This window comes from Salvelinus alpinus, chromosome 28 (assembly GCF_045679555.1).
Source record: "Salvelinus alpinus chromosome 28, SLU_Salpinus.1, whole genome shotgun sequence".
Taxonomy (NCBI): Eukaryota; Metazoa; Chordata; class Actinopteri; order Salmoniformes; family Salmonidae; genus Salvelinus; species Salvelinus alpinus.
Genome location: NC_092113.1, coordinates 7,774,449 through 8,351,164, shown reverse-complemented (window position 1 = coordinate 8,351,164; position 576,716 = coordinate 7,774,449). Strand labels below are relative to the sequence as shown.

At 43.0% G+C, this 576,716-nt stretch overlaps 23 protein-coding genes, 1 long non-coding RNA gene and 3 pseudogenes across 55 annotated transcripts; 15 read left to right on the top strand and 12 right to left on the bottom strand.

Moving 5' to 3' along the window:
* Window positions 1–6,123: 6,123 nt before the first annotated feature.
* Window positions 6,124–9,889, top strand: LOC139557085 (vesicular inhibitory amino acid transporter-like). The gene is made up of 2 exons (XM_071371441.1): window positions 6,124–6,985; window positions 7,854–9,889. The coding sequence occupies exons 1-2, from the start codon at window positions 6,590–6,592 to the stop codon at window positions 9,039–9,041; spliced, it is 1,584 nt and encodes a 527-aa protein (XP_071227542.1). The 5' UTR covers window positions 6,124–6,589; the 3' UTR covers window positions 9,042–9,889.
* A 5,817-nt stretch (window positions 9,890–15,706) lies between these two features.
* On the bottom strand, window positions 15,707–23,436 carry LOC139557084 (PRELI domain containing protein 3B-like). The gene is made up of 6 exons (XM_071371440.1): window positions 23,279–23,436; window positions 20,457–20,625; window positions 19,821–19,910; window positions 18,212–18,282; window positions 17,988–18,090; window positions 15,707–17,855 (listed from the first exon to the last, which is right to left on the bottom strand). The coding sequence occupies exons 1-6, from the start codon at window positions 23,308–23,310 to the stop codon at window positions 17,739–17,741; spliced, it is 582 nt and encodes a 193-aa protein (XP_071227541.1). The 5' UTR covers window positions 23,311–23,436; the 3' UTR covers window positions 15,707–17,738.
* Window positions 23,437–30,108: 6,672 nt separating this feature from the next.
* On the top strand, window positions 30,109–31,318 carry atp5f1e (ATP synthase F1 subunit epsilon). Of its 2 annotated transcripts, XM_071371449.1 has the most exons (4): window positions 30,109–30,273; window positions 30,612–30,736; window positions 30,895–30,914; window positions 31,121–31,318. In XM_071371449.1, the coding sequence occupies exons 1-3, from the start codon at window positions 30,242–30,244 to the stop codon at window positions 30,903–30,905; spliced, it is 168 nt and encodes a 55-aa protein (XP_071227550.1). In that variant the 5' UTR covers window positions 30,109–30,241; the 3' UTR covers window positions 30,906–30,914; window positions 31,121–31,318. The 2 variants fall into 2 exon arrangements, with proteins under 2 accessions (XP_071227550.1, XP_071227551.1); XM_071371450.1 differs by lacking the exon at window positions 30,895–30,914.
* On the bottom strand, window positions 31,150–62,685 carry LOC139557985 (piezo-type mechanosensitive ion channel component 2-like). The gene is made up of 55 exons (XM_071373356.1): window positions 62,622–62,685; window positions 61,548–61,643; window positions 56,397–56,498; window positions 56,107–56,152; window positions 55,850–56,009; window positions 55,346–55,559; window positions 54,941–55,154; window positions 54,238–54,406; window positions 53,895–53,987; window positions 53,736–53,789; window positions 53,463–53,604; window positions 52,846–53,168; window positions 52,585–52,749; window positions 52,002–52,380; window positions 51,607–51,788; window positions 50,567–50,715; window positions 49,885–50,052; window positions 49,412–49,453; window positions 49,063–49,095; window positions 48,801–48,925; window positions 48,449–48,621; window positions 48,090–48,266; window positions 47,735–47,881; window positions 47,267–47,467; window positions 46,863–47,067; window positions 44,189–44,290; window positions 43,792–43,957; window positions 43,374–43,617; window positions 43,027–43,123; window positions 42,758–42,917; window positions 42,512–42,601; window positions 42,323–42,405; window positions 42,013–42,078; window positions 41,599–41,711; window positions 41,381–41,501; window positions 41,215–41,286; window positions 40,942–41,108; window positions 40,582–40,781; window positions 40,197–40,358; window positions 36,914–37,186; window positions 36,486–36,744; window positions 36,195–36,383; window positions 35,906–36,107; window positions 35,618–35,750; window positions 35,264–35,411; window positions 34,951–35,165; window positions 34,695–34,853; window positions 34,426–34,573; window positions 33,996–34,184; window positions 33,800–33,892; window positions 33,510–33,679; window positions 33,143–33,259; window positions 32,845–32,924; window positions 32,417–32,645; window positions 31,150–32,223 (listed from the first exon to the last, which is right to left on the bottom strand). The coding sequence occupies exons 1-55, from the start codon at window positions 62,683–62,685 to the stop codon at window positions 31,971–31,973; spliced, it is 8,523 nt and encodes a 2,840-aa protein (XP_071229457.1). The 3' UTR covers window positions 31,150–31,970.
* Window positions 62,686–79,565: 16,880 nt separating this feature from the next.
* Window positions 79,566–80,322, bottom strand: LOC139557114 (uncharacterized). The gene is made up of 3 exons (XR_011671337.1): window positions 80,186–80,322; window positions 79,873–79,920; window positions 79,566–79,702 (listed from the first exon to the last, which is right to left on the bottom strand). It is a non-coding gene; the product is annotated as an uncharacterized lncRNA (long non-coding RNA).
* LOC139557113 (guanine nucleotide-binding protein G(s) subunit alpha) lies at window positions 79,697–107,323 on the top strand. 3 transcript variants are annotated; one of them, XM_071371484.1, is made up of 12 exons: window positions 79,697–81,018; window positions 82,730–82,802; window positions 85,629–85,683; window positions 85,985–86,104; window positions 90,564–90,661; window positions 96,479–96,533; window positions 99,494–99,567; window positions 99,748–99,806; window positions 100,079–100,199; window positions 105,545–105,675; window positions 105,839–105,924; window positions 106,176–107,323. In XM_071371484.1, exons 1-12 carry the CDS (start codon window positions 80,880–80,882, stop codon window positions 106,320–106,322), a joined length of 1,158 nt encoding a protein of 385 aa, XP_071227585.1. In that variant the 5' UTR covers window positions 79,697–80,879; the 3' UTR covers window positions 106,323–107,323. The 3 variants fall into 3 exon arrangements, with proteins under 3 accessions (XP_071227585.1, XP_071227586.1, XP_071227587.1); XM_071371485.1 differs by having other exon boundaries at window positions 105,857–105,924; window positions 106,176–106,460; XM_071371486.1 differs by having other exon boundaries at window positions 80,797–80,930.
* Window positions 107,324–111,173: 3,850 nt separating this feature from the next.
* On the bottom strand, window positions 111,174–116,123 carry LOC139557082 (vesicle-associated membrane protein-associated protein B-like). Of its 2 annotated transcripts, none has more exons than XM_071371437.1 (6): window positions 115,614–116,123; window positions 114,237–114,389; window positions 113,979–114,082; window positions 113,581–113,661; window positions 113,136–113,312; window positions 111,174–112,879 (listed from the first exon to the last, which is right to left on the bottom strand). In XM_071371437.1, the coding sequence occupies exons 1-6, from the start codon at window positions 115,669–115,671 to the stop codon at window positions 112,715–112,717; spliced, it is 738 nt and encodes a 245-aa protein (XP_071227538.1). In that variant the 5' UTR covers window positions 115,672–116,123; the 3' UTR covers window positions 111,174–112,714. The 2 variants fall into 2 exon arrangements, with proteins under 2 accessions (XP_071227538.1, XP_071227539.1); XM_071371438.1 differs by having other exon boundaries at window positions 113,136–113,267; window positions 115,614–115,887.
* A 1,119-nt stretch (window positions 116,124–117,242) lies between these two features.
* Window positions 117,243–124,272, top strand: LOC139557083 (charged multivesicular body protein 4b-like). Its single transcript, XM_071371439.1, has 5 exons — window positions 117,243–117,577; window positions 122,348–122,525; window positions 122,628–122,742; window positions 122,857–122,983; window positions 123,175–124,272. Exons 1-5 carry the CDS (start codon window positions 117,394–117,396, stop codon window positions 123,237–123,239), a joined length of 669 nt encoding a protein of 222 aa, XP_071227540.1. The 5' UTR covers window positions 117,243–117,393; the 3' UTR covers window positions 123,240–124,272.
* Window positions 124,273–141,547: 17,275 nt separating this feature from the next.
* On the top strand, window positions 141,548–149,661 carry LOC139557081 (eukaryotic translation initiation factor 2 subunit 2-like). The gene is made up of 9 exons (XM_071371436.1): window positions 141,548–141,717; window positions 142,191–142,371; window positions 142,619–142,719; window positions 147,105–147,237; window positions 147,462–147,562; window positions 147,730–147,878; window positions 148,054–148,110; window positions 148,227–148,312; window positions 148,476–149,661. Exons 1-9 carry the CDS (start codon window positions 141,703–141,705, stop codon window positions 148,649–148,651), a joined length of 999 nt encoding a protein of 332 aa, XP_071227537.1. The 5' UTR covers window positions 141,548–141,702; the 3' UTR covers window positions 148,652–149,661.
* A 221-nt stretch (window positions 149,662–149,882) lies between these two features.
* On the top strand, window positions 149,883–154,418 carry LOC139557080 (mRNA export factor). Of its 7 annotated transcripts, none has more exons than XM_071371432.1 (13): window positions 149,883–150,019; window positions 150,319–150,432; window positions 150,552–150,656; window positions 150,772–150,864; window positions 150,950–151,036; window positions 151,203–151,289; window positions 151,687–151,758; window positions 151,966–152,073; window positions 152,319–152,425; window positions 152,525–152,600; window positions 152,719–152,913; window positions 153,036–153,121; window positions 153,298–154,418. In XM_071371432.1, coding segments are annotated over exons 2-13 (1,098 nt in total). In that variant the 5' UTR covers window positions 149,883–150,019; window positions 150,319–150,351; the 3' UTR covers window positions 153,299–154,418. The 7 variants fall into 7 exon arrangements, with proteins under 7 accessions (XP_071227533.1, XP_071227529.1, XP_071227532.1 ...); XM_071371428.1 differs by having other exon boundaries at window positions 151,966–152,094; XM_071371429.1 differs by having other exon boundaries at window positions 149,978–150,074; window positions 151,966–152,094.
* Window positions 154,419–155,788: 1,370 nt separating this feature from the next.
* LOC139557079 (putative nuclease HARBI1) lies at window positions 155,789–159,510 on the top strand. 4 transcript variants are annotated; one of them, XR_011671334.1, is made up of 9 exons: window positions 155,789–156,547; window positions 156,635–156,811; window positions 156,902–156,963; window positions 157,046–157,132; window positions 157,220–157,503; window positions 157,583–157,618; window positions 157,717–158,456; window positions 158,553–158,664; window positions 158,759–159,510. XR_011671334.1 is itself a non-coding variant. In XM_071371426.1 (9 exons), exons 7-9 carry the CDS (start codon window positions 158,203–158,205, stop codon window positions 159,127–159,129), a joined length of 552 nt encoding a protein of 183 aa, XP_071227527.1. In that variant the 5' UTR covers window positions 155,789–156,547; window positions 156,635–156,811; window positions 156,902–156,963; window positions 157,046–157,132; window positions 157,220–157,503; window positions 157,583–157,618; window positions 157,717–158,202; the 3' UTR covers window positions 159,130–159,510. The 4 variants fall into 4 exon arrangements, 2 of the variants coding, with proteins under 2 accessions (XP_071227527.1, XP_071227528.1); XM_071371426.1 differs by having other exon boundaries at window positions 157,717–158,271; XM_071371427.1 differs by having other exon boundaries at window positions 157,046–157,503; window positions 157,717–158,271.
* Window positions 159,511–162,571: 3,061 nt separating this feature from the next.
* On the top strand, window positions 162,572–166,562 carry LOC139557078 (serine/arginine-rich splicing factor 6-like). Its single transcript, XM_071371425.1, has 6 exons — window positions 162,572–162,836; window positions 163,448–163,602; window positions 164,854–164,978; window positions 165,121–165,323; window positions 165,447–165,509; window positions 165,598–166,562. The coding sequence occupies exons 1-6, from the start codon at window positions 162,730–162,732 to the stop codon at window positions 165,950–165,952; spliced, it is 1,008 nt and encodes a 335-aa protein (XP_071227526.1). The 5' UTR covers window positions 162,572–162,729; the 3' UTR covers window positions 165,953–166,562.
* Window positions 166,563–166,777: 215 nt separating this feature from the next.
* On the top strand, window positions 166,778–175,625 carry LOC139557077 (lethal(3)malignant brain tumor-like protein 1). 4 transcript variants are annotated; one of them, XM_071371421.1, is made up of 23 exons: window positions 166,893–166,972; window positions 167,249–167,301; window positions 167,752–167,911; window positions 168,132–168,319; window positions 168,430–168,553; window positions 168,723–168,888; window positions 169,150–169,285; window positions 169,480–169,516; window positions 169,626–169,717; window positions 170,142–170,246; window positions 170,477–170,612; window positions 170,829–170,920; window positions 171,029–171,180; window positions 171,305–171,381; window positions 171,499–171,584; window positions 171,804–171,914; window positions 172,290–172,404; window positions 172,529–172,628; window positions 172,762–172,962; window positions 173,087–173,136; window positions 173,318–173,475; window positions 173,572–173,634; window positions 174,774–175,625. In XM_071371421.1, the coding sequence occupies exons 3-23, from the start codon at window positions 167,773–167,775 to the stop codon at window positions 174,906–174,908; spliced, it is 2,463 nt and encodes an 820-aa protein (XP_071227522.1). In that variant the 5' UTR covers window positions 166,893–166,972; window positions 167,249–167,301; window positions 167,752–167,772; the 3' UTR covers window positions 174,909–175,625. The 4 variants fall into 4 exon arrangements, with proteins under 4 accessions (XP_071227523.1, XP_071227521.1, XP_071227522.1 ...); XM_071371422.1 differs by lacking the exons at window positions 166,893–166,972; window positions 167,249–167,301 and adding an exon at window positions 166,778–166,857; XM_071371420.1 differs by lacking the exon at window positions 167,249–167,301 and having other exon boundaries at window positions 166,862–166,972.
* Window positions 175,626–187,626: 12,001 nt separating this feature from the next.
* LOC139557075 (serine/threonine-protein kinase Sgk2-like) lies at window positions 187,627–201,416 on the top strand. 3 transcript variants are annotated; one of them, XM_071371417.1, is made up of 13 exons: window positions 187,631–187,825; window positions 192,762–192,832; window positions 192,955–193,013; window positions 193,531–193,588; window positions 193,972–194,055; window positions 194,678–194,809; window positions 196,745–196,857; window positions 196,960–196,996; window positions 197,171–197,257; window positions 197,427–197,522; window positions 198,889–199,044; window positions 199,217–199,306; window positions 199,836–201,416. In XM_071371417.1, exons 2-13 carry the CDS (start codon window positions 192,815–192,817, stop codon window positions 199,992–199,994), a joined length of 1,089 nt encoding a protein of 362 aa, XP_071227518.1. In that variant the 5' UTR covers window positions 187,631–187,825; window positions 192,762–192,814; the 3' UTR covers window positions 199,995–201,416. The 3 variants fall into 3 exon arrangements, with proteins under 3 accessions (XP_071227520.1, XP_071227518.1, XP_071227519.1); XM_071371418.1 differs by lacking the exon at window positions 187,631–187,825 and adding an exon at window positions 188,383–188,780; XM_071371419.1 differs by lacking the exon at window positions 194,678–194,809 and having other exon boundaries at window positions 187,627–187,825.
* A 592-nt stretch (window positions 201,417–202,008) lies between these two features.
* LOC139557984 (uncharacterized) lies at window positions 202,009–213,320 on the bottom strand (annotated as a pseudogene).
* Window positions 213,321–216,087: 2,767 nt separating this feature from the next.
* On the top strand, window positions 216,088–225,736 carry mybl2a (v-myb avian myeloblastosis viral oncogene homolog-like 2a). 4 transcript variants are annotated; one of them, XM_071371415.1, is made up of 8 exons: window positions 216,088–217,426; window positions 217,902–218,007; window positions 218,214–218,285; window positions 218,430–218,522; window positions 218,640–218,860; window positions 221,519–221,639; window positions 221,881–221,934; window positions 222,149–225,736. In XM_071371415.1, exons 2-8 carry the CDS (start codon window positions 217,903–217,905, stop codon window positions 224,036–224,038), a joined length of 2,556 nt encoding a protein of 851 aa, XP_071227516.1. In that variant the 5' UTR covers window positions 216,088–217,426; window position 217,902; the 3' UTR covers window positions 224,039–225,736. The 4 variants fall into 4 exon arrangements, with proteins under 4 accessions (XP_071227516.1, XP_071227514.1, XP_071227517.1 ...); XM_071371413.1 differs by having other exon boundaries at window positions 216,092–216,393; XM_071371416.1 differs by having other exon boundaries at window positions 216,092–216,747.
* Window positions 225,737–234,494: 8,758 nt separating this feature from the next.
* On the top strand, window positions 234,495–237,428 carry LOC139557983 (uncharacterized; annotated as a pseudogene).
* A 3,222-nt stretch (window positions 237,429–240,650) lies between these two features.
* On the bottom strand, window positions 240,651–262,980 carry LOC139557073 (transketolase-like). Of its 2 annotated transcripts, none has more exons than XM_071371412.1 (14): window positions 262,604–262,976; window positions 260,475–260,592; window positions 259,347–259,460; window positions 258,498–258,595; window positions 250,583–250,774; window positions 250,347–250,465; window positions 249,397–249,593; window positions 249,094–249,258; window positions 247,945–248,101; window positions 247,217–247,347; window positions 246,908–246,991; window positions 246,675–246,768; window positions 242,541–242,663; window positions 240,651–241,198 (listed from the first exon to the last, which is right to left on the bottom strand). In XM_071371412.1, the coding sequence occupies exons 1-14, from the start codon at window positions 262,708–262,710 to the stop codon at window positions 241,011–241,013; spliced, it is 1,887 nt and encodes a 628-aa protein (XP_071227513.1). In that variant the 5' UTR covers window positions 262,711–262,976; the 3' UTR covers window positions 240,651–241,010. The 2 variants fall into 2 exon arrangements, 1 of the variants encoding a protein (XP_071227513.1); XR_011671332.1 differs by lacking the exon at window positions 240,651–241,198 and adding an exon at window positions 247,493–247,587 and having other exon boundaries at window positions 242,542–242,663; window positions 262,604–262,980.
* A 6,538-nt stretch (window positions 262,981–269,518) lies between these two features.
* On the bottom strand, window positions 269,519–282,698 carry dcp1a (decapping mRNA 1A). 2 transcript variants are annotated; one of them, XM_071371409.1, is made up of 10 exons: window positions 282,384–282,698; window positions 278,820–278,860; window positions 278,378–278,505; window positions 274,296–274,362; window positions 273,969–274,110; window positions 272,758–272,874; window positions 272,018–272,593; window positions 271,865–271,924; window positions 271,525–271,761; window positions 269,519–271,231 (listed from the first exon to the last, which is right to left on the bottom strand). In XM_071371409.1, the coding sequence occupies exons 1-10, from the start codon at window positions 282,504–282,506 to the stop codon at window positions 271,151–271,153; spliced, it is 1,572 nt and encodes a 523-aa protein (XP_071227510.1). In that variant the 5' UTR covers window positions 282,507–282,698; the 3' UTR covers window positions 269,519–271,150. The 2 variants fall into 2 exon arrangements, with proteins under 2 accessions (XP_071227510.1, XP_071227511.1); XM_071371410.1 differs by lacking the exon at window positions 271,865–271,924 and having other exon boundaries at window positions 282,384–282,590.
* Window positions 282,699–286,466: 3,768 nt separating this feature from the next.
* On the top strand, window positions 286,467–379,130 carry LOC139557110 (voltage-dependent L-type calcium channel subunit alpha-1D-like). The gene is made up of 51 exons (XM_071371482.1): window positions 286,467–286,805; window positions 288,002–288,362; window positions 289,154–289,259; window positions 323,901–324,040; window positions 324,461–324,600; window positions 324,901–325,053; window positions 326,956–327,152; window positions 341,580–341,683; window positions 342,274–342,446; window positions 345,864–345,944; window positions 346,826–346,913; window positions 347,040–347,066; window positions 347,433–347,593; window positions 347,913–348,138; window positions 348,387–348,594; window positions 348,828–348,948; window positions 349,265–349,379; window positions 349,500–349,557; window positions 349,784–349,844; window positions 349,927–350,077; window positions 352,312–352,441; window positions 353,196–353,255; window positions 354,588–354,694; window positions 354,771–354,858; window positions 355,068–355,175; window positions 356,916–356,968; window positions 357,131–357,277; window positions 357,433–357,634; window positions 357,816–357,974; window positions 359,541–359,651; window positions 359,869–359,952; window positions 360,960–361,043; window positions 362,420–362,455; window positions 363,273–363,401; window positions 363,544–363,609; window positions 363,708–363,799; window positions 363,952–364,111; window positions 364,385–364,512; window positions 365,424–365,520; window positions 365,664–365,766; window positions 366,236–366,337; window positions 368,485–368,621; window positions 370,828–370,944; window positions 372,097–372,473; window positions 373,765–373,791; window positions 375,488–375,628; window positions 375,711–375,871; window positions 375,976–376,100; window positions 376,270–376,404; window positions 376,644–376,829; window positions 376,901–379,130. The coding sequence occupies exons 1-51, from the start codon at window positions 286,778–286,780 to the stop codon at window positions 377,186–377,188; spliced, it is 6,639 nt and encodes a 2,212-aa protein (XP_071227583.1). The 5' UTR covers window positions 286,467–286,777; the 3' UTR covers window positions 377,189–379,130.
* Window positions 378,818–389,603, bottom strand: chdh (choline dehydrogenase). The gene is made up of 8 exons (XM_071371483.1): window positions 389,448–389,603; window positions 388,022–388,794; window positions 386,075–386,226; window positions 385,874–386,003; window positions 382,803–382,937; window positions 382,496–382,638; window positions 381,805–381,907; window positions 378,818–381,583 (listed from the first exon to the last, which is right to left on the bottom strand). Exons 2-8 carry the CDS (start codon window positions 388,770–388,772, stop codon window positions 381,165–381,167), a joined length of 1,833 nt encoding a protein of 610 aa, XP_071227584.1. The 5' UTR covers window positions 388,773–388,794; window positions 389,448–389,603; the 3' UTR covers window positions 378,818–381,164.
* Window positions 389,604–394,823: 5,220 nt separating this feature from the next.
* LOC139557067 (gastrula zinc finger protein XlCGF57.1-like) lies at window positions 394,824–410,088 on the top strand (annotated as a pseudogene).
* Window positions 410,089–415,880: 5,792 nt separating this feature from the next.
* LOC139557069 (zinc finger protein 8-like) lies at window positions 415,881–430,305 on the top strand. The gene is made up of 2 exons (XM_071371404.1): window positions 415,881–416,195; window positions 426,788–430,305. The coding sequence occupies exons 1-2, from the start codon at window positions 416,030–416,032 to the stop codon at window positions 427,777–427,779; spliced, it is 1,158 nt and encodes a 385-aa protein (XP_071227505.1). The 5' UTR covers window positions 415,881–416,029; the 3' UTR covers window positions 427,780–430,305.
* Window positions 430,306–433,441: 3,136 nt separating this feature from the next.
* LOC139557068 (butyrophilin subfamily 1 member A1-like) lies at window positions 433,442–458,126 on the bottom strand. 6 transcript variants are annotated; one of them, XM_071371400.1, is made up of 8 exons: window positions 457,848–458,126; window positions 457,223–457,300; window positions 445,898–446,077; window positions 436,283–436,624; window positions 435,994–436,053; window positions 435,508–435,792; window positions 435,083–435,253; window positions 433,442–434,623 (listed from the first exon to the last, which is right to left on the bottom strand). In XM_071371400.1, the coding sequence occupies exons 3-8, from the start codon at window positions 446,004–446,006 to the stop codon at window positions 434,499–434,501; spliced, it is 1,092 nt and encodes a 363-aa protein (XP_071227501.1). In that variant the 5' UTR covers window positions 446,007–446,077; window positions 457,223–457,300; window positions 457,848–458,126; the 3' UTR covers window positions 433,442–434,498. The 6 variants fall into 6 exon arrangements, with proteins under 6 accessions (XP_071227501.1, XP_071227502.1, XP_071227500.1 ...); XM_071371401.1 differs by lacking the exon at window positions 457,223–457,300 and adding an exon at window positions 437,638–437,723; XM_071371399.1 differs by lacking the exon at window positions 457,223–457,300.
* Window positions 458,127–462,385: 4,259 nt separating this feature from the next.
* Window positions 462,386–512,246, bottom strand: LOC139557070 (butyrophilin subfamily 1 member A1-like). 4 transcript variants are annotated; one of them, XM_071371405.1, is made up of 7 exons: window positions 505,781–506,061; window positions 500,409–500,594; window positions 479,412–479,753; window positions 479,088–479,159; window positions 478,598–478,882; window positions 478,226–478,348; window positions 462,386–463,705 (listed from the first exon to the last, which is right to left on the bottom strand). In XM_071371405.1, the coding sequence occupies exons 2-7, from the start codon at window positions 500,551–500,553 to the stop codon at window positions 463,581–463,583; spliced, it is 1,092 nt and encodes a 363-aa protein (XP_071227506.1). In that variant the 5' UTR covers window positions 500,554–500,594; window positions 505,781–506,061; the 3' UTR covers window positions 462,386–463,580. The 4 variants fall into 4 exon arrangements, with proteins under 4 accessions (XP_071227506.1, XP_071227508.1, XP_071227509.1 ...); XM_071371406.1 differs by lacking the exon at window positions 462,386–463,705 and adding an exon at window positions 476,922–477,759 and having other exon boundaries at window positions 505,781–506,063; XM_071371407.1 differs by lacking the exon at window positions 479,088–479,159 and having other exon boundaries at window positions 505,781–506,059.
* A 10,843-nt stretch (window positions 512,247–523,089) lies between these two features.
* On the bottom strand, window positions 523,090–541,831 carry LOC139557066 (high affinity immunoglobulin gamma Fc receptor I-like). The gene is made up of 9 exons (XM_071371395.1): window positions 541,541–541,831; window positions 532,920–532,964; window positions 531,340–531,615; window positions 530,329–530,571; window positions 529,554–529,811; window positions 528,994–529,251; window positions 528,697–528,816; window positions 525,379–525,420; window positions 523,090–524,765 (listed from the first exon to the last, which is right to left on the bottom strand). The coding sequence occupies exons 1-9, from the start codon at window positions 541,563–541,565 to the stop codon at window positions 524,746–524,748; spliced, it is 1,287 nt and encodes a 428-aa protein (XP_071227496.1). The 5' UTR covers window positions 541,566–541,831; the 3' UTR covers window positions 523,090–524,745.
* Window positions 541,832–553,716: 11,885 nt separating this feature from the next.
* On the bottom strand, window positions 553,717–562,819 carry selenok (selenoprotein K). The gene is made up of 5 exons (XM_071371394.1): window positions 562,683–562,819; window positions 562,088–562,178; window positions 561,868–561,948; window positions 558,215–558,310; window positions 553,717–554,016 (listed from the first exon to the last, which is right to left on the bottom strand). The coding sequence occupies exons 1-5, from the start codon at window positions 562,699–562,701 to the stop codon at window positions 554,013–554,015; spliced, it is 291 nt and encodes a 96-aa protein (XP_071227495.1). The 5' UTR covers window positions 562,702–562,819; the 3' UTR covers window positions 553,717–554,012.
* Window positions 562,820–576,716: the final 13,897 nt, after the last annotated feature.

The following is a 576,716-nucleotide window of genomic DNA, read 5'->3' as shown; positions in this document are numbered from 1 at the left end:
AAATGGTCGGTAATCTGTTTGTTAACTTGGCTTTCGAAGATTTTAGAAAGGCAGGGTAGGGTAGATATAGGTCTGTAGCAGTTTGGGTCTAGAGTGTCTCCCCCTTCGAAGAGGGGGATGACCGCGGCAGCTTTCCAATTTTTGGGGATCTCAGACGATACGAAAGAGAGGTTGAACAGGCTAGTAATAGGGGTTGCACCAATTTCAGCAGATAATTTTAGAAAGAGAGGGTCCAGATTGTCTAGCCCAGCTGATTTGTAGGGATCCAGATTTTGCAGCTCTTTAAGAACATCAGCTCTCTGGATTTGGGTGAAGGAGAAAAGGGGGAGGCTTGGGCGAGTTGCTGTGGGGGGTGCAGGGCAGTTGACCGGGGTAGGGGTAGCTAGGTGGAAAGCATGGCCAGCCGTAGAAAAATGCTTATTGAAATTCTCAATTATCGTGGATTTATCTGTGGTGACAGTGTTTCCTAGCCTCAGTGCAGTGGGCAGCTGGGAGGAGGTGCTCTTATTCTCCATGGACTTTACAGTGCCCCAGAACTTTTTTGAGTTTGTGCTACAGGATGCAAATTTCTGCTTGAAAAAGCTAGCCTTAGCTTTCCTAACTGCTGGTGTATATTGGTTCCTAACTTCCCTGAAAAGTTGCATATCACAGGGGCTATTTGATGCTAATGCAGTACGCCACAGGGTGTTTTTGTGCTGGTCAAGTGCAATCAGGTCTGGAGTGAACCAAGGGCTATATCTGTTCCTGGTTCTACATTTTTTGAATTGGGCATGCATATTTAAGATGGTGAGGAAGGCATTTTTAAAGAATAACCAGGCATCCTCTACTGACAGGATGAGGTCAATATCCTTCCAGGATACCCGGGCCAGGTCGATTAGAAAGGCCTGCTCGCTGAAGTGTTTTAGGGAGCGTTTGACAGTGATGAGGGGTGGTCGTTTGACCGCAGACCCATAGCGGATACAGGAAATGAGGCAGTGATTGCTGAGATCTTGGTTGAAGACAGCAAAGGTGTATTTGGAGGGCAAGTTGGTTAGGATGATATCTATGAGGGTGCCCGTGTTTACGGATTTGGGGTTGTACCTGGTAGGTTCATTGATAATTTGTGTGAGATTGAGGGCATCAAGCTTAGATTGTAGGATGGCCGAGGTGTTAAGCATGTCCCAGTTTAGGTCACCTAGCAGCACAAGCTCTGAAGATAGATGGGGCAATCAATTCACATATGGTGTCCAGGGCACAGCTGGGGGCAGAGGGTGGTCTATAGCAAGCGGCAGCGGTGAGCGACTTGTTTCTGGAAAGGTAGATTTTTAGAAGTAGAAGCTCGAATTGTTTGGGCACAGACCCGGATAGTATGACAGAACTCTGCAGGCTATCTCTGCAGTAGATTGCCACTCCGCCCCCTTTGGCAGTTCTATCTTGTCAGAAAATGTTATAGTTAGGGATGGAAATATCTGGGGTTTTGGTGGTCCTCCTAAACCAGGATTCAGACATGGCTAGGACATCCGGGTTGGAAGAGTGTTTTAAGGCAGTGAATAAAACAAACTTGGGGGAGTGCCAAGATGGAGGCAGGGTTCAACACAGTGCTTCCTACCAGTCATCTAGTGTTTACAAATCATTGGTGATAATCTACTGTATGACCCATAACATTTCATTTTTACAGTAGGCCTTCTGCAGTAAGGACTCCGTGAATGAGTGTCTACCACCAGAGGGGGCAATGAAAGCTGGTCTGCTGCATTAGAGTGTCTGAATGAATAAGCATCAAACAAAGCATGAATTTGTCTTTTGGACATTCAGAATTAAGTCCAAGTAGACTTGAGCTCCTCCTATAAATCTATTCTTAGGTTGATATGATATGCTATCCCTATCAACCCCATTTCTGAAAAGGCCTTGATTTAGTCTGGTCTGGCACTGGCAGTATTACTGTCAATTGACTAGACAAAGTGGAGCCTCAGCTGGTGATATAGGGCACCCTTGGCACTGAAAGTAGACACTCCACCACCAAAGGCTCTGGCCCCTATCACTCCAATGGTAAGGGGTCACATGAAGATCCTCTATCGTTCTACCCTTCTGAATCAGCATCAGCCCATATACTATGCTGCATCCTTTCAGCAATACCGTACCATGAGCTAGTCAATAAGAGGAGTACTTCACATTGACCTATGCATTTTTCATGCCACCTTTGTTCTAAAACCACAGAATTATGCTGAAGGGTCTTCCCTATCAGATCATGCATGCGCCCTAATATCATTTAATTTAGAGACAAAAGGCATATTCTCTGTGTAATCAAACAAATGGTGGATACATTTTATATTTATTTCAGTGCAGGGACTTGATTGGTGGGATACCACAGATTTGGGAGGAGGGAAGGCTGTAGCTTGATGTTGTGCCACTGAATCAGAGGCACAGTTCACTGCTCAGGCACAAAGCTCTAAGACAGGCAGTATCCTCTGATGCTACTGAGCAGATCTAGGTCATCTCCCACACAGGCTCCCAGAAGGCAAGACGTGACATTGTACCGCTGTCCCTAACACGGCGAGCTCTTGCTTGTTGTGCATGTCATACTGTGATGAACAGCAGAGGAATTAATATGCTACATCCGCTTTGGGACTGCCATGATGCAGCTCCTCCATTTTGTCGGAGCAGAAGACTCGTTTTCAGTGGCAGCACAGGGTAGAGAGATCCTAATTAGCTTGTCATCGGCTGTCATATTCAAGTGTTCCAGCAAGACTCATTAATGACATTTATTGGGTTATTGTCATGTTACTACAATGTTAATAATATTACCACTATTATAATATAGTTGTGGTAGTAGAATAGCTATAGCAGCAATAGCTAAAAGTCTTGTTTTCTGCTGCAACTCTTTTTGCTCAGATCATGAGATGAAATGGTGAAATGTCATTTTGAATCTTTGTGCACGCAGGACTGGTCAAATAAAACGAGAAAACCTCCAACTATCTGTGACATTAATGAATGAGGTGGAAGGGAACACAGTTTACATAATAGGGTGAGGCTTGCATGGAGATTCCAACTGCTGCCTCTGATATCAGAGCCACAGCAGCAAACCTAAACACTCCTCCATCCCCGCTCCCCCGCACACACAGAGACTGTCACTACCTCTCTTCTCAGTCTGAAGCCCTGTAAGCATAACAGATATTTTTAGGCCATAGAGTGATTAATGTGTTTATGCACATGTCACTTTGCATGCATCCCTGGCTGTGTAGAGTCTGTGTGTATACGTGTAAATCGTGTTCATGTTTCACAGTGGATCCAAGTAAAGAATTTAAAATTCTATGTGTGTGTGTCTGTGTGTTTATTTATTCCTATGTGAATTGCATGTCATTGTCAACCATTTTGTATAAGCAGCAGATTGCAGTTTTCAATTCTAAACAAAAATGCTCAGTTTTTTTCTCAATCCAGGACACTATATTTTTTCCTTAGATCCCTCCCTCCCTGTTGTTAGGGCTCTAGATTGGTTCGAGTTGCTACCCTCTTCATCCAGTGGGATTTCCAGACAGACAACCTGAGTTCCTTTTGAGTCTTGCCACCCAATTATTGTGGCCATGGCAACTATCTGAGACTTTTGCCCCCAGTTGGCTGTTAGCAGGCTATATGCCTACAGTATCTTTCCCCCTTCAGACATCCCTCTCTCATCTTTGCTGAATTAATCCTCGCCTCTGTAACCCGAAGCTAAATTGGTCATCACAACAACCAATTTGATGCCATCTCAGTAATAATATGTCTGAAGATCAATTTCTTCTGAAGTTCCAAATATGCAAATACAGAACAAAATGTTTTTGTGTCCAGATTTGTTTGCACATTTCACTGAATTCAAACCCGTTTTCCATTATGAAGGTGCAGTTGCTGTTAATGTGAATCCAGTTGGTGGTGTGTGTGTGTGTGTGTGTGTGTGTGTGTGTGTGTGTGTGTGTGTGTGTGTGTGTGTGTGTGTGTGTGTGTGTGTGTGTGTGTGTGTGTGTGTGTGTGACATTTGCAGCCTATACTCTGTCCCAGTATTAGCCCAGGGTTTTGCACATGATGGGGGAGGGAGGCTTAGTCACTGAGATGCCCCAAGGACTCTCCCGGGAATATTCTTTCCTCACTATCCTCCACTAAACACACACACACACACACGTGTGCCTCCACACACAGATAGAGATTAGCCCTATCTCACAAGGATGGTTGAGCCACATGCACACACACACACACACACACACACACTGTGCATGCCTGAACACAAATGGCAGCATGGCAAAGCAGCCTATGCCAAGCATGAAAATATGTGGAACTTTCTCTGTCCTCTGGGTTGATGCTAAATGTAGAGCTTTCATTGTCTTTCACGTTGTTGTCTCTTTTTGTCTTTTACCAATGCACAATTCAACACGACCAAAAATGGCAGTTCCGTCTTTCCTTCATTTTCATAATATATTCCAGCAGAAGGAAATATTAGAAATGCTTTGAAGTCCTCTTCTTCAACCCTGTGCTAGAGCACATTTTGCAAACGCAGGCACCAAAACCTGACGACAGTAATACTGCAATGCGTTGTGACATGTCGGAACCGATTACGAGGGAAAAATATGAGGTGCCTCTTATCATCTGAGGGATTACTGTTGGAGGCATCAAATGCTTCAGAGGTTTAGCCTATTCTTCTTAATTTTCTTAGATGTTTCTGCATTTTCATGTCATTTCGTAATTTGGGAGTTACAAAGCAAAGCATACGCACATGACATGAGTGTTGAATCCAACTAAAATGCCATGCGTATTCAAGACACCCGACATACTATATTAGCTATTTGGTTTCCAGGCCACCTAACCATGAGGAATTTAGTCATTCTGAGTAGGCTACATTGGAAATATAACGTAAGACTACAGGGTCATTTAAAATGTACTAGGCTATTACAGACAGTTTATAGCAAACATGCGCAAATGCAAAGCGCTAGTCTGGGTAGGCCTACCAGTCTTTTTAGCTGACATTCCACTCCTTGTAGCCTACTCTTTGGCATATGACACCGAAGGAGTCAGTGAAACGTTACCTAAAAAGAATGGTACTAGCAAGGCCTGTCCAATGTTCTGCAATGCGGAAACGAGTTGAATTTTCCGATGCACGCGGGTCATTCTCTCTAATTTAGCAGCTGAAAAAACATGGAATTTGTTACATTTTAAGTATCTGACTCCATGAACAAAACTGTACTTAGGCTACGCAGGTGTAGCAGGTAGTAAGTAGCCTATTATCAATTAAAATGCTCGGGCAACAAATAAGAGACCATATTAAAAACAAGTTTTGTTTTGCTATAAATTAGGCTACAATAAATATATATTTTGTAAGTGCATTGGCTACTTGGGTCAAAGGGGCATGAAACACAACTTTGGATCCAAATTCGTATAGCGAATAAACTAAAACACAAAAATAAATAATCTAACGAATATACGAGGCCTTGATATTTAAATATTGTATATTTACTCCATAAACATTAAAGTGATTTTACACCTCTGATATTTGTTTTTGCATTAGGAATAAAAAGACTAAGACAGTATGTGTGTGAGATATAGGCCTATGAATGCTGCGCAGTGTAACTCCTTAATGTCTGATTTTGAAACGAACATAAGTGTCTGCAATTATAAACTAGACTTATATGAAACGTATATTACCTCTGCCGGATCAATACAATCATAACGAAAAATATTGGAACAAATTATGAATAAAAAATGATTCATAAAAAAAATTATAAGCCTAATCAAATATGCAAAATTAGCTTAATCGAATAAGTAAAATATTTGGTATAAATGAAGCGTAAGAGCTAGCATCCATGCCTCTGGTAACAAACACCCTTTTCTCCTTCCAAAATCTCAAAGTAATCTCTCTCCCTCCCTCCCTCACTCACTCACTCACTCATTCTCTCTCTCTCTCTCTCTTTCTTTCTTTCTTTCTTTCTTTCTTTCTTTCTTTCTTTCTTTCTTTCTCTCTCTCTCTCTCTCTCTCTCTCTCTCTCTCTCTCTCTCTCTCTCTCTCTCTCTCTCTCTCTCTCTCTCTCTCTCTCTCTCTCTCATTCACTCATTCACTCTCTCACATACACACACACCGCTTCAGAACCATGAGGGGTTTGTGCATGCTGAGCAAGTCATTGCATTGGCAGTCTATGAGGACACGTGCCTAGTCCCCCTCTAAAATTCTACCGCTTGTGGTTTGCACTTGTCACGGCTATAGCAATACTGAGCGCAACATCAAGACCCACACCGACAACTGCATGGAGAGGTCACAAACAGGGACATTCGATCACATTGAGCAACATGATCAATTTGAATTAGGAGGAATTGATTTACTTCGTTTCTTCTGACGCCAAGAAAGTGACAGGAGGGATTTGAGAGTGACATGGATAATCAAGACCAACAGACGGGATTTTAAACGACAGCCTGTGTGGATGTAACGGTTGGGCAGCCGTTAAGAACAACGTCGATACGTCTTGGCAACAGGCATGATTATCTTTCTCTCACAGCAGCAGCCAAAATAGCTCATAACCACACTGCATGTATTTCTTCAACACTTTTCAAATTTGATCCAATTGATATCTGAAGATTCACATTTTATCTCACAACAATGGCTCACTTAATTCGACACAAGATCGGCAACAAGCTGACCAATGCAGCCAACACAGTGTCCAATAAATCGCAGGCCAAGGTCAGCGGAGTGTTCGCCAGATTGGGCTTCCAGGCCGCTACAGATGAAGAGGGTCTGGGGTTCGTGGACTGTGATGACTTGGACTATGATTACAGGCAGGGGATGCAGATGGACATCATGCAGGGCGACGAGGAAGGGGGAGAGATGGACGGAGGAGACGAGTTGACGGAGGGAGACAGCCACTACCAGAGAGATGGCACCGGCCCAGCATCCTCCTCCATCAAGAACACTGGGGCGTGTAACGAGTTGGCATCAGAGGTCAAACCCAAAATTACGTCTTGGGAAGCGGGGTGGAACGTCACCAATGCCATTCAGGTAGAAATGATTTGAAGAATGACATGAACATATTGTCACTATGTCAATGTAGGCCTTTTGTCAACAATAGCCTTGGAATATACGCCATACATATCATTTCAGAGCACAATGCATTACGCTATATCATTCAGAAGACCCCAATTTCCATTCTACAAAAAACCGAAACAGACCTTTAAAACGACTATAATTTTTCACATTCACATGTAAAAATAGACTTTCATTTATTTCTTCCAGATAAATGAATTGGCCTATTTTATGGCTTCTTATTTCAAAATCCCTCATTTAAAACAAGTGATTCCTAAATATATATATATATTAAACATAAACAATGGCAGTTGCCTTCATTTCATCAGACGAGGATGTCAATTAAATACGAAGCATTTTGAGATTTTAAAGGAAAATAGGGATCTATTCTAGATAGCCTATTTCCTATCAGTAAAAAACAGACCCAACTCCATCTGCAATGAATACAATTATTTGGATTAGCCTCAGGCACAATAAGGACCATTTCATTATTCTTGATAACATTTCACAGTGGATTATGTAAAATAAATCCAGTCTTGGTGAGGAAATATCTTAGTTATTACATTTTAAATTAAATCAACAAAAAATAAGCATCGTTTCAAATCAAATTCCAATTCTGAGCCTGCACGCTTAGTGGCCTGACAGATATATACTTTTTTCTCTCAACTCAAATCGTTAAATGTAGGTTTCCACACATGTAGCCATATGATTATGCAAATAAATGATGTTTGTTATAATTATGCAACTTTGAATGTCATTCATTTCTTGTATATGTGGGGCGGGGAGCCTGTCACTTCGATAAGACCGTGACCATTACGACTCAACTGTGCTTGTGTATCCGCAGGGGATGTTCGTCCTTGGGTTACCCTACGCCATTCTTCACGGAGGATACCTCGGACTCTTTCTAATCATATTTGCGGCTGTTGTATGTTGTTACACCGGAAAGATTCTTATTGCGTGTCTGTATGAAGAGAACGAGGATGGGATTCTGGTGCGCGTGAGGGACTCCTACGTGGACATCGCCAACGCGTGCTGCCAGCCACGGTTCCCGTCTCTGGGCGGGCATATTGTTAACGTTGCTCAGATCATTGAGTTGGTCATGACCTGTATCCTGTACGTGGTGGTCAGTGGCAACCTGATGGTCAACAGTTTCCCCAACCTGCCGGTCTCGCAGAAGGCCTGGTCTGTAGTCGCCACGGCCGCCCTCTTGCCTTGCGCGTTCCTCAAGAGCCTCAAGGCTGTGTCCAAGTTCAGCTTGCTTTGCACTATCGCGCACTTCGTCATCAACATCCTGGTAATAGCCTACTGCCTCTCCAGAGCCCGGGATTGGGCCTGGGACAAAGTCAAATTCTATATTGATGTCAAGAAGTTCCCCATCTCCATTGGCATCATCGTCTTCAGCTACACGTCCCAGATCTTCCTGCCCTCGCTGGAGGGGAACATGCAGAGGCCAAGCGAGTTCCAATGCATGATGGACTGGACCCACATTGGAGCCTGCGTCCTGAAGGGCCTGTTCGCTCTGGTGGCATACTTGACTTGGGCAGATGCCACCAAAGAGGTCATCACGGACAACCTGCCGTCCACCATCAGAGCAGTGGTCAACCTATTCCTTGTGGCTAAGGCCTTGCTGTCATATCCCCTGCCATTCTTCGCTGCTGTAGAGGTCTTGGAGAAGTCTTTTTTCCAGGATGGAGGGCGCGCCATATTCCCTGACTGTTATGGGCCGGGAGGAAGGATTAAGTCCTGGGGACTGGGCCTCCGGTGCCTCCTGGTGGTGTTCACGTTGATCATGGCCATCTTTGTACCTCACTTCGCACTCCTCATGGGCCTCACCGGGAGTCTTACCGGCGCCGGGTTGTGCTTCCTTCTCCCAGCTCTCTTTCATCTAAAGCTGATGTGGAGGAAACTTTTATGGCACCACGTGTTCTTTGACGTCGCCATATTTGTCATAGGGGGCATATGCAGCATTTCTGGTGGTATTCACTCAGTAGAAGGGCTCATTGAGGCATTCAAATATGGAGTCGAAGAATAAGAACGTTCTACCTCTGTAGCCCATACCTTAAATTTGGTCAATCATAGGCGCGTAATGACAGACTGATTGACAGCGCATAAGGGATACTGTGTAATTGTTTTACTTCGTTTTTTTTGTTTTGCCTTCTTGACGACAATGTGCAATAATAAACTTTATAATCATAGTGTAGAGTATTCAGTACTGAAATGTTGTGTTAACTAGGAAGGGGGTAATGCAGTGTCCTTGGAGAATGGATCATCTCTGAAGCAGTGAATATCATGCAAGGTTTGATCAGGCAAGGTTAGCACAACCTATGTGAAAATGAGCTGTGCATAGGCCTCACTTGTGTGTGGATGTGTTGATATCTGCATTGACAATGAGTTTATTAGCGTTTTATTATCGGTTTCTAGCTGCTAAAGAATTAGATAACAATCTCATACCAGATTCTGTCGACTTAAAGATAAAATACGCTCGGAGCACCCACGTGGGATGGGGCTATATGATAAATGTAGTTGGTTAATCAAAACATTTCGATTAGTTTTCAACTGTACTTGGTTTTTGGTGTTTCAAGTGTCATTATGGATGAAGTGAATTATTGCAGTGCAAACCAGTGGCTCTAAATGTTTATATGAAACCATCTGTCTTCTGTAGTCTACCTATCTGTTGAACGTGAATTGTACTTTCATTGAATTAATCATGACGTGTAAGAAAAGAGTATGTGTTGAATTAGTAGAGAAATTAATCGAATATTTGATGCGTTATGCTCATATCTTTGGATTCATTATATGTCTATAATTTGTGCACGCTCATGTTTGTGCGAAAAAATAATATATGGGTGAATAAAATCTATGTTTTTATGGATGAATATAGACAGTTTTGAGGGCTTTCTGTAAAACGGTCAAATGGAAGCAGAGTCTGTGGATTAGGAAGGCAGTATGTTGTGTGGAGGAGGATTCTGCTAATTATCATAGGCTCACTCACCTCACATGCACATGTGCATTGTCTGCCTGTATGCTTAGACTCAACATGCATTCAAATTTTCAAAATTTACTTGAATAATTTTGTAGCCGTAACACACAATATATTTTATTTAACCTTTTTTTAACTAGGCAAGTCTCACAAATTCTTATTTACAATGAAGGGCTACCCCGGTCAAATCCTAACCCGGACGACGCTGGGCCAATTGTGCGCCGCCCTATGGGACTCCCAATCACGGCCGGTTGTGATATAGCCTAGAATCGAACTAGGGTCTGTAGTGACGCCTAAAGCACTGAGATGCAGGGCCTTAAACCGCTGCGCCACTCGGGAGCCCATATATTAAGCATAACAAATATGATTTGAAATGACATTATTCTGCACAGTAAAAAGCACCACATCTTTCATTTCCTGATTTGCAAGTTACAATAGTAACAATTCTACTCAGAATGAGGATGTTCTGATATGGGTCCCACATGATGCTTGTGAAAGTTCTGATGCTCTTATAACTAGGGGCCAGCATTGGATACTTTGGGGACCTCAGTGGACCCCAAGGAGTCATCAGCATACATTTTAAAAATACAAAAATTAAAAGACATGCCCCCAGATAGCATATGATAGCAAAATGTGTAGATTTGCAGGAATTTAGCTTTAAAACTGCAACATTTTCTTTCAGCCTCACTGTACCTGACCACTCACTAAAGGGGATAGGTGTTCAACAGTTCAACAGTCACTTTACAATGAAAAAGGAAGCTATGATCCCTTATTGATGTCACCTGTTAAATCCACTTCAATCAGTGTAGATGAAGGGGATTAGACAGGTTAAACAGGGATTTTTAAGCCTTGAGACAATGGAAACATGAATTGTGGGAGAGGGTGAATGGGCAAAACAAAATATTTAAATGCCTTTGAACGGGGTATGGTAGTAGGTGCCAGGTATTAGTGTGTCAAGAACTGCACCGCTGATGGGTTATTCATGCTCAAAAGTTTCCCGTGTGTATCATGAATGGTATACCCCCCAAAGGACATCCAGCCAACTTAACACAAGTGTGGGAAGCATTGGAGTCAACATGGGCCAACATCCCTGTGGAACACTTTCAACACCTTGTAGAGTCCATGCCCTGACGAATCGAGGCTGTTCTGTGTGCAAAAAGGTGTGCAACTCAATATAAGGAAGGTGTTCATTGTATAAATATCACATGATTTGATCGCAATTGAGTGCCAAATCAGAACTACAACCATCTAGACTAGAGCTAGGGATCAACTTAGGTAAATTCTTCATTGCATTTGACATGCCTTCAAAAAGTATTCACACAACTTGACTTTTGCCACATTTTATTGTGTTACAGCCTGAATTTAACATGGAATAAATCGTTTTTTGGGCACTGGCTTACACACAATACCCCATAATGTCAAAGTGGAATTATGTTTTTCAACTAATTTTTTTACAAATTAATAAAACATTTAAAGTTGAAATGTCTTGAGTCAATAAGTATTCAACCCTTTTGTTGAGACATGCCACAATAAATTCAGGAGTAAACATGTGCTTAACAAGTCACATAATAAGTTGCATGGACTCACTCTGTGTGCAATAATAGTGTTTAACATGATTTTTGAATGACTACCTCATCTCTGTATCCCACACATGCAATTATCTGTAAGGTCCCTCAGTCGAGCAGTGAATTTCAAACACAGATTCAACCACAAAGACCAGGGAGGTTTTCCAATGCCTCGCAAAGAAGGGCACCTATTGCAAGATCGGTAAAAAATAAAACATTGCATATCCCTTTGAGCATGGTGAAGTTATTAATTACACATTGGATGGTGTATTAATACACCCAGTCACAACAACGATAAAGGTGTCTTCCTAACTCAGTTGCCGGAGAGGAAGGATACCGCTCAGGGATTTCACCATTAGGGCCAATGTTGACTTCAAACTGAGGATGGATCAACAAAATTATAATTACTCCACAATACTATAAAGAAGGAAGCCTGTACAGAATAAAAATATTCCAAAACATGCATCCTGTTTGCAACAAGACACAAAAGTAATACTGTAAAAAACGGGGCAAAGCAATTACATTCTTCTCCAGATGTGGAAAGCTTTGAGACTTACCCAGAAAGACTCACAGCTGTAATTGCTGCCAAAGTTGCTTCTATAAAGTATTGACTCTTATGTAAATGAGATATTTTCAATACATTTGCTAAAATTAAAAAAAACATGTTTTCACTTTGTCATTATGGGATATCGTGTGTAGATGGGTGGGCTTTTTCTAAATGTAATTTTATTTATTTAATTCAGGCTGTAACACAACAAAATGTGAAATAAGTCAAGGGGTATGCATACTTTCTGAATGCCCTGTATACAGCATATCTCTTATGCAAAGCACTGATAACAAAATAATTTTTTATTTGCGATCTGCTGAATATAGTTTTATTGTAACTAAAATATGTTCATGGCATTATAGGAAAGCAGTGCTATTTCAGAGGGACAACCCAGCTGGCACATAACGTTCGGAGAACCATATGTTTCTTAGAGCTTGGTGAGAATGTGGTTGTCCAATGATTATTTTTGCATACAACCTTCCCACAACTTTCTGGGAATGGTGCAGGATAGTTGTTTGGCTTTGAAACATTTTCAGCACATTTAAGGAACTTAATTAACAAAAATACATTATTTTCTTGGCATTTCATTACTTTAACAGAATGTTTCCTAAAAGTTCAAACATGGTTACATTTCATAAAATTTTTGGCAATGCTCTAAGAACGTTCTAGAACTGGTTTGACATTAGGAATGCTCTAAAATAGTTCAGAGAAGGTTAAGTAACAACATTCTTCTGTGGGAATTTCAGTACTTCAGCATAACGTGGTTCTATTTAGAGTCATGTTCTGAAATTGTTCCAAAAACGTTAAGAAACAATATTCTTCTGTGGAAATTTCAGTTGTTCAGCATTACATTTCCTGCAGGCTTCCTCATGGTTCTATTTAAAGGATCATTCTGACACTTTATAATCAGTTATTATGCTTTTAGTATATATCCAGTACCGTAAGATTTGATACATTTTGATGTTTTATGGTTTTTGTTAGTCATACTGCACAATTCCTTGTTTTTGTTATTTTGAAGCTTCTTTATTGCCCTTGTCTACAGCATATTACGATTCCCAGGGTGCATTTCTTCACCCATTATGCAATGCTCTGCCTCGTTAGCCTGCAATTAGCTTAGCTAGCTGGCTATCAAGCCCAAATGAAGCTTAGCCCAAATGAAGCTTATGTCATAAGTTATGAGTGCATTTCACATTACTTATGGGTTGTAAATATATTATAAATCTTGCATGAATGTCATGCTAAATACATGTTAATGTCATTGTCACCAATTAACTGCAATACACTCGAAAATAATTTGAAGATAGATACTAAGTAGGTAGTTACACTAACCATAACACAGAGTTACTGTATCTAGCCAGTTAGCATGCTAGTTATCCTGACTGCTACATCCGAAATAATAGTATTTGCAACAATAACAGCCAAGTTTCATTTTAGCGACTGTCTTATAAACAACAGTCCAAACAACATGAAACATTAGGCCTATCTAAATAGCTAAACCTGCTGCTTCTGAAATAAAGTGTTTTCAAATATGACAGTGACTTTCCAAACATCCATCCAACAACACTTAGATGCCTATTGGATATGGACGAAGCCATCGGTGACATCACCCTGTTGTTTTCTATGAAAATGCTCAGTGGCGCGTTTGATGATTAGGAAATGTCATTTCAGCGTGTCGCCATCTTGCTACATGGAGGAGTTTTTGGAAACATTGCATGCGCAGTTTGAGCGACTCTAGGAAGTGATGTTGCATGCTAGCTCAGTGCTGCCCCCTCTCAAGGAGTATCTCAAGTTGAAGGCCGACCAAAGTACTGCAGGCTGCCATTAGCAACTAAATTGTCCTTATAACTTTGTATGTGTGTGATTTTAAAGTAATCGGTTCAAGGACATACACTACATGACCAAAAATATGTGAACACCTGCTCGTCAAACATTTCATTCTCATTCCAAAATCATGGTCATTAATATGTAGTTGGTCCACCTTTGCTGCTATAACACTTTCTTGGGAAGGCTTTCCACCAAATGTTGGAACATTGCTGCGGGGATTTGCTTCCATTCAGTCAAAAGAGAATTAGTGAGGTCCGGCACTGATGTTGGGCAATTAGGCTTGGTTTGAAGTCGGCGTTCCAATTCATCCCAAAGGTGTTCGATGGGGTTGAGGTCAGGGCTCTGTGCAGCCCAGTCAAGTTCTTCCACACCGATCTCGACAAACCATTTCTGTATGTATCTAGCTTTGTGCATGGGGGCATTGTCATGCTGAAACAGGAAAGGGCCTTCCCCAAACTGTCGCCACATTGTTGGAAGCACCGAATTGTCTAGAATGTCATTTTATGCTGTAATGTTAAGATTTCCCTTCACTGGAACTAAGGGGCCTAGCCCAAACCATGAAAAACAGTCCCAGACCATTATTACTCCTCCACCAAACTTTCCAGTTGGCACTATGCATTGGGGCAGCTAGCGTTCTCCTGGCATCCGCAAACCCAGATTTGTCCGTCGGACTGCCAGATAGTGAAGCGTGATTCATCACTCCAGAGAACGCGTTTCCACTGCTCCAGAATCCAATGGCTTTCCACCACTCCAGCCGACGCTTGGCATTGCGCATTGTGATCTTAGGCTTCTGTCCGGCTGCTCGGCCATGGAAATCTATTTCATGAAGCTACCGACGAACAGTTCTTGTGATTGAGGGTGACTGTTGTCGACGTGTGCAGAGGGTCCCTGATTCGAGCCCAGGTAGGGGCGAGAAGGACGGAAGCTACACTGTTACATACAGTCAATGGTTGTTAGTCCAGGACTAGGCTTAATCTGTATCTGGGAAACCGGCCCTGCATGGATAAATAAAGAGATGCTAAATGTTGACATCACTCTTTTGCAGACCTGGAAAATGTTGTGAAGATGTCAGTGTTATCTAGACTGAGTGGGAAGTTCTGTAATGTATGCATAAATTAAAGCACAACCCTAGTCCACTATAGTAGGCCTATTCATGTTCATATTGAACATATACTGTACATCGTCAAATCACGTCATCATGAAATTACTTTACCCTACAAAACCATTGTGTAAGCCTAGGCCTAATGACTGGTCTGTTGAAATAGTTACCCTGAACCACAGGCGTTCGTTTGTGGCAGCCAAACTGGAGGGCATTGCTTTACCCACCATGCATTACATGGTTAACCCTATGCTGAAGGTCCAGCAGGTCTGTATATATATCTATTAGTGTACATTTTAAACCATTATTCTATATTTGATAGTAGTTTCATAGACCGTAGGCTGGGAAATGTGTAATTATGTTTAAAGTACCTGTCCAGTGTTTCCAGATTTCTATGAAATATGACCTAACCTACAATATGAGTGAAATAGTATTCCTTAAAAAAAATTACAAGTATGTTAAAAGAAGATTTTGTGTTGGAATGGTGTGGGCGTACCCCTACAACAGAATGGTATGGGGGTATACGACCATAAAAAAAAAATTCATGTCAGTAGACCACTGATGGGCCTAAGAAATTCCAGCCTTTAGCTATGGCCATGTAAGAGTAAAAAGTAACATTTTATCTATAAATACAGTTTAAACTTTTAGTACATGCCCACATGATCACATCTAAGACAACCTGTTCATGAAACAATAACATTTTATTGAGATCATTTCAGTGTTAATTAAGTACTTCTGTTTGACATTCTCGGAATGTGTACTCATATATAGCCATTGTTTTCAAATGTTCCGCGCATGACACTTCATTCCTGAAACAAGTGACTGATATCTGGAGTGCCACTCAGACTTCACCCAACATCAATGCAACCCTGACACAAGTGGGACAACAGTAACAAGTTTTTAAAAGGGAGTTTGGGAAGTTAAAGGGGAGTGTATCTGAATAGGCATATGTAGAACTGATTCTATGGCGTAATAATGCTGCATTCATAACCAAGTGGGAAGGTGGTATTTACCAGATACGACTGGGAAAAAATCCACTTAAAACCCCCACAACTGGTAATTACTAGTGGGGAACTGTCATCCTCGAGCACCTTCTCCCACATGCTGACATCACCTACTAAGGAAATTCCCTCGATAACAGCATTTTCTTCATTAAATGCAACATAAAATCAGTTTTTTTTTTAACACCAATTTGTTTATATGACAGATTTTGGTTTATGGTTGACGCAGCTTGTTGGCCAATAGCCAATCTGCGTTTCTCAAAGCATGTGAATGCATCCAACATGACTTTACAATGGGTAATTACTACCGAACACAGCAAATGTCACTGCTGGCGGGAGGAGACTGGTGAGATGAACCACTGCAGTAGGTTACACCACTAAGAGCTTATAAAACACAAATACTGTCAGATGACACCAAATGAGGGGGCAGAAACAATCCTGGTAGGTTCAGGATCACAAATGTGATTTGTTTGTTTTACTCATACTTTGATGACATTTTACAGATGGGTTGTTCAAGACTGCACAGAGTTAAAAACCAACAGTCACTCCTGTCTAATGATCCTGAACATACCCCATCGTAGTGGCCACCGTTAACGTTCACTGACTGTGCACCCAACACTACAGGGGCACTATTCATAAGGTTGTGGAAATCACATACTGTTGTTAACTGTTGAGAACCATTTGGGAGAATTGAACAAACGTATCCACACTTCTGAACATAGCGAATACAATGGTGGTACTCTTGTTACTTGGTAATACGTGCAATAACAATGAGTTAAAGTAATTAAAATTCACATGTTCATTACTGAATATATAACAGTAACTTTAGAACACCACACAAAACAGACCCACAAACGTAATATTAGTTTCTCTTCTCAGTAAGTTAATTGTTCCCTGAAAATGACTGCTAGCCTATTTAATGGTTGTAAGTGCATGGCTGGCATAGGCAACATAGAATGATGTTCAATTGAAACTTCAAGTGCCAGAGAGGAAACCAGCTCGCTGCAGAATAACAATAAGAGGGCAGGAGGAGAATAAATAAACCTGATGACCTGTAGGCACGGTGTGATACAAAATGTTAGAAGACCAGAAATCCCATGAGCCTCGAATGCAACCCGGTTCAACCCTGTTTACTGCTGCGTTCATAACCAAGTGGGAAGTCGGAATATGCCACATACGACTTGGAAAAAGCCACCTGAAAGGCCCTCCGACTGGTAATTACTAGTGGGAAACAATCCAGAGTTCCCACATGGAGACTTCTGACGTCACCTACTAAGGAAATTACCTTGATAACGACAATTAAATGCAACATTTATAAAAATGAATCTATTAATATGGTTTTTGAATACTATAATTTGTTTGCAAACATGATAGCTGTACTTTACGCAGCTTGTTTACGCAGCTTGTTTGCCATTTGCCAATAGGCTTTTCTCAACAAGTTCAAAGCATGTGAATGCATCCAACTAGTATTTAAGACCTCACAACTGGTAAATTCCCACCTCCCATTTGGTTACGAACGCAGCATGCCGTCATCAGCTTCACTCTGTGTACCCAACAGTGTGTACCCTGCTTGTATGGGCAGTCCGCTGAGGGAAGGATGCGTTCTTGTGACAGAAAATGAGTGGGCCAATACAGGAGGTGGCTGTGCTGGCAGATTAGGGGGAGGTCTCCCTTTCAGGGGAAATGTCTGAGTTCCATTGAGATGGCGGCTGATCATTTCTCTGCGACTGCGGCTGCCATGGGGATGCGGATTGTGGCCTGTGCCGTTGCTGCCAGCTCCTCGATCTCTGTGTTTAACCGCCTGATGACCCACTCCATCGCCTCTCGTCCCTGAACAAAATACCAAACACACATGGGGAAGTTATGGGCTGAACATGGCCATACATGGATGAGATTGTTTTCTCATACTATTTCCATTCAAATATTCCATCCAGGCTGCAGGTGTAAAGTGAGAGGACTTACTTTGCCTGCGTTTGCCGAGATGGTTTTGGCCATGAGCCCCTCCAGGTAACTGCTCAGACTAATTCCTTTCACAGAGATAAGTGCCTCTTGTGTCAGTATGGTCCTAAACATAAAGATAAACAGAAGAAAAAGTTTAGCTGTGAAACTCAAACCCATTTATACATTTTGCTGTATTTAACCTTTAAAATCAACCCATAAAAAAAAGGTGTGTGTGTACATCTTACTTTTCGGGATCCTGCGGATGCGGCCTGTATGTTAACTTCTCGTCCACAGATACTATGTTAGTACATGAAATCTGAAAGCAGAGGAAAGTGCATCAATGTCAGTTTACAGGGCTAAAGATAGAGTTAGCTACACTATCCACAAATGTACACTGAACAAACAGTGTACATTTGTAACAGGTAAAGTGCTGGTCCCATTTTTCCTGTGCTGAAATAAAAGATCCCAGAAATGTTCCACAAGCACAAAAAGACTCTCTCTCTCAAATGTGGTGAGCAAATTTGTTTACATCCCTGTTAGTATTTCTCATTTGCCAAAATCATCCATCCACCTGACAGGTGTGGCATATCATGAAGCTGTTTAAACGGCATTATCATTACACAGGTGCACCTTGTGCTGGGGACAGAATGCCACAGACGTTTCAAGTTGAGGGGGTGTGCAATTGACATGCTGGCTGCAGGAATGTCCACCAGAGCTATCGCCAGACAATTTAATGTTAATTTATCTAACATAGGCCGCCTCCAACGTCATTTTAGAGAATTTGGCAGTACGTCCAACTAGCCTCAACTGCAAACCATGTGTAACCACGTCAGCCCAGGACCTCCACATCCGGCTTCTTCAACTGCGGGATCATCTTGAGACCAGTCACCCGGACAGCTGATGAAACTGGGTTGGCACAACCAAAGAATTTCAGCACAAACTGTCAGAAACCGTCTCAAGGAATCTCATCTGTGTGATCGTCGTCCTCACCAGGGTCTTGACCTGACTGCAGTTCGGCATCGTAACCGACCTCAGTGGGCAAATGCTCACCTTCGATGGCCACTGGTATGCTGGAGAAGTGTGCTCCTCACCTCTTGAATCCCGATTTCAACTGTACCGGGCAGAGGGCGTGTATGGCGTTATGTGGCCGAGTGGTTTGCTGATATCAACATTGTGAATAGAGTGCCCCATGGTGGCGGTGGGGTTATGGTATGGGCAGGCATAAGCCATGCAAACAATTGCCTTTTATCGATGGCAATTTGAATGCACAGAGATACCGTGACGAGATCCTGAGGCCCACTGTCGTTGCATTCATCCACCGCCTCATGTTTTAGCCTGAATGCACAGCCCCATATCGCAAGGATCTGTACACAATTCCTCGAAGTTGTAAATGTCCCAGTTCTTCCATGGCCTGCATACTCACCAGACATGTCACTCATTGAGCATATTTGGGATGCTCTGGATCGACATGTACAACAGCGTGTTCAAGTTCCTGCCAATATCCAGCAACTTGTTCCTGCCAATATCCAGCAACTTGGCACAACCATTGAAGAGCGGGACAAGATTACACTGGCCACAATCAACAGTCTAATCAACTTTATTCAAAGGAGATGTGTTGCGCTGCATGAGGTAAATGGGTCACACCAGATACGGACTGGTTTTCTGATCCACGCCACTACCTTTAAGATGTGTGACCAACAGATGCATATGTGAAATCCATAGATTAGGGCCTAATCATTTAATTTCAATTGACTGATTTCCTTATATGAACTGTAACTCCGTAAAATCTTTGAAATTGTTGCATGTTGTGTTTATTTTTGTTCAGTATACATCCGACAATAGGTTTGAACTCACATTTGTAGATTGCAGCTCAAAAGTCTTTTCCTTGGGGTCCACCACCGAATGTTCCTGGATGTATGTGTTGGTTCGTGTTATACCAATGAGCTGGGATAAAAAAACAAAAAAACAATGACGTCACTGTCAGTGACATGTTTGACATCAATGACAAAACATCCTCAGATCTGTTGATTCACAAGTTAAGGTTTAAGAAACATTTACCCAACAACTTCATGCGGTCTTGATTACACAACACCAGTCTGAACCGTCTAGCTGAGACAACCTTCAGTAGAAGGTCTAGCAGAGCTGAGGTCATGGCAGTGCGCAATCATGTAACTACCACAGAGCTGTACAGACAGCCAACTGTTCTGAGCATTACCCACTTCCCCAGTTCACTGGAATGAGCATCATTCAATATTTTGCCTAGTCTAACAGAAAGCCTACACATACTGACTTAAACCTAACTGCTCCGATTGAATTTGTCAACATTAGTACACTCAACTTCTGATAAACGCAATGGATTTGGATTGTTGCGTGTGCAGAAAAGTATATCAATATCTACAGCAGTGAGACTGGTGACCTGCAATGCACTTATCAGGATAATCATATCAGCGGCAATACTGGAGACAGGCATCCAGTGTGCTGAGGACTTACAGTCTTGGCCAAGGAGGGCAGTCCCCATTCTGTGCTGAGCAGTCTGTTGCTGTATAGCCGGCCCTGTGTGTCCACATGTCTGTTCAACACATCCACCCCTACCACGCCAGGGTTCATTGGGTTGGGATACTTCTGCATTGCTGCCTTGGTCACAGTCTCCCACGGGTGGCTGTGGGGGGGGGACAAGACAGGAAATCAATATGACTGTAGTACTATCATCACGTGGACATCATGGCGTGCGCCAAAATGAATTCATTTGAAAACCTGTCCCGACATTTATCTGACTAAACTTCACGGTGAAGGAAGTTTCTGATGAACTCCAACAACTGAGTGGAGCAGAGACCAGGCTTTGGGGAATTCAGCTCTGACTAGTGATTAACCAAGGTCAATACTTATATATTAAAAATATATTATGAAACATTTACCTTGTACCCATGTTTGTCCTCTGTAGTTGCGTGCCTTTGTTAGCTGCAATTCATACTTATCAATAAACATTAATCAAATTCAACCATCGACTGTTTCCTTGTTGAGATTCAAGTGACATGTGCATTTGCGCTGAGTAGTCAAATGGGAGCAACAGCAATGAGCAAACCGTCAATGGTTGTATTTGTTTAATGTTTATTTAAAAAGTATGGATTTCAGCAATCAAACCGACACGGAACTACAGAGGACAAACATACGTACGTAGAAGGTAAGCGTTTCAGAATTAACTTTTTTTTTTTTTTTAAAGTATTGACCTTGGGCGAATCGATGTAGTTGGAGCTGAATTGCACAAAGCCTGGTGTCTGCTCCACTCCATTGGTGGAATTAATCAGAAACTTCCTTCAACATGGAGTGGTTTAGCCAGCTAGACATTGTACTGTGGGACGTGTATTATGAAATATTCATTATGGGTTCAGTAATAGAAGTAAATGTACTTGGTTTGACCTTGACCATGTATCCTTTTTAATGTACAAATGCAGCTTTGTTTACAATCGCATGCTAGGTTTCCATCCAATTGGCGACATGATTTATGCAAATATTCTAAAATGTGCATTTTCCCACCAAAGATGAGTTTCATTCAAATTGACTTGATGCAGATAAAAAGCTGTGTGTGATGACGTAGTGCAAATACACATACTTTTTGCAGTTAAATTCCCATGTACTAAATAAAAAAATACAAGTTAAATGGGCTTTACATTTTCAACTCTATTGATGGTTCTCACAACAAAATAATGGTGTTATATAGCAAGTGTTGGTATTAGCAGGTGCACTCTAGCCAACAGGTTGCAGATGTAGGCTGGCCTACCCGCACTCTATTATGAGATTATAATGGACAAAAGAGCAAGATTATTTGTATTTGTCAAACAGGCAGCCAAGCATCGATGATCATGTCACCAGAATAAGACCAACAATATTTATTGGAAAGGAATATCAATTGAGCGCAACATCTGGCACTTTCTCAAACCTGTGAAGTTCTTCCTAACTTATTTTAACTGCATGCTTTCCCGACTAGTCGTTGTGGGAGGACCACACATTGTCGCGTGACTCCCAAGTTCTTCGATATTATATCAATATTTCTCACAATTAATTTTAAAGATACGGTAGACAAGGTGGGATCTTTTTGTATTTTGTCAACGTTTGGAAAGCTTACAGACAAAATGTTCCAATCAGTCCAGTATTTTTTATTTTTTTATTTTTATTTTTTTAAAGACATGTACTTGACTCGCATAAAATGGTAGGATGGAAACCTGGTTAGAGGCATAAATTCCCCAGAGTATTAAGCCCTGGTTATTGGGACATAAGAAACATGATCCCACCATTGTGCCTCCAGTACAGTAGGTAGGTAGCTAGCTAGCTGGCATAGAACGCACTTTATTCGAGTCTCAGAGAGTGAATGCCTGTTTTTTGCATTTAACAGGGGCAGCCAATGTGAAATGTTGTGGCCTTTAACTGACCCCCTACGATGAAATCGGAGAAGCGACAGTGGATCCGTCTATTATGCACGCGTTCTCAGACAGCACTGGGACGATTGAGGAAACTTGGGTGAACAAAATTACACCGATTGGCCCAAGGTGGGAGTAAATAATTAACTTAAATGTGTTAGTCACACTATCTCAATTGGCCCAAGGTGTTACGACATGTTTACTGTTGCCATGTTTTAGCTTGGACTTGGACTGTTGCCGTTCTTATTATACCTCAGTGACCGTTACGTAATGAGAAAAACACCTTTAACGCAATTTCAATACAGCTACGTCCGGAAGTTACTTTTTCTATTGCAGGTTACGAAAACATAATGAATTCGCATGACCTTACAAGTATAGGCCAACCACCCGAATCCCGTGACATTTTGACAATTAACAAGTTCGACCACTGCTGGATACTTCGACTGGAATGCATTGACATAATTAATTAGTTACGTGTAATGTGGCTAACTAGCAGCGTTAGCTAACTAGCTAGTATTATTTGGTAGGTTAAAAATCCTGTTTAGTGACGTTAATATAATTATGGCTGGCTGTTTTCTCGATATCGATGGCTTCTACGAATGGCTTTCAACAATAGCTAGCTACAACAATAGACAGAGTTTGATGTGTTGGCTAGCCAAATAGCTTGTTAGCTAGCTAGCTCCAACGTTAGCTGCTCTAACTAACACTCATCAACTTGTAATGGCAGCAGGCTAGCGCTAGCTGGCTAAAGTCAAAGAGCTAACGTTGGCCGGTTGGGAACCTAGCTACCACTACCAGCGCTAGCATACTACAAACTTAAATAAGCTAGCAAGATAACGTAATATCAAGCGTATTTAAAATAAGCACTTTATAAATCCTTATTAATAAATTACTCACTTGAATATGTGTTCGGAGGTCCAGATCTTCATGTTTTAGACCGTTTTGTCAGGGCGTGCGAGTCGGCCACTTATGACAGCTTGACCTCAGCTGTGAAGGAAACGACGTTGCCCACAAGTGGCAAAATTATGGTCCGTCCCCCTCCACCCACTTCTATAAAAAAATTATCAACCAATCAGAGAAAAACATGACCGAGTTAACTGCATTAAAATCTCTGGAATTTTTCTGACAAGTATTTTTGAGTAAGAATTTATTTCGTACATATCTCCTTACATAACGTGAAAGGCTGTGCCTACCAAATTTAACGGGCTGTCAATCGCAAAGCACAGACAAAGACCCGCCCCCAGGAAGCGAGTCAACGCTAGGTTACAAGAGAAGATTGCGGAGAGAAGGCACATATAGAACAGTGGGCTAGTTATACAAATCTTTGGAGAATGTTAAGACACAGATAGAAAAATGAGCTAGAAAAATGGGTTAGTTATGAAAAAAATAAATTTGGTTAAGAGATATTAAAGAAAGGAGGAGATAGGGATCCCATTGGTCAATGAATTCTGAGAGTTCTGAGTTCTGTCCTACTATCCAGGTCTGTACCCAAACAATTTGAACTTCTACTTTTAAAAATCCACCTCTCTAAAAACAAGTCTCTCACCGTTGCCGCCTGCTATAGACCACCCTCTGCCCCCAGCTGTGCTCTGGACACCATATGTGAACAGATTGCCCCCCATCTATCTTCAGAGCTCGTGCTGCTAGGTGACCTAAACTGGGACATGCTTAACAACCCAGCCATCCTACAACCTAAGCTTGATGCCCTCAATCTCACACAAATTATCAATGAACCTACCAGGTACCACCCCAAAGCCGTAAACACGGGCACCCTCATAGATATCATCCTAACCAACTTGCCCTCTAAATACACCTATGCTGTTTTCAACCAAGATCTCAGCGATCACTGCCTCATTGCCTGCATCCGTAATGGGTCAGCAGTCAAACGACCTCCACTCATCACTGTCAAACGCTCCCTGAAACACTTCAGCGAGCAGGCCTTTCTAATCGACCTGGCCCAGGTATCCTGGAAGGATATTGACCTCATCCCGTCAGTAGAGGATGCCTGTTTTTTTTTTTCCTCACCATCTTAAATAAGCATGCCCCATTCAAGAAATGTAGAACCAGGAACAGATATAGCCCATGGTTCTCTCCAGACCTGACTGCCCTTAACCAACACAAAAACATCCTATGGTGTTCTGCATTAGCATTGAACAGCCCCCGTGATATGCAACTTTTCAGTGAAGTTAGAAACCAATATACACAGGCAGTTAGAAAAGCCAAGGCTAGCTTTTTCAAGCAGAAATTTGCTTCCTGCAACACAAACTCAAAAAAGTTCTGGGACACTGTAAAGTCCATGGAGAATAAGACCACCTCCTCCCAGCTGCACACTGCACTGAGGATAGGAAACTCTGTCACCACCGATAAATCCACTATAATTGAGAATTTCAATAAGCATTTTTCTACGGCTGGCCATGCTTTCCACCTGGCTACCCCTACCCCGGTCAACAGCCCTGCACTCCCCACAGCAACTCGCCCAAGCCTTCCCCATTTCTCCTTCTCCCAAATCCAGTCAGCTGATGTTCTGAAAGAGCTGCAAAATCTGGACCCCTACAAATCAGCCGGGCTAGACAATCTGGACCCTTTCTTTCTAAAACTATCTGCCGAAATTGTTGCAACCCCTATTACTAGCCTGTTCAACCTCTCGTGTCGTCTGAGATTCCCAAAGATTGGAAAGCAGCTGCAGTCATCCCCCTCTTCAAAGGGGGGGAAACTCTTGACCCAAACTGCTACAGACCAATATCTATCCTACCCTGCCTTTCTAAGGTCTTCGAAAGCCAAGTCAACAAATAGATTACCGACCATTTCGAATCCAACCGCACATTCTCCGCTATGCAATCTGGTTTCAGAGCTGGTCATGGGTGCACCTCAGCCACGCTCAAGGTCCTAAACGATATCTTAACCGCCATCGATAAGAAACAATACTGTGCAGCCGTATTCATTGACCTGGCCAAGGCTTTCGACTCTGTCAATCACCACATCCTCATCGGCAGACTCAACAGCCTTGGTTTCTCAAATGATTGCCTCGCCTGGTTCACCAACTACTTCTCAGACAGAGTTCAGTGTGTCAAATCGGAGGGCCTGTTGTCTGGGCCTCTGGCAGTCTCTAAGGGGGTGCCACAGGGTTCAATTCTTGGGCCGACTCTCTTCTCTGTATACATCAATGATGTCGCTCATGCTGCTGGTGATTCTCTGATCCACCTCTATGCAGATGACACCATTCTGTATACTTCTGGCCCTTCTTTGGACACTGTGTTAACAACCCTCCAGACGAGCTTCAATGCCATACAACTCTCCTTCCGTGGCCTCCAACTGCTCTTAAATGCAAGTAAAACAAAATGCATGCTCTTCAACCGATCGCTGCCTGCACCTGGCCGCCCGTCCAGCATCACTACTCTGGACGGTTCTGACTTAGAATATGTGGACAACTACAAATACCTAGGTGTCTGGTTAAACTGTAAACTCTCCTTCCAGACTCACATCAAACATCTCCAACCCAACGTTAAATCTAGAATTGGCTTCCTATTTCGCAACAAAGCATCCTTCACTCATGCTGCCAAACATACCCTCGTAAAACTGACCATCCTACCGATCCTCGACTTCGGCAATGTCATTTACAAAATAGCCTCCAATACCCTACTCAATAAATTGGATGCAGTCTATCACAGTGCCATCCGTTTTGTCACCAAAGCCCCATATACTACCCACCACTGCGACCTGTACGCTCTCGTTGGCTGGCCCTCGCTTCATACTCGTCGCCAAACCCACTGGCTCCAGGTCATCTACAAGACCCTGCTCGGTAAAGTCCCCCCTTATCTCAGCTCGCTGGTCACCATAGCAGCACCCACCTGTAGCACTCGCTCCAGCATGTATATCTCTCTGGTCACCCCCAAAACCAATTCCTCCTTTGGGTGCCTCTCCTTCCAGTTCTCTGCTGCCAATGACTGGAACGAACTACAAAAATCTCTGAAACTGGAAACACTTATCTCCCTCACTAGCTTTAAGCACCAGCTGTCAGAGCAGCTCACAGATTACTGCACCTGTACATAGCCCATCTATAATTTAGCCCAAACAACTACCTCTTCCACTACTGTATTTATTTATTTATTTTGCTCCTTTGCACCCCATTATTTATATTTCTACTTTGCACATTCTTCCACTGCAAATCTACCATTCCAGTGTTTTACTTGGTATATTGTATTTACTTCGCCACCATGGCCTTTTTTTGCCTTTACCTCCCTTATCTCACCTCATTTGCTCACATTGTATATAGACTTATTTTTCTACTGTATTATTGACTGTATGTTTGTTTTACTCCATGTGTAACTCTGTGTTGTTGTATGTGTCGAACTGCTTTGCTTTATCTTGGCCAGGTCGCAATTGTAAATGAGAACTTGTTCTCAACTTGCCTACCTGGTTAAATAAAGGTGAAATAAAATAAAATAAAAAAGCATTGAATACATTGCAAGTTGAGGGGTTTTCACAACAGTAGCCGGGCTATAAAAAGTATATTGTCCTGCTAATAGGAAACATTTGCATGATGGGCTACATTCTTTATTGTAACCACAATGTCACACATCATTTGTATCTACCTTTCCAATTACTTTTAGAGTTTGGGATTTACAATTGTGCGCTTTTAATTATTAGTTACATTGTTTTAGTTCGAACGTGCAGACTTTTTTCTTTTTATTATTGTTTAATGTAGGATGCTAAATATTTGACCAGTTGCAATTGTAAGTAGGCCTAATAAAATAAATCCTACTTCTATTAAGCTGTTAAGCCTCATAGCCTTCCTCAGCCAGTTAAGTTATTTTATATAGGTCTAGGCTCCATCTCCATCTGTTGGTGTGCAACACTCGCATAACAAGTTAGCTATATTTTCAGCACCAGCCACTGTTCACCTCCTGATTACGCTGCGGTTGCCACCAGTTGTTTTTTAAATGTAACCTTTATTTAACTAGGCAAATCAGGTAAGAACAAATTCTTATTTACAATGAAGGCCTACCCCAACCAAACCCGGATGACGCTGGGCCAATTGTGAGCCGCCCTATGGCACTCCCAATCATGGTAGGATGCAGCCTGAATTCGAACTAGGGACTGTAGTAAAGCCTCTTGCACTGAGAAGCAGTGCCTTAGACCGCTGCGCCACTAGGGAGCCATGACCAAAATATACAGTTGAGGTCGGAAGTTTACATACACCTTAGCCAAATACATTTAAACTGAGTTTCACAATTCCTGACATTCAATCCAAGTAAAAATTCCGTGTCTTAGGTCAGTTAGGATCACCACTTTATTTTAAGAATGTGAAATGTCAGAATAATAGGGAGAATGATTTATTTCAGCTTTTATTTATTTCATCACATTCCCAGTGGGTCAGAAGTTTACATACACTCAATTAGTATTTGGTAGCATCACCTTTAAATTGTTTAACTTGGGTTAAACGTGTCGGGTAGCCTTCCACAAGCTTCCCACAATAAGTTGGGTGCATTTTGGCCTATTCCTCCTAACAGAGCTGGTGTAACTGAGTCAGGTTTGTAGGCCTCCTTGCACGCACACACTTTCAGTTCTGCCCAGAAATGTTCTATAGGATTGAGGTCAGGGCTTTGTGATGACCACTCCAATACCTTGACCTTGTTGTCCTTAAGCCATTTTTCCAAAACTTTGGAAGTATGCTTGGGGTCATTGTCCATTTGAAAGACCCATTTGCGACCAAGCTTTAACTTCCTGACTGATGTATTGAGATGTTGCTTCAATATATCCACATAAATTTCCTACCTCATTTTGCCATATATTTTGTGAAGTGCACCAGTCCCTCCTGCAGCAATGCACCCCCACAACATCATGCTACCTCCCCGGTGCTTCACGGTTGGGATGGTGTTCTTCGACTTGCAAGCCTCCCACTTTTTCCTCCAAACATAACTATGGTCATTATGGCCAAACAGTTCAATTTTTGTTTCATCAAACCAGAGGACATTTCTCCAAAAATTATGATCTTTCTCCCCATGTTCAGTTGCAAACCGTAGTCTGGCTTTTTAATGGCGGTTTTGGAGTAGTGGCTTCTTCCTTGCTGAGCAGCCTTTCAGTTTATGTCGATATAGGACTCGTTTTACTGTGGATATAGATACTTTTGTACCTGTTTCCTCCAGCATCTTCACAAGGTCCTTTGCTGTTGTTCTGGGATTGATTTGCACTTTTCGCACCAAAGTACATTCATCTCTAGGAGACAGAACGCGTCTCCTTCCTGAGCGGTATGGCGGCTGCGTGGTCCCATGGTGTTTATACTTGCGTATTATTGTTTGTACAGATGAACGTGGTACCTTCAGGTGATTGGAAATTCCTCCCAAGGATAAACAAGACTTGTGGAGGTCTACAATTTTTTTCTGAGGTCTTGGCTGATTTCTTTTGATTTTCCCATGATGTCAAGCAAAGAGGCACTGAGTTTGAAGGTAGGCCTTGAAATATATCCACAGGTACACCTCCAATTGACTAAAATTATGTCAATTAGCCTATCAGAAGCTTCTAAAGCCATGACATAATTTGCTGGAATTTTCCAAGCTGTTTCAAGGCACAGTCAACTTAGTGTATGTAAACTTCTGACCCACTGGAATTGTGATACAGTGAAATAATCTGTCTGTAAACAATTGTTGGAAAAATGACTTGTGTCATGCACAAAGTAGATGTCGTAACCGACTTGCCAAAACTATAGTTTGTTAACAAGAAATTTGTGGAGTGGTTGAAAAACGACTTTTAATGACTGCAACCTAAGTGTATGTAAACTTCCGACTTCAACTGTATATATATATTTTTTTTCTCTCAGAACATTAACCGTGTGTAGGTAGATAAGTGTGTAGGTAGATGTGGAAAGATAGATACAAATGATTTGTTGCAAGTTGGGGAGGGGGGGGTTCACACCTAGCTCAATTTGGGGAGGGGTGGTTCACACCTAGCTCAGCTATTAGACATTTCTTTAGTAAAGGCTGAATAGTCTATAGTTCAGCTAATAGCCCATCCTGCTAAAACTAATAATCATACCTCTTTCCCTTTCCACATGTTAAAGATTCCAGTTGATGAAGTGTTTTTAGCCACAATCGGCCCCAACCATAATTGGGTCACATTTGGGCACAGTCAATAGCATGCTGGACTTCGGGCTAGAAAACTGCTCGCTTCGTTACATTATTATGCCTGTCTCAGAGCAAATAGCCTGGATTGTTACACCCATCTCGTTCCTCACTCTCTTCCACACATCATTCAGTACACGTGTGGGATATGCTGGCAGGATGTACTGTTTTTTATTCTGTATATATGAATTACAAATCAGCCTTTACTTAAATCATGTTTCTAGTCTATTGCATAGTTACAATGTGTAATCTTTTTTTTTTTTTTAACTAGGCAAGTCAGTTAAGAACAAATTCTTATTTTCAATAACAGCCTAGGAACAGTGGGTTAACTGCCTTGTTCAGGGGTCGAACGACAGCTTTTTACCTTGTCAACTCAGGGATTCTATTTTGTAACCTTTCAGTTACATGTCTAACACTAGGCTACTTGCCACCATTGATAGGGCAGTAGTGGTAAACACTGTTGAAGTGTATAATTTTAATACATACAGTTGAAGTCGGAAGTTTGTAGGAAGTTTGTTTTTAACTGACTTGCCTAGTTAAATAAAGTTTAAATAAAAAATACAATAATTTAATGTAGGTAGGCCGTGAATGGCATCACACACCAGTACAGTAGGTGGCGGTGTACGCACTTACAATTTGGATGCGATCCGCCAACCAAATTCCAAGGAAGAATACGGGTCAACGCTAATGACGTCATCACGCACATTTCCGAGTTGTCCTTGAACGAAACATCGCTGGAAAAATGGTTGCATACTGGAGACAAGCTGGCCTTAGGTAATATTACATTTTTTTACAATATTACATTTTGCTTGTATTCTGATTGTACGGTGATGCACTTAAATTATGTAGTTACTAAATTGCATATTTGCTTGAGAGCTCTGGTGTGATGGATATGACTATCCAGCTAGCCGGAATGCTAACACGTTCAATGAACTTGACAAGCTTCCTAACGTGTTTCCCGTGAGTTATATCAATTGTCTTAATTAGTGTGGTACCACTCTTTTTGTTATATGTATCGTCGTGGTTTAAGAACACATGACAATGAATTAAGTATAATTCAGATGCTAGCCTCGGCCTGTTGGCTAAAGTGTGATTATCTGTGTCCTCTGCAGCTACATTCGCTTCTCTGCGATCTGCGCAAGTGCAGTCCGTGCGGCACTGAAACCCCAGTTCAAAGTCGAGGCACTGAAGGTTGCCGAGTCGAGCGTCAAAGTCTACGTACCAAAGGCTGTAGCATGTAAGTGTTGAAAACACAAATCAGAAATCACTACAGTATGTGGGATAAGAGCTGGAGATGCTGGACTTCAATTCATCTACCACCCACTAACCATCACACTATATTGCCTCATCTGCTCTTGCTATCACACCTGATACATTTTTTTGTACTTACTGCAGCTGCCAAGTAAGCATGTCAGGTATTTGTCATTACCATAGACATAGAACACTACAGAACTGCAGATTATCAACACACCTTAACGCCCATAGTGGGACAATATCAGCTCTATATCAGATTGTCTATGGTCATTACTCTGATAATCTGCGGTTCTCAACAAATAGCTAGCTACCATCACTAGTTCATAGTTTCTAAGATCAGTTTAACTTGACACGCTTTATCTTGCAGGATCTGAGTACGTCATCATGTAATGGATGTTCTTCGTGGCCAAGACGATCTGTCACTGTCCCGGCCAACATATCTTTGTGATGGATGACAACGCACGGGTTACATCTAGATTTGTCGAGAGACGGGAAGACTTAACAGAATGGATTTTTCCCCTTTAATTTGTAATTAAGAAAATGAAATAAAACTCCCATCTAAAAATAATTGTCTGCTAGATTGATAAACTCATGCCTTACCTGGCAACATTAACTGTGAGTGGCTCATAAAAAGGTGAACACATGTAAAAGTAGGCTAAAAGCTCTGAACTTGGTCTTGTAGTTCAAATATTTTATTTATTGAATTAAATGCTGTACATGAACTACAGTGTGAAATGAGAATGAATACTTTTAGATTAGCTTTTCAGTGGAGCGAAACAGGGTCGTGTTCAGTGTGTAAAGTTACAGAATGTTGAGAGAGAAGCAGGTCTGTTCTACATAATGTATTTCTATCAGCTTTATACAAGACATTTGTATCTATGATGTTGCAACTAAACTTAAATTAAATTGTTTAACATTAGGAACACTTCTGATTGGCCTATGGTCTAACGTTGTAAAATCATAAGTCACTGAAAAATGCATGCATTTTACAATCAAAAGTGCAACTCCAGGGGTGTATTCATTACATCTTGCAATGGAAGCTGTTTGGTTCTTAAACGAAACAGGGAGGGACCTACCTGAATTTGTCACAAAACTTTCTGTTTTGAGTGAACGGTTTCTGTTGCAAACATTTTGCAACAGAATCGGCGTGATGAATACACCCCAGATAAGAACCAAAAGCCAAATCGTCCTCTTCATAACAAATGTCATCATGCTCTCTAGTCGCTCTTCTCTCTGGTAATCTTGATCATGGTCTCCGGTGAGCGATACAGGAAGATGAGCTTCTCAAACAGTGTTTCCTCCAGCTCCATCTCGCCAGTCTCTCGCACAACAAAGATGTCCGTGCAGAGCTTCAACACTCGATCCACACACGGCAGCTCCTCAAACATAATGGAGCGGGATATCCCGTTGAAGAATTCCCTGACAAACTTCCCGACGACCAGCACCACAGACATGTACAGGCCCACGATTCTGCCATAGCAAGGTAGAATCAGGTTGAAGGTCGAGGCCAGACAAGCAACATTAGCATATAGGATTCCATGGAAAAGGGCAGAAAGAGACTTTATTTAGCAGTGAGAACAAATCAACAAGTTAAAAGGATAGTCCTATCAAAATGTAAATAGCTCTGGGGGCAGCATTGCGAGGGTTTTGTTTTTTAACCTACCCCTGTCCTGCAAGAGCATCCAGGCTGGGGGGACTGACTTTGTCGTTGAACACCACTATCTCAAGCTTGTGGCAGCTGCTCTGGACGTGCCCCTGTCCAGGAGTGCATTGCTCCACAATCCACCACTGACCCCCCTCTGCACTTCCATTGTCTTCTGCGCGCTGTAGTTTGATGGACAGGGGCCAGAAGAAAGCAAAAGTCTGCAGGTCCTCAGGCCGATCCGAGTGTTCTGTGGTGTTACAGATGGAACAGGGAAGATTTGAATAAAACGAGAAGCAGAGACCATGACATTTTTAAGATCCCATAGTAATATAAGCATCTGCATTTGTTATGTTGATGTTCTATACCAGTGGTATTGAACTCTTACCATAAGAGGTCCAAAGTTGAGTGTTCTATACAGTATGATGGTTGGATAGAGGGTCACTAACCTACTTTCAGACGGGTGGCCATCTTGGACACAGGTCCTCCGGAACCCTTGAGGAACTTGGGCAGGAGAGACTCAATGATCCTATCAGAGAGATTGAATTGAGCATATCAACACCAATATATAATAACCGTTGTGATCAACTCTTTTATAGTTGGGGTTATTCTGAATGTAATAAGTTCCTTTACATCTAGCTTTCAGAGTTAAGGTTATGTTATTGATGTTATGTAATGTTGACTGTGGTTGTGAACTCCAATAACATTTGATGATATAGTGAGAGTGCTGTGACGATTGAGACTCACACAGAGTCACTGCGTGTCCCTTTAAGCATCTGAACTATCTGATCCCTCAGGGCCCGGTCCTCATACTTCACAGTGTGTTCCCCCACGGTCTCCACGTTCATCGACAGAGACGCATTCCTTGGGAGCAGGGGCACATGTACACTCACAGAGTGAAATCACAACCACTATCACTCACTGGTTACGTCTAGTTGTTTATGGCTGTATCATTTGGCGTATGTTTATGGCACTAATCATACGGTCTTGGCAGTTACACAAAGTCAAAAATCCGGTCCTTGAGCCTCAACGGTGTTGCACCCTGTTCACGTATAACCAACCCAGAGCCCTATCCAACCCTTGTTAGTAGCTGGTCCTGCTACACTACATGTACCTGAGTAGTACCCATCGCAAGGTGATGTAGATATGGGTGGAGTTGCTGAGTTCATGGATCATAGCGTCACGGCTGGCAGGGCTGATGCTCCACAGCAGACTGGCATCACTCTTGATCTTTGCAATGACAATGTCCTCGGCCATGTAGTTCCCAAGGAACTGCATAGCTGACTGAGAGAATGAGACAGAGGTAAAAAGAGAGAGAGAGAGGAGTACGTCAGAGGTCCTTATCCTTAGGGTCTATTCCACAGCACCTCAAACTTGCAACTTGTAGATGGAGAACACTCTTACTGGGTGAGTGGCATAGAGGTTGTTGAGCCGGTTGAGGCCTGCAACTGAGTATGGCACCAGGTTCTGCTCCTGGGCACTCATTGTGAACAGTGGCTGTGAGAAACACACACAGAAAACACCAGCACTAACAGTTTCACAGAAGAAGAAAAAACGTTACATAAAACAGCGATTGTGAGCTGATGGGGCCATCGCAAACCTCATATCCTGCTATGCTGAGCTGAATAGAGACATCTAGAGGCTGATTGGTCACTCCAGCCACTGACTTGACCAATGACATGAAGAGGAGGGGGAACCAGATGACGCTGATGAGGAAGAATATGATGAAGCCACCCATTCCATACTTCACCACCATTTTCTTCTTCTGCCCTGGGATGTGTGGGTATTTCTGTACAAATTCATAGTTCAACACAATTTGAAATCAGTTCAAGTTTAACACAATTGTTCTTGACACAAGAATACTTAGTATACTCTAGTGTTCATAGACATCAAACAAACACGAAGACAGACAAACCCCTTCAATTCTACAGTGATTCACCATCGACTATCAATCCGATATACTCTCTACAGAGATGAGTTGGGAACTGTCAACTCCTACCAGCCTATTGGCAGTTCGGCATCCCAGTTACCTTCTCCGACTCCCTCCAGCACTTGAGTATGAAGATGTTGGCATAAATGTCCTCGACACAGATCCAGCTGCCCAGGCTGAGGGTGGTGTCGGTCCAGACCCAGTCCATCACGGCACGCAGCTCTATGAGGAACGGAACTAGGCGGAACCTGAGGAGGAGACATGAACAACCCAATGCACTGGTATTATGGGATTATCTAAAACCCTTACAAGGAAGTGGATGGCTTTTCATCTCGCCTTTGCTTATCTATCATAGAGCATCGACTGTACCCTTGAAAAAGGAATAGGTTGAGGTAGTTGTAGTTCTTGGTCAGGAAGTTTCCCAGCACACCATTTGGGTAGCCACACTTGATCTGGTAGGCCGAGAGGCCAAAGTAGATGCACTTCACAAAGTACCACAACTGTGCCACCTGGTTCATGTTGAACCTCCTAGAACACAAGAGAATGACCGTGAAAAAGGTAAATAAGCAGCTCCTTTTTTATAATTACATGTTTTATTTACACTATAGTAAACGTAAACTCTGACCTCTCAGTCACCCCAGGGAGTATGAAAAACATCCAAAAGTGGATACCAAACACCAGCACCACTTGGAAGACACATTTTCCCATTAGGGTTTTGCGGAGGTACAGAGCGCGGTCCACTATCATGGTGCCAAACTGGATGAGCAGCATGACCAGGAAGGCCGATGGGACCTGGTCCTCCCCAAGAGCATCTGTGATGTCAACACCAGCACTGTGTTTCTGTTCCGACACAAAAAGAAAACAGTGAAACAGATCCACTAGAAACAAATAGGCCTAATAGCTTTCCAAATACAATTTTGACTCAAACAGGCACTTACCCCAAACGCCCAGTATCCAAATATGATGACAATGAAGTTGACCACGTCAATCAGAAACATGAGAGCGTAGACGTCACACACTGGGCTGCACTCTGGGTGAATTATGTCATAGAAGAACTGCCTGATGGGTAGGTATATATGCAGGGCACTGCGAAGACAAAAGACAACCATGGCTGAAAATATTTGTTCATTTTTAAACCAAAAATCAGTACTTAAAGATGCATTCATGTCCAGTCAAAAGTGCTGTCTCCTGGACTTGTTTTTAAACTGCCATTTTCACTGGAGATGTGTAATTAAAGTAACAGAACACACCTACAATACATATCAGTACATGATAGTGCACTAAATGCTCACACTTCAATGATAGCAGCTTTAGCCTCCAGCATCCTTTCTCTAATCAGCTTTTTGATGCTCTCCTTCCTGGTCAGGGGAACTTTATTGTGGTGCCTCTTCTTCTTGGAGTGGCGCTTTGTGAGCCGCATATCACCTGCAACAATATCCCATCCACATCAAGAGACGTTCGTATATTCAGGTTGGGTAACGTTTCACATCTGTCCAGGCAACACCCCATTTCAACTTCAATACGCTTTCAAACAAATGAGATGTTTTCAGCACTATGCTTATGCTGCTGAATGTATGTACCGTTTGTCTCAGTGGAGTTGGCTTTTCCACATCTGCAAAATAAGGACGCAGTCGAGGCCGGGAGAGGGAGGCAGGGCAGTCTTTGCTTCGGCTCGTCCCCTTTTTTTTCTCCTCCACTCGTCTTAATCTTCTCCGTCTTCTTCTTTAACTTCTTGAAGAAGTCCGGCATCTCCACCTCTTTGTTATCCCAAAGACCGTGGCACTACGGGGAGAAGAAGAAAGTATTGAGAAGTTGTGCTTTCGTATATTCTATATGATGTAACACAGAAACCACCATTCCCGTCAGTACCTTCAGAATGGAGCGATGGAAGAACAGAGCCAGCATTTGTATCAAGTCAAAGAGAACATAGCCATATTTCTTCTCTACCCCAATGATGTTGGGCAGAGCAAAGGGCCGGTCTGCATTGATGCCTCGGTAGACCGAGGTAGTCCAGGGGAAAAAGCCAAACTGGAAAAAATACTTGACCACCACAATCAGCTGGAAGAGATAGGAATCATCAATCAACCCTCCATCTAACCAATCAACCAAATAACCAGCCAATCAACATATCACTCCGTTGGGGGTGCCTGCTGTGCGTACCTCTGTGTAGATGATGGCAGTCATCCAGAAGCGCTTGGTTGGGCGTGGCACAGACAGCATGGCCCAGAGGAAGATAAGGATGGGCAGGATCAGGCTGAGCAGGGAGGCAGACACCATGTGGTTCAGGATGATCACAAAGTAGCACAGCATCTCTGACTTCGACACCATGGTGTTGTACAGGGCAAACACCAGTCTCAGGTGCCTCGGGAGAGACTGGAAAAACTTATCAGACTCTTCAATTTCCTCGTTATCAAACATGCTGCAACAGAGGGCAAAAGCAGTATGTGAGTATCCTGAAGTGTAAATTAAATGTGTGATACTCAACTTTAATTTACTACGAGGTAATGTGACACAACTGAATGGGTCCACTTGACTATACCACAATTGTAACCAGAAAAACCACAAAGTCCCAATCTCCCATGACTGACTTGTTGAGCAGCAGCTCACTAGCCGTGAGGTTCCTGGTCTCACTCAGAGGCCGGGGGGAGTCTGGGAAATCTTCACACTTCTCATCACACTCCAGATAGTCCAGGGAGATAAATCCTGAAAACATCACAGCTTGTTCCCTCTCTTCCTCTTCTTCCTCCCTCCATTCCTCCTCCTCCATTCTATACTCCTCCTCCGCTGTATACTCCCCCTCCTTTCTGCGTGCATCCTCTCCTTCACTGTCCTCCTTATCAGGAGCAGTATCATCGTGGCTGCTGAAAAAAGTGTAATTATATGAAGTAATAAGATGGAGTCAAAGACATTATTAAGATAGAAGAGTTTATAAAGGTGTATAGAGAGTGAGTAGATATGAAACAATATATACAGTAAGTCTGGTATACAGAGTAGAGAAAACCATAAGTGAAGTCACCACTTAGATAATTCATTTGATGACACAGTAGTAGCAATACAAGGATATAACATCTATAGAAAGACAGGAGTACTTATGGGGGAGTTGTTGCTGTATATATTCAGAACCATATCCCTGTCATGCTTAGAGAAGATCTTATGTCAAGTGTTATTAAGGTATTGTGGTTGCAGGTTCACTTGGCACATCTAAAGCCTTTTCTTTTGGGGTGTTGCTATAGGCCACCAAGTGCTAACAGTCAGTATCTAAATAATATGTGTGAAATGCTTGATAGTGTATGTGATGTAAACAGAGAGGTCTACTTTCTTGGGAACCTGAATATTGACTGGTTTTCATCAAGCTGTCTGCTCAAGAGGAAGCTTATCACTGTAACCAGAGTCTGTAATCTGGTTTAGGTTATTAATCAACTACCAGGGTGTTTACAAACACTACAGGAACAATATCATCCACATGTATTGATAACAGTTTGCTAATACTGTAGAACTTTGTTCTAAAGCTGTGTCTGTACCCATTGGATGCAGTGATCACAATATAGTGGCTATATCCTGTTAGAACTGTTAAGGCTCCATGGGTTGATGAGGAATTTAAAAACTGTATGGTTGAAAGAGATGGCAAAAGGAGTGGCTAATAAGTCTGGCAGCACATCTGACTGGCTGACTTATAGCAAGTTGAGTAATTATGTTACTAAACTCAACAAAAAGAAGAAGAAACTGTATTATGAAGCCAAGATCAATGCTAAAGAATGATGGGAAAAAAACTTTGCAGTACTTTAAATGAAATGATGGGCAGAAAGATGGCTTATTCATCACAAAACCATTCGATGTTGCCAATTACTTTAATGATTATTTAACTGGCACCTAAGTGGCACAGCGGTCTAAGGCACTTAGATGCACTTAGAAATGCATACAACGAACAGTCAGCCATCGTTCTCATGTATAAAAAAACGAATAATGAAAAAAAAGCATTGCAAGTTGAAAATTGTTTGTCTGGGAGAGGTGAAAAAAGTATTATTATCGATCAATAATGACTAACCTCCTGGCATTGACAACTTAGATAGAAAGTTATTGAAGATGGCAGCTGACTCTATAGCCACTCCTATATGTTATATCTTTAATCTGAGCCTAGAGGAAAGTCTTTGTCCTCAGGCCTGGAGGGAAGCCAAAGTAATTCCGTTACCCATGAGTGGTAAAGCAGCCTTTACTGGTTCTAACAGCAGACCTATAAGCTTGCTGCCAGCTCTTAGTAAACTATTGGAAAAAATTGTGTATGACCAAATACAATACTATTTCTCTGTAAACAAATTAACAACATACTTTCACCATGCTTATAAAGAAGGGCACTCAACATGTACTGCACTGACACAAATGACTGACAATTGGTTGAAAGAAATTGATAATAAGAAGATTGTGGGAGCTGTACTGTTAAATTTCAGCGCAGCCTTTGATATTATTGACCATAACCTGTTGTTGAGAAAACGTATGTGTTATGGCTATTCAACCGCTGCCATATCGTGGATTCGGACCTATCTAATAGAACTCCGAGGGTTTTCTTTAATGGAAGCTTCTCTAATGTCAAACATTTAAAGTGTGGTGTACCACAGGGCAGCTCTCTAGGCCCTTTACTCTTTTCTATTTTTACAAATGACCTGCCTCTGGCATTAAACAAAGCATGTGTGTCCATGTATGCTGATGATTCAACCACATACGCATCAGCAACCACAGCTAATTGCAACGTGTACACTGGGAGTCAGGAAGCAAGTACAGGGACTCCAGGTGAGTGTCATGAGGCGCAGGTGTGCGTAATGATTCGACAACTGGCGACAACGAGCGCTAGAGAGTAGGAGTGGGAGTAGACATGACACTAATGAAGTCACTGAAACCCTTAAAGAGTTGCAGTCTGTTTTTGGAATAGATGGCCAGTAATAAACAGGTCCTGAACATCTCTAAAACTTGGGGGAAGATTTGTACCAAATACAATGCTCTAAGTTCTAGACCTCAGCTGAATCTGGTAATGAATGGTGTGGCTGTTGAATAAGTTGAGGAGACTAAATTACTTGGTGTTACCTTAGATTGTAAACTGTCATGGTCAAAACATATAGATTCAATGGTTGTAAAGATGGGGAGAGGTCTGTCCATAATAAAGAGATGCTCTGCTTTTTTGGCACCACACTCCACAAATCAAGTCCTGCAGGCTCTAGTTTTATCTTATCTTGATTATTGTCGAGTCATATGGTCAAGTGCTGTAAAGAAAGATCTAGTAAAGCTGCAGTTGGCCCAGAACAGAGTGGCACCTTTTACTCTTCATTGTATTAAAACTATGCATGCCAGTCTCTCTTGGCTAAGAGTTGAGGAAAGACTAACTATGTCACTTCTTGTTTTTATAAGAAACATTCATGTGTTGGAAATTGCTAGTTGTTTGCATAGTTAACTTACACACAGCACTGACACACACACTTACCCCACCAGACATGCCACCAGGGGTCTTTTCACAGTCCCCGGGTCCAGAACAAATTCAAGGAAACGTAGAGTATTATACAGAGCCATGAGTGCATGAAACTCCCTTACATCTTATATAGCGCAAGAGAACAGCAAACCAGGTTTAAAAAAACAAATAAAGCAACACCTCACGGCACAACGCCTCTTCCCCATGTGACCTACTTGTTGTGTGTGTACTGACATGTATGTGTAACTGATAGATGCACACACACACGACATGTTAATGCTTTTAAATGTAGATAAATTGTCAATTATTTTGTCTGTAATGGTTTTTTCTTTGTGTTGGACCACAGTTAGACTAGCTGTCGCCATTGGCGTTGGCTAATGGGGTTCTTAATAAATAAACAACAACAAAAACATCACCTTGGTGGAGGGACTTCGCTGTCAAATGAGCCAAGGTCCAGGTTGGCAGTTTTCAGTAGTTTCCGTCTGAGTTGCTCGGCAGTTGGCTGGAGTAGAGGAGGATCATCCAGCTCATCCAGAGTGGGCTGTCGAGACCCCAGCAGGGTCTCATCCGTCACGCAGCTAAGACATGACGACAGGGAAACATGGTGACCATCCTGGTCTTACGAGGCCATTTATAAATCCTCCATATAGAGGTTATGATGCGGAATAACATAATAATAGAAAATACTACTTCATAATTAATTCAAAAGTAATCCGTTCTGTATAACACATGCAGTCTACGTACGTACGGAATAGAAATGAATTCACTAATCATGACTATAGGTGTTACATCAATGCAGACCTGGACAAGCTGCTACCCCAGGAGATTTTGGAATGGGCGTGTTTTAGCTTTGAGTAACCTCGCGGTGATGAGGGTACAGGTGGTGGGGAGGAGATGGGGAGAACTATGTCATCTTGGTCTTCCAGCGAGGCCAGAGTGTTCTGCCTAGACATCCAGTTTTCATAGAAGCGCGTCACGCTCTCCTGTGACACTTCTTTCCCCTGTAGAAGGAACAGGGGAAAAGATTGTCTTTTATTTGTATCATCACTGCAGGCAGGACATCATTAAAACAGAGTTCAATTGAGTGAAGTCAAATGAAGTATCCCCTGCAATACACAAAAAGCATCTTGGAGACTTAGAGTGGATGAATGTTTCATACACCTTTTTCTGTTGCTGGCCTAGAAGAGCCCTCTCAAAGCGCAGCACTTTGGTGATGTCCTGGTTATCTTTGCAGAAAGAGTTAAGGCCCTCAGTGACGTCATCCAAAAGGGACAGGATAAACACCCATAAAAACTTGAGTGAGTAGATGATCCTCTGAAATATATTTTCTGTGAGAGGAGAGAGTCGTTAGAAACCTATCAAGTTAGAAGCAGTGCAAGGACTTAGTTAGTCTACTGTATATCCATGAAGGGTCTGTGGAGGTGGAATGTTTACCTTTCTCCTCCTCTTCATCGCTCTCTTCCACCTCCAACTCGTCCAACTCCTGAGACTCGGCTCTCTCAATGCCTTGGATCAGACAACGACACAAAATAATACATGACTTATTCTGTCTCTATGACAACATTATGCAAACAGCCCCATACAAACGAGCCCCTCTTACCTTGCTGTCTTTGCAGCTCTCTCTTTGCCATCCTCTTCTCTTCATTTTTCATCTTGTTCTCTTCTTTTTTGTGCAAATCCAGGGCTGCTTTGGAGCTTGTGGCCCATGCCTCATAGGCTATCTGTGGAGAAAGGAGGCACACAGTTTGACATCACATTCAACAACATCCACAAATACTATTTTACTTGTCTTTATAGTTTGTCTTTTATGGCCCTCGCCTGAAAAGCAGATTTCTTCTTTAGTGGAGCCTCTTCCTCTTTCTTTTCCTGGACTTCCTCCTCTTCCTCTTCACTGTCACTCTCAAAAAGATGGTAGCCACAGTTGTTCTCAACTGAGGGGAAACGACAGAAGTGTCAGACAACAAAGACAAACTCCTACTTATGCATCCTACTTTATACTGTTGCAGTATATAAATGGTTTTGATTACTTGAATCAAAAAGTGAGTATTTATAATGAGATGAAATTAAACCATATCCCATTATGTACACGAGGATTCAGCACCCGATCGAATAAGGTGGAATCAAGCACATTGTTAATCTTTTCAAGCCATATCCATCCCATTTCACCATTCAAGGTTCTTTCTGTAACTGACCAAATCGGAATCATGTTAGTTAGATTTATGGAACACTTACCGCCAGGCCGTGAGACCCATGGTTTCCACCATTTCCCCTGATCGTTCACAGCCTTCTCACTCTCACCTGGAAAACATATTCACCCATTCATCCCGACATCATAAATGTATCCGTTCATTCAGTGAGAATGACAAGAATAATGATCATGATGAGTTGAGTCTCCCACCACCTTAAAATGATGTAAAGCAATTTGAGCACCAACTCTAGTAGGGGGAAAATACAAAGATCCGGTCAAAGAGTATACGTTTAAGAACTGACCCTCCGTCAGTGGTTAAGGACAACTTCCACTAGCTAGCCCCATGAGGCTCACCCTTTGGCACGATATCAGCAGGGGGTGTTGCTGCGTCTCCCTGGCCAGGCTTACTCTTATGTTTGGATTTGATCTTCTCCATCCTAGAGGAAGGAATCAACACAGTGAATTCAAACAATGCGACAATAGCAAACCCATTAGACTGAAAACTAAATGAGAACAAACAAACTGCTGTGGCATAAGTCTTACTGCTTCTTCAGCGTCGCCACAGACTTCCTCTCCATCTCCAGTCTGGCAGCAACCAGTTTCTTCACCTTGGCTTCAAAGAGCTCAGCACCCCTTGAAATATGAGGGGACAAACAACCTATGAAGTCCTACTTTCAGTGGGTACCATTCCATAGATAAACATGACTTTTTCCAATAGTACCAAAGTATTCTAAAATCATTGATAGGGAAGTGGTCAGACACTAAATGATGATGATTGTTATTATTAACCTGGAGGCCAGGATCTTGGAGGCCCTGAGGTCAGACACCACATACAGGAAGTAGTAGCTGAGGAAAACCCTTCTCTGAGCCAAGAGCACGGTGAAGCAGATCGCATCCCACACAATGCCCGCCTCCCCCTCCGGCAGCTCACACTCATCATCAGGAGCAGCTGGGAACACACACACACATATATACACACAACTGAGATGACGCACACACACACACACACACACACACACACACACAGTGTGTTAATCGGTATTATCAGTCACACTTACAGACATCATAGCCTTTGACTGTACAGACCATGCTGAAGGCCTGAATGAGCCAGCAGCCATTCTTCAACAGGCTGTCCAGATAAGCACACGAGCCAAGCTGTGGACACACATACAGCAAGTCAGATAGCACAGAGGGGAGAGAAGACTGGACTTGAGACAGTGAGTTTGGGAAGTTAGTGAAGCACTAACACAGAACAGGCAGTTAGCATTGACGAGTGATTAAAATCGACTGGGTTATTAGCATAATCTGTCGTACGCTATGCATAATACAGTATATGAATGAAAAAACACTTTCAGCAACGAGGATAGGCTAGCCTAGGCAATTAGTAATTAGTTAGCTAACATACAGATAGCAGGTTCTTCATGCCAATGACGAAGCAAGTGTATCCGATGAGGCAGTCCCAGAGCCTGAGGATGTTTCGTACGGGCTTCATTAGCAGGCTTCCCCCAAACAGCATGAAGTAGAAGCAGGCTACCAGGTAGCCGAGGCAGAATATGTTGATGCGGGTGGTGCCCGTGATGAAGATGAGGCACAGCACTAGCCAGAAGAAGTAGCTGAACACAAAAACCTTGGCGATGTCCAGGTAGGACCTGAGGTAAGGAGAGACACAGACATATCCATATAACTATATGAGTAGGTCCAGACCTGACTGGAAAAAAAACCCTAGTTGAAAATTCAAAGTTTTCCTAATCAGGCCACGTTTCACGAAAACGACAAAGCAGTTGTCTAAAGCCCACGCTTTTTAGGGAAGGGAGTCCTCTGACCTGCATTGGAGGAAGTTGTTGACGGGAATGTACTGGTTGAAGGAACGCGGGTCCAGGCTGCGGCTGATCTCTACGTTCTCCCCTGCCATGAGGCGCACGGCGGCCCGGTTCTCCTCCTCAAACACCTGCCACTGCAGCGTGGAGCACAGCAGCAGGAGGTGGTCGTCTGGACACACAGCAAAACAAAATGGCTGCCTTGTTCACTTATGTAGGAGTTACAGATTGATGGTGTATGAAGGGATTTACAGTACACACTATATATAGTAGACAATGGCCTGAATCCTTGAGATATGCATGTAATTCATACTTTCACGTAAATCAAGAATGAATGCCAATGCGATATTTCCCCACAATTTGGGAATTTGTAAATGGCTGGGATGAACACAAAGAGACTCACAGAGGATGAAGGAAGGGGCGGGACGCATGGCAAAGTCAGGCAGGTAAAGCCACTTGATGAGGTTGGAGGTCAAAGCCTGACTGGAGGTCCTCCATGGATAATCTGACAGAGAGAAGAGAATATTGAGAAGTTACGCTGGACAAAAATATAAACGCAACATGTAAAGTGTTGGTCCAATGTTTCATGAGATGAAATAAAAGATCACAGAAATGTTCCATAAGCACAAAAAGCTTATTTCTCTAAAATGTTGGGCACACATTTATTTGCATCCCTGTTAGTGAGCATTTCTCTTTTGCCAAGATAATCCATCCACCTGACATGTGTGGCATATCAAGATGCTGATTAAACGGCAGGATCATTACACAGGTGCACCTTGTACTTGGGGAAATAAAAGGCCACTAAAATGTGCAGTTTTCTCATACGACACAACGCCACAAATGTCTCAAGCTTTGAGGGTGCGGGCAATTGGCGTGCTGACTGCAGGAATGTCCACCAGAGCTGTTGCCAGATAATTTCATGTTAATTTATCTACCATTAGCCGCCTCCAATGTCGTTTTAGAGAATTTGGTAGTACATCCAACCGGCCTCACAACCACAGACCAGTATGGCGTTGTGTGGGCGAGCAGTTTGTTGATGTCAACTTTGTGAACAGAGTGCCCCATGGTGGCGGTGGGATTATGATATGGGCAGGCATAAACTACGGACAACAAACACAGTTGCATTTTATCGATGGCAATTTGAATGCCCCATGGTGACGAGTTCCTGAGGCCCATTGTTGTGCCATTCATCCACCGCCATCACCTCATGTTTCAACATGATAATTCATGGCCCCATGTGACCCATACACAATTCCTGGAAGCTGAAAATGTCCCAGTTCTATCATGGCCTGCATACTCACCTGACATGTCACCCATTGATTATGTTTGGGATGCTCTGGATCGATGTGTACGACAGCATGTTTCAGTTCAAGCCAATATCCAGCAACTTCGCACAGCCAGTGAAGAGGAGTGGGACAACATTCCACAGGCCACAATCAACAGCCTGATCAACTCAATGTGAAGGAGATGAGGCAAATGGTGGTCACACCAGATACTGACTGGTTTTCTGATTCACACCCCTACCTTTTTTTGAAGGTATCTGTAACCAACAGATGCATGTATGTATTCCCAGTCATGTGAAATCCATAGAGTAGGGCCTAATGAATTTATTTAAATTGACTGATTTCGTTATATGAACTATTACTCTTTAAAATCTTCGAAATTGTTGCGTGTTGCGTTTATATTTTTGTTCCATAAGGAGTTTCAGAGTAGGAATGCTGATCTAGGATAAGTTTAGTCTTTTAGATCATAATGAATAAGATTGTATGAACAGATCCTAGATCAACACTCCTACCCTAAGTCACGTTTTAGATACTGGCCCTTGAAAGTTATTCTGGTGTAAGGCCTATGTAATTGCAAGATTATGTTATAATACTTTCATTGCATCAAATGGTTGTTTTATGCAACAGAATAGAGGGTTCTTATTACTCTATTGTGACTGTGTGAACTGAAAGTGGGCCTCCGCGAGATAACACTGACAGGAGATTTACGATGTCTTTGGGGATACCACATTCCAGAGCATGAGTTAATGTTTCTGTTCTATATGGTACCAGAGAGAGATGACCCCTGGGCCAGACCTTGGTCTCTACACAATGAGATACTGTCTGCTGTGAATTATTAGTATCTTTCACACAAATCTTAACCTTGTGACCCATTCCATACATCTGTTGTTTGTCATGAACATCCAGGAGGATGGACTTTGCTATAAAATGCTGTGGCTCAAATCCGCTCGTTGAGTTCTCAGTAATCACCTCCAGGGGTGATGTTAAAACTTGTGAAATATAGCCAAGACGTCTATGATTCATTCAGAATAGGATCTGCTCTGCACTGACCAAATTTGTACTTGTTTGGGGGCAGTGGTCATTAGAATAATACTCAGCATGCTTTGCAAGTGTTTGTCTTTACATTTACATGTTGGTCATTCAGTAGATGCTGTTATACAGAGTGACTGGCAGTCAGTGCATTCAACTAAGGTAGTTAAACAACAACAACAACTCACAGTCATAGCAAGTAAATAAAATAATCTGTAACCGTTCCTAGAATGTTACTGTAGATGAAGTGGTGTGTTGGTTTATTCTGTTAATTAGACTAATTTCAACATCCACGCTGCCAGTTTTAAAGCTTTTTTAAAAGCTAACATATGTACATGTGACAGATGGGAGCAATAATCAATATTCTGTTGCGTTCTTCAGTTGGTTCCTCTTTCCTATATAATTGTGATATAATGCTTACGTCATTGAGAATGTATGTGCAGGTGAAATTTGTCCATAGAATCAATGACCGGAAATACAGATTTTCAACGTCTGTAATTTATACTTTCAACCTCCCCATAAGATGTCTCTTTGACGTCCGGAAAATACTTATTTTCGATGTCCTGAAAAGACACCTGAAAAGACATCTTGTCAACATCCATTTGCGACTTATTTTCGACGTCCGGAAAATACGTATTTTCGAAGTCTGGAAAATACATGTTCTAACCTTCCTTCAGCACCTGAAATACATGTGATGTCAGCATCATTTTGTCAGCGTCATTTAGCATTTTGCTTACTGGGTTATCTCCAGATATCTCTACTTACCGACACAGAGAGCGGGAGGGATGCCGATACAGAGCAGGTACTGCAGCACCATGAGGCTTGCAGTGAAGCAGCAGTACTTAGGCCACACTTCCCCCATGGCCTTCCTGCGTCGTCGTGACAGAACGGCCATCAGAGCACAGGAGTGCAGCAGCGAGTAGAAATCCATCCGCTGGCCAATCACATTCACCGCCACCACAAAGCACACCTGAGGGACAGGAGGACCATCTCAAAGAGCTATACAACCACCGTGACATGATGATACTACAAAAATGAAAACATACAGATTAACAGCAAAGACAACTATAGATAACTTCAGAAACTGTATTTCAAATTACAAATCTGAAATTGAAGTCAACAGTAAAAGAGGCTATTGCAGCCCCAAGAATCGGTTGGAGCTACTGTACCTCCAGGCCAAATTTGTAGAAGAAGTAGTTGATGAAGTATTTGATGCAGGGCAGGATGCCATGGTCCAGGTGCTGGCGTGTGATGCCCTGGAAGATAATGCTGAAGGTGGGGACCTTGAGGTTGTTGTGAAGGCGGTAGTAGAGCTGGTGTCTAGAGACCGTCACCTCAAACACCAGCAGCCCCAGCACCATCAGGTGGTTCTGACGTCAAAGACAAACACAACCAAAGAACACTCAGACTACTGAACTATAGAACCACAGATCAATGAAGCTACCACGCTAATAATAGAGAGGATATTCATTTATATGTGCCGTATTTACCAATATGCATTAATCTGCTATTAATATGCATATATCTCAAAATCTCTCTTTCAATTAATTTCATGGTTGTACAGTGCATGGCAGGATTGACAAATGACGTCGATATTACTAAATAACCACGGACACTGAGTAAGAAGCTTGTCTTACGCTGAGACAGGGCAGGATCCTGTCTTCACACTTGCGCAGTGCTCCACACCATATGGCTGGGTCAACAGGCTTCACATACAGCACAGACCTCCTCAGCAGCTCTGCCATGTTCCCCTCCAGCCCTGTCCCATTAGCTGACACAAGGCTCTGACACACAGAGACACATACTACTGTAAACATAGATAGTCACACATACGCAAGCATAAAAATACCAGTTGACACACAGTCCATTGTATCTAAACAATGACATAATCCCCTTGGGAGCCAACCATTACTGAGTATATATTGCTATGCCTGTGGAATAATTAGTGAATATTTGGTCAGTGTTTCGCATGCCAGTGGTAAGTGAACTCACAGCAGTGCAGTTGGAGGAGTACTCCAAAGGTTTGATGACCTTGAGCTGGTACAGCATCTTACACACCACCATGACACAGGCCCAGACCGAGGACACACTGGAGGCGATGGGGCGGAGCCGGGGGAAGGGCAGGGCGAAGGTCCACAGAACCAGGAACATGAAGTTCATCAGGGACACCTGGGGCACAAAGAAAAAAGAAAGAAAACAAATGTTTTGTGCAGACATCCTACACTGCATAACATATTAGGTGGTAAAATCAGGGCAGTGTAAATGCAGTAAATACAATATAGAAGGTACTATAAATGGGGTCAAGGTACAATGAGAATGTGGAGTTCAAGGGTCACATAAAGACATCTGACCTCTTGTAGGGACACCCAGATGATGCCAGTGGAAACAATCTTGAGGCTGTGAACCTCCAGCAGCCTCCAGCCCATCTCCTGAGCCCGCTGGAAGATAGCCAGAGCCTGGAACAGCAGCAGGCTGGCCCGGTCCACTATCAACCCCCACTGGGTCAGACGCTCCTCTGGGGGAACTGACGGACACAAAAAGGACATCAGACTCAAGGTCAGATGTAAGATCTGAAATGCTGTGCTAGATTTGACAGACTTTTGTTTAAGTGGCATATTTGCTTGTACTGTCTTTGTGCTGTTAAAATTGTACTTTTCGTACAGTAAATTAGAATCTGAATCTCAGAGTCTCAGTGGCACACACCTGTTCCTTCCTGCTCCTCCTCAGGTTTCTCTGATGAGGCAGACAGTCCATCATTCTCCAACGTGTCCTGACTCCCCACACGTTCTGACTCCCCACTCGTCTGCTCACTCTGCTCCTTCGCCATCCTAGCAGAACGAGGGTAGGCAAGTCCATCATGGATTTAGTCATTTTAATACATTATACTGTATAATAACATTATATATGATGCCATACATTGTCTTTTTTCATCCATGTACAGGAAGAAAGTGTATTAAGAGTGTACCGTTTCTGTAACTTTTCAATGTTTTCTTTAATTCTGAGGAAGAATAAACATCAGTTAAACCTTGCACTTACAGTGGTAAAAAATGTATTACATGAAATTATCTGAAAAATATTTATTTTAAATTACTCAGAATTAATGACGGACTGATGGATTTAAATTATATATCTGCACTCTCAAATGGTGCTGCTTTCTCTGTATAATAACGCCAACATGTTATAACATGAGATTAACATATTTGTACACTCCTTACTTTGATTTTGCCCAACTAAGGTTGTTTAAGATGACTCAAACTCTGAGCAATCCACGGTGTGAAGCATGCCATTCAAGGAGACAGAAATACAACTCTTACATGTCAGCTATCACATTGACTGAGTTCCTCAGCTCCTCCTCTCTGGGTGAAGAGATGGACAGAATGGATGAGACACAACAACATAGAGATGGGTGGAGAATGACAGACAGCTTATTTTCCCCCCCAAAATAGGAAAGAACACCCCAGCAAGTATTAAACCATTGATTTGGGGGACCAATCAGATCAAAATGTTCAATATCTCTCTGCAGCACAGGAGGTTGGTGGTGACTTAATTGGGGAGGACGGTCTCATGCTAATGGCTGGAGCGGTTTGATACCGTTCCAGACATTACTATGAGCAGTCCTCCCCTCAGCAGCCTCCACCGCCATTGTACATATTTTTTTTATTAAGAAAATATATGTCTCTAAAAATACCAGTTGACATGAAAGAAACACTTCAATGGACTAATATTTCCCTCCTCCCTGATATAAAGCACATTATCCCAGTGGTTGCGATCAGGTAAGCTGTCCCACCTGGTTGGTCCATGGTGGACAGGTACGTTGTCCAGGTTGGTGAGATCCAGGAAGTCCTGGTTGAAGTAGTGAAGCTGCAGGATGCAGGCCAATAGGAAGGTTGCAGGGAGGAGGATCCGAGCAAACAGCTCCACAGTATCATATTGCTCCAACCCGAGATCACGCAGACTAGAGGACAGAGCGGGACAGGGACAGCACTGAGCGAACAGATATAGGATCTTAATTTGAGCCAGTTTGCTATAGCAGCAAATGTGAATTATTATGTGGATTATGTGGACACTTTCTGTAGGGGTTGATACATTTTTCTTTCAATTTCAAGTCTGACAAACTTAAAAGAAGCCTTTTTAAAACTAAAATACACTACAAGTTTGCAGTTCCTGCAGTGCAGGAAAAATCGCAGCAACAAAATAGTGATAAAATTAAGATCCTACTACATCTGTATAAGAATAACTCAGTAACAGTATGCAAAGACACTGTGAATCACAAATGTTCCTTAGCCATGGACCATCAGGGAGACTTCTAGACACAGGGTACAAGATGAGTAATTTTGCGCCAATGAATGAATCAATGAATCAATTAACAATGTAGTACATCAAAGTCTTGGGATGACTACAACAATATGGAGGCATAAGCAGCGTTGTGAATGTACAGGGTTGGCCACAGTGCCACCATTACCACTCACCCTTCCTCAGACATGCCCATGATCTGTCTGAACAGGCCAGAAATGGTCTTGAACTGGTACATGTAGATGGCAATCAGGACCACCATGGAGTAGCCCACCACCACCGCCCAGAAGTACTTCAGCACTCGCCTCCACACGTCACAACGGATCTGAGGAACGGTAACATAGATGCCATGATGCTAATCAGGTCAAATCATTATGAAATTTGTCTAGTAACCGAGGGAAATCAGAAGGTTAGTTGATCTTTATAAAACAACATATTTTACTGTTAATATTGCTCCCCAGGATTTTTGGTATAGCAATAATCATAGGTATACCAATGATCATAGCGAGCAATATTAACAGTAAAATACCTTATTTTATAAAGATCAACCGTACCCTCTGATTTCCCTCGGTTACTAGACAAATTTCATATGACAACAGGCGACCACAAAACAAGTTGCCTTTTCACACCCATCTATTTTTATTTAACCTTTATTTAGCTAGGCAAGTCAGGTCAGAACAAATTCTGATTTACAATGACAGCCTACACCGGCCGAACCCGGACGACACTGGGCCAATTGTGCGCCGCCCTATGGGACTCCCAATCACAGCCGGTTGTGATACAGCCTGGATTCGAACCAGGGTGTCTGTAGTGACGCCTCAAGCACTGAGATGCAGTGCCTTAGACCGCTGCGCCACTCGGGAGCCCATCTATCATCAGTGTCTTGAAATATTACATTTTACATTTTAGCGCACACTTTTATCCAGAGCGACGTACAGGAGCAACTGGGGTTAACTTCCTTGCTCAAGGGCACATCGGCGGATTTATCACCTGTCGGCTCAGGGATTCGACCTTTCGGTTACGGGCCCAATGCTCTTAACTGCTAGCCTACCGGCCACCCTGAGTTGTGTGCAATCTGGAGGAGTTAAGTAATATCCATTGTTCCCTGGAACATGGACAGTAAAGTTGTATTGTACATTGTATATCATGTGCAGCATACACACCACCACTGACATACACTACAACACTATCCAGGAGTCATATATATGAGGCCCACCTGGTAGAGGACGACACAGAAGAGGAACAGCATGATGTAGAGGATCTTGTAGACCATCACCTTCCCAGAGAAGCTGACCACAAAGAACATGTAGCAGCAGAACAGGATCCAGTACTTCACCAGGGTTCCTTTGACCGCTGAACCCAGCACCTCCATTATGGGAGAGGTTTCCCCTTCATCCGCTGAGGGAGAGGAGGAGCACAATGTAGAACATGTCACCGTACCTGGGTCAAGGTTCAAACACCTATGAGTTAGAGAGCACTGTTAAGTGAAGCTTGTTATAAACACCTAGGAACAATATCATATCCATTTATAATGCATCGTAACTGAATTAGAGAACGTGACTTTATCAATGTAAAGCTATAAAGGGTGCATATAAAGAGAGGAGTCCATACGTGGGAGTACTTTCACTTCCTCCAGAGACTCGTCAGACTCCTTGAGATCCTGCTCTTCCTGTTTCTCCTTCTGTTGTTGGCGGAACAGCAGCCAAAAGCTGAAGGTGTACAACACCTTGCCTCCCAGGTGGATGCAGGGTGCTGGGTAGATGGCCATGTCAAAGTCCACCAGCACGGCATTTGGCAGGCCAGGGTACAGCTCATCTCGCCGCAGCCTCAGGCCACTCAGGAAGGCGAGCAGCAACAGCAAGGTGCCGTACACCGCCAGGAAGGGAGCGCTCATCATGGCGTAGCGCCGACGGTCACGCATCATCCAGATCACACACGACCACACCAGCAGGGCGAACGTCAGCCAGCTGTTATAGGTGATGCTCCACACCTGAGTGGTTGAAGGAACACGGGAGGCATGCCACACATCTTATAGTCATACCCATGTTCACGTTCAAAGATTGCAAGGTAATGTGAAGGTAACGTAGCTCTATTCAGTTAGACTTTTAAAGGAATTGTTTTCAGAGAGTTAATTGTTGAATGACTAATGTCTACACCAAAACCTTAATAGTGTCGTGGAAAGGAAGTGGTTTACCATCATGATGATGAGTGCGCTGATGTAGCTGTGCTTCATGATGAACAGGCCAAACACAGCCAGTCCACTGGGGCCATTCTCTTCCTCGCTCATAGACACCTCACTCCTCCCCTCCCTCATAGACACCTCACTCCTCCTCTCCCTCATAGACACCTCACTCCTCCCCTCCCTCATAGACACCTCACTCCTCCCCTCCCTCATAGACACCTCACTCCTCCCCTCCCTCATAGACACCTCACTCCTCCCCTCCCTCATAGACACCTCACTCCGTCCCTCCCTCAAAGACACCTCACTCCTCCCCTCCCTCATAGACACCTCACTCCTCCCCTCCCTCATAGACACCTCACTCCGTCCCTCCCTCAAAGACACCTCCCTCCTCCCCTCCCTCATAGACACCTCACTCCGTCCCTCCCTCAAAGACACCTCACTCCATCCCTCCCTCATAGACACCTCACTCCTCCCCTCCCTCATAGACACCTCACTCCGTCCCTCCCTCAAAGACACCTCACTCCATCCCTCCCTCATAGACACCTCACTCCTCCTCTCCTTCTCTTCCTCACTACTCTCTTCAACCTCCTCCGACTCTGAGAGAGGAAAACAGCAGAAGATGGAGTTTAGGAAAGTTTTTATACCATATAATTGTCATATTTTAAGGCTATGACGTATCAGTTTCTACACTAGTGATGAACATTTATTCAATATTCAATTCCTATAATTTATTTATGACTGGGTAAGATCAAAATATCCAGGTGGATATAAAAAATGACTTCCCATAAGTCAAACCTTTCGTTTATTTCCGAACATTGTGGTAATTCTACCAAATAATGGACCTTGGAGTAGATTTGACTTGGACATTGACAAGGCTGGCAGGTACATACCTTGTGAGGGTGACAAGTCTATTCCTTCGTATTGTGGTGGAGGGTAGCAGTTTGCACACCCTGCCCCTGGCCCACCCAGCAGTAACCCCATCTCCTGTCCTCTCAGATCATGCCATGAGCTGCTCATCAGTAAGACCATTGGCTGCAGAGGAAAAACAGTGTAGAATTTTGGCTTTGAAGAAAAGTGATGCGCACCGGATGTACGGTGTCTGCCCAGACATGTAACGTCCCGTTAAGGTAGTTATGACAACACATTGGGAGAGCAGAATGTACCTCCTGCACCTCCTCATCTGGCATGTAAGTTTCCTCATCCGTACTGGTCAGTAGCTGCAAAAGACAAAATATAATTGTTCCAGAAATCTGTAGAAAATCATGATGGTAAAACTACAGGAGAATGTAGAAGAAAAATAGAACTGTAGTAGATTTCAACACCTCCAGTCGGTCTCCTGAGATGAATAAGACCTTGGAGAAGCTGGGGGGATCCTCAGGGATTTCTACTGGACTCTCAGACTTCACCAGAGTATCCTAGCAGAAATACACAGACAGCACCATGAAATGACTGACACACAATTAACACCTCCAACAAAGGATAAACCAGCAGAGTTTTATTTAATCTACAAGACATTGACAGCGTCTGACATGGCACCCTATTCACTATATAGAGCCCTACCACATTTACAGTAGTGCACTATATAGGGAATAGGGTTCAATTTCAGACGCAGCTATTCACTATGAAGGTCTTAGTTGCATTAGAGTCTCAGTCTAGGTAAAGTACCTCTTCTTCAGTGATGTAGACCCACTTGTGCAGCAAAGACACCATTGTGTAATAGAGGAGCAGCAGCACCATGGGGTTGATGAAGACAGGCCAGCTGACATCTGCCTGCAGACCCAGACTGTATGGCTCAGTCTCATTGGTCCGGATGAACGCTGTCATACCAAACAGCCTGAACAAAACCAGAGGGCGATTAATCTCTTGGGACAGACCACGTAAACAAAAATGGTACCGTAGATCTCTCATGATACAACGGAAAGCGTGTGATAACGAGCAGTAGTAGTTCCGGTGCTTCGGACAAATCACGATTTTCTTTCAAATTTCGGGAAGGGGAGGGGACATTTGGCCCATAGACTTGTTTGCTCTTTGTTCCGGTTCCAATCTCTTCTCTTAACACATATGGACTCAGAACTTAATCGAGCATCTGACTAATTACAAACAACATTCACAGTAGATAGATCAACTATATCCTGAAATTGGAAGACGAGCATGTATCAGTTTATGACATTTAACAATGATTTGTATATGCCTGTGTCCAGTGTAATAGAGTGTGTAATTATTTGGTATTTCGACAAGTATGAATAAATACAATCTGTTTTTCAGTGGCTGTTTTTCAGCCAGCAAACCAATATGGTTAAAATGACTGTGTGTATCTGCACAGTCAGCATCCAGCCAGCGTTGCTACATCCTGGTCCTGTGACCCTACCTGGCGTAGATGTCCTGTGGGGGTACGATCTGTTGGGCCAGGGGCAGCTGGTACAGGTAGAGGCTCAGCAGGTGACCAGCGCTGAATATAGCCATCATCACACAGAGGGTACTGAAAAACAGCAGGCTGAGGGAGCGGAGAAACACCCACCACCACACCAGGCCTAGGAACGTCCCGAAATACACTGCCGAAGTCAGGGAGGGTAGGGCGATGCCTGGTACAGGGGGAAGAGGACCAGTCAAGGGGAGAAAGGAGAAGATTATAGTCCCGTTCGGGAGCAGATAGTAAATGTGTCTTATTTTGGCTGAGCTGGACAGCAGAGAATGCTGAGCCAATGCAAGACTTTAAGTCTGGCGTGCAAGACAAGTACGTGAGAGTCCAAAGTGGCAGCCTTTTGAGATGTACCTGCCAGCCCCAGTAGTACGGTGACCACTACTTTCCCTGCTGTGTTCATGATGGCGGACAGCAAGAGGCGCAGTCCAAGGGCAAATGCAATGAACTTCTGGACAAACTGAGGGGTTACCGGCGCCGCTGTGATTTCGTCTGAGCTGTCACAGGACAAGCCATCTGTGACATCACTTTCCACTTCAGACTCTGAGTCGGACATCTCCACATCCTGCTTTGTCAAAAGAGCACAAGTTCGGTGGACAAGAAGTTGGCGTTGTTTCGTAACACTGTTTTCCTTTCTAACAGATTCAAGCTGAAGGAGGACCATGCTCAAACCACTAGAGTAGAGGTGCTGACATACTGCGTGAGAAGGTGAGGCACCCTACCTTCGCATTCTTGAAATCCTTTACAACATATCACCATGTATGATGTACTTTTCTCAAGCTCTCAGGTAAAACAACAATGGTAAAACTATACTGTGAATTGAACAAAAGTGGCAGATGAAATTGGCCATGTGGATACCTCAGGGTCAGAGGGTTTGATGCAGTTCTCGTGGACATTAAGTTGTGGCGCGGAGCACAGCAGCTTCCTGACCAGGCAGAGTATGATGAGCCCAGACAGGAAGAGCCCCAGATCAGGGGCTAAGAGACGCAAAGTGTTCCCTGCATCCACCAAACTGAACCTGGGGACAGAACACAAGACAAATCTGATGAACAACACCTGCATTAGAAACACCACCAAAGTCTGCTTTAAAAAAAGTCAAGAAAATGTGGCCCTACCGTACAATGCCCAAATGGTAGAGAACATTTTCCCAATATTCGTTCTCTGTTGAACAACACAAATATTTCAGATAGAAATCAAGTTTAGTCATATCCGCAAAATGCCAAAGCAACATCCACCCTCATCAAATGTTCATTGAATGAGTAAGTAATACGTTCATCATACTCTCCATGTATTGAAATGCTTAAACAAACTTCTTCTGCCTCTATTTTGGGTGGTGTTCAGCAGCAACTCTGAGTAGTCTGTTGTTAGTGGCTCAGTGAGCTGATAGAGGCTGGTGTTATCTTACCGTTCTGAGGTACGTAGGCAAAAGTGATCTGCATGAAACACTGGAGAGCCAGAAACGTCACGCTGGTGGAACAGATGAGCTGCAGGAACTTCCCTGTTTTTCCTTTAGAAATACAAGACCAGAGACGCAGATTAACAGAGGTCGAAAATAATATATTTTCCATTTTCTTGAGAAACAAAACATATTTCTTCCTTCCAACACGTCAAAGACACATACAAGGCATTCAGATCAGACTGTCTGTGTTCTGTTATAATCCATATGGGGACCACTACATGTAATTAGGCTGTTACTTTTTATGGCCTTTTTCTACTCTATTTTCCACTATCTTAATGGCTGAGGATAGTGGTGGAGTCTACTGCGGCAATGCAGATCCCATTTGTCTCTATACTCACAGATAGTGAGCTGTGCATGCCTTCAATGTAAATATATATTGGAAATATATATTATAGTTTGGTTTTTAATCAAATGAAATGGGAAACAAGCAAATGTTACAGGAAAAGAACATAAATGTTTCTAAATATGACTCTGGCTCGCACAAGCCAAGGCTCGTGCAAGGCTTCTTACTTTTGCTTCTAAATATGAGGGTCATCGGCATCATTTCATCCCTCTTTTCATGATGGGCATATGGACAAATGGAGTTGGTTTTACGCACGTCCAAAAAAATAATGATTAAAAAGGGAGAAGTCCACTCACTGTTTTTCTGCTCCCAAACTTGATATTTTAATAAAGCTTTGGGGATTAATATTTATTTCAAAGCAGTCTCATGAGACAATCCATTTATTGATAGGCTGCTATTTGGCGAATGCATTGGGCAGGTAAAAAAAAAAGAAGCCTTAATTGAGGGGAGAGGCTATGCTTGGTTTTTAATCAAATGAAACGAAAAACAAGAAATATGTTTTTAGAACAACAGCAATATCTATATATAGAATGCAGCGTGATATCATAAATTGCATCTATTGTTCCATGGCAGTGTGTGCACACGCATGTCTATACAAAATACTAGGCTCCTGTCAATTGTATCATTCATTGCCTACGTGCGAGGCACATTCAAAAAAAAGAAAATCCGCTGTTGATATGGCATTATAGGAGGACTGAGTAGTTTGGAGGCGCGTGTCTTTGATAATCGGACGAGTGGTGCTTTTTGAAAATGGGGATGGATTGTCTAATTGAACCAGCGAAATTAAGTATGCAGTTATGTGAATTGTGAAGCATAAAAAGCATGAGGACAAGGCACCCGCAGTAGACCATTTAAAACCCCTTTATTTATAGGCTACTTGACTAATGCATGGCCAGGATTAAAAGACGCCCCTATGCCAAGTTGTTAACCAGCTTTGATTAAGGGGAGGGTAGGCTATACTTAGTTTTTATATCTAATTAAATTAAATGGGGGAGTGCAAATGCTTTTTTTATGTTGCTAAATACCAGATTCACGGTGCAAAAGGCACACCTCTCATTCCAAGTGCACTGTGCATCACGGCTGCGCTTCTACTCTCAAAATCCATGCCATTAGCAACTGCGTTACTGTTAAGACCTGCTTTGGTGGGTTTTAAAACGTCCCTTTAGCTCTGCAGGAAAATGCCACGTTTGCGGTTGTTTTTATTAAGGACACACCTCAAATATTGCCACCCCTCCCAAGGATTCAGACCCTTTGATTTTTTTCACATTTTGTTACATTACAGCCTTATTCTAAAATGTATTAAAAAGTTTTTTCCTCATCAATCTACACACAATACCCCATAATGACAAAACAAAAACAGGGTTGTAGAAATGTTTGCAGTTTAAAAATTAAAAAAAACTGAAATGCATTTACGTAAGTATTCAGTATTTGGGGAGTTTCTCCCAGTCTTCTCTGCAGATTCTCTCAAGCTCTGTCAGGTTGGATGGGGAGCGTTGCTGCACAGTTAATTTCAGGTTTATCCAGAGATCCAGTTCCATCGGGTTCAAGTCCGGGCTCTGGCTGTGCCACTCATGGACATTCAGAGACTTGTTCCAAAGCCACTCCTGCGTTTTCTTGGTTGTGTGCTTAGGGTCGTTGTCCTGTTGGAAGGTGAACCTTCGCCCCAGTCTGAGGTCCTGAGCGCTCTGAAGCATGTTTTCATCAAGGATCTCTCTGTACTTTGCTCCGTTCATCTTTCCCTTGATCTTGACTAGTCTCCCAGTCCCTGCCACTGAAAAACATCTCCACAGCATGATGCTGCCACCACCATGCTTCACCATAGGGATGGTTCCAGGTTTCCTCCAAACGTGACGCTTGGCATTCAGGCCAAAGAGTTCAATCTTGGTTTCATCAGACCAGAGAATCTTTTTCTCATGGTCTGACAGTCCTTTATGTTCCTTTTACTGAGGAGTAGCTTCCGTCTGGCCACTCTACCATAAAGGCCTAATTGATGGAGTGCTGCAGAGATGTTTGTGCTTCTTGAAGGTTCTCCCATCTCCACAGAGGAACTCTGGAGCTCTGTCAGAGTGACCATCGGGTTCTTGGTCACCTCCCTGACGAAGGTCCTTCTCTGATTGGTCAGTTTTGCTGATTAGACTCAGCCAGCTCTAGGAAGAGTGTTGGTGGTTCCAAACTTATTCCATTTAAGAATGATGGATGCCACTGTGTTCTTGGGGACCTTCAATGCTTGAACGTGCCGTCCTTGGCCAGCTCTCCCGCTATCTCTCTCAGAATGACCTTCTTGATCCAAATCAGTCAGGTTTCAAGACTAGTCATTCAACTGAGACTGCTCTTCTCTGTATCACGGAGGCGCTCCGCACTGCTAAAGCTAACTCTCTCTCCTCTGCTCTCATCCTTCTAGACCTATCGGCTGCCTTCGATACTGTGAACCATCAGATCCTCCTCTCCACCCTCTCCGAGTTGGGCATCTCCGGCGCGGCCCACGCTTGGATTGCGTCCTACCTGACAGGTCGCTCCTACCAGGTGGCGTGGCGAGAATCTGTCTCCTCACCACGTGCTCTCACCACTGGTGTCCCCCAGGGCTCTGTTCTAGGCCCTCTCCTATTCTCGCTATACACCAAGTCACTTGGCTCTGTCATAACCTCACATGGTCTCTCCTATCATTGCTATGCAGACGACACACAACTAATCTTCTCCTTTCCCCCTTCTGATGACCAGGTGGCGAATCGCATCTCTGCATGTCTGGCAGACATATCAGTGTGGATGACGGATCACCACCTCAAGCTGAACCTCGGCAAGACGGAGCTGCTCTTCCTCCCGGGGAAGGACTGCCCGTTCCATGATCTCGCCATCACGGTTGACAACTCCATTGTGTCCTCCTCCCAGAGCGCTAAGAACCTTGGCGTGATCCTGGACAACACCCTGTCGTTCTCAACCAACATCAAGGCGGTGGCCCGTTCCTGTAGGTTCATGCTCTACAACATCCGCAGAGTACGACCCTGCCTCACACAGGAAGCGGCGCAGGTCCTAATCCAGGCACTTGTCATCTCCCGTCTGGATTACTGCAACTCGCTGTTGGCTGGGCTCCCTGCCTGTGCCATTAAACCCCTACAACTCATCCAGAACGCCGCAGCCCGTCTGGTGTTCAACCTTCCCAAGTTCTCTCACGTCACCCCGCTCCTCCGCTCTCTCCACTGGCTTCCAGTTGAAGCTCGCATCCGCTACAAGACCATGGTGCTTGCCTACGGAGCTGTGAGGGGAACGGCACCTCAGTACCTCCAGGCTCTGATCAGGCCCTACACCCAAACAAGGGCACTGCGTTCATCCACCTCTGGCCTGCTCGCCTCCCTACCACTGAGGAAGTACAGTTCCCGCTCAGCCCAGTCAAAACTGTTCGCTGCTCTGGCCCCCCAATGGTGGAACAAACTCCCTCACGACGCCAGGACAGCGGAGTCAATCACCACCTTCCGGAGACACCTGAAACCCCACCTCTTTAAGGAATACCTAGGATAGGATAAAGTAATCCTTCTCACTCCCCCCCCCTTAAAAGATTTAGATGCACTATTGTAAAGTGGCCGTTCCACTGGATGTCATAAGGTGAATGCACCAATTTGTAAGTCGCTCTGGATAAGAGCGTCTGCTAAATGACTTAAATGAAATGAAATGAATGCTGCAGACATTTTTTGGTACCCTTACCAAGATCTGTGCCTCGACACAATCCTGTCTTGGAGCGCTACGGACAATTCCTTCGTCCTCATGGCTTGGTTTTTGCTCTGACATGCACTGTCAACTGTGGGACACTATATAGGCAGGTGTGTGCCTTTCCAAATATATGTCCAATTAATAGAATTTACCCCAGGTGGACTTCAATCAAGTTGTAGAAACATCTCAAGGATGATCAATGGAAACAGGATGCACCTGAGCTCAATTTCGAGTCTCATAGCAAAGGGTCTGAATACTTCTGTAAATAAGGTATTTCTGTTTTTTACTTATAATACATTTGCAAAAATGTCTTAAATCCTGTTAATGCTTCGTAATTATGGGGTATTGTGTGTAGATTGATGAGGGCATTTTTTTATTTAATCAATTTTAAAACAAGGCTGTAACGTAACAAAATGTGGAAAATGGAAGGGGTCTGAATTCTTTCTGATGCCATGTTTTTACTAAAAAGCTTTTCTTCATTTCTGCCCTCCCAAGTAAAGGCCGGTCAATTCTGCTTCAGTATGATGTGTTTAATCTCTGCACCATCCCCCGGCCACTCAAGCCAGGGGTGATATCATATTAGCGAGACGAAGAGATGGATAAGGTTCTACGAGGAATCGAAGAGAAAAGTCCAGCATGCAAGAAAACCATTTTACAAAAGCTGACACCACAACTTTTAATTTGACTATATAATTACTAGGTTATACATAATAGATAAGACCATACCGGCCACATCCCTTTACAAAGTACATGACCAATCCTTTAATTCAGCAACTTTATTGATCAATCTAAAATAGAATGGACATGTTGTATGTTGATCAAAATGAGTTGATGAATCACACACACACACACACACAATGTGACAGGGGCCGAAACTGACAGGGGCCAACTCACAGGGGCCGTGTTTATTAGCAAACATTCAAACAGTGAGGGCCCTGTAGCTTAGAATAAAATACCTTGCAACTTGGAATAAAATCCACCCTATTCTTTATTGTCTACTACTGTACTTGGGGTGCCATTTCCAAGCCAGTGGTGGTCTTCTGAAGTCTTACCTTGCATGGAGATGAGAGAGGGGTTTGGCAGCAGTGGAAGGGTGAGAAAGAAAAGGAAATACACCACAGACAGACCATTGTACCGGAATGATGACGCTACGGAGAGAAAACAATGATTTTACATTGATGTTAATCTGAATATAATATCGAGGTATGATTTTAATTTCTTGTCCTTGATGCTGTATTTTATGAGATTTTTCATTACGCTGTGTCTGTCCTACTGAAAATCTATATAAATACAGATGAAGAAGAGCTGCTAGAAACAAATAGCATACAGTATTATCCATCAAAGAGAAAAGGCATTGGTAATAAAATACTATGATCCATTGCACCTGCTAATTCAAAATGCATTAGTGTTGGACTGAACAAAACTCCATCACACAGTAAACAAGTTAGCAGCTTAAAAAAAACAGTGCGGCTTCTTGGACCAACAATGGCAATGAAACTGACAAGAAAATCACGGGTCATGGATTTAACTTTCTTAATCTTTTACCAATACAAAACACTCAGATGAAGGAAAGTATAATTTAACGATTAATGTATTTTTTTTCTTATTGAAATTATAGAAATCGTGATTTTCTTTACTTAATTCTGAACTAGAAAATTAGAATACTTACTGAATGTAATGACACCTTAACTTGTAAAATATGTCTTACATTTTACAATACAATAAACATACTATTCAACAACTTAAACATTGAATTCCCCATTACAGTTTTACAGCACAAGTTACTCAATTACTGCATGATCACAATATACCATGTTTCTGTGTCCATTCAAATAATTACCATCAGGGGAAACAAGACATAATTGATTAATCTGCATATTCCCCCAAACAACATGTTCAAGTAAATTTTCTGCGTTTTCCAGAAAACATCCAAAATGGTGCTTGTAGCAATATTATTAGATCACTTTATAAAGGCAGAATCTTTCAATGTAACTGTAAAAGTCACTACTATGACCTCAAGAACTAACACGTCCACAGTCCTTCTGCATTGGTGACCGACACTTGAATTGTTACTGTACATTCTTCCAGCCCCATAAGAATAAAATGTAAAAGAAAGGTCAACTTACCTGCAAGCAGAAGAAGAGGTAACACTAAGTTATAGAGAATCCCCACCACAATATCCCCCGCCATGTCTCCTTAGCGTGTGAGAGACACCCAGCACTCTGAAGACAGTCTACTCTCTGGGCTGCTTGTGGTTGCAGGTAACTCCCATCCGCTCATACATCTGTCTCCCTAGACCAGGCACAGTGATACACTAAAATAATGATCCTGAATGGTCCTGAATTAGAGGTTAAGTCAAAATGAAAGAGTTCCAAGACAAGAAGAGCGAAAACCAAATGGTGTTCATTGGTTTTGGATGCAGATGTGTGTGACTCCCCCTCTATCTAATTTATCTTTCACTCTCTTATCCCCACCCCCCCTTCTCCCCCCTTCTCCCCACCCCGCTTTAGTAATGGCCTGTGTCCCAGCTGCAGAATTATTACCCCGATAAGGAGGGAGGCTCCCATAGGAATCTCAATAGATGACTTACGATGAAGTTGTCCAAGAGCCCTGGAGTCCGCAGTGTCATTAGGCAGAGCAAAAACACACTTAGTCACGTAGGTGGCTAGACAATTTTTTCACTTTGTGGCCATTTGTTTGTATTGTCAATTACTAATACAGAGACCAAGCTCAACAATATGGACCCTCAAAATATAGGACATTGATGTGTTTTTCATAGGTTGTTTTTTCAGCACTTGGCCGGCCTGTGTTTTTTATCACAGCTCATCATCATTTTCTGCTGGCGAGGGAAAGTTTATCTAATATTCATGGCTGTGAGGCCATTAAGAGCCAGTAACTGCAGCAGAAGCGTATGGTGAACACAGCACATTGTCTGTCGGGCAGGAGTGGGAGGGAACACAGGGAACTAGGCTACACATCCAGTAAAACATACTTTTTTAAAGGGAGACATTTAATCAAGTCATTCAATTCAATTAACTTCCACCTTCAAATAATCAGATACATTTGGTGCCATTGTCTGGAGTTCAGGGATAAAGAAAATCACCATGAAACAGTACCATCTAGTGGTCAGAACCTTAATATCAGGACTGAGGATGGGACGTAAACCTAACAACTTCAATGAATAATTTCTCTAAACTGATGAAAAAAAACATCACCAAATTCATTTTTACAGAATACATTACATATGACGAAGAAACAATTCTCTGAGCCTCTTCGTAATACTTGTCATACATAGAGAACTTATACGTAAAAAAATTATACTTAACTAGGCAAGTCAGTTAAGAACACATTCTTATTTAAAATGACAGCCTGGAAACAGTGCCTCCACTGCCTTGTTCAGGAGCAGAACGACAGATTTTTACCTTGTCAGCTCGGGGATTTGATCTAGCAACCTTTCGGTTACTGACCTAACATTCTACCCACTAGGCTACATGCCGCCCCTCTATATACTATATACTCATTGTTGGTGTGGGACTTGCGTGGTGTGTGGGTGTGGTTTTTGACAATGTTTTTCGATTCCTCATGTCTAACTCATTGTTAGAAAATAGTTTGGTCCAAATCGGATGTTAGGTACTATATTTATTGAATATTACAGTGGCAAGAAAAAGTATGTGAACCCTTTGGAATTACCTGGATTTCTGTATAAATGGGTCATCACATTTGATCTGTTCTTCAGATCACAACAATAGACAAACATAGTGTGCTTAAACTAATAACACACAAATTATTGTATTTTTCTTGTCTATATTGAATACATAGTTTAAACATTCACAGTGTAGGTTGGAAAAAGTATGTGAACCCCTAGGTTAATGACTTCTCCAAAAGCTAATTGGAGTCAGGAGTCTGCTAACCTGGAGTTCAATCAATGAAACGAGTTTGGAGATGTTGGTTTGAGCCGCCTTGCCCTATAAAAAACACTCACAAAATTTGAGTTTGCTATTCACAAGAAGCATTGCCCGATGTGAACCATGCCTCGAACAAAAGAGATCTCAGAAGACCTAAGATTAAGAATTGTAGACTTGCATAAAGCTGGAAAGGGTTACACAAGTATATCTAAAAGCCTTGATGTTCATCAGTCCATGGTAAGACAAATTATCTATAAATGGAGAAAGTTCAGAACTGTTGCTACTCTCCATAGAAGTGGCCGTCCTGCAAAGATGACTGCAAGAGCACAGCGCAGAATGCTCAATGAGGTTAAGACGAATCCTAGAGTGTCAGCTAAAGACTTACAGAAATCTCTGGAACATGCTAACATCTCTGTTGACGAGTCTACGATATGTAAAACACTAAACAAGAATGGTGCTCATGGGAGGACACCACGGATGTTCCACAGAGCTACTGGCAAAATATTCTGTGGACAGATGAAACTACAGTTGAGTTGTTTGGAGGGAACACACAACACTATGTGTGGATAAAAAAAGCCACAGCACACCAACACCAAAACTTCATCCCAACTGTAAAGTATGGTGGAGGGAGCATCATGGTTTGGGGCTGCTTTGCTGCCTCAGGGCCCGGACAGCTTTGCTATCATCGACGGAAAAATTAATTCCCAAGTTTATTAAGACATTTTGCAGGAGAATGTTAGGCTATCTGTCTGCCAATTGAAGCTCAACAGAAGTTGGGTGATGCAACAGGACAGCGACCCAAAACACAGAAGCAAAATCAACAACAGACTGGCTTCAACAGAAGAAAATACGCCTTCTGGAGTGGCCCAGTCAGAGTCCTGACCTCCACCCGATTGAGATGCTGTGGCATGACCTCAAGAGAGCAGTTCACACCAGACATCCCAAGAATGTTGCTGAACTGAAACAGTTTTGTAAAGAGGAATGGTCCAAAATTCCTCCTGACTGTTGTGCAGGTCTGATCTGCAACTATAGAAAACGTTTGGTTGAGGTTATTGCTGCCAAAGGAGGGTCAACCTGTTATTAAATTCAAGGGTTCACATACTTTTCCCACCCTGCACTGTGAATGTTTACAGAGTGTGTTCAATGAAGACATGAAAACGTATAATTGTCTGTGTGTTATTAGTTTAAGTAGACTGTGTTTGTCTATTGTTGTGACCTAGATGAAGATCAGATCAAATGTTATGACCAGTTTATGCAGAAATCCAGGTATTTCCAAAGGGTTCACATACTTTTTCTTGCCACTGTATATGAACCCTATGAATAAAATGTGGGTACAATCAATTTGCTTAATTTCTCAGAGATTAAATTATATTTCAACAAAATGATGTTGCAGGAATGCTAATCCTATATTTTTCTAACAACAGAAACAATTATAGAACAATCTGAGATGGTGGGTGTCATACCTCTTTCTTGTGTTTTTCCAGGTGGAACAACCCTGGTCCGTCTTCAACTCAGTGGGCTTGTCTTATTTTTTATTTGTTTTAAATTATCATTATTTAGCTAATAATCGGGGAACTTAAAAGAAAAATGGGCGAGTGGCGTTAGAAACACCAGGGCCAATTTCTGGTCCAAGTCTGACCCTGACTCTCTAGTAGAGGAGGTCTAGAGGCCCTTCAGAGTAAACCGATCATGGTGTTCGTACTGTAAGCACTTGTGAAGCTCTAAGGGGAAACTAATTGAACTGTATATCCTTCAGAAGGAGATTCATTTCACTGTTAGTCAATGATCGATAATTGCAGTTATTGCAGGGACAGGGCATAGGAACAAGACCCAGTGCTTACTGTAAAGCTGCATGCAAGAGTGGGTCTGCCTTTAACATGTCTGCAGCACCATGTCCTGCATGTATCAGCACCAGTGTTACCATACCACATAGACAGCGCTCATCTCCCATAGAATCCTACTATTAAACGTAGTATCTCCCATGTAAAGTAAGGTTTTAATTTATCACACACCTGCGTTGTGCTATAGGATAAGGAAACTGTAGCATCTTTCAGTCAAGAGATAGCTTATCAAGAGCCGTTAACTGAGATACCTTATCAAGAGTTAGTTATTCACTTACCGTGAACTTAACTACCTTGCTGAAACAGAAATCGTGTAATAAACCAAACTACAGAGTAACATAATCAACAGTATTTGAGTGGCCGCTCCGGATCAGAATAACGCCCGGAGGTAAAGTCTTCAACCCAGGAGAATCCCACTAAATTACTTTCAGAAGAAGATTTAAATTGATTATGTCAATAAATGCTGAGCACGCAGCTAATATTTCATTGACAGTGCAGTTAAATGTGCAGTGAGTAGACTGAGAGAGACATTAGTGCATGTGGAAGGAAGCAGGAGGCCAAAGGGCCATACAGATGCCTTGGTTGCTATAGTACTGCTGGGAACTGTCCCCTGGACACAGGAGTCATTCTTAGACAAAGTAAAACATTTAAAAAAAGAGTAAGTAGCATTGACTCTTAGACATAATGGCACCATTAAACAATTATTTTAAGGGAAAGGGAAATTAACAAAACATTATTTAAACATGACTTACATCAAGGTTCTAATGCATTAAATACAGTTGAAGTCAGAAGTTTACATACACTTAGGTTGGAGTCATTCAAACTCGTTTTTCAACCACTCCACAAATTTCTTGTTAACAAACTAAAGTTTTGGCAAGTCGGTTAGGACATCTACTTTGTGCATGACACAAGTAATTTTCCCAACAACTGTTTACAGACAGATTATTTCACTTATAATTCACTGTATCACAATTCCAGTGGGTCAGAAGTTTACATACACTAAGTTGACTGTGCCTTTAAACAGCTTGGAAAATTCCAGAAATTGATGTCATGGCTTTAGAAGCTTCTGATAGGCTAAATTACATTATTTGAGTCAATTGGAGGTGTACCTGTGGATGTATTTCAAGGCCTACCTTCAAACTCAATGCCTCCTTGCTTGACATCATGGGAAAATCAAAAGAAATCAGCCAAGACCTCAGAAAAAAAAGTTTAGACCTCCACAAGTCTGGTTCATCCTTGGGAGCAATTTCCAAACGCCTGAAGATACCTCGTTCATCTGTACAAACAATAATACGCAAGTATAAACACCATGGGACCACACAGCCGCCATACCGCTCAGGAAGGAGACGCGTTCTGTCTCCTAGAGATGAACGTTCTTTGGTGCGAAAAGTGCAAATCAATCCCAGAACAACAGCAAAGGACCTTGTGAAGATGCTGGAGGAAACAGGTACAAAAGTATCTATATCCACAGTAAAACGAGTCCTATATCGACATAACCTGAAAGGCCGCTCAGCAAGGAAGAAGCCACTGCTCCAAAACTGCCATAAAAAAGCCAGACTACAGTTTGCAACTGCACATGGGGACAAAGATCGTACTTTTTGGAGAAATGTCCTCTGGACTGATGAAATAAAAATAGAACTAATGACCATCGTTATGTTCGTTATGTTTGGAGGAAAAAGGGAGGCTTGCAAGCCGAAGAACACCATCCCAACCGTGAAGCACGGGGGTGTCAGCATCATGTTGTGGGGGTGCTTTGCTGCAGGAGGGACTGGTGCACTTCACAAAATATATGGCATCATGAGGAAGGAAAATTATGTGGATATATTGAAGCAACATCTCAAGACATCAGTCAGGAAGTTAAAGCTTGGTTGCAAATGGGACTTCCAAATGGACAATGACCTCAAGCATACTTCCAAAGTTGTGGCAAAATGGCTTAAGGACAACAAAGTCAAGGTATTGGAGAGGCCATCACAAAGCCCTGACCTCAATCCTATAGAACATTTGTGGGCAGAACTGAAACGGCATATGGAGCAAGGAGGCCTACAAACCTGACTCAGTTACACCAGCTCTGTCAGGAGGAATGGGCCAAAATTCACCCAACTTATTGTGGGGAGCTTGTGGAAGGCTACCTGAAATGTTTGACCCAAGTTAAACAATTTAAAGGCAATGCTACCAAATACTAACTGAGTGTATGTAAACTTCTGACCCACTAGGAATGCGATGAAAGAAATATAAGCTGAAATAAATCATTCTCCCTACTATTATTCTGACATTTCACATTCTTAAAATAAAGTGGTGATCCTAACTGACCTAAGACAGGGAATTTTTACTAGGATTAAATGTCAGGAATTGTGAAAAAAACTGAGTTTAAATGTATTTGGCTAAGGTGTATGTAAACTTCCAACTTCAACTGTATATACACCTGTTCTGAAAGGCCCCAGAATCTACAACACCACTAAGCAAGGGCACCTCCAAACAGGTCAGGGACAAAGTTGTGGAGAAGTAAATATCAGGGTTGGGTTATAGAAAAATATCAGAAACTTTGAACATCCCACGGAGCACCATTAAATCCATTATTAAAAAACGGAAAGAATATGGCACCACAACAAACCTGCCAAGAGAGGGCCGCCCACCAAAACTCACGGACCAGGCAAGGAGAGCATTAATCAGAGAGGCAACAAAGAGACCAAAGATAACCCTGAAGGAGCTGCAAAGTTCCACAGCGAGATTGGAGTATCTGTCCATAGGACCACTTTAAGCCGTACACGCCACAGAGCTAGGCTTTACGGAAGAGTGTTCAGAAAAAAAGCCACTGCTTAAAGAAAGAAAAAGGAAAACACGTTTGGTGTTCGCTAAAGGGCATGTGGGAGACTCCCCAAACATATGGAAGAAGGTACTCTGGTCAGATGAGACTAAAATGTAGCTTTCTGGCCATCAAGGAAAATGCTATGTCTGGTGCAAACCCAACACCTCTCATCACACCCGAGAACATCTTCCCCACAGTGAAGCATGGTGTTTGCAGCATCATGCTAAGGGGATGTTTTCATCGGCAGGGACTGGGAAACTGGTCAGAATTGAAGGAATGATGGATGGCGCTAAATACAGGGAAATTCTTGAGGGAAACCTGTTTCAGTCTTCCAGAGATTTGAGACTGGGACGGAGGTTCACCTTCCAGCAGGACAATGACCCTAAGAATACTGCTAAAGCAACACTCAAGTGGTTTAAGGGAAAACATTTAAATGTCTTGGAATGGCCTAGTCAAAGCCCAGACCTCAATTCAATTGAGAATCTGTGGTATGACTTAAAGATTGCTGTACACCAGCGGAACCCATCCAACTTGAAGAAGCTGTGTGGCTTCAAAAACCCAGTGGCTAGATGTGCCAAGCTTATAGAGACATACCCCAAGAGACTTGCAGCTGTAATTGCTGAAAAAGGTGGCTCTACAAAGTATTGACTTTGGGGGTGTGAATAGTTACGCACGCTCAAGTTTTCAGTTTTTTTGTCTTATTTCTTAAATATATTGCATCTTCAAAGTGGTAGGCATGTTGTGTAAATCAAATGATATAAACCCCCAAAAAATCTATTTTAATTCCAGGTTGTAAGGCAATAAAATATGAAAAATGCCAAGAGGGGTGAATATTTTCGTAAGCCACTGTACATCAATGTTGTTGTCTGAGGCTATCCGGAACATATCCCAGTCCATGTGATCAAAGAAGTCTTGAAGCGTGGAATCCGATTGGTCAGACCAGCGTTGGAAAGACCTGAGCACGGGCGTTTCCTGTTTTAGTTTCTGACTATAGGCTGGGAGCAACAAAATGGAGTCATGGTCAGATTTGCCGAAGGCAGGGCGGGGGAGGGCTTTGTATGCATTGCGGAAGTTAGAGTAGCAATGATCCAGAATGCAACCAGCTCGTGTTGCGCATTCGATATTCTGATAGAATTTAGGAAGTGTTGTTCTCAGGTTAGCTTTGTTAAAATCCCCAGCTACAATAAATGCAGCCTCAGGATGTATGGTTTCCAGTTTGCAAAGAGTCCAGTGAAGTTCTTTCAGGGCCGCCGAGGTATCTGCTTGGGGGGGATATACACGGCTGTGACTATAATCGAAGAGAATTCTCTTGGAAGATAATGTGGTCGGCATTTGATTGAGTTCCTGTATGTTGTTGTGATTACACCATGAGTCGTTAATCATAAGGCATACACCCCCACCCGTATTCTTACTAGAGAGATGTTTGTTTCTGTCGGCGCGATGCATGAAGAAACCGGGTGGCTGTACTGACTCTGACAACATATCCAGAGTGAGCCATGTTTCCGTGATACAGAGAATGTTACAATCTCTGATGTCTCTCTGGAACTCATGCTCTAATTTCGTCCACCTTGTTATCTAGAGATTGGACATTGGCGAGTAATATGCTCAGAAGCGGTGGATGGTGTGCTCGCCTTCTGAGTCTTACCAGTAGGCCGCTCCGTCTGCCTCTCCTGCGACGACCGCGTTGTTTTGGGTCGGCCTCTGGGATAAGATCCCATGTCCAGGGTGGAGGTCCGAACAAAGACTTATTCCTGGTCGTAATGATGGTAAGTTGACATCACTTTTATATCCAAAAGTTCTTCTCGGCTGTATGTAATAACACTTGAGATTTTCTGGGCTAACAATGTAAGAAATAATACATAAAAAAACAAATAACTGCATAGTTTCCTAAGTACCTGAAGCGAGGCGACCATCTCTGTCGGCGTCAATTGAGATGGTTTGGGATGAGTTGGACCACAGAGTGAAGGAAAATCAGCCAACAAGTGCTCAGCATATGTGGGAACTCCTTCAAGATGTTGGAAAAGCCTTCTAGGTGAAGCTGGTTGAGAGAATGCCAAGAGTGTGCAAAGCTGTCATCAAGGCAAAGGGTGGCTATTTGAAGAATCTCAAATATAATATATATTTTGATTTGTTAAACACTTTTTTGGTTACTACATGATTCCATATTTGTTATTTCATAGTTGTGATGTCTTCACTATTATTCTACAACGTAGAAAATAGTAAAAATTAAGAAAAACTTTTGAATGAGTAGGTGTTCTAAAACTTTTGACCAGTAGTGTATATTTTTACAAAAGTGGTACACTGGGCCTTTAATACTTTATTATTCTTGTATTAGTGGACCGATATAGCCGTCTACAGAGCCAGGATGGGAAAAAAGATTTGTCCAGCCCCCCCTATCCAGCGAGGAAAAAAGAAAACACAGCACCCCCACCCCCAAACTACTTCCCGCAGCTATGGAAAATAAGTTCACAGGACACAGTGTGATTTAGGTCATTACTAATCGTTGCATGTGATACAGGCTTTGGTTATTCTAATTTATATCTTGAGGTAGGACGTTAGCAAGTTAGGAACATCGATTGGTCAATCTATCAATGAAATTTATTTATGAAGCCCTTTTTACATCAGCAGATGTCACAAAGTGCTACGCAAAAACCCAGCCCAAAACCCCAAACAGCAAGCAATGCAGATGTAGAAGCATGGTGTCACCTCGTTAGTATGTCTTACACCTGTGCATGCTTGTCTTCTTCTTCTTTGGGATTGGGTTGGCGGATCGCATCCAATGTTCAAGGTGCATACACCGCCACCTACTGTACTGGAGTGTGAGGCCAGTCACAGCCTAACTACATAAAATTATTTTCATTAGTCCTGTTGCTCTAAGAAAGTGAAATACAGCCCAAGACACCACTTCCCTCCCTTTTCCTCCCGCCACTACACCACCCAAACCCCAACCTTGTCCAGCCTATCTCTCCCTATCTATATCATAGAATTGACTAAATATCAACACATGCTCCATTGTTTTCTCCACTAAACACTCATCACACAGACCTGTTTCATGTCGCCCTATCATCCACAACATGGCATTCAAACCTGTATGCCCTAACCGTAGCGTACTCCACACAACTTCATCTCTCCTACATTCAGTGGTGTAAAGTACTGAGGTAAAATTACTTGAAAGTACAACTTAAGTAGTTTTTTGGGGTATCTGTACTTTACTTTACTATTTATATTTCTGACAACTATTACTTCACTACATTCCTATAGAAAAGTATGTACTTTTTAACTGACACCCAAAAGTACTCGTTACATTTTTAATGCTTAGCAGGACAGGAAAATTGTGTAATTTACACACTTATCAAGAGAACATCCCTGGTCATCCATACTGATGGTCTTGCGGACTCACCAAACACAATGCTTCGTTTGTAAATTATGTCTGAGTTTTGGAGCGTACCCCTGGCTATCCGTAAATTTAAAAAGCAAGAAAATGGTGCCGTCTGGTTTGCTTAATATAAGAAATTTGAAATGATTTATACTTTTACTTTTGATACTTAAGTATATTTTGGCAATAACATTCACTTTTGATACTTACGTATATTTAAAACCAAATACTTTTAGACTTTTACTCAAGTAGGATTTTACTGGGTGACTTTTCAAATGTTCTATTAAGGTATCTTTATATTTACTCAAGTACGACAATTGGGTACTTTTTCCACCACTGCCTACATCCCATACTCCCACCTCTACCTTTACTGACTGATGCACACAATAAAATTGCCTCGCCTTCAGTGGCGATTTTAGCATGTAAATATTGGTGGGGAAAAAATTTAAATAAGTGGGATGCATGCCAGCAAAGCCACTACACAACACAACCTTAAACAATACATTAATTGCACTAAAACGGTGATAAACGGTGCCCACAAACTGTTAGGGCCTACATAAAGCTGTTCCAACAGCGGCCCCAACATCTTACCACTTCTACACCTGGCTATCAGCGGAGCCTTGTCTGGCAGGGAAACAGTTCATTCAGCCTCATTTACTGCCTTTTAAAAAAACATAGCTGATATGGCTGACTTGCTTAAACAAATATGGTTTCTATTGACAATTGAGATGTACAAACTATGGCATAAGGGGACGACAAGCGGATAAGAGGCAATCCGTAATTTTGATTAAGACATTAATGAGCGAGCTAGGACGGACATAACGTTAGTCAATATAACTATCTGTTTAGCACTTTTGAAATGTACAGCGACAGAATTCAGAACATGGGTAGTTCTTACAGTGCTCTCCCTGTACACCAAGTCAGAACCGTAGGATAAATAAAGGGGACATATAAGCAGACAATGAAAGCTCCTACTGTCACGACTTCCGCCGAAGTCGGTCCCTCTCCTTGTTCGGGCGGCGTTCGGCGGACGGAGTCGCTGGTCTTCTAGCCATCGCCGCTCCACCTTTCATTTTCCATTTGTTTTGTCTTGTTTTCCCGCACACCTGGTTCACATTCCCTCATCAGACTAAATGTATATTACCCTCTGTTTCCCCCATGTCTGTGTGTGGAATTGTTCTTTGTGTAGGGTGTTACGCTACAGGCTGGCTTGCGCTAGATTTGTTTCAAACCTAGGTTTGTTTGTTTTGTTTAATCCGGTTCATGTTACCGTGGTTGTGCTTTGTGGTGCCTCGCCTTTGCCTTTGGGCCAGGGTGTATATTAAAGTTCTCCTGTTATCACCCATCTCTGCTCTCCTGCGCCTGACTTCCCGGCAACCAGTCACTCACCCCATTACACCTACAGTATTCAATGACTACATTTCTCTAAAACAGGTTATAGGTTACAGTAGAACAGTCAGAACAGTAGGCAAAATTCTCCCTGGCATATTACATCATTTATGCAGCAGCATACAATACATTTTTGGACTCACTTTGTTGTGTTGTGCTCACTTAAACAGGAATGTGGCGCGGCGGTCCTTCGTGGGCAAATCTTGTCATCAAAGTCTGGCATTCTCTGTATTTATGGTGCTTTCAAAACAACTGGAGGCAGATTTACAATTACAAGTTGGATGAACGTTCAAAACGTATTTTCCCAGTCGGAACTTGTTTACTCCCGACTTCCCAGTTGTCTTGAACTCACTGAAGTGAAGTCAAGATTTCACATTTCCGAGTTAACAGTTGTTTTGAGTGCGACACAAATCATGCTTCATTTACAGCATGGCCAATGTTGAATGTTTATCATTTTAAATTTGGAAAAATCCCAGATTTGGGACCACACAGCCACTGTCACTGATTCCTTCCAAACCACTCGTTGAATTTGCGATTTCCAACTTGTTGTGTAATGTTTATATGTCCAATGGCCGATGAGATACGTTTTATCTATAATTTCTCTTCATTATTTTTCTTCATATGACAAGGTTGAAAAGGATTTGCCAGTAGATTGTTAACTTGATTCATGATGATGAGTGCTAGCTAAGATTGTGAAAGTATGATGTTGACACGATCAGTCCAATCAAAGCTACTGTACGTATAACGTGATTTGACGTAATTTTATTTGTGGCCAATGACCTTGAGCCTTCTTGCATGGGCACTTCTAAAGTAACACCCGAAGGGCTAGAATTTTCGAGGTCTCCTCTTACACTTGGCAGTGACGTAAAGTCCCCATGAGTGACAGAACACTGAGCCAATCACAGCGCAACGCTCCGTATTTTCTGCTGGCTTGCCCCACCGCCACAGAAAGCACAGAAAGCACTGAGCTAGGCTGAAACACCTGCATTTTGGAGCTGCCTCACTCAAGAAAACAAAATAGTATGTATGCGGCTTTATTAACTCAATTATATATATTAGTTTTACATTGTTTGCAAACTGATATGTGACACATATTAATGCCAAAATAACATGCAAAACAGGCATGGGGCTCACAACATCTGGGGTAGGTGTCCTGAATGATGGGTCGCCACTGCTCCCTATACTTCTAGCATCACACTACCTTTGCAAAAGATTGAGCCCTTTTGCCCGGATCAATGACTTCTCTGCGGCACAGTGGGATCTGAATATTTACCCTGCTGTCTTGTCATCTTGTTAGTCAGAATGTGATATTTAACAGTCGCTGGCCCAGTGTTCCAGTTAGCTGGGGAGATGTGGAGGGTTAACACCTTTAGTTGGCTCTCCCTATTTTATTTCCAAAAAACAATTATTTATTCCATATTTCCTGTTTTCATTTTGCTCCACTTTTTGGTTTGCTACCTGTCTAAGTTTGATGTGAGTTTTAATTTTGTTCGCAACTCTTGGGCAAATTTAGTGGGCGCTCATGGTGGGTATCTTTTAGGTTCCAGTTGTTGTTGCTAGGCAACTTTCAGTGCACACCCACATGAGTGTTTTTCAGAACCCCTCCTAGAACCCCACCTGTTTCGTTTTGGTTTTCAATGACTCTTTGTTAGTTCCCCCTTCAGTTTGAGCGACAATTTCTTGTTTCTTGCTGGGGAATGTAACACATGTGACATAAACTGGATCATTCACTTACATGCCTGTTCATAAATCCTATACAGTGGGGAGAACAAGTATTTGATACACTGCCGATTTTGCAGGTTTTCCTACTTACAAAGCATGTAGAGGTCTGTAATTTTTATCATAGGTACACTTCAACTGTGAGAGACGGAATCTAAAACAAAAATCCAGAAAATCACATTGTATGATTTTTAAGTAATTAATTTGCATTTTATTGCATGACATAAGTATTTGATCACCTACCAACCAGTAAGAATTCCGGCTCTCACAGACCTGTTAGTTTTTCTTTAAGAAGCCCTCCTGTTCTCCACTCATTACCTGTATTAACTGCACCTGTTTGAACTCGTTACCTGTATAAAAGACACCTGTCCACACACTCAATCAAACAGACTCCAACCTCTCCACAATGGCCAAGACCAGAGAGCTGTGTAAGGACATCAGGGATAAATTGTAGACCTGTACAAGGCTGGGATGGGCTACAGGACAATAGCCAAGCAGCTTGGTGAGAAGGCAACAACTGTTGGCACAATTATTAGAAAATGGAAGAAGTTCAAGATGACGGTCAATCACCCTCGGTCTGGGGCTCCATGCAAGATCTCACCTCGTGGGGCATCAATGATCATGAGGAATGTGAGGGATCAGCCCAGAACTACACGGAAGGACCTGGTCAATGACCTGAAGAGAGCTGGGACCACAGTCTCAAAGAAAACCATTAGTAACACACTACGCCGTCATGGATTAAAATCCTGCAGCGCACGCAAGGTCCCCCTGCTCAAGCCAGCGCATGTCCAGGCCCGTCTGAAGTTTGCCAATGACCATCTGGATGATCCAGAGGAGGAATGGGAGAAGGTCATGTGGTCTGATGAGACAAAAATAGAGCTTTTTGGTCTAAACTCCACTCGCCGTGTTTGGAAGAAGAAGAAGGATGAGTACAACCCCAAGAACACCATCCCAACCGTGAAGCATGGAGGTGGAAACATCATTCTTTGGGGATGCTTTTCTGCAAAGGGGACAGGACGACTGCACCGTATTGAGGGGAGGATGGATGGGGCCATGTATCGCGAGATCTTGGCCAACAACCTCCTTCCCTCAGTAAGAGCATTGAAGATGGGTCGTAGCTGGGTCTTCCAGCATGACAACGACCCGAAACACACAGCCAGGGCAACTAAGGAGTGGCTCCGTAAGAAGCATCTCAAGGTCCTGGAGTGGCCTAGCCAGTCTCCAGATCTGAACCCAATAGAAAATCTTTGGAGGGAGCTGAAAGTCCGTATTGCCCAGCGACAGCCCCGAAACCTGAAGGATCTGGAGAAGGTCTGTATGGAGGAGTGGGCCAAAATCCCTGCTGCAGTGTGTGCAAACCTGGTCAAGAACTACAGGAAATGTATGATCTCTGTAATTGCAAACAAAGGTTTCTGTACCAAATATTAAGTTCTGCTTTTCTGATGTATCAAATACTTATGTCATGCAATAAAATGCAAATCAATTACTTAAAAATCATACAATGTGATTTTCTGGATTTTTGTTTTAGACTCCGTCTCTCACAGTTGAAGTGTACCTATGATCAAAATTACAGACCTCTACATGCTTTGTAAGTAGGAAAACCTGCAAAATCGGCAGTGTATCAAATACTTGTTCTCCCCACTGTATGTTATCCATATGGAGCATAACACAGCATTATTAATGGTTGCGGTAAAATGTTACAGAAAGGGACTCCAATCTGTTCTGCCGATGGACCACAGTTAGTATGAAAGTTTCTCTAATTGACCCCAAAGCCCAACAGAAGAACAGGTCAGCAGCACCAATACACCCCCAGAGCCCACCTCAATGCCTAGAGGATGGGGGATACATATAAGATCTCACTAGGGCTTTTAGGGCCTTTCAGTGAGTGTCCACTCTGGAGCTTATCATGCACTCACCACCAGAGAAGTCCATCCACCCATGCTCATGATAGTATCAATAGGCATGTAGTGGCTAACCTTCCTGATAGCCACTCTAGCACGGGTGCGATTGCAAATGTTCATAAACGTGTGCAGCACAAACCGCTTTACAAACCTAGATCTTTGGTTGGGTCTTTTACCCATTTATTAGGAGCAAAATACAGCAATTGTTCCATACTAGTTACCGTAGCGCATATCATAGTTCCAAAGATGTTAAAAAAATTATTATGAAACAAAATGATCGTCACATATATAGGTGCAGTGAAATGTGTCAGCCATAGTATTATGGTACCCCTGGAGCATATTAGGATAAAGTGCATTGCTCAAGGGCGCATCGACAAATGTTTCACCTTGGTAACCTTTCGCTTACTGGTCCAACGCTCTAACCGCCCTAAAAAAAAAGTATATTGTCACATGCTCTTATGTAAGCATTTATAAAGACTTCAGAACTGGCAGTGGACATGCTAAGTGAACTGTGCATCTTTACTATCTGGTTAATTAACGTGTCCAGTGACCCTTTACCCAACATAGTGTGCCCTCTAGTGTACAAATTAAGTGGAACATTCAAACACAGACAAACTATAGACAACACATCAATCAAATAAGTAAGCCCAAATCTCTCCTACAAGGCATACACTTTTGAGGGATAAAATTCATTTACAAATAATGCAAAATGTGGTGAATTTAATATAAACAAGTGTACAATATTAAACGATAAACAGTCTTTCTCAACCCAATTCAAGATATCTAGTCAAGTCTTCCATAAACTCTCTGACAAATGAATTTGCACATTACATCATGAATCACTGGAGTAAGGATAGAATAGGGTGTGTTTATGGACTTTTACCATATACTGAAACTGTACTTGTACAATAAAGCGTGAAAGCTAGTAAGGATGTGAATGGTAGTACCTTGTTTACAACCAAGTTATTGCTGCCATCTAGTGCCGAGAAGATGTGACAGCAACAGAGGCTAAAGCCATCACAGATCTCTAGGCAACACATTATCACAACGCAAGGTCCCCATGGCATAGAAGTCATGAGATGTTGATGAATGTGAACACCATTACATCAAGAACATACTACTAGAGCATCTCTGATTCAAATAACTTTCAAACCACTGGGGATGATGAAACTATTTATACTGAGATTCTGAGTCAATACGGAGGGAACTATTTGATGACAGTCTATATACAGAGAACTGCCCAAATGGAATTCCAGGAAGACATTGAATAAAGCAATTCAAACAATGACAGTGACACACCCAAGAGACTATTTGGATCTCCAAATACAGCCCAGTAAATTAGTTCATAATAGAAAGCATGAGTCATACTCAGATTTGGAGATCTGACATGATCAAGTTTTAGAATGTGACCAGGGGGTGTCAGTGAAAGGCTTTGTCATGCGGGTAAGAATGTCCCCCAAATTGGACACATGTTCAATCCCAAATGTAGCCTACGCCATACTCAATCAGAGTATACAGTTGGGATTAGAATAAAATTGGGATTAGAATTCAGAATACTAATTCGATAGTTGGCCTTTCTAGGGAGTTTTTCCTAGCCACCGTGCTTCTACACCTGCATTGCTTGCTGTTTGGGGTTTTAGGCTGGGTGTCTGTACAGCACTTCGAGATATTAGCTGATGTACGAAGGGCTATATAAAATAAACTTGATTTGATTGAAACTTGATAGTTCCATCCTGAAGTGGCAGAACTCCATCCATCTGGTCAGCCTATATGTAACCCCTGGGTGTACAGATGAAGACAAGTAAGTTATCAGGTTTCAGGGCATTCCATTTCATTTCCAGCCCAGTAATATAGAATAAATTAGGATTATAATCTGCAATTGAAAAAACACCCCTGTCTACTCAGTGCAAAAATGACAAGGCCTACCAACCTCATACAGTCCTAGGTTTTAGGAGCATAAACAAACCTGCTTTCGTGGTCAAGTGGGAGTAATAATAAACTACTGGAAACATGTATTTTATAATCAATGGGTTAGCCTAATATAGTGCGCGTTCAAACATCCAAAAATAGAAAGAGAGTGACTCCAGTTGCCCCGTGTTAAGGATCTTGGGTCACAATCTGTTCTTTCTTTGAAGAGGGCGCCGTTTTCTCTGCAGAATTTCGCCATGCTGACGTTCTGTGGAGTCATGTGATGAAGCGCTGGTCCTTCCCAGGGTTCACTGAGCGCTGTTTGCCCCACCCCATCTCTTCAGCGCTGTCTATCTCATATACTGTTCCCGAAGAGAAAGGGAAAAATTATACCTTCAAGAATTGCTTATACCCGTGTTTAATCTTCCACGACCAGTCCAGGAGGGAACTGTCTTCATAGTGGAATGTGTTAGTACAACACGCGTTATATTTATGAATGTATATGCACATGTAAACTCTACCGAGTACCTACCATTCGAGTTCAGAAGGATATAAAACGGAGACTGACAGCGGGCTATACCTGCAAGAAACGGGACAATTCGAAGGATTTTCGTGTTTTCGTCATGTTTAGAAGATTCAGAACCCATTTAAGAATGTATTGGGGGCTATCAGAGCGCTATTAGGAGCCTTGCTGATGTGAGGAGGGATACAAATTTCAGCAACAAAAGAAAAGACAGCGAAGGGCCTTTGGATTGAGAAAAACCAGCAAGGAACAGCCATCACAGAAACGGGGGAAAATCACGAAAATTGAATTATTTTGGGGATCTAAACTGAACCGGACTCACCGTTTAGATCGAGGATCATATTATGGATATAAAAATGAGTTAAATGAAGACGGAAGCAAGGAAAATATTACACATGTAGTTCGTTAAGTGTAAATATATTTTTTTCTCCAGTCTCTAGTCTCTGCGCGTAGAAAGGCCGCAGGAAATACGCCTTTTCCCAAAGAGATGTTTATTCTAACCCGTGTTAAAAAGATCCGGGTCAAATTTTACAGTCGAGTTTTTGTGCTATGCCGATATTCGGTCTCTGTCACAGGCAACAGTGAGACGTGAGACCCGTGCCGTTCGTGAGATGAAAATAGGCTATTTATCCTCTCTTCAATTGAATGTGAAAGAGGCAAAACCCTCAGTCAACCTTTAAACCTGTGGATGGTCATCTATATCGGCATATAAAAGCTGTATGTGAAGAAGGAAAAGCCTAATAGAATTGACCAAACTGAGAGGACGGCCTGGGTGTCGTCATCAACAGTATCCTGCCCTCTTTGACAGCAATATCAATTGAAAATACGCATTATATACACATACTTACAAACGCAATAGGACAACGTTTTAAAACAGACGTTAGTTCGACGTAACATTAAACAACAGACTGTATACATGTCGTTAATATTGTTCTCAATTCCGTCGGTCAACCGAGAGATCTAGAGTAGTTATTTTTCTTCTTCACCTTCCCCTGGACCCACTTTCTTGCGGGAAGATGGGTTGTTTGGGCAACAATAAGACTGAAGATCAGCGAAATGAGGACAAGGTACAAAGAGAAGCCAACAAAAAGATAGAGAAACAGCTTCAGAAGGACAAACAGCTATATAGAGCAACTCACAGGCTACTACTTTTAGGTAAATGTGAATGGAATCTGATGTGTTGCAGGCAAGGCCTCAATGGCGACATTGTTTCTAATCTTATATTTTATGTGATATAGGATTTTGTTTTCTCTGTAGGCCTTCCTGCTACACAACATAGTAATTGTACTTTTTCAATGTGACATGGTTGCTGGCATGATGTTTCAAGCTGACGTGGTGTATCAAAAGATGCAGTTAGACTTGATCCTCTAACCATAATTGAAGCCTACTTATTGCAACATTTGTTTCTTTCACATTTGATACATTGTGTCGTAGGCCTGTGTGATTGTAACAGCTCCTGCCTAATCTATATGAAACATGGGTGTCGAGCCTCTACATGTGGGTTGTGGGTGTGCTCTCAGAACTACTAGCTGCTTGAAAACTTTCAAATCCACAGGCCTGTGTATTTCGAGGTGGGCCTATGTGTGAAATAATGCACGGTGAACTCAGTCTTTGAGCACTTCTGACACTTCTCTACTCACGGTACTGTTATCACGTGAAAACAGTCAAAATGTCCTCTCTAAAGGATATTTGATTAGAAAATGCCTGAGACCGAGTGTATTGAATGCTATACCAGTATTTCCGTTGGAGAGGAAGTTGTGGCAACTAAAGTAAGCAGAACAGAACTCTCATTTAACCATGACTTCTACAATGCTGCTTTATATAGCACTGTGCTCTGCACTTTTCTATGATATGACAATGTTTTGTTGTACCATGATCAAGTTTTCAGATGTTGGCCTATTTGTGAGTTTGAATTTTGTCAGACAGTGGCGATAGACATCCGACCCTTAACCAATCATGATAAAGCTCTTACCATTTGATATCACTGCTATGGGGGATAAAAATATTAGTCATAAATCTATTTGAAATTTAGAGTATGGTCGGCACCTTTTATGCTTGATTCACACTATAGGGTCAAGTCGAGCTGTAATGGACTAGATGGTTATGCAACTACCACTGGAACCGTGCTGGTAAGGACAGTGTTAACAGACAATATCAGAGCCAGTCCAGTTCAGGTCAGCCCCATAGGCATTAGAGAGGATCTGTGATAAAGAACTTCTTTAGTTATTCTCACGTGGGGAAAGTTCACTAACCTAGACTAGCCAATCTAAAATAATCTATCAGACTTGATAGAGGTTTTACGCCTTACTTTGTGTTAGCGGTACACCCCTGGTTATAAGTGAAGCTGTTAATACTATTGTATTATTAGATTTCAACAGGTTAATATTTCACACATTTATTGCTATTTATACTGCATGTGTGGATTCACCTAACATCCCACTAATTTCAAGTTGTTTGCCTCAGACACAGGTGGAATCACGCTCAAAGGTAGAAGTTGACCCTAACCACATTAGTTTATCCAACTTAAATCCCGACCTTAACCAACTGGAGAATACGGCAACTTTTTCCAGCTCCTGGCCTCTGTTGCTGCTGTGTGAGACCTCAGTCAAGTGGCATAATAACCCATTTCAATTAGAACTTTTCTGATCATGTTTATTCCACAGATTTTAAAATGCTGAACTATCACTTTCAACATGTCTCTCTTTACAATTTTTTTTGTTGCGTGACATTCCAAATTGGCCATCCTCGGTTGGCTGTCAGGGTAGGGCAATGTACTGTACTTTCTGAAATGTGTCTAACCACCTCTCTCGTTCTCTCTCTCGTTCCCCATCTCTTGTTCGCTCTTTCACTGTATACCTCTACACAGGGGCTGGTGAGTCAGGGAAAAGCACCATAGTGAAGCAGATGCGAATCCTACATGTGAATGGCTTCAACGCGGAGTAAGTATCGTTTTCTTCACCAGACTACGTTCCTCAACTGCGAATAAAGGTCAGGGTTTGAGACGGCCAGGGGGATTGGGGGAAAATCACAGAGGAACCCAGAATGAAAACAAACATTCAAAACACCAACTTGACCCTTATGCATCTTTCATGTATTGGTCTTTCAATACCTGAATTGTATAATACACACACTAGATGCACCTGTGCAAGAGCACATGAAGGGAGGGTAGTTACAGTTCCCTCAGTTTGAAGATTAGTGCTTCAATTGCCACTATTACTTACTGTCTAGGTGTCTCGTCCTTATGCTATTTTTAAAAGTGTTGACGGAAATATTAGATTGCGGTTCAAGAATGATCAGTCCGATTGCATGGACTTCCAAAAATGAAAAGCTAATGGAGAGACGAGAAGTCAACCTTCCTTTGGAACAAACTCTGCGGGGTTCAAGCCCTGGTTGGTGACTGGTGCTTTAAGGCCCTAGTGCATTGGTTGGTAGAGGTTTAAGCCCAGGTGAGTAGGTTGGTTGGGGGTTTAGGCCTAAATGTGGAGATGGGTGAGGGTCTATGCCTCCGCAGAAGTCCCATGTAAGTGCCCAATCAGAATACGATGGTCGCATTGAAAAGACAAAAGTCGCATTTTTGTCTGATTGTGTTCAGGTCCGTCTGACCACCTCGTTATCATTGTGTGTATATTTCTCCTCAGTCTGGATGCAATCAGGCTACCAAAAGTGCAAACAATGGGTGACATCATCAGCACTCCGCCCACAAGTCTCAAGAAAACTTGTTTTGTTAGCGAGAGGCACCTAGCGTGTGAGGAATGTGTTTGCTGGCTTCATGAATGCTAGCCAAATAGCTAATATTAGTTACACTAACCCCTTTGCAATCCCTTTAGCTTTGCTAGCTGTCTTGCTGGTTAGCTAAAGATGTTAGCTTGCTAGTTAGCTACTGTAGTTAGCTACAGTAGTTAACTACTGCCATCAAGTAGTTGTGTTATATTTAGCCTTTTCCACTGTTTGCAGAATGCATACTGGCATTTGAATATAACGCTGGAAAATTAAATCCGGGCACAATGTGGACACATTTAAATGTAGGTGAAGACACACGACGTGTTGGGAATTCTATGATCAGAACTCCATGATCAGAATACAAAAACGTCATTAACTGTCAAGTCTAGACACAGCCTCTGTGCGTTGGTGGTTTGGGTTTTAGTTGCCAGTTTGTGGGGTTAGGTTTGACGGTTCAGACTCTGGTGTGGTGAGTGGCTTGGGTTAAATGAGCAAATCAGCACCTAAGTCACCCAGCATCGTGTGACCCATCTCGTGACTCCATAACACTTACAACTGCTGTGGTGTGTGTGTGTGTCTGTGTGTGTGTGTGTGTGTGTGTGTGCTCAGATCATCGCTTGGTCACATCCTAGATCAAGGGTGTCAAACATACGGCCCGGGGTAGTTTGACTAAAACATTTTAATAATGATAAAACCAAATCAATATACTGTTAAATGACTAAAACCAAATCGAAACTGTGTAGAAATGATAATGGACCTACATTATTTCCGTTTCTTGACTGTCCAGCTGCTAATAATCACCGAAACTAAAGCTCACCGAAACTAAACTAATTTTCAGTGTGGCCCTCTGGACCTCGTTGAAGACTGAATGCGGCCCCACCCCAGGCAAAATAGGTTTGACACCCCTGTCCTAGACATTTCAAACATGTATTGATTAGTTGGTTGTGTCTGTGTTAAGTTAGCTGTACTGTATATAACTTAAACGTATGGATTGTATTTCTATGGTATTTGCAATGGATAAAATGCAGGGCGGTGTGTCTGACTTCTTGAGCAATGTTTCCTCGTCAGTCCTGGAGGAAAAGATGCTCTACAAGGAATTCCTGGATGTGTTTGGTAGATTCCTGGATTATGACGTTTTTGCATTCAGTGACTTTCATTGATACGGTTCTAGGCCTAATAGCATGATGGCTCATCCATTTGTGAAACACTGGACCAAATATATTTTGTTTATTTTGTCTTCTTTAGTACATTCTTTGATAAAGATAGACACGGATGTATACACTAACACATGCTTTCTACTTCAAGTTATTGCCTATTCTCTCTCCACACGCACATATAAGCGAGCACATGCTACTTTGTAATAGCATGTGATTTTGAATGACCATCATGTTGAAAATGTAAACAAGGCCTTCTCAATTTAACACTCTTGTTTATTGGGTTAGGGGGATGTCTGTGTGGAATACAGGCCCTCCTGCTGGCTGTTACCTATTCTCTCGACTTTTCTCTCCCTTCTCTCGCTCCCTTTCTATCCCTCTCTATCTGTCGGTGTACCTCTTTCACATTCCCTCTCTTACTCCTTGAATGCTGTTTTGTGTTTTTGATGTAAACTACATATCAGTGGTAGTGCACAGTCTGCGATGGGTGCTGCTCAGCAAAGCGGTTGTTTTACAATTTAGTCGTACATTGAAGCAGTCTAGTAATGGGCTGTTGTTGCAGCTCAGATACCACTCTTACAGTTTGGGTCATGTTTGACATCGGATCATTTATAGCTATCGTGGCAGGTCGAGTATTTTCATTGGAGTGCAATGTAGACACTGGGAGACTGTCCTGTTTTTAAGGATATGAGTTTCACATAGTTGAAGATGTGTGTGTCAGTCATGAGTAATGGCAGGTTCAGAAGGGATGATAGTGAGGTGTAGTGCATGCGTCAAATGTTTCTTGACTATTATCTACATACGTTTTTGGTTTTGCTGTATCAACATTGTATGACAAAATGATGTTGTAATTTAAAACATGGAAGAATGAGCTTTGGGGTTTTTTCGCAGGGAGAAGAAGCAGAAGATTCACGACATCAAGAATAATATTAAAGAAGCTATTGAGGTAAGTTTTTGGTTTGAAGCTTTCATGTCACTGTGGGTAGGTAGAATAAATACAAATCTAAACAGCTAAGCATGAATCATCAATATTTTATCAATGATTATTGAATATAAGATACCCCAAGACAATCCTGTGTTGTCACTCGATCTGTATTGATTGTGTGTGTGTGTGTGTGTGTGTGTGTGTGTGTGTGTGTGTGTGTGTGTGTGTGTGTGTGTGTGTGTGTGTGTGTGTGTGTGTGTGTGTGTGTGTGTGTGTGTGTGTGTGTGTGTGTGTGTGTGTGTGTGTGTGTGTCGCTCTTTAGACCATTGTAGCGGCTATGAGTACACTGACGCCTCCCGTTCAGCTCGCCAGTCCACACAACCAATACCGGATCGAATATGTCCTCAATTTAGTCAGTCAGAAGGACTATGAATTCACATCTGTGAGTATGACAATGTTTCTACCACCCACACACAGAACATTATAGATTGTCATTGTCTTTTCATGAATGTACAGTGTATACACGTCTGTGAGTAAGCACATTATTTTCTTGTGTGTGTACCGTGCATGTGCACATACAGTACCAGTCAAAAGTTTGGACACACCTACTCATTCCAGGGTTTTTCTTTATTTTTACTATTTTCTACATTGTAGAATAATAGTCAAGACATCAAAACTATGAAATAACACATATGGAATCATGTAGTAACCAAAAAAGTGTTAAATATATTTGAGATTTGAGATTCTTCAAAGTAGCCACACCCTTTGCCTTGATGACAGCTTTGCACACTCTTGGCATTCTCTCAAGAGCTTCCCACACCTGGATTGTGGAACATTTGCCCGTTTATTATTTAAATCATTCTTCAAGCTCTGTCAAATTGGTTGTTGATCATTGCTAGACAACCATTTTCAGGTCTTGCCATAGATCTTCAAGTATATTTAAAAACTAACTCGGCCACTCAGGAACGTTCACTGTCTTCTTGGTAAGCAACTCCAGTGTAGATTTGTCATTGTGTTTTAGGTTACTGTCCTGCTGACAGGTAAATTAATCTCCCATTGTCTGGTGGAAGGCAGACTGAACCAGGTTTTCCTCTAGGATTTTGCCTGTGCTTGACTCCATTCCGTTTCTTTTTTTATTTCCCGAAAAAGTCCAGAATCCTTAATGATTACAAGCATACCCATAACATGATGCGGCCACCACTATGCTTGAAAATTGGGAGAGTGGTACTCGGTAATTAATTGGATTTTCCCCAAACATAACTGTATTCAGGTCAAAAAGTGCATTTGCTTTGCCACGTTTAGCAGTATTACTTTAGTGCCTTGTTGCAAACAGGATGCATGTTTTTATTTTTATTCTGTACAGGCTTCCTTCTTTTCACTCTGTCAATTAGGTTACTATTGTGGAGTAACTATGTTCTTGATCCATCCTTAGTTTTCTCCAACACAACCACTCTGTAACTGTTTTAAAGTCACCATTGGCCTCATGGTGAAATCCCTGAACAATTTCCTTCCTCTCCGGCAACATTGTTAGGAAGGACGACTGTATCTTTGTAGTGACTGGGTGTAATGATACACCATCCAAAGTGTAATTAGTGACTTCATGCTTAAAGGGATATACAATGTCTGCTTTTTTAATTTTTTACCCATCTACCAATAGGCGCTTGTCTTTGTGAGGCATTGGAAAACCTCCCTGGTCTTTGTGGTTGAATCTGTGTTTGAAATTCACTGCTCGACTGAGGTTGCCGTACAGATAATTGGATTTGTGTAAACATTTCGAAAAGCGTAACTCCACTTTGACATTATGGAGTATTGTGTGGAGGCCAGTAACCAAAAATCAAAATGTAATACATTTTTAAATTCAGGCTGTAACACAACAAAATGGGTGGGGGGGGGGGGGGGGGGGGGGGATGTGAATACATTCTAAAGGCACTGTACATGCTGTTCATGTTCTCTTAGGAAGGCCCATCCAGCAGTCCCTGTTGCAGGTGCCAGCCTCATGGTACTGGTAGCTCTGTGGGATGTGGTACAGTACAGTAGTAATTAGCAGGTAGGGCCTCTATGGGATGCCTGTTAACTAATGGACTGCCCTGAGGGAAGGCCTGGAGGTCTCTGAGTACCACTGCTTGACACTGATTGTGCCTTTTAACGCCCCTAAATATCTCTCTGGGACCCATGTGTCAGAGGCACACTGGGACCCACACCTGAACAACAGAGTGCTTTCTGGTAGGACTTCGCTGGAAGCAGGTAGCAGGTTTCTGGATAAGTCAAACACATAGTCCATTGAATTGCATTTCTAATGGGTTTATCGATGCTTTGGGAACTTTGTTACACATTGATCACAGGAACCTTGTTAATGTTTTTGATTGAATAGTGTGCACCACAGTGAGTTTTACTTACTCCTAGGACAGACGACAACATGTTGTCACTCATCAAAATGAAAACAACCGATAGGTTAATGCTTTGCATATATTTTGTTGTTGTTACGTGTTAATTTAGGTCCACTTGAGAGTCTTCGGCTGATACAAAGTGATCTGTTACAGTTGAATGGTTGCATCCCTACCATTGCACCACAGACAGTCATTGAAGATTGCTTTGTCTTTCTTCTGAGCCTAGCACACCTGCCATAACATCTCTGAGTTTGGGTGTGTAGGGCCACATGTGAAGGCGGTGTGATTGTCTGCTGCCTTGATCTGATGTTTGGATCTCTGTGATTTAGAGTCCCCCAACTCCCCTCCATCAGGAGCTAAGGTCAGACAGTGTAACTCTCTCCCTCCCTCCTCTCTGGCACCCTCCAGGGCGGAGAGGAAACCGGTTCTACTGGTCACCTGATCTCAGAGTACATGTAGAAAAAAAGAAAGGATGAGGAAAAGGAGAAGACCTTTAGATGTGGGCGTTTCTAGGGGTAGAAGCGGGGGTAGTTTGTACAGTTATCTACTGTCTGGGCTATTCACTTCAAGTTAATTTTGTGTTTTAAGATGTCGTCTTTGTTGTGGTATGGGATTTATTTTCGGACTGCTGATTTCTCGACTGATAATGGGAGAAGTCTTATAGGTTGTCTAAACGCCAATAAAATGTCAGTTTTCTAAAATGCAAAGCTACCAGGGAACTTCCTTTCCCATGTCTCTCGCTACATGAAGATACTGTAGAAGTGTTGACCATAGAGTTGGAACGCTAGTGAGATTCCCATTTAGCCACAAATTGTGCAAGGTTTTTGCATAGCACGTGCGATGTTATAGATTGTCGTTTTAGAAACCAGGTAAAAGCAACCAGCTATGGAAACGGAGCCATGGCCTTCTGATAAACCTCAACTTGACAATTGTCCCTTTGCTTCAAAAACAGAGTTAAAGGAAGATCAAGCTCCCTGTGATATTTGTTTTGTTGCAAAAACAACATTTGTGTATTTGAGAAAGGCCATCCCAAAGGATGAAATGGAAATGATAAAATAAAGGAAATCTAGGTGTAGTTGGCAAATATTTCCTTTCTTTTTTGCCATTAGACCTGCCTAATTCTCACTTAAAACATACATTTTCTGTGTAATAAGCTAAATCACATCTTCTGACTCCAGAGTGATCTATTCTTGCAATTTGTAGTCTATGACATTTGGATATAATAAGTAGTTTGAATGTAGTGGACTACTTTTTCAAAGGAACTTTAGTTAATTAAACTGTTTTTTAAGGGTATCCTTAGTGTAGCTTCACTTCTTCCAGAGTAAAGTAATTGGCAACTTGGTAAACTGTATTTTCAGAGTAGCTTCCCGAACACTGCAAGCCGGTGGGCGGAGGCAAACAATATAGCACTGAGTCGTAGCCCCAAAGGATTCTGGTTTGGCTGCTGTAATGCAATAAGGAGTTACCAGAGGAGTTATTTTTCTCTTCAGCGCATGACTGATGATAAAGGAGGACTCTGTTACTACGACACATAATGAGTGCTCTTTTTATGGAGTGGATGCAGGGATTTCAGGTAACCCAAGCCAGACAACAAGTGGGACAAATATATTGGGCAGCGAAACTTAAATGTTATGTGTGTGTGTGTGTGTGTGTGTGTGGCCCAATTGTTCCACAAAAGTCCAGTTGTCCAGAAGCATTTATTTTATACATGACACTGTTTCCTGTTTACCTTCATGGTCCAAATGGAGGAGGATGAAGGGAGATTTGAGACTATCTAACTTTCCATGTGCTTTTTGGCCCTCTGAATGTTGTTTAATGGGCGGGTCACTCTGGTCCTTGATAAGCTATGTGGACATTCCCACTTTATGCAAAAGATATCAAACAAGGATGTAACAGATTAGCCATTAGATATGAGTTGACTCCCCTGTTTACACCTGCGCCACTTTTGTTTGCCGAGTCAAAGTAATGAAAAGGGTTTCATTTCAATATTATATGGGATTTTGACTTGATTATTTAGGGTTAAGTCTGTGATACCTGCCAAAGATGAGTTAAGTGACCCTCCCAAGCCTGTCGACCATACGCGATCTTACTTTCTCCTCGTTGAAGGAAATGTTGAAAAACATGCCTTGTTTTTACTTTAAGGCACAATCTGTAATTTCAACGGCCTGACTAATGTCACTTGGTTTTTCCTATATTGAAGCTCCCCTTGGCCGTTACCCTCACTGGCCACAGAACCTGTTCTCCTGTCAATAAATGCCAGATTCCTAATAGGTGTGCTGCCCCATTGGAATGTAATTCTTCCCACCCCTATTTACCTTTTCTACATGTACACACGCTCTAGCCAAGCACAAAGCACACAGCATGTGGTGTCAACAAAAGATGCCGCACATCGCAGTGCCCTCAAACACAGCATGGATGGACAGGGTCCTCTTTTTCGACCTGCTTCAATTCAATTGATCCCGTCTCTCTCTTCCTCTCACATACTCTTTCTCCCTTTTTATATCTCTCTTTCAGGAGTTTTATGAAAATGCGAAGACTCTCTGGCAGGACGAGGGCGTGAGGGTGTGTTTTGAGAGATCCAATGAGTACCAGCTGATCGACTGTGCGCAGTAGTAAGTATGCACTGCACCACACGCCAAGAGAGGATCAGCAGTCTTTAGTAGCTCCAGTGCCCTTATACAGGCCTGTGTTGTTGAACATAAACAGTCTAGGCCAAAGATTAGGGGCACGTATAGCGCACTACCCAATCTTTGAAACGTATTCAATTTCATCTAAACTTTATTGTACAAAGCAATTTCCTTGAGAGACTGTTCTGATTTTCTGTGACACCTGGCAACATAATGGGCAAAGGGTTCTGCCTGAAAAATGGCCCCTAATGTTCTTTGTGTTCCTATTGCTGTGGCTGAGGGTCTGTGTAAAAGGACCCAGGAAGTGCTGTGTGATAGTGGAGCTCTGTCATGGAAGTTACTCTGCAGCTCCTCATTGCGTCTCAGTGCACACACACCACAGTATGACATCCCCAGAGCTGTCTGCATCAACAATGCCACCACTCTCTGGCTATGTGTCTCTCTCTGCCGCTCTCCCTGGTACTCTCTCGCTCCACGCGCTCCCTCGTACTCGCTCGCACGCTCTCACACACGTTCTCTTCTTCTCTTTCATTTCCTCTCCTTCACGCTTTCTCTCTCAACTGTTGTGTGGCTCCATCTCCGCATCTGTGATGTAGGATATTTGCAGCAACAGGGACCAAAAAATGGCAGGTTCTGAGTCATAAGAAGGGGTAAGCGAGATTTCACCAGCCCACCACCAGGTGTGTGGGGGGGGGGGGGGAGTACACCACTTAACCACAGTGACTGGAGCCTCAGAGTTAAATTTGTTATGGTGGTGTTTAGGGATGCACGGTATATCTTTAAGTATATCGGAACCACCCAATATTAGCTGATAATGCTAACATCGGCATCGGCCCGATGTCTAGTTTAACGCCGATGTGCAAAACCGATGTCAAAGCTGCCGTGCATACCTATATAACGTAGGTAGATGACGTAATGACGCCACGAAAAAAATACAGAGCTACACGTGCAACACAATTCCTAACCTAGTCCACAACGTCTGCTGTGTGGATCTATTTTGAAGTTTCAAAGGAAGATAACAAAAAGGCCATATGCAACATTTGTGCTGCTATTATTTCCAGAGGGGAGAAAGTGAAATCTTTCGATACCACAAACCTAATTTGAAAGTGCATCACCCCCAGACGTTCAGTGGCTACTTGGAACAATAGCAGAAAAAAACGAAGCGCACACCAACAACTAAACAAGTTAAAGTCGAGCAGTAATTTTGAAAGAGTTTAACATTTCAGCGGGACAACTCAAAGGCGAAATCTATCAACGCCAAAATAATGGTATTCATTGCCCTTGACAATCAACCGTTCTCTGTCGTGGATGATGTTGGCTTTCGCCGACTGGTCGAGCACCTCAAGCCCCAGTACACACTACCAAGTAGGAGCTATTTTTCAGATGTTGCTCTACCGGAGTTACACAGTATTGTTGAAATGCACATCCATTAACTACTTGCTATGGGCGTCACTGCTATTAGCTTCACGGCTGACATTTGGACCAGCGATGTCAGCCCCATGAGCATGCTGAGTCTGACAGCACAGTGGGTCGACGAGGATTTCGTACTGAGGAAAGCCGTATTGCATGCTCAATAATGTGCTGGTTCTCATACCGCTGCTGCCATCTCAATGGCATTTGAGAACATGTTTCAAACATGATCACACTCCTAAGCTCCATTCGAACAACTGACTCGAGAAATAAGCTCATCAACTGTGTCTGCAGCAGACGTGATACCCTCTGTCATGGCAATGAAACACCTGCTCTACAAAACCATTGAAACAGACCGTGGGTTTAAAACTTGCAGAAGTACTCTGCTAGAGGCTGTGAACATGTGATTCGGTGGCATTCTCTCTGAGCCTCTTTACTGTGTCGCCACCATGCTCGATGCTAGGTACAAGGACCGCTACTTCGATGCAGACAAGAAACAGGGTTTACGTGAAATGTTAGACACAGCTAAACAAGATGGAAATGGACACAGTGCGCACCGATGAAGAGGACCCACAACAGAAGAGGCCACAGACAGAACTGAAACTTCACTGCTTGACATGTACGATGAAATCCTCTTTGAGAATGAAACGACTGAACAAATGAACAGCGAAACAGCACAGCAAGTAAGTGAAAGAAATAGGTTTTGATTATGTTTTACTGGTAATGGGGACATACGTAAATGCACACACACTGACCAAAAATAACTATTTGGTGTGTGTGTGTTTCAACTATTTAACTGTACTAGAACGTATATGAAAGGCCGCTCAAATTTTTTATATTGTTATTGGGTTTTTTGGCAAGGAAAATATCGGTATCGGCCAAAAATGTAATCAGTGCATCCCTAGTGGTGTTTGATTTTGAGCTGATTGTATAAAATATACATGTGCCAATGCTTGAAGAAACCGTGATGGGTATTTGATTGTGTTACTTAACAGTCTAGGACAACCCCTTCAGGTGGTTCAGATGGTCCAGTCCAGTTTTGGTCCCTCCCTCTCTCCCGCTCACTCTCTCACTACCTCACTCTCCTGCTCTCTCTATCTTTCACTCATTCACTCTCCTCCTCTCTCTCCTGCTCTTTCTTTCACTCACTCTCCCGCTTCCTCTCTCCCAGTCCCTCTTTCTCTCACTCACTCTTTTTTTCCCCTCTCTCGTTCTCTTCCCTTTTCTTTCTCTCCCTGGCTACTCTAGTCACACAAGATTTTGAGCTGATAGTCTATTTATAGAGCCTGTGGTTCTGTCTCTATGGCAACCATGCTGGAGGCCAGGGAGCTATTTTAGAATCTGCTCTGTAATGTCAGACTACTTTCTCTCTGTGTTTGTCTTTTGGGTTCAGGCCGGTGGGCTAGGTCAGGTTTGTGAGTGTGAACCTTTGTGGAAGGAGAGCTTACAGCTTTTACAATATTATTCTATAACGAGCAGGAAAGGAAAAAGATTAAGAGTTAATCTTCTGGAGTCTGCATAGTTATCTCTCGCCATCTTTGTGGCCATAACAAAGAATGGTAAATGTGCACGTACACACACTCACACAATCTCTCTGTGTGTTTGTCCTAGTTAGAGCTAGGTGATATGGCCTAAAAATCATTTATTTTTATTTTTTACATTTATGGGTGATCCACAATATATACAGTATCTAGATTTAAAATGTTTTCTCTAAATAAGCATTGTTGTACAATTTTAAAGGTAAAATACACGACATTTCAAACAGTCAGCAATAATCTATTGAATTCAGGGTTTGAAGTTATAAGCCTTCCACAACTACAAGACCCACTAATGTAATTAGTTTATCGAAATAATATAACATGTTTTTTTTGTGCAATAATCACTGATCTGGCTTTCAAGTCTGTATATGAAGATGCAATTTTTTTAAAATACATTTAACTAGAACCATGCACATTCACTAGTAATGATTCACTTTTTGTAGCAGGCATTAGGCTATAGAAAATTAAAACAAGTCTCATCAACAATCTCTCAAGCCCCCGAGCTAGTGATTAGCCAGCTAATCTTTATATTTCAAGTTTAGCCAATTCGGCTATATGTTCTAGCGAACAAGGTTGAATTATGAACACACAATTATTATGAACGTTAGCCTGTCCACTTTGTTCAGATGTTGAAATCAATTGGCCTACCTTATTTCTCAGAATGAGAACGAGTTGTCAATTCCTTATATAATTGTGTTTTATGCTTATTGCATATTTATAAAACAGACTAGACCGCTAGTATACCAGTATTTGGCTAAAATACTTCTAGCAGTACACCAATGCCGCGCGCTACAAACTGAGCATTAATTTTCCAGAATCAATGTTCATTGATACTCTCGTTTTAGTAGTGTCTGCTCTGTGCAATTTGAGTAGTTGAGACTTTAAAAGGGTGTAGTTTGAAAAGTTAACTTATCCTCTATTACGGTAAAATAATGTCTCAATGTGTTTTGGTGTCTATAACCGATTCTGTTGGACCAAACCTGAAATACAAATAGCCCGTTGAAACCAGAAAACGCTTGTCAGAGAGGAATATGTGATCTCTTCAATTTGATGGCGTGAGAGGCAAAGGAAGGGAGGGAGGGACTTGGTTTGGTGTGTGTGTAAACCATAGAGGAAGAGGGGAAGCGAGAGGTTTCACTCTCGCAAAAAGTCTTAAATAAGGCGAATTATTTTGTATGAGCTTATTTTGGACATAAGTTTGTCGCCTCTGCCTTTCGGACTCCCATTGTTAGGGTGGAGACGTGCATCTCGTCATATTAAGATCGCTGGTGTAAATGGGAAGGTGCACAGAGGAGCGAAGGGGACGAGACCAAAAAATACCACATGAGTACAAGCGGACATAAATGCTATTAAAAACGAAAAAAGAACAAAATCTCGATTCTTGCGATACAGGCATTTGGATTGTCGCGCCAAAACGTACATTAAAATGAATTTGATATATCGCCTAGTTCTAGCCCTCTAGGTTCTAGGTCTCTCCCAGTGAGTGCCGACTCATTCCTGCCATGTCTCACCTGTAGTTAGGCCTGCCCCATTCCACCCCACCATGTCACATTCCTGGTTATCCAGAGGCTCGGCATTCCTCTGTGTTAAGTAGGCTTGTGAGACCAGGCCAGCATTCGTCTGTCACACACTGTTTGTGACGTTCAGTTGTATTAGCCACTCTATAGGTACTGTTTAAACCCAAGTGAAATATCAGTTGTTAACGTATGTATTGGAATAGGATATTCGTTTCAAAGTCAGTATGACTACAGGACTGGAAACATTGTCAACAATATAATCTGTAAGTGTCTCTACAAATGTATGCTAGTGTTTCTCTCCACCCCCTGGTTCCTGACCTGGACCAACACTGGTCCCTAGGATGTTAACTGGCTGCTCATTTAGCCGACACTGATATAATCAGCTTTCAAGTTAACTAACGGACAACAATATTTAATGTACATGTAGTTAAATCATTCTACATATTCCTAATTTACTCTTTCTGCAAGTGCTGGATTTTCACCCACAGCGGCGAAATCCACCATTCACTGTGATCTTACCTCCAACACAGATGTCCACAGATTAACCCGTTTTTCTCAGTATAGTGCCATTTTGCTATTTCCTTTTACAATACATCCCTCCATTTTACTGTGATGTGTTACGAGTGTCCTGAGCCTCCCTATTTGTAACATTTATACTGATATTGCCCTAAAATAAATACTTTATCCAAGAGTATAATAATGATATTTCCCATTGACTGGTCACGGTTTTTCAGATCCCCTAACAGTACAGTTTTCACATCCATCTGAATCCTGGTATTATGACATAACAACCATTCCTGGACCTGACTCCAAAAGCGAGCCACCGATGGACAGTACCAGAAAAGATGCTCTATTGATTGTTTCCTCGTGGCACAAGGCTGACTTTTCATTGCCCCATATATTGAGCATTCTTTTTGTAGCAAGTATTTTATATAATAGCTTCAATTAAAATGAATGGATTGATGGGTCAATTGTTTTATTGATCAGATAATAGACCAGATACCAAGGTATTGGGACATCAAAAACCTGTTCCCAAGCAACTTGAATTTTATATACAGCATTGCTGTCTCAAGTCCTACTTCTCAAGTCCTAGTTTGTATCTCAATTGGCCTCCAAAGAGGAAGGAGTGATGGCTTACTGCAGGTTAGTCTCTCCCTAGCACGAAGATAGTTGGAGAAACACAGGTCTATACAATGCTATTGAGCTCAGTGGTTTCTACCTGTCCCCACACAGAACAGCTTCCCATAAGGCTCACTCACTGCCCCTGCTAACTGTTGATGAGAATTACGCCATTTTGTCCTGTTCATCCTTCTGAATCTCTGTTTCTTTCTTCTCAGCTTTCTAGACAAGATTGATATTGTGAAGCAGAGTGACTACACTCCCACTGATCAGGTGAGTTTCCGTGGTCTCAATGCCGCCTTTACCAGAGACCCAGGGATACATCTCAAATCTAATTTTATTTGTCAAATGTGCCGAATACAACCGGTGTAGACCTTACCGTGAAATGCTTCCTTACAAACCTTTAACCAATAATGCAGTTCAAGAAATAGTTAAGAAAATATTTACTAAATAAACGAAAGTTAAAAAAATAAAAAGTAACACAATAAAAAAAAAATTACGAGGCTATATACAGGGAGTACCGGTACCGAGTCAATGTGCGGGGGTACAGGTTATTTGAGGCAATTTGTACATGAAGGTAGGGGTAAAGTGACTGTGTGGCCGATGTCAAATGGCTAGCTAGTTAGCGGTGGTGCGCGCTAATAGTGTTTCAATCGGTGATGTCACTCGCTCTGAGACCTAGAAGTAGTTGTTCCCCTTGCTCTGCAAGAGCCGTGGCCTTTGTGGAGAGATGGGTAACGATGCTTCGTGAGTGACTGTGGTTGATGTGTGCAGAGGGTCCCTGGTTCGAGCCCAGGTTGGGGTGAGGAGAGGGACGGAAGCTATACTGTTACATATGCATAGATAATAAACAGCGCGTAGCAGCAGTGTAAAAACAAAGGGAGGGGGTGTCAATGTAAATAGTCTGGGTGGCCATTTGATTAATTGTTTAGCAGTCTTATGGCTTGGGGGTAGAAGCTGTTAAGGAGCCTTTTGGACCTAGACTTGGCACTCCGGTACAGCTTGCCATGCGGTAGCAGAGAGAACAGTATGACTTGGGTTACTGGAGTCTTCGACAAAAAAATTTCGCCTTCCTCTGACACCGTCTAGTATATAGGTCCTGGATGGCAGGAAGCTTGGCCCCAGTGATGCACTGGGCCTTATGCACTGCCCTCTGTAGCGCCTTACGGTCGGATGCCGAGCAGTTGCCATACCGGTCAGGATGCTCTCGATGGTGCAGCTGTAGAACTTTTTGAGGATCTGGGGACCCATGCCAAATCTTCTCAGTCTCCTGAAGGGGAAAAGGTGTTGTCCTGCCCTCTTCATGACTGTCTTGGCGTGTTTGGACCATGATAGTTTGTTGGTGGACACCAAGGAATTTGAAACTCTCAAACTGTTTGGCCCACCTTTTCCTGTAGTCCACGAACAGCTCCTTTATCTTGCTCACATCAAGGGAGAGGTTGTTCTAGCACAACACTGCCAGGTCTCTGACCACCTCCCTATCGAATTTCTCATCGTTGTCATGGTGATCAGGCCTACCACTGTTGTGTCGTCATCAAACTTAATGATGGTGTTAGTTGTGCTTGGCCACGCAGTCGTGGGTGAACAGGGAGTACAGGAGGGGACTAAGCACCCACCTCTGAAGGGCCCCAGTGTTGAGGATCAGCATGGCAGATGTGTTGTTGCCTTCCCTTACCAACTGGGGGTGGCCCGTCAGGAAGTCCAGGATCCAGTTGCAGAGGGAGTTGTTTAGTCCCAGGGTCCTTAGCTTAGTGATGAGCTTTGTGGGCACTATGGTGTTAAACGCTGAGCTGTAGTCAATGAACAGCATTCTCACATAGGTGTTCCTTTTGTCCAGGTGGGAAAGGGCAGTGTGGAGTGTGGTTTGAGATTGCGCAATCTGTTGGTGAATTGGAGTGAGTCTAGGGTTTCCGGGAGGATGGTGTTAATGTGAGCCATGACCAGCCTTTCAAAGCACTCCATGTCTACCGACGTAAGTGCTATGGGGCGGTAGTCTTTTAGACAGGTTACCTTCACTTTCTTGGGCACAGGCACTAAGGTATTCTGCCGGTATTACAGACTCGGTCAGGGAGAGGTTGAAAATGTCAGTGAAGACACTTGCCAATTGGTCCGTGCATGCTTTGAGTACACGTCCTGGTAATCCGTCTGGCCTTGTGAATGTTGACCTGTTTTAAAGGTCTTGCTCACATCAGCTACAGAGAGCGTGATCACACAGTTGTCCGAAACAGCTGGTGCTCTCATGCATGCTTCAGTGTTGCTTGCCTAGAAGCGAGCAGAAAAGGCAGTTAGCTCGTCTGGTAGGCTCGCGTCACTGGGCAGCTCGCGGCTGGGTTTGCAACCCCTGCCACATCTGACGAGCGTCATAGCCGGAGTAGTAGGATCAAATTTTTGTCCTGTGTTGACACTTTGCCTGTTTGATGGTTCATCTGAGGCTATAGCGAGATTTCTTATAAGCGTCCAGATTAGTGTCCCACAGATGTTGCCTGTAATCCATGGCTTCTGGTTGGAATATGTATATACGGTCACTGTGGGGACGATGTCGCTGATGCAAGTGACTGACGTGGTATACTCCTGAATGCCATTGGATGAATCCCGGAACATAGTCCAGTCTGTGCTAGCAAAACAGTCCTGTAGCATAGCATCCGTGTCATCTGACCACTTCCGGTATTGAGCGAGTCACTACCGTTGGTAGGATAGTCTTGATTGTAGATCAAGGATTGATTGCATGTTGGCCAAATAGGATGCATGGTAGTGGCAGTTTACCCACTCGCCGACGAATTCTCACAAGTCACCGCGACCTACGACCCCTGTATTTCCGTATTTTCTTCATGGGAATGACGGGAACCTTGGCCTGGTTTCGGGAAAGCAGTAATGTCCTTAACGTATGACTCATTAAATAAAACAATTACGTCCAGTTTTGAGGTGAGTAATCGCCGTTCTGTCCAGAATCAATTTTCTGTCATAAGAGACGGTAGCAGCAACATTATATACAAAATAAGTAAAAAAAAAAAAAAAAATAGCAGTTGGTTAAGAGCCTGTAAAAATGGCAGCCATCCCCTCTGGCGCCATTATAAGTACACCCTATTCCCTGTATAGTGCACTACTTTTGGCCAGAGACCTCAATTGGAGAGACATGCCTACTGTACTCGATCATCAACATTTCATAATATTGATTGATATTGATAAATATAAAGCAGATGAATGACTCCAGTCTTTCTTTTGTCTTCTCTCAGGACCTACTGAGATGCCGAGTGCTCACCTCTGGGATCTTCGAAACCAGATTTCAGGTGGACAAAGTAAATTTCCAGTGAGTATAACCCCGGGTTATCGTCCCATTCGGTTATTAGTACAACACTCGGAAGAGAAATCTCCAACTCGGCCCTGCAGACGTTTACGAGTCCATACAGTGCAGCTAACATGTGATTCATCACTACGCCACAAGGTGGTAGTGTTTGGTGTTAGTCTCACTTTGCCATTTCTTCAACAGCATGTTTGATGTTGGCGGTCAAAGGGATGAACGTCGGAAATGGATCCAGTGCTTTAATGGTAACATTTGTTTTTCCATTTGATCTGGCCAACCCAATAGAGAATAACTCGCAATTCAGATCTCATTTATAGATCATTTTTAGTCTTAGAAGGGTCTTGGTCTGTAGCCTCGTTCCTCTAAAGGTTTCCTGTATTTTCCTACCATCGCTTTTCTGCTATGACTGTGTGTTTCGAGCTTAGGCTTAAAGCTTAAGTGCCTTTTGACTGTGTCATTGATTGTAGTTTACAAAAGCAGTTTGTCTGTGTCCTTCCTCCCTCTGTCTTCCCCACAGATGTAACAGCCATTATTTTCGTGGTGGCCAGTAGCAGCTACAACATGGTGATCCGGGAGGATAATCAGACCAACCGTTTACAGGAGGCTCTCAATCTATTCAAGAACATTTGGAACAACAGGTGACACACAAATGCACGCACGCACACACACCAGTGGCGGTCGTTGCCGTTCGGAGCGCTTCTTTTTTCCCCTATTAAAGCATATTGGATGACTGTCATTCATATTCCATTCACGCAGCTCAGGTTTAGGCTACTACATGATACTCACATTTTCCCTATACCAATCATGAGGTTGCTACAACCTAGCCTACAAATGAAAGTTTATAACGTAGGTGCACAGGTCAAGAGACAAATTGGAGTAATCAAGGTGACAGACAGTGAGTGACACATTCAGTAAAGCCTCGCATATTGTTGCCTGCGTCTAACTAATTTGGGGGTTAATCATTAGTCCACTTAAACAAGAGTTTCTGTTGGACAAATTCAGGTAGGTCCCTCCTAGGACTGTGGCGGTCATGAGATTTTGAACGCCGGTTATTGTCATGCAAAAGAATGCCAGTCTCACGGTAATTGACTGTTAGTGAACGTAAACACGTTTTGGTTTGTGGACTTCATGTATTTCTATTTCAGCATTACAATAATTTTAATGATCTTCTGGTTTCATCTCTTCAGTTTGTATTGGAAAGAGAAGGGTTAGTAGTGAAGAGTGGCGCAGCGGTCCTAAGGCACTGCACCTCAGTGCGTCACTACAGTCCTTGGTTTGAATCTAGTCTGTATCACATCCAGCTGTGATTGGGAGTCCCATAGGGCGGCGTACAATTGGTCTAGCATCGTCCGGGTTTGGCCGGGGTAGGCCGTCCTTGTAAATAAGAATTTGTTCTTAACTGACTTGCCTAGTTAAATAAAGGTTAAATTTAAAATAATAAATACAATAAAAAATATATATCTAATCAGGATTTTCTTTGGTAGTCTCTAGGTAGAAAAATCTAGCTCGCTCAGCCAGCCATTGGCTAGGACAGAAGGCCTGTGCCGTTCAACTGTATTGGAGCAGAATTTTGTAGTGACAGTGGAATTAAACAATCATATTTTGACTTGCAATGGGTGGGCCCGTAAAAAGATAGAACAAGTAGACAGATATTTCTTTTTTTTTAATTTTTTTTTTATAAATTTTATCCCATTTTCTCCCCAATTTTCGTGGTATCCAATCGCTAGTAATTACTATCTTGTCTCATCGCTACAACTCCCGTACGGGCTCGGGAGAGACGAAGGTCGAAAGCCATGCGTCCTCCGAAGCACAACCCAACCAAGCCGCACTGCTTCTTAACACAGCACGCCTCCAACCCGGAAGCCAGCCGCACCAATGTGTCGGAGGAAACACCGTGCACCCGCCCCCCTCGGTTAGCGCGCACTGCGCCCGGCCCGCCACAGGAGTCGCTGGAGCGCGATGAGACAAGGATATCCCTACCGGCCAAACCCTCCCTAACCCGGACGACGCTAGGCCAATTGTGCGTCGCCCCACGGACCTCCCGGTCGCGGCCGGCTGCGACAGAGCCTGGGCGCGAACCCAGAGACTCTGGTGACGCAGCTAGCACTGCGATGCAGTGCTCTAGACCACTGCGCCACCCGGGAGGCCCCAAGTAGACAGATATTTCACCGGCATCCGCTTGGCGTTTCCACTCACTACCAAATATGGTAGTGGGAGAAGATGGAACGAGATGGATTTTGGCCAACATTCTGCACATTGTCATCGATTTTAAAATAATAATAATAATAAAAAAATATTTTTTTTTATCTCAATACGGTTTTCTGTTCCCAATTCAATTTTCAATTCAATTTTATTTTATATAGCCCTTCGTACATCAGCTAATATCTCGAAGTGCTGTACAGACACCCAGCCTAAAACCCCAAACAGCTAGTAATGCAGGTGTAGAAGCACGGTGGCTAGGAAAAACTCCCTAGAAAGGCCAAAACCTAGGAAGAAACCTAGAGAGGAACCAGGCTATGAGGGGTGGCCAGTCCTCTTCTGGCTGTGCCGGGTGGAGATTATAACAGAACTATGCCAAGATGTTCAAAAATGTTCATAAGTGACAAGCATGGTCAAATAATAATCATGAATAATTTTCAGTTGGCTTTTCATAGCCGATCATCAAGAGTTGAAAAACAACAGGTCTGGGACAGGTGGCGGTTCCATAACCGCAGGCAGAACAGCTGAAACTGGAATAGCAGCAAGGCCAGGCGGACTGGGGACAGCAAGGAGTCACCACGGGCGGCAGTCCCGACGCATGGTCCTAGGGCCCAGGTCCTCCGAGAGAAAGAAAGAGAGAAGGAGAAAATTAGAGAGAGCCAAGATTTTCAAAATGTTCATAAATGACAAGCATGGTCAAATAATAATCAGGAATAAATCTCAGTTGGCTTTTCATAGCCGATCATTAAGAGTTGAAAACAGCAGGTCTGGGACAGGTAGGGGTTCCATAACCGCAGGCAGAACAGTTGAAACTGGAATAGCAGCAAGGCCAGGCGGACTGGGGACAGCAAGGAGTCACCACGGCCGGTAGTCCCGACGTATGGTCCTAGGGCTCAGGTCCTCCGAGAGAAAGAAAGAGAGAAGGAGAAAATTAGAGAGCGCCAAGATTTTCAAAATGTTCATAAATGACAAGCATGGTCAAATAATAATCAGGAATAAATCTCATTTGGCTTTTCATAGCCGATCATTAAGAGTTGAAAACAGCAGGTCTGGGACAGGTAGGGGTTCCGTAACCGCAGGCAGAACAGTTGAAACTGGAATAGCAGCAAGGCCAGGCGGACTGGGGACAGCAAGGTGTCATCATGCCCGGTAGTCCTGACATATGGTCCTAGGGCTCAGGTTCTCAGAGAGAAAGAGAGAACGAAAGAATTAGAGAGAGCATACTTAAATTCACACAGGACACTGGATAAGACAGGAGAAGTACTCCAGGTAACCAACTGACCCTAGCCCCCCGACACATAAACTACTGCAGCATAAATACTGGAGGCTGAGACAGGAGCGGTCAGGAGACACTGTGGCCCCATCCGAAGAAACCCCCGGACAGGGCCAAACAGGAAGGATATAACCCCACCCACTTTGCCAAAGCACAGCCCCCGCACCACTAGAGGGAAATCCTCAACCACCAACATTACAATCCGGAGACAAGGCCGAGTATAACCCACAAAGGTCTCCACCACAGCACAAACCAAGGGGGGGCGCCAACCCAGACAGGAAGATCACGTCAGTAACTCAACCCACTCAAGTGACGCACCCCTCCTAGGGACGGCATGAAAGAGCACCAGCAAGCCAGTGACTCAGCCCCTGTAACAGGGTTAGAGGCAGAGAATCCCAGTGGAGAGAGGGGAACCGGCCTGGCAGAGACAGCAAGGGCGGTTCGTTGCTCCAGAGCCTTTCCGTTCACCTTCACACTCCTGGGCCAGACTACACTCAACCATATGACCTACTGAAGAGATAAGTCTTCAGTAAAGACTTAAAGGTTGAGACCGAGTCTGCGTCTCTCACATGGGTAGGCAGACTGTTCCATAAAAATGGAGATCTATAGGAGAAAGCCCTGCCTCCCGCTGTTTGCTTAGAAATAGAATCTGTTATGAACAGATTGCGAAAGGTTTTAAAAAATGGTGTTTAGGAGTGCAAATGTGAATTGAGTTATTGCACATTTGCACGTCACATAATAGGCGTTCCCTGACGGAAATATGCAAATACATACTAGAACGCGCCAAAATGATCTCGCTAGCTCCCGCTTGGCTTGGTTTTTCCCACTTTGACTCATTTGTTCCAATCGGAAACGACAGGCTGTGGTCTGTCTTGGTTTAGTTATAACATCTTTGACGTCACTACTGAGAGCACAGTATAAAGTAATCAGTGGCGCAAGCAGTAGTGTCCCCACGCTAAAAGCCAATTTAGGCTTGATCCGAAAATGTGGTTGGAGGCTTCGTATGGAGGGTGTGATGCAGTTGTGGAGCCTCCGGCGGCACGTAGAGGCAAGATTAAGCTCCATACCGCATCGCCATCGTACACATTTTGTACCAATGTGGAGTGCTCCGCATTGACATGATTGGTTGACAGTAGGTGGGGGCGGTACGTTCTGTATAAACACAAAGCCCTGACGTCTGTGGAGACTGCATGATCACAGTAAATGCCACTTCAGATGTCGGATTGACCATGCAGAGCCTTTTACACTAGTAACATTAGCTAGCTTGTGTTGTAGTAGTGAGACGATAGTGGCTGCAGCAGCTGTTTTCAACTTTAAGGTGGATGTTGTTGCTAATTTGTTAGCAACACCCTTTTCAAGATACACTGAAAAGTTTGAAAGTTAATGTGTTTATTTTTGTTTGATGCAACGTATTGGAAGATTTTTGGTCCCTGTGAAGGCCTAGGTCCTATAGTCACGGTTCGCCACTGTATTAATGTTATAGTCAACAAACTAGAACTAAGGCGTTAGTATACCCAAAATCCAATCCATGTGTACAATCACACAGTACAGTGTACAGCAAGCAGTTTAGTAGTTACACCGGGGGCCCCAGTGGCAATAAGTTAGTAAAAACGAACGCTTACCTTGACTTGAAGGAGTTGCAGTGTTGGATAGTCTTAGCCAGCCAGCTAACATAAATAGCATTCCTCTCTGTTTGTCAGGTTGTTGACTAGGCCAAATTAGATGCATTTTCTAACTAAAAGAAAGGTAAACTAAGAAGAAAAGAACATACAAAGCAGTATAGCTAGCTAGCTCTCTTTGCTGCTTCTCCTTAATATGACAAAATTAATTTTTTAAACTGTACAACTGTCTTTCTGAGTCAACTACTCACCGCACTTTATGCACTGCAGTCTTAGCTAGCTGCAGCTTATGCTTTCAGTAGTAGATTCATTTCTGATCCTTTGATTGGATGAACAACATGTCAGTTCATACTGCAGCTGATAGAGCTCATAGGTTGAAGTACGTCCCCCAAAGTCATCATAATTACTGTGTAAGTCTATGGAAGGGGGTGAGAACCATGAACCTCCTAGGTTTTGTATTGAAGTTAATGTACCCAGAGGAGGACAGAAAATAGCTGTCCTCTGGCTACACCAGCACCTAGAGGGTGCTGTTGAGGATAATGTAGACGTTCATTGCAAAACAGTGTTTTAATCATTTATTTGGCGACGTGAATATATTTAGTAAAGTTTTATCTAAAAAGGATAACTTTTTAAAAAACTTTTCCCTTTTTACTTATGAAATTTACTGAGTAGGATGGTCCTCCCCTTCCTCCTCTGAGGAGCCTCCACTGACACACACAGAGAAACGCACACAACCCATGACACCCACTATCCACGAACAATGAAGATTCATTCTATTCCTCTGTTCTATTAAAATGCTCTCATCATAAATCTAATTTGCTAGCCCTAATGGACCACTGATTGCTTTCTGCCAGTGTATTTACCCAGCATCTCTGTGTGTTTGTCTCTTTAGGTGGCTACGGACCATTTCTGTCATCCTATTCCTCAACAAACAGGACCTGCTAGCGGAGAAGGTGTTGGCTGGGAAATCAAAAATCGAAGAGTATTTCCCAGAGTTTGCACGCTACACCACACCGGATGATGGTGAGACACACACACACACACACACAGACTGCTTCTGATTTTAGCCACAGTAGGTGGCTCCTGAATGTTCTTTCCTGTGGCTGATAAGTAGTCGCCATAGCGAACTGTGGCACTGACAATGTGTGATGGTGTACTAGAATCCAATCATAACACTCATCATCAGTCTCTCACGCTTCTATAGCGACACCGGAAGCAGGGGAGGACCCGCGCGTCACGAGGGCAAAGTACTTCATACGAGATGAGTTCCTGGTAAGTGCAGACATTCCGATGTCTCCCCTGCTAATGTTACGTAGAATCTTATGGTATTGATTACAAAATAGTATCTAATCGCAACAAAAGATGACAAATGAGATGACTTTCTCTTACTCGTATTGAATAAGTTAGCAGGAAGGCTAACGTGCAGTAAGTGTTAGATTTGTTATTGAGTCAAATGGATGATGTCCTGATGGTGGTAGTGCACGTTTGTCTCATTGTGCTTCACTACGTCATTTTTTTTTCAGAGGATCAGCACAGCCAGCGGAGACGGCAGGCACTATTGTTACCCCCATTTTACCTGCGCCGTGGACACGGAAAACATCCGCCGGGTCTTCAACGACTGTCGGGACATCATTCAGCGGATGCACCTTCGGCAGTACGAGCTCTTGTGATGGGAGGGGACTGCAACAGACTCTGAACCCCGACCTCCGGTCCCACCCTGACCCCCACTCCCCCTTCCCTGGAACCCACCCCTGTCGCCCTGACTCTGTGTGCTCTTGGGGACTCCTGAAGTCAAACTAGACATGAGAGCTACAGCGCAACCTGGAAATTGGTATTGAAATACTGCAAAACACAGAATACATCCAAGTCAGATCAGCTGAACTCCACTGCATTTTAGCACTGTGCTCAAGACTTGAACCCATTTCACCACACACACACACACACACGCGTGAGTACGCACACTGACATGGCACCGGACCGTCTTTCTTTCACAACCTCAGTTCATATTTTGACACACACACAGACACACTCTTAGGCACACTTAATCTCAATTTACCCATAACTGCTTGCATACAGAAAAATAACCCCACACGCTTTTACTCGACTGCATGGTCACTGGTCCTGAACTGAGCAAGTCCCGAGTCTTAGCTGCTTACTGGCTGCAGCCACAGATTGACTGGCTCAGTGTTTTCAATGAATCACAGCCAAGATACCTACCAGGAGCAATTTCAATGACGGACAATGAACCAGAGAAGCATCATGGTGAGCGGTGCTTGGGGGAAGGGAATATTTATGTGAATTTGGTGGAGCTTGGACACCATGACGCCCACAGGATTGTCACATGACTTTGCCTTGTTGGTACAGCAGCGGAAGGAAAAATGCCAACGTTCACAGAACTCAACGGAGTGCAAAGCCCATATACAGTACAGCACCATATAAGTTAAGAGAAGTCTGATCAGCCCTGTTTCTGTCTCCACGGTTTGTCTGTGTAGACTGTTGTGCCATTGTGCCCTGTGCGCGCTCTCACACACTCTCTCTCGCCTCTTTCACTCCCTGTCCTCTCTCTTAACTTCACCACATACCATGCACTGTTACTTTACTGGCAATGCTCTTTGTTATGTTTTTAAAGAAAAAAATCCTGAAATTAAAAAAAGAGGAAGATAACGATAAATGGGACACTAATCTTTACTCATGTGGTCACTCTCCCGTCACCCCCTCCCTCCTACCCTACACCTCCTTCCTACCCCTCCTTCCTCCTTCCCAGGCTCTCTATCTCTTTACTTTACTGCTGAACTATTATTCTTGTACAGACTGTAAAATGTATTATTTTGTACAACTTTATTGAAAATTTACCTTAAGAAGATCCCTGTGCCTTGATCACGACTGTACGTGTATAACGAGCTAAAGTGGGTGTTATACTGCGCTGTATAGATTGGCCAGTTTCCCCTCCTCTCTCTCCAGGGAAGGGGAACAACCATTCGTAGCTTTGGATTTTTAATTTCCCTCCCCCATCTCCCCTTTATGATTTAAATGTCTATTTTTGGATCCATATACCCAAAAAATATAAATATATGAAATGTCTATGGATTTAAAAAAGTATTTTATTAGAATCAAAGAACCTTGCCACATTGTACACTTTATAGTGTGCCTATTGCTGTAACTTAAATTCTTTTCGATTAGGTTTTGTTCAGGTTTTGTTTCATTAGCGAACAACATGAAGGGTGAGAGTTTATTTACCATTTTTTTTTAATTTCATTTATAGCTTAAAGGTAAAAGGTAATAACAAATATCCAAATGCAAAACATTGCTTGTTTCTACATTTTTTTTCTTTTTCTTTTGCTAAAGAAAACAAACAATTGTATTGTTTTGGGGTCCTTCCTAGTGTTGCACAACAGACGGACTGTACAGTATTACACTTTCACTTCAGTGCCCTAGTTTTCATTTACTGTGTACATCAAAAATGGGTCTCTACTTTCAGGAGAGGAGCTCTGCGAAATAAAGGTTTTTGGTGCAGACAGCCACAGGCCCGTCCTTACACACAATCACAAGGACAAACCTACACCAGATACACCCATGGCATTTCATTCATCCATCTTTAGCCATGTCTCGTTATGTCCACTGTAATTACTTAGACAGCTCTTTAACTCCTCACTGTTACTTCACTGCTTTTCACAGATAACCATTTTACCCTCAGTTCTATTTGACATTATACTGCATCTATCACATGCATCACGACTCTATTCAATTCTGTCTTTGTTCCCCATCCAAGGCGATAGAACGGTCATTCCCAGTGTAACCCAGACACGGGCATTCACCACATAGCTTCTTTGCACAAATACACAGTTACAGTTTATGAAAATATTAACATGGGTATTTGCCTAAACCTACACCATGACAATGGTTGATGAATGTATTTCCCGTCAGGAGTGTAGCTTAGGGAATTACAAGGTAATTAACTGCAGTAATTTTATGTAGGTGAGGGAACGCAATATGTTTCAATTGCATCTATTGACGAGTTAGTCATTGGTTCAAGGTCAAAGGAAGTGTAGAGGGAAGAGGCAGGATTGTGATGAAAGGGGAAGAGTGCTGGTGTATAAAGAGTTTCAGGTTAACATGAATGTCCCTTGATCTGACCACCGTTCAGTGCCATGCTCCTGAACATGAGAACACTGCCAATGACACAACAGAGAGCAGAAGGTAGGTGTCCTATGTAGCATGATGGACAAGTCTTCTCAATGATACTGAGCAAGATTTACAGGGTGGTTGGCCCATGAACTACACTGAGCATACCAAACATTATGAACACCTTCCTAATATTGAGTGGATTAAACAAGTGACATCAATAAGGGATCATAGCTTTCACCTGGTTAGTCTATGTCATGGAAAAAGCAATGTTTTGTATTCTCGGTGCATACTTTGTTTTTATCTATGGCCTGAATGATTGACGTAGCTTGCTATTCCTGGTGACTGGGTGAGGGCTGGGTTCATGGTCTGTGATGCTCTGTGACACAACCATATCAGAATAGCTTATCCTGTCTCGTAGTGTGGGTATTGAACACAGAGACCTCCATACTTTAAGGTTTGATATATGATATACTATGCATTCAGATCGTATTCAGACAACTTCACTATTTCCACATTTTGTTACGTTACAGCCTTATTCTAAAATTGATGAGGAAAACATGTATTCAATCCATCTACACACAATACCCCATAATGGCGAAGCGAAAACAGGTTTTTAGACATTTTTGCTAAATTGTAAAAAATGTAAAACATATTCCTTATTTACGTAAGTATTCAGACCCTTTGCTATGAAACTCGAAATTGACCTCAGGTGCATCCTGTTTCCATTGATCATCCTTGATGTTTCTACAACTTGATTGGAGTCCACCTGTGGAAAATTCAATTGATTGGACAATTTGGAAAGGCACACATCTGTCTATATAAGGTCCCACAGTTGACAGTGCATGTCAAAGATAAAACCAAGCCATGAGGTCGAAAGAATTGTCCATAGAGCTCCAAGACAGGATTGTGTTGAGGCACAGATCTGGGGAAGGGTACCAAAAAGAATTCTCCAGCATTGAAGATCCAAGAACACAGTGGCCTCCATCATTCTTAAATGGAAGAAGTTTGTAACCAACAAGACTCTTCCTAGAGCTGGCCGCCTGGCCAAACTGACCAATCTGGACAGAAGGGCCTTGGTCAGGTAGGTGGCCAAGATCCCGATGGTCACTCTGACAGAGCTCCAGAGTTCCTCTGTGGAGATGGGAGAACCTTCCAGAAGGACAACCATCTCTGCAGCACTCCACCAATCAGGCCTTTATGGCAGAGTGACCAGACTGAAGCCACTCCTCAGTAAAAGGCACAGGACAGCCCACTTGGAGTTTGCTTAAAGGCACCTAAAGGATTCTGACCATGAGAAACCAGATTCTCTGGTCTGATGAAACTAAGATCGAACTCTTTGGCCTGAATGCCAAGCGTCATGTCTGGAGGAAACCTGGCACCATCCCTACGGGAAGCATGGTGGTGGCAGCATCATGCTGTGGGGATGTTTTTCAGAGGCAGGGACTGGGAGACTAGTCAGGATCAAGGGAAAGATGAACGGAGCAAAGTACAGAGAGATCCTTGACGAAAACCTGATCCAGAGCACTCAGGACCTCAGACTGGGGTGAAGGTTCACCTTCCAACAGGACAATGACCCTAAGCACACAGCTAAGACAACGCAGTAGTGACTTTGGACAAGTCTCTGAATGTCCTTGAGTGTTCCAGCCAGAGCCCGGACTTGAACCCGATCAAACATCTCTGGCGCGTCCTGAAAATAGCTGTGCAGTGACGCTCCCCATCCAACCTGACAGAGCTTGAGTGGATCTGCAGAGAAGAACAAGAGAAACTCCCCAAATACAGGTGTGCCAAGCTTGTAGCATCATACCCAAGAAGACTCGAGGCTTTAATTGCTGCTGAAGGTGCTTCAACAAAGTACTGAGTAAAGCGTCTGAATACTTATGTAAATGTGATATTTCAGTTGGTGGTATGGTGAAAGTTTGGGAACCACTGCTCTAGTCTACCACTTTCCACCACTAGATGGTGACAAATCCATGTATGTCAGAATCTCACAGCCCTATCTCCATAAGAATGATAATTTAGTTGTTCCAAGCAATCATTCATGGTTGAACGAGATGAAATCTGTCTGAAGGTGGAAGGATTATTATCAACAGGTTTTAGAGGGAAGTTCCAACGTTCAGTAAATGCAGGGGCTTTGTGAAACCTTGGTCCTGTAGAATACAGCTGTGTTAGCAAGCGAATAAGGTATTACTAAAGGATTAAATACAATCTTTAGATCAACTAAATAGGGCATGCATGAAAGACTGTGTGGACACAGGCACGCTACACTCGAACACAAAATCTGTCCCAATAATAATGCAAAATACTGACTGGGGCAGTATTTTTTACTCACACTCCCAAAGGCTGTGCTTTACTTCTCAGCTTGGTTGTCCTTGCAGCATGAATAAGACTGAAGCAAATCAACTTTCCACCAAAAAACATGTTGTTTGGGGTTTATGCATTTAATTCATTATTATGATGCTACACAATCCATTATATTTAGTTTATTTAATGTACATACAAAACTGTATCCAATTATTGTGGTTACATGTGATGGTCTGAAGCGCCAATGCAGTTAATGTAGTGTTCACAGCTCAATTTTCCATCCAGCCGTCCACAATCCAAGCCCCCCAGGCTACACAAAAAAAAGTGGTTTTAAATACAAACAGGACGGTTGGTTCTTTAGACAGCTAAGACAGTAGAAACCAAGCCAAGAGAGAAAACACCCCAACCGATACCTAGTTCCGAGATGGTCCCTTTTGAGAAGACAGTCATATTTGCTGCTGTGTTTGAGACACGGGAAGAAAGAAAACTATTGAGGTCATTTCCATGCTATTTGTAGACACTATATGACAACTTGATTTGAATACAGTGCGTACAAATATCATTACAAAACAATTATGCCTTACGTGATACTCAAAAAAAGAAAACTTAAGCAAAGCACAAGAATATAAAGTACTATCAAACTATATACAGCGTTATGAGTCCAACCCCATCGTTATATGTTAGTGTACTGTATGTCAAAAATGAATGTTGCATATTTCTCTTACTCATTTACATATACATTTAAGTCATTTAGCAGACGCTTATCCAGAGCGACTTACAAGTTGGACTCAGCTGCAATCAGCTGATACGGGACTTGGATCACTTCCAGGCTTCACTTAAGGTAAAGCCATTTGCTGTCATCTGGAAAAGCTGCATCCCTGTTGTTCTCTCGGAAGATGACAGCCATTTCATACTGACCCTGAGGATATCACTCACATCCCAGGCCTTCGACCAAAACGACAAGTCGCTCATTCTGCACTTTCACCTCAGACACCGTCACTAAACGAGTGTGTGTAGAACTAATTCACTGCAGCACGGTGAGACGGTACATCTTCTGTGATATATTGAAAACCAATTACAAGTTTGATTATTGGAAATAAAAAGCAACCTACTGTATTGGAAAGGGGTCTCTTTGGGACAAAACAATGGTTAACATTTTATTTTCAGTTACCTCCTAAATCCATTTTCTGTTTTATAAAGGAATAATTTTGTATGACTGGATTTACATAATTACCCATTCATGCTAAAACTCAAAAGCAGCCTCTCGACTCACAACATACGGTGTCCTTCCCTTAAAAAAGCAATGATTAAAACATTCACACAACATCAGAACTGTCACGTTAATCCTGCAGTAGGAAAAGCCTTGGCCTTACTGGAACACATTGCTACTTATAGATCACAAAGTTGCCACTTCCCCACACAATAATTGGTACTGTATCTGTGCGAGTAGGAGTGGAAGGACTGAGAATAGAGTGATTTTAAAAAGGCAAGACGACTCTTGATTACCTTCTTCGCTTTATGTTAAAAAATGTCACTACTCAAATAAACGTGTGATGTTGCATTATGCAACAACAACAAAAAGTATACATCCCGTTGTTGTTTTGTTCGGTCCTCCGAGCACGCTGCCACTGGCTGTTTACAGGACCAATTTCCCGATGATGACTCCGATGACGAAGAACAGCACGCAGAGCGCCAGAACACGGGTACTTAGGCCCTCCTCCTTCGTCATGGCCTGGGAGGAAGAGGGGTGGGGGGAGGACACCATGGAGGTGACTTTCCTCTTCCGCAGACCATCGTCCTCCTTGGTAAAGGGGGAGGAGTCACAGGTCAAATGCCAGTCAAACCATGTTGAATATAGAACCGTTTATTTTATTATTATTTTTAATTTTTTTGCAATAACAGTGAAACAGCAGTTACTGATCTCAAATCAGTCAATTACCCATCTCAAATAAGAAACGAAAGGCGAATCCTGTTAAGTAAGTCTGCATTGTTGCAGATAAATGTATTGTGTGGAACAGATCTGAGTGTTGTGGGTCCTAGAGCCATTAGAGACTCACCCTGATCTGTTTGTTCTCGTCCCGTAACCTCTGGACCTCCATCTGCAGCCTCTTGCACTCCTCCGTGATCTTCTTCACCTCCCCGTCATCCAGGGAGGAGCTGGCCGACTTAGGGAGTGAGGAGAGCTCTGGCTTTACGGGGGCGGAGGACACATTTGTGTTGCTTTCACTGTCATGCTGTGGGGAGGAGTGGAGGAGACAGAACTATGCAGATGAATAACAGAATGGGGATGAGAAACACAACATACAAAAAAAAAGGGCAACGGCTGCTTCAGAGATGCAATGGAGATGACAATCATTCAGGATCTGTTTGTGAATGGAATGAAGGTGCTCTTTGTGAACGCATCTTACACTAAAATGAAATATATGAGGGAAGGAATATTAAGAAAAATACATGCAGTTGGATGTAGTGATATGATAAGATATAGTGACGTAGAGTACTTACAATTTTGTCATTCTCTAGCGGCAGCTCAAATGCACATCTCAACTTGGAGTCCATTAGCTCCTCTGGCTTTGCCTCTTTCCACTGCCGGTGGGGAGGATAGAATGAGAGAAAGAATGATAGAGAAAGAGAGCGAAAAAGAAGAGGGGAGGGCAGACGGAAAACTGAATCACAAGGCAACACCAAGATGACCACATCCAGCTTGGGACTCTATGACACTCATAAAACAAGCATATCTTGACAGCACATTTGTCCCACTTGCAACAACCTAAATAAGTAGAGGATTGAGACAGTAAGTACCAGTCCATCTGAACTAAAATTGCAGCTTGAATGGACTTACTGTGATCATCAGATCATAATTAGTGACATTCAGATTGATCACATTCCATTTGGACACTTACCACCCCTTCCATGTCAGTCATGTCATACGGAGCAAGCACGGACTGCACCATGAATTTGTGTTTGCTCTTTTCATTGGGATCATAGTCGAAAGGCTGTAGCATAACTGTAAAACAAAGCAGACAGATAAATGCCACTGAGCAACCGCTTAGCAACAGCACAACGTGTTACCTTACTTTGACTAGCTCAACATACTTTTAGTTCCTCTTTTTGAGATTTGTCAGCTACAATAATGTACAATCAAACAAAAAGACACCAACCAGATACATTGACGGAGGTGCCTGCGTCAATGATGCCACTGTTTGGACGGACACAGTATCGACGGGGCGCGGTCGTCTTGACTTTGAAACAGACATTTCTATCTGTTGGGTTGCCTAGCTTCAGGGTGGCCGTGACAACATCTGTAAATGGACCTTGAAAAGATGGAGAGAGAACAGACAATAGATATCAATACTAGCTAGCTGACTCCTCTATTATTATAGCGATCTTGGTTTTTTCCCAAAAAGTTGGGGAGAACCATTTTATTTAGATGACCCCACCTATTTTTTGTTATCGTTAGACTTATATCATTAGTTATAATCTATTTGGTTATGACTAATGATATAATTCTCAAAACCAATAATCAATGATAGTCCCTGTTCAATAATTCCATTAGAAGCGGTAAAACGGTCCACCTCCGGATGTTACCATTCTGCTTGGACTCACTGATCCTGTGCCTAACAATTGTCAACAGTCACCTTTTTCTACGGCAGTATTTCTCAATCAATTCCTGGGGCTTCCCTAAGGGGTGCACATTTGTGTTTCAGCCCATCCATAACATATCTGATTCAACTCGAGATTCCCCAAAAAACACGACACTTTGAAAGAGCTACGACTGGAAGTGACTTTTTCGTAACCGGTTAGGGGAATGTACGCAGCAGGTTAGGATAATTAACGTAACAAGTTAGGATTATTAAGGTTAGGAAAAGGGTTAGGCTCAGCGAAAATGCGCCCAAACCTGCTACGAAGTGTCACTTCCGGGTCCTAGCTGTATCGAAGTGACGTGTTCTTAGGGAGTCCCGATTCAATTTATCGAGGCTGAGGGATTGTTGTGTGCTGGGCTGGAACAAAAATGCGCACGCTCAGGGTTAGCCCCAGGAATGGATTGAAAAACACTATTCTCTGTATCCATTCGGGTAGTTTTTTAATGGAAATGTCCCTAGTGTAGTCCTGACCTTATAGAAAGTATCTAGTTTGCTACCAACGTTAGACCTTTTTTCATTAGTAGCTATTGAAATAAGTATTTATTTATGCTGGCAACTGCTGACTCGCAAACCAGAGAGGTCGTGATTATGATAGTAACTGAATAGCATGCAACTGATATTGATTGAGGAAATGACCCGGGCCTGCTTTTTCGTTACAGGCTAAACTAGTAAATGACAGCTAGGCATTAGCCTGTTAGCATTGGTAGGTAGAAGACGTCGATATGCAATGTCGCTTCACTTGTCACCACTCTAGAAATCAAATAGGAAATATGATACACCGTGTGCAGACCAATCTTTTCACAATGAAGTTAACAACACTATTGTTAATACATTATCTAGGAACGATGGTCAAATATTTGCAGACCAAACTATCAGGCCCTGCCCTAGTCTTACCTCTAAATGTCAGTTCGTGTGGTGGCTCAAGCTGGAGGACTTGTTCTTGTCTGGCCATGTCCCAGACGTTCGTAAGCCTTTCTGATATAAATTACCTGGACTATATGTCGCCGCTGTTGTTATTATGGCTATTGTAAATGCTCCTGGATACGACCTGACTTCGGTAAGGTATAGCTGAGGATAAAAAAAACTTGAACTGCCAACAACAGCTGAAGCTAAGCTAGCAAGCAGAGAGCAGGAAGGAAGGGCTCCGTGTGACGTCATGGGATGGGGCAGGTCTGTGGAATCTCAGCGAAGATCTTTTCTATGAAGTTGTTACATTTTTGCAGGGTTATTTTTAAATGACCTGGACAAATGAAAGAGCAAACCGAACAGCCTCTGCTCTGATATGGCAACTATTTGAGAATGTAAAGTCAATTTCATTTAGAACAGGGGTGTCAAACTGATTTTGCCCCAAGGGCCGCACAGAAAATAGGAGGATGCTACACTTCTGGTAGTGAACGATCCAGCCTACCTACAAAGGAGGAGCTGTGAACATCTAGTACGACGAGGTGCCCGATGAAGAGCTCCAACACAGGAGGTTGGTGGCACCTTAATTGGGGAGGACATTCTCGTGGTAATGGCTGGAGAGGAGTGATGCCATTCCATTTACTCCGTTCCATCCATTATTATGAGCCGTCCTCCCCTCAGCAGCCTCCTGTGACTGCTCCAGGGCCTATCTATCAGATGCACCATCAGTGCTCCCTCCGCTCAACATACCACTTTTCCGAACTGCCTATCACCTGAAGTTATGGAAGAACAACACACAAGCGACTTGGAGAGATTCTACTTGTAATGAAAAGCCAGTGGTGGAAAAAGTACCCAATTTTCATACTTGAGTAAAAGTAAAGATTCCCTAAAAAAAAAAAAGTAAGCCAGTAAAATACTACTTGAGTAAAAAAAATTAAGTATTTGGTTTTAAATGTGCTTAATAAGTATCAAAAGTAAAAGTATAAATCATTTAAAATGTCTTATTAAGCAAACCAGAGGACACGATTTACTTGGTTTTTTTATTTACTGATAAAAAAAGGGGCACAGTTCAACACAGACATACTTTACAAATGATGCATTTTTGTTTAGTCAGTCCACCAGATCAGAGGCAGTAGGGATGACCAGGGATGTTCTCTTGATAAGTGTGTGAATTACACAAATTTTTCTGTCCTGCTAAGCATTCAAAATGTAACGAGTACTTTTGGCTGTCATGGAAAATGTAAGGAGTAATTAGTACATTATTTTCTTTAGGAATACAGTGGAGTAAACGTTGTCACAAATATAATTAGTAAAGTACAGATACCCCAAAAAACTACTTAAGTAGAACTTAATAGTATTTTTAGTTAACTACTTTACACAACTGTGAAAAGCCCAATATAAAATCTATATATTATTATTATAAGGGCGGCCGGTAGCCTAAAGGTTAAGAGCGTGGGGCCAGTAACCAAATGGTTGCAGGTTTGAATCCTTGAGCCGACTAGGTGAAAAATCTTCATCAGTGCACTTAACCCTACTTCTGTAAATTGCTCTGGATAAGAGCGTCTGTTAATTGACAAAAATTATTATTATTACATTTCTTATCCAGCAGGTGGAGCCCCATGGAATACCACCCACTAGGGAATAATACTACGTCATACAGCCTTAACCAGGAAGTGGGAAAAACAATCGGCGAGAAGAGTGACACCATAGCCAGTAGTTAGTCTGAAACGTTTTAAAAGGACATTATTTTCCATATAGTTTAGATCCCAGAATGTCGGTGTTTGGGAAGCTGTTCGGCGGTGGGGGGAAAGGAGGGAAAGGGCCGAGTCCACAAGATGCGATGCAGAAACTCCGAGACACAGAGGAGATGTTAGCGAAGAAACAGGACTTTCTAGAGAAAAAGATTGACCAGGAACTCATAACTGCAAAGAAAAACGGCACAAAAAACAAACGAGGTGAGTCGCCAACTAACATCACATATACATCTTCACGATTGTTGTCTAACTTGGCTAGCTAATGAAGCTAGCTACTTAAAGTTCGCCTGTATGTTAACGATAGCAACTAGCTGGCTAACTAGTCAAAGCAGCTAACTTAGTAACTTTCCGAGTGGCCACGGCTGTCACTGAATGTCAGGGCGAGCCTGGCAACCTATCTCGTTGCCACAACTGTGTTAGAACAGCTAAATTTCATTATCCCCGTGTATAGGTGCGTTCTGTGTTAGTGACTGCTATCAAGCTACACCATCAACAAGTTAGGGGATTTTGTGTGAGTCATGAATTTGCCTGTTTGTCAAGAGAAGGGAAGGGGCCACCCTTCCATTGACACAGTATCTACTTAAAAATATGTATTACATTTGTAAAGCGCTTTTCATGATACAGAATAATCTCAAAGTGCATAAAATGTAAATACAAACCAAATATTAGAAGAAAAAAAATAGACACGGCTACTTCGCAGTTAAAATTGAGACACTAGAATCATAGGGACTAAGTTAGTGCTTATTAATTAATTTTTTCACCTTTATTTTATGACTAAGCTAAACAAAGTTACACGGCCTGTAGTGATTTTATTTAACCAGGTAGGCCAGTTGAGAACAAGTTCTCATTTACAACTGCGACCTGGCCAAGATAAAGCAAAGCAGTGCGACAAAAAACAACACAGAGTTACAAGTGGGATAAACAAAAGTACAGTCAATAACACAATAGAAAAATCTATATACAGTGTGTGCAAATGGAGTAAGGAGGTAAGGCCATAAATAGGCCATAGTAGTGAAGTAATTACAATTTAGCAAATTAACACTGGAGTGATAGATGTGCAAGTAGAAATACTTGTGTGCAAAAAAAGTAAATAAAAACAATATGAGGGTGAGGTAGGTAGTTATATGTACAGCGATCGGTAAGCTGCTCAGAAAGCTGATGCTTAAAGTTAGTGAGGGAGATAAGTCTCTAACTTCAGCGATTTTCTTTATTTTTTTATTTTTATTTTTATTTTTATTTTTTTTTGTAATTCGTTCCAGTCATTGGCAGCAGAGAACTGGAAGGAAAGGTGGCCAAATGAGGTGTTGGCTTTGGGGATGACCAGTGAGCGTGTGCTACGGGTGGGTGTTGCTATGGTGACCAGTGAACTGAGATAAGGCGGAGCTTTACCTAGCAAAGACTTATAGATGACCTGGAGCCAGTGTGTTTGGTGACGAATATGTAGCGAGGGCCAGCCGACGAGAGCATACAGGTCGCAGTGGTGGGTAGTATATAGGGCTTTGTTGACAAAATGGATGGCACGGTGATAGACTGCATCCAGTTTGCTGAGTAGAGTGTTGGAGGCTATTTTGTAAATGACATCGTCGCGGATCGGTAGGATAGTCAGTTTTACGAGGGTATGTTTGGCAGCGTGAGTGAAGGAGGCTTTGTTGTGAAATAGGAAGCCGATTCTATATTTAAGTTGCTTAATGAGTTTCTTAATATGAGTCTGGAAGGAGAGTTTACAGTCTAGCCAGACACCTAGGTATTTGTAGTTGTCCACATATTCTAAGTCAGAACCGTCCAGAGTAGTGATGCTAGTCGGGTGGTCGGGTGCTGGCAGCGATCGGTTGAAGAGCATGCATTTAGTTTTACTAGCATTTAAGAGCAGTTGGAGGCCACAGAAGGAGTGTTGTATGGCATTGAAGCTCGTTTGGAGGTTTGTTAACACAGTGTACAAAGAAGGGCCAGATGTATACAGAATGGTGTCATCTGCATAGAGGTGGATCAAGGAATCACCCGCAGCAAGAGCAACATTGTGTGTGTATATATATTTATATTTTACACTCACACACAGAGAAAAGTTGGCCCAAGAATCTGCCAGAGGTCCGGACAACAGGCCCTCCGATTTGACACACTGAACTCTATCTGGGAAGTAGTTGGTGAACCAGGCGAGGCAGTCATTTGAGAAACTAAGGCTGTTGAGTCTGCCGATAAGAATACGGTGATTGACAGAGTCGAAAGCCTTGGCCAGGTCAATGAAGACGGCTGCACAGTACTGTCTTTTATTGATGGTGGTTATGATATTGTTTAGTACCTTTAGCGTGGCTGAGGTACACCCGTGACCAGCTCGGAAACCAGAACGCACAGCAGAGAATGTACAGTGAGATTCGAAATGGTCAGTGATGTTTGTTAACTTGGCTTTCGAAGACTTTAGAAAGGCAGGGCAGGATGGATATAGGTCTGTAACAGTTTGGGTCTAGAGTGTCACCCCCTTTGAAGAGGGGGATGACCGCGGCAGCTTTCCAATCTTTAGAAATCTCGGACGATACGAAAGAGAGGTTAAACAGACTAGTAATAGGGGTTGCAACAATGGCAGCGGATAATTTTAGAAAGAGGGTCCAGATTGTCTAGCCCAGCTGATTTGTACGGGTCCAGGTTTTGTAGCTCTTTAAGAACATCAGCTCTCTGGATTTGGGTGAAGGAGAAGCTGGGGAGGCTTGGTCAAGTAGCTGCGGGGGGTGCGGAGCTGTTGGCCGGGGTTGGGGTAGCCAGGAGGAAAGCATGGCCAGCCGTAGAGAAATGCTTATTGAAATTCTCGATTATCGTGGATTTATCGGTGGTGACGGTGTTTCCTAGCCTCAGTGCAGTGAGCAGCTGGGAGGAGATGCTCTTATTCTCCATGGACTTTAGTGTCCCAAAACTTTTTGGAGTTAGAGCTACAGAATGCAAATTTCTGTTTGAAAAAGCTAGCCTTTGCTTTCCTAACTGACTGTATTGGTTCCTGACTTCACTGAAAAGTTGCATATCGCAGGGACTATTCGATGCTAGTGCAGTACTTCACAGGATGTTTTTGTGCTAGTCGAGGGCAGTCAGGTCTGGAGTGAACCATGGGCTGTATCTGTTCTTAGTTCTACATTTTTTGAAAGGGGAATGCTTATTTAAGATGGTGAGGAAATTACTTTTAAAGAACAACCAGGCATCCTCTACTGACGGGATGAGGTCAATATCCTTCCAGGATAGTAACCTAATACTGAGTGCCAACAGAGAGGCTCCAAGGGACTCCTGTCATTGGTCGCGTTCCCCTGTTCAGACGTTGCATGCCTTAACCAGTGGCTGCGTGCGACGTCATTGAGTGTGTTATCGACTGACAGAGTGCTATAACATAGGATGGGGTTAGCTGAAACATAAAATACCTATCCAGGTGTTGTAACATCTGGCAGGCGTCAGCAACGCCTGAGCAGAGCAATATGCCCAATGTCTTCAGTAGTGTTCATGACAGACTAGCGTAGCCCAATAACGGACTAAAGGAGCCTGACGTTAGTCCTTTTAGTCCAAGGACCTTACATGTTCTGTTTAGAGGCGAATTTAACCGGTTTTAACACAGTTGCGGTTTACAGTATTTTTACTTGTTTCCAAAACCGTACCGCAAGCGATGCGTTTTAACGTTCCCCCGGCCAGAATATACTATCTTTAATAGGCGCTAAATGCAGTTAGCGTCTAATAACGAGTTAAACATAGATATGACATAATATAATGGTCAAATATATAAACGCAACATATCAATTTCAAAGATTTTAACTGTGTTACAGTTCATAAGGAAATCAGTCTAAATTTATTAATTAGGCACTAATCTATGGATTTCATGTGACTATGCAGCTGTTGGTCACAGATACCATAAAAAGAAGTAGGGGCATGGATCAGAAGACCAGTCAGTATCTGGCATGTGACCACCATTTGCCTCATGTAGCGAGACGCATCTCCTTTGCATAGAGTTGATCAGGCTGTTGATTGTCGCCTGTTGAATGTTGTTCCACTCGTCTTCAAAGGCTGTGCGAAGTTGCTGGATACTGGTGGGAACTTAAACACGCTGTCATACACATCAACCCAGAGCATCCCAAACATGCTCAATGGGTGACATGTCTGCTGAGTATGCAGGCCATGGAAGAACTGGGACATTTTCAACAGATCCTTGCGACATGGGGGCATGCATTATCATGCTGAAACATGAGGTGATGGCGGCGGATGAATGGCACGACAGTGGGCCTCAGGATCTTGTCACAGTATCTCTGTGCATTAAATTGCCATCGATAAAATGCAATTGTATTTGTTGTACATAGCTTAAGCCTGCCCATACCATAACCCCACCGCCACCATGGGGCACTCTGTTCACAACATTGACATCATCAAACCGCTTGCTGCCACAACGCCATACACGTGGCCTGCGGTTGTGAGGCCGGTTGGACGTAGAAGGTGGCTTATGGTAGCGAAATTAACATTAAATTCTCTGGCAACAGCTCTGGTGGACATTCCTGCGGTCAGCATGCCAATTGCACACTCCCTCAACTTGAGACATCTGTGTCATTGTTGTGACTAAACTGCACATTTTAGTGGCCTTTTGTCCCCAACACAAGGTGCACCTGTGTAAGGATCATTTTAATCAGCTTCTTTATATGCCATACCTGTCAGGTGGATGGATTATCTTGTCAAATGAGAAATGCTCACTAAGAGGGATGTAAACAAATTGGTGCACAAAATTTGAGAGAAATAAGCAGTTTTTGCATTTTGAACATTTCTGGGATCTTTTATTTCAGCTCAGAGAACATGGGACCAACACTTTACATGTTGCGTTTTATATTTTTGTTCAGTGTAGTTAGCGGTTATGTATTTACTCGCATGATAGTCCTGGGGGTTCAGAAACGCTGTGACCATGTCCATGGTTCCGGGAATCGAACCCACTAATCACTTCAAATCCCCTTTCACTACGCACAGCGGCCCTGCAGGCCTTGAAAAGGAAGAAGCGGTACGAGAACCAGCTTACCCAGATCGATGGCACATTGTCCACCATCGAGTTCCAGAGGGAGGCGCTGGAAAATGCCAACACCAACACTGAAGTGCTCAAAAACATGGGCTTTGCCGCCAAGGCAATGAAGGCTGCCCATGAAAACATGTAAGCAAGGGCACACTACTTGTTTATTAGCTTTGGTCAGGTGCAGTCATACAGCTCTTGTATTTATTCAAATCTCTCTGTTCCCCTGTCCGGTTGTGTTAGGGACATAGACAAAGTAGATGACTTGATGCAAGACATCACTGAGCAGCAGGAGCTGGCGCAAGAGATCTCAGATGCCATCTCAAAACCTGTAGGCTTTGGAGAGGAGTTTGATGAGGTAGGTGACAATGTTCGTTGCACATTGTTCTTTATTTGTCTTATCAGTGCTGTTAGTTCAATAGTTGACCAGATATCACAGAGACTGGGATGTTCTGATTGTCTTGCACCATAGGATGAACTCCTGGCAGAGTTGGATGAGCTAGAACAAGAGGAATTGGACAAAAACTTGCTGGAGATCGGCGGGACAGAAGATGCCCATCTACCCAATGTGCCTTCTACTTCATTACCCTCCAGACCTGGTGAGTCCTTTGGAATATACAATAATACAAGCAAATCCTCCATGGGAACATTGTATGCCACGATTACTGTCCCAACAGAACATGAAATAACTAATTGATCTATTGTTATTTACCACTTTATTGCTATAAAACATTTATATTTACCACATTTACTCAAGTAATTCACTGTCTGCATATTTTTTTTATTTTAGCCAAGGAGGATGAAGATGAGGATGGCATGTATGACTTACAACGCTGGGCGATGGAGGCCATATAGTTGCATTACTGACACCACCTGCTGTAGAAAGGACTTATTGAATATGGTTGTTTTGTATCCGAGGAGAACCAAACACCTTCTAAAACTAGCACTACGAAGGCCAATGCTGTAGGTTCTGTTTTCCTGCCCAAAACTATAGAAAGGGTACCATGGCCTTGCATGAAAAGATGAAGTATAAAACCTGTATAAAAGCTATAAACAGGATGTTTGAATCAGAATTTAAAAAATAAAATAATAATAATCTCAATAAGTTTAGCATAATCAATACCCGCTCTTGCATTTGGGCAGTTATTGTAATATCACTTAACTGTTCTGTTGCCTTTGTCTGTGGGATGTTATGAACATCACTGACAGACAAATTTACATTTTAATACATGGGAGTTGCAATGTCTATTTTTCCGACTTAAACATATTTATCGTGTGGCGTAGTGGGTGTGGTCTGGATGTTTTTATTAGTACTTTTTGTTTAATTTCTACCATAATAGGATGAAATATGAGCATGCGCTCATGGTAACGTTTAGAATGGTCTATTTTCGGCATTGTTACTCTGAAACTTTTGTTTTACAACATTTTGACTATTCCAACTCCAAAGCATCCTCACCATGTGACACTTGTGATTTGAAGGAAATATCTAAATCGTTTATATTGTTGCTGGCACAGGTTTTCTTCATGTGCTAAGCATGCAATGAGGGAACATCTTAATACACCGCACAGCTTTAGAGAAAGACGAACTCCACCCTGTTCTGTTGTCTGTCTTTTCTGAAAAAGTTTCTTTTTAATTGTATGTTGAAAAAAATGTCAACATTAACTGCAGCAAAAAAAATAAGATAATGGTTTGTAATGACTAGATTAGTAGATAGATATAGTATCAACATTTTGGATTTGAGGATTACTTAATTTTTAAGCAATGTATTAAAACAGAAATACATAGGAAAAAGACAATTAACAAGGATAAGCATGTTTGCATTTCTATGGTTCATTTATCCAGATATAAACATTATTTGGAAAATCATTAAAGTTTTGGATTATTTTATTGTGGGTGAGGTTTTTCTTGCTTAGGGATCCGTGAATTCAAAGTAGAAAAGCATTTTTAGGTGTTTGTTTAGTTTAATGTGTCTGATGTTGCTGTAATTTCAGGTAGGGAATTTTGAGTCCAATCATTTTTTATTTGTCACATGCTTTGCAAACAACAGGTGTAGTCTGAAATGCTTATGGGCCCTTCACAACAATGCAGATTTTAAAATAGAAAAATAATAGAGAGGAATAAATACACAATGAGTAACGATGTCTTCACTATATACACAGGGAACCAGTACCGAGTCGACATGCAGGGGTACGAGGTTATTGTGGTAGAAATGTACAGTGCATTCGGAAAGTATTCAGACCCCTTGACTTTTTCCACATTTTCTTACGTTACAGCTTTATAAAATGTATGAAACAAATCTGTCTACTCACAATACCCCATAATGAAATAGTGAAAGCAGGTTTTTAGAATTGTTTTAAAGGTATTTTTTTAAAACAATACCTTACTTAAATAAGTATTCAGACTCTTTGCTATGAGACTTGAAATTGAGCTCCGGTGCATCCTGTTTCCATTGATCATCCTTGAGATGTTTCTACATTTTGATTGGAGTCCTCCTGTAGTAAATTAAATTGATTGGACATGATTTAAAAAGGCACACATCTCTCTATATAAAAGGTCCCACAGTTGACACTGCATGTCAGAGCAAAAACTAAGCCATGAGGTTGAAGAAATTGTCCCTAGAGCTCCGAGACTGGATTCTCTGGTCTGATGAAACCAAGATTGAACTCCTTGGCCTGAATGCCAAGTGTCGTGTCTGGAGGAAACCTGGAACCATCCCTACGGTGCAGCATCATGCTGTGGAGATGTTTTTCAGCGGCAGGGACTGGGAGACTAGTCAGGATCGAGGGAAAGATGAGTGGAGCAAAGTACAGAGAGATCCTTGATGAAAACCTGCTCAGGACCTCAGACTGGGACTAAGGTTCACCTTCCAACAGGACAACGCAGGAGTGGCTTTGGGACAAGACTCGGAATGTCCTTGAGTGGCCCAGCCAGAGCCCGGACTTGAAACCGATCAAACATCTCGGGAGAGACCTGAAAATAGCTGTACAGCTGTACCCCATCCAACCTGACAGAGCTTAAGAGGATCTGCAGAAAAGAATGGGAGAAACTCCCCAAATACAGGTGTGCCAAGCTTGTTGTGTCATATCCTGGAAGACTTCAACAAAGTATGGAATACTTACAGTACCAGTCAAAAGTTTGGACACCTACGTTTAAGGGTTTTTCTTTATTTGTACTATTTTCTACATTATAGAATAATAGAAGACAAACTATAAAATAACACCATATGGAATCATGTAGTAACCAAGTGTTAAACAAATCAAAATACATTTATACTTGAGATTCTTCAAAGTAGCCACCCTTTGCCTTGAAGACAGCTTTGCTCACTCTTGACATTCTCTCAACCCGCTTCATGAGGTAGTCACCTGGAATGCATTTCAATTAACAAGTGTGCCTTGTTAAAAGTTAATTTGTGGAATTTCTTTCCTTAATGTGTTTCAGACAATCAGTTATTTTGTGACAAGGTAGGGGTGGTATACAGAAGATAGCCCTATTTGAAAAATCCTGGAACAAGTAGGTACTTTAGACTGGTACTGTATGTAATTTCAGTTTTTTGTTTTGTGCTAAAATGTCTAAACCTGTTATTGCTTTATCATTATGGGGTATTGTGTGTAGATTGAGGAACAAAACTATTTAATACATTTTTGAATAAAGATATTACATAATAAAATGTGGAAAAGGTCAAGGGGTTTGAATACTTTCCGAATGCTTTGTAGGTATGGGGTAAAGTGACTTAGGCAACAGGATAGATGAGCAGTAGCAGCCTCTTGATAGTGGATACCACTGATGCATGTACACATAAGGGATGCGTTTACACAGGCAGCCCAATTCTGATATTTTTTTGACAATTATTTGCATATCTGATACCTATCTGATCTTTTTCCTAATGTGTGAACAGCAACAACGAAAAAACACAAGCTTATCTCTTGACTTCTGAGTTATACCACCTCCATATGTGAATCTGAATCCTGATCATAGAGAATGATAGAGGACTCTAGTGCCCGAAAGCCTGTTATAGCATGGGCATCGCTATTGACTTCCTCCATTTTGAAGTAGTCAACTGGGTGGGATTTCCTGTCGGTTAAGGAAGGATCACATAATTCCATCCAGGTCATCAGGATGGACCAGCCAATGAATTATACTTGTGAACAAACATCCCAGTACTACAGGTGGCAGTAAATCACCAACCTTGGCTTTATACCGGTTCAAACAACACACTCCTGGTGGCTGTATGCACACTTTCAGTTTGTTTACCAACTCATAGTAGACAAAGAAAACGGAGATGGCCTCAATGGTGGTGCCCATGCGCTCACAAAAGCATGTGTGTCCAATAGGCCAAGTTTCCCCTAAAGTAAATTGAAATAAATTTGCCAAAATTATATAATTATTTCTGTCTATACAGAAAGAAAATCATTCTAAATACTTCACCAGAGAGCATGAGAGTCAGAGGAATTGAGGATAATTAGCTTCTTTAAAAAAAATAAAAAAAAGTGTGGCAATAGGCCTAGCTGATTAGCTGTCAGTGAAAATCATTAAAATATATGTTTAGATCATTTGTCTTGAGTATAATTTAAAATGTTGAGACAAGAAGGGGAGGGGTATGTGGCAAAGAATAGGTGGGTCTCTCTCCAGAATGCATGCTCTCAGCTCTCCAGAATTCTCTCAGCCGTCTCCCGACAATTCTTGCACATTTGTTGTTTAATTGTGTTAACTGTTAGCCCTTTATTTTTTCTAAAATCCCTATTACATATGTCCCCAGTAGTAAATGTACCATTAATCCCTGTATTTTGGTTACATTCATTTCTGTTAAATATGCACTCTGGGATCTTAAGCACAAGAAATGTGTAACATATCGCACAAATTGGATTCGTAACATATCACATGTATTTTCAAAATGAATATGATATCACACAAAAAGGATAACATAGTACACAATTGGATGAGTAGTACACAAAAAACTAGGAACCGTTTTGGCTAGTGAGCACCACCTTCAAACTACTGGCTGAAATGATACAAAAGTTGGAGAGTGCATCTTTAATGCATGTATTAATTAGTCATTTAATGTTCTCATTCTAGGAGTGGATTCCCCCCCAGAGTTCACAACCTGCTACACTTGTGAGAAACAAGTTTCAGTTCATTTCATAACGATAATTTACTAGTTTTGTAAATGTTTTCATTGTCTTTTATTTGGAGTGCTCCATGTGAGCAGTGAGCATATGTCTGGTTTCGCTGTCCTGTTAATGTTGAGGCAACATGCGCCCGAGCACACAGAAGTACCTGGACGTTTTGTTAACCAAGTAAATCTCTAGGACAAGGTGACATTTATCAATATATTCAGCTCTATTTACTCTCAGATTAGAAAACGCTGATTAGCACCACAGTAGACCTGTAAAATTACAAATCTCTGCAACCTCCCGCACGTCATCTCCAGCTGACACCTTTGCAAACAGATATTGTGTCAATTTAAAACTTGCACAAGACAGTTCACAGAATTGTCAATTTAAAGGCATGTAGCCAATTTATTCATTACTACATTTAGCTAACATTAGATAGTTAATCCAGAGATTCTTACCTTTGCCTCCATTCGGCAGACTCATCCAGATCATCATGGCATTTGTAGTTCTTTATGATAGCCACATTACCAGCTGATTAACATTTAATTTTGGGGGGGTAAATACAGGCAAATATCTTGACCTTATCCGAGACAGATTGACATGGTTTTCAAATGTCACACCATGGTAAGCCTACACGAAACACAGCCCTTATTTGAAGTGTTTCTAAAATCCCCTATGGGATAAATGAATACTGGAAAAACGATTGGAACCATTTCCTGTTTGACGGTTAGGTTGTATGGGTATTATGACTACTGTGGTATTCTTTCGAGAGGATTTGAAGCCACCTGTCGGCCATATTGGCATTTGGCACTCCCCAGCAGGAGCAGTCCTCCATAGGAATGAATGGAATTCTATAGTATTTCAATTAAATGTTTCAAGGATAAAATTACTTAAGTATGTTTTTGTTTTAGTGGGGACAGTAACATTAGTAATCTCTAAAAATACTACTTTAAGGAAAATGTTTTTAGATAATTCATCACATGATATCATTTTAAAGTATGCATTAAGGTGTCTGTAATATACTAAATGTAGACATTAATAAATGCATAGCTATAGCTTCCTAAAAATAAATTACAAAGTGGGGGAGTGCCAAAATGGAGGCACGGTGGCATCAACACAAGGCCCCCTATTACTAAATCTAGTGTTAATATAAACCATTGATGCAGACCCGCAAGCCACTGCTGCCCATGATGAGTTCTGATTTTTTGTGACGCCGCCACCATCAAAGTTGCCCACCATTGCCTTATATGAACATGTATTTCTAGATGAAACTGATTAAGTTTGGTGAAAAAGTGATAGTAGTAATTAGGCTACTTTGAAAACGATGTCTCAGATAAAAATGTATAAGTCGCAGGTTGATGGTTTTTGGGAGACTTCTAAGTTGCACCACGGCCACCATGGCATTTTTCTTAAAAATATATATACAGTATTTAGCTGTGACCTTCTGCTATCAGGCAGGTGTGAGGCAGGCTGTTGCTGAGTGAGTGAGTGGTGAGGAGGGCCTGAGTGGTGTGTATGGGGAGTGATTCAGGCCAGAATTCAGCCTAGTGAAGCTTCTGATACCTCTCACCAAGTCACCTAACCTATTCCTAGCGCCATAAGATACCACCATGAATAACATGGGCTGTCAACGGAGACAAGTTTTTTTCTAACGCGTTCACGTCACGTTCATATCACGTACACGTCATATAGATGTTCACGTCAGTACACGTGACACCGACACGTCACGTGTCAGTTTGCGTGTAAGTTTATTATGAAAGCTATCACCTTGAACGCCTTAAAAACATCTACGTGTACATCATGCGTTCACGTCATGTACACGCCACACTTACGCGTCATATGTTAGTTTGAGTGTCAATTTAGTTTATTATTAAATATCTTACCATAAACACCTTACAAACGTCTACATGTACATTATTTTTTTATAAATTTTTCATTGCCAGAGTATTCTAATCAATTTCATTTGTCGATTTAGCTCAAATATGGATTTCACCTCTAAAAAAAGATGTCTAGTTGATTTGCAGCCAGCCATGCCTATTTCTCAAATCAATATGGACAAGAGGGCTTCTTTGTTGGAGGGAGCCCTATTCAGAAACAAGATGTAGCCTAGGTCTCTACTGTCGCGTTTAAAACAACTCTGAACTCGGCAATTACGGAATTCACACTTCAGTGCGCTCAAGACAACTGGGAACTCAGAAAAAAAATTGCTTCCGCCATCTGGGAAAATAGTTTTGAATGGTCATCCAACTTAGAATTCCAATTTGGAAACTCAGGCATCTTTCTTAAACTTTTCGACCTGAAAATCACTGATGTCATGGTTTTACCTCGTGTCCCCCCCCCCTACCAACAACCCTCGTGTCCCCCCGTTTAACAGAGACAATCACTGTCACCATGCAATCCTTAGGCTATACATTTCTGTGGAGATGTCTTATGGTTAAAGGCAGGGCATGAATTGAGGGGGTATGTGAGGATATAGGCCTAACTCATTTTATAGAGAAGGGCAAAAAGCTTATGCTAACCCTTGTTTAATTAGCCTTAGAAAAAACAACGGTCCAGATAATAAATCGATCTAGGCTATAACAATGATTAACTCCTTGATTATGTCTGCATAGTCTACTACCCTATCGAAGGTCTTCCTAAGCATCAACATGGGTTGTTGGTAGGCCTATAGGCTTATGAAAACATTCACTTTTAAATGTAAAGCAAGTGTCATTATCCCACGTAAAATATGGTTGTTTTAAATGCTCCGCAATTATAGAATATTAGTGGTAGACTATGCCTATAGCAAAATAGCAACAAGACAGAAGCGGTATGGGTCTGTTCATAGACCAAACATCTTAACAGATAAACACATTAGCTGTGTTCGAATACCCATACTAACATACTGTATACTACATTCATGCTATTAGTTAATTTTAGTATACTGTAAACCATCGGTATCATTTTAGTTGAGCGTACTAGCGCTTCGCCTGTCTCCCGGAAGTTGATGCTGTTGCTATGCAACCTCTTGCTAGCATAACAAATGACTAGCTAGACATTTTACGATTTCGGGTGTGTTCGTGAATTCAAAACGTTGTCAGATTGTACGTTAGTAAATTCTGAGTGTAAACTCTCGGATCGCACACTGGACGCTCTGACCGAGGAGTAGATTTTGATCTGAGCGTTCTGACCTCACAACGGCAGTCAATCACCCCCAGCTAACTGGCTAACATTGGCTAGCTACTTCCAGACACAAATGAAAGTCTGACCATTTTACTCACCCTGGCAGAGCTGGTTAGGCTGTTTTCGTGTTATCTAGAGCTTTGGTGACTGTAACTGTGCTGCTGGCAACAATTTAATTACGCTTTTTTTTGCTGACGTTTACTGACACCGGCCATATTCAACGGGTGTGGATCATTCGCAAATTCATCAGTTATTTTGCACTCTGGCACACTCAGACGAGAGTGCTCTGAAATCGAAGTAGATAGACAAAATTAACAATGTCCATTGGGAACGCACAACGACTATACCACTTAGCTAAGAATGACGTGAATAATCAAGTCAATAAACGTTGTGTAACGTTAGTTAGATAGCATACAGTTAACACACTGCCTGGCAAGTTCGATGTATTGGTAGGTAACGTTAACTAGCTAACATACACTACATACTGCTGTAACGCTATGCGGTTCGTAAAGATAGGGTAGCTAACAAATTGTCAGCCAACATTACTTTATTACATTGTTAAACATTTTCTTAACATTTGTTATAATTATTTAAAGCAATGCATTTTTATCCGCTCTCGTCGAACTTCGGCTGCATATTTTCCGCAATTTTCTTCAAATCTGAAAACTTTTGAAACCACGTTCATTTTCTGAAGAATTGCATTATGGGCCCTAAAAGCACGGAAATAGTTTCCAGTGCGTGTATACTTCGTACCTTGGAGAATTTAGTATGACTTCCGGGAACTTTTGGCATAATAAATATAGCCATACTATGACCAATAAGTACAATACATACTCAATTTACGTCACAAATAGTAGGTATGAGTATTCGAACACATTCTTTTTTAGGAGAATCGCATTGAATCAGGCTATTCATTTGAGTACAGTTGCGTTCTTACGCATAACCTTAGTTTAAACGGAACCAAAAACATCCCAGACTATTTTGATCACAGATCATGATAAAGCCTGAATATTTCAGCTATATTTTTGTCATTCATTTAGCCCACTATCGCCTACAGATTTGATACACATGAAGGCCTATATTTAATCCGGATTTGACTAACGATAGCCTGACTAGGATCCTTTGACTTCTCCCCTCAGCCATGTTCCCAATTAGGCTAAATGTAGTCCTATTAATAAGGTTAGAATGTTTTCCGATTAGTGTGCATAGGCTAACCATTGTGATTAATGATATGTACTATCTTCTGTTTTTGTGATTAAACAGGCATCGGTAAAAAATAATAATTGTTTTCGATGCTCCTGCATGGGCCATTTGATGTTTCATTTGTTTTCCACAAATGACTATTGCTTTATACCTCACAACGTTTTTTAAGGTTAGGCCTAGGCCTATTCCTTGTAAATATTAGGCCATATCTATTGAGTGTAATTAAAAAAATGGGAGGGAATTTGTGTGTGGTGAAGACGCACCAAAGGCATGTTTCTGTCTCCCGACAAATGTGCGCATTTATTGTGTCATCGTGTGAATTGTTTAGGCTACCCTTTCTTTGTTCATGTTGATCAATTCCTCCTTATCTATATCACCACCAGTAAACGTTCAAAGTTAACTCCAGTCTTTTATAATCTACAATGTTGATTTACAGTCATTTCTGTTCATGCAATTCAAGCTGCTACACTTGATCAACAAGTTTTGTTTTATTTTATAACATTTACGAATGTTGTCAATTTCTTCGTTGTTTTGTCAATTTCTTTATCGCCTTTTGTTTGCATGTGAGCATGTCTTTTTTTGGTGGTCCTGTCAACGTTGAGTGATCTTTCATGCCTCAGCATAAAAGTAGTCTACTTTGCCTGCTTGCAAATGTGTGCTAAAAGTGGGGATGTTTCATAGTATTTCTGATTATTTTAACTCACCACCCCAATTAACCATTTTATTATTATTTTAGTTTTTTACAGAAAACTGAACCACCACTCTTAGAAAAAAAAGGTGGTATCTAGAATCTAAAATGATTATTCTGCTGTCCCCATATGAGAACACTTTAAATAACCCTTTTTTGTTTCAGGTAGAACCCCTTCAGTGCCAAGGTTCCATTACACAGAGGGTTCTACATGGAACCCAAAGGGTGACAGCCAAAGAACCCTGTTGGAACCCCTTTTTTGAAGTGTGCTCAACAAGTTCAACCTGTTGAGTTTACACCATTTCATTCTGTACCCCAACACCTGCCTGGTGTTCAAGATATCACCCAACATCACACCAATACCTTGAAAGTTTTCGTCAACCTCTGCTGACTTAAATAACCATGTTCCAAGAACCTCCACCAGGGGTGACTGTAGCATCCTCAAACGGACAAAAAGGAGACACAAGAGGGCACTCCACCCTCATTTTAGATCCCAAGGGGTCTTTATTTTCATACGCATTTATGGCATTTCAACATTGACACAGAGGGGCACATCACACTCATTTATTTTCTTGGAACTCCACACACGCACACACTACATTTCTCACATTTTAGGCATCCAGCTGAGGCCTTGGATGGATCATGTTGCACTGAGATGAGCACAGACAGAGTACAGTCCTTTTCAGTGTGGCGGCAAATTAGTTGAACAGGAGAAGAGGATGTGGTTGCTTGTGGAGGGAGAGCAGTGGGGGTGGTAGGTTGAGCAGCTGCAGTGAAGCTGATTAGTTGCTCTGGTTCATCACATCTTGACTAAAATAAAGATAGATTTAGCAATTAGTTCGACATTGCCATAGTTCAACAGCTGAAAAGCCAAAGACATTCAGTATTCACTAAATTAAGTAACCTACTCATCCCCATTTACAATTTAATTCATCAATGAAATAAATAATACTGTAGCACATTCAATGACGTTATTATTGTAGACTATGGGCTACTCCTGTATCAACACTATATTAGGATACCGTTATGATTTCATTGGTCTTGTCAGACATGATTTTAGGTCTTCAATGAAGTGTGTTGTACCTCGTTTCGCTCCTTCAGGGAAAAGTAGTTAATCATCCCCCATTAAATTCAGTTTGGGTGTGAATGTGTAGACCTACTGACAGTGTATTACAATGTAAAATATGTATATATCCGATAGCACCACGTGTGTATATTTTCATTTAGAATTCATCCACATCAAATGACGTTATTATTGTACACTAGCCTACTCCCCTATCGACACAGTAAATATTATTGCCTATGTGCCGTCAACAATACCTTATCAACTCAGCAAAAAGTAATTATTTTCAAATAAACCAAAATTTCCTTATCAACACAGTAGGCCTAAATATTTCCTAACGATAACACAATTTAAATATAATTAATCCTCAATCAGATTAAGGACATCTTGGTCATTCTAGAAAATCGCTTCTAACGCTTGTAAAAAAACAAACAAATTCATGTCTGCCAAGCTCTCAAATACCATGCCCCTCTCGCACTCTTATGAATGCTCACTACTATCTGGATTCCTTTGGACGTCCCTACCCTAAACCCTAAACCATAACCTCACACTAAACTTAACCCTTTTACATGTTTACTTGATTGAGGTAGAGACATCCCAAGGATTCTGAATAACATGGGAAATCCTATGAACTTGTCTATTCCACTGAAAGTCACAGAAACAACTACTATTAGTTGCTTGAAGTAGGCTACTGGGAACTGGTAACAACACAGTCTGTGATTGGCTAACAATGTTTAGATCTGTATACAGCGAGATAAGATACCATCCCCATGAGGTGTTGAGGGAAAGCCAGATTGCCTACAGATTGGACATCATCTTTTTTAAACTTTTTTTTAACCTTTATTTAACTAGGCAAGTCAGTTAAGAACAAATTCTTATTTACAATGACGCCTACACCGGCCAAACCCGGATGACGCTGGGCCAATTGTGCGCCGCCCTATGGGACTCCAAATCACAGCCGGTTGTGATACAGCCTGGATTCAAACCAGGGTGTCTGTAGTGACGCCTCTAGCACTGAGATGCAGTGCTTTAGACCGCTGCGCCACTCAGAAGCCTTTTTTAGGTTGTGATAACAGGAAATACGCATAGCTCAATGTGGCTACATCAGAACGTTGGCTTTCACGGGAAACACTGTATGTTTCCAACATTTATGGTTGAGATTTAATTAATATAAATATAAACTATGCACCTTATGACCTGTTAGACATGTTAGTTTCACGTTCAATGGTAGGAGACAGCATCCGTTTATTAACACTGCAGGCGTCCCTCAGACGTTAGTGTAACAGTATAGCCATTTCACATCCGTTACATTAGCAAGGCATTGGTATCACGTCATGTCAGTCAGACGTTCAATGGTAGGCAACCGCCACATGGTGGTATTGTTGCCTAGGCTGAATTTTGGCCTGGATCACTCCCCATAGGTGTGTGTGTGTTGCGATAACACTGCAGCAGGCGGCATAAGTCCACTATTGGCTGAGTCACTTGAGTGAGAGGAGCAGTGGCGATGTGTCATTCAGCTCTGCCCCACCTGTTTTGAGCCCCACATTTTTAGCTAAAAAGTTTGGCATGTTATTTTGGCATTAATATGTGTCATATATTCGTTTGCAAAACAATGTAAAAATAAATAATTGATTTAATAAGGCCGCATACAAACATGGTCTATTTTTTGCTTTCTTGAGTAAGGCTGCTCCAAAATGCAAGGGTTTCAGCCTAGCTTAGTGCTTTCTGTGATGGTGAGGGAGCCAGCGGAAAACACAGAGCGTAGGGGTTGGTAATGTTCTCTAGTTGTGCCGTGATTGGCTCAGTGTTCTGTCACTCATGGGGACACTACATCACCACCAAATCTAATGGTAGAGCAAAAAAAATCAAGCCCCTTGTTTGCTGCCATATAGTTACATTAGAAATTCCCATCCAAGAAGGCTCAAGGTCACTGGCCACAGATACAATTATGTCAAATCACGTTATATGTACAGTAGCTTTGATTGGACTGATCATGTCAACATCATACTTTCAAAATCTTAGCTAGAAGTCATCATCATGAATCAAATCGACAATCTACTGGCAAATCCTTTTTAATCCTTGTCAAATGAAGATAAATTATAGATAAAATGTATGGACATAAACATTACACAACAAGTTGGAAATCGCAAATTCAACAATGAGTGGTTTGGAAGGAATCAGTGGCTAACTGCAAGCATTGCAAAGCAATCACTAACCTGCTATTCAGTGGAGTGGCTGTGTGGTCCCAAGTCTGTGTTTAAGGGTCTCTTTTCCAAGCTTAAAATGATAAACATTCAACATTGGCCATGCTGTCAATCCAGCATGATTTCTGCCACGCTCAAAACAACTGTTAATTAGGAACTGGGAAATCTGACTTCAGTTAGTTTAATTAAGACAACTGGGAAGTTCAGGAAAAAACTAGCTCCGACTGTGAAAATATGTTTTGAATGGTCATCCAACTCGGAATAGTAAGTCGGGAACTGAAGATAATGAAGATCACTGACGTCATCATGATTCGGCCTTGTTTTTTCAGAGTTCCCAGTTGTCTTGAAAGCACCTTAAATCCAGAGAATGCCAGACTTTGATGACAAATTTTGATGACATCTTCCTGTTCAAGTGAGTACAACACAACACAACAAGGTGAGTCCAAAAATGTATTGTATGCTGCTGCATAAATTATGTAATATGCCAGGGAGATGTCACGTTCTGACCATAGTTCTTGTGTGTTTTACTTGTTTTAGTGTTGGTCAGGACGTGAGCTGGGTGGGCATTCTATGTTGTGTGTCTAGTTTGTCTATTTCTATGTATGCCTGATATGGTTCTCAATCAGAGGCAGGTGTTTGTCATTGTCTCTGATTGGGAACCATATTTAGGTGGCTTGTTTTGTGTTGGGGTTTGTGGGTGGTTGTTTCCTGTCTTTGTGTTCTTTTTCAGCAGAGAGGACTGTTTCGGTTTGCCACGTTTATTATTTTTGTATTGTTGTAAGTGTTCACAGTTTCGTTGATTAAACATGTTGAGCACTGGCTACGCTGCGTGTTGGTCCGATCCCTGCTACACCTTCTCTTCTCGTGAAGAGGAGGAAGGCTGCCGTTACAGAACCACCCACCAAACTCGGACCAAGCAGCGTAGTAACGGGCAGCAGCGACAGCAGCAGCAGCGGCCCATTACACAGGATTCTTGGAATTGGGAGGACGAGTTGGATGGAAAAGGACCCTGGGCAGAGCCAGGGGAATATCGCCGCCCCAAAGCTGAGCTGGAGGCAGCGAAAGTGGAGAGGCGGCGTTTTGAGGAGCTAGCTCGGCAGCGTGAGCAGGATCTGGGTTATACCACTTGGGAGGAAATAGACAGGTGGTCGGTCGACCCAGGGAGAGTGCCGGAGCCCGCCTGGGATTCTATGGAGCAATGTGCGGAGGGATACCGGCGAATGAGGTTAGCACGACGGCACGGTAGGAAGCCAGAGAAGAAACCCCAAAAATGTCTTGGGGGGGGGGGGGGGGGCTAAAGGGGATGTGTGGCGAAGTCAGGTAGGAGACCTGCGCCAACTTCCCGGGCTTACCGTGGAGAGCGAGAGTACGGGCAGACACCGTGTTATGCGGAAGAGCGCACGGTGTCTCCTGTACATGTGCATAGCCCGGTGCGGTACATCCCAGCTCCACGTATCGGCCGGGCTAGAGTGGGCATCGAGCCAGGTGCCATGAAGCCGGCTCAACTCATCTGGTCTCCAGTGCGTCTCCTCGGGCCGGTGTACATGGCACCAGCCTTACGCATGGTGTCCCCGGTTCGCCAGCACAGCCCAGTGCGGGTTATTCCACCTCCCCGCATTGGCCTGGCTAAGGGGAGCATTCAACCAGGTAAGGTTGGGCAGGCTCGGTGCTTAAGGGAGCCAGTACGCCTTCACGTTCCGGTATATTCGGTGCCACCTCCTCACTCCAGTCCAGTACCACCAGTGCCAACACCACGCACCAGGCTTCCTGTGCGTCTCCAGAACTCTGTTCCTCCTCCATGCACTCTCCCTGTGGTGCGTGTCTCCAGCCCGGTACCACCAGTTCCGGCACCACGCACCAAGCCTACTGTGCGTATCCAGAGCCCTGTACGCACTGTTGTTTCTCCCCGCACTAGCCTTGAGGTGCGTAGCTACAGCCCGGTACCACCAGTTCCGGCACCACGCACCAGGCCTATAGTGCGCCTTGAGAGTCCAGTGTGCCCTGTTCCTGCTCCCCGCACTCGCCTAGTGGTGCGTGTCTCCAATCCGGTACCACCAGTTCTGGCACCACGCACCAGGCCTACTGTGCACCTCAGCAGGTCAGAGTCGGCCGTCTGCCCAGCGCCGCCTGCGCTGCCCGTCTGTCCAGCGCCGCCTGCACTGCCCGTCTGCCCAGCGCCGCTTGCGCTGCCCACCTGCCCAGCGCCGTCTGAGCTGCCTGCCTGCCCAGCGCCATCTGAGCTGCCTGCCTGCCCAGCGCCGTCTGAGCTGCCTGTCTGCCCAGCGCCGTCTGAGCTGCCTGTCTGCCCAGCGCCGTCTGAGCTGCCCGCCTGCCCAGCGCCATCTGAGCTGCCCTCCAGTCATGAGCTGCCCTCCAGTAATGAGCTGCCCTCCAGTCATGAGCTGCCCTCCAGTCATGAGCTACCTCTCTGTCATGAGCTGTCCCTCAGTCCGGATGAGTTTCCTCAGTCTAGTGGGGACCTTGGTGAAGGTTCCTAGGCCAAGGTCGGCGGCGAGGGTCGCCACTCAAAGGACGCTAAGGAGGGGTACAAAGACAATGGTGGAGTGGGATCCTCGTCCAGCGCCGGAGCTGCCACCGCGGACAGATGCCCACCCAGACCCTCCCCTAGAGTTTTAGGTGGTGCGTTCAGAGTCCGCACCTCAGGAGGGGGGTACTGTCACGTTCTGACCATAGTTCTTGTGTGTTTTACTTGTTTTAGTGTTGGTCAGGACGTGAGCTGGGTGGGCATTCTATGTTGTGTGTCTAGTTTGTCTATTTCTATGTATGCCTGATATGGTTCTCAATCAGAGGCAGGTGTTTGTCATTGTCTCTGATTGGGAACCATATTTAGGTGGCTTGTTTTGTGTTTGGGTTTGTGGGTGGTTGTTTCCTGTCTTTGTGTTCATTTTCACCAGAGAGGACTGTTTCGGTTTGTTATTTTTGTATTGTTGTAAGTGTTCACAGTTTCGTTGATTAAACATGTTGAGCACTGGCTACGCTGCGTGTTGGTCCGATCCCTGCTACACCTTCTCTTCTCGTGAAGAGGAGGAAGGCTGCCGTTACAGGAGATATGTATACTGTAGCTGAGATACTATGTGTATGTTATGTAGTAAGCTTTTAGTAGCCCATGTGCCTCAGCCTAATAATTTTTTATATTTTCCCCTCTTAATTTTGCTTACTGTTCTGACTTGCTGGTGCACATGTAGCCTATAACCTGTTTTAGAGAAATGTAATCATTGAATATTGTAAGAGCTTTCATTGTCTGCTTATACAGTATGCCCCCTTTTTTCATCCCACAGTTCTGACTTGGTGTACAGGGATAATACTGTTCTGAATTCTGTCGCTGTACATTTCTAAAGTGCTGAACAAATAGCTATATTGACTATGGCCGTCCTAGCTCGCTCATTAATGTCCTAATCGATATTACGGATTGCCTCTTATCTGCTTGTCGTCCCCTTATGCCATAGTTTGTACATCTCAATTGTTGGTAGAAACCACATTTGTTTAAGCAAGTCAGCCATATCAGTTATGTTTTTTTTTAAAGGCAGTAAATTAAGCTGAATTAACTGTTTCGCTGTCAGACAAGGCTCCGCTGATAGCCAGGTGTAGCAGTGGTAAGGTGTTGGGACCGCTGTTAGGTCCTAACAGTTTGTGGGCACCGTTTGTCACTGTTATAGTGAAATTAATGTATTGTTTAGTGTTGTGTAGTGGCTTTGCTGGCATGCATCCCAGATTTTTGGGGGGGTTTGTCTCACCAAGATTTACATGCTAAAATTGCCACTGGAGAGGAGACAGAGTAGCAAGTGCACAGTTGTAGGTAGGCTATTTGTCATTATGGAGACAACTATGTTATTCTCCAAGCCTTTTTCCATAAAGCATATTAGCATGCTAGAAGTAGCCTATTAATTTATATGCCATTTCAGGCTACTATAGTCATTGCAAATCAATTTGTGCCGCTTGTGTAGCCTACCTGGAGCTGGCAAACTGATTTAATAAATCGTGTATAATTTCAGTTTATTGTTGTTATAGCCTTGTGTTATTATGAAATTATTAATGGCCGTGTTTAGTTAATTAAATTGGAAGTTAATTAACAAAGCTCTATCGTAATTGCCGATCATTTGTTAGTGTCACGATTGTGTGGAGAGACGGACCAAGGCGCGCATGCTCTGAGTTCCACATATTTTATTAAGTGAAACTTTGAACAAAAACAAATAAAGAAACAACAAACCGTGACAACAGAGGTGCAACATGCACTAATTCAAAACAAGATCCCACAAAACACAGTGGGGAAATGGCTGCCTAAATATGATCCCCAATCAGAGACAACGATAAACAGCTGCCTCTGATTGGGAACCATACCAGGCCAACATAAAAATAAAACAACCTAGATTACCCACCCTAGTCACACCCCGACCTAACCAACATAGAGAATAAAAGGCTCTCTATGGTCAGGGCGTGACAGTTAGAACACATTAGATTGATGGTAACAATCAGTCAGATTAGGCTACAGGTAAAAAAAATACACTGGCTGTTGTTGACTATTGTTGTAGAATATTAAGTTCATATAGCCAACACATTATTAATATTTAATTCAGTGATGGAAATTACGACCCCATCCTCAGTAGCCTAGTTCAGCAGGCTATTGGAAACACAAGCACTCCTTGCTATTCATGTTGAATAAATAAGTCTGTCAATTTGAACTAATCAAGTTGCTAAATCGTTCAGTTTACATCTTGCCTACATCTTGCCTAGGCTACTGTAAACTATCTGAAATTAGACGTAGGCCTATCAGGGGCTATAGGCTACCTCCATCTAGCTAAGCAAACCACGGCAAAGTCGAATTGCAATCATAAACCCAGCTTTTAGTCTGTAGCCTATGCCTATTGAAATGACAAGTCAATCTCTCGCAAATGGGCCATTATAACTGTTTGTAGTCTTAACATCTGGCACATAAAAAGTCACAATTGCCAGAAAATAGCCCAACATTCGTTTTTTTAAGTTCATCCAAGTGTTTCTTGCTCAGAGATTTCGAGATCCTCTGTCCAACTTTTATCGCTCAAACTCTCCTGTCGGATGTATCTATCAAAAGGGATTTCTTTACAATTATAAACTAGGTGGTTCAAGCCCTGAATGTTAATTGGCTGAAAGCCGTGGTATATCAGACGTTTGTGGTATATCAGACTGCATACCACGGGTATGACAAAACATTTATTGTTACTGTTCTAATGATGTTGGTAACCAGTTTATAATAGCAATAAGGCACCCCAAGGGTTTTTGGTATTTGCCAAAATACCACGGCTAATAGCTGTATCCCTTTGCCTCGTGCTTAAGAACAGCCATTAGCTGTGGTATATTGGCTATATACCATACCCCCTTGTGCCATATTGCTTAATCATTATTAATCATAGCAGTCACACGAGTTAAATCGACATCAATTGATGGAAAATGATCTGGCGAGTTTAATAAGGGTGAATTATCTTTTATCTTAAGACATATTCAAATTCCTTTATAATCATAGCTCTAATTATTATTTTGATGAAACCCGAATTTTGATTCTAGCATTGTTACAAGTTATGTTGATATTCCTTCTTAATTGGCTCGATAACGTTATGGGAAAGAGTTTATTGTATAAATGTGGCAAATCAGCACTTGCTGTGTAAAAAAAATTGTTGGGCTGGTATTCAGGCGTTTTGTGTAGGTTATTTGTATGAACATTCAGCTAGAAATCTAAACTGGACCTGGCAACCCTGAATATCGACCTCATTACGTTAGTCCACGATTGCGCATTGGTAATCTACCGCTGATGCAAGAAGTGTCGGCAGGTTGAAGTGAGACTGATCGGGGGATAAAAAAAACTTCCTAGATCGTTCTTGTTCTTTCGCAAACATGTCAGGAGACGAAGTAAGCTATCACTTTTTTATCATGGTGTATATACTATTATCAGTATTGGTCGGGTAGAAGAAGATAAGCCAGTAACGTTAACGTTAGTGGCGATCGTTGTTGAATGACTTTGGCCTCAGCCTACAGTACAAGCCTTTCCCACCAGTATATCAGACAGCAGACCACTCACACATGTTGAACGCTTGGCTAGTGGGCTAACTAACTAATAAAAAAATGAATCACATACTAAATTTAGTGACCAAATGTCAGCTATGCTAGGTAGCTAGCTGCAAGTCTATTCCTGTAGTTATTAAAGCTAATCATTATTTAGAATTGGGAAACTTATGTTAGCTGTGTGTGTATGTCAATGTTTGTACACATTGTACCAGAACTAGTCTTAAACTGGAAATATAATGTAACGTATCAACATACAGCCATTTTTCTTCAATCACACTGGGTCTAAGCTAATGATCATGGTCTAATTCTCCCATCAGATGATATTCGACCCCAACATGACCAAGAAGAAGAAGAAGAAAAAGAGGCCTTTCATGCTGGAAGAAGAAAGTGGAGACGGAGTGGCAGAGGACACACAGCAGGTAGAGGCCAAGGAGGTGGAACCTGACGGTGAGGAGGACAGAGGGTTCGACCTGGACGAGGACGAGGGAAGGAAGAAAGGTAGGAAGGCTCACACCAGACAAAGATCTCCAAGGTCTTTCCTCAAATTCTTTGGTCCTCTCCTTCCATCCTTCACTCACTTCCTACTCAAAATGTCCGATGGAAGTGAGGAGAGGAAACAAGGAACAGAGGAAATGTAATGTCCCAGTAGTGAATTCCTGCTCTTCTAGACCACTAATCTGTCATGACTGGAACGGAAGAGTAATGCACTAAGACCAATATCAGAAGTGTTTGTTCAAATCTTTAGAGCAATCCGACGATCTTGATGACCTGAACTTTTTCAACCAGAAGAAAAAGAAGAAGAAGCCCAAGAAAGTGTTTGATAATGACATTGAGGAGGGGATAAAGGTATGATATATACTGTGCATTCGGAAAGGATTCAGACCCCATTCTTTTTTCCACATTTTGTTTACGTTACAGCCTTACTATAAAATTGATTAAATATTATTTTTCCCTCATCAATCTACAAACAATACCCCATAATGACAAAGTGGAAACAGGTTTTAAGAAATGTTTGAATATGTATAAAATAAAATAGAAATACCTTATTTACATAAGTATTCAGACCCTTTGGTATGAGACTCGATATTGAGCTTAGGTGCATCCTGTTTCCATTGATCAACCTTGAGATGTTTCTATAACTTGGAGTCCACCTGTGGTAAATTCAATTGATTGGACATGATTTGGAAAGGCACACACCTGTCTATATAAGGTCCCACAGTTGACAGAGCATGTCAGAGCGAAAACCAAGCCATGAGGTCAAAGGAATTGTCTGGAGAGCTCCGAGACAGGATTGTGTCGAGGCACAGATCAGGGGTAGTGTACCAAAACATTTCTGCAGCATTGAAGGTCCCCAAGAACACAGTGGCCTCCATAATTCTTAAATGGAAGAAGTTTGGAACCATCAAGACTCTTCCTAGAGTTGGCCGCCCAACTAAACTTGGGCAATCGTGGGAGAAGGCCCTTGGTCAGGGAGGTGACCAAGAACCCGATGGTCACTCTGACGGAGCTCCAGAGTTCCTCTGTGGAGATGGGAGAACATTCCAGAAGAACAACCATCTCTGCAGCACTCCACCAATCAGGCTTTTATGGTAGTGGCCAGACGGAAGCCACTCCTCACAGCCCGCTTGGAGTTTGCCAAAAGGACCTAAAGGACTCAGACCATGAGAAACAAGATTTTCTGGTCTGATGAAACCAAGATTGAACTTTTTGGCCTGAATGCCAAGTGTCACGTCTGGAGGAAACCTGGCACCATCCCTACGGTGAAGCATGGAGGTGGCAGCATCATGCTGTGGGAATGTTTTTCTGCGGCAGGGACTGGGAGACTAGTCAGGATTGAGGGAAAGATTAACAGAGCAAAGTACTGAGAGATCCTTGATGAAAACCTGCTCCAGAGCGCACAGGACCTCAGACTGAGGCGAAGGTTCACCTTCCAACAAGAAAACAACCCTAAGCACACAGCCAAGACAACACAGGAGTGGATTTAGGACAAGTCTCTAAATGTCCTTGAGTGGCCCAGCCAGAGCCCGGACTTGAACCCAACGAACATCTCTGGAGAGACCTGAAAATAGCTGTGCAGCAACGCTCCCCATCCAACCTGACAGAGCTTGAGAGGATTTGCAGAGAAGAATGGGAGAAACTCCCCAAATACAGGTGTGCCAAGCTTGTAGCGTCATACGAGCCTGTAATCGCTGCCAAAGGTGCTTCAACAAACTACTGAGTAAAGGGTCTGAATACTTATGTAAATCTGATATTATTATTTAATTTTTTATACATTCCCCCCAAAAATGTAAAAAAATATTATTTTTCATTATGGGGTATTGTGTGTAGATTGATGAGGGGGGAAAAACAATTTAATCAATTTTAGAATAAGGCTGTAATGTAACAAAATGTGGAAAAAGTCAAGGGGTCTGAATACTTTCCGAATGCACTGTAATTTACGCTGTGTGTGTACCTGGAGTGGAGCCATGTCTATGGGAGCCATATTGACGTGATATTGAAGTTAACTGCCTTGTGTTTATTTCCAAAGCTTTGTTGCGCCACATTTATTTCTGAATCTCTACTTTGAGCTGAGTCTTGTCTAGGGTTGCACATTTTGGGGAATATTCAGAGGTGGAAACTTAACGGGAATATATAGGAATTAAGGGAAATATATGCAAATTAATATTAATACCATTTAAATGTAGATGTTTTTTGCATTGGATATATTTACCATATCATATGGAGACAGAAACCTAAACATTTTAACTTATCATAAGTATAAATAATTGCAAATGATTAAATCCTTCCAATAGAAAAAAATAATAATAATTTAGTTACTATTTTAACTTTAATTAAATGAGTTGACTCTTCACATGGGATGATTTCACTGAACAACAAAAGAAAGGGAATATTGAATGATCCCATCGGAATATTGAATGACCATATTGAATGGTTCCATCGCATCACCCAAAAACGTTTTCAACAAACATCTGTAAAATGATAGTCTAGAAACTAAAGATTTGGTTGTCTTCCTCTCAGGCTTCCATGTCTTCTCCCTGGACCTCCTCAATGTCCACCTCTTGAACATCAGACTCTGAGGCCTCATCTTCACTGTCACTTTCCAACCTTGTTGAGGATGGCTCGTTGTCAGGCTCAAAAAGCCTCAAATTTGCCTGGGTGGCCATCAATTTTTCAACCCTTGTATTGGTCAGCCTGTTGTGTGCTTTGGTGTGTGTGTTCTCAAACAAGGACCAGTTGCGCTCTGAGGCGGCTGATGTTGGTGGGATTTGGAGGATGATGAAGGCAACAGGGGAAAGAGCCTCAGATCCACAAAGTCCCTTCCACCAGGTGGCTGATGAGATACAGTGGCTTGCGAAAGTATTCATCCCCCTTGGCATTTTTCCTATTTTGTTGCCTTACAACCTGGAATTAAAATAGATTTTTTGGGGGGGGTTTGTATCATTTGATTTACACAACATGCCTACCACTTTGAAGATGCAAAATATTTTTTCTTGTGAAACAAACAAGAAATAAGACAAAAAAACAGAAAACTTGAGCATGCATAACTATTCACCCTCCCAAAGTCAATACTTTGTAGAGCCACCTTTTGCAGCAATTACAGCTGCAAGTCTCTTGGGGTATGTTTCTATAAACTTGGCACATCTAGCCACTGGGATTTTTGCCCATTCTTCAAGGCAAAACTGCTCCAGCTCCTTCAAGTTGGATGGGTTCTGCTGGTGTACAGCAATATTTAAGTCATACCACGGATTCTCAATTGGATTGAGGTCTGGGCTTTGACTAGGCCATTCCAAGACATTTAAATGTTTCCCCTTAAACCACTCAAGTGTTGCTTTAGCAGTCATTGTCCTACTGGAAGGTGAACCTCCATCCCAGTCTCAAATCTCTGGAAGACTGAAACAGGTTTCCCTCAAGAATTTCCCTGTATTTAGCGCCACCCATCATTCCTTCAATTCTGACCAGTTTCCCAGTTCCTGCCAATGAAAAACATCCCCACAGCATGATGCTGCCACCACCATGCTTCAATGTGGGGATGGTGTTCTCGGGGTGATGTGAGGTGTTGGGTTTGCGCCAGACATAGCGTTTTCCTTGATGGCAAAAAAGCAACATTTTGGTCTCATCTGACTAGAGTACCTTCTTCCATATGTTTGGGGAGTCTCCCACATGCCTTTTGGCGAACACCAAGCGTGTTTGCTTATTTTTTTCTTTAAGCAATAGCTTTTTTTCTGGCCACTCTTCCGTGAAGCCCCGCTCTGTGGAGTTTATAGCTTAGATTGGTCCTATGGACATATACTCTAATCTCCGCAGTGGAGCTTTGCAACTCCTTCAGGGTTATCTTTGGTCTCTTTGTTGCCTCTCTGATTTATGCCCTCCTTGCCTGGTCCGTGAGTTTTGGAGGGCGGCCCTCTCTTGGCAGGTTTGTTGTGGTGCCATATTCATTCCATTTTTTAATAATGCATTTTTTAAATTTTATTACAATTCCATTTACAGATAAATAGTTAAGCAGTAAGATAAAAAAAACTCCTTTGTAAGATAAATGTTTTAAAATGAAACATGTATGGAAACAGGTGAATTAACACTCAGTTAGCAGGCTCAAGCAAGCTAAAACCAACATGGTAGAAAAAACAAACTAGCAGAAATTGTTAACAAGTTAGAAATGATTTAAACACACTTTGCTGTAGGCTACTATTTACTAGTTAACAAAAAATAATGTATGTCATATAAAATATATTCACCCCACCCAGTATTGTAATCAAAACTTACCAGAAAGCATGTAGTCCTTGGCTCAGATAGTGTAGTAGTGTGGGCTCAATAGCATCTCATTAGTGTGCAAGATCTTGAGAATCAGCTGTACATGTGAGGGCTCAATAGCATCTCATTAGTGTGCAAGATCTTGAGAATCAGCTATACATGTGATAGAAGAGTGCACTGCACATGTGATGGAAGAATGCACTGTGCATGCAGAGGGTTGCAATTTCATTGAATTGGGGATAGTTTAACCAAAATATGCCACAAGACCTACAATTGCCTTATGTGTATCCCACAAAAAAGGTTCACTGTTATCAGCTAACTTTTTTGATGAATTTAAGCTAAATTCCCTGGCTTAACTTCCCATGGCAAATTTCCGGGAAAATTCCAGAAATTTACCTGAAAGTTTCCGACCCTTTGCAACCCTAGTCTTGTCACATCTAATTAAGTTTTGCTGACAGGTTCTCCCAATCTATTAAAAACAGGAGGTGAAAATTGAAGGAGAGCAGAGCGAGGCAGCGGAAGAGGACGACCTGGATCTTCAGTTGCCAGCAAAGAAAAAAAAGTCCAAGAAGGTTGACTTCCAGGAGGAAGGAGAGATACTTGAGAAGGACGATAGTATGGGATGGCATTTGACCTTGTAGTAATTATTCACTTAAGTGACTGACATTGTCTTGAGCGTTGTTGAGATTCTTGGGTAATGAAATGCGCTATACATATTAAATCTATTATTAATATTATTATTATTATTATTATTGAATGCTGATATCTGTCTTATACTTTCCTTTCAATGAGTGTAACTGTATCCGTTAAAACGTGATCATGTGGTGTTTTTGCTTGAGCTCCCGAGGACGATGAGGGGAAAAACAATGATGGCATCTCATTCAGCTCCCAGTCTGGTCCGGCGTGGTTAGGGACAGACAGAGACTACACATATGACGAGGTAGGCCTACTTACTTCAATTCAGTTCAGATTATTTTAAATAATATTGCAAAGGGCATTTGGTTATATTGATTCAAGGCATGCGCCAGCCTCAGGCTCTTGGTTCCTTCAATTCTAGTTGCGCCAGTTTGAGAGAGTCTGATGATCATATTGTGATGTCCTCCTCAGCTGCTGAACCGTGTCTTCAACATCATGCGGGAGAAGAACCCTGACATGGTGGCCGGAGAGAAGAGAAAGTTTGTTATGAAGCCTCCTCAGGTGGTCCGAGTGGGCACCAAGAAGACCTCGTTTGTCAACTTCACTGATATCTGTAAACTGTGAGTCAAACATGTCTACTTCATACATTCTACAGACTTTAGGGACTTGAGTTTCTACATCCTACAGGAGAGCTACAGTATATGATGATTGAAGTGTGGTAGTGTTTCTTAGTTACGGTAGTGTTGCTTAGTAGTACATTTGACTGTGCATTTAACTGTCATTTATTCTCTGTAGGTTGCATCGTCAGCCAAAACATCTTCTGGCATTTTTGTTGGCTGAGCTGGGGACAAGGTAAAGTGGCCTAGTATTATTGTTATTGCAGATTTCGCAGTAGAATTCTTAATATCCAGACATCTGTTATTAAGTCCTGTTTTTATGAATGACTATTACATTTATTTTCTTTGCAGTGGCTCCATAGATGGAAATAATCAGCTTGTGATCAAAGGAAGATTTCAACAGAAACAGATTGAAAATGTCTTGAGAAGATATATTAGTAAGTAGGAATATACAGGAGTCCATATTACATTGGTATATTGGTGACCTAGAGCAAAATATGTAAAGAATAGTTGTAGAGGCATATAATTTAGTTATCCTTCACTTGTAGCTACTATAGACATATTTGCGTGCCTCATCTTGGCTTTGTGTTTGACTTGCAGAAGAATATGTGACGTGTCACACGTGTCGCTCCCCTGACACCATCCTACAAAAGGACACCCGTCTCTACTTCCTCCAGTGTGAGACCTGCCACTCACGCTGCTCCGTGGCCAGCATCAAGACTGGCTTCCAGGCTGTCACGGGCAAGAGGGCACAGCTTCGTGCCAAAGCCAACTAAGGCCAACCCAACCCTGGCTTCTCCCTCTCTGACCCCCCGAGCTTTGGATGCCCTTGATAACTGGACTTTTGTTTGGAGTCTAAGAGGGTTTGTTGTTGTCGCTGCATTATATGCCCAGGGTGTGAGAGAAAAAAGCTACAAGCTCTGAGGCTCGAAGGTCTTGCATAGGTTTTGCAGGCAAACCCCCAGTTTTCTGTTTTCTCAGCTGTGGCAGATTCTTTTAGAGCTTCTCTATTCCCTCCAAGTGAGTCTTCTTCCCACATTTCTTCAATCGTATGTAGCCCACATATCGGATCATAAAGACAAAGCTGTTATGACAAAGTAATTGATATTGGCTTTCCTTTGGTTGAAGCATAGTGGTGTGTAAACAAACATTTTAAAGATGCATTCCAAGAGCTAGGTTTCAGTATCATGTATGTACCCTTTTGCACTGCCGAGCCATACTGTACGGGCCTGGTTACGCATCCACCATAGCTGCATGAACTGTGCTTGCTTCAAGCCAGTAGAGTTTCAGCAGGATATTGTGAAAGGGTTATGGAGAGTCCGTTTTTCAGCTTGTATACCCTCCTCTACTACTTTTACAGGCTTATCTGAGATCTGAATGCTGTCATAGCAGACTGTCAGTGGGTGGAAATAGCTGGGTGTCCTCTAGTAAGAGTACATTAATTACTTTCAAACTGAGACTACAGAATATGTGGGACAAACGACAATGACATCTATTTATTGTGTGTGTGTGTGTGTGTGTGTGTGTGTGTGTGTGTGTGTGTGTGCGCTTTTATGGCAATTACAAGATTTTAACTTTGACTTCCGTTCCTCTACACTTAGGAAACACATTCTTCTGCGTGGTCACCTGGTATTAAGAAGGTTGTTGATTTCAAATAGCCAACAAGAATCTTACAAGGTATTCACATGGTATCAAAGATACTCCGGATTTGTTCAGAAAGCATATACAAAGTCTCTTTCAAATTGTTTTAAACTTGATTTTTACGAAAATAAAATATTTAACATTCTCCCATCACTTTTATTTAAGACAGTTTGTTGTCGGTTGCCTTATTGATTTCTTGACACCCAGAGAAATGTTTATACTGCAACTTATCATTGAAAGGGAGCAAAACTTGTTTTTATATGAAAACGGGTGGAATTAGAACAAATTCATTCTAGGTAATCATAGGATTTAGATCAAAATACGTTTTACATGTAAAAAAAAAAATTCATTGTGAGATGTGATTATCTGAACAGCGCGACTGCAATGAAGACTACCTGGAACGCAACCTAAATTGCCGACGCATGTGCAGTGAATGCACTTCCTATTCTGCTCACCGCGCTGCGTTTTCTTTAACCAAGCTTATTTTCAACGTAAAAAAAAAGGTGAACAAACTCGATATGTACACATTTGAAACTACTGCATTTCCCTGCGATAAAAGTAAGCTGTTTAGTATCACAGTGGCGCTTGATATGAGGCTTAGGTGCAGATGTATTGCTAGCTAAGTGAACAACATGATGGTTTGTGAGCAACCTCCATTCATTTAGCTAGCCACTGAAGTCCAATAGCTAACTGTCCTCTTTCATTATTATAATTTATGCATACTATCACTAATGCATGTAAAGGTTAATCGAATAACTTCAGATTATTGTAATGCTGTTTATTGTGTACCATTTCATATTAGTAACCGCGTGTTGGCTCAAGACAATCCGACGTCATGAGCTTGTTTGGGGCCAGCACTGGGTTTGGCGCAGGGGGATTCGGGGCGGCAACCACGGACACACACAACCCAATGAAGGTAACTAGTTAAGAAATAGCATTCCCTTTCAGTAACCTGCTTAATGATCAATCTATTTGACTATTAGAAATTGTTCTGAGAGGTATAACTCAATTTGAATGATGTGTGATCTCATATAGGATGTGGAAGTAACATCACCCCCAGATGACAGCATCAGTTGCTTGGCGTTTAGTCCCCCTGCCATGCCAGGGAACTTCTTGATAGGGGGGTCCTGGGCCAATGACGTGAGTCAAGTCATTAAGTTCCCCTTGAAGTGTTCACTTCAGACTTATGCCTTTTTGTTATGAGTCTAAAACCATTCACTTCGTAACACATGACTGTTTTCTTAAATGTTTCCAGGTGAGGTGTTGGGAGGTACAGGACAATGGGCAGACAGTCCCCAAAGCCCAGCAGATGCACACAGGTCCAGTCCTTGATGTCTGCTGGAGCGAAGTAGGCCCTATCACATCACATATCTTTACGAACCATATGAGGTCTTTGAATGAAACTTTACTTATTCGTTCCCATGCTCTCTCAGGATGGAAGCAAGGTTTTCACTGCATCTTGTGATAAGACTGCCAAAATGTGGGATCTCAACAGCAACCAGGCAATACAGATCGCACAGGTAAATATTTCAGGCTATGAACACTGTTTTAAGTGTTATTTTTCAATTGGTTGTTTCATCACCTCTTTGTGCAACTGAGGGGAATTGCTTCCCCTGACTACATTATGAGAAGTTATGTTGAACCTAGATCAGATTAGAAGTGGTATTGATTTGTGTTTCCTCTTAGCATGATGCTCCTATCAGAACAGTCCACTGGATCAAAGCCCCCAACTACAACTGCATCATGACAGGCAGCTGGGACAAAACTCTGAAGGTAAGAAAATGTATTGTGATTTGAAACAATCCTTGTTCCAAAATGACTATCTATTTTATATCATAGTTATTATGTAGTGATACAGGGCCTAAAATTAACAGTCCTTTATCCCAGTGGCAGTAAGGCTCCTGAATGACGGTAAGGCCTACAGTTGACATTGATGTTGACGTTGTACTGATGTGTATATTGTGTACAGTTCAATCATTATGAAACATGAATTGCACTTTTTCTATTCACATTGTACTTATTGTCTGTATTTATGTCCATTGTATGCTTTATGATATGTTTTAAAGTACACAGTGCCACAAACAAAATGTCCCTGTGGGGATAATAATGTAATTATCTTACTCACTATAATGGTTAATTTGCTCACCTGTGTTTTGATTTGCTCTTGTAGTTCTGGGACACCCGTTCGCCCAACCCAATGATGTCCCTGCAGCTGCCGGAGAGGTGCTACTGTGCAGATGTGGTGAGGACCTTGTGCTAAAGCTCCAGTGATTTAATATTCTTTAAGTGGTTTTCCATAATAACTCTGAATAGCGAGGACCGACTAGTGATTTTGAATTGTGTTCAGCAGTTAAATGTTCAAAACATTTTAGATAAAATTCTGCTGTGTCCTGGTTTTATACGCCATGTGTTGTCTGCTGATTGGTGAGCTGGCTGCTGTTGTTTCCAGGTGTATCCCATGGCAGTGGTAGCATCGGCAGAGCGAGGCTTGATTGTATATCAGCTTGAGAACCAGCCGTCCGAGTTCAGGAGGATAGACTCACCACTCAAACACCAGGTGACTGGTTTCACATACCAGGTGACTTACAGGTCTCCCTAAAATAAGTCTTCCTGGATAAATCAAGGTTAAATAAAAAAAGACCAATACATTTACAGGACTGTCTACTATACACTTTTTCTGCCTCGCACATATTACACTCACCTTTTCACAGTGTGCAGTTTCCATTGATTATCAGTTATTATTGAGTAGTTAATGCCTGTGATGTACACCCTAACACCACCTCTTCTGTCGCCCTGTATCAGCACCGCTGCATAGCCATCTTTAAGGACAAACAGAACAAGCCTGCTGGATTTGCTCTTGGGAGCATTGAAGGGCGGGTCGCCATTCACTACATCAACCCTCCTAACCCGTGAGTGCCACAAAACGTGCTTTTCCTTACAAACTGTGAGAAAGACCTTAGCTATCACCCAGGGCACCGTACTCGCCACACTGTGTTTTTGTGTTGTAGAGCCAAGGATAACTTCACCTTCAAGTGCCACAGGTCGAATGGAACCAACACAGCCACACCACAAGATATCTATGCTGTGAGTGCAGCTTGTGCTCTCCACCCTGCTTTCATATTAGTTTGGCTACAGTCAGTAGGAAGCGAAAGATGTTGGGGTGTTTTTTAATGCAAAAAGCTTGCTGTTTCTGATCAAACAGGTGAATGCCATCTCCTTCCACCCTGTCCACGGTACACTTGCGACTGTTGGGTCTGACGGTCGCTTTAGCTTCTGGGATAAAGACGCCCGTACCAAGCTGAAGACCTCGGAGCAGCTGGACCAGCCAATCACAGCTTGCTCGTTCAACAACAACGGCAACATCTTTGCCTACGCCTCTAGCTATGACTGGTCAAAGGTAACATTTCGTCTCGTACCTCATGTTATGATTGGTTGATTTTAAGACTCATTCTATTCCTTTAAAATGGCCAGGCATTATTTTGAATAAGTTCAATTGATACATTTTGTGTTAAACCTCAGGGGCATGAGTACTACAACCCTCAGAAAAAGAACTACATCTTTCTGCGTAATGCTACTGAGGAGCTGAAACCTCGGAATAAGAAATGGTGAGTCAGACTGCCTGTGATTTTCAACACATCAATCGCCTTTGGGCACCTCTATGGTGACCTTTACAAGACATTCTATGCTTAAGAAATCTAGAACCACATGTGTATTGGCGGACAAGGAAAGACTTGAAAGCAACAGACTTAATGACTTTTTGTACATTTCCTCATGTCTCTAGATCTGTCCTGTCTATCCTGTTGTTTGCAAAATGGAGGTTTGTCAAAGGCACACGTCATGCCTGCACGACTCTGTTCCTATCCTGTGCCAACACCAGTGGTGGAGCTGCTGCTTGCAAAAAGACCAATCACTGGAGGTCTTTCATCTACTTGGCATTGGCCTGGCTCTCTGTCCCAGCCACATGCATCCAAATAGGGGTTGGAGAGTGAGGAGATGATATTGTTTTGTAATATCTGATATTTTATTTTCTATTGTCAGTAGCTAGGTTTCCATCGAATTGGTGACAGATTTTTCATGTGAATATTCTTAAATCTGCTAAAACAAAATCTGAAAACAATATGTGCATTTTTCCACCAGAGATGTTTCCATCCAATTGATTGGTTGTGGGTAGAAAGAAGGCTGTGATGACATAGTGCACATACAAATAACTTTTGTCGTTAAATTCCCATGTACTAAATAAAAATTACAAATTAAATGGGTTTCCATCAAATTTTCAACTCTTTATGGTTTTGTCACAAAAATGTTTGTTATATAGCGAATGTGGCCCTAGGCACGTGCGCTCCAGCTAACAGCTCACAGATACAGTGTGGGTTTAGCCTACTACATAATAAGATTATTATGGTCAAAAGAGCAAGATTATTTGTATTTATCAAACGGCAGCCAAGCATAGATCATGTCACCTCATAAGACCCTCAACATTTATTGGAAAGTAGCATCAAAGCTCATCACCGTGCACAGCCCCGCCCTGTGAAGTTTATCATAACTTATTTCATCGCATGACTCCAAGTTTACTTAGATATGATGGTTATTATATCAAAATTTGCGCATAAAGCATTTCCACCGCCATTACTCGCATAATTACGTTTACAAACAAAATATTCCACGTCTAGCATATTGTTTTGTTGACATTTTAAAAGTTTACCGACAAAGTTGCTTTTCCATCAGGCCTGTCATTAAATGTTTTATCCAACGTACTTTACTCACATATCAAGGTTGGATGGAAACCTGGTAACTGATACCATGATTGCATGGTAATGTTTTTTTCTGCTCTGTTACATTGTTGTACAATTTAATGACATTGAAGAATTAAATAAATTAGTAAATAAAGAAAAGTTAAACTGTTCTGTCCGACTGGTTTTTGCAACACATTTTTTCATGCTCATCTATTTTACACTTGCACATACCCAGTGCAATGGGGCACAATGTTTAGAACACTAAGCAGGAATGCATAGAACCAGGGTTGGGTAAGTTACTTTTTAAATGTAATCTGTTGTCGTTACTACTTACCTGTCCAAAATTGTAATCAGTAACTTAACTTGTGGATTACCCAAATTTAGTAACAATCTGGTTACTTTTAGATTACTTTCCCCTTAAGAGGTATTAGAAGAAGACAAAAATGTATGTTACCAATTGAACGACATCTACTGCAGGATAAATCAATGTTAAAGTTTACATAGCTGGCAATATATGGATGTTACATTTTACTTTATGGGTTGGTTATGTAGGCCTCTAACCAATCACCTTCTACTACATACAATAATACAATTAAGTTATAAATTATATCTTTACATTAAAAACCAGTCTATCAGAATTCCAGTCATTCCAATAAATGTTACACCCCTTGATCTTCAAGAATAGGACTTGGAAATATGGAAGTATAGATTAGACAAATTGTTTTACCTGAGCATTACCCAAAAACGAAGGACTTATTAGCCAGCCCTACTCTGTTGTCTAGGATTTTGTAGTCATGGAGGACTGATTGGGCTCATTGATTCGAGTTGAAAAATAAATGCTGCGCTCTTGGAATGGCATGCTTTGAGCACTACTGATAATTGCTATTTACTACTGAAAAATGAATGCCATATGCTGCATTTGCTATAGGCCTATTGTTTACTTTTTGTTGGTGACACTGATATCTTGATAATATGCAGCTGTTTAAAGGGCAAATCCACAGATGAAACAGTAACAAAACGGACACCCCGCCTCTGTTTTGGTAAAAAGCTGAGGGATGGGCCTGGAGAAATGCAACCACTTTCAGATGAATAGACAGAGCTGTGGATGCCAGGACTGACCCTCCATGATATAAAAATTATTGATTTAAACATGTTATGAGGCTATACAGTGTCGTTTACATTTACAATGTTTACAAACATTGGACAAAAACAAGCTTATATTTTGAGTTCTTATGGAGTCTGACAGTTGTACTAAGCTCATGAGGCATTTATAAGTTATATTATTTAAGAAACAATGGATACAGTGGCAAGAAAACTTTGGAATTACCTGAATTTCTGCATAAATTTTGATAATAAAATTTGATCTGATCTTGATCTAAGTCACAACAATGGACAAACGCAGTGTGCTTGAACTAATAACACACACATTATTGTATCTTTCTTGTCTATATTGAATACATCATTTAAACACAGTGTAAGTTGGAAAAAGTATGTGAACCCCTAGGCTGACTTCTCCAAAAGCTAATTGGAGTCAGGAGTCAGCTAACCTGGGGCCTGTTGCACAAAAGTAGAATTAAGACATCCGGGATAAATGACTCAGCTGAGCTCAATGAAGCCAAAACATGTGCGTCCAGGCTTAATTGGTTGCACAAAGACCAAGCCAGGATGAGCAGACACGGATTCATTAAGCCAGGTGAAACCAATCCTGGATAGGTGCGCGCTCACGGCTCACTCAAATAGACCCCGCCACAGATCACAGATTAACTGATTTACCATGGCAACTAGAGCCGCGTACTTTTCCCCGTCGGAAGCACAAATCCTCATGGAGGCATACGAGGAGGTAAAAGATATAATTAAGAAGAAAGGCAACACCGCCACAGTGATAAAGCAAAGAGAAAAAGCGTGGCAAAGTATTGCAGACCGCCTGAATGCGTAAGTAGTGCACAATTACACACTCACCGCTCCGCTGAAACATCACAATTACAATTCAAATATTTAATTCACATCTCCAAAAATGCAGTTGTACTGTAATTATGAAACGGTTAAATTTTTAATTGAAATGCACTGCAGATATGAGTGAAATTGTGTAAAGTAACTCCATCACACTGTATAAAGCTATGATAAATCTTTTGATATTTTTACTGAAAACAAGACAAAAATACCAAGTAATTTTTTGCAGTGTGACTCCATTAAATGTGTGTGTGTGTGTGTGTGTGTGTGTGTGTAGATTAAACATGAACGGGCCAAAACGGACATGGCAGCAGGTCAAAATCAAATACAAGAACATTCTGCAGAATGGTATGGTCCCTGACTAATATTTAACAAAGCACAAGCATATATTGTACCCAGAAGGTGCCTGCTCACACATTGTCTGTACTGTTTTAGCAGTGAAAAAGAATACCCACAGACAAGGCACGGGTGGTGGGTCACCAAAGGCTGACCTTACCCCAGCAGAGGACATGGCCTTGGAGCTAAATAAAGGCAGGCCCGTCTTAGAGGGGATCCCTGGGGGGAAAGAGACGAGCATAGGTTCCTCCCAAGATGCCACCCGCTTCATTCAAGGTATGTCCTTCCATCTCTACATGGGATACAACCACATTCATATTGAATCAATTTGGACTGTCTGACTTTGGTTTACCTATTGCCTTGCAGTGTCTGGCAGCACTGTGTTCCTGTTAGAGCCACCAGCACAAGCACCAGACGATGCTGATCCAGTGAGTACTCCATCAAAGGCATACTGTAGGCCTGGCATGTCTTGTCTACTAGCTTCAATATGAATCCGATTAAATGTGATAGGGTGAAGGCCCCAGTGCAGCAGCAACAGCACATGATGGAGACGATGATGAGGAGGAGACCATCTCTCTGGATTCCAGAAGGCATGAGGTATCATGTTAAGACTGTGAAAGTACTATTTACTCTACAATGGTGAGGAGTCCTCATCAAAATCAAAAAATCTAATTTCTTTTACAGGACCCAGATGCTATACAGTGGGAAAACCAGCCTGGCAACATAGTGCGTATTAATAAAAGGACACCACATCCTGCCAAATTCCAGCTGCGCTAATTGTATTGTGTTCACAGAGCTCACAAGCTATCAGAAAGTTGTATGGCAACCACCTCCGGCGCCAAATAGAACTGGCAGACATAGACATTCAGTACAAGAAGAAAAAGATGGAAAATCTTGCACTGGAGTCCGAAATAAAAAAGAGGACAATTAGGAAACTGGACCTTGAAATAAAAAAACTTGAGAGGGAGGTGAGATATGCCTTCAATGTACACTGTATGCTAACTGTAACACAAATGTATTAATCATTATTTTTCTTTCCTCCCCCAGCTCCAAGAAGATGACACAGCTCAAAATAAAAATTAGGTATATTCTCGTAAAGTCAAGTGAGCCATGACATATGAGCTCTTATTGTGAGCACACAGGACGGTGGCATCTTTCTAAGGTTTTTTTTATTTTCCCAGCAATCAGTACAACCAAGTCATCGTTATAAGGCATCGCCCTCTTTTGCCCACCCCCCCAGCACCAGGTGTGGCCACTAGCCTATATGAAGGCCCAAAATTGTGTGTTCCTTTCTGCTCTGACAATGGCATGCCGATTCGTGCAAGATGTGGTGGATGAAGAAGCACTTGTGCTGAGGAGAGCCTTCAGGCGAGAAAGGGTCTTCAGGGACCGGTTGGACCCACTGGCCTTCCCTGATGACCATCTATATGAAAGATACAGGTTTTCTGCAGATGGCATCAGGTATCTATGCAGACTACTGGGTCCCAGGATTAAGCACCGCACTGCACGGAGCCATGCACTGAGTGTGGAGCAAATGGTTTGTGTGGCCTTGCGCTTTTTTGCTAGTGGAGCCTTCCTGTACTCAGTGGGGGATGCAGAACAGCTGAACAAGGCCACAATTTGCCGCACAATAAGGAGTGTGTGTCTGGCTATCAAAGCATTAGCAGATGTCTTCATCTCCTTCCCTGGCCACAGAAGACTCTGTGACATCAAAGAGGAGTTCTATAGGATTGCAGGTAAGAGGATCTACAAATTACAGGACAACTGTTAACACATAGTAGGATACTCATTACTTTGTGTGACAGGTTTCCCCAATGTCATTGGTGCAGTGGACTGCACACACATAAGGATAAAAGCCCCCTCAGGTGCCCATGAGGCCGATTTTGTGAATAGGAAATCCTTTCACAGCATTAATGTTCAGGTGAACATAACTTTTTGATATTGTCCATTGACGAACACTCTGCATTGCCAGTGATGTGCATTGATTGGTGTAATATTCCTCATCTTATGATTTCAGATGGTCTGCAATGCTGACTGTGTGATCAGCAATGTTGTGGCAAAATGGCCTGGCTCAGTCCATGACTCCAGAATCTTTCGGGCCTCTGAAATCTATCAGTGCCTATCACAAGGTAAGCCACACAACCCCTATTTATAACCATCATGGCTGTGTCAAGAATATCACTGTGTTTATGAGGTAGTAATGATGAGATTTTGTGTTGACAGGTGAATTCTCTGGTGTGTTGCTGGGAGACAGGGGGTATGGCTGCCAGCCTTTTCTCCTGACACCTTTCACAGACCCCCAGGAAGCACAGCAGGCCTACAACCATGCCCATGCCAGGACCAGGGCCAGAGTTGAAATGACCTTTGGCCTCCTGAAGGCACGCTTTCACTGCCTTCACAAATTAAGGGTCAGCCCTGTTAGGGCATGTGATATTACTGTGGCTTGTGCTGTCCTCCACAATGTGGCCTGCCTGAGGAAGGAGAGGGCCCCCAGAGTGCCACCAGCCATGGACTGGGACAATCCGGCAATCTTCCCTGATGACGACAGTGGTCGGCTGCTGAGGGACCAATATGTGTTGAATTATTTTAGTTAGTATGTGTGCTTTCAATTTTGGTTAAATATGTCCTGCGGTGGCAGAGGAATTTGGGTTTTTTTGGGTTCGTTTTTTGACGAATTTGGCCTCTTATGATGTTTGTGCGGTATACTGTGTGTAATACAAGGCTGCAGGGAGGCTACTGCATCCATTCATTTGTCTGTTCAGTTGATGTGTATGGATTTGTCCTGCATTTATTTTAGTGTGCAGACATGCAGGGTGTGTTATATACAGACCTTTGAATGTGTATGTATCATTTTGTATAATATGCTTGGATTCTGTGCTTTCCATCTTGTAGAGTCACTGTGACTTCAGTTTTGAAAGGAGCTGATGGTTTACCTGCTTTGTTTTGTCCTTATTCAATAAAGGAACATAATGTTACACATTGTTTTTATATTCATATGGAATGTGTATTTGTTTATATGACAGAGTACTAGGGCCACACTGAAGAAAAAGGATAAAGTCATAAATTTATGAGGCTGGTTCTTTCTGCAGAAAAGCTACATTGTTTTTACAGTTTTGATACTTATGACAATGTGATACTTAATATTCTGGCACATCAGCATGTCTTTGTTTATGAAACCATACTGAAGTACAATTTCACGAAATGCCCCACATCTGTCATTTTAACAACTGTCCTCCTTTAAAACAACTGGTTACAATATTATGACTTGTGTTTTTTCCCCCTCTGTGGCGCTAATATTCTATCATTTTATATATAGCCTTATAGTCTATGGGAAACTGTAAATTATCTAATGATAGCAACATCATCTAAAAATCATTTTTTATCCAAAATCATTGAAATTAATGATCACAAACGTTTAAATAATAACAGTGGGTCTAGTTATATGTGATAACAATGTATAGTGAGCAGTGAAATAACTATTGGTTTCCATTTGTGGTGACTGCTGACTGACATTAGGGATGAGATTAAATAGATCCTGGAATTTAGCCTGGTCTGGAGCAGGCTAGCTCCACAGAATAAATCTCCATGGTAATTTATACCATAACATATCCTCCTGCCCCCTATCCATCTTTAGTGCAACCGGATTACGGATCAATTGAGCCAGGATCACCAAGATATCCTGGCTTAATCCCTTATCCTAGTTTTGTGCAACAGGCCCCTGGAGTCCAATCAATGAGATGAGATTGGAGATGTTTGTTAGAGATGCCCTGCCTTATAGAAAACACTCACACATTTTGAGTTTGCTATTCACAAGAAGCATTGCCTGATGTGAACCATGCCTCGAACAAAAGAGATCTCAGAAGACCTAAGATTAAGAATTGTTGACTTGCATAAAGGTGGAAAATATCTCTAAAAGCCTTGATGTTCATCAGTCCACGGTAAGACAAATTGTCTATTAATGGAGAAAGTCCAGCAATGTTGCTACTCTCCCTATGAGTGGCCGTCCTGCAAAGATGACTGCAAGAGCACAGCGCAGAATGCTCAATGAGGTTAAGAAGAATCCTAGAAAGAATGCTAACATCTGTTAACGAGTCTACGATACGTAAAACACTAAACAAGAATGGTGTTCATGGGAGGACACCACGGAATAACCCATTGCTGTCCAAAAAAAACATTGCTGCACGTCTGAAGTTCGCAAAAGAGCACCTGGATGTTCCACAGCGCTACTGGCAAAATATTATATGGACAGATGAAACTACAGTTGAGTTGTTTGGAAGGAACACACAAAACTATGTGTGGAGAAAAAAAAGGCACAGCACACCAATATTAAAACCTCATCCCAACTGTAAAGTATGGTGGAGGGAGAGTCATGGTTTGGGACTGATTTGCTGCCTCAGGGCCTGGACAGCTTGCTATCATAAACTTGGGAATTCATTTTTCTGTTGATCATGACATTTTGCAGGAGAATGTAAGGCTGTCTGTGTATTGAAGCTCAACAGAAGTTGAGTTATGCAACAGGACAACAACCCAAAACACCAACATAAATCAACAACAGAATGGCTTCAACAGAAGAAAATACGCCTTCTGGAGTGGCCCAGTTAGAGTCCTGACCTCAAAGCCGAATGAGATGCTGTGGCATGACCTCAAGAGCGGTTCACACCAGACATCCCAAGAATATTGCTGAACTGAAACAGTTTTGTAAAGATGAATGGTCCAAAATTCCTCCTGACCGTTGTGCAGGTCTGATCCACAACTACAGAAAACCTTGGTTGAGTTTATTGCTGTCAAAGGAGGGTCAATCAATTATTAAATCCAAGGGTTCACATACTTTTTCCAACCTACACTGTGAATGTTTATACGGTGTGTTCAATAAAGACAAACTATAATTGTTTCGGTGTTATTAGTATAAGCAGACTGTGTTTGTCTATTGTTGTGACTTAGATGAAGATCAGATCAAGTTTTTATGACCAATTTATGCAGAAATCCAAGTAATTCTAAAGGGTTCACATTTTTCTTGCCACTGTCTATATGTAATTAATTTATAAGTCCAAAAATTCACATCAATGCGCTTTGTAGATATCAATAATACGTGATATCCGTAGACTACACCACTGCTGTCGTCCTGACCTCCAAGCGTTTATTCAAGTTGGATACTCTTTGGATGCCGACAGCAGTCGCACCATCGGAAGACATAGCTTGGACTGTAGCCAAACCTATTCCTGCTCTTTACCCGTGATCCATCAAACACATTTGGTGTGTCATCATAGTGGTCTGACTTGTGGTCAGACATGCTCAGATGGAACAAATTGAATCTTGTGTCTTTTTTCAATGTTGATTTGAATATCATTGAGAAAACAGTGTCACATCCTTTCTGAATTTAAAAGTAATCCTCGAAATAATCATCCAGTTTAAAAAAAAGTATCTAATCTGATTACAATATGTTTTGCTGGTAACGTATATGTACATGGTATACTGGGCTCCTGTAACTAATCTAAAGATATTCATTATTGTTGAACATGTTGCATTTTTACCCTGTTTTACCCATTCTATTAAAGGGATTTCTATTAAAGGTTCACGTATTTGGCATCAATGTGTGCAAGTCCCAATATCTCAATTCTCCTTGTCTTTAGTAGGCTACTAGAATACAGAACTAAACTGCTCTGTACGATAGATTGAAAAATACTGGTGGAAATTCAGTTTAGTTCTATGTTCTAGTAGCCTACTACTACAGACTACTAGGGATCCTGAGAGTTTGGCCGGGGTAGGCCGTCATTGTAAATAAGAATTTGTTCTTAACTAACTTGCCTAGTTAAATAAAGGTTTTTAAAAAACAAGTATAATTTAGAGATACTGGGACATGCAGACCTACTGACAGGTTTAGATGATACCATTTTCAGTCTATTGCAGCGTTGAGATGTTGGTACTAGGAAACTCGGAAATTTGCGACGTGCTAAATGGTTATTGTTATACACATGCCACATTCAACGAATCGCCAACTCGGACATTTCCGAGTTTCCTAGTTCCGACTAGCATTTGAACGCGGCATATGACAGACTCTGGAGTGTGAATTCGTGTATTCTCGCGACGATGATTCTTGACGTCAAGGTCTACATAAAACAACCGAAGTCAGCGACTTCTCTTTTGTTAACGGTATTTTGTTATCAGTTGGAGAAGCCATCCGAGGATAAATAGTCATGCCCCGCGTCTATGTTGGAAAACTAAGTTATCATGCTCGAGAAAAAGACATTCAGCGGTTTTTCAATGGCTACGGAAAGCTCATGGAAATTGATCTGAAAAATGGGTAAGTTCAAGTTGAGCATATGAGAGTCAGTTGAACAACACAGGGCTGAAAAAGCGAACGTTAGCCAGCGAACGTTAGCTTCATAAGTACTTGATTTCGGTTAGCTAGTTCTCCCAAAAATATACGTGAAATAACTAGCTACATTCACATTTGACTTTCAATTATGTTGCTATTCGTGCATGTAATAGCAACTAGGTAACGTTAGTGGTTATTAGATTCACATTGGCTTTACTAAAGCGTTTAATGTTTTGTAAAGAACTTGCCTAGTTAGGTAGTTAACGTTAGCGTTTTCAAAATGGCTGCTTGTTTGGCTTCACTGCAGACCGTTCTTTTTTTTTGTGCGCCATGTAACTGTTAGCTACCCAAAAGTTAGATAGTTAGCCAATTAGCTTGTTGCCTGAAAGACCCTTTCATACACAGGCAACGAGCCCACTAATTTATTTATTTTACCAGGTTTGTGGTATAACGCTATTTTTAAATGAGTAGGGGTTAACACATACCACATACCACGTCTTCTGTCTGAAACTAGTATCACCGTCTTCATACTCATTAGTTTTGCAGTCATTGCTACCCGAAGACAAGCTTATTAACTTTAAAAATATATATTTTAGATATGGCTTTGTAGAGTTTGAGGACAATCGCGATGCGGATGACGCTGTGTATGAACTGAATGGCAAGGAGTTGTGCGGGGAGCGTGTGACCGTGGAACATGCAAGAGGACCGCGGCGCGACCAAGATGGATATAGTGGTGGCGGGGGTGGTCGCAGTAAGTACAATCTATTTCAATGTTCCTTCTGCCCTTTCCCAGTGGATCAAGGAAATGTGAATGTGGACCCTATACACGCAGACCTGTGATCCTAAAGTGGAGTTTGACCTAGCTCGCCAATACTCAATGGTTTCACCATTGTCATATAGTATGTCATGTTAGTATAAGAGTGTCACCATTGAGTATGGTCCAAGTTTGACCCAACTTGGCGCAGACAACTACTGTTTTGTTTAGCTGTAATGAAACCATGTTTCTAGTGTTTTCTTTCCTGGTGGAATTGTAAACACATATAAACAACTGTATTTATCTAATATGAAGTCACGGCTTTGTCACCATGTAGCCTAGCTGTATCATTAAATACCATTACATGTGAATTGTATTTTACGTTTGATTTCAGTATTAACAAAGTCCTTGATGTTTCAATTTGAAAGAGTCCAGCTGCGGGCTGAGGCTGAGTCCGAGTCCATAGAGGCTAAGATGACTGGCTAAGATGAGACTGCCTGTCCCGTTTGGCCTTGGCTTTCACCTTACAATGTGTGTGTGACCTATGCCCCTTGACCCTTGGCTGACCTAACCGGAAGCCATGATGACAGCATCCTTTTGCCAATAGACCAGGGGTGATGGTGAGGATTCCCATTGGTTTCTATGTTGCAAGAATAAGTGGGGCGGCTAAGTCAAAAACATGTTACCGCTCGCTGTAAGTGGGCAAACCAAATGAATTGCCCCCAGTTTGACAACCGGTTAGGCAAAGTCACGGGGAAAACTTATGTAGCGTTATGTCAGTTGGCACTCACTAAATGTGATGCCATTTTTTGACAGTGACTTTGTGGGAGCCTCTATTTGTCTTTCAGGATTCAAGGGTTTGTAAGAAGAAGAACATCAATGTCGATTTGTTTGTACGGCTAAAGAATTGCACTTATTAAACATTTGTCAGACTGGCTGTATGTTGCTGGTAACAGATGCAGTGGTGGTCTTTGCAACAGCAGTGAACTACTTCAGAGGCGGTACAATGAGGAGAATATAAACTGACATCCATTAAGACCACAAATGCCACGGCTTTAAGACCTCAGTCACTTATTAAGAGGTTTGTCTTGAATGGGTCCAGATGGACATCTTACAGGACCTAGGTTAAACCTTACCACACCGTTTATCCTGGTAGCTGCATTCTCTGTTTATGGTCTGATCCACTGAGTGAAATGCCTATATGCCACTCTGTTTTGCTGACTATTTGTATAACCTGTCATTTTAAAGGTAGTAGTGGTTACAGCAGCAGCAGAAGCCGCACTGGCAGGGATAAGTACGGGCCACCTGTCCGTACGGAGTACCGGCTGATCGTTGAGAATCTGTCCAGCCGCTGCAGCTGGCAGGATCTGAAGGTGAGTTGTTGAAAAGGTTTTATATTTGTAGGTGAGGGGCAGGCACTAAAGATAAACTGCCAGTTGCTATCCATGGCAGGCCATTTGTTTCTGAAAAATGTGGGAAATATTCTGCGGGGTGACACTGCATCGGCCTCTACAGGATTTCATGCGCCAGGCTGGAGAGGTCACGTACGCTGATGCCCACAAGGAGCGTACCAACGAGGGTGTCATCGAGTTCGGCTCGCGTTCGGACATGAGGAGGGCCCTGGACAAGCTGGACGGCACGGACATCAACGGGAGGAAGATCCGCCTGGTGGAGGAAAAGTCTCGCCGCCGCCGCTCCTACTCTGGCAGCCGCTCCAGGTGAGGCTCTACACACCGCCCTGCTCTTTATGAGTAGGTTAATTTCTCATTCAACCTGCTGCTTCCCATGTGTTTTCACTTTCAAGGGATGAGTGACATTTGTATTCTTGTTCCCCTCTGCAGGTCTCGCAGCAGACGTCGCTCTCGTAGCAGGAGCAGCCGCTCCAGGAGTAACTCCAGGTCCCGGTAAGAATGCCCACCTGTCTACAGTGACAGTTTAGATTGGTCAATATGAGTACAACAACGATTGTAAACAATTTTCCACTCCCTGTAGATCCCATTCTCGCAGCAAGAGACGTCGCTCTAGATCTGGAAGGAAGTCCCGTTCCCGCAAGTCTCGTTCCCGCTCTCGCACCAGCAAATCCAGATCCCGCTCCGACAAAAGCAAGTCCCGTTCCAAGAGCCGTTCCAAGGTGAAATCCGAGCGGGATTCCAGCAGCCCCTCCAAGGAGAAGTTGGCCAGCAAGAAGTCCCGTAGCCGCTCGGCGTCCCCCATGGGGAATGGGAAGAAGGAGCCGTCCTCTCCCTCCCCGTCCCCAGCAGCTGACCGTCGCTCCAAGTCTCCGGACAAGCGATCTGTCTCCCGCTCCCCATCTCGCTCCAGGTCTAGATCAGCTTCCCGAGATTAAAGGCATTGCCCAGTTTGTTTCATCCACATGTTCCCCATTAGAGCCATCTGGATGTATAGGAGCAGCTTCTATTTGATTTAGCAGATCTATCGCAGCACCAGGTTAATCAAGGCTTGCTCAGTTAATTGGTGCTATCTTTGGCACTTAGAAATCTAAACCATGATCTTGACGTTGTATTATACATGGCTTGAGAATGATTTAGTCATTATTGTGTGGGGGGGGTGGCACATCGTAGATTATAGCTGCTATGTTTTGTACATGGAGGAGCTTGTCTGAATGGCTTTGTATTTAAAATAAGGCAGGACTTTTTTTCTTTTATTTCCTTAATTCTTATTTGTATTCCTCCCTCCGGTCTGCTTTTGCTTACCTCGGGGTTGTGTTTGACATTATTTTTCATGATTTGATTCATTTCACCTATTGAGCCCAAGGTTTGTTTTTGACACCCCACAATGTATGTGCTGTACATCTTGTGGACTTACACTTTTTTGGCGTTGAGATTTAACCAAGGGATCGTGGTACAGATTCCAGCCTCCCACACGAGAAGCCGGTCTGATTACTTGTAACCATGTCAATTTTTTTATTGTACATTTAATAAAAGTTGTTATGGAAATTGCTGGGTTGTGATTTATATTGCTGCCATGACACAAAGCGCTGCTTTTATCGTATTGGGGCCTAAAACGACAAACTGAGTTCTATATGAAAATTGAGTCTTCCTTACGTTGAAATGGTGTACAGTGTTCATATAATAAATTGTATTAATGTGAAAAGCGGTGGGGGGAAAATTGTGACCAAGTAATTCCCGAAACATTTTGGTGCTGTCATTGAGTTGGCGCTATACATTCTTCTGATTAAATGAACATGTGTCTGCGCATGCGTACAATTCTGATCCGCAAGAGAAACCTCTGGTAAGCGAAATTGAGTCATTTCAATTTTCAAATTGATCAGCTGATAAACATTTATAATGCGTTGACATGCATGCAATAGGGCGCTCCAGAATCTTGAAGTTATAACTTGCAGATGGTAAGATGCCAATTGTCATATTATTGTGGTTGGTATCCAGCATGCATATAATTAGCCATAAAGCTATTTCTTATCGCAAATTTTAATCAATATATTCTGTCATATTTGATAGTTCTCAGCAAACCTCTAATGGGCTAACGGTCCGCAACATAAACGGGATTGTATTATTGTTGTCGCTGCATGTCATGAAGCGATGCCGTTCATTAGACATTTTGCCAGGATTGGTTGCTTTGTACATTTTCACAAATTGTGAGTTACTATTTTTTTCTCTCATAGCTTCAAGGATTTATGATCTTCCGCCATTTTACAGAGGAATTGCTGTGTTTTTGGTAAATTAATAATATAAATCGATTTTGCTTTGTCTACTTTCTCTTGCTATTCTAAGAACAGCGTTGTCAAAAAGCATCGACAGAAATGTCCTAAAAACAAATTGTTTTTAAATAAACCTTAATCCGAATGTACTTTATCTCCAATGCTGTGAAGTGATACTAAAAGTGATTCATAAAATTGGGAAGGTTTCTTAAAAAATCCCCACAGTATTTTTTTGTCTAAAATTAGAAAAATGGCAGCATATCTGTATAGGGAATTGTCCCCTATATTCTGATGTTTAATAGTAATAGAGAACATAATACTGTGGGTGCAGGGGATGGATAATATGGGGAATACATCTGAAGCCTGTAAACCCTCTGACATTCAGGCCCCTTACCACTGAATTCCAATGTTACCTCACCCTGTCACTATAATCCTAAGAAATATGTGAAATTCTGATCTTTTTTCAGAGGCAGTAAGTGAGGTCTGCGATGAGTGCCAAAGTTGAGCTGGATTTTTCAGCCAAAAAAGCAGATCCCACTCCCCTCACTGACTCCAGTGATTCCCTCTCCAATGACAGCCTGTCGAAGAAGACACGCCCACAGACCACCACAGCACTCATCCTGCCAGGTGAGATTTGGCCACAATGACACTTCTGGAATTATGACACTCAATGGCGTACTGTTATGAATTACACCCTGAACATGTTTAAACTCAGAGTTATGCTGCACAATGTCCTAAATGTTGACAAACCAGAAGGGGCACATACTACCCTCCAACTAGTCTCATGTAGCTACATCATATCTTCACATTCGCTCAGAACTCAGAAGCCTGCATTTTCTCTCCCAAGCCCCAGCCTCTGCTCCTAGTACCCAGAAGGTGGAGGTCTCTCTGGGTGTTGCTGAGAGAGGTAATGGAGCCATAGCTGGACAGGTGGAGACCCCCACTCTAGCCCCCCAGGTTGGGGGGACCTGTAGTATCGTCCATGTGCTGGAGTGGAAAGAAGGGATGGCCATCTTACCCAGCAGCAACCTAAAGGTGAACGACCATCGTATTTTATTATAAGCATAGGGTTCTCTAATAGTAAGCATTGTTGGAGTAAAGACGTACCATGTGGGCACGTTGTTGAAATATGTTTCTTTTTTCAGTTCTGTGTGAGTGACTGTGGAACACTGGAGATGATCAGCCAAGGGAATATCACCAGCGCTGAACCAATAGTAGTGGTGTCTGGAAAAATACCTGACTCTGAAAACAGGCCATTGAACAAAACAGGTAGGCTACTGAAAGTTAGTCATACTGTGTGTTGTCTGCAGCTTAACAGTCTCTTAACTAAATTGTAATGGAAATGAACTAGCATGCTCAAACATATCGTCAAAAACAATTTGCAACCCCGTATGCAGTCCTTTCCTAATCCTAACCTGACATAATGCCTCCATTGTAGATGTGGCGCGTCCTCTCAGCACTGTGGGTGGTGTAGCTGTGGATCAGGAGAGGCCCATCAAGACTGTGCCTAAGACCCAGGGAGGGCCAGGCCAACAGGAGAGCTGTTATCCAGTGGCACAGAGAACCTACCCAGAGCAACTACGCAGGGAACCCATGACTGACAAGTAAATACTGAAGCGTGAAGCCTATCCACATCAAATTCATGTATGAAAACATCCTTTTACCATAAAAAGCATTTTATCATAGCCTTTTATGCTAAATGAAAATCAAGGATGTATCATACGCATACAGTGGATGCTCAGACACAAAACAAACAAACCACAAGAAGATATTTACCACCATGCAGAAGATGTCACGTAGGTCATAGGTAGCCTAAGGCGAAGCTTTGTGTAGTGGACTCAACTGTTCTCTTATCTGTTCCTTAGTAGGGTGGGAGGTGCCGAGAAGATTCCCGGTGGCAGGGTAGCGTCTCTGGACCCTGAGCTGCTAAAACCCATGAAGAAGAGGAAGAGGAAGGACTACCTGAGTCCATCGGAGGAAGAGTCTGAGCTGGATGGCATGGTGGGAAAGGCTCGAGTGTCACTCTATCCCACATAAAGCATTCACAATTTAGTCGTATTTTTTGTAATAAGTAAATGACGTCACGTGCATGTGATGGCCATATGCATCAATCAATTATTTTGTTCAATACTATTCATGGTGTAGGTACTATTTCTTTGTTGCAGTAAATCCATGTGTTGTATTTGTGGTTCTAGGATTATTTGAAGACAGAAAGCGGACACAACAGAGCGGGTGAGAATCAGCAAAAATGTAAACCCATTTGAACCATATATTCAAGTCAAGTTTCTGTCGTATCAGATTTCCAATATGCTTTGTGTTGTTTTCTGTCTGTGTACAACAGGTACTGGTGAAGTTAAGATGGAGCTGTGGACATGGGGACAGTATCTGGAGGAGACCAAATCAGTGGCAGCTCCAGCCAAACTCTTTCAAAAGGTGGGTTTTATTAACTTTCGATACATACTAAATGATAGGGCCGGGACAATACCAGTATCGCTATACCCATTAGTATGGTGGCAAGGAAACAAAACACGAAGCGGACTAAACTTCTTTAGGAAAATTAGCGCTAATGTTGGAAACAAACATCATTATGTTGTCATCCAGAGTCACATTTATTTATTTTCCAGTCTATAGCACACAATATGTTACATACTGCAGGTTTATAAAGGGCTAAAGAGTTTGGTCTGCTTTGTGTTTTCATTTTTGCCATGGAAAAACAATTGCGATACTGGTATTGTCACAGCCCTAGTAAATTAGAGAACAAAAGTTAATATTCTTTGCAAATTAAACTGTGAGTGTGCATGTGTGCGTGGATGAATGTGTCTATGGCTTTTCTCACTATAACCCCCTGTATTTTCAGTCTCAGAGGGTCCCACAGTGCAAAAGCAGCTTCCGCCAGGGCATGAAGTTAGAGGGCATCGACCCGCAGCACCCCTCCATGTACTTTGTTCTGACTGTGGCTGAGGTACTGTGTGCAGCGCTGCTCAACCTACAGTCGCATGCTCTTTGAGGTTTGCTTCTACCTCTCTCCCTGTCCTGACTGTTTTGTTTTCCGTACACACTATACACACCCTGACTGTACACACTGATTAATCCTCAGAGAGAGAGACGGATCCACATAACTGAGGGAAAGACACGGAGAGAGAGATTTGGGGAGACACAGTTTGACTTCTGTCTGTCTTGTCCTGTTTGTAGATTTGTGGCTACAGGCTGCGTCTCCATTTTGACGGCTACTCAGACTGTCATGACTTCTGGGTAAACGCCAATTGCCCCGACATCCACCCGGCGGGATGGTGTGAGGGCACTGGACACAAACTGTACACCCCCAAAGGTCAGAATATACTAGGCTTTGGTTTGTGGTTGGGCTGCAATTTGGATTCGGGATTTGTTTCCTGTTCGCATTTGGATTATGGCGCAGATCATTTGCCCAAGCACCTAAGGATCTGAGTCATAAAGTCATTAATGAGATTTCCTTTATTAGAGTAGTGGTCCAGGGACATGTCCATATCACATGTTTGTGTCTGTGTGCAACTTGTGTCTGCCACAGGCTGCAAAGAGGAGGAGTTCTCCTGGGCCAGCTACCTGAGAATGAGTAAAGCCCAAGTTGCCCCCAAAGAGGTGTTTTCCAGCCCTGGAAGAGTAAGTCTAAGCACGACTCTTATCCTCAATCAGTGGCATGCATCTACCTGAAGTAATTAACTGTAAGCAGCTAATGTGGTGTGTTTGTGTTGGTGGCCCACTGGTCAGACTGATACGGAGGGTGATTTCGAGGTGGGCATGAAGCTGGAGGCTGTCGACCGCATGAACCCCTCTCTCATCTGCGTGGCGACCGTGACCGACGTGGTGGACGACCGCTTCCTGGTTCACTTTGATAATTGGGATGACACGTATGACTACTGGTGAGGCCGTTTTCCATGGGTTTTTTTTCACGACTTCTCTAAATCATAAACTGGGCTGTTTTAGTAGCCGTTAGGCCATGACTTAAGTTCCAGTCTGATTAGTCGATGTTGAATCCCCATCCAGGTGTGACGCCAGCAGTCCATACATCCATCCTATTGGCTGGTGCCAAGAGAGGAGCCTCCCCCTCACGCCACCTCAAGGTGACTGACAAAGTTGTAAGAAATGAATATAGTTCGAAGAAGTAAACGATAGGGAATACGGTGGCATTTCACACACACCTTTGAACTGGATCCCATGTGCCCTGTCTGTCCTGCCAGGTTACCCAGACCCGGGCAGGTTCTCCTGGCCAAGATACCTGGACGAGACTGGCTCTACCGCGGTGTCTGCTGAGGCCTTTAAAGTAGTGAGTACATCACTGAGGATTTGTTGCAATGAAAACCACCATACAACTGCTGTCATTTTAGACATTGATGAATACGATTGACTTGACTTGAATCCTTTTGTGGTGGGGTAAAGTGGACTTGTGAACATAATGACTGTTTTGAGATTAACTATAGGGACTGATTTGAGGTCAGGTGTTAAGTGCCGTTGTGTGATGACGATGTGACCCTCCTCTCCGCAGCGTCCTGCTCATGGCTTCCAGGCTCAGATGAAGCTGGAGGCAGTGGACAAAAGGAGCCCCGGCCTGATTCGGGTGGCCACAGTGGAGGAGGTCGACACACACCGCATTAAGGTCAACCAGCAGTGTGCATGTCTCATGGTTGTATGTGCCAGTACCTATTACTACACTCCCATAACTATGCCATATTATACACTGGGTGGTTTGAACCCTGAATGCTGATTGGCTGACTGCCGTGGTATATCAGACCGTATACCACGGGTATGACAAAACATTTGTTTTTCCTGCTCTAATTACGTTGGTAACCAGTTTATAATAGTAATAAGGCACCTCGGGGGTTTGTGGTATATGGCCAATATACCACGGCTAAGGGCTGTGTACAGGCACTCCGCTTTGCGTCTTCCCTAAGAACAGCCCTTAGCCATGGTATATTGGCCATATACCTCACCCCCTCGGGCCTTAATGCCTAAATATACCATACTCCCACAGGTCCATTTTGATGGCTGGAGTCATATGTATGATGATTGGATGGACTCGGACCACCCTGACATCCACCCGGTCGGCTGGTGTGAGAGTACCGGTCACCCGCTAAAAGTGCCCCCCGGTGAGTCAAACAAAACCCAACACCTTGGTAACAGCAACCATATTTCACTTCACCTTGATATGAGTGCTTACATGTTCTGTTTGGCTTGTGTGTGCTTGGGTGCGTGTGTGTGTTTTCTTATAAGGCCCCAGGAAACCTGCAACCACAGGCCAGTCCAGTTTCTCCTCCATGCCTTGCAAAGGAATCAGCCACTCCAGATCCACCAAGTACAGCTTCCATCACAGGTCAGTAACCCCCAGAAATAGGTATTTGAATCGCCTATGAAGCAGTAAATGGAAGTGGATATGTGTTCCACACCAATGCTATGATTATGTTATAATGATGTTATAATGGAGTCAACCCTACTGTTTGAAACAGGAAGTGTCCGACACCCGGATGTGATGGCTCGGGTCATGTGACTGGGCGGTTCACCGCACATCACTGTCTGTCAGGCTGCCCACTGGCTGAGCGAAACCAGGGCAGACTCAAGACCGACCTATCAGATACAGAGGGGAGCGGAGCAAAGCGGAGCATCTTAGTCTTTGGCCAAAGGACCAAAAAGTCCCGGTACCATGGCAGGTAAGCCTCATGTCAACAGTGGCTAAGGCTGTTGTATGACGTCAGACTCAGGAGTCATAGTGGTGTATTGATCGGCCGCTGTAGCTCCCCCGTCTCACCAGTGTCTCTCGTTCTCTATTGTCAGGATTGGCCGTCCCCCTAAGTACAGAAAAATCCAGCAGAGAACATACCAGAGTGAGTCTCACAGCTTTAAGCTTTGTAGTACACAGTACAGATATCTATTTATGTCTATGGCCGCACTCTGATTCTCTATGGCAGCTACGAGTTTACGGCATCCATACAGTATTCTGTGTGTATGTGTAGGTACCATATGTTTACATGCATTAATATGGGCGTGTGTTTTCCTGTGTTACAGCGATGGCCACAGAGGGTATGTGCCCGTCTCTGTTCATGTCTGCTTTGTCAGCCCACCCGGACCGAACCCTGTCTCTGTGCTGGGAGCAACACTGCAAACTGCTGCCTGGCGTCCAGGGCATCAGCGCTACACAGGTGGCAGCGTGGACCGTGGAGGAGGTGAGAGCTGTACTACTCAGCCCTATTTATCTTTGGCTGCGACAAACGGTGGAGCAGAGTACTATCAGTCACTCTTCTTCATGTTTTGTGCAACAGGTCTTTGGATTTGTCCAGAATCTAACCGGTTGTGAAGAGCAAGCTTGTGTCTTCAAAGAGGAAGTGAGTACAATGTTAATTGATCAAACCGTTAAAAGTCCAATGCAGCTGTTTTTATCTCAATATCAAATCGTATCTGGATAAGAATGAAGTACCTTACTGTGCATGTTTTCAATTAAAATGGTCAAAAAGAAACAAAAATAGCTTCTTTAGACAAATACAATTTCTCAAGCAAGAATATTGCTTGGACTGTCAGAGGGGCCTAATTGGAGGAGCCTAATGGGAGGGATGTGTAACCAGAAAACTAGCTGTTATTGGCGGAGAGGAGGGCAAACTCTCTTTGTTATTGGTCTATCAACTTATATCGCATGGTGATGTCACTAGGCGGTCCAAAAACCCCACTCTGCCAAACAAGTGCTTTATCATCATTTTCACAATTTCAAAGTATTATTCCAACCTCATAGTGTGGAAATGTATATAAAACACAGGAAATTACTTTTTTTGACAACACTACCCTTTTAAGTTTGAAGTATTGAAACAAACTGGAGCACATTGAAAACAACTAAGTTAAGTAATTTAAGCAGGGCCGATTCCAGGCATAAGCGGCAAGCTTTTTCTTTTTTTTAGGAACTCTGTCTGGGTCCCAATTTACTATTGAGAGTAAGAATAGTAGAATACACCAGGTGCATTGTTTGGTTGTGCAACAGCAGTTTTTCTCTTATGTCAGTCACTCAATTAGCCATGTCAGCTAACAATTTTTAGATTGGTAGTTAGTCTAGCCAGCTATCTAAACTTGTAATAATCATGGCCGAATACCGACCGGCACATTCCCAGGAGCCCTGACCTCCAGGGGGCAGCCATTGATTTTGTGAGTCATTTTCACTCAGATATCATATTAATATGGCATAAGTCATTGCAGGAATTTAGCTTTAAAACTGCAACATTTTCTCTACGCCCCATGGCAGAATGTGTAGAATTGCAGGAAATTAACTTTTAAACTTTTACATTTTCTCTCCACCATCAAGAGGGGGGCCACACAAAAAATGTACGAGGTGGGGGGGGCCCCCAACCAAATATCGCTTAGGGCCCCCAAACGGCTAGAGCCGGTCTTGCATTTAAGTTGTATTCTGTTGTCCTCTATTGTTTTTTTGTTTGTATGATAAAAATGTTTATATACCTGGTTCTTGTATATTTCTTCTCAGATGATTGACGGGGAGGCCTTTCTATTACTGAAACAGACTGACATCGTCAAAATCATGAGCATCAAGCTCGGTCCCGCCCTCAAGATCTCCAACGCCATTTTAATGTTCAAGAGTACTGACGAAGGCCTCAAGTGATCCCGCCCCCACTCGGCCAGAGATTCAGTGACCAGTCATCATGTGCCAAATTCATCCAGAATCCTACCCGTTATGTGTTTGGTGTTCAGTACCCATCAGAGAGAGAGAGAACAGTAGTGGGGGAAAGAGATGAAGAAAACAGGGAAAAGGTATAATTGAAGTTTTCTGTACGGTTGCTTCACTGCTCATGCAATAACAGGAGTCAAATCAGATTCTTACCTGAAAGTGTAAGGAGCGTCGAAAGATATACTTATTTTGATTTATGCAAAATATATGGAATTATTTATGTGGGATTTAGTTAGATAAAAATGTGGATATTTTACTGCCATTATTTTTCCCAGATTTGAAATCCAGGGTGATTTTATGCTGCTGTTCTTATAGTTGGTCACTAGATAGAGCAAATGGTCCGTTTTGAATACCAGAAACGGTTTCAAGTTTCTCAAGCACTTACAAATCTTATGTGACATAGTCAAAATAATGTTTCAAAATATGAACTTTGTTTGGAACATTTCAAAAAGGAAATATCAAGATATCTGGGGATTTATTGTTTTATATCGGTTTTATTTTTTATGTCGGCTTATACACTGTATTTAAATAGAATGTTACAAGGGCTTCAGGATTCTTAGAACTATATTTCTCTCTGGTGGGCAAACTGTGTCAAGATATTCTTGGGTCAAAATCATTCATTCCATATGAACAAATAAATGTCCAGTTCAATCTCTTGTCTTAACTTCAGTTGACTGGTAATGAAGTAAATTGAATTCAAAATACTGATCATTATAAAATCTATTGTGCTTGTGAAAAGAAAGGTATAAACCATTGGTATCAATGTGCTGGTATCATTTTACCTATGGATGGCCCCAGGAATCAAACCCACAACCCTGGCAGTGCAAGCGCCATGCTCTACCAACTGAGCCATACACCGACTTAATGTTGCATGGTATACCAGGTAATATCATGGTATCAAAATGTCATGATAGGCTACTTATGATACAAACATTTTTGAATAATGTACAGTTTCATATGATACAATGACATTTTTTCCACCCTGCAGATCTAAAGAATCTGCTAGCGCCTGCTATAAAATGTTTATAAAGTCAGTTGTGTTCTTGACCCTCTAAAAGGCTAAGCCTTGGTGGTATAAAACACATTGAATAACACATTCACAAATGGCAAAAAAGACAGTCAAAAAATGTATCATAAGGACAAAGGTTTTGAAGTGTCTGTCCTACATCTACATAGGAGATATAAGAAAGTCTGTGAACTTTTTTTGGACACATATTTAAGGCCTTGTTTGTTGGCACAAAACGACTTCCATACTTCCATTCATTTGTATGTGTTACCGTCAGACGAGTCCCGTGACAAGGAGAACACCATCTTGTTCGTGAGAGTCCCCCCTTTCCATGGTGGGGTCATATTAGTTTGTAGCCCAAACGGTTAGGACTAGTGATGAGCGGTTTGAATCAGAACCACACAGTATCTGCGGTCATATCTACGGTACAGTTGGGTTTTGGGTCATTAATATTGTGTGGATGAAGGGGGGACGGGTTGAATAATATGGAAGAGTATTAGGGCCAAGTGAAGAGAGAAACGAGATAAACAGCGATGAGTGGTGTTACTTGGATTTATTTTAATTTTTTCATGATAGTACTTTAAGAAAGTGGCAATATTTCTAGAATAAAGTGGCAATATTTTGAAAATAAATTAGAAATCCTTTTGAGAATGAAGTCTCAGTTATATTTTTAGATTAATGTAGGGGATTTGGTTAACTGCATATCTCCCTGGCTCTCTGTTGCTGTTCGCGCCACAGTTGAAATGCCTGCAGTTAGATGACCTGGTGAAAATATACTTTAGAATTAGCTTTAGTAACAAGTAAATCCTTTCTCTTTTAGCACATAATGACTATATTATTATAAGAAGGCCTATTGGGAAGAGGATTATGCCACATTCTTTTTAGGATTTACCACACGGACTCGGATGAGATATTTCATCCAAGTACGTATTGCTATACAGTCGTGGCCAAAAGTTTTGAGAATGACACAAATATACATTTTCACAAAGTCTGCTGCCTCAGTTTGTATGATTGCAATTTGCATATACTCCAGAATGTTATGAAGAGTGATCAGATTAATTGCAAAGTCCCTCTTTGCCATGCAAATGAAATGAATCCCCCAAAAACATTTCCACTGCATTTCAGCCCTGCCACAAAAGGACCAGCTGACATCGTGTCAGTGATTCTCTCGTTAACACAGGTGTGAGTGTTGACTAGGACAAGGCTGGAGATCACTCTGTCATGCTGATTGAGTTCGAATAACAGACTGGAAGCTTCAAAAGGAGGGTGGTGCTTGGAATCATTGTTCTTCCTCTGTCAAACATGGTTACCTGCAAGGAAACACGTGCCGTCATCATTGCTTTGCACAAAAAGGGCTTCACGGGCAAGGATATTGCTGCCAGTAAGATTGCACCTAAATCAACCATTTATCGGATCATCAAGAACTTCAAGGAGAGCGGTTAAATTGTTGTGAAGAAGGCTTCAGGGCGCCCAAGAAAGTACAGCAAGCGCCAGGACCGTCTCCTAAAGTTGATTCAGCTGCGGGATCGGGGCACCACCAGTACAGAGCTTGCTCAGGAATGGCAGCAGGCAGGTGTGAGTGCATCTGCACGCACAGTGAGGCAAAGACTTTTGGAGGATGGCCTGGAGTCAAGAAGGGCAGCAAAGAAGCCACTTCTCTCCAGGAAAAACATCAAGGACAGACTGATATTCTGCAAAAGGTACAGGGATCGGACTGCTGAGGACTGGGGTAAAGTCATTTTCTCTGATGAATCCCCTTTCCGATTGTTTGGGGCATCTGGAAAAAAGCTTGTCCGGAGAAGACAAGGTGAGCACTACCATCAGTCCTGTGTCATGCCAACAGTAAAGCATCCTGAGACCATTCATGTCTGGGGTTGCTTCTCAGCCAAGGGAGTGGGCTCACTCACAATTTTGCCTAAGAACACAGCCATGAATATAGAATGGTACCAACACATCCTCCGAGAGCAACTTCTCCCAACCATCCAGGAACAGTTTGGTGATGAACAATGCCTTTTCCAGCATGATGGCGCACCTTGCCAGAAGGCAAAAGTGATAACTAAGTGGCTCGGGGAACAAAACATAGATATTTTGGGTCCATGGCCAGGAAACTCCCCAGACCTTAATCCCATTGAGAACTTGTGGTCAATCCTCAAGAGGTGGATGGACAAACAAAAACCCATCAATTCTGACAAACTCCAAGCATTGATTATGCAAGAATGGGCTGCCATCAGTCAGGATGTGGCCCAGAAGTTAATTGACAGCATGCCAGGGCGGATTGCAGAGGTCTTGAAAAAGAAGTGTCAACACTGCAAATATTGACTCTTTCATGTAATTGTCAATAAAAGCCTTTGACACTTATGAAATGCTTGTAATTATACTTCAGTATTCCATAGTAACATCTGACAAAAATATCTAAAGACACTGAAGCAGCAAACTTTGTGGAAATTAATATTTGTGTCATTCTCAAAACTTTTGGCCACGACTATACATAGTAGAGATAGGTGGGTTGTCTGTGTATGCAGGTGTGTGTGTTTGGGTGGGGGGGTATAACACACTCGTTCAAACAAGCGTCACACACACACATGTTATCTCCAAAGCAATACCATTCTGCCATGGTGCGTTGTCAGACTGCTAAGAGACATGGAGTTGTGTGTATCAGTCCCCATCACGGTGTTCCTCGAATTCGCTACAATCCCCTGCTTATGCCAACACCACGCACAGTATATTTTAGAGAGTAACAGCTAGGCCAGCAGCCTATATGTAGAAACAAAAGGTTAAATGACAAATTAGTGCGTAATGGCATGGTGTTTTATCTAGGCCACACTACCAATGAAGTGGCCTCATAAGCCTATGCTTGTTATCTTGTGAATGTAAGTCACGGATTGCGTGGAGTAGTATTGCGAGTCCCTGTCGGGCCCCCAAACCCCTGTCACGGACCTTGTATAGCCACGGGGCAGGGGTTTGGGTAAAGCCTCGTCTGAGACAGTAATTTTACGTTCCATTATAACCTAACAGCCAACAGGTCTAGCCACTTGCCTCTAAGGTGAGCAAGTGGTAGTCTATGTTAGCGGTACAGCGGAGACAAATAGCCTATAATGGAGACAATACCCGTTTTGGGATAAGCTATGCATCCTTCATTCCTCCCATCCTTGAAGACATCACCGATAGATGGATAGTAAAGGAGATATTATGCCAGGCTACCAACCAAGTAATGTCAGATCAGTGATTATTTCTTTATTGCCTATCATCATTTATTTAATAGGCCTATATTTGGATCAATGATTATTTCAAGAAATCAAATCAAAGTTTATTTGTCACGTGCGCCGAATACAACAGGTGTAGACCTCACAGTGAAATGGCTTACTTACAGGCTCTAACCAACAGTGTAAAAAAGGTATTAGGTGAACAATAGGTAAGTAAAGAAATAAAAAAAACAGTAGCGAGGCTATAACAGTAGTGAGGCTACATACATCCACCGGTTAGTCGTGCTGATTGAGGTAGTATGTACATGTAGATATGGTTAAAGTGACTATGTATATATGATGAACAGAGAGTAGCAGTAGCGTAAAAGAGGGGTTGGGGGGGACACACAATGCAAATAGTCCGGGTAGCTATTTGATTGCCTGTTCAGGAGTCTTATGGCTTGGGGGTAAAAACTGTTGAGAAGCCTTTTTGTCCTAGACTTGGCACTCCGGTACCGCTTGCCATGCGGTAGTAGAGAGAACAGAATATGACTGGGGTGGCTGGGGTCTTTGACAATTTTTAGGGCCTTCCTCTGACACCGCCTGGTGTAGAGGTCCTGGATGGCAGGCAGCTTAGCCTCAGTGATGTACTGGGCCGTACGCACTACCCTCTGTAATGCCTTGCGGTCGGAGGCTGAGCAATTGCCGTACCAGTCAGGATGCTCTCGATGTTGCAGCTGTAGAACCTTTTGAGGATTTCAGGACCCATGCCAAATCTTTTTTGTTTCCTGAGGGGGAATTGGCTTTGTCGTGCCATCTTCACGACTGTCTTGGTGTGTTTGGACCATTCTAGTTTGTTGATGATGTGGACACCAAGGAACTTAAAGCTCTCAACATGCTCCACTACAGCCCTGTCGATGAGAATGGGGGCATGCTCAGTCCTCCTTTTCCTGTAGTCCACAATCATCTCCTTAGTCTTGGTTACGTTGAGGGATAGGTTGTTATTCTGGCACCACCCGGCCAGGTCTCTGACCTCCTCCCTATAGGCTGTCTCGTCGTTTTCGGTGATCAGGCCTACCACTGTTGTCATCTGCAAACTTAATGATGGTGTTGGAGTTGTTCCTGGCCATGCAGTCGTGGGTGAACAGGGAGTACAGGAGGGGACTGAGCACGCACCCCTGGGGGGTTCCAGTGTTGAGGATCAGCTTAGCAGATGTGTTGCTACCTACCCTCACCACCTGGGGGCGGCCCGTCAGGAAGTCCAGGAAAGGGAGAATCCATCCATGACCATGAATATATTCAAACAGCGCCTCAGATTAGCTGGTTTGCGCATGCAGGCGTGGTCCTTGAGTTGCATCTACTCCCACAGTCACTTGCGTAAAACCCCATGCTTCATTGTTAATTCCTCCCCGCCATTGCATAGGCCTATAATTTACTTTCACTTGCCTGCTGTAATGTAGGATTAGCCTAGGTTAGGGTACTCAATCTAGTGGGACCCTATAGGTTTATATGGGCTGGAAAATAGTGGTGTTTTAGCGAACTTGGAAGCAGCTTGACATGGGACACATACACTGAGTGTACAAAACATTAAGGACACCTTCCTAATATTGAGTTCCACCTCCCACTCAGGACACCCTCAATTCGTCGGGGCATGGACTCTACAAGGTGTCGAATAGTTCCAAAGGGATGCTGGCCCATGTTGACTCCAATGCTTCCTGCAGTTGTGTCAAGTTGGCTGGATGTCCTTTGGGTGGTGGGTAGGGATGCACCAATATGACATTTTTGACCAATACCGATATCCGATATTTTCCTTGCCAAAAAGAAACGACACCGGCTCTTCTTACTATCCAATCTTGACTGTATGGAGAAACGTAAAAATGCATGGAAAGAATTATTGGTTTAAACTAAAATGCAGTTAATCATTTTAGCTTTAATCGCTTGAAAAAATGACTGTCTCTAGGCTGTCATGAACTGCTATTAATGGTACAACTTAAACTTTTCAAATGTGCTCAACTGACTTGACTAGTAAAATGCGAGCAAATTTACAACACATCATCTCATCTGTCATTTAGGAAATGTAAAAAAAATAAACAAAAGAACACAGCTGCTTTGTTTTAAATTAAATGAAAATCTTGACCTATACAATCCATGAATAAACAACAGAAAAGCCATAGGGATTAGTAAAACAAAATCCAGTCTCTATATGTCTGGGTTACAATATGACTGCCCATTTACAATTTAAACATTTGGGGGAGGTTTTTCTTCACAAAGAGGACCTGCTCGGCTTTGTCAAGAGAGAGCCTGTTTCTTTTTTCGTCTAAAATGTGTGAAGCTGCACTGAAAATACGCTCACTATCCACACTAGTACAGGGAGCACCAAGATACTTGCTCAGAGCTTTAGCTAGGATGGGGAAACCGTGCTTGTTACTTCTCCAGTATCCAAATGCATCTTCATTCCTGGGAATGGTAGGTTCTGTCAGGTATCCAAGTATCTGCAAATAATGGGAAAGGGGGGTTAGTACATTTAATACAACATATTGCATTATTCCTGCATTCCATAGGATCATTAGGCATAGATCAACATTGGCAAATGTTGGCCGATGTAGTAACAGAAAATGAAAATACAACGCATCTCTCTCACAGATACACACACACACACACTGACCCAAAAGTTATTTTGTTAGCATTTACATATGTCCCCATTACCAGTAAAACATAATCGAAACCTATTTCTTTCACTTACTTGCTGTGCTGTTTCGTTGTTCATTTGTTCAGTCGTTTCATTCTCAAAGAGGATTTAATCGTACATGTCAAGCAGTGAAGTTTCAGCTCTGTCTGTCCTTGGCCTCTTCTGTCGTGGGTCCTCTTCTTCGGTGCACACTGTCACTGTGTCAGTTTCCATCTTGTCCAGCTGTGTCTGTAACATTTTACGTAAACCCTGTTTCTTGTCTGCATCGAAGTAGCGGTCCTTGTACCTAGCATCGAGCATGGTGGCGACACAGTAAAGAGGCTCAGAGAAAATGGCACCGAATCACTTGTTCACAGCCTCTAGTAGAGTACTTCTGCAAGTTTTAACCCCACGGTCTGTTTTGGAAGTTTTGTTGAGCAGGTGTTTCAATGCCATGACAGAGGTATCACGTCTGCTGCAGACGCAGTTGAAGAGCTTATTTCTCGAGTCAGTTGTTTGAATGGAGCTAGGAGTGTGTTCATGTTTTCAATGAGAGTCCACTGGTTTGTACTGATTGTTGCAGGTAACTCATAGTTGGCTGCGTACACGCCAAGCGCTCGTTTTTGTTCCAGCAGGATCTCCATCATGTAAAAAGTGCTGTTCCATCTGGTGGAAACGTCTTGCTTAAGCCTTTTCGTTTTCACTCCAAGCTGCTCCTGTAATGCTTGCAGGCGGCTGTATGCTAGCTGTGAGTGTTTAAAATGATCCACTATGACTCACTTCCTACCTGTTGCCACTGTGTCAGATATACTGCGTTGGGCTAAACACCTTCGTTCACAGCCAGTTGCAGTGTGTGTGCCATGCATGGCAAACTGGCGACTCTGCATTCTTCCAAAGCCTTTGTCATGTTACGTACAATATGTTTATTAATAACTTTTCATGTTCAAAATTATGCACTCTCCTCAAACAATAGCATGGTATTCTTTCACTGTAATAGCTACTGTAATTTGGACAGTACAGTTAGACTAACAAGAATTTAAGCTTTCTGATAATATCAGATATGTCTATGTCCTGGAAAATGTTCTTGTTACTGACTACCTCATGCTAATCGCATTAGCCTAAGTTAGCTCAACCGTCCTGTGGAAGGGACACCGATCCCGAAGAAGTTTTAAGAGGTTTTAATGGATTTTTGGTTCGTCATGTAAGTTGAGAGGGGTGTATCTTGGCTATAAAAGATCTTTGTATTTTTCTGTAGTCACTCTCAAAATTCATTATAGGTAGTGAATTGTTGAAAGTCAAAGGCTAAAGCTTAAAGCTCATTAAAGATGTAGTTTAAGTATAACTCTGACTGTGTGTGAAGTTTGTCTCTCTCTCTCTTCATTTGGTAATACAGAAAAATGCCACAACTCTCTCCAATGGGATTCTCTGCCTCAAACCCTACTACAGGGGCTGAGTCACTGGCTTACTGGTGCTGTTCCATGCCGTCCCTAGGAGGGGTGCACCACTTGAATGGGTTGAGTCACTGACGTGATCTTCCTGTCCGGGTTGGCGCCACCCTTGGGTTCGTGCCGTGGGAGAGATCTTTGTGGGGTATACTCGGCCTTGTCTCAGGATAGTAAGTTGGTGGTTGAAGATATCCCTCTAGTGGTGTGGGGGCTGTGCTTTGGCAAAGTGGGTGGGGTTATATTCTGCCTGTTTGGCCCTGTCCGGGGGTATTGTCGGACGGGGCCACAGTGTCTCCCGACCCCTCCTGTCTTAGCCTCCAGTATTTATGCTGCAATAGTTTATGTGTCGGGGGGCTAGGGTCAGTTTGTTATATCTGGAATATTTATCCTGTCTTATCCGGTGTCCTGTGTGAATTTAAGTATGCTTGCTGTGACACCGGGTGTTGTAGATGTCCTGGAGGGCAGGCAATGTGGCCCCAGTGATGCGTTTGGCAGAGCGCACCAACCTCTGGAGAGCCCTGTGGTTGCGGACGGTGCAGTTACTGTACCAGACGGTGATACAGCCCAACCGGATGCTCTCAATGGTGCATATGTAGTTTGTGAGGATCTTGGTAGCCAAATCTCTTCAGCCTCCTGAGGTTGAAGAGGCGCTGTTGGGCCTCCTTCACCACACTGTCTGTGTGGATGGACCACTTCAGGTTGTCAGTGATGTGTACGCCGAGGAACTTGAAGCTTTTCACATTCTCCATTGTGGTCCCGTCGATGTGGATGGGGGCGTTCTCCCTCCGCTGTCTCCTGAAGTCCACAATCAGCTCTTTAGTTTTGTTTCAGTTGAGGTTATTTTCCTGGCACCACTCCACCAGGGCCACCACTCCCTCTGCTCTTCCTGGGCATCTATTCCTCCATCAGTTTTTTAAACATAATTTAGCCTTGATGGCGAGCGGGGATGTAGACCTTGATCAGTCTTCTTTTGTTGCATTTGTACATTTGATACATTGGAGCAGTGTGCAGAGCGAGCGAAGTTGATACATTGTATCAATTCATCCCTGGTTTAACCAAGAGCACAGGCCAGTCTTAATGCCAATTTACGCTTAATCCGAAAATGTGTTCACAGGCTTCATATGGAGGGTGTGACGCAATTGCGGAGCATCAGGAGGCATGCAGAGGCCAAATGAAGCTGTGTCCCATGTCGCTGTGCACCTCTCAAATTTTGTAACAATGCGGAGGGATCCCTATCAGAGTATGTAAGCGGAGCGGAGCTGGAGCAGAGTAAGGAGTGGAGCGTGCCCAATTGAACTGGAGCCTGGAGCAAGATTCCCAAAGGTTGGAGCATTGGCCTAAAACACACAGGTGCAAAATCAAGGTGACTTACAGAGATGTAGACCAAGAGCAAGAGAGGGAGTGGGGTGATGTAGTGTCCACAACTAAATAATCATTGTGGAAGGCATGATGGTGTACTTACTTCGTGCATATGCTAAATAAAGAAAGGAACAAGGTGGGTAGCTGTGTCATTGTAGCAAAGTATTTATAAACAAAAAATCTGATCTCTTGAAAGTTTCCTTCATTATTGTTCTATTATCTATACAATAGGCCATAATTGGCCCAATAGGCCTGGCATATTAGGCCATAATTGGCCCAATAGGCCTGGCATATTCCAACTTTCATGGAGCTTTCCGTTTTGATTGCATTATTTTGCCTAAGCACCTTTAGGCCTACCTATATATACAGTGGTGCAAAAAAGTATTTAGTCAGCCACCAATTGTGCAAGTTCTCCCACTTAAAAAGATGAGAGAGGCCTGTAATTTTCATCATAGGTACACTTCAACTATGACAGACAAAATGAGAAAAAGAAATCCAGAAAATCACATTGTAGGTTTTTTTATGAATTTATTTGCAAATTATGGTGGAAAATAAGTATTTGGTCACCTACAAACAAGCAAGATTTCTGGCTCTCACAGACCTGTAACTTCTTCTTTAAGAGGCTCCTCTGTCCTCCACTCGTTACCTGTATTAATGGCACCTGTTTGAACTTGTTATCAGTATAAAAGACACCTGTCCACAACCTCAAACAGTCACACTCCAAACTCCACTATGGCCAAGACCAAAGAGCTGTCAAAGAAACAAAATTGTAGACCTGCACCAGGCTGGGAAGACTGAATCTGCAATAGGTAAGCAGCTTGGTTTGAAGAAATCAACTGTGGGAGCAATTATTAGGAAATGGAAGACATACAAGATCACTGATAATCTACCTCGATCTGGGGCTCCACGCAAGATCTCACCCCGTGGGGTCAAAATGATCACAAGAACAGTGAGCAAAAATCCCAGAACCACACGGGGGGACCTAGTGAATGACCTGCAGAGAGCTGGGACCAAAGTAACAAAGCCTACCATCAGTAACACACTACGCCGTTCATGGATACTTTTGTAACCATGAACGTTTTCTTGCCCCACTGCCACACAGACACATTTGGCTACTGGACATTTAAATACAGCAAGAAAACAAATTAAACGCGCATTATCTAGCTAACTAGTAATTAACAATATATAACAATATTCTAGAAGTGTTAAATAGCTAGCTTTAGCTCGTCAATTTGCTAAAAAGAACTTGGCTAACTTAGCTAACGTTAACGTTAACGTCGTTACACGGAACCCAAACAGGCTGAGCGCGTGCGCCATCGTGCGCTATCGTGCATAAATGTATTTTGTCCCCCTACACCAAACGCGATCACGACACGCAGGTTAAAATATCAAAACAAACTCTGAACCAATTACATTAATTTGGGGACAGGTCGAAAAGCATTAAACATGTATGGCAATTTAGCTAGTTAGCTTGCACTTGCTAGCTAAATTGTCCTATTTAGCTAGCTTGCTGTTGCTAGCTAATATGTACTGGGATATAAACATTGAGTTGTTATTTTACCTGAAATGCACAAGGTCCTCTACTCCCACAATTAATCCACACATAAAACGGTCAACCGAATCGTTTCTAGTCATCTCTCCTCCTTCCAGGATTTTTAATCTTTGAATTTATATGGTGATTGGCATGAATGGTCGATACCCCCCGCCCTCCCCAGCTGGTCCACATGAATGGACGATACTCCCCCCCCCCCCCCCAAGTCTTCTTCTACTCCCTGCTTCTCTCAGCTTCCTTCTTAGCAGTCAACTTTATTTTTCTAACGGCATCACTGTCCCTTGCCATACCCTGGACGGCAGAGTCTCTTTTTGGTCTCTGCAGTCACCCCGCAGTTATTGAGTCTCCCCAACAGCATCCTTTTCCTCCAACATCACTTCAAGCTCTTGTTTGCTGAAGTATTATTGCGCTTTCCTTGGTTATCCATTTTTGTTTTTGATATAGCTAGTCTGATGGCTATTATGTGAGAAAAATTACTTTTATTTTTGTGTACAAAGGGTTCGCGATGTAGAAAATAGTAAAAATAAAGAAAAACCCTCGAAAAAAACCCTTGAATGAAAAAACTGCATCCCTGCCCAGCGAGGCAAGAGTGGTCAAAAGGGTGTTCAGCATCCCCAGTTGCTCTGCGAGCACAGGGAGGATATTTATTCTCCGCTGCTGGCCTGCTCCCCAGTCACCATCACATGAGGCTGAAGCCACAGACTTTTCTAAACATTAATTCAAAGGCACTGTAGACTGAGCCTAATAAGCCATTTTTCATTTAATTTGGATTTAATTCTAAGTAAGTCACATCCAAAATGCACAATTTATAGACTATGATGATTTAATACAACTAAATGTTGCTTAAATTCCGAGTGCTTAATGTCCCTGACTCCATACAAGCCTAGTGTGTCACACTCACAAATGATTCACAATGTATTTATTTGTAGGCTATAGCCTTTAAATAATTGAAATAATAAAGCCTAAATAATTATGCTATGTTCCTTCTTAGGCTCCCTGTCTGACTCCTGACCTATTTAGAGTGTTTATATGCTGTTTAATATGACATGTATCCTATTTGAAATGATAAGAACTTCTTACATTCACTTTTTCATGTTTATTAAAATATTTTTCACTCAAATCATATGGTTTGATTTCAATACCTCAAAACCAAATGGTAGGTCCAAGTAGTCACAAAAATAGATGGATGTTGTTTCAATTGGGATTTTAAGGAATTTGGAAAGGCAGTTTTTTTTTCTTCTGTGAGTGCTGAGGGGTTTTTAGTGGAGCACTTGGAAAGGACGTGAGGCCTGGAGCAGTGAGCAAGCACCGCTCTATGAGAGATGAGCGGGATATGCGACCGCTCAACTCTGCTCAAATACTCTGCTCCCCATAGCTCCGAATTTACATGATTGGTTGACGGTAGGTGGGGGGCGGTAGCGGTAGCCGACGTCCTGTATAAATACAAACTCACTTCCTTAACAAGTTCCTTCGCTATAGCTCTGGTCTTCTCCTTTTGGCGCAAGAAGTATGAAAGCTCTGAAGTCTGCGGAGGCTGTAAATGCTGTACGGCCAATTCAGACGGCGGATTGACCAAGCAGAGCCTATAACTAGGCTTTGCACGTTCGCTGTCACGCAGCAGCGTCAGAGAGGAAAAAAGGTTCGTGACAGGCATGCTTGCAGATTTGCAGAAAATAAAACGGCTTCTCTAGCTCAAACGGTTAAAATATTATCCATAGGAACAGAGCTACCTTTTTATCTTCCTGCGCAATTTCACATGCATTTGATAGAATTTCACAATGTCGCGGGCCGTTTTAAACTAATCCCGGGCGCTAAAATTCAGCCCTGGCATTTCACACCCCCCCCCCCCCCCTGTCAGGGTAAAATTTCAGCTGAACTTTGAGAGGACTGTTGCCTAACTACTTTAAAAAAGCGTGTTTCTCTCGAAGACCTACAAAACTAAAGTAATTACCCGTATTAGACTGAAATATATAAATACATTTTGTCAAACCTGAGAGGCTCTCCATGCTCATTAGTTGCTTATTCAACCTGAAATGTTCCCTTGGCGAAATATTCCCAGATTGTCATAAAACAGCCATACACGTGGTCTCGTTTCTGCATCTCCAAATGTTGCAAGAGGTAAAAGAGTATGCGCTTAAATTAGCTCATTCGGTGCAGCGGGAGTAGGGGTGTAGCGCTGCTGGAGCTCACCTAAGCGTTGCTCACAAGTGCTCCGCTACTTCTTACAACGGTGGTAGGTGCTCGTTTAGTAAAGTTAGAGCAAAGCTGAATTAATGTCTTAGAAGATCAGATAAGGATTCATTAGTATTCTACAAAACACATTCCAATATAATAGCATAGTATAACGTTATTATTACACCAAAAACACCAATTTATTTATTTCTTATGAGATTTTTGGATGGTTAGTTGAGCAATCAAGCCCCGACGATAGTGGATATCCATAAGGCTAGTTCATTATGTGACCCCCAACTAGCCCTAAAATGCAGGACAACAATAGCGCTGTGCTCTGAGCTTCGACACTTGACTCGAGCCAAGGGACTTCGGTCAGTCAGTCGATTAGACAGCATTCCACCGACCGCACGCACCTGCGACAGGTAGGCTTGAACTCAGTTTTAACATTTACTGCAGGTAGGTTGAGAATGTAGACAATGTACGGTAGAATGTAGCCTTTTATCTGTTTCTGGTTAGTGGTGACTGCAGGTCTGGTCCTTGCCATTCTGCCGCCATAGGGGAGACCAAAAAATGTCGTCCCCACAAAATTAGAATAGTCCCAGTCCAAATGAGGTTGAAAAGACATCTAAAATACTATTTTCCAGATAAATTAGGTTCAATTTAAAATCTGAATGAAAGGTGAAAATGTATTTTCCATATGTTTAAAATGTTTCATATGTTCCATGTTTTCCATATATTTTCCATATGTTCCAGATGTACCTATTTTCCAGGACATTGAAAAATAAGTCTTTTCGGGACATTGAAATCAGGTTCATTTTTGGTTCTGAATGAAAGTTTAAAATACTTATTTTCCTGATGTTGAAAATATGTATTTTACAGATGTTGGAAATATGTATTTTGCGAATATTGAAATCAGGATCATTTTTGGTTCTGAATGAAAGTTGAAAATAAGTAATTTATAGACGTCTATGTTTGGGCCAAATCAAGGCTGGTCTAGACTGGATAAAGTATGAACAAAAAATAGAAGTCTATGATTGGTTCAGATTTGGTCCGGACCAAACCAAAAATCTATCTCCATGGATGTTGAAATCAAGGCCGGTCTGGACCGCACAAAATCTGAACCAAACATAGAAGTCTATGATTGGTTCAGATTTGGTCTGAACCCGATCAAAATCCAATGTCCGTGGATGTGGAAATCAAGGCCGGTTCGGAACTGCACCAAAAAAAGACACCCAAAAGGCTTTTATGTCGGTCCATGCTTACTGAGGAGTAGCCTACAGTGTTGTCTGAAATTACATTTTATGAATGCCCATCTGTGGTAAGCCTACTGTTTGTAAAACACAAAAAGATGACGGGTCGTGCTTACTGGGGTGTAGCCTACCATGTCAGCCCACAATGGAATTTTATGAATGCCCATCCTTGTGGTAGGCGCACCATTTGTAAAACAGGCCATTGCATTGGCTTTATTAGTCCTGATTCTTGTGACTAATCAACTTGGCTATTTAAGCTCTGAATATCAGCTACCAAACTTTATCAGGAGTTATCGTGAGCCTATTTGCAATGTGTTTACACAGCGGGAAATGCAGAAGTATTTTCTTTTTCGCTATGATCAGCTTGTCAATAATTGATGGATACAAACTTGAAACCACTGATCATGACAATTGAGGTGAAACTCCTGGACAACAGTTGTGAATGCACGTTCCATATTGTCCATTTTACTTTGACCTGTCCTATTTTTAGGATATGTTGTTTGTTATCATGACATCTCATTTTTATTTGATTGAGTGCCATTTAGGCTAGGCCATTTGACCAGAGAAACCTGCACAATGTAAAAAGGTCATTACATTGTCATACATTTTATCTCCAGCCTGTAGGCTACAGAAAAGGCCACATACTATTTCTACCATATCCTATATCTGCTACATTCTACCATATCCTATATCTGCTGCATCTCTTCAAACAGCACCCTGGAGAGGCGCGCTGGGAATGGACAAGCAAAATATTTTGCGCCTTTGACAATGTGGCCACTGCTTATCAAAGGGGCGTCATCAGCGCACACCTAAAAAAGCGATATGCCACTGGTTGAGAGAAATTGTCATTGTTTCTTGGCGCAGAATTAAGTGAGGTTTTATGTGTTGTTGTTTGGAGGTGCGTCTTGGTGAGTTTATCTCAGAAAATGCCGCCCTCGTCAACCTTCCGCCATAGGTGGCCGCCTAATCCTGCCTAATGAGCGGGCCAGCCGTGGGTGAATGTTTGAAATATGGCTTTATCAAGTTGGAAAATGTTCTCCAAATACTCGAAATAGCCTTGTAATCACTCGAGGAATACAATGGTGAACCGTAATAGGCTAGTAGTCTATTTAAGACCTTTGATACAGTGCATTTTGGAAGTATTCAGACCCCTTGACTTTTTCCACATTTTGTTACGTTACAGCCTTAATCTAAAATGGATTAAATAAAACAATTTCCTCATCAATCTACACCAAATATCCGATAATGACAAAGCGAAAACCGTTTTTTAGATTTTTTTTGCAAAAAAACTTAATAAATATCAGAACCAGAATATCAGACCCTTTACTGTGAGACTCAAAATTGAGCTCAGGTGCATCCTGTTTCCATTGATCATTCTTGATATTTCTACAATTTGATTGGAGTCCACCTGTGGTAAATTCAATTGATTGGACATGATTTGGAAAGGCACACACCTGTCTATATAAGGTCCCACAGTAGACAGCGCATGTCAGAGTCAAAACCAAGCCATGATGTCGAAGGAATTGTCCATAGAGCTATGAAACAGGATTGTGTCGAGGCACAGATCTGGGGAAGAGTACCAAAACATTTCTGCAGCTTTGAAGGTCCCCAAGAACACAATGGCCTCCATCATTCTTAAATGGAAGAAGTTTGGAACCACCAAGACTCTTCCTAGAGCTGGCCGCCCTGCAATACGGAACAATTGTGGGAGAAGGGCCTTGGTCAGGTAGGTGACCAATAACCCGATGGTCACTCTGACAGAGCTCCAAAGTTCCTCTGTGGAGATGGGAGAACATTCCAGAAGAACAACCATCTCTGCAGGACTCCACCAATCAGTTCTTTATGGTAGAGTGGCCAGACCGAAGCCACTCCTCAGTAAAAGGCACACGACAGCCTGCTTGGAGTTTGCCAAAAGGCACCTGAAGGACTCTCAGACCCTGAGAAACAAGATTCTCTGGTCTGATGAAACCAAGATTGAACATTTTGGCCTGAATGCCAAGCGTCACGTCTGTAGGAAACTTGGCACCATCCCTACGGTGAAGCATGGTGGTGGCAGCAGCATGCTGTGGGAATGTTTTTCAGTGGCAGGGACTGGGAGATTAGTCAGGATCAAGGGAAAGATGAATGGAGTAAAATACAGATCCTTGATGAAAACCTGCTCCAGAACGCTCAAGACCTCAGACTGGGGCGAAGGTTCGCCTTCCAACAGGACAACGACCCTAAGCACACAGCCAAGACAACGCAGGAGTGGCTTCGGGACAAGTCTTTAAATGTCATTGAGTGGCCCAGCCAGAGCCCAGACTTGAACCCGATCTAAAATCTCTGGAGAGACCTGAAAATAGCTGTGCAGCGACGCTCCCCATCCAACCTGACAGAGCTTGAGAGGATGCTAATTTCTAAGAACATGTTTTTGCTTTGTCATTATTGGGTATTGTGTGTAGATTGATGGGGGAAAAATAATGTAATCCATTTTAGAATAAGGCTGTAACGTAACAAAATGTCTAAAAAGTCAAGGGGTCTGAATACTTCCCAAATGCACTGTATATGTGTATTTTTTATGCTGACAGAATAGGTCTGCTGAATGTTTTCATAGTTTGTGAACACCCTATTTGTAATTTGTGCTTGTATTTACACAATGGTATAATTTGAGAATATAAAGCCTATAATAATCCCAAAGCCCTAATTAGAGGGTAATACACATGACTGTAGAAATAGATATTAACCTTCAAATGGGTTTCTAACTTTCCACACTGTAGCACATTACAATCTACTCTTGAGGACATATGGCTGTTTATTCAGTAGGCCTAAAGGTTAAACATTTCTTAAGACCATGGAAGGAACATTTCAAAACATTCAGACATTCTTGGCAAGTGACCGTGTGTGGGGGAGATTGAAATTGGTTTGAATAATGACCGAAGCAGTCCCGCACACATTTGTGGAAATGGGAAAGTAATATTTGCCATGTAAAACTGTCCACTGATATGAACTCTCCAAAACAACTAATATCCTTTGTTGTGTCTGCCTGTGTTGGGTTTCAAACCAGAACTACCAGTTTGTCAGGGTCAAGCTGGCATAGGGGGACCAGCAGCAGAGTCACACTGTGGGGTGCTATCATGTCATTATGTTCCTATTGTGTCCTCTTTGTAATGACAGGTCTGTGAAGCACTGATGTAGGCTCCCCGGTGGGCAAGGAATGGACCAAGGCCATGGCGAATTGTAATCCAGTGAGTGTTTCAGTCTGTAGTGTGCTGTGCTATAGTCAATCAAGGATGTAATCCTATTTTTGCTACTGGTTGTTTACACTGCTTTGCTCTATCATTCATCATTTTTTCTACTTGTCTTCTAGCTTAGATCACCGTCCTCCACCCTCAGTGAGGTCAACCTGGGACCCTCGGCAAACCCACAGTATGTACAGTATTAAGAGTAATGGGTTTCAGTGATTTGTAATGCCTCGTAGAACTGACATCTGGTAACCCTTTACCAACAGAATTGTGATCCTGATGCATTCATTAACAAAACTATTTTCTCCTCGATATGATGCCATACATCCGCTGCAACCACTAACGTACACTGCTGTACTTTGCTATTGAGATTTGGGTCTCTTTTCAGTCCACATGGTGGAAATTCAGCTTTACCGCGTGATTGAAATTTAAAGGCATTGTTCCCGCTTTAGCGGAGACTGTATTCGCGATAAACACTGCATGCGTCGGCTCAATCTGAAATGACCTTTACATTTCTATTGCGGAATCTGTAACGCTTCAGCTTCACCTATTGAATAGAGCCCTTGATCGAACATGCTATTTCATGCATCATACCAGAGTCATGTTGCGAGACGGTTGTCTCTGCCATAACCTGTCATGATACGTGTAATGTCAATCCGTATGACACAGATATCTGTATCATTATTCCTGTCTTGTTTCAGTGCCAAGCCCACTGACTTTGACTTCTTGGCTGTTATTGGAAAAGGGACCTATGGGAAGGTAAGACAGACTACACTGCTGTCTGTCTGATAAAAGGCTGCATGCCTTCATCAATGATTAACTCTGTCTATGCAGGACTGTTAAGGTTACCTTGATGAAAAGTTCAAAAACAAACCAATGAAGGAGGATAAGGTTGTTGACAAATTGTACTTCGGATGAGTAGCCATTTTTAATTTGTCCAGTTAATTTGCAGTCCCTTTTCATTGTGTCTATGACTACTTTCTTTCTATGTTTTGTGTGACTGTTAATCAAATATGTTATTTGTGTGTATTTCATTGACCTTCTAGATTGATTTAAGATATGTTTATGATAAGAGTGTCATATTAGTAGGTGAAGTTTTGAGTAAACAACCAGAGATTTATTGGCAACCACCCTGCATCCAGGTCCTGCTCGCCAAGCTCAAAGCTGACAACAAATTCTATGCGGTCAAAGTTTTACAGAAGAAAGTCATCCTGAAGAAAAAGGAGGTTGGTCTATAAACGTTTTATTTAGTTATTCATTCTCCCAACCAACTCACATATAGGTTATTTATTTTCTGTGGTAAAGGTCCATTAAATTACACCAATAAAACCCTTTATGTCAGTATATATTCAACGTGTGTATTAATTTTACTGTGTAGCAGAACTGGTTGAGCCCAAGTCTGTTTCTAAGAAAGATAATATCTAATCTAATCTGAAGTGTGTTCTGTCCTTTGTACTCTGACAGACTGATTATACAGCCCCCAGTCTCTGTTTTTCTTACAAACTGTACATTCCCATAATCAGAACTGTTTCTTCCCCTTGGTTTTGTATCACTTGATACTTATAAGCAAGTCTTGGACTTTATGAGCTACTTACAGACACACGTCATAGCTGTCTGACAGACCTAGTCAGATGTGTGTAGACGGCTGCACTTGTGACTTAAAGCAGCAGAAATAACACTGTGGACCTTTTAGGAGAGAGGTGTCTCGCTCTCTCCCCACTCTTTCTGTGTATTGTCTCTTGTCTCGCGCTTGGGGCTGAAGCAGTGGTGCTGACAGGGGCCTGTATTCGGCTGTGTCCTGCCCTCTGCCTCGTGTCCGCTGGTTCAATGCTGCTTTGTGTCCTCTAGCAAAAGAACATCATGGCAGAGAGAAACGTGCTGCTGAAGAGCCTGAAGCACCCTTTCCTGGTGGGCCTCCACTACTCCTTCCAGACCCCAGAGAAGCTCTACTTTGTCCTGGACTATGTCAACGGGGGAGAGGTAGCTGGCTAATGGCCCTGGGTTTCCTGAAAGGTTGCATATGATATGCAAATGACAAAAGGAATGGACTCTAGCAATGTTCCTAATAAGCCATCCTTTATTTACAGTACCAGTCAACAGTTTTGACACACCTACTCATTCAAGGGTTCTTCATTATTTTTACTATGTTCTACATTGTAGAATAATAGTGAAGACATCAAAACTATGAAATAGCACATATGGAATCGTGTAGTAACCAAAAAAGTGTTAAACAAATCAAAATATAGTTTAGATCCTTCAAAGTAGCTACCCTTTGCCTTGATGACAGCTTTGCACATGCTTGGCATTCTCTCAACCAGCTTCACCTGGAATGCTTTTCCAACATTCTTGAAGGAGTTCGCATATATGCTGAGCACTTGTTGGCTGCTTTTCCCACACTCTGCGTTCCAACTCATCCCAAACCATCTCAATTGGGTTGAGGTCGGGTTATTGTGGAGGCCAGGTCATCTGATGCAGCACTCCATCACTCTCCTTCTTGGTCAAATATCCCTTTAACAGCCTGGAAATGTGTGTTGGGTCATTGTCCTGTTGAAAAACAATTGATAGTCCCACTAAGCTCAATCCAAATGGGATGGCGTATCGCTGCAGAAAGCTGTGGTAGCCAGGCTGGTTAAGTGTGCCTTGAATTCTAAATAAATCACAGACAGTGTCACCAGCAAAGCACCCCCACACCATCACCTCCTCTTCCATGCTTCACGGTGGGAACCACACATGCGGAGATCCTCTGTTCACCTAATCTGCGTCTCACAAAGACACAGCGGTTGGAACCAAAAATCTCAAATTTGGACTCATCAGGCCAAAGGACAGATTGCCACCGGTCTAATGTCCATTGCTCATGTTTCTTGGCCCAAGCAAGCCTTCAGTAGTGGTTTCTTTGCAGCAATTCGACCATGAAGGCCTGATTCACGCAGTCTCCTCTGAACTGTTGATGTTTTGATGTGTCTGTTACTTAAACACTGTGAAGCATTTATTTGGTTTGCAATCTCTGGTGCAGTTAACTCTAATGAACGTATCCTCTGCAGCAGAGGTAACTGTGACGGTCCTGATGAGAGCCAGTTTCATCATAGCGCTTGATGGTTTTTACAACTGCACTTGAAGAAACTTTCAAAGTCCTTGACATTTTACAGATTGACTGACCTTCATGTCTTAAAGTAATAATGGACTGTCATTTATCTTTGCTTATTTGAGCTGTTCTTGCCATAAGATGGACTTGGTCTTTCACCAAATAGGGCTATCTTCGGTATCACCCCTACCTTGTCACAACACAACTGATTGGCTCAAACGTATTAAGAAGGAAATAAATTCCACAAATTAACTTTTAACAAGGCACACATGTTAATTGAAATGCATTCCAGGTGACTACCTCATGAAGCTGGTTGAGAGAATGCCAAGAGTGTGCAAAGCTGTAATCAAGGCAAAGGGTGGTTACTTTGAAGAATCTCAAATATAAAATATATTTTGATTTGTTTAACACTTTTTTGCTTACTACATGATTCCATATGTGTTATTTCATAGTTTTGATGTATTCTCTATTATTCTACAATGTAGAAAATAGTAAAAATAAAGAACAACCCTTGAATGAGTAGGTGTGTCAACTTTTAACTGGTACTGTATATTAAACCTGCCAATCTATTGACAGCACAGAAACAGCAGAGCAGTGTGTCATAGCCCTGGGCTTAGTCACACTTTACTCCCATTTAATCATCGGCTCAGTCCAAAGTCTCTGTGTCACAGTATTATGATGAGTTAATAATGTAGTGGTAGTAATATGACATGCTTTGTCAGAGCCCAGGAGACTGACAGTTAAAACAACAAGACAGAACTGTTTTCTTTCTCCCTCTTATCGCTAACCTCTTCTTCTCCCTCTCATTCTCTCTCTCTCTCTCTGTCTTGAAGATCTTCTTCCACCTGCAGAGGGAGCGGTGCTTCTTGGAGCCGAGGGCTCGGTTCTATGCTGCTGAGGTTGCCAGTGCCATCGGCTACCTTCACTCCCTCAACATCGTTTACAGGTCAGACAGTTTTGCAAAGGCGCATTCACGTAGAAGCGACACGTTATTATGTACACTATTGAGGGTCAGTGAAATCAAATGTCTTTGTTTGTTCTTTTGTAGAGATCTGAAGCCAGAGAATATTCTCTTAGACTCTCAGGTAAGTGTTGACTCATAAGTGGATGTAACTTTATTGGATTGTTTTCAATATCTCAACTCACTTCCTTCTCATCTTAGAGAAGATGGTTCAAGATTTCGCAAAACAGTATCATACGCAGTCCGTAAGTTCTTGTAAGATTGATTGGGAAGGTGCTTAAAACGATGTGTGTTCCAGGGCCACGTGGTGCTTACGGACTTTGGGCTGTGTAAAGAGGGAGTGGAGCCGGAGACCACCACGTCCACTTTCTGTGGAACCCCTGAGGTGAGGAATAGCCCTGAGATTGTGTCTGTGCTCAATGATATGTTAATGATAACATATGTCTCATAGTCACTTATAGCTCTATATATCCATCTGTGTATTTATCTCTCTTTCTCTCTTTCTCTCTTTCTCTCTTTCTCTCTTCTCTCTCTCTCTCTCTCTCTCTCTGTAGTATTTGGCCCCTGAGATTCTGCGTAAGGAGCCCTATGACCGCACTGTGGACTGGTGGTGTCTGGGAGCTGTGCTCTATGAGATGATCTATAGTCTTGTACGTTTTTGAATCTCAGCCACCCAATGCGTTTACTTGCGGCGTATAGTTAAATGTACTAAAGAAGAACAATGGGTGAAGAGGAACAATGGAGATGCGCATGTTAATACACAGAATCTTTTCATGTGTTTATTTTCAAAGGATAAAGCTAAGAACGTTAACAACTTTAAAGTTAAGAACACTAATAACAACATGGAATAAAATGAAATGTGTTCTACAAGATCAAATATCACTCCCTAAAAACACAATCGTTGGATAGCTTTTTAAGAATTCACTGATACATTGGTGCACATGGGAAACTAAAGGCATATAAATCATAAATGACTTGGTAATAGGAAATACATTTATTTCCAGGGCAGGATTAAAAAGCAATTTTGGATTGACCAATGTAGATATTTTCAAATACATGCAACTTAAAAGTTTTATATCACAAAATTTTGATTAGGAATCAAAGCAATCTTGAGGGAATCCTATTTGAGTCAGAAAACGATATTCATATGGTAGGTAAGCTATACAAAACCTTGCAGAGAGCATATTAACTGACAATATCTTAGAAAAAATATAAACTATTGGAACCAAGACTTAACTGATATTGGCACAAGATGGAGGAAATGTTGGAACATAACTAATGAAATTACAGTTAAACGAAAAAATACGCTTAATCCAATATAAACTAATGTATAGAATTTATTATACAAAATTCACATTCTACAGCACAACGGCAGTCATGTCTTAAGTGTAAAACTAACAAAGACTCAATAATCCAGGCCTTCTGGGAAGTCCAAAAGTTATGGGCAGAGTTAGAAAGTTGGCTGTCAGAAGTATTAGAATATAAATGTACTTTTAATCCGTCTGTCTACATATTACAAGATGTGGCATATGAGGGTGCAGTGAGGTACCTGACGGGTCGGACGATACTTTTCTCGTCAATCATCTTGAAAAAACGTATACTTAAAAACTGGAAATCAACACAATGGAAAGGTCAAATGCTTTATTATCTTAATTTTTAACGTGCGTGGGCGACGGAGAGAATCAAAATGGCGCAGTTTGAGGCCATGTGGCAGCGAGTGATGCGGATGCTAGAGATGGAGGTGTGAGCTTGAGGGTCAGGGCAGGTGTGATGTAGTTGTTTGTGTGATGTATAGTCGTTTGTATGTGTATGTTTAGTATTTTTAAAGAAAAGTAGTACTAAAATAAAATTGTTTTTGAATCTTATATAGCTACTGTACTTAGTGCAATCTAAGGCCAATCCAAATATTATTTCCTTGTGCAGCAAATGTCCAAGACAATTGTTACCAACTTCAGGAAATGTTTCTGGAGTAGCTGGTGGCTACAGTGTCTCTTCTCCGTTCTACTTCGTTTCTAGCCTCCTTTTTACAGCCGGGACATGTCTGAGCTGTATGATGGTATCCTGCACAAGCCTCTGCCTCTGCCCCCAGGGAAGTCAGACGCTGTCTGTAGTCTGCTCCAGAGCCTCCTGCAGAAGGACCAGCACTGCAGGCTGGGAGCCATCGACGACTTTGTGAGTGGACCAATGGTTGCATCTGAAATGGCACCCTATACCCAATATAGTGCACTACTTTTGTGCCATTTCGGAAGCAACCCCATGCCTTTGCCGGTTACTGTGTTTCACGAATGTTCACTCCGTTATACATCGCTTATATCTTGTATATGATTCTTGTTTTACTTTGCAGTTAGAAATCAAGAACCATGTGTTCTTCTCCCCGATTAACTGGGATGACCTGTACCACAAGCGGATCACTCCTCCATACTACCCCAATGTGGTGAGTTGTTGGCACAGTCTATAACATTGGTAGGCAATTAGATCCAGCCGCGGGCCAATTTTTGTTGGAGTGGATGGTCGGGGGGGAGGGGCAGAACATAATCATTTGTACACTGCAAATTGACCACAATTGACCCCCAAAAAAGATTGTATTTGAAAAGAACACTCATTTCATACCTTGATTACATTGAGACACGATCGCATATCTTTTTTATTTTTTTGGTGGGAATACTTGAACAGATTTCCAACATAATTCTTTTTTGGGGCTGATTTGCTGGAGATTTTACTGTCTTTTTTGACCAAAAACTACCCCCCCACACACACACTTTTGGGGGCCAAAATAAATTGCCTGTTGCCGACCCCTGGCCTATAACATGCCGGTTGTTTCTTACCATATTCTCTAACCTTAACAGCTCTTTCTCTAAAACTTTCTCTCACTACCTTTCTTTCCTCATTTTAGCCTTCACACTGTCGGTCTCTTTTCTCTATCACTTTGCTCAATTCCCTAACATGTCTCCTCTCTCCTCCAGAAAGGGCCAGCGGACACCCAGCACATAGACCCAGAGTTCACCAGAGAGATGGTGCCTAACTCGGTGGGCCGCACCCCTGAGCTGAACGCCAGCACCAGCAGCAACAACGCCTTCAATGGCTTCTCCTATGTCTGCGGTGAAGAAGACAGCTTCCTCTAAGACAGGGAAGAAGGGCCCTCACAGCACCGCCACTGCCTGAGCTCGAGGTTGAAGTTACCCCTAACCACATATCTAGGATTCAATTCCTCAACCCCAAATCCTAACCTTAACCTCTAAGTCAGGAGGTGAAAAAGATATTTGGCCCATGATCAGTTAGTGGCAACCTCTATCAACTTCATTGGCCACAGCCATAGAAATGGAGCACATTGAACAGAATGCACTTTTTGTGTAGGCTATGCACAGTGGCTGCCACGTCTGTTCATCTAGACGTCATTAGAACAGGCAGATGCAGCAGGCTCTAATGATATGTGTGAAAATCTAGTCCAAACCATATTTCTGCTCTTTTATTGCTGTTTTTAATACAAACACGGTGGACCTTCCAAACATTTGTTATTTTAAATGAAATGTGATGATTGTCCAACAATATATTATTGATTTGAAAACATGCTGTTTCTGTTATCACTGATTTTTTTGTAGATTAGATTAGAGGCTCGACTCTATTTGTTGCATCTAGGCATGCTTAAAGGGATAGCTCACCCAAATTACAAATGTACTTATTGGTTTCCTAAGACTGTCAGCAGTCTATAGAAAAGGTTTGACGGCAATTATAGAAGATTTGAACATGCGTGGAAAATGTGTGTATCAGTACCATGACTTAAATGGGATTTGTGCCACAAATGCCACAAAGTCGTGGTACCGATATAAGCAATCTATGGACAGGGTATGACAGCAATCGATGCTTCCCTGGCACTGTTTCTAAATGTACAAAAGCTGAAGAACATTCGCACATACAGGTACTTTTTTTGCCGTGCTGGAGATATTGGGAAACTCATGAAAAATGTAAACACTGCACACTGCTGTTCATGCTCCCAGGTGATTTTATTGAAACAAAGTCTAGACCCTTAGGTCTTCATCAGGCATCCAACGTTTAGCATTTGTGGAACAAATCCTGGTACCGATATTAGCACTTTTTCGCACACAGGTTCAAGTCATGTATAAGTGACTTTGTTGAGCTTCACAATCAATTTGAGATACTTTCTCGTGATTTGAACATGTCGAAAAATGCTAATATTGGTACAAGGACTTGGCTGGATTTGTTGGAAACATTTCGAGGGGAAATAAAACCAAAGCACAGATTGCTGTTATACCATAGACTTCTTACAGGGTAAGGAAACCAACGTGTTATTTTGTAATGTGGGTGAGCTATGCCTTTAACAGCAACATAAACCTACGCCATCTTCTTACAACTGTAAAGGTGCGTGCCATGGTGTTTTTAACCTTGTGAAACAAGCCATATGATTGTGTCAACACGACGGGTGACATTAAAGACTGACTTATGCCAGCACCGTGTTAAAGGTGACTGATGCGCAATGACGTATGTGTACATAAACACGTCAAAATAAATAACTATCCATATGTTTACCGTGTCTTGCGTTGACAGAGCTTCCATCTGATTGAAGTGTGAAACGAAAACCACCGTTTTGAAGAAATAATTACTATATGCTCTTTATTTCTCGAAGCATTTTATTTTCTTCAAGCAAAACATACAAAGGTAGCACTAAAAGGGCTTTATGCAAATGTGTTACTTCCAATATCAACAGATTTCAGATCAACTAAATGTGTTCCTAAAACTGAAAACAGTTTCTAAATCAATCAAAAACAAGACAAAAAGGCAAGACGGGGATCAGTTACTGACAGAGTACATGCTGAACAGCTCATCACATTTATTTCACGCTGCTCAGAGGACATGCGTGTTTTTTTTCTGTTTTGGGATGTGTTGTGCGTGTGTTTGACAAAAAACATCTGAATGTGTTGCGCTTTGTGTGTAAAGTGTGTGTCCATCCAATTGTTTTGGTGAGCGCGCTGGCTGAGGAGAAAGCCGATGAGCAGCAGGACCACAAAGATGGCCGGGAAGATGCCCAGTGCCACACCAGATGGCAGAGGGCGAGGAAGGAATGCCCTGTGCACACTGAATGTAGTGGTCAGCATATAGTAGCTGCAGAAACACAGAGACAGCAAATATCATCATAAATATTACAATATCAATGACAATCCAGCTTTAATGTTTACTATAGAATATGGCATATAAATAGTATACTAACTATGAACATTTCTTATGTCTTACTCCACTTGATATGAAAATATTCCACTAGCGTATTCAACCTTCAGTTGATGTATTACAGAGTACAGCCTGGTAACTAAGTGCGCTCATAAAATAAAGGCCAGGTACAAAGCAAGCAGAGGGATGAATGTATGAGATATTAATGAGGACAAGGACGATGTATCTGCATTTTATAAGTTGAATACGTTGGATGAATATCCAATTCAAATGTGGGAAATTAGGAAAGATCCTCCCTCAGGATGCAGGCTATATGACTCTGCTTACAGTGCATGGGGGCCTCTAGTCTACAGTGCTGTGTCAACAAATTCCTATCGACCATTATTGATTGGTGATAAAGTATGAATTCAATTGAGTTGCTATAGAATGTGTACATATATTCCTGGTCCGGGCTGTGTTGGGGTTTGGTTTATTTTGCTGCTGGCTCAGCAGAGAGGTCCAGTTCTTGGGCTGGGAGACACACTTGGCCTCCTGGCCCGACTGATGGTACTGGTTGTTATGCATGCCGTTCGCCTCAAACATCACAAAGTCGCCATTCGCCTGCTCCACAAGCTCATTACCGTTCCAGCTGCAATGGAACAGCGCGGGTTTGATGTTGGCTCAGGATCAAAACCAAGCAGCCATGTTTACCTGCTCTAGAAAAGGCTGTGTGGTGGGTTGGCTCTGGCACTGTTGCTCTGTGACGGAGTGGCATGCTTGTTCCAATGGTCTTTGTGTGTGTGCCAAGTAGTTTTATCAAGGGTCTGTCTGAACTCCACTTCACACAGAGATGACAGGTTTTCTTACACTGAACGATGTACAGTGAGTCTATTTTGAGGTCAGAGAAAAGGGTTGCCAGGGTTACTCACAGCTCCATGGAGGGTATCCAGGGGGTATCGTGGTAGACCAGCTGGGGGCAGAAGTAGTCTGCGATGCTGTAGTAGTAGATATGCAGGTCACTGGAGGCAGAGCTAGGCCGGATCAGGTGCAGAGGGTCATACATACTTCTTAGTGGAGGAGGGGAAGGTGGTGGAAGAGGAGGATAATGGATGAAATACTAGTGGTTATAACTGCACATGACATGACAAAAATATATATTTACGGCAATAACTTTCTTATAACTCTGTAATACCTTTCTTTGTGGAAGCCTTATGTTCTGCGAATGAAAAAGTTAAAAACCCCACTTTGGCATCACAAGCATTTATTTTTTGTATATTGCATTTCTATCAAGCGTGACAGTCTAGAATCTAGTTCCATCAGTGCTCTGTAACAACCTCACTGCACAAGCTACTTGAGGATGACATAAGAAAAGTTGTCCTGAAGCTGCTCTTGAGTGAACGTGCCCTTAGTGCAAGTGGTTATGTTCCTGTGGCAAAAAAAACTAAAAACGACAGAAAGAACGCTCAGAACGCTTAGCTCTTACAGTAGTATCGTTCAGAAAACGTTTTGAATGTTTTGAAAATAAGAAATACAGAATGAGGATTTATCCCTCACCTCAAAATTCCGGTATGCTTTCCAGGAGGGCATCCAGTGAGAATGTGAGCTTTCTAAAACGGGAAAAAGTGAATACAATAGTATGTAACTCCACACTGGAGGGCGATAGCCTTTTCTGTATACACCGTGGGGACAAGCTAACACGTCCCCACGGTTAACTCATACATATTATCGTGACTGTTAGAGGGCTGGGTTTCTGACAAGGGGGTTGAGGTCTTTGGAGGACACGTCTCTTCCCATCAGGTCTACTATGATGGTGGAGAAGCTTCCTTTACGTGGACAGGAACAGACCCAGAGAAAACACTACACTGTCCTTTTCAACAGCTAGAACTCCTATTGCCAATTTGCAGTCTTACCTCGGCTTGAGGGTTCAATCTGCTGCCTCCATAAACGCCAGCTGCTTCAATTCAATTTACTGCCATTCAGACATACATTGAGTGTACAAACCATTAAGAACACCTGCTCTTCTCTTTCTGAACAACACCTGCTCTTTCTGAACAACACCTGCTCTTTCTGAACAACACCTGCTCTTTCTGAACAACACCTGCTCTAGCTCGATGGCGCCGACAGACTGGCGCCAACTTTGCAGTATATTGTTTTTTTATGTATTACTTCTTACATTGTTAGCCCAGAAAACCTTAAGTGTTATTACATACAGCAGGGAAGAACTATTGGATATCAGAGAGATGTCAACTTACCAGCACAAGCAGCATTACAACCAGGAATACGACTTTACCAAAGCGGATTCTTTGTCTGCACCTCCGTGGGCATTTGACACAAAACAACGCCGCCGGAGGAGAGGGTGCCGGAGCGATCTTCTAGTGAGGCTTCGGATACGCGCACATCACGAATCGCTTCCGAGTATATTACTCGCTAATGTCCAGTCCCTAGTTAACAAAGTCGATGAAATCAGGGCAAGAGTTTCTTTCCAAAGAGATGTCCGGGATTGTAACATACTCTGTTTCAAGGAAACATGGCTAGCTTGGGACATGCTGTCGGAGTCAGTACAGCCAACGGGATTTTCAGTGCATCGCGCCGACAGGAATAAACATCTCTCCGGTAAGAAGAAGGGCGGGGGTGTATGTTTCATGACTAACGACTCATGGTGTAATTGTAACAACATACAGGAACTCAAGTCCTTTTGTTCACCTGACCTAGAATTAATCACAATCAAATGCAGACCGTATTATCTCCCAAGAGAACTCTCCTCGGTTATTGTCACAGCTGTGTATATCCCCCCCCGCAAGCGGATACCAAGACGGCCATCAAAGAACATCTTTATGCAAACGACTTTATGCAAACTGGAAACCATATATCCTGAGGCTGCATTTATTTTAGTTGGGGATTTTAACAAAGCTAATTTGAGTAACAAGCTCGACCATTGCTACTCTAACTTCCGCGATGCCCCCGCCCTCCTTTTGGCAAATCTGACCATGACTCCATCTTGTTGCTCCCCTCCTATAGGCAGAAACTAAAACAGGAAGCGCCCGTGCTTAGGTCTATCCAATGCTGGTCTGACCAATCGGATCCCACGCTTCAAGATTGCTTCGATCACGTGGACTGGGATATGTTCCGGGTAGCCTCAGAGAACAACATTGACGCATACACTGACTCGGTGAGCGAGTTTATAAGGAAGTGTATAGGAGATGTTGTACCCACTGTGACTATTAAAACCTTCCCTAACCAGAAACCGTAGATTGATGGCAGCATTCGCGCAAAACTGAAAACACGTACCACTGCATTTAATCATGGCAAGAAAACTGGGAATATGGCCGAATACAAACAGTGTAGTTATTCCCTCTGTAAGGCAATCAAACAAGCAAGTGTCAGTACAGAGACAAAGCGGAGTCGCAATTCAACTGCTCAAACACGAGATGTATGTGGCAGGATCTACAGACAATCACGGATTACAAAAAGAAAACCAGCCCCGTCCCGGACTTCGACGTCTTGCTTCCAGATAAATTAAACAACTTTGCGTGCTTTGAGGACAATACAGTGCCACCAAAGCGGCTCGCTACCAAAGACTGTGGGCTCTCCTTCTCCATGGCCGATGTGAGTAAAACATTTAAACGTGTTAACCCTCGCAAGGCTGCCGGCCCAGACGGCATACCTAGCCGCGTCCTCAGAGCATGCGCAGACCAGCTGGCTGGTGTGTTTACGGACATATTCAATCAATCCCTATCCCCGTCTGCTGTCCCCACATGCTTCAAGATGGCCACTATTGTTCCTGTTCCCAAGAAAGCCAAGGTAACTGAATGCCTATCTAAATGACTATCGTCCCGTAGAACTCACTTCTGTCATCATGAAGTGCTTTGAGAAACTAGTCAAGGATCATGTCACCATCCTACCTGTCACCCTAGACCAGTGGTTCCCAAACTTTTTATAGTCCCATACCCCTTCAAACATTCAACCTCCAGCTGCATACCCCCTCTAGCACCAGGGTCAGCGCACTCTCAAATGTTGTTTTTTGCCATCATTGTAAGCCTGCCACACACACACTAGACGATACATTTATTAAACATAAGAATGAGTGTGAGTTTTTGTCTCAACCCGGTTGGTGGGAAGTGACAAAGAGCTCTTATAGGACCAGGGCACAAATAATAATAATCAATAATTTTGCTCTTTATTTAGCCATCTTACATTTAAAACTTTATTTGTTTATCGAAAATTGTGAATAACTCACCACAGGTTAATGAGAAGGGTGTGCTTGAAAGGATGCACATCACTCTGCAATGTTGAGTTGTATTGGAGAGAGTCTCAGTCTTAAATCGTTTTTCACACACAGTCGGTGCCTGTATTTTGTTTTCATGCTAGTGAGGGCCGAGAATCCACTCTCACATAGGTACGTAGTTGCAAAGGGCATCAGTGTCTTAACAGCACGATTTGCCAAGGCAGGATACTCTGAGCGCAGCCTAATCCAGAAATCTGGCAGTGGCTTCTGATTAAATAAAATTTTCACAGAACCACATGTTGCAATTTCAATGAGGCTCTCTTGGTCAGATATCGGTAAGTGGACTGGAGGCAGGGCATGAAAGGGATGACGAATCCAGTTGTTTGTGTCCTTCGTTTCAGGAAAGTACCTGCGTAATTGCGCACCCAGCTCACTCAGGTGCTTCGCTATATCACATTTGACATTGTCCGTAAGCATTTGCACACAAAAAATCATACAATAATGGAAAGACCTGTGTGTTGTACTTGTTAATGCAGACAGATAATAGCTTCTTAATCATAGCCTCAATTTTGTCCCGCACATTGAATGTAGTTGCGGAGAGTCCCTGTAATCCTAGATTCAGATCATTCAGGTGAGAAAAAACATCACCCAGATAAGCCAGTCGTGTGAGAAACTCATCATCATGCAAGCAGTCAGACAAGTGAAAACTATGGTCAGTAAAGAAAACTTTAAGCTTGTATCTCAATTCAAAAAAACGTGTCAACACTTTGCTTGATAACCAGCGCACTTCAGTATGTTGTAAAAGCCTTACATGGTCGCTGCCCATATCATTGCATAGTGCAGAAAATACACGAGAGTTCAGGGGCCTTGCTTTAACAAGTTAACCATTTTCACTGTAGTGTCCAAAACGTCTTTCAAGCTGTCAGGCATTCCTTTGGCAGCAAGAGCCTCTCGGTGGATGCTGCAGTGTACCCAGGTGCTGTCGGGAGCAACTGCTTGCACACGCGTTACCACTCTACTATGTCTCCCTGTCATGGCTTTGGCACCATCAGTACAGATACCAACACATCTTGACCACCAAAGTCCATTTGATGTCACAAAGCTGTCCAGTACTTAAAAAATATCCTCTCCTGTTGTCCTGGTTTCCAGTGGTTTGCAGAAGAGGATGTCTTCCTTAATTGACCCCCTATAAACGTAATGGACATATACCAGGAGCTGTGCCACTCCCGCCACGTCTGTTGACTCCAGCTGTAACGCATAGAATTCACTGGCTTGTATGCAAAGCAGTAATTGTTTCAAAACATCTCCTCCCATGTCACTGATGCGTCGTGAAATAGTGTTGTTTGATGAAGTCATTGTCTGTACAGTTTTTTGTCCTTTTCCCCCAGCATTGTCCCAGCCATATCCGCGGAAGCAGGAATAATTAAGTCCTCCACAATAGTATGGGGCTTGCCTTTCCCAGCTACTCTGTAGCTGACCATATAAGACGCTTCTAGCCCCTTCTTATTAATGGTATCTGTTGCTTTTATACATGTCTTACTACTCGAAAGTCATCTTAATTCTCGCTCAAAAAACTCCCGTGGCTTATTTTTCAAATTGGCATGTTTTGTTTCTAAATGTCTGCGCAAGAGTGAAGGTTTCATCGAGTTGTGAGATAGTACTTTTGCACATATAACACACTGTGGCTGAGGAAAGGCACTACTCCCAATGTAAGTGAACCCCAAATCAATGTAGTTCTCATCATTTTTGCGTCTCTTCGATGGTCCAACGTCCCTGTCTGTTGTTCGGTGCTTTCCCGAGTAAGGGGGCAGTAGCTCTTCGGCTGCATCAGATTCACAACTGTCAGTGTCCATGCTGGCCTGGCTAACAACAAATGTAGAATTACTGATGCTAGCATTGAATGTGTTCGTGGAAGCAGAACAACTTGTGTCATCGACAGGTGCAGGTGTAGTACTGCTGGTAGTAGCAGTACTACTAGTAGAGCTGGTATGTGTCTTTATGGGCCTTACTTTTTTAAACAATTTATCCATTTTTGAGCAAACGGAATGAGCAGCAGCTACGTTTGGCTACATACGGACCGTTAGTGTAATTCAAACGAGAGCGTAACGGGTTAATGTGATTGAATGTTAATTATTTGACGAGGCTACCTGTATTTGACATTGTGTTGCTATTTCTCTGAACATTAGATGGTTTCATTTTATTTTTGGCAGTGAAACGATGCTACTCAGGTGAGAAAAAAACCTCACCCAAATGTATATCCCCGTTGGAAAATATAAAGGGACTGTTTGAAAATGTGAAGATTTTTAAATATTATTTTTATGTGAATCACATTTTTATTTGGCGTACCCCCAACGGCATTGCGCGTACCCCTGGGTGTACCCCAGTTTGGGAATACCTGCCCTAGACCCACTTCAATTTGCTTACCGCCCCAATAGGTCAACAGATGATGCAATCGCCATCACACTGCACACTGCCCAATCCCATCTGGACAAGAGGAATACCTATGTAAGAATGCTGTTCATTGACTACAGCTCAGCATTCAACACCATAGTACCCTCCAAACTCATCATTAAGCTTGAGTCCCTAGGTCTTGACCCCGCCCTGTGCAACTGGGTCCTGGACTTCCTGACCGGCCTCCCCCAGGTGGTGAAGGTAGGAAACAACATCTCCACTCCGCTGATCATCAACACTGGGGCCCCACAAGGGTGCGTTCTCAGCCCCCTCCTGTGCTCCCTGTTTACCCACGACTGCGTAGCCATGCACGCCTCCAACTCAATCATCAAGTTTGCAGACGACACAACAGTGGTAGGCTTGATTACCAACAACGACGAGACAGTCTGCAGGGAGGAGGTGAGGGCCCTCGGAGTGTGGTGTCAGGAAAATAACCTCTCACTCAATGTCAGCAAAACAAAAGAGATGATAGTGGACTTCCGGAAACAGCAGAGAGCACCCCCCTATCCACATCGATGGGACAGCAGTGGAGAAGGTGGAACATTTTAAGTTCCTCTGTGTACATATCACCGACAAACTGAAATGGTCCACGCACACAGACAGTGTGGTGAAGAAGGCGCAACAGCGCCTCTTCAACCTCAGGAGGCTGAAAAAATGTGGCTCACTAATTTTTACAGGTGCACAATTGAGAGCATCCTGTCGGGCTGTATCACTGCCTGGTACGGCAACCGCACCGCCCACAACCACAGGGCTCTCCAGAGGGTGGTGCGGTCTGCACAACGCATCACCGGGGGAAAACTACCTGCCCTCCAGGATGCCTACAACACCCGATGTCACAGGAAGGCAAAAAAGATCATCAAGGACAATAACCTCCCGAGCCACTGCCTGTTCACCCCGCTTCCATCCAGAAGGCGAGGTCAGTATAGGTGCATCAAAGCTGGGACAGTGAGATTGAAAAACAACTTCTATCTCAAAGCCATCAGATTGTTAAACAGCCATCTCAGAGAGGCAGCTGTATACCTTCAGACTTGATATCACTGACCACTTTAATAAATGGAACACTAGTCACTTTAATAATGCCACTTCAAGAATGTTTACATATCTCGCATTACTTATCTCATATGTATATACTGTATACTGTATCCTACACTATCTTTTCTATACTATCTATTGCATCTCAGCCGCTCATCTGTCACGCCCTGACCATAGATTGCTTTGTATGTTTCTATGTTTTGTTTGGTCAGGGTGTGATATGGGTGGGCATTCTATGTTGTATGTCTAGGTTGTCTATTTCTGTGTTTGGCCTGGTGTGGTTCCCAATCAGAGGCAGCTGTCTATCGTTGTCTCTGATTGGGAGCTATACTTAGGTAGCCTATTTTCCATTGTGTGTTGTGGGTGGTTGTTTTCGGTTTAGTGTATGTTCACCTGGCAGAACTGTTCGTTTATCGTTTTTGTTGTTTTGTTAGTACTCATTAAAAGTAATTATGAGTACTTACCACGCTGTACCTTGGTCTTCTCCTTCTCCTCGATACGACGATCGTTACATCATCCATATATCTTATATTTATATATTCTTATCCCATTCCTTTACTAGATGGTGTGTATTAGGTTTTGTTGTGGAATTTGTTAGATATTACCTGTTCGATACTGCTGCACGTTATGAATCTTCACAGGGGGAAGAATGTGCAGAGAGGTGGACGTTGCTGGCCATGCCGATGTAGGAAAACTCCCCTGCAAACATGCTGTGGAACTGCTCCACCTGGTGCGGGAAGAGAAGCATGGCTATATCTCAAATGACACCTTATTCTCTGTTTACTGTTGGGGAATGGGATGTCATTATAAGATTTTAGACTTAGAGAATGTGATGCGTCACCTTCACTTACTGGACAGGACTGGACAGGTGGTGTGGTACGTGTTAGCCTTATGGTCAAAGTCCACCCCTCTGAGCAGCAGGTCCTCCCGGGCTTGGATCAGCATCAGTTTCTCCTTGGACGTGTCAATGACAGACGCAAACTGAAACAGGCAGGCAGACACAAGACAGTACAAAACATTATAATACAGGACAGCTCTGTTACTGACAGTACATTTATTTAAGTACATTTATTTACCCAGTCAGGTCCCTAGACATCATTCTGTATAATAATACATGTGTAACATACAGGTCTACAGTGTATATTTATGACAACACTGGCCAGGGCTGAGGACATCTCATTATCACTGAAGGGATTTCAGAACGGGCAGTTGAAGCAGTTGCAATTGAGCTGCACAATATGAAAGCAGTTGCACAATATTTCTGAGGGCGGCAGCTTGCCTAACGGTTAGAAAAGCAGGCCAGCAACCAGAGGGTTACAAGTTCAAATCTCAGATGGGTAAATCCTCCTAGATAACATTACTTGCCATTGTGCCCTTGAGCAAGGCACTGAATCCCCTTCAATTGCTCCACCTGCACTGTGGCTGACCCATTGCTTCCAGCCCCTTGGTGTGTGTGTGTGTGTGTGTGTGTGTGTGTGTGTGTGTGTGTGTGTGTGTGTGTGTGTGTGTGTGTCTTGGGGGGTTGGGTTGAGAGCAGAAATACACATTTCCATACTCTGCAAGCTTGGAGAAACAGGATAAAGTCTTCTCACACTTCCAGTCAGATGCAAATTTATTTTAATTATAGCTGAGCTTTCTGAGTCTTTTCCTGTTTCTCCAGTTTTGCCTTTTGCCTCAGGCACCTTCACAAATCAGCTTTGGGGGTGCAGTAGATTCTGCCTTTTACATACTCTGCAAGTTAAAAAAAAGTTAATCTTATTATAATATGAAAATGACATGTTAATGACATACTGTATGTTTAGTATGTAAACTCATCAAAAAAAGAAACGTCCTCTCACTGTCTCTCAGCCTATTACGGACAGTCTGAGCACTGATGGAGGGATTGTGCATTCCTGGTGTAACTCGGGCAGTTGTTGTTTCCATCCTGTACCTGTCCCGCAGGTGTGATGTTCGGATTTACCGATCCTGTGCAGGTGTTGTTACAGGTGGTCTGCCACTGCGAGGACGATCCGCTGTCCGTCCTATCTCCCTGTAGCGCTGTCTTAGGCCCCTCAAATTGCAATTTATTGCCCTGGCCACATCTGCAGTCCTCACACTTTCTTGCAGCATGCCTAAGGCACGTTCACGCAGATGAGCAGGGACCCTGGGCATCTTTCTTTTGGTGTTTTTCCGAGTCAGTAAAAAGGCCTCTTTAGTGTCCTAAGTTTTCATAACTGTGGCCTTGATTGCCTACCGTCTGTAAGCTGTTAGTGTCTTCCGTTCCACGACCGTTCCACAGGTGCATGTTCATTAATTGTTTATGGTTCATTGAACAAGCATGGGAAACAGTTTTTAAACCCTTTACAATGAAGATATGTGAAGTTATTTGGATTTTTACGAATTATCTTTGAAAGACAGGGTCCTGAAAAAGGGCCGTTTCTTTTTTTACTGAGTTTATATATGCATATACATCCTGAATGCTTCCCCTTACTGTATTTGCCTCCAGGCCAGCCCTGCCATAATACAGCACCCCATCGTCACCCGCTGTTATTCTTTAAATAGACTAATATCACGAAGAGAATCCAGCATCCGGCTGAGCCGCCTCATGCATGGGGAGCCTTTAGTTGCTGATTGTGTAGTACCATGGTTGGGTGAGTAGAGCAGCATGTGTGGAGGACAGATTAGATGGCCTCTCGTGCCTGCTAGCTAGATCACATGGATGCTGGACGGCGAGTCTCGCGTGGGTTGCTCGTCTTTCCGCAGCGAGTGACTTGCGGAAATGTTCCAGGAACAAAACTGCATGCCTGTGACTGTTTGGTGACTTCAGGCAGGACCATGGTCAATCTCTCACCTTCGGCTGTTCATTATGATAGCCACAATGCTTGACACAGTGGGCAGGTTGAATAACCCTCTGATAAATTCCTGTGAAATGAGAGTGAGAGTTGGCTATAGGGTGCTGATTACTTTTTTAAAGCTTAGACCTGAGGACCTATGTACAATGACCTTGAATGCTTTTGCAAAAGTTTGATTGCTACTGTTAACTTCAAAGAAGAACTTTGAGGTGACATTGACTGACAGAATATCAAAGCTCATCCTTGCCTTGGGGGCCATGTGGAACTGCTGGTCCTCAAGAGCATGGTTCCCAAACTCGGTCCTGGGGTCCGCCCTGGGTGCACGTTTTGGTTTATGCAGGACCGAGTTTGGAAAACCCTGCTCAAGAGGACTCCCCAGATTGTACAGCAGAACACAAGAGCTCACTTCCTGTTGACAAAAAAAAACTATGCACAACACATCACATCACATAGCCATTTCCAGCAGTCTGGAAACATCTAGGAGCAGCAACGGCTCAGCTGCGAAGTGGTAGGCCACACAAGCTCACAGAACGGGACCACAGAGTTCTGAAGAGCGTAAAAATCGCCTGTCCTCGGTTGCAACACTCACTACCGAGTTCCAAACTGCCTCTGGAAGCAACGTCAGCACAAGAACTGTTCGTCAGGAGCGTCATGAAATGGGTTTCCATGGCCGGGCAGCCGCACAGAAGCCTAAGATTACCATGCGCAAATCCAAGCGCCGGCTGGAGTGGTGTAAAGCTCGCCGCCATTGGACTCTGGAGCAGTGGAAATGCGTTCTCTGGAGTGATGAATCACGCTTCACCATCTGGCAGTCTGACGGACTAATCTGGGTTTGGCGGATGCCAGGAGAACACTACCTGTCCAAATGCATAGTGCCAGCTGTAATATTTGGTGGAGGAGGAATAATGGTCTGGGGCTATTTTTCAGGTTTCAGGCTAGGCCCCTTAGTTCCAGTGAAGGGAAATCTTAACACTACAGCATACAATGAAATTCTAGACGTTTCTGTGCTTCCAACTTTGTGGCAACAGTTTGGGGAAGGCCCATTCTTGTTTCAGCATGACAATGCCCCCATGCACAAAGCCAGGTCCATACAGAAATTGTTTGTCAAGATCAGTGTGGAAGAACTTGACTAGCCTGCACAGAGCCCTGACCTCAACGCCATCAAACACCTTTGGGATGAATTGGAACGCTGACTGCGAGCCAGGCCTAATCACCCAACATCAGTGCCCGACCTCACTAATGCTCTTGTGGCAGAAGGGAAGCAAGTCCCCGAAGCAATGTTTCAACGTCTAATGGAAAGCCTTCCCAGAAGAGTGGAGGCTGTTATAGCAGCAAAGGGTGGACCTACTTCATATTAATGCCCATGATTTTGGAATGATATGTTCAACGACTTTTGGTCATCTAGTGTATGTGTTTGATGAGAGCAGAGATTTAGCTGTGTAGTTTAACATGTCTGTCTTTGCTAAAGCAGCACTGTGGATATAGTAGACACAGTGGATTTTACTCCTGAAACAAGAGATATGTGATGATCACTGCTGGACAATGGCTTTGGTGAGCAGAAAGTAAATGATAGGAAGGCATTAGGAAAACATAGCAATTTATTTGCTTCATAAAAAAAACGACAACTTGGTATTTGAGTTGCATGAACATGGTTATATGCTCCAAATCTTGAGCAGGAGTCCATGTCCCTTCACTTTTTATTTTATTTTATTTAACCTTTATTTAACTAGGCAAATCAGTTAAGAACAAATTCTTATTTACAATGACACTTAGAGAGTGTAAGTACAACTTCCGGTCAATCACAATTGCAAAGTTGTCCAACACAAAAGCTGCAGAACTTACTGAAGTTCCTACAAACATGAGAATTGGTTATGAATTTCAATACACATTAATACGGCATGACAATGTCATTAATAGGCCATCTGGAGTACAGTCAAATACAAGTTATATATTTCATATCAATCCCACTTGTCATTATTCTTCAAAGGATGTGCTAGCCTACATTTCATTTGTTGGAGGTAGCTAAAGATGCTATTGGAAAGTGGGAGTGGAATCTTGCTGTATAATCCTGACTTGAACAAATTATAGAGATGAATTACAGATTTTGGGTTGAGGGGAATTCTGCAGATTTTATGTAAATCTGTGTACAGCAGGCTTCACAACATCGGTTTTGTCTAGGTGGTATACAATTATGTTACTTTTTATCAGCAGGTTAGGAGAACTTATGCAGCAGGTTAAGATAATTAACGTGGCAGGTTAGGAGAATTAGGTTAAGGTTAGGAAAGGGGTTAGGGTTGGCTAATATGCTGCTACGAAAAGTCACTTCCGGTCATAGCTGTGCTTCCTCTAGTAAAACTCACATCAGCCACTTCGTAGTGGAATGGTTGATTCCTCAAAGAATGTTCTGGTAATGAGGATCCACTTCCTGTCATTAGAAATAATCAAATGAGGCGGAAACATTCTCAAGAGAGTGCCACTGCAAGATTGGTAGAAGTTGCTAAATGTTTCACCCCACGTACAAGTGTCACAGTGGTTATTTATTTAACTAGGCAAGTCAGTTGAGAACAAATTCTTATTTACAATGATACCCCAGCCAATGCTAGGCCAATTGTGCACTGCCCAATCACAGCCAGATGTGACGCAGCCTGGATTTGAACCAGGTACTGCAGTGATGCCTCGTGCACGGAAATGCAGTGCCTTAGACCGCTGCGCCACTCAGAAGCCTCAGAAAACATCACTGCCTCTGGTTGTTTCTCCTCATTATACAAGAATGTCTGATGAGAAACATTGTTTTGTATTTATTTTATTTTTTTATGGATAGGGGCAAGCTCACCATGTTCAAAACGGAAAGAGATAGTTTATTCAAATTACAAAATGACACATTGGTTTCCTTACCTGCAAGCAGTCTATGTACAAGATATGACAGTAATCCACGCTTTGGTTTAGTTGCCTTGGCAGTGGCTGACACTGTTTCCAAATCAAAATGTTTTAGCATTTGTGGCACAAATCCCATTCAAGTCACACAACAATATTAGCGTTTTTTGCACATCATGTTACATTTGTTATAAGTGACTTTGGCCAGCTTCACAATCAATTTGAGATACTTCGGGTGATTTGGACATGATGCGCGAAAAATGCTAATATTGTTCCCACAACTTGAATGGAATTTGTGCCACAAATTCTAAAATGTTAGCATTTGGAAACAGTGCCAGGGAAACTAAACTAAACGATGGATTGGTGTCATACCTTGTCCATAGACTGCTTACAGGGTAAGGAAACCAATATGCCATTTTGTAATTTGGGTGAACTATCCCTTTAAGCATGTTTAATAATGATCTCTTACCTAGCTTGATGAGTGTCTGGTGACATTTTTGCCGTTCTAAAAAGACCTAGTTAAAAGGGCCTGTGTCATGTTAAAACTGCGTAGAAATTCAGGAAATTAGCTTTAGGTGGGGGAAAAAAGTTGCGCCTCTGCTTTTCGGTATTATATAACGTTACGAGTCCAACAAATGCGTTGTTTCCGGAGAGCGTTGATGGTCTTGAACATACCCTTCCTCCTTACCCCTGTTCCCGGGAAAAAATCTGCTACTAAAAAACCCTAGGCGCGAGATAGAAATTGAAACGCATGAGTCTGGTTGATTCGTTTTCTACAGTTTAGCTACTTTACTTGCAAAAGTATTGTAACTTAAAGTTGTTTGTTACGGTTAGAGTTCCGTGTCGGTTGAACAGACGGTACTGTGAGGCAAGGCCGCGACAGTTGGGTTTTGGGAGGTTTGCTGGACCCTCCTAGGAGCTGGGGGAAATGTCCGGTTGGTCGCGCGGGTAAGCCAATGCAATGGGTTATACGGTTTATCTTATTCAGTAGTGAAAAGGAGCCACGTGCATCAACTTATTCCACGAGAACCTGGAACTGTGACTGTAGCACAGAGAGCGAAAATGCCGTGTTAAATTGTGACGTTATACTTCCAGTGGTCTTCGTGTTCATTTTGGTTGTGATCCGGAAGCTAGCTCGCTAGCTAACTGTTCAGTAACAGTCCATTGCCCGTTTAGAAGCCGTTGTTGTTATCGTGGCCAGCAGTCGGCTAGTAGTTGTTTGCTAGCAGACTGGACACGGTAGCTAACGTTACCGGCATCTTCACCACCAGTTTCAGTCAAGAATACGTTTTTTTCTGTCATGTAAGAATGCAACAATTTGCTAATCACAGTTTTAGTTATCCACTTTTAAGTAGCACGGTGCATATTGTGGCATTGATTGGTGAAGATATTACTAAATGTATTTGCCTAAATTAAAGGTTGTATCGCTCGCAGCAGTAACATGTAGTTTGTTGATTAGCTAGCTAACTGACGTTACATTGTTTCCAAGACTGGTGGAGTGGGCCTCATGAATTTGTTACATTCATTGTATGTGAAAACCAACTTGTTACAATGTTGCGCAGTTTGAAGCACATGTATTGGAATTGTATATTTCACGTTGCCACTTTTTGTTGCAATCCACAGACGCGCATGAGGTACTAGGGCTGCAGTGCTGTAGTTTGTTCGACTTTTTTTGTTGTCGAAATAGCTTTGTTAAAGGGTGCACTTTTAACGATAGGGACCGGGTTACTTTTCACTTTTTGCCGAAGGACTTGGAGCATTGTAATAAGTAGGACAATTTATGTCATAATCAGCTGGCCTGCATTTGTTGGCGGAAAACCAGGCGTTACAACCATGTGTGGTGATAATTTTGTCCCGACCGACTGAGAGATACCACAAGTGGAAGGCTCGTTTCGTTGACAGGCTCAGGCTGAATTTCGGCGCTGTACCAACCGTCATTGGGTACAGCACCGTATGGGACATCACCACGTGTAAGAGACAGGTAATATTAGCGTTCTAAATGGCCAAACTGGCTTATCAACCTTGTGGTAGAGAGGATACTGTCATAAGTCAAGACTTCTCTAACAGCTCAAGTGAACAGTGCTCACATGTAATAGGTTCAGGTCAATAAAGCAGCTGGTATGAGTAGACTAAATGATGGCAGCTGTGTAGGAACTTTGTAATTGAGGGGGCACATCCATGCCTCACACAAACATCAAATTCCATAAAATCCAGGTGTGCCAGGATTTTATGCCTGCCTCTGTTCTCTTCTTGGCCGCGTTCCCCTGCTCAGCCGTTCTAATGCATCAACTAATGGTTGGTTGCCACGTTATCGACTGCTGTCAGGCACCAGATTGCTATAACATAGATAAGTAAAAAACCTACCTATCCAGGTGTTGTAAGATCTGGCATGCGTCAGCAACGCCTGGGCAGAGGAACGCGCCCCTTCTCATAGTTTTCTACCTGTTTATTTGCAGCATGCAGAGTGAAGATGGAGATGAAATGCTGTGTGTTGACACAGACTCTGATGTGGCGGAACAGCGGGAGAGTTATAAAGTTAAAGTGAAATGGACGCATGAGGAGGTGAGTGATTGATCTGGACTGAACTCTGAGCCTTGTGTCAACTCTAAGATGGCCTTTTTTACTTGTATACTGTCCTCTGTAACCTTAACACTAACCGGAAGCTCTCAGCCCTGACCTAAAAGTGCTATGAAGGAAGAAGAGAATAATTGCTGCTCTAAGTAGTGTAGTGGTATGTTCTCTAAGTTGTTTCTCTCTTGTACTTGCAGGATGAGAATCTAAAGATCCTGGTGCACAACTTTGGAAATAGTGACTGGACAACTATCGCCAGCTTCCTACCAGTGAGTGTTGGGGATAGATATAGCACAGGCTATATGGCAGAATTGTAGAAGAGAATTCTAGTCCTATTTTTTTCTATTAGGATTGATACTATTAATAAGAGCCTGCTTATCTGTGAAAACCTTACAAAAGTAGATTTCTTATAGGGACGCACAGAGTATCAATGTATGCACCGCTATATGAAGGCTCTAGATCCAGATTTAATCAAGGGGACTTGGACCAAGGAGGAGGACGACAAGGTGAGCAATGAAAAACATATTCCATTATACAGACATGTATAGATATATTATTTATCCTTCCCTTTCTAAGGACAATAATCTCTCATCCCCTTCTCTCATCATTGTTCCTCTCTTTAGGTCATTGAGCTGGTGAGTAAATATGGGACCAAGCAGTGGGCGATGGTGGCCAGGCACCTGAAGGGTCGCCAGGGGAAGCAGTGCAGGGAGCGATGGCACAACCACCTCAACCCGGACGTGAAGAAGTCCTCGTGGACCCCAGAGGAGGACCTGATCATCTACAAAGCCCACTGTGTCCTTGGGAACCGCTGGGCGGAGATCGCCAAGCTTCTACCTGGAAGGTAACTGACCACAGCAAAGGTTCCACATTAACTTTTTTTCCTCACTGGCCTGGCCTGACCAGTTGACCCAGAATCTCCTGTCCCAAACTAAATTTATACTGGCCTAGACCTGGGGTAGTTTAAATACATTAGAGTCATACAGGGCCCAAAGGTTATCGTGCTGTCTCTCTGTTATTCAACTACAAATAGGCAACATTTTAATATGATATGTATTAAAAGCTGCGTAATATAAATTGTTAATGCAAATCATTGCTTTATTCCTTGAAGCTGAGATCTACTGTGCCATCGGAAAGTATTCAGACCCCTTGACTTTTTCCACATTTTGTTACGTTACAGGCTTATTCTAAAATGGATTAAATAAATAAAAATCCTCAGCAATCTACACAGAATTTCCCATATTGACAAAGCAAACGTTTTTGGGACATTTTTGCCAATGTATTAAAATTGAAAAACAGATAACTTGTTTAAATAAGTATTCAGACCCTTTGCTATGAGACTCGAAATTGAGCTCAGGTGGATCCTGTTTCCGGTGATCATCCTTGAGATGTTTCTACAACTTATTTTGAGTCCACCTGTGGTAAATTCAATTGATTGGACATGATTTGGAAAGGCACACACCTGTCTATATCAGGTCCCACAGTTGACAGTGCATGTCAGAGCAAAAACCAAGCCATGAGGTCGAAGGAATTATCCGTAGAACTCCGAGACAGGATTGTGTTGAGGAACAGATCTGGGGAAAGGTACCAAAAAATGTCTGCAGCATTGAAGGTCCCCAAGAACGCAGTGGCCTCCATCATTCTTAAATGGAATAAGTTTGGAACCACCAACTCTTCCTAGAGCTGGCTGCCTGACCAAACTGAGCAATCAGGGGAGATGACCAAGAACCAGATGGTCTCTCTGACAGAGCTCCAGAGTTCCTTTGTGGAGATGAGAGAACCTTCCAGAAGGATAACCATCTCTGCAGCACTCCACCAATCAGGCCTTTATGGTAGAGTGGCCAGGCAGAAGCCACTCTTCAGTAAAAGGCACATGACAGCTCGCTTGGAGTTTGCCAAAAGACACCTAAAGGACTCTGACCATGAGAATCAAGATTCTCTGGTCTGATGAAACCAAGATTGAACTCTTTGGCCTGAATGCCAAGTGCCACGTCTGGAGGAAACCTGGCACCATCCCTACGGTGAAGCATGGTGATGGCAGCATAATGCTTTTGGGATGTTTTTCAGTGGCATGGACTGGAAGACTAGTCAGTATTGAGGCAAAGATGAACGGGGCAAAGTACAGAGAGATCCTTGATGAAAACCTGCTCCAGAGCGCTCAGGACCTCAGACTGGGGCGAAGGTTCACCTTCTAACAGGACAACGACCCTAAGCACACAGTGAAGACAACGCAGGAGTGGCTTCTGGGACAAGTCTCTGAATGTCCTTGAGTGGCCCAGCCAGAGTCCGGACTTGAACCCGATCGAACATCTCTGGAGAGACATGAAAATAGCTGTGCAGCAACGCTCCCCATCCAACCTGACAGAGCTTAAGAGGATCTGCAGAGAAGAATGGGAGAAACCCTCCAAATACAGATGTGCCAGGCTTGTAGCATCATACCCAAGAAGACTTGATGCTGTAATCGCTGCCAAAGGTGCTTCAAAAAAGTACTGAGTAAAGGGTCTGAATACTTATGTAAATATGATATTTTTATTTTATTTTAATAAATTAGCAAAACATTTTTTTTTTGCTTTGTCATTATGGGGTATTGTGTGTAGATTGAGGGGGGGAATCAATTTTAGACCTAATACTTTCCCGAAGGCACTGTACATTAGGGAAAAGGTGCCACTGTCTTCCTATGTTTGTAAACAATATAAGTATAAACAAACACTGCATAGCCTCAAAATATGTTTAAAACTATAATTTTGATATCATGGATGGTCAGTCCTTGCATCCATACCTCTGTCTTGAGTGGTTACATTTCTCCAGGCCCATTCCTCCGCTTTTTACCAACTTAGAGGCGGGGTGTCCGCTTTGTCATTGTTTCAATTAAGGATTCTCGCTTTAAGATGCCGTTGCCCCTTTAAGAACTGTTTTTTGCTCTGCACAGCTAGTGTTTGAACACATCAACTCACTTCGCTAGAAAATAACCCGCAAGTTGTTTCTGAATGTAAGTCACTCTTATTATTATTATTATAACCCAAATCTACCAACATGTAGTTAATCATTTTAGCTACAAGTCTAGTAATATTTAACTAGTTATTCGTGCTCTGATTTCAAGAAGTTGTTGTTGCTCTTGGTGGTGCTCGGATGAACGGCTAATCATATTGCTCCAATCGTGCCGTGCTGAATGTGATGTGGCCATATTAGTTTTCAATGGAAGACCACAGCAGCGCACGGAAATCTCGAACTGAAACACGCTGAAAAGTTTTGGGCCCGATTGAGCCAGTGATTGTGAGAGATCTACTGGCCCAGACGTGTTTTTACTGGCCTGGGTGACATTGTTAATCATAATTTATGTGGAACCCTGCCAAATGCTATGAAACACAGGTCGCATTCAGATCCTAACAGGATTTGATTATTCAAACAGTGACATCTCCAATTTACTAGTCAATTTCAATAGAAAGTCATAGTGTAGTTTTGCTCACCAGGAATGACACACCGCTTTTCTACCTCTTCATAGGACGGACAATGCTGTGAAAAACCACTGGAACTCAACCATCAAACGTAAAGCCGAGATGGGAGCATATGTTATGGATGATGACGGGAGTCCGCCACCACCCACTTCTCTGGAGCAGGGCGAGGTCGGCCCTTTGTATTCTTCACATACTAACAAGCACTATGTTTCACCTAACCCACCACCTACTAATCTGTTACAGGGCGAGGTCCGCCCTTTGTATTCCTCAAATACAAACAGTCACCCTGTCACTTCCAACACTTTTAGCTAATTTAATTTACTTGAACAACAACAAAAGAGGTAGTTGCTGTTAGTGTAAACAAGGTAAATTGCGGTTGTTTGCTAACTTAGGTTATCTTGGCTTACAGGTAGATTTTCGTTGTGACGTTGTTTTGGACACGGAGCCTGAACCTCCAGAGGTGGTAAGAATGCCATATCCTCTCTATTTGCGCATACTCACCTATGTCTGTGTGAGACCAAACAGCAGTGAGGTGTAATGTGTTCTGTTATCCTCCAATCAGGCATAATGTATTACTGTCACTAACCAAATGAAGCCTGTTGAGCGTTTTATTTTCTCCCCACAGTATAATCTTGAAACGTTCAACCCTTTTCACCCATTCTCTTGGTTCTCTATAGATGAGGCAATATAGAGAGGCTATATCTCCCATGCAAAAAATTAGGCCAAAAAAGGACTCTCACCCAGTCAGGTCAAAGACGGTGGTGTTCCCGGCTGTCTTAGCCAAGAGGGACTCCAACAGCCCCTACTCTAGCTCCGGTCCTAGCAGCGTCCCCACTCTCCACCAGTCTCGCCAGAAGAGCATCACAGAGGCCGTGTTGCGGATGATAGCGGAGGACATGCTGCCCCTCAGCTTCGTGGAGGGCTCAGGCTTCAGGAGCTTCATGTCTGTGATCGGCCCCCAATATCAGAGGCTGTCCCAGCGTGCCGTGGGCCTCCGGTTGTACGACGATGTGGAGAAGGCAATCAAGCCCCATCTGATCCGCGACCTGAAGACCTGCTTGGCTGCCAGCGCGGGCGATGCCGTTGTCCACGCCACCCTGGATCTCTGGGTCAGCCCCTACGCCGACCCTGTTGTCGCCGTGCAGCTGCACTTCCTGGATGACGACTGGCACATCCACCGGCCCACCGTGGCCTTCCGCCACATCGGCCACAAGAACATGAACGTGGCCATGGCCCGGGAGCTGGAAGCCGTGCTGCTGAGCTACGGCCTGTTCCCCAACAACCTGGGTTACATCATCACCAACGAGGCCAAGCACACCATCGCTGCCTACGACCTCTTCTGCGACTATAGGATCATGTGCTCGTCTCAGAGGGGCGACCCGGACGAGGAGGAGATGCTAGCCTTCCTGGGCGACCAGATGCCCACGGAGGACTTCTCAGAGATCCAGTTTGGCACGCGCTTGGGCTGCGTCGCCAACATGCTGCAGCTGGTGATCAAAGAGGCTCTGAAGAACTCTCGCGTGGTGGAGAACCTGCTGTCCCAGGTGCACAACGTGGTGGCCTTCTTCCGCCGCAGTGCCTACTGGAATGAGGTGCTCCTGAAGGAGTGTGGCCTGTCACTGGCCCCCTCACCCGGCAGCTGCCGCTGGAATTCCACCTTTGTGTCGATGCGGCGGATGGTACAGGAGGCGGTGTGGGGCTCAGTCATGACCCTGCTTGCCCAGGCCCGCATTGAGGCCAAGGACTCGTCCAGCTCCCCGCCCATGGTGAGGGCCAAGCGGGAACAGGTGGTGGACATCATCGGCCTGCTGGAGCCGTTTGAGGAGGCCATCCAGGTGCTTCAGAGCGATGCCGTCACCTTCTCCCTCATCATCCCCTCCCTGATCGGCCTGGACAAGACCCTGGAGACCCGCTCCACCAATTACAGCCACTTCTCCAAGGGGCTCCGCTCCGGCCTGCACACACACTTCCAGCCCCTCATCCTGCAGAGGGACCTGATCCTGGTCACGGTGCTGGACCCCCGCATTAAGCTCCAGCCCTTCGATGACACGAAGCAGGAGGGGGACACCGCCTCCCTGGCCGCCCCCTCCAAGTTCCAGGTCCAAATGCTGGTCAAGTCGTTGGTCAGTGACATGGATTCCTGGAACCCGGTGAAGCAGGAGGAGAGTGAAGAGATCCAGGAGAACTCTGAGGCCTCCAGCTCTAACAGTGGCAACCTCAAGCGCAAGTCCATCTTCAGTTTCCTCCAGTCTGCGGCCAAGAGCATGAAGCTGTCTGAGCTGGACCAGTACTTGTCAGAGCCTGTGCTGGATGGGGACGGCTCCACCCAGGTTTTCTGGAGAGACGCCTCACGGTTTCCCCAGCTGCAGAGGGCGGCCAGGAAGCTGCTGGCTGTGCCTGCCACCTCAGGCGGGTTTGACCGACTCTTCCCCATGGCGTCCTGCATCGTCAGGGCCAAGAGGAGCCGGCTGCCCCCTCACACCACCGAGAGGCTGCTGATCTACAGGGAGTTCCTGAGGGGGAAAGACGGGAGGTCCAATTCCAATGGCGCCACTAAACCGTCATAGACATGCTGAACACAGTGCCTGCTACTGCCCTACATATCTCATTATCAGTCCTGTGTGTGCAGGGTTCTCTTACCCTAATCTGTTACTCGATTGTCATCCAAGTTTACATGATTGAACAATGAGCCGGGACAAAAACCTGCACACCAAGGATTGAGCTTTGAGGGCTGAGTGATGTCATGTCAACAAATGTAACACAACAGACATAATACCTCTAAATAATATTTTTGTAATTATGAAGTTAATACATTTTAGTTATCATGTAAAAAAATTGGAAAGAACATGCTTCTATGAGTGTATCCTGGAAACTTTTCTTTACTTTTTGTGTTTGGAGTTTGAATCTGCAAACAGATATCGGAAATGTAATTTTCTACATAAGCATTTTTTTTCATTACCTGCTGTAGTTTTTTCTTTAAAGGGGCAATCCGCAGTTGCTACAGCCATTTTTGGACTTCATTAATTTATATGTACCCATTGATTCATGAAGAATATAACTTATAAATGCCTCATGAGCTTAACTCAACTGCCATACCCTATCAGAACCCAAAATATAAGTTTGTTTTACTCTAAAACTATAATTTTGATATCATGGATGGTCAGTCCTGGCATCCAATGGCTCTGTCTATGAATTTGAGAGTGGTTACTTTTCTCTAGCCCCATCCCTCAGTTTTTTACTGAAACGGGGATGGGGAGGAAGCTTTGTTATTGTTTCTACTGCCGATTGCTGCTTTAAGGATCAAGTAGCATACAGGGAACCTGTGTTATACAGTGACAATTGAGGTCATTGAATTGTGAGTGTTTTTTCTGATTTGTTTGGTCATACACAACTTTCAATCAATGGACATTGTTTGTATATAATTACTGTAAACAGGTCTTCATCTTGTTGACATATTTCACCAATAGAAAGTGCACTTTTCTCTCTACCTCTTCATATCTCTACAACTTTGAGGCTTCAGTTGCTTTTCACTGTGGACTCTTGTTTGGGGACTAATCGCATAGCAAGTAGTGTTGGAATAGTAGATTGATATACTGCTTTTCTTTTGAAGCTGCACAAATGTTCATTTGAATCGGCTTGGAATGAGTGATCATTTCTAAGTGTACTTATTTAAATAAAACAATTCCTTAAGAAATTCATTTGAATGTACAGAATTTGAATGTACAGATAGCTTGTAGGGGAAGTTTTTGTTAACTAATGATGAATAATGACAGAGTAAGATGCCTTTATACTGTATGCAACTGGGTCGAGCAGTTAAGTGTTTTCCTTGCCCAAGCCTATAGTATTGGCAGTATTTTTCCTCCCTGAGATTGTCTGGAAATGTCACTTTTACATTCTTTATTCTTATTAATTTTGTGAATAAATAATTTTCTCATTTTCTAAGACTAAAATGTATCAGGATATCCAAACAACTGTAATTTCTCCATGTATTTATTCTATTCGCTTGAAACTAACAATGCCTTGAATGTATGCAATTTTCTCCGATCATGTAATTTGATGGATTTCGATTTTTTTTTTTTTAATTGGTCTTATTTTGGGGGAGATTTGTGTTAAACAAATGCAACCCCCTCAATATTTCATGAACTACTGGTAATGCTTTCTGAACCTTCATATAGTACTGTGTCCAATTGCCCTTTCTCTCACGAAACAACTATCTTTAGTTGGGCTGAAATCTATGGAAAATAAAGACATTACATTTTATTGTATTTTTTTTCAGTTTCAGGTTCTCATTTTTGTTTTGTCTGCATAATAATTATGTACAAATGCCTACTGAAGAATACACATCTAAAGGTTGTATCCACATATTAGAGTACGCTATTATTGACAGCAGGTTACTATAAACCTCTAGAGGGCAGTCAATCGCGCGCGCTCTGAACGTTCCTGGGGGTAGTAGCCAGAGAGGAAGAGGCGAAGCGAGAGGTTTCACTCGGCAAAACCTGTCCAAAATAAGCCATTGCGTTTATATGGCCTTATTTTGGACCTAAACTCAAGTATTATGTTTTTGAGTTGAAACATTAACATCATATACCGTTTACAATAAGCTGAAAAAGCTTGAATCCAGGTAATGAGAAACTGGTAAAATGCCTGCCCGTTTGTTGTTTTTCCAGTTACACAGGCTCGGTTTCGCATATCATGGGTGTTGTGTGATGACGTTTTCATCTGATTGTCAAACAAATCACTTAAGGGCAGGCTATACCTGGGCTGTTCAATCCACCATAATAATTCCATAATTTATTTTGCTGATAGCCTACTGGTTAGGCTGCTTTGACTCCTAATTTATATAGATACATTTCTGCTTATAATTTCCGACATTTGGTAGGCCATTTGTTTGTCATTTATAGCTAGATTACATGTAGCTTCTCTTCTGTCATAACGTGTTGCCCCAGAAGACTAAGTAAAGTAGTGCTCACCAGAATAATGTTTTACATCGATAGAATGAATGCATTACTAATCTAGTTAACACCGGTAAAGTTGTCATTTTTGTTTAGAGACCCGGTAGAAAACGCAATAACTCCAAAACAGTGGAAAGATTGTTCGCATGCAAAATGGCATCAGTTTGACCGGTTTCAAGGAATTTAAAAGCTGAGAAAACGATTAAACACGTTTCTGATAAGACTTCGGTTTGTCTTTGGTCCATATTTTATGTGGTTGAAATACTGTCTACTTGCACAACAGTGTCAAAGATAAGTTACATTTGCATTTTTTCAAGAGATTCTGAAACATATATATATATTTCTCCACTTCAGTTCCCGAGGCAAAATACAAAATTTGTTGTATAATTCTAGGCCAACTGCAAGAAATGTCAAATTCTGCAGGAGGTAATATTATATTACGCTACATGTGAAAGGTTATAGGCCTGCAGTCAGTCCATATTTCAATTAATATTCCATTTAACCCATATTAACCTAAATTAGGAATATTCCGTTTATTCGTGGATACAGGGATACTCGTCAGCGGGATATCAAATGTGCATGTAAACAGTTTATCCCGAATTAGAGTTTACTATCCGGACTGTGCGCATGTAAACGTGGTACTTGTCGCCTGCCTTCGCGCAATTGGGACAACGACTCCCATTGTTAGGGCGGAGACATTGGCATCTCGTCATTATATTCATATCTCTGTTGAAGACAACCATCAGTCTTGCGTAAACTGCGCAAAATGTTTTGTAAAGTTTTATTTATTACAGTTAGTGGTAGCAAAGATTTAGCACACGGACTACACATGAATGAGTTCGAAAAGAAACGTACATGACACGTAGAGTCCAAAATGTTGCATATACCTGTTATAAAAAAACAGAAATACCTTATTTACGTAAGTATTCAGACCCTTTGCTATGAGACTCGAAAATGAGGTCAGGTGCATCCTGTTTTCATTGATCATCCTTGAGATGTTTTTACAACTTGATTGGAGTCCACCTGGGGTAAATTCAATTGATTGGACATGATTTTTTAAAGACACATACCTGTCTATATATAAGGTCCCACAGTTGACAGTGCATGTCAGAGCAAAAACCAAGCCATGAGGTCGAAGGAATTGTCTGTAGAGCTCCAAGACAGCATTGTGTCGAGGCACAGATCTGGGGGAGCGTACCAAAAAATGTCTGCATCATTAAAGGTTCCCAAGAACACAGTGGCCTCCATCATTCTTAAATGGAAGAAGTTTGGAACCACCAAGACTCTTCCTAGAGCTGGCCCGCCCAGCCAAACTGAAGAAATCGGGGGAGAAGGGCCTTGGTCAGAGAGGTGACCAAGAAGCTGATGGTCATTCTAACAGAGCTCCAGAGTTCCTCTGTGGAGATGGGAGAACCTTCCAGAAGGACAACCATCTCTGCAGCACTCCACCAATCAGGCCTTTATAGTAGAGTGGCCAGACAGAAGCCAATCCTCAGTAAAAGGCACATGACAGCCCGCTTGGAGTTTGCTGAAATGCACCTAAAGAACTCTCAGACCATGAGAAACAAGATTCTCTGGCCTGAATGCCAAACGTCACGTCTGAAGGAAACCTTGAACCATCCCTACGGTGAAGCATGGTGGTGGCAGCATCAAATAAAGGTTAAATTTAAAAAAGAAAATGCTGTGGGAATGTTTTCCAGCGGCAGGGACTGGGAGACTAGTCAGGATCGAGGGAAAGATGAACGGAGCTAAGTACACAGAGATCCTTGATGAAAACCTGATCCAGAGTGCTCAGGACCTCAGACTGGGGTGAAAGTTCACCTTCCAACAGGACAACAACCCTAAGCACACAACCAAGACAACGCAGGAGTGGCTTCTGGACAGGTCTCTGAATGTCCTTGAGTGGCCCAGCCAGAGCTCGGACTTGAACCCGATTGAACATCTCTGGAAACACCTGAAATAGCTGTGCAGCGACGCTCCCCATCCAACCTGACAGAGCTTGAGAGGATCTGCAGAGAAGAATGGGAGAAACTCCCCAAATACAGGTGTGCCGAGCTTGTAGCGTAATACCCAAGAAGACTCGAGGCTGTAATCGCTGCCAAAGGTGCTTCAACAAAGTACTGAGTAAAGGGTCTGAATACTTATGTAAATGTGATATTTATGTAAACTTCTGACGTCAACTGTATATATATATATATATACAGTTGAAGTCGGAAGTTTACATACACTTAGGTTGGAGTAATTAAAAGTTGTTTTTCAACCACTCCACAAATTTCTTGTTAACAAACTATAGTTATGGCAAGTCGGTTAGGCCATCTACTTTGTGCATGACACAAGTAATTTTTCCACTTATAATTCACTGTATCACAATTCCAGTGGGTCAGAAGTTTACATACACTAAGTTGACTGTGCCTTTAAACAGCGTGGAAAATTCCAGAAAATTATGTCATGGCTTTAGAAGCTTCTGATAGGCTAATTGACATCATTTGAGTCAATTGGAGGTGTACCCGTGGATGTATTTCAAGGCCTACCTTCAAACTCAGTGCCTCTTTGCTTGACATCATGGGAAAATCAAAAGAAATCAGCCAAGACCTCAGAAAAAAATTGTAGACCTCCACAAGTCTGGTTCATCCTTGGGAGAAATTTCCAAACGCCTGAAGGTACCACATTCATCTATACAAACAATAGTACACAAGTATTAACACCATGGGACCACGCAGCTGTCATACCGCTCAGGAAGGAGATGCGTTCTGTCTCCTAGAGATGAACGTACTTTGGTGTGAAAAGTGCAACTCAATCCCAGAACAACAGCAAAGGACCTTGTGAAGATGCTGGAGGAAACCGGTACAAAAGTATCTGTATCCACAGTAAAACAAGTCCTATATCGACATAACCTGAAAGGTCGCTCAGCAAGGAAGAAGCCAGTGCTCAGAAACCGCCATAAAAAAGCCAGACTACGGTTTGCAACTGCACACAGGGACAAAGATCATACTTTTTGGAGAAATGTCCACTGGTCTGATGAAACAAAAATAGAACTGTTTGGCCATAATGACCATTGTTATGTTTGGAGGAAAAAGGGGGAGGCTTGCAAGCCGAAGAACACCATCCCAACCGTGAAGCGCAGGGGGTGGCAGCATGATATTGTGGGGGTGCTTTGCTGCAGGAGGGACTGGTGCACTTCACAAAATATATGGCATCATGAGGCAGGAAAATTCTGTGGATATATTGAAGCAACATCTCAAGACATCAATCAGGAAATTAAAGCTTGGTCGCAAATGGGTCTTCCAAATGGACAATGACCCCAAGCATACTTCCAAAGTTGTGGCAAAATGGCTTAAGGACAACAAAGTCAAGGTATTGGAGTGGCCATCACAAAGCCCTGACCTCAATACTATAGAAAATTTGTGGGCAGAACTGAAAAAGCGTGTGCGAGCAAGGAGGACTACAAACCCAACTCAGTTACACCAGCTCTGTCAGGAGGAATGGGCCAAAATTCACCCAACTTATTGTGTGAAGCTTGTGGAAGGCTACCCGAAACGTTTTACCCTAGTTAAACAATTTAAAGGCGATGCTACCAAATACTAATTGAGTGTTTGTAAACTTCTGACCCACTGGGAATGTAATGAAAGAAATAAAAGCTGAAATAAATCATTCTCTCTACTATTATTCTGACATTTTACATTCTTAAAATAAAGTGGTGATCCTAACTGACCTAAGACAGGGCATTTTTACTAGGATTAAATGTAAGGAATTGTGAAAAACTGAGTTTAAATGTATTTGGCTAAGGTGTATTGAAACTTCTGACTTCAACTGTAAAAACATACAGTACCAGTCAAAATTTTGGACAAACCCACTCATTCAAGGGCTTTTCTTTATTTTTGCTATTTTCTACATTGTTGATTAATAGTGAAGACATCAAAACTATGAAATGACACATATGGAATCATTTAGTAACCAAAAAAGTGTTATATTTTATTTTATTTTATATTTAGATTCTTTAAAGTAGCCACCCTTTGCCTTGATGACAGCTTTGCACACTCTTGGCATTCTCTCAACCAGCTTCATGAGGAATGCTTTTCCAACAGTCTTGAAGGAGTTCCCACATATGCTGAGCACTTGTTGGCTGCTTTTCGATCACTCTGCGGTCCAAACCATTTCAATTGGGTTGAGGTCGGGTGATTGTGAAGGCCAGGTCATCTGATGTAGCACTCCATCACTCTCCATCTTTGTCAAATAGCCCTTACACAGCCTGGAGGTGTGTTTTGGGTCATTGTCCTGTTGAAAAACAAACGATTGTCCCACTAAGCGCAAACCAGATGGGATGGCGTATCGCTGCAGAATGCTGTGGTAGCCATGCTGGTTAAGTGTGCATTGAGTTCTAAATAAATCACAGACAGTGTCACCAGCAAAGCACCCCCACACCATCACACCTCCTCCTCCATGCTTCATGGTGGGAACCACACATGTGGTGAACATCCGTTCACCTACTCTGCATCTCACAAAGACACGGCGGTTGGAACCAAAAATCTCAAATTTGGACTTATCAGACAAATGGACAGATTTCCACCAGTCTAATATCCATTGCTCATGTTTCTTGGCCCAAGCACGTCTTTTCTTCTTATTGGTGTCCTTTAGTAGTGTTTTCTTTGCAGCAATTCGACCATGAAGGCCTGATTCACGCAGTCTCCTCTGAACAGTAGATGTTGAGATGTGTCTGTTACTTGAACTCTGTGAAGCATTTATTTGGGTTCCAATTTCTGAGGCTGGTAACTCTAATGAACTTATCCCCTGCAGCAGAGGAAACTCTGGGTCTTCCTTTCCTGTGGCGGTCCTCATGAGAGCCAGTTTCATCATAGCGCCTGATGGTTTTTGCGACTGCACTTGAAGAAACTTTCAAAGTTTTAGAAATGTTCCGTTTTGACTGACATTCATGTCTTGAAGTAATGATGGACTGTCGTTTCTCTTTGCTTATTTGAGCTGTTCTTGACATAATACGGACTTGGTCTTTTACCAAATAGGCCTGTATACCACCCCTACCTTGTCACAACACAACTGATTGGCTCAAACGCACTAAGAAGGAAAGAAATTCAAAAAATGAACTTTTAACAAGGCACACCTGTTCATTGAAATGCATTCCAGGTGACTACCTCATGAAGCTGGTTGTGAGAATGCCAAGAGTGAGCAAAGCTGTCATCAAGGCAGAGGGTGAATCCATTGAAAAATCTCAAATATAAAATATACTTTGATTTTCTAAACACTTTTTTTGGTTACTACATGGTTCGATATGTGTTATTTCATAGTTCTGATATCTTAACTATTATTCTACAATGTAGAAAATAGTAAAAAATTAAGAAAAACCCTTGAATGAGTAGGTGTGTACAAACTTTTGACTGGTACTGTATTCATCACAAAAATATATTTTTTTAGTTGATGCTGCCTAATTATTTGCCTTATTTTACTCTATTTGTTTTTCTGGAGTAGTTCTTATCAAAAACCCTTTTCCTATTTCAGTGCAGGCGACGCAAGCCTATGTTTATGCTGGCCTGACAACATTTGACATGGCAGATCTCTATGGACCAGCAGAGGAGATTTTTGGACACTTCAACCGCCAGGTATGAGTTAGAATCATTGTTATTGTAAGCCGACACCACATAAACTCCAGGTTATGAACCTATTGGATTGAAAGTGAATGTGAAGTAAAAAAAAAAAAAACATCTTATGAACATTGATCATAGATCTGTGTGCAAGGGGAGCAGCACCCCTGAATGGGCACAGGAGGGAGCTAATGTAGCACAGTTGGTATTGAGTGGTGGGGCCGCTCAGTCTCGCTCTCAAGTCAGTGGAGAGATGGCGTATGGAAAATCTGTAAATTCTCTCTCACTCATAGACACACATGAATAAGCCCACACACATGAATAAGCCCTTACACACGGAGCCGTAGTCATACACACATGGACCGATACACAACTACCATTGGTTTCAATACTATATTTTCTTTTGCATTGCCCAGGCAGGCTGCATCTTGCACAGTTTTGACAGCCTAATGGCATAGACAGACCCCTGAGTCAATCATCTAGAATAATGTCCCCTGAGGACGCTTCCCAACAAAACCTCTCTCTGAGGAATCACCTTCATTATCACGCTGTATAACTGGACAGATGGTTCCTAACGTCTGACTGAAAAGTGTCTGAGATCTTTGAGGGGATTATGTGGATTGAGGATGTTATTCTACATAGCGTTGTACACCCAGACAACAAGTAAATGTAGTGAATACCGGAGGGTATGAATTTAGTGAATACATTTCAAAGTGTCTAGTCACAGATGGCACAGATTCTAATTGTAGCATTCTGTTTTCTAGGTGAAATCGAACCCCAGTGGTGTAACCCTTCATGGTTTGACTAAATGGGTGCCTCGATCTGGACCAATGGACCGCAAGGTGAGTCTTAAATAGACACTAGTGTGGGCAAAATCATGCTACAAGTTCCCCACCATCCAGTAAAATCTGAACGCTACATACTCATAGGTGCCTGAGTAATGGAGCAAATGGAGCAGCTGCATCCCCACTTTCAAAATAGGGGTGCAAACTAATGTTTTTGCACCCCCACTTTTTTACCAGTAAAGTATCATGATCCATTGGGTAATTTGTCATTTTCAAGGATTAGTAATAATTTGAGCTAGTCCGTATTAAAATTGATATGGCCATTTTATATATTATATACTGAGCAAAAATATAAACGCAACATGTAAAGTGTTGGTCCCATTTTTCATGTGCTGAAATGAAAGATCTCAGAAATGTTCCATATGGACAAAAAGCTTATTTCTCTCAAATGTTGTGCATCCCTGTGAGTGAGCATTTCTCCTTTGCCTAGATAATCTATCCTCTTGACAGGTGTGGCATATCAAGAAGCTGATTAAACAGCATGATCATTACACAGGTGCACATTGTGCTGGGGACAATAAAAGGCCACTCAAAAATGTGCAGTTTTGTCACACAACACAATGCCACAGATGTCTCAAGTTTTGAGAGAGCATGCAATTGGCATGTTGACTGCAGGAATGTCCAACAGAGATGTTGCCAGAGAATCTAATGTTCATTTCTCTACCATAAACTGCCTCCAGCGTCTATTTAGAGAATTTGTCAGTACGTCCAACCAACCTCACACCCGCAGACCCCGTGTAACCACGTCAGCTCAGGACCTCCACATCCAGCTTGTTCACCTGCAGGATCATTTAAACATTCAAGAATGATCCTCCATCCATCGCACCATCTGGCGTAGGCATGCCTTCGTTAGGTCTGTGAGGGGAGAAGCTATTGCGGCAAAGTTGGGTACAAATCGACTGTAGAAGACTGCTAACCCCAGGAACTACTTTACCTGCCTCTTGGTTCGGAGGACCGGCCATTCCCTAATGGCTGCGATTTTTCTTGGGGCTTCACATTTCCCCACCTGATTTGATAGCCCAGGTACTCCACCTCGGCGTAGCCCAGCTTGCAATTGTAGGGGTTCGCGGTCAGCCCTGCTTCCCTTAGCGCATCCATCACTGCCTGTAACCCACAGAGATGGGACTCCCAACTGTCACTGTGCACGATTATGTCATCCAAATAAGCAGCAGTGTACTCACAGTGCGGGCGCAGGACGCGGTCCATGAGTCGCTGAAAGGTCGCTGGGGCCCCTTGGAGCCCGAAAGGAAGAACCTGGTAGTGGTATAGCCCCCCCAGGCTGGAAAAGGCCGTCTTCTCCCGGGAGGCCGCTGCCAGGTCCAGGGTAACCCTTCGTCGGGTCCAGGGTCCTGTCGTATCTTGCCTTCCCCAAGCGGTCGATCAGTTCATCCACCCGAGGCATGGGTAGGCGTTGAATTTACTGACCTCGTTCAGGTCCCAGAAGTCATTGCAGAAGCGGACGGTTCCGTCCGGTTTCGGTACCAGCACTATAGGGCTAGACCACTCATTGTGGGACTCCTCCAGTGCCTCCATCTCTAGCATTGTCGTCACTTCCCGCTGGACCGCAGCCCTCCGGGCTTCTGGTATCTGGTAGGGCCGTTTATACACTTTTTCTCCTGGACGTGTGTTGATATGAAGTTCCACGAGATCCGTATTCTGCTGGACCAACTCTCTGAGCGCTTGTCATTGGGTCCGGCTGAGGTCTTCCCCCATGGCAACTTCGACAGAGGGTGGGGTCTGCTATCGTCGGGTCCACGTTATGCACAGCGCCTCTTGTCCATGCCACCTCTTCAGTAAGTTCACATGGTAAAGTTGGAGGGGTTTCTCCACCACGACTGGCGGACCTTATGATTGACGTCGCCTACCAGCTCAACGATGTCGTTGGGCCCATGCCATGTAGCCAGGAATCTGTTCTCCATTGTGGGGATCAGCACCAAGACCTTCTCACCCGGGTGGAACTCTCGTGGTTGGGCCCCCCAGTTGTATACACGCTCCTGGGTGCGTTGCGCCTGGGCCATGTGCTTCCTCACCACTGGCCAAATCGCCATCATCCTCTCCCTCATCTCTTCCACGTGTTCCACCACGCTGCGCAGGCGGGTCGGTTGCTTCTCCCAGACCTCCTTGGCTACATTTGAAGTCGGAACTTTACATACACTTTAGCCAAATACATTTAAACTCAGTTTTTCACAATTCCTGACATTTAATCCTAGTAAAAATCCCTGTCTTAGGTCAGTTAGGATCACCACTTTATTTTAATAATATGAAATGTAATTAAGTGTATGTAAACTTACTTCAACTGCATATATTTTGATTTGTTTAACACTTTTTTGGTTACTACATGATTCCATATGTGTTATTTCATAGTTTTGATGTCTTCACTATTCTTCTACAATGTTGAAAATAGTAAAAAATAAAGAAAAACCCTTGAATTTGTAGGTGTGTCCAAACTTTTTACTGGTACTGTATATATATTTTTCTATTCTAAATTATTTTATGTGTTCTTTCTCCCCCACTTTCATACAAAGTCAGGCGCCCATGTACATACTGTATTATCACACCCACCAATTAAAAAAATCAGGACAACTCACAGCTCTGTGAGAAACACCCAATACAACTGGGAACTACATTTAAAAAAATGTATTGGTGACATGCACATATTTAGCAGATGTTATCGCGAAATGCTTATGTTCCTACTGTAGCTCCAACAGTGCAGTAGTATCTAACAATTCACAACAATACACACATCTAAAAGTTAAAGAATGGAATTTAGAAATATGTAAATATTTGGACGAGCAATACAGTAGAATAAAGTATTTACATATGAAATGATTAAAGCAGTATTAAACATTATTAAAGTAACTAGTGTTCCATTATTAAAGTGACCATTGATTCGACCAGTGAACGAGATCCGACTGGGAAAAACTCTGGCATCTTTCTAGAGCTCCGACTTTCCGACCTAAAGTTCACTGACGTCATGATTTGACCTCGTTTTTTCAGTTCCCAGTTGTCATGAAAGCACCATGACCATCAGATGCAGGTACCATCAGTCCAGTAAAATAAAAAAGCGAATTATTTGCAAATTATTTCAATTTATGCTCAGATGTGCCTCGCAAGTGCTACACCAACTGATCTCTTTTGTTATCAAAGCTCGAGTCTGAGAAGAACAATATTGGCAGGCCTTGCATATAGCCAATATGCTGTGATAATGTATTAGGCCTACTAACTGCACAAACCTCATTCCTACATAACTGTTTTTATTAGGTTAATGTTTGTTTTTTTAAGTCAAGTTGCTAAAAAAAATCTGAGCGGTAGACGTCTGCTTGCTTTTTGACAGCGAAAGTGATATTGACTCCGAAAAAGTTGGTGACCACTGGTCTACATCGACGTCCAGTAATGTTTTCTTCCAGGTGCAGTACTCCCTGATCGACCAGCGGCCCGCTGCTAAGATGGAGGCTGTCAGCCTGTCTCACGGCATCCAGCTACTGACCTACGGAACTCTGGGTGAGGACAGGTCAGAGGTCATGGGGGATTAGGTCATCACAGCCACTCCTACTGGAGCTACTTGGTTGCTCTAGATCATCAGGGTTGAGCCACTGCACTGAGAGAGTCAGTGGTGAAGGGTTGGGTTAGGTCCCAGTTAGCCTGGTCCAGGTCTGTATGGGGTTTAGCCAACCCTTCTGATCTATAGACCAGGCTAGGTCACAGTTACTGTTGCAACCTCATTGACCGGTTACTGTCAGTTTCTTAGTGTTAGCGATTTGAGAAATACTTTCCATATTGACTCTCTTGCCATATGGGGTGTAGTGATATAAAATGGTGGAGTTCTAAGATGGAGACCAGAGTTCTAAGAGGGAGACTCTGCCCCCCCGTTCACCCTATTCTATGTATTTCCCGCTGTTCCTCTTTCCTGATCTTTACAATTTTTCTCTTTCTGTATCCAGCCCCTCCCCCTCCATCTTTTTAAACCTCCATCTCTCTGTCCCCCCTCTATCTCTCAGCCGGGGGTCTACTCTCAGAGCGCTATCTAGGGAAGGCAGAGCCTACAAGCAGGGCAGAGCTCAACACCGCCTCCCTCAGTAAGTACAAGAACGTGATTGACAGCTGTGGAGGATGGGGGCTGTTCCAGGAGCTGCTGGTTGCCTTGGAGACGGTCGCCAGGGGCCACGGCTGCTCCATCGCCAACGTGGCTACCCACTACGTCCTGGACCGACCTGCTGTGGGTGGAGTCATCGTGGGCTGTCGTCTCGGTGTTGCTGGGGCAGAACACATCGAGGACAGCCTGCAGCACATAATTGGAACTCACGGCGCAAGACCTGCGCACCATCGATGATGTGGTGCAGCACTCGCGTGACCTCATGAGCCTCATCGGAGACGAGTACAGGAATCAGAGGAGAATGGAGAGGATGGACCAGATCTCGCCCATCTACACACAATACCCCATAATGACAAATTGAAAACATGTTTTTAGAAATGTTAGCAAATTTATTGAAAATGAAATACAAATATCCAATTTACATAAGTATTCACACCCCTGAGTCAATAAATGGTAGAATTTTTTTACCTTTATTTAACCAGGCAAGTCGGTTAAGAACAAATTCTTATTTACAATGACGCCGCCTTTGGCAGCGATTACAGCTGTGATTCTTCTGGGTAAGTCTCTAAGACATTTGCACACCTGGATTGTACAATATTTGCACAATATTCTTTGTAAAATTCGTCAAGCTCTGTCAAGTTGGTTGTTGACATTCCAAGACAGCCATTTAAGTCTTGCCATAGATTTCCAAGGCCATTTTAAGTCAAAACTGTACCTAGGCTTCTCAGGAAAATTCAATGTAATCTTGTTAAGTGTATATTTGGCATTGTGTTTTAGGCTATTGTCCAGATGAAAGTACATTTTTTTTTTTTTTTTGGATAGAAAGAAATGGAATAAAACTCCCTAGTCCTTGTCGATGACAGGCATACCCATAACATGATGCAGCCAGCATGCGTGAAAATATGAAGAATGGTACTCAGTGATTTGCCCCAAACATATAACTTTAGTGCCTTATTGCAAACAGGATGCATGTTTTGGAATATTTGTATTCTGTACGGGCTTCCTTCTTTTCACTGTCATTTAGGTTAGTATTGTGGAGTAACTACAATGTTGTTGATCCATCCTCAGTTTCTCATATCACAGCCATTAAAATCTGAAACTGTATTAAAGTCACCATTTGCCTCCAGGTGAAATCCCTGAGCAGTTTCCTTCCTCTCCGGCAACTGAGTTAGGAAGGACACCTGTATCTTTGTAGTGACTGGGTGTATTGATACACCATCCAAAGTGTAATTAATAACTTCACCATGCTCAAAGGGATATTCAATGTCTGCTTATTTAATTACATTCTTTACCAATAGTTACCTCTCTTTGCGAGGCATTGGAAAACCTCCCTGGTCTTTGTGGTTGAATCTGTGTTTGAAATTCACTGCTCGACTGAGGGACCTTAAATATAATTGTATGTGTGGGATACAGAGATGAGGTAGTCATTCAAAAATCATGTTAAACACTATTATTGCAACTTATTATGTGACTTGTTAAGCACATATTTATTCCTGAACTTATTTAGGCTTGCCATAAAATGGTTGACTACTTATTGACTCAAGACATTTCAGCTTTTCTTTTTTTATTAATTTCTAAAAACATCATTCCACTTTGACATAATGGGGCATTGTGTGTAGGCCAGTGACACAAAATCTCAATTGAATCCATTTTAAATTCAGGCAGTAACACAACAAAATGTGGAAAAAGTCAAGGGGTGTGAATACTTTCTGAAGCTCTATTTGTGATATTTTACCTTTCCTCGCTGGCTTGCTAGGTAAACAATACTCTTCTGCGATGTTGTAATGTAGACGATAACCATCCGATTATGTGTTTAACTTACACAAGCTGCATTTTAAGTTGCATGTGATTTTATCCACTGCTATGTAAGTAAGCAGAGGTTTCTGATGACAAACTGCGCATGCAACTTTTCGTGATGCAGAAGGAAAGTTGGTCTATAGATGATGGTGGGAAGAGGATGGCAGGAGTAGAGGGAAATGTGGCGGAAACAGAAGGCGTGAAGGGCAGGAGCTGGAACTGGAAATGGCAGATATGAGAGGGAGTGACAGCATGAACTATAACAGGCCACATCACATATACAGTCTTTTACATTTATTTTGTTAAAATCTAAATGTTATCTAGTACTCGTACAATAAAGAGTAATGTATATTAGGGCTTTTAATTAAATATAAGATAACGGGGGTGGTGGATGGTCCAATTAAAAAAAGATACTGACCTAAAGCAGCTTGTTTAATTTACAATACGCATAAAGTTATAGATTTATTTTTTTGGTAAAATTGTTCCTCTTCGTGTATTCTATTCATGACATCCCTTCAAAAAAATAGGTATTCATTGTACACTACTCAAAAGATGGAAATGTCTCTGTGTTTGAGGTGGTCTGTGGTGGACATTTGAGTGCAGTAGGCTGGTTTTGTGTGTGTGTTTGAGGGTTACTAAGGGTGGAAGATGTGGGCAGACCTGTCTGGGGAACAGTTACAGTAGGGAAGGAGGCCTTGGTAGAGTGCTCTGATGTTCCTTGACAGCTAGCGGACTAGCTGTTCACTCAAGGGTGTGGATATACATGAACAGGGAGGGTCAGAGGCATATTTGGGGTAGGGGTAGCACTGAGGGGCAATTAGATGGCAGGCTGGAAGATTGGGGGTGGGTGTCAGCTGGTGGGTAGGAGTGGGGGTATTTCAGAGCGGGTCTGTCTCCATCTCTAGCAGCCGTGTTTTGGACTGGGAGGCGTTGATAATGTACGGCAGACAGACGGTCTGACTACCAGGAACCCCCCCCCCAGACTGCCACTATCACAGCTGCTCCGACTCACAGAGGTCAAAGGTCAGTTACAGCAGGGGTTCACAAACTTTTTCACAGACCCCTCTTCCAGCATTTGGGAACATCTTGCGCCCCCCCCCCCCCTGCGCACCACGTCTATTTCTATGGGCTAAAAAACCTAGTTAAAAAACGTTAGCTGACGTGGGCTAGTTGATCTGGACATTTCTGACCATGCAATGACTGACACGAGAGGATTCTACTAGTGCATTCTATTATTACAACTTTAAATTGAAAGCCGGACTGAGTAAAAAAAATTAATCTAAATATCTTTGGGAACCACTGAGTTACGGTATCACATGCACTAACCTATGGGGGAAACCCACCCTAGGCTTGAATACAGTGAGTACCATGGAATATGACCCCCTGTAAAACTACACTGTCTCTCACCAAGGGACAGAGATTAGCCTGCTTCAGCGTCTCAAAATGCTTTAGCCTATATTCTCCCGCTCAGATGTCTTCAGGCTAGAGGGAAAGCAGTTGTATATGCAGTTTGTATCATATTTCTGTGGTGGGTTTCTGTGCATCATTAGTCTACCGTCTCTCATCTTGATGGATGACCCCGATGTTTAAAGAGCATCTCTGTCAGCACACAATGCAGTGGTCTTGAATCTTTCAATAGGCTTTTTAATTATTAAACACACATGAAATATGCACAGCACATGGTGGTTATGTGCTTGTATGTTCAGCTCTCAATGCAGCATGCAGACAGGGCCCCATGGTCCAAACTCTTAGCAGTCACACTGCACCAGAATTAATCAGGTGTGGCTCAAGTCAACGTGTGTGTTGCTCTGTAGGTGTGTGTGTGAATGTGCATGACGGTATTTGATTATGGACATGACATCCTGCAAGAACAAGACATGAAAAAAACAGACAAGGGATGTGAAGAAACCATTCCTTTATTGGTGTGAAGTCCCAGTCAGGAGGGGCTAAAAACAGTGCTCTACACCAGACCCATGTCCACACACACACGTGTGTCGAATGTGGAATTTTTGGGGGGGACAAAAATTACTCAAAAAAACATTCACTGCTTACTTAAACTACAGCAGTACTCATTACTTTCTCTGGGATGGGGTGGAGTGGGGGTACTGAACTTAAAAGGGGTCAAGGTTCAAAACCACATTGACAGTTATAATTATTTGATTCATACTTCTTATTCTCAGAGAGGGAGAGCGGGTGTGGCCAGAAGTGCTTCCCTGTTGATGTTTCCATGACAATGGTGCCGTGGCACCGGTAGTGGTCTACTTGGCGTTGGCGGAGCTGCTGAGCATCTTGCGGACGGCCTGCACGATGGCGTCGCGGTCGATGCCGAAGATCTTGAGGAGCTCGGTGGGTTTGCCGCTGCGGGGAACGTGGGCCACGGCCATACGGTGCACATTGAAGCCCGTCTCATTTACCACAGCTGAACACACGGCCTCTCCCAGGCCCCCTAAATAATTACAACCACATGTCAGTCAATCACATTTATATGGTAGCCCTTTTTATAACATTTGTCACAAAGTGTAAGACTAGGGAGCACTATTTTCTGGGTCTTCATAGGACAAATGTGTTAAGTGCTAAGACTACATCTCCCATCCTTCTCTAACTCCTTCGTGTCCATCTTGCTGAGTGGTCTGTCTTTGTGCAGTGAAACCCTGCTTTGCTGTACAGCATGTACAGTAGCTGGCCAGTCAGTCCAAACTATGCATCGATTTTGTCTTCTAATCAACTGACCCTGTATCACTGACACCTCAACGGCCCACTGAGCACCACTGGGACCTGAGCCTCCCTGACAGGCCTGCCACCACCCACTCATTGACTGACAATCAGGCCGGGGTGGTGAAGGGGGGCCGGGGCCAAGAGAGGGTGTTCCACCACTTTACTGTAGTAGCCATTTGCACTATGGGGGTTCTTGAGGCCTGGGTCTCTCCATACAGCCCCTCTAACACCCCAACCACAGCCTCCCCTTCCTGTCCCTCACACATGGTCCTCCCACCCCCTGTGGCTCTGAGTGGACGCCCACCCCTGTCCCCCCACCTCGCCCTTGCACGCTCACCTGTCATAATACACTATTCATGCTCATGTATAGATGGGGGTGGGGATTGGGGGTTGTCACAGCATGGATTCTCTCATAAAAAATAAAAAGTGAATTTAACTAGGCAAGTCAGTTAAGAACTGACTTGCCTAGTTAGGGTTTGTAGGGTTTGGCCTACATCGGCCAAACCCGGAGGACGCTGGGCCTTCCAATCACGGCCAGTTGTGATACAGCCTGGAATCGAACCAGGGTGTCTGTAGTGGCTGTGATGCAGTGCTTTAGACCGCTGCACCACTCGGGAGGTTAGGAGGTTAGTTAATGTTAAGATGCTGACTGTGGCATGGCTGTGCTCATTCCTTTCTTTGTTTAGTTCCATCAACGGACTGTATACATCCCAAGGGACAAATAAGGCAACTGTGCCAAAATAAAACCACACACACTTTTGGACTTGTGTTTTTCCCCCCCTTCCTGTTTTCTAGGTCAGTGGAAGCCCAAAGGCCAGAGCAGAGCTGAAGTGGAAAAACACTGAGGGACGCTAGTCTCTTCTCCTCCTCCTCCTCCTCCTGCACATTCACAAATACTGCAGCCATGCCACTTCTCAATTTGAGAGAGTGTTAACCACAAATCATAGGAATGCCTGGCAACTCCATAATGTTATATCTATTACTACATACCTCAGAGGCACTCCACCACATACGCCACTGGAATAAGATAACCTGAGTTCAGAAGGCAGCCTGTGTGCGCGCAGAGTACCCACCCTCGTAGTAGTGGTCCTCCACTGTGATGATGCGTCCCCTGGTGGCCTTGGCGTGCTCGACGATGGTCTTGGAGTCCAGAGGCTTGATGGTGAAAGGGTCAATCACTCGAATGTTGATCCTCTCTGATAAACACAAGATCATACAATGAGCCACAGGAAAGGACTAATTCCTCTTAACCAATACAAGAGAGAGAGTAGAGAGATATCCAGATATTTGTCAATTCCGGAGCACTCTGACTCTGATGTTGGGGTGTAAATGCTTATTAAAAGAGTGCCACTATCAGCCACTACAGTTGGCATATACACCAGATCAGGGATGGACAACTTTCATGGGGGTGGCGGACATAGAAAAATCTGAACTCATCATGAGGGGCAACAGTTGCTTGCAGGTCTGCATACCCACATCCATATACCCCCCCCCCCCCCCCATTGAAAGCAAAACATTTTATGGACACCGCTCTTGACAGTGGAGAGAACTTTAAAAAAAGTTTTAGAGTTAATTTCGTGCAAATCTACACATTTTGCCATGGGGTGTATAGAAAATGTTGCAGTTTTAATGCAAGTTTGCTGTAATTCTACACATTTTGCCATGGGGTGGAGAAGAAAATGTTGCAGTTTTACAGCTAATTTCCTGCAATTCTACACATTTTGCCATAGGGTGGAGAGAAATATTAGCAATTTTTAATATTATATCTGAGTGAGTCTAACAAAATCAAATGGGGGGCTCCCAGCAGGTAAATTGACCATGATAACAAGTTTAGATGGCTTAAAAAGTATTCAGACCACTTGACTTATTCCACATTTTGTTACGTTACAGCCGTATTCTAAAATGGATTAAATAAATAAAAAATCCTCATCAATCTACCACGCAATACCCCATAATGACAAAGCGAAAACAGGTTTAGAAATGTTTGCAAATGTATAAAAAAAAAAAAAAAAATCATATTTTCACAAATATTCAGACCCCTTGCTATGATACTCGAAATTGAGCTCAGGTGCACCCTGTTTCCATTGATCATCATGCATGTCAGAGCAAAAACCAAGCCATGAGGTCGAAGGAATTGTCCGTAGAGCTCTGAAACAGCATTGTGTCGAGGCACAGATCTGGGGAAGGGTACCAACAAATGCCTGCAGCATTGAAGGTCCCCAAGAACACAGTGGCCTCCATTGTTTTTAAATGGAAGGAGTTTGGAACCACCAAGACTCCTTAGAGCTTGCCGCCCAGCCAAACTGAGCAATCGGGGGAGAAGGGCCTTGGTCAGACCAAGAACCCAGTGGTCACTCTAAGAGAGATCCAGGGTTCCTCTGTGGAGATGGAGAACCTTCCAGAAGGACAACCATCTCTGTAGCACTCCACCAATCAGGCCTTTATGGTAGAGTGGCCAGACGGAAGCCACTCCTCAGTAAAAGGCACATGACAGCCTGCTTGGAGTTTGCCAAAAGGTACCTAAAGACTCTCAGACCATGAGAAACCAAGATTTAAATATTTTGGCCTGAATGCCAAGCGTTACATCTGGAGGAAACCTGGCACCATCTCTACTGTGAAGCATGGTGGTGGCAGCATCATGCTGTGGGGCTGTTTTTCAGCGGCAGGGACTGGGAGACTAGTCAGTATCAAAGGAAAGATGAACGGAGCAAAGTACAGAGAGATCCTTGACGAAAACCTGCTCTAGAGAGCTCAGGACCTCAGACTGGGGCAAAGGTTCACCTTCCAACAGGACAAAGACCCTAAGCACACAGCCAAGACAACGCAGGAGTGGCTTCGGGACAAGTCTCTGAATGTCCTTGAGTGGCCCAGCCAGAGCCCGGGCTTGAACCTGATCAAACAAGCATTTTCGCTACACCCGCAATAACATCTGCTAAACACGAGTATGTGACGATAACATTTGATTTGAATTTGACATCTCTGGAGAGACCTGAAAATAGTTATGCAGCAACGCTCCCCCTCCAACCTGACAGAGCTTGAGAGGATCTGCAGAAAAGAATGGGAGAATCTCCCCAAATACAGGTGTGCCAAGCTTGTAGCGTCCTACCCAAGAAGACTCGAGGCTGTAATCGCTGCCAAAGGTGCTTCCACAAAGTACTGAGTAAAGGGTCTGAATACTTACGTAAATGTGATATTTCAGTTTTAAAATGTGCAAAAAATTCTAAAAACCTGTTTTTGCTTTGTCATTATGGGGTATTGTGTGTAGAATAAGGCTCTAACGTAACACAATGTGGAAAAAGTCAAGGGGTCTGAATACTTTCTGAATGCACTGTATTTATACAGTATATACAGTGGGGAGAACAAGTATTTGATACACTGCCGATTTTGCAGGTTTTCCTACTTACAAAGCATGTAGAGGTCTGTAATTTTTATCATAGGTACACTTCAACTGTGAGAGACGGAATCTAAAACAAAAATCCTGAAAATCACATTGTATGATTTTTAAGTAATTAATTAGCATTTTATTGCATGACATAAGTATTTGATACATCAGAAAAGCAGAACTTAATATTTGGTACAGAAACCTTTGTTTGCAATTACAGAGATCAGACGTTTCCTGTAGTTCTTGACCAGGTTTGCACACACTGCAGCAGGGATTTTGGCCCACTCCTCCATACAGACCTTCTCCAGATCCTTCAGGTTTCGGGGCTGTCGCTGGGCAATACGGACTTTCAGCTCCCTCCAAAGATTTTCTATTGGGTTCAGGTCTGGAGACTGGCTAGGCCACTCCAGGACCTTGAGATGCTTCTTACGGAGCCACTCCTTAGTTGCCCTGGCTGTGTGTTTTGGGTCGTTGTCATTCTGGAAGACCCAGCCACGACCCATCTTCAATGCTCTTACTGAGGGAAGGAGGTTGTTGGCCAAGATCTCGCGATACATGGCCCCATCCATCCTCCCCTCAATACGGTGCAGTTGTCCTGTCCCCTTTGCAGAAAAGCATCCCCAAAGAATGATGTTTCCACCTCCATGCTTCACAGTTGGGATGGTGTTGTTGGGGTTGTACTCATCCTTCTTCTTCCTCCAAACACAGCGAGTGGAGTTTAGACCAAAAAGCTCTATTTTTGTCTCATCAGACCACATGACCTTCTCCCATTCCTCCTCTGGATCATCCAGATGGTCATTGGCAAACTTCAGACGGGCCTGGACATGCGCTGGCTTGAGCAGGGGGACCTTGCGTGCGCTGCAGGATTTTAATCCATGACGGCGTAGTGTGTTACTAATGGTTTTCTTTGAGACTGTGGTCCCAGCTCTCTTCAGGTCATTGACCAGGTCCTGCCGTGTAGTTCTGGGCTGATCCCTCACCTTCCTCATGATCATTGATGCCCCACGAGGTGAGATCTTGCATGGAGCCCCAGACCGAGGGTGATTGACCGTCATCTTGAACTTCTTCCATTTTCTAATAATTGCGCCAACAGTTGTTGCCTTCTCACTAAGCTGCTTGCCTATTGTCCTGTAGCCCATCCCAGCCTTGTGCAGGTCTACAATTTCATCCCTGATGTCCTTACACAGCTCTCTGGTCTTGGCCATTGTGGAGAGGTTGGAGTCTGTTTGATTGAGTGTGTGGAAAGGTGTCTTTTATACAGGTAACGAGTTCAAACAGGTGCAGTTAATACAGGTAATGAGAGGAGAACAAAGAAAAACTAACAGGTCTGTGAGAGCCGGAAATCTTACTGGTTGGTAGGTGATCAAATACTTATGTCATGCAATAAAATGCAAATTAATTACTTAAAAATCATACAATGTGATTTTCTGGATTTTTGTTTTAGATTCCGTCTCTCACAGTTGAAGTGTACCTATGATAAAAATTACAGACCTCTAAATGCTTTGTAAGTAGGAAAACCTGCAAAATCGGCAGTGTATCAAATACTTGTTCTCCCCACTGTATCTCCATCCGAGGGCCTTCAAAAGGGGGGGGGGGGGGGGGCGCCAGTTGCCCATCCCTGCTCCAGATCATGATGAACGGTCCAATGCCTTAATGGGACAAATCTCACAACAAAGGGTCAGTATGTTTGTGTGTGTGCGTGCATATGTCACTCAGAAGACGTTGATGCCATCAGTGCCTGGGTAATTCACTGACAGCAAATGTAGAATATAGACCGAGTTACTGTGACGGATCTATGTAACTTTCCAAAATAACGGTTCTGTACCCTTCTTTAGCATTTCAGCAGCTGCCAGTGCCTCGTGAAGGGTCACGCCCGCTCCGATCACCGTCACATGATCATCGTTGGTCTTGTACACAACCTGGTGGACAAGAGATGGAGGTTTCTATTATCTAGGCATATTTCAACTAAAATAATGTAGCAAGCATGTAAGTACTTTAAGACAGTTGTAAGTCTTTAAAGGGGCAGTGCAGTAAAAAAAACATCATTGGTCTCCATACCTTCGCCTGTCCCACATGAAAGTCCTCGTTGCTGTTGTAGAGAACAGTGTTCTCTGGGCGACTGGTTCTGATGAAACACACACCCTGAAGCACAGATGGAACATGTCAAATCAGCCTCTGGACTTTCATTACCTTGTCATTTATCAGACCGGTTTATTAAAACAGTCATACTCAGCAGCTGTGTGAACACAATATATTTTGTTTTTTTTAACCTTTATTTAACTAGGCAGTTTACAATGACGGCCTACCACCATATTGCAGAGTGAGCGCAAAGCAAGAGGCAGATGTGATAGAGAGGGTTCTGAGTACCTTTGTGTTGGCGGCCAGCTCCACAGCTTTCTCAGTGGACACGCCGTCGCTAGGGTAGAAAACGGTTGCCGTGGGAATGGCTCTGAACATGGCAATGTCTTCGAGGCCCATCTGAGAAGGACCATCCTCTCCTAGAACACACACACGCACACACGCACGTACACACACGCACAAGTCAGACAGAACAACACTTGGAGTGTTTGGGGCTGCTGAAAGTGAAAGCTACAGGGCAGGCATGCGTTCAGTGGGGCGAGTCGGCGTGGGCATGCAATGTACCTGAGGAACCAAAAGGAAGCCTGGCCGCCACCACCACTTCCGTGACACAGAGAGAGAGAGGGGGAGGGAGGGAACGAGTGCTGGCCGGTGCCACACTGATACATTAATAGATGGAAGGAAGATGTGAAGAAACAAAAGCAAAGTTCAGGATTCAGGAAATAATACAGGAGTATACGACGCGAGGTCAACAACGAGGGAAGGATTCAACCCACTGCAGGAGTGTTACCAAAATGTTAGATCAAAACCAACTGAAGCCAAAGGCCCTCTCCACCTAAACAGTTTTAGGGGAAGCACTGTGTTAGCACTGTGTAAGCCAAGTCTTCTGCCGTGGGCTGAATCATTCCCAGAGGAACAAGTGCTGAGAGCTACGTCAGGGTCACAGTGAGGAAGTCACAGGGGTCACTACACAGACAGTTCACTAGGCTGGGTCAAAGGTCAGTGGGCGGACTGACCGATGGACACGCCGCAGTGGGAGCCACACAGGTTGATGTTGCTCTCGGAGATGGCGGCCATGCGAAGCTGGTCGTAGGCACGCGTGAAGAAGGTGGCGAAGGTGCTGGCGAACACCACGTTGCGGTCCCGCGTGGCACAGCCCACCGCAATGCTCACCTGACAGAGGAGGAGAGGGAGGAAAGCGGTGTTCGTGATTACAAAGACCAGATAGAAGCCTGAGCAACTTGTGTTCTCACAGTCTGCCCAACGTGCCTCACGTCAATCCTTAGATACATACGGAGGGAGCCAGCATCTTTCAATTCATACGGGGGAAATGTTCTGTTTGTCCCATTTCCTTTCCCGTTAGCCCTGAGAAATCCCATTCCCCTGTTCCCCATGAGGCCTTGCTAAGGGAATGGGGCCTGTGTGAGACATTGTCAGTGAGATCTTTTACTCACGAAAACACAGTGCATTGGTGGTTTAAACAAATGCCATGTACATTAGGTACAGCAAAGCAAAGTGTCATTAGCTAGCATAGAGTATTATCGTTGTCAGGGACAAACAACAAGATACATAGAAATCCAACAAAGCATTCAAATGTTCCAATCCCTTAATAATATTTGATGTGACAGCACGGCGAGGGTAAATCATTCATCGAAATAACATCTGATCTATATTTTACTTCTCTATTGTGTGTGGGAGTCACAACGAGTCACAGGCCACAACACAGATCCACTAAACCTGCTAATGACGCCTCTGAAGGAACTGCCACTGAAATCATGCCGAGACATTACGAATGAATAGGTCTCTTAGCCAACCAGGTAGAAGGATCCAGGCCCTGGGAGTGGGGGTGTGGCCCTCCGTATGTCAGAGGTGACTAATTCACATATGAGGGGGGAAAGAAGCAGAAGAGGCCGGGTTTCTACAGCCGTTCAAATACAAAGACATGCAGGCCTACAGTACGAATGGTCTGGATGGAACTTTGATGGTCATTTTGGGTTGACGTCACATAGTGCTTACAGCTTATCATTGTTAGTTAAAAAAAAAAACGTTCTTGGGAGAGACGTTACCTATCTCTTATGAAGATTTTGTTAGCAGTACACTTCAGTTCAGCCTACTAGACCTCGACTCAGGTCAGATATGTGGCATTGGGTGTCAGCTAAGCTTACCATGTTCTGCTCGGCAATGTAGCACTCGACGTAGCGTTCGGGGTGCTCGTTCTTAAAGAGCTCAGAGAAGGTGGAGTTCTTGGTGTCTCCATCCAGAGCCACCACATGCTCGTTGTAGCGGCCTAGCTTAGCCAGAGCCATGCCATAGGCCTTCCGCGTGGCAATCTGGAGCCAAACACAACCAATGGGTTAATACATTAAACCATTCGTGTAAGTCAAGATAGTACCTGTGCCTGGTTCCAGGACTTAAAGCGTCTCTCTCTCAAACGCCCTTGCTCCCTCTCTCTACTCAAGTACACGCACCTTCTCTCCGAGTTTGTAGCTGGGTGCGCTGGGCATGCGAACGTTGCGCAGGCTGACGGGCGGGGCGTCCTCAGTGGGCGTAGCGGGGTACAGGCGCTTATTACTGTTCATGATGCGCGCCTGGATGTCCTTCAGCACCCCCTCAGCCATCTCCTTGGGCAGGGGCTTTCCATGCCAGCCCATCTTGTCCTCCACAGCTATAACACACACAGAGAACATGAAATACACACACACACGCACAGCAAATACGGCTTTAGTATGTATATAAGCAGTGCATCGATTGGTGGGCAATCTGCTTATTTTATATATCCGTTTGATGATATCAGCATCGAATGGTCGTAAATGACATATTCCTCAACGCCCCCCCCCTCTCTCTCATCACAAAGTCTTACACATGAGTGGCCATCAAAAGACAATTCCATAGGTCAGGGCTCCACATCAAAAGCCCTATTCTCATGACAACAGCCATACAAAGGCCAGTGATCTGAGTATGTCCTACACATGCGGAGGGATTAACAGGCTGCTGCAGCTAAATCTCTAAAGCACTGCCCAGATTACCACAGGTTTAGGTGCCCCTCAGAGAAGACAGGGAGGGCTGATTCAGGTCCATCGGACATAACTTTGTCTTTTATGGGACAGGCACAGATTATACCTTTTTGATTTTAGGATTAGTGGGGTTTGATAGTAGGTATTGATTACAAAGCAGCAGCTGAGCACCACGGATATTTTGGAATGTGAATGGGTAGAGGGGAGTCGGTCAGTATCCCAATCAAGCAGTGTTAGTATATGTCAGGAAAAAGGTAGTGCTGCTAGCAGGGTTTCCATCTCATCCCCCCTGGTATAGTATTAGGGTTTGGTTAGTCTCTGGGTGAACCTGTCTGTACTAGTACCTATACGGACGCATGGGATTCGGTTTCTGGTGAGCTGTATTACTGTTGGGGAGTGTGTACCTGGGATTCCCTTGCCCTTGATGGTTTTGGCTACGATGGCGGTGGGCTGGTGACGGGGTTGGCTCAGAACCTTAGTCAGCTCGTCCACACTGTGCCCGTCCACAATGATGGCATTCCACCTACAAACACAAACGCACACCAGGGAAAAATTGGTGGGAGTCATTTACATTCTCAGGCCCACTTTCACGGTCTCTAGGCCACACATTTTCGAGGACAGACTTCCTCCCAGCACTCACCCGAAGGCTTCGCAGCGCTTCTGGTACTTCTCCACGTGGTGCTGCAGTGGAGCCGGGTCACTCTGGCCCAGACGGTTGATGTCCAGGATGGCGACCAGGTTGTCCAGCTGGTAGTAAGAGGCGAAGGCCATGGCCTCCCACACCGAGCCCTCAGACATCTCCCCGTCACCCAGCAGGCAGTACACATTGTAGCTACGGAGAGACAGACACAGACAGACAGAATTAGACGCAAGATCACAGCAGTAAAGCTTTTGTAATAAACAAGATCACAGCAGTAAAGCTTTTGTAATAAACAAGATCACAGCAGTAAAGCTTTTGTAATAAACAAGATCACAGCAGTAAAGCTTTTGTAATAAACAAGATCACAGCAGTAAAGCTTTTGTAATAAATAAACACGTAGAGTTATATGACTAATCCACAATTTTCAATTGATTACCACTTGATTGACTAAGGGATGACATGCATCACAAAAGGTGCAGAACTATAACACTCTCCCTCAACATCTCCTCCCCTTCTGGCATACATTTTTTCCACGCAACCCCCACCCTTCATCTTCGAAATGAGGCCCCCCCTCAACCGCCCTCCCCGATACAGAGCGAACAGGAACAGTTGAAACCCTCTCAGATCTCCCATCACCCTGCATGGTTAACAGGGCCTGACAGCTTTCCAGTCAAATAGACACATTCTCATTAAAGCGAGAAGATAGGCTGAGACACAACGCATTAGGCACGCATTCCGAACCGGACAACATTCCGGAGCCCAGAGAGGGAGCCACAGACACCTGGACCAGTTACCGTTTAACATCCTCCCTCCCGGTTACTCTCAGTTAGTCTCGCCTCAGGGGAGCTGCAGCACCTCTCACTGACAGACAGAAAGCCCTTCCCTGCACCAACACACTGGTTAAACCTAAGAGCTGCAATGCAATTTAAATCAAATCAACACAATCTAATAGGCTTACATCATGGTACACTACATGACCAAAAGTATGTGGACACTTGCTCGTCGAACATCTATTTCCAAAATCATGGGCATTAATACGGAGTTGGTCCCCTCATTTGCTACTATAAACAACCTCCACTCTTCAGGGAAGGAACTGATGTTGGGCAACTAGGCCTGGCTCGTAGTCGGCATTCCAATTCATCCCAAAGGTGTTCGATGGGGTTGAGGTCAGGACTCAGTGCAGGCCAGTCAAGTTCTTCCACAGCAATCTCGACAAACCATTGTATGGACCTCGCTTTGTGCATGGGTGCATCGTCAGGCTGAAACAGGAAAGGGACTTCCCCAAACAGTTGCCACAAATTTGGAAGCACAGAATGGTCTAGTGTATGCTGTAGCGTTAAGATTTCCCTTCACTGGAACGAAGGGGCCTAGCCTGAACCATGAAAAACAGCCCCAGACCATTTTTTATTTTAATTTTTTATTTATTTCACCTTTATTTAACCAGGTAGGCTAGTTGAGAACAAGTTCTCATTTGCAACTGCGACCTGGCCAAGATAAAGCATAGCAGTGTGAACAGACAACAACACAGAGTTACACATGGAGTAAACAATAAACAAGTCAATAACATGGTAGAAAAAAAGAGAATCTATATACAATGTGTGCAAAAGGCATGAGGAGGTAGGCAATAAATCGAATAATTACAATTTAGCAGATTAACACTGGAGTGATAAATCATCAGATGATCATGTGCAAGTAGAGATACTGGTGTGCAAAAGAGCAGAAAAGTAAATAAATAAAAGCAGTATGGGGGGGTGAGGTAGGTAAATTGGGTGGGCTATATACCGATGGACTATGTACAGCTGCAGCGATCGGTTAGCTGCTCGGATAGCAGATTTTTAAAGTTGTTGAGGGAGATAAAAGTCTCCAACTTCAGAGATTTTTGCAATTCGTTCCAGTCGCAGGCAGCAGAGAACTGGAAGGAAAGGCGTCCAAATGAGGTTTTGGCTTTAGGGATGATCAGTGAGATACACCTGCTGGAGCGCGTGCTACGGGTGGGTGTAGCCATCGTGACCAGTGAACTGAGATAAGGCGGCACTTTACCTAGCATAGCCTTGTAGATGACCTGGAGCCAGTGGGTCTGACGACGAACATGTAGCGAGGGCCAGCCGACTAGGGCATACAGGTCGCAGTGGTGGGTCGTATAAGGTGCTTTAGTAACAAAACGGATGGCACTGTGATAAACTGCATCCAGTTTGCTGAATAGAGTATTGGAAGCTATTTTGTAGATGACATCGCCGAAGTCGAGGATCGGTAGGATAGTCAGTTTTACTAGGGTAAGTTTGGCGGCGTGAGTGAAGGAGGCTTTGTTGCGAAATAGAAAGCCGACTCTAGATTTGATTTTGGATTATTATTCCACCTCCACCAAACTTTACAGATGACACTACGCATTCGGGCAGGTAGCGTTCCCCTGATGTCTGCCAAACCCAGATTTATCAGTTGGACTGCCAGGTGGTGAAGCATGATTCATCACTCCAGAGAACACGTTTCCACTGCTCCAGAGTCCAATGGCGGCGAGCTTTACACCACTCAAGCCAACGCTTGGATTTGCGCATGGTGATTTTAGGCTTGTGTGCAGCTGCTCAGCCATGGAAACCCATTTCATGAAGCTCCTGTCGGTTCTTGTGCCAACATTGCTTCCAGGGGCAGTTGGGAACTCGGAAGTGAGTGTTGCAACTGAGGACAGACGATTCTTACGAGCTACGCGCTTCAATACTCGAGGTTCCCGTTCTGTGAGCTTGTGTGACCTACCACTTTGCGGCTGCAAGACGTTTTCACTTCACAATAACATCACTTACAGTTGACTGGGGCAGCTCTAGCACTGCAGAAATTTGAGGAACGGGTGTGGCTGAAATAGCCGAATCACTCATTTGAAGGGGTGTCCACATACTTTTGTAAATATAGTGTATATGATACATTAGCAGTGTGTTGACTGATTGGTTGTTATAACATATGAGTTGATGATAATGGTGATTATGTAGCTCGTTAATTACATGGACAAAAGTAGATATCCGAATATGAATGGATAAATGACTATTCTATTGTTTTGGAGGAATGACACTGTTTGAAGAGAGCTATTTACACAAAGTCAAAAGCTTTTCACAGATTAACGTTTTGCCATCCCTAATAAATCGCTGGCTGTCAAAGGCTATGCCAACAGGGCATTAGGTCGTGGCAAAAGCCATACTCTTAAGACAACCGTCACACACACACACACAATGGTAACCCAACTGAGGTAACCCTTCAAATGTGCATAACGGCGTGTGTGTGTGTGTGTAAGTATGCGCTTAAGACAACACACACACATACACACAGGAGAGTTTATCCTACACATTCTGAGGGATTACTGGGCTTCTGCAGCTCTAAACTCTAAAGCACTGGCTGGATTAGTTAGGAGTTTGGGTGCCCCTCGTAGCACAGAGATCGAGACCTTGTTCAAACACACAAAGCCTTTGAAAGACAATATGTAATAATCACATTTAAAATACACCTCCATGCGTGTAACAGGATAACTACGCAGTCTAACCTTTAATTTAACCTTCTATTTAGACAGGTAATGGATCAACCAATATTGTATTTTACCATAATGCATTGGGGTGAGTAGTCTAGTCTAAAGCTGATCTCTTCAGACAGAGATGCTCTCCCTCTCTCATATAATGCCGCAGCATTGCCCCAGGTAGAGTACAAGGTGAGAGTATTAGAGGGGTGAGAACAGAACACCTCAAACTGACAGCTCACAGTCCAAACCTGTACTGAGAGCCCTCAGGGTGTTCTGTCAAACATAGACCCAACGACAGGGAAACGATAGACCCAACGACAGGGAAACGTCGTCTCCACGCACACCCTTGTGAACCTGCGCCAAATTGTTTTACGGTGCACTTTGATCAGCTAAGCATGGATAATCATATTCAAACTCCATTTGCTGAATTAATTAAACAGTCAGTGAGGTTTTAAAGCTGTAATGTGACATTTTGACTCACTAATCCTCACCCTCCTGCTAAGTGTATTTGACACATTCAGTCATTTGATTCATAGATCACTCTCTTTATCCGTGACACTGGCCTAGGCATGTAGGGCTGTATGTTTTGGGGTCACAGACTATAAGACAGTCACACAAAATCTTCTTACAGTCACAGACTATAAGGAGATTTTGTAACAAAAGCAGTCATACATTACAGACAAGTCAGAGTTGAGGCTGGATGCTGCAGTAGCTCCCGAGAAAGAGAGAGCGAGCGAGAGGCGAGGGAAAAAGCACGCTCTTTTGTTGTTGTTGATTTCATTAGGATCCCCATTAACCGATGCCAATGGCCACAGCTAGTCTTACTGGGGTCCGACACATAATAACAAATACATTACAGACCAAATACTTTACAATTTACATACATTAACATGTAGTGTGTGTTTGCATCTATCAGTTACACATGGTCACATGGGGGAGAGGCGTTGTGCCGAGAGGTGTTGCTTTATTAGTTTTTTTAAACCAGGTTTGCTGTTCTCTTGTGCTATATAAGATGTAAGGGAGTTCCATGCACTCATGGCTCTGTATAATACTGTATGTTTCCTTGAATTTGTTCTGGACCCGGGGACTGTGAAAAGACCCCTGGTGGCATGTCTGGTAAGTGTGTGTGTCAGTGCTGTGTGTAAGTTAACTATGCAAACAATTCTCTTAGCCAAGAGACTGGCATGCATAGTATTGATATTAGCCCTTTGATTACAATGAAGAGCAAAACGTGCAGCTCTGTTTTGGGCCAGCTGCAGCTTAACTAGGTCATTATTTGCAGCACATGACCAGCTGACTGGACAGTAATCAAGACTTGCCTTGTGGAGTGTGGTGCAGAGCATCACGGACAGATCTCTCCCAATCTTTACAACCATTGAGTCAATATGTTTTGAACATGACCGTTTACAACCTAAGATAACGCCAAGTAATTTAGTCACCTCAATTTGCTCAACAGCCACAGGTCTAGAACTTAGGGAATGATTTGTATCAGATACAATGCAATTAGTTTTAGAGATGTTCTGGACCGGTTTATTACTGGCCACCCATTCTAAAACTGACTGCAACTCTTTGTTTAGGGTTGCAGGGACTTCACTAGCTGTAGTTGCTGACGCATGCGTATAGGGTTGAATCATCAGCATACATGGACAAACAGGCTTTGTTAATTGCCAGTGGCAGGTCATTGATAAAAATAGAAAAGAGTAGAGGGCCAAGAGAGCTGCCCTGCGATACACCACACTTCATATGTTTAACATCAGAGATGCTTCCAATAAAGAAAAGTCTGTGTTCTATCAGATAGATAGCTCTGATTCCACAATATGGGAGAGGTTTTCCAGCAGGTTATGGTCAATAATATCAAAGACGTTACTGAAATCTAACAGCACAGCTCCCACAACATTTATTTCAACCAATCAGTCATTTGTGTCAGTGCAGTACATGTTGTGTGCCCTTCTCTATAAGCATGCTGAAAGTCTTATTCATTTGTTTACAGAAAAATAGCATTGTATTTGGTCAAACACTATTTTTTCCAACAGTTTGCTCAGAGCTGGCAGCAAGCTGATAGGTTGGCTGTTTGAAACAATAAAGGCCGCTTTACCATTCTTGACTTTGGCTTCCCTCCAGAACTGAGGACAACCCTTTCCTCTAGGCTCAGAGGAAAGATATGACATATAGGAGTGGCTATAGAGTCAGCTACCATTCTCAGTAGTTTTCCATCTAATTTGTCAATGCCAGGAGGTTTGGCATTATTGATCGATAACAATAAATATTTCCACCTCTCCCACACTAACTTAACAAGATTCAAACGTACAATGTTTTTTTCATTATTTGTTTAATGCATGAGAACGATGGCTCACTGCTTGTTGTTGGCATTTCCAGCCTAAGTTTGCCCACTTTGGCAATGAAATAATCATTAAAATAATTGACAATATCAAATGGATTTGTGATGAATAAGTCATCTGATTTGATGAAAAATGTAGTTGAATTTGTCTTGTTTTTCCATAATTCTTTAAATCATTGATCTTGGCTTCATAATACAGTTTCTTCTTTTTGTTAAGTTTAGTCACAAAATGTCTCAATTTGCAGTAAGACAGACTTATTAGCCACTCCTTTTGCCCCATCTCTTATAACCATACAGTTTTTCAATTCCTCATCAATCCATGGAGCCTTAACAGTTCTAACAGTCAGTTTCTTAACAGGGGCATGTGTATAAATAATTGGAAGAAGCAATGTCATAAATTCGTCAAGTGCAGCGTCTGGATGCTCCTCATTGTTTACATCAAATATTGTTTACATCATCCACATAAGAGTCACAGCAAAATCTTTTGTATGATTTCTTATACCCTATTTTAGGCCCAGCTGTTGGAACTTTGGCTTTCCTGGATATAGTCACTATATTGTGATCACTGCATCCAATGGGTACGGATACAGCTTCAGAACAAAGTTCTACAGTATTAGTAAAAATGTGATCAATACATGATATAGTTGATAGTTCCTGTCGTGTTTGTAAACACCCTGGTAGGTTGATTAATAACCTAAACCAGATTACAGGCACTGGTTACAGTGAGAAGCTTCCTCTTGAGCGGACAGCTTGATGAAAACCAGACAATATGCAGGTCCCCAAGAAAATAGACCTCTCTGTTTACATCAAATACACCATCTAGCATTTAACACACATTATCTAGATACAATAAGAGGTTTTAGAGGAGGCAGGTGAACCTGCAACCACAACACATCAATAACACTTGACATGAGATCTTCTATAAGCATTACAGTGATATGGCCCTGAGTATATACAGCAACACCTCGCCATAGGCATTCCCGTCTCTAAAGTAGATGTTATATGCTTGTATTGCAACTGATGTATGAAAGGAATCATCTAAGTGAGTCTCGAAAATGCCTAATATATGAATGTTATCTGATGTTAGCAAGTTATTGAATTCATGACCCTTATTTTTAAGGCTATTATATTAATATGGGCTATTTTCAGGTCTTTCTTGGGTAGCTTATCAGAGATAGACATAATACGGACAACAACTAACAAAGGGAGGGTTAGTAGTGAGAGAGCTAAGGGAGTGAGAAGAGCACAAGAAGGAGAAGAGGGAGGCTCTCTCGCAGCCCTGATTATTAGAGCAGAAGAATTGACTGAACAAAATGCAGAGAAAGCGCATCCAACCCATCCCGCGTATACATTCTACAGCAGACTGCTCTGTTATACGGTTCCGAAAATGAAACCAGAAAATAGCAACAAAAATATCCTATTTCAAAGTCTATCCCTAACCCCAAAGTACAGCTCAGCTGTCCTCTACTGTTCTAGTTTTTTATATGGATTCAGATATAAAAGGGGAATCTGCTTTTGTCATATACAGACAGTGGAGCCTGGAACGCTGTCTATGGCTGTCTGCCAGTGTTCATATGGCCGTTCTAGAACTCGTCTCGCACAATAAAGAAGCTGGCTCCCAAACCATGTTCAGCAGTGAAACGGCCAGCCTCTCTCCACGCCCCTACATACAAGACCAGCTATGGCTGTCTGCTTGCATCTACTCTCCGTAGCGGTGGTGAAATGTCAGAGAGTGCGCACCATGACTGTAGGTGTGTTTGTTGTGTCCATGCATGCCTTTGTCTATGAACGGGCCGGCTCTATGCCTATGTGTGGGGGAGTATCATCGTATACGTTCATCGTGGGCGCATCTGATTGATTTAATTGCACATATTTCCTTGCGCTCACTTCCCTTTCTCTATGCTACGTATCTGATTATTTGTGTGTTGGTCTGTCTGTCTCTGTGGGTTCTTGTATAGCCAGACAACGTATGACCGCGCATCTAAAGAATGACCTTAGAGGGGTGTCGAGCATGTCACTGAGTCCTATGCAGAAGTCCATATTATGTGCAGAGGTGTGTATGTGGGAGAATGGTCTCTCACCTGGCCTTGTCAAAGTATTTCCCAGTGTAGGCCATCCCGCAGGCAGCCCCCAGACCCTGTCCAAGAGAGCCGGTGGCCACATCCACAAACTGCTGCTTCTGTTAACACACACACACACACAAGCACAGCACATAATAAACATGCATTACACCAACAAAACACACACTACACAGTAAACAAAGTCATCAAACAATACATCAATTACGCCGTTAAATTGCACCGACACAAACTAATCCCACACAAAGACTACCTACTCAGTCATAACACACCCACATTCAGGTCTCATTACCATCAAAATCACATACTGTCCACAAAACACACACTTCCTCTCAAACACACTTCCTAAAGATACACATTCATTCAGTGGTCATAGTAACAGCTCACCAGGGTAAATCAATGTGTAAGCATTAGATGAAGAGACACCCAATCTTAATTGAGGGAATCAGTGGCTTACTCACGCATGTGTGAACAGGGCATGGCATTACTAGGAAGTTACTGTGCGTGCACACAAAAGGGGCCTTGGACAGCCTGTCTGTCACACAAGCACATACAGTCTACACGACAGTATATAGTGTATGTTGTGGGCTCAGACTTCCTCTCTTCAACAAGGGAATACCAGTGCTCTGAAAAAAGGGACAAGTAAGGCTTCGGAGGATAAATTTGACTGTTTAACAAACAGGTAAAAAACAGTCATGGGTGAACGGGTCTGTGAGCGAGAAAAGGCAAAAGGTAAGCCAGGCTTTTAAAAAGGCAAACTCTCACTGTGTTAGTGGAGCGCAGAGGTTATTTGTGGGCCAAACAAGGTCGTGTCGTGTGAATCGACAGGTCACTTCCTGTTCCTATTCTCACCGGCACAGGGTGTCCCTCCAGGATGGAGTCGACCTTACGGAGGTTGAGCAGTTCGCTCTCCTTCAGGTAGCCTGTCTCGGCCCACACCGCGTAAAGCACCGGGGCTGCATGGCCCTGGAGGAGACAGAGAAAGAGAGGGAGGGACAGAATTAGAGAGAGAGAGAGAGAGAGAGAACAGTCTCGCAGATACAAGTTACGACTTTGATACCATCGCACACAGACATGACCTCATGCAGACAGAACACGCACAACGGACCCTAGTTAATGTATATACAAACTTCAACTATTCACTACAGCCATCTTTTACAGCCGAGCTGTTATTCCCCTATGTTAGACTCTCACATACACTATCATACTCGGTGCCTGGACCACTTGCATTTCTTGGATTGAGAAACTCATCCCAAACGTTCTTCCTTCCACACCTCCTAAATTAATGATATTCCAGTTGTCCCAATAGGATTACATTCCCGCCTCCCGGTCGGTCTCCTAAAGGGCCCAGGTCCCTGCACCAGATTACATGCTTACTCTACAAATTGGGCCTTTAAAAACTCTCAAATCATATGGCTGGCTCTTCCCAGCACAGACTGGCCAATGCAATCTGACTGGTTAAAAATCCTATGAACATACAGCTTTCCATCAATTCATCAGGTCGATTTTTGGAAATGGAATGAGTTTGATACAGAGCCCTTGAGCTGGCTAAGGGTTCTAACCACTCCGCCAATCTACTCTGACAAACTTGATTAAACGGAGTCTGATGCCCAGGCGGGTGACTGAAAGACAGATCAAGTGTCCCACATCTGTCCAATGAGGCTAATGGGGTCATTACAGAAGAGGAGGAGCTTAGCTACTACAGTAGGCCTTACCTTAGAGGTGAACATGGAGGCACTGCTTTAGAATGGACTTGGCAGACGTCATACCTTATCACAGACTCAATAACATCGAATTTAGACAGGTTGAGCACAGAGGCATTAAGGTTAAATCACTTCAAATGAATAAGGGAAAGTGTACCTTTGGAAGCCTTCACACTGTGCATGTAAACGTTTCACCACTATCTGGGCCTGGGATGCCTGTATTTCCCCGGAGGGAGGTTAAGGGGTTAGGGATGTCTAGACGGGGTGAGAGTGGTACCTTGGAGAGGACGAAGCGGTCGCTGTTGATGTTCCGGGGTTCCTCAGGGCGGTACTTCATGGTATGGAAGAAGAGCACAGACATGATCTCTGCCACACTGCAGCATGATGTGGGGTGACTGGAGGCCAGAGAGGACAGTACAAGGGGTCAGACCAGGGCTCCGACTGACACATGCACACACAAATAAAACACACACACCTCCACGTGCTCAGCTCACACTGAAGTGTATAGCTGGAAAGTGTCTCACACACACACACACACTAAATGACCTACAATCAGTATAGACTACTACATCGCCCTCCAATGTTTCCACTAGACACACACATGCAGACACATTGACAGTCAGAGCCAAGACTTCACAACAGGCACACACTGTTGGAGGATCAAAGGAAACAAAGGCCTCTTCAGCTGCATTTGTTCACCTAGGCTTAAACTCTGGTATTCATTCTTCATTGAGTGCTGGGGTAAGCCTATATTAGTCTGTGTACCAACTGCAACCGTCATCTTGTAATAAAGCGTTAACACTCATTCGAAACAATCAATCCACTATTTGCCTGTAACATAAGGCAGACCCTCTTCAATACATTCAGTCAGGGTTAGACAGTTACCCAACACTTCAAACTGTTTTATTACAGCTGACCACAAAAACACTTATTTTGTTTGTTGCCAAAACTCCATGCTTGAAGCAAAATGCAAAAGACATCAATATAAAAACGTTATTTGAAAGTATCTATAACATACGAGATTCCAAACAGAGCATGGCCATTTATAATACTTCACCATAGCACAGGTGCCTGGTAGCCACCAGATTTTTTTTTTTTTTAAATCAACCTGAAACGGAAAGGTGGTCGAAACAGACAAACAATGAATAAAATAAATATGTATTGAAGTAAATCATCAGTGAAAAGACAAATAAATGAACCCCCAAAAAAGAAGTATAATTCTGCCTTGGCCTTATTTGTCGAAGTGGAATTAGAAATATTTACTAAAAGGTTGTGTCCCTGGTTATAATGCCTCTAATAGTATATTTTATGTGAGGTGTTTACTATACTGTAATAAGTAGGCCTAGGGAAATAAGAACATCGAATGAATGAATGTCTCAAAATATAAATAACACGTGTTCTAACAACATTCACCGCTTCAACATTGGCTTAACCCCAATATTGTGTGCCCCCAAAAATATACAAAAGGACAAGCCTGAAAAATAATTATAGAAAGCGAGGGCATTGGTTGGAGATTGCCCAGGTCGCGGTTGTCCGACGAGCATCAAAATCAGCCCGTCACCAATCGTTTCGTTTCGTGAGAGGATGGGAGGTGAAGGGCTGAATTTACGCAGGCGCGTTGGAGCGCCAGGCACGAACGCGGTTCCTTTAGTTGCGGCGGACGAACCCAACGTCGCCACCACGTGTAACGACCCATTCATTGTTGAATCACATTGAATGGGTTTTCGCTCACATTTTACATAACCAGAAAAAATAAGAATTTAAAGTTAAACATTATTTTCGAATGTGCAGTAGCGTGTCAATGCACCTGCAAAGAGTAGTCTATTATAGTAGTCTATTGATGTTCCGGGGTTCCTCAGGGCGGTACTTCATTCATATACTAAAAATAAATGTAACCTTTATTTAACTAGGCAAGTCAGTTAAGAAAAAATTCTTATTTACAATGACTGCGGCCAAACACGGACGACGCTGGGCCAATTGTGCGCAGCCCTATGTGATACAGGTTGGATTCGAACCAGGGACGTGCAGGGGCGCATCTTGCAGGGGCGCCTCTTGCAGGGATGCGCCAGGGACGCCTCTTGCACTGAGATGCAGTGACTTACACCGCTGCGCCACCTGGGATCGCTATTACAACATAATAAGACATAACACAATTGCTGCATATTTTATCTACATCTATATGTATTAGCACGGTTTAAAAACCCAATTTCATCCATGTCAAATGTTAATGCCAAATGGACAACTAAAATTAAGAACAGTACCCTTTTCTGGAGCGATGCGTAATATACGCACACAATGTCCGAGCCATGGCCATTACGCATGTAAACCTATCACATAGCCTGCATGGACACCTCATATTGCACATTTATTTTTCTGTTGAATCATTAATTAAAACATGGTGCTTACCCACTGCCTGCAGCAGTTGTAGCCTTGATAGAATTGATCCTGAGCCGGTTGGCGATGTTCCTAAGCGTCTGCAGGGTCTGCTGGTCGGGTTTGTGATAGTCCTCCATCTGTGCGCACTTCTGTCAAAAATACACTTTAACTAAGTAAAATACTGTCCGGGATAAAAAACACTAACAACGTCAGGATAAAGACTAGGAAAATCGCCTTGAACTTGTGCGGGGGATAGAGTCAGAGAGAATTACAGAGAGAGGGGTGTTGGTAAACCTATGAAAATGGCTAATCTAGAGCTAAAAGGAGAGATAGACCGCACACTGGCTCAACGACCACAGAGTGCGTGTGTGTGGCAGTGCACAAAGTAGGCTACACATGGGCGAAGTGGTGGAGGCGGAGTTGCCAAGGCCAAGTGTAATGGACTTACTGTCACGCCCCCCGTCCCCACACCGCGTCAACACTGTCGCTCGTACTGCAGGGCCAAACAACAGGGGTGGCGTCGGCATGATGAGCTGTCGTAGGCTACTCTCTGCAACTTCTGTCAAAGATCAGGGAAAAGTGCAAGATTGCAATTGCATAAACTGTAGGTAGTTAGCTATATGAGCCATTTCGTCTCCATTGGTACATTAGTACAGGGTTCCCAAACTTTTTCACTCGTTCCCCCCTTCCACCATTGGGGAACATCCCGCGCCTGCGCTGTGGGATGTTGAGGATGGATGGGGGAAGAGTTCAGAAATGGCACTGAACTAACTAACCTAGGCTAATGATAATCTATGCTCCCAATGTTGACCTGACTCACTCAAACACACTACACTGCACAATTGCACCCACCATAACAAAATCTGCCAACTCTCATCACATATGTCCATGCTGCTCACTACAGTCGTGTCGCTATGTAAAAATGGGGCAGAATATGTGAACAAAAGCGGCACCATGATTTGATTGAAAAGATGGCCACTGGTGCGCAGCATCCAAGGCACTGCATCACAGTGCTTGAGGCGACACTGCAGACCCGGGTTCGATCCCAGGCTGTGTCACAACCGTCCGTGACCGGGAGTCCCATAGCGCGGCGCACAATTGGCCTAGCATCGTCCGGGTTAGGGGAGGGTTTGGCCAGGGTTTAATTATTATACATTTTTTAAGGGGTGGATCGGCTTAATATTGCGGAAAGAATGTTGCTTCCATCAATGTAATTGTCTGCATAATTTCCAATCCCCCATATTTTTGGGGTAAATATATATATATCCATACACGCATGCATACATATACACATATATACATACACATACCTATATAGACATACATACTTTTTTTAAAGAATATAACTTTATTATTATTCCCCGCAAATCCTACCACCGATCCCCCAATTGGAGTAAACTAATAAACACTTCTGCTTTTACCTTCAATTTATAAATCTTATACACATTTTACAGACACAGTCTACTTTACAATAGTTCTCTCTTGTTTGTTCTTAGTCCTTCCTCTATTTCTGATGTCCATTCAGTTTGATTTCTATTTGTAACTGTGCTATTTCACAAACGTTCCGAACCTATATACATTTTACAGATCCCGTATGTTTTACATTGTTTATCTTGTTATTAGTCCCACCCTTCAGCTCCATTCAACCAATCCCATCTATCGCTCAACATCATCCATTTCGGATTTCTATTTGCCATATATTTTTCAACTGTGCTGTGATGCTTCACAAAATAATTGAACCTTCCTTTTCTCATAGCTTCTACAGATTGTAAATTAAAAATAAACATTTTTGCTAAAATAATAATTATATTATTGATTGATTGACTATGGCTTTTCAAATCACCCAGTATAGCGTTAGTTCTAGGCAAATGTTGCAATTCTTCAGCCATTCCTGGACCTGTGACCAAAAACGAGCTACATATGGACAATACCAAAATAAATGATCTAATGACTCTGCCTCCTCACAGCAAAATCTGCAGAGCTGGGAAGATTGTATCCCCCATATATATAACATTCTATTAGTTGCAAGAATTTTGTATAGTAATTTAAATTGAAAATTCGAAGTTTTGAATCCGGCGTTGTTTTGCGTATCAATTCATAAACCATGTGCCATGGAATGGGTACATCGAAAATCTCTTCCCAACTATTTTGCAATTTATATGGCACAGCTGTCAGTTTTTTGGTCCTTAAATGAAATTGGTATATGTTTTTATTTATCACACTTTTCTTTAACCATTTATGTTCTTTAATACAGGGCCGACATACAAGTTCCTTACTTTTTTCCCCTTCTACTTGCCTCTTCCATTTTTGTGGTAATGCTGCAATTAATTGGTTGTAATTTTGGGTAGAGCAGACATTTCCATATGTCTGTGTTAGCTGCATGTGGGACATAACTCCACCAGTCCTATTTATGATATCATTTACTAAAATGATACTTTTTTTTTTTTTTTTAATTCTTCGATAAATACAGTTTTTTAAATCAATTAGTATATTTGAATTTAACCACAATATTTGTTGTACTATTTGTTCAGTCCTTTCAGGTGGATTAAACTAAAAAATTGCAACCAACTTTCTAAGGCTTGTTTAAAAAAGAAATATATTTTGGAGATGATTTCCTTTTCAAACAACTGAAAGTGAGCAGGTGTAATCTGAATAAAGGCCCTTCTTGAACATAGGATGAGACATTCGTACCAATTTACTAGAGAACCAGTTTGGATTTAAGTATAACTTTTGTATGACTGATGCCTTTAGTGAGAGGTCTAATGCTTTAACATTTAATAATTTCTGCCCTCCAAATTCATATTCGTTATATAAATAGGCCCTTTTAATTTTATCTGGCTTGCCGTTCCAAATAAAATTGAATATTTTTTGTTCATATAATTTAAAAAGCAGGTCACTAGGTGTAGGCAAAAGCATAAGCAAATAGGTAAACTGTGATATGACTAAAGAGTTAATCAGGGTGATTTTTCCACAAATAGACAGGTATTTTCCTTTCCATGGTAGCAAGATCTTATCTATGTTTGCTAACTTTCTATAAAAACTTATTGGAGTTAGATAATTTCTTTCTTTTGGGATTTGTATATATCAGACCATTTAATTGGTAAACTACATGGTAATGTAAAATGTGCATTTTTTAGTGATCCAATACGTAATATGGTACATTTATCAGAATTTGGTTTATATCCAGAGAGGATAGCAAAAGTATCTAGATCCTCTATGAGGCCGTGGATAGACTCTAATTGTGGTTTTAAAAGAAAACATGAATCATCAGCGTACAATGACACCTTAGTTTTTAAGCCACGGATTTCTAATCCCTTAATATTATTGTTTGATCTAATCTTAACAGCTAACATTTCAATGGCAATAATAAATAGATATGCCGATAGTGGACAACCTTGTTTTACTCCTCTAGATAGTTTAAAACTTTCTGAGATGTAGCCATTATTTACTATTTTACACCTAGGCTTACTATACATAACTTTAACCCATTTTATAAGAGATTCCCCAAAATTGAAATATTCTAGGCATTTATATATAAACTCCAGTCGTACTTTATCAAAAGCCTTTTCAAAATCAGCTATGAAAACCAGGCCTGGTTTCACAGAGTGTTCTATTGTTTCCAGTACTTGTCTTATATTATCTCCAATGTATCGTCTATGTAAAAAACCTGTCTGATTAGGATGAATAATATCTGACAATACTTTTTTAATTCTATGCGCCAAGCATTTTGCTAGGATTTTTGCATCACAACACTGAAGTGTAAGAGGTCTCCAATTTTTTAAATGGACTGGATCTTTATATATACCACTTGGGTCCTGTTTCAGTAATAATGATATCAGACCTTCTTGTTGCGTGTCTGATAATCTACCATTTATATAGGAGTGGTTAAAACAAGGTAATAATGGTCCTGAGTATATCAAAAAAAGTTTTGTATACTTCCACTGGTATGCCATCCAGCTCTGGAGTTTCCCCATCCTTAAAAGCCCCAATTGCATCAAGCAGTTCCTCCTCTCCTCATCAAGCAGTTCCTCATCAAGGAGTTCCTCCTCTGTAAAATTTTAATTTTACATTATTATTAGGGAAAAAATCCATACAATTAGTTTCAGTTAGTGGAGATGGAGGAGCCTGAAACGAAAACATATACTTAAAGTACTTTACTTCCTCTTTCAAAATATCATTTGGTGAATCATGCATGACTCCATCATTTGTAACAAGTTTTAATACATTTCTTTGGTAGCATTTCTATATTGAAGATTGAAAAAGAATTTGGTGCATTTTCCCCCTTATTCCATCCAGTTCGCTTTGTTTTTATAATATATTACACTGGATCTTTCTTGAATAAGTTCCATTTCTTTTTGTTTTTCCTCTAACTTATTCTGTGCCTCTATGGTACCGTTTTTATTGCTATCTAACTGTACTGTTAGTCCTTCAATTTCCTTTGTTATTATGGAGTCTTTTGATCTAAATTGCTTTTGTTTTATAGATGAGTACTGAATTGCATGGCCTCTAAAGGCACACTTAAAAGTGTCCCATACATTACGGGGATCTGCTGTACCTATGTTATGTCTGAAAAAGTCAGTTATAAATTCTTCTGTTCTGGTTCTAAACAATTTATCATCTAGTAGGCTTTGATTAAATTTCCAATATCCTCGCCCACGTGGAAATTCTGTAAGAGTAATATATATGCCAATTATGTGATGATCCGACTGTATTCTGTCCCCTATCAACACTTTTTAAACTTTTGGTGCCAGAGAGAATGGTATAAGAAAGTAGTCAAGACGACTAGCTTGATTAAGCCTCCGCCATGTATATCTCACTAGGTCAGGGTATTTAAGTCTCCATATATCCACTAATTCCAATATATCCATGACATTCATGATTTCCTTAAGTGCCTGAGGGTGATAGTTTGTAGTGTGATTTCCTTTCCGGTCCATAGAGGTATTTAAGACCGTATTAAAATCTCCCACCATAATAATAGAGACTTGTGTTGCTTGTAGAGTTGATAAATTCTTATATATATTTTCAAAGAAGCTTGGATCATCATTATTCGGACCGTATAGGTTAATAAGCCATATCTGTTTATTGTCCAATAACATATTTAAAATAATCCATCTACCTTGAGGATCTGTTTGGACAATTTGCACATTTGGATAAAAATTGTGAATTAAAACCATCACCCCTTTCGAATTTCTTTGCCCATGGGAGAAATATATTTCGCCCCCCAGTTCTTTTTCCACAAAACTTCATCTAAAACTGTTTAATGGGTTTCCTGTAAACAATAGATATATTTCTTCTCTTTTAGCCAGGTAAATACTGATCGTCTTTTCTTATTATCTGCTAGGCCATTACAATTGTAACTGGCTATACTTACTTCACCACTTACCATAATGAGACAGAACTTTCAATTATTTTTATCAAAATATATGTTTGTAAATGTACCATTAAAAAGTAACATGATGATTGAGTGTCTATATAGCTGTACCATGATATTTTCATTTCTACTAAGTAAACCTCAAATTGGTCCCTACTATTCCACGCGCTAAAAGCCATCCTCATCCCGAGTTGGGTTGTCATCCCAATGCCCGGCAGACCACCCTCGACCCCCTGTATCCCATAGCCCTGAACCGACTGGGATCCATCCTTTGAAAAGAGCACAGTGCCATTTACCGAATTAAAGTAGATCAACTGCTAAATGCATTTCCATCGCCCTCACCTCGATTTGTATTATATATAGCTGTGGATCATCCTCTATTGTCCCGAACATCTTTTACTCCTTCGCAACAGTTGTGGGATACACACATACACCCACCCACCCACACACACTCAACCCTTACCCCCACACAACCATAAGCTCACTTTCTCAACAATTTCACCACCCCAGAGCCCAACACAAGATCGGTCTTGATTTACAAATGCACTTAGTTGCAGCTGCATGAGGCCTGCAAGACCTCGCAAAAAATGGGCAAAAATTGAGAGATTTTATTTACCCTTGTCACATCCTAGATGATGGAGGTCAAATGTACACCTTTTCCCTGAAACACCCACAATACGGTCACCCGTATTGACCATATTCCCAAGCATCTCCATGCAGTCCGACTTTGATTTTGTGCCACCAGGGTCACAATAATATACCCCCTCTCTGAATGTCCGAGTGTGACCCCCTCCCCATGGGTTACTGCAGCTAGTGTTGCCAGCACTGCCACTGCCTGGGTGGGGGCACCCCACCGGAATCCCCCCCGGCTAGGTACAAGGTCGTCAAGGTTCTCATTAGCAGCTTTGAGAATTTCCTTGTGTAGTATGCTCTCCCTTTAGGGGGCCATGTGGGGCTTTACTTGGCTCATTGAGCTCTAGCGACTCCTTGTGGGGGGCCGGGCACCTGCAGGCTGACTTTGGAAGTCAGTTGAGCGGTGTTTCCTCCGACACCTTGGTGCGGCTGGCTTCTGGGTTAAGCGGGCGGGTGTTAAGAAGCGTGGTTTGGAGGGTTATGTTTCAGAGTACGCATTACTTGATCTTCACCTCCCGAGCCCGTTGGGGAGTTGCAGTGATGAGACAAGATCAAAAAGGGGGTAATATATATATATTTTTAAAGATAGCCACTACTATACAGTATAAAGCAAAGGCTATGGATGAATGGGGCATAGTGCAGTAAAGAACACTGGCATTTGGCGACTGGTCATTGCATTGGAAATGTAATATTTGGTCAAACACTGAACCCTGTTGCCCTCTAGTGGCTTTATCCAGATATGAATCATCTATGCCATTACTTGAGCTGCATCGCAATCATCCATCCAACTACATTGGACTACTGAGATGCACCACTGGTGTCAGCTTTTGCCTCCCTGTTTGACATTGCTGGATGTAATGACCGCAATGGTCAAAACAGGGAAATATTTATGTTTTACCGACCAAGAAAAGTAATTTCTTTGAGCAAGAAATGTAAATAGCTTGAGAGAAAACTTCACTTTAATATCACAAAATGGTCATAAACAGAAGTACACAGTGACAGATTAAAACAAATGTAAAAACGGATGCTGTTCTTAAGACACCAAATAACAAGTTAACTCATCATTACACTGGCACTGACCAATCTTAAAAATCATACTTGTTTAAAAAAGAATGTTTTCTATAATCTCTGGGCCTCACCTCTTTTCTCCACCACTATTGAGCCTGTGACTAAATAATACGTACACAGGGAAGTACACTTTGATATCCTGTCTGAAAACACACCAATCAACATGTATTAAGTACTATTTTATATATAAAAAATATAAAAAATAAAACGTATTGAGGGACCAAAGGAGTCACAAACTGCTCATGAAATGCTTTTTACTGACATGTTTTTTTGACGTGAAAACAAAGTGCATCAAGTAAGAGGTTCTCTTCTTACCTCCCAGAGAAACTTACATATACTTACTGGCAGAAAGAAAACCAGAGACAAGGTCAAAAACAAATATTCCTTAGACAACGTAATGTGTTGATCAGTTATTTGTTTTGAGGATGTTCTCAATTGCTTCCCATGTCTATAGCGTAGCGCCACCATTCATTCATTCCGTCAATCGGAATCAAATGTGTGATCGATTGCAGCCAAACAGAAATACATGCTGCGTGTGATCAAATAAGGTGAACATAGATTGGCAGTATGGCGCAAGGTCAGATATGTGTACAGGGGTGACATTATCAAACACACTCAAAACTGCCTGACCTACAAAATCAAATACATACACACTGACACAACCGGTTATGTCACGCTAGTCCCTTTGAGCTGTTGGTTGCAGAGTGACAACATATCTGTGTTAAACAAGACGATCCTGTTGAATGCAGTTAAGCTCAGATTCAGTGCTGCAGTAGACTTTACTGCAAAACCCACAGAATAGGGCCTAAATTAATACAACAATTCTCTGTTTAAACACTTGGGGGGAAAAAACAAACACTTAAGAATCGGTAAACAGCATTCTCCCAGAAGGCATTGCATTCTATTGCACACGTCCCGTTAACAGGCGTAGTGACAGAGGCTGGTGGTGAATGGGGTGAGAGCAAAGGACAGAAAAAAAAAAAGAGGGGAAAAGAAAGAACAGAGATTTTAAAAAAGGAGAGAGGGGGAGAACAAAACGTGTGTGTGAGGAGAATCACAGCTATACCGAGGGCAGAACAAGGAAGTGGAGTTGAATAAAGCTTGGCTTGCACAGCAAGTCCTAACCCCTGACCCAAACAGAGATGAGGGTTTACCCTCCCTAGGGGTTTGGTCTAGCTCTCATCCACAGAAGAGAGGAACAATATTTCCTTCTAGAGTGCGTACATGATTTGACATTACTGTCAAGCGTAACATCTCCCTTTAACCTTCTCTACATAGGGTAGCAGAGCCATACGAGTGAGACTCCTGGGTTCGAGTCCTCCTCCTGCAGTCCCATAGCCGCTCCACAGAGGAACAGAGCCATTGCCTGTGTTTCTATACATAGCCGGTGGCAGCAGAAGAGGTCCCAGGTCCTACCCAGTGGTTCAGTACCTGTAGCTTAGGTTGGCTGGTGGCTGTGCCTCTGTCCTGACATGTCCAGGCCCAGTCCCATGTCTGGACTGAAGCTATAGCTTGACGTTGCTGAGGTCCTTGGAGAGAATCTGGAGGTAGGTCTCGTGGATGGCACTGAGAAACGCTGGGTCATTCTGCACAGGGCACAAACACAGGAGAGAGAGAGGACTTATCTTCCAGTCATTTAATATAACAGTAGCAAACACGTTCCCAGACTTCAACTGCTTCAGTTCACTCTCTCAAGTATTTGATTTAGGTACACACACAGAAGGAATTCATAACATAATTCATAACCCATGCATAACACATTCATAAGCCGTTCATGAGCATTTCATAAAATGTCAACAACAGCGAGATGAAATCTACAGTAGAAAACCCCTGAACCTGACGAAAGGGTCAGGGGAAAAGGCTTCAGCTCTCTCTGTACCTTGATGAGGTGGATGAGTGTGTCCTGCAGCTGGGTCCTGTTGCAGGGGGATTGGGGGGGCTCCACGGCCCCGGTGGCTGCGGCTGGAGGGGAGGGAGGAGCAGCTTGCCTCTGCAGTTCCGTTGTCTTGGCAACAGAATGCTGAAAGGCGCTCGGGGAGAGCAGCACCGAGCGCTCCGCCCCCGTCAGTGAAGCACCCGCCCTCGGTATCACAAGCCCTGCCTTCATAGGAACAGCCTTGGACGGGCGAGAGAAAGAGGTAAGATTTCATTTCAACTATTGTAAAGAACTACCTGTACAATCAAAGCCATCTACATCATGATAGCAAAATCATACTAACTGGCATGGTTTTCGACAGTTTCTGAGACTGAGCGAACACATCCATTTCTTTACTCTGTGTCTGAGGAAGACAAGAAAGGGAGCCCTTCAGAAATGACAGATTACACAAAGTCCGCATCACTAAAAAAGATAACGGGCAAAGGCAGTTACCTACCTGCACAGGGCCGGTGGGAATGCTGCAGATGGCAGCAGGATTGGGGATTTGCTCTCTGAAGCTCTGGGGCGTGGCCAATGGGCTGGGCAGGAAGTTGGGTGCGAGGACGGGCTTGTGGAGATCAGAGGGGCTGGGTTTCAGCGAGCCCAGGAGATCCTGCCCCAGGTAAGTCAACGGAGGGCCAGGGGGGGGACCGCGAGCCTCAGCCCCAGGTGGAGCCACCAACAGCGGGGACATAGAGTGTTGGAGTTCCCCTGGAGGTCCACCGGGAAACACAGGGCTGGGGTGGAGGGTGTAGCCTGGGCTGGGGCCACCTCTGGCCTCCATCAGGGGGATCAGACCAGAGGCCAGGTGCCGGTTGTTGCCCACTGGGGCTGCTGTGAGGCGGGGTGCCAGTAAGGGCTGGAAGGGTATGGATGGGGTGTAGTGCTGGGCCTGGAGGAAGTTGGCGGGGCTCGGGGCAGCAGGGTCTGTGGAACTCTGGGTAGGCATGGCTGGCAGCAGGCCGGTCTCCTTGGGTAGAGGACTGCCAAACAGCTCCTCCACGGTGATCTGCCTCTGGCCAGAGTGAGAGTTCTGCAAATACAGTAATAACAGTCAATATGAAACAAACGTATACAGGAACCATCCAATTATGACTGACAAGTAAAAGTCATTTCAGTCATAAGAGAGAACACTTGTTACAGGTAGCGTGTTGTCAGACATAGTGCAGTCATTTCAGGCAGAATGTGGTACTGTACCTTTTCTGGCGGTGGGGCGCTGGGAGCGCGCTCTGTAGGACCGCTGGCTGTTTTCAGCGTCTCTGTGTTCACCCCCTGCTCAGCAGTAACGGACATCTCCGTTTCACCCGTCTGAATCTAGTTAACGCACCAAACAAAATCACACAGACACATGCATCATTTTGACATTCCAACTAGTGTTTTCAGTCTAATGCAGAATTAGACCCCCCCCCCCCCAAAGGGGTGTACGTTTTGGTTTTTGCCCTAGTACTTCACAGCAGATTCAAATAATCAACTGATCATCAAACCAAAACGTGCACCTCTCGGGGTCCAGAGGACAGCGTTTGGGAACCGCTGGACTAATGTAAATTGGGAGGGCTGTGAGCAATCGCAGCATTTAAAACAATGAAAAACACTTGAGGCAGCAGGACTAAGATCTACGGAAAGAGAGTGATACCAATAAAGAGTAAGTAAACAGACAGGCAGTGAGTGAGTTCTTAACTGACTACGAGCGAGAGAGAGAGAGAAACAGAAGGGGGGGACATTGCTACCCCATCCACAGCTGGCTGCACACAATAATCAGGATTTTAAATCGCACTCTAATTCGTGATGTATGTGTAGGGGTAAAGTCCGTCAAACAATACTATTTTCTGGACTGTGTTCGCGTGTGTTTGTGGAAGTGTTGGGATTAGTAACTTGAAAAAGTGATATTAACTTGTCACGTTTAACAAAAGTAACGCGTTACTTTACAATATTACTTTGGGTGGAAAGGGATAAGTTATATTACTTTGTGTTACTTTCATGGGAAAAAATCTCAATCTTCCTGTTTGACTGTGGGAGGGAGCAAGGCGAACCGTGCGCGCTCTACCAAAGATAGGCTACTTACTAACTCAGGGTTGATCGCTGGTTTCTCCTTTCATCGGTGGCGCTGCTTTCCTGTACTAGTCTACAAGTACTGCGCTATCATATGGGCTGCTTAGTTAGCCATATATACTGTAAGACAAACATCTGTACAGATTTCATATCTTATCATTCAAAACCTTTCCCAAGCCGCCAGTTCTGGTCACGCGTTGCTTGACAAATTAACTTTAAAAATACTACCCAATTTGAAAAAGTAACCCGTTACTTTACTTTGTTACTCCTAAACGTAATCCGATTACTTTTGTGACGCATTACCCCACAATAGAGTCCTGGGCGATGACTTGGCGATAAAGACAGCGCCTGTCTCTCACCCTGTGGTATTCATCCTTGGCCTTGCTGAGGAGCTCCAGGATGTCGATGGGGCGTGGTTCTGCGCAGCCATTGGTCGTCCCAGGGATGTTGGCCCTCTCTGGGGTGCCCCGGTGGGCCTGCATGGATTCCTGCTTCACGATCCTGGGGGACGGACACAATAAAGATACAAACACCCTCGCAAATCAGTGGGGAAAAAAACACAAAAACACACAATCCAATCTCATATCTGTAATGTGCTAAATAACTTCCCCCGCAGCGGTGTGGGTGACGGTAGTCTTCATATCAGTGGGTTAGGGGGGTGGCGTGTTTCACCGGGCCATACTCACTTCACCATGAGCTGAGCGATGCGCTGGCAGTCCTTCTTATCGTAGAACCAGATGCTGTATATACCCACTGTAGGAAGAACACAGCGAAAAGAGGGAAATATAAAAAAAATGGCAGGCGGAAGTTTCACTGGCGCTAGGACGTATCCCTTAGGCGGAGGGAGGTTGTATGAAATGGATGTTTCAGCAACTTTGAGGCAACAGCGTGTGACAGGAGTGTCACGTTGCATACGTGTGTGTGAGAGCAGAGATTCTTGTCAGGTTTCCCCTCCGAGGCTGGTAACCTAGCAACGGTAGTGTTTTTACAGCTACCTGGGGAACCCTGGGACGTGTAAACAGGTGTGTCTAAACAGGCCACATTTTCTAACATGAAGCACTGACACAACCCCTCCACTAACAGATGTGTGCAACAAGAGCAACGGCAGGACACAAACAGTCGAAATCAGGCGGAACAAAATGGCAAGTCACGATCCCTTCACAAGTCACAAGGACAGCCAAGAACCCCCTCCCTCCCAAACACACTTGTTCATGATATTCTTGCATCCCCTCCCCAGTGGCCTGCAGGCACTAGACTACTGGGGAGGAGTCACAGGGTTCCAGTCAGATAAAACTGCTGCCCCTCTGGATGACTGGATCAGACGCCTACAGAACTACCACTGAGATCAGACGTACTGTATCCATCCCATCCATGAGGTGGTTTCCAGGCAGCTCCGAAACATAGAGGCCCTGGGGCCAGAGGGACACGTTTTCCCCCCTCAGACTGAGCTCCTGGGTTGGGTGGACCCGTGTTAGCGCAAGGCCATGGGTGGAGGAGACCCGTCAGAGGAGATGCTCCTGCTCGACGCGCCCGATCAGCCTCAGCGTGACCTCCGGCACAAGGGGAAGGTCATCTTCCAGAGGACCCTGCGAGGTGGTCTGCTGAGTGCTTTTAGAGGCAAGTCTAACTGGAAGGCTAGTGTGTTTAGCATGTGGTCAACGTCCATCTGATTCATTTGTGTGCATGTATACCTATACAGGGGTCAGCATTGAAGAATATTAAAGAGGTGGCATTATGTCAGAGGGGGCACGTGTAAATTAGACATATTTCCCTGTATGTCTGTACGTGTGTGTCTGCTGCACAGACAGGGTCATTTCATTTTCCATAGGACTAAACAGGAAGATGAAAAAGTTGATTTTATGATGGGATAGCAGTGGAAGACGTCATACCTTCGTCATCAAAGAGTCTGGAAGGGTTCAAGTTCTCCTTGAATGCAACACAGTTTGACAGATCTTTAATGACTGTGTGCAAGCAGTGCTCTGCAACTTCATCCCCCCCCAAAAAATGTGTTTATAAAACATTGATGGTCTTCATTATTTATCTGGGGGCGAATTACATAAACAGCACATTCAATGCTAAATTTAGCCTAGTAATACAAAAGATGTACACCAGCAGCTCTTTTAATAGATATATAGGGTGATTCCGTGCCAGCGGGACAGGAACATATATTTGGTATCTCCGATTTTTCTGGCATTTCTCACATTTGGAGAAAGAATGTTTGAAATGCTTTATACATTTGTATCCTTTTTTTGTTGTTGAAAATCATGATGAAAGTGGCCATTTTGGGCCATTTTTAGACCTCCTGAAAGACCCTATGATCTGTGAACCGTACATGATACAGACAACATCTTGGTGTCATTAGAATTCTTATAGTGTTCTCTAAAATATGGAGCACGTCTTGATTCTGATATACAACGTTTCACATTCATTTATTCATCTCAAAATGAAACTGCTTGATTTTGTTAGGAACATTTTACTCTACAAGCACATCAAATTTCCCAGAGTGGGCTCTCTGCTAATTCTGAAGGCATGATGCATTTTATGAGCACCACCAACACAGTGAATGAGAAAATAGATTCAAAGGGAACTCGAACTGTGCAATCCTAAAGGAGGGCTGTGATTGGTTAATGACCTATAATGTCAATTTCTATGTATAAAATGAGTGATATCATTCAAATGTACCAGAGAGCCCACTCTGGAAATGTGACGTGTTTGAAGAGTATATTGTCACAAACATATATAAAAAATAAATTTAAAAAAGTAGATATAAATATTTTTTTACATTGAATAAATTAATATGAAAATGGTGTACTTCAGAATCTACACATACTCCATATTTTTTAGAACACACTATAAGGAGTATAATGACACCAATATGTTCTCTGTATCATGTACGGTTCACAGATCATAGGGTCTTACAGGAGGCATGTATAGGTCTATAAAAGGGCCTAAAATTGCCAATTTCATCATGCTAAAAAAAATGGTTTATGATACAAACGTAAAAAGAACACTAAACATCCCTCCTCCCAATGAAGTTCCCATGTGAGAAGTTCCCAGAACAATCTGTTCACGCTGGTGTGGAATCGCCCTATAGTTAGGTTTACCTAAACAACATGTTAACATGACCCTTCTCATCCCCACACTCTCTCAGAATCTTTCGTGTGGACCACGTGTCAAACAAGGCCCGTGGGCCGAATCCGGCCCGTGAAACATTTCTATCCGGCCCGCGCAATGGTTTGGGTTGTCAATTCCTTTTGGCCCGCTTCCATAACGACCGCGATGCGCTGCACTCCAAGTCATAGCAAGCACTGCCGACGTGTAGCATGCCAAACGGCATCGCATTGCCACACACAACCCTTTCCCACCCTCACAGTTGGATTAACACTCCAAACAGCCTACCCAACCGCTCGGAGGCGTCCGCATGGTCCTAAAGCACACCGTTGCCTCGTTTTGTATCACATTCCAATGATAAAACTGGGGGGGACAAAAATGACATTTCTGAATGTGGGGAGGGACATGCAAAAACATCTACCGGACCCGAAAGTTTAAACGGGTTGTAGGCCAAGTGTGCCAAGTTTCGGTTCCAACGGGTCATTGCTGTAGACTACAGAAAATGTAATCTTGGTTGTCAAAAATGTATAAGATAAAGGATTCACACACGGGTATAAATTACTACTAAAAGACAATAGGTCACAGAAGCAAGTGTAAATTAGTCAACAGTTGAGTCATCTACTTATGACATTACAGCCTGATGCACTGGCATCGGTGAATTCAATGTCAATTGTGTTGCTTTCGGGTGTACCCTTTACAGCACTCAGCAGAGGAAAAGTGTACAGACACATGCCACAGTCCTAGCTAGGCTACTAAATGTTGCAGTCTGGCTTTAGTTTTTAAAGCTTGACAAAGAATAACCAAAACATTTAACCTGCAACAAAACACCATGCAAAGGAGAAACATTACAGCAATATTTGAGCAGTAGTCTAGGCTGGCTACTCAACTATTATTCTTATTTTTAATTGTATTTACTGAACCTTTATTTAACTAGGCAAGTCAGTTAAAAACAAATTCTTATCTACAATGACGGCCTACCGGGGAACAGTGGGTTAACTGTCTTTTTCAGGGGCAGAACGACAGATTTTTACCTTGCCAGCTCGGGGTTTCGTTCCAGCAACCTTTTCGGTTACTGGCCAAATGCTCTAACCACTAGGCTACCTGCTGCCCCAAACTACAACACACTTTGATGGCACCATGCAGTGATGCTGCATTCAACCGCACTGGTGATCCATGCAGTGCAAAACACGTTTTAAAATGTAAACTTAACCTAGCTAAGTTTTTGTCATTTGGAGTTATGAACGGCTTTTTGGATTAGGGTCGCAGCATATTATGCACATCTGAAAGCGTAGCATCAGTGATTTGTTCTTTTGTTTTAATTTGTTCAAACGCTATATATAGCATCCTAAGTATGTTTTCTAATAAAACTATAGCCATTTCGGCCCAGGTGTATGCACGTTTTTCTTTGTGAAAACAAACCTAATAGGCTGTGTCTGGTCCGCAAATCCGGTGTTTTTCTTTCAATATGGCCCGTGCGCTGCTTGAGTTTGACACCCCTGATGTGGACTAAAGGCTATATAATTAAATATTCTAGATGTGCAGGCTACATGGTATGGACAGTAACATTAGCTATTTCTGTAGATCATTGCAAAGCAGACAATGGGGGAGGGGGGGGTCCCAGACTGACAAGTGGACTATTATGGAATATCCTACTCACAGTTAGCGTTTCTGTACAGCAGGAAGGGGTCTTGGAGCTGAAACTCAAGGTCTTTGTTGATGGGCTCCACTAGATTCTCTGTGCTCAGCCGATTCATGATTGTGAAGCCATGATGAGGGGAAGCAGACCTGTGGACAGGTTATTGAGAGCAATGGAGACAGACTATTAGGCTACATGTTTTCATGACTCAAAAAAAGAAAAGGGAAAAGCAAAGAGAATGATTAAGATAAAGAGAGTAAGAGGGAGGGGTGGGGGTTAGGGGAGAGAGGAAGAGATCAATGACGGAGGCATAGACATATGGACAATATAAAGGCAACTATATCAAGGAGAGAGGACAGGCGGTGAGACAACAACCACATATAAAAAGGGGTTAGTTTAACATATTTGCAACAGTGGCCCCTTTAAAAAAAAGGTCACCACATTATTGATACAAATAAATTACCTTGCGTAAACAAATAAGGTGCCCTCGATTTCAGTCTTTTCCTGAAATGGAAATTGCGCAGAAAAATGACAAGTTTAACTTGATGAACATGAATCAATCATCAAGTACAAGAAGAATAACCAAAACATGCAAAAAGTCTGATATTTGGTCTGGGTTGCTTTCAATTCATTAAACCTTTTATTACGTTGCGTTACGGTTGTACTGGATGACAAGTTTCCCCCAAACGGTTCTTCAACCGTCTTTAAGCTTTGGCTAATCTCTCGTGGACACACTACTTAAACGGTAGCGTAGATATGTCATGATACAACGGGACGCATGAGACGACAAGCAGCATTAGTTCCTGTGCTTTGGACAAATCACGATTTCCCAGGTTTTAGCATCTTTCGAATTTCGGAAGTGGGTAGAACATTTGGCCTATTGACATGCAAAGAGAGAGGGTGGAGGTATTAGTTCTGGTTCCGATCCTCGTTCTCAATCTTCTCTTATGGACCCAGACCTTTATCGAGCATCTGACCAATTACGCAAGACTTTAGTTCTGGGTTAACTGAGATTAATGCTGTGTTCACGTCTTTTCGGAAACTGAGTTAAAAATGAATGCAAATTATTTGCATCGAGCTTCCCATTGGTTGATTCTGATACATCCCAATTGGGAAACTCAGGTATCATCTTCCTACAACGAGTAAGCAAGTCGAAAATCTCGGAATTTCTGACATGACGTGAACGCAGCATACGGTATGGTTTGACCCCGTTAGGTAGGTGTGGCCTGGTCAATATGGCTGTGAAATGTTGTGTGTGAAACCACATAAAAAACTGCAGCTGCGTGAAGTGATCATTCAGAACAGCACCGTTACCATTAAATCAAACATTGCACACCGCTGTGTCCTGCTGGAACGGGGCCCTGATTGCTAGCTAGCAGCTAGTTTACAGCGTTGGTACTTAGCTAATGTTTGCAAACTAGATCATATTTATCTACAAACTAGCTAGCTAACTGGTTTTAAGTTAGCTAACTTAGAACAGCTGCTAACATGGCAGCCGTTCTAAAACCTGGCCAAACTCTCTTAACCATATGGGGAACTTTGAGCAGTTCTGAACTGGCTCCGACTGACATTTGTGTACAAGGCGCTCTGTGAATACCAAAAAGCCCCATGTGTCTGCTCTCAGTTGCCACTCCCCAAGCAGAGCTGACTTGAAGTGTCAGCTTTCAGACCCCACATTTGCATAGGGAGTGACTTGTCATTTTCTGGCCTAACCACACAAAGAATCGATTATCAAATTGACAGTGACAGTATAGCAAGTCCAGCCATTGTGGTTTCATCTCACTGTGATATTCTCAGTCAGATTTAGAGCTCTCAACATGAACAAATACAAAATATTTTCATAGAATTTAAAGAACAGCACTTCCTCTTGGTCACAGTCAGGACAAAATCACTTTGTGCTTAAAGTTGAAGTTGTGACAAGTCTGCGCACATTTGAATGGTTTATCTCCGCCGCTCAGTGGACGTGTAGGAGAAAATTCTGTCGACAGTTATAAGAAATAGTGAAGATATTGTACTGTCATTAAGCGTGATATTTATTTGAAAGTTATGAGAGATCGTATAGTAAGTTATTTACAATTTGATTGTTACTATATCTAGAGAGCATTTCAGTCATTTCAAGCCCTCTAGCCACACTTTTGAACAGGGAAAGAAATCATGGATAAGATTTTTCATATTTGTACTATGTACTTGAGATTGTGCCCTCAAAAGTGAGTACACCTCAGCAATAAAAATAATAATATATTTTTATTCTTCCAAAAAGCTGAATTCCAGACATCATTTTTTTTTGTTGCAACATTACCTGTTAATGTTTATGGCAATCTCATGAACAATTATTCAGTTTGGGTATGTCTATTTATGCGGAAATCTAAATGTTGCCCCATCATTAATAGATGGCTCTGCCAACAACCAAAGACTCTTAAAATCTATTTTCTACACAACCCAGCAGGAACACGCTTGTTGGCTTGATATAGCTAAAGGTGTGTGGTTATCTACAATATCAGTCAAAAGTTTGTACACACCAATGCATTCAAGGGTTTCTTTATCTTTTTACTATTTTCTAGATTGTAGAATAATAGTGAAGACATCAAAACTATGAAATAACACATATGGAATCATGTAGTAACCAAAAAAGTGTTAAACAAATCAAAATATATTTTATATTTGAGATTCTTCAAAGCAACCACCCTTTGCCTTGATTACAGCTTTGCACACTCTTGGCATTCTCTCAACCAACTTCATGATGTAGTCACCTGGAATGCATTTACATTTTGGATTTGGATTTGTTTAACACTTTTTGGGTTAATACATTATTCCATGTGTTATTTCATATTTGACGTCTTCACTATTATTATACAATGTAGAAAATAGTAAAAATAAAGAAAAACCCTGGAATGAGTAGATGGGTCCCCAAACTTTTGACTGGTACTGTATTTAGTTAGCTAGATTGCTAATGATAAGCCTATTTTTAAGGTCTCTGTAATAAATTAAGTAGAGTAGATAGTTAGCCCTTGAGCATAACGCTCAGTTCCATTACACATAAGAGTCATTGGACTAAGGCATCTTGTTCTGTATGGGGGAGTTTTGTTAAGAGCCCTGATAGTCAGTCTGAAGATTAACACGCATCGCTTGCGGTATGGTTTTGGAAGCATAAGGACCTTATCTTTCATATCAGCGAGAAATAAATTGTCAAAAAACAAAAAGTTAAATTGATACACAAATGCATAGGGGCCATATCACAGCGCGTGTTTACAGACAGAAGACAGTGCTAATTAGCTATCATGCTCCGAATACCTGTGTGTAATTATGTATCCTCTTGCACCCCAGTATCTCTACTTACACATCATCATCTGCGCATTATCACTCCAGTGTCAATGTAACATTTTAATTATTTCGCCTCTATGGCCTATTTATTGCCTTACCTCCCCACTCTTCTACATTTGCACACACCGATTTTTCTATTGTGTTACTGACTGTACGTTTGTTTATGTGTAGCTCTGTGTTATTGTTTTTGTCGCACTGCTTTGCTTTATCTTGGCCAGGTCGCAGTTGAAAATGAGAACTTGATCTCAACTGGCCTACCTGGTTAAATAAAGGTGGAAAAAAAGGCCGCCAGAAAGGTGGTCACTGAAAAATACTGTCAGCTGCAACTGTGATAAAACCGGGGAAAAAACAGTGTACAGTAAGTGTATATTAAACATTTGTGAAATTATTTTGATGTGATATGAAAGTAACATTAAATGGCTTTTATGTTTCTAGAACCGTATCGCAATTGAGAATCGATCCACGTTTAGATAGAGTATTTTGCTGTTTTGGCTGCCAGAGCCAGTCAACTTCTGAAAAAAAACTTACGGTCCTTGAAACTTAGAGTAACGGTAGGCTCCTTAATTAAGAGTACATATTGGACTAGGTCGATAGCTCGCTTGCTAGCTACTGTACGTAGCTGCTAGTTATTTATCTAGCTATGTAACGCTAGCTAGCTACCTTTTACTTAACAGAAAGAAACATGCGACTCATTTGGCGAGCTTACCCATTCATTTGCTTTGGAATTAAATGTGTACAGTGCTACCTGTCCGGTAACATCGAGAAGTTTGTTGATATACGGATCTTGTTGTTGTAGAGCTGCAAGGCTCATTTTACTGGCGGTCTCCATCTTGAATACAATGCTTACCACACGGAATAATTTCTATGAACACTCAATTTCCACTGTCCTCGGAAGACATGGTCACAATGCCTTATAGTTCTGCCCCACTTTTAGTTCCGCAATGAGTTGGAGTGATTGGTCGTGTTCGAGAGCATCAAAAGTAAAAACCGTAGTGTATCATGTGTAAATTGTGAGTGATTGACTGATCTACAAATGCTATTGATCATTTATTAATGACGCAAGGTGATTTGTAGATCAGTCCAGTCAGTGTTTAATTGCATTTCGCAAGTGCCTAAAATGATTGCTCGCACGTGTAGGCTCTCATGAATTTGAGAGGTGGCTATGTTGTATGGGCCTGTCTATCCAAGTAGACTATATATGGCTCTCATGAGGTCCGCCACAGGAAAGGAAGACCTAGATGACAAAACGTCAAACCCATAGCCCTGGATTATCATAACCCAGATCTCTAAAAACCCAAACAATATTTTTTTAAATCAACATAGCCAGCTGTCAGTAGAAAATAATGACCACACCCACCAATTCATCAATTTCTTTTAGTCTCAGGAAAAGTGTTAGGGTCTAAGAATTTATTTCGGACTGGGCAAAATATTATATTTTTTCCTTAGGGCCAAATGCTATGTAGACTGCACGATTTACCACAAGGTGGCACTGATGCAATATATTTCGATGACACCGATAATCTGTGTGGCAACACCTTTATAATAGACAATTTGGAGCTACAGGTGACCCTCAAATTTAAAGCATCTTTTAGCATAGGGGGGAAGACATATGTTTTTGAAATAAGCACCTCAAAAGAAATACCTGTTCTGTAAATAAACCTACCGTTATTCGTTTTAAGTGAGTAGCTGGCCTCCAACTCAGTTTTAAACCCGTAGGCCTATGCTATAGGCCGAAAGATAAAAATGGATATTGAAAGTCATTAGTTATTTTCTGAAGTAGCCTTAGGCTAGTTAGGCCAACAACATCCTTTGCTTCACTGAGGAACAAAGGATTATAATTAAGGGATTATCGCTGTGAAACAGTAGTCCAGCTGCAGACAGGTAGACCTAGGCTAATCCAATAACCAGTAACCGTCCAACACACAGAGGGTTCATTTCCTTTCGATTCGTTACTGTGTCATGTGGCCCCAAAAAAGAGGGAGATGATATTGGGGTCACGGTCAGGGTTCGAACACACCGGGGTAAATCATGGGGATAGTGTTACACGATTTATGTTGCCTAACGACCTCATGCTAATAGCCTAATCAATGGCAAAATTTGAAAAAACAACTGACGGACAATATATGTTTAATGTGTAGGTATAATAACACACGAGCTACATTATTTTATAGGATATACGTTTTATACCGTAGACCAGTAGCGGTGCGTGGGTAAAATCACTGGGGAAGCCAGGAAAAAAAAGCCATATTACAACCTATGTGTTGTGATAATTGTCTTGTTTGCTCTATAAATCCTGTTAGTTCATATGCCTTGCGACCATGATAAAAAATAGGCCTAAGGCCGAGACAGTAAGACACAGTGGCAGAATAAATTCCTTTGTTTCATCACAAAAGCGGAGAGCAACCTCTGTAAGGTGAAGTCCACAAAGCATATTTCATGTAACAAACAGTTACATGACCTACAGAGTGGCCAAGCAAATTAATTTTTCCGATATTTTCCCACCCCTAAAGAACTATTGATTTAGAACCACAGAGAGTTTACCGCAGGTCGCAAAGAAAACAGGAGCTGCCTCCACTATTCCAGCTCCATTTCAACTTCAACATTTCAACATCATCAAATCACCTCTGTTTAGTCTAATACAGTGCCAACTAAAATATACCAAAAACAATTTAGTCCAATCAACATAAGCTAAATATGATGTGGCGTTGTTTGTGCAAGTAGAAAAAACATGTTGACTCACTCTACTTGTAGAGATATGCCAATACCATCCTCCTCTCTTTCATGTTGACAAAACGGTCTATCATGCTGTCATATAGTACACTCTTTTATTTTTTGTTGTCCTAGGCTACCTGGCTAAAACGCTTGCTTGATAGCATTACTTCCTTTCATGGGCAACATTAGCTAGTTAACATTGGCCTTCTACATCTAGCTACATATTGAACTTCCAACCTCCCAGGCCTGGCGCACAATGTATGAATTAATGGTTGGATCAGAATCACAGTTATAATCATTGGCCAGTATGGAAAATTAAGTGTAACCACAACTCCAAATCCCTATCTCCATCCATGGCTAATTTAGGAAAAGGCCAATTTTAGTTAGCTAGCTAGCCACTGAAGGACAACAACACAACGAGATGCAACAAGTTGTTTCTGTCAATGATGTATGCTCTGGATGCAATTTGATAGGAGTGAAGCCAAATCCAAACTGGCTTCCCTTGACACTTTTTTTTGGTGCGCCAGGACCATTTACAGTTGAGCTCGCTCAGTTTAGCTCAATGCTGATTTTTTTTTATTTTTTAAACTAGGCAAGTGAGGTAAGAACAAATTCTTATTTACGATGATGGCCTACCCCGGCCAAACCCGGACGACGCTGGACCAATTGTGCGCCGCCATAAGGGACTTCAATGATATGGGCTGCCACAATGTCATACTCTTTTGGACCAGATAGCATCAGATAGACGGCCTACACATACGGAGACAGAGGGGCGCTGTTTCGCTCACTTGGATGCTTTCTCCGGTGAGATACATTCAGCCTCTTGCGAATTCAAGGACAATTAGGAAACACAGAGACGAAAGATAAATAATTGTATGTTTTTTGCTTGCTACATTTTGTTGGGGAAGCCTGGCTTCCCCTGGGCCCATGAATACACGCCACTGCTGTAGACCTATTTTATAGGCCTACAATTTCTATGCGTAATGTCCTCCCCATGAGAGTGCATTACATGATAGCCTATGTACCAGATGTAGCCCTATGTTTGACTAATAATTGGCTAATAATTGTTTGGCTTTTTAGACCAAAAAATAGAGCCTTTTAAAAACCAAGTGATATAATGAGACAGAATGATGATTAATAACGTGTTAATGTGAAATCTGCAAGGTGTGCATACAGTACTTCATTTGTCAAGTATACATGCAGGGTATTCAATTATGTGATATAAAAAACGAATAATTTAGAACTTAAAAGTTGCCAAAACAGGAGCAATAGGTCATTCGTTCTAATAAGACATGTATAGCCTACCAAGCCCATAAACACATTTATTGTCCAAACCTCAGTGACCCTTATTAATCCAAAAGCATGCATATTTTATTGTGGTGTCAGCGTGTGTGTGGGCGTGTGGTGTGTATTTGGTTTGGCTATGCGTCCACCAGCGCGGGTACGTAAATTACGATACCACAGGCACATTTGTCTCTGTGATTGCCCTGGAACGTTATTGAGCAACAACTGATTAACCTTAAGCCTACACATGTTTATAATAGTTACTACATCGATAGTCATAGTAATATTGGGCCCATGATTTATTAGTTTACCTTATTAGTCTGATTTATTACGGTTAATTGTTGATGGTTATTAGGCGATATGGCCATCCATATAGCCTAATAATAATATGGGCTCCTGAGTGGCGCAGCGGTCTAAGGCACTACAGACCCTGGTTCGATTCCAGCCTGTATCACAACCGGCCGTGATTGGGAGTCACATAGGGCACAATTGACCCAGCGTCGTTAGGGTTTGTCCGGGGTAGGCCGTCATTGCAAATAAGAATTTGTTCTTAACTGACTTGCCTAGTTAAATAAAGGTTAAATCAAAATAAAAACATACATTTTAATTGATTGACATTGGCCCAACTCAGAAGCTGTTTTTTTTGTTTTGTTTACAACAACCATACCTGGTAGACTACTACAGTAGATTGCTATCTCTAAACGGATTAGCATGGGATGCCCATGAGAGAGTAAATAGTGACACGTTGCGCACCTTGGACACAGGGTCCAAAATCACATCTTCGCGTCATTTTGAGAGGATGGTCACAGCTGTTTTCCTGTTGCTTCAGTAGTCTAACCAAAAACTTCGAAGAGACTAGTAGCCTATGGACCACTGATCCAGGATATAATGTAGGCGTCTTTATTTTATCCATCTACGATCCATCATGCGCAACACCCGGATGTTGCAATGCAAAGATGTTTGTGGTGTAGGCTACTCTCTGGGGTTCTGTAGGATTTATTAAATGTTGTTGTTGAATACTTTGGTTTATCGTTTATTGTTACATTTTTTGATATTTTTTTTACTGTGTTGGAATTAAAACGGCGTTTCAATGTGGATAAGAGGATGCAAGAAGCAGAGGAACAGCCCGAAGGTAAATCCGATGTAAATCAGTTGTCACTGGAGCGCTGCGCTTTCGGGAGGACGCCCGTGCGCTCTTGTGTGTGTGTGTGTGTATATATAAATATATATGTCTTATGTCAGTCTTGTCGTACGTGTCTCTCGTGTGACCCGGAGCCCAAAGCTTTCTATTTGTTTTGTGCTGCAAGCATCTTTATTTGTTATTATAGTTTTATAAGCAGTGGACATCACTGATGTCTCCGTAATATATTTGAATAATCATCTGAAACGTAGTCCTGAGAAAAGGTAGGTTTATTTGTGGATTGATTTGATGGAAGTTTGGAATATGATCATATGAAGTCTAGTCTAGGTGAGAGGAAGCAGTGACATTATTTAGATTTCAATAATTAATTTGTATTTGTCTGACTCAGTTATGTAATCCATTTCACAGTATTCAATTAGGTCATCACCAGAAATAAATCATTATTTCCACATTCTTTTCAATTTTTTGTTGCATCCATATGGTCTACTAGGCTCTTACAATGAGCAGCCTTCCCTTGTATCCTCTGTGTTTTCATTAGTTGTCAAGGGAATGCTCCCTGGTCAGCTTAGCCCCATCTCATCAAACAATAACAACATCACTATCCTGTCCAAGGAAGTCATTGCTTTGATTACAGCTTGCCATTCTAATCAGCTCACCGCAAAATTCATTGTTTGCCAATATAAATGAAATCTAGTGGTTTTCTGAGAGCAACAAAAATCATATTTTATTAAGAAAAGATACACCAATAACTAGGCGTACATACTAAATAAAGCCAATTGGCTTCCTTTGTGGACGTTGTAGCATCTCCCTGTGATCTGAATGAAATACATGCAGCGTTAAAAGGTTTATTTCGATATTGAAGTGTCACTGCATAGTCACAGAGACTGGTGAGGGAACCTTCTGAGTTTCACATACAGTTTGTATTTCATGCCTTTCTCTCTCCCTTCCACTCTCTATCCCCTGGTTGTCTCACCATTCAATCCCCTCCCCTCCCCATCCCCACTCTCCCTCTGGCTTACACCTTTCTCTGATCAATCCCTCTCTATACCCTGGTCCTCTCTCTCTCTCTCTCTCTCTCTCTCTCTCTCTCTCTCTCTCTCTCTCTCTCTCTCTCTCTCTCTCTCTCTCTCTCTCTCTCTCTCTCTCTCTCTCTCTCTCTCTCTCTCTCTCTCTCTCTCTCTCCTCAGGGGCACAGTATGCTAGCAGCAACAGAGCCCATCCCTCTGGTGACACGTCGGCCCTCGGGTCAGAAAACCCATCCCACTCGCAGCCCGAACCCTGCCCCCAGACCGGCACTATCTCCTGGCAGGCCGCGATCCATGCTGCTCGTAACGCCCAGGGCGACGCTCCCCAGAGCATGAGCGCCCGCCCCTCTGTCCCTGGGGCCACACCTGCCCCGGTGGGCTCACTGTCACAGAGGAAGAGGCAGCTGTACGCCAAGAGCAAGAAGCAGGGCGGCTCCACCAACAGCAGACCGCCCAGGGCCCTGTTCTGCCTCACCCTCAACAACCCCATCCGCAGAGCCTGCATCAGCCTGGTGGAGTGGAAGTATCCTTTTCGGGGCTCTCTCGATGGAGACATACAGGGACTCTCTGTGTCCCAACATGGGACCATGGAAAACACCTGTGGCTTTTCGTCTATTCGTTTACAAGAGAAAGTAGCCCATGATAGCCATGATGGCAAGTGTCATCCTCTGATAGTTAGCATCCCTTCCCAAGCACTAAACAAATAATCGGCAACAAAATCATTTATTCTGCAGTCTCTATAGTGATCATGTAGCCTTGCCGTTGTCTGGGTCTTTCCTCTTCTAAGCTGAAAACACTCCCAGGCCAGACCTCGGTTGGAGACAGTCTAGAGCAGCGTTTCCCAAAACTCGGTCCTCGAGTAAACGTCTTTTTTTTTTGCCCTAGCACTACACATCTGATTCAAATGATCAACGCTTGATAATTAGTTGATTATTTGAATCAGCTGTGTAGTTCTAGGGCAGTAAACCAAACCGTGCACCCCTTGGGGCCCCGAGGAGTTCGGGAAACCCCGGTCTAGAGAAATTCATTTGAGTGTATTGCTGAATGCAGACATCACAGACCATATCCTGTGTGGTTTTATAGATGGCACAGACAATCCCATGATAAGGAGTAAGCTCCCCATCATCTATCGAACTGATGACGTCGCTGCATTTGAAAATGCTTGCTTTGAGCATTGTACTTTTTACCTCATAAGAGCCAAGAGAGTTTCAGGATCCCCCCCTTACCTTTACATGACTGCAATGTGCTCTCTCTGTTTTATGCTCACGTATTGACTGTGTGCTTTGAACATTGTTCCTTAACCGTGTGCCTCAGACCCTTTGATATCTTTATACTGCTCTCTATTTTTGCCAACTGTGTGGCCTTAGCTGTTTACATCCCCTTCCCAGAGGACGACTCCAACTCCACCAACCACGACCTGGTGAGCATTCCAGTTATACAGTTATATTCCAGTTATTCAGTTATACACTGCAATTTACTCTGCTTTGTGTGTTGCCGCTGGTGGATGTGGCTCACCATAGGTAGTCTGAAGAACACACACACACACACACACACACACACACACACACACACACACACACACACACACACACACACACACACACACACACACACACACACACACACACACACACACACACACACACACACACACACACACACACTGGGGAACACACACTGTACATGTTGACATCACTATGGCTACGCATATTGGTCTTTAACCTGTCTGCTGGGCCTGGCTTGGGATTGGTTGTTCCCTGCATGGCCTCAGGGGTTTCCTGTCATTATTTGGTGATGTATCATGTTTCGTTTGTTGACGCAAACGGTATGCTACGCTAGTCTGTTCTGGAGGTCGTCTGCCCTGTGTGTCACGCCCAGTCTGTTCCACATTCAGCAGCGAGGGCTTGGAGAGGAGAATGCCCTGATCATTTGTTATACCATGTTAGTTTGTTTACAGTGTTGTGCTGACATAATCACACACACAGACTTGTATGTGCAGTGCAGCTGCAGCATAGAAGCAATAAGGAAATGAAAATGATCAAATATAATTTACACAGAGCGGTTATAGTTAGCGTTATAGTTCTATGACCAGTTATATGTCAATCAGCAACCTTTAACAGTGACCAGCAAATAGAGGATTTTAGAATTATATTGGAGCTGCCTCAGGTTCTGACCTCTTGGCGTAACGGTTGGGTCTACCCCCCCCCCAAGTTCAGTATATTGGTGTCAAAAGTGAAATGGAGGCCGTGGGACTTGTTCTATACCCCACGCTCTAGGGGGTACTGTAGCGACCATAACCCAACACCTACCGACCTCGTGAAGGGGTTTGGACTTCTTGGCGTAATGGCTAGAGTCCCGGTCGAGGCTACAATATGTCACAAGTGCTTGTCAAAGATATTTAATTCCATTTTGACATACGGAGCTGTATACCTTGTATCTCACGATTCACAGAGAGTGGCAGAGTGAAGGATGACATGAGATGGCTGTAGGTATTCAGAGTGTCTGATGAGTTTCGCTCCGTCTTTGCGTGTTAGATTGACCATCTATCTCGGTTCTATTCCATCTCTGTGCACGCAGATCCAATGGCATGCCAGGCCCCTAACTGTTAAAAATGTGAAAAGATGTTCGTCCTCTTTAGATTGCACTGGAAGACGCATGCCTATGAACTTGTCGTGCTGAGATCTGATATTGCCCTGAGATCTGATATTGCCCTGAGATCTGATATTGCCCTGAGATCTTCTTAGAGAAGTAAGTATTAAAAAACAGATCTCTAAACAGATGGAGGAAACAGAGTATTAACTCTCGCCAAACCTCTGGTCAGCATCATCTCATGTCCAATCTTTATTTGATGGAGGTTTTCTATATTCTCAAAGCTCTCGTCAGAATAAACACATTTAAAATTAGCAGGAATGAGATCAAATAATTGATTTGTTTATGTTGTAAATTGCTGGAGGTATAAGGCTGTTGTGAACACAGTTTGAGAGAGTCATTTCTAGCATATTTTAGCCCCTCCCACCCATCTTATTTTATGTGTATTACTTGTATAGAAGCAGTAGGTAGTATTGTGGCGACAGTGGGAGACATTATAGGAACGCAGCTTTTTCCTATACAGGCCAAAGACGCAGATTCCTCCATCATGGTTATTGTTGAAGTGAAAGCTAGAGTGAACTGAGTCACTAATTCATTTTCCTTTAGGGCAGTAGTTTGTATTATTTGAGGGATTTGACTTATCAACATCTGAGGATTTCTACTGTGAAACCGTAGAGATTCAGGTGATGTGGTTTTAGATTTCAACACCTGATGTGTGAGTTGGCATGAGTTAAATCATTTCCAGTGTCTGTGCCCTAACAACGGTAACGCACGCACGCACGCACGCACGCACGCACGCTGCACGCACGCACGCACGCACGCACGCACGCACGCTGCACGCACGCACACACACACACACACACACACACACACACACACACACACACACACACACACACACACACACACACACACACACACACACACACACACACACACACACACACACACACACACTTGAGCATGTGTCACCTGGCCTCTACATGTCTGCTCTCACAATAGCATTACCGAAGGGGGAGGGGTGAGTCTGTGTATGCCAGGGTTGGGCTCAATTCCAGGCAATTCAGAAAATAAACCATATTGCAATTCCACATTCTCCTCATTGAAAATGATTGAGGAGAATTGCATTTGTAATTTCAGTGTACTTCCTGAATTGTCTAGAATTTAAATGGAATTGTCCCCAAGCCTGGTGTGTGCTTAATAGCCTAGCTAGCCTGAATGAAACCAACAATTCCTAATCTATCAAAACCTTGAATGCACTCTCTCTCAGGGTGTAATCCTCGTTTGAACACTGTAAGGGTGGATCAGTAGAAGTGCATATGTGGAGCATGAATGAGTGCGGGTGCTTTAAGGATGGTTTGCCTGTGTGTCTTAAGAGTACATGGCCATGTACTGTTATAATCTCCACCCGGCACAGCCAGAAGAGGACTGGCCACCCGTCAGAGCCTGGTTCCTTTCTAGGTTTCTTCCTAGATTCCAGACTTTCTAGGGAGTTTTTCCTAGCCGTTGTGCTTCTACATCTGCACTGAGTGCTCTCTGGGGTTTTGGGCTGGGTTTCTGTATAAGCACTTTGTGACAACTGCTGATGTAAAAAGGGGCTTTATAAATGCATTTGATTGATTGATGGATTGTGTGTCGTGCTGTGTGACGGTCACTTAGGGGCTTGAGACCTTCTCCCTTATGTGTCATTGAGCCTGGCAACTCACACCAGTGTGGCTCTTTATCTGGGGTCCATGTCAGTATCTGTGGGAATATCCTAGTTTGAGCGGGTGGGGAACTAGGAACATCCTATATTGAGAGAGAGAAAGAGTGTGTGTGAGTGTGTGTGTGTGTGTGTGTGCACATGTCTCTGTGACCCTATGAGTGTATGTGTGTGGCCAGGTTTGGAGGATTAAGCTGTGCTGTAGATTAGTGCCCAGTAGATGAGAGGAGGTTGTGCAGGCAGAGACGGGGAGGGGGAGTTGTCAGAGTCTAGCACACGAGTGGGAGGTGGGACTGTGAAAGGGATGAGGGTTTAACAGTGGATGATGTGACTGTCTGTTTGGGTCAGACTGACCCCTGCTATGGCTGGGATGACGATAAGGATCCCATTCAGCTTGGCTATGATCTGATGGGTACTTATACTTATGGCATCTCCTTTGACCACTAGCATACTGCTTGTCCAATGAGCGAGCCGTCGCATTGGTCTCCATTGGCAACAGGAGCCAACAGTCACAGCATAAGCACACAGTTGAATAACACTGGATAGATGCTTACTGTCCTGTGTGTTCCTCTGTGTTTGATTATTTTATTCCCCCGGAGATATTTCCATGTATCTGTTGAAGAGAGCCATTGTGTGTGGGTTGTTTAATTGATTCTGTATCATCAAGGTTTCACTTTTGATGGAATTGGATAGCTGAATGGTTTTAATCTGTCCAACTATTTCAGACAGTATGCTAGTATCTAAGATAGGGCTTTTGGATTTAATGGTGTTATTAGATGAGTTGTAAGTGGTTTTGGGCTGCATTCTCATTCTGAGCCTAGCAGACATTGTGTTCATGTCTTTGTATTCTCATTCTGAGCCTAGCAGGCATTGTGTTCATGTCTTTGACTGTATGTAGCACATCATTCAGCGGCTCAAGGCTCAAGACCATGTTTTGTGTGTGTGTATATACAGCAGGGTCTGAAATGATTGACACCCTTGATAAGGATGAGCAACAAATACTATTTTTCCCCAAAATGGTAGGGGTATAAATTATTGACAGCCCTAAAGAGTCTTATAAATATGGTAGTCAGATATTTGTTAGATTTGGTGGGTACTTATGACATCTCCTTTAACTACGTGTGTGAGAGGGTCAAAGATCATACCCCTAAGACGTGCTAACCTCCCCTGTTATTGGTAATGGTGAGAGGTGAACATCTCTTGGAGGTACAAGCTTGATGTAGTAATTGCTAGGTATATGGGACCAAATACCAAACTTTTGACCACCTTATTTTGTTAAACAAAATAAAATTTTCCTGAGCAATTGTATTAGTATAAAATAGTATAATTTCCCCATTCTCTTGAGCATACAATATGCTCAATATTTGAGTTATGTATTTTATATGGTCATTTTTGTTCATCTTTATCAAGGGGGTCAATAATCTCGGAACCCCACTGTATGTGTGTCTGTGTATGTGTGTGTTTATGCTGCCTATGTGTGTTTGTGTGTCTGTGTATGTGTGTGTTTATGTTGCCTGTTTGTGTGTCTGTGTATGTGTGTGTTTATGCTGCCTATGTGTGTTTGTGTGTCTGTGTATGTGTGTGTTTATGTTGCCTGTTTGTGTGTCTGTGTATGTGTGTGTTTATGCTGCCTATGTGTGTTTGTGTGTCTGTGTATGTGTGTGTTTATGTTGTCTATTTGTGTTTGTGTGTCTGTGTATGTGTGTGTTTATGCTGCCTATGTGTGTTTGTGTGTCTGTGTATGTGTGTGTTTATGTTGCCTATGTGTGTCTGTGTATGTGTGTGTTTATGCTGCCTATGTGTGTTTGCGGATAATATGTGTGTGTTATACATTACATTTTCACCGAACAGCATTCTGTGCAGTCTGCCAAAAAGGTGTAATGTGTGTGTGTGTGTGTGTGTCTTTCTGTCAGGGATGGAATGTTTAGTCAAAGAGGAGGGGAAATGAGTCACCTAAGCAGGTCACGTTTGTGTGTGTATGTGTGTGTGCACGTGCGTGCGTGCGCAAATGTGTTTATGAGAAAGAGGAGGGGAAATGAGTCAGGCTAAGCAGGTCACGTTTGTGTGTGTGTGTGTGTGTGTGTGTGTGTGTGTGTGTGTGTGTGTGTGTGTGTGTGTGTGTGTGTGTGTGTGTGTGTGTGTGTGTGTGTGTGTGTGTGTGTGTGTGTGTGTGTGTGTGTGTGCGTGCGTGTGCATATGTGTTTGTGAGAGTGAGTGAGATAGAGATAGAAAGAAATAGATAGATGCAGACCTATTTCAGCAGCTGTAAGATTCTCTACCTCTCCCCCAGTCTCACTCTTTATTTATTTCTCTGATAGATTGACTACCTACTAAAAAATGTAGTACTGTGTTGTAAAACATATCTAACGTGCATGTTTTATTTTTATTTTGGCTAATATACAGTAGCCAGTTTGTGTACAAACAGTACTTTTATTAATCTATTAAAATATATCCATCTATAGATTTGAATCTATAAAATCTATTATTTTGACGGGGTTTCCACTGTTGGGGTTGTGCTATTCAAATGAAATAAAATTGTATTGGTCATATGGATAAGGTACAGCGTAGTTTACACAGCACAATGAAATGCTTCCTTGTCAGCTCTCCTCTCAACAGTGCACAAGTTACAAAACAAAGTACAGTACAGTTGAGTGCAGCGTTATAATGCACCGCTGTAGGTTTTAAGCACACAGGGTGTTAGTATGGAAGGCCTTATCCCCATTTGAGACCACATATACCTGATGTAACTTGATGTTCACAGTTGTTCACTATAACAGCACAGTATGTCTCAACTGGGGCTGGACGGCAATGCTGAGAGCAGATGTTCATTGATCGAATCGGGCTACCAGAGCTGTGTAACAGGGTATGACCCCGGACGGGCTACCAGAGCTGTGTAACAGGGTATGACCCCGGACGGGCTACCAGAGCTGTGTAACAGGGTATGACCCCGGACGGGCTACCAGAGCTGTGTAACAGGGTATGACACCGGACGGGCTACCAGAGCTGTGTATCAGGGTATGACCCCGGACGGGCTAGCAGAGCTGTGCAACAGGGTATGACCCCGGACGGGCTACCAGAGCTGTGTAACAGGGTATGACCCCGGACGGGCTACCAGAGCTGTGTTTACAGGGTATGACCCCGGACGGGCTAGCAGAGCTGTGTAACAGGGTATGACCCCGGACGGGCTACCAGAGCTGTGTAACAGGGTATGACCCCGGACGGGCTAGCAGAGCTGTGTAACAGGGTATGACCCCGGACGGGCTACCAGAGCTGTGTAACAGGGTATGACCCCGGACGGGCTACCAGAGCTGTGTAACAGGGTATGACCCCGGACGGGCTAGCAGAGCTGTGTAACAGGGTATGACCCCGGACGGGCTACCAGAGCTGTGTAACAGGGTATGACCCCGGACAGGCTACCAGAGCTGTGTAACAGGGTATGACCCCGGACGGGCTACCAGAGCTGTGTAACAGGGTATGACCCCGGACGGGCTACCAGAGCTGTGTAACAGGGTATGACCCCGGACGGGCTAGCCGAGGCCAGGCTCTGCTCCCCAGGCAGCATTATTACAGCCTCATTTCAGTTCTCGCCTCATTACAACCAGGAAGTGCTCTGTTGGCCTCGGGGGAGGGGGAGGGGGGTGACACACGCACGTAGTACACGTGCACCATGCGGGCACACACACGTACGCAGACAAGGACTGCAGTTTTGCTGCTGTCAGTATGGCTTCCTCCACTGTCCATGTCCCCATACAGGGCTCGAACCAGTCATCCTCTGTTCGCAAACACAAGTGACCACCCTCCTTGACAACGTGCCAACCGTTTACACTATCGAGAAATATCTCATTCGATAGCTTCATCGGCGACATTTCAAGCAAGCTGTGGAGTGAGCTTACGGTACATTCTTAACTCCGTTACACATGCACACACTCACACACAATTTGTCTTGACATTTTTGGACACTGTATTAATCATTTAAGGAATGCTTTGAATTTACCCTGACTCCAAAGGAAACCACTGTTCCTAGTCCACTCCACAAGATAACCCAAGTGTCTACCACAGAGCGGAGTGTGTGGGCATGGCGAGTGGGTAGATGTCTTACAGCAGCTAGGTCAGGGCTCATTGTCAGTCAGAACCAGCAGCCAGAGACATGGCTGGCAACAACAAAACGAATAAAGCACACTGTACAGCACAGCACAGCACAACAACAGTAGGACAGTACAGCACAACTGAACACAACACAGCACTGCACAATACAACACAAAGACAGCCTCTCTCTCCCCCAGGGCTATGGAGGACAGAAGCAAATGTTTGCATACACATCCTTCATTTAAACTTAATGGTGTGAAAATGTTCTCCTTTTTCCAGTGTGGCTTTTGACGCTCTAAGTATTTACACAGCCAACAAATATCATTGTGTATATCTGGAAGAGATAGAGAGGAAGAACATACGTGTGAAAAACTTAATGCCTACACCTTACTGCTCCATTCTCCTGTTTTACACAGGATTACCCTCATATTGTAATCATTACCCTCATACTGTAATCATTACCCTCATACTGTAATCATTACCCTCATACTGTAATCATTACCCTCACACTGTAATCATTACCCTCATACTGTAATCATTACCCTCATACTGTAATCATTACCCTCATACTGTAATCATTACCCTCATACTGTAATCATTACCCTCATACTGTAAACATTACCCTCACACTGTAATCATTACCCTCATACTGTAATCATTACCCTCACACTGTAATCATTACCCTCATACTGTAATCATTACCCTCATGCTGTAATCATTACCCTCATAATGCAATCATTACCATCCTACTGTAATCATCACTCTCATAATGTAATCATTACACTCACACTGTAATCATTACCCTCATGCTGTAATCATTACCCCTCATAAATCAAATCAAATGTATTTGTCACATACACATGGTTAGCAGATGTTAATGCGAGTGTAGCGAAATGCTTGTGCTTCTAGTTCCGACAATGCAGTAATAACCAACGAGTAATCTAACCTAACAATTCCACAACTATTACCTTATACACACAAGTGTAAAGGGATAAAGAATATGTACATAAAGATATATGAATGAGTGATGGTACAGAACGGCATAGGCAAGATGCAGTAGATGGTATAGAGTACAGTATATACATATGAGATGAATAATGTAGGGTATGTAAACATAAAGTGGCATAGTTTAAAGTGGCTAGTGATACATGTATTACATAAAGATGGCAAGATGCAGTAGATGATATAGAGTACAGTATATACATATACATATGAGATGAGTAAGGGTATGTAAACATTATATTAAGTGGCATTGTTTAAAGTGGCTAGTGATACATTTTTACATAAATTTCCATCAATTCCCATTATTAAAGTGGCTGGAGTTGAGTCAGTATGTTGGCAGCGGCCACTAAATGTTAGTGGTCGCTGTTTAACAGTCTGATGGCCTTGAGATAGAAGCTGTGTTTCAGTCTCTCGGTCCCTGCTTTGATGCACCTGTACTGACCTCGCCTTCTGGATGATAGCGGGGTGAACAGGCAGTGGCTCGGGTGGTTGTTGTCCTTGATGATCTTTATGGCCTTCCTGTGACATCGGGTGGTGTAGGTGTCCTGGAGGGCAGGTAGTTTGCCCCCGGTGATGCGTTGTGCAGACCTAACTACCCTCTGGAGAGCCTTACGGTTGTGGGCGGAGCAGTTGCCGTACCAGGCGGTGATACAGCCCGACAGGATGCTCTCGATTGTGCATCTGTAGAAGTTTGTGAGTGCTTTTGGTGACAAGCCAAATTTCTTCAGCCTCCTGAGGTTGAAGAGGCGCTGCTGCGCCTTCTTCACAACGCTATCTGTGTGGGTGGACCAATTCAGTTTGTCCGTGATGTGTACACCGAGGAACTTAAAACTTACTACCCTCTCCACTACTGTCCCGTCGATGTGGATAGGGGGGTGCTCCCTCTGCTGTTTCCTGAAGTCCACAATCATCTCCTTTGTTTTGTTGACGTTGAGTGTGAGGTTATTTTCCTGACACCACACTCCGAGGGCCCTCCCCTCCTCCCTGTAGGCCGTCTCGTCGTTGTTGGTAATCAAGCCTACCACTGTAGTGTCGTCCGCAAACTTGATGATTGAGTTGGAGGCGTGCATGGCCACGCAGTCGTGGGTGAACAGGGAGTACAGGAGAGGGCTCAGAACGCACCCTTGTGGGGCCCCAGTGTTGAGGATCAGTGGTAATAATGTAATCATTACCCTCATAATGTGATAATTACCCTCATAATGTGATCATTGCCCTCATAATGTAATCATTACCCTCATAATGTAATCATTACCCTCATAATGCAATCATTACCCGCATAATGTGATCATTACCCTCATAATACGATCATTACCCTCATAATGTGATCATTACCCTCATACTGTAATCATCACCCTCATACTGTAATCATTACCCTCACACTGTAATCATTACCCTCATAATGTAATCATCACCCTCATAATGTAATCATTGCCCTCATACTGTAATCATTACCCTCATTTACATTTACATTTTAGTCATTTAGCAGACGCTCTTATCCAGAGCGACTTACAGTAGAGTGCATACATTTTATTACATTTGTTTTACATACTGAGACAAAGATATCCCTACCGGCCAAACCCTCCCTACCGGCCAAACCCTCCCTAACCCGGACGACGCTATGCCAATTGTGCGTCGCCCCACGGATCTCCCGGTTGCGGCCGGCTGCGACAGAGCCTGGGCGCGAACCCAGAGACTCTGGTGGCGCAGCTAGCACTGCGATGCAGTGCCCTAGACCACTGCGCCACCCGGGAGATATACTGTGATCATTACCCTCATAATGTGATCGTTACCCTCATAATGTGATCGTTACCTTCACAGTGTAATCATTGCCTTCATACTGTAATCATTACTCTCATACTGTAATCATTACTCTCATACTGTAATCATTACTCTCATACTGTAATTATTGCCCTCACAATGTAATCATTACCATCATACTGTAATCATTACCCTCACACCATAATCATTATCCTCACACTGTAATCATTACCCTCATACTGTAATCATTACTCTCATACTGTAATAATTTCCCTCATACTGTAATCATTCAACTCATACTGTAGTCATGCATGCAGCGTGTGTGTGTGTGTGTGTGTGTGTGTGTGTGTGTGTGTGTGTGTGTGTGTGTGTGTGTGTGTGTGTGTGTGTGTGTGTGTGTGTGTGTGTGTGTGTGTGTGTGTGTGTGTGTGTAGGTCTCATGAAATGTCAACAGTATTTTGCATTGGGTACAGAGTGTGTCTTTGGTCTGGGTGAGGTGTCAAAAGCTTTTTGCCATGAGTGCTTTTAGGTCTTGTGAAATGTCAACTGCGGTTGGCTTCACGCGTGTTAGCCTCATGTAACTTATTTGGTCTTTTGAAATGTCAACAAAAGATCTGCTGCAGTCACTGTATGTCCAGGCCCTGAAGTGGTGTGTGTGTGTATGTGCATTTGTGTCTGTGTGTGAACCTGAGGGACTTTTAGATATACTTGTCAGATCCATCAGATGTGGTCAAGCTGCCCTCATGGCATTGTCCGTCTGAGATTAGTCATGCTCTGGTGGATGTGAATGTAGTTGCCCTGCTTCGGTCATCTCTCTGTGCGAGGGAGATGGGGACACTGATAGGAATGATGATGATCAGAGCCATGTATTTAGAGAGTTGGGCCAATGCGGTTTCAGCATTATGATACATTTACACGGAAGCCCTTCTATACATTTACATGGCAGCCAAGTTAGCTCCCCATTAACATTACATGAGGAATATATATTTTTAAATACTATAAAACTGAATGCCTAGTGTGAGCATTATGATGCATTTACATGACACTACAACTATGGCAGCCATGTTAGCTCTAAAAAAAGCTCTGACGAAGGCCGTGTGGCCGATACGTAAGCTTATTAAATATCGGTGATACTATCAAGAGCAGTGTGCGGTTTCCTTTTCCTTCAGCCATGTTAGCTCTGCATTAACATTACACGGGGAAATACTGAAACAATGATATGTAATTGAATGTCGAGAATAAGAACAATATTCAACATTCTAAAAGTTGGCATAACTCTCCAAATACAGTATATGATGATGATGATGATGATGATAACGACGACAGAGATGTTGGATGGAGAACGGGGATGATGATGATGATGAACATGATGTGGATGAGGATGGAGAGGAAGGATTGTAAACAGTGCGCCTGGCTGTGAGGAAGCTTGTCTGTTTTAATCCTGCTTTATATGGTCCAGTGAGGGCAGATTACTGCAGCCAGGCCTGTGCAGCTGGAAAGTGCCTGCAGCCTGATTGATGCCTGTTTCACCATTGTGCCATCAATGGTCCATCCACCCTCCTATCTCATTCATCTGTCTCTGTTGTCAATCCCTCACAGTTGTCCGAGAGTCTCGTTTCCTCTCTCAGCCTTTCCCTCACTCAATCACTAAGTCATTGTTCTCGACCCATGATGACAGGTTAGGGGGATGGATAGAGAGATGGAGGGAATGTGGGAGCATTGATTAGGTTGTAAATGGTTTGACATGGGGATTGGGAGGGTGAAGATGCCGCCCCCCCTCATTATGCTAGACCAGTTGTTCAACAAAAGACTGTGGTGGTAGTTGTTACACACGGCTATGAATCCAAAGAAACTCATTCTTGATGAAGTTTTGAACGTCAAGTCGTGGGAGCATTTTGTTTTTCTTTGGTGTTTTTACAAGTCCCACAGTGGTGGTGAGCGAGGCAGTATAATGGAGCTGTGTTCAGGGTTAGGTAGGTTACTTTCTAAATGTAATCCGTTATTTATTAGTTACCTGTCCAAAATTGTAATCAGTAACATAACTTTTGGATTACCCAAACTCCATAATGTAATCTGATTACATACTCCGGTTCTTTGGTGACTAGTAAGCATTTTTTAAACCTCCCACTCTGGGCTGGATGTGTCAATGTGTAATTCATACATGCATAATGTATGTGCAGAATTACTGTCTTATTTCAATTTGCCAAATTTGAAAGTGACTGTTTTCTGGAAGCTATGCTGCGCAATTTTACCTCCATTTCCCCCCATGTGGGCCAGCCCCCTAGCAATTCGAGTTCCAGCCAATGAGAGTCAGCCCCTCATCATTTGAGTGACAGTTAGCAAGAAGCACACACAGCAGAATGCGAGAAAGAGCAATGGTGGTGCATATATCTGCACATTCAGTGCATTCAGAAAGTATTCAGACTCCTTCCCTTTTTCCACATTTTGTTACGTTACAGCCTAATTCTAAAATGGATTAAAAAAAAAAAATCCTCATCAATCTACACACAATACCCCATAATGACAAAGCGAAAACAGGTTGTATTTATAAAAAAAACAGAAATACCTTATTTACATAAGTATTCAGACCCTTTGCTATGAGACTCAAAATTGAGCTCAGGTACATCCTGTTTCCATTGATCATCCTTGAGCTGTTTCTACAACTTGATTGGAGTCCACCTGTGGTAAATCCAATGTATTGGACATGAATTGGTCAGGTTCACACCTGTCTATATAATGTCCCACAGTTGACAGTGCATGTCAGAGAAAAAAACCAAGCGATGACGTCGAAGGAATTGTCCGTAGAGCTCCATGACAGGATTGTGTCAAAGCACAGATCTGGGGAAGGTTACCAAAAAACTTCTGCAGCATTTAAGGTCCCCAAAAACACAGTGACCTCCATCATTCTTAAATGGAAGAAGTTTGGAACCACCAAGACTCTTCCTAGAGCTGGCTGCCTGGCCAAACTGAGCAATTGGGGGAGAAGGGCGTTGGTCAGGGAGGTGACCAAGTGATAATGGAATGAATAATGAAGCTCGCATCCGCTACAAGACCATGGTGCTTGCCTACGGAGCTGTGAGGGGAACGGCACCTCCGTACCTTCAGGCTCTGATCAGGCCCTACACCCAAACAAGGGCACTGCGTTCATCCACCTCTGGCCTGCTCGCCTCCCTACCTCTGAGGAAGTACAGTTCCCGCTCAGCCCAGTCAAAACTGTTCGCTGCTCTGGCACCCCAATGGTGGAACAAACTCCCTCACGACGCCAGGTCAGCGGAGTCAATCACCACCTTCCGGAGACACCTGAAACCCCACCTCTTTAAGGAATACCTAGGATAGGATAAAGTAATCCTTCTAACCCCCCCCTCCCCCTTAAAAGAGTTAGATGCACTATTGTAAAGTGGCTGTTCCACTGGATATCATAAGGTGAATGCACCAATTTGTAAGTCGCTCTGGATAAGAGCGTCTGCTAAATGACTTAAATGTAATGTAAATGTATAATGGCGCTGGAGGGGAGGGCCTCCGTTTTACGGGCTCTGAACCAATTGTGATATTTTGTTAGTTTTTTTTGCATTGTTTGTAACTCATTTTGTACATAATGTTGCTGCAACCGTCTCTTATGACACATCAGACCAGCGATTACTCACCTCAAACTGGACGAAGGTTTCTTCTTTAATGGGTCCGACGCAAAGGATATGCTGCTTTGTTGAGACAAGGCCCAAATCCCGTCATCCGCGTGAAGAAAAGACGGAGAAAAAGGGAGGAGGAAAGCGGGGTGCCTTGTAAGAATTCGCAGACGAGTAGGTAAACCATCACTACCCTCCGTAATATTGGCCAACATGCAATCATTGGAAAAAGAACTGGACAATCTACGATCAAGACTATAATACCAACTGGACATTAAAAACTGTAATATCTTATGTTTCACTGAGACGTGGCTAAGCAACGTCACAGATAATGTAGATGCTGCTGGCCTCTCCGTGCATCGGCAGGACCGAGCAGCTACGTCTTGTAAGACGAGGGGCGGGGGTGTGTGTCTATTTGTCAGTAACTGCTGATGAGCAATGTCTAATATTAAAGAAGTCTCCAGGTATTGCTCGCCTGAGGTAGAATACCTCATGATAAGCTGTTGACCACACTATCTACCAAGAGAGTTCTCATCTATATTATTCGTAGCCGTCTATTTACCACCACAAACCGATGCTGGCACTAAGATCATAAGCAAACAAGAAAATGCTCACCCAGAGGCGGCGCTCCTGGTGGCCGGGGACTTTAATGCAGGCAAACTTAAATCCGTTTTACCTAATTTCTACCAGCATGTCATGTGCAACCATAGGAGAAAAACAACTCTAGGCCACCTCCTGAATTCCTGCTTACCAGTGACTCGCTCAATACGGAAATGGTCAGATGATGTGGAAGCTACGCTACAGGACTGTTTTGCTAGCACAGACTGGAATATGTTCCGGGATTCATCCAATGACATTGAGGAGTATACCACCTCAGTCACTGGCTTCATCAATAAATGACCGTGCGTACATATCCCAACCAGAAGCCATGGATTACAGGCAACATCCGCACCGAGCCAAAGGCTAGAGCTGCCGGTTTCAAGGAGCGGGACACTAATCCGGACGCTTATAAGAAATCCCGCTATGCCCTCAGACGAACCATCAAACAGGCAAAGCATCAATACAGGACTAAGATTGAATCCTACTACACCAGCGCCAACGCTCTTCGGATGTGGCGGGGCTTGAAAACTATTACAGACTACAAAGGGAAACTGTGTGATCACGCTCTCCGTAGCTGATGTGAGCAAGACCTTAAAACAGGTCAACATTCACAAAGCCGGGGGCCAGACGGATTACCAGGACATGTGCTCAAAGCATGCGCGGACCAACTGGCAAGTGTCTTCACTGACATTTTCAACCTCTCCCTGGCCGAGTCTGTAATACCTACATGTTTCAAACAGACTACCATTGTCCCTGTTCCCAAGAAAGCGAAGGTAACCTGCCTAAATGATTACCACCCTGTAGCAATCACATCGGTAACCATGAAGTGCTTTGAAAGGCTGGTCATGGCTCAAATCAACACCATCATGCCGGAAACCCTAGACCCACTCCAATTCGCATACCGCGCTAACAGATCCACAGATGACGCAATCTCATTCGCACTCCACACTGCCCTTTCCCACCTGGACAAAAGTAACACCGATGTGAGAATGCTGTTCATTGACTACAGCTCAGCGTTCAACACCATAGTTCCCACAAAGCTCATCACTAGGCTAAGGACCCTGAGACTAAACATCTCCCTCTGCAACTGGATCCTGGACTTCCTGACGGGCCGCCCTCAGGTAGGCAACAACACATCTGCCACGCTGATCCTCAACACTGGGGCCCCTCAGGGGTGTGTGAAACGAACTATCTATCAAGTTTCAGGGAAGAACCAGATGCAGACAGTGTGGGGAAAATGCCGGTAGGCTTGACGAACAAAGCGAACTGGCAACAGACAAACAGAGAACACAGGTATAAATATAATGGGGAAGATGGGTGACACCTGGAGGGGGTGGAGACAAACACAAAGACAGGTGAAACAGATCAGGGTGTGACACTACCATGGTCCAAACACACCAAGACAGTTGTGAAGAGGGCACGACAACACCTTTTCCCCCACAGGAGACTGAACATATTTGGCATAGGTCCCCAGATCCTCATAAAGTTCTACAGCTGCACCATCGAGAGCATCCTGACCGGTTGCATCACCGCCTGGTATGGCAACTGCTCGGCATCTGACAGGAAGGCGCTACAGAGGGTAGTGCGTACGGCCCAGAACATCACTGGGCCCAAGCTTCCTGACAACCAAGACCTATACACTAGGCGGTGTCAGAGGAAGGCCCAAAAAATTGTCAAAGACTCCAGTCACCCAAGTCATAGACTGTTCTCTCTGCTTTTCCGCATGGAAAGCAGTACCGGAGCGCAAAGACAAGGACCAAAAGGCTCCTTAACAGCTTCTACCCTCAAGTCATAAGACTGCTAATCAATTAATCAAATGGCCACCCGTACTATTTACATTGACCCCCCCCCCCCCCCCCCCCCCATTGTTTTTACACTGTGGCTACTCATGGTTTATTTTCTATGCATAGTCACCTCGACTAACCTATACCCCCGCACATTGACTCGGTATCGGTACCCCCTGTATATAGCCTTGTTAATGTTATGGAATTTTCTTGTGTTACTTTTTGATTTGATTTGATTTATTTACTTTCGTTTATTTAGTAAATATTTTCTTAATTCTATTTCTTGAACTGCGTTGTTGGTTAAGGGCTTGTAAGTAAGCATTTCATGGTACACCTGTTGTATTCGGCGCATGTGACAAATAAAATTTGATTTGATTTGACCAAGAACCCGATGGTCACTCTGACAGAGCTCCAGAGTTCCTCTCTGGAGATCGGAGAACCTTCCAGAAGGACAACCATCTCTCCAGCACTCAACCAATCAGGCCTTTATGGTAGAGTGGCCAGACGGAAGCCACTCCTCAGTAAAAGGCACATGACAGCCCGCTTGGAGTTTGCCAAAAGGCACCTAAAGGACTCTCAGATCATAATAAACAAGATTCTCTGGTCTGATGAGACCAAGATTGAACTCTTTGGCCCGAATGCCAAGCATCACATCTGGAGGAAACCTGGCACACTCCCTACGGTGAAGCATGGTGGTGGCTGCATCATGCTGTGGGGATGTTTTTCAGTGGCATGGACTGGGAGTCTAGTCAGGATAGAGGGAAAGATGAACAGAACAAAGTACAGAGAGATCCTTGATGAAAACCTGCTCCAGAGCACTCAGGATCTCAGACTGGGGTGAAGGTTTACCTTCCAACAGGACAACGACCCTAAGCACACAGCCAAGATTACGCAAAAGTGGCTTTGGGACAAGTCTCTGAATGTCCTTGAGAGGCCCGGCCAGAGCCCGGACTTACATCTCTGGAGAGCCCGGACTTACATCTCTAACATCTCTGGAGAGACCTGAAAATTGCTGTGCAGCGACGCTCCCCATCCAACCTGACAGAGCTTAAGAGGATCTGCAGAGAGTAATGGGAGAAACTCCCCAAATACAGGTGTGCCAAGCTTGTAGCATCATACTCAAGAAGATTCAAGGCTGTAATCGCTGCCAAAGGTGCTTCGACAAAGTACTGAGTAAAGAGTCTGAATACCTATGTAAATGTGATATTTCAGTATACTGTATATAAACATTTTTGCAAAAATGTCTTAAAACCAGTTTTTGCTTTGTCATTATGGGGTATTGTGTGTAGATTGATGAGGGTTATTATTATTATTTTTATCCATTTATATCATGACACAAGGTGAGACCCAGATGCAGACACAGGAGGTAGATGGTTGGAGTCTTACAATATGTATTATTTACAATAGGGTAAGGTAATAGAATGGTCGTGGACAGGCAAAAGGGTCACAACCAGTTCAGAGTCCAAAAGGTACCGAAGGGCAGGCAGAAACAAGGTCAGGGCAGGCAGGATGATCAGGCAGGCAGGAAAGTAGTCCAGAGTCAGGCAGGGGTCAAAACGGGGAAGACTATCAAAAGAGAATATCAAAAGGAGTACGGGAAAAACACACTGGTTGACTTGACTAACATACAAGACGAACTGGCACAGAGAGACCGGAAACACAGGATAAATACACTGGGGAAAATAAGCGACACCTGGAGAGGGTGGAGACAATCACAGGAACAGGTGAAACAGATCAGGGCGTGACAATTTAGAATAAGGGGTCTGAATACTTTCCGAACGCACTGTATGTGATGTAGAACACAATTTTTTAGGACCACTTTTTGGCTTGTGGCTACTTTCAGAACTACTAGCTAAAAAGTATACGAAAGTAGCAGAGAATCCCTTTAAGAGGCGTTAGAAGAAGACAGAAAGAATCCATCAAATGCATTTGGTGTGTCTTCATAGTGGTCTCTGACTTGGTCAGTGGTCAGACTCGTTCATCTGGAACAAACTTAAATTTGAGACAACAGAAAGCGGTCATAGTATATTTTTTCCACAAACTTAATCCAAGAAGTAATCATCTAGTTTTTCTAAAGCATCTGTAATCTGATGACAATATTTTTTGATTACAGTGACAGTTTTTTTTGTAATCAGATTACATGTAACTGATTACATTTGATCACTTTCTCCCCAACCCTGGCTGTGTTGAAAGAAATCTACTTTATTAAACCAGAGAAGTCACAATGAGATTTACATCCCTTTTTTCATTTTTTACCAGAGGGAAGGCCCTCAGAGGGCCACATAAGGCCACACACAGAGGGTCAGTCACAGTCACATGCTCCTCTCCATCAGTCCAAAACAAGCCCCTCAATCCCGTGTTACTGATCCATCACCTGCGGCACCCAGTGACCAGCCAAGCTGATGTAATGTTGTGACATTAGGTTCACTTAAGTCTGGGAGTAGAACAACAGAATGTGACCTTAAATAGAGTGGGGCTTTACCACCCCGTCCTGGCAGGCCCACTAGGAGGTAGATACCATGACCCGGTTGCCCAGCCTGTCCTGTTGGCACACCCTGTTGTTACACAGACGCCCAACCAACAGAGGGTTAGTGTTAGAGGGGCCATAAACTGCAACCGCAAGTCAGACGTCATTCTTGGGGACCTGGCTGGCACCTCTCTCACATGTGTTTTGTCACCTGTCTTCCCCGTAACTTGAGTATTTACGCCAGTGTGAAGTTAATATGGTGTTTCGATACTGTGGTTAAAGGAGCAAAATCAATGGCGTTGTGAAGAGGGTTTGATATCTGCTGCCCCTTTAATGAAATGCTCAATATCATAGGCGTATATACTGGAGTTGGAGGTCAGGCAAATGTTTAGTCTAGTCTTGTGTCCTCTGTGCTTATTCCTCTTATACATCTGAGTTATGTGTCTTGTGCGTGTGAGTGTGTTATTGTAAGCGAGTGTGCACTGTGTGTATATTCATCTGTGGCTCCTTCCTTCACCACATTTTACATAAGTGCTCCGCTACCGTGACAACTGTGTCCATGGAGACTTGAGGGTGTCTGGGAGGAAGTGTTTGCCTCGGAGACTCTCTTCAACCAGGAATAGAGATGAGCTACAGCTGCTCTATTTGCTGCCTGCCCGCCCACTCACTCCACTCTGTCCACTCCGCGACATAATCTGGCTGTGTTGATGCATAAATATGTGTTGTGTGTGTGTGTGTGTGAATGCATGTTTGTATACCAATGTATGTTAATCTGTTTCTCAATGCATACTGGATGTGTGTACATGTTAGTGTTAGTGAACATGTTAGAGAGACATTGTGGCTATTCAAAGGCTGCTGGTGCTAGGCCAACATCAAATATTGTTTAAGTTAATTTGATCCATTAATCCAGCACTTAAAATAGAAACAAGAGGGAATCATATGGGCTTAATTGTAAAACCTGTGAGGATATGATGATGATGGTTGGGAAGAGTTTGTGGAGCAAAGCTTGTGCACTATCAAACATAAGTGTTTTTATATCGATAAAGGACCAGCAAATTCTTATGGATCTCTCTCTCTGTCTCTCTCTCACACACACACGCCTTGGTTAACCCTCAGTGACTGTACTTCACATCACTATAACTCTGACCCACTCCTGTCTCTTCCTGTTCTCCAACCTCCCTGACTGACCAATCAGCATGTCTTTCTCATTATGCTGAGCCAATTAGATATGACATAACCGATCCATGTATTATTAGACGTGTGACATCACCACCATCTCTTTCATTATATAATATAATCAATTATTAGTAATCATTTAAGTGATAATGCCTGAGAAGTCGGTGTTTGGAGGATATATTGGCACGGTTGTTGTTAGGCCTGAGATTTTGGTAACTCGTTATACAACGGGTTACCAAGATATTCTAATAATAATTGACATATTTCCATTAAAAACATTATTTGTATTAATTTATTCATACTATTTTGTCCTTCCACAATATATAGTCCTGACACAAATCTAGGGTTGCTAGAGACATGACCTAGTCGTTCAGTCTTTTTGTTCTGTGTCTATGGACCCAGTCGTTCGTTGTAAATGTTCCATTGCCATACTGGCTGGAAATGTTATCCCTTGCTTGCTAGCTAGCCAACTACAGCTAACTTACAGTCACGTCAAAAAGTGCAGCCAGAATAACAGCAAAGTAGCTGCATTTGCATTTGTTTAAGCTGTTTTCTAGTGACATTTATTTGGACACATCCATAACAATGAGCTAATGAGGCACGATTTCGCCTGGCATTGAAAATATGCTCACTCGTCAGGACACTGTTATTCAGAGGAGCTAGCCAACAACACAGCTAACACAATCACTTCAAACTGAAGCTGGAAAGACTAAATTAGCTACGTTTCGTTTGACCTTTTTGTATATATTTTGTATATATCCATAAAAATGGTGCCAACTGATTCATGATTCATTCATTTTACTGGCTGAGAAACGCTGCCTGCCTGTCTGTCTCGTCCCGACTCCCGACACGTTCATTACTATGGGACAACAGGAGATCGAATTTGAATATTGAAACAATGTTGCAAATGTCGGAGAGACAGACAGCAAGGTTTATACAAATCTCCACTGTTGAAAACTAAATGTTAGTCTAAAAGAAATGTGAGATAATGTCTAGATGCTTTTTATAGTGGAGATCAAGTTTATAAGTTGCCTGGCTGGGCTGATGAGACAGTGGATTGCGCAATCAGATGGAACAGAGTAAATATGTAAGGATCGAGACGAGAAGCAGGTACAGGGAGAGCATTTAATAAAGCATTTAATAAACAACGGACATGAAACAGAACAGGAACAGCGTCTGGACAGGAAAAAAAAACGACATCAACGTTGACACAGGGAACAAACTGAGGAGCAGACAGATATAGAGGGTGTAATCAACAACGTAATGGAGTCCAGGTGAGTCCAATATTGCGCAGCTGCGTGTAATGATGGTGACAGGTGTGCGTAATGAAAGTCAGCCCTCGAGCGCCAGAGAGGGAGAGCAGGAGCAGGCGTGACAGTACCCCCCGCCACCCTCTAGGGGTGCCACCCGGCATCCCACCTGGGCGAGCCTGATGGGCCTGCTGAAGCATGACGTGGGGTGTAAGGCATGAAATGAAAGGCAGCCTGGCGCCCTCGAGCGCCAGAGAGGGATAGCGGGAGCAGGCGTGACAAAATAGGCCTTTTAACATCATAAATTTAGCCTGTGGTAACTTGTGGAATAGAGACCAGCTGGAATGCGGTTTTAACCAATCAGCATTCAGGATTAGACCCACCCGTTGTTTAAGATGGTATAACCAAGCGTGTTATTCACTATGAAGGATCACAGTGTTCACAATAACTAAGTTTCATATTTTATGTTTAGTTTATTAAATGTATAGTATATATCTGGTTTCTCCTTTCACTATGCACTTTAATAAATGAAATGAATCAGAGTGAACAAATGATTGCATTAGTCTTGACCCATTTGGATGACTGGATGGAATAGCCTTGTTAATTAATACAACCCCAATCCCCCAGATCTGAGGTGGACAGTGTTCAGCCATAATACTGGTTCTCATCTCAGGGCTCTGCTAGAACCCTTAGCTTTATGATGTTATTATTATTATTATTATTATAGTAATATATACAGTACCAGTCAAAAGTTTGGACACATCTACTCATTCAAGGGTTTTTCTTTATTTTTTACTATTTTCTACATTGTAGAATAATAGTGAAGACCTCAAAACTATGAAATAACACATGGAATCATGTAGTAACCAAAAAAGTGTTAAACAAATCAAAATATATTTTAGATTTTGGCCTCCCGGGTGGCGCAGTGGTCTACCAGAGTCTCTGGGTTCGCGCCCAGGCTCTGTCGCAGCCGGCCGCGACCGGGAGGTCCGTGGGGCGACGCACAATTGGCCTAGCGTCGTCCGGGTTAGGGAGGGTTTGGCCGGTAGGGATATCCTTGTCTCATCGCGCTCCAGCGACTCCTGTGGCGGGCCGGGCGCAGTGCGCGCTAACCAAGGGGGCCAGGTGCACGGTGTTTCCTCCGACACATTGGTGCGGCTGGCTTCCGGGTTGGAGGCGCGCTGTGTTAAGAAGCAGTGCGGCTTGGTTGGGTTGTGCTTCGGAGGACGCGTGGCTTTCGACCTTCGTCTCTCCCGAGCCCGTACGGGAGTTGTAGCGATGAGACAAGATGGTAATTACTAGCGATTGGATACCACGAAGAATTGGGGAGAAAAGGGGATTAAAAAAATAAATAAAAATAAATCAAAAATAAATATAGATTTTAGATTTTAGATTCTTCAAAGTAGCCACCCAGTGTTAACTGGCTGAACAGACAATTCAGTACTTTCAGCACGTCAATATTTATTTCAAAACAGTGATGCTGTCAATCTCTAGGTGAGACTGACATGTATGGTATTGACATTGGCCATACGTGCTACTCTGTTCCGGGCCAGCTGCAGCTTTTCTAGGTCATTTTTTGCAAGACCTGACCATACATCTGGACAATAGTCAAGATGCGACAAAACCAGAGCTTGCAGGACTAGTTTGGTTGCATGTGATGTTAAAAAGCAGAGCATCTCTTTATCACAGGCAAACCTCTCCCCATGGTTACAATAATATAATCAATGTGCTTTGACTATGACAGTTTACAATCTAATAAAACACCAAGAAGTTTACCCGTACAATTAAATAAATTAAACACAAGTCAGACACTTAGTTTTTGGACACAGGTGTGAAGTTTCACATGTTCATTTTTCACGTGTTTTTCCAGCATGAAAACATAGTCATTTTTTTTCACATGATGATTTTCACCACTTCCAGCTACATCTGGTCTCCCATCCAGGTACTCTATTAAAGGTGTTTAAAGCAGCAATCCTTAATCCTTGAAGCATGTACAAAGTTTTCTCCCCGCCAAAGTTTCGGTTAAAGCTGAGGGATGGGGCTATGGATGCGAGTACTGAGTTTTAACCATGTTTTTAGGCTATACATTTACTTTGCTTTACAAACATTGGAGTAAATGTGGAGTTTTCTTACATGTGGACCTGCAAATTAGATTTTTCTTTCACATTTGATTGATTTTCACACGTGATCTTGCAATTCCACATGTGAAAGTGATCCACGTGTGAAACGGCAAATATGATTTTCACATGTGAATGTTTTTTTAACATGTGAAACTACACATTTCTCATGTGAAACGGCAATTCACATGAGGTGAAAACGTTCTCCTCACATGTGAAAAGGTGGTGTTAACATGCAAACTCTAAATGTAGTAATATTGTTTCACATGTGAAATGTAAGCTCAGCTTGTGAAAACAGCCATTGGACATGTGTGTTTTCTTGTAGGGGTAGTACTTGCTCAACAGCCACATTATTCATTACCAGATTCAGCTGAGGTCCTGTACCTAAGGGGTGATTTGTACCAAATACAATGCTTTTGATTTTAGATCCTTATTTTTGAGGACTAGTTTATTCTAATACTGACTGCAACTCTTTGTTTAGGGTTGCGGTGAATTCACTAGCTCTGGGTGCTGACATGTATAGTGTTGGAAGAGTCAGCGTTAATAAACACACAGTCTTTGTTTAACGCTAGCACCCTCACAAGTGACAGTTGTGGAGATGTCCGTCTGCCTTAAGGATGGACCATGAGGATGTCTGATTTCCATGCTGTTGCTGCATTTGGAGATGTGCCCGTGGATCAGCAGTACTGACCTCAGGGTCGCTCACCTCCACAGCTAGTCCCACAGCACTCTCCCCCTCTCTCCCACCCTCCATAGGGCAGTACAGTTTTGTAGCTGGTAGAGAATAGGTTAAGATATTTACTGTGCAGAGTACTTAGCCAATGGGGGGGAGGAGAGCAGAGTCAGATTTGTATCTAACGCCTGTTGTCGTTGTTGACAAATAACAATAGGTCTGCGTGGGAGGTGAGGTGACAGAAAACCTGAAACTTCTTTTTAGAGGAGGTCCTTTGCTTATTGTCTGCGCTTCCATAGAACATTCCACGAGGGAGTGTTGTAACTGTGGTTCACTGTCATATCTGCCTGTATTGAGGTTTTGGATTGCTGTTTTTATAGCAAGTAGGAGGTAAATGGCTATTGGAGTGGTGCTAATGGTGGAGATGTGGGGCTCCTCTGTTCAGCAGTCGCTCTCTCTTCCTTCTGTGTTCTGCTGTAGTCTGCAGCACACTGTCCACCATTCTGGCTCTTATTCATCTCATCAGTTCAATCAGTGCAGAGCTAATAAGGCCTGATTACCCCCGCAGCCTGCTACTGGACTACATCAGGGCCTCAGGGTTACTTACAGTAGCATGCATGCACGCACGCACACACACACACGCACACGCACACACACACAGTGGAGGATTTAGGTATGGGCGACATGGGCAGCCGCCCAGGACGGCATCTTGCTGGGGGCGGCATGGGGCGCCCGCACAAAAATATTCTGAATGGTGACATTTGCGCGATCGGTTTTCTATCGCTCATTTGGACGTCATGTCAATGATATCATGTCACCGTGTGGGACTGTGGGTCAATTAACCTTGTCGGAGTGGGCGCCCTGATTCTAGTTTGTGAGCTAGGCAGGCTACTGCCTGGGAAGTGCTCCCACTCAGAAGTACCTGGGAGTGGGGCGGGGGTTGGTTGACCTCAAGTCTCCCCACTGGAAGCCCGAGGTAAGGGGAGCGGGGGAATCTATCAAATAGCGCACCTCTAACTTTGTACAGTACTAATGCAATTAGTAAAATCAGTCACACTACGAAATGCTACCAAATAAACCACAATTCATTCATAATACTGTGAATATATAGTTTCACAGACATATTGTTGCTTTTTTTTCTGGTTTGTGCGAAATCGTTAAGAATAATATAAAACCAGTCTACACAACACCAAGGTGAATTGGTTTAGTCTTGAGTCTTGGTTGACAGTGTTGGGGGATGGGTAATGTATTGATGCTCGAGTGCCAAATCAACACAAATTGATAAGAAAGGTCTAAGCCACCAGTTTAGGAAAAATAGGAAAGAAGAAGAGGAGAAACGTGCAAAAGATAAAGGTAAGCAGCTATGTAATCTCTTTATGAGTATAATATTATGCATGTAATGAAATAGGCTAACAAACATAATTATTATACTAGCCTATATTGCTTTTGTTGCTTGCTATGCTATTGTCACGACTTCCGCCGAAGTCGGTCCCTCTCCTTGTTCGGGCGGCGTTCGGCGGTCGACGTCACCGGCCTTCTAGCCATCGCCAATCCACTTTTAATTTTCCATTTGTTTTGTCTTTGTCTTACACACCTGGTTTCAATCCCCCAATTACCTGTTCAGTATTTAACCCTCTGTTCCCCCATGTTTGTTTGTGAGTGATTGTTTCTATGTAGGTAGGTCCGTTATTGTGGGCGCTGTTTTTGTATTACATTTATTATATGTTGAGTAAAATACGTTTATTTACTCTTATCTGCTGTCCTGCGCCTGACTCCTATACACCAGCTACACATAGACCTCCTGACAGCTATTACACATAGGGCGACAATGTTCCGTTTTCTGTCCAAATAGCTTACATAACATTGGATATAATTTCACACAGAATCATCATGATAATGTGTGTAGCCTGCAGCAAAACTAGCACATTATTGATTTGGTTAACTTTCATTGAGGTGACATCATAAAGGTTTTCTGTGATTGCATTGACTAGGTCCTGAGCTCAGTAAGGGGAATTTCCAATGCTGTAGGCTAACTTAAATGACCTCTATATTATGCTGATATTTTGTATCTTTTGTGATATATTGAGTCTTTTGGGGTGTCTTATGCCTAGAATTAGCCAAAGAGGTCGTGTGATTTATTTGTTTCCTATTCTGAAAGTTTGATAAACTGTGCATAATGACATGTACAGTTGAAGTCGGAAGTTTACATTTTTCACAATCCCTGACATTTAATCCTAGTAAAAATTCCCTGTCTTGGCCTTTCTAGGGAGTTTTTCCTAGCCACCGTGCTTCTACACCTGCATTGCTTGCTGTTTGGGGTTTTAGGCTGGGTTTCTGTACAGCACTTTGAGATATCAGCTGATGTAAGAAGTGCTATATAAATACATTTGATTTGATTTGATTCTTAGGTCAGTTAGGATCACCACTTTATTTTAAGAATGTGAAATGTCAGAATAATAGTAGAGAGAATTATTTATTTCATGTTTTATTTCTTTCATCACATTCCCAGTGGGTCAGAAGTTTACATACACTCAATTAATATTTGGTAGCATTGCCCTTAAATGGTTTAACTTGGGTCAAACGTTTTGGGTAGCCTTCCGCAAGCTTCCCACAATAAGTTGGGTGAATTTTGGCCCATTCCTCCTGACAGAGCTGGTGTAACCGAGTCAGGTTTGTAGGCCTCCTTGCTCACACATGCTTTTTCAGTTCTGCCCACAACTTTTCTATGGGATTGAGGTCAGGGCTTTGTGATGGCCACTCCAATACCTTGACTTTGTTGTCCTTAAGCTATTTTTCCACAACTTTGGAAGTATGCTTGGGGTCATTGTCCATTTGGAAGACCCATTTGCGACCAAGCTTTAACTTCCTGACTGATGACTTAAGATGTTGCTTCAATACATTCACATAATTTTCCTGCCTCATGATTCCATCTATTTTGTGAAGTGCACCAGTCCCTCCTGCAGCAAAGCACCCCCACAACATCATGCTGCCACCCCCGTGCTTCATGGTTGGGACGGTGTTCTTCGACTTCTTCCCCCTTTTTCCTCCAAACACAACGATGATCATTATGGGCAAACAGTTCTATTTTTGTTTCATCAGACCAGAGGACATTTCTCCAAAAAGTATGATCTTTGTCCCCATGTGCAGTTGCAAATCGTAGTCTGGCTTTTGTATGGCGGTTTTGGAGCAGTGGCTTCTTCCTTGCTGAGCGACCTTTCAGGTTATGTCGATATAAGCCTCGTTTTACTTTGGATATAGATACTTTTGTACCTGTTTCCTCCAGCATCTTCACAAGGTCCTTTGCTGTTGTTCTGGGATTGATTTGCACTTTTCGCACCAAAGTACGTTCATCTCTAGGAGACCGAACGTGTCTCCTTCCTGAGCGGTATGACGGCTGCGTGGTCCCATGGTGTTTATACAATTTTTTTCTGAAGTCTTGGCTGATTTCTTTTGATTTTCCCATGATGTCAAGCAAAGAGACACTGAGTTTGAAGGTAGGCCTTGAAATTCATCCACAGGTACACCTCCAATTGACTCAAATGATGTCAATTAGCCTATCAGAAGCTTCTAAAGCCATGACATCATTTTCTGGAATTTTCCAAGCTGTTTAAAGGGATAGTCAACTTAGTGTATGTAAACCTCTGACCGACTGGAATTGTGATACAGTGAATTATAAGTGAAATAATCTGTCTGCAAACAATTGTTGGAAAAATTACTGGTGTCATGCACAAATGTCCCAACCGACTTGCCAAAACTATAGTTTGTTAACAAGAAATGTGTGGAATGATTGAAAAATGAGTTTTAATGACTCCAACCTAAGTGTATGTAAACTTCCGACTACAACTGTATATTTAATTGTCCAACAAATGTATTTAGGGTGTCAGACTCATATACTGTATTTCAATGCAAATTCAGGGTCACTACTGAAATATTTTGGAGCACCCTCTGGCACTGGACAGAATGATGAGCCATCCACCTTCAAAACATGTGGACATCACTTTAGAGATGTGGACTGAGACGAGGTGGGAGAGTAAAGTTAAGAGTGTCGAGCCACTGATGTATCAGGCAGCAGCGGTGAGAGAGGCACTGATTGAGGTGAGGGATCAAACCAAAGTGAAAAACCATGTGAAAAAGATTGAGGCCCAGTCCTTGTCAGAGGAGGTGGGATCATACCGCTTCAGCATCTGTACAGTGGTGTGGTATGACATCTTGAGCCAGATCCAACATGTGAGCAAGCTAATGCAGTCTCCCAGTACGCATGTGTATGTTGCAGTCAGTCTTCTCAGAAAGACAGAGAGAGGTCTCAGCAGCTACAGGGCAACAGGCTTTATGACTACACAAAACGTCAGCCAAGGATATTTGCGAGGGTATGAATGTAGAGGCCGTTCTACAACAAAAAAGGCTGAGGTCCACAAAGTCCACATTTTTCGATGTCGTCGTTGATGCTGCAACCTCGGCCCTTCAGGAAAGATTTTCCACATTGGAAAATGTGGGAGAGAAGTTTGAAGTGCTGTCAACCTTCCAATGTCTCTCAAATGAGGAGCTGACGGAACAATGTGAGGCCCTTAGTATGACACTGCAATATAAAGAACACAGACTTGGATGGCAGAGATCTTGCACAGGAACTGAAGAACTTGCCTGACTTGCCATCGAAGACCATGACCCTGCTTGAGCTGCTGATATTTGTACACGAAGGGGAGCTCTCAGAAATGTATCCAAATTTGTGGACTGCTCTCAGAATTTGTCTTACTCTTCCAGTGACCGTAGCTGAACCAGAGAGGATCTTTTCAAAGCTGAAGCTCATCAAATCCTACCTGACATCCACCATGTCACAGGAACGCCCTAGTGGCCTTGCTGACATCAGTATTAACCATGCAATTGCTGGGCAGATTTCTTATGATGATGCAATTGATGACTTTGAGTCAAGAAAGGCAAGGAAGGTCAGGGTTTAGATGGCAGTTGTGCAATTTAGTTTGTGTGTTTCTTGTTTGAAGTGCAAGAGTGTAATAATCAGGTTCTCTTCTTTATAAGTGTGTTATTCTATTTGTGTATTTGTGTGATATAGGAATTGTGTAATTTTAGTTTTATTTGTGTGTTTTTGTTAGCAATAGGGTAATAATTCAATTCTCTTTTTTTTTGTATTTATATACTACAGTTTGTTTCTATTTGTCTTTGTTACTTCTTTTTGATATTTATAAGTCTTATTTTTGTATATATTTTTATATTCATATAGGTCTAAATGTTATGATTATTTATTTGTGTTGTTCCGAATATCCGAATAAACATTTACTATTAGTGCAGAATGGTGTTTTTTTTGTTTTGTTTGGGGGGCGCTGAAGGGTGGGGGTTTGCCCAGGAAGCCATACAAGCTAGAACCGCCACTGCACACACACACACACTTTATCTTTATCTCATCATTCATCATCCTCAAAGCAAATGTCCACAATGACCCATAAATGAGATGCTATCATCACCAGAAGCCCATTGGCTACTTGATCTAATAGTTACTGTCTCTGCTACTAACGTCACGTTGTCATCATGTGACACCGACAATTCGGGAGGTACCATGTGATCCAAGGTGGAGGTTGTTGTGGTTTGTGCTCATCCAAATGGCATTGGGTCTGTCCACTCTGATCAGCGTCAGACGCTCAGATGGCATGGCACAAACCCTCTCTGGTATGCCAACCACTCTACCACTGCTCCCAGCTGATCCATCTAGCAGGTAATGCGTGACGCTGTCCACCCAACCCTGCAAAATGATCGATCCCAAACACACAGAAACACAGAGAAAGGGAGAGAGAGAGAGAGAGAGAGAGAGAGAGAGAGAGAGAGAGAAATAGAGAGTCAGACTGAGCAGAAAACACAGTGACCTGCCCCCCCCCCAGTGATAGGTACCCTGTAGGCTGCGCAGTACACACAGCTGATTACACTAAACACAGTATCTCCCTATGTTCAGTTAAGCTGAATCAATTTGATTGGCCCACCCATGTAGTTGGTGTCCCATATTCATATACAGTGTCAGTGTTATCTCTCTCTCTCCCTGCCTGCCTCCAGCCCATACACCCAAAGTTCAAAAGAGGATACCTCAGATACTTTGACTACCTGTCCGGATTGGGGTCAATTCAGCTTTAATTTCAAACAATTCACTTAATGGATTGATTGAATTGAAAACTCAACTGACCCCAACCCCAATACCTTTCCAGGATTACCCAGTAGTGGGCTCCACCTCTTTCCATCTGCAGACAGACAGGCATCAGTCTGGGTGTTTAAATCTGTCAACACCATTTTGCCATGTTGAGTGATTGATATATTTGGTGGGATGGTAGGTTATTCTGAGTACATGGCTGGACCATGGTGAGTGATCTGAGCAGCTCAGGCCTGGGGGTGGGTGGGTGACAGACAGGATTACAGTGGAAAGAGGAGCACACTGTCTCACACTGCTGCTCTTCTTCCTCCAGTCTTTCTCTCTCTCCTCCGTCTCGCATTCACTCTTTTTTTCTCTCACTATCGGTCTGTCTTCACTCTTCCTATGTCTCTTTCTCACACTTACGCATATACTTTCTCACTCTCCCTCAGTCTCTCACTTGTCCTTGAGAAATGACACTTATGGAAGCCATGTATTGATGGAAAGCGGCATTCTGCTGTTCTGGTGACTGGGCTATGGACTGTATGCTAGGAGAGCTCCCTCTCCTTCCATATCAAAAGACAAACATCCTGCACTGATAGCCAACAAGACTCCAGACACTGGTGGAATTGTGTAGAGAGACACACACACTTATCCAAAGGCTCTGTTCTCCTCCATTGAAAGTATATTAACAGTCCCTTTTCATTAGTTTGTTGTGCAGGATTCTTTTAGAAAATAAATCGTTTCCAGCATCAATCATTCAGATGTTGTATGACAAGGACTGCATGTTTTATTTGAGTCCTCAGTTTAATTTAGATTGGTTTATTTGGATGCAGCAGAGCAGTTTGGGTTCAGAGAGAGTTCACTGAGGGAGTCGGCTCTGTGTTCCTTCTTCATGTCCCATGGGTTCAGGACTCCACCTGTCAGAGAAAGACTACAGGCACTATTTAACCTAACTAACAAAAAATATATATATATATATTTGTGTGCTGCATGTTTACATGTTCACTCACATCTACTGTACAGTAGGTACTAAATAAAATGATGTTCACATTGAGACAAAATGAAACATTCTTAAATGCATATACACTGAGTGTACAAAACACTTTTTTTGCCCTCAGAACAGCCTCAATTCGTCGGGGCATGGACTATGCAAGGTCTTGCTGCCCCATGTTGACTCCAATGCTTCCCACAGTTGTGTCAAGTTGGCTGGATGTCCTTTGGGTGGTGGAACAGTCTTGATACACACAGGAAACTGTTGAGTGTGAAAAACCCAGAAGTGTTGCAGTTCTTGTTACAAAACCAATGTTCCTGGCACCTACTACGATACCCTGTTCAAAGGCACTTAAATATGTTGTCTTGCCCATTCAGCCTCTGAATGGCACACACACACAATCCATGTCTTAATTGTCTCAAGGCTTAGAAATCCTTCTTTAACCCGTCTCCTCCCCTTCATCTACACTGATTGAAGTGGATTCAACAGGTGACCTCAATAAGGGATCATAGCTTTCACCTGGATTCACCTGGTCAGTCTGTGTCATTGAAAGAGCAGGTGTTCTTAATGTTTTGTACACTCAGTGTAGATTGTTCTCTATGAGAACCCATAAAACCTACTCTTTGCTGAGTAGGACGTAGCCTACTGAGTATTAAGACTGATGAGGGCCAGTCCCAGACTATTCAAAAGCATTACAGAGACTTTGATTAGTGGACTGGATCAACGACTTCAGTTTGGGGTTGGACCCAAACGTGGGGATTTAACGCTTATGGTCCACCAGTCCTTAAGTCAGAAGTCATTGAAGTATTCCTTTGGCAGTGGTTTGGTTCATGTCTCTCTCATCCCGTGATTTGGTCAGTCACAGTGGCTGCTAGGGTCCTGTTTCTGACATATTTTAGGATACTGTTCCACTCTACCCATTGATGATGGATGGGATTTACAGTATATACACACACATAGCTAGCACTTTTCCAAGTGTTCAAAGTGCTTTACATTGTATAGGGGAAACAGCTCATCCACTACCAATGGATGAAGAGTTCAACCTCTTGTTACCCCCTCATCATCACTTCGCTCTGGCTCTCTCACACTGGATCTGTTCTCACACTGGATCTGTTCTCACACTGGATCTGTTCTCACACTGGATCTGGTCTCACACTGGATCTGTTCTCACACTGGATCTGTTCTCACACTGGATCTGTTCTCACACTGGATCTGGTCTCACACTGGATCTGTTCTCACACTGGATCTGTTCTCACACTGGATCTGTTCTCACACTGGAACTTTTCTCACACTGGATCTGTTCTCACACTGGATCTGTTCTCACACTGGATCTGGTCTCACACTGGATCTAGTCTCACACAGAATCTGTTCTCACACTGGATCTGTTCTCACACTGGAACTTTTCTCACACTGGAACTGTTCTCACACTGGATCTGTTCTCACACTGGATCTGTTCTGTTTGATGCAGCTCTATCAGCTACAGGTCCAGTTCTGGCTGTTGTGTTTGTGTTCCCATCTTCAGCTGTTCCATTAGTCACTAATAGCGGATGTTCCATATTCTTAGCTGTTCCACTCCCTCCCTGACGTTCTATTAGCTGATGTTCCATCTGTCGGCTGGCTGTTCACAATGGCTGTCTAATAGAGAGCTGCTGCTTCTCTCCTCCCTCCACTGAATACACGCATTCTGTCTCTATTGTCACTTGGCTGCAATCGCTCCTCTTCAGGCCTAGCTTCTGCGCACTCGCGCACACACGCGCAAACACACACACAGTGACTTAAGGTCACAAAGGCAGCAGCGGGGGTGGACATGGCCTCCGTGGCTGCCACAGCGTCAGAGCTTGGCTAAGTGCTTCCATTCAGACGTGATTATGGCTGTAAAGAGGGAGTGGGCAGGTCTGCTTTGTCAGCTGTAGACAGAACTGAAAAAGGGGCCATTTTAGACCAAAGCAAACAAAGGGGAGATGAGTGAGGAAGGGGACACACATTCAAGCAGTTCAAATGTGTGCGTTCACGGCTCTTATCAGTGTGAGGCAGGTAGCGTCGTCACTTGGAGATGCTGGGCCATCATCAGACTACTGGAGACTGTGTCTGTTGTATTCTCATGTACTGGATGTGTGGCGGCTGACGTTTATTTATAAGCACTACTTAGGCTTCTCATTTTAGGAACTCTTTGAAGAGGTAGGGTTGAAGACGTTTTCGGGAAGACGGGCAGGGACTCTGTTGTCCTAGCTTCAGGGGGAAGCTGAGTCCACCATTGGCGTGCTAGGACAGAGAAGAGCTTGGACTGGGATGAGTGGGAACTGCCCTCACGTAGGGGTGGGAGGGCCACGAGAGCAGAGGTGGCAGAACGGAGTGCTCATGTTGGGGGTGTAGGGTTTGAGCATAGCCTGAAGGTAGGGAGGGGCAGTTCCCCTTGCTGCTCCATAGGCAAGCACCAGGGTCTTGAAGATGATGCGAGCTTTAACTGGAAGCCAATGGAGTGTGCAGGGTGACATGGGAGAACTTGAACACCAGGCGGGCTGCGACGTTCTGGGTAAATTGGAGGGGTTTGATGGCACAAGCAGGGAGCCCAGCCAACAGAGAGTTGCAGTAGTCTAAATGGGAGATGACAACAGTCTGGATTAGGACCGGCGCTGCTTCCTGTCTGAGTAAGGGTCTTACTTTACAGATGTTGTAGCACATGAACCTGCAGGAGTGAGTCACTGCGTTGATGTTTGCAGAGAACAACAGGGTGTTGTCCAGGGTCACGCCAAGGTTCTTTGCAGTCTGGGAGGGGGACACCATTGACTTGTCAGCCGTGACCAAAAAACAAACATTCACAAATCAAAAGCTTGCTTGTTTCGTTATAAAGCAGCTTTTCCTATCCATTCGTTAGACAGTCCCTACGTTGTTGTCCCGTTAGCATCCTAACAGGTCAAGCTGTTCTATCTCTGTATTACTCTACATTAGCTAATCCGTGTGAAAATGTCTGCTGTCTGTCTGGCTGCATTGCGTCCTGTACTGTACTGATTCAAAACACGGAGGCCAGAAACAGAGGCTGAGTTTGACTGGCTGGCTTAATGGCTCTTTAAAGCCTGCTGCTGAATCACAAAGCAGAGGCCTTGAATGATGTGCGAATCTCTGCCAGATACAGGGATAGGCTCTCTGATCGGTGTTAAAAGTCAAACTCATGCTGTTACCCTGGTAACATTTGCATTACGCAACGAACGGGAGATGACAGTTTTCGAATGTTGACTTCGTGCGCCTTCGATTAATTCACTGAGATGTGGGTTGTTGGTGGGGAAAAGTGTTGCTTCGCTTGCAGGCTGTGCTGACAGTGTTGACACGTCACAGCATCGTAGGGATCTGGGTGCATTGTGCTGTCTTTTGGATCTGAAATACGTGTGTTTTGTGCCCACAGTTCTTTGTATACAGAGGTGTATTCTGACCACAGGCTTGTTTAGAAGTGAGATCGAATGCTTTCCCAGACCACAGCAGGTTGGTTTTTAAAAAGAGAATGCCAATGTGTCGACCCAAAAACAACTTTTCTCAGGTGTGAACAACATGAAGACCAAGTAGAGGAATTGAGTAATTCAGAGGCTCTCCTCCTCAGGATTACACAAGTCAGGCTACTTTGTTCAGGCTATTCCTTCCCGCCGCACTAATCCAGAGCTCACGTCCTGTCACCTTCTAATCGTCTGCCTGTGTGGCTCTGCACCACCAGGCATGATGGGAAAAAAATTGAGATTATGATCATCAATCATCCAATGAATTAATTGAATGTTGTTTTCACAGACCTTTTATCTGTCGAACTGGATTAGCAACCTGTTTTGTCACTTTCTTTCTTTTCCCCAACAGTCTGTTGTTTCTGGAATATTCTATCCTCCACCACTGTCACTGAATCCTCATCATTGATCAAGTCCCTGCTCTGGGCCAGGTGTTGGTGAATGATGATCTCGCACAGTTTAACCCTGTTGGCTCAACCATTACTGCCTGCTTACTGCACAATGAACCAATCAGACTTCTTCTTCTTGAAGAGTGTTTGTTGTTGTATTTATTATGCACATCCTTGATGTTTAATGGCCCTCTCTCTCTCTCTCTCTCTCCTCCCCCCTCTCCTTCCCTCCCTCCCCACAGGAAACAGTAGAATATGCCTTCCTAATCATTTTTACTATAGAGACCTTTCTGAAGATCATAGCGTATGGTTTAGTCATGCACCAGAACTCCTACGTAAGAAACGGATGGAACATGCTGGATTTTGTCATTGTCATAGTAGGGTGAGTACTACCACTGTTTAATTCAATGGCTCTCCCAAGACAGAGTCATAGAGTAATTCACACACACACACACACACACACACACACACACACACACACACACACACACACACACACACACACACACACACACACACACACACACACACACACACACACACACACACACACACACACACACACACACACACACACACACACACACACACACACACACACACACACACACACACACACACACACACACACACACAACAGTATGGCCCAGAAAAGACCACTAAGATAAATCAGAGCTCTGTCACCAGAGAGCTCAGAAAGCCTTTTGACTCAGGGCTGTATTTTACGATGATGTCATCTGTATCTCTGTGTGATCTCTGTGATCTCTCTCTCCCCCTCCCCCTTTCCTCCCTCTCTCCGCAGGTTGTTCAGTGTAGTTCTGGAGGTGATAACCAAAGAGGGTGATGCCGGGGGCCAGGGGGGTAAACCGGGAGGCTTCGATGTCAAGGCCCTCCGAGCGTTCCGGGTGCTCCGCCCCCTCCGCCTTGTCTCAGGAGTACCCAGTGAGTCGCCATGGCACCAGAACATTTAATACATTTAGACTCTAGAGATGCATCATTATGTAGTAATCGATCTGCGTTTCTGATTCTAGTTCAAGCTCAATCTCAAGTTTTATTGATACCCATATAGCGGCCAATACAGGCTGAAATCTATCTGGACATAATGTATACAAATACTGAATGAGTTCCTCATAATATACTATATTAAATGGATGTCTTCATAGCTTTACACTGTCCCAGCTTCCATCTTGTGTGTGTGTGTGTGTGTGTGTGTGTCTGACCCTTCTCTCTCCATGTCTCTAGGTTTACAGGTAGTGTTGAACTCCATCATTAAAGCCATGGTTCCTCTGCTCCACATCGCTCTGCTCGTCCTCTTCGTCATCATCATCTACGCCATCATCGGCCTCGAACTCTTCATCGGCAAGATGCACGCCACCTGCTACCTGGTGGGCACCGGTAAGGGCCTGCGTCCCGTAACCGGCCTGTCTCGGTCCGTTACTTAAACTTTTCCCAGCTTTAGATGCATGTCAGTACTGCATAAAAAAAGACAGGCTTAGGTTACCGATCGCCCCCCCTGCTGTGCGTCTGTAGTACGTGCATGTATGACCCCCATTAAAAAACAATAGTCTCAATACGTTTTTGAAGAATGTGAATTATCTGTCTGTACAGACCCTAAGATTCCAGTCGCTCACAGGTTGGAATCAGCTCTGTTTCCATATTTCAACGATCTCTGCTGACAATCATGACCCTTATTCTAGTACTTACCCCTGAATATCAATGAATATACAATAAATGTCGCTTGCAGTCAATCAGAGGGATCTGTATGAAACATGGAAGCTAGATGACGTTGTTCCATTACTCCTGTGTTACTCGTCTACGATAAGGTGGCCTTATAGCGGGGAGCTTATGGGCGGCATGACGTAAGTGTGTACGTATTGCGCTCTCTCTCTTTGTTGGCTTGTTTGGTTACATCCTTGTGGTGGTTGAGAAGCAGCAGTGCAATGCAGGGCAGAGTAGACCCAGATCTCTGCTTGCTTTAATCCGAGTTTCCCAGTCCCTGCTGATGAAAAACATCCCCACAGCATGATGCTGCCACCACCATGCTTCACTGTGGGAATGGTGTTCTCGGGGTGATGAGAGGTGTTGGGTTTGCGCCAGACATAGCGTTTTCCCTTGATGGCCAAAACGCTCAATTTTAGTCTCATCTGACCAGAGTACCTTCTTCCACATGTTTGGGGAGTCTCCCACATACCTTTTGGTGAACACCAAACATGTTTGCTTATATTTTTCTGCCCACTCTTACGTAAAGCCCATCTCTGTGGAGTGTACGACTTAAAGTGGTCCTATACTTTACAGCTCCTTCAGGGTTATCTTTGGTCTTTTTGTTTCCTTTCTGATTAATGCCCTCCTTGCCTGGTCTGTGAGTTTTGGTGGGCGGCCCTCTCTTGGCAGGTTTGTTGTGGTGCCATATTCTTTCCATTTTTTAATAATGGATTTAACGGTGCTCCGTGGGATGTTCAAAGTTTCTGATATTTTTTTATAACCCAACCCTGATCTGTACTTCTCCACAACTTTGTCCCTGACCTGTTTGGAGAGCTCCTTGGTCTTCATGGTGCCCCTTGCTTTGTGGTGTTACAGACTCTGGGGCCTTTCAGAACAGGTGTATATATACTGAGATCATGTCACAGATCATGTGGCACTTAGATTGCAAACAGGTGGACTTTATTTAACTAATTATGTGACTTCTGAAGGTAATTGGGTGCATAATGATCTTATTTAGGGGCTTCGTAGCAAAGGGGGTGAATACATATGCACGCACCACTTGTCTGAAACAGGTAATTTTTTAAATTTCACTTCACCAATTTGGACTATTTTGTGTATGTCCATTACATGAAATCCAAATAAAATTCCATTTAAATTACAGATTGTAATGCAACAAAATAGGAAAAACGCCAAGGGGGGTGAATACTTTTGCAAGGCACTGTATATGCAACATCAGCAGAGAGTTAGGGACTGTGGCGTGTGGTGGCGGGGGTGTGTGTGTGTGTGTGTGTGTGTGTGAGAGTATCTGTGATGAGCTAGTGTGCTATGAGAATTATGTGTTAACACTGTATACATGTACACTATACCTATTGAATGTGTATCCGTAAACAAGAGTATGTAAGCAAAGCTACATAAAGCCACACTTTTCTGTGCTTCCCAGTGCCTTTTTACACCACAGGACGTATTTGATATTCTCATATGACAAACACACTCTGATATCATGCATCTGATGCCATGCGTCATTGTTTACTAAGGTATTTTCCGGCCTTACATCCTGCCTTTATCTTTCTCTCCCTTTCTCTATATGCACTGAAGGTATTCTGGCAGAGGAGGAGCCTGTTCCGTGTGCGGTGTCAGGCCATGGGCGCCAGTGCAGGATGAATGGGACTGTGTGTAGGGAAGGATGGCACGGCCCCAATGGTGGCATCACCAACTTTGACAACTTCCTGTTTGCCATGCTCACTGTTTTCCAGTGTATCACCATGGAGGGCTGGACTGATGTTCTGTACTGGGTGAGGCTGCTTTATGAACAACACCTTGCTAGCAAGCTAACTCTACTTACAATGACACAGAGGTTTCAACAGTGTTAGCTTAGCTTCATCGCTAACACTGGATGAGCTCCACTCAAATCCAACTTGCAGAAATAATGTACACAAACATACTCCCCCTCCCCTCTCTGACCTCCCACCTATCTCTCCCTCTCTCCTTAACCCGTGTCTGTACCCTACCTCTCTGCCCAATCTCTACCTCCCTTTCTCTTTCCTCCGCTTATCTCTCCCTCTCTTATCCCTCCCCCTGCGTCTCTACTCCATCTCTCCCTCCTTTTCTCTCTCCGCCAAATGACTCTCCCTCCCTCTCTATCGGTACTGTCCTCTCTTCTCGTTCATGTACCAGTTACTATGGTGATGCCGTGCTAATGAAGCCATGAATGGGGTGAAGGTGACATTGGAAGCGGAAGAGAGATGCAGCCACTCGACAGACATGAAAGGGATTGAGAGGGAACAGAACACGGAGGAGGAATGGGGAGATGAGATTGGCAGTTATCCACCTCATGTTCGAAGGTTTTTAAAACACGGAAGAGAAAGGCGGAAACTATGGATACAACTTCCCCCGCGGTCGTGCATTATCATAATTCATATGCGCGCCACTAGAAACCCTGTCAATAGCATATTTCGGCATTCATTTTGTTAACGGAATCAACAACTGCAATAATACTACTAATACAAGTTAAGACTGGGATGGATCCCCAAAGTATAAAGTGGAAATATTCCCAAAGTCAATTTATGAGAGGAGACGGACAAACAGTACCCTACCCAGAAGGACTCATCACTGGCTGGGATACTGATATGAAACCGTCTGTGGCCGTCCATAAAGTGAGCCAAAATATACGCATATATCATTGACTCTCTTGCTGTTGATGGTCAGGCTATGGAAACTCTCAGAAGCTCAGAAGCTTACCAGTATCTAAACAGCGATAAAGTTGGGACTGTTCTGGCAAAGTCCTTCGGAGACGAAGATAAGTGGATCTTCCGCGGAGCCGATGTCTGGCCGAGCCAGTCTGAGGAGCCAGTCCCACCAAGCATGGGTGCTAGCTAGCATGGAGGGAGAAGTACTGACTGCTGGTTTCACCCGCATTGCGGTTTAGGGGAAATCCTGTTGCCACGCCACCGCAATATGTAGAAGGTGAGATGAATACCACACTAGCTAGTTAGCTGTAGCTATCTATTTCCCCCTTGTTCCTGTATGTTCGGATGCAGGACACACATTTCACTCATTTACTTCCCAAACTCATCCGAACTACACCTACGGGAAGTCTCGTGGGACCTCGGACAGTGAGGCCTCGGACAGTTAGGACTTGTAATTTCTTCCCGAGACCAGCTGAGTAAAAAAATATTATTATTTATTTTGTTTATGTTATGCAGGGGATGCACACAGACACATGTGCGTTTACCCACACACACATACACACGTGCGCACAAATACACCTGAAGAATCCTGCTGGGGAGAAGCAAATGGTTCTTCATCCTCATCCTCAGGCTCAGACAACATTTGTGAAGACACCTGTGTGACTGAGGAGGTGGATGGCTCCTCATCCTGAGGCTCCAAGATAATTTCTGAAGAGGCCTGTGTGGCTGAGGAGGTAGATGGCTCCTGATCCTGTCCGGTGCCAGAGGGTGCTCCAAAATATTTCAGTAGTGCCCCTGAATTTGCATTGAAATACAGTATATGAGTCTGACACCCTAAATACATTTGTTGCGCAATTAAATATACAGTTGAAGTCGGAAGTTTACATACACTTAGGTTGGAGTCATTAAAACTCGTTTTTAAACCACTCCACAAACTTCTTGTTAACAAACTATAGTTTTGGCAAGTTGGTTAAGATATCTACTTTGTGCATGACACAAGTCATTTTTCCAACAATTGTTTACAGACAGATTATTTCACTTATAATTCACTGTATCACAATTCCAGTCGGTCAGAGGTTTACATACACTAAGTTGACTTAGAAAATTATGTCATGGCTTTAGAAGCTTCTAATAGGCTAATTGACATAATTTGAGTCAATTGGAGGTGTACCTGTGGATGAATTTCAAGGCCTACCTTCAAACTCAGTGCCTCCTTGCTTGACATCATGGGAAAATCAAAAGAAATCAGCCAAGACCTCAGAAAATAATTGTTGACCTCCACAAGTCTGGTTCATCCTTGGGAGCAATTTCCAAACGCCTGAAGGTACCACGTTCATCTGTACAAACAATAGTACGCAAGTATAAACACCATGGGACCACGTAGCCGTCATACCGCTCAGGAAGGAGACGCGTTCTGTCTCCTAGAGATGAACATACTTTGGTGCGAAAAGTGCAAATAAATCCCAGAACAACAGCAAAGGACCTTGTGAAGATGCTGGAGGAAACAGGTACAAAATTACCTATATCCACAGTAAAACAAGTCCTATATCGACATAACCTGAAAAGGCTGCTCAGCAAGGAAGAAGCCACTGCTCCAAAACCGCCAGACTACGGTTTGCAACTGCACATTGGGACAAAGATAGTACTTTTGGAGAAATGTCCTCTTGTCTGATGAAACAAAAATAGAATTGTTTGGCCATAATGACTATTGTTATGTTTGGAGGAAAAAGGGGGAGGCTTGCAAGCCAAAGAACACCATCCCAACCGTGAAGCACGGGAGTGACAGCATCATGTTGTGGGGGTGCTTTGCTGCAGGAGGCACTGGTGCACTTCACAAAATAGATGGCATCATGAGGGAGGAAAATGATGTGGATATAATGAAGCAACATCTCAAGACATCAGTCAGGAAGTTAAAGCTTGGTCTCAAATGGGTCTTCCAAATGGACAATGACCCCAAGCAGCGGGCATTGCTTATACACACTTCGTAATCCCTACTGATGCGTATCAAAGTAGTGTTGTGGAGGTACACAATTTATCAATTACAGTACAGTAGAGAAATGATGCACAAAGTAGCCTACACAATTGCAAAGCACAGTGAAATATATTCACATGGGCACTGCACACAGCCTAGTTTCAGAGGAATATCATCTGCAGGCAGCAAGAGTCTGCAGCTCACACCTGGTTTTGGCATGTAGCAGCTCACAGAAGAATGGCATCGGTAGCTGGTAGGGTTGAAATGACGTTTCAACTTATGAGATCTACCAGTAAATTCTAACTAAGGCAACAATGGGTATGCAAACCAGGTATTGAAAGAGTTTAGTCCGAAGTGTTGGTTAGTAGACTATTTGTGATGTGCAATTGTCATCGTGCACTGTTTGCTTCAGGGGCGTAGAGATGGACGGACCCACCCAATCAGATTGATGTGGTTTAAGGGATTTTGAGAGTGATAATCTGAAAAACCTATAAGAAAACTCATTAAAAAAAACATAGGAAAAGATAGGAATTTTCACACAGGGTGCCTTTCCTTTGCTGGGCAGGCCGTTTTTGGCAAAATGTGAGTATACCCACTAATCCAGGCACCACTACACCACTACATAGGGCCAATGGAAAGACAGCGGTCACACACAGCATGATGTTAAAGGATAAGCAGTCCATAAACTCTGACATTATCAGCCAGTAGGTCCCAATCATAAGAATACAAAAACACAACCATTAAGCATTTCCCTATCAAAATGTACAGCTATTACTTCCTATTGCAAAACACATTTCACATTTAGCCCCCAAAGTAACAATTTGTAACAGGTGTCATCAGAAGGAAGAGACCAAGGCTCAGCGTTCTTAGAGTTCCACATAATTTAATCACGAAGTGAAACTAAAACAGGACAAAACAATAAAGAATACAACGACCGAACAGCTTCAATGTGCAAACTCCCTGCACACAAACAAAGAACAAGATCCCACACAGAAGAAGGGAAAAGGGCAGCCTAAATATGATCCCCAATCAGAGACAACGATAGACAGCTGCCTCTGATTGGGAACCACACTCGGCCAGAAACAAAGAAATACAAAACATAGAAATACAGAACATAGAATGCCCACACAAATCACACCCTGACCAAACCAAAATAGAGACATAAAAAGGATCTCTAAGGTCAGGGTGTGACACCATTGACCTATAGTTTCAAGTGGAACTGACATCGCTTTAACTACTTTGCAGATATGAAACAAACAGACAATCATAATATCAGTAAAGAATATCAAATTCCCAGTTTATGCTACAAAACCAACTTTAGTTTTAAAAATAGGTTATATTTGACTCAACGTTCCATGACGTACATTAAGGCAGTTGGCAGAATAGATGGATGCAGTTCAATGCATGATTCATATAATCCACCAATACATTTCTTGGTAGTCCAAAAAAAGTTGCTATCAGGTTGTAAATCACAACTGGCCTGGTACATTGTTCAGGCTCCATTCTGGCTCCATTCTGGATGCACTGCTTCAGTTTCAATGACTCAATATTCTGGACATAAACAAACGAATGTAACTAAGGCTGGGAATTTCAAAACAATCAAACTACCAAGGGCAAATTTAACATTGAAACGTCACATTTACATAAGTACTCAGACCCTTTACTCAGTAATTTGTTGAAACACCTTTGGCAGCGATTTCCACGTCAAGTCTTCTTAGGTGTGACACTACAAGCTTGGCACACCTTTATTTGGGAAGTTTGTCCCATTCTTCTCTGCAGATCCTCTCTAGCTCTGTCCGGCTTGGATGGGGAGCTTCACCGCACAGCTATGTTCAGGTCTCTCCAGAGTTGTTTGATCGGGTTCAAGTCCGGACTCTGGCTGGGCCACCCAATGACATTCAGAGACTTGTCCAATAGCCACTCCTGCGTTGTCTTGGCTGTGTGCTTAGGGTTGTTGCCCTGTTGGAGGGTGAACCTTCACCCCAGTCTGAGATCCTGAGCGCTATGGAGCAGGCTTTCATCAAGGATCTCTATGTACTTTGCTCCGTTTATCTTTCCCTCTATCCTGACTAGTCTCCCAGTCCCTGCCGCTGAAAAACATCCCCACAGCATGATGCTGCCACAACCATCCTTCACCGTAGGGATGGTGCCAGGTTTTTATCCAGACGTGACACTTGGCATTCAGGCCAAAGAGTTCAATCTTGGTTTCATCAGACCAGAGAATCTTGTTTCTCATGGCCTGAGAGTCCTTCAGCTGCATTTTGGCAAACTCCAAGCGGGCTGTCATGTGCCTTTTTACTGAGGAGTGTCTTCCGTCTGGCCACTCTACCATAAAGGCCTGATTGGTGGAGTACTGCAGAGATGCTTGTCCTTCTGGAAGGTTCTCCCATCTCCACAGAGGAACTCTGGAGCTCCGTCAGAGTGACCTTCGGATTCTTGATCAACTCCCAGACCAAGGCGCTTCTCCCCCGATTGCTCAGTTTGGTCAGGCAGCCAGATCTAGGAAGAGAGTCTTGGTGGTTCCAAACTTCTTCCATTTAAGAATGACGGAGGCCACTGTGTTCTTGGGGACCTTCAATGCTGCAGCCATTTTTTGGCACCCTTCCCTAGATCTGTGCTAGCTGCTAGGAGGATGTCATGTTATGTCATTGGAGAAGTTGGTGAGTGACTGACTTTTCCCCCTCATATCGTTTTTCGGTGGCTATACAAAGCTAGAGATAACAGATGTAATTTGGTAAACTAGCAAGAACCTGAATGACTGTTATACAGCTGGCATATCTCTTGCGTTTCACAAATTCACTCTGGCTATCTACTCTGATTTCAGAGCACTCTTGTCGGAGTGTGCCAGAGTGCAGAACAACTGATGAATTTACGAACACGCAACACCTGCTGAATATGACCGGTGTCAGTAATCGTAGGCAAAAAAAGTAATAGTTAGTCAAGAACGCTCTAGATAACATGTAAACAGCCAAACCAGCTCTGCTACGGCGAGTAAAATGGTCACAATGAGGTGTTCTCTCATTTGTCTGGAAATAGCTAGTTAGCCAACTTTAGCCATTTAGCTTGGGTGCTTGGTTGGGACAAGCATGCATTGGCAGTAAAGCTGCAGAAGGACGAGGAGGCTACAATTCCCCATTGTTAATCAGTGCAATGTTGACGGCCAACAAGCTGAAAAACTTTGAGAAGGTTTATCTAATGTTTCCTTTGTTAGATTTTAGCTTATCTTGCCCTGGCTAGCATTAGTTGTTGATGTGCATAACTGAGGGGGAGAGAGCCTACATTTTCATGGTTTTATCAATAGGACTGTACATTTCCCAATGCAATTGGACCCCCGTGGTGTTTACATATCTGCAGAAATCCATTCAGGTGTATTTTGAGGTTTTTGGCGAATGCGTTCTAATGATCTAAAGTCGCGCTGTTGCAACTGCCTGTAAACACACAGTCCAGTTCAAAGTGAATGATGGCAGGCCCTGTAGCAAATGGCTTGTTTGTATAAAGGCCTACTGTAGCTATGGTGCACCAGTCTGTGTAGACTCCGGTCCTGGACAAGACAGATGTTTTTATTCAGTTTTATTTCTTGCAGTGTCTATTAGTTGGCCAAACGCATGGCCGCTTTACCACTCTACAGTATATTGCTATAGAGTTTTCACAAATGCCTTAGTATACGTATTTCCCAAACATTCTAAGAATTTATGAAAACGTGAAAATAAATATATCTAAAGCTTGTCAGATTTTTTTTTTTAAGTGTCATATTCATCCTGTGGGTGTATATGATCATATTTTAATATGATTTCATGTTGCTAAAATGCTTTCAGTTCCACTTTAAATCCAACAATGTTTCACACACAAGTTATTTTTCAAGCGCGCTGCAGTAAAAAAAACACAGTTCCATTCACCAGATGATGATCATTTGAAACGTACCTTCTTTTTTGAAAGTTATTCTTGAAAAGGGAGAAGCTAACAAATTAGCAACGACATCATCTTTGATAACACCTGCTGCAAACTAGCCAACAACAAAAGCTTGCTAGCTAGACCGTGGGAAAACGAATGCTCGCTATTGCACAATGACCTGTTGGCCTTCAAGGCAGAAGTTTCCATATGTTTTTGTAAAAATGGTCCCACCCATTAAGTCAAAATGAGATTGGTTAATTCCACTGTCACTCCAAAACTTGCCCTAATACAGTTGAATGGCAGATGCCTTTTTCTAGCTTCGGATGTTTTACATTTTTATTTCACCTTTGTTTAATCAGGTAGGCTAGTTGAGAACAAGTTCTCATTTACAACTGCGACCTGGCCAAGATAAAGCAAAGCAGTGCGACACAAACAACAACACAGAGTTACACATGGAATAAACGAACATGCAGTCAATATGTCACGATCTTCTTTGGGAGAAAGAGAGGAGGACCAAAACGCAGCGTGATGTGAATCCATTCTTCTATTTATTAAACGAAGAACACTTAAACAAACTATACAAACTATACAAAATAACAAACGACTGTGACGCTATAATGAAACCGAGTGCAGACATGCAACATCAACTAACATAGACAATCACCCACAACCCACAATGACAAAACAGGCTACCTAAATATGGTTCCCAATTCGAGACAACGACTAACACCTGTCTCTGATTGAGAACCATATCAGGCCAAACACAGAAACAGAAAACTAGACAAACATAGAATGCCCACTCAGATCACACCCTGACCAAACAAAACATAAAACATACAAAGCAAATTATGGTCAGGGCGTGACAGCCCTGCCGCAAAACCTAAACCTATAGGGGAGGGTCTGGGTGGGCATCTGTCCGTGGTGGCGGCTCTGGCGCGGGACGTGGACCCCACTCCACCATAGTTATTGCCCGCTTCCGTAACCTCTTTTGAGCGGCGACCCTCCCCGCCGACCTTGGACTGGGAACCCTAATAAAGGGCCCCACTGGACTGAGAGGCGCCTCTGGACTGAGGGGCAGCTCCGGACTGAGGGGCAGCTCCGGACTGAGGGGCAGCTCCTGACTGGCGGGCGGCTCTGGCGGCTCCTGACTGGCGGGCGGCTCTGGCGGCTCCTGACTGGCGGGCGGCTCTGGCGGCCCTTGACTGGCAGGCGGCTCTGGCGGCTCAGGACAGACGGGCGGCTCTGGCGGCTCAGGACAGACGGGCGGCTCTGGCGGCTCAGGACAGACGGGCGGCTCTGGCGGCTCAGGACAGACGGGCGGCTCTGGCGGCTCAGGACAGACGGGCGGCTCTGGCGGCTCAGGACAGACGGGCGGCTCTGGCGGCTCAGGACAGACGGGCGGCTCTGGCGGCTCAGGACGGACGGGCGGCTCAGGCGGAGCTGGACAGACGGGAGACCCTGGCGGAGCTGGACAGACGGGAGACCCTGGCGGCGCTGGACAGACGGGAGACCCTGGCGGCGCTGGACAGACGGGAGACCCTGGCGGCGCTGGACAGACGGGAGACCCTGGCGGCGCTGGACAGACGGGAGACCCTGGCGGCGCTGGACAGACGGGAGACCCTGGCGGCGCTGGACAGACGGGAGACTCTGGCGGCGCTGGACAGACGGGAGCACCTGTAGTGAGGAGACAGGGACAGCCTGGTGCGGGGGGCTGCCACCAGAGGGCTGGTGCGTGGAGGTGGCACCAGATAGACCGGACCATGGAGGCGCACTGCAGGTCTTGAGCACCGAACTTGCCCAACCCTACCTGGCTGAATGCTCCCCGTAGCCAAGCCAGTGCGGTGAGGTGGAATAGGCCGCACTGAGCTGTGCTGGCGAACCGGGGACACCATGCGTAGGGCTGGTGCCATGTACCCCGGCCCGAGGAGACGCACTGGAGACCAGATGCGTTGAGCCGGCTTCATGGCACCTGGCTCGATGCCCACTCTAGCCCGGCCGATACGAGGCGCTGCTATGTACCGCACCGGGCTATGCCTGCTCACCGGGGACACCGTGCGCCTCACGGCATAACACGGTGCCTGCCCGGTCCCTCTCTCTCCAAGGTAAGCACGGGGAGTTGGCTCAGGTCTCCTACCTGGCTTAGCCACACTCCCCGTGTTCCCCACCCAAATACATTTTTGGGGCTGCCTCTTGGGCTTCCTTGCCAGCCGTGTTCCCTCGTAACGCCGGTTCCAATTTCCTACTGCCTCCGCTCTCCGAGCTGCCTTCACCTGTTCCCATGGAAGGCGATCCCTTCCAGCCAGAATCTCCTCCCATGTGTAGCATCCCTTGCCGTCTAGAATGTCCTCCCATGTCCATTCCTCTCGAGCTTTTGACCGCTGCTGCTGCTGCTGCTGCCCGTTACCATGCTGCTTGGTCCTTTGGTGGTGGGTGATTCTGTCACGATCTTCTTTGGGAGAAAGAGAGGAGGACCAAAACGCAGCGTGATGTGAATCCATTCTATTTATTAAACGAAGAACACTTAAACTATACAAACTAAACAAAATAACAAACGACCGTGACGCTAATGAAACCGAGTGCAGACATGCAACATCAACTAACATAGACAATCACCCACAACCCACAATGACAAAACAGGCTACCTAAATATGGTTCCCAATCAGAGACAACGACTAACACCTGTCTCTGATTGAGAACCATATCAGGCCAAACACAGAAACAGAAAAACTAGACAAACATAGAATGCCCACTCAGATCACACCCTGACCAAACAAAACATAAAACATACAAAGCAAACCATGGTCAGGGCGTGACACAATAATACAGTAGAAAAGGTTTATATACAGTGTGTGCAAATGAGGTAGGATAAGGGAGGTAAGGCAATAAATAGGCCATAGTGGCGAAATAATTACAATATAGCAATTAAACACTGACGTGATAGATGTGCAGAAGATGAGTGTGCAAGTAGAGATACTGGGGTGCAAAGAAGCAAAATAAATAAAATAAGTAACAGTATGAGGATGAGGTAGTTGGATGGGCTATTTACAGATGGCGCAGTGATCTGTGAGCTGCTCTGACAGCTGGCGCTTATTAAAGCTAGTGAGGGAGATATGAGTCTCCAGCTTCAGGGATTTTTGCAGTTCGTTCCAGTCATTGGCAGCAGAGAACTGGAAGGAAAGGTGGCCGAAGGATGAATTGGCTTTGGGGATGACCAGTGAAATATACCTGCTGGAGCGCATGCTACAGGTGGGTGCTGCTATGGTGACCAGTGAGCTGAGATAAGGCGGGGCTTTACCTAGCAAAGACTTATAGATGACCTGGAGCCAGTGGGTTTGGCGGCGAATATGACGAGAGGGCCAGCCAACGAGAGCATACAGGTCGCAGTGGTGGGTAGTATATGGGGCTTTGGTGACAAAACGGATGGCACTGTGATAGACTGCATCCAATTTGCTGAGTAGAGTGTTGGAGGCTATTTTGTAAATGACATTGCCGAAGTCAAGGATCGGTAGGATAGTCAGTTTTACAAGGGTATGTTTGGCAGCATGAGTGAAGGATGCTTTGTTACGAAATAGGACGCAGATTCTAGATTTGATTTTGGATTGGAGATGCTTAGTGTGAGTCTGGAAGGAGAGTTTACAGGCTAACCAGACATCTAGGTATTTGTAGTTGTCCACATATTCTAAGTCAGAACCGTCCAGAGTAGTGATGCTGGAGGGGCGGGCAGGTGTGGGCAGCGATCGGTTGAAGAGCATGCATTTAGTTTCACTTGCATTTAAGAGCAGTTGGAGGCCACGGAAGGAGAGTTGTATGGCATTGAAGCTCGTCTGGAGGTTTGTTAACACAGTGTCCAAAGAAGGGCCAGAAGTATACAGAATGGTGTCGTCTGCGTAGAGGTGGATCAGAGAATCACCAGCAGCAAGAGCGACATCATTGATGTATACAGAGAAGTGAGTCGGTCCGAGAATTGAACCCTGTGGCACCACCATAGAGACTGCAAGAGGTCCGGACAACAGGCCCTCCGATTTGACAGACTGAACTCTATCTGAGAAGTAGTTGGTGAACCAGCCGAGGCAGTCATTTGAGAAACCTTGGCTGTTGAGTCTGCCGATAAGAATGTGGTGATTGACAGAGTCGAAAGCCTTGGCCAGGTCGATTAATACAGCTGTACAGTATTGTCTCTTATCGATGGAGGTTATGATATCGTTTAGGACCTTGAGCGTGGCTGAGGTGCAACCATGACCAGCTCGGAAACCAGATTGCATAGCGGAGAAGGTACGGTGGGATTCGAAATGTTCGGTGATCTGTTTGTTAACTTGGCTTTCAAAGACCTTAGAAAGGAAGGATAGGATAGATATAGGTCTGTAGCAGTTTGATGGCCTAGCCAATGGCTGACTAAGCTAGCTAGATTTACCTCCCCGGAGACCAGCAATGAAAAATTCTGATTGGATCTTTTTTATCTTCAGCGTTAACTCTTTTAAATCAAAACATAATTGAAAATAATAATAATTATATTATAATCTTTACTGAAGATTGTTCCCCACTGTGTTAGGGTTAGTAATCATTTGTAGGGTGGCTCTATTTTACCCCAGCATGCATTTCTTCACTGTTCTGAATGCCTAAAGAATCGATATGTTCTGAAATAAGAACACAGAAATACTGGACATTTTGAACTCTTATTGTTGGTGTTTTGACAAAATTACAATCATGGTATTGAATTGGACTTGTATAATTCTGGTTTCGGTCTTGACTCTGTCTCGGACCCCTTGTCCCCCTCCCGGTCTTGACTCGATCTCGCCCCCCAACTGGGCTTGGTCTTGACTCAGACTCGATTTTCTCCGGTCTTGGTCTTGAATCGGTCTCGCTTTAGGTGGTCTCGAGCACAACACTGCCGTGCGCATCACCACCAATTCATCCAAAATTCATCCACGAACACTTGTATCCTTCCTTCCGGGGAAACATTGCCACCAAACATGGAAAGGACAATGAGATCAATGGCACCGGGTTCGTGCTCAGGGGTTTGAGGTGGCTCACAAAGGTCTGGTGGTCTGCCCAGAGGAGCCATGGCTGGCAGCCAGTCCAGATGGCATTGTAGACGACAGAGCTGCTGGAAATTAAGTGTCCAGTGACCAACTCACTTGTCCAATCCCTACAGTCCAATCCCTACATGAGAGAAGAGGAGATGTCACTGAGATAGGAGGGGGAATTTGTGATGCAGACCAATGGGCCAAACTACTTAAAAGTTGGATGTACTGAACAAAAACCACCTCGTCAGTGGTACCCCATAAGAACAGATAATACTGGACATACCGTTTGACAACAAATTCACAAGGCAGCAAGTAGAATGACCCTGAATGTTCTGTTTTGGACATATGCTGCCTTTTTTGGTGGATGAGTTCTCTCAGGGCAGACTGCAGCTATGCCAGAAATATCTGGACATTCTCAAGAGCTAGATGCCTCAGATGTGTGATGGGGTAAAGTGACACAATCTGTTTTAAAAATGGTTCATTCATGGAAATCTCCTTCCAGAGTATTTTATCATGTTTATGCCGTAATATGATATGCGTGTCCTGATGTCATACTAAACTTATTACAGAGCAAACAGGAACCTGTGTTTAATCGTTTTGCACATGTTTATTACTATGTCACATTGTCTGAGTAGATGTAGAAAGTAACATTTCTCACATTTCTCACGTTCAATAAATAAATAACATTTCAAAAGTTAGGATCAGAAAAGTGTGTACTTTTTTCAATTGAGGAAACAGCATATTTACAGTAGTAGTCTTCCAGACTCTCACCACTTTTTTGTATCACCATCTCTTTGTACCATCAGAGCACAGCCAGTAGAGTATACGGCCGACCACTGGGATTAGTTGTTTACCAGTTTCCCCTCTCAGGTTCACCATCCCAGCACAGATTTTCTGGATTTTGTTGGACTTTGGTGTCAGACTGATGGGGATAGTTTGTGAAAGGATCTTGAACACCTTCAAGCGCCTGATTGCGCATTCGACATGTATCTTGACATTTGCCATTTGTCATCTGTGAGTTGACCTCCCTTGTGTGTGAAACAGGAACGGTCAGATAAAACACCTTACGGCAGAACACTGTAGAGTAGACACACTCTACATTGTATTATTATATTATTGTAAATGTGTAAATATGGAGAAATGTACATTTGTATGATGTATTATTTTATTAATGGTGTATTGTTTTAGTCCTGTTTGGACCCCAGGCAGCAGCTAATTGAGGATCCTAATAAATACTAATACGTACTAAGGGGCAGGCAGACACACGCGTTCAGGAATCTGTATCAACACATCTTGTTTATGCATGAACTAACGTTATTTATAACATAACTACAATTACCTGTTGATCCCGATTCCGCTGCACAGACTATCAAGTTTCCTCCTCTTCTTCACAACGGGTCGGTTGTACCAAAGGTACAATTCCGGATAGGGGTGTTCCATGGTGGGTTGCTTGTTGAGGAAGTGGAATGAGCACACAAACAAGTTGTTTGGTGGCTTCTTCAGATTAAAGCCCTCATTCATTGCGTCTTGTCAACTTCAGTCACGAGCATCTTGTGAAAACAAAACCAAGGTGGGCATGAACACTTTGCCTTGGCCTGTGGCTTGTGGTTGAAACATTCCTGTCTTGACCACTTCTGTAGTGTCACGATCATCTAATGAATTAACGGACCGAGGTGCAGCGTACGTAGAGTTCCACATGTTTAATCAGATGAAACTCACAAAAACAGCAAACAAAACGTGCCGCTCATGGAGTCCTCACAGGCAACTACACACAAAACAAGATCCCACAAAAACCAGTGGGGAAATGGCTTCCTAAATACGATCCCCAATCAGAGACAACGATAAACAGCTGCCTCTGATTGGGAACCATACCAGGCCAACATAGAAGACAAAACACCTAGATAGGAACACCCCCCCAGTCACACCCCGACCTAACCAAAATAGAGAATAGAAAAGGCTCTCTATGGTCAGGGCGTGACATGTAGTTTCTTCCGGGAATTGTTGCACCCACGAACTGCTCAGGTAGTTCCAGAAAACCCTGTGGTTATAGCTAGCTAGTAGTGGCTAACTCTGACGCTAGTAGCTTAATAGCTTTCGTTAGCGAACTTGAATGAAATAAATCTACAATCACACTTGTTCACAAACACTTATACTTGACTTTTATTCGGTATAAATTGACTTTTTCTAACAATTTACAAAATGTTTTGCAAACGCTGGGTAAGTAGCTGAAGTAAAGTTAAGTTTGCCGCTGGCGCGCTGCAGTAAAGTAAAGCAGAAGTCGAATCCATTACTTCCTTATAGCAGTGGTGGGCAATCTTTTCTGTGTGGGTGCAGGCTTTTGCTCCAGCCATAACAATAACACAACTAGATGTATAGTGTTCATCAAGAAATGAGCTGTGTTACTGTTTTGGCTACATCAAAAGCCTGCACCCACACTAGTCTTACAGAGAGAGAGAGTCACTGCAAAGAGAGATGCCAGGGATCATCTGTAGTTCCTGGTAGAATAGTTTTCATCGACAAACTTAATAGGTGTGAGTTTTTATGGCGGCCTGTGATCTGTACTTCTATTAGGGGATAAATGATCATTGATATACAGGGACTCATGGATTGTCCTCTAAACTGTGACGGTCAATGTTGTTGTTTCAGATGAACGATGCCATGGGTTCTGAGCTACCCTGGGTCTACTTCGTCAGTCTGGTCATCTTCGGTTCCTTCTTTGTTCTCAACCTGGTTCTGGGAGTGTTAAGCGGGTAAGATATCCGAGCATTGCTAACACATGCACGTACGCACCCACACACACGGAGGGAAAAGGTGTCTAAAAGGTGTCTGGAACCCTGACCTGTTCACCGGACGTGCTACCTGTCCCAGACCTGCTGTTTTTCAACTCTCTAGAGACCGCAGGAGCGGTAGAGATACTCTTAATGATCGGCTATGAAAAGCCAACTGACATTTACTCCTGAGGTGCTGACCTGTTGCACCCTCGACAACTACTGTGATTATTATTATTTGACCATGCTGGTCATTTATGAACATTTGAACATCTTGGCCATGTTCTGTTATAATCTCCACCCGGCACAGCCAGAAGAGGATTGGCCACCCCTCATAGCCTGGTTCCTCTCTAGGTTTCTTCCTAGGTTTTGGCCTTTCTAGGGAGTTTTTCCTAGCCACCCTGCTTCTACACCTGCATTGCTTGCTGTTTGGGGTTTTAGGCTGGGTTTCTGTACAGCACTTTGAGATATCAGCTGATGTAACAAGGGCTATATAAATACATTTGATTTGATTTGAAATTTGATTTGATAAGTGTGTGTGTGTGTGTGTGTGTGTGTGTGTCCGTCCACAGAGAGTTCTCCAAGGAGAGAGAGAAGGCCAAGGCTCGTGGAGACTTCCAGAAGCTGAGAGAGAAGCAGCAGCTGGAGGAGGATCTGAAGGGCTACCTGGACTGGATCACTCAGGCTGAGGACATCGACCCTGAGAATGATGAGGAGGAGGACGAGGAGGGGGGCAAACGCAATCGTGAGTCGCCTACCTCGCCACTCCCTTCACATCACATTCCCACCTCTTCCCCTCTACCCTGTAAGGGGCACCTGTGGTTCAGAGGCAGGGACAGAGGTCTAGTTTTGAAACTCACATGGCTCTGACAATTGGATTTCCTTTGACATAAAAGTGAGGTAACAGTGCTAATCTTCCCTATTCAAGGTGGAGCCCAGAAAGAGAAGAGTTTAGCTTTAAATGGTGGGAATGTGTTTCTATACGGCAAAATGAATGCATGTCCAGCATTGTCATTCTGCTGCTGAGGTCTTGTTCCATGCTCTTGCTTTTATTTGTTGTCCCTGTGGTTATCACCTAAGACTAGTGTGTTAGCCTGTAGGTTTTTGAGTCTTTGCCGTAATGAATGTTGGTTCCCTGTTGGTTCTACCACCTGTTCCTAAGAAAATTATGAATGTGAATGTTGTGTCTGCTGCTTCAGCCACCCCCCCCCCCCCACATACACACACACACACCAGTGGCGGTAAGTGCCATTTATGATGAGTGAGGACGATTCTTATTTTCATGAGCATGGCCTTATTTCTATTACAGCATATTGGATGACTGTCGTTCATACTCCATTCACCCAGCTCAATGTAACAGCGATAGGTTTAGGCTACTACACGATACTCAAATGTTCCCCTATACCCATCACGAGGTTGCTACAACCTAGCCTATGAATGAAAGTTTACAGCGTAGCTGCACACATTCAGTACCGCCTTGCACACTCTTGCCTGCATCTAGCTGATCTAGGGTGTAACCATTCGTCCAACAGTTGCAAACAAGAGTTTCTATTGGACAAATTCTGGTATGTTTCTCCCCGTTTCGTTCCGTTTGCTTCCGTTTAAGAAACGTTTTTCAACAGAATCGGCGGAATGAATCACGCATAAACACAGTTCACTCCCTTCGTTTGTGGACTTCAATGCACAACACATCAGAAGTATGTGACATGGCGACAAAACCTTTCCAAGCCAAATCATATCCTAACCGCTACACACAGCCTACATTGTTGTCACCATATTATCTAAAGTAGCGTCCTTGTCAACATAGCTAGTAGAACTAATGCGTTAGTAAACCCCCTACAATCATGCAGTAACTTTCAGTCACTAAGCAGTATAGCGGTTACACCTGCGGTCCATGGTGGAAATAAATTAATAAAACCAAAAGCTTACCTTGACTTGAAAGAGTTCCAGTGTTGTGTTGGATAGTCATAGCCAGCTAGCTAACATAACATCCCTCTGTTTGAACCGGGTGTTTTGAGTAGGGTAAACTAGCTATGTGCATTCGCTAGCTAAGTGAAACTGAAAGTGAAAAGAAATTACAATCTCTCTCGCTCTCTTGCTTCTTCTTAATTTTTGAAGAAATTAATTTGTTCAAAACTGTTCAACTATTGTCTTTCTCTCTCTTTGAGTCAACCACTCACCACATTTTATGCACTGCAGTTCTAGCTAGCTGTAGCTTATGCTTTCAGTACTAGATTAATTCTCTGATCCTTTGATTGGGTGGACAGCAGTTCATGCTGCAAGAGCTCTGATAGGTTGGAGCACGTCCTCCGGAAGTTGTCATAATTCTTGTGGAAGTCTGTGGAAGGGGGTGAGAACCAAGAGCCTCCTAGGTTTTGTATTGAAGTCAATGTACCAAGAGGAGGACGGAAGCTAGCTGTCCTCCGGCTACACAATGGTGCTACCCTACAGAGTGTTGTTGAGGCTACTGTAGACCTTCATTTAAAAAAAAGTGTATTTGAATCAATTATTTGGTGATGTGAATATATTTAGTATAGTTTTATCTAAAAAGGATAACTTTTTAAATGTTTTTCAATTCTTACGAAATTCACTGAGGAGGATGGTCTTCCCCTTCCTCCTCTGAGGAGCCTCCACTGACACACACTTATTGTCAGCCCCTGCCTGTGTGCTCAATCTGTGCAGTGCAGGGTGGTGAACGGTGGGAATGATGATGATATGACTTTATTGTGAAAGAAAGAGCGAGTAATCCAAATCCTCTTTATGTAAGTATGACGCGTGGTGGGAGGAGACAACACAGCACTTCCTGTTTGAATGAGACACTCACTGGGCATAGATATTGTTACAGATAGATAGATAGACGGACAGACAGTGTGTGTGTGTGTGTGTGTGTGTGTGTGTGTGTGTGTGTGTGTGTGTGTGTGTGTGTGTGTGTGTGTGTGTGTGTGTGTGTGTGTGTGTGTGTGTGTGTGTGTGTGTGTGTGTGTGTGTGTGTGTGTGTGTGTGTGTGTTTCATTGTTGAGCGAGAGAGAGAGGGGCTCTAATTGAGATATCAGTCTCATCTGGCCAGGGCCATTATTAACAGACATAATAGGCACGTCAGACATGTTGTCATTGTTCTGTTTTTGTCATTGTTCTGTCCCCCCCCCCCCCCCCCCACACACAATACATGACTCATCTATTCCCAGATGTCCATCTTTAGTGCTGATTTAATTCAGTGAGTATGCTGCTGAGGCTCAGAGAGAGAGATATGTTTGATCTGTCATTAGCTATAATGCCTGGTGGAGATATGTTTGATCTGTGATCAATTCAAAAGCCTGTGAGATCTAGAGAGTTAGACTAATGCATGCCAGTAGGTTTGAGTGCCTCATTGGCCATCTACTGTATTAGCAGCACACTCACTCTCTCACTATTGGCCTGTACATGGTCGCTACATGATGCACTGTTTCTTATTGAGTGTGCGGGGGACATCAGTTGACCTGGTCGCAATTCTAAACAAAAAAAACAGGAAATAACACCACAGTGTCTAATCATGATCAGGGTAACCCAAACAAACACTGTCCTCAATGATTGTAGGTTCATGCTAGAACACTTCATTTCAGAGGGTGTATGTATACGTGGTCAGTAGCAGTGTAGCACATGCTTTAGTTTTAGTTTAACATACTAAGGTATGTTTGTGATTTCTGAATGGGGTTTTCTTGGCAAAGATCACTCAGTTGTAGAATCAGTTGAGGCCTCGAGGTGTCGGTGTGAGGTCTGGGAAAAGAGACCTGGGTGTGTGGAAGAACCCCCCTCACTATGTTAGACTGTTACCTCTCTCTATGTCACTTGTCTATGTCGGGTGTCTAGCTACCGTACTGCATACATGGCATGTTCGGCGTAGAGTTAAACTGTGTGGCCCAGCCGATACTAATCAATGTCCTTCTTCCTCTTCTTTTACTTTAACTCTTCAATGGCTTATTACTCATTCTTCTTCTTTCCTGTCTTCTAGTTCTTGTCTCGTCTTCTCTTTCATCTCTCCTGTCTTCTTTGGTGCTTCTCTAGTCTCTTCTTAAATGTGCTGATATTCTGTGGTGGATGTCTATTGTCTATTGTTCCCTCTTCTTCCCTGGTGACTCGCTGTTCCCTCTGCTGTCTGAATGCATGTACTGCATGCGTTTTAAAGACCAAGGGGTGACACTGGCTGAGCTAATGGAGAAGAAGAGAGGGAAGTTTGGCTGGTTCAGCCAGTCCACAGAGTCACATGGTAAATTGTGATGTGTGTGTGTGTGTGTGTGTGTGTGTGTTTTGCCCTCCCTCATTTTCTTGCTTGTACTTTGCTACTGGCTTGATGTATGCTCCTCCATTTATTGCGTTCAATCATCTTTACTCACTCTTCGTTTCACTCAGTCAGCCTCTTCGTTAGATCTTGTTCTCATTTTGTCCTGAGTCTTTGATAAAGTAGTGAGTGTGTGGATTTATGGATTGAACATCAGAAGTACATGAGACACAACCAGCAGGTTTTAGGCTTCTAGAGGTTACAGGAGGTCATGTGCATGTTGTAGCCTAGAATTCTCTAGAAATGGATCAAAGGGGAATAATGTATGTATTGTCTGCAGAATATATTGATATGTTGACTATGGAAAGGGTATGCATATGTGTAATCGGTCAACAGAGATAGATTGCAATGTAAACATCCATTGTGTGGTAATTTCGAGTCATTCATTGTCATTATTGTTTTCTTCCATTTCTGTGCGTTGTGGTTTGGATTTTTCCTTTCGATGTATTGTGGAGTATTTTTGAACCCTGTACTTGAGCATATGGTTTGTACAGCATCTGCACAGATCCACTAGTATAACGCTTTGAGCCCCTTTAGAAACCACACTATTGTCATCCCGTTCACATAGTAAACAACATGGAGGATCTGTGCAGGTGCTGCATTGTCTGCATCTGAATCAGCCCTGACTGTCAATGATAGTCCTCAAAGAGCCCCGTACTAAATCATGAGGATATGAAATCATGACACGGTTACTAGATTTAAGCCATATAACCGAAAACACTCACCCATAAGGGTTCTTTAGGTCTGAAACTCAGAGCCATCGTTCGATTGGATCTCACCTTACTTCCTGTGTTTGTGTGATGTCACAGCAAGCGTGCCTGCCAGCGAGACAGAGTCTGTGAACACTGACAACCCCAATGGAGAGGACGATAAGGCTAACTGCTGTGGGCCACACTGGTGAGTCTGTCCGTCTGTCAAGGTTCAAGATTCCTTTATACCTGGATAGACTATTAGCTTGAAAAGCTCCTGTAATACGTCATTCATGCAAATGGATATTAACAATATGATTCTTAATTTTCCCAGTCAAAAAATGACTAAATCAAAGTACAGGTCAGTTCTCTGTCAGTACTATGTGTCATGAATTTTCTTTGCATGGTCCTGGCATTGTGGAGGCTCATCGTTACGCGCTTGTGGTTTTTCCCCCCCACACACACACACTCTGTTCCTCCTGATCAGTCACTGCACTCCTGCCCATGTCCTCTTCATCATCACCACATTCTCATCATCATCATCATCATTATATCTCTGCCTTTTGTTTAGTCTTTGACACTTAGATTTGAGATCTTCTGTCTAATAAGCATGATTTCATTACAGTTCACGATTAACCTGTGCAAGAAATCCTGTGTTGATCAACCAGTACACAACACCACTTCCTAGTTCGAGTCAGACTGTGACATCATTTCCTCTCTCTTGCAGTCGGCGATGGCGTCACTGGAACCGGTTCTGCCGCAGGAAGTGTCGTGCTGCCGTGAAGTCGGTGTCTTTCTATTGGCTGGTGATCCTCCTGGTGTTTCTGAACACGCTCACCATCTCGTCAGAGCACTACAACCAGCCTGACTGGCTCACTGAAGTACAGGGTGGGTAGAGGGTCAAATTGCTATTTTCCAATTGCATACCCTCAGCATAATATGCACTTTACAGTGTCCTTTGCAGGAACCCAGGATACATCCTATGCTCTGTATGAATCTTACAATCTGCAATGTTATTGTACTACAGTGTCCTTGATAATCCGACGATACCTGTGACATAGCCAATAAAATGTTTGTTTTTTACAACCAGAAACTGTATGTCTGCAGCATATTGCAACCCTTCCTACCAGATCCCCATAGCAATGATCTTTGTAACTGGAACGTGTTGTACTGCAATGTCTACATGCTGATGTCCTCTGCTCTCCAGATGTGGCCAACAAGGTTCTGCTGGCTCTGTTCACGTGTGAGATGCTGGTGAAGATGTACAGTCTGGGCCTGCAGGCCTACTTCGTGTCCCTGTTCAACCGCTTCGACTGCTTCGTGGTGTGCGGCGGCATCGTGGAGACCATCCTGGTGGAGCTGGCCATCATGTCTCCTCTGGGCATCTCTGTGTTCCGTTGTGTCCGCCTGCTACGCATCTTCAAGGTCACACGGTGAGACTGGGAGACGTCAGGAGAGGCTGAACATAGATTGATGTTGTGGAGGTGTATTTTGGCCAAAATGTTTGCCTCTGTGATACTTTCACGTCGTATCGTGTTCTTCACCCGCTGGTTTGATATGTCATATACTGTTGGAAGAATGTATATCGGTGTCGAGGTATGTGTGTGCATGTGTGTGTGTTTGTGTGTTTTGCATTCATCTTAACTCTCTCTCTCTCGCTCTCTCTCTCTATGCCCTTTAGCCACTGGGCATCTCTCAGTAACCTGGTGGCGTCACTGCTCAACTCCATGAAGTCCATCGCCTCCCTCCTGCTCCTGCTCTTCCTCTTCATCATCATCTTCTCCCTGTTGGGCATGCAGCTCTTCGGAGGCAAGTTCAACTTCGACGAGACGATAACCAAGAGGAGCACCTTCGACAACTTCCCCCAGGCGCTACTCACAGTGTTTCAGGTAGGCCGCCTCTACCCGCCTCTCTCACAGTGATTATTGACCTATTGACGTTGTGATGACGTCTTAAATGACGTTGCGATTCTGTTGTGATGACGTTGCAACAACGTTGTGACGACGTTGCGATAACGTTGCGATATGACGTTGTGATAAAATTGTGATGACTTGTAATCATAACATTAATAATGTTGTGATGACGTTGTGATGACGTTGTGTTACTGTGTTGTGTGACTCAGATCCTGACAGGCGAGGATTGGAACGCTGTGATGTATGATGGTATCATGGCGTACGGTGGACCCTTCTCATCAGGCATGGTCGTCAGCATCTACTTCATCATCCTCTTCGTCTGCGGAAACTGTATCCTGTTTCTAACACATGGATTCCACTGTCTGTAGCTGTTTAGAGTTTCGAACAATGTTATCCGCTGGTTCTAGAGAGCCACAATATGTGCAGGCGTTTGTTTCGCCCCAGCACTAACTCACCTGACTCAGCTAGTCATGAGTTACTCTTCATGAGTACTTGGTTTGTTGAATCAATTACGCTAGTCCTGAGCTGGAACAAAACCCTGCACACATTGCAGGCCCACAGGACCAGGAGTGAAGAACAGTGCATTACATTGAAACGTTAGGTGAACGTTGTAGCTCTGTTGCCCTTAAGTCCTGTGTGTAATCAGACATCCTGCTGAACGTCTTCTTGGCCATCGCCGTTGACAACCTGGCAGATGCAGAGAGCCTGAACACAGCCCAGAAGGAGGAAGAGGAGGAGAAGGAGAGGAAGAAGAGTTCCAGGTAATGCCAATACTGTCTGACTGATAGGAGATAGTGTTGTGGTTTTGTTTTTCCTCTGTACCTGACATTTGATTTGATTTGACATGGAGGTTGTCTTGTGTTTGGGGTCATTTTCTCCAGAAGTGACACAGACAAGACAGAGGATCTGAAACCTGAAAGCCAGGATGGGGAGATCAAGGTAATCACAGACTGACTTTTAGTTTCAGAGTTTAGAAAGTCAGAGGAGAGCAATCCATAACCACACAGAGGCACCATTAGGTAACAAATTGTGCTGGTAATCCCTGGGTATTTATTCACGTCTACATTTTTAGCAACTCAGGATGGTACAGTGAGGTTAAACCATGTGGCATTCATAACAGTACTGATACAATCCTGACATGTCATTTGTGTCTGTGTGGGTGTAGCTTCCATGGGAGGAGGAAGTGGAAGAGGAGAAGGAGCCATATCCCACTCCAGATACTCCAGGTAAACTCTTCTGGCCTAGCTTTGGTGCTGTAGCTTCCGTGCCCTGACACTGCTTTGTCTCCGATCCTGGGTCTCTCCCCAGTTGGTGATGATGACGACGATGATGACGATGATGAGCTCCCGGAGGTTCCGATTGGGCCACGCCCTCAGAGGCTGTCGGACCTCAGCGCCAAGGAGAAGACTCCGCCCATCCCTGAGGGCAGCGCTTTCTTCATCTTCAGCAACACTAACCTGTGAGTAGGCCTCAGTACAAAACATAGGATATTATGCAAACACACGCACACTGACTTTTTTGCATACACTCCCAAGAGATCCATAGATGACGCAGTCTCAATTGCTCTCCGCACTGCCCTCACCCACCTAGATAAGAGGAATATCTATGTGAGAATGCTGTTCATTGACTACAGCTCAGCATTCAACACCCTTCGTCCCCTCAAAGCGCGTCACCTAGCTTAGTACTGTGGGTCTGAACAGCTCCCTCTGCAACTGGATCCTGGACTTCCTTACGGGCCGACCCCAGGTGGTGAGGGTAGGCAACATCACCTCCTCCACGCTGACTTTCAACACAGGGGCCCCACAAGGGTGTGTGCTTAGTCCTCTCCTGTACGCCTTGTTCACCCACGACTGCATGGCCAGGCATGACTCCAACACAATCATCAAGTTTGCTGACGACACGACGGTGGTAGGCCAGATGACCGTCGATGATGAGTCAGCCTACAGGGAGGAGGTCAGTGACCTGGCAGTGTGGTGCCAGAGCAACAACCTCTCCCTCAGTGTCAGTAAGACCAAGGAGCTGTTCGTGGACCACAGGAAACAGGGGCGTGAGCACGCCCCCATCCACATCGAGAGGGCTGCGGTAGAGCAGGTCGAGAGCTTCAAGTTCTTCTGTGTTCAAATCAATAAAGACTTAAAATGGTCCAAACACATGTGCACAGTTGTGAAGAAGGCTCTTCTCCCTCAGGAGGTTAGAAAAAGTTTGGCATTGGTCCTCAAATCGTCAAAAAGTTCTACAGCTGTACCATTGAGAGAATTTTGACTGGCTGCATCACTGCCTGGTATGGCAATAGCACTGCCCTCGATCACATAGCGCTACAGAGGGTGGAGTGGAAAGCCCAGTGCATCATTTGGGCCGAGCTCCCTGCCGTCCAGGACATTTATATCGGGCGGTGTGGTAGAAAGGCCCGGAAAATCTTTAAAGACTCCAACCACCCGAGCCATAGACTATTCTCTCTGCTTCCGCACGGCAAGCCGTACCGCTCTTGAACGGCTTCTATCCCCAATCAATACGATTGATAAATAGCTAACAAAATAGCCTCACGGACTATCTGAGTTAACCTTGTATATTTATTGACCTAGTTTTGTCTTTACGCAGACTCACAGGGCCCTACACACTCACTCACACACACTCACTCCATCTGCTCAATCACACATAATATGCACATACATTTATATTCATACCTTGTATATTTATTGACCCAGTTTTGTCTTTACGCACACTCTACACACCCACACACCCACTCACATACAAGCTGCTGCTACTCTGTTTATCTCCTATCCTGTTGCCTAGTCCCCTTACCCCTGTACATATCTACCTCCATCACTCCAGCATCCCTGCACATTGTAAATATGGTATTGGAACTGACCCTGTATTTAGTATGCTTACCCCTATACATATCTATCTCCATCACTCCAGTATCCCTGTCCCCTTCCCCTTATACATATCTACCTCCATCACTCCAGCATCCCTGCACATTGTAAATATAGTATTGGAACTGATCCTGTATATAGTATGGTATTGAACTGACCCTGTAAATAGTATGGTATTGAACTGACCCTGTATATAGTATGGTATTGAACTGACCCTGTAAATAGTATGGTATTGAACTGACCCTGTATATAGTATGGTATTGAACTGACCCAATATATAGTATGGTATTGAACTGACCCTGTATATAGTATGGTATTGAACTGACCCTGTATATAGTATGGTATTGAGCTGACCCTGTATATAGTATGGTATTGAACTGACCCTGTATATAGTATGGTATTGAACTGATCCTGTATATAGTATGGTATTGAACAGATCCTGTATATAGTATGGTATTGGAACTGACCCTGTATATAGTATGGTATTGAACTGACCCTGTATATAGTATGGTATTGAACTGACCCTGTATATAGTATGGTATTGAACTGACCCTGTATATAGTATGGTATTGAACTGACCCTGTATATAGTATGTTATTGAACTGACCCTGTATATAGTATGTTACTTACTTATTGTGTTCTTCATATTTCTTCTTATTTCTCATCTGTTTTTTCTAGTATTACATTGTTATTGATTATTGCATTGTTGGGTTTTGAGTTCGCAAGAAAGGCATTTCACTGTGCTTGTACATGTGACATTAAAACTTGAAACACACACACACTCACAAATAATGTGTAATTAAATGGCTTTCTTTCTCAGGGTCCGGGTGGCTTGCCACAAGCTGACCAACCACCACATCTTCACCAACCTCATCCTGGTCTTCATCATGCTGAGCTCTGTGTCTCTGGCTGCTGAGGACCCCATACGCAACTTCTCGGCACGCAACATCGTATGTATGCTGCAGCAGCCTTTTCTCTGACAGTCAAAATAACCATTAAAGCTGCAATATGTCACTTTTTGGGCGACCCGACCAAATGTAGATATAAATGTGAGTTATAGATCTGTCATTCTCATTGAAAGCAAGCCTAAGAAGAGGTAGATCTGTTCTATGTGCGCTATTTCTATGCTTCCCGTTCTTAAGATACGCTTTTGCCTCGTTTACTTCCGGGTTTTGTACACCAGCTTCAAACGGCTGAAAAAACTATATTTTTGGTTATTGAAAATATATTTCTCAGCGGTTTAGATAGTAGTTAGGCAAACTATTAGAACCAACCAGGAAATGGCGGAGCCAATTCTGCATATTGCACCTTTAATAGCATCAAGATGATGTCTACTTCCATGAAAGTCATTTTACAGTAATTTTACAGTAATTTTACAGTAATGACATTAAGATCATGTTTAACGGTGATATGGAATATCCATGTTAAAAACTACATTTGAACTAAAAACTCAAACCTATACTATCAATTTAGGACGGTTGATGCATTCTGAAGTTGTTGATATCATGTCATGTGGTGATGCCTTGACCTCCTGTTAAACTTTCACATTGCCTTTTGCAGATACTTGGTTATTTTGACTATGCTTTCACGGCAATCTTTACTGTTGAGATCCTGTTGAAGGTAAATGCTTCCCCCCCCGCTGTGTGTGTGTGCTGTGCTCTACTGCTTGTGTGGTAACACTCCAACCTTCTCGTTGCTTTCCAGATCCTAGGCTATGCAGATTATGTCTTCACTAGTATGTTTACCTTTGAGATCCTGTTGAAGGTAACCTGGTTTCTATGACAACCATAGCCTTGCTGCACTCCCCTGTCCACTGTATGTCGCCTGTTTGTAAATGGCACACGTTTTTCCCCCATTTGTCTGTCAGCAACCGTCACGGCACCTCTTTTAATCACAAACGGACCCGAAGCTCAATAGATAACATCAGTTGTTATCCCATGAGTTGTTATTATTTTCATTTGGAGCCAAAAGAGGGGGCAATATGTATCTGTGTACATTTTTTGAGAGTAGCATGATCCACTGCATTCTTATTGTGTACAGTTTAAACTGCACCCTGTAAAGATGAGGGCTCATCCTCTTTGTGAATCTCCACCATAGAGATTCCTACCCTGGTTGGCAGATCTGTTTCTCCTTTAGCCAACAAGTTCTGAGTTTGGCCTGAACTAAAGCATAAACAGATATGGCATCCGCATCCTATTGGTATGATGTTGTCATTCTTCCCCCTCGAGTACTTCCACAGAATGTGCATGAAACCACGACCCACATGAATGACTCTGAAGCAATTTGACTACTCTTTTGAATGCAACCTTAAACCCCCCCAACTCCCCAATTTGAGCCATCTTTGCAGTTTGAGCGAACTTTGTTATAATCTCTATAGGAAATGAATAGGAATATCTCTGAAATGATGTGTCCAACGTCAGAACAGTTCTCATTTGTCTATGTTTTAAATGTCATTGCCTGTGTGCTGTCGTGTGTGTGTGTGTGTGTGTGTGTGTGTGTGTGTGTGTGTGTGTGTGTGTGTGTGTGTGTGTGTGTGTGTGTGTGTGTGTGTGTGTGTGTGTGTGTGTGTGTGTGTGTGTGTGTGTGTGTGTGTGTGTGAGAAGATGTGCAGGTGATGGCGATTGTCTGATATGCAATTAAATGTGTACTTTGTTGTGTCTGAGTTTCTATAGAAACCCATTTTTCTGGCATTGATTATCACATTGAGAAGCATGCGTAGGAGTTTGAGTAAGAGTGGAACTAGATCTGTGTGTAGGTGGACGTGTTTCACTATACTTGTGTGGACCAGAAGTCACCACAAGAGTGTCCCCACAATTTAGGGTTAAGGTTAAAATTAGTGTGAGGGTTAGGGTTAGGATTTGGGGTTAAAGGGTAGGGTTAGGGTTAGGTTTTTGGGGTTATGGTCAGGGTTGGGTTCAGGGTTAATGGGAATCAATTGTTTGTCCCCACAAGGTTAGATAAACAAGACGGTGTGTGTTTCTCTGCCTGCCCACGTCTATGTCATCGACAGTTATGGCTAAAGCTATTGTGTCTAGTAAGGGACAGCCCAGTGTATAAGTTCAGGATATCTGACGCAGGTATCTCTGTGCTCTCCAGATGACAGCGTTTGGGGCTTTCCTCCATAAAGGAGCCTTCTGCAGGAACTACTTCAACCTGCTGGACCTACTGGTGGTGGGAGTCTCTCTGGTGTCCTTCGGCATTCAGTACGTAACCAATCCATCCATCCACCAATCAAGCAACCAACCAATGTGGTCATAACTGTCTCTGTTTGGTGTTCAGGTCGTCCGCCATCTCGGTGGTGAAGATCCTGCGTGTGCTGAGGGTGCTGCGGCCCCTGAGGGCCATCAACAGAGCCAAGGGCCTCAAGGTGAGACAGGGGTCCAGTGGGCCACAGTGGAACAACTGTTTAACAACGCACCCAGAGAAAACCAGTTCTAACTAGCACACTTCCACAAGGGAACCAGCCACTGAAATCCCCTGCAAATCATCATGCTAAGGGTAGAGGGTTCAATGAGGTTGATTCGTCCCTGACCTTTTCTCTCTCGTCGCCTCTGTTTTTGACCCCTGACCCTGCAGCATGTGGTCCAGTGTGTATTTGTGGCCATCAGGACCATTGGTAATATCATGATCGTCACCACGCTGCTACAGTTCATGTTCGCCTGCATAGGAGTGCAGCTCTTCAAGGTACCTACCTCCATTGTAGTATGACGGAATGAGTGTTGTGTGTGCAATTCATTATACAGTTGAAGTCAGAAGTTTACATACACCTTAGCCAAATACATTTAAACTCAGTTTTTCACAATTGCTGACATTTAATCCCAGTAAGAATTCCCTGTATTTGTTCAGTTAGGATCACCACTTTATTTTAAGAATGAAATGTCAGAATAATAGTAGACAGAATGATTTATTTCAGCTTTTATTTCTTTCATCACATTCCCAGTGGGTCAGAAGTTTACATACACTCAATTAGTATTTGGTAGCATTGCTTTTAAATTGTTTAACTTGGGTCAAACGTTTGGGTAGCCTTCCACAAGCTTCCCACAATAAGTTGGGTGAATTTTGGCCCATTCCTCCTGACAGAGCTGGTGTAACTGAGTCTGGTTTGTAGGACTCCTTGCTCGCACACGCTTTTTCATTTCTGCCCACAAATGTTCTATAGGATTGAGGTCAGGGCTTTGCGATGGCCACTCCAATACCTTGACTTTGTTGTCCTTAAGCCATTGTGCCACAACTTTGGAAGTATGCTTGGGGTCATTGTCCATTTGGAAGACCCATTTGCGACCAAGCTTTAACTTCCTGACTGATGACTTAAGATGTTGCTTCAATATATCCACATAATTATCCTACCTCATGATGCCATCTATTTTGTGTAGTGCACCAGTCCCTCCTGCAGCAAAGCACCCCCACAATATGATGTTGCCACCCCCGTGCTTCACGGTTGGGATGGTGTTCTTCGGCTTGCAAGCCTCCCCCCTTTTCCTCCAAACATAACAATGGTAATTATGGCCAAACAGTTCTATTTTTGTTTCATTAGACCAGAGGACATTTCTCCAAAAAGTATGATCTTTGTCCCTGTGTGCAGTTGCAAACTGTAGTCTGGCTTTTTTTATGGCGGTTTTGGAGCAGTGGCTTTTTCCTTGTTGAGTGGCCTTTCAAGTTATGTTGATATAGGACTTGTTTTACTGTGGATATAGATACTTTTGTACCTGTTTCCTCCAGCATCTTCACAAGGTCCTTTGCTGTTGTTCTGCGATTGATTTGCACTTTTCACACCAAAGTACGTTCATCTCTAGGAGACAGAAAGCGTCTTCTTCCTGAGCGGTGTGACGGCTGCGTCGTCCCATGGTGTTTATACTTGTGTACTATTGTTTGTACAGCTGAACGTGGTACCTTCAGGCGTTTTGAAATAGCTCCCAAGGATGAACCAGACTTGTGGAGGTCTACAATCTTTTTTTGAGGTCTTGGCTGATTTCTTTTGATTTTCCCATGTAGTCAAGCAAAGAGGCACTGAGTTTGAAGGTAGGCCTTGAAATACATCCACAGGTACATCTCCAATTGACTCAATTGATGTCAATTAGCCTATCAGAAGCTTCTAAAGCCATGACATAATTTTCTGAAATTTTCCAAGCTGTTTAAAGGCTGAGTGTATGTAAACTTCTGACCCACTGGAATTGTGATACAGTGAATGATAAGTGAAATAATCTGTCTGTAAACAATTGTTGGAAAAATTACTTGTCATGCACAAAGTAGATGTCCTAACCGACTTGCCAAAACTATAGTTCGTTAACAAGAAGTTTGTGGAGTGGTTGAAAAACAAGTTTTACTGACTCCAACCTAAGTGTATGTAAACTTCCGACTTCAACTGTATATGTGTGATAGTGTGTGATAGAATAGCAGCTGTTAATCTTCTGTTCTCTCGCTCAGGGCAAGTTCTATCGCTGCACAGACGAGGCCAAGTCCAGCCCGGAGGAATGCAAGTGAGTTGGATTGCTCTCCATTTTTTTCCTCCCTGCACTATGCCGGATACAATTGTAAGCTTACCATTGTGTGTGTGTGTGCATATGTCTGTATGTTAATGTGTCACACAGATATGTCAATCTGTGTGTAAAAGTGTAACTTCTTCTTCTCTCCTCGCGTAGAGGCACATACATTCTGTATAAGGATGGCGACACAGTGTTGCCTGCGGTCAGGGAGAGGATCTGGTACAACAGTGACTTCAACTTTGACAACGTCCTCATGGCCATGATGGCTCTGTTCACCGTCTCTACGTTTGAAGGCTGGCCTGCGTAAGAGCCTCTCACAGATGCACACACACACGCACGCGCACACACACACGCAGCGAAAGCGTACGCGAACATACACACTCCTACGTATGCGTATCCAGACGTTCACTTTGACGAAGCGTCTCACTGATCAGTGCGCGTTTGTTTCTGTGGCTCAGTCTGCTGTACAAGGCCATCGACTCCAACAGAGAGAATATGGGTCCCATCTACAACTACCGCGTGGAGATCTCCATCTTCTTCATCATCTACATCATCATCATCGCCTTCTTCATGATGAACATCTTTGTCGGTTTCGTCATCGTCACCTTCCAGGAGCAGGGAGAGAAAGAGTACAAGAACTGTGAGCTGGACAAAAACCAGGTAAGAGCCGTGTGTGTGTGTGTGTGTGTGTGTGTGTGTGTGTGTGTGTGTGTGTGTGTGTGTGTGTGTGTGTGTGTGTGTGTGTGTGTGTGTGTGTGTGTGTGTGTGTGTGTGTGTGTGTGTGTGTGTGTGTGTGTGTGTGTGTGTTTGATTAACTCTGTGTTCTCTCTACCCTCTCTAGCGTCAGTGTGTAGAGTATGCTCTGATCGCTCGTCCACTGCGGAGGTACATCCCTAAGAACCCCTACCAGTATAAGTTCTGGTATGTGGTTAACTCCACTGGCTTTGAGTACGTCATGTTCGTTCTCATCATCCTCAACACACTGTGTTTGGCGATCCAGGTGAGTCCCTACTGCCAGCCCTATATAGCCCTATATATGCCTCTATAGCCCTGTATATGCCTGTATATGCCTGTATAGCCCTCTATAGCCCTGTATATGACTATATAGCCCTCTGTAGCTCTAAATAGCCCTCTATATCCCTCTATATGCCTATATAGCTCTAAATAGCCCTCTATAGCCCTGTATATGCCTGTATACCCCTCTATAGTCCTGTATATGCCTATATAGCCCTCTATAGCTCTAAATAGCCCCATATAGCCCTCTATAGCTCTAAATAGCCCTATATTGCCCTCTATATGCCTATATAGCCCTTTATATATATAAATAGCCCTCTATAGCCCTCTATATGCCTATATAGCCCTATATAGCTCTAAATATCCCTATATAGTCCTCTATATGCCTATATAGCACTCTATAGCTCTAAATGACCCTATACAGCCCTCTATATGCCTATATAGCCCTCTATAGCTCTAAATAGCACTAAATAGCCCTATATAGCCCTCTATATGCCTATATAGCCCTATATAGCTCTAAATAGCCCTCTATATGCCTACATAGCCCTCTATAGCTCTAAATAGCCCCCTGTACCCCTCTATATGCCTATATAGCTCTAAATAGCCCTCTATATGCCTATATAGCCCTCTATAGCTCTAAATAGCCCTCTATATGCCTATATAGCTCTAAATAGCCCTCTGTATGCCTATATAGCCCTCTATAGCTCTAAATATCCCTCTATATGCCTATATAGCCCTCTATAGCTCTAAATAGCCCTCTATATGCCTATATAGCCCTCTATAGCTCTAAATATCCCTCTATATGCCTATATAGCCCTCTGTAGCTCTAAATAGCCCTCTATATGCCTATATAGCCCTCTATAGCTCTAAATATCCCTCTATATGCCTATATAGCCCTCTATAGCTCTAAATAGCCCTCTATATGCCTATATAGCCCTCTATAGCTCTAAATAGCCCTCTATATGCCTATATAGCTCTAAATAACCCTCTATATGCCTATATAGCCCTCTATAGCTCTAAATAGCCCTCTATATGCCTATATAGCCCTCTATAGCTCTAAATAGCCCTCTATATGCCTATATAGCCCTCTATATGCCTATATAGCCCTCTATATGCCTATATAGCCCTCTATAGCTCTAAATAACCCTCTATATGCCTATATGGCCCTATATAGCCCTCTATATGCCTATATAGCCCCCTATAGCTCTAAATAGCCCTATATAGCCCTCTATATGCCTATATAGCCCTCTATAGCTCTAAATAGCCCTCTATAGTCCTCTCTCTGTTCTCTCTCTATGTCTGGGTCTATTTCTCTGTCCCTCTGTGTCTCCCTGTGTCTCTGTGTCGGGGTCTATTTCTCTGTCCCTCTATGTCCTTCTGTGTCTCTCTGTGTTCTGTGACATTTTGTCAGACTCGTTAACTCATATATATATATATATATATATGTCTGTACCTCAGTCCCATCTCATCATCCTTCTTTCTGTTCTCCAATGCCCCTTTCTCTCTCTTCCTCCGACCCCCTCTCTCTCTCCCTCTCTCTCCATTTCCTCAGCACTATGGCCAGTCCCACCAGTTCAACTACGCCATGGACGTCCTCAACATGGTCTTCACTGGCGTCTTCACCGTGGAGATGATCCTCAAACTGATTGCCTTCAGACCCAGGGTGAGTCAGGCCTGCCTCTCAGCTTGTATCATAGACCAGTTAACTCACCCCTCTCACTCCTCTCATCCCCTTGTCCTTCTGTCAAGCATTTCCCTCTGTAGTATTGACCTTAACACCCCCCCGCTCACCCTTTCCCTCTCTACTTCTTACCCTCCACTGACCATCCTACCCCTCTCCCTACCTCCCCCTGTGGTGCGCACTGTACCCTGGCCTGTAGGGTTATTTAGGAGACGCCTGGAACGTCTTCGATGCCCTGGTGGTGATCGGCAGCGTAGTCGACATCATTCTCAGTCAGGTAGATGTGAGTATTGTAAGAGACCTGCCCTCCTCTCTGCCTCCTCTCTTCCTTCCTTCCTTCCTTGCCTCCCTCACCTTTTTCTAGACTCACTCCTAAAGCCAGTCTGTTGGCTCCTTGGCCTGGTGTGGAAACTCTGTCAGGGCTGGTCACCCATAGGTCTTGATCAGGGTTCCCCAACTGGCGTCACTGCCCGCGGATGGTTTTATTTGTCCCCCCCCCATGTTCTCTGAGCAAAAATAACTACATTTATTTGTATTTTTGGGGGGGCATCTTCATTTTTGGACATAAAAATAAAAAACAAACACCAGGAAATCAACTCCAAGTGATTTGTATTTGGGAAATCTGTTTCTAAGTACTTCCACTCATAATAGAGGCACACGTGATCATATACAGATGTAAGCAAGGTTTGAAATGATTATGTTTTAGTCAAATATCATATCTGTTTGGGCTTCTTGCGGTCAATCTGCAGTCTACAAATTATTTGTAAATATGTTCCGGCCCCCCGACCGTCCGCTCAAGAAAAAAACGTCCCGTGGCTGAATGTAGTTGATGATCCCTGGTCAGGACTGGTGTTGGGTCTAGGTCTATGGTGGTCAGTTACTCAGCACTGTGTAGGCACTGTATCAGTGAGAAACGTATAATATCTTATAGAGGGTTGTAGAGGGTTCATAACAGATCATAGAATAACTTCTTTCACTGTTTCATATGTATAAGTTGGGTTACTTAGAGGCATGCATTACAGAAGCCTGCTGAGGGGAGAACGGGCTCATAACAATGGCTGAAATGGAGTTTATGGAATGGTATCAAACACTATGAGCCCGTCCTCCCCAATTCAGGTACCACCGGCCGCTTTGTATTCTCACAGACAGTGCCACTCAGCCGCTTATTCTACGTCTTGCTGTATTCTTTCATGTCTTAACTCATGCGTATTTTCACATATCTCTATCCTTCTCTTTCTCTCTTTCTGCTTCTGTTCTCTTCTCTTTGTGTCCGTGGGCTGGCGCTTACAGCACTATTTCGCTGATGCATGGAACACGTTTGATGCCTTAATTGTTGTCGGTAGCGTCGTTGACATTGCAATCACAGAGATCAATGTAAGTAGCCGTCTTCACGTCACTTGTCCTGTAGCACTATTGGAGGGAATGCCTTGCAATGACATCAGGGCTACATTTAAGATCTCAAAATTGTTTCACGTCCCAGACATGTTCGTTAACTATGGTAGGTAGCTCTTCAGAAAGTTGTTGCTCTATCTAGCTGTTTAGTAGCATTGATCATCGTGAATACAACCCTATGATCCCTGGAGATCAAAAGGTGGTATGTGATGTCTATAAATGTGATGACAACAGATTTATACGATTCTATAATGATAGGATAGTTTTGAAACACTCTAAGGCAGCGGTATTCAAAGTCGGGGTCACTGGGGTATTGCAGCGGGGCCAAAAAAGATACAAATAAACTTTTATTTGAACAAAAATGACTAAATATTAACAGTACAGATTATTGTATGGGACAATATATAAAAGTTGAAAAATGTAATTGAGTAAATGTATTGATTGGTTTCTTTTCATTTTGATAAGAGGGATGAACATGTAATGAATTTAAGTTTTTTTTTTTCCGTAAAAATCTAAATGTACCGATTTTTAAGGTTGTGTCATTAGATTTGGGGTGTGGTGGGTTCGCCAGAAATTCAAGTGGAAAAAAACTGGGTCCCCCGCTGAAGAAGTTTGAATACCGCTGCTCTAAGGGTTATTGCAATGCCTCCCTCCAATATGTTATCTAGATTAGTGATCCATGCTTGGTGCTGTTCTGTAACTGTGTGTCATCGTGAAGTTTGTGTGGCCCTGTCTTTTCTTCTGTTCGGAACACAAATCTAAACACACACACGGCCTTACACACATACACAAAAAACACAGTGTCTTACCTACATGGTAAGTAAGCTAAGTGAAACTATATTATTCTATTAGTCAGGTTAGTCATCTTGTAACATACTCTCATAAATGTGTTTGACCAGTGAGTGACAATCACACTGGATATTTACTTCAATGATTGAAATATTCAACCAAGTTCGTATTTGTGGGACCCACTCGTTATCTGGTACAGGTCAAAGTTTTCTTTCTTCACCTGTGTAGAATTGAATGGCACGTTTTATGTACCCAACGTGCTACTGTGGTCATACTGTGCTAAGTTATTGTGATTCTGCTTTGCATGAGAGGCAAAGATGATGGTGTCCGGTCGACACTGTTGCTTACTGTAACATGTCTGTTCTGGATGTTTTCTGATTCCCGAGCTGTATTAAAGAAGTTCCGATCATATTTTGCTGGGTTGATTGAATCGACGATGAAGCAATGTTATGACATTGTGAAGCAGTTAAGTCATTAGGCCAATAACAATGACTAATTGATGACATCAGTGATATGAGTGATGAAGCAGTCAAGTTGTTAGTGGTTAACCCAGGCTTTTTGGTCTCAAGGCCCTGCCAGTGGTGAAGGTGATTGTGGAGCCAGTGGTAAGAAGCCCCTCCCACTACCCCACTCTTCCTCATCGTCGTCGTCGTCGTCATCGTCTCAGCACAGAGCTGTTTCTGTTGTCAGTCATGTCGCCACGTTCATTTGGAATGAAATATGTTCTGAATGATATTCTTTAGTGAGGATTTCATGTCTTGCCTGTTTTGTGGCCCGGTACCATGAACAAGATCAGTTCTGATTTGGGATCTTGTTTGTGTTGATAGTCGTCTCATTATCAGTCTTTTGTTGTGTCCCTTTGTTCATGTTTGACCTGGGATCGCGTAGATGCTGTGGTTTTGCTTGTGTCTTAAGCAGTCATCCAACGAAGCGTGTGTCTGGACATTCCCGCCGAGTCTGGAGACACGTCCCTGTATGACTCCTAGGAGTGGGGACACTTGTATGTATGTGTATGTATGTGGCTGTGTATGCATTGCATTCACACAAGTCAAGGACTGTTGCATGTTCCTCTACCTGAATGCGTACACACATGCACTGATGTGCACCCACACACACACACACACAAACTGCGTGTTGATCTCTGGCCTGCTCCTAGCTGTGTGTTAAAGCAGCACCATCAGTCCTATGGAGGTTCCACCTCCTGTCTCCTGTCTCCTCTCTCTCTCTCTGTCTCTCTGTCTCTCTGTCTCTCTGTCTCTCTGTCTCTCTGTCTCTCTGTCTCTGTCTCTCTCTCTGTCTCTCTGTCTCTCTGTCTCTCTCTCTCTCTCTCTCTCTCTCTCTCTCTCTCTCTGTCTCTCTCTCTGTCTCTCTCTCTGTCTCTCTCTCTGTCTCTCTGTCTCTCTCTCTGTCTCTGTGTCTCAGAACACAGAGGACAGTGCTCGCATCTCCATCACATTCTTCCGCTTGTTCCGAGTCATGCGATTGGTCAAGCTGCTCAGCAGAGGGGAGGGCATCCGAACGCTCCTGTGGACCTTCATCAAGTCCTTCCAGGTGAGAGAATAATCCACCCGGGGCGACAGCGGAGTCATACGGGTCAGACTGTAACCGTACAGGTGAAGGTGCACCTTCTCTTCCTGAGTCTGAACACACTCCTGAAACGGTCGTTCTCTCTCTCTTTTGCATTCATTCCTAGGCTCTTCCCTATGTTGCCCTCCTGATAGCCATGTTGTTCTTCATCTACGCTGTTATCGGAATGCAGGTAACTGACAAACATTTCTCTTTGAATTGACACTACGATTAGCTTTATCTCCAGGACTTCCGGGTTTCTTCCTAACACACTGTGTTTGTTTGTTCCAGGTGTTCGGAAAGATCGCCATGGTAGACGGCACACGGATAAACCACAACAACAACTTCCAGACCTTTCCTCAAGCTGTCCTGATGCTCTTCAGGTGCGTGTGCGACTAGTTTGCGTATTATGTGTCATCATATTGTGGTGTGCTAGGGACACGTTTGGCGTCAGATCAAACGTACGCGCGTGCGGTTATGGATGGTGAGTAGTTGTGGTCGTTTTGGGGTTATAATGTGACTTGAATGTTCTCAGGTGTGCTACAGGCGAGGCGTGGCAGGAGATCATGCTGGCATGTCTGCCAGGGAAGCTGTGTGACTCCGAGTCAGACTACAACCCCGGAGAGGAGAGAACCTGTGGCAGCGGATTCGCCGTCATCTACTTCATCAGCTTCTACATGCTCTGCGCCTTCCTGGTACACACACATACACACAGCATGTAGACACACACACACACAAAGTCTTGTACAGCTAACCTCGTGGGGACACACAATTCAGTCCCATTCAAAATCCTATTTACACTAACCTTAACCCTAACCCAAAAACCTAACCTTAACCCTAAATGTAATTCTAACCCTAACACTAATTCTAACCTTAATCCTAAACCCCCTAGAAATAGCATTTGGACTTCTGGTCCCCACAAGAATAGTTAAACATGTCCACTGAGTGTTTTACTGCCTCTGTTTCAGATCATCAACCTGTTTGTGGCTGTCATCATGGACAACTTTGACTATCTGACGCGTGATTGGTCCATTCTGGGCCCTCACCACCTGGATGAGTTTAAAAGGATCTGGTCTGAGTACGACCCTGAGGCTAAGTGAGTCTGCATTAACATCTGGACATACAGGACACAAACACACACACGGTGGTGGGAAAAGTACTCAATTGTCATACTTGAGTAAAAATACCTTTATAGAAAATGACTCAAGTAAAAAGTGAAAATCCCCGAGTAAAATATTACTTGGGTAAAAGTATCTGTTTTTAAATTAACTTAAGGAATAAAAAAAGGTGCTATCTAGAACCTAAAAGGGTTCTTCAGCTGTCCCCATAGGAGAACCCTTTGAAGAACCCTTGTTGGTTCCAGGTAGAACCCTTATGGTTCCAAGTAGATATATTAAAACCAGACAGAATTTTTTTGTAAATGTATTGACAGTTAAGGGGACATTCAAACACTCAGACATCATTTACAAACGCAGTATTTGTGTTTAGTGAGTCCGCCAGATCAGAGGCAGTAGGGATGACAATATGCTAAATTGATAAGTGTGTGAATTGGACTATATTGCTGTCCTGCCTGAGCATTTGAAATGTAACAAGTATTTTGTGGTATCAGGGAAAATATATGGGAGTAAAAAGTACATATTTTCTTTATGAATGTAGTGAAGTAAAAGTTGTCAAATATATAAATAGTAAAGTACAGAAAAATTACTTAAGTTGTATTTCAAAGTATTTTTACTAAGTGACTTTACACCACTGTGCGCGCGCACACACACACACACACACACACACACACACACACACACACACACACACACACACACACACACACACACACACACACACACACACACACACACACACACACACACACACACACACACACACACACACCTGCAGTCATTCATCTACATTAGTTCTCACTGTGCTGTTTCTGTATTTGGTGTTGCTGTCGGGAGTGTGTTGCTGTCAGGAGTGTGTTGCCTTCAGCGTTGGTCTTTCTGCCTCTTTCAGGGGCAGGATAAAGCATCTGGATGTGGTTACCTTGCTGAGACGCATCCAGCCTCCCCTTGGCTTCGGCAAGCTGTGTCCACACAGAGTGGCCTGCAAGGTGTGCTTACACACACAGTGTATTCAACACACAGCACAAACACTACACCACGTTACACACCCATTTTACACGAGGTGTTCATTTTTGTGGGCTCAATCTTGCCCTGGTTAACTCACACGTTGCATAACCGTAACTCCTTTCAGAGATTGGTTGCCATGAACATGCCCCTGAACAGTGATGGCACGGTCATGTTTAACGCCACCCTGTTTGCCTTGGTGAGGACCGCTCTGAAGATCAAGACCGAAGGTGAGCAGTGCGGTCATCGCAGCACCAGCTGCTGTGGACACTCACCTTTGAGGATAGGCGAGCGTGGCATAGCCTAGCGGTTAGAGCGTTGGGTCAGTCACCGAAAGGTTGCTAGATCGAAGCCCAGAGCTGACGAGGTAAAAATCTGTCCTTCTGCCCCTGAACAAGGCAGTTAACCCGCTGTTCCTAGGCCGTCATTGAAAAGAAGAATTTGTTTCGTAACTGACTTGCCTAGTTAAATAAAGGTTAAAAAAATGACGCTACCTTTTTATAGTAGGGGATTTAGTACTGCCTGTAGCCACAAGAGGGTGCTGCTGGGAGCTGACACAGTGACGATGTCTGAATGAGGACACACAGTCGTCATACAGTATCTCAGAATGTACTGTACTCAAAATACTCTTATACAGTGGCCCGCTAAATGGCTGGTTTGATTGGTCCAAAAACATTTACCGAGTGTTTGATTTCCTAGGCAACCTGGAGCAGGCCAATGAGGAGTTGCGAGCGGTCATCAAGAAGATCTGGAAGAGGACCAGCATGAAGCTGCTGGACCAAGTGGTGCCCCCTGCTGGCGGTCAGTAGAATGGCTCCAGCCTCTGTGACGTCTGTCTCCACTAACTGGACGGTAGATGTAGCGTTACCTCATGGCTAGCCTGGCTACAGAGATGTGGCAGACTGCCCTGCGCACCCACACTCATTTGGTATGTACACGTTAAACATACAAATGCGCTGTGCAGACGCACATGCATAAGCAGTGGTATTGCTTATGCACTGTGTGTGTGAGGTCAGGGTGGCAACCCTATACTCCAGGCTGACCTGCGACAAAGCTTTCCCTCAGCAGTGGTATTACACACAATACATTCATGGGACTTGTTGCATAGAGGAACATGGATCGCTAACAGCATAGGTTATTAGCAGTCCCACATTAAGGATCAACTCATTCATTGACATTAGTGATCCATTGTAATGCTGACCTTCAAGTGAAACAGTTTGCGTAGACTAATTATTGACAGGCAGTCGAGTCCTCTCTTCCTGTTTTCATGTGTCAATAGCCGTTAAAGCCTAGTCGTTTGACCACAGATAAGAGCAGGATCAGATAGAGGAGCAGACAGTCACTTCAGTTCAGAGGAACTCACCTTATCTGACTCTTATCTTTCCATCCACACCGAGTGTGCTCATATCAAAGGTCAAATAGGGGGTGCTTCTATAAGTCTGTAACCTGTACACGTGTGTGGTGTGAAATGGAAATGTTTTTTGTTTTGTTGTGACCCCGCTCCCCCTGCGACACCCTCAGAGAGTGGGGTCACAGCCAGGGATCGGCCATTATTGACAGCGACCCTGAAAATGCTCACTGCAGCCCGACTCCCTATTGATAGTCAGGCCAGGTTCAATCTGATATGGCACCCTATTCACTTTCTTGTGCACTTAGTAGTGTTCTTTATAGGAAGGGAGGGAATATGATTCCGGTTAGGACGCGGACTCACAGCACCCATGTGTTTCTGTGCAATGCCATGCTCAACTGTTTTGCTGTGTGTTCTTTTGTTGTCTCCCACTTGGTTGTCCTGAGCCGTACTGTCCTAAACAGTCTATCGTGCCATGCTGTGCTGGTGTTGACCAACCTGTGATGTTTTCACTGTTCTCTAGTTTGCTACAACCCACCCCTATTCGTCATATTCATTTTATTTTCCTAGTTGTCATTTGCTGCACTATGCTTTGTGCTTTGGCTCTGATGCTTTGGCTCTGATGCTTGGCTCGTTCTAGCACTGCATGCTCTGCTATAACTACTAACTCGTCTTGATCTCTCTCTCTTTCTGGCTAAGCTTCTCTTCTCCAGAGCTTTCCCCTCCTCCTCTCCCTCCTCTTCCCTAGTCTCTTTCTCTCTCTCTGCCGTCCGGAATTTCCTGCAGCAGTTCCGTTTTTTGGCCGGTGGCATGAAACTATTGTTGCCGCTCTCTCCTGTGCCTTGTGTCCCCAGTCTGCTTACTAGCTAGCTGAGTGACACAGACCGCTGCTTCCTCTGTTCTCTACTGCTTCCCTGGCCTGCACGTCGCTTTTCACAGCTTAGATATACTAGTCTCTCTGCTGTATTGTCTTCTTGTTAGATGCTTCTTAACTGTGGCGGTATCCCTGTACTGTAGCTAGCTAAGCCTTAGGTAATAACAGCAGTGCTGTAGTTGAATGTGTAGCTAGCTGTGTGGTAGACTTTAGAGAGATGCGATTGTGAATATAAGGTTGTGGCTGTATTGAGTTGAGGCTAGTGTCTCTTTGTTGTTTAAAATTCTACGTTTCAGATCTGTTCATATTTTGATAATGCCACAGATGCTCTCTAGTGGGTAGAGCTGCTGGTGTTGTTTTGAGAGGAATGGTGTGCTGATGTTTTGCTGGCTGTTTCTGTTGGCTCTGTCAGAAGGTCAGGCCTGTGCTCGGCTATGTTCTCTGTCACCACAGATCCAGGTTCAGGAAGAGAGCTGAGAAGCCGCTGACGCTGTCACACTGGTCTGGTAGAAACTGAACTGCAGTGTAGTGCTTGGTTAAAGTCCCATTTTGTTTTCAGCATTTTTTATTTAATATTTGATACGTTATATGCCACAGACTGCTTTGCACAAAGCTCAGGGGTCCCTAGAAAGTCAGCTACGGTGCCTAAGAATGATGGATAATACGGTGAGTGATGGCGTGGTGCGGTGGTGACAGTGGAGGCGTTTGTGTGGTCTGTTCACTCAGATGATGAGGTAACCGTGGGGAAGTTCTATGCCACCTTCCTGATACAGGACTACTTCAGGAAATTCAAGAAACGCAAAGAGCAAGGCCTGGTGGAAATAAACTCATTCACCAGCCTGAACTCCACCATCGCCCTCCAGGTGAGTCTCAACTTCTGTACTGGACTGTACAATTTTACCTCCTCTAGGGTTGTAAACACTAACAAAACTCCACTATTATGGCCAATATGTATGTAACGCAAGTCAATATTTTTCAGCTGCAGCTACAGTTGAAGTTGGAAGTTTACATACACCTTAGCCAAATACATTTAAACTCAGTTTTTCACAATTGCTGACATTTAATCCCAGTAAGAATTCCCTGTATTTGTTCAGTTAGGATCACCACTTTATTTTAAGAATGAAATGTCAGAATAATAGTAGAGAGAATTATTTATTTCAGCTTTAGTTTTTTTCATCACATTCCCAGTGGGTCAGAAGTTTACATACACTCAGTTAGTATTTGGTAGCATTGCCTTTAAAATTGTTTAACTTGGGTCAAACGTTTCAGGTAGCCTTCCACAAGCTTCCCACAATAAGTTGGGTGAATTTTGGCCCATTCCTGCTGACAGAGCTGGTGTAATTGAGTCAGGTTTGTAGGCCTCCTTGTTCGCACACACTTTTTCAGTTCTACCCACAAATTTTCTATAGGATTGAGGGCTTTGTGATGGCCACTCCAATACCTTGACTTTGTTGTCCTTAAGCCATTTTGCCACAAATTTGGAAGTATGCTTGGGGTCATTGTCCATTTGGAAGACCCATTTGCTACCAAGCTTTAACTTCCTGACTGATGTTGCTTCAATATATTCACATAATTATCCATCCTCATGATGCCATCTATTTTGTGAAGTGCACCAGTCCCTCCTGCAGCAAAGCACCCCCACAACATGATGCTGCCACCCCCGTGCTTCACGTTTGGGATGGTGTTCTTCGGCTTGCAAGCCTCCCCTTTTTTCCTCCAAACATAACGATGGTCATTATGGCCAAACGGTGCTATTTTTGTTTCATCAGACCAGAGGACATTTCTCAAAAAAGTATGATCTTTGTCCCCATGTGCTGTTGCAAACTGTAGTCTGGCTTTTTTATGGCGGTTTTGGAGCAGTGGCTTCTTCCTTGCTGAGCGACCTTTCAGGTAATGTCAATATAGGACTCGTTTTACTGTGGATATAGATACTTTTGTACCTGTTTCCTCCATCATCTTCACAAGGTCCTTTGCTGTTGTTCTGCGATTGATTTGCACTTTTCGCACCAAAGTACGTTCATCTCTAGGAGACAGAACGCGTCTCCTTCCTGAGCGGTATGACGGCTGCGTGGTCCCGTGGTGTTTATACTTGCGTACTATTGTTTGTACAGATGAACGTGGTACCTTCAGGCGTTTGAAAATTGCTCCCAAGGATGAACCAGACTTGTGGAGGTCTACAATTTTTTTTTCTGAAGTCTTGGCTGATTTCTTTTGATTTTCCCATGATGTCAAGCAAAGAGGCACTGAGTTTGAAGGTATGCCTTGAAATACATCCACAGGTACACCTTCATTTGACTCAAATTATGTCAATTAGCCTATCAGAAGCTTCTAAAGTCATGACATGATTTTCTGGAATTTTCCAAGCTGTTTAAAGGCACAGTCAACTTAGTGTATGTAAACTTCTGACCCACTGAAATTGTGATACAGTGAATTATAAGTGAAATAATCTGTCTGTAAACAATTGTTGGAAAAATTACTTCTGTCATGCACAAAGTAGATGTCGTAACCAACTTGCCAAAACAATAGGTTTTTAACAAGAAATTTGTGGAGTGGTTGAAAAACGAGTTTTAATGACTCCGACCTAAGTGTATGTAAACTTGCGATTTCAACTGTACCTGTACAACTCAAAAGATAATGACCTTTGAAACAACAACTGATGACATGACTTACAAACCCAAATATGGGTGCTATTTTAGTAAGATAATAACACATTGATAAGGGTAAACAATATGTAACTGCTAGTTAGCGATAAATCACACTGAGTAGTGCTTTGCCCAATCACCACAGGACATCGACAAAGCAGCAGGCCACTGCACCTGAACAAACAATGCCGCTTCTCTGGCCTGCACTTTGCTATTTCACCTCTGGCCATGCTTATAGCTGCAGACTATCCCTTTTCTTATGAGAGATAAAGAGAACAGTGCTGTGCACACACCCCGCATTATCTATAGCTTTACAAAGCGCCTCAGTATGTCTGGTCTGAGGGTCTTTGTGTGTACAGTTCACATGTGTGTATCTCTGTGTTTGTGTTCCTGCCGGCGCTCAGTTGCTCTCTTGTCGTCATTGCAGGCCGGTCTCCGCACACTGCATGATATTGGGCCTGAAATCCGCCGAGTCATATCATGTGACCTGCAAGACGAGGGCCTTGTAGACATTAACGCAGAAGACGGCGACGAGATTTATCGGGTAAATCACTGCACTAGCGGTTCTGGGGGGGGGGGGGGGGGGGCAGTGCCCCTGTGACAACAATTTTGGACCCCTTTGTGGCCCCTCTAAATGTGGAGTATGAAATAATTTTGACATAACTAATTTTTGCTATCGTTCTTTTTTTTACATCTGTTATTAGACAGTGGCAACGATGATGATTATGAACATGGTCTTTTGCCTGCTAATGTGAAGAAAATGATATGACAACAATAACGTCTAATGTAACTGGCCCCTCTAACAGTACAACTGGCCCCAGCTTGGCCCCCCCAGTTGAAATGGTCTAGAACCGCCACTGAATCACTGTCCCAGTTCATTCAATAAGCGAGGTTGATTTAACTCACCCGACACGTTCAGTGGGCAGGGTTCGCTTTTTACAGCCAATGGAATGGTCTCGAACTCTGTTTGTTGTTGCTGGGTGCGCTAAATCAAGTGCCTATTAAAACAGGTCCTTTGTTGGCCCACCGTTTGGGAAGAGCTTGCTTGCCTGTTAGGGGCTGCATGTTCATAGTGTGCTTGTTAGCAGTAGGGGAAGTTTGCTGAGAGAGCTAGGTTACGTAAGCTTAAACCCACCCATAGCAGCTGTCATCAGGTTAATTGACTCATAACTAAATGTCAAGGATAGTTACGTTATCTTTAAACTTCTAGCAACCCAAAGGTTGCGTGTTCGAATCTCATCATGGACAACTTTAGCATTTTAGCTAATTAGCCACCCTGCCACTACAGTACTTACTACCTTTTAGCTACTTAGCATGTTAGCTAACCCATTCCCTAACCCTAACCTTAACCAAACATGACCCGGGTTCTCGTGACCCGGGTTCGCTTCCGGCTCCCTCCATTTGATACAATAACACTCATATTGCCTGTGAACCCAGAGCATGCAGATGACAGAGTTGTTCAACCCAGTGGTTTTTAAAGGCAGTCCTCTTTCATAGCATGTTTAGCACAAACACGAAATGCACGGTTAATTTTATACCTTCATTATCTGTTGAACATCATTTAGTGAAGATTGGAATTAAGACCTCAATGACAAAGTGCCCTGCCACCAGGACAGATCCAAAACCATTGGTTAAGTTTAGTCACTGTTTATTATGGTCATTTGTACTGTCGGTTCTGACAGTGTTGTCTCTACAGAGGAACGGCGTGATCTTCTCCAACCACACCAATCACGTTAACGGGGACCACCGGGGTTCCGCCCACCAGACAAAGGTCACTCAGCGGCCCCTCCAGGTCCCTCCGCCATCCTGCCACGCCTCCGGGGAGCCCTCCCAGGTCGGCTCTGAGGAGAGGGCAGGCGAACCCCACTGGTACAACTACTACTACCCCAAATCCCCCATATCCTCAAACGCCAACCTTAACAATGCCAACGTGCACCCTGTGCCCTCGCTGACCAACGGGGGGCAGCGCCGCTGTCTTCACCGTGACCACCCGTCCGCTAATGGGGCACCCTCTTCCAGCTCGCACCGCAAGATTGTTGACTTCGACACCCACACCACGGTCCAATCTGCAAGGTAACTTAAGATTCTTCTTTCTTGGCTAGGTCTCTCTGGTAAAAGAGGTCTTTTGAGGTCTCTTATTTATCTAGGCAAGTCAGTTAAGAACAAATTCTTATTTAAATGATGGCCTACCCCGGCCAAACTCTAACCCGGATGACACTGGGCCTATTGTGCGCCGCCCTTTGGGACTCCCAATCACGGCCCAGTTGGGGTACAGTCTGGGATTGAACCAGGGTCTGTAGTGACGCCTCTAGCACTGAGAAGCAGTGCCTTAGACCGCTGCACCACTTGGGATGAGCCCCCCCCTCAAAATATTATGGTTCTCTCCATCTTTAATGCAGTAGTCATTGAATGCTGGCAATGAACTAGTTGATTATTTTAGTTGTGATTTCATGTGTGATGAGCACACTGGTTACCTGCTTGCGTAATGCCTAGGAGCTGTGGAGCGCCAGTGTTGTAAAGTACTTAAGTAAAAATACTTTAAAGGACTACTTAAGTAGTTTTGGGGGGTATCTGTACTTTACTTTAATATTTATATTTTTGACAACTTTTACTTTTACTTCACTACATTCCTAAAGAAAATAATGTACTTTTTACTCCATTACCCTGACACCCATAGAATGGATCTTTTCAGTACCGTTAATTCTTGCACCACTAGGGTCTCTATTCAATCTATCTAGCTGAAGCGTTACCGATTGCGCAATAGAAATGTAAAATAAATATCAGATTAAGCCGACATATGCAGCGTTGAACGCGGGAACATTGCCTTTCAGTTTCAATCACGCTGCAACGAGGAACTTCAGCGATACGGATTGAATAGAGCCTAAGAGGTCTTCATGTCAAAAATCTGGGAATTGTGTGTATTTATCAGCAACACACACACACACACACACACACACACACACACACACACACACACACACACACACACACACACACACACACACACACACACACACTCCAGACCCATTCATTCATGACCACCTGACCTCACCGCTCCCAGTTTCCTCTGTATCCATCCACCTACCTTTCTTATTCATCACAATACTTTATATCATCTGACCATCTCTTACTGCAGGTTGAATCATCACCAAATCTACTCTACACACGTATGATACATAGATAGTATGTTACCTGTGGTGTTATTTCTATGATGTTTCACCCTTTTTTGGTGGTCATGTTTATTGTTTCATATGTCTCGGATTATTATTTCTGTTTGTCTCACACTACGGATTGTGTCTTGTCTTTGTCATTCACCTCCCTTGTCCCAAATGCAAATTCCCTTCACCACCACTTGCTTGGACAGGAGGCGCTACTATGAGACCTACATTAGGTATGTGTATGAAACTACTGTATCACCACTTAAAACTTCTTACGGCTGAGATCCCGTTAACGGGATCGACTTGACAACAGCCAGTGAAAGTGCAGGGCGCCAAATTCAAACAACAGAAATCTCATAATTAAAATTCCTCAAACATACAAGTATTTTACACCATTTTCAAGATAAACTTGTTGTTAATCCCACCACAGTGTCCGATTTCCAAAAGGCCTTACGACGAAAGCACACCATCTGATTATGTTAGGTCAGTACCTAGTCACAGAAAAACACAGCCATGTTTCCAACCAAAGAGAGGAGTCACAAAAAGCAGAAATAGAGATAAAATGAATCACTAACCTTTGATGATCTTCATCAGATGACACTCATAGGACTTCATGTTACACAATACATGTATGTTTTGTTCGATAAAGTTCATATTTATATCCAAAAATCTTAGTTTATATTGGCGCGTTATGTTAAGTAATGTTTTGCCTCCAAAACATCCGGTGATTTTGCAGAGAGCCTCATCAATTTACAGAAATACTCATAATAAACATTGATAAAAGATACAAGTGTTAGACATGGAACTTTAGATAATCTTCTCCTTAATGCAACCGCTGTGTCAGATTTCAAAAAAACTTTACGGAAAAAGCACACCATGCAATAATCTGAGTACGGCGCTCAGACACAAAACCAAGCCATACAGGTACCTGCCATGTTGTGGAGTCAACAGAAGTCAGAAATAGCATTATAAATATTCACTTACCTTTGATGATCTTCATCAGAATGCACTCCCAGGAATCCCAGTTCCACAATAAATGTTTGTTTTGTTCGATAAAGTCCATAATTTATGTCCAAATACCTACTTTTTGTTCGCGCGTTTAGTTCAAAAATCCAAATTCATGACGTGCAGGCCAGACGAAAAGTCAAAAAATTCCATTACAGTTTGTAGAAACATGTCAAACGATGTATAGAATCAATCTTTAGGATGTTTTTAACATAAATCTTCAATAATGTTTCAACCGGAGAATTCCTTTGTCTTTAGAAACGAAAAGGAACGCAACTACCTCTCACGGGGGCGCGCCTGAGTGAGCTCATGGCACTCTGCCAGACACCTTGTTGAAACAGCTCTCATTTCCTCATCCTTCACAGTAGAAGCCTGAAACAAGGTTCTAAAGACTGTTGACATCTAGTGGAAGCCTTAGGAAGTACAATATGACCCTATAGACACTGTATATTGGATAGGCAAACCTAGAAACCTCAGATTTCCCACTTCCTGGTTGGATTTTTTTCTCAGGTTTTTGCCGGCCATATGAGTTCTGTTATACTCACAGACATCATTCAAACAGTTTTAGAAACTTCAGAGTGTTTTCTATCCAAATCTACTAATAATATGCATATCTTAGCTCCTGGGCCTGAGTAGCAGGCAGTTTACTCTGGGCACCTTATTCATCCAAGCTACTCAATACTGCCCCCAGCCATAAGAAGTTAACGACCCCAATATTTCATTGGTTTATAATGAGCTGTGAGCAACACCCCTCCCAAAACATGAATGATATACTATTGATTACGGTTGTAAACCATTTGACGAATTCATCTGTATCTTCGTTCAAATGCAGGGCTTTAGTCTGTGATCTGTATGTACAGTTACGTCACTTTTTCCTCAATCGCATCTCAACTTCTGGTTGAACCTTTGACCTTTTGACCTCAGGTCAGAATCAGGGGGTGTTCGTTACCCTACCGTTCGTAGAGAGGAGCCAGGGAGGGCAGACAGTGATGATGACAGGGGCTCTGGAGAATACTTCAGCGGGGAGGAGTACCAGGAGGATGATATCATGTTGCACAAAGACAGGTATCACCATGGAAACCACTATGTACTCTACTGTTCCTGCTGTTGACAAAGGTGGTTGTTTATTGATGATGTTGTTGTTCAGGATGTCCCGTAAGGAGTATCGAGACCATCAAACTAACTTTGACACAGAGGCGTCCAGGGATTACCATCAACCGGACAGTGTCTATGATGACCACCAGCAATCCGTTTACCAGGATGGTGGGTGGTCGCCGAAGCAAAGGTTGCTCCCCTCTACACCCCAGGGTGAGGTTCCTTGGTCACTGATTGGCTGATAAAGAGGATGATGTAACACTTGTAATTACGACCCATGTAACAAAAAAGGGTCTCTCTTGTGTTTGAACCTCTAGCCCTCCACCGACCCTCATTCAACTTTCATTGTCTGCGGAAACAAAGCAGCCAAGACGATGACATCCCCTTGACCCCTTCCATTCCCCTTCGAACAGCTCTACCCCTGCATCTGCTGCAGCAGCAGGTAGGTACCACTGAACCAGACACACACAACCAAACTGATGCTTACCGGTATATGCACCGAAATATGCAAGGCAGGACTCACTACACATACAATATGTACCAGTCTTCATTTAGGCAATAGAATAAAGGTATGGTTTGACCCCCTTTAACCCCATTAATCTGTTGTCAAGGTGATGGCGGTGGCTGGCCTGGACTCCAGCAGAGTCCAGCGTCTCTCTCCATCACGCTCTCTACGCTCCTGGGCCACGCCCCCCGTCTCCCCCAGCAGCAGGGACCACTCCCATTACTACACACCCCTCATCCAGGTGTGTGTGTGTGTGTGTGTGTGTGTGTGTGTGTGTGTGTGTGTGTGTGTGTGTGTGTGTGTGTGTGTGTGTGTGTGTGTGTGTGTGTGTGTGTGTGTGTGTGTGTGTGTGTGTGTGTGTGTGTGTGTGTGTGTGTGTGTGTGTGTGTGTGTGTGCGTGTGTTGGTGTGTGGTAAACAATGGCTGAGTGTATTGAGAGATCCTGTACATGTGTGGATTCATGTGTCTGTATTTATCCAGGTGGACTGGCGTGGGCTGAGCAGTGTGAGCAGCACCCCTGGCTCTGTGAGAAGGAGCACCTGGTATACTGACGCCCCAGAAGCCCCCCTAAGCCGTACCTACTCCCCCTCACAGCTCCAGATCCCACCAGAATACCGCAGGCAGTACCACCAGAACAGAGGCAGTGCTAACAGCCTAGTGGAGGCTGTGAGTAGCCTTGACACACACACACACACACACTTTGATTGATTGAATGATTAATTTTCCCTCTGTTTCAGGTGTTGATTTCAGAAGGACTGGGGAAATACGCCAAGGACCCCAAGTTTGTGTCGGCGACCAAGCACGAGATCGCGGACGCCTGCGAGATGACCATCGACGAGATGGAGAGTGCCGCCAGCAACCTGCTGAACGGCAGTATGGGTAATGGGGCGGGGGCAACGGACACAGTGACTTCCACGAGCCTCAGGGAGCGCAATCTCGAGGACTACAGCGATGAGGAGCCGGACACGCGCGGGAAATACGAGGAGGATCTGACTGATGAGATGATATGCATCAGCACCCTATAGCAGTCACTCACACTAGACACAAGCTGCGTCTGACATGGCACCCTATTCCCTACAGTGTGCTTCTAGTGCACTATATAGGGAGCGATGTGCCTCTTGGATGCAGCCAACAACCATACAAACAAGAGAACAAAGTGCCTTTCTTTCTGTGGAATGAATGGATGGATGAAAACACTGCCAGCTGGAGAGGAGTGGAGGGATGGAGTGGCACGCCAAAGATCCAACTTCAGAGAAGTCCCGCCCCTTCCTCTCCGTCTGTTTTGCAGCACCCAATGAAACAGAGAGTGAAAGAGGGGGTTGTCCCAAAGGGGATGCAGTAATGTTGGGTTTCCTCCTCACGACTTCATACAGAAATCACATATCAGTGAAATTAAGTTCCAGTCCTCAGCCATATCCCCCCTGCCTCCCGTTTGCCTTACCGTCTGCACAAAGATACTAAGAGTAGTCAATCATAGACGGCGAGTGGCGGCCATTTTACAGACCGCATTTTGAAACTGTGACCAACCAACATGAGAAAACGGTGTACTCCAATATCACACTCACTCCTGCCCAACCAATCAATCTTCAGGGATGACTTAGCAGCCATAATATTTTAATGAAAGGAAAATCTATTAAGTTGTAGATGTATTTTAAACCCTCTAAGAAAAATTGATTATTTGAAAGAGATACTTTATATGTAGTTATTTATGGATCGTTACAGGTATAACATATTCCCCATGCCTATGAAATAGATAAGTATCGTTTTATTTGGAATGAATATGAAATTATATTTTATGTTTAGCCTTTTTTTCACTACTTTAAGGGGAATCATGTTGAATACTTTACCTGAAGTGCACGTACAGTATGTTTATACAGAAATAGGGTTTGCCATTTACCAGCTTAGCTCACTGCCAACAGAAAAAAAAATAGTAACGCCAGGTTAGTGGGTTTGATTCCCAGGATCACCCATACGTAAAATGTATGCACGCAATGACTAAGACACTTTGGATAAAAGCAGCTTCTGAAGGGCATACATAAGGACAACTTGGTACTATCATGGAAATGTGTTTCTGTCCTCCCAACGAAAGTGCTCTTTCAAAAAACACCAAAAGAGAAAATATATGCTTTAAAAGACACAGCTATTGCCAATAAAGCTGTACAATTAAAATGCGTTTTCCCAAACTTGTGACCCGGGTTTATGTTGACCTAGACGTCAGGGATCTTTGTGAAATGGCGTCACGAAATGTAAATTCCTTGCCAATGGAGTATTGTTTACAACTACTAGGGTTTCCTCAGCATAACTAGCAGCTTTCTCTCGACACAGAACAACGCTCTCAGTTCAACACATGAATGGTGGAGGGCATTTTAAGATGGCCGCCAATAGTGACGGCCACTCTCTGGGTGTTTTGACGAATGGGGTTAAAATCCTGACATAGTGGTAACAATACCCACTGCGTTAGAAGTTATCACTGGTTCAAGTATATTTCAAATGTAATTAAGATGGTGAGACTGTACTTTTCCTTGTATGTCGTTACTGAGACCTTTGAATCGGTGACCTGCCAAGTGATACGTGACGGTATATTCCATTAAAATCATCTTTATTTATACTGTATGCCAATGATTGAAAAAAAGACAACCTTGAAACAGCAAAGGTTTGTTATACAACTTGTGCAATTCACAGCTTTATTTTTTTGGACTACTTCTGTTTTAAAGATGCATTGAAATGTTGATGGTAATGTTAAAACCTGTACAGAATGTGTAAATGACAGTTAAAATGATTCACTGTACTTGAAGATTTCTACCTGCTTAATGTTACAGCTAATTCCACTTTGTAGCAAATTAGTATTTTTTTTTTACACATTTGCTTTAGTGTCTTGAATATTTGCCTGGAAATACAGTGGACTGCTGGGGATTTTCTAATGTTCACAACTGAATAAACTCCACGGCACTGAATGCCTCCAGAGGACAGCATCTGTGCTCTACGTACTCAGCCGGCAGGAATTAGAAAAATAATCAAATCTTACAAGGATTTCTAAAGAATATTATTTTCATAATCACAGCTGTTGAGTCTGCGCTAAAATCGGTGTGGAAAGCGTTCATGTAAGGTCCTAGATTCAATCAGCTCAAGGGCTCCACTCAATCAGATCCACTTTACCCGACATCCGCCTAGTGGTTGTTTTGACGATGTTGGAGGTGGAACTGCGTTAGAAATGTCGAATCCACCAGCGGTCCTTTATACCTAAAGTAGACATTGCTATTGGTTGCACGAAGTCGCATTAACAGAAATCTCATGCAGCCTTGTTTACAAGTTTGAACACTGGAATGTGAGATGTAATCTACACCTGGATTAGCCTGATAGAAATCCTCATTTCGTTTAATGATTTTCATCTTGAGCGTCATTATTTCTTTATAGCCTACATTTTCTGGTTCTGAACTTCTAACGCAACTGGGACGGGTTCCGCTTCGTGACAATGATCACAAGAGCAGCTGCTCATCAATCTGACAGCTCCAACGCAGTTACACCTCAGACACTGCCAAAACATCCGCTGTGTTGGCTATCGCCGGTTCACGCTTGATCTGATTTAATCTAGGCCCGAGATTACATCTCGCATTCCAGTGTTCGAACTTGTAAACAAGGCTGCATGGGATTTCTCTTAAATGTGACTGTGCGGCCAATGGCAATGTCTGGTTTAGGTATAAAGCCGGGAGCCACTTGTGGATTCGACAGCTCTAACGCTGTCCCACCTCAGACACCGCCAAAAGAACTATGTGGATGTCGGTTAAAGCTGATCTGATTGAGTAGAGCCCTAAGACTGAGAAGTCACATTGTTAAGGCTAGCATGAACATAAGGGTTAATACTATGCAAGCATATGAGAATACTGCTGTAACATTGTTGCAGCTCTGCTCAAATTAAGCAATAAAGCACAAGGGGGTGTGGTATGTGGCCAATATACCACGGCTAAGGGATGTTCTTTAAGCATGACGCAACGTTGAGTGCCTGGACACAGCCTTTAGCCGTGGTATATTGGCCATAAACCACAAACCCCCGAAGTGCCTTATTGCTATTATGAACTGGTTATGAACGTAATTAGAGCAGTACAAATACATGTTTTGTCATACCTGTGGTATATGGTCTGATATACCACGGCTGTCAGCCAATCCGCTTTCAGGGCTCGAACCACCCAGTTTATAATAATCAATAGATTACCATAAGATGTATCATACTTCATTTAAGGCACTTCAATCAAGACAACATACTTCAAAGACACTTTCATGATTGGCAAGGCAACTCAGGCGACTATCAAAAGCTTAAATCCTTCATGTAAATCTATAAATAATTGTAAACATAAATGTAAGAATAATACCCAGAGAACTTGATCAAATCACATCAGAAACTCACTGGGAAATGATTTAGTCTTTCAAAGGTTGATTAATGTTTCTGAATTCAGGTAACTACCTTTATCTAATGTTTACCACAAAGAAATTGAATTATTTACTTGATTTATTATTCATATTAAATGTCAATGGTGCAGTTAAACAGACTTCCCAGCTCTCTCTCATTGTAAATGAAGAGAGGCGTTGGACAGAAAACCAGCATTATCAGGAAAGTAGGGAACACTGCAATCAACAGTGTTGTAGTTTCTGTTGGTTAGCATGCCTTGGCACTTTATTGACTTCCAACGGAGTCTACTACATCTTCATGATGCTGAGTATTAAATAACGGAAAAAAGAAATCAGCTGCCACTGAGAACCTTGAAGGTACAAGCTCTGCCAGAATTTTACACCAATGGACGGGTTAGACAATGGAAGGCTTATCTGTACTTTTTACGCTGCGTTTTTTTATTATAATATTATTTTTTTTTACATATCAATCATAAAAAATAGAAACTTTGACGGTAAAGACAGACGGATGTGTACATGAATACCTAGCATCCACCTCTGGCTGTTCAGGGCCTTAGGAGATGGGTACGCTGCAGGTTCCACACGTCTGTGTGAAGCTCATCGCCGGGTCTCTAGAGATCCAGGCTGGTACACAGGCACCCCGGGGTCGCTGAGCGCCGGTCGCCCTCTGATGATGTCAGCAGCCTTCTCCGCGATCATAATGGTGGGGGCGTTGAGGTTGCCGCTGACGACGCTGGGCATGATGGAGGCGTCGACCACACGGAGGCCCTCGAGGCCCAGCACGCGCGTCTCTGGGTCCACCACCGCCATTGGGTCAGATGGAGAACCCATCTTACACGTGCAGGACGGATGGTAGGCGCTGTCTGCCTTGTGACGCACAAACGCATCAATCTCGGCGTCTGACTGACACTCAGGGCCTGGCTGTACCTCGGGCCCCCGGAATGGGTCGAAGGCCTTCTGGGCGAAGATCTCCCGAGAAAGCTTGACACACTCCCTGAACTCCCATACATCTGTGTCTGAGGCAGAGAGGGGAGACACACAAGTCATCAACCACACAGGGCCTGTTTCCCAGAACCAGATTAAGACTACACCTGGACTAAAAAGGCATTTTCAATGGAGATTCTTCATTGAGCATGATTTTCAGTTTGGGAATAGGCTTAATCTGGGTCTGGGAAATAATCCATTCAGATAATTTTGTTAGGCATGGTCTGGTGACAGTATGCAAGGCAGAACTTACCTGTTGAGAGGTAGTTGGGCTGGATGATTGGGTGATCTAGAGGGCTGGCGCTCTTCAGCTTTAACCATCCAATACTGGTACTTCTCATTGGTCCCACGTGAACCTGTCACATCAAAACGGGCCAATCGGTTTCCAGTATCAACATTAGTTCATATTTCAGAGACGTGACAGGTTTAGCATGACGACAAACATAATGAGTTTGCTTAAAGCACAAGCTGATCTGCTAACAGGTTAAGGTTCATTGCTACTTCATGGGGAAATCCTAAGTACATGCGAGTGTGAACTTGTACAAACTATAGTAGATGGTCAATTATTGTAGTATCATTATGTCTCATCTAGGCGCAGTGGTACAGCTTCAGAAAATGTCTCTAGAAACATCAATGTGACAATAACATTGTCCGTTATGACCGAAGGCAGCGGTTGATTAAGTACTTCCAACATTTCCATATAAAATTGCAATAGGAATGGCTACAGATTCTGAGGAATTGGGTTATTCAAACTACATGTGTGCCGTTGTTGCCCCCATTCAAAACAGTGGATTGAATTAGGTAAAAAGGCACATAGAAAAGGTTCAATAAAATGCAAGTCCTGGTGATAAAGTTCTTGCAAAAATTCCTCACACACTTCAACTGATATTGGGTGTAAGGACACACACACATGTCCAAAACACACATCCACACACACAGCTTACCTGATAAGCTTCTATCTTGGAGGCGACACGGCCGTGGTCGATGACCTGCGAGGGCAGGAAGTGGAACTGGATGTCGGGGTGGGCCACGCCTCCTCTGCTCCGGATGAAGCCCCCGCTCTCCAGGTGGGCTGTGGCCCCGTATCCTGGGAGGCAGGTGCCATGGTTAAACAATTTGGATGCTAGACGCAATTCCAGTGAAATTACATTCTCACAAAATAAAAACGAGCCATCAGAACCGTCGCTGGTGTGTTTACCCTGTGTACTTGTTTGACCTTGTACCTGCTTGACTTGTGTAGCTTTGCTGTACCTGTATATTGGAGGAGCCACTCCAGGCCAATCTTGACCATGTGGAAAGGCTTCTGGGCCTTGTACAGGGTGATGGGCTGAGTGCACTGCTGCTGAACATACAGCTCCAGGTGGTCCTGAAGATTACTGCCCACTCCTACAGATAGGAACACACACGTCAACATTATGTAAGGATATACTCTCCACAACTTGAACACACACACACACCCTGTATATGTAATCATTAGTGAATGTCCTTGAGCTTTGTTACAGCTGCTTTAATGCATTTCACTGGCTCCTTATTATTTGTATATAACTAACTGACTTCTTTGGAAACTTGCCTCAATGAGAATGTCTTACTATGAAACTTAACAGACTTTAGTCATCAAATCAAATCAAATCTCATTTGTCCCGTACACACGGTTAGCAGATGTCAATGCGAGTGTAGCGAAATGCTTGTGCTTCTGGTTCCGACAGCGCAGTAACATCTAACAAGTAATCTAACAATTCCCCAACTACCTAATACACACATATCTAAAAGGGGTGAATGAGAATATGTACATATATGAATGAGCGATGGCTGAGCGGCATAGTCAAGGTGCAATAGATGGTATAAAATACAGTATATACATATGATATGAGTAATGTAGGGTATGGAAACATTAAAGTGGTATTTAAAGTGACTAGTGATCCATTTGTTCAAGTGGCCAGTGATTGGGTCTCCACGTAGGCAGCAGCCTCTGAGTTAGTGATGGCTGTTTAGCAGTCTGATGGCCTTGAGATAGAAGCTGTTCTTCAGTCTCTCGGTCCCAACTATGATGCACCTGTACTGACCTCGCCTTCTGGATGATAACGGTGTGAAATGGCAGTGGCTCGGGTGGTTGATGATCTTTTTGACCTTCCTGTGACATCGGGTGCTGTAGGTGTCATGGAGGGCAGGTGGTTTGCCCCCGGTGATGCGTTGTGCAGACCCCACCACCCTCTGGAGAGCCTTGCAGTTGAGGGCGGAGCAGTTGCTGTATCAGACTGTGATACAGCCCGACAGGATGCTCTCGATTGTGCATCTGTAAAAGTTTGTCAGGGTTTTTGGTGACAAGCCAAATTTCTTCAGCCTCCTGTGGTTGAAGAGGCCCTGTTGCGCCTTCACCACACAGTCTATGTGGGTGGACCATTTCAGTTTGTCGTTGATGTGTACGCCGAGGAAGTTAAAACTTTCCTCTTTCTCCACTGCTGTCCCTTCGATGTGGATAGGGGGTGCTCCCTAAGCTGTTTCCTGAAGTCCACAATCATCTCCTTTGTTTTGTTGACGTTGAGTGGGAGGTTGTTTTCCCGATACCACACTCTGAGGGCCCTCACCTCTTCCCTGCAGACTGTCTCGTAGTTGTTGGTAATCAAGCCCACTACTGTTGTGTCGTCTGCAAACTTGATGACTGAGTTGGAGGCGTCCATGGCCATGCAGTCATGGGTGAACAGGGAGTACAGGAAGGGGCTGAGCACGCACCCTTGTGGGGCACCAGTGTTGAGGGTCAGCGAGGTGGAATGTTGTTTCTTACCTTCACCACTTGGGGGCGGCACGTCAGAAAGTCCAGGACCCAATTGCACAGGACGGGGTTGAGGCCTAGGGCCTCCAGCTTGATGATGAGATTGGAAGGTACTATGGTGTTGAATGCTGAGCTGTAATCAATGAACAGCATTCTTACATAGGTATTCCTCTTGTCCAGATGGGATAGGGCAGTGTGCAGTGTGATGGCGATCGCATCATATTGTTCTTTAGTCGTAGTGTACTTAGTTTAAATTTGTTTCTGTTCTTGTCCATTAGTGTTCTGTATTTTCTCATGTTCTATGTTTTGTGGACCCCAGAAAGAATAGCTGCTGCTTTTTCAACAGCTACTGGAAACACACATACCACTGCTTGCTACTGTGTTTATTATCTATCCTGATTGCCTAGTCCCTTTTACCCATACCTACAGTGCATTTGGAAAGTATTCCAGACCCCTTCCCTTTTTCCACATATTGTTATGTTACAACCTTATTCTAAAATGGATTAAATATTCATTTTTCCTCAATCTACACACAATATCCCATAATGACAAAGTGAAAACAGGTTATCATTCTTTTGCAAATGTATTAAAAATAAATAACAGAAATACCTTATTTACATAAGTATTCAGACCCTTTGCTATGAGAGTCGAAATTGAGCTCAGGTGCATCCTGTTTCCATTGATCATCCCTGAGATGTTTCTACAACTTGGAGTCCACCTGTGGTAAATTGAATGCCAAGCGTCAACGTCTGGAGGAAACCTGGAATCATCCCTACGGTGAAGCATGGTGGTGGCAGCATCATGCTATGGGGATGTTTTTCAGCAGTAGAGACTGGGAGACTAGTCAGGATCGAGGCAAAGATGAATGGAGCAAAGTACAGAGAGATCCATGATGAAAACCTGCTCCAGAGCGCTCAGGACCTCAGACTGGTGCAAAGATTCACCTTCCAACAGGACAATGACCCTAAGCACTCAGCTAAGACAAAGCAGGAGAGGCTTCGGGACAAGCCTCTGAATGTCCTTGAGTGGTCCAGCCAGATCCCGGACTTGAACCCGATCGAACATCTCTGGAGAGACCTGAAAATAGCTGTGAAGCGACGCTCCCCATCCAACCTGACAGAGCTTGAAAGGATCTGCAGAGAAGAATGGGAGAAACTCCCCAAATAAAGGTGTGCCAAGCTTGTAGCGTCATACCCAAGAAGACTTGATGCTGTCATTTTTAAAAAATCATCAATTTTAGAATAAAGATGTAACGTAACAAAATGTCGAAAAAATCAAGGGGTCTGAATACTTTCCGAATGCACTGTACAAATTACCTCAACTAACTTGTACATTGACTCAGTATCGTTACTCCTTGTATAGCTTTGAGAGAAATAGCTTTGTTATTGTGTTACTATTATTATTTGCACAATTTCTTACATTTTAACTCTTCATTGTTGGTTAAGGGCTCGTAAGTAAGCATTTCACGGTCAAGTCTACACCTGTTGTACTTGGCGCATGTGACAAAATGTTATTTGATGACAATGGGGGTCAGGTGGGGTCATTAGGTCACCTGGTAGATGCTGGACCACAGGGATGTCTAGCTGTTTCAGGTCATCAGCGTTGCCCACCCCCGACAGCATGAGAAGCTGTGGGGAGTTGATGGCCCCACCACTGAGAATGACCTCCTTTTCAGCAAAAACCTGAGAGAGAGAAGAGATGAATAGAGATATATGTGAGGGGATATAGGCTGTTGAATTTCCCAAAGACCTACCTGCTTCTTCTCCCCGTTCTGAGTGTACTCCACGCCCACAGCTCTCCTCCCATCAAACAGGATCCTGGTGGTCAGACATTGCACCTCTGTCCTCAGGTTGGCTCGGTTAAGGACCGGCCGCAGGTACGCACTGGCTGTGCTCCACCTCTTACCTTGGGGACAGGGGGGGTAGGAGAAAGAGGGGGATGAGAAGAAGATTATGAAGAGATAAGTCTGTCCCTACTTCTTTTACTTGTACAGATAGAGGCGTGTGCATACACTGAGCGTACAAACATTAGGAACAGCTAGTAAAACCAAATGCATGCTTTTCAACCGTTCGCTGCCTGCACCCGCACGCCCGACTAGCATCACCACCCTGGACGGTTCCGACCTAGAATATGTGGACATCTATAAGTACCTAGGTGTCTGGCTAGACTGCAAACTCTCCTTCCAGACTCATATCAAACATCTCCAATCCAAAATCAAAGCAAGAATCGGCTTTCTATTCCGCAACAAAGCCTCCTTCACTCACGCCGCCAAACTTACCCTAGTAAAACTGACTATCCTACCGATCCTCGACTTCGGCGATGTCATCTACAAAATAGCTTCCAATACTCTACTCAGCAAACTGGATGCAGTTTATCACAGTGCCATTCGTTTTGTTACTAAAGCACCTTATACGACCCACCACTGCGACCTGTATGCCCTAGTCGGCTGGCCCTCGCTACATGTTCGTCGTCAGACCCACTGGCTCCAGGTCATCTACAAGGCTATGCTAGGTAAAGTGCCGCCTTATCTCAGTTCACTGGTCACGATGGCTACACCCACCCGCAACACGCGCTCCAGCAGGTGTATCTCACTGATCATCCCTAAAGCCAAAACCTCATTTGGACGCCTTTCCTTCCAGTTCTCTGCTGCCTGCGACTGGAACGAATTGCAAAAATCTCTGAAGTTGGAGACTTATCTCCCTCAACAACTTTAAAAATCTGCTATCCGAGCAGCTAACCGATCGCTGCACATAGTCCATCTGTAAACTACCCACCCAATTTACCTACCTCACCCCCCATACTGCTTTTATTTATTTACTTTTCTGCTCTTTTGCACACCAGTATCTCTTCTTGCACATGATCATCTGATGATTTATCACTCCAGTGTTAATCTGCTAAATTGTAATTATTCGATTTATTGCCTACCTCATGCCTTTTGCACACATTGTATATAGATTCTCTTTTTTTTCTTTTTTTTTTCTACCATGTTATTGACTTGTTTATTGTTTACTCCATGTGTAACTCTGTGTTGTCTGTTCACACTGCTATGCTTTATCTTGGCCAGGTCGCAGTTGCAAATGAGAACTTGTTCTCAACTAGCCTACCTGGTTAAATAAAGGTGAAAAAATAAATTTAAAAAAACTATTAAAAAAAATAAAAAATATATTAAAAAAAACTTCCTAATATTGAGTTGTACCCCCTTATGCCCTTAAAACGGCCTCAATTCGTCAGGGCATGGACTCTACAAGGTGTCGAAAGCGTTCCACAGGGATGCTGGCCCATGTTTACTACAATGCTTCCCACCGCTGTGTCAAGTTGGCTGGATGTCCTTTGGGTGGTGGACTATTCTTGATACACACAGGAAACTGTTGAGCGTGAAACCGAGCAGCGGTGCAGTTCTTGACACAAACTGGTGCGTCTGGCACATACCACCATACCCCGTTCAAAGGCACTTAAATCTTTTGTCTTGCCCATTCGCCCATTCACGCACACAATCCATGTCTCAAGGCTTAATAATCATTCTTTAACCCGTCTCCCCCCCATTCACCTACACGGATTGAAGTGGCTTTAACAAGTGACATCAATACGGGATCATAGCATTCCCCTCAATTCACCGGGTCAGTCTGTCATGGAAATAGCAGGTGTTCCTCATGTTTTGTACACTCAGTGTATGTGCGCATATCTTTAATTCATCCCCTACCTTCATAGATGGTCATGTCCATCCAGCCCAAGCCCTCCTGCTGAAAGCCGTTCATGTCGTTAGTGAAGGGGTACCCAGCCTGCTGGCCAGCCTCTATGAAGGCCCGGTGTAGAGGGTGGTTCGTCTTCCCCCGGGACACATGCAGGGGCCCGCTGCCTCCCCGGTACCGGTCGCCTCCCAGCTCGTGGCACTGGGCCTTGCGGAAGTATGGCAGGCAGTGGTCGTAGTCCCATCCCTCCGCCCCCTCCCTCTGCCAGCGGTTGTAGTCCTCACCGTGGCCCCGGATGTACACCATGGCGTTGAGAGAGGAGGAGCCACCCCACACCCTGCCGCGGGGCCAGTACATCACCCGGTTGTTCACGTGCTCCTGGGGCAGGGTGTGGTAGAACCAGTTGACCTTGTCGTCACACAGGTTGTAGGTGAGGGCGGCCGGCATGTGGATCTTCCAGGAGAGACGGACGTTGCCCAGGGTCCTGTCCTTAGGGCCGGCCTCCAGCAGGAGCACTGACTCCTGGGGATCCTCCGTGAGACGGTTGGCCAGGACGCAGCCCGCCGAGCCAGCGCCCACGATGACATAGTTGAAGGACGTGGTGCTGGGTTTGGCTGCTGTGGTGCTGTACCTGGGAGAGGGGTCCCAGTCCCTCCTTCTGTTCAGGGCATTGGGGGACCCTCTTAACCAGGCTGACACACACCTGCCCACTCCCATCCCCATATTGAACCCAACTTTGCCTGAAGCAGCTGCAGAGAGCATCCTGATGTCTCTGATGGCACACCTGCACAATAAAATACATCAAAAATAAATATTAGATGTTGTGTTTGGAAAAAAATAACAGATGATTTCAAGCAAATCACTTCCGAGGTCAAGGATATTATGTAAATGCTTGGAAAACAGAAGATTAGTGGAACAAATATTGTAAAAACAGCACAACTCAAAGTCCATGCACTGCCTGTCACATGATGCGCACAAGTTTGAGATTCTAGGAACAAGATGACCAAATTAAAACTTGATACAGTACCCTACTTGTATCATATTGCCTAGTCTCGTTGAATAATGTATGGGCTTTACGCACTATACTGGGAGGGGCTATAGATAGGTGGAATTAACGCCTTCCTTCTCGAGTTTCAGTTTCAACATAGCAAATAACTTTAATCTCTCAAAAAAAAGAGAGAAATGTTTGCATCAACTATATTTTTTTGCAATGACGTTTTTTTGTACGTGTCAGTAAAAACACATTTGTGTCTGTTATGATTTTTAAAAGATGCAGGCAATAAGACAATAAAACTTTGGAGTGGGGTCACAGCAATTCACAAAACGGCGAAGAAGTTTGCGAACTGTGGTTGTGGTTAACACAAAGTGTCATTAAACTTCGCCCACTTTATGTGGTTAAACATGGAAATAACGGGTGAAAAAAACGTGTTTACTTACCGTTATGCTTGATCGCATCGACCTATATCTTTCAACACTGTCACACTCTGCAGAGACAAGAGGGCGGAGTTTACGGTCTGCTTGCCACGGGATGCTTGATTTGGCTTGCAATGCGCGCCGGGAACAGCAAAGTGGTAACGGTCCCACAATGGTCTGTCCTACCCAACAACATATATAACATCTCAAATCAAATTAAAGTTTTTTGACACGTGCGACGAATACAACAGGTGTTTCACCTTACAGTGAAATGCTTACTTACAGGCGCTAACCAGCAGTGTAATTTTTTAAATAAAATAAAAGGTATTAGGTGAACAATAGATAAGTAAAGAAATAAAAACAACAGTAAAAAAGACAGTGAAAAATAACAGTAGCGAGGCTATATACAGTAGCAAGGCTATAACAGTTGCAAGGCTATATACAGGCACCGGTTAGTCGGGCTGATTGAGGTAGTATGTACATGTAGGTATGGTTAAAGTGACTATGCCAATATGATAAACAGAGAGTAGCAGTAGCTAAAAATAGGGGTGCGGCGGGGGGTAGCCATTTTAATACCTGTTCAGGAGTCTTATGGCTTGGGGGTAAAAACTGTTGAGAAGTAGTAGAGAGAACAGTCTATGACTGGGGTGGCTGGGGTTTTTGACAATGTTTAGGGCCTTCCTCTGACACCGCCTCGTGTAGAGGTCCTGGATGGCAGGCAGCTTAGCCCCAGGGATGTACTGGGCCGTACGCACAACCCTCTGTAGTGCCTTGCGGTCGGAGGCCGAGCAGTTGCCGTACCAGGCAGTGATGCAACCGGGTCAGGATTCTCTCGATGTTGCAGCTGTAGAACCTTTTGAGGATCTGAGGACCCATGCCAAATCTTTTTAGTTTCCTGAGGGGGAATAGGCTTTGTCGTGCCCTCTTTACGACTGTCTTGGTGTGTTTGGACCATTCTAGTTTGTTGGTGATGGACACCAAGGAACTTAAAGCTCTCAACCTGCTCCACTACAGCTCTGTGAATGAGAATGGGGGCGTTCTCGGTCCTCCTTTTCCTGTAGACCACAATCATCTGTATTGCGAATGCTGTGTATCGGAGTATAGACAGAGTGAGGACAGTAACATTTGTACTCTCAACAACAACAAAAATTGTTTAAGGAAAATGTTTTTATATATATATATATATGTTTAGCTCACATAATATAATTTAAATGTATGCATTAAGGTGTATGTAATATAATAAACTAGTCAAAAAAGAATGTAGATTTTTTTAAAATGCATTTCTATAGCTTCCAAAATATGTTTTTACAACGGAGGAGGACTACCAAGATGGTTGTGGTGTGGCTTCAAAACAGCGCCCCCTGGTAGTCATGCAGGGTTCATACACATCATTGGTCCTGCCATGGGACCCTGCAATCCAGAGCTCCGGGTGCCAAGCGCACCTAACGGTACGTACTGTAGCTTGTCCTCATATTTAACCAAGACTCAACTTCAGTAGGCGGATGGATTTGGGGCTCTCAATAGTTTTTTATAGGGCAGACTCTTTCACGTGATATTTATTTTGCAACTACAGATGACTAAAGTTATATCATTTTCAATCATGAGGACCTTGATTTTGATTGTATTCTCTTAATTGCTTACTGCTCAGCCATCACCCTCAATTGTAATTGTATTTATCCTATAAAAAACAGGTACATTTTATGTGAAAAAGCTTTGATGCAATATTCATCTTTTGAATTGTTGTTTATTTAAAATCCACAGTGTTACCTGTGAGAAATTAGAAGATGGTGAGTTAGTAGTCCAGGGATGGTTCACTCAGATTACAAAATATTTGTGTTCTCACCTTGAAGGTATGGACAAGGAGAAACTATAATCCACATATGCCAAATGAGTCTCTCTAGTACATAAACTGTTTCTAGACCTGCAAGGGGCACTATCGATGTTCGCTACATTGGTGTCAGAAGTGGGACGCTGTCAATAAATAATGGGTTCTTTTTTTCCACAAGGGATACCACCGGAATGGACAGAGATTCCTGAGGCCAGTCCAACTCAAAGTTGCTCTCCTGCCTGAAGACTGGGGGGCTATTCGGCTGAACATAAGTTAGGTCATCAACATATACAATAGGGAAAGCTTATATTAATTAAATGCATGATATAAATCGATTTGGTGAATTTACAGTGATGCATGTAATAGCAACACATCATAATGTTTGCAGAAAGCATTCACAATCTCACATGAACTTGGACCCATATAAATGGCAATACATACCGCTGTCGTTATGAACCACCTTTGGGAGAAGTTGACCTCAGTGGTCTCGAACAGGTGGGACTACTATAGCCTATTCCTTTACAGCAAACTTAAAATCACAATCATTAGCTGTATTGCTGAATAATTGGAATAGTGAAAGGTCTATTTGCAAATGTCTAACTCTGTATTATGTTCAGGTAAAACTCATTGAGATCATTTCTCTTTCATACAGCTGTGGTTCTATCACTTTGCACCTGCAGAGCCAGGTTTCCAGCCAATCATCATTGCTTACAATCTCCCGCCACCGGCGGTAGGTGAATATTCAAAGTATACGACATGCAATGAACGTTTTTTTAAAGTATTATTATTATATTTTTTTATTCCTCTGTCAATTTAATGGTGATATTCGTTTTTTTATTTATTATAATAACATAAATAATTAGCATATACTGATGGAATTTACACTACACTGAACAAAAATATAAACGCAACATGCAACAATTTCAAAGATTTTACTGAGTTACAGTTCATGTAAGGAAATCTGTCAATTGAAATAAATAAATTAGGCCCTAATCTATGGATTTCACATGATTGGGAATACAGATATGCATCTGTTGGTCACAGATATCTTTTAAAAAAAGGGAGAGACATGGATCAGAAAACCAGTCAGTATCTGGTGTGACCACCATTTGCCTCATGCAGAGCGACACATCTCCTTTGCATAGAGTTGATCAGGCGGTTGATTGTGTCCTGTGGAATGTTGTCCCACTCCTCTTGAATGGCTGTGCGAAGTTGCTGTATATTGGTGGGAACTGGAACACGATGTCGTCCACGTCGATCCAGATCATCCCAAATATGCTCAATGGGTGACATGTCTGGTGAGTATTGAGACCATGGAAGAAGTGGGACATTTTAAGCTTCCAGGAATTGTGCACAGATCCTTCCGTCATGGGACCGTGCATTATCATGCTGAAACATGAGGTGATGGCGGCGGATGAATGGCACGACAATGGGCCTCAGGATCTCATCACGGTATCTCTGTGCATTCAAGTTGCCATCGATAAAATGCAATTGTGTTTGTTGTCCGTAGCTTATGCCTGCCCATACCATAACCTCACCGCCACCATGGGACACTCTATTCACAATGTTGACATTAACAAACCGGTCACACACATGACTCCATACACGAGGTCTGCCATCTGTCCGGTACAGTTGAAACCGGGATTCACTCCTCCAGTGTGCCAGTGGCCATCGAAGGTGAGCATTTGCCCACTGAAGTCGATTATGACGCCGAACTGCAGTCAGGTCAAGACCCTAGTGAGGATGACGAGCACGCAGATGAGCTTCCCTGAGACAATTTCTGGTTGTGCAAACCCAAAGGTTTCTTCAGCTGTCTGGGTGGCAAAATTTATTTGACATAAACTGTGTTCCCTTTTATTGTGCCTTTCAAAGTGGATCAAGATGAAGAGTCTTTCCACAAGATTGATGACGAGGGAAAACCAGCAAGCCTTCTAATAGTCAGTCTTGGATACTTAGCTGGTGGCACTGGTGGCCTTCTCTCTCTGTGTATGTTTGTTCCAAAGTTACCTACCACCTCTCTTACGTTCTTTGTTTTATAGTAAAATTCCCACTTCACTAAGCTGCCCAAGGCCTTCGGGGTACTTGTTTTCAGTGCTCGTGGTGTACCCTGCAGAAAACCATGTCTTCCAAAGAGCTTTGCTAGCTTTCGCTGAGTGGCATGGTGTCTTAAATTGGACACGGTTGCCCCCCTGTGGCTAAATATGGAAGTCAAGTCTGTAACACATCCCTCTCTTCCAAGCCTTGCTTTCCTCCAAAGCAGTGCCCAAACAAACTGACAGGCAACAACTTTGTTTTGAGAAATTCTTCAAGAATTCTAAACCAGATTAAGCATGTTTATAAGGTACCTCTGTATACACCCTGATATGCTTAATCCGTCTTTTGTTCCTTCTAGGTCTGATAAGGTGTTTGTTGAGTGGAAGGAGAAGGGACTGGCCACAATTGAAGACGTATATATAGATAAGCAATTAGCATCATTCATCCAATTAAAGAATAAATTCAAACTCTCTCAATCATATTTTATGTTATTTACCATTCAGACACTATATCAAAGGGACATTTCAAAATGTTGATACCCTCCCTGTACAACATTCGTTTTGGTCCGCTACAGCAACCTCCCAACTCAAAACACCTCATCTCACAGTTTGTCTCCAACTATACTAGTCATCTCAAGGAGACCTGGGGTAAAGAGTTCAGTATTGAGATCTCAGATGATCTATGGGGAGAAGCCCTGTCTAGAATTCACTCCTGTTCAATCAATGAAAATATCAATTAATGTAATCTAGGGGAACAACATCACACTGCTACACATGCATAGACTTCATTACTCCAAAACCAAATTACATAGAATTTACCCCCAGGTCTCCCCACTGTGTGACAAATGTGAAGCTTCAGAGGATTCATTTACTCATCTTTTTTGTCTCTGCCCCCTAAATAGTAATTTTTGGTGGAACATCTTTGATTGGTATTCAAAGGTATATGAGAAGGCCATTGAACCTGACCCAGAACTCGCTCTCTTTTGCTGCTCAGAGTCTGTTCTAAGATCGTCCTGTGAGGAACAACAGGCTCTGATGTTTGGAATGGTGGCTGCAAAAAAAATTATCCTCACAGAATGGAAGTTAGCTATCCCCCTTGCTTCCGTAGATGGCAAGCAGAAAAGATGAACATCGAACATTAAAAATAAATAAAAATCAGGACTAACTCCTCCAGAAGATTTCAAGATTTGGGGTCCGTTTCCTGACTTTCTGGACTGATTGTGATCACTGATTAGGAACACTTATTTTTTGTTGTGACTGTCATAGTGTTCTTCTATTCTTGTCCCATGTCTTGCTTAGGCAATACTTCACTTCATATGTCTGGTAGCTGTTTTTGTTTGTTATTTTTGTTTTGTACTAAATTGTAAAAGAAAATCATTTGAAAAAAAAATGCATTCGGATATATAGCTTTTTTCTGTCTATTTAAGGTCTCACAGTTGACAGTGCATGTCAGAGCAAAACCCAAGCCATGAGGTCGAAGGAATACTTTCTGAAGGCACTGTAGTTATCGTCTCCCTTTACTACTGGTCTGTAGGATGCCTTGCACGGTAGTAAACCCCCACGGAAGTAGCATTGGAGGCGACTTTGTCAAATATATCTATAACTAACCCAAGATAGTTCATCTGTGTCGTTTAGTGGGTGCAAATGAAGCATAGTGGAAAGAACAAGCAAGTAGGTGGATAAAGCCAAGCACAAGCTAGCGAGATCCTATTGGCGTGTTGTAGAACGTTTTAGGGAACGCCTCCTCTGTGTAGTGCGCCTGTGCACAAACCCATTCGGTCTGTATTGATGTTGCATGTAATTGTGTGGAGTAAAGAAGGACATAGCCTACTGTCTGAACTAAATTACCTACCTAACTCACATTCGACTGAAAATGTATCAACTACAGTTATTGCGTGTGTTTTTAAATGAGCGTTTAACCGCGGCTGCTGTGGAGATTTTCGGGGCAGTTGAGAAAACGGTAGTGGAGTACCAGGAGGAGAATGATCGTCTACGGAGATTGCTGTGGACCACGCCAGAGATAAAACAATGTAGAATAGGTTCGTATGCTAATCTACTGATAGATAGTTCTACTCAATCAATTAACTGTTTAAGCTACCAGCGATCACCCTTTCAACCATGTTAAGGAGTTGTTTTTAAACTTTTACCGTACATGTATAAAAACAATGTCTGTGTCGCGAAAACGTTTGTTTACGGATGTAACCGTGGTTTTCTGATTAGAGAACGACCCATGGGAAGAATGTAGAATGCTCGAATTTCTTGTAGAAAACACGGACGAGTGTTTTTTTATTAGTGAATTTACATGTATGAATATAACATTTTTCCATTAGCACAATTAGATTTTTGAAGTCAAATTGTTTTTCTTTATCATTATTATAGTTAAGGAAACCGAGCAGCACATTCTCCCATAAAAAACAAAAGTCATCAAGAATGTTAAAAATTATAAAACTATGAATATCTTTCCATTATTTTTTTTACATGTAGACAATGCCAAAATAAATGCAAAACTGTTTCTGGATGCTCAACACAAAAAGTACAGTTAATATACATTTCAGGTAATGATTTGCAGGGTAATACTTATGGATCATTCTGAAAGAGACCTCTTTGACCTTGTTAACAAGCAGGTATTTGTGTGGTAATAACCAGACTTTTTTTTAACCAAACAGATATTATTGACAAATGTATTCCAGTAAGTTGTGACATAAGAAATGTATGCAATATCCCTTTGAAATAAAGCACAAATAGTTCTGAGGGAGCAAGGAGAAACACATTTTCCCTATTGGAGAGTCAACTGGAATAGCATCAAAGACTATGGCGAACTTTCTAGCTGTAACAGGGATATTGTAACGAGATAAATATTCCTCATAATTGAGTAACAATCCTTCTGCATTAAAAAGTTGACTCATCAGCAGGATATGATTATTGAACCAGTTCTTACAAAATAAAGACCTCTTTTTATACAAAATATCCTTATTGCTCCAAATGAAATACCTATGCTGGGAAAAATTATGTTTATATATTAACGACTATGCTAGGAATACTTGTCTATGAAAAGCAGATCATTTTGTAGGAAACTTATCAATGTTATAGTTACAAAGTAACATAACATTTAAGCCAACAAAATGGGAGAAGATATAATGAGGGATGAAATTCCAAATTGAAGTTGGATTCTTTAAGAAATGTTTAGCCCAATTTATCTTAAAAGTATTATTCAAAGTAGGAAAATCGAAAAAATTGAGACCACCATATTCATGTGTTCATAACGACAGATTTCCAAATATAATGTGTACAGTTTTTCCAGATGAAGTTGAAAAGCATCTGGTCAACCACTTTACCTATTTTGTTGTCAAGATGTAGGGACTGGGCTGCATAAGTAAGTCTGGAGATACCTTCAGCTTTAGAAAGCAATACTCGACCTTTCAAGGATAAATCCCTCTGCAACCAATGGTTCAGCTTCTTTTTGTTTTTTTCAATAATTGGTATGAAATTAAATGAGCATCTTTCCTGTTGATCCTTAGATATGGTAATCCCAAGGTATGTTACTTTTTCCTTTACTGGAATATTGCATATAGAGGGTATCACACAGTCTTTAACAGCAAACAATTCACACAAAGACCAGATGCTTTGGAAAATGTTTATATTTATCACATCGACTGCTCTAGGAATCTGGTCAGCATCTTTCAAAAAGAGGGTGGTGTCATCTGCAAGCTGATTTATGGTAATATCTCTGTCAGCAATAGAGATCCCTTTTATATCGCTGGATTTAACAAAACTTGTAAGAAGTTGGGTTGCAAGCAGGAAGCGGTAAGGTGAAATTGGTCAACCGCTGTTTATGACTTGTTTTCGAGATGATAGTTTCTGTCTACCATATTAATGACCTAAGGCTCGTATTTCTGTGTGTTATTATGTTATAATTAAGTCTATGATTTGATAGAGCAGTCTGACTGAGCGATGGTAGGCACCAGCAGGCTCGTAAGCATTCATTCAAACAGCACTTTCGTGCGTTTTGCCAGCAGCTCTTCGCAACGCTGTTTATGACTTCAAGCCTATCAACTCCCGAGATTAGGCTGGTGTAACCGATGTGAAATGGCTAGCTAGTTAGCGGGGTGCGCGCACTCGCTCTGAGCCTTCTAGTAGTTGTTCCCCTTGCTCTGCATGGGTAACGCTGCTTCGAGGGTGGCTGTTGTCGATGTGTTCCTGGTTCGAGCCCAGGTAGGAGCGAGGAGAGGGACGGAAGCTATACTGTTACACTGGCAATACTAAAGTGCCTATAAGAACATCCAATAGTCAAAGGTATATGAAATACAAATCGTATAGAGAAAAATAGTCCTATAATTACTATAATAACTACAACCTAAAACTTCTTACCTGGGAATATTGAAGACTCATGTTAAAAGGAACCACCAGCTTTCATATGTTCTCATGTTCTGAGCAAGGAACTTAAACGTTAGCTTTCTTACATGGCACATATTGCACTTTTACTTTCTTCTCCAACACTTTGTTTTTGCATTATTTAAACCAAATTGAACATGTTTCATTATATATTTGAGGCTAAATTGATTTTGTTGATGTATTGTAGTAAGTTAAAATAAGTAATCATTCAGTATTGTTGTAATTGTCATTATTACAAATAAATTTAAACAATCGGCCGATTAATCGGTATCTGCTTTTTTTGGTCCTCCAATAATCGGTATCGGTAAAAAATCATAATCAGTCAACCTCTAAAGGGGATGAATGAGAATATGTACATATAAATATATGGATGAGCAATGGTGTGCGGCATATGCAAGATGCAGTAGATGGTGAAGAATACAGTATATACATATGAGATGAGTCATGTAGGATATGTAAACATTATTAAAGTGCCGTTATTTAAAGTGACTAGTGATACCTCTATGTAAACATTATTAAAGTGGCGTTATTTAAAGTGACTAGTGATACCTTTATTGAGTCCGTTTATTTAAGTAGCCAGAGATTTGAGTCTGTATGTTGGCAGCAGCCTCTCTATGTTAGTGATGGCTGTTTAACAGTCTGATGGCCTTGAGATAGAAGCTGTTTTTCAGTGTCTCGGTACCAGCTATGATGCACCTGTACTGACCTCGCCTTCTGAATGATAGCGGGGTGAACAGGCAGTGGCTCGGATGGTTGTTGTCCTTGATGATTTTTTTGGCCTTCTTGTGACATCGGGTGCTGTAGGTGTCCTGGAGGGCAGGTAGTTTGCCCCCGGTGATGCGTTGTGCAGACCGTACTACCCTCTGGAGAGCCTTGAGGTTGAAGTCGGTGCAATTGCCGTACCAGGCGGTAAAAGACTGTTTTAGATGACAAGGCAAATTTCTTCAGCCTCCTGAGGTTGAGAAGGCGCTGTTGCGCCTTCTTCACCACGCTGTCTGTGTGGGTGGACCATTTCAGTTTGTCCGTGATGTGTACGCTGAAGAACTTAAAACTTTCCACCTTTTCCATTACTGTCCCGTCGATGTGGGTAGGGTGTGCTCCCTCTGCTGTTTCCGAAAGTTCACGATTATCTCCTTTGTTTTGTTGACGTTGAGTGAGAGGTTATTTTCCTGACACCACACTCCGAGGGCCCTCATCTCCTCCCTGTAGGCTGTCTCGTCGTTGTTGGTAATCAGGCCTACCACTGTAGTGTCGTTTGCAAACTTGATGATTGAGTTGGAAGCGTGCATGGCCACGCTCTCATGGGTGAACAGGGAGTACAGGAGAGGTCTGAGAACGCACCCTTGTGGGGCCCCAGTGTTGAGGATCAGCGGGGTGGAGATGTTGTTTCCTACCTTCACCACCTGGGGGCAGCCCGTCAGAAAGTCCAGGACCCAGTTGCACAGGGCGGGGTCGAGACCCAGGGTCTCGAGTTTGGAGGGTACTATGGTGTTAAATGCTGAGCTGTAGTCAATGAACAGCATTCATACATAGGTATTCCTCTTGTCCAGATTGGATAGGGCAGTGTGATGGCGATTGCATCATCAGTGGACCTATTGGGGCGGTAAGAAAATTGGAGTGGGTATAGGGTATCAGGTACGGTGGAGGTGATATGGTCCTTGACTAGTCTCTCAAAGCACTTCATGATGATGGAAGTGAGTGCAATGGGGCGATAGTAATTTAGTTCAGTTACCTTAGCTTTCTTGGGAACAGGAACAATGGTGGCCATCTTGAAGCATGTGGGGACAACAGACTGGGATAGGGATTGGTTGAATATGTCCATAAACACACCAGCCAGCTGGTCTGCGCATGCTCTGAGGACGCGGCTAGGGATGCCGTCTGGGCAGGCAGCCTTGCGAGGGTTAACACGTTTAAATGTTTTACTCACATTGGCCATGGAGAAGGAGAACCCACATGCTTTGGTAGAGGTCCGTGTCAGTGGCACTGTATTGTCCTCAAAGAGAGCAAAGAAGTTGTTTAATTTGTCTGGGAGCAAGACGTTGATGTCCGCGACGGGGCTGGTTTTCTTTTTGTAATCCGTGATTGATTGTAGACCCTGCCACATACGTCTCGTGTTTGAGCCGTTGAATTGCGACTCTACTTTGTCTCTATACTGACGCTTTGCTTGTTTCATTGCCTTGCGAAGGAAATAGCTGCTCTGTTTGTATTCAGTCGTATTTCCGGTCACCTTGCCATGATTTAAAGCGGTGGTTCGCACTTTCAGTTTTGCGCGAATGCTGCCATCAATCCACGGTTTCTGGTTAGGGAAGGTTTTAATGGTCACAGAGGGTACGACATCTCCGATGCACTTGCTAATAAAATTTCTTACCGAGTCAGCGTATACATCAAAGTTATTGTCAGAGGCTATCCGGAACATATCCCAGTCCACGTGATCGAAGCAACCATCACTCCTGTGTTCCAATGGCACGTTATGTTAGCTAATCCAAGTTTATAATTTTAAAAGGCTAATTGATCATTAGAAAACCCTTTTAAAATTATGTTAGCACAGCTGAAAACTGTTGTTCTGATTAAAGAAGCAATAAAACTGGCCTTCTTTAGACTAGTTGAATATCTGGAGCATCAGCATTTGTGGGTTCGATTACAGGCTCAAAATGGCTAGAAACAAAGAACTTTCTTCTGAAACTCGTCAGTCTATTCTTGTTCTGAGAAATGAAGGCTATTCCATGTGAGAAATTGCCAAGAAACTGAAGATCTCGTATAACGCTGTGTACTACTCCCTTCACAGAACAGCGCAAACTGGCTCTAACCAGAATAGAAAGAGGAGTGGGAGGCCCCGGTGCACAACTGAGCAAGAGGACAAGTACATTAGAGTGTCTGGTTTGAGAAACAGATGCCTCACAAGTCCTCAACTGGCAGCTTCATTAAATAGTACCCGCAAAACACAGTGAGTTTCCGGGATGCTGGCCTTCTAGGCAGAGTTCATCTGACCAGTGTCTGTGTTCTTTTGCCCATCTTAATCTTTTCTTTTTATTGGCCAGTCTGAGATATGGCTTTTTCTTTGCAACTCTGCCTAGAAGGTTGTGGCTACTGTCTCTGGCTGCGTGTAGATTAATCCACGTAGACTCAGTCCCAAGTCTTGAGGTTCCAAGTTCAAGTCAAGTCTCAAGTATTTTTTTCTCTATCAAATCCAGTCTTGTGTGGGTGTTGTCCAACTTGCAGCAGTACAGATAGAGTCCAGGGAGGCCCCTCTGAACAGGGCCCATGAAGTGACCATACCCCTGGTGGAGTGTGTTACTATGCTGTCTAGAGTTGGTCTACCTTCTGCACTGTATGATTTTGACACTGTAGTGGTAATCAAATGTGCCAGTCCCTGCTTCGAGACAGGGTGCCCTTTGGTGTTCTCCCCATAACACACAACAAAAACTGTTCTGTTTGACGAACAGTTCTTGCTGCAGCAAGATAGGCACTCAATGCCATAACCGGGCAAAGTGTATGCAACTCACAAATCTCCTGTGAGGGCTGGGTAACGTGATGATGAAAGCACCTTTAGTTAAGAATGCTGGAGTTGGCCGAAGCACTGCCTTAGATCCATCTTCTGCTAAATTGAGGCATGATGGATGGGGTAGAAAGCACGCTTAACTTAAGAAATTGCCAATAGAAAGCTCACATAGCTCAAGTGAAGACGGGCTCAAATGGTGGGCACATAAGTGATTGTAGGACAACATATAACTCCTATGAGGGTACTGAAGGAGCTTTGGGGGGCCGTAACCTGCGGGCACCATTCATGAATTGCGATACAAGAGGGTTTGCCTATGGTGATGCACCTGCAATCTGGTTATGACCCATAAAGATGGGTACCATATACACTTTGAATGTAGAAGGGGACTTCCCTGTAGCCACAAGCTCCTGGAGGAAAATCAAAATGTTAGAAATTGGGCAGGTGATTCTGCATGGTCGACACACCACTTCCTGAACACATTCCACATTCCAGGAATACAGGGTTAGCGTAAAGGATGCCTGTCTGCCTGAATTGTATCAATTACCAAGGAGGTCAACCGTGCAGCTACAAGGCGGTCACGTTGAGGGGCCACACCCACACCTTCAGTATGCTGGGTTTGGGGTGCCAAAGCTTGCCTTTCGACTTGTGATAGGAGGTGCGCTCGAAGAGAGAGTTCCTATGGTTGGGAAGTTGTCAGCTGTACAAGGTTAAAAAAACTGTGATAATGCGGCCAATGTGGAGCAACAAGTATAACTGATGCGCTCTCGAAGCTGATCGTCCTCAAAACCCGAGGGACCAAGGTATTTGGTAGAAACGCATACATCAGCCCCCTTGGCCGTCTGTGTGATAGGGAATCAACCCTGAGTGCACCTGCTGGACCCTTTATGGAGAACCACATAGGACAGGGACGGGCAACTTTGATGGGGGTGGGGCCCACAAAAAATCTGAACTCATCATGAGGGGCCGCAGTTGCTCGCGGGTCTGTGTACCCATATGTTGATCCGAGGGCCTTCAAAAGTTGCCCATCCGTGACATAGGACAATGAGTTAAGTCTTGCAATGCGAACAGATTGAAGAGGGCCTCCTCTGGAGAGAAGGTCTGCAGCCTGAATCTCCACCTCCGGCAGGTGTATTTGCTCTGAGTGATGTAAGATGACCATTTTGCCCAAAGCAGTAGCTCCCTTGCCACCTGGTGAAGTGCCATTGACCTCAGTCCGCCCTGGCTGTTGATATGTGTAACCACGGTTGTGCTGTCTGTCCATATCAGTATATGTTGTCCTCTCAGTACTGGGAGGAAGTGCCGGAGTGCAAGGGGAACCGCCTTGAGCTCCAGTACGTTCATGTGAGTTGTCCATGTTGCTGACCCTACACCATGCACCCCTGACTGGTTCAAGACTGCTCCCCATCCCTGTATGGAGGTGTCTGTAGTCAAAGTCACCTGGTTGTGAACTGCGCCTAGGGGAACTCCACTAGGAATTTGAAGCGCCATTGTATTGCTCCCCAGCAACTCGTTGAAATTGTCAGCTTTTTGTTTTTGTCCCCTCCAGGACATAAATTGTGTTTGTTCCACCAGCACTGTATTGGCCACATTGGGAGCAAGCCCATTGGTATAGCATGGACTACAGCAACTAGGAGGCCTAGGAGCCTCTGACTCTAATGCTGTCACCTGTTTTCTCAGTTTGAATGTTGAAAGACAATATTTCAAAGATACCACTATTTCTGGAGAGAGTGTTGCTCACATGATTTGAGTGTACAGTGTCAAGCCCAGGAAGTGGGGACCAGAGAACTCTTTCCCAAGTTCATTGTTCATCCCAACTCTGAGAGGTGATGTGAGACCATGGATGTCAATCAATCAATCAAGTTTATTTTATATAGCCCTTCGTACATCAGCTAATATCTCGAAGTGCTGTACAGAAACCCAGCCTAAAACCCCAAACAGCAAGCAATGCAGGTATAGAAGCACGGTGGCTAGGAAAAACTCCCTAGAAAGGCCAAAACCTAGGAAGAAACCTAGAGAGGAACCAGGCTATGAGGGGTGGCCAGTCCTCTTCTGGCTGTGCCGGGTGGAGATTATAACAGAACATGGCCAAGATGTTCAAAATGTTCATAAATGACAAGCATGGTCAAATAATAATCAGGAATAAATGTCAGTTGGCTTTTCATAGCCGATAATTAAGAGTTGAAAACAGCAGGTCTGGGACAGGTAGGGGTTCCATAACCGCAGGCAGAACAGTTGAAACTGGGACAGCAGCAAGGCCAGGTGGAATGGGGACAGCAAGGAGTCATCATGCCCGGTAGTCCTGACGTATGGTCCTAGGGCTCAGGTCCTCCGAGAGAGAGAAAGAAAGAGAGAAGGAGAGAATTAGAGAGAGCCAAGATGTTCAAAATGTTCATAAATGACAAGCATGGTCAAATAATAATCAGGAATAAATGTCAGTTGGCTTTTCATAGCCGATCATTAAGAGTTGAAAACAGCAGGTCTGGGACAGGTAGGGGTTCCATAACTGCAGGCAGAACAGTTGAAACTGGAACAGCAGCAAGGCCAGGTGGACTGGGGACAGCAAGGAGCCATCATGCCCGGTAGTCCTGACGTATGGTCCTAGGGCTCAGGTCCTCCGAGAGAGCGAAAGAAAGAGAGAAGGAGAGAATTAGAGAGAGCATACTTAAATTCACACAGGACACTGGATAAGACAGGAGAAGTACTCCAGATATAACCAACTGGCCCTAGCCCCCCGACACAAACTACTGCAGCATAAATACTGGAGGCTGAGACAGGAGGGGTCGGGAGACACTGGCCCCATCCGATGATACCCCCGGACAGGGCCAAACAGGAAGGATATAACCCCACCCACTTTGCCAAAGCAGAGCCCCCGCACCACTAGAGGGATATCTTCAACCACCAACTTACAATCCTGAGACAAGGCCGAGTATAGCCCACAAAGATCTCCACCACAGCACAAACCAAGGGGGGGCGCCAACCCAGACAGGAAGATCACGTCAGTAACTCAACCCACTCAAGTGACGCACCCCTCCTAGGGACGGCATGAAAGAGCACCAGTAAGCCAGTGACTCAGCCCCTGTAATAGGGTTGGTCCCGTGTGGCTCAGTTGGTAGAGCATGGCGCTTGCAACGCCAGGGTTGTGGGTTCATTCCCCACGGGGGGACCAGGATGAATATGTATGAACTTTCCAATTTGTAAGTCGCTCTGGATAAGAGCGTCTGCTAAATGACTTAAATGTAAATGTAAATGGTTAGAGGTAGAGAATCCCAGTGGAGGGGAACCGGCCAGGCAGAGACAGCAAGGGCGGTTCGTTGCTCCAGAGCCTTTCCGTTCACCTTCACACTCCTGGGCCAGACTACACTCAATCATAGTGTGTATGCCAAGGATTGATGATCCTGCACATATTAGCCAATCGTATAAGTACTTCAGGACCCTGACTCCTGCTTGCTGAACAGGAGCTAGCACTGAGCTCCACTTTATCCACTTTGAAAGTGCGAGGGGCGAGCGAAAGGCCGAATGGTAGAACGCAAAACTAAAAAACATGTTTTTCGAAGGCAAATCTCAGTTATTTTCTGTGTGCTGGTAGAATTGGGATATGAATGTATGCGTCGTTCCGGTCCACTGTGGTGAACCAATCGCCTGTTTGTACTGACTGAACGGGGGAAATGGCCAAAACCATTCTCATCTGCACCATGAACTGTATCTAAGCGAGAGCATATGCTTGGCATGGCAGGGGTTTTGTCATTTGGCGTGCTCCAAGTGCATTGGAGCTCACGCACAGTCTTTGAACAACAGGAGAACTGAATTCATCAAACTTGGATGTGGATTCCATGGCAGTAGGTGCATGTTCCACATTGAGCTTCCTGCTTGCCCTCTCAAAGATTTCAGACAAGGATATTTTCTGGTCGACCGTCACTGCCAGGCCGGTGGCTGAGACTGGACAATGCTAGGGCTGTGGTACATAGCATCAGAGTGCTCATAGTCTGTGTCATAAGAGTGGGAGGCTCTTGTGGACAGGACATCAGTGTCTTCCGATTCAACAACCACGCTCCGTTCAGAGGTAAGGGTTGGGTTTGGTACCGGCAGGGGAAGCCTGGCCAGAATGTGCTCGAAGGCAGACCCTATGGTTGCCGTACAACTGTCCAGTGACTTAATCTCCTTGCACATCTCTGTGCATTGAGATTTGTGCCTACGCGAGGATCATTGATGGGATTTATTGGGTGGAGACTAAGTGGTTTGGAATGATCATTGATCTGTGTAGCAGACTCATCTGATAAATATCCGTAGGCTCCGCCCCCAAAGCGTGCAAGTCGAGGTTTCAATGCTATTGTTTTTTTGACAGTGAGTGCAAGAGCTGCTACCCTGTGCAGCCGCTTGAGCATGTTCAGCTCCCAAGTAAAACATGCAAAGTGTATGCTCATCTGAGGCTGGCAGTTGGATTTTCACATAAGAGAGGTGTATTCCAAGACAAAGGTAACAAAAAATAGCTTTTTGTTTTGGTGTGTCTCATGTATTCTTTCGATTGCCTCAGTTTCGGCTTCGGATGCTTTGAGAGAAAGTTATACTTACTGTTGGCGCCAACCTGTCATGCTTTGGGGTCGAGACTCCCGCTTAAATATTTATCAAGGTCCGGGCTCAACTCCCGCCTATATGAAGCTGTCTTACTGGCACAGTCAAGCGTGTACTGTCAGTCTTGGCGTTGGTCGACCCGGTAGCCTATAACACTGCTGAGCTCTGTGATCACAGCAAAACTCCAAGCGAGGGAGTGGTAATGGTAGTGTGGCAGTCAAGCGGGGACTTCCTCAGTACGAAATCCCCGTCGACCCACTGTGCTGTCAGAGTCAGCATGCTCATGGGGCTGACATCGCTGGTCCAAATGTCAGTCTTGAAGCTAATAGCAGTAGCAAGTAGCTCAGGGATGTGCGTTTCGAGGTGCTCGACCAGTCGGCAAAAGCCAACATCATCCACGACAGAGAACGGTTGATTGCCAAGGGCCAATGCCACCCTCATCTTTCATGTTGACAAAACGGCCTATGACTCTGTCATACAGTACACGCTTTTATTTTTTGTTGTCCGAGGCTACTTGGCTAAAATACTTGCTCGCTAGCCTAACTTCCTTTCATGGGCAATGTTAGATAGTTAACATTAGCCTTCTACATCTAGCTACATATTGAACTTCCATCCTCTCAGGCCAGGGGCACAATGTATTTTATGGTTGGATCAGAATCGCAGTTAAAATCATTGGCCAGCACGGAGAATTAAGTAAAACCACAAGTCCAAATCCCTATCTCCATCCATGGCTAATTTAGGAAAGGGACAAGTTTAGCTAGTAGCTAGCTAGCCACCAGAGTACAACAACACATTGAGATGCAACAATTCAAGTTGTTTCTCTCGATTATGTATTTCTCTGTGATAGGAGTGAAGCCAAATCCAAACTGGCTTCCCTTGACACTTTTTCTTTTGGTGCGCCAGGACCATTCACAGTTGAGCTCACTCAGTTTAGCTCAATGCTGATGGACTATTATTTTATACTTTGTTTTTAATCAAGGGAGGCCAAATGCTCGCTGGCTTCAAGACACAAGATACTTTATTGCCACGCAACCAAGGTTGGTGATATGTGTTTACGGTACAGCATCTGACGGTACAGCTCTGACGTGACGATTATACATATATACCCCAGCCTCACCTCATACAAACATTCACCCACGTTCATTTAACGTATACAGGGTTTACATTCACAATTAGTACAAAGCAGCTAGAATAGCATCACCACAATTCATACGTGTAATATCAACAACCCATAAAGTCCACTCTCTTCTTACTGTGACTGTCCGTGTTCCCATACCAAACTGTAATGGATGACGTGCGAATGCTCTGTATGATGGTTGTGTAAAACTGAACCAGCAGCTGTTGTTTAACCCTTTCAGTTGTCTTAGAAAGTACAGTCTCTGCTGGGCCTTCTTGATGATGTGGTTGGAGTTGATGTCCCATTTCAGTAAGTCGCTGATGTAAGTGCCGACTAATTTGAAATAATCTGTCAGTGTTATTGGTTGGTCAGTGAATATGACGGGAGCCTTGAGGTTATTTCTTCTCCTGTAGTCTATTGCTATCTCTGTGGTTTTTGAAGCGTTGAGCATGAGGTCCTTGTCCTTACACCACGTCACCGCCCAAGCCACTTCACAGCGATACTGTGTTTCGTTGTTGTCTGTGATGAGGCCAACTATGGTAGTGTCGTCAGCATATTTAAAGACCTTAACTGAGGTCTCCTGAGATGTAAACTGGTTCGGGAAGAGGGAGTAGAGCAGAGGGGACAGCACGCAGCCTTGTGGAGCTCCAGTTCTGAGGGTCAGAGAGCGAGATGTCAGATTGTGTACCTTGACAGTCTGGCTTCCCTTGCGTTCAATGCTACTGGCATCAACAATGTCATACTCTTTATGACCAGACCACATCAGATAGATGGCCTACACATACAGAGACATAGGAGCGCTGTTTCGCTCGCTCGGATGCTTTCTCCAGTGAGCTACATTCAGCCTCTTGCAAATTGAAGAAAAATTGCCCCCACGTGCAAAGCTGTCATCTAGGCAAAGGGTGGCTACTTTGAAGAATCTCCAACATAAAATATATTTTGATTTGTTTAACACTTCTTTGGTGACTACATGATTCCATATGTGTTATTTCATATTTTTGATGTCTTCACTATTATTCTACAATATAGAAAAAAGTACAAAAGAATAAAGAAAAATCCTTGAATGAGTAGGTGTCCAAACTTTTGACTGGTACTGTATATATATTTTTTGACATGGCCTATTGATCCAAGAGACACCAGATTCTTCTTCTTCTGTGCTATTATTTGCTATTTATCTTGAATCGTGTTATTTTTTATATTGTCGTGTCTCAGTAGGTCACCAGGCTATTAATAGGAGCTAAGCGCAATGGTCAGGTCACTCTGGGGAAGACATCAGCTTGACATCGAAATGTCAGTCCCTTGAATTCATCCTGAACAATGGATTGAAGTGGGAAATAAGAAACTCATCTCTGCCTTTTTTGTTTAGTGCTCCAACTCCTTTCTGCCTCGAATTAGTCCTTTTGGACGTTTTACTTGGTAAGCCCTTTTGTTGGATATTTGTCATTGTTGTCGGGCACCAATCCTACTTTCTTTCGTATGCTGTAGCGCGGAGGCCTACCTTAACTCCTGTATAGCTAACCTCTGCTCCTCCTCCCCTTCCCTACAGACTCCCTGCAGCTCTCTCTCGCTGTCTCTGAAGAGGAGGTTCTCCCTGAGCAGCAGCACTGTGAGCAGGAGTGGAGCCCCAGTCTGGGGCAGGAGGACTCCGAGCCCACACAGATTAAAGAGGAACAGGAGGAAGTCAGGACCAGTCAGGAGGAAGAACACTTTCAAGGGCTGGAGGCTGATATCATAGAGTTCCAATTCACTCCTTCCTGTGTGAAAAGTGAATGTGATCAGGAGGACCCACTTTGGTCCGTGACTCTTCCCCAAACCCAGACTGTGGAAAACAGAGAGTGTGACTCTATACCAGTGGATCTCAAACCTTTTGGCACTGTGACCCACCTAAAGAGTCTCGCCATTCCCCGTAACCCTCCAGATAATGATAACAATGCCTCCAGCCACAGCTCAGCCATAAGCAGAGACCCAGTAGGACTTGACAGCAGCCCACCATTGGATCCCCACCCACCACTGGAGAAACTTTCTTCCAAACCCAGCACGACGTCTAGAAAAACTCACCGCTGCTGTGACTGTGGTGAAATGTTTGCTCCAGAAGCTGACCTGCTGAGGCATGTAACTCTAAACAAGAAGAGAACCAGCGAATGCTGCTTCTGCAGAACCTGTACACTGAAGGCCCATGTCCGACTCTGTCACATGGAGAAACCCTGCACCTGCCCTGATTGTGGCAAGTCATTCAAATACAAAGGAGATCTGTCCAGGCACATGAGGATTCACACAGGAGAGAAATATTTTAGCTGCGGTGACTGTGGGAAAAGTTTCAGTCTCAAGGGGAACCTAATGAAGCATAAACTGACTCACACGGGAGCAAAACCATTTAGCTGTGGTGACTGTGGGAAAAGCTTCAATCGAAAGGAGAACCTAACCATGCATATACGTACTCACACAGGAGAGAAGCCATTTAGCTGTGTTGACTGTGGGAAAAGCTTCAGTCTCAAGGGAAACCTAATGAAGCATAAACTGACTCACACAGGAGCAAAACCATTTAGCTGTGGTGACTGTGGGAAAAGCTTCACTGTCAAGGGGAACCTAACCACGCACAAGCTGACTCACACAGGGGAAAAACCATTTAGCTGTGGTGACTGTGGGAGGAGCTTCAATCGCAAGAAAACCCTAATCATGCATATACGTACTCACACAGGGGAGAAATCATTTAGCTTTAGTGACTGGGAAAAGCTTCAGCGTCAAGAGGAACCTAATTGTGCACAAACGGACTCACACAGGGGAGAAATCATTTAGCTGTGGTGACTGTGAGTAAAGCTTCGGTCAGAAAGGGGACCTAGAGGCTCATACTGACTCAAAGAAGTAATAAACACTTTTAATGTGATGACTGCAGGAAAGATTGAGTGTCAAGGGGAATCTAACCACTCATAAACTGACAAAGGAGTGAAACAACATGGCTGCTCAGTCTGTGGTAAAATGTTCACTCATAAGGCTTCTCTGCTGAAGCACGTCCACAAAGAAAGAAAATAGGATGAAAACTGAAAGACAAATGTAATTAGGACATAGAGATCTGTCAGTAGATGGGGAATAAAAAGGCAGGATGTGGACAACACTTTTAGGAAAAGCAAAGCAACTCTGGATCATTAATGCTGTGGGTTTCAGATAAATAGACCTATAATGGATACTTTTGTAATACGTATGTAAATAAAGTTTTGATTTAACTTGAATGATGACTGGAAGTGTGTGGAGACATTTTCCTCCCAGCACCTTCACTAATCTATTTTGGGTGTGTGGTAGATTCTGCCTATTATCTACATGGAATTTTCATCACATGTAAAATATATAGAATAATAAAATAAGATTTTTAAATTTAAAAAAATTGAAGGACTTATCTGTAAAACATGATCCTAAATATAACACATCAATTTAGTGAATACCATTGGTGTTTAATATGAAGCTTTCAGCATTAAATATTTTTTATCTTTTTACTTTTATTTATTTTACTATGTCTTTGTTTTAAATGTTTTAGCGCAGTTGTGAAAAAAGTCAATAGTTGGAAGAGTTGCAGAGGGAATTGAAAATAAGGCCATTGTTAATGAATGCTTTTTGTTGGTATTAATTACGCTATTTTCTCTTGAAACATATGGTCTCTCTACTAGAAACTCATGGACAATATGGATGAAGAAATAAAAAAAGTAATACTTTATATGATTAGAATTTTTAAGTTATTCAAAGTCAACTTTATTCAAGAATAAATTACCATAGATTGCCATAGATTACCTGTTAATTACCAAAAAGTATGGTAACACTGGTAATTTACCGGTAGTTTTACAACACAAGGCCAGACTGCTGTTATTGATACATTAAATAGAGTGGGGCAAAAAAGTATTTAGTCAGCCACCAATTGTGCAAGTTCTCCCACTTAAAAAGATGAGAGAGGCCTGTAATTTTCATCATAGGTACACTTCAACTATGACAGACAAAATGAGGGGGGAAAATCCAGAAAATCACATTGTAGGATTTTTTATGAATTTATTTGCAAATTATGGTGGAAAATAAGTATTTGGTCACCAACAAACAAGCAAGATTTCTGGCTCTCACAGACCTGTAACTTCTTCTTTAAGAGGCTCCTCTGTCCTCCACTCGTTACCTGTATTAATGGCACCTGTTTGAACTTGTTATCAGTATAAAAGACACCTGTCCACAACCTCAAACAGTCACACTCCAAACTCCACTATGGCCAAGACCAAAGAGCTGTCAAAGGACACCAGAAACAAAATTGTAGACCTGCACCAGGCTGGGAAGACTGAATCTGCAATAGGTAAGCAGCTTGGTTTGAAGAAATCAACTGTGGGAGCAATTATTAGGAAATGGAAGACATACAAGACCACTGATAATCTCCCTCGATCTGGAGCTCCACGCAAGATCTCACCCCGTGGGGTCAAAATTATCACAAGAACGGTGAGCAAAAATCCCAGAACCACACGGGGGGACCGAGTGAATGACCTGCAGAGAGCTGGGACCAAAGTAACAAAGCCTACCATCAGTAACACACTACGCCGCCAGGGACTCAAATCCTGCAGTGCCAGACGTGTCCCCCTGCTTAAGCCAGTACATGTCCAGGCCCGTCTGAAGTTTGCTAGAGAGCATTTGGATGATCCAGAAGAAGATTGGGAGAATGTCATATGGTCAGATGAAACCAAAATATAACTTTTTGGTAAAACTCAACTCGTCGTGTTTGGAGGACAAAGAATGCTGAGTTGCATCCAAAGAACACCATACCTACTGTGAAGCATGGGGGTGGAAACATCATGCTTTGGGGCTGTTTTTCTGCAAAGGGACCAGGACGACTTATCCGTGTAAAGGACAGAATGAATGGGGCCATGTATCGTGAGATTTTGAGTGAAAACTTCCTTCCATCAGCAAGGGCATTGAAGATGAAACGTGGCTGGGTCTTTCAGCATGACAATGATCCCAAACACACCACCCGGGCAACGAAGGAGTGGCTTCGTAAGAAGCATTTCAAGGTCCTGGAGTGGCCTAGCCAGTCTCCAGATCTCAACCCTATAGAAAATCTTTGGAGGGAGTTGAAAGTCCGTGTTGCCCAGCAACAGCCCCAAAACATCACTGCTCTAGAGGAGATCTGCATGGAGGAATGGGCCAAAATACCAGCAACAGTGTGTGAAAACCTTGTAAAGACTTACAGAAAACATTTGACCTCTGTCATTGCCAACAAAGGGTATATAACAAAGTATTGAGATAAACTTTTGTTATTGACCAAATACTTATTTTCCACCATAATTTGCAAATAAATTCATAACAAATCCTACAATGTGATTTTCTGGATTTTTTTCCCTCATTTTGTCTGTCATAGTTGAAGTGTACCTATGATGTAAATTACAGGCCTCTCTCATCTTTTTAAGTGGGAGAACTTGCACAATTGGTGGCTGACTAAATACTTTTTTGCCCCACTGTATATACTTTCCAGAAAAGAGCTCCTTCCATTTGTCCAAGACTATTTCTCATCCATTTTGACCTAATGCTGCTCATTCATGATATTGTTTAATCTTGTACAGAGTAATAATATAGAGTCGACTCATGATGAATAATTGATTCTCCCAGATCATCCTATACTTATGATAACCGGGTCGTTCCACGAATAGAGTACAACATGAAGAGGGTACAACAAAACCTATTCCCCCTCAGGAGACTGAAAAGATTTGGCATGGGTCCTCAGATCCTCAAAAGGTTCTACAGCTGCACCATCGAGAGCATCCTAACGAGTTGCATCACTGCCTGGTATGGCAACTGCTCGGCCTCCGACCGCAAGGCACTACAGAGGGTTGTGCGTAAGATTCCTGCCATCCAGGACCTCTATACCAGGCGGTGTCATAGGAAGGCCCTAAAAATTGTCAAAGACTCCAGCGCACCCTAGTCATAGACTGTTCTCTCTGCTACCGCACGGCAAGCGCTACCGGAGCACCAAGTCTAGGTCCAAGAGGCTTCTAAACAGCTTCTACCCCAAGCCATAAGACTCCTGAACACCTAATCAACTGGCTACCTAGACTATTTGCATTATCCTGCTGCTGCTACTTTCTGTTATTATCTATGCATAGTCACTTTAATAACTCCACCTACATGTACATATTGCCTCAATTACCTCAACTAACCGGTGCCCCCGCACATTGACTCTGTACCCCGTGTATATAGCCTCGCTATTGTTATCTTACTGCTGCTCTTTAATTATTTGTTACTTTTATTTCTTATTTTTTAGGTATTTTTCTTAACTGCATTGTTGGTTAAGGGCTTGTAAGTAAACATTTGACCTGTTGTATTCGGCGCATGTGACAAATAACATTTGATATGATTTGAATTTGCATTCCACGAATAGAGTACATTTAGCGTCCCTTTGATATTTTAAGTAGAAATGCACAAACATTGCATTTTAAAAGCAATTTTATATTAAAACAAGTGCCCTTAAATATAGACCACATGGAAATTTGTATAAATTAGTTGCTAATGTGCCAATAATTAGCATTTTTACCTCATCACGTTTTTCCAACTTCTAGGAAGATTTTAACCGACTTTAACCGAAAACTTCTCCAAGGTTTCACCATCATTGTAAAGCTCTAGTTATGTTCTTGCTTTGACAGTCATTTTTTAAGATTATTATTTATTTCATGTGATTAGTGATTAATTTACATCTTTCCCTAATTTTAAGGTCAACCCTCTGACATGAACTGAATTCTTATTTTAATATGGTGAAATTATATTATATTTAAATTTGGTTAAATAATACTGTAACAGCAGGTGAGTGGCTCTTTTTGGCAATTTTCTGGTGTATTGTGCTTGAAAACTGACAATGTCAAGCATAACATTCAACCCTGTTACCCATCGATAGATAGGCTAGAACTTTTTTAACAATATATATTTTTGGGTGAAGCTTGCCTTCAATTGCCCCTACCTGTTGCACGTGTAGGTGAAAATTCATGACTATGGTTGATTTTCCAGTATCCAGACTGTTCTCCCATAAGTATTGAGACAGAAAACATAGGGTTAATTAATAGACATGTTGTAAGCAGAATAAAGGCTTAGCTCAGGAGAATGTACAGACTGGGTCAACATGGAGTTAATCACTAGACATGCAAAAACAAGAACCTAAGCAGAAAATGTATGGATGTGCTGTTATAGGCCTGAGGGAAGTAATTACCTTGTCATATGACTAGCATTGAGACATACAATTGCATTATGTATGTATGTCTGTGCCATTACAGGCTTGGGGAGAGCCATTGTGTAGTCCCATGAGTATCATGGGACAGACACGTGCATTTGTGTATGGATAAGCCAATAGAATCGGTAAACAAGCAAGAATTGAGACAGAAAGATAATGGTGGCAAGAGGCCAAGGGGTGTTAATCCTCTACATAGAGGGGAGTGACCATGTGTGTTATCTGAAAGTGGAAACCTATAAAGCCTGAGGTCTGTGGCAAGATAATTTCTTCCATGGAATTGCTCGGGCTTTGTTACTTTGTAATAAAGTCTAATTGAATTTACAAGTTCCGGTATCTGTGAAATATTTCGATTCAATATTCCACAACACACGCTACACGTTCCCATTCCCCCTGTCACAAGGGATTTATGGCTGATTTACTTCAATTGCACTTTATTGGTACTATAGTATTTTTTATTTAATCCCTTGAGATAGGAAATCATGTTTTTTTAATGAAGTTGAACATGTGCTCTTTATGACAGAATGTTAAAACTAGGTGAAGGATGTACTCTATTCGTGGAAAGACTTAATCAACCACGGTTTATATACATGTAGTTATCGTGTTCCTTTACTACTGGTCTGTAGGCTGCCTTGCACGGTAGTAAAAACCCTTCCATCTGGCCGGCGCTTTTTTTTTTGCGTTTCTGGGCTCGCCTCCGATCGGAAACAATTATTTTTCAACAATTATTTGACTAGAACACAGAAGTAGGTTTGAAGACGACTCTAGCACAGAGTTTATAAACCCAGAGGTGCAACCATAGAAATAATAATTTATTATTATTTCTATGGGCGCAACATCGCGAGACTTCCGGGACCGCTTGCGAAACAAACCAAACAGACCATGCCTTGGTTTGGGGTTTGAGAAAACAATGAGCGAAGTGAAAATTCTTCCTTAGTTGTTTAGTAGTTGAACATGTTATTACTCCAAACTCGTGAAGGTGACAGACACGTTTTCATTTTCGTCAAAAACATATTTTTGATTTGACGGCCTGCACATGCGCAGTTCGGCGCGAGACTACCATTTGACCCGATGACTCTAGTTTGGAGTTTGACCTCCGTTCTACCAGCAAGAATAAGGCTGTGACCTCGGGGATTTTCCTTCAAAATAATAGTCCCGCAATGAAGAGCGTGAAAAATAATACAAATGGTCTAAATTCATAACATTTTATAAGAAAATGTTAGCAGACTTAGTATTTTGTTTAACTTTATTCCTTTTTTAATATTGTTAATCGCCTCTATAGCACAAGTAATATTATAGCATTGACATTATTGTTAACAGCATTAAAAGTAATGATTACTAGTTATCATGTACAACAATAATACGAATAACAAAACATTACACCCAGAGGAGCGTCACCGCTCATTTTTGCGGTTCGTGAAAAGTGGCCAATCAGCTTAAATCCAATAGTTTTTTTTCACACTGGAAATACATATTGCACATAATGTAAGTTGTGCCGCAGTAAAAGGGGGGTCCAGTCTACTCAGGAGCACTTCTGGTTTCCAAATCTACAAAGTTTACATTCAGAGGAGCGTCGCTGCTCATTTGCAGATAATTTTGTACGGTGCAATAAATAATAGTACTTAACAAAACATTGTTGACCATTCAGGTGTAAATATTTTTTTTACAGAAAAAAAATGACAATATCTTTTTTAAATACTTGTAATTATTATTTGTATGATAACTAGTATGAAATATATTGATAATTGTGCACATTTTCCATAATTTTCACCATAATGGATGGGACTGTTATTCTGAAGGATTTCAAAAATCGGTGAACCGGAAGTACTTAGTTAATCTTGCCCGCTTCACCGTTGGTTTGATTTTGCATACCTTGTTAGGGGTAAAGAAAGATTAAGTGACTTAACTGAAGAGGCTACCCAACTCTCTTTCGACTGAAAATGTCTAAACTAGATTTTTTGCGTGTGTTTTTAAATGAGCGCTTAACTGCGGCTGCGGCGGAGATTTTCGGGGCCGTTGAGAAAACGGTAGTGGAGTATCAGGAGGAGAATCATCGGCTTCGTGTACTGCTGCGGATTACACCGGAGATAAAACTCTGCACAACAGGTTCGTATGTAGATATACTGATAGTTACCTATAGTTCTACTAAATTCGCATACTGTTTAGGCAAATAGAGATCACAACCCCCCCCCCCCCCAAAAAAAAATGGACATTGTTTTTAACTAATTAATGTTATCCATTTGTTTTTCTTTATACAACGATGGATCTGATTCTGAATGCTGATAGCTTAAAATCACATTCCAATCAAATGTTATTAGTCACATGCGCCGAATACAACAGGTGTAGACCTTACAGTGAAATGCTTACTTACGAGTCCCTAACCAACAATGCAGTTTAAAAAAATACAGATAATAATAAGAAATAAAAGTAACAAGTAATTAAAGAGTAGCAGTAAAATAACAATAGCGAGACTATATACAGGGGGGTACCGGTCCAGAGTCAATGTGCAGAGGAACCGGTTAGTTGAGGTAATATGTACATGTAGGTAGAGTTATTAAAGTGACTATGCATAGATGATGATAACAACAGAGAGTAGCAGCAGTGTAAAGAGGGGGAGGGGGGGCAATGCAAATAGTCTGGGTAGCCATTTGTGTTCAGGAGTCTTATGGCTTGGGGGTAGAAGCTGTTTAGAAGCCTCTTGGACCTAGACGTGGCTCTCCAGTACCACTTGCTGTGCGGTAGCAGAGAGGACAGTCCATGACTAGGGTGGCTGGAGTCTTTGACAATTTTTTTGACCATTTTTAGGGCCTTCCTATGACACCGCCTGGTATAGAGGTCCTGTATGGCAGGAATCTTGCCACCAGTGATGTACTGGGCCGTTCGCACTACCTTCTGTAGTGTCTTGCAGTCGGAGGCCGAGCAGTTGCCATACCAGGCAGTGATGCAACCAGTCAGGATGCTCTCGATGGTGTAGCTATAGAACCCTTTGAGGATCTGAGGACCCATTCCAAATCTTTTCAGTCTCCTGAGGGGGAATAGGTTTTGTCGTGCCCTCTTCACGACTGTCTTGGTGTGCTTGGACCATGTTAGTTCGTTGGTGATGTGGACACCAAGGAACTTGAAGCGCTTAACCTGACGGTGTCCAGCCGGTGTCTATTGCACAAGTTACCATCCAGCTAAATCTATGACATTAAAATGCCTATTTACTCTGGTCCATATGACTGCTTAATCCACTGTCTCATCAGCCCAGCCAGGCAATTTATAAACTTGATCTCCACTATAAAAGCATCTAGACATCATCTCACATTTCCTTTAGACTAACATTTTATTTTCAACAGCGGAGATTTGTGTAAACCTTGCTGTCTGTCTCTCCGACATTTGCAACATTGTTTCAATATTCAGATTCGATCTCCAGCTGTCCCATAGTAATGGTGTCGGGATGAGACAGGCAGGCAGCTTTTCTCAGCCAGTCGAAATCATGAATCAGTATAATTTCATGGATATATATACAAAGAACTATCAATAGAAAACAGGTAAAACGAAACAAAGTGCAGCTAATTTGCAGTCTTTCCAGCTTCAGTTTGAAGTGATTGTATTAGCTGTGTTGTTGGCTAGCTCCTCTGAAAAACATTGTCCTGACGAGAGAGCATATTTTCTATGCCAGGCGAAATAGCACCTCATTAGCTCATTGTTATGGATGTGTCCAAATAAAAGTCACTAGAAAACATCTTAACCAAATGCAGCTGCTGCTGTTAAAAATCTGCTATCCGAGCAGCTAACCGATCGCTGCAGCTGTACATAGTCCATCTGTAAACTACCCACCCAATTTACCTACCTCACCCCCCATACTGCTTTTATTTATTTACTTTTCTGCTCTTTTGCACACCAGTATCTCTTCTTGCACATGATCATCTGATGATTTATCACTCCAGTGTTAATCTGCTAAATTGTAATTATTCGATTTATTGCCTACCTCATGCCTTTTGCACACATTGTATATAGATTCTCTTTTTTTTCTACCATGTTATTGACTTGTTTATTGTTTACTCCATGTGTAACTCTGTGTTGTCTGTTCACACTGCTATGCTTTATCTTGGCCAGGTCGCAGTTGCAAATGAGAACTTGTTCTCAACTAGCCTACCTGGTTAAATAAAGGTGAAATAAAAAAATAAAAAATAAAAAATCTGGCTGCATGGTTTGATGTGACTGTAAGTTAGCCCTAGGTGGCTAGCTAGCAAGCAAGGGGATAAGAATGTTTCCAGCCAGTATGGCAATGGAACATTTAGACTGAACGACTGGGTCGCATCTCTGGCAACCGATAGAATGACCAGCCCGCTTGTGTAGCAACCCTAGATTTGTGTCAGGACTAGGGTTGCAAAGGGTTGGAAACTTTCCAAAAAATGTACATGTGGAGTTAAGGCTGGGAATTTTGCTTAAATTTTTCAAAAACGTTAGCTTATAACAGTGAACCTTTTCTGTGGGATACACATAAGGCAATTCTAGGTCTTGTGGCATATTTTGGTTAAACTATCCACAATTCAATGGAATTGCAACCCTCTGCATGCACAGTGCATTCTTCCATCACATGTACAGCTGATTCTCAAGATCTTGCACACTAATGAGATGCTATTGAGCCCTCACTACGACACTGTCTGAGCCAAGGACTACATGCTCTCTGGTAAGTTGAGATACTAGGTGGGGTGAATATATTTTATATGACATTATTTTTTGTTAACTAGTAAATAATAGCCTATAGCAAAGTGTGTTTAAATCATTTCTGCTAGTTGGTTTTTGCTACCATATGGGTTTTAGTTTGCTTGAGCCTGCTAACTGAGGAGTGTTAATTCACCTGTTTCCATACATGTTTTATTTAAAACATTTATCTTATTATCTTACAAAGGAGTTGTTTAATATAACTGCTTAACTATTTATCTGTACATGGAATTGTATTTATTTATTTAAAAAAATTAAAAATTGTCTAATTTTACAGGAAAATACCACGGGCACTATCTGATGTGGAGACATTTCACTGCAGCTAATGTAGAAGGAAAAGCTGTGTACATTTGCAAATACTGTGCCGAATCATATGTGAAGAATGACAAAGATGCAGAATCTTCTGGCCAAGTGCATAAAGTTCCATCAGCGCTCACAACAAGCAACCTCTGACAAAAGTCCCTCTACTTCTATTCGAGGTGAAAATGATGAATCAAACACCGTATCGATATCAACAGCTCATGGTCCTCCTGGAATCAGAATTTTTTTGACTCAATGGAAGAAAGCTGATAAATGTCTTGCTCGAGCTGTGTATGCAACTGGTTCACTTCTGATGCTCACAGGCAATGTGTATTGGAAGAGATTTCTGAATGTTCTTCGCCCAGCATACACCCCTCCAACCTGACATGCTTTATCTACTCATTTGCTGGATGCAGAGTTCAACAGAGTTCAAGTGAAGGTCAAGCAAATCATAGAGAAAGCAGACGGTATTGCAATCATCTCTCATGGGTGGTCGAATGTTCGTGGGCAAGGAATAGTTAACTACATCTCCACCCCTCAACCAGTATTCTACAAGAGTACAGACACAAGGGACAACAGACACACCAATCTCAACATTGCAGATGAGCTGAAGGTAGTCATCAATGACCTTGGACCACAGAAGGTATTTGCACTGGTGACAGACAATGCTGCAAACATGAAGGCTGCTTGGTCTAAAGTGGAGGAGTCCTACCCTCACATCACACCCATTGGCTGTGCTGCTCATGCATTGAATCTGCTCCTCAAGGATATCATGTCACTGAAAACAATGGATGCACTCTACAAGAGAGCCAAGGAAGTGGTTAGGTATGTGAAGGGTCGTCAAGTTATAGCAACAATCTACTTCACCAAGCAAAGTGAGAAGAATAAGAGCACCACATTGAAGCTTCCCAGCAACACCCGTTGGGGTGGTGTTGTCATCATGTTTGACAGTCTCCTGGAGGGGAAGGAGTCTCTTCAAGGAATGGCCATATCACAGTCTGCCGATATGGACAGCCCCATCAAGAGGATCCTCCTGGATTATGTATTTTGGGAGAGAGTGGTAAGCAGCCTGAAACTCCTGAAACCTATAGCAGTAGCAATTGCACTGATTGAGGGAGACAATGCCATCCTGTCTGATGTTCAGACTCTGCTTGCAGATGTAAGAGAAGAAATCCATATTTCCCTGCCCACTTCACTGTTGTTACAAGCAGAGGAAACTGCCCATATACGCCGCAGCGTACATGTTGGTCCCCAGGTGTCCTGGCAAGAGCATCCTGTCAGGTGCAGAGATCAACACGGCCTATGGTGTCATCACTACCGTGTCTCGCCACCTTGGCCTGGATGAGGGCAAGGTTCTTGGCAGTCTGGTAAAGTGCTCTTCCAAGCAAGGGCTTTGGGATGGAGATGCAATATGGCAGTCATGCCAACATATCTCATCAGCCACCTGGTGGAAGGGACTTTGTGGATCTGAGGCTCTTTCCCCTGTTGCCTTCATCATCCTCCAAATCTCACCAACATCAGCCGCCTCAAAGCTCAACTGGTCCTTGTTTGGGAACACACACCAAAGCACACAACAGGCTGACCAATACAAGGGTTGAAAAATTGGTGTCCATTCTGGCAAATTTGAGGCTTTTTGAGCCTGACAACGAGCCATCCTCAACAAGGTTGGAAAGTGACAGTGAAGACGAGGCCTCAGAGTCTGATGTTCAAGAGGTGGACATTGAGGAGGTCAAGGGAGAAGACATGGAAGCCTGAGAGGAAGACAACCAAAGCTTTAGTTTCTACACTATCATTTTACAGATGTATGTTGAAAACGTTTTTGGGAGATGCGATGGATCATTCAATGTCCCCTTTCTTTTGTTGTTCAGTGAAATCATCCCATGTGAAGAGTCAACTCATTTAATTAAAGCTCAATTTGAAACTAGTCATTTTTATTTCTATTGGAAGGATTTAATCATTTGCAATTATTTCTAAGAAACAAACCTTTTACCGTCTCCATATATGGTAAATATATCCAATGCAAAAACATCATTTAAATGGTATTAATATACATTTCATATATTCCCGTTAATTCCCACAGAAAGTTTCTACCTCTGAATATTCCCCAAAATGTGCAACCCTAGTTGGGACTATATATATATTTTTTGTGAAAATGTCAATCGTTATTTGAATATGTTGGTAATGCCCGAGAAGCCGGTATTTGGGGGATATATTGGCACGATTTGCCAACACCCGTGCCAGTATATCCTCCAAACACCGGCTTCTTGGGCGTTATCACTTAAATATGCAATTTTTCATGTGTGCCATTGCAAACTGTCATAAACAAATCTCACAAGTATCTGACACCGCAAGCTCCCAGCTACTATCTAATCAACACAACATTGAACATTGACATTATCCCACCCCTGGTTAGCCACTATTGGCTTAGGTTTGTGTTTCTATCTGCCTATTAATTTCCAGCAATATTGCCACTGTCTGTCTGTGGTGCGCGTTTGTCTATCAATCCGTGTGTAGCCAGTTGATATAAGCATCTTGTGGGTTGACAGAAATACCTTCCCCAAAACCTTCTCAATTAAATGTTAACTGCAAAGTAGGCTTACCTGTATATCATTTGCATCTATTTGTTATTTGCAGACTTTTCCATGAAATGAGCAGCAGCAGTACAGAACCATAGCCAGACCTGCACGTTCCTCTCTCGCCAGATGCACAATTAAAGGGGAATTACACTCAATAATCAATTTGTTCTTTCAAACCTAAAAAAAAATATATATTCTGATGTGATTTAACCATTGACATGGGTTCAGTACATCCAATGTTGTTGTTTCTCTATGAACAATTGTAATTTTGAGAGTAGTTTGAACATGGAAACATATATTTGATGGAAAAGAGATGATGTATGTTTCTGGACGATGCACCATGCTGCCTTGTTGACAACATGACCAAGCGGTGCAGATTGCTGTTCATTTGAGAAGGGCGCTCCTCCCTCACCGCTTTTGCCGGTTCATGTCACCGGGGCCATAGACTGGTGCCCCTTTGGCTCAGCATAATCGAATCAGCCAAATGACAAGAAGCTGCCGTGTGGGGAATCGTATGTGGCTCGTTTCAGCTAGTTTATCTTCTTGATACCATGTCTTGTTTTGACTGATATGTCAAATTTGCTAGCTAGCTAACCAACATCTGTAACGATGTGTTTGAGAGACAACAAGTGCTCATTGTGCAAATGTATTTATGTTTTCAGTAAACATTGGAGACAAAATAGTTAAATGGTGTCAACAATCAAAGCGAACCCTGTCGTTTTTGTTGCTAAACAACCAACCCGTCTATACACCAAGTCAGCTGTTAGCTGTGAATGTGTAGCCTACAAGATGAATTGAACAACTGAAGCAAAAAGAGATTCATATGTGTATATTTAAAATAGGAGTATAGTTTGTCATAAAAAGCATTTTGATATGGCATGTCAATGTATACAGTCTACCTATTATAAGTACCCAAATTGGATTTGAAATAGATTTTTTATGTCACTGATCTACACAAAATACTCCACAATGTCAAAGTGAAAAGAATTCTATAAATGTTTACAAATGTAAGAAAAAAGATCTTATAAAAAATATATCTTTTTAAAGCTCACCAAATCACATAATAAAAGTAGCATGGACATAATAAGTAGCAATAATAGATGTTAACATGATTTTTAAATGACTACCCCATCTCTGTACCCCACACATACAGTTATCTGTAAGGTCCCTCAGTCATGTAGTGGATTTCAAGCACAGATGAAATCAAAGACCAGGGAGCTTTTTCATACCTTGTAAAGAAGGGCACCGATTTAGTATATTGGTAAACATGTAAAACGCGGACGCTGAGTATTCCTTTGAGCATGAATATATTAATCATTTTACATTTATTTAACCTTTATAGAAATAGGTCCTGCCTCTCGCTAAATAGGAGGGAGCAGATTATTCAGTCAACGTTCCTACCGGCCCTAGACTATGGCGACATCATCTATACGAGCGCAGCTGCCGCTTCATTAAAGCCGTTAGATGCCATTTATCATAGCGCACTGAAATTTAATACGGGCAACGGTCTCACTGCATTCTCTACCAGAACGTTGGTTGGCCCTCTTTGATGTCATGTAGATTGATACATGGTTATGTTTTCATTTCAACCCTTTTACAAAAAGTCCCACTGCACCTAACATCATAACTACACTTTAGACATACGAGTTAGCCAGCCCTGAAACCGGGTGTGGTAAGTCTAGAAATTCCCTTTGGTCTCTACTGAGTTAGGTAAATCAGCTTATTTGTGGAACAATGTTCTTAAATGTGATGTTCTGGTGCCTCTAGGTCAACTTAGAAAGCTGATGGAGGACCTTATTACTGATGAATGGGTTTGTTCTTTAAGACCTTGTTTTGCTTTCTGCTTGCATTCTGTATTTATATTTTGATGTGTGTAATTTATGTAATTCAAGGCTCATCTATAAAAAGAGACATTGGTCTCAGTATGACTCCCTAATAGGTTATAGTAGTATAAAAGGGTTGTATGTTAGTCCCATCACTCCACAATAATTCAATAATGATAATTCAACACATGAAAACTATCATTTTTTTACTGTAAGGAGATGAGCAAGGCACTCACCCCCAAATATACCCCTCCCTCCAGGAGTTACCTCAGTGACACATTCATTCCTACCTGGTGTGGTGTACAAAAGTGATCACTGAGCTGAAGGACGTGCCAAAGCTGGCCATCACATCAGATGGGTGGACCAGCCTCAGGACCACTATCTCACTGTTACAGTGCACTAAGCCAGGGCAGTGTAAAAACAGAAGGTCCTCCACCAGGGCAGTGTGCAAATCGCAAACTGGCAAAGTAGTGGCAGAGGAGGTCTCCGACATTCTGGAAGAGTTTGCGATGGAGCCGAGCAAGATTGTAGCCGCGACGGTTGATAATGCTGGCAATATGGATGTTGCCATCAAGAGGCTACACATCCTAAAAATAGGATGCTTTGCGCGCACATTGAATCTTGCAGCGCAGAAAATCTACTAAATGGGCAGCCCAAATCAGAGCAGTGGTCGTGTGGAGATCCTCGATGTCCAAAACAGTCTGGAAGGAAAAGCAGCAGCTCCTTGGTAAGAAGCCAGTTCAATCTATTAAAGTATTATTTAGAAATGTCTGCATTTAACAATTTAATTCAATATTCAAGTGTGCGGTAATTAAATGTATGTTGTTTTTTGTGGTTTCTGGCCTTCCCGCAACACTCACTCATCCTTGATGTCAAGACCAGATGGAACTCTATCTAATGATAGAGAGATTCATGGAGCAGTATCCAGCGATCCAAGCAGCAGCCTTGGACCCACGACTGTGAAATGCAATGACCAAGGACAACCTGGACCGTCTGAAGGATGAGGACTTCCATAAGGCTGAGGAGTTTGTCCAGCTCATGAGAATCCTCTATACATCCACACTGTGTGTGTCATGTGACAAGAATGCCACCTGTGGACTGATCATACCCGTCCTCGAAAAACTGGAGGAGCACTTCACTGTGAAGCGTGAAGATACAACGTTTGTGGCAACCATCAAAGAGAAGGTGTGGGAGAACCTCTCCGACCGCTATCAGGATGAGGCCACAGCAATGGACCCCAGATTTAAAGGGAGGCCGGTGAGTGACGCCACCTGGGACAGGCTGAGGAAGGCAACTGTTGAGGCCAATGTGACAGGAGCAACACCAAGGCTGTCAGAGGAGTCGGAGCAGACAGACACGGAGCACCAGCAACAGGAGGAGGAGTCTGAAGGAGAGGAAATGGAGCAGTCACTCCATTGTACAAAACAACGAGTGCCTTGGAGGAGCTGTTCTCAGAGGAGGACAGGGCGTTGAGGTTGATGATCAAACGGGACACCTTGTCCCTCACCCTCAGCGAGCGTGTTGACCAAGAGGTCGAGCTCTACAAAGGCCTGCCTCCCATCCCCATGGCTGAAGATCCTGTGATGTGGTGGTGGGTGAAGAGAGCTACTCTGCCCCTCCTCACAAACATTGCAACAAGCTACCTCTGTGCTCAAGCCTCCTCCACCCCTAGCGAGAGGGTATTTTCGACTGCAGGGAACACAATGAGCTAGGAGATGCCCCGACTTCTGCCAGAGAAGGCAAATATGTTGATCTTTCTCCAGAAGAACTGCTAAGAACTGTTTGTCCTTCTGCAGCCTACCTGCATGGCCCCACCCGTGTTGTTCTATACCACTGTCTTTTCTTCTGCAGGAAAATATTGTTTTACATTACCATCATCACAACATTAGTCTATAATAGTGATTTGTTATTAAAAAACATTGCTGTTTCTTTTGCTGTAAATAATTGTTTATTTTATTTATTTGACATTTCAGAAAATAAAGCAATGTTAATTCTGTTCTTAATTTGTTTTTTCTCGTAAAAAATAAGAATAGCGTTAAAGTACCGGATGGATACGCAGTATCGGTAAGAGTAGTAACACCGTTTAAATCTTACCGATACCCATCCATACTCTCCAGTTACTGACCCCCCACATCCCGGATCTATCTGACACCTACCCACTTTTCCATATTATGTAACAAGCATCCTCACCCACTGAGCACCGCCCGACACCAAATCTAAGCCAATCAGAGACGTCTGTGTTTCACAAGTTTGGATAGCACAGTACAGTATAATGTACTGAACGTAGCTACTTTACTGTATTCTACTCTGCTGTACTGTGATGTTCAAACTTGTGAAACATATACATTTATGATTAGTCCTTACCAACCAAATGTGTTTGCTTGTGGGCGGAGGGTATTGCATATTTCTACCTTTTTGTGTACCAATTCAGGATACATCATCATGACGATAATGATTTTGATAACTATAATTATGCAGTTTTGTGTGGTTCAGATCAGGGACCCATAATTGTAATTATGTTACCGTAATTCTGTTACTGGATGTACATCCACTTCACTTACTGTAGTTCAATAACCAAAATATATATTTTTTTCCAAATCTCAAGGTGTCATGTCATCGCTGACACTCCATTCTTGCTGCAGGCATCTTTGAATCTTGATTCAGAGCAGATATTTAAGAGTTTTGGGAAAACGTGGTCACAAAAAAAAAACAGAGGGAAGTTTTACAGAAATTCTGTTACCGAACTTTGTATCTGCATAGTAAAATGTTCAGTGGAAATTGTTTCAATTAGTCCTTGTGCATAGAGTTGCATAGAGTTGTGCATAGAGTTAAACTTTGAAATCAATGTTTTTGTTTGGTAACATTTTGAAGTGAAAAATCGGAGTCTCCGTAATAATTTTGTTACTGTGGAGTTGTCTGTAGGCTTGTCATATAATGGGCAAATATTGCACAATCCAGGTGTGTAAAGCTCTTAGAGACTTACCCAGAAAGTCTCACAGCTGTAATCACTGCCAAAGGGGATTTTAACATGTACTGGCTCGGGGGTGAATATTTATCTAATAAAGATTTATATATGTTTGATTTAAAATCTATATATATATATATATATATATATATATATATATATATATTGTTCTTCCAATTTGACATTAAATCATATTTTGTGTGGATTGTTGACAAAAAGAAAAAGTTATTAAATCAATTTTACATTGTGAAGAAATCCAGGGGGGTGAATACTTATGATAGGCACCTGTCGATAACCACTTCTCCTCCTCCTTCCCTCCAGACTCCCTGCAGCTCTCTCTCGCTGTCTCTGAAGAAGAGGTTCCCTCTGAGCAGCAGCACTGTGAGCAGGAGGGGAGCCCCAGTCTGGGGCAGGAGAACCACAAGCCCACACAGATTAAAGAGGAACAGGAGGAAGTCAGGACCAGTCAGGAGGAAGAACAGTTTCAAGGGCTGGAGGCTGATATCATAGAGTTCCAATTCACTCCTTCCTGTGTGAAAAGTGAATGTGATCAGGAGGACCCACTTTGGTCCGTGACTCTTCCCCAAACCCAGACTGTGGAGAACAGAGAGAGTGATCCTAAACATTTTGGCACTGCGACCCACCTAAAGGGTTTTGATATTCCCTGTGACCCTCCAGATAATCAAAACAATGTGTCCAGCCACAGCTCAGCCAAAAGCAGTGACCCACTAGGACATGACAGCAGCCAACCATTGGATCCGAACCTACCAATGGGGGAACATTGTTCAAAACCCAGCACCATATCTATAAAAGCTTACCGCTGCCGTGACTGTGGCAAAACGTTTCCTCTGAAAGCGGGCCTGCAGAGGCATGTGAATCTCGACAAGAAGAGACTCAGTGAATGCCACTTCTGCAAAAAACAGTACAACTCCACCTGTAAACTGAAGGCCCATGCCCGACTATGTCACGGTGGGAAACCCAGCACCTGCCCCTTTTGTGGCAAGACCTTCAAACACAAAGGACATCTGTCTAGGCACATGAGTATTCACACAGGAGAGAAACCATTTAGCTGTGGTGACTGTGGGAAGAGCTTCAATCAGAAGGGGGGCCTAGGAAGACATATACTGACTCACACAGGAGAGAAACCTTTTAGCTGTCATTTTTGCTGTAAAAGCTTCAGGCAGAAGAGGGATCTAAGGAGGCATATACTGATTCACACAGGAGAGAAACCATTTAGCTGTGACGACTGCGGTAAAGGCTTCATTCGCAAGGAGCACCTAACTGCACATATGCGGACTCACACAGGAGAGTAAAGATTTATCTGTGGTGACTGCGGGAAAAGCTTAAATCGTAAGGGGAAGCTGAGAATTCATATCTGTGATGACTGCTGGAATTGTTTAACTACGAAGACTAAGGGTTCTATTCAATCAGTATTTTGGAAGTTCAGCGTTACGGCGTGATTGCCATTACATTTCAATGTTGCTGAGTTAGCGGAGACTGTATTCACGATAAACACTGCTTACGTCGGCTCAATCAGAATTTACCTTAACATTTATATTGTGCAATCTGTAATGCTTCAGATATAGAGCCCTAACCTAACCAAAAATATTTACGGACTCACACAGGAGAGAAATCATTTGGCTGTGGTGACCGCAGGGAAAGCCTCAATAAGAAGGGGGACCTAACCAGGCATATACTGACTCACACAGGAGAGATATCACATGGCTGCCCAGTCTGTGGTAAAAGAGTCACTCAGAAGGTAAACCTACTGAAGCATGAAAAAAAAAAAACATACACAAACAAGATAAACTGAAAGAAGGAAGAAAATGGACTAAGATGTTCTGTCAGGCGATGGGAATAAAAATCAACTGTGGATCATTCATGCTGTGTATTTTAGAGAAATAGATTCACTATGGATTTACTTTTGTAAAATGTTCCATGTACATAAAGTTTGATTGGATTTAAATGATTAAGAAATGAAGCAGGAGTAGTGCATTTATTATGGGAATCTCACCGATCCACTGTTCTGTTGATGTTTTCACCTTATTAGAAACAGGAAGATCTGGATGGGGAAAATATATCATTCTCAGGGTGATGAGAAAATGGAGTGACTAATGTTATTGATTTGTTAAAAATGTATATTTATCCACTTTATCTAGAAAATGTCCTTCCATCTGTCCAAGAGTATATTTAATCCAATTTGACCTCATGCGAGTTATTCATGATATTGTTTAAAATTTGGACTAATGATATACAGTCGACTCCTCATGAGTGCACACTATTTTAAGTGCACAAGTGTTTTTCCTGTCTCAATTCAATAACATCTATATTATAATATCGTAAGCCGCTGCGTGAGGATCTCCTGCAATTTTGCACCGGTTTTCTTAGTTTTAGGCTCAAAGGAAGCGCGTCATGCTCTTACATGGTACTGTCAACTTTATATATTGCCAGGGGAGACGATTCTGTAATAAAGTATTTGACGTTATTGTTAACTGCGTTAGAGCGTTCCCAACAAACACTCTTTTCAGACCAGGTAGCAGTTAGTCTGTCCAAGGTCAAGGCAGAACTTCATTTATTGATAAGACAGAGTTAGACTCAACATTCCATGGTAATTGTCCTAGTCGTTTACTGGCCAACAAGCTATGCAGCGATGATAATAGTTGCTATATCAGCTAATTGAGTCTGAAACAGGGGAATTACAATCAGAACCCAAATGAATCAAAGATTCTCATGGTTCTATAAAGAATTGTACTCCTCTGATTGTGAATCCACACCAAGCCGGTCTAAAATCATTAAGAAACTCCTCTTCTCTCAACATAAGCCACCTCGCTGGGAGCCCAAATCTCTCTTAATAAACTCAAAAGGACAATGGGTAGCATAAAAAGGCAAATCACCTGAATGGGATGGTATTCCTCCTGAGGTCTATTTAACATTTTGGAATCAATTAGGTCCACTATTGCTCAATGATTAACACGGCCATTCACAAAGGTTGATTTGGGAGAAATGTGAATGCAGTACTAATTTCTCTTTTATAAAAAAATAAATAAAAAAAAGGTAAAGATGCCACCCAGTAATTCTCACTATAGCCCCTTATCTTTGATAAACACAGATACATTATTTTCCTAAATGTTGTCGTCCCTTCTCGAGATTTACTTACCCAAATTGTTCTACACGGACCAAAGCGGGTTTGTTAAGAAATGTTTACGATTACATATCTTAAACGCTTCATTACAAACAACAGGGTCTTGGGCTGTATTATCTCTCGATGCAGAAAAAGCTTTTGATAGACTAGAAAGGGCATTCAGTATCTCTGGTCTTGGAACATATGGTAATTGGCTCCAATTTCATTAATATGATTAAAATGTTATGTCAATCCCTCAGCTATAGTTATAACAGGCAATATCACTAGAAGCAGCAGACAAGGCGATCCAATTTCGCTTTTGCCATTTTACTATCCCAGTTGCTATAACCTGCAGAATATCTATTGTCAAAATGAATATATTGTCACAGAATTTCTGTAGTTCAATGCTTCCCATGGCTCCCCCTACTGACTATTGGGATACACTTCATAGTGTGGTTTCAAAATGTATATGGCAAGGTAAACGATTCCGGATAAACTTACACTTACAAAGAGGGAAATATTTAGGAGGACTATCCGTACCAAACTTTCAGTTGTATTTCCAGGCTCTAGCATTTTCCCCATCCTAAATTGGTTTAGACATGATTCTTCTGCCCTGTGGCTGAGTATAAAGAGAAATATGGTGTCTCATTTTGCCATGGAAGAGGTGGTCTTCAGTCACTGATAAATTCTTTAAACAATAAACTATACTTGGGTCCTATCATTGCTCGCACAATTTCTATTTGGCGCAAAATGGAAAAACAATGTAACTGGGAATCGAAATAGCATGCACATACTCCAATATTTTCACATTAATGTCTTGAAATCTGGAGGTCGGCCTTTTGCACCCCTCCAATGGTCCAAATGTGAAATCCGTACGCTTGCTGATATCATGGACAGTAACGGTTTGAGAACATTCCAAGATTTGAAAGATACATAAACATTAACAGGCAACTCTTTTTTTTTTTTAATAGCAATGGTATTGGCCATATCTCACAAACCCCTGAGATGCCTTATTGCTATTATAAAGTGGTTACCAATGTAATTAGAGCAGTAACAATACATGTTTTGTCATACGTGTGGTATACAGTCTGATATAACACGGCTGTCAGCCAATCAGCATTCAGGACTCCGGACAGGGCTCCGGGCAGCCGAGCGGAAATGGAGGAAAACTCGCCTCCCTGCGGACCTGGCATCCTTTCACTCCCTCCTCTCTACATTTTCCTCTTCTGTCTCTGCTGCTAAAGCCACTTTCTACCACTCTAAATTCCAAGCATCTGCCTCTAACCCTAGGAAGCTCTTTGCCACCTTCTCCTCCCTCCTGAATCCTCCTCCCCCTCCCCCCCCCTCCTCCCTCTCTGCAGACGACTTCGTCAACCATTTTGAAAAGAAGGTCGACGACATCCGATCCTCGTTTGCTAAGTCAAACGACACCGCTGGTTCTGCTCACACTGCCCTACCCTGTGCTTTGACCTCTTTCTCCCCTCTCTCTCCAGATGAAATCTCGCGTCTTGTGACGGCCGGCCGCCCAACAACCTGCCCGCTTGACCCTATCCCCTCCTCTCTTCTCCAGACCATTTCCGGAGACCTTCTCCCTTACCTCACCTCGCTCATCAACTCATCCTTGACCGCTGGCTACGTCCCTTCCGTCTTCAAGAGAGCGAGAGTTGCACCCCTTCTGAAAAAACCTACACTCGATCCCTCCGATGTCAACAACTACAGACCAGTATCCCTTCTTTCTTTTCTCTCCAAAACTCTTGAACGTGCCGTCCTTGGCCAGCTCTCCTGCTATCTCTCTCAGAATGACCTTCTTGATCCAAATCAGTCAGGTTTCAAGACTAGTCACTCAACTGAGACTGCTCTTCTCTGTATCACGGAGGCGCTCCGCACTGCTAAAGCTAACTCTCTCTCCTCTGCTCTCATCCTTCTAGACCTATCGGCTGCCTTCGATACTGTGAACCATCAGATCCTCCTCTCCACCCTCTCCGAGTTGGGCATCTCCGGCGCGGCCCACGCTTGGATTGCGTCCTACCTGACAGGTCGCTCCTACCAGGTGGCGTGGCGAGAATCTGTCTCCTCACCACGCGCTCTCACCACTGGTGTCCCCCAGGGCTCTGTTCTAGGCCCTCTCCTATTCTCGCTATACACCAAGTCACTTGGCTCTGTCATAACCTCACATGGTCTCTCCTATCACTGCTATGCAGACGACACACAATTAATCTTCTCCTTTCCCCCTTCTGATGACCAGGTGGCGAATCGCATCTCTGCATGTCTGGCAGACATATCAGTGTGGATGACGGATCACCACCTCAAGCTGAACCTCGGCAAGACGGAGCTGCTCTTCCTCCCGGGGAAGGACTGCCCGTTCCATGATCTCGCCATCACGGTTGACAACTCCATTGTGTCCTCCTCCCAGAGCGCTAAGAACCTTGGCGTGATCCTGGACAACACCCTGTCGTTCTCAACTAACATCAAGGCGGTGGCCCGTTCCTGTAGGTTCATGCTCTACAACATCCGCAGAGTACGACCCTGCCTCACACAGGAAGCGGCGCAGGTCCTAATCCAGGCACTTGTCATCTCCCGTCTGGATTACTGCAACTCGCTGTTGGCTGGGCTCCCTGCCTGTGCCATCAAACCCCTACAACTCATCCAGAACGCCGCAGCCCGTCTGGTGTTCAACCTTCCCAAGTTCTCTCACGTCACCCCGCTCCTCCGCTCTCTCCACTGGCTTCCAGTTGAAGCTCGCATCCGCTACAAGACCATGGTGCTTGCCTACGGAGCTGTGAGGGGAACGGCACCTCAGTACCTTCAGGCTCTGATCAGGCCCTACACCCAAACAAGGGCTCTGCGTTCATCCACCTCTGGCCTGCTCGCCTCCCTACCACTGAGGAAGTACAGTTCCCGCTCAGCCCAGTCAAAACTGTTCGCTGCTCTGGCACCCCAATGGTGGAACAAACTCCCTCACGACGCCAGGACAGCGGAGTCAATCACCACCTTCCGGAGACACCTGAAACCCCACCTCTTCAAGGAATACCTAGGATAAAGCAATCCTTCTGCCCCCCCCCCCTTAAAAGATTTAGATGCACTATTGTAAAGTGGCTGTTCCACTGGATGTCATTAGGTGAATGCACCAATTTGTAAGTCGCTCTGGATAAGAGCGTCTGCTAAATGACTTAAATGTAAATGTAGGACTCGAAAGAATAATCTCAGCTAAAGCCCAACACATACAAATAAACAATCCATGAAGCCCAATGCATACATACACACAAATACATTGAGTGTACAAAACATTAGGAACACCTGCTCTTTCCATGACAGACTGCCCAGGTGAAAGCTATGATCTGTTATTGATGTCACTTGTTACATCCACTTCAATCAGTGTAGTTGAAGGGGAGGAGACAGTTTAAAGGACTTTTTAAAACATGAGACATGGATTGTGTATGTGTGCCATTCAGAGGGTGAATGGCCAAGACAAAAGATTTAAGTGCCTTTGAATGGGGGTATGGTAGTAGGTGCCAGGCGCACCGTTTTGCGTTTGAGTGTGTCAAGAAGTGCAACGTTGCTGAATTTCACACACTCAACAGTTTCCTGTGTGTATAAAAAAATGGTCCAGCACCCAAAGGACATCCAGCCAACTTTGCACAACTATGGGAAGCATTGGAGTCAACATGGGCCAGCATCCCTGTGGAACGCTGTCGGCGCCTTGTTGAGTCCATGCCCCGACGAATTGAGGCTGTTCTGAGGGCAGAAGTGGGTGCAACTCATTATTAGGAAGGTGTTCCTAATGTTTTGTACACTGTATGTACTTATGGATGGTGGATACATATATACTGAACCAAAATATAAAACGCAACATGCAACAATTTCAAAGATTTTACTGAGTTACAGTCATAAGGAAATCAGTCAATTGAAATACATGTATTAGGCCCTAATCTATGGGTTTCACATAACTGGGAATACAGATAACCTGGATACCAGGTTAGCGCACACTGCGCCCAGCCCGCCACAGGAGTCGCTGGTGCGCGATGAGACAAGGATATCCCTACCTACCAAACCCTCCCTAACCCGGACGACGCTAGGCCAATTGTGCGTCGCCCCACGGACCTCCCGGTCGCGGCCGGCTGCGACAGAGCCTGGGCGCGATCACCTGTGGTAAATTCAATTGATTTGACATGATTTGGAAAGGCACACACCTATCTATATCAGGTCCCACAGTTGACAGTGCATGTCAGAGCAAACACCAAGCCATGATGTTGAAGGAATTGTTCGACTGCGACCTGGCCAAGATAAAGCAAAGTAGTGCAACACATACAACAATAGAGTAACACATGGAATAAACAAACATACAGTCAATAACACAATAGAAAAAAAAAATTTCTATATACAGTGGGTGCAAAGGCAATAAATAGGCCACAGTAGCAAACTATTTACAATTTAGCAGATTAACACTGAAGTGATAGATGAGCAGATGTGCAAGTAGTGATACTGGTTTGCAAAAGAGCAGAAAAGTGTTGAGGCACAGATCTGGGGAAGCGTACCAAAAAATGTCTGTAGTAATTGAAGGTCCCCAAGAACACAGTGGCCTCCATCGTTCTTAAATGGAAGAAGTTTGGAACCACCAAGACTCTTCCTAGAGCTGGCCGCCCGGCCAAACTGAGCAAATGGGGGAGAAGGGCCTTGGTCAGGGAGCAGACCAAGAACCTGCTCCCGGGATGGCAGGAAGGTCCTGGATGGCAGGAAGCTTGGCCCCAGTGATGTACTGGGCCGTACGCACTACCCTCTGTATTGCCTTGCGGTCGGACGCCGAGCAGTTGCCATACCTCTTCACGACTGTCTTGTAAGGTAAATGTTGAGCGGCTTCACTGCAGGTGATAAGTGTCTATCTCATTACATCGCCGAGGGTGGCTGGTGGAATCAATCAAGGGTATGTTGGCTGTCCCGTTCTCCAGGTTGTGACACACGCACACCATTAGGATGGCCATTTGCATTGCTGCTCTCGAGGAGGGCAATCCCGCTATCTGCACACCCGCCATTGGTTTCTGTATAAATGGATGAGAGACAGGATTTACTCTTACAGAGCGGACTAATAACACACCACATGAACACAGTCAACTAAGTGACACATTTAAACACTTATTACTTTGGGTAAAATAACTATGACTATCATTTCAAACATTCGTTGGTATCATCACTGGACTGGTGAAAGCTACTATGTAGTGGAGCCCTTCATGTGTTATTAGATCAGTGAATACTGCAAATAAGGGAGGAGAGAAGGATGCATTTTAAAGACGCATTCCAGTTTAAAAAAAGATCCCATGTATAAATACAGTAACGTTCACCAAAATATGTTTTTTTGTAACAAGGACTAGGTGTTGGTCTGATGGTGCCCTATGATGTCATCAGGTGATAAATGAGGTGAAAGCGAGACTGGAATGTGACTTTAAAGTATTGGAACAGGGCTAAAACCAAGAAGTTCAGGTAACACATCCATGACTTACCTTTTTCTTCTGGGTACTGTTTTAGGGCGTAGTTGGGGTTGTTTTTCCGCATGCACAGACAAACTACAACACCCACCACAACACCCACCACAACACCCCCTACAACACCCCCTACAACACATCCAATTCCAAATCCAATTTTCCATCCCAAGTCCTCATGAAACATTTTGTCTGAAACACAAGTAACATGAAACCATCATTAGACATCAGTACCTACAGTGTGATAGATTCCTCAAAAATAGTCCATAACTGTGAATTATCTGTATGTTGGAATTGAACAATAAAAAATGTAATAGTTAATAAATACAATTGAAAATGGCAACAGTAAATAACCCCACACAGAGATTCAGGCCATCATTCCAACCCTCAACCATGAGGTTTTTAAATTCCTAGTCAATTCAGTCCTGTAACAAAAACCACCTCACCTGGAACACGAATCCATGTCTCCCTCATGTGTTTGATCTCCAGCTGTTGAACTCGACAGGTGAAGACGTTGGTGACAGTCTTCTGGACAGTGAAATAGCGTGTCACTGTGTACAAGCCCTCTGAATCCATGGGTCTCTCTGTAGGTTCATCAGCAGGGAGGATGGTTCCCTTACTGTTCAGCAACACCAACTCAGGCTTATAGACTAACCCTTCAGCCTCACACTTCAGGACCACTTCCTTGTCTTTGGTTTCCACAATGGAGAGCCATGGCCGAGTGGCTGCACCTACACAGACACAAAGACATAAAAGGTTTATAGGATTTATCATCCTGATATCGATGGACCTTTAAAAGTAAGATGGAACTTGTGATGGATAGTATCATGTCGAAGTATATTTGAATAAGTAATTATGACATCAAATATCACTTTTTGTTTGTACAAAGGTTGATATTTCTAATATGAATCGATTAGGTTTTGGAAACTCACCCCTGACTTCCCCCGATTGGTCTATTAGGGGCGGGAGGGAGGATGAAGGATTCCCGTCCTCTATACATTGTAGAGATAGAAGAACAGATTTCAGACCTCTGTACTCAATGTGCTTTGATGTCATAACACTTTTTGGGGCCAGGCACCTTTCTTGACATCCAATGTATCATATAACATCATAACACCATTAATCAATAAATGAGAGGAAGGATAAACATGCTGATCATTCAAGTTGGCATTTGACTGACAAAGAAATCTGAACGATGCGTTTGGTAATCAAATGACTCACCGCCGACATAGAGTTCAATGGTGGTTTTCTGGTGGCCTAACGTCGGTATGTAACAGGTGTAATTTCCAGCATCAGAGAGTTTCACATTGGTCAGCTTTAGTGAGATGTTGCCGTTCTTCAGTTCTTCACTGAACAGTGACGTCCTTCCACTGTAGGATGGATTCTGGAGCACATTGTCATCACTACGGTCTCGGTAGAAATGCACCTCTTTTGGCTCCAGGACTGGTCTCTGCCACTCTACTGACTCTTCAACAGCACTCCTGGTAGGTCTCAGGAAACAAGGCAAGATGACATCCCCGCCAACTATGCCACGAACAGGGTCCGTTGAACCAACAACAAAAGCTGTAACAGGGAAAAAAGGGAGGTAGGTCTATATAGGAAAACAACTGTTTTATTAGTTATTTCAGGAACATGGATGCATGCATCCAGACAGACAGAAGAGAGCCCAGCTAGACAGACAAGCAGACAGTCAGACAGACAGGAGAGAGCATATAGAGAGAGGTGTCCACCAGAGGAATAATAATATTGGGCGAATTAAAGAGATGGCATAAATTCAAATTCGTAACATATTGTACAATTGAAATTCACAATTGTGCACAATTTTCGGGACCCTTTTTGGCTCGTGAGTTCTCCTTTCAGAACTACCGTTACTGGCTAAAAGGTATACAAACCCTCTGGAACACATCTTTAACTAGTTATCAATTCCATGTTGTTGTTTTTTACTTGTGTAATGTGTATAAACATTACATTATTGTTCAAATATTGTCATTTATTTCAGACAAATTGCTACAGCACAAAGACTGAAGACAGCAGAGAAGAGGGGAGAGAGACAACTAATTAGACCCAACCAAATAATGTGAAAACAATTTTTTTTTTTTTTACACATGGGAAAGAATGAACCAAAAAACTATGCAAACTGGAACGCTATCTGGCCCTACACAGAGAATACACAGTGGCAGAATACCCCAAATTAAGAAAAGCTTTGACTATGCATAGACTCGGTGAGCATAGCCTTGCTATTGAGAGCGGTTGTGCAGACCTGCTATGCGTCCACTGCCCACAAAATGAGGTGGAAACTGGGCTGCACTTTCTATCCTCCTGATCAATGTTTGACCATACCCACTTTGGCTTGCCGTTCGCACATTGTTACTGCACATAGCCAATAATATAACATTTGAAGTCTATATTTATTTTACTTTGACAATGTAAACGTACGTTTCCCATGAAATCCCCATTAAAGAGAAAGAGAGCGAGACAGAGAAAGCTGTCAGACAGCCCATGAAGACAGATGACAGACGTTTCTATGTACACTATAGTGTATATAGAAAGATAGTAGTATTATAGTATAGTCTTACTTGTGTTTGAGGAAGAGCCACTGTATGAACCAGTCTCACCACCTAAGACAGACAGAGACATAGACAGACAGAGCACACGAAGACAGCTAGGAAAGAGAGAGAGAGAGAGGTCAGACAGTTCAGATAGACAGCCAATAAAGTAAGACAGCCAATACAGTAAGACAGCCAATAAAGAAAGCACAGGAGTAAAGAAAGTACATAAAAGTACAAATATTTGATGAAAGAACTGATTGTACACAACCATTTTTTTTTTTTAATAAACATACCCTAAATACAAGCACCAGTCTGTGACAAGCAGTTAGCCACGGTGCTAGCTCCTAGCCTACCCTAGAGTAAAACAGCCTTGTGGTTAGCTCCAAGCATTAGTTAGCCACAGTGCTATTGATGGGATTAGATTCATCTGGACAGGGCGCCGCGTGGGCGGAGTTTGCACCGGGTGAAAAGCGATTGCATTGGTTCTGGAAAAGTGACATAGGTTAAACACGTGGCATCAAGGCATTCAGTTACTGTTTGATTGAACGTTAGAATGGACAAAACGAGTGACTTAGCAACTTTGAGTGTGGTATGATCGTCGGTGCCAGGCGGCACCACATCCAATATCTCAGAAATGGCCGTATTCTGTACAGGCTTCCTTCTTTCACTCTGTCAATTAGGTTAGTATTGTGGAGTAACTACAATGTTGTTGATCCATCCTCAGTTCTCTCCCAACACAGCCATTGAACACTATTGGCCTCAAGGTGAAATCCCTGAGTGGTTTCTTTCCTCTCCGGCAACTAAGTTAAGAAGGACGCCTGTATATTTGTAATGACTGTGTGTATTGATACACCACCCAAAGTGTAATTAATAACTTCACCATGCTCAAAGAAATATTAAATGTCTGCTTTTAAAAAAAATATATATTTTAAATCTACCAATAAATGCCCTTCTTTGCGAGGCATTGGAAAACTCCCAGGTCTTTGGAATTTAATCTGTGCTTGAAATTCACTGCTCGACTGAGGGAGCTTACAGATAATTGTGTGTGGGGTACAGAGATGAGGTAATCATAAAAAGAATAATGTTGAACACATTATTATTGCACACAGTCCATGCAACTTGTGACTTGTTAAGTACATTATAAAAAATAAATTGTATTGATAATGTAACCCTCCATTAGCTAAAATGAGTTCACAAAACAGTGTTTGCAGGGCTATGTACCACGTGTACCTGTCCTGATTAATGTGACTTCCACTTCTCTGTTGTTGCAACTTGGCATTTTTCCTATTTTGTTGCCCTACAACCTGGAAATAAAATTTATTTTTTTGTGGGGTTTATGTAATTTGATTTACACAACATGCCTACCACCTTGAAGATGCAAAATATCTTTATTGTGAAACAAATAAAGACAAAAACAGAACACTTGAGCGTGCATAACTATTCACCCCCCCAAAGTCAAAACTTTGTAGAGCCAGCTACTCCAGCTCCTTCAAGTTGGATGGGTTCCCCTGTTGTACAGCAATCTTTAAGTCATACCATAGATTCTCAATTGGATTGAGGTCTGGGCTTTGACTAGGCCATTTCAAGACATTAAAAATGTTTCCCCTTAAACCACTCGAGTGTATGCTTAGGGTCATTGTCCTGCTGGAAGGTGAACCTCCATCCCAGTCTCAAATCTCTGGAAGAAACAGGTTTCCCTCAAGAATTTCTGTATTTAGCGCCATCCATCATTCCTTCAATTCTGACCAGTTTCCAGTCCCTGCCGATGAAAAACACCCCCACAGCATGATGCTGCTACCACCATGCTTCACTGTGGGGATGGTGTTCTCGGGGTAATGAGGTGTTGGGTTTGTGCCAGACATAGCATTTTCCTTGATGGCCAAAAAGCTACATTTTAGTCTCATCTGACCAGAGCACCTTCTTCCATATGTTTGGGGAGTCTCCCACATGCCTTTTGGCGAACACCAAACATGTTTGCTTATTTTTATATATTTTTCTGGCCACTTCTGTAAAGCCCAGCTCTGTGGCGTGTACGGCTTAAAGTGGTCCTATGGACAGATACTCCAATCTCCGATGTGGAGCGTTGCAGCTTCTTCAGGGTTATCTTTGGTCTCTTTGTTGCCTCTGATTAATGCCCTCCTTGCCTGGTCTGTGAGTTTTGTGGGCGGCCCTCTCTTGGCAGGTTTGTTGTGGTGCCCTATTCTTTCCATTTTTAATAATGGATTTAAAAATGGTGCTCTGTGGGATGTTCAAAGTTTCTGATATTTTTTATAATCCAACCCTGATCTGTACTTCTCCACAACTTTGTGCCTGACCTGTTTGGAGAGCTCCTTGGTCTTCATGGTGCAGCTTGCTTGGTGGTGCCCCTTGCTTAATGGTGTTGCAGACTCTGGGGCCTTTGAGAACAGGTGTATGTATGTATGTATGTACAGTGGGGAGAACAAGTATTTGATACACTGCCGATTTTGCTCTATAATACACTGCTCAAAAAAATAAAGGGAACACTTAAACAACAAATGTAACTCCAAGTCAATCACACTTCTGTGAAATCAAACTGTCCACTTAGGAAGCAACACTGATTGACAATACATTTCACATGCTGTTGTGCAAATGGAATAGACAAAAGGTGGAAATTATAGGCAATTAGCAAGACACCCCCAATAAAGGAGTGGTTCTGCAGGTGGTGACCACAGACCACTTCTCAGTTCCTATGCTTCCTGGCTGATCTTTTGGTCACTTTTGAATGCTGGCGGTGCTTTCACTCTAGTGGTAGCATGAGACGGAGTCTACAACCCACACAAGTGGCTCAGGTAGTGCAGCTCATCCAGGATGGCACATCAATGCGAGCTGTGGCAAGAAGGTTTGCTGTGTCTGTCAGCGTAGTGTCCAGAGCATGGAGGCGCTACCAGGAGACAGGCCAGTATATCAGGAGACGTGGAGGAGGCCGTAGGAGGGCAACAACCCAGCAGCAGGACCGCTACCTCCGCCTTTGTGCAAGGAGGAGCACTGCCAGAGCCCTGCAAAATGACCTCCAGCAGGCCACAAATGTGCATGTGTCTGCTCAAACGGTCAGAAACAGACTCCATGAGGGTGGTATGAGGGCCCGATGTCCACAGGTGGGGGTTGTGCTTACAGCCCAACACCGTGCAGGACGTTTGGCATTTGCCAGAGAACACCAAGATTGGCAAATTCGCCACTGGCACCCTGTGCTCTTCACAGATGGAAGCAGGTTCACACTGAGCACATGAGCACATGTGACAGACGTGACAGTCTGGAGATGCCGTGGAGAACGTTCTGCTGCCTGCAACATCCTCCAGCATGACCGGTTTGGCGGTGGGTCAGTCATGGTGTGGGGTGGCATTTCTTTGTGGGGCCGCAGAGAATGGGAGAAACTCCCCAAATACAAGTGTGCCAAACTTGCAGCGTCATACCCAAGAAAACTCAAGGCTGTAATCACTGCCAAAGATGCATCAACAATGTACTGAGTAAAGGGTCTGAATATTTATGTAAATGTATATTATACATTTGCAAACATTTCTAAAAACCTGTTTTTGCGTTGTCATTATAGGGTATTGTGTGTATATTTATGAGGGGGAAAAACAAATGTAATCAATTTTAGAATAAGGCTGTATGTAACAAAATGCGGAAAAGGTGAAGGGGTCTGAAAACATTCTGAATGCACTGTATATACAGCTTAACGTAATTAGAACAGTAAACAAGTAGTTTAACTGCACTGTATAAACAGAGCGTACAAAAACATGGACGCAGGGAATAGCAGGCAAATGTAGAGCCTACCAATGACAAAACGTGCAGAGAAGTAACATCATACAACCCGATATCATACAAAATACCAAAAATAAATACATACAAAAACCATCCCACTCCTTCAGTTAGTTCAAATCACATCCCTAAACAGGCTCAGGTGCCAGTGAGAACGGAGCATTCATTCATCGACAAGATACCTTGTAATGCCTCTGCAGTTAAATCCCCCAAAACGCTCATCCTCACAATGCCTATTTTCTTAGGATTTCCTCTCCGTTTGCACTGTGCAGGAAACGCAACATGTCAGGATCCCTCTATTTTATTTAACTGGGCAAGTCAGTTAAGAATAAATTCTTATTTACAATGAATATTATCTACTTCTACTACCATTACTTCTTCAACTTCACTCCTTTCTTCCATTCTTCTCACCGCCTCCGGATAGGAGACATGCTGGACAGCCCTTATTGTTGCCACCTCCGTCTCCTTCACCCTAACAGGACACTTCAGAAATTCTGTTACATGTTTGATGAGGGTTGTTGACATCAACCGCCTGTATTCAATGGCGAGAGATGCTATGCTACTACTAGCCTCATACCACGAATATACACAGCCAGAGACAACTCAAAATATAAAGTGTTTTTTCTCAAAGTTGCCTGGATGTCACGTGTCCTACTTAAATCAGTACACTTAACAACTGAAGCATTATGAAACTTCTGTTAGATCAAATAAACCTCATGTCGCAAATAAGCCATTCATGTTTTTATTGACCGCCATACAAAATCTCCTTGCTTGTTGAGCGTAACAACGAAAAAGGCTGAGTTGGGCTTCTCTCTTCCTCTCTGGTTATACCAAAGATTCTTTATAACTAAACCAAGATAGACCACAGGCTGTCGTTTCCAATGGGAACAAATGAGTCATAGTGGACAGAGCAAGCAAGAAGGTGGGCAGAGCCAAGCACGAGCTAGCGAGATCCTATTGGCCCACTCTAGCATGCATCTGCATATTTCTGTTAGGGAACGCCTACTCTGAAGTGCACGTGTGCAATAACTCAATTCACCTTTGCATTCCTAATCAACACAATTTAAAAAAAACTTTGGCAAAGTCTACAAAACGTAGTCCACTCTGTTCATAACAGACTTCAGTTTTGGGAACAGAAAACTGTACTGAGATCAAATGTTTCATTGATGAGAACATTTGCAGAATATCAGCCAAAATCTCCTTCCATCTTCTCCTACTTCTGGCCACTGGGCTTCCACTCACTGCCATATTTTATAGTGAGTAAAAACGGCAAGCGGATACGTCACATTTATACATCTATTGAAATATTTTTCTCATAGTATAACTAGAGATAGAACTATGTTGAAACCAATGACGTACATAAACCCTGGATTGCTGATGCTTTGTATTGGCTATTGAGAGGCTATGAAGCCACTGGTCGGCCATATTGGCATTCCTTAGTAGGAACAGTCCTCCATAGGAATGAATGGAATTCTACAGCTGTAAATAACACATTTCAAGGACAAAATGACTTGTATTTAAGTATTTTTGTTGTTGTAATGGAGACAGTAACATTAGTACAAAAACATACATTTTTTATGTTTAGCTCACGTAATATAATTCAAAAATATGCATTAAAGTTTCTATAATAGAATAAATGTGTCAAACGAATGTATTAATTAATTTCTATAGCTTCCAAAATCTATTTTCCCCCCCAGTCATCCAGGGTTTATACACTGGTTGAAATACATTTTCTAATTTTCCTCACAAGTGCATTGCTGTAGCTTTTACATTCTGTGAATGTAATTTAGTAATTTTAAAGAATATGATCCATATTTAACAAGATATCCTCCCTGTTGGCAATGCACCGGAAACGGCTCCCCCATAGAGGGCTTGCAGTTGACGTACGACACCTCCTGGCGGCCATGTTGGAAGACCATCGCATGAATTCTTCCGACATCAACACCCGAGTGGCTACCCCAAACTGCATGATACAGTGCCTACAACTAGTTGTTTCATCACCACAATCATTTTCTGTGGACAATTTGGCTGCTCTAACAAGGCAGGAAAGACAACAGGGGAAAAATATATTTACAGATTCCCCGCAATCATGAAATACCATTGGTGATACCAATGAAATAAGACTCAACAACAGGCAGAAAAGCGAAGAAACCTTTTTGCCCGTCAAGACCTGAACCAGACAGTTGTCAGTACAGGGTTTGCTACGATCATTTCATCACTGGTATGGTAGGTCAAGTCTGATCAATTTCGAGTTTAGCTGTTACGCTAACCCGGTGTTAACAGCACTACAGTAAATTAGCCAAAACTAGCTTGCTAGATAGCTTATATCCTTGCTATTAGCATGTGTCGGGTGAGTTTCAAGTTTTGGTGAAGCTATCATAAAAATGCACCTTTATAACAAAGGATTGCATGCCTCCATCACATTTGCAAACTAATGTAAGCCTAATATTCCTAATGTGTTGAGTAGATTGCATAGCGATAATTTTGGCTATTAATAAGTGCGTAGTGGCATAGGATTATAGGCTATATCGTAGTTTTTTTCCTTTGCATGGGTAAAATGTGGCCTTTGTTAAACATTTCATGCAATTCTACTAGACTTTATATGACTGGAGACATCAGCAGAATAGGCCTACTCTGACACTGACAACCAATCAATAAAAGTATCTTGTCTTGAATGCAACCATGTAATCTATATCGAAAAGGGGTCCTGGCTAAAAAGGGATCCAGCTTTAGTCAAATCAAACGTCAAATTTTTTTGTGTGCATTTTATTTAACCTCAACTCTTTTCCTAATCTTACCCTAACCTGTTGCGTAAATTCTCCTAATCCGCTACAAAATGTCAAATACAGTGTTGCCATGTTAGTGGTTCTCTCACCAAATTGGGCTATTTTGAAAATGATGTGGCGGGTTTTTGGGCTACTTCTAAATTGCACCGCGGCCACCGTGGCATTTCTCTTAAACACATGGCTGCAGTCCAAACGCGTTATTTTCACCTCGCCAATTTCCCTGTGGAGGTCCAATTCACAAATGTTGCCCTCTCATAGGGCTGTTGCGGTGACCGTATTACTGCCACACCGGCGGTCACAAGTCATGAAGGCAGTCAAATTCCACATGACCGTTTAGTCACGGTAACTGGGCTTCTCCAAGCTCTGATACTGCTGATGGTAGTAACCTTCCCAAATGTGCTAACTGCCTGGTACTCAGCACTCTATTGTCCCTCTAATCACTGACATCAATGCAAATGTATTAGAATAACTAATCAAACACTTCATGAGGACATGTTGCGCAACATTTCAATAGGCTATGGAATTGCGCAAGAAAACAGAGTGATGACTTAAAAAGGATCAGCTTTCTATAGGCTAGGCCTACTATATTTATTTCTCAACTTTCCTAATATTAAGCACATTGCTTATATTTACAACAGGAGTATAGCCTACCTGGCTGGCATGAAAATAAACCACGGGAAAAAGCATCCTCTATTCTCTATTTAAGTGCATAGATGACATGTATTTTTCCCACTGCCCCTGTTTCGATACAGGTGCATGATAATGGTCCATTCTAAATCAAAACAAATTTCACACATATTATTTAGTATATGTAAAGACAAGATTAAATCAAGAATAGTCTGATGGGTGACAATATTAGCCTACCACTTATGAATTATATATTTACACTTGTGAATGATGCCCAGCATAAGAAACAATGCCTTTTTTTGGCGACTTTTTCAGTTTATAGTCGCACACCTCATGCAGCTTAGCCCATAGGCCTACATGTTTTTAAAAGGTTTGTATCGCAACTAGTGGCCAAATAACTTCTTAAAATGAACCACATTAATCCACTTTACAGGGGTGTAGCGCCTAACTGGCATACATAAGCAGCGCGTGAGTTTCAAGTTTGGGTAAAATCATTTTCACCATAAAAATGCAACTTCGTAATAAAAGCATTACATGCATAATTGCATTTGCAGTCACTTTTGATAAAGGTCTTTTCCGCTAATGGAAAATCTGCACTTATAGCCTAAGAAATAGTTTATCATCAACATTTTAAGCTAAAAGTTCTGATATGTTACGTCTGTTAATGTCACTTGTAGCCTGTGAGAAAGACCTGATCATGTGATGGAGCGTGCAGCACTCGGGGAGAAGGGTGCAAAAGGCATGGATTTTTAGGGTGCATTATGGCCACACAAAGGGGATGCCACTGTGAAATTCTAGACATTATCAAGTGCTTGTCAAATTGTGAATGAGTTACTGATGTTGCACGTACAGACTGCGCAAAAAACAAAAGCAGTGCTCATGCCTTAACTAACGGTCAATTACTGTGAGCCCGACAGTGATTTGCTTGACAACCACCGGCTGACGAAATGTTGTGACCGCCACAGCTAGGTCAATATATCAAGTTTTAGCAGTAAATGCTAACCTAATTTCATTACTTGTTTAAATGTTATCCGGCTATAATGTCAGACAGTACTGTGGTGTTTGTAAAAAAATATATAAGGCTTCAGACCTACCTTTATTATCCGCCTTGGAGACAGCCAAATGGAGTGCCAGGAACAGACAGAGCACCAATCCTTTGCGAGGCCGTCTGACTGCCGCTCGCATCCGATAAATCATTTCCATTTCAGCGTAGGCAGCACAACCAAATGAAGAGTTCACGAAGTGCTAGCAAGCCCAGGCAACCTCTTCCGACTCTGGGTGATGACATCAAAGAAGAGTAAAGGTCAACACACCAACATCCATAATAAGAATTCTCCCATGAATAGTAATAATACTATACTGCAGTTAAGTACACCACATATTCAGTAGGAATTATTTGTATAGTGTCCACATTAACAGAACCCCAGTCCTCTTCTTTTCTGCACAGTGCTTTAGCACACTTCACCACAATGTTTATGTGTTATCCTGTGTGTTATCCTGTGTTATGTCCAGGGCCCGCTTGTTTTAACGATCCATCTTTCCAACGGCCGAAGATGTAGCTAGCAAGAACTTGAACAACTGTTATACAGTTAGCATATCTCGAGTTCACAAATTCACTCTGAATATCTACTCCGATTTCAGAGTACTCTTATCAGAGTGTGCCAGAGCGCAGAACAACTGATGAATTTACGAACGCGCAACACCTGCTGAATAAGACAGGTGGCAATGCGTTTTTGTTTTTAATCATGTGTTGGCCATTGTTGCGTGTTCTATCATTGCAAGTCATTGATGATGCATGCTGTGATAAAACAATTTCCCAAGTTGGGATGAAGAAAGTAATACTCTACACATAGGCAAAACAAGTTATAGTTAGTCGAGAACGCTCTAGATAACATGTAAACAGAGTGAGGTATTCTCTTATTTGTGTCTGGAAGTAGCTAGCTAGCAAGCCAGCCAACTTTTGACAGTTAGCTTGGGTGCTTGGTTTGGACAAGCATGCATTGGCAGGCAAGCTGCAGAAGGACGAGGAGGCTACAATTCCCCATCGTTTGTTTATCGGTGCAATTTTGACGGCCAACTAACTGAAAAAATGTGAGGTTTTATCTAATGTTCCTTCGTTCGATTTTAGCTCATCTTGCTTTGGCTAGCATTAGTTGTTGATTTGGTTGTTGATGTGCATAACTGAGGGAGAGAGAGCCTACCTTGATCAATAGGACTGTAAAGTTCCCAAATGTAAGAGGACTCCCATTGTGTTTACATATCTGCAGAAATCCATTCAGGTGGCTTTTGGCGAATGCGTTCTAATGATCTAAAGTCGCGCTGTTGCAACTGCCTGTAAACACAGTCCAGTTCAAAGTGAGTGATGGCAGGCCCTGTAGCAAATGGCTTGTTTGTTGTATATAGGTCTACTGTCGCTCTGATTGGCTATAGCGCACCGGTCTGTGTAGACTCTGGTCCTGGACAAGACAGATGTTTTTATTTCCTGCAGTGTCTATTAAATTGTCAAACACCCGGCCGTTATCCCAACCTATATTGCTGTATAATTTTCAAATTCCTTAGTAAACCTTATTCCCAAACATTCTAAGAATTTATGAACACTTAGATATGGTCATTTTCAAGTTGTCGCTTGTCAGCTGAACAGATTTTTATAAGATTACATGTTGTTAAAATGCTGTCAGTTCCTCTTTAAATCCAACAATATCACACACACACGTTATTTTCAAAAGAGATAACTAACAGCAAACACGCTGCAATAAAAAAAACACAGTTCCACTCACCAGATGACGATCATTTGAAACTTAACTTATAGTTGAAAGTGGAGAAGCTAACAAATTAGCAACAACATCCTTATTGATAACACCAGCTGCAGCCGCAGCAAACTAGCCGACAACAAAAGCTAGCTAGCTAGACGTGGGAAAACTACTAATCGCCACTGCGCAGTGACCTGTTGCCATTCAAGGGAGAAGTTTCCATACGTTTTTGTAAAAACCTTCGCTCAATAAGTCAAAATGTGATTGGTTGATTCCACGGTCACTCCAAACCTTTGCCCTAATACAATTGAATGGCAGATGCCTTTATCTAGCTTCTGATGGCCTAACCAATGGCTGACTTTGCTGGCTAGATTTATCTCCCCAGAAAAAAATTCTGGTCTCGGTCTTGACTCAGACTCAAACCCCTTGTCCCCCTCCCGGTCTTGACTAGGTCTCGCCCCCCCTCCGGTCTTGAATCAGTCTTGCGTACTATCTTGGTTTCCCTTGCAAACTCACATTACAGCTAAGGTTTAGAACCGGTTCAGGGAACAGAACACCAGAAATGAACGTGATCTTATTTTAAAAACAAGGGAACAAGGTTAATAACGGTATTTGCCGTTCTGGGAATTCCCCCACATTTCAATGAAGATCGTAACAAAGCGCCTATGCAAAGCCCTAACTCAGTAACTCAAAAACATATTCCAGCTCTGCCTGTCAGGCAGAAATTTTGGCCAGTCTGCGTGTGTGTAGGCTACCTGCCTCTGGCCTCTGAAGCATAGGTTACTGTAGCCTACTGACGACGTTACAAGCGTAATTCTGAAATTAGGGAGAGGTGTTTAATTAGAGAAGAATGGATTGACTTTTTCAATGCTAGTTAATTAAGGATACTATAGTTAATAAATCCAATGTGAAATGTGTTAACTACAAATGCGGTCGGGTAGGCTGTTTGGAGTGTTTAACTGACTGGATTTAGGACCATGCGGGCACCAAGCGGGCTGAGTGAAGGCAAAGCTTCTGGAAGTCTGGCTGGGCCAGCATGGGAGAGTTGAGCATAGTTAAGTGTACCTGTTGTGCTCTTTCACCGAGTTGTAAAATGAATAGAAACAGGCTACCCTTTAGTTGCGTGGTAACTGTTGTTTAAGTACACAGAAAAATAAATAAACTAGTGTTTATTCGCAGTGCTGAGCGAATATTGTAACTGACATGTAATGTTTCATCCCCTCCCGACTGACGTGAATGAATAAGCTACGCTAGTGAGTAGCTACCACAGCCAGGTCAGCGCTAACCTCTAGTTATCTGTCAGATAGATAGTAATAATATCCACCTCATATTGCTAACAGCAGTTGTTTGTATGGACATGTTTTGTAGCCTTTGTTTTGTCACTTTTCAGAAGTAAATGAACTTGGCAAGCTTTCGCCAGTTGATGTACCGATAGAGAGCTGGTCAAAAGTTGGCTTATATTAGCTATTATTTTTGCATCAATAAAACTAGACCTGAATCAAACAATGAAACCATCGGCCAAATGATTGAAGATTGATATTCTTACGTTTTTTCTGTGCAATGTGAGTTGTATTAGTCGGTATGTCAATGTAACGTTATTGATCTGTCAGTTTCCCTACTTTTCACACTGACACAGTAATAAACAGCTCTAACGTTACAGTCTTCACTATCATGGTGCACAATAGAGGTCTACGTGGGATTCCCGCTCCCGCCAGCACCCGCTGACATTCTGTCTGACTCCCACCCGCTACCGCAAGAACTGGTCCCATACCCAACCGCAGTCCCCCAATGTTATTTTAGGCGTATGTGACACATCTCACTTGCCAGCCATGGCACCAGCAATTTTACACCCTATGCGCAAAAATTACCAGAGATTCACACATTGTATTACTGGCCTATATCAGCCAATATGCTAGATGTAGTTTGAAGAGAGCAGTGATGGAGAGACTTATACTTTCTCTTGAACTATTGTTATAGCCTACCTTTTATGAGTGGTGTAGTGATGTTTGATAGATATCTCAGTAATTGATTTGTTAACACCTGCCATCGTCATAACCGCATATGACTAACCTAGCAATGAGGACTAGCAGATAGTAGCTTGCTGGACTGCATGTTAATTGTCTGTTTTAAGAGTTATTAAACCGGATAATTCACTGCCTGGTCTCCATCATGACATGGTTTCAGAATTAAATAACTCACACGCCGAAAATTAGTGCGGGAAATGTCAACATTTAACCCACGAGAACTGTTCGATTTCTCGCAGCCGTCGGCACGGCCGATCTGGGGACAACATTTTTCCAGTTTTTGAGTGGCATCGAAACTTGGTAAGGAGACTGGTGTGGTGCAGGTGAATTCACTACTTCATGCAATGGGGAAAGATGCATTTTCTACAATGCATTCTCCTTTGATTACTTTAATGATGAGTTCGACTATGATGTAGTGATCAAAAATCTGAATGAACATTTTGTGCAACGTGATTCACGAACGACCATGTTTCCATGAACGGATTCAAAAATGTCCTGAAGCATTGAAGGTCCCCCAAGAACACAGTGGCCTCCATCATTCTTAAATGGAAATTGTTTGAAACCACCAAGACTGTTCCTAGAGCTGGCCACCCAGCCAAACGGAGCAATTGGGGGAGAAGGGCCTTGGTCGAGGTGGTCACCAAGAAAGAATCCGATGGTCACTGACAGAGCTCTAGAGTTCCTCTTATGGAGATGGGAGAACCTTCCAGAAGGACAACCATCTCCGTAGCACTCCACCAATCAAGGCTTTATGGTAGAGTGGCCAGATGGAGGCCAATCCTCAGAATAAGGATCAAATCAAAGTTTATTTGTCACGTGCGCCAAATACAACAGGTAGACCTTACAGTGAAATGCTTACTTACAGGCTCTAACCAACAGTGCAATTTTCAAGTACAAAAGATAAAAGGTATTAGGTGAACAATAGATAAGTAAAAACAGTAAAAAAGACAGTGAAAAATAACAGTAGCGAGGCGGGTCGAGGGAAAGATGAACGGCGCAAAACACAGAAAGATCCTTGATGAAAACCAGCTCCAGAGCAGTACCTCAGACTGGGGTGAATGTTCACCTTCCAACAGGACAACGACACAAAGCACACAGCCAAGACAACGCAGGAGTGGGTTCGGGACAAGTCTCTGAATGTCCTTGCGGGGCCCAGCCAGAGCCAGGACTCGAACGAACATCTCTGGAGAGACCTGAAATAGCTAGGCAGCAACGGTCCCCATCCAACCTGACAGAGCTTGACAGGATCTACAGGGAAGAATGGGAGAAACTCCCCAAATACAGATATGCCGAGCTTGTATGATCCTACCCAAGAAGACTCAATGTTGTAATCACTGCCAAAAGGTGCTTCAACAAAATACTGAGTAAAGGGTTGGAATACTTATGTAAATGTGAGTATTTCTTTTTTTAAATACATTTGCAAAAAATGTCTAAAAACCTGTTTTTGATTTGTCATTGATGAGGGAAAAATAACTATTTAATACATTTTCAAACAACTTAAAATGTGGAAAAGTCAAGGGGTCTGAATACTTTCCGAAGGCACTGTATATACTAGGCGGTCAGAGGAAGACCCCAAAAATTGTCAAAGACTCCAGTCACTCAAGTCATTGACTGTTCTCTCTGCTACCGCACGGCAAGCGGTACCGGAGCGCCAAGTCTAGGTCCAAAAGGCTGCTTAACAGATTCTACCCCCAAGCCATAATACTGCTGAGAAATTAATAAAATGGTCACAGACTATTTGCATTGACACCACCCTTTTTTAAAACACACTGTTGCTACTCGCTGTTTATCATCATCATCATCATCATCATCATCTATGCAGTCACTTTACCCCAACTCTATTTTCTTAAAACTGCATTGTTGGTTAAGGGCTTGTAAGTAAGCATTTCACGGTAAGCTCTACACCTGTTGTATTTGGCGCATATGACAAATAACATTTGATTTCATTTAGTAACAAGTAGCCTATTATTACCAAAGCATAATTTCAGGTGAACAAAAAGTCAATACCATAGATCCCTGATCTACAGAGGGAGCAAATTTCTGTTCCAGCCCATCAATAGCACACATAATGATTAACTAATTGATACATTGAATCAGGTGTGTTAGTGCTGGGCTGGAACAGAAGCGTGCACACTCAGCAGGGTTGGCCTGCTCCAGCTGTAATAGGTTTATATATTGTGTGTTTTTTAACTATTTTTCATCACAAAATGTGTTAAGATATGTACACATGGTATACAAGGATGTACCCTTCTCTTGGTACATTCATTGGGACCTCTTCCTCTGCAGAGGGTTTTACGGCTCTCTGTATCTGACAACAGAAAACTAGGGACTGGAACTGGAAAATATTTTTTTATATTGTCCTCCCACAAAAGGTACCTGCCCTATCCAGAGCAGCCTAACGTTACTCTCCCTTCTGGCAGCTGGAACTGCTTGTTAATCCATTCACCCTCTTAGCTAGCTACAAATGTATTGAGTTACAACGATGAATACATCAAGATTGGGGTGGGCATAATTTATGGAACATTCAGACAGGAATCTGTTCCAAAAACTTCATAAATAACAAGGTTGCCAACAAATGACGCATAAAAAGTTGTATAGGGAGTTGGCTATTTAATTACGTTTTTCACTCCCCACGTTTATTCCGAAAAAAAAGTCTGTCCTCATTCTGGTAGCCTATGGACAAACATTAAGAATAAGCTACGTGGTGAGTTGATGCCTATTCAGCAGCTAGTTAACCTAGCTAGGTAAATTGATCGTGCAAACGTTACTTTGTATGCGTTGTTTGTTGGCAACCTTTTAACATCACATTTTTAACAATGCTTTTTTTCGGAGAAAAATGTGTTCATTGCATCTGCCGTGGAGCCCAGTTTCATATTATTACCATATGTCCCAGCTGCATGCTATAATTTTAAAGTAATCGCAAAAAAAAACAGGCCATAACAAAATGCATGTCCCTGTCCTCTTTTTCAAGATGTGGCTAATTTTAAAACAGCCAGAATAAATTTTTTAATTAAGAAAATATATATATTTTTTAAACAATTTGTTGTTTCTAAATGGCTGCTGGGTAATTTGATATGCGTCGAAATCTGTTTGTTTGTAGGCATCAAATTGAGCAAATGCTGCGCAGGTTCACTGAGTTGCAAACCAAATGGATAGGTCTAGCTCCTTGATCTGTAGATCTAACGCAGTTGTTACCTCAGATTATGAACCTAACAAGTGTCACAAATTAGTTATGTAGTACCCACAGAAAGCCACAGGAGCTATAAACCCATACTGTTTTTTGCCTTAAAAACCCTAACCCTAGGGTTAGTAAAAATGTAAAATGTATAACATTTTAGCTATAACTCTGACTTGTAACACAATGCACCTACAGCTGTAATGGTCACCATTTTTCTAACCCTAAACCTAATTGACAGAAAATAGCATGCAACAAAAGACGATGTCCCATGATTTTCTAAAATGGTCACTCATTACTTTACAGTTAATACACATACACACACACTCAGCAAAAAAATAAATGTCCCTTTTTCAGGACCCTGTCTTTCAAAGATAATTTGTCAAAATCAAAATAACTTCACAGATCTTCATTGTAAAGGGTGAAGACACTATTTCCCATTTATGAACATACACCTGTGGAACGGTCGTTAAGAAACAAACAGCTTACAGACGGTAGACAATTAAGTTCACAGTTATGAAAACTTAGGACACTAAAGAAGCCTTTCTACTGACTCTGAAAAACACCAAAAGAAAGATGCGCAGGGTCCCTGCTCATCTGTGTGAATGTGCCTTAGGCATGCTGCAAGGAGGCATGAGGAATGCAGATGTGGCCAGAGCAATAAATTGCAATGTCCGCACTGTGAGACGCCTAAGACAGCGCTTCAGGGAGACAGGACGGACAGCTGATCGTCCTCGCAGTGGCAAACCACGTGTAACAACACCTGCACAGGATCGGTACATCCGAACATCACACCTGCGGGACAGGTACAGGCTGGAAACAACTGCCCGAGTTACACCAGGAACACGCAATCCCTCCATCAGTGCTCAGACTGTCTGTAATAGGCTGTTCTCACAGCAAGAACTGGCAAATCTGGTGCAGTCCATGAAGAGGAGACGCACTGCAGTACTTAATGCAGCTGGTGGCCACACCAGATACTGACTGTTACTTTTGATTTCGACCCCCCCTTTGTTCTTCTTTTGCTGAGATTAATATATATATATATATATATATTATTAGGCCTGTGTTGGTTTTTGGAGAGAGAAAAAAAATAGCAGGTATTGAACCCCGGACAAATAATCACTAGTCAGATGTGCTAAACTCTATGCATTATGTAATCATTTTAATATCTCATACATGTGAGAAGGCATTAATACACTCAATAGCTTTCCTGACTTCATAATGATCTTTCAAAAAAAATGGTGTCGTCAGTGTTAAGTTCATGTTTTAATATCCCTATATTTCTGTTATTACGGGGCTATCACTCAGTCAAGAGTGCGCCTGCGCGGGAAGTCTAGTTGTTGATGGACCTAGCCTTGAGTGGAATGGCTACTGTAGTGTGTTCATACAGTATAGTAAACTTTGTTAAACTGGAACCTTGTTGTTGTGTCATTGAATTAACGTCAGCCAATTGTGAACATTTTATCTCTTTGTCTTGTATCTGAAAACCCCTAAAACTATCCTTATTTATATGAAGTGCCATAACTTGTGTGACCAATAAGAAGGGAGAAATTGGGCGTCCTTGTTTAATTCCACGTCTAACCTCTGAAGTTCCATGGGATAATTTAACAGAGCTGTTACTATTATTGTAAAGTGTCTTAATTACACTTTGAAAATATTGACCAAAACCAAAAAATCGTCTCAAAGTCTCAAAAGAAAAGAATGTTCAACTGTATCAAAAGCCTTGTAAAAGTCTACAAATAAAATAAAGCTATCTTCCATAATGTGCTCATTGTAGTCTATCAAGTCCACTACTAGTCAAATATTATTACATCTATGTCTGTCCTTCATAAAAGCCGACTGGGTATCATCAATAATTTGGTCAAGACCTTTTTTAAGTCTTTCTGCAAAGATGGATGCAAGTAGCTTTCCATCATTGTTCATTAATGTGATTGGTCTCCAATTTTCTAACATTATAGAATCTTTGTTTTGGGTACTATAGAAATTAGGCCCTGTGTCATAGAAACAGGCAGGACCCCTAAATCAATTGCCTCCTTAAAAACATTAAATATAAATTCAATAATATCCTCCTGAAAATATTTAAAGTATTCACTAATAATGCCATCATTCCCTGGAGATTTGTTATCTTTTAACTTGCTTATAAAAATGTTTATTTCATTGATAGAAATAATTTCATCACAAGACTTTTGGAAGTCTTCATCTATGAATTTTGCATAGTCTGACAGAGTCTAGAAAGGCAGATATGTCACAAGTAGGACAGGCATTACTGGTATAAAGGTTACCATAGAATTCTGAAACATATTTTGAAATATCTTTAGGGTTTTCATTTTCTTTGCCATCTATATTAAGCTTATGAATAGATATAAATTCAGAATATTTTCTTTCAAAATTGTAAGTATTTTGTATTTTTTTCACCTTCCTCCAACCATCTCCTTCTTGATCTTACAAATGCCCCTTTTGCTCTCTCTTCATACAGTCGGTCCATTTCTAGTTGTAAAGAGAATAACTGACCCTTTCCTTCTTCATCAAGGTCCTCCATAGAGATTAGAGAAAGTATTTCCTTAAGTTTATCTTCCCTCAATCTTTTAAGTTCAGCAATTTCTTTACCTCTCTTCATGGCTGTTTGTCTTATTTCATACTTCATTAATTCCCAATATGTCCCATAAGACTTAAATAGTTGGGCTTTCCTCCAATTGTCTTGTATAATATCTTTGGCATCCATCTTGAAATGATCATCTTCCAACAGTCTACTATTGAGTTCACAATAACTCAGATTCGGTTTAACTTCAGATCCATTCATATTTAAAGATAAGAATATAACCTTATGATCGGTAAGAATTAGTGGTTCAATTGATACCTTGACTACAGTATTATCTAATGAATTAGAAATCAACCAGAAGTTAATTCTTGATGAGTCTGGACATTTCCTTGTTACTCCAAGTGAAGTCCTTTTTATCAAGATATTTAGATCTCCAAATATCGACTAATCCAAGACATAGGTTATTAAACTCAGGATTAACAATGCTGGATCTGTTAGGAGGGGGATATCTGTCAATCATCACATTAGATACAGAATTAAAATCTCCACCTAAGATAATTTTGATATCCTGAAATACACCTAACTCCATTAATCTCTTCTTCAAATTCTTGAAATAATATCCTGTTTTGTTTGTTGTTGGATGCATAAATATTCCCTAATAAAAACATTTCACTGTTGAAATTCACTGTTAAAATTAACCAACGTCCAGAGTGGTGAGTCTTACTACTGATGGCCTTCCCTTTAAATGCAACTCTTAAAACTGCTACACCTGCAGAGGGTTGTTGCCATATGATAACCAGTCTCTTGTCGAAAGTAAAAGTCTGCATTAAACCATTTGCAATACAGGAAAATAGCCTTACGTTTGAGTAAATTACAAATACTCCTGACATTAATTAAACAAAGAGATAGACATAAACTTCAACCAACAACCTTGTTATGCTAATATAAGCTTTTCCTAAGGATATGTAACTCAAAAGGATTTCCATCCCATTATTAACCTCTCCAACAAAAAACAAACATTGGTCATAAAGTTACCAAAGTATTCTTACTCCCACAAGGAGGAGACATTGTGTAGACTTTACAATAAGCAGTTATTCACCTATAGTTAGTGTTTAGTTTACCAGTACAGGTCAGCCTTTTCTCATTCAAGTGTTGGTGTACATTTTTTTTAATAATAAAAGGCTACTTTTCACCTGGCAATCAGTTTTTTGGCCTGACAGTTCTGTCCGAGTTAGACTCTGGCTCTCTCTCAAATGTTCTGATTTGGCCGCATTTCTTTCCCATCGATGATCACTCTTGCACCGATTTTTTTTTAAATGCAGTTTTCCCTGATTTTTTTCGAGCTGCAGCCACCATCGGCCACAGTTTCTCTCTTATCACTTTGTCTGCTGAGGTCAGATCCTCCGTGAACCTCAATTTTTGCTTGATGAAGAATTAACAATTCTTCACTTGCCTCCAGAGAAGATCCCGTGCAGATCTGTTGGTGAACCAGATGATGGTTGTCCTCGGTCTCTTGTCTTGATCCTTGAGTCTTCCCAAACGATGAACGATGTCTACATTTTCCTGAAGTTTGGCTTTTGAGTCGGGAATGACAGCTCCACAGATGTCAACAACTCTGCATTTGATGTCCTCACCCGCCTGCTCTGGAATTTCATGGAGCCTCAGGTTCCACCTGCGTTGGTATCTCTCCGCCTCATTCACCTTTTGCTCGAGTTCAGCCACCTTCTTTTCACTTTCCTGACAGATAACTTCAACTTTCTTCATGTCACTTTTGAGGGGTTTCACTTCTCCAAAGATAAAGTCAGATTTTTTCATGGCCTCAATTTTCATCGTATTCTTTCTAACCATGTCCTCCAAGCCATCTGCCCTTTCATCTATCTTTGCTGTCAAAAGCATTACAATATTGTTTTGCATCTCAATAAGTGACATACCCTCCTTGGCCTCTCATCTTTTCCCCCTGGGGCATGACTGGACTGCCGGGGTCGTAAGGTAACGTCCTGAGCTGGGGACTGGAGGGGCGCAAGTTGTGAGCATTGTTGTCCGTGCGCACCACATTTTCATCACCCATTGCAGTTCCCCCCCCCCCCCCCCCACACACACACCACAGTTACATTCTGAAGAGGAGTACCCACAATCACACCATCTTTTGTGGTTAACTGTCCATCTGACGATCTCTCCATTTCTTTCCTTTTTGTTTCTGTTCTTGGAAGTTTCCATGTACGTTCGACAAGCTAGTTTATCTGGCTATCTAGTGTTGTCTCAAACTTAGTTTTTAGAGGTGAATAACTTGCAGAAAGTAATCAATTACTTTGGTAAACAAACTAAACCATATTCAAACGGGGTTTTATGACCAAATGTTCATATTTGGGTAAGGAAATCCAATAATTTCTTCAGCTACCAAAACAAATGATCTGCACTGACCGCCATCTTGCTAGCTAATCCCCGCTAGCTAACATTACGTTCGCAGCTCATATGAGTTAGCCTGCACACTCCGTTTCTGTAGGAAGCTAGCTAATAATACTTTTAAATCATATTTTTCTAAAAAGATTTACTTACTTGAATAGTTTTTCTGGGTCCTTAGAAAAACTAAATGGGCAATCTTCACGAAGCTTCCGGTGGTAGCAAAACGGTCAGCCAAAATACTCACAATACTTGGGTCTTCCAACAGGATGAAACGTTCGAGCGTTCAATGAGAGTATTCTAAAGATGCTTTCACGTCAGAGTCTCCAATAACACCAGAAAAAGTCGCTAGATTTGTCGCTAGTCGCTTTTTTGAAAATGTGTCGCTAGAGGGGTCTGACTGAGTCGCTAAATTGGCAACACTGGGCCCGCTGTCACTTCCCGACGCACCCTACTCCTTCTATAGATTTTATATGGCGGTTGGCAACCACCTTAAGGTGCATTACCGCCACCAACTGGACTGGAGTGTGGACCAGAGACGGTGAAAGTCTAAATCCTGACCAATAATCTCATCTCCCTAAGGAAATTAAATACAAAAGTAAATACTAAATCCCCTGAAGATTACCCCAAAAGTTCACTTAATCCTGGCTCTTCAACCCCATTACTCCTCAAATCTAAATCCCTTTCTCTCACATATTTCTGGCACTGAAATAGAACATATTCCACTGTCTCCATCTCCTCCTGACAATGATCACACCTCCCAGTCAGATGTTTCCCCACCACTTTCAATGTGTGTCCCAGTCCCTCCCTTCTCAGCCCGAGGACCTCCCTTCCCCCACCTTTTCCTGGATCTTATACGGGTGTCTTCACTTACTCTCCCTGCTCCACAAGTCTTGCCACTTATTTTTAACCACTGTTCTTATTAATTCCTTGGCTTCTGCTTTACCGATGGCCAATTCCATCTCAACATTAGGATGTTTAAGAGCCTGCTTGGCAATAATATCAACTTCCTCATTCCCCTCTACTATATTCCCCTCTATCTACCAACATGAGCTGGTACCCAGAGGAATGTCACAAATACCCCCATCATTTTCACCCTATACAAACACTGTAAAACCTCATACAATACAAAATGTCTGCTCTGAGACACACATGAATTTAAGCTCATCAAACTACCCTGTCAGGCCTCACCTCCTCCACCCACTCTGCAGCCAATAGTATGGCCAACAACTCCATTGTGTAAACAGATGAATGATCCGTGGCTCTTTGTCACTGCCACCTTAAACTCAGGAACACTAAAAGCTGCTCCTGTCCTCCCTGTTTTAGGGTCCTTAGATCCATCTGTGAATATATTCAGGAAAGCCTACTATTGTGTTCTTTAATGTTCACTTACAACTCATGCGCAGAATACAACAGGTGTAGACCTTACAGTGAAAGGCTTACTTACAAGCCCTTAACCAACAATGCAGTTAAGAAAAATAAGTGTTAAAAAATATATTTAAAAAATAAAAGTAACAAATAATTCAACAGCAGCAGTAAAATAACAATAGTGAGGCTATATACAGGGGGTACCGGTACAGAGTCAATGTGCGGGGGCACTGGTTAGTCGAGGTAATTGAGGTAATATGTACATGTAGAGTTAGAAGTGACTATGCATAGATAATAAACAGAGAGTAGCAGCAGCAGAAAAGAGGGGTCTGGGTAGCCCTTTGATTGCTGTTCAGGAGTCTTGTGGCTTGGGGATAGAAGCTGTTAAGAAGCCTTTTGGACCTAGACTTGGCGCTCCGGTACCGTTTGCCGTGCCGTAGCAGAGAGAACAGTCTATGACTAGGGTGGCGGGAGTCTGACAATTTTTTAGGGCCTTCCTCTGACACTGCCTGGTATAGAGGTCCTGATTGGCAGGAAGCTTGGTCACAGAGATGTACTGGGCCGTACGCACTACCCTCTGTAGTGCCTTGCGGTCGGAGGCCGAGCAGTTGCCATACCAGGCAGTGATGCAACTCGTCAGGATGCTCTCGATGGTGCAGCTGTAGAATCTTTTGAGGATCTGAGGACCCATACCAAATATTTTCTGTCTCCTGAGGAGGAATAGGCTTTGTCATGCCCTCTTCACGACTGTCTTGGTCCAAACACACTATGTTAGTTTGTTGATGATGTGGACACCAAGGAACTTAAAGCTCTCAACCTGCTCCACTACAGCCCCGTCGATGAGAATGGGGGCGTGCTCGGTCCTCCTTTTCCTGTAGTCCACAACCATCTCATTTGTCTTGATCACGTTGTCCTGGCACCACACGGCCAGGTCTCTGACCTCCCTATAGGATGTCTCATCGTTGCCTACCACTGTCGTGTCATTGGCAAACTTGATGGTGTTGGAGTCGTGCCTGGCTATGCAGTCATGAGTGAACAGGGAGTACACCATTCTACCTGGCCCCCACTCCATTCCTGACAAGCAATGCATCGCATTCAATATTTTCTTTCCTTTGACAAGTACTCTGTTATTTTGAGATGTATTACACTACATTCAAGAGTTAACTATTTTATTGTATTTATTTTCTAAATTGTGTTGATGTTGTGATGTCATCAACGGGAGCCATGCTTTTACTCCTCAGTTTGCTCAAAGCGTGATGAGGATAGGTTGCGTAGCACCCCGTATTATCGGCATATTCAACAGCGTTTAAAAAATATATTACATTCAACAGTGTTATCTTGTGAAAAAGCCATTAATGTTTTGTCATTATTGGTGTTGTAAAAATGTTAGCTAACGGGTTAGCAATTAGCATGTTTGACATTTCAATGGAAATACTACTACTATCAGCTTTTTGATAAGCGGTGAATTAATGGCATACGGTCCCCAGTTATTGGCCTTACTATTTTGTTCAATTACAAGACATATCCGTTTAATTTTGTTCAAAAAAGAGACCCCAACCTCATATCCGAAGTGTTTACTAGATAGTTGACTAGTTGTCTAGCCTTACAGTAAAAAAAAAAAAAAAGACTTGCCTGTCAACTTTTCATTGCGTAGCAATGTCCCACAAAATGTGTATATATATATACACTGCTCAAAAAAATAAAGGGAACACTTAAACAACACAATGTAACTCCAAGTCAATCACACTTCTGTGAAATCAAATTGTCCACTTAGGAAGCAACACTGATTGACAATAAATTTCACATGCTGTTGTGCAAATGGAATAGATAAAAGGTGGAAATTATAGGCAATTAGCAAGACACCCCCAATAAAGGAGTGGTTCTGCAGGTGGTGACCACAGACCACTTCTCAGTTCCTATGCTTCCTGGCTGATGTTTTGGTCACTTTTGAATGCTGGCGGTGCTTTCACTCTAGTGGTAGCATGAGACGGAGTCTACAACCCACACAAGTGGCTCAGGTAGTGCAGCTCATCCAGGATGGCACATCAATGCGAGCTGTGGCAAGAAGGTTTGCTGTGTCTGTCAGCGTAGTGTCCAGAGCATGGAGGCGCTACCAGGAGACAGGCCAGTACATCAGGAGACGTGGAGGAGGCCGTAGGAGGGCAACAACCCAGCAGCAGGACCGCTACCTCCGCCTTTGTGCAAGGAGGAGCAGGAGGAGCACTGCCAGAGCCCTGCAAAATGACCTCCAGCAGGCCACAAATGTGCATGTGTCTGCTCAAACGGTCAGAAACAGACTCCATGAGGGTGGTATGAGGGCCCGACGTCCACAGGTGGGGGTTGTGCTTACAGCCCAACACCGTGCAGGACGTTTGGCATTTGCCAGAGAACACCAAGAGTGGCAAGTTCGCCACTGGCGCCCTGTGCTCTTCACAGATGAAAGCAGGTTCACACTGAGCACATGTGACAGACGTGACAGAGTCTGGAGACGCCGTGGAGAACGTTCTGCTGCCTGCAACATCCTCCAGCATGACCGGTTTGGAGGTGGGTCAGTCATGGTGTGGGGTGGCATTTCTTTGGGGGGCCGCACAGCCCTCCATGTGTTCGCCAGAGGTAGCCTGACTGCCATTAGGTACCGAGATGAGATCCTCAGACCCCTTGTAAGACCATATGCTGGTGCGGTTGGCCCTGGGTTCCTCCTAATGCAAGACAATGCTAGACCTCATGTGGCTGGAGTGTGTCAGCAGTTCCTGCAAGAGGAAGGCATTGATGCTATGGACTGGCCCGCCTGTTCCCCAGACCTGAATCCAATTGAGCACATCTGGGACATCATGTCTCGCTCCATCCACCAACGCAACGTTGCACCACAGACTGTCCAGGAGTTGGCGGATGCTTTAGTCCAGGTCTGGGAGGAGATCCCTCAGGAGACCATCCGCCACCTCATCAGGAGCATGCCCAGGCGTTGTAGGGAGGTCATACAGGCACGTGGAGGCCACACACACTACTGAGCCTCATTTTGACTTGTTTTAAGGACATTACATCAAAGTTGGATCAGCCTGTAGTGTGGATTTCCACTTTAATTTTGAGTGTGACTCCAAATCCAGACCTCCATGGGTTGATAAATTTGATTTCCATTGATACTTTGTGTGATTTTGTTGTCAGCACATTCAACTATGTAAAGAAAAAAGTATTTAATAAGAATATTTAATTCATTCAGATCTAGGATGTGTTATTTTAGTGTTCCCTTTATTTTTTTGAGCAGTGTATATATATATATCTACACCTTTCTTCGCATATCTTTTATATATTTTTCTTCTTCAAAACGCTTTCCTGCAACCCGCCTCACCAATTAAATTTTTTATTTTGTATTATTTACCTCAAATCTGAAAATCCACAATAGAAGCTAGCCAGAAGCTAACCAGTTTACTGGCTAACGTTAGTATTTCAGCTAACCACGGTTTGTGGTCATCAGCTATTCCTTTAGCTCGATAATCTATCGCCACTTTTGTACAACGCGACTTAGACCAGAACATACCGGACCTATCTTTCTCCATATCCCCGGATTTCAACCGCAAGCTCTGGACATTTACACCTTAATTTCGCAGCTAGCTAGCTGCTATCCGTGTGACTATTTGGCTTACGTCGATCCCGGAGCAAACATCAATTATTCCGGAGCAAGCCAGCTGAAGAGTTCCATCAGCCACTCCTGGGCTACAATCACCTATCCGGACCCGTTTTACTGCCAATGCGGAGCCCCACCAGGCCTTCACGACTGGACTACCGACGTTATCTGCCCGAGGGAGTTATCCAACTGGCACCTCCGTCGCGACGTTACCTGAACGTCCATCTGCGGCCCGCTAATCGTTAGCTGTCTTATCGGCTGCTATCTGAATAAGTCTATCGGACTATTTTTCTTGGGTCACTATAACTATATCTATTTTGCCAATTGGATTGATCCCCTCTACCACACGGAACCCCACTAATCTACCGACGGAAACGCACGAGGTGGCTAAAAACAGACCTCCATCATATGCTAGCTTGCTACCGATAGCCCGGCTAGCTGTCTGAATCGCCGTGACCCCAACTAACCTCACTACTCACTGGACTAGGATTGAACTCTTTGGCCTGAATGCCAAGCATCATGTCTGGAGGAAACTTGGCACCATTCCTACTGTGATTAGTCTTATGGCTTGGGGGTAGAAGCTGTTTAGAAGCCTCTTGGACCTAGACTTGGCACTCCGGTACCGCTTGCCGTGCAGTAGCAGAGAGAACAATCCATGACTAGGGTGGTTGGAGTCTTTGGCAATTTTTAGGGCCTTCCTCCGACACCGCCTGGTATAGAGGTCCTGGATGGCAGGAAACTGGGCCGTACGTACTACCCTCTGTAGCGCCTTGCGGTCGGATGCCAAGCAGTTGACACACCATACCTCTTCATGACTGTCTTGTAAGGTAAATGTTGAGCGGCTTCACTGCAGGTGATAAGTGTCTATCTCATTACATCGCCGAGGGTGGCTGGTGGAATCAATCAAGGGTATGTTGGCTGTCCCGTTCTCCAGGTTGTGACACACGCACACCATTAGGATGGCCCTTTACATTGCTGTTCTCGAGGAGGGCAATCCCGCTATCTGCACACCCGCCATTGGTTTCTGTGTAAATGGATGAGAGACAGGATTTACTCTTACAGAACGGACTAATAACACACCACATGAACACAGTCAACTAAGTGACACATTTAAACACTTATTACTTTGGGTAAAATAACTATGACTATCATTTGAAACATTCATTGGTATCATCACTGGACTGGTGAAAGCTACTATGTAGTGGAGCCCTTCATGTGTTATTAGATCAGTGAATACTGCAAATAAGGGAGGAGAGAAGGATGCATTTTAAAGACGCATTCCAGTTAAAAAAAAGATCCCATGTATAAATACAGTAACGTTCACCAAAATATATTTTTTGTAACAAGGACTAGGTGTTGGTCTGATGGTGCCCTATGATGTCATCAGGTGATGAATGAGCAGGGAGAGTAAGAGAGCGAGACAGAGAAAGCTGTCAGACAGCCCATGAAGACAGATGACAGACATACACTATAGTGTACATAGAAAGATAGTAGTATTATAGTATAGTCTTACTTGTGTTTGAGGAAGAGCCACTGTATGAACCAGTCTAACCACACAAGACAGACAAGACAGTGTAGCACATTGCCCAATGACCTCTGAAAACCTACCCAGAAGGCCTGAAAACTAGCCTCCCCCCCAAAAAAATTGCCACAAGGAGTTGCCACATGTATCCAATAAACCCTTTTTCCATGACGTTACTAAGCAAAATAAGGAATATTAACGTCCTTTTAACATAGGCTAAGCAAAATGTGTTTTCCCATCAAAATAAGAATTTCAGAATTCTGCAAGAGAAAATATAAATGATACTGAACTCTCCAGATCATTTTCAATCAATTGATGTCGATTTAACTTGTTTTGAAGGCTATGATTAAGCAATAAAGCGCAAGGAGGTGTGGTATATGGCTAATATACACAGCTATGGGCCGTTCTTAAGACATAGCTCTTAGCCGTGGTATATTGGCCATATACCACAAACCTCTGAGGTGCCTTATTGCCATTATAAACTGGTTGCCAACGTAATTAGAACAGTAAAAATGTTTTTGTCATTCCCGTGGTACACGTCTGATATACCATGGCTTTCAACCAATCAGCATTCAGGGATTCAAACCACCCAGTTTATTACTGTAAATAAATCCCGTTTGCACATAACTATAGATAAATCCGACAGAAGAGTTAGAGAGATGAAAATTGGACAGAGGGTCTCGAAATCTCTGTGTAAGAAACACTTGGACGAAGAAAGCAAAAACAAATGTTGGGATATTTTCTGGAAATTGTGCCGATACTGGTATTAAATGTGAAGAATTATACATTTGCGATAGAGCTGTGACCATGATCACAATTGATAACTTCTAATTTAATTAGAATATCCCAAATTGCAGAACACTGCTGAATATAGCAACACTGGAGAGGATAGAGAGGGGTGAGAAAGAGAGGTGAGAGCTGTCCGACAGCCCATGAAGATGGATGACAGACAGACATAAACTCAGCAAAAAAAGAAACGTCCCGTTTTCAGGACCCTGTCTTGGAAAGATAATTCGTAAAAATCCAAATAACTTCACAGATCTTCATTGTAAAGGGTTTAAACACTGTTCCCATGCTTGATCAATGAACCATAAACAATTAATGAACATGCACCTGTGGAACGGTCGTTAAGACACTAACAGCTTACAGACAGTAGGCAATTAAAGGTCACAGTTATGAAAACTTAGGACACTAGAGGCCTTTCTACTGACTCTGAACAACACCAAAAGAAAGATGCCCAAGGTCCCTGCTCATCTGTGTGAATGTGCCGTAGGCATGCTGCAAGGAGGCATGAGGACTGCAGATGTGGCCAGGGCAATAAATTGCAATGTCCGTACTGTGAGACGCCTAAGACAGCGATACAGGGAGACAGGACGGACAGTTGACCATCCTCACAGTGGCAGACCACATGTAACAACACCTGCACAGGATTGGTCTGAGAGAGGCTGGACTGAGGGCTTGTAGGCCTGTTGTAAGGCAGGTCCTCACCAGACATCACTGGCAACAACGTCGCCTATGGGCACAAACCCACCGTCGATGGACCAGACAGGACTGGCAAAAAGTGCTCTTCACTGATGAGTCGCGGTTTTGTCTTGCCAGAGGTGATGGTCGGATTTGCGTTTATTGTCAAAGGAATGAGGGTTACACCGAGGCCTGTACTCTGGAGTGGGATTGATTTTGTGGTGGAGGGTCCGTCATGGTCTGGGGCGGTGTGTCACAGCATCATCGGACTGAGCTTGTTGTCATTGCAGTCAATCTCAACGCTGTGCGTTACAGGGAAGACATCCACCTCCTTCATGTGGTACCCTTCCTGCAGGCTCATCCTAAAATGACCCTCAAGCATGACAATACCACCAGCCATTCTGCTCGTTCTGTGCGTGATTTCCTGCAAGACAGGAATGTCAGTGTTCTGCCATGACCAGCAAAGAGCCCGGATCTCAATCCCATTGAGCACGTCTAGGACCTGTTGGATCGGAGGGTGAGGGCTAGGGCCATTCCCCCCAGAAATGTCCGGGAAGTTGCAGGTGTCTTGGTGGAAGAGTGGGGTAACATCTCAAAGCAAGAACTGGCAAAACTGGTGCAGTCCATGAGGAGGAGATGCACTGCAGAACTTAATGCAGCTGGTGGCCACACCGGATACTGACTGTTACTTTTGATTTTGACCCCCTCTTTGTTCAGGGACACATTATTCCATTTCTGTTAGTCACATGTCTGCGGAACTTGTTCAGTTTATGTCTTAGTTGTTGAATCTTATGTTCATACAAATATTTACACATGTTAAGTTTGATGAAAATATACGCAGTTGACAGTGAGAGGACGTTTCTTTTTTTGCTGAGTTTAGAAAGATAGTAGTATTATAGTATAGTCTTACTTGTGTTTGAGGAAGAGCCACTGTATGAACCAGAGTCTCACCACACAAGACAGACAGAGACATAGACAGACAGAGCACACGAAGACAGCTAGGAAAGAGAGAAAGAGAGAAATGTCAGACAGTTCAGATAGACAGCCAATAAAGTAAGCACAGGAGTAAAGAAAAGTACAAATATTTGATGAAAGAACTGATTGTACACATTTAAAAAAATATATAAACATACCCTAAATACAAGCACCAGTCTGTGACAAGCAGTTAGCCATGGTGCTAGCTCCTAGCCTACCCTAGAGTAAAACAGTCTTGTGGTTAGCTCCAAGCATTACAGTTAGCCGCAGTGCAATTGATGGGATCAGATTCATCTGGACATGGCGCCTCGTGGGCAGAGTTTGCACCGGGTGAAAAGCGAAAAGCACCGGGGGAAAACCTATCACAGCCATTGAACACTATTGGCCTCATGGTGAAATCCCTGAGTGGTTTCTTTCCTCTCCGGCAACTAAGTTAAGAAGGACGCCTGTATATTTGTAATGACTGTGTGTATTGATACACCACCCAAAGTGTAATTAATAACTTCACCATGCTCAAAGAAATATTAAATGTCTGCTTTTAAAAAATATATATATTTTAAATCTACCAATAAATGCCCTTCTTTGCAAGGCATTGGAAAACTCCCGGGTCTTTGGAATTTAATCTGTGTTTGAAATTCACTGCGACTGAGGGAGCTTACAGATAATTGTGTGTGGGGTACAGAGATGAGGTAATCATAAAAAAAAAATGTTGAACACACTATTATTGCACACAGAGTCCATGCAACTTGTGACTTGTTAAGCACATTATAAAAAATAAATTGTATTGATAATGTAACCCTCCATTAGCTAAAATGAGTTCACAAAACATAGTGTTTGCAGGGCTATGTACCACGTGTACCTGTCCTGATTAATGTTGTTGCAGCGTGGCATTTTTCCTATTTTGTTGCCCTACAACCTGGAAATAAAATGTATTTTTTGTGGGGTTTATGTCATTTGATTTACACAACATGCCTACCACCTTGAAGATGCAAAATATCTTTATTGTGAAACAAATAAAGACAAGAACAGAACACTTGAGCGTGCATAACTATTCACCCCCCCAAAGTCAAAACTTTGTAGAGCCAGCTACTCCAGCTCCTTCAAGTTGGATGGGTTCCACTGGTGTACAGCAATCTTTAAGTCATTCCATAGATTCTCAATTGGATTGAGGTCTGGGCTTTGACTAGGCCATTTCAAGACATTAAAAATGTTTCCCCTTAAACCATTCGAGTGTTGCTTTAGCAGTATGCTTAGGGTCATTGTCCTGCTGGAAGGTGAACCTCCATCCGTCTCAAATCTCTGGAAGAAAAACAGGTTTCCCTCAAGAATTTCTGTATTTAGCGCCATCCATCATTCCCTCAATTCTGACCAGTTTCCAGTCCCTGCCGATGGTGGATGGTGTTCTCGGGGTAATGAGGTGTTGGATTTGTGCTAGACATAGCATTTTCCTTGATGGCCAAAAATTGTTCTACACGGAGCAAAGCGGGTTTGTTAAGAAATGTTTACGATTACTTATCTTAAACGCTTCATTAAAAACAACATGGTCTTGGGCTGTATTATCTCTCGATGCAGAAAAAGCTTTTGATAGACTAGAATGGGCATTCAGTATCTCGGAACATATGGTAATTGGCTCCAATTTCATTAATATGATTAAAATGTTATGTCAATCCCTCGGCTATAGTTATAACATGCAATATCACTAGAAGCAGCAGACAAGGCGATCCAATTTCGCTTTTGCCATTTTACTATCCCAGTTGCTATAACCGGTAGAATATCTATTGTCAAAATGAATATATTGTCACAGAATTTCTGTAGTTCAATGCTTCCCATGGCTCCCCCTACTGACTATTGGGATACACTTCATAGTGTGGTTTCAAAATGTATATGGCAAGGTAAACGATTCCGGATAAACTTACACTTACAAAGAGGGAAATATTTAGGAGGACTATCCGTACCAAACTTTCAGTTGTATTTCCAGGCTCTAGCATTTTCCCCATCCTAAATTGGTTTAGACATGATTCTTCTGCCCTGTGGCTGAGTATAAAGAGAAATATGGTGTCTCATTTTGCCATGGAAGAGGTGGTCTTCAGTCACTGATAAATTCTTTAAACAATAAACTATACTTGGGTCCTATCATTGCTCGCACAATTTCTATTTGGCGCAAAATGGAAAAACAATGTAACTGGGAATCGAAATAGCATGCACATACTCCAATATTTTCACATTAATGTCTTGAAATCTCGAGGTCGGCCTTTTGCACCCCTCCAATGGTCCAAATGTGAAATCCGTACGCTTGCTGATATCATGGACAGTAACGGTTTGAGAACATTCCAAGATTTGAAAGATACATAAACATTACCAGGCAACTTTTTTTTTATAGCAATGGTATTGGCCATATCTCACAAACCCCTGAGATGCCTTATTGCTATTATAAAGTGGTTACCAATGTAATTAGAGCAGTAACAATACATGTTTTGTCATACGTGTGGTATACAGTCTGATATAACACGGCTGTCAGCCAATCAGCATTCAGGACTCGAAAGAATAATCTCAGCTAAAGCCCAACACATACAAATAAACAATCCATGAAGCCCAATGCATACATACACACAAATACATTGAGTGTACAAAACATTAGGAACACCTGCTCTTTCCATGACATAGACTGACCAGGTGAAAGCTATGATCAGTTATTGATGTCACTTGTTACATCCACTTCAATCAGTGTAGTTGAAGGGGAGGAGACAGTTTAAAGGACTTTTAAAACATGAGACATGGATTGTGTATGTGTGCCATTCAGAGGGTGAATGGCCAAGACAAAAGATTTAAGTGCCTTTGAATGGGGGTATGGTAGTATGTGCCAGGCGCACCGTTTTGCGTTTGAGTGTGTCAAGAAGTGCAACGCTGCTGAGTTTTTCACACTCGACAGTTTCCTGTGTGTATCAAAAATGGTCCAGCACCCAAAGGACATCCAGCCAACTTGACACAACTATGGGAAGCATTGGAGTCAACGTGGGCCAGCATCCCTGTGGAACGCTGTCGACGCCTTGTTGAGTCCACGCCCCGACGAATTGAGGCTGTTCTGAGGGCAGAAGTGGGTGCAACTCATTATTAGGAAGGTGTTCCTCATGTTTTGTACACTGTGTATGTACTTATATTTAGGGTGGATACATATATACTGAACCAAAATATAAAACGCAACATGCAACAATTTCAAATATTTTACTGAGTTAGTCATAAGGAAATCAGTCAATTGAAATACATGTATTAGGCCCTAATCTATGGGTTTCACATGACTGGGAATACAGATGCATCGGTTGGTCACAGATACCCTTTTTTTTTTTTTTAAGAAATAGGGCAGTGGATCAGAAAACCAGTCAGTATCTGTTGTGACCACCATTTCTTTCATGCAGCATGACATCTCAGTCACATAGAGTTGATCAGGCTGTTGATTGTGGCCTGTGGAATGTTGGCCCACTCTTCAATGGTGCGAAGTTGATGGATATTGGCGGGAACTGGAACATGCTGTCGTACACGTTGAGCCAGAGCATCCCAAACGAACTCAGTGGGTGACATGTCTGATGAGTATGCAGGCCCTGGAACACAGCTCGGACACCCATGCCAGCCCCAGGAAGAGTAGCTGATGCCTTGGCAGCAGCTAATGGGGATCCATAATACATACAAATAGATTACGCATTCTCAGTATGATCCTAGTATGTTAGTCCATGTAGTCATGGATCTATGTAGTATTGTGTGCTTCCCATAGTCTGTTCTGGACTTGGGGATTATGAAGACACCTCTGGTGGCATGCCAAAATTAAGGCAGTTATACAATTTATTCATAAGATTTCACAACACACTATGTGTGTGCCCTCAGGCCCATACTCCACTACCACATATCTACAACACAAAATACATGAACGTGTGTGTATAGTGCGTATGTTATCATGTGTGTGTTTGCATGTGTCTGTGCCTATGTTTGTATTGCTTCACAGTCCCTGCTGTTCCATAAGGTGTATTTTTAAAGTACAGTGCCTTCGGAAAGTATTCAAACACCTTGACTTCTTCCACATTGTTAAGTTACAGCCTTATTCTAAAATGGAAAAAAATAAAATCCTCAGCAATCTACACACAATAACCCATAATGACAAAGCAAAAACAGGTTTAGTAATGTTTGCTCATTTATAAATAAAAAAGTATTCAGACCCTTTGCTATGAGACTCGAAATTGAGCTCAGGTGCATCCTGTTTCCATTGATCAACCTTGATGTTTCTACAACTTGATTGGAGTCCACCTGTGGTAAATTCAATTTATTGGACATGATTTGGAAAGGCACACACCTGTCTATATCAGCGCAAACACTAAGCCATGAGGTCGAAGGAATTGTCCGTAGAGCTCAGAGTCAGGATTTTTTTAAATGTATTTTTATTTATTTCACATTTATTGGGGCGGCAGCGTAGCCTAGTGGTTAGAGTGTGCCGAAAGGTTGCCAGATCGAATCCCCGAGCCAACAAGGTACAAATCTGTCGTTCTGCCACTGAACAAGGCAGTTAACCCACTGTTCCTAGGCCGTCATTGAAAATAAGAATTTGTTCCTAACTGACTTGCCTAGTTAAATAAAGGTAAAATTAAATTTAACCAGGTAGGCTAGTTTAGAACAAGTTCTCATTTACAATTGCGACCTGGCCAAGATAAAGCAAAGCAGTGCGACACAAACAACAACAGAGTTACACATGGAATAAACAAATGTACAATCAATAACGCAATAGAAAAAAATCTATATACAGTCTATATACAGTGTGTGCAAATGGCGTGAGGTGGTAAGGCAATATAGGCCATAGTAGCAAAGTAATTACAATTTAGCAGAAACTTCTTTGGGATAGGGGGGCGCTGTTTTCACGTTGTAAAAAATCGTTCCCAAATTAAACTGCATCGTACTCAATTCTTGCTCATACAATATGCATATTATTATTACTATTGGATAGAAAACACTCTCAAGTTTCTAAAACCGTTTGAATTATATCTGTGAGAAACAGAACTCATTTTGCAGCAAACTTCCTGTTAGGAAGTGAAAATCTGAAATCGAGGCTTTGTTCCAGGGCCTCCCTATTCATTTGCTTGAAATCTATGGATATACATGCACTTCATATGCCTTCCACTAGATGTCAATAGGCAGTGAGAGGTGGAATGGGGCTTTATCTGAGGTCAAAAGAGAGCTCTTGGAATGACATGACCCCAATTTCCTTTGTTCAGCAAGGCGCGGGAAGGAACTCTGGATTGCCTTCTGAAAAGCTTTCGTTATAGACGGCTAATATCTCCGGCTTTGATTTTATTTGATAAATGTGATAATATCATCAAAAACATAAAGTATGTTTTTTCAATATAGTTTTATCAGATTATTGAAAGTTTATCGGGAGTTTTGGCGTGTTCCGTTCTCTGCGCTTGGTGGAGATGGACAGCTTCGCGCCACTTGGCTAGCTTTGGTTGCTAATTCGACAGGAAAAAAGACATTCTAAAACCAAACAACGATTGTTCTGGACAAAGGACCCCTTGTACAAGATTCTGATGGAAGCTCAGCAAAAGTAGGAACCATTTATGATGTTATTTTGTATTCCTGTCGAAAAGGTTTAGTATTATTTTCCGGCGATTGCATTAAGAACTAGTGTATCTTTCATTTGCTGTACAACATGTATTTTTTAGTAAAGTTTATGATGAGTTATTTGGTCAGAATAGGTGAGTGTCAGAAATATATCCGGAGATTCTGGGGAAAAGTTGCTACGTTTTCACAATGTATAACCACGGATTTCAGCTCTAACTATGCACATTTTCGAACAAAACATAAGTGTATTGTATAACCTGATGTTATAGGACTGTCATCTGATGAAGCTTGTCAAGGTTAGTGAAAAATTATATATCTTTTGCTGTTTTTTTGCGATCGCTAACTTTTGCTGCTGATAAATGGGTTGTGTTTTTGGCTATTGTGGTAAGCTAATATAATGCTATATTGTGTTTTCGCTGTAAAACACTTTAAAAAAATCGGAAATATTGGCTGGATTCACAAGATGTTTATCTTTCATTTGCTGTACACCATGTATTTTTCATAAATGTTTTATGATGAGTATTTAGGTATTTCACGTTGGTCTCTGTAATTGTTCTAGCTGCTTCGGTGCTATTTCTGATTGTAGCTGCAATGTAAAACTATGATTTATACCTGAAATATGCACATTTTTCAAACAAAACATAGATTTATTGTATAACATGTTATAAGACTGTCACCTGATGAAGTTGTTTCTTGGTTAGTGACTAATTCTATCTCTATTTGGGGGTTTTGTGCAAGCTACCTGTGCTGTGAAAGAAATGTCTGTGTTTTTGTGTATTTGGTGGTGAGCTAACATAAATATACGTGGTGTTTTCGCTGTAAAACATTTTAAAAAAATCGGACATGTTGGCTGGATTCACAAGATGTTTATCTTTCATTTGCTGTATTGGACTTGTTAATGTGTGAAAGTTAAATATTTCAAAAAAATATTTTTTGAATTTCGCCTTTTCAGTGGAATGTGGGGGGGGGGGGGTTCTAGACAGGTTAATACTGAAGTGATAGATGAGCAGATGATGATGTGCAAGTAGTGATACTGGTGTGCAAAAGAGCAGAAAAGCAGAAAAGTGTTGAGGCACAGATCTGGGGAAGTGTACCAAAAAGGTCCCCAAGAACACAGTGGCCTCCATCGTTCTTAAATGGAAGAAGTTTGGAACCAAATCAAATCAAATCAAATTTTATTAGTCACATACACATGGTTAGCAGATGTTAATGCGAGTGTAGCGAAATGCTTGTGCTTCTAGTTCCGACAATGCAGTAATAACCAACAGTAATCTAACCTAACAATTCCACACTACTACCTTACACACACACACAAGTGTAAGGGGATAAAGAATATGTACATAAAGATATATGGATGAGTGGTGGTACAGAACGGCATGGCAGATGCAGTAGATGGTATAGGGTACGGTATATACATATGAGATGAGTACTGTAGGGTATGTAAACATAAAGTGGCATAGTTTAAAGTGGCTAGTGGTACATGTATTGCATAAAGATGGCAAGATGCAGTAGATGATATAGAGTACAGTATATATACACATATGAGATGGGTAATGTAGGGTATGTAAACATTGTATTAAGTGGCATTGCTTAAAGTGGCTAGTGGTACATTTTTACATAATTTCCATCAATTCCCATTTTTAAAGTGGCTGGAGTTGAGTCAGTATGTTGGCAGCGGCCGCTAAATGTTAGTGGTGGCTGTTTAACAGTCTGATGGCCTTGAGATAGAAGCTGTTTTTCAGTCTCTCGGTCCCTGCTTTGATGCACCTGTACTGACCTCGCCTTCTGGATGATAGCGGGGTGAACAGGCAGTGGCTTGGGTGGTTGTTGTCCTTGATGATCTTTATGGCCTTCCTGTGACATCGGGTGGTGTAGGTGTCCTGGAGGGCAGGTAGTTTGCCCCTGGTGATGCGTTCTGCAGACCTCACTACCCTCTGGAGAGCCTTACGGTTGTGGGCGGAGCAGTTGCCGTACCAGGCGGTGATACAGCCCGACAGGATGCTCTCGATTGTGCATCTGTAGAAGTTTGTGAGTGCTTTTGGTGACAAGCCGAATTTCTTCAGCCTCCTGAGGTTGAAGAGGCGCTGCTGCGCCTTCTTCACAACGCTGTCTGTGTGGGTGGACCAGTTCAGTTTGTCCGTGATGTGTACACCGAGGAACTTAAAACTTTCCACCTTCTCCACTACTGACCCGTCGATGTGGATAGGGGGGTGCTCCCTCTGCTGTTTCCTGAAGTCCACAATCATCTCCTTTGTTTTGTTGACGTTGAGTATGAGGTTATTTTCCTGACACCACACTCCGAGGGCCCTCACCTCCTCCCTGTAGGCCGTCTCGTCGTTGTTGGTGATCAAGCCTACCACTGTAGTGTCATCCGCAAACTTGATGATTGAGTTGGAGGCGTGCATGGCCACGCAGTCGTGGGTGAACAGGGAGTACAGGAGAGGGCTCAGAACGCACCCTTGTGGGGCCCCAGTGTTGAGGATCAGCGGGGTGGAGATGTTGTTACCTACCCTCACCACCTGGGTGCGGCCCGTCAGGAAGTCCAGGACCCAGTTGCACAGGGCGGGGTCGAGACCCAGGGTCTCGAGCTTGATGACGAGTTTGGAGGGTACTATGGTGTTAAATGCTGAGCTGTAATCGATGAACAGCATTCTCACATGGGTATTCCTCTTGTCCAGATGGGTTAGGGCAGTGTGCAGTGTGGTTGCGATTGCGTCGTCTGTGGACCTATTGGGTCGGTAAGCAAATTGGAGTGGGTCTAGGGTGTCCGGTAGGGTGGAGGTGATATGGTCCTTGACTAGTCTCTCAAAGCACTTCATGATGACGGAAGTGAGTGCTACGGGGCGGTAGTCGTTTAGCTCAGTTACCTTAGCTTTCTTGGGAACAGGAACAATGGTGGCCCTCTTGAAGCATGTGGGAACAGCAGACTGGGATAAGGATTGATTGAATATGTCCGTAAACACACCAGCCAGCTGGTCTGCGCATGCTCTGAGGACGCGGCTGGGAATGCCGTCTGGGCCTGCAGCCTTGCGAGGGTTAACACGTTTAAATGTTTTACTCACCTCGGCTGCAGTGAAGGAGAGCCCGCAGGTTTTGGTAGGGGGCCGTGTCAGTGGCACTGTATTGTCCTCAAAGCGGGCAAAAAAGTTGTTTAGCCTGTCTGGGAGCAAGACATCCTGGTCCTCGACGGGGCGGATTTTCTTTTTGTAATCCGTGATTGACTGTAGACCCTGCCACATACCTCTTGTGTCTGAGCTGTTGAATTTCGACTCGATTTTGTCTCTGTACTGAGACTTGGCCTGTTTGATTGCCTTGCGGAGAGAATAGCTACACTGTTTGTATTCGGTCATGCTTCCGGTCACCTTGCCCTGGTTAAAAGCAGTGGTTCGCGCTTTCAGTTTCACGCGAATGCTGCCGTCAATCCACGGTTTCTGGTTTGGGAATGTTTTTATCGTTGCTGTGGGTACGACATCGTCAATGCACTTCCTAATGAACTCGCTCACCGAATCAGCATATTCGTCAATATTGTTGTTGGACGCGATGCGGAACATATTCCAATCTGCGTGATCGAAGCAGTCTTGAAGCGTGGATTCAGATTGGTCGGACCAGCGTTGAACAGACCTGAGCGCGGGAGCTTGTTGTTTGAGTTTTTGTTTGTAGGCTGGAATCAACAAAATGGAGTCGTGGTCAGCTTTTCCGAAAGGGGGGCGGGGGAGGGCCTTATAAGCGTCGCGGAAATTAGTATAACAATGGTCTAGTGTTTTTTCAGCCCTGGTAGCACAATCGATATGCTGATAGAATTTGGGGAGTTTTGTTTTTAGATTAGCCTTGTTAAAATCCCCAGCTACGATGAATGCAGCCTCAGGGTGTGTGGTTTCCAGTTTACAAAGAGTCAGATAAAGTTCGTTCAGGGCCATCGATGTGTCTGCTTGGGGGGGAATGTATACGGCTGTGATTATGATTGACGAGAATTCCCTTGGTAGATAATGCGGTCTACATTTGATTGTGAGGAGTTCTAGATCAGGTGAACAGAACGACTTGAGTTCTTGTGTGTTGTTATGATGATCACACCACTTCTCGTTAATCATAAGGCATACCCCCCCGCCCCTCTTCTTACCGGAAAGATGTTTGTTTCTGTCGGCGCGATGCATGAAGAAACCAGCTGGCTGCACCGACTCCGTTAGCGTCCCTTGAGTTAGCCATGTTTCCGTGAAGCAGAGCACGTTGCAATCCCTGATGTCTCTCTGGAATGCTACCCGTGCTCGGATTTCATCAACCTTATTGTCAAGAGACTGGACATTGGCGAGTAGTATGCTAGGGAGTGGAGCGCGATGTGCCCGTCTCCGAAGCCTGACCACGAGACCGCCACGTTTTCCCCTTTTTCGGCGTCGCACAGGGTCGCCGGCTGGGATCAGATCCATTGTATTGTGTGGAAGGCAAAACACTGGATCCGTTTCGGGAAAGTCATATTCCTGGTAGGAACGATGATGAGTTGACGTTAATCGTATATTCAGTAGTTCCTCCCGACTGTATGTAATGAAACCTAAGATTACCCGGGGTACCGATGTAAGAAATAACACGTAAAAAAACAAAATACTGCATATTTTCCAAGGAACACGAAGCGAGGCAGCCATCTCTTTTCGGCGCCGGAAGTTGGTCCACCAAGACTCTTCCTAGAGCTGGCTGCCTGGCCAAACTGAGCAAATGGGGGAGAAGGGCCTTGGTCAGGGAGCAGACCAAGAACCCGATGGTCACTCTGACAGAGCTCCAGAGTTCCTCTGTGGAGATGGGAGAACCTTCCAGAAGGACAACTCATCTCTGCAGCACTCCACCAATCAGGCCTTTATGGTAGAGTGGCCAGACGAAAGCCACTCCTCAGTAAAAAGGAATGACAGCCCGCTTGGAGTTTGCCAAAAGGCACCTAAAAACTCTTAGACCATGAGAAACAAGATTCTCTGGTCTGATGAAACCAAGATTGAACTCTTTGGCCTGAATGCCAAGCATCATGTCTGGAGGAAACCTGGCACCATTCCTACTGTGATTAGTCTTATGGCTTGGGGGTAGAAGCTGTTTAGAAGCCTCTTGGACCTAGACTTGGTGCTCTGGTACCGCTTGCTGTGCAGTAGCAGAGAACAATCCATGACTAGGGTGGTTGGAGTCTTTGGCAATTTTTAGGGCCTTCCTCCGACACCGCCTGGTATAGAGGTCCTGGATGGCAGGAAGCTTGGCCCCAGTGGTGTACTGGGCCGTACGCACTACCCTCTGTATTGCCTTGCGGTCGGAGGCCGAGCAGTTGCCATACCTCTTCACGACTGTCTTGTAAGGTAAATGTTGAGCGGCTTCACTGCAGGTGATGAGTGTCTATCTCATTACATCACCGAGGGTGGCTGGTGGAAACAAACAAGGCTATGTTGGCTGTCCCCGTTCTCCAGGTTGTGACACATGCACACCATTAGGATGGCCATTTACATTGCTGTTCTCGAAGAGGGCAATCCCGTTATCTGCCCACACGCCATTGGTTTCTGTGTAAATGGATGAGAGACAGGATTTACTCTTACAGAACGGACTAATAACACACCACATGAACAGTCAACTAAGTGACACATTTAAACACTTATTACTTTGGGTAAAATAACTATGACTATCATTTGAAACATTCGTTGGTATCATCACTGGACTGGTGAAAGCTACTATGTAGTGGAGCCCTTCATGTGTTATTAGATCAGTGAATACTGCAAATAAGGGAGGAGAGAAGGATGCATTTTAAAGACGCATTCCAGTTAAAAAAAAGATCCCATGTATAAATACAGTAATGTTCACCAAAATCGTTTTTTTTGGTAACAAGGAGTATGCCATTCAAGGTGTTGGTCTGATGGTGCCCTATGATGTCATCCGGTGATAAATGAGCTGAAAACGAGACTGGAGTGCGACTTAAGTATTGGAACAGGGCTAAAACCAAGAAGTTCAGGTCACACATCTATGACTTACCTTCCGCGATTCTCCGCATGAACAGAAAAACTACAACAGCTCCTACAACACTGCCTACAACAGCTCCTAGAAATCCAATTCCAACTTTCCGTTCCAAGGGGCATTCCTCCTGAAACATTTTGTCTGAAAAACAAGTAACGTGAAACCATAAGACATTAGTACCTAAAGTGTGAAAGATTACCTCAAAATAGTCCATAACTGTGAATTATCTGTGTGTTGGAATTGAATAAAAAAATGTAATAGTTCATCAATTCAATTGAAAATGGCAACAGTAAATAACCCCACACAGAGATTCAGGCCATCATTCCAACCCTCAACCATGAGGTTTTTAAATTCCTAGTCAATTCAGTCCTGTATTAAAAACCACCTCACCTGGAACACGAATCCGTGTCTCCCTCATGTGTTTGATCTCCAGCTGTTGAACTTGACAGGTGAACATGTTGGTGGCAGTCTTCTGGACAGTGAAATAGCGTGTCACTGTGTACAAGCCCTCTGAGTCCATGGGTCTCTCTGTAGATTCATCAGCAGGGAGGATGGTTCCCTTACTGTTCAGCAACACCAACTCAGGCTTATAGACTAACCCTTCAGCCTCACACTTCAGGACCACTTCCTTGTCTTTGGTTTCCACAATGGAGAGCCATGGCCGAGGGGCTGCACCTACACAGACACAAAGACATAAAAGGTTTATAGGATTTATCATCCTGATATCGATGGACCTTTAAGAGTAAGATGGAACTTGTGATGGATAGTATCATGTCGAAGTATATTTGATTAAATAATTGTAATTATGACATCAAATATCACTTTGTTTGTACAGAGGTTGACATTTCTAATCTGAATCGATTAGGTTTTGGAAACTCACCCCTGACTTCCCCTGATTGGTCTTTTAGGGGCGGTTGGGTGGGTGGGAGGGAGGATGAAGGAGTCCCGTCCTCTATACATTGTAGAGATAGAAGAACAGATTTCAGACCTCTGTACTCAATGTGCTTTGATGTCATAATAACACTTTTTGGGGCCAGGCACCTTTCTTGACATCCAATGTATCATATAACATCATAACACCATTAATCAACAAATGAGAGGAAGGATAAACATGCTGATCATTCAAGTTATCCAATCATTTTGTTCACATTTGATAGACTGACAAAGAAATCTGAACCATGCGTTTGGTAATCAAATGACTCACCGCCGACATAGAGTTCAATGGTGGTTTTCTGGTGGCCTAACGTCGGTATGTAACAGGTGTAATTTCCAGCATCAGAGTGTTTCACATTGGTCAGCTTTAGTGAGACGTTGCCGTTCTTCAGTTCTTCACTGAATAGTGACGTCCTTCCACTGTAGGATGGATTCTGGAGCACATTGTCATCACTACGGTCTCGGTACAAATGCACCTCTTTTGGCTCCAGGACTGGTCTCTGCCACTCTACTGACTCTTCAACAGCACTCCTGGTAGGTCTCAGGAAACAAGGCAAGATGACATCCCCGCCAACTATGCCACGAACAGGGTCCGTTGAACCAACAACAAGAACTGTAACAGAAAAAAAGGAGGTAGGTCTATATAGGAAAACAACTGTTTTATTAGTTATTTCAGGAACATGGATGCATGCATCCAGACAGACAGAAGAGAGCACAGCTAGACAGACAAGCAGACAGTCAGACAGACAGGAGAGAGCATATAGAGTGAGGTGTCCACCAGAGGAATAATAATATTGGGCGAATTAAAGAGATAGAATGAATTCAAATTCATAACATATTGTACAATTTTCGAGGACCCTTTTTGGCTCGTGAGTTCTCCTTTCAGAACTATCGTTACTGGCTAAAAGGTATACAAACCATCTGGAAAACATCTTTAACTAGTTATCAATTCCATGTGTTTTTTTACTTGTGTAATGTGTATAAACATTACATTATTGTTCAAATTTTGTCATTTATTTCAGACAAATTGCTACAGGACAAAGACTGAAGACAGCAGAAAAGAGGGGAGAGAGACAACTAATTAGACCCAACCAAATAATGTGAAATACAATTATTTTTTACACATGGGAAAGAATGAACCAAAAAACGATGCAAACTGGAACGCTATCTGGCCCTACACAGAGAATACACAGTGGCAGAATACCCCAAATTAAGAAAAGCATTGACTATGCATAGACTCGGTGAGCGTAGCCTTGCTATTGAGAGCGGTTGTGCAGACCTGCTATGCGTCCACTGCCCACAAAATGAGGTGGAAACTGGGCTGCACTTTCTATCCTCCTGACCAATGTTTGACCATACCCACTTTGGCTTGCCATTCGCACATTGTTACTGCACATAGCCAATAATATAACATTTGAAGTCTATATTTCTTTTACTTTGACAATGTAAACGTACGTTTCCCATGAAATCCCCATTAAAGAGAAAGAGAGCGAGACAGAGAAAGCTGTCAGACAGCCCATGAAGACAGATGAGACATACACTATAGTGTACTTAGAAAGATAGTAGTATTATAGTCTTACTTGTGTTTGAGGAAGAGGCACTGTATGAACCAGTCTCTCACCACACAAGACAGACAGAGACAGACAGAGCACACGAAGACAGCTAGGAAAGAGAGAGAGAGAATGTCAGACAGACAGCCAATAAAGTAAGCACAGGAGTAAAGAAAAGCACAAATATTTGATGAAAGAATTGATTATTTAAAAATAAAAAATGTTGTGTACAAACATACCCTAAATACAAGCACAAGTCTGTGACAAGCAGTTAGCCACGGTGCTAGCTCCTAGCCTACCCTAGAGTAAAACAGCCTTGTGGTTAGCTCCAAGCATTAGTTAGCCGCAGTGCTATTGATGGGATTAGATTCATCTGGACAGGGCGCCGCGTGGGCGGAGTTTGCACCGGGTGAAAAGCGATTGCATTGGTTCTGGAAAAGTGACATAGGTTAAACACGTGGCATCAAGGCATTCAGTTACTGTTTGATTGAACAAAACGAGTGACTTAGCAACTTTGAGTGTGGTATGATCGTCGGTGCCGGGCGGCACCACATCCAATATCTCAGAAATGGCCGTATTCTGTACAGGCTTCCTTCTTTTCACTCTGTCAATTAGGTTAGTATTGTGGAGTAACTACAATGTTGTTGATCCATCCTCAGTTCTCTCCCATCACAGCCATTGAACACTATTGGCCTCATGGTGAAATCCCTGAGTGGTTTCTTTCCTCTCCGGCAACTAAGTTAAGAAGGACGCCTGTATATTTGTAATGACTGTGTGTATTGATACACCACCCAAAGTGTAATTAATAACTTCACCATGCTCAAAGAAATATTAAATGTCTGCTTTTAAAAAATATATACATTTTAAATCTACCAATAAATGCCCTTTGCGAGGCATTGGAAAACTCCCGGGTCTTTGGAATTTAATCTGTGTTTGAAATTCACTGCGACTGAGGGAGCTTACAGATAATTGTGTGTGGGGTACAGAGATGAGGTAATCATTAAAAAAATAATGTTGAACACATTATTATTGCACACAGTCCATGCAACTTGTGACTTGTTGTTAGCACATTATAAAAAATTAATTGTATTGATAATGTAACCCTCCATTAGCTAAAATGAGTTCACAAAACATAGTGTTTGCAGGGCTATGTACCACATGTACCTGTCCTGATTAATGTGAGTTCCACTTCTCTGTTGTTGCAGCTTGGCATTTTTCCTATTTTGTTGCCCTACAACCTGGAAATAAAATGTATTTTTTTGTGGGGTTTAGGTCATTTGATTTACACAACATGCCTACCACCTTGAAGATGCAAAATATCTTTATTGTGAAACAAATAAAGACAAGAACAGAACACTTGAGCGTGCATAACTATTCACCCCCCCAAAGTCAAAACTTTGTAGAGCCAGCTGCTCCAGCTCCTTCAAGTTGGATGGGTTCCCCTGTTGTACAGCAATCTTTAAGTCATACCATAGATTCTCAATTGGATTGAGGTCTGGGCTTTGACTAGGCCATTTCAAGACATTAAAAATGTTTCCCCTTAAACCACTCGAGTGTATGCTTAGGGTCATTGTCCTGCTGGAAGGTGAACCTCCATCCCAGTCTCAAATCTCTGGAAGAAACAGGTTTCCCTCAAGAATTTCTGTATTTAGCGCCATCCATCATTCCTTCAATTCTGACCAGTTTCCAGTCCCTGCCGATGAAAAACACCCCCACAGCATGATGCTGCTACCACCATGCTTCACTGTGGGGATGGTGTTCTCGTGGTAATGGGGTGTTGGGTTTGTGCCAGACATAGCATTTTCCTTGATGGCCAAAAAGCTACATTTTAGTCTCATCTGACCAGAGCACCTTCTTCCATATGTTTGGGGAGTCTCCCACATGCCTTTTGGCGAACACCTAACATGTTTGCTTATTTTTATATTTTTTTCTGGCCACTTCTGTAAAGCCCAGCTCTGTGGAGTGTACGGCTTAAAGTGGTCCTATGGACAGATACTCCAATCTCCGCTGTGGAGCGTTGCAGCTTCTTCAGGGTTATCTTTGGTCTCTTTGTTGCCTCTGATTAATGCCCTCCTTGCCTGGTCTGTGAGTTGTGGGCGGCCCTCTCTTGGCAGGTTTGTTGTGGTGCCCTATTCTTTCCATTTTTAATAACAGATTTAAAATGGTGCTCTGTGGGATGTTCAAAGTTTCTGATATTTTTTATAACCCAACCCTGATCTGTACTTCTCCACAACTTTGTGCCTGACCTGTTTGGAGAGCTCCTTGGTCTTCATGGTGCCGCTTGCTTGGTGGTGCCCCTTGTTTAATGGTGTTGCAGACTCTGGGGCCTTTGAGAACAGGTATGTATGTATGTATGTATGTATGTATGTATGTATGTATGTATGTATGTATGTATGTATGTATGTACAGTGGGGAGAACAAGTATTTGATACACTGCCGATTTTGGTCTATATGTATTTTTTTGAAATGTTTATTAAATATACATTCAGTCACCAGTCACTTGGATTATTTAATGTTCCCTTTTGAAATGTTTGCTAAAATTATGTATTTTTGTATTGTTACTTTGTATACGCTAAAACAGTATCATTTGTTTTGGGCTAGACTGATCAAACTATAGTTTTGGCAAGTCGGTTAGGACATCTACTTTGTGCATGACAGGTAATGTTTCCAACAATTGTTTACAGACAGATTATTTAACTTATCATTCACTGTATCACAATTCCAGTGGGTCAGAAGTTTACATACACTCAGCCTTTACAATTTGGAAAATTCCAGAAAATTATGTCATGGCTTTAGAAGCTTCTGATAAATTATATCAATTAGCCTGAGTCAATTGGGAGGTGTACCTGTGGATGTATTTCAAGGCCTTCCTTCAAACTCAGTGGCTCTTTGCTTGACATCATGGGAAAATCAAAAGAAATCAGCCAAGACCTCAGAGAAAAAAAATTGCAGACATCCACAAGTCTGGTTCATCCACAAGTCTTGTTCATCCTTGGGAGCAATTTCCAAACGCCTGAAGGTACCACGTTCATCTGTACAAACAATAGTACGCAAGTATAAACACCATGGAACCACGCAGCCGTCATACCGTTCAGGAAGGGGATGCATTCTGTCTCCTAGAGATGAACGTACTTGTGTGAAAAGTGCAAATCAATCCCAGAACAACAGCAAAGGACCTTGTGAAGATGCTGGAGGAACCAGGTACAAAAGTATCGATATCCACAGTAAAACGAGTCCCATATCGACATAACCTGAAAAGGCCGCTCAGCAAGGAAGAAGCCACTGCTCCAAAACCGCCAGACTACGGTTTGCAACTGCACATGGGGACAAAGATTGTACTTTTTGGAGAAATGTCCTCTGGTCTGATGAAACAAAAATATAACTATTTGGCCATAATGACCATCGTTATGTTTGGAGGAAAAAGGGGGATGCTTGCAAGACGAAGAACACCATCTCAACCGCAAAGCACGGTCGACTGTAAATGTTTTTCCTCAATCTACACACACTAACCCCATAATGACATAGCGAAAACAGGTTTTGAAACATGTTTGCAACTTTATAGAAAATTCAATGAAATACCTTATTTACATAAGTATTCAGCCCCTTTGCTATTAGACTCGAAATTGAGCTCAGGTGCATCTGGTTTCCACTGACCATCCTTGAGATGTTTATACAACTTTATTGGGAGTCTGTCAGGTTTTGGCCAGGATTGTTCAGGTTTTGGTCACTAGATGCCCCCATTGCGCCTTTTTGAACCTTTTGTTTTTCCCTTGTTCTAGTTATTATTTGCACCTGTGCCTCATTTCCTTGTAGGTATTTAAACCCTTAGTGTTCCTCAGTTCTTTGCTCTGTGTTTGTATGTTAGCACCCAGCCCCAGCCATGCTGTGAACATTTATTTCTCTAGTTGGATTTTTCTGAGGTACTCTGGTTTTGTTCTTGTTTATTTTTTGATTATTCTTTTGAGGTTTGTTTTTTCCCCTGCTGTTCTTACCACTTTGTGGATTTTCACTATCTTGGAGGATATTCATTTTTTCTCTTGGCATTACTTTTGACGTTGTGGATTTATATTTTTTGCCTGAAGATCTTTTTCCTTTATTAAACCACCGTCTCTAGTACTGCTGTGTCTGCCTCATCTTCTGGGTTCTGCCGACTATTAGTGACTGTTTCTCACACCGGGTGCTGACAGAAACACAGAGCCATTAAAATGAACCCAGAGGCAGCCAGTACCCAGGATTTTTTCCCCATGCTGTCCCACCACGAGGGGACTGTCCAACGCCACGAAGCTGCTCTGGTTCAGCAAGAGGCCTTAATGGCAATACATTCTCAACTTCTGTCGGAGATGCTGACTTCCATAAAGCAGATTTCTGATCGACTTTCCCCGGCAACCGCTTCTGCCCCAGTACATCAGATTCAGGTGCCCGTGGCAGTTAACCCCCTGGCTGAACCTCGTCTGCCGCCTCCCCAACGGTTCTCAGGTGATCCAAGTGTTTGTAAGGGGTTTTTCACCCAATGATCTCTCTCCTTCGAGCTGCAACCCTCGTCGTTTCCCACCGACCGGTCCAAGATAGCATATATCATCACCCTGCTGTCGGAAAAAGCCCTAGCCTGGGCTACTGTTGTGTGGGATGCCCAAAGTCCCTGCTGTGCCAGCTACTCTACCTTTGCTGAAGAATTCAAGTGAGTGTTAAGGTCCTACCAGCGGCCCTGACTCAGCCAAACAGCTCCTGACTCTCCGCCAAGGTCGGCGCAGCGTGACGGACTATGCCATCCAGTTCCGCACGGTGGCAGTAGCGAGTGGCTGGAACGACGAGGCACTCACAGTGTGCTTTTTGAAGGGTCTTTCCGACACCATCCAAGATGAACTGGCCACTCGGGAACCACCGGACAACTTCGAGTCCCTGATCAAGTTGGCCTCGCGCATAGACCAGCGTCTGAGAGAGAGAGAACTCAACCGTAGACCTCTCACCCTAGCTCCTATCGGTCCCAGCTCCGAGTCTCCACCTTTATCCTCGCTGGCTCCACCAGAACCCATGCAGGTTGGACGCATCTCCCAGGCTGAGAGAGACCACCGGATGAGGGAGCGATGCTGTCTATATTGCGGCAAACCGGGCCATTTCCGCTCCAAGTGTCCCGGGCTCCAGGGAAACGCACTCTCCCGTGCAGGCCTGGGAGGACTGTAACGGGAAACATAACCCCCTCCCATCCATCCAACTCCCGCCTGCTCATTCCAGTCACCCTTTCCTGGGACAACCACGAGCTTCCCCTTCAAGCCTTGGTAGACTCTGGAGCCGCAGGTAACTTCATGGATGGTGTCTGGGCGAAGGAGAATGGCGTTCCCTCTGAACCTCTAAGTGACCCCATGAAGGTTACTACGTTGGATGGAAGCCCTTTGGGATCTGGACTTGTCACTCGTGTCACTACCCCCTTGCGACTTTCAGTTTCCCAACACCAGGAAGTGATGAACTTTCATCTGATCTCCTGTTCCGAGTTCCCTCTCGTCCTTGGATACCCCTGGCTTCACACCCATAACCCTCACATCGACTGGTCTGTGGGCACTATCAAGCAGTGGGGTCCTACGTGCCAAGCCACTTGTATCTTCCCGAGTTCCCCTCCCGAGTCTCTAGAATCCATCGACCTGTCCCGAGTGTTACCATGACCTCAAACCGGTATTTAGCAAACAGAGGGCCACCAGACTACCACCCCATAGACCTTACGATTGCCCCATCGACCTGTTTCCGGGCACCTGCCCCCCCAGGGGTCAGATCTTTTCCCTATCTCCTCCCGAACGAGCTGCTATGGATACCTACATCAAGGACGCTCTGGCAGCAGGCCTCATGCGTCCATCCACCTCGCCGGCGGGAGCAGGGTTTTTCTTTGTGGCCAAAAAAGACGGTGGATTACGTCCTTGCATCGACTACCGGGGACTCAATGCCATAACCGTCCCTAACCGCTACCCGCTACCCGCTACCCCTTATGGCCACAGCCTTTGAGCTGCTCCAGGAAGCAGTTGTCTTCACTAAGCTTGACCTGCAGAACGCATACCATCTTGTGCGGATCAGACCCGGTGACGAGTGGAAGACCGCTTTCAACACGCCTACTGGTCACTACGAATACTTGGTGATGCCCTTCGGCCTGACCAACGCCCCGGCTGTGTTCCAAGCGCTCATAAACGATGTGCTTAGGGATATGCTTAACATCTTCGTGTTTGTTTACTTGGATGACATCCTCATCTTTTCGAGCTCCCTTCAAGAACACACTAAGCATGTCAGACAAGTACTCAAACGCCTCCTAGACAGCCATTTTTACGTTTTAAATTTTTTATTTATTTAACCTTTATTTAACCAGGTAGGCTACACATGGAGTAAACAATAAACAAGTCAATAACATAGTAGGAAAAAAAAAAGAGAATCTATATACAATGTGTGCAAAAGGCATGAGGAGGTAGGCAATAAATAGGCCATAGTTGCGAATAATTACAATTTAGCAGATTAACACTGGGGTGATAAATCATCAGATGATCATGTGCAAATAGAGATACTGGTGTGCAAAAGAGCAGAAAAGTACATAAATGAAAACAGTATGGGGATGAGGTAGGTAAATTGGGTGGGCTATATACCGATGGACTATGTACAGCTGCAGCGATCGGTTAGCTGCTCAGATAGCAGATGTTTAAAGTTGTTGAGGGAGATAAAAGTCTCCAACTTCAGAGATTTTTGCAATTCGTTCCAGTCGCAGGCAGCAGAGAACTGGAAGGAAAGGCGGCCAAATGAGGTTTTGGCTTTAGGGATGATCAGTGAGATACACCTGCTGGAGCGCGTACTACGGGTGGGTGTTGCCATCGTGACCAGTGAACTGAGATAAGGCGGCGCTTTACCTAGCATAGCCTTGTAGATGACCTGTGGGTCTGACGACGAACATGCAGCGAGGGCCAGCCGACTAGAGCATACAGGTCGCAGTGGTGGGTGGTATAAGGTGCTTTAGTAACAAAACGGATGGCACTGTGATAAACTGCATCCAGTTTGCTGAGTAGAGTATTGGAAGCTATTTTGTAGATGACATCGCCAAAGTCGAGGATCGGTAGGATAGTCAGTTTTACTAGGGTAAGTTTGGCGGCGTGAGTGAAGGAGGCTTTGTTGCGAAATAGAAAGCCGACTCTCGATTTGATTTTGGATTGGAGATGTTTGATATGAGTCTGGAAGGAGAGTTTGCAGTCTAGCCAGACACCTAGGTACTTATAGATGTCCACATATTCTAGGTCGGAACCGTCCAGGGTGGTGATGCTAGTCGGGCGTGCGGGTGCAGGCAGCGACCGGTTGCAAAGCATGCATTTGGTTTTACTAGCGTTTAAGAGCAGTTGGAGGCCACGGAAGGAGTGTTGTATGGCATTGAAGCTCGTTTGGAGGTTAGATAGCACAGTGTCCAAGGAAGGGCCAGAAGTATACAGAATGGTGTCGTCTGCATAGAGGTGGATCAGGGAATCGCCCGCAGCAAGAGCAACATCATTGATATATACAGAGAAAAGAGTCGGCCCGAGAATTGAACCCTGTGGTACCCCCATAGAGACTGCCAGAGGACCGGACAACATGCCCTCCAATTTGACACACTGAACTCTGTCTGCGAAGTAGTTGGTGAACCAGGCAAGGCAGTCATTAGAAAAACCGAGGCTACTGAGTCTGCCGATAAGAATATGGTGATTGACAGAGTCGAAAGCCTTGGCCAGGTCGATGAAGACGGCTGCACAGTACTGTCTTTTATCGATGGCGGTTATGATATCGTTTAGTACCTTGAGCGTGGCTGAGGTGCACCCGTGACCGGCTCGGAAACCGGATTGCACAGCGGAGAAGGTACGGTGGGATTCGAGAAGGTCAGTGATCTGTTTGTTGACTTGGCTTTCGAAGACCTTAGATAGGCAGGGCAGGATGGATATAGGTCTGTAACAGTTTGGGTCCAGAGTGTCTCCCCCTTTGAAGAGGGGGATGACCACGGCAGCTTTCCAATCCTTGGGGATCTCAGATGATACGAAGGAGAGGTTGAACAGGCTGGAAATAGGGGGTGCGACAATGGCGGCGGACAGTTTCAGAAATAGAGGGTCCAGATTGTCAAGCCCAGCTGATTTGTATGGGTCCAGGTTTTGCAGCTCTTTCAGAACATCTGCTATCTGGATTTGGGTAAAGGAGAAGCTGGGGAGGCTTGGGCGAGTAGCAGCGGGGGGGGGGCGGAGCTGTTGGCCAGGGTTGGAGTAGCCAGGAGGAAGGCATGGCCAGCCGTTGAGAAATGCTTGTTGAAGTCTTCGATTATCACGGATTTATCGTGGTGACCGTGTTACCTAGCCTCAGTGCAGTGGGCAGCTGGGAGAAGGTGCTCTTGTTCTCCATGGACTTTACAGTGTCCCAGAACTTTTTGGAGTTAGAGCTACAGGATGCAAATTTCTGCTTGAAAAAGCTGGCCTTTGCTTTCCTGACTGACTGCGTGTATTGGTTCCTGACTTCCCTGAACAGTTGCATATCGCGGGGACTATTCGATGCTATTGCAGTTTGCCACAGGATGTTTTTGTGCTGGTCGAGGGCAGTCAGGTCTGGAGTGAACCAAGGGCTATATCTGTTCTTAGTTCTGCATTTTTTGAACGGAGCATGCTTGTCTAAGATGGTGAGGAAGTTACTTAAAAAAAATTAACCAGGCATCCTCAACTGACGGGATGAGGTCAATATCCTTCCAGGATACCCGGGCCAGGTCGATTAGAAAGGCCTGCTCGCAGAAGTGTTTTAGGGAGCGTTTGACAGTGATGACGGGTGGTCGTTTGACCGCGGACCCGTAGCGGATACAGGCAATGAGGCAGTGATCGCTGAGATCCTGATTGAAGACAGCAGAGGTGTATCTGGAGGGCAAGTTGGTCAGGATAATGTCTATTAGGGTGCCCATGTTTACGGATTTAGGGTTGTACATGGTGGGTTCCTTGATGATTTGTGTGAGATTGAGGGCATCTAGCTTAGATTGTAGGACTGCCGGGATGTTAAGCATATCCCAGTTTAGGTCACCTAACAGAACAAACTCTGAAGCTAGATGGGGGGTGATCAATTCACAGATGGTGTCCAGGGCACAGCTGGGAGCTGAGGGAGGTCGGTAGCAGGCGGCAACAGTGAGAGACTTATTTCTGGAGAGATTAATTTTTAAAATTAGAAGTTCGAACTGTTTGGGCATAGACCTGGAAAGTATGACAGAACTTTGCAGGCTCTCTCTGCAGTAGATTGCAACTCCTCCCCCTTTGGCAGTTCTATCTTGACGGAAAGTGTTATAGTTGGGTATGGAAATCTCAGAATTTTTGGTGGCCTTCCTAAGCCAGGATTCAGACACGGCAAGGACATCAGGGTTGGCAGAGTGTGCTAAAGCAGTGAGTAAAACAATCTTAGGGAGGAGGCTTCTGATGTTGACATGCATGAAACCAAGGCTTTTTCGATCACAGAAGTCAACAAATGAGGGTGCCTGGGGACATGCAGGGCCTGGGTTTACCTCCACATCACCCGAGGAACAGAGGAGTAGTAGGATGAGGGTGCGGCTAAAGGCTATCAAAACTGGTCGCCTAGAGCGTTGGGGACAAGGAATAAAAGGAGCAGATTTATGGGCGTGGTAGAATATATTCAGGGCATAATGTGCAGACGGGTATGGTGGGGTGTGGGTACAGCGGAGGTAAGCCCAGGCACTGGGTGATGATAAGAGAGATTGTATCTCTGGACATGCTGGTTATAATGGGTGAGGTCACCGCATGTGTGGAAGGTGGGACAAAGGAGGTATCAGAGGTATTAGGAGTGGAACTACGGGCTCCATTGTGAACTGAAACAATGATAACTAACCCGAACAACAGTATACAAGGCATATTGATATTCGAGAGAGACATATAGTAAGGCATAAAGTAATCGCAGGTCTTGATTGGGAGAGCTAGCTAAAACAACAGGTGAGACAACAGCAGCTAGTCAGCTAACACAACAACAACAGGTAAAATGGCGATGACTGTCGGCCCCAGCCTGAGTTCGCGGCTGGGGCCGACAGATAAACACAAATAAACAGAATGGAGTACCGTGATTAATGGACAGTCCAGCAGGCATCAGCTATGTAGCCAAGTGATCATAGTGTCCAGGGGGGAGCAGTGGAGGGAGCAGGGAAGCCGTCACCACGCTAGCATGCAGCGTTTAAAGTTAGTAGCCCGGGGGTGGTCTGCTCAGACGGAGGCCGGTTGAGGGCACAGCGGATGGAGTATTCGTCGGCAGACCAGACGTGGTGGTGCGGCGGGGCGCCGTGTCGACAGAATCCAAGCCAGATGGCGAAAGAGGTATTGTAGAATTTTGTTTGCTAACTGGTGCTACGTTAAGCTGGGAAAATGTGAATTCCATTCCTCCCGAGTACAATTCCTGGGATTTGTAGTGGAACCCGGTCGAGTCCAGATGGACCCCAGGAAGATAGGGGCGGTAGCGGATTGGCCCACCCCCAAATCCGTTAAGGAAGTTCAGCGTTTCCTGGGCTTCACTAACTTTTACCGCAAGTTCATCAAGAACTTCAGCTTGGTGGCAGCCCCTCTCTCAGCTTTAACCAAGGGTGGCAACGCAAGGTTTCTGTGGGGAAAAGAAGCTGAGACGGCCTTCCAAGGACTCAAGCAGCGCATCCTCTCTGCTCCCATCCTGACACTACCGACGGCGGATGAACCTTTTGTGGTGGAGGTAAACGCATCAGAGGTTGGTGTTGGAGCTGTCCTGTCTCAGAGGGGTGAAGACAAGAGGCTTCACCCTTGCGCCTTCTCTCACCGGCTTACCCCGGCCGAGAGGAACTACGATGTGGGGGATCGTGAACTCCTAGCGGTTAAGATGGCATTGAAGGAATGGAGACACTGGCTCGAGGGGGCTTCTCAACCGTTTCAAGTGCTTACGGACCACAAAAATCTGGAGTATATCCAGCAGGCGAAGCGGTTGAACTCCAGACAAGCTCGATGGTCTCTTTTCTTCAATCGATTCCAGTTTATCCTCACCTATTGACCCGGGTCGAAGAATCTCAAACCGGACGCCTTGTCACGAGTCTACGCTCCTGCCATTCGAGAAGATACTGACATGCCTGTCCTTCCTGCCGCTAAGATAGTGGCTCCGATCTCGTGGCAAGTTGAGGATACCGTGAAACGAGCTCAAGCCATCGAACCGGGTCCTAAAGGAGGTCCTGCCAATCGGTTGTTTGTTCCCAAGGCGGCGAGGTCCCCAGGTCCCAGGTTCTGTGGGGGCACTCCTCTCGCCTCACCTGTCACCCAGGCGTAGGTCGCACCTTGGAGTTCATCCAGCGAAAGTTCTGGTGGCCCACCATAAAAGAACACGTTGCCACTTTCGTCAAGGCCTGTCCCGTGTGCTGCCAGGGCAAATCTTCTCACCTCCGCCCTCAAGGACTCCTTCACCCTTTATCTATTCCCCACCGACCCTGGTCCCATATCTCGTTGGACTTTATTACTGGCCTTCCTCCGTCCCATGGTAATACTACTATCCTAGTCATCATCGACAGGTTTTCTAAGGCGGCCAGGTTCGTCCCCTTGACTAAATTACCTTCTGCCAAGGAAACGGCTGAGTTGGTGATTAACCATGTGTTCCGAGTCTTCGGCATTCCGCAAGATATGGTTTCCGACAGAGGTCCCCAGTTCGCCTCAAGGTTTTGGAAGGCCTTCTGCCAACTCATAGGGGCCACTGCCAGTCTATCTTCAGGGTACCATCCGGAGTCCAACGGCCAAACCGAGAGGATGAATCAAGAGCTGGAAACCACCCTCAGATGTATGGTCTCCAACAACCCGTCCACATGGTCGTCCTTCATTGTTTGGGCCGAGTACGTGCACAACACCTTGTGCTCCTCCTCCACTGGTATGTCCCCGCACGAGTGTCAGTTTGGCTATGCTCCTCTATTGTTCCCGGACCAGGAGGCAGAAGTCAGAGTGCCTTCAGCCTTGAGGTTCATCAGACGCTGTCGGCTTACGTGGAAGAAGGCCCGTCTTAATCTTCTGCGTTCCTCACACCGGTACCAACGACAAGCCAACAGACGTCGCCGTCCCGGGCCTACCCTGCGCCTCGGCCAGAAAGTATGGCTCTCAACTAAGAACTTACCGCTACGGGTGGAGTCTCGCAAGCTGTCCCAGAAATTCATCGGTCCCTTTAAGGTTGCCAGGAGAGTGAATCCCGTTACTTTTCGCCTGCACTTACCCAGATCCCTTAAGATTAATCCCACGTTTCACATTTCTTTATTAAAACCTGTTGTTTTTTCTCCCCTTATCCCGGCAGGCAGACCTCCCCCTCTGCCCCGTGTCATCGGAGGCCAGTCGGCTTATACCGTCCATCGGATACTGGATTCCCGCCGGGTGCAGCGGTCCTGGCAGTATCTGGTGGACTGGGAAGGCTACGGTCCCGAGGAGCGCTCCTGGGTTCCTGCCAAAGACATACTGGACCCTGACCTCATTCGTCAGTTCAGGGCCCTCCACCCTGAGAAGGCTGGTAGGAACGTCAGGAGCCGTTCCTAGGAGGGGGATTCTGTCAGGATTTAGCCAGGATTGTTCAGGTTTTGGTCACTAGATGCCCCCATTGCGCCTTTTTGAACCTTTTGTTTTTCCCTTGTTCTAGTTATTATTTGCACCTGTGCCTCATTTCCTTGTAGGTATTTAAGCCCTTAGTGTTCCTCAGTTCTTTGCTCTGTGTTTGTATGTTAGCACCCAGCCCCAGCCATGCTGTGAACATTTATTTCTCTAGTTGGATTTTCCTGAGGTACTCTGGTTTTGTTCTTGTTTATTTTTTGATTATTCTTTTGAGGTTTGTTTTTTTCCCTGCTGTTCTTACCACTTTGTGGATTTTCATTGTATCTTGGAGGATATTCATTTTTTCTCTTGGAATTACTTTTGACGTTGTGGATTTATATTTTTTGCCTGAAGATATTTTTCCTTTATTAAACCACCGTCTCTAGTACTGCTGTGTCTGCCTCATCTTCTGGGTTCTGCCGACTATTAGTGACTGTTTCTCACACCGGGTCCTGACAGGAGTCCACCTGTGATAAACTCAATTAATTGAACATGATTAGGAAAGGCACACAACAGTCTATATAAAAAGGTCCCACAGTACCAGAAAAATTCTGCAGCATTGAAGGTCCCCAAGAACACAGTACTCTCCATCATTCTCAAATGGAAGAGTCTTGGTGGTTCCAAACTTCATCCAAGCGCTGGCCGCCTGGCCAAACTGAGCAATCGGGGGAGAAGGGCCTTGGTCAGGAAGGTGACCAAAAACCTGATGGTCACTCTGACAGAGCTCCTCTGTGAAGATGGGAGAAACTTCTAGAGGGACAACCATCTCTGCAGCACTCCACCAATCAGCCCTGTATTGTAGTGGCCAGACAGAAGCCACTCCTCAGTAAAATGCACATGACAGCCCGCTTGGAGTTTGCCAAAAGGCGCCTAAAGGACACTCAGATGGCGAGAAAAAATATTATCTGGCCAAGCATCACATCTGGAGGAAACCAGGCACCGCTCATCACCTGGCCAATACCATCACTACAGTGAAGCATGGTGGTGGCTGCATGCTGTGGGGATGTTTTTCAGAGGCACGGACAGGGAAACTAGTCAGGCTCGAGGGAAAGATTAACGGAGCAAAGTACAGAGAGATCCTTGATGAAAACCTGCTCCAGAGCGCTCAGGAACTCAGACTGGGGCGAAGGTTCAGCATCCAACAGGACAACGACCCTAAGCAAACAGCCAAGACAGCGCGAGTCTCAATGTCCTTGAATGGCCCAGCCAGAGCCCGAACTTGGAACTCGATCGAACATATCCAGAGATCTGAAAATAGCTGTGCAGCGATGCGCCCCATCCAACCTGACATTGCTTGAGAGAATCTGCAGAGAATGGGAGAAACTCCCCAAATACAAGTGTGCCAAACTTGCAGCGTCATACCCAAGAAAACTCAAGGCTGTAATCACTGCCAAAGATGCATCAACAAAGTACTGAGTAAAGGGTCTGAATATTTATGTAAATGTATATTATACATTTGCAAACATTTCTAAAAACCTGTTTTTGCGTTGTCATTATAGGGTATTGTGTGTATATTTATGAGGGGAAAAAAACAAATGTAATCAATTTTAGAATAAGGCTGTATGTAACAAAATGCGGAAAAAGTGAAGGGGTCTGAATACTTTCTGAATGCACTGTATATACAGCTTAACAACGTAATTAGAACAGTAAACAAGTAGTTTAAATGCACTGTATGAACAGAGCGTACAAAAATATGGACGCAGGGAATAGCAGGCAAATGTAGAGCCTACCAATGACAAAAGGTGCAGAGAAGTAACATCATACAACCCGATATCATACAAAATACCAAAAATAAATACATACAAAAACCATCCCACTCCTTCAGTTAGTTCAAATCACATCCCTAAACAGGCCCAGGTGCCAGTGAGAACGGAGCATTCATTCATCGACAAGATACCTTGTAATGCCTCTGCAGTTAAATCCCCCAAAACGCTCATCCTCACAATGCCTATTTTCTCAGGATTTCCTCTCCGTTTGCACTGTGCAGGAAACGCAACATGTCAGGATCCCTCTATTTTATTTAACTGGGCAAGTCAGTTAAGAATAAATTCTTATTTACAATGACAAGGAATATTATCTACTTCTACTACCATTACTTCTTCAACTTCACTCCTTTCTTCCATTCTTCTCACCGCCTCCGGATAGGAGACATGCTGGACAGCCCTTATTGTTGCCACCTCCGTCTCCTTCATCCTAACAGGACACTTCAGAAATTCCGTTACATGTTTGATGAGGGTTGTTGTTGACATCAACCGCCTGTATTCAATGGCGAGAGATGCTATGCTACTACTAGCCTCATACCACGAATATACACAGCCAGAGACAACTCAAAATATAAAGTGTTTTTTCTCAAAGTTGCCTGGATGTCACGTGTCCTACTTAAATTAGTACACTTAACAACTTAAGCATTATGAAACTTCTGTTAGATCAAATAAACCTCATGTCGCAAATTAGCCATTCATTTTTTTATTGACCTCCATACAAAATCTCCTTGCTTGTTGAGCGTAACAACGAAAAAGGCTGAGTTGGGCTTCTCTCTTCCTCTCTGGTTATACCAAAGATTCTTTATAACTAAACCAAGATAGACCACAGCCTGTCGTTTCCTATGGGAACAAATGAGTCATAGTGGACAGAACAAGCAAGAAGGTGGGCAGAGCCAAGCACGAGCTAGCGAGATCCTATTGGCCCACTCTAGCATGCATCTGCATATTTCTGTTAGGGAACGCCTACTCTGAAGTGCACGTGTGCAATAACTCAATTCACCTTTGCATTCCTAATCAACACAATTTAAAAAAAACTTTGGCAAAGGGTAAAGTCTACAAAACGTAGTCCACTCTGTTCATAACAGACTTCAGTTTTGGGAACAGAAAACTGTACTGAGATCAAATGTTTCATTGATGAGAAAATTTGCAGAATATCAGCCAAAATCTCCTTCTGGCCACTGGGCTTCCACTCACTGCCATATTTTATAGTGAGTAAAAACGGCAAGCGGATACGTCACATTTATACATCTATTGAAATATTTTTCTCATAGTATAACTAGAGATAGAACTATGTTGAAACCAATGACGTACATAAACCCTGGATTGCTGATGCTTTGTATTGGCTATTGAGAGGCTATGAAGCCACTGGTCGGCCATATTGGCATTCCTTAGTAGGAACAGTCCTCCATAGGAATTAATGGAATTCTACAGCTGTAAATAACACATTTCAAGGACAAAATGACTTGTATTTAAGTATTTTTGTTGTTGTAATGGAGACAGTAACATTAGTACAAAAACATACGTTTTTTATGTTTAGCTCACGTAATATAATTCAAAAGTATGCATTAAAGTTTCTATAATAGAATAAATGTGTCAAACGAATGTATTAATTAATTTCTATAGCTTCCAAAATCTATTTTCCCCCCCAGTCATCCAGGGTTTATACACTGGTTGAAATACATTTTCTAGTTTTCCTCACAAGTGCATTGCTGTAGCTTTTACATTCTGTGAATGTAATTTAGTAATTTTAAAGAATATGATCCATATTTAACAAGATATCCTCCCTGTTGGCAATGCACCGGAAACGGCTCCCCCATAGAGGGCTTGCAGTTGACGTACGACACCTCCTGGCGGCCATGTTGGAAGACCATCGCATTAATTCTTCCGACATCAACACCCGAGTGGCTACCCCAAACTGCATGATACAGTGCCTACAACTAGTTGTTTCATCACCACAATCATTTTCTGTGAACAATTTGGCTGCTCTAACAAGGCAGGAAAGACAACAGGGGAAAAATATATTCACAGATTCCCCGCAATCATGAAATACCATTGGTGATACCAATGAAATAAGACTCAACAACAGTCAGAAAAGCGAAGAAACCTTTTTGCCCGTCAAGACCTGAACCAGACAGTTGTCAGTACAGGGTTTGCTACGATCATTTCATCACTGGTATGGTAGGTCAAGTCTGATCAATTTCGAGTTTAGCTGTTACGCTAACCCGGTGTTAACAGCACTACAGTAAATTAGCCAAAACTAGCTTGCTAGATAGCTTATATCCTTGCTATTAGCATGTGTCGGGTGAGTTTCAAGTTTTGGCGAAGCTATCATAAAAATGCACCTTTATAACAAAGGATTGCATGCCTCCATCACATTTGCAAACTAATGTAAGCCTAATATTCCTAATGTGTTGAGTAGATTGCATAGCGATAATTTTGGCTATTAATAAGTGCGTAGTGGCATAGGATTATAGGCTATATCGTAGTTTTTTTCCTTTGCATGGGTAAAATGTGGCCTTTGTTAAACATTTCATGCAATTCTACTAGACTTTATATGACATCAGCAGAATAGGCCTACTCTGACACTGACAACCAATCAATAAAAGTATCTTGTCTTGAATGCAACCATGTAATCTATATCGAAAAGGGGTCCTGGCTAAAAAGGGATCCAGCTTTTGTCAAATCAAACGTCAAATTTTTTTGTGTGCATTTTATTTAACCTCAACTCTTTTCCTAATCTTACCCTAACCTGCTGCGTAAATTCTCCTAATCCGCTACAAATTGTAAAATACAGTGTTGCCATGTTAGTGGTTCTCTCACCAAATTGGGCTATTTTGAAAATGACGTGGCGGGTTTTTTGGGCTACTTCTAAATTGCACCGCGGCCACCATGGCATTTCTCTTACAAAATACATGGCTGCAGTCCAAACGCGTTATTCCCCCCCCCCCCCCAGCCCTTGCCAATTTCCCTGTGGATGTCCAATTCACAAATGTTGCCCTCTCATAGGGCTGTTGCGGTGACCGTATTACTGCCACACCGGCGGTCACAAGTCATGAAGGCAGTCAAATTCCACATGACCGTTTAGTCACGGTAACTGGGCTTCTCCAAGCTCTGACTGCTGATGGTAGTAACCTTCCCAAATGTGCTAACTGCCTCGTACTCAGCACTCTATTGTCCCTCTAATCACTGACATCAATGCAAATATATTAGAATAACTAATCAAACACTTGAGGACATGTTGCGCAACATTTCAATAGGCTATGGAATTGCGCAAGAAAACAGAGTGAAGACTTAAAAAGGATCAGCTTTCTATAGGCTAGGCCTACTATATTTATTTCTCAACTTTCCTAATATTAAGCACATTGCTTATATTTACAACAGGAGTATAGCCTACCTGGCTGGCATGAAAATAAACCACGGGAAAAAGCATCCTCTATTCACTATTTAAGTGCATAGACGACATGTATTTTTCCAACTGCCCCTGTTTCGAGACAGGTGCATGATAATGGTCCATTCTAAATCAAAACAAACTTCACACATATTATTTAGTATATGTAAAGACAAGACTAAATCATGAATAGTCTGATGGGTGACAATATTAGCCTACCACTTATGAATTATATATTTACACTTGTGAATGATGCAAAGCATAAGAAACAATGCCTTTTTTTGGCAACTTTTTCAATTTATAGGTCGCACACCTCATGCAGCTTAGCCCATAGGCCTACATGTTTTTAAAAGGTTTGTATCGCAACTAGTGGCCAAATAACTTCTTAAAATGAACCACATTAATCCACTTTACAGGGGTGTAGCGCCTAACTGGCATACATAAGCAGCGCGTGAGTTTCAAGTTTGGGTAAAATCATTTTCACCATAAAAATGCAACTTCGTAATAAAAGCATTACATGCATAATTGCATTTGCGGTCACTTTTGATAAAGGTCTTTTCCGCTAATGGAAGATCTGCACTTATAGCCTAAGAAATAGTTTATCATCAACATTTTAAGCTAAAAGTTCTGATATGTTACGTCTGTTAATGTCACTTGTAGCCTGTGAGAAAGACCTGATCATGTGATGGAGCGTGCAGCACTCGGGGAGAAGGGTGCAAAAGGCATGGATTTTTAGGGTGCATTATGGCCACACAAAGGGGATGCCACCGTGAAATTCTAGACATTATCAAGTGCTTGTCAAATTGTGAATGAGTTACTGATGTTGCACGTACAGCGCAAAAAACAAAAGCAGTGCTCATGCCTTAACTAACGGTCAATTACTGTGAGCCCGACAGTTATTTGCTTGACAACCACCGGCTGACGAAATGTTGTGACCGCCACAGCTAGGTCAATATATCAAGTTTTTTCCCGATATATTCGAGTTTGATATATCGCGATATGGAAAATGCCTGTATCGTAAGAATCGAGGTTCTGTTGTTGTAAATTAGGTTCTGTTGTTGTAATGTTGTAACATTTTACAAATGCAGCATCTCACAGTCTCTTCTCTGTCAGCCCAATGTCCAATCATGTCCCAATTGTGTGACAACATGTGCACAGAGGTTATCCACCAATTACAACCCTAGACAGCCTTTCACAAATTGTAACCACCCCGGAGAAGTGTAGCGGCGGTAAGAGTTCCACCAAAATGGAAAGTGAGGGAGCCAGCTCAGCCTCTCGTAAGGATGAAATCATCCCCAAAAAGGGCATCAATATTTTTTCAGTAATATGGAAGTGGTTCGGCTTTAAGAGGTCTGATGTTCAGCAAACGAATGTCCTGTGCAAAATGTGTCGAAAGACAATCGCTACGAAAAGCAGCAGCACAACCAACCTCTTCCATCACCTGCAACTGAAACACACAGTGGAATGGGAAGAATTAGTGAGACTACGCAATGCCGATTCCAGTCGCCTGATTTCCAAAACATCTGCTAAAAGACAAACTACCATAGCCGCATCCTTTTCAAACGTAATTCCTTATGACAAGTGAGGTGGAAGGAGATAACGGATGCAGTGACCTATTACATAGCGAAAGATATGGTCCCAATACTTGAATAGGTTCTCCCACTTCATCTGTTTTCTGGGTCCTTAGAAAAACGAAATAATGGACAATATTCCCGAAGTTTCCAGTGGTAGCAAAACGCAGTCAGCGACGTTGACGATTGGATTACTTCCAACAGACAGACTTTGGTTTTCCAACATGGAACGTTCGAAAGTGGAATGTGCATGTAGGCTATTCTACAGATATATTGATACACGGACTGTAAACCAGCCTTAAGGGCACTAGTGTAAATGCTGACCTAATTTCATTACTTGTTTAAACGTTCTCCGGCTATAATGTCAGACAGTACTGTGGTGTTTGTAAAAAAAAATGTAAGGCTTCAGACCTACCTTTATTATCCGCCTTGGAGACAGCCAAATGGAGTGCCAGGAACAGACAGAGCACCCATCCTTTGCGAGGCCGTCTGACTGCCGCTTGCATCCGATAAATCATTTCTATTTCAGCGTAGGCAGCACAACCAAATGAAGAGTTCATGAAGTGCTAGCAAGCCCAGGCAACCTCTTCCGACTCCGACTCTGGGTGATGACATCAAAGAAGAGTAAAGGTCAACACACCAACATCCATAATAAGAATTCTCCCATGAATAGTAATAATACTATACTGCAGTTAAGTACACCACATATTCAGTAGGAATTATTTGTATAGTGTCCACATTAACAGAACCCCAGTCCTCTTCTTTTCTGCACAGTGCTTTAGCACACTTCACCACAATGTTTTGACTCCTGTGTTATGTCCAGGGCCCGCTTGTTTTACAATTGTTTTAACGATCCATCTTTCATCTTTCCAACGGCCGAAGATGTAGCTAGCAAGAACTTGAACAACTGTTATACAGTTAGCATATATCTCTTGAGTTCGCAAATTCACTCTGGCTATCTACTCCGATTTCAGAGCACTCTTATCAGTGTGCCAGAGCGCAGAACAACTGATGAATTTACGAACCGCAACACCTGCTGAATATGACAGGTGGCAAAGCGTTTTTGTTTTTATCATGTGTTGGTCATTGTTGCGTGTTCTATCATTGTAAGTCATTGATGATGCATGCTGTGATAAAACAATTTCCCAAGTTGATGAAGAAAGTAATACTCTACACATAGGCAAAACAAGTTATAGTTAGTCGAGAACGCTCTAGATAACATGTAAACAGAATGAGGTATTCTCTTATTTGTGTCTGGAAGTAGCTAGCTAGCAAGCCAGCCAACTTTTGCCAGTTAGCTTGGGTGCTTGGTTTGGACAAGCATGCATTGGCAGGCAAGCTGCAGAAGGACGAGGAGGCTACAATTCCCCATCGTTTGTTTATCGGTGCAATTTTGACGGCCAACTAACTGAAAAAAATTGAGGTTTTATCTAATGTTCCTTCGTTCGATTTTAGCTCATCTTGCTTTGGCTAGCATTATTTGTTGATGTGCATAACTGAGGGAGAGAGAGCCTACCTTGATCAATAGGACTGTAAAGTTCCCAAATGTAAGAGGACTCCCATTGTGTTTACATATCTGCAGAAATCCATTCAGGTGTATTTTGTGGTTTTTGGCGAATGCGTTCTAATGATCTAAAGTCGCGCTGTTGCAACTGCCTGTAAACACAGTCCAGTTCAAAGTGAGTGATGGCAGGCCCTGTAGCAAATGGCTTGTTTGTTGTATATAGGTCTACTGTCGCTCTGATTGGCTATAGCGCACCGGTCTGTGTAGACTCTGGTCCTGGACAAGACAGATGTTTTTATTTCCTGCAGTGTCTATTAAATTGTCAAACACCCGGCCGTTATCCCAACCTATATTGCTGTATAATTTTCAAATTCCTTAGTAAACCTTATTCCCAAACATTCTAAGAATTTATGAACACTTAGATATGGTCATTTTCAAGTTGTCGCTTGTCAGCTGAACAGATTTTTATAAGATTACATGTTGTTAAAATGCTGTCAGTTCCTCTTTAAATCCAACAATATCACACACACACGTTATTTTCAAAAGAGAACAGCAAACACGCTGCAATAAAAAAAACACAGTTCCACTCACCAGATGACGATCATTTGAAACTTAACTTATAGTTGAAAGTGGAGAAGCTAACAAATTAGCAACATCATCCTTATTGATAACACCTGCTGCAGCCGCAGCAAACTAGCCGACAACAAAAGCTAGCTAGCTAGACGTGGGAAAACTACTGCTCGCCACTGCGCAGTGACCTGTTGCCATTCAAGGGAGAAGTTTCCATACGTTTTTGTAAAAACCTTCACTCAATAAGTCAAGATGTGATTGGTTGATTCCACTGTCACTCCAAACCTTTGCCCCCATACAGTTGAATGGCAGACGCCTTTATCTAGCTTCTGATGGCCTAACCAATGGCTGACTTTGCTGGCTAGATTTATCTCCCCAGAAAAGAATTCTGGTCTCGATCTTGACTCAGACTCAAACCCCTTGTCCCCCTCCCGGTCTTGACTAGGTCTCGCCCCCCCTCCGGTCTTGAATCAGTCTTGCGTTAGGAGGTCTCGAAGACAACACTAAGATAGTAACTATCCTGGTTTCCCTTGCAAACTCACATTACAGCTAAGGTTTAGAACCGGTTCAGGGAACAGAACACCAGAAATGAACGTGATCTTATTTTAAAAACAAGGGAACAAGGTTAATAACGGTATTTGCCGTTCTGGGAAGTGTACCTGTTGTGCTCTTTCACCGAGTTGTAAAATGAATAGAAACTGGCTACCCTTTAGTTGCGTGGTAACTGTTGTTTAAGTACACATAAAAAAAATAAAGTGTTTATTCGCAGTGCTGAGCTAATATTGTAACTGACATGTAACGTTAGCTAATGTTTCATCCCCTCCCGACTGACATGAATGAATAAGCTACGCTAGTGAGTAGCTACCACAGCCAGGTCAGTGCTAACCTCTAGTTATCTGTCAGATAGCAATATGAGGTGGATATTATTACTATCTGACAGCAGTTGTTTGTATGGACATGTTTTGTAGCCTTTGTTTTGTCACGTTTCAGAAGTAAATGAACCTGGCAAGCTTTCGCCAGTTGATGTACCGATAGAGAGCTTGCCAAAAGTTGTCTTACATTGGCTATTATTTTTGCATCAATAAAACTAGACCTGAATCAAACAATGAAACCATCGGCCAAATGATTGAAGATTGATATTCTTACGTTTTTTCTGTGCAATGTGAGTTGTATTAGTCAGTATGTCAATATATGGTTATTGAGCTGTCAGTTTCCCTAGCTAATTCCCTACTTTTCACACTGACACAGTAATAAACAGCTCTAACGTTACAGGCTTCACTATCATGGTGCACAATAGAGGTCTACGTGAGATTCCCGCTCCCGCCAGCTACCGCTGGCATTCTGTCTGACTCCCACCCGCTACCGCAAGAACTGGTCCCATACCCAACCGCAGTCCCCCAATGTTATTTTAGGCGTATGTGACACATCTCACTTGCCAGCCATGGTACCAGCAATTTTGCACCCTATGTGCAAAAATTACCAGAGATTCACACATTGTATTACTGGCCTATATCAGCCAATATGCTAGATGTAGTTTGAAGAGAGCAGTGATGGAGAGACTTATACTTTCTCTTGAACTATTGTTATAGCCTACCTTTTATGAGTGGTGTAGTGATGTCTGAAAAATATCTCAGTAATTGATTTGTTAACACCTGCCATCGTCATAACTGCATATGACTAACCTAGCAATGAGGACTAGCAGATAGTAGCTTGCAGGACTGCATGTTAATTGTCTGTTTTAAGAGTTATTAAACATAACTAAACCGGATAATTCACTGCCTGGTCTCCATCATGACATGGTTTCAGAATTAAATAACTCACACGCCGAAAATTAGTGCGGGAAATGTCAACATTTAACCCACGAGAACTGTTCGATTTCTCGCAGCCGTCGGCATGGCCGATCTGGGGACAACATTTTTCCCGTTTTTGAGTGGCATCGAAACTGGTTAAGGAGACCGGTGTGGTGCAGGTGAATTCACTACTTCATGCAATGGGGAAAGATGCATTTTCTACAATGCATTCTCCTTTGATTACTTTAATGATGAGTTCGACTATGATGTAGTGATCAAAAATCTGAATGAACATTTTGTGCAACAGCGCAACGTGATTCACGAACGACCATGTTTCCATGAACGGATTCAAAAATGTCCTGAAGCATTGAAGGTCCCCCAAGAACACAGTGGCCTCCATCATTCTTAAATGGAAATTGTTTGGAACCACCAAGACTGTTCCTAGAGCTGGCCACCCAGCCAAACGGAGCAATTGGGGGAGAAGGGCCTTGGTCGAGGTGGTCACCAAGAAAGAATCCGATGGTCACTGACAGAGCTCTAGTGTTCCTCTTATGGAGATGGGAGAACCTTCCAGAAGGACAACCATCTCCGCAGCACTCCACCAATCAAGGCTTTATGGTAGAGTGGCCAGATGGAGGCCAATCCTCAGAATAAGGATCAAATCAAAGTTTATTTGTCACGTGCGCCAAATACAACAGGTAGACCTTACAGTGAAATGCTTACTTACAGGCTCTACCCAACAGTGCAATTTTCAAGTACAAAAGATAAAAGGTATTAGGTGAACAATAGATAAGTAAAGAAATAAAAACAGTAAAAAAGACAGTGAAAAATAACAGTAGCGAGGCGGGTCGAGGGAAAGATGAACGGCGCAAAACACAGAAAGATCCTTGATGAAAACCAGCTCCAGAGCAGTACCTCAGACTGGGGTGAATGTTCACCTTCCAACAGGACAACGACACAAAGCACACAGCCAAGACAACGCAGGAGTGGGTTCGGGACAAGTCTCTGAATGTCCTTGCGGGGCCCAGCCAGAGCCAGGACTCGAACGAACATCTCTGGAGAGACCTGAAATAGCTAGGCAGCAACGGTCCCCATCCAACCTGACAGAGCTTGACAGGATCTACAGGGAAGAATGGGAGAAACTCCCCAAATACAGATATGCCGAGCTTGTATGATCCTACCCAAGAAGACTCAATGTTGTAATCACTGCCAAAAGGTGCTTCAACAAAATACTGAGTAAAGGGTTGGAATACTTATGTAAATGTGAGTATTTAAAAAAAAAAAAAAATACATTTGCAAAAAATGTCTAAAAACTTGTTTTTGATTTGTCATTGATGAGGGAAAAATAACTATTTAATACATTTTCAAACAACTTAAAATGTGGAAATGTCAAGGGGTCTGAATACTTTCCTTAGGCACTGTATATACTAGGCGGTCAGAGGAAGACACAAAATTGTCAAAGACTCCAGTCACTCAAGTCATTGACTGTTCTCTCTGCTACCGCACGGCAAGCGGTACCGGAGCGCCAAGTCTAGGTCCAAAAGGCTGCTTAACAGATTCTACCCCCAAGCCATAATACTGCTGAGGAATTAATAAAATGGCCACACAGACTATTTGCATTGACACATCAAACTTAGTTTTAGAGGTGAATAACTTGCAGAAAGTAATCAATTACTTTGGTAAACAAACTAAACCATATTCAAACGGGGTTTTATGACCAAATGTTCATATTTGGGTAAGGAAATCCAATAGTTTCTTCAGCTACCAAAACACATTACCTGCACTGACCGCCATCTTGCTAGCTAATCCTCGCTAGCTAACATTACGTTCGCAGCTCATTTGAGTTAGCCTGCACACTCCGTTTCTGTAGGAAGCTAGCTAATGATACTTTTAAATCATCATTTTCTAAATAGATTTACTTACTTGAATAGTTTTTCTGGGTCCTTAGAAAAACTAAATGGCCAATCTTCACGAAGCTTCCGGTGGTAGCAAAACGGTCAGCCAAAATACTCACAATACTTTGGTCTTCCAACAGGATGAAACGTTCGAGCGTGGAATGTGCAACGAGGGTATTCTAAAGATGCTTTCACGTCAAAGTCTCCAATAACACAAAAAAAAGTCGCTAGATTTGTCGCTAGTCGCTTTTTTGAAAATGTCTCGCTAGACGGGTCTGACTGAGTCGCTAAATTGTCAACACTGGGCACGCTGTCACCTAGTAGTAGACAATGGACCTGATGGGACAGCTCAGAGCTTCTGCTCTTTTCTGTCCATAAGAAACAATTGGATTGGTGGAAGAGGCAGGGCAGGCCAGGAGCAGGGAAGGAGGGTATGGTCAAGCAAGGCATCCCCCGGGGCTAGATGCCCTAAGATTGTTATCAGAATGGGTGTCGATTAGTTTCGCCCATTTATTTTCCCGGCTTGAAAAAATAGAGAATAAAAAAATAGAAAAAATTAAAATTAAAAATAAAAAGATAAAAACTTCCTTAAAAGTATAGCTCACAACTGTGCAGGGGGAGAGGGGTGGGGGCGCTAAGGAGTGCATTCACATATATCTACACATTTTCATACACACACGATTGATTATATTTTTTTGAGAATTTTGTATTTTTAGTATTTTTTTGTTTGTATTTTTCTGTTTATTATTTTTTTTGGTTTTGTTTTCTTTTTTCCCCTTCTTCTAGGTCAGTTTCAGCATTATGGACATGGGTGTATCTGTGGTCCATTTGGCCTGTCCCACGGCTTCCTTCAATGATGGGTTGTGAGTGGCTCTGTTGATGAACTTCTGACCAATGATTGTCTGTCTGTTGTTGATTGATGTCAGTCCAGATATGCTGTTAGCGTAGTGATTGCTGATGTATCTTGGTAGTCTGTAAGCCATTTTTATTGCCATGTTTTGGACTATCTGTAGCCGATTCATCTGCTGCGGTGAAGCTGTTATCCAGGCTGGTAGGGCGTATTCAAAGAGGGATCGGATGTAGCTGATGTAGACTTTCAGCACTGTCTGAGGTGAGGCTCCATATTTTCTTCCGCACAGCGTTTTTAGGTGGTTTAGTCTTTTTCGTCCTACCCCTCCTATAGATTTTATATGGCGGTTGGCAACCACCTTAAGGTGCATTACCGCCACCAACTGGACTGGAGTGTGGACCAGAGACAGTGAAAATCTAAATCCTGATAATCTCATAATCTCATCTCCCTAAGGAAATTAAATACAAAAGTAAATACTAAATCCCCTGAAGATTTCCCCAAAAGTTCACTTAATCCTGGCTCTTCAACCCCATTACTCCTCAAATCTAAATCCCTTTCTCTCACATATTTCTGGCACTGAAATAGAACATATTCCACTGTCTCCATCTCCTCCTGACAATGATCACACCTCCCAGTCAGATGTTTCCCCACCACTTTCAATGTGTGTCCCAGTCCCTCCCTCCCTTCTCGGCCTGAGGACCTCCCTTTCCTGGATCTTATACAGGTGTCTTCACTTACTCTCCCTGCTCCACAACTCTTGCCAATTATTTTTAACCACTGTTCTTATTCATTCCTTGGCTTCTGCTTTACTGATGGCCAATTCCATCTCAACATTAGGATGTTTAAGAGCCTGCTTGGCAATAATATCAACTTCCGCATTCCCCTCTACTACATTCCCCTCTATCTACCAACATGAGCTGGTACCCAGAGGAATGTCACAAATACCCCCATCTTTTTCACCCTATACAAACACTGTAAAACCTCATACAATACATCCTGTCTGCTCTGAGACACACATTAATTTAAGCTCATCAAACTACCCTGTCAGGCCTCACCTCCTCCACTCACTCTGCAGCCAATAGTATGGCCAACAACTCCATTGTGTAAACAGATAAATGATCCGTGGCTCTTTTTGTCACTGCCACCTTAAACTCAGGAACACTAAAAGCTGCTCCTGTCCTCCCTGTTTTAGGGTCCTTATATCCATCTGTGAATATATTCAGGAAAGCCTAGTGTTGCGTTCTTTAATGTTCACTTACAACTCATGCGCAGAATACAACAGGTGTAGACCTTACAGTGAAAGGCTTACTTACAAGCCCTTAACCAACAATGCAGTTAAGAAAAATAAGTGTTAAAAATATATTTTAAAAATAAAAGTAACAAATAATTCAACAGCAGCAGTAAAATAACAATAGCGAGGCTATATACAGGGGGTACCGGTACAGAGTCAATGTGCGGGGGCACTGGTTAGTCGAGGTAATATGTACATGTAGAGTTAGAAGTGACTATGCATAGATAATAAACAGAGAGTAGCAGCAGCAGAAAAGAGGGGTCTGGGTAGCCCTTTGATTGCTGTTCAGGAGTCTTGTGGCTTGGGGATAGAAGCTGTTAAGAAGCCTTTTGGACCTAGACTTGGCGCTCCGGTACCGTTTGCCGTGCCGTAGCAGAGAGAACAGTCTATGACTAGGGTGGCGGGAGTCTGACAATTTTTTAGGGCCTTCCTCTGACACTGCCTGGTATAGAGGTCCTGATTGGCAGGAAGCTTGGTCACAGAGATGTACTGGGCCGTACGCACTACCCTCTGTAGTGCCTTGCGGTCGGAGGCCGAGCAGTTGCCATACCAGGCAGTGATGCAACCAGTCAGGATGCTCTCGAAGGTGCAGCTGTAGAATCTTTTGAGGATCTGAGGACCCATACCAAATATTTTCAGTCTCCTGAGGAGGAATAGGCTTTGTCATGCCCTCTTCACGACTGTCTTGGTCCAAACACACTATGTTAGTTTGTTGATGATGTGGACACCAAGGAACTTGAAGCTCTCAACCTGCTCCACTACAGCCCCGTCGATGAGAATGGGGGCGTGCTCGGTCATCCTTTTCCTGTAGTCCACAACCATCTCATTTGTCTTGATCACGTTGTCCTGGCACCACACGGCCAGGTCTCTGACCTCCCTATCGGATGTTTCATCGTTGTCTACCACTGTCGTGTCATCGGCAAACTTGATGGTGTTGGAGTCGTGCCTGGCCATGCAGTCATGAGTGAACAGGGAGTACACCATTCTACCTGCCCCCCACTCCATTCCTGACAAGCAATGCATCGCATTCAATATTTTCTTTCCTTTGACAAGTACTCTGTTATTTTGAGATGCATTACACTACATTCAAGAGTTAACTATTTTATTGTATTTATTTTCTAAATTGTGTTGATGTTGTGATGTCATCAACGGGAGCCATGCTTTTACTCCTCAGTTTGCTCAAAGCGTGATGAGGATAGGTTGCGTAGCACCCCGTATTATCGGCATATTCAACAGCGTTTAAAAAATATATTACCTTCAACCGTGTTATCTTGTGTTCAAGCCATTAATGTTTTGTCATTATTGGTGTTGTAAAAATGTTAGCTAACGGGTTAGCAATTAGCATGTTTGACATTTCAATGGAAATACTACTACTATCAGCTTTTTGATAAGCGATGAATTAATGGCATACGGTCCCCAGTTATTGGCCTTACTATTTTGTTCAATTACAAGACATATCCGTTTAATTTTGTTCAAAAAAGAGACCCCAACCTCGTATCCAAAGTGTTTACTAGATAGTTGACTAGTTGTCTAGCCTTCCAGTAAAAAAAAAAAGACTTGCCTGTCAACCTTTCATTGCGTAGCAATGTCCCACAAAATGTGTGTGTATATATATATATATATACATACACTGCTCAAAAAAATAAAGGGAACACTAAAATAACACATCCTAGATCTGAATGAATGAAATATTCTTATTAAATACTTTTTTCTTTACATAGTTGAATGTGCTGACAACAAAATCACACAAAGTATCAATGGAAATCAAATTTATCAACCCATGGAGGTCTGGATTTGGAGTCACACTCAAAATTAAAGTGGAAAACCACACTACAGGCTGATCCAACTTTGATGTAATGTCCTTAAAACAAGTCAAAATGAGGCTCAGTAGTGTGTGTGGCCCCCACGTGCCTGTATGACCTCCCTACAACGCCTGGGCATGCTCCTGATGAGGTGGCGGATGGTCTCCTGAGGGATCTCCTCCCAGACCTGGACTAAAGCATCCGCCAACTCCTGGACAGTCTGTGGTGCAACGTGGCTTTGGTGGATGGAGCGAGACATGATGTCCCAGATGTGCTCAATTGGATTCAGGTCTGGGGAACGGGCGGGCCAGTCCATAGCATCAATGCCTTCCTCTTGCAGGAACTGCTGACACACTCCAGCCACATGAGGTCTAGCATCGTCTTGCATTAGGAGGAACCCAGGGCCAACCGCACCAGCATATGGTCTCACAAGGGGTCTGAGGATCTCATCTCGGTACCTAATGGCGGTCAGGCTACCTCTGGCGAGCACATGGAGGGCTGTGCGGCCCCCAAAGAAATGCCACCCCACACCATGACTGACCCACCGCCAAACCGGTCATGCTGGAGGATGTTGCAGGCGGCAGAACGTTCTCCACGGCGTCTCCAGACTCTGTCACGTCTGTCACATGTGCTCATGTGCTCAGTGTGAACCTGCTTTCATCTGTGAAGAGCACAGGGCGCCAGTGGCGAATATGCCAATCTTGGTGTTCTCTGGCAAATGCCAAACGTCCTGCACGGTGTTGGGCTGTAAGCACAACCCCCACCTGTGGACGTCGGGCCCTCATACCACCCTCATGGAGTCTGTTTCTGACCGTTTGAGCAGACACATGCACATTTGTGGCCTGCTGAAGGTCATTTTGCAGGGCTCTGGCAGTGCTCCACCTGCTCCTCCTTGCACAAAGGCGGAGGTAGCGGTCCTGCTGCTGGGTTGTTGCCCTCCTACGGCCTCCTCCACGTCTCCTGATGTACTGGCCTGTCTCCTGGTAGCGCCTCCATGCTCTGGACACTACGCTGACAGACACAGCAAACCTTCTTGCCACAGCTCGCATTGATGTGCCATCCTGGATGAGCTGCACTACCTGAGCCACTTGTGTGGGTTGTAGACTCCGTCTCATGCTACCACTAGAGTGAAAGCACCGCCAGCATTCAAAAGTGACCAAAACATCAGCCAGGAAGCATAGGAACTGAGAAGTGGTCTGTGGTCACCACCTGCAAAACCACTCCTTTATTGGGGGTGTCTTGCTAATTGCCTATAATTTCCACCTTTTGTCTATTCCATTTGCACAACAGCATGTGAAATTTATTGTCAATCAGTGTTGCTTCTTAAGTGGACAGTTTGATTTCACAGAAGTGTGATTGACTTGGAGTTACATTGTGTTGTTTAAGTGTTCCCTTTATTTTTTTGAGCAGTGTATATAACTTTTTGGAAAACTCTCAAAACCTAACTTAACTTACATAAACTGCAATAAAAAATCGGTGGTCAGCTAGCTAGAAGGGCGTCTTTAGTCGCAAAACATCTATTTAAATGTTGAGATTGAGGTGATTTAATCATTCAATCGCTAGAGAGTGTCCAAAGTTAGGGGGTGTACGATGTTTGGGGGAAATTAGCTATGTGTTTATGTATGCTCCGGTCTTTTGAATGCACAGGTTTGCAAATGTTCACCAAGGCACACAAAAAGACAAGAAAAAATGATATCGTCATTGATTTAGTGTTGTTGCACTACTGTTTGTTGGAATATATATATTAGTGTAAATGGGGATAACTTTGATTGCAACTTTGCAAGGCTTGCTCGGCTACCATTAGCGTTGGTTGCGGGAGAGGGTCTCTTTCAGCTACAGACAGTGTGAGTTTTGATTTTCTCAAGGGGCATTCTGCACTGTATTTTGCAAGGCAAATATACTTGTGTATAAGAGTCAAGACGGCAACATTAACATTTGCCTTGCATTTGTATTCATTCCATGCAGGTATGTTGTGAAATGTGACGTTTTTGTATTTCATGTTTAATGTGCCTAGTTAGCTGTCGTTCATTTTGTAACTGTACATGTCTGGCCATGTAAAAAATGGCGTTGTTGCCTCATTAGTATGCCTCGGGTACAATGATACAATAGTACACTCAAATAAATATTTAGCACTTATTAGCAAATTATTAGTGTTTTGGTGTACATCGTTTATAAAAATGATATGTGGGTCTTTTGAAAATATGAACATGTACATTTTATAATATGCATTTTTTGTTGATGTGAGTTTGCTCAAAGCGTGATGAGAGGCAAATATACTTGTGTATGAGAGTCCAGACGGCAGCATATATCATTTGCCTTGCATTTGCATCCATTCCATGCAGTCATCAAAAGAGAGACAACCGGCAGAATTGTGTCCAGAGCCTTCCCTTCCACCTATACCTCATCAGAACACAACGCAGAAAGGTACCAGTACAGAACCGGTTACATCAGGAACAGACAGAGCACCCATCCATTGAGAGGCCAACCGACTGCCGCTCGCATCCAATAATCCTCCATTTCAGTTTCAACGTAAGCAGCACAACACAACCAAATGAAGAGTTCATGAAGTGCTAGCAAGCCCAGGCAACCTCTTCCGACTCCGCGTGATGACATCACAGGAGGGTAAAGGTCAAGTTCAAAACACCAACGTCCACAATAAGAATTCTCCCATGAATAGTAATAATACTATACTGCAGTTAAGTACACCACATAATCAGTAGGAAATATTTGTATAGTGTCCACATTAACAGAACCCCAGTCCTCTTCTTTTCTGCACAGTGCTTTAGCACACCTCACCACAATGTTGTGACTCCTGTGTTATGTCCAGGGCCCACTTGTTTTACAATTGTTTTAACGATCCATCTTTCCTACAACGGCCAAAGATGTAGCTAGCAAGAACAACTGTTATACAGTTAGCATATCTCTTGAGTTTGCAAATTCACTCTGGCTATCTACTCCGATTTAAGTCATTGATGATGCATGCTGTGATAAAACAATTTCTCAAGCTGGGATGAATAAAATAATACTCTACACATAGGAAAAACAAGTTATAGTTAGTCGAGAATGCTATAGATAACATGTAAACAGCCTAACCAGAGTAAAATAGTCAGAGTGAGGTGTTCTCTTATTTGTGTCTGGAAGTAGCAAGCTAGCCAACTTTCTCCAGTTAGCCTGGGTGCTTGGTTTGGACAAGCATGCATTGGCAGGCAAACTGCAAATGGTCGAGGAGGCTACAATTCCCCATCGTTTGTTCATCGGTGCAATTTTGATGGCAAAGTAGCTAAAAAAGTTTCAGAGGTTTTATCTTTGTTAGATTTTAGCTCATCTTGCTTTGGCTAGCATTAGTTGTTGATTTGGTTGTTGATGTGCATAACAGAGGGAGAGAGAGCCTACCTTGATCAATAGGACTGTAAAGTTCCCAAATGTAAGAGGACTCCCATTGTGTTTACATATCTGCAGAAATCCATTCAGGTGGCTTTTGGCGAATGCGTTCTAATGATCTAAAGTCGCGCTGTTGCAACTGCCCTTAAACACACAGTCCAGTTCAAAGTGAATGAAGGCAGATTATCCTGCACACCTGTCACCATTGTCTCGCGCACCTGCACCTCATGACACTCACCTGGACTCCATCACCTCCTTGATTATCTTCCCTATATCTGTCACTCTCCTTGGTTCTTTCCTCAGGTGTTATTGACCCTGTTTTCATGTCTGTGCGTTGTTTGTGTTTCGTGGTCATGGTTTATTTTATTTATTAAAACACTCACTCCCTGAACTTGCTGCCCGACTCTCAGCGCACTCGTTACAGATGACGATCATTTGAAACTTAACTTCTTGAAAGGGGAGAAGTTAACAAATTTGCAACAACATCCTTTTTGATTTAAAACCTGCTGCAGCCGCTGCAAACTAGCCGACAACAAACGCTAGCTAGCTAGACGTGGGAAAACTACTGCTCGCCACTGCGCAGTGACCTGTTGGCATTCAAGAAGGGAGAAGTTTCCATACGTTTTTTTAAAACATTCCCACTCAATTAGTCAAAATGTAATTGGTTGATTCCACTGTCACTCCAAACCTTTGCCCTAATTGTCACAACTTCCGCTGAAGTCGGCTCCTCTCCTTGTTCTGGCGGTGTTTGGCTGTCGACGTCACCGGCTTTCTAGCCATCGCTGCTCCATTTTTCATGTATCCATTTGTTTTGTCTTGTTCCCTGCACACCTGCATTTCATTCCCCAATCAATTCATATGTATTTATTCCTCTGTTCCCCATCATGTCTTTGTGTAGGATTGTTTGTGTTATGTGTATTTTGATATTGTGGATATGGTTACGCACATTACTTTTTGTCAATGTTCTGTGTTTTGGGCACATTTTATGTCATTTTGTGCTGTCATTTTGACCGGAATAAAGAGTGCGCCTGTTCACTATACTCTGCTCTCCTGCACGCCTCCGATACACACTCCTAACACTAATACAGTTGAATGGCAGATGCCTTTCTCTAGCTTCTGATGGCCTAGCCAATGGCTGACTTTGCTAGCTAGATATATCTCCCCAGAAAAAAAATTCTGGTCTCGGTCTTGACTCAGACTCGATTTGCTTCGGTCTTGGTCTTGAATCAGTCTTGCTTTAGGTGGTATAGAAGACAACACTGTAAGATAGTAACTATCCTGGTTTCCCTTGGAAACTCACATTACAGCCAAGGGTTGGAAGCAGTTCAGGGAGCTGGTTAATAACGTTGTTTTCCATTCGGGGCAATTTTTTCCCCATTAACACAAAAATCGTAACAAAGCGCCTATGCAAAGCCCTCACTCAGTCACTCAAAAACTTATTCCAGCTCTGCCTGTCAGGTGGAAATTTTGGCCAGTTGGTGTGCGTAAGCTACCTGTCCCTCCCCTATGAAGCATAGGTTACTGTAGCCTATTGACGACGTTACAAGTGTAATTCAGAAGTTAGGGAGCGGTGTTTAATTAGAGAAGAATGGATTTACCTTTTCAATTCTAGTTAAGGATACTATAGTTATCACGTTCCACATTGGATTTATTAACTACAAATGCGGTTGGGTAGGCTGTTTGGAGTGTTTAGCAGACTGGATTTAGGACCATGCGACACTGAGTAGGCTGACAGGCTGTGGGAAGGAAAAGCTTCTGGGAGAGTTGAGCATCCTTAAGTGTACCTGTTGTGCTCTTTCACCGAGTTGTAAAATGAATAGAAACTGGCTACCCTTTAGTTACGTGGTGTATCTGGCAAGGTAACTGTTGGTTAAGTTGACAGAAAAAAACGAAGCTTGTGTTTATTCGGAGTGTTGAGCTAATATTGTAACTGACATGTAACGTTCGCTAATGTTTCATCCCCTCCCGACTGAGGTGTATGAATAAGCTACGCTAGTGAGTAGCTACCACAGCCAGGTCAGCACTAGCCTCTAGTTATCTGTCAGATAGCGATATGAGGTGGCTATTATTAATATCTAACAGCAGTTGTTTATATGGACATGTTTTGTAGCCTTTGTTTTGTCACGTTTCAGAAGTAAATGAACTTGGTAAGCTTTCGCCAGTTGATGTACCGATAGAGAGCTGGCCAAAAGTTGGCTTATATTAGCTATTATTTTTGTATCAATAAAACTAGACCTGAATCAAACAATGAAACCATCGGCCAAACGATTGAAGATTGATATTCTGACGTTTTTTCAGTGCAATGTGAGTTGTATTAGTCAGTATGTCAATGTACCGTTATTGAGCTGTCAGTTTCCCTACATAATTCCTGTCACGGCTGTGAAAAGAAGAGGACCAAGGTGCAGCGTGGTGAGCGTACATTTTCTTTTTATTAATAAAAATGACGCCGAACAAAACAATAAACACTACAAAAACAAACCGTGAAGCTAAAGGCTATGTGCCCTAAACAAAGTCATCTTCCCACCAAGACAGGTGGAAAAAAGGGCTACCTAAGTATGGTTCTCAATCAGAGACAACGATAGACAGCTGCCTCTGATTGAGAACCATACCTGGCCAAACACAAAGAAATAGAACACATAGAAATAAAGAAACTAGAATGCCCACCCTAGTCAAACCCTGGCCTAACTAAAATAGAGAATAAAAGCCTCTCTATGGCCAGGGCGTGACAGTACCCCCCCCCCCCCCCAAAGGTGTGGATTCCGGCCGCAAAACCTGACTCTAAAGGGGAGGGTCCGGGTGGGCCTCCTTTACGGCGGCGGCTCTGGTGCGGGACGTAAGCCCCCCTCCGCCTCTGGCTCCCCCCACTTTGGTGGTGCCTCTGGTGCGGGGACCCTCGCCCCGGACTGGGGACCCTCGTAGCGCGCCCCGGACTGGGGACCCTCGTCGCTGGAGGCTCCGGACTGGAGGTCGTCGCTGGAGGCTTCGGACTAGAGAACGTCGCTGGAGTCTCCGGACTGGAGGCCGTCGCTGGAGGCTCCGGACCGGAGACCTTCGCTGGAGGCTCCGGACTGCGGCCCGCCGTTGGAGGTTCCGGACTGTGAACTGTCGCCGGAGGTTCCAGACTGTGAACTGTCGCCGGAGGTTCCAGACTGGGTACCGTCGCCGGACGCTCTGGACTGGGTACCGTCGCCGGACGCTCTGGACTGGGTACCGTCGCCGGACGCTCTGGACTGGGTACCGTCGCCGGACGCTCTGGACTGGGTACCGTCGCCGGACGTTCTGGACTGCCGAGGCGCACTGTAGGCCTGGTGTGTGGTGCCGGAACTGGTGGTCTCGGGCTGAGGACACGCACCTCAGGGAAAGTGTGAGGAGCAGGAACAGGGCGTACTGGACCCTGGAGGCGCACTGGAGGCCTGGTGCGTGGTGCCGGAACTGGTGGTACCAGGCTGGGGACACGCACCTCAGGGCGAGTGCGGGGAGGAGGAACAGGACGTACTGGACTCTGGAGGCCTGGTGCGTGGTGCCGGAACTGGTGGTACCGGGCTGGGGACACGCACCTCAGGGCAAGTGCGGGGAGGAGGAACAGGATACACGGGACCGTGGAGACGCATTGGAGATCTAGAACATAGAGCTGGCTCAATATGTCCTGGCTGGATGCCCATTCTAGCCCGCCAAATGAGAGGAGCTGGAATAGAGCGCACCGGGCTAGAATAGCGCACTGGAGACACCGTGCACATCTCTGCATAACACGGTGCCTGACCAGTTACACGCTCCCCACGGTAAGCACGAGGAGTTGACTCAGGTCTCCTACCTGACTCAGCCAATCTCCTCGTGTGCCACCCCCCAAAAAATCTTGGGGCTGCCTCTCGGGCTTCCGTGCTAGCCGTGTACCTTCATATTGTCGACGTTCCTCTATTCTCCGGTATTTCTCCTCGTAGTGTCGCCGTTCCGCTTTCGCTGCCTCTATCTCCTCCTTAGGAGGCGTCCAGGGTCCAGGGTCCTGCTCCATCCAATATTTCCTCCCAGGTCCATTTTCCCATTAAGCGCTGTTCCTCCTTTTCACGCTGCTTGGTCCTTGTTTGGTGGGTTATTCTGTCACGTTCGTCGATTAGAGTAGACCAAGGCACAGCGTGATATGAATACATTCTATTTTAATTAACGAATAAACACTAAGCAAACTAACAAAACGAACGTGAAGCTATTTAACAACAAATGCTGACATGCAACTACATATAGACAATAACCCACAAAACCTAAATGGTAAATGGCAACCTAAATAGGATCCCCAATCAGAGACAACGATAAACAGCTGTCTCTGATTGGGAACCAATTCAGGCCACCATAGACCTACAATATGCTTAGACTAACAAACACCCCATGACATACAAAAACCCTAGACAGGACAAACAAGCATACCCACCCTCGTCACACCCTGACCTGACCAAAATAATACAGAAAACATAGATAACTAAGGTCAGGGCGTGACAAGTATTTTGTTTTTGTATGTATTATTCCTTACATTGTTAGCCTAGAAAACCTTAAGTGTTATTACATACAGCCGGGAAGAACTGTTCGATATCAGAGAGACGTCAACTTACCAGCACAACCAGTACTACGGCCAGGAATACAACTTTTCCAAAGCAGATCCTTTGTCTGCACCTCCCAGGGCATTTGAACTGATTCCAGAGGCTGACCCAAAACAACGCTGTCGGAGGAGATGATGCCGCAGCGGTCTTCTAGTGAGGCTTCGGATGCGCACACACCACCTACTGCTTCCGAGTATATTACTCGCTAATGTCCAGTCCCTAGTTAACAAAGTAAACGAAATTAGGGCAAGAGTTGCTTTCCAAAGAGATATCCGGGATTGTAACATACTCTGTTTCACGGAGACATGGCTAGCTGGGGACATGATGTCGGAGTCCGTACAGCCAATGGGATTTTCAGTGCATCGCGCCGACAGGAACAAACATCTCTCTGGTAAGAAGGGCGGGGGTGTATGTTTCATGATTAACGACTCATGGTTAATTGTAACAACATACAAGAACTCAAGTCCTTTTGTTCACCTGACCTATAATTCCTTGCAATCAAATTAGATGAGAGAACTCTCCTCGGTTATCGTCACAGCCATGTATATCCCCCCGCAAGCGGATACCAAGATGGCCATCAAGGAAGGAACTTCACTGGACTTTATGCAAACTGGAAACCATATATCCTAAGGCTGCATTTATTGCAACTGGGGATTTCAACAAAGCTAATCTGAGAACAAGGCTACCTAAATTCTATCATCATATCGATTGCAGTACACAAGCGAGTAACACACTCAACCACTGCTACTCTAACTTCCGCGATGCATACAAGGCCCTCCCCGCCCTCCTTTTGGCAAGCAAATCTGACAATGACTCCATCTTGTTGCTCCCCTCCTATAGGCAGAAACTAAAAGGTCTATCCAACGCTGGTCTGACCAATCGGATTCCACGCTTCAAGATTGCTTCGATCACGTGGACTAGGATATGTTCCGGGTAGCCTCAGACAATAACATTGACGTATACGCTGACTCGGTGAGCGAGTTTATAAGGAAGCGTATAGGAGATGTTGTACCCACTGTGACTATTAAAATCTTCCATAACCAGAAACCGTGGATTGATGGCAGCATTCGCGCAAAAGTGAAAGCACGTACCACGCATTTAATTATGCCAAGGCAACTGGAAACATGGCTGAATACAAACAGTGTAGTTATTCCCTCCGTAAGGTAATCAAACAAGCGTCAGTATAGAGACAAAGTGGAATCGCAATTTAACGGCTCAAACACGAGACTTATGTGGCGGGGTCTACAGACAATCACAGATTACAAAAAGAAAACCAGCCCCGTCGCGGACAACGACGTCTTGCTCCCAGACAAATTAAACTGCTTCTTTGCGCGCTTTGAGGACAATACAGTGCCACCGACACGGCCCGCTACCAAAGACTGTGGGCTCTCCTCTGTGGCCGACGTGGGTAAAACATTTAAATGTGTTAACCCTCGCAAGGCTGCCGGCCCATACGGCATCCCTAGCCGCGTCCTCAGAGCATGCGCAGACCAGCTGGCTGGTGTGTTTACGGACATATTCAATCAATCCCTATCCCAGTCTGCTGTCCCCACATGCTTCAAGATGGCCACCATTGTTCCTGTTCCCAAGAAAGCTAAGGTAACTAAACTAAATGACTATCGCCCCGTAGAACTCACTTCTGTCATCATGAAGTGCTTTGAGGGACTAGTCAAGGATCATATCACCTCCACCTTACCTGTCACCCTAGATCCACTCCAATTGCCATCACACTACACACTGCCCTATCCCAGCTGGACAAGAGGAATACCTATGTAAGAATGCTGTTCATTTACTACAGCTCAGCATTCAACCCCATAGTACCATCCAAACTCATCATTAAGCTTGAGTCCCTGGGGCTCGACCCCGCCCTGTGCAACTGGATCCTGGACTTCCTGACGGGCCACCCCAGGTGGTGAAGGTAGGAAACAACATCTCCACTCCGCTGATCCTCAACACTGGGGCCCCACAAGGGTGCGTTCTCAGCCCTCTCCTGTACTCCCTGTTCACCCACGACTGCATGGCCATGCAGACGACACTACAGTGGTAGGCTTTATTACCAACAACGACGAGACAGCCTACAGGGAGGAGGTGAGGGCCCTCGGAGTGTGGTGTCAGGAAAATAACCTCTCACTCAATGTCAGTAAAAACAAAAGAGATGATTGTGGACTTCAGGAAACAGCAGAGGGAACACCCCCCTATCCACATCAATGGGACAGCAGTGGAGAACGTGGAAAGTTGTAAGTTCCTTGGTGTACATATCACCGACAAACTGAAATGGTCTACGCACACATACAGTGTGGTGAAGAAGGCGCAACAGCGCAATAACCAGTGCGCCAGAGATCTTTCAGAGGGAGATCAGCAAGCTCCTGAGAGGACACGAGGGCTCACTCGTCGTGATGGATGGTCTACGGTGCAAACAAGGAAGAACACGACAGGAATCTGAGCGAAGTGCTACAGACCGTCAAAGAGTCAGGACTAAAGCTGAACAAAGACAAGTGCCACTTTCGGAAGTCGGAGATCCAGTTCTTTGGTCATGTGATTGGAGCGGATGGGATAAAGCCGGATGACAGAAAAGTCACACGCCCTCCACTTCTTTTCATTATCAATATTTATTACAGACACTGTAGTAAACAGGCAACCTACTCTATTTCAATGAGACCACACATACAAGGCGCACTTGAACTCTCACGTCCAACTAGGAGAGGTAGGCTACTGAAGTTGAAGCAGCGAGTGTGTGAATAATGCGGAAAAATATGTGCTTTTAATACAATAGGTAGGCTAACACATACAAAGCAGAATGAGGACTGTTTCAAAATAATATGTGGGACAACAAAAATATTTTTGTCCAAAAGTCGTCTGTGTGACCGACTGCAGCATGAAAAATGCCGATTGCCGATGGTCTCTGTCGGGACCCACAGGCATCCCGCAGGAATGCAGCCCTTTGATGATGATGACAGGGGTCCCAGCAGGGTCAGACAGCCAGGGAAGACCAGTTTAAGGAGCTCAGGTGAATTTTTATGTATATTCAGTGAATTATATAAAGTTCCATCTTGAATTGATGGGTAGACACCTAGTGGTGTGGGGGCTGTGCTTTGGCAAAGTGGGTGGGGTTATATCCTGCCTGTTTGGCCCTGTCCGGGGGTATCATCGGATGGGGCAACAGTGTCTCCTGACCCCTCCTGTCTCAGCCTCCAGTAGTTATGTTGCAATAGTTTATGTGTTGGAGGGCTAGGGTCAGTCTGTTATATCTGTAGTATTTCTCCTGTCTTATCCGGTTTCCTGTGTGAATTTAAGTATGCTCCCTCTAATTCTCTCTTTCTCTCTTTCTCCTCTCGGGGACCTGAGCCCTAGGACCATGCCTCAGGACTACCTGGCCTGATGACTCCTTGCTGTCCCCAGTCCACCTGGTCGTGCTGCTGCTCCAGTTTCAACTGTTCTGCCTGCGGCTACGGAACCCTGACCTGTTCACCGGACGTGCTAAAAAAGCCAACTGACATTTACTCCTGGGGGGCTGACTTGCTGCACCCTCGATAACTACTGTGATTATTATTATTTGACCATGCTGGTCATTTATGAACATTTGAACATCTTGGCCATGTTCTGTTATAATCTCCACCCGGCACAGCCAGAAGAGGACTGGCCACCCCTCATAGCCTGGATCCTCTCTAGGTTTCTTCCAAGGAACGCTGTATATGGCCCAGGAGGCCTGTAAACAGTAGCTATAAAAAGTGATTGAGTAGGCTGCATAGATTTCATGACCAGAAGCTCAAAAGACGAAAACGTCTTTTTTTTTTTTGTAAATTGAAATTTGCTATCGTAAATGTTAGCAACACCTCCGCCTTTGCGGGATGCACGGGGGATATGGTCACTAGTGTAACCAGGAGGTGAGGCCTCATTTAACACAGTAAATTCATCAGGCTTAAGCCAGGTTTCAGTCAGGCCAATCACATCAAGATTATGATCAGTGATTAGTTCATTGACTATAACTGCCTTTGAAGTGAGGGATCTAACATTAAGTAGCCCTATTTTGAGATGTGAGGTATCACGATCTCTTTCAATAATGGCAGGAATGGAGGAGGTCTTTATCCTAGTGAGATTGCTAAGGCGAACACCGCCATGTTTAGTTTTGCCCAACCTAGGTCGAGGCACAGACACAGTCTCAATGGGGATAGCTGAGCTGACTACATTGACTATGCTAGTGGCAGACTCCACTAAGCTGGCAGGCTGGCTAACAGCCTGCTGCCTGGCCTGCACCCTATTTCATTGTGGAGCTAGAGGAGTTAGAGCCCTGTCTATGTTGGTAGATAAGATGAGAGCACCCCTCCAGCTAGGATGGAGTCCGTCACTCCTCAGCAGGTCAGGCTTGGTCCTGTTTGTGGGTGAGTCCCAGAAAGAGGGCCAATTATCTACAAATTCTATCTTTTGGGAGGGGCAGAAAACAGTTTTCAACCAGCGATTGAGTTGTGAGACTAAAGGGTCTGAATACTTATGTAACTAATGTTTCCAATTTTTTTTTAGATATATTGCCGGTTTTTGCTTTGTCATTAAGAGTTATTGTGTGTAGATTGATGAGGGGGGAATAAGGCTGTAATGTAAAAAATTTGGAAAAAGTCAAGGGGTCTAAATAATTTTCGAATGCGGTGCATGTTAATTCGGAAGGCAGATAAAGCCAAAAACAACCACTTTTGCAGGTGAAAACAGAGCCGGATTAACAAATCTTATGCTTTGTTTTTTTTAAGCCCCTAAATATAAATATTTTCTGTTTCATAGCATTATATTCTTACTATAAAATGTATGTGTGTTGTTGACTGTGATAAAGGCGTGGGATTATAAGCATGTCTTCTTGAAATAAATGAATGAAATAGGGCCTAGGCATGGGCATGGCACGCATACACAGCATGCTCACACTATTGATTCAGGACAACGGGACAGTTGATGCAACTGTTCACGAGCCATCGCAAAGAAAACAGGAGCGCGGCCTCTGCCATTTCAGCACCACCAGCTGGACAAAGCCTCTCCAGCGGGCGAGCATTAGGCCTATGCAGTGCATTATTACAGAAAGTGTAATGGCTTACCTTCAAAGAAATGTTTTCTGAGCAGCAAAATCTGCAATGACGTCCTTGAAATCAAGTGTCCTGAGTACATCACTCTGAAGATCCATAAGAGTCAAATGGTTCAGTGGTCTTTCCTGTCCCATTGCTGATCTCTTTCTGTCTAAATTCTTGCTGCCACTGTTCTTTTATTTTCTGGAATACATTTTTCAGGGCCCCACTCAGGCCACTAACTTTTTCCTACCATAGCTAGGAAGATTTTTTTCTCGCCTGGTCACGGTAGACAACGAAAACCGCGTTGCGTACTGGTGCCATAATTGGTTAACAGCTTTCTGATTGGATTATAAATCGACACGTTTCACACAATTTACCAGTCACATACTCGTATTTATTTATTATGCAGTTAAATCATATTTTTATTAATCAGTTACCCAACCAAGGCACAGCCCCCTAGTTACTCAGGCCCCATACCTCCTCTCCTCCCCCATCTGATTAGCAGAGTGGCAGCAGGAGGCTATCTACACTTATTGAGTGCAGGTTCCTGTGATAGGCGGTTGCAGTAAAAAAAACTACAAATATATTACATTTGCATTTTTTCTGCCTCAAGGACCCCCGACTGGCTTTGGCCCTGGGGCTTCAGCCCCTTCAGTAATCAGGCCCTGTGTGAAAACACAGAATACTACTCATTACTCCATGTGCTTAACCTACTTTACTTTTGTTTTGAGTCGCCGTTGGCCAAAACGGGGCATCTGGCTCACGCCCGTTAACGTAGCCTGGTTCCAAAACTAATGCAATCACTTTTCACCTGGTGCAAACTCCTCCCACCGGGGAAAGGGGAAACCCTTGCCAGATAATCAAATCCCCTCTGATGTGTATATACCACATCATTGGGTACTGCCCCCACTACAGGTTACTTTGATTTTCTCACCTCCACGTCAGTTGGGGCAGCAGATAGCCTAGTGGTTAGAGTGTTGGATTAGTAACCGGAAGGTTGCGAGATTGAATCCCCGAGCTGACAAGGTCAAAATCTGTCGTTCTGCCCCTGAACAAGGCAGTTAACTCACTTTCTAGGCCGTCATTGAAAATAAGAATTATTTCTTAACTGACTTGCCTAGTTCAATAAAAAGTTGACTTTCTAGTTTAACTTTTCTCCAGCAGAAGGAGCTATACTCCATGTAATAACTCCTGCCTCATCATCAGTCACTGGTAGGCTGCGTGCTGTTGCCTTTCTCCCTGCAGTGTGCATCATGTACTGTAGGTGTTTGCACTTTCACAGAGAGGCGCCATTACATGCCATGGGCAAGAGTGGTGGCTGGAGAGAGAGAGTGATGGAGGGAGAAAAACTGCATTCACCTCTCCCCTTTAACTCATGCTCAGAGAGGATGAACCTAGCAGGATGCTCAAAAGACATTTGGATTCCCCAGGTGCATTACATTTGTATGCCATATGTAACCAAAATGAAAGAAAATGTACAAAACATGGGTTTGCTGAAGAAATGCGTCATTAGTTATTCCTTAACAACAACAACAACAACGATATCTTCACTTGTTTTTGTTTTCTACTCTAGCCAAATTTAAATAAACATTGTATAAGTACCGAAACGTTAATAATATGTCTACATCAAAGTACTGTACACTAAATCTGTGTTTAGTAACAATAACCTCTAAACAGGGATAGGTGATCCATCTTGTGTGTATAGCGATGAAAAATTAGGACGTTTACAATTGATTGATTATAATATCATAGCACCTGAATTAACACTAAGTGCACCAAGAAAATGATATAGATGAATCCAGATAAAAAATATACTAATTCCCCATGAAACATTGATTAAAACATAGAAATTGTTTTGCATACATGTCATAAAGATATAGAAACAAAAAACAGGATATAGTTAATAAATCACATTTTATAACATGGCACTATTGTACCAGCATGCAAAGCAAAAATCTAAGATATAACAGTGTTTCACAGTTCCAGATTAGAAGTCCGTGCGTTCCATTCTGATGGTTGTTATGGTGATCCGGTGAGCTCACTCTTCAACATGCTGACCTGCTCAACAAACAGAAGGGGACATGTCTGTGACATTATATTTAATAAAATACTCAAATCACATTTACTCAAACACCATACTAGGCTGTGTATACTTTCATATACAGTACATTAATAACAATTCTAAACTGGGTGGTTCGAGCCCTGAATGCTGATTGGCTGACAGCTGTGGTATATCAGACCGTATACCACGGGTATGACAAAACATTTATTTTAACTACTGTAATTACGTTGGTAACCAGTTTATAATAGCAATAAGGCTACGGCTAAGGGCTGTCCAGAACAGCCCTTAGCCGTGGTATGTTGGCCATATACTGTACCACACCTCCTCGGGCCTTATTGCTTATTGCTTATTGCATAGTCAACTCTGTATATATGCAACAGCTAGTGTGCAGCACACACAGTCCCAAGCCGTTGAAGGCATAAATAGCAGGAGTTGAAAGAGTGGCTGATTGGACTAACCTGCATTCAGTGTTACCTATGTTCAGTAATGGTGTAGGGTAGAGAAACTCACCTGAATGGTGTTGACCTCAGCCACATTAAACCAGTTCCACATTCGGTTCAGAACACCTGTGCTAAATCATTTTTATTGTTGAAAGGTAGAGACTGTCACCTGGTTGGTCTTGGCGTGTCTTCCTGGGTACCCTGGTTTCCCCTAAACATATTTATCAACACTTTACAACATGGTTCAATCAGAGCTACAGTGATCAACACTTTACAACATGACTCAATCAGAGCTAGTTATCAACACTTTACAACATGGTTCAATCAGAGATAGTTATCAACACTTTACAACATGGTTCAATCAGAGCTAGTTATCAACACTTTACAACATGGTTCAATCAGAGCTAGTTATCAACACTTTACAACATGACTCAATCAGAACTAGTTATCAACACTTTACAACATGACTCAATCAGAACTAGTTATCAACACTTTACAACATGGTTCAATCAGAGCTAGTTATCAACACTTTACAACAGGTTTGAATGAGAGCTAGTTATCAACACTTTACAACATGACTCAATCAGAACTAGTTATCAACACTTCACAACATGACTCAATCAGAACTAGTTATCAACACTTTACAACATGACTCAATCAGAACTAGTTATCAACACTTTACAACATGGTTCAATCAGAACTAGTTATCAACACTTTACAACATGGTTCAATCAGAGCTAGTTATCAATACTTTACAACATGGTTCAATCAGAGCTAGTTATCAACACTTCACAACATGGTTCAATCAGAGCTAGTTATCAACACTTTACAACATGGTTCAATCAGAACTAGTTATCAACACTTTACAACATGGTTCAATCAGAGCTAGTTATCAATACTTTACAACATGACTCAATCAGAGCTAGTTATCAACACTTCACAACATGGTTCAATCAGAGCTAGTTATCAACACTTTACAACATGGTTCAATCAGAACTAGTTATCAATACTTTACAACAGGGTTCAATCAGAGCTAGTTATCAACACTTTACAACATGGTTCAATCAGAGCTAGTTATCAACACTTTACAACATGGTTCAATCAGAGCTAGTTATCAACACTTTACAACATGGTTCAATCAGAGCTAGTTATCAACACTTTACAACATGGTTCAATCAGAGCTAGTTATCAACACTTCACAACATGACTCAATCAGAGCTAGTTATCAACACTTTACAACATGACTCAATCAGAGCTAGTTATCAACACTTTACAACATGAGTCAATCAGAGCTAGTTATCAACACTTTACAACATGACTCAATCAGAGCTAGTTATCAACACTTTACAACATGAGTCAATCAGAGCTAGTTATCAACACTTCACAACATGACTCAATCAGAGCTAGTTATCAACACTTTACAACATGACTCAATCAGAGCTAGTGATCAACACTTTACAACATGACTCAATCAGAACTAGTTATCAACACTTTACAACATGGTTCAATCAGAGCTAGTTATCAATACTTTACAACATGACTCAATCAGAACTAGTTATCAACAATTTACAACATGGTTCAATCAGAGCTAGTTATCAACACTTTACAACAGGTTTGAATGAGAGCTAGTTATCAACACTTTACAACATGGTTCAATCAGAGCTAGTTATCAACACTTTACAACATGGTTCAATCAGAGCTAGTTATCAACACTTTACAACATGACTCAATCAGAACTAGTTATCAACACTTTACAACAGGGTCCAATCAGAGCTAGTTATCAACACGTTACAACATGGTTCAATCAGAGCTAGTTATCAATACTTTACAACATGACTCAATCAGAACTAGTTATCAACACTTTACAACATGGTTCAATCAGAACTAGTTATCAACACTTTACAACATGGTTCAATCAGAGCTAGTTATCAATACTTTACAACATGGTTCAATCAGAGCTAGTTATCAATACTTTACAACATGACTCAATCAGAACTAGTTATCAACACTTTACAACATGGTTCAATCAGAACTAGTTATCAACACTTTACAACATGGTTCAATCAGAGCTAGTTATCAATACTTTACAACATGGTTCAATCAGAGCTAGTTATCAACACTTTACAACAGGGTTCAATCAGAGCTAGTTATCAATACTTTACAACATGGTTCAATCAGAGCTAGTTATCAATACTTTACAACAGGGATCAATCAGAGCTAGTTATCAATACTTTACAACATGACTCAATCAGAACTAGTTATCAACACTTTACAACATGGTTCAATCAGAGCTAGTTATCAATACTTTACAACATGGTTCAATCAGAGCTAGTTATCAACACTTCACAACATGGTTCAATCAGAGCTAGTTATCAACACTTTACAACATGGTTCAATCAGAACTAGTTATCAACACTTTACAACATGGTTCAATCAGAGCTAGTTATCAATACTTTACAACAGGGTTCAATCAGAGCTAGTTATCAACACTTTACAACATGGTTCAATCAGAGCTAGTTATCAACACTTTACAACATGGTTCAATCAGAGCTAGTTATCAACACTTCACAACATGACTCAATCAGAACTAGTTATCAACACTTTACAACATGACTCAATCAGAACTAGTTATCAACACTTTACAACATGACTCAATCAGAACTAGTTATCAACACTTTACAACATGGTTCAATCAGAACTAGTTATCAACACTTTACAACATGGTTCAATCAGAACTAGTTATCAACACTTTACAACATGACTCAATCAGAACTAGTTATCAACACTTTACAACATGGTTCAATCAGAGCTAGTTATCAACACGTTACAACATGGTTCAATCAGAGCTAGTTATCAATACTTTACAACAGGGTTCAATCAGAGCTAGTTATCAACACTTTACAACATGGTTCAATCAGAGCTAGTTATCAACACTTTACAACATGGTTCAATCAGAGCTAATTATCAACACTTTACAACATGGTTCAATCAGAGCTACAGTGATCAACACTTTACAACATGACTCAATCAGAGCTAGTTATCAACACTTCACAACATGACTCAGAGCTAATAATCAACACTTTACAACAGGTTTCAATCAGAGCTACAGTTATCAACACTTCACAACATGACTCAATCAGAGCTAGTTATCAACACTTTACAACATAGTTCAATCAGAGCTAGTTATCAACACTTTACAACAGGGTTCAATCAGAGCTAGTTATCAACACTTTACAACAGGGTTCAATCAGAGCTAGTTATCAACACTTTACAATATGACTCAATCAGAGCTAGTTATCAACACTTTACAACATGGTTCAATCAGAACTAGTTATCAACACTTTACAACATGACTCAATCAGAGCTAGTTATCAACACTTTAAAGCGTGGTTCAATGCAAGCAACAGTTGTCAACACTCATGAGTCACAGTAGAAGGGTGTTACAAATTGTAAATGTATACACCATATCATGGTTGAGGGTCCTCACCTTGAGCCCGGCGCCTACGGCATTTCACCAGCAGTACGATGGTCACCAGCAGGTAGGGAGACACCACCAGTAGACTACACAGCAGCCTGGGCAGAGACTCGGACAACACCGGCCATGGGCCTAGAAAGAGAATTATACAATTTAAAATATATATATATTTTTTAAACACACACACACACACACACACACACACACACACACACACACACACACACACACACACACACACACACACACACACACACACACACACACACACACACACACACACACACACACACACACACACACACACACCTGTCACAGTCATCCAGCTCGCTGGTGATTCTCCTTCAGAGTTGTTACACTTGTAGAGCCCTTCATCTGACTTGGATACTGCAGGGATGGTCATCTGTCCTGTCGTCTCAGTCCTGATGAGGGATCCATCTTTGTAGAAATCAGCTGTGAAGTTTGAGGACGTGTCCTTCGTTTTCTTGTCTTCATGTCTGCAGCGCAGAGTCACAGAATCTCCTTCAGTTACAGGAAGGGCGGGGCTCTCCAGGATCACAGCACCACCTGTACGAATGAAAGGTTAGTCCGTGTTTATCAATCCATTGCTGGGGAACCCCTAGGGTGTGCATTTTCTTTTCTCTAGTCCTGCAAAACACACCGATTTAACTAATTAAGCAAGCACCAAGCCCTAGATTGGTTGTATCAGTTCTGTTAGTGTTGGGCTGGAACAAAAATGTGCACACCCTGTGGGTCCCCCAGGAATGGATTGATAAAAAACTGGATGAGCTATTTGACCTAAAATAATACGGTAATGTAGGTACTGCAAAGGCAATAAACACGAATGTAAATATTGTCTGTGGACGTACCGTGTACTGTGATGTTGATAGCATTGCTGCGTTGTCCAGACCGAGACTCACACCAGTACACTCCACTGTCTGATGTTTTGGCTGTCTTGATGACGTAGTTGGAACCGTGATTGAACCCCCAGTCGACTCCAGTCACTGTGTACCTCTTCAGTCTCCATCCAGCAGAACTCACCTGAACCTCACAGCTCAGAGAAACAGACTTATATTCAAGGAACTGAGATCTGTCGGGACTGATACTCAGGGAGGCTGATGACCAACCTGAGAGAGAGGGAGAGAGTGAGAGAAAGACAGGACACATTGCACATACAAACGTACTGTCACGCCCTGACCTTAGATATCTCTGTTTTCTATATATTTTGGTTAGGTCAGGGTGTGACTAGGGTGGGTACTCTAGGTTTTGTATGTCTAGGGTTTTGTATGTCTATGTTGGCCTGATATGGTTCCCAATCAGAGACAGCTGTTTATCGTTGTCTCTGATTGGGGATCATATTCAGGCAGCCCTTTTTCCCACTTTCCGGTGTGGGATCTTGTCTACAGTTAGGTGCCTGTGTGCACACTAGTAGCGTCACGTTTCGTTTGGTTGTTTGTTGTTTTGTTGAGTTTCAGTTCATAAAAAATATGTGGAACTCTATTCATGCTGCGCCTTGGTCTCACTCTTACGACGAACGTGACACGTACAGAATGGCTTCACATTTATATTAACTAAACCAAAATAAGAAATATACGATTTAAAAACTATATATTATAATTCTGCATGTGATTTTATTTTACTCACCTGTCACAGTCATCCAGCTCGCTGGTGATTCTCCTTCAGAGTTGTTACACTTGTAGAGTCCTTCATCTGACTTGGATACTGCAGGGATGGTCATCTGTCCTGTCGTCTCAGTCCTGATGAGGGATCCATCTTTGTAGAAATCAGCTGTGAGTTCAGCGGGAGTTGCCTGATATCTGCAGCGCAGAGTCACAGAATCATCCTCAGTCACAGGAAGGGCGGGGCTCTCCAAGATCACAGCACCACCTGTACGCAGGACAATTATAACATCATCAGATAATCAAAATAAAATAACGTAACATCATTTACAGACAATGGTATAGTGATAGCTTCTAGTCCAGGGCTATTCAACTCTGACCCTACGAGGTGCGGGGCCTGCTGGTTTTCTGTTCTACCCGATAATTCATTGCACACGCCTGGTGTCCCAGGTCTAAATCAGTCCCTGATCAGAGGGGGGGAAATCAAAAAATACAGTGGAACTGGCTTCGAGGTCCAGTGTTGAGTTTGAAGGTTCTAGTCCAGGGGTACTCAGGTACTATTTGAGAAGGTCCCTTCACACGCATTTCCTAGGTGGCAAAGATCCAGATGGATAATGTCCAGATGGATAATGGATAATGGATGATGTCCAGATGGATAATGTCCAGCAAAGGTCCAGATGGATATTGGCATTGTAACAAACCCCCACCTTGCAACCCATGCGACCTCAAACTGTTCATACCCCTCTTGTTGGCAGAGAGAAAATGTGCAGTTTCTACACATTTTGCATGGGGCAGAGACTTTCTGTTTCTGTTTTAAAGCGAATTTCCTGCAATTCTATGCACTCTTCCATGTCTTATGTGTGTTCATATGATACCAGGGGCCGAAGCCCGACCATGTAAAAAATTGTGTCCTTTTTTGGGACCTGCGCAATACCTGTCTGTATTGACCCCATTCTGGGTCTGGGTCCGGGTCCGTTCCGCAGTCCGCCAGTTGAATATGTAGGTTCTAGTTTATTGTGTATCTATCTGGACGTACCATGTACTGTGATGTTGACAGCATTGCTGTGTTCTCCAGACCCAGACTCACACCAGTACACTCCACTGTCTGATGTTTTGGCTGTCTTGATGATGTAGTTGGATTGATTGAACCCCCAGTCGACTCCAGACTCTGACGGTTTCACAGTCGCTGTGTATCTCTTCAGTCTCCATCCAGTAGAACTCACCTGAACCTCACAGCTCAGAGAGAAAGACATGTATTCAAGGAACTGAGATCTGTCGGGACTGATGCTCAGGGAGGCTGAAGGAGACCAACCTGAGAGAGAGAGAGCGAGAGAGAGAGAGAGAGAGAGAGAGAGAGAGAGAGAGAGAGAGAGAGAGAGAGAGAGAGAGAGAGAGAGAGAAACGGACAGAAGGGCGGACAGACAGACACATTGTACATAAGATTAAATTGTTATATATATTACAATTCCGAATGTGTTTTTTTATGTGTATCTCTACAGTTTCCATCCAGTAGAACTCCCCTAAAGCTCACAGCTCAGAGAGACAGACTCAAATTGAGCTGAGATCTGTCTGTAGGCCCTAATCATTGCTTCTGTGGTGGGTGTCTTCTGCAGTGGCCATTGCTTCATGAGAAGTGAGACCAAACAGAGTTTCTATCACCTGAGCTCCAAATGGCACCCTGTTTCCTATGTGTGCACTACTTTTGACCAAGGCCCATAGGGCTCTGGGCCAAAGTAGTGCACTATGTACATTTGGGATACACTCGCTATAGAGGCAGCAGGGTCTCAGACACCTCCAGGCCTCCAAACCACAAGCCAGGAAAACACAAAAGACCACAACTGGTGCAAAAGTCGTATCAAGTGCGTCAGAGTGCATGTGCTGACCTGAGACCAGTTTTGTGTTTTAGTTCATAATGAATAAGATTACATGGACAGGGGGGGCCTGAACATAGATCATCACTTCTACTCTGAAACACTTGATACATTTGGGGCCTGTACTAACATGATCAAACACAATATGTGAATGTAATAAAAGGTTCTGCTTGGTCAATCCGACGTCTGAAGTGGCTGTACAGCATTTACTGCGATGGAGCCTCGGCAGACGTCAGGACTTTCATACTTATTGAGCTTCGCCGAGCAGCGCAGAGTCGTCGTGAAGGAAGTTTGCCAAGGAGGTGAGTTTGTGTTTATACTGGATCTCCCGCCCCCACCTACTGTCAACCAATCATGTCAATGTGGACCTATATGGATCCCTCCACATTGTTACCACATTTGAGAGGCGCACAGCGATGCGTTACGGAGCTCAATTTGGTCTCAGCATGCGTCTGGAGGTTCAGCAATTGCGTCACACACTCCATACGAATCCTCTGACCACATTTTCGGATCAAGCATAAATTGGCTTTAAGATGGAGGCAATAAAATGAGAAGGAAGAGAGAGAGAGAGAGAGAGAGAGAGAGAGAGAGAGAGAGAGAGAGAGAGACAGAGCGAGAGAGACAGAGAGAGAGAGAGACAGAGAGAGAGAGAGACAGAGAGAGAGAGAGAGAGAGAGAGAGAAGTGGAGGAGAAAATGGAGGTGAAAATAGAGCAGTTGTGATGAACAAACAGAAATGTGCTCACCTCCCCTGTGACCGAGGCTAGAGTATACCAGTGTAGTCAACAGCACTGAAACACACAGAGAGAGAACTATCACTATGACACATGATGTATACTCATATTAAACCATACAGATACTGTATTAAACCATACATATATTAAACCATACAGATACTAAACCATACAGATATTAAACCATGCAGATATTAAACCATACAGATATTAAACCATGCAGATACTGTATTAAACCATACAGATATTAAACCATGCGGATATTAAACCATACAGATATTAAACCATGCAGATATTAAACCATGCAGATATTAAACCATGCGGATATTAAACCATACAGATATTAAACCATGCAGATATTAAACCATGCAGATATTAAACCATACAGATATTAAGCCATACAGATACTGTATTAAACCATACAGATATTAAACCATACAGATATTAATATTAAACCATACAGATATTAAACCATATAGATATTAACAGTGCTTGACTTGAACCAAAATAGGTGCCGGTAGTCATTTTTGGTGCCGGTACTGTTTATAGGTGCAGGAACTGCACAGTACTTTTGAGAAATTATTCTATAAAGCTGCAGGAACTCAAGCAGTAAAACATTTGAGGTGCCAGTACTCAGTTCAGGTGAGCGCCTGCTAAAATCAAGCACGGGATATTAAACCATATGCTGTGCCCCCCGTAATTATTGTGAAATAATACAATGAAATAATATTAATGACTATGAGGTTAAAGTGCAGACTTTCAGCTTTAATTTCAGGGTATTGTCATCCATATCAGGCAAACCGTTTAGGAATTACAGCACTTTTTGTTTTTAATTTTTTGGGGACCAAAAGTATTAGGACAAATTCACTTACACTGTATTCACTGATGATACCAAACATTAAGAATACCTTCCTAATATTGAACTGGCCCATGTTAACTCCAATGCTTCCCACAGTTGTGTCAAGTTGGCTGGATGTCCTTTGGGTGGTGGACCATTCTTGATACACAGGGCAAACTGTTGAGCGTGAAAAATCCAGCAGCATTGCAGTTCTTGACACAAGTTCTTGGCGCCTGGCACCTACTACCATACCCCGTTCAAAGGCACTTAAATCTTGCCTATTTACTCTCTGAGTGGTACACATATACCATCCATGTCGCAGCAGCAGGTATATCTCAATGGTCATCCCCAAAGCCAAGTCCTCCTTTGGCCGCCTTTCTTTCCAGTTCTCTGTTGCCCATGACTGGAACGAACTGCAAAATCACTGAAGCTGGAGACTTATATCTCCCTCACTAGCTTTAAGCTCCAGCTGTCAGAGCAGCTCACAGATCACTGCACCTGTACATAGCCCATCTGTAAATAGCCCATCCAACTACCTCATCCCCATACTGTATTTATTTATTTATCTTGCTCCTTTGCACCCCAGTATCTCCACTTGCACATTCATCTTCTGCACATCTACCATTCCAGTGTTTTATTGCTATATTGTAATTACCTCGCCACCATGGCCTATTTATTGCCTTACCTCCCTTATCTTACCTCATTATTTTTTTCTTTTTTTGGGGGGGTGGATCAGCTTAATCTTGCGGAAAGAATGTTGCTTCCAATGTAATTGTCTGCATCATTTCCAATCCCCCATATTTTTTTGGGTAAATATATATATCCATACCCGCATGCATACATATACACATATATACATACACATACCTATATAGACATACATACTTTTTTAAAGAATATACCTTTATTATTATTCCCCGCACCCTACCACCGATCCCCCAATTGGAGTAAACTAATAAACACTTCTGCTTTTACCTTCAATTTATACATCTTATACCCATCTTACAGACACAGTCCACTTTACAATAGTTCTCTCTTATTTGTTCTTAGTCCTTCCTCTATTTCTGTTGTCCATCCAATTTTATTTCCACTTGTAACTGTGCTATTTCACAAAAGCTCCGCACCTATACACATTTCACAGATCCCGTATGCCCTACATTGTTTATCTTGTTATTAGTCCCACCCTTCAGTTCCACTCAACCCCTCCCATCTATCTTCCAACATCATCCATTTCGGATTTTTATTTGCCATATATTTTTCAACTGTGCTGTGATGCTTCACAAAAGACTTGAACCTTCCTATTCTCATAGCTTCTATAGATTGTAAATTAAAAATAAACATTTTTGCTAAAATAATTATTATATTATTGATTGATTGACTATGGCTTTTCAAATCCCCCAGTATTGCTATCTGTAGCGTTAGTTTTAGGCAAATGTTGCAATTCTTCAGCCATTCCTGGACCTGTGACCAAAAACGAGCTACATATGGACAATACCAAAATAAATGATCTAATGACTCTGCCTCCTCACAACAGAATCTGCAGAGCTGGGAAGATTGTATACCCCATATATATAACATTCTATTAGTTGCAAGAATTTTGTACAGTAATTTAAATTGAAAAATTCGAAGTTTTGAATCCGGCGTTGTTTTGCGTATCAATTCATAAACCATGTGCCATGGAATGGGTACATTCAAAATCTCTTCCCAACTATTTTGCAATTTATATGGCACAGCTGTCAGTTTTTTGGTCCTTAAATGAAATTGGTATATGTTTTTATTTATCACACTTTTCTTTAACCATTTATGTTCTTTAATACAGGGCCGACATACAAGTTCCTTACTTTTTTCCCCTTCTACTTGCCTCTTCCATTTTTGTGGTAATGCTGCAATTAATTGGTTGTAATTTTGGGTAGAGCAGACATTTCCATATGTCTGTGTTAGCTGCATGTGTGACATAACTCCACCAGTCCTATTTATGACATCATTCACAAAAATTATACCTTTTTTAAACATTTCTTCAATAAATACAGTTTTTTTAGCAATTACTATATTTGAATTTAACCACAATATTTGTTGTACTATTTGTTCCGTCCTTTCAGGTGGATTAAACTGAAATTGCAACCAACTTTCTAAGGCTTGTTTAAAAAATAAGGATATTTTGGAGATTATTTCCTTTTCAAACAACCGAAAGTGAGCAGGTGTAATCTGAATAAAGGGGAAAAGGCCCTTCTTGAATATAGGATGAGACATTCGTACCAATTTACTAGAGAACCAGTTTGGATTTAAGTATAACTTTTGTATGACTGATGCCTTTAGTGAGAGGTCTAATGCTTTAATATTTAATAATTTCTGCCCTCCGAATTCATATTCGTTATATAAATAGGCCCTTTTAATTTTATCTGGCTTGCCGTTCCAAATAAAATGGAATATTTTTTGTTCATATAATTTAAAAAGCAGGTCACTAGGTGTAGGCAAAACCATAAGCAAATAGGTAAACTGTGATATGACTAAAGAGTTAATCAGGGTGATTTTTCCACAAATAGACAGGTATTTTCCTTTCCATGGTAGCAAGATCTTATCTATTTTTGCTAACTTTCTATAAAAATTTATTGGAGTGAGATCATTTCTTTCTTTTGGGATTTTTATACCGAGTATGTCCACATCTCCGTCAGACCATTTAATTGGTAAACTACATGGCAATATAAAATGTGTATTTTTTAGTGATCCAATACGTAATATGGTACATTTATCATAATTTGGTTTTAATCCAGAGAGGATAGCAAAGGTATCTAGATCCTCTATGAGGCCCTGGAGAGACTCTAGTTGTGGTTTTAAAAGAAAACATGAATCATCAGCGTACAATGACACCTTAGTTTTTAAGCCACGGATTTCTAATCCCTTAATATTAATGTTTGATCTAATTTTAACAGCTAACATTTCGATGGCAATAATAAATAGATATGCCGATAGTGGACAACCTTGTTTTACTCCTCTAGATAGTTTAAAACTTTCTGAGATGTAGCCATTATTTACTATTTTACACCTAGGGTTACTATACATAATTTTATCCCATTTTATAAGAGATTCCCCAAAATTGAAATATTCTAGGCATTTATATATAAACTCCAGTCGTACTTTATCAAAAGCCTTTTCAAAATCAGCTATGAAAACCAGGCCTGGTGTCCCCGATATTTCATAGTGTTCTATTGTTTCCAGTACTTGCCTTATATTATCTCCAATGTATCGTCCATGTAAAAAACCTGTCTGATTAGGATGAATAATATCTGACAAAACTTTTTTTATTCTATGCGCCAAGCATTTTGCTAGGATTTTTGCATCACAACACTGAAGTGTAAGAGGTCTCCAATTTTTTAATTGGACTGGATCTTTATATATACCACTTGGGTCCTGTTTCAGTAATAACGATATCAGACCTTCTTGTTGCGTGTCTGATAATCTACCATTTATATAGGAGTGGTTAAAACAAGCTAATAATGGTCCTTTGAGTATATCAAAAAAAGTTTTGTATACTTCCACTGGTATGCCATCCAGCCCTGGAGTTTTCCCATCTTTAAAGGCCCCAATTGCATCAAGCAGTTCCTCCTCTGTAATTTGGCCTTCACATGAGTCTTTCTGTACAGATGTTAACTTTACATTATTAATAGGAAAAAAATCCATACAATTAGTTTCAGTTAGTGGAGATGGAGGAGCCTGAAACGAAAACATATTCTTAAAGTACTTTACTTCCTCTTTCAAAATATATTTTGGTGAATCATGCGTGACTCCATCATTTGTAACAAGTTTTAATACATTTTTTTTGGTAGCATTTCTATATTGAAGATTGAAAAAGAATTTGGTGCATTTTTCCTCATATTCCATCCAGTTCGCTTTATTTTTATAATATATTACACTGGATCTTTCTTGAATAAGTTCCTCCATTTCTTTTTGTTTTTCCTCTAACTTATTCTGTGCCTCTATGGTACCGTTTTTATTGCTATCTAACTGTACTGTTAGTCCTTCAATTTCCTTTGTTAATATGGACTCTTTTGATCTAAATTCCCTTTGTTTTATAGATGAGTACTGAATTGCATGGCCTCTAAAGGCACACTTAAAAGTGTCCCATACAATAAGGGGATCTGCTGTACCTATGTTATGTCTGAAAAAGTCGGTTATAAAATCTTCTGTCCTAGTTCTAAACAATTTATCATCTAGTAGACTTTGATTAAATTTCCAATATCCTCGCCCACGTGGAAATTCTGTAAGAGAAATATATATGCCAATTATGTGATGATCCGACCGCATTCTATCCCCTATCAACACTTTTTTAACTTTTGGTGCCAGAGAGAATGGTATAAGAAAGTAGTCAAGACGACTAGCTTGATTCAGCCTCCGCCATGTATATCTCACTAAATCAGGGTATTTAAGTCTCCATATATCCACTAATTCCAATATATCCATGACATTCATGATTTCCTTAAGTGCCTGAGGGTGATAGTTTGTAGTGTGATTTCCTTTCCGGTCTATAGAGGTATTTAAGACCATATTAAAATCTCCCACTATAATAATAGAGTCTAGTGTTGCTTGTAGAGTTGATAAATTCTTATATATATTTTCAAAGAAGCTTGGATCATCATTATTCGGACCGTATAGGTTAACAAGCCATATTTGTTTATTGTCCAATAACATATTTAAAATAATCCATCTACCTTGAGGATCTGTTTGGACAATTTGCACATTTGGATCAAAATTATTGTTAATTAAGACCATCACCCCTTTTGAATTTCTTTGCCCATGGGAGAAATATATTTTGCCCCCCCAGTTCTTTTTCCACAAAACTTCATCTAAAACTGTTGAATGGGTTTCCTGTAAACAATAGATATTATAATCCTTCTCTTTTAGCCAGGTAAATACTGATCGTCTTTTCTTATTATCTGCTAAGCCATTACAATTGTAACTGGCTATACTTATTTCACCACTTACCATAATGAGACACACCTTTCATTCTTTTAATCAGAATATATTTTTGTAAACGTACTATTAAAAAGTAACATAATGATTGAGTGTCTATATAGTTGTACCATGATATTTGCATTTCTACTAAGTAAACCTCCAATTGGTCCCTACTATTCCACGCGCTAAAAGCCCTCCTCAACCCGAGTTGGGTTGTCATCCCAATGCCCGGCAGACCACCCTCGACCCCCTGTATCCCATAGCCCTGAACCGACTGGGATCCATCCTTTGAAAAGAGCATACAGTGCCATTTACCAGATTGTAGTAGATCAATTGCCATTTGCATTTCCATTGCCCTCACCTCTTTTTGTATTATATATAGCTGTGGATCATACTCTATTGTCCCTAACATCTTTTACTTCTTCCTTCGCAACAGTTGTGGGATACACACATACACTCACACACACACACTCAGCCCTTACCCCCACACAACCATAAGCTCACTTTCTCAACAATTGCACCATCCCAGAGCCCAACTCAAGATGGGTCATGATTTACAAATGTTACTGCAGTTGCAGCTGCATGAGAAGGCCTGCAAGACCGCGCAAAATAATGAGCAAAAATTGAGAGATTTATTTACCATTGTCACATCCTAGATAATGGTGGTCAAATGTACACCTTATTCCTGAAACACCCACGCTTTGGCTTTGCAGGACCAACCCTGCCAAGCAGGCTCAGAATCTTGAGGGGGCAGTGCTGCTCTTGGTCTCTGACCTCATTTTAGCTGCATACAGACCGCTTACAGCGAGCACATATAACAGTTAGGGACTTCTCCTTAGTATCTGGGTCATTCAGGTGGGTGTCTAGGGTATAGGGCCTTGGACCGTACCATTAAAATAGGATAATAAATAATTAGATATAATTAATTAAAAATTAAAAATAAATGTAGTTCTCCATGATAGGACAATAAATAAATAAGACGTATCTTACCTCATTTGCAAACACTGTATACTGTATAGACTTTTTGTACTGTATTATTGACTGTATGTTTGTTTATTCCATGTGTAACTCTGTGTTGTTGTATGTGTCGAACAGCTTTGCTTTATCTAGGCCAGGTCGCAGTTGTAAATGAGAACATGTTCTCAACTAGCCTACTTGGTTAAATAAAGGTGAACTAAAAAAAAATATTTTAAAAAATGTCTCAATTGTCATAAAATCCTTCTTTAATAACCTGTCTCCTCCCCTTCATCTACACTGATTGAAGTGGATTTAACAGGTGACATCAATAAGGGATCATGGCTTTCAGCTGGATTCAGCCACCTGGCCAGTCTATGTCATGGAAAGAGCAGGTGTTCTTAATGTTTTGTACACTCAGTGCATGTTTATTAAAGTAGTCCAAAGTTTAGTATTTGGTCCCATATTCCAAGCACGCAATGATTAAGTCAAGCTTGTGACTCTACAAACTTGTTGGACGCATTTGCTGTTTGTTTGGCTTGTGTTTCAGATTATTATGTGCCCAATAGAAATGAATGGTAAATAATGTATTGTGTCATTTTTTTGGTCACTTTTATTGTAAATAGAATATGTTTCTAAACACTGCTACATTAATGTGTATGTTACAATGATTATGGATAATCCTGAATGAATCGTGAATAATGATGAGTGAGAAAGTTATAGACTCACAAATATCGTACCCCCAAAACATGTTAACCTCGCTCCATTACAATAACAGGGGAGGTTAGCACTTTAAAAATAGATATACAACTAATATAAAATGTACCCTGTCTGTGTACCATGTCTGTAAAATGTATATAGTATGTATAAGCTGGAAGTAGAAGCCTAAGTATTGTTGTCCATTTTAGTTTACTCCAATTAGGGGAGGGGAGGTAGGGTTAGGGGGAAATAGTAAAAGAAAATATATTATAAAATATGAAAAATATATATATACAGTACCAGTCAAAAGTTTGGACACACCTACTCATTCAAGGGTTTTTCTTTATTTTTACTATTTTCTACATTGTATGAAATAACACATATGGAATCATGTAGTAAACAAATCAAAATATATTTTATATTTGAGATTCTTCAAAGTAGCCACCCGTTTGCCTTGATGACAGCTTTGCACACTCTTGGAATTCTCTCAACCAGCTTCATGAGGAATGCTTTTCCAACAGTCTCAAACCATCTCAATTTAGTTGAGGTCGGGTGATTGTGGAGGCCAGGTCATCTGATGCAGCACTACATCACAATCCTTGGTCAAATAGCCCTTACACAAAACGATGTTTTGGGTCATTGTCCTGTTGAAAAACAAATGATAGTCCCACTAAGCGCAAACCAGATGAGATGGCGTATCGCTGCGGAATTCTGTGGTAGCCTTGCTGGTTAAGAGTGCCTTGAATTCATCAAGGCAAAGGGTGGCTACTTTGAAGAATCTCAAATATAACATCTATTTTGTTTTGTTTAACCCTTTTTTTGGTTACTACATGATTCCATATGTGTTATTTCATAGTTTTGATGTCTTCACTATTATTCTACAATGTAGAAAAACCCTTGAATGAGTAGGTGTGTCCAAACTTTTGACTGGTACTGTATATATGGGGGATTGGAAATCTGCAATATTAAAGCTGATCTACCCCCCCCCCCCCCAAAAAAGGGGGACTACATACAAAAACTGCTGTAATTTCTAAACGGTTTTACCGATATGGATGAAAATACCCTCAAATTAAAGCCGACAGTCTGCACTCTAACCTCACAATCATTGAATCATTTCAAAAAAGTGCTGGCGTACAGAGGCAAAATTAAGGAGGGCACTGTACAGTAGATATCAAACAATAAAGGGACTCACAGGGTAGAAGATAGGTGCGTTCCATTTCGACGTGTCGATCACTAACGCTCTCTAAACTATATAGTCAATTATAGCCTGTGCCCATCAACTCCACTTCCTGTGTACTCAGACCAAGACTTTGAGATGAGAAGAGGTGCAAGAGAGATGGAAAGAGAGACACACCCACACACTACCTGGCCTACTGTTTTTCAGCTGATGTTAACCACATCCTCTGTCACCTCTACCCTCTCTGTCTGACAGAGTTAGCTGAACTACTATCATCTTCATCGTCACCATTGTCATCTTTCCTTGTGGGGATACTGGTTATATGCTGTTTTATTTGAACTTGTATTATTTTTCAAGCATATGTTTACAGCACAGCAATTCATTATAGAGGTATTAGAAACACCATTATCAGTGTCTGAGTCTCCTACCCGTTCCCCTGCTACCCTGATTCAGTATGTGTGATCTCTGACAGCAGCGAGGTCTGTGTCGCTGCGTGTCCAGCCCCCGTACCTTTCCCGACTACTGCGGAGTGAGTGTCGCTACAATTTTTTTAAACCTTTATTTAACTAGGCAAGTCAGTTAAGAACAAATCCTTATTTACAATGTACAACCCCGGGCCAATTAAACACCTATGGGACGCCGAATCACAGATGTGATGCAGCCTGGATTTGAACAAGGTACTGTAGGGATGCCTCTTGCACTGAGATGCAGTGCCTTAGACTGCTGTGCCACTTGGGAACCCTAGTCCCTAGTTCTATGCATCAGTACTACTGTAAGTGTAATCGACTAACAATTTGTTTCTATGAGGTGAGTATTATTAAGGATCTGGTCTTCTGAGATATAAACAGACCACAAGAAACAACAAACCTCAAGAAAATCCAATCAATAGAGAAATAAGTAATCACATTTATCATATGTTTGGTTGCTTCAAGAGAAATAAGTCTGACTGTATGTCTACACAATATAATTTATAAGGAGCGGTTTCTATCTTTCTTCACGTATAGGCCTATCTGTTTGCAATGTTATAACCCTAATAAATTATATAAAATGTAAGCGAATCCTGATAGAAAGAAAAAAGGCATCTCCATTTAGGCTAGAGACAAGCCGTTTTCTTTGCTGTAAAGCTGCAAGCATGCCTGTCGCGAAGCGGTGCTCCATTTTCACTCCCTGACATTCAGAGTCTGCATGACAGTGAACTTGCACTGTCATGCAGTCTACTCAGACTGGTATGTGCTCTTGGTTATAACAGGCGATGAAATGATACAGTGTATCAACATTTTTCGCTTTGCAAGCTGTAACAAATGTACAAATCTAACAATAGAAGACTCATCAGGATCTGCATCTCTGCTCGGCCTAAACGGCTAAATTATATATTTTTTAAACTGATGGAGAAATGGACGTGCGTGAAGAGCGGACGGAGAGAAGCAGGTTAGTAGGGCTGGTATGGGATGCTGAGAGAAGCAGGTGAGTGGTATCTGTATACCGTGCAACACTACAAGTACAGTATATAGTTATAATGAGCCCACAACCCTGCACTAGACTAACATTATCACACACACATATAATGTTTCAGTCAGAAGGGAGACCTACCCAAGCGAAAATAAATAATATTTACATATACTTATATCATACTTTATTAACATCTTTTAAGGATATTTAAAATGATCTAAATTGGAACAATTTTAAATACATTGAATGCATTGAATGTACATTTTATTTGTATTTGATTAGCATTTAAAACTTGTTAGGGCTAGGGGTTCCGCTAGCGGAACTCGACATCCGCTGAAAACATCCGCTGAATCCCCTCGACAACATCCGCTGAAAAGGCAGAGCGCGAAATTCAAAAATATTTTTTAGAAATATTTAACTTTCATACATTCACAAGTGCAATACATCAAATTAAAGCTTAACTTCTTGTTAATCTACCCATCGTGTCCGATTTCAAAAAGGCTTTACAGCGAAAGCACACCATATGATTATGTTAGGTCAGAGCCTAGTCACAAAAACACATACAGCCATTTTCCAGCCAAAGAGAGGAGTCACAAAAAGCAGAAATAGAGATAAAATGAATCACTAACCTTTGATGATCTTCATCACATGGCACTCATAGGACTTCATGTTACACAATACATGTAATCTCAGTTTACATTGGCGCGTTATGTTCAGTAATGTTGTGCCTCGAAAACATCCGGCGAATTTGCAGAGAACCACATCAATTTACAGAAATACTCATCATAAACTTTTATAAAAGATACAAGTGTTATGCACAGAATTATAGATGTACTTCTCCTTAATGCAACCGCTGTGTCAGATTTCAAAAAAGCTTTACGGAAAAAGCAAACCATGCAATAATCTGAGTACAGCGCTCAGACACAAAAACAAGCCATACAGATACCCGCCATGTTGTGGAGTCAGCAAAAGTCAGAAATAGCGTTATAACTATTCACTTACCTTTGATGATCTTCATCAGAATGCACTCCCAGGAATCGCAGTTCCACAACAAATGTTTGTTTTGTTCGATAAAGTCCATAATTTATGTCCAAATACCTCCTTTTGTTAGCGCGTTTAGTTCACAAATCCAAACTCACGAGGCGTGGGCAAGACCAGGCAAAAGTTCAGACGAAAAGTTCAAAAAGTTATATTACAGTTCGTAGAAACATGTCAAACGATGTATAGAATCAATCTTTAGGATGTTTTTGACATAAATCTTCAATAATGTTCCAACCGGAGAATTCCTTTGTCTTTAGAAATGTAATGGAATGCAGGTCGCTTTCACGGGTGTGCGCGTGATCAGCTCATGGCATTCTGCCAGACCTCTGGTTGAAACAGCTCTCATTCTCTCCCCCTTCACAGTAGAAGCCTCAAACAAGGTTCTAAAGACTGTTGACATCTAGTGGAAGCCTTAGAAAGTGCAATATGACCCCTTAGACACTGTATATTCGATAGGCAATGAGTTGAAAAACTACAAACCTCAGATTTCCCACTTCCTGGTTGGATTTTTCTCAGGTTTTCACCTGCCATATGAGTTCTGTTATACTCACAGACATCATTCAAACAGTTTTAGAAACTTCAGAGTGTTTTCTATCCACATCTACTAATAATATGCATATATTAGCTTCTGGGCCTGAGTAGCAGGCAGTTTACTCTGGGCACGCTTTTCATCCGAACGTGAAAATGCTGACCCCTATCCCAAACAGTATATTAAATACACTTACAATTATCTAAATTGGGGGGGGGGGGTGTGGGTGTGCACTTAAGTATAGTCTTAGTATATTAGATAAAGAGCAAAACAAATACACTTTGAATACACCTTAAGTACATTGAACTAAATGCAAAGTGAGTGAACAGAAGACAAAACTAAATCAAATCCATATTTGGTGTAACCACCCTTTGCCTTCAAAATAGCGTCAATTCTTGTAGGTACACTTGCACAAAGTCAGGGATTTTGTAGGCATATAGTCAGGTGTATGATTTGACAATTATACCAAACAGGTGCTAATAATCATCAATTCAATATGTAGGTTGAAACACAGTCATTACCTGAAACAGAAACAGCTGTGTAGGAGGAATAAAACTGGGTGAGGAACAGCCAAACTCTGCTAACAAGGTGAGTTTGCTGAAGACAGTTTACTGTCAAAAAGCCATACACCATGGCAAGACTAAGCACAGCAACAAGTCACAAGGTAGTTATACTGCATCAGCAAGGTCTCTCCCAGGTAGAAATTTCAAGGCAGACAGGGGTTTCCAGATGTGCTGTCCAAGCTCTTTTGAAGAAGCACAAATATGGATTTTGGCTGACATTCTTCAAACAAGCATACTCACCGGCCACTATGTGTTTACAATACCGCGTTGGTAATAAGCCACTATTTGTTCGACCAAATGGAAAAACGTCTGTGTGAGCATTTGAAATAAGATTAGGATCAAACGAGACGGATCAAAAATGTTAGCTACCAGTAGGTAGTCCAACATTCTCCCCGACATGCAACCATCCCAGAGGTAGGGGAGAAAGGATGGTAATCCTTCTGCTTTGAGAGTCCCTACTGCTAATGCCTGCCAGACACATCCCAAGCAGTTGCACCTGATTCAGCCTAGCTAGACATAAAAAAGTATTTTGTCAACATTGATGACAGTTTGGAAACTGGAGGTAGGCTGTCTCCCTACTACGTTGACTTTGGTTTGCAGTAATTCACTCACAAATATTTTTGATCCAGATGTTATTAGCAACTTCTGGGGTAGCTAGCTTGCTTTAGCTTGGTACCTAGCTAGCACCAATGGAACCAGCCTGAAAACAATGACCAGAAACTGCAATTATTTTCAATATTCTTAGCAATGATTTAGGAATCTATGTGACTAAGTATTAGCTAGCTAGGCAGCCACTTGTTGTTCTCCTATTGTCAAGAAAATAACTAGCTAGCTAGCTAGATAAGGAACTAAACAAACTAGCCAGCTACCTAGCCCTGTTGCCACAAGCTAACATTGTAAGCAGCTCGATAGTTTCACCTGGCTAGTGTGGCTTGAACCAGAGAGGAAGAGCTAAAGAGAGAGTCCCAACTCAGTGGAAAATCTGTCCAGCAGGTTGCGTTTTTTTGTTGTTTTGCCCACCAAGCAAGGAGTTGTTGTATTAAGGTCAATGAGAGCACATAGTTTCTAAACCCAGAGAAAAGTCAGAACATCTGCTGTCTCAGCCACTGCCTGTCACCAAGCGAGTACCCCAAGGCTCGATCCTAGGCCCCACGCTCTTCTCAATTTACATCAACAACATAGCTCAGGCAGTAGGAAGCTCTGTCATCCTTTTATATGCAGATGATACAGTCTTATACTCAGCTGGCCCCTCCCCGGATTTGGTGTTAAACGCTCTAAAACAAATCTTTCTTAATGTCCAAGAAGTTCTCTTAACAAGCCTCAACCTTGTTCTGAACACCTCCAAAACAAGGTCATTTTGTTCGGTAAGAAGAATGCCCCAAAGCACACACATACCTAGGTCGCTCCTCTTTTCAGTTTTCAGTTTTCAGCAGCAAGCGACTGGCACATTAATCAACATCAATATTACAATAATGAAACATTAGCCAAAAGCTCATTTGCACCCATAGTCCCAGGGCAGGTAAGGGCAATTACACAGCCACAATACAAATATTAAAACAATACAAAATACAAATACATGACATCCATTCATATGTAAATCTAACAACAACAAGTTATTTGCAATAAAAACACTATCATCAACTGTTGTCTTAAATATGAGGAACCACAGCTAACTCATGTGTACAGGTTTGGATAGATTTGAGCCATGTTTTCAATTTAAATGTAAAAGTACAATAATCAGTGCAGCTTCTCAAGTCCGTGGGCATTGCATTCCAGTATATTGTAGCTCTAACATAGAAGGCCGATTGACTGAATTTACTATGTCGAAAAGGGACAACACAATCCCCTCTAGTTACTGCACGTGTTATCCTGGAGGTGACAAGCATCTACATACCGCTTAAAGCTATCCAGACTGAATAAATTATGTCTGTGAATGATGTGAAAATGGTGGTAACTGTTTGGTTCGTTATCAAAAATCTTGTGTTTGTTTGTAGAGTGATTCAATTGGTTTCAGAGTAGCAGCTCCTGCTTGTGACCAGCATCAGGCAATATCTCAGATGTGAGAACATCATAGCATGCATATATAGTTTGGCGGCCTCTAGAGGAAGGTAAGGTCTTATAAACCTAAAGTTGGACAATACAAACTTAACCGTGTTAACCACCTCCTTCACATGTTTCTTAAATGTTAAGCTGGAGTCCAAAATGACACCAAGATACCTGAAGTTAGACACAACTTTGAGATTCCCCACATTAACAACAACAGCTCATTGGGAAGAATCAATGGATTTCTTAGAGAAGTACATACAAACAGTCTTGTCGATATTTAAATGCAGGCAAGAATCAGTCATCCAGTTAGAAATGTGTACCTTAGCTTCAGTTAACTTACACATTGTAGGTTGATTGGTACGATTCAATGTGGCTCATTTCACAGTGGTTTCAGAGTCCCGCAATATGAGCTACTATGCTAATATTTGTTTAATCACTTCACAGTTGTGTTCTGTGCGTGTCACTGAGTAGACTAAATAAACAAAAATGATTTAACCTTTATTTAACTAGGCAAGTCAGTTAAGAACAAATTCTTATTTACAATGACGGTCTACCAAAAGGCAAAAGGCCTCCTGCGGGGACGGGCGCCTGGGATTAAAATAAATAAATACAATATAAATATATTAGACAAAACACACATCACAACAAGAGAGACAACACAACACTACATAAAAAGAGACCTAAGACAACAACATAGCAAGGCAGCAACACATGACAACACAACATGGCAGCAGCACAACATGGTAGCAGCACAAAACATGGTACATACGTTATTGGGCACAGACAACAGCACAAAGGGCAAGAAGGTAGAGACAACAATATATCACACAAAGCAGCCACAACTGTCAGTGAGTGTCCATGATTGAGTCTTTGAATGAAGAGATTGAGATAACACTGTCCAGTTTGAGTGTTTGTTGCAGCTCGTTCCAATAGCTAGCTGCAGCAAACTGAAAAGAGGAGCAACCCAGGGATGTGTGTGCTTTGGGGACCTTCAACAGAATGTGACTGGCAGAACGGGTGTTGTATGTGGAGGATGAGGGATGCAGTAGGTATCTCAGATAGGGGGGAGTGAGGCCTAAGAGGGTTTTATAAATAAGCATCAACCAGTGGGTCTTGCGACGGGTATACAGAGATGACCAGTTTACAGAGGAGTATAAAGTACAGTGATGTGTCCTATAAGGAGCATTGGTGGCAAATCTGATGGCCGAATGGTAAAGAACATCTAGCCACTCGAGAGCACCCTTACCTGCCGATCTATAAATTATGTTTCCGTAATCTAGCATTGGTAGGATGGTCATCTGAATCAGGGTTAGTTTGGCAGCTGGGGTGAAAGAGGAGCGATTACGATAGAGGAAACCAAGTCTAGATTTAACTTTAGCCTGCAGCTTTGATATGTGCTGAGAGAAGGACAGTGATCCGTCTAACCATACTCCCAAGTACTTGTATGAGGTGACTACCTAAAGCTCTAAGCCCTCAGAGGTAGTAATAACACCTGTGGGAGGGGCATTCTTCTTACCTAACCACATTACCTTTGTTTTGGAGGTGTTCAGAACAAGGTTAAGGGGAGAGAAACCATGCGATCACGCAAGGCTACCCGAAACATTTGACTCAAGTTAAACAATTTAAAGGCAATACTACCAAATACTAATTGAGTGTATGTAAACTTCTTACCCACTGGGAATGTGATAAAATAAATAAAAGCTGAAATAAATCATTCTCTCCACTATTATTCTAACATTTCATATTCTTTCAAATAAAGTGGTGATCCTAACTGACCTAAGACAGTGCAGACAGTTTTACTAAGACAGTTTTACTAGGATTAAATGTCTGGAATTGTGAAAAACTTTAAATGTATTTGGCTAAGGTGTATGTAAACTTCCGACAACTGTACATAGAACCACACCCCGTCTTACCAGAGGCTGCTGTTCTATCCTGCCGATACAGTGTATAACCTGCCAGCTGTATGTTATTCATGTCGTCGTTGAGACACGACTCGGTGAAACATAAGATATTACAGTTTTTAATGTCCTGTTGGTAGTATATACGTGCTTTTAGTTTGTCCAATTTATTATCCAGCGATTGTACGTTGGCGAATAGTACAGATTAGCCACCTGTCGGCGGATCCTCACAAGGCACCACGATCTCCTTCCACGATACCTTTTCCGTCTCTTTCTCCTGCAAATGACGGTGATGAGGGCCTGTTCGGGTGTCTGGAGTAAATCCCTCTCGTCCGATTCATTAAAGAGACATTCTTGTCCAGTTCAAGGTGAGTAATCGCTGTTCTGATTTCCAGAAGCTCTTTTGGTCATAAGAGATGGTATCAGCAACATTATGTACAAAATAAGTAACAAACAATGCAAAAAAACATACAAATTAGCACGGTTAGTTAAGAGCCCATAAGAGCTCATAAAACGGCAGCCATCCCCTGCCATCTTCTTCAAATAGGGACCATAATGGAAATAAGTCCCCAACTTTGTCGAATTCCGGTCACTTTTAAAAATCTTTGTGCATATACAGCATATGTATATTTTTTTAACTGATAAATACAATTAATCATTCATCATTTGCAGCAGCCAATTGATGAACGGAAAGAGACATCTGTTACAAAACAACAAAAAGTGTAATGACATTCAGAGATCGTCAAGCCAAGCCTTCAACACTGGGTAACCTACAAGGTAGGGAGGGATGGATTTTCTGTTAGTCGAGGTTGACGTAGTCTGTTTATTATGGTGTTGAAAACACTAACAATGATATTGAAGTGCCCAAAATCTCTATGCTTTTTTATTGATTGTGTGTTGCATTGGCTCAGAAACCTGTTGGCGGAAAATTTGCTGCATATTTTATATAATTATAAGTATGGCATCAAAAGGTTTAAAATCAGATTTACCCCTAACTGATCATTGTCTGCAGCCGGCTCTGATTGTAGTGTAATGAAACAGGCAGGGAGAGGGAGCTAAATCTGTGGTGGTCTGCAAACCCCCAACCTTTTGGCCCATAGCCCTGTGGGGCATCGACTGTGCCACAAAAGCATGGCAAAGTCGATATCCATGTTTATAAACACAGCTACGGTTCTTCTTATTTGTGGTTGTAAACATTATTTGAGGTTAATTATATGAGGAGGGAAGGGTGTTACATTTATTTTACTGTACAAGAAGCGGTTCATGTGAAAATATTTTTTACATTGGGGAGGGGGGTGTATTTTTGGGAGTGGGGTGCACTATCTGTATAATCATCAACTTGATTAAGTAAAATATGACATATTCTGTCAATCATTGTTGGTTTATCTAGCAAGTTTAGCAACTTTGGTCATTTGACTTTTGTTTTGACTGCCGTTACATGATTCGACAACGCTATAGCCTACTCGGGGTAAACTCAGTGTCGAGATAGCCTAAGCCTACTGCTGAAATGCGCTGAATTAATTGATGCACATGGTAATGCTTGGAATTTATGAACGGCCTGTTTCGCAATTCACATCATCATCTTTGGCGATCGAAGTTACTCAATCATTACTAAATATCAGTTTCATTTGCTGTGAAATCTTCACATCGTGGCGCAGCGACAGTCTTATTTTCAGTGGTGTAAAAAGTACCCAATTATCATACTTGAGTAAAAGTAAAGATACCTTAATAGACAATGACTCAAGTAAAAGTGAAAGTCATCCAGTCAAACACTACTTGAGTAAAAGTCTTTAAAGTATTTGTTTTTAAATATACTTACTCCAATTTGCATACCGCACTTACAGATCCACAGATGATGCAATCTCTATTGCACTCCACACTGCCCTTTCCCACCTGGACAAAAGGAACCTCTATGTGAGAATGCTATTCATTGACTACAACTCAGCGCTCAACACCATAGTACCCTCAAAGCTCATCACTAAGTTATGGACCCTGGGACTAAACTGTAGTGGAGCAGGTTGAGAGCTTCAAGTTCCTTGGTGTCCACATCACCGACAAACTAACATGGTCCAAGCACACCAGGGCAGTCGTGAAGAGGGCACAACAAAACCTATTCCCCCTCAGGAGACTGAAAAGATTTGGCATGGGTCCTCAAAAGGTTCTACAGCTGCACCATCGAGAGCATCCTGATTGGTTGCAACACTGCCTGGTATGGCAACTGCTCGGCCTCTGACCACAAGGCACTACAGAGGGTAGTGTGTACGGCCCAGTACATCACTGGGGCCAAGCTTCCTGCCATCCAGGACCTCTATACCAGGCGGTGTCAGAGGAAGGCCCCAAAAAATTGTGAAAGACTCCAGCCACCCTAGTCATAGACTGTTCTCTCTGCTACCGCATGGCAAGCGGTACCGGAGCACCAAGTCTAGGTCCAAGAGGCTTCTAAACAGCTTTTACCCCCAAGCCATAAGACTCCTGAATATCTAATCAAATGGCTACCCAGACTATTTGTTTTGCCCCTCTCTTTTACGCCACTGCTACTCTCTGTTATTATCTATGCATAGTCACTTCAATAATATTAATACCCTACCTACATGTACATATTACCTCGACTAACCGGTGTCACTGCACACTGACTCTGTACCGGTAGACCCTGTATATAGTCTCGCTATTGTTATTTTACTGTTGCTCTTTAATTACTTGTTACTTTTATTTCTTATTCTTATTCTTATTTTTTTTTAAATTGCATTGCTTGTTAAGGTTTGTAAGTAAGCGTTTCACTGTAAGGTCTACTACACCTGTTGTATTCGGTGCATGTGATTAATAAAATTTGATTTATCAAAATTAAATGTACTGCTAAAATATCAAAAGTAAAAATAATTTCACATTCCTTATATTGATCAAACCAGACAGCACAATGTGTTTTTTTAATTTACGGTTAGCCAGGGACAAAATATACAAACTAAGCATTTGAGTTTAGTGAGTCCGCCAGATCAGAGGCAGTAGAGATGACCAGGGATATTCTCTTGATAAGTGTGTGAATTGGACCATTTTCCTGTACTGCTAAGCATTCAAAATGTAAAGAGTACTTTGAGTGTCAGGGGAAAATGTATGGAGTAAAAAGTACATTATTTTCTTTAGGAATGTAGTGAAGTAAAAGTTGTCAAAAATATAAATAGTAAAATACAGATACCCAAAATAAAATCATAAGTAGCACTTTAATTTTACTTAAGTACTTTACACCACTGCTTATTTTGGGAGAACTCTGGCAATATCTTGGTTTTAAACGCTTTAAATGGGCACTTCCGATTTTTGTGGTATTTCCCGGGATAAATATGAATTGTTTCTGGTATTGAAACTTGGTAGAATTCCAGGAAAATATGAATCCGTAAAGAACACTACCTACTTGACCCAGTTTGAGGGCAAAGCGCTTGGCTTGGACAAAGCCATCCTGCACAGCATCAAATGCTGTGGTACAGAAACACTGCTTCAAAACTCTGTCTTATAATACCTTGTTTTAGTCTGCCATAAACATAAGGGTCGACACCCTTTGAATAAAAAATATAGATAAACCTTATTGGTCATGCTGTTCCACAGGGCCCAGGTGTTCCTGCAGCACTGCATCCTTAACAAGATCACCACCCTGCAGAAGGAGGGTGGTTGAGCATGTGGAGGTTATCACACGACCCAAGGTACACTGGCTGGCACTCCTTTTACACCACGCTTAAGCTCGGTGGGCTAACGCGGTTTTGAGGCATGTTGAAGATCAGGGTTTTGATACCCAGTCTGATATACAGTGAGTATAAAATACAATATGGTTTAAGGTTCAGTACCAAGGGAGAGTTGTGTGGCACACACACTCTGCAAGCAGTAGTGGTTAAAGACTGCTTTGCATTTTCCAGGACATGAACCCTTGCCTGGTCTTGTGGAAGGGGGGCTCGGTTCCTGCCTTCCTGGACACCACCCAGGAGATGTGGTTCCACCAGAGAGTGCTAACGCTTTGGGGTGCACATGCTCAGGGCCGCGTCCGCCTGGTGAACCTCAGAGAATAGAACCCACCGGAACAGAGGGAGAAGCCAGTTACCCTGATGACAGTAGAACTCTGGCAAAGGTAACACTCATTGAGAAAGACATTGCCAGACACACAAGATAATGCAAATGCTTAACCTGGGCGATGACCCTCGTAGGCTTCAAACATCTCCCCCTTGGTACTTTATATTGAGTCCACTTAATAGACGTGTAGAGCATGTGTGTCTTTTGGACAGTATAACAGAGTGATGGATTAAATCAAATTTTGTTCCGAGTTTCTATTTTGGTATTTGTGTGGGTGTTTATTTTAAATGAAAGCTATATTTATTTCTGGAAAAGAGGATTTTTACTGTTTTCACTTTTATTTTTTACAGAGCATATGTAGGTGCCAATACATTTTTAGATAGGAGGCATTTTTAACTTGGTAAAATGATATCACCTGTGGTACCTTTCCTAAAGTGCAATTAGCTAAGACGTCAAGCGGGTGGTCACGTGTGTTTGCGAGGCAGCGGATCCGAGATTGGGTACCGGTAAGGACTTGTGAAGGAAGCTAAACTGTGAACCTATATTTATCATGCCCCTAGTAAATCACATTTCAACATATCATTGCTCTCAACATTCTTAGGAAGTACACAGGTACACAGCACAGGACTTTATTTAACAGTGGGATACAAAAAAGTATTACAGCTTCGGAGAGGGATGTGATATGATTCACAACGGGACAAGAAGAGGGGACAGAAACAGGAAGCTGCCGTATCGGCCGCCCTGGCCCCTACGTGTAGGAATTCCCAGAGCAGCGTCAGGAGTCTGTGGTGAGCAGAGGCAGCTGTAGAGGATGGGGGCTGGCACACATGCACGTCATTGCAGCCTAAATTAGGCTACATGTCTGCAGCCGGTGTGCCACAACCCACGCCTACACAAAAATGTGTAGGCGTTTACCTATGGAGAGGAACAGGGAAGACGAAACAATGTAGTTATGTTCTACACTACCACACATTCACAGAAATACATTACCAGCTACAATAGTTATTTACAACATTAACAATGTCTACACTGTATTTCTGATCAACTTGATGCTATTTTAAAAATCGACCAAAAGGTGCTTTTCTTTCTAAAAACCAAAAAGGACATTTCTAAGTGACCCCAAACTTTAGTGTACATGTAGGTAGAGTTAAAGTGACTATGAATAGATACTAAATAGAGAGTAGCAGCAGTGTAAAAGAGGGGTCTGAGTAGCCCTTTGATTAGCTGTTCAGGAGTCTTATGGCTTAAAAGACATTCTCTTGAAAAATAGAAAAGCGGCAATAGTACTGTTAGTCCATTTTGAGACGCTTCCTCAAAATAGTCAGAATTCTTCTGTGATGCATTATAAACTCAGGACCCTGTCTTTCAAAGATAATTCATAAAAATCCAAATAACTTCACAGATCTTCATTGTAAAGGGTTTAAACACTGTTTCCCATGCGTGTTCAATGAACCATAAACAATTAATGAACATGCACCTGTGGAACGGTTGTTAAGACACTAACAGCTTACAGACGGCAGGCAATTAAGGTCACAGTTATGAAAACTTAAAACACTAAAAAGAGGCCTTTCTACTGACTCTGAAAAACACCAAAAGAAAGATGCCCGGTGTACCTGCTCATCTGCATGAACGTGCCATAGGCATGCTGCAAGGAGGCGTGACGACTGCAGATGTGGCCAGGGCAATAAATTGCATTGTCCGTACTGTGAGACGCCTAAGACAGCGCTACAGGGAGACAGGACGAACAGCTGATCGTCCTCGCAGTGGCAAACCACGTGTAACAACACCTGCACAGGATCGGTACATCCGAACATCACACCTGCGGGACAGGTACAGGATGGCAACAACTGCCCGAGTTAAACCAGGAACGCACAATCCCTCCATCAGTGCTCAGACTGTCCGCAATAGGCTGAGAGAGGCTGGACTGAGGGCTTGTAGGCCTGTTGTAAGGCAGATCTTCACCAGACATGCAATCTCCATTGACAAACATTGGCAGTAGAATGGGCTTACTGAAGAGCTGAGTTACTTTCAACGTGGCACCGTCATAGGATGCCACCTTTCCAACAAGTGTGTTAGTCAAATCAACTGTTATTGTGAAGTGGAATCATCCAGGAGCACCAACGGCTCAGCCGTGAAGTGGTAGGCCACACAAGCTCACAGAAATGGAACCGCCGAGTGCTGAAGCACATTAAAAAAAATTGCCCGTTGCAGCAAAAGTACTAAGTGGAGGGGGAGCCAGGCCATTTGGGATCTTGAATACAAGACATGCGTCGGTGTATTGCACAAGATTTTCCCAACTCAGGAGCTCATGCTTTCTGAGGATGTAACAGTGATGATGGCTATTGTGCTTTCTATCAAGCACTTGAGTCTGTTTGTGGACAGACTGAATGGGTTTTAATGTTGTACAGCAAGCCTGGGCCCAACTAGACAAGCAGTATGTTAAGTGGGGGAGTATCATAGATTTGTACAGTTTTGCTACCTTTGTAGTCGAACAATTGTGTGAATCGGGAAATGAGCTCTGTTGACTTGGTTATTTTAGTTACCTTTTTCACCTGCTTTTTAAAAAGAGGTCAGAATCAACTATGATGCCAGTGTACTTAAAATCAGATACCACCTGGAGCTTCTCCTCACATATAGACATCTGGCTCAGTAGCATCAGTTGCCCTCTGAAGAACATGCAGACAGTTTTATTTCACATTTAGATGCAAACAATGAGACAGTGAGCCACTTTGTAACATGGACCATTAGATTGAGCTCTTGTGCAGCTTGTTTGTTCATTGCATGCACATATATCACTGTATATTCTGCATACATTTGAACTTCAGACCCAGTACAGACAGACTGTGGAGCAGTGGAAACGCCTTCTCTGGAGTGTTGAATCACGCTTCACCATCTGGCAGTTCAACGGACTAATCTGGGTTTGGCGGATACCAGAAAGCTACCTGCCCCACTGCATAGTGGAGGAATAATGGTCTAGGACTCATTTTCATGGGTCGGGCTAGGCCCCTTAGTTCCAGTAAAGTGAAATCTTAATGCTACAGCATACACTGACATTGCAGACAGTTGTGTGCTTCCAACTTTGTGGCAACAGTTTAGGGGGGAGGGGCATTTCCTGTTTCTGCAAGACAATGCCCATGTCACAAAGCGACAAAGCGTCAATACAAAATTGTTGTCGAGATTGGTGTGGAAGAACTTGACTGGCCTGCACAGAGCCCTGACCTCAACTCCATCGAAGACCTTTGGGATGAATTGGAACGCCGACTGCGAGCTAGGCCTAATCGCCCAACCTCACTAATGCTTGTGGCTGAAAGTCCCTGCAGCAATGTTCCAACATCTAGTGGAAAGCCTTCCCAGAAGAGTGGAGTCTGTTTTAGCAGCAAAGGGGGGGGACCAACTCCATATATGAATGCCCATGATTTTGGAATGAGATGTTTGACAAGCAGGTGTCCATATACTTTTGGTCATTCATTTTGAGGTTCTTGCGTAGGGAATATTAGTCGCGCAATTTTACATAAAACAAAGATGTTTGGTGCAGTGTCTCTCAATTTAAAATGTGCATGAAAACAAGTCTCTCGTTGAATGACAACAAAGACTTGACCTATCACCGCCGAAGGGGCGTTGCCTCAAAAAAAGAGTGCCCCCGAACAGCCGAAAAACCCTTACCAGAGTCCCAAATGAACAAAAACTTCACAAAATGGCGTCATAATATACAGTGCATTCGGAAAGTATTCAGACCCCTTGACTTTCTCCACATTTTGTTACATTACAGCCTTATTCTAAAATGAATTAAACTGTTTTTGTTCCTCATCAATCAACACACAATACCCCATAATGACATAGCAAAAACAGGTTATAAATTGCTGCAGATTTATAAAAAAACTATAACAGAAATATCACATTTACATAAATATTCAGACCCTTTACTCAGTACCTTTGGCAGCGATTACAGCCTTGTTTCTTCTTCGGTATGACTCTACAAGCTTAGCACACCTGTATTTGGGGAGTTTCTCCCATTCTTCTCTGCAGATCGTCTCAAGCTCTGTGAGTTGGATGGGGAGTGTTGCTGCACATATATTTTCATGTCTCGCCAGAGATATTCGATCAGATTCAAGTACAGGCTCTGGCTTGGCCACTCAATGACATTCAGAGATTTGTCTCGAAGCCACTCCTGTGTGGTCTTGGCTGTGTGCTTAGGGTCGTTGTCCTGTCTGGTTCAATCTGGTTTCATCAGACCAGAGAATCTTGTTTCTCAAAGTCTGATTCTTTAGGTGCCTTTTGGCAAATTCAAAGCAGGCTGTCATGTGCCTTTAACTGAGGAGTGGCTTCCGTCTGGCCACTCTACCATAAAGGTCTGATTGGTGGAGTGCTACAGAGATGGTTGTTCTTCTGGAAGGTTCTCCCATCTCCACAGAGAAACTTTGGTGCTCTGTCATAGTGTCCATTGGGTTCTTGGTCACTTCCTTGACCAAGGCCCTTCTCCCCCAATTGCTCAGTTTGGCCTAGCGGCCAGCTCTAGGAAGAGTCTTGGTGGTTCCAAAGATCTTCCATTTAAGAATGATGGAGGCCACTGTGTTCTTGGGGACCTTTAACGCTGCAGAAATGTTTTCGTACCCTTCCCCAGATCTTTGCCTCGACACAATCCTGTCTCGGAGCTCTCAGACAATTCCTTCGACCTCATGGCTTGGTTTTTGCTATGACATGCACTGTCAATTGTGGGACCATATATAGACAGGTGTGTGCCTTTCCAAATATATGTCCAATCAATTGAATTTACCACAGGTGTACTCCAATCAAGTTGTAGACATCTCAATGATAATCAATGGAAACAGGATGCAACTGAGCTAAATTTTGAGTCTCATAACATAGGTATCTGTTTTTATTTGAAATAAATTAGCAAAAATGTCTAAACCCGTTTTCGCTTCGTCATTATGGTGTATTGTGTTTAGATCGATGAGGAACATTGTATATTTAATCCATTTTAGAATAAGGCTGTAACGTAACGTAGAAAAAGTCAAGGGGTCTGAATACTTTCCAAATGCACAAACTCTTCCGACTGGGAAGCATGCGGACACCTTTATGATAACTGTGGCCGGTATCACCATATCTCCCTCACCTTCCTCATCCTCCTCCCCCCATGGGAGGGGCGCTGGGCCCCCCACCGTGGTTTATCCTCCCCATCCGCCTCCGGCCACCAGGGGGTCCAGGGGGGCTGGTGGAAGAGAGAAGACCGCCATGGGAATGTAATAACACCGGAAAACTTGTCCACTGTCATAATGAAATCAGTCAACCCTTACTCTGCATCAACATGACAATCTTATAGTTGCACTATAAGTGCAACTATAAGATTGTATTCAGACCTGGTTGCTAGAACTCTAATAGTGCGCCTAATTTCAGTGTAAGTGACAAAATAAGCTTCTATAGTGTAGAGAATCATTGTACCATCTAAACCGCTGTGAAGTACAGTACCAGTCAGATGTTGACACACCTACTCAATCAAGGGTCTTTATTTTGACTAATTTCTACATTGTACAATAATAGTGAAGACAAACTATGAAATAATACATTTGGATTCATGTAGTAACCAAAAAAAAAAGTGTAAAACAAATCAAAAATTATATTACATATGAGATTTTTCAAAGTAGCCACCCTTTGCCAGCTTTGCACACTCTTGGCATTCCCTCAACCAGCTTCATGAGGTAGTCACCTGGAATGTGTTTCAATTAACAGGTGTGCCTTGTTAAAGGTTCATTTGTGGAATTTCTTTCCTTCCTAATGCATTTGAGCCAATCAGTTGTGTTTTGACATGGTATGGGTGGTATACAGAAGATAGCCCTATTTGGTAAAAGACCAAGTCCATATTATGGCAAGAACAGCTCAAATAAGCAAAGAGACAACAGTCCATCATTACTACTTTAAGACATGAAGGCCAGTCAGTCCGGAAAATGTCAAGAACTTTGAATGTTTCTTCAAGTGCAGTCGCAAAAACCATCAAGCGCCATGATGAAACTGGCTCTCATGAGGACCGCCACAGGAAAGGAAGACCCAGAAGTTACCTCTGCTGCAGAGGGGCTCAGCAAGTTCATTAGAGTTACCAGCCTCAGAAATTGCAGCCCAAATAAATGCTTTACGGAGTTCAAGTAACAGACACATCTCAACTAGAGGTCGACCGATTAATCGGAATGGCCGATTAATTAGGGCCAATTTCAAGTTTTCATAACAATCGGAAATCGGTAATTTTGGACACCGATTTTGCCGATATATATATATCTTTTTTTACACCTTTATTTAACTAGGCAAGTCAGTTAAGAACACATTCTTATTTTCAATGACGGCCTAGGAACCGTGGGTTAACTGCCTCGTTCAGGGGTAGAACGACAGATTTTCACCTTGTCAGCTCGGGGGATCCAATCTTGCAACCTTACAGTTAACTAGTCCAACACAATAACGACCTGCCTCTTTCTCGTTGCACTCCACAAGGAGACTGCCTGTTACGCGAATGCAGTAAGCCAAGGTAAGGTGCTAGCTAGCATTAAACTTATCTTATAAAAACAATCAATCAATCATAATCACTAGTTAACTAAACATGGTTGATGATATTACTAGATATTTTCTAGCGTGTCCTGCGTTGCATATAATATGACTGAGCATACAAGCATCTGACTGAGCGGTGGTAGGCAGAAGCAGGCATGTAAACATTCATTCAAACAGCACTTTCGTGCGTTTTGCCAGCAGCTCTTCGTTGTGCGTCAAGCATTGCGCTGTTTATGACTTCAAGCCTATCAACTCCCGAGATGAGGCTGGTGTAACCGAAGTGAAATAGCTGGCTAGTTAGCACGCGCTAATAGCGTTTCAAACGTCACTCGCTCTGAGCCTGTGGTTGTTTCCCTTGCTCTGCATTGGTAACGCTGCTTCGAGGGTGGCTGTTGTCGTTGTGTTCCTGGTTCGAGCCCAGGGAGGAGCGAGGAGAGGGACGGAAGCTATACTTGTTACACTGGCAATACTAAAGTGCCTATAAGGACATCCAATAGTCAAAGGTTAATGAAATACAAATTGTATAGAGGGAAGTAGTCCTATAATTCCTATAATAACTATAACCTAAAACATCTTACCTGGGAATATTGAAGACTCATGTTAAAAGGAACCACCAGCTTTCATATGTTCTCATTTTCTGAGCAAGGAACTTAAACGTTAGCTTTCTTACATAGCACATATTGCACTTTTACTTTCTTCTCCAACACTTTGTTTTTGCATTATTTAAACCAAATTGAACATGTTTCATTATTTATTTGAGGCTAAATTGATTTTATTGATGTATTATATTAAGTTAAAATAAGTGTTCATTCAGTATTGTTGTAATTGTCATTATTACAAATAAATCAATAAATAGAATATATATATATATATATTTTTTTTTAAATAATAATAATAATTATGAATATATATATATATATTTTTTTTGATTTTTTTTGATTTTTTTGATTTATTTTTAAATCGGCCGATTAATCGTTATCGGCTTTTTTGGTCCTCCAATAATCGGTATCGGTGGTGAAAAATCATAATCGGTCGACCTCTAATCTCAACATCAACTGTTCAGTTGAGACTGCATGAATCAGGCCTTCATGGTGGAATTGCTGCAAAGAAACCCCTACTAACGGACACCAATAAGAAGAGACTTGCTTGGGCCAAGAAACACGAACAACGGACATTAGACCGGTGGAAATCTGTCCATTTGTCTGATGAGTCCAAATGTGAGATTTGTTTCCAATCGCCGTGTCTTTGTGAGACGCAGAGTAGGTGAACGCATGATCTCCGCATGAGTGGTTCCCACCCTTAAGCATGGAGGTGTGATGGTGTGCCGGTGACACTGATTTATTTAGAATTCAAGGCACACTTAACCAGCATGGCTACCACAGCATTCTGCAGCGATACGCCCATCCCTTCTGGATTGCGCTTAGTGGGACTATCATTTGTTTTTCAACAGGGCAATGACCCAAAACACACCTCCAGGCTGTGTAAGGGCTATTTGACCAAGAAGGAGAGTGATGGAGTGCACAATCACCCAACCTCAACCCAATTGAGATGGTTTGGTGCTCAGCATGTGGGAATGCTCAGCATGTGGGAATGAACTCCTTCAAGACTGTTGGAAAAGCATTCCTCATGAAGCTGGTTGAGAGAATGCCAAGAGTGTGCAAAGCTGCCATCAAGGCAAAGGGTGGCTACTTTGAAAAATATAAAATACATTTTGATTTGTTTAACACTTCTTTGGTTACTACATGATTCCATATGTGTTATTTCATAGTTTTGATGTCTTCACTATTATTCTACAATGTATTTTTTTTTTTTTAAATAAAGAAAAACCCTTGAATGAGTAGGTGTCCAAACTTTTGACTGGTACTGTATATATTCCATAACCAAATATATTGTTGTTTCAGCTGTTTGAAGATAGTGTACAAAACGGAAAGTGAAATACAAAGAACAGAAGTGGACGGGAAGCATAGAGGAATGGGAAGCATAGAAATAACGAACATAGAACATATCTACTGCTTCTTAGAAGCTTTCAAGTAGAATGACAGATCTATAACCTACTCTTCTATGTAAATTTGGTCAGGTCGCCCAAAAAGTTACATATTGCCACTAATTATTTCTAAAGTCATTCATCTTAACCATTAAAGCCCTAGTCTTGCACTAGGAGTGTTTAGAGATTGCCACGTCAGCCTGACATGATGGGAAGTAGACTAACTCTCTGTTTGGACCCTAGGGACTTACCCTCTGCCATCACTGTAGCCTGCAGAGGATGAGCCAGAGTTTCCCTTCTTTGTCAGATCTGGCTGGACCAGGGATTGGAAACTGTGAAAAAAAATCAAAGCAGATGATTATCTCTGTATTCAAGGCCTACTATTGACTTTCTAATGATAATCTTCACAGCAAGATGCATTGCTAGTGCCATACGAATGCACAGAGGCCTCTGTGTTGACTGCTGACTTACAACAAGCCAATGAACTCTACAGCACCCCAGAAGAGATCAGTGAGGAACGACATTCGCCATGGAGACTGGCTTCTGTTGTCCAGGACCTGACCTGATGAGGGAACACTTGTTAGTGATGATTATATCCAAACTATAACACCTGGAACTAGCCTCTTGGTCCATCAGCCAGTGTGACTAGCATTGGCAGGTGCTAATTTCAGGCCCAGCATTAAACAACACAGAGGCTTTATATATTTCACTAACATTACATGCCTACAAATCAATAGTGGAGACTGGAGAGACACACGCAGAAGAAGCCTAACTAGCTAGCTATATAGCCAGGCTCAATAGAATGATCCAATTTCCACTCTACAGCCCATTGAGAGCTAAAACGGACTCAAATAACTTTCAACCTGCCATATTTAGCTGCTGTCTATCGTAACCGTTTGTTGTCGTAGCTAATGCTAGCTACTTAGCTAGCATCATTTCTCATTTCTAGCGAAAGGTGAAGACATAGTGAGCTCGCAGAGGTGAATTACTACGATGTGTATGTTAATTAGCGACTTTAATGAAACAATAAACACATACATTGCAACAATATTAATAAACCACTAACCATTCGCCACGTACACCATTTTTGCAGCTCCCAACTACTGTTGTTCGCTGCTAAATTTCCGCATCCGGTGTATACGTCACTTCATAAAATGAACCCTCCCCCAGGGCTCCGCCCAGCTGTAAATTGAGGTTGCCTGACTAGGCAGGTCTATTCTTCTTACACTTTTTAGGGTAAATTCAGTTTATCCTAAATGTCTCTTCTGCGGTGTATATTTTGTGTCAGACTATGATACCTTCTATCAGTCACGTTTGAAGTTTCTTTCTCACTTTGCACCACTGTCTGTAATTCACTTTTGAGCACCTAGCTGGCAGACGCTTGCATTGTCTTGCTAAATGAATACTGTGTTGTTACACAACGAGCTACAAGTCACCTACTTACAGGTGATACATTTGCATTTGTACAAAAGGTTGTAGATGTTAGGCTTTTTAAAACAACGTCAGCAAAGGCTTTCGTGTTGTAATTTGAAAAGGGTTGGATGTTTCTCACATTCCCATACCCATAGGTATCCTATTCATTTATTGAAAGCAATCTATGCCCACCAGATGGCAGTCTCTACCTATTCTTATGATTTATTTTACTATCAATGTCTGCCCTGTGCTACCCACTGCAAAGTAAAGTGGCTACTTAGTGACTTTGAAAAAATGTCTCTTCTGCAGATAGACAGCCATCATATAAATCCATGTTTTACTATCGTCTCATTATTACCTTCCTGATGAACTTTGGTGCCTTTTCAATCTTCCACGAGATTCACATTATTACACACTTTTTCATTCTCTTCCTCCTCTCACACAAAACACAGACCACACCATCTCTATGAATGTCTTCTTATTTCTACAAACAGACACCATCATTGTGCTCGGCTGATTGCGCACTACTGTTTGGGACTCATTTGTAGAAAAAGGAAGCGAGTGATTCAGAGAGGGGCGAAGAAAGCGATAGAACCACAAACTTCCATTTGGGCACCAGCAGGGTAGAAAAGACTGTGTTTTGTCCTGCTATGATGAGCCCCCATGAAACACATTCGGGCCAGTGTAGCTGCTGACTGGTGAATTCACCAGCATGTGGGTGTCGTGTGAGGTCATCACAGAGCACTGGGTGTCAGAGACAATGGAGGAGCAAAGTGTGGGGGAAGCCAGTGGCGCTCTTCTCTGTCCTGGTAATGTTGTACGTGGGCAGGGGGGACAGTCAAGGGGACAGAGTTGCTGGGTGTTTTCTATCAGGAGCACAAAGAGCCATTGAAGTGGGTTTGTTCTGCTACTTCCCCTCTCCGGCCTCACACAGACCAGAGCCCTCCTCTTTGGACCCTGGGCCTCCCCCTGGCCCTCTATGTTCATACAGATAGGTCCACACAGAGTAGCAGCTGCATGGACTACAGCCCTGGCTGTGAAGTGTGATGTTTGAATCTGGTGTTATAAATTCTGTGGTACTTTAGACATTGGAGCCCCTTGTATTGAGGTTCCCAATGGGTTACCTGTAGGGCAGTTTTCGAAAGTATTAGATAATACTGTTCAGGAATTTAGAGTCCTTATAACTGCTTTTATACCCCAAAAAGCAATCGTCTCTGAGCTGTTCAGCATCTCCCATCCTCTGCACCCCTGCCCAGAACTCTTACAGACAGTGGATGAGAAAGGGAGGGGTGGACAGAGGAGGTGTGCGAGATGGGTGGGTGGGGGGGTTCTAAAAGGCCGTGGCTTAAACCGCAGCGTCCTGCTCATCCTGTCCCGTCCCCCAGCGCTCTTCCTGTCTTTCATTCCTTTTGTATTTTTCTTTGTGTTCTCTTCTTCCCCCAGAGAGAACGTTATATGCGTGCTCAGTGATGTTCATGAGCCTACGAACACAAAGCTAACAACAGCCCATTTTGACCGTCTCTCTTTGGATTCATTCTTTCACTCTTCAAGGTTGTCGGGAACAAACGTCGTCGTTCGTGTAACGAGACAGTCCGCGGCCGTGCTTTGTCAGAGCCCTCTGCGGTGTGACCTTCCACAGCGCAGCTCTTACTGCCTCTGCCTCTTTGTCATGTGATGATGAATTGCAACAGCAGGCTTGTCTCTGTAGTCCATTCTATGACGACCAACAGAGTCCAGGGAGACTGCTTACGTCTTTGTGGCTGAAAACAGGTGGATCTGTTGTCATCAGTGGAATAATACGGGATTGTAAAAGTTTGGATGAATCATTTTGAATACTTCCTGGAGGTGGCGGGTGGGGAGACAAAAAGGAAATGGAAGGAAGGAAGAAACATAGGGATGGGTTGGGATTGTGTGTGTGTGTGTGTGTGTATTATCCATTTTTTACACAAGACAAGAGGTGTGGGGGCAATCTTCAGAAGAGCGTCTTGTCCTGAAGATCCATCAGAGGAGCAGGGGAATGATCAGAAACATATTTGTTCTCACTCCCTGTGAGAGTGTTCTGAACCCTGTCCCACGCCACAGTTAAACCCGTTTCGGTATCATCTTTCACACACGTTGTTCCCCAGTGGTTGTTCCCGTTTCTCGGCCCATTTGGCAAGGCATCTTTGTTTTGTCATGTTGATTACCCCTCTCTCAAGCTGTGATTTGGGTTCCAGTTGTACCAGGGCCATTTTTGGGTTAGTATGTTTTGGCCTTTCTTGGCTCTCTCTCTCCAAGCTGTAAAACATCCCAAGTTGACAGTTTACAATTTACACATGTTTTTTCCGTTGCTATGTTTGTTTAGGTTGCCACGATGCACTTCTGTAGTTCTGAATCACACACCTGTTCATTGGGGGTGTTCCAGACATTATCAATGGTTACAGTGTTTACTTCCACTGCATTCCTGCTCTTGAATTGACGTGTAGATGTACTGATTGTACATGAGGGCGTGACATTCCCTGGATTACTTCATGTTTAGAGGGTTGCGGGGTTGTTGATAAGGGTGAATATTTAGTTACTATGAGGTCTTAGCGCAACATGTCACCTCTTCACCCTCCCTTACAAATCACATGGTTGAACGGCGTGCTACAGGGGTGTGTCTCACTGACCGTGCCAGGCGTGTCTGTCTGTCTACAGGCCTTATGAATTCCACTTCCCTGATCAAATGAATAATTGACCAACCACATTTCTGGTTTCCAGGGTTACCTTTGGCTTTTTGCGCAATGGCAGGTGATGCGTTGATCTGTGCCGTGATAGGGCTGGAGGAAGGGCGGGGCTTCGGGCATTGCTTGGTGGATAGGTTTTGTGTAGGATTTTTGGGGGGCAGGGAAAATCCTGCTCTCAACATACCGGAGGTTAACACTTCAACAATCCAATCACTTGAGCCAGGTGAGGAGTTTCTGCTGGGGTAAACAGGGGCAGGGGTGGAAAGGGGAGAAGAGGAGGGAGAGTAGTCAAAAAGAGCTTCTGTCAGAGGATAAGTATAGGAGGTAGAATGGGCTCTGTTTTTCCCATGGGACCACTCAGTGCCCCTGTGTATGGTAAAACTACAGAGTACTTATACAGTATCTGTGGGATTGAAGGAGTGGCAAGATAGAGTAATCAATCACTACAGGCACCTTTCATCTCTGTCGCCTATCTTAAGTCCTGTGTGTGTGTGTGTGTGTGTGTGTGTGTGTGTGTGTGTGTGTGTGTGTGTGTGTGTGTGTGTGTGTGTGTGTGTGTGTGTGTGTGTGTGTGTGTGTGCATTTGTGTGTGTGTGAGAGATAACAAGGGACAGAGAGAAATAAACGTGTCCCTCCCCTAATGTACGTGTGCAAGACTGCATGCATCATGCATGTGTGAGTGTATGCATTACAGTATAACATACAGGTAACTGCCAAAATAAAGGAAACTCTTGAGTAAATGAGGGATACAAAGTATATTGAAAGCAGGTGTTCCACAGAGATGTGGTTCCTGAGTTAATTAAACAATGAACAACCCATCCTGCTTATGTATAAAATTGCTGAGCAGGTCATTATTTTGGCTACCATGACTAATTATTTTTACATTTAACCTTTATTTAACTAGGCAAGTCAGTTAAGAACAAATTCTTATTTACAATGACTGCCTACCGGGGAACAGTGGGTTAACTGCTTTGTTTAGGGGCATGTCAACAACCGATTTTTACCTTGTCAGTTCAGGGATTTGATTTAGCAACCTTTTGATTACTGGCCCAACGCTCTAACCACTATGCTACCTGCTGCCCCGATAGGATGACATTGTCCCAATTTACAGGGCATGAGTGGTCACTGAATGGTTTGATGAGCATGAAAACAATGTAAACCGTATGCCACGGCCGTCTCAGTCACCAGATCTCAAACCAATTGAACACTTATGGGAGATTCTGGAGCAGCGCCTGAGACAGCGTTTTCCACCACCATCAACAAAACACCAAATGATGGAATTTCTCGTGGAAGAATGACGTCGCATCCCTACAATAGAGTTCCAGACACTTGTAGAATCTATGTCAAGGTACATTGAAGCTGTTCTGGCTCGTGGTGGCCCAACGCCCCCATTAAGACAGTCTATGTTGGTGTTTCCTTTAGTTTGCCAGTTACCTGTATGAGGGTGTGTTTAACATGTACAATGCATAATTCATTCAATAAAGGACGCTCTTTCATTAGTCAAACCAACCAGAGGAGTGATGCCATCTATGCACATCCCCAGAAACTCTCTCTCTCTCTCTCTGTATATATATATATATATATATATATATAGAGACTACCATTCAAAAGTTTGGGGTCACTTAGAAATGCGGAGTTCACAGTGTCTGTGTTCTTATGCCCATCTTAATCTTTTATTTTTATTGGCCAGTCTGAGATATGGCTTTTTCTTTGCGACTCTGCCTAGAAGGCCAGCATCCCGGAGTCGCCTCTTCACTGTTGACCTTGAGACTGGTGTTTTGCGGGTACTATTTAATGAAGCTGCCAGTTGAGGATTTGTGAGGCGTCTGTTTCTCAAACTAGACACTCTAATGTACTTGTCCTCTTGCTCAGTTGTGCACCGGGGCCTCCCACTCCTCTTTCTATTCTGGTTTGTGCTCTTCTGTGAAGGGAGTAGTACACAGCGTTGTACAAGATCTTCAGTTTCTTGGCAATTTCCCGCAGGGAATAGCCTTCATTTCTCAGAACAAGAATAGACTGACGAGTTTTAGAAGAAAGTTCTTTGTTTCTAGCCATTTTGAGCCTGTAATTGAACCCACAAATGCTGATGCTCCAGAAACTCAACTAGTCTAAAGAAGGCCAGTTTTATTGCTTCTTTAATCAGGACAACAGTTTTCAGCTGTGCTAACATAATTGCAAAATGTTTTTCTACTGATCAATTAGCCTTTTAAAGTGATAAACTGGGATTAGCTAACACAACATGCCATTGGATCACAGGGGTGATGGTTGCTGATAATGGGCCTCTGTACGCCTATGTAGATATTCCTTTAAAAAACTGCAATTTCCAGCAATAATAGTCATTTACAACATTAGCAATGTCTACACTGTATTTCTGATCAATTTGATGTTTTTTTAATGGACAAAAAAATGTGCTTTTCTTTCAAAAACAAAGGACATTTCTAAGTGACCCCAAACCTTTGAGCAGTAGTGTATAAATATATATATATATGTCTCTCCGTCTCTCTCCCTTTCTCTTTCTGTCTCTCTCTCTTTCTCTCTCAATTCAATTAAATTCAGTAGACCTTATTGATATGGCAAGTTAAATTACTTACATTGTCAAAGTATACATATAACAAAAAATTGTGAGACCAACAGCAATAAGGCATCAGTAATAGTAGTGTAAATGTGATTACCATTAACAGCAACTACAACAACAATATTAAAGAGAATAGCAATACATTAAAGCAATAGTAGTAGACCCGTCTCAACATGACTGAGAAGCCACATGACAGAATATGAAAGCCAAAACAAAACCAAAATGGGAAATGTTATTGGCATTACAATGCACTTTTCACTGGCTGTCCCTCATGTTGTGGCAGGAGGACACACATTTTGGCTTTTCACCCAATAAATATTAGATTTTTCCTCATGTTTTTATAGTTTAAAATTCTTTGTACTGAATGATAGTTTTGGGAAAGAAATATTGTCTTAGGTCTGAGTATTTGTCACAATGTAATAGAAAATCCAACTCTGTCTCTACTGCTCCCCTGGAGCAGAGTGAGCACAGCATGTCCTCTCTGGGCAGCCAGGTTTGTCTGTGACGACCGGTCTCTATAGCCAGACTGTGCTCACTGAGTCTGTACCTAGTCAGTGTTTTCCTCAGTGTTCTGTCTGGCACTGTGGTCAGACAGACTGACACCATGTACTGTCTGTTTAGAGACAAATAGCATTGAAGTTTACTTAAACATTTTGTGGTGTCTTTCCAATAGGTTATTTTTATTTTTATTTTTGCTTTGTGATGATATGGTTGGGTCATATTTTCTGAGTGCTGTCCTGAGACTCTATGGGGTTGGTTTGGGTTAGTGAATTGAGCCTCAGAACCAGACTGACTGAGGGGACTCTTCTCTTGTTTCATCTCTTGACATTGTAGAGCTGTGTGATGAAATGTTTTGGGGTCGCTTGTTTTTAGATGGTTGTAAAATTTGATTGCTCCTTTTTCTATTCGAATAAGGAAGGGGTATTGGCCCAATTCTGCTCTGCATGCGTTAGTTGTGGTTTTTCATTGGACATGAAATACAGTTTTGAAAAACTCTGCATGCATTTTTTCGATTGGATGTTTGTCCCATTTGGTAAATTCATCCTTAGAGAGTGGACCCCATTCTTCGTATGGCAGCAAATAAAATTTGATTTGATTTGAAGTATGGGGTCCACTCTTTAATGAATTTCAATTTTAATGTTCCTTTTAATGGCATAGAATGCTGTTCTTGCTTTCTCTCAGCTCATTCACAGTCATGTGAAAGCTACCTTTGTTACTCATATTTAGTCCTAGATACGTGTTATTTTTGGTGCGTTCTAATAGAACTGTGTCCAAATATAATTTATATCTGTGATGCTGATTTACGGACCTCTTTTGGAATATCATTATATGTGTTTTTCTTTAGGTTAACTGTCAGAGCCCAGGTCTGACTGAACCTGTGCAGATGATCTAGTAGGTGCTGTAACTGCTTGTTAGTGGGAAACAACAGCACCAGGTAATCTGTGTACAGCAGACACTTGATTTCAGTGTTGTGTTGGGTGAGACCAGGTGCTGCAGATTCTTGAAATATTTTGCCAATTCATTCATGTAGATGTTAAATAGTGTTAAACTTATTGAGCAGCCCTGTTTCACTCCACGTCCTTGAGAGAAGAAGTCTGTTTGCTTGTTGCCAATTTTAACCACACATTTGTTTTTAGTGTACATTGATTTAATAACATCATACGTTTTCCCTCCAATACCATTTTCTATTAGTTTATAAAAAGTTTGAAATTTGAAATTTGAATCAAATGCTTTCTTGAAGTCAAATAAACATGAGTAGATTTCACCTTTGTTCTGGTTTACTTGTTTAGTGTGGAGGGTATAAATGTGCTCTCTCTCTCTCTCTCTCTCTCTCTCTCTCTCTCTCTCTCTCTCTCTCTCTCACTCTCACTCTCACTCTCACTCTCACTCTCACTCTCACTCTCACTCTCACTCTCACTCACACTCTTACTCTTGAGACTGCACCACATTACTTTGTTCCACCTCCACTGCTTTTTGATTGGCTATCATTGACATTTTCCCTAAATGTACACGTCATACCAAGGCACTGATATTATAGTATAGTTACATTGTTCAAGTAAACATCAACTAAGCCTTTAAAACAGTGTTATGCCAATTTGTTGTTATGTTGTATCATCATCCATGATCCATCTCTTCCTCTCCTAATCAGTACCCTGTGTGTGCTGTCTTTAGTTGGGATGCATCTCATCACTGAGCCCCAGAGACCTTGAGGGAGCTGCCGTGAGCAGGGAGCTCTGAGACCCAGGCATGCAGCCCAGTGGATCATTTTCTGCACTCACAGCATCCTCCAAGCTGCTGCCCTCAGCTAATGGGGTTCTGAATTCATTAAACAAAATCTGCTTCAATGTATGTGTGCAAGCGTGTGTGTGTGCGTGTCTGTCTGTGGACATGTTTAACTATACTTGTGGGGACCAACTGGGGACATTTTGCCGGTCCACACAAGGAAAAATGCTATTTGCAGTGGGGTTAGGGTTAGAATTAGTGTTAGGGGTTAAAGGTTAGGGTTAGGAGTTAGGGTTAGGTTTAGGGTTAATGTTAGGTTTTGCGGTTAGGGTTATGTTTATGGTCTGTGTGTGTGTGTGTGTGTGAGCTTGTATGTGTGAATGCGTGTGTGTCTGTGTGTGCGTGCGTGCATATAAGCAGCAGAGCTGACCTCCTTTCTGAGACTGGCTCCTCCACTGAATATTCCTGCTTCCGACAGCACAACAATCTGTCCCGGCATGCTAACGACAACAGTCCTTAAAACACTTATCAAGGACCCCTACAATACAAATAGCATCTCTCACCACTTATCGAGTAGACGACAAGTCTCACCTCCATACCTATCTCTCTCTCCATATGACAGACAGGCTGACAGACAGGCATACAGATAGGCAGACAGACACCCTGACATAGGTAGCCAGACAGGAGTTGGCGAGGCAGGCTAGGCAGGCCTGGTCCAGGGTCAGCTCCTCTGGGGTCCACCTCAGCGTCTGTCTGCAGGGTGGTCCTAAACGAGCTGACGTCAGATGCTGCTGTGTGGCAATGGACACAGCCCTGATGGTTGTGTGCGTGTGTGTGTGGGTGCTTCATTACAAAGATGACCACCCTGACAAAGCACCAGAGTGATTGATAGGATCGTTTTGGGTGCTTAGGGCCCCTGAGCTCATTGGTTTGGCTGATTGAGGTCTTCGTTAAATTAGAGCGGCAGTAGAATAGAAGGGGACAAGGGGGGTGGAGGAGGGGGAGGAGGGGGAGAGCAGAGCAGTTCAACAGGCCAGAGCAACCTTCCCCCATTGTGTCTCTGAACTTGCAGGGCTGCTGTAGATCTTGGGTTCTGTCTCTGTTTTGTTTTCCCTGCTTGAAGATATTTGATTGGTGTGTTGACGGGGCAAGGGGTGTCTGAGGGATACAGTGGTGCAGCAGGGGTACAGAGACCCCCCACTCACTGTTTCTGTTTCAGACATACTCTGGGTTGTGTTTCTGCGACTGTAGGAACTAACTCGGACACACACAGTTGATGTTGGGAGAGCTGCTACCAGGACCTCTGTATGTGTGTGTGTGTGTGTCAGCAAGGCTGATAGAGTTTGAAATAATGATCTAATTATTTCACATTTAAGTTTTTTTTAGCCCACAAGGCAAGATCCTGAATGAAAACAAAACCATGTTCACAATGTTTATTTGGCTTTGCTACTTATGTGCTTCTGATTGGCAGGGACAAATTTCCCATAACACACGCTGTGCCAAGCGGCTCTACTACCATCGTTATTTAATCCTGAGAAGGTGGAGGATTCAGAGTATTCATTACTTTCATATAACAACAACCTAAAAAGTACAGTGTATAATCAAGTTCAGAAGCAAATGGCAACTTTTTGGACAAGTGACAGGGAAAGGGGAAGGAAATGTTGTTGTTTTTGTCGCACTGCTTTGCTTTATCTTGGCCAGGTCGCAGTTGTAAATGAGAACTTGTTCCCAACTGGTCTACCTGGTTAAATAAAGGTGAAAAAAATAAAAAAATAAAAAATAATAGAAATTCATTAAAGAGTGGACCCCATACTTCAAATCAAATCAAATTTTATTTGCTGCCAAAGTTGTCAGATGTAGCAAATATTTCAGGAAGACAAGGTGAAGTAACGTTAATGAAGAAGTTCTCCCATTAGTGCCTAGTACTTCCCTGCTATCTGCCCTCCTTTCTTCCCCCTCAATCCCTTGTCCCCTTCCACCCTCCTCCCCTCGCCCTCCTCATGTGCAGGGTTGGGTAGGTTACTTTCTAAATGTAATCTGTTACAGTTACTAGTTACCTGTCTAAAATTGTAATCAGCAATGTAACTTTTGGATTACCCAAACTCAGTAGCGTAATCTGATTACATTCCGTTACTTTTAGATTACTTTCCCCTTAAGAGGCATTAAAAGAAGACAAAAATGTATTTTACCAATTGAACCACATCTATTGCAGGATAAATCAATGTTAAAGTTGACATAGCTGGCCAGATATGGATGTTCAATTTTACTTTATGGGTAGGTTATGTAGGCTTCTTCTAACCCATCGCTTTCAACTACATATAATAATATGATTAAATAATATATTTTAGACCGTGTGGCGCAGCGAGTGGCACAGCGATCTAAGGCATTGCATCTCAGTGCTAGAGGCGTCACTACAGAACCTGGTTCGATTCCAGATTGTATCACAACTGGCCGAGATTGGGAGTCCCATAGGGCGGTGCACAATTGGCCCTGCATCCTCCGGGTTAGGGTTTGGCCGGGGTAGGCCGTCATTGTAAATAAGAATTTGTTCTTAATTGACTTGCCTAGTTAAATACAAGTTAAATAAAATAAATATCTTTACATTAAAAACCAAAGTCTATCAGAATTCCAAAAATGTTATACCCCTTGATCTTCAAGAATAGGACTTGGAAATATGGAAGTATAGATTGGACAAATTGTTTTACCTGAGCAAAACTAAGGACTTATTAGCCAGCCCTACTCTGTTTATGATTTTGTTGTCATGGAGGACTGATTGGGCTCATTGATTCGAGTTGAAAAATAAATGCTGTGCTCATGGAATGGCATGCTTTGAGCAGTACTGAAAAGTGTTATTTACATGTGAAAAATTAATGCCATATGCTGCATTTGCTATAGGCCTATTGTTTAACTTTTTGTTGGTGACACTTTGTTATCTTGATAATATGCAGCTGTTTAAAGGGCAAATCCACAGATGAAACAGTAACAAAACGGTCGCCCCGCCTCTGTTTTGGTAAAAAGCTGAGGGATGGGCCTGGAGAAATGCAACCACTTTCAGATGAATAGACAGAGCTGTGGATGCCAGGACTGACCCTCCATGATATAAAAATTATTGATTTAAACATGTTATGAGGCTATACAGTGTCGTTTACATTTACAATGTTTACAAACATTGGACAAAAACAAGCTTATATTTTGAGTTCTTATGGAGTGTGACAGTTGAACTAAGCTCGTGAGGCATTTATAAGTTATATTCTTCAAGAATCAATGGATATATATATATATATATATATATTATTTATAAGTCCAAAAATGGATGTAGCAATTACACCTTGCCCCTTTAAGTCTATCAAAAGTGTGTGAGTTTGAAAGTGTCCATTAGGCCTACGGATAAAACATTTTTATCAGCATGAATTAGATTGAGCAATAAAAGTCCCACTTATATTATATAGGTTGAGATCCCCACCGTGCAGCTGTTGCAAGAGCACATTTTTAACTGGCTGTCCACTGGTTTCAAAAACAATGATTTATGGGCAGCTTAAACTTCATGAATTCAACCATTATTGGGTTCAAATACACATTTAGATTTGTGAACAGCCATCTACAACAACCACAATCCGTAAGGCGCAAATAGCTAAATGAGAGAACAGCCGTGTGATTCACATCAATGCGCTATGTAGATAACAATGATAAGTGATATCCGTATCGCCGTCTGCTACACCACTGCTGTCGTCCTTACCGCCAAGCCGACAGCAGAGTCGCTCAGGTGGAACACACTTAAACTTGCGCCTTTTTTCAATGCTGATTTGAATGTCATTGAGAAAATGTTTTTCGTAAACCTCCATTCTGAATTGCAGAGTAATCCTAGTTTTTCAAAAGTATCTGTAATCTAATTAGAATATTTTTGCTGTAACGTAACAGATTACAGTTACCGTTTTTTTGTAATCCCTTACATGTAACGGATGACATGTAATCTGTTACTCCCCAACCCTGCTCCTGTGTCATGGTGAGGCTCTACCTGCAGGTTGCTGGTTGTTGCAGTTCTGGTAGAGGTCACATCCTGCCCCAGAGGTCAAAGCCCGCCCCTGGCAGCTGGGGAAGGAGGACCTGTATCATCAGTCAGCAGACATTTCATAAAGGTGCTTGTCGTGATGGGTACACATATGCTGGCAAAGACACATACCGTAGATTCACTCAGGGTACAGATGCACATAAGAACACACACACACTGACATACACACACACTGACACATACACACACACACACATGCATGCACAAGTGCACACACGTTTGTTTTACTATCCTTGTGTGGACCAAACAATTGATTCCCATTCAAAATCCTATTTTCCCTAACCTTAACCCTTATTCCTAACCCTAACCTGATGCTTAACCCCAAACCCTAAACCTAACCCTAAACCTAACCCTAATTGTAACCCTAACCCTAATTTTTCCTTGTGGGGACTGGCGAAATGTCCCTGCAATCGGCCTTGTTCTGCTATCCTTATGAGGACTTCTGGTTCCCACAAGGATAGTAAAACCAAAAACACACACACACACTCACACACCGTTATCCTTCATTCAGGCATCAGGATAACTGGTATGGCTAAAGTCACCACGTGATCTGGTTTTATGATGATTCGATTTCCAGATGCATGCTCCTTTTTCCCACTTCCCCTGCAAGATGTTAGATGTCTAGATGTTTCCAATTACAGTAAAACAAGACAGGTTTTAACAAGTTTTAATATGAAATACAGTATTTGTCATATCATTGACATACTTTCTCATTGGTACTGACATTTTTATCCTGTTTGTCTCTATCACTTTTGGTATTTCCACTCTCTCTAGAATTTCACATTTCCCTTCTGCTTTCTTCCTTCCTCAATTCACAAATTCTCTAATTTCCCCAATCCCTCTCCCCTCCCTACATCTCTCCTCTCTTCCTGGATTACCCCTTCATCTCCCATCCCTCTCTCTGACCCCTTGGGCTCTGTGTCCTCCGGAGCTATGGTCAGTGAAAATGGTATAATCATAGACATATAATTCCTACTGGTTCACCCATCACCTACCTATTGACCTGAATGGGGATGCCCTTCTAGGATTTCTACTTCTATGAAACATTGCCATATTCCCTTAGAGCAGTGGCCTGTGCCCTGTGGTGAGTTGTGCTCCTCGTCGTACTCAGCGGCATTTACAGAATATGATATAATAAGATGATGAGTTCTACTTCCTATCGCTATCAGGAGCAGTGGCCCATGTCCTGGTACATTCCTCAGGCTCAGAGCCCTGGCTGTCCTGGCTGCCTGGCTGGCGTGCTGCTCCTTTCTACTTTTAAATGTGCTTCAGGAGCTGGATACAAAGACTGGTGCGGCATCCATATTACGAAGGCAGTCGTCTTACAAAACTCCTTCACTTGTCAGTCGGACGAAAAGGTCCCAGGCAACCTCTAACTCAGGCTTCGTTATACGGATGCCGTAAACTTTATAGAAACGGAGATATGTCCCGCTGGCTCAGCTGGGGGTCAAGCCAGTGGGTGTTCCAGCATTCTGCCAGCTATCTGAGATCTAAACGGTATCCATTGTGTGATTTTACTATGATCTCATCAGTGATCAGCGATACTGTATGTGAGAAACACACTAGTATTATTCAAATCAAGATGGGTGCACATACTTAGAGACCCATGATTGTTTTCAAATGCAAAGACAGAAACACAAGAAAATATATACAGTACAGAGTAGGCCAATAGACAAATGCAGACACATGGACACCCCAAATAAGTTCAGCAGCCACACACACGCCGCACCACAAACAATTCTCTCCTGCTGCTACGCATTGGGAGTAATGATTGTAAATGGTACATTGCAGAGCAGCCTCTGTGTTCGTGATAATGGGGGAAGTGTTTTGAATGAACTGAGCTGGACTGGGATGTTTTGTTGTGGTTTTAGGGTCACGAGATGGAGCAGAGAGGGAGTGTGTGTGTGAGATTAGATTTAGTTTGTATGTGTGTGACAGTTTTGTATAAGTTAAAGTATGCAAGAATAAGTGCAGGGGCTGGCCCTGAGTAGCTAGCCGAGCCAGTCAACCAGCAGAGGGTCTGATTACAGTCAGAAAAACCACAACAAATGGAGGTGGTCAGACCCCCAGAAGTTACTGGGAAATTACAGAACTCCATCCTGCTGTCATCCTCCT

Excerpts from the sequence above, each read along its gene's own strand:
- LOC139557083 (XM_071371439.1), top strand. The coding sequence starts at position 117,394 with ATGTCGGTGTTTGGGAAGCTGTTCGGCGGTGGGGGGAAAGGAGGGAAA. Across the intron at positions 122,526-122,627 it reads AAGGCTGCCCATGAAAACAT|GGACATAGACAAAGTAGATG; the intron begins GTAAGCAAGGGC and ends CGGTTGTGTTAG. Across the intron at positions 122,984-123,174 it reads TTCATTACCCTCCAGACCTG|CCAAGGAGGATGAAGATGAG; the intron begins GTGAGTCCTTTG and ends TTTTTATTTTAG.
- atp5f1e (XM_071371449.1), top strand. The coding sequence starts at position 30,242 with ATGGTTGCATACTGGAGACAAGCTGGCCTTAG. Across the intron at positions 30,274-30,611 it reads TGGAGACAAGCTGGCCTTAG|CTACATTCGCTTCTCTGCGA; the intron begins GTAATATTACAT and ends TGTCCTCTGCAG.
- mybl2a (XM_071371413.1), top strand. The coding sequence starts at position 216,374 with ATGTCCGGTTGGTCGCGCGG. Across the intron at positions 218,008-218,213 it reads TGAAATGGACGCATGAGGAG|GATGAGAATCTAAAGATCCT; the intron begins GTGAGTGATTGA and ends TTGTACTTGCAG. Across the intron at positions 218,523-218,639 it reads CCAAGGAGGAGGACGACAAG|GTCATTGAGCTGGTGAGTAA; the intron begins GTGAGCAATGAA and ends TCCTCTCTTTAG.
- LOC139557079 (XM_071371426.1), top strand. The coding sequence starts at position 158,203 with ATGTCTTCATCTCCTTCCCTGGCCACAGAAGACTCTGTGACATCAAAG. Across the intron at positions 158,272-158,552 it reads GGAGTTCTATAGGATTGCAG|ATGGTCTGCAATGCTGACTG; the intron begins GTAAGAGGATCT and ends TTATGATTTCAG. Across the intron at positions 158,665-158,758 it reads CTATCAGTGCCTATCACAAG|GTGAATTCTCTGGTGTGTTG; the intron begins GTAAGCCACACA and ends TTGTGTTGACAG.
- LOC139557066 (XM_071371395.1), bottom strand. The coding sequence starts at position 541,565 with ATGGAACGCACCTATCTTCTACCCT. Across the intron at positions 530,572-531,339 it reads TGTCAACATCACAGTACATG|GTGGTGCTGTGATCTTGGAG; the intron begins GTACGTCCAGAT and ends TCCTGCGTACAG. Across the intron at positions 524,766-525,378 it reads GACACGCCAAGACCAACCAG|GTCAGCATGTTGAAGAGTGA; the intron begins GTGACAGTCTCT and ends TTTGTTGAGCAG.
- LOC139557082 (XM_071371437.1), bottom strand. The coding sequence starts at position 115,671 with ATGGCCAGACAAGAACAAGTCCTCCAGCTTGAGCCACCACACGAACTG. Across the intron at positions 114,390-115,613 it reads ACACGAACTGACATTTAGAG|GTCCATTTACAGATGTTGTC; the intron begins GTAAGACTAGGG and ends CATCTTTTCAAG. Across the intron at positions 113,662-113,978 it reads TGACTGACATGGAAGGGGTG|TGGAAAGAGGCAAAGCCAGA; the intron begins GTAAGTGTCCAA and ends CCCCACCGGCAG.
- LOC139557085 (XM_071371441.1), top strand. The coding sequence starts at position 6,590 with ATGGCTCACTTAATTCGACACAAGATCGGCAACAAGCTGACCAATGCA. Across the intron at positions 6,986-7,853 it reads ACGTCACCAATGCCATTCAG|GGGATGTTCGTCCTTGGGTT; the intron begins GTAGAAATGATT and ends GTGTATCCGCAG.
- dcp1a (XM_071371409.1), bottom strand. The coding sequence starts at position 282,506 with ATGGAGACCGCCAGTAAAATGAGCCTTGCAGCTCTACAACAACAAGAT. Across the intron at positions 272,875-273,968 it reads CCAAGGATGAATACCACAGG|ATTCAGACGGGTGAAACGGA; the intron begins GTGAGAGACAGG and ends TGCGTTAACTAG. Across the intron at positions 271,762-271,864 it reads AACTGTCGAAAACCATGCCA|GCTGTTCCTATGAAGGCAGG; the intron begins GTTAGTATGATT and ends CGCCCGTCCAAG.
- LOC139557110 (XM_071371482.1), top strand. The coding sequence starts at position 286,778 with ATGCAAGAAGCAGAGGAACAGCCCGAAG. Across the intron at positions 354,859-355,067 it reads ACAGAGCCAAGGGCCTCAAG|CATGTGGTCCAGTGTGTATT; the intron begins GTGAGACAGGGG and ends CTGACCCTGCAG. Across the intron at positions 363,402-363,543 it reads CCTTCATCAAGTCCTTCCAG|GCTCTTCCCTATGTTGCCCT; the intron begins GTGAGAGAATAA and ends ATTCATTCCTAG.
- LOC139557077 (XM_071371422.1), top strand. The coding sequence starts at position 167,773 with ATGAGTGCCAAAGTTGAGCTGGATTTTTCAGCCAAAAAAGCAGATCCC. Across the intron at positions 171,181-171,304 it reads GATGACACGTATGACTACTG|GTGTGACGCCAGCAGTCCAT; the intron begins GTGAGGCCGTTT and ends ATCCCCATCCAG. Across the intron at positions 171,382-171,498 it reads CCCCCTCACGCCACCTCAAG|GTTACCCAGACCCGGGCAGG; the intron begins GTGACTGACAAA and ends CTGTCCTGCCAG.
- LOC139557070 (XM_071371405.1), bottom strand. The coding sequence starts at position 500,553 with ATGAACTCTTCATTTGGTTGTGCTGCCTACGCTGAAATAGAAATGATT. Across the intron at positions 479,160-479,411 it reads CATTGAACTCTATGTCGGCG|AGGACGGGACTCCTTCATCC; the intron begins GTGAGTCATTTG and ends TACAATGTATAG. Across the intron at positions 463,706-478,225 it reads CATGCGGAGAATCGCGGAAG|AAACCAATGGCGGGTGTGCA; the intron begins GTAAGTCATAGA and ends CCATTTACACAG.
- chdh (XM_071371483.1), bottom strand. The coding sequence starts at position 388,772 with ATGCTCTCTGCAGCTGCTTCAGGCAAAGTTGGGTTCAATATGGGGATG. Across the intron at positions 386,227-388,021 it reads GGACATGACCATCTATGAAG|GTAAGAGGTGGAGCACAGCC; the intron begins GTAGGGGATGAA and ends CCTGTCCCCAAG. Across the intron at positions 381,908-382,495 it reads CCAAGATAGAAGCTTATCAG|GTTCACGTGGGACCAATGAG; the intron begins GTAAGCTGTGTG and ends TTGATGTGACAG.
- LOC139557068 (XM_071371397.1), bottom strand. The coding sequence starts at position 437,881 with ATGGTTGTGTACAATCAGTTCTTTCATCAAATATTTGTACTTTTATGT. Across the intron at positions 436,625-437,637 it reads TGGCTCTTCCTCAAACACAA|CTTTTGTTGTTGGTTCAACG; the intron begins GTAAGACTATAC and ends TCCCTGTTACAG. Across the intron at positions 435,254-435,507 it reads GACATGGATTCGTGTTCCAG|ACAAAATGTTTCATGAGGAC; the intron begins GTGAGGTGGTTT and ends CTTGTGTTTCAG.
- LOC139557075 (XM_071371417.1), top strand. Across the intron at positions 194,810-196,744 it reads ACTATGTCAACGGGGGAGAG|ATCTTCTTCCACCTGCAGAG; the intron begins GTAGCTGGCTAA and ends TCTGTCTTGAAG. Across the intron at positions 199,045-199,216 it reads TGGGAGCCATCGACGACTTT|TTAGAAATCAAGAACCATGT; the intron begins GTGAGTGGACCA and ends TTTACTTTGCAG.
- LOC139557081 (XM_071371436.1), top strand. Across the intron at positions 142,372-142,618 it reads GGACGAGGGAAGGAAGAAAG|AGCAATCCGACGATCTTGAT; the intron begins GTAGGAAGGCTC and ends TCAAATCTTTAG. Across the intron at positions 148,313-148,475 it reads TGTCTTGAGAAGATATATTA|AAGAATATGTGACGTGTCAC; the intron begins GTAAGTAGGAAT and ends TTTGACTTGCAG.
- LOC139557078 (XM_071371425.1), top strand. The coding sequence starts at position 162,730 with ATGCCCCGCGTCTATGTTGGAAAACTAAGTTATCATGCTCGAGAAAAA. Across the intron at positions 163,603-164,853 it reads TGGTGGCGGGGGTGGTCGCA|GTAGTAGTGGTTACAGCAGC; the intron begins GTAAGTACAATC and ends GTCATTTTAAAG. Across the intron at positions 165,324-165,446 it reads TACTCTGGCAGCCGCTCCAG|GTCTCGCAGCAGACGTCGCT; the intron begins GTGAGGCTCTAC and ends TCCCCTCTGCAG.
- LOC139557073 (XM_071371412.1), bottom strand. The coding sequence starts at position 262,710 with ATGGAGGACTATCACAAACCCGACCAGCAGACCCTGCAGACGCTTAGG. Across the intron at positions 260,593-262,603 it reads ACAACTGCTGCAGGCAGTGG|TCACCCCACATCATGCTGCA; the intron begins GTAAGCACCATG and ends TCTGGCCTCCAG. Across the intron at positions 248,102-249,093 it reads ACATTGCCGAGCAGAACATG|GTGAGCATTGCGGTGGGCTG; the intron begins GTAAGCTTAGCT and ends CTCCTCTGTCAG.
- LOC139557080 (XM_071371428.1), top strand. The coding sequence starts at position 150,352 with ATGAGCTTGTTTGGGGCCAGCACTGGGTTTGGCGCAGGGGGATTCGGG. Across the intron at positions 151,037-151,202 it reads AGGCAATACAGATCGCACAG|CATGATGCTCCTATCAGAAC; the intron begins GTAAATATTTCA and ends GTTTCCTCTTAG. Across the intron at positions 152,914-153,035 it reads CTAGCTATGACTGGTCAAAG|GGGCATGAGTACTACAACCC; the intron begins GTAACATTTCGT and ends GTTAAACCTCAG.
- LOC139557985 (XM_071373356.1), bottom strand. The coding sequence starts at position 62,685 with ATGGCGGGGGATATTGTGGTGGGGATTCTCTATAACTTAGTGTTACCT. Across the intron at positions 56,499-61,547 it reads CTCTCTCATCTCCATGCAAG|GAAAAACAGGGAAGTTCCTG; the intron begins GTAAGACTTCAG and ends GTATTTCTAAAG. Across the intron at positions 49,454-49,884 it reads GTCCACCATGGACCAACCAG|AGAGGAGGAGCTGAGGAACT; the intron begins GTGGGACAGCTT and ends CTCTTCACCCAG.
- LOC139557084 (XM_071371440.1), bottom strand. The coding sequence starts at position 23,310 with ATGAAGATCTGGACCTCCGAACACATATTCAA. Across the intron at positions 18,283-19,820 it reads TTGAGCTGCAATCTACAAAT|ATTTCATGTACTAACATAGT; the intron begins GTGAGTTCAAAC and ends CTCTGCTTTCAG. Across the intron at positions 17,856-17,987 it reads TCTCGGCAAACGCAGGCAAA|GGACGAGAGGCGATGGAGTG; the intron begins GTAAGTCCTCTC and ends TATTTTGTTCAG.
- LOC139557069 (XM_071371404.1), top strand. The coding sequence starts at position 416,030 with ATGTCTAAACTAGATTTTTTGCGTGTGTTTTTAAATGAGCGCTTAACT. Across the intron at positions 416,196-426,787 it reads GATAAAACTCTGCACAACAG|ACTCCCTGCAGCTCTCTCTC; the intron begins GTTCGTATGTAG and ends CCTTCCCTCCAG.
- LOC139557113 (XM_071371484.1), top strand. The coding sequence starts at position 80,880 with ATGGGTTGTTTGGGCAACAATAAGACTGAAGATCAGCGAAATGAGGAC. Across the intron at positions 86,105-90,563 it reads AGGACTATGAATTCACATCT|GAGTTTTATGAAAATGCGAA; the intron begins GTGAGTATGACA and ends TCTCTCTTTCAG. Across the intron at positions 105,925-106,175 it reads TCATACGAGATGAGTTCCTG|AGGATCAGCACAGCCAGCGG; the intron begins GTAAGTGCAGAC and ends TTTTTTTTTCAG.